This window comes from Aythya ferina (assembly GCF_964211825.1).
Source record: "Aythya ferina genome assembly, chromosome: 7".
Taxonomy (NCBI): domain Eukaryota; kingdom Metazoa; phylum Chordata; class Aves; order Anseriformes; family Anatidae; genus Aythya; species Aythya ferina.
The window spans coordinates 13,052,104-13,626,079 of record NC_140302.1 but is presented as its reverse complement, the minus strand read 5'-3'; the positions used below and the strand labels follow the sequence as shown (position 1 = coordinate 13,626,079).

The following is a 573,976-nucleotide window of genomic DNA, read 5'->3' as shown; positions in this document are numbered from 1 at the left end:
CCTCTTTTTAAGGTAATACCTGGAGTAAAAACTTCCATTTAATGTTCAAAACTCAAGGATAGAATTCACATAAAATATAACTGAATACTCACTAGGGGGTGGTGTGAACACAACAATACAAATACAAGACTTAAATACTTATTTTCCTAATAAATAAAGCTGGAAGGAAGCTGAAATGTCCTGTCAGAGATGTCAACTCATTTGAAAGTAAGCATGGAAAATGGTTGTGGAGGATGTGAGGCTTTGTGTGATACTCCTGTCATTTTATTTGTTCTGTTTTTAATTGAATGGAAGTTGATTTTCAGTAAAGACCACATATTCAAAATACTGACTGCTTTAAAGCTCTGGAGTACTGACACTCAAATTCAAGTTGTTCTTTTCAGAATTTCTCTTACCGTAGTTAGAAGCAATCAATCTATAAATAAATCCTGACATGGGTGTCTGTTCTGCACAGTCCTCATGTTTTAATGTAAGAAAAACAATACTGTTTCCAAGGACATGTTCATCTTGAAAAATTTAGTTCTGGAATTGAAGGTTCCCTCCGCAATACTGTAGTATCTTCAGTGATGTATCATTAAAGGTTCACTGAAGTACAGTAGCTGTCCAAAGCAAATGGCTTGAAGTCGGTGGTCTAATTGCCTGGTACCATGCTTTGGTATTTGGTGGTGCTGTATGGTAACTGAAGATTGACAGTGAAAAATACTGACCTAGTGATTCAGCATAACTATTGATATGTTTTATTACATGGTTAGCTTATAACCATACATTGATAAGCTGTGTTTTTGTCTGAAAGTGGGAGGCAGTAAGCACAAAAAATGGGAAGGGGAGGAAATGATTTCAAGTGATCTGAAAGTAATTAGTCCAATCAGATTTTTTCAACTATTTTGCAGCAGTGTTAATGCGGTTATGCTTTTCTTTTGTCATTCCACTTGGAAAACGGCAGGCAACTGAAGAGCTGCAGTTGGAAATCCTCTGCTTCCACAGTCTGGAGAGAGAAGCAGCTCTTCATGCAAGTTTCTATTCTGCCAACATTTAGCCTTCGTATGCTGCAGTTTAAGCTATGTGTAGCAGATGTTCTGAATTACAGAAGTTTAATACACGTATCATGCTGTGAGGAGACTCTAGGTTAATCCCCTTTCCTGTGGGAGGTAAAACAATTAAGTGGAAAGCACTGATGAACAGGAATCTTCACTTCTTTCCCTACTGTGTGCTGAAGGTACCCTTTTATTTCCTGCTGATCTTAGCGCATCCCATCATCTATAGGTGATAGTTTTTGTTGCTGTTAGCTGCTTTTGGACTTCAGCCTGGACATCATGTAACAATATCCATGTTTTAAAAAAACAAGTCTCAAAGAGAACTTTTAAATACTGTATCTATTCAATGAGCCATCTGCAACCTAAATTATGTTACAAAGGGTTTTTGGAGAAGGAACTTAACAATTGATGAATACTGTGAAATTGATCTACATGAAAAGACTTCCATCAACTAACATTTTAATGGGTAGGACTTGTTTGAATTACGTGTATTTTTTTTTTTTTAAGAAGGTATATCAAAGTTGCAGAAAATGTGTTGTTTTTTTTTTATAGTAGTAGTAGTGACTTGATGATACGGCTCGACAAGTGAGATTAAATCAAGTCTGTGTGTGAAATATGTTAAAAACTGCAGCAGCCTCAGAGGTTGACTTGAAGCTAGATCAAGTAGTCATATTTCTTACTGAGGTTCCACCTTTAGGTTCACGGACACAGGTAAGGCATGGTCTTATATGTAATGCAGCTTCCGTTGTTACAATGTAATCTTGAAGGTAAAAGACAAACTACAGCATGTGAAGAGATAGAGGGAAGCTGACTCTGGAGGAGAAGAGTTAAGTGTCTTGAGGTCAGAAGTTTGATCTGAACAACAGAAGTTGCTATCATGGGTGTAAATATTTTTTGTTTGTTGTCTATCTACTGCAATAGCAGTAAGAGTAAGTTACTTCTACGAACAGACTGGTTGCAGTGCTTCTTACAGGTACAATGAGAAGGCTTAAGCTTTGACAAGTCAACGTCAGGATTAGGCATAAAGAAGTATGTTAATGTTAGTGGTTTCCTTTGCTTTAAAGAGATTAAATGACAACTTAATCATATATCGCCTGTTGGTAACATTGATCAAGTCTATGAAGCTGTATCTAAAAAACAACAACAGAACCCCCTCTGTGGAATTTTATCTGCATCTGGACTTGCGTAAGCTTCCTTTTAATTTTAGAGTTGAGTCTGTGAAGGCTGTGGTTAATGAAACAGCTGTGAAAGTGACTAAAAGACATCATGTGCACTAGAAGACAGTTATGGGGCTTTTTGCCTGAGCTGGCCATCAATAACCACTTCAAATATATAATGATAAAAAAAAAAAAAAATCATCTTCCTTTCCAGTTACTGCTGTTCCTACACAGAGCTCCTAAGTAAGGTGAAGTAGTAAGATGAAGCAGAGGTAAATTCAGAATGTCTCTGACTTTGTACATAGCAGATGCTTTACAATCAGTAAAAAAAAAAAAAAGTGAATGCAATGTCTTGTCATGTGCCTTGTACATGATGATGGTTTTTACTTGTGTTCATTGCGTTAGAATACAGCTTGTTATCTAATAAACTGGCCAGACTCTAAACTGACCTGTGTTAAGAGAAACATGCTTCACTGCCTTTCATGATGATCTGATTTGATTGTACTGGAGCTACTACCCTGCTATCATTTTCTGTCAATTTTCGCTAGCCTGTTTGTTAAGCCAGAAATCATTTGTGTGGCTTTGATAACAGGTTTCAATCACTGATAATAAAACTTCTGCAGCAGATGACCTCAGATCTGTATCTTCTGCACAGTATTGGCTGTAAGTAGAAAATTGGGTCTGACACGTTTCTCTTTTTGATACTTTGTCTTTTTTAACAAGAAACTAAAATGACAATGCAAGTAGGTTAGCATTGTTAAAGTAAAAAGAGCAAAAAGGTGATTTCTAAATAGTGATCATGTTTTTTGCATATTTTTACTGTTACCTTTTTAGTTTGACAGGTCCTGGTGCAAAGCGTAAGTTAAATGAAGTCTTTTTAAAGGTGAACATAGGGTTGTTACAAAAATAGGGAGCTGTTACAACTCAAGTTTTAAGTGTTTACTTCAATTGATCAGTTCTAGTTTTGGAGGAAAGGTTTAAGGGGCTTTTCTTCTTTCAGCGCAAAATTAACTAAAATGTAGGAACATAGAACTGGGAGAAGTTTGTGCTCCCATGCAAATATTAAACTTAAGACATTTTGAGGTGTTCATTAAACTTAGAGGAGTATATTTTGATTAGCAGTGAACTGTACAGCATTTCCTTAAACAAAAACTCAAGCAGTGTACTGGGGCATAAACCACAGAAAACCTGATGAAAGTGAGTTGTCCAGATACAAAGAAATACTAAAAGGTGAACATCTAGCATTAAACATGAAGTAAAACAGAATATCCATCACTTTTTTGGCATTTTTATTAAATAGGAAAATCTTGAAGGGCTTGGATGCTTGTTAGTTGCCTTGCCTGTTTGTGTCTTGTGCTTTAGAAAAAATGTAGTTTTAGTATCATAGGTAGTTGCTTTCAAATGTTTTTAGGTTTTGCAATATTTTTTGGCTACTGGCAGTATTTCATTTATATGGTATATGACCAGTGGCTTATGTGATAGACTTACTATAGGACAAAGATACTTTACAGAAGCTTTAACACAGACCAAAGCTGGGAGTGTTGTCTTAGGAAAACTTAGACCAGTATTCAAGGCAAGTGCAAGCACTCAGGGTCTCTGTCAGGATGTTATCAGACAGTCTTCCTGGGAGATTGGGAAGTTCTCATATTTCCACTTCACAGATGAAGCACAGAAGGGTAAGTACCACGTCATTTTTTAAGTACTGAAATGTTTCAAAAATACAAGACCCTGTGCAAATAAACTAACTTCCTATTACTATAAGACATGTCCTTCAGGGGCTTGTCCGTATGTCAGAAAACAAGCCAACGTTACACTGGGAAGTTGAACAGTGTCAAGGTAATACTCTATCTGCTGCACCAGCTCCCTTTATAGCAGACCAGAGGCAGGATTTCTGTGGAAATGGTCTCAGTGAGTGCTTCGGTGTCCATGAAGCACTGAATTCCCCTGAGCCTCTGAGTTAAGTGCTACATGGCAATCTTTGGGTCAGTAACTGTGCAACGTCGCAACGTCCAGGCTTCAGCTCAGCTGTTAGTCCCTGTTTCATGTCCCAGCCAGTGTTTTCAGCCTGCTGCTATGCAGCTGCCTAGGAGCAGGAAATTCTTTCTGCTGGGCTGAGATAGCCCAGTTACTTTTCCTTTAAAAGCTGTCCTGAATGGAGCGGAGCCTAGTTCATGGTATTTTTAACCATTCTCGCTGAAACAAAAGCTCCCGTGTGTCAGCTGTCTTGAAAACAGATTTGTCTCAAATATTTTCAATGGCTCACGTGGGAATTAGCTTTTGGTGGTAAGGATGCACTGAAATGATTTGGTACCTTGTAGTCTCACAGCTACATTAACCTACATTAACCCTAAATTAACAGACTTTTTTTATTTTATTTTTATTTATTTTTTTAAACTTCACTAAACAACAACAACAAACCAACAAACACTGGAGGGTTTATTAATTTAAAAGCTGTTGTCTCAGTGGCTGTTTTATTAGAATTAGTGAATGGAAGAATACTGTAGCAGAGGCCTATCACAAAATACTCAAATTATCTGTGAGGTCTGTTCTTCCGTTAATGTTCCTCAGTAACTTTAATGGCAGTTAAAACAACCTCACAGAAAACAGATACTCCAGTCTCAGATGCTGTGAAGCACCTCTTCTGCTTTTCAGCTAAGTTCTACTAGTACTTACTAACCCAAGATTTTGTTCTTACTTGTCTCATCACTTGAACAACGATCTTGCAATGTGAAATGCAGGATCCTGTGTAAAATAGTTTTCCTGCAGTTTGCATAATCAAAATAGTCTGGGCATTTCCAATAAGCACAACCATCAAGAGCAAAAGTATCCTGCTTTTCATGGAATGTGCATGACAGAGAAGAGCTTAGATTATCAAGGAGGTTGTGCAAAGGAATCATTTAGCCAGCAGAGGACTGTAGAACCACACATCATAGCTATTGATGCAAAAATGTTTATTCACAAAGAATAAGGAGAAAATCTACATAGATAAGACAGTCTCTAAAACACAGTAAAATACTGAAAAGTGAGGGCTCAGTTCTTTGTTTGTTTCTCATTAAAGAATTTAATTTGCCCCAGGTTCCCTTTGTTGATGAAGATCTATGGGAATTTTGTTTACATTTGGAAGCACATTGTCAAGAAGAGTACTTTGTGCAGACGACTGAACCTTGTGGGGGAATCACAGTGCTGCAGTGACACAGAAATGGTGGCACATTCCCTAAAGGAAAGCATACTTCATTTGTAATGAACATTATGTCTGCAGAAACTAATGGCACAACCTCCTATTCAGTTTATGTAAAATAAAACAGGCCCATATGTTGCTGCTTTTAGAGTTTGGTTGTTTAAATTAAATGTTGTTTAATGAATATTCAAGCCCATTTGCTCAAAAGTTGTGCTCAGTGTAGTGTCTTTTTCCTCTGTCTTCGATCCTACCTAGAGTATTAAGCCATTTCAAGAAGGTGCTAGAACTGAGGCATCTGTTTCTAACAAACTTCAATATTAAAATGCCAGAGCAGATGAGAGGGTAAATAAAGATATACACTAAGAGGATCGTATTATTTTTTTTGTTTTGTAATTAAGACTGAGAGGGGTTTGATATGCATGATGCCCTTTAAGAAACAGGAACATTCAATGTGCTATTGCAGCAGCTGCAGATGGGTTATGTTAGAGTGTATTCACTCTGCTTCCCTTCTCCTGTAGGAGGTAATTCAGTTTCTTCAGTACATGTGGGCCAGATGCTTGTGCTGGGCTGCTTTGGCAAAGGGACATTGAGAGGCGCTTACGCCTATGGGGGGCCACAGGAAGCTTCTAGATCTGTGTTGATATAGACAGGATCAGCGGTACTCTGTAAAAGTTGGGGCTTGTGTGTTGCCAGCAACAAGGTGTAATTTTGTTATTGGTCCCCAGTTTGAAGTCACATAGAAATGGTAGTAGGCTGGAAGAAATTATCTGGAAGCAAGATCTGTCCCTACAACAGGGGTCCAGACCATTCAAATTTGAAATGCATCGCACATTTATCATTTATCATCACAGACAAGTAACAGCACTGGGGTTACTCTGAGCTGGGGAAAGAAGGCTGATACAGACAGATGATTGAGTTCAGTCTCATTGTACATTTACTTATGTCTATTACATCAAGCTTTAATTCATGAAAACACTCCAGTGTATGTTTAAATTATATGTTTTCAGGAAAGCCTCTCAACTCTAAGGCAAAAACTGAAATATGTACTTAAATGCTTCCATAAGCTTAATCTCCAAGTCCAGAAGTGACAGCACCATCGGCTTTTTTTTAATGGCGTGGAAAAAAAAAATCTCATTAGAAGACAGCTGGAATGTAAACACAAATCACAATAATTGGCTTTTACTTGTTTTCATGAGGGTTCTTCAGATGCTTGTTTTTACTGCACAAGTGCAATATTGTAGATATACAGTGAAGCCCTCTTCAGAGAATAATTGATACATGGATAAAATACTTAGAAGATTTCCCTAATGCTGTAAATGTAAATGAAGGCCAAGACTATTGCATGGGAAAAGCAAATATACAAACCCTCAAATTCTTTAAAATTCTGTTTTTGCTGAAGCTTCCCTTACCGAACTAATTCCGCTGTCTCTACTTAGCTAGGTTGTTAAGCACCCATTAGTGCGAGAACAGGACAAGAAATTGCCTGCCTGATGAGGTGTCACCTGAAGATGGTTAACCTGTGCTGGGCATGTCTGTGGACATAAAAATTTGCCATTTATCTGTCTCGTTTAGAACACTTGTTACGTATCACAGAATCACAGAATTTCTAGGTTGGAAGAGACCTCAAGATCATCGAGTCCAACCTCTGACCTAACGCTAGCAGTCCCCACTAAACCATATCCCTAAGCTCTACATCTAAACGTCTTTTGAAGACTTCCAGGGATGGTGACTCCACCACTTCCCTGGGCAGCCCATTCCAATGCCTCACAACCCTTTCGGTAAAGAAGTTCTTCCTAACATCTAACCTAAAACTCCCCTGGCTCAACTTAAGCCCATTCCCCCTCGTCCTGTCACCAGGCACGTGGGAGAACAGACCAATCCCCACCTCACTACAGCCTCCCTTGAGGTACTTATAGAGAGTGATAATGTCGCCCCTGAGCCTCCTCTTCTCCAGGCTGAACAAGCCCAGCTCCCTCAGCCGCTCCTCGTAGGACTTGTTCTCCAGGCCCCTCACCAGCTTCGTCGCCCTTCTCTGGACTTGCTCAAGCACCTCGATGTCCTTCTTGTAGCGAGGGGCCCAAAACTGAACACACTACTCGAGGTGCGGCCTCACCAGAGCCGAGTACAGGGGGACGATCACCTCCCTAGCCTGGCTGGTCACACTGTTCCTGATACAAGCCAGGATGCCATTGGCTTTCTTGGCCACCTGAGCACACTGCTGGCTCATATTCAGCCGACTATCCACCAGTACTCCCAGGTCCTTCTCTGCCTGGCAGCTCTCCAACCATTCTTCTCCCAGCCTGTAGCTCTGCTTGGGGTTATTGGGCCCCAGGTGCAGGACCCGGCACTTGGCCTTGTTGAACTTCATGCAGTTGACCTCAGCCCATCGGTGCAGCCTATCCAGATCCTCCTGCAGAGCTTTCCTACCCTCAAGCAGATCGACACTCGCACCTAACTTGGTGTCATCTGCAAACTTACTGAGGGTGCACTCGATGCCCTCGTCCAGATCATCGATGAAGATATTAAAGAGGACCGGCCCCAGCACCGAGCCCTGGGGGACGCCACTAGTGACTGGCCTCCAACTGGACTTGGCTCCATTCACCACGACTCTTTGGGCCCGGCTATCCAGCCAGTTTCTAACCTAATGAAGCGTGAGCCAGTCCAAGCCAAGAGCAGCCAGTTTCTTGAGGAGAATGCTGTGGGAAACAGTGTCAAAAGCCTTGCTGAAGTCAAGGTAGACCACATCCACAGCCTTTCCCTCGTCCACCCAGCACGTCACTTTGTCATAGAAGGAGATCAGGTTCGTCAAGCAGGATCTGCCTTTCATAAACCCATGCTGACTAGGCCTGATCGCCTGCTTGCCCTGCAAGTGCCGCGTGATGACTCTCAGGAGGATCTGCTCCATGAGCTTCCCTGGCACTGAGGTCAAACTGACAGGCCTGTAGTTTCCCGGGTCTGCCCTCCGGCCCTTCTTGTAGATGGGCGTCACATTTGCTAGCCGCCAGTCAACTGGGACCTCCCCCGATCGCCAGGACTGCTGATAAATGATGGACAGTGGCTTGGCCAGCTCCTCTGCCAGTTCCCTCAGTACCCTTGGGTGGATCCCATCCGGCCCCATCGACTTGTTCACATCCAAGTGCCGTAGCAGGTCACCAAACAGTTCTTCATGGATAGTGAGGGCCACATCCTGCTCCCCATCCCCTTCCACCAGCTCAGGGTACTGAGTATCCAGAGAACAACCGGTATTGCCGCTAAAGACTGAGGCAAAGAAGGCATTGAGCACCTCTGCCTTTTCCTCATCTCTTGTAACTAAGTTTCCCCCCGCATCCAGTAAAGGATGGAGATTCTCCTTAGTCCTCCTTTTTGTGTTGATGTATTTATAGAAACGTTTTTTGTTATCTTTAACGGCGGTAGCCAGATTGAGCTCCAGATGAGCTTTGGCCTTTCTAATTTTGTCCCTGCACAGCCTCGCTACATCCTTAAAGTCCTCCCTAGTGGCCTGCCCACTTTTCCAAAGCTTATAAGCCCTCTTTTTTCTCCTAAGATCAAGCCACAATTCTCTGTTGAGCCAGGCTGGACTTCTTCCCCGCCAGCTCGTCTTTGGGCACGTGGGGACAGACCGTTCCTGCGCCATTAAGATTTCCCTCTTGAAGAGCGCCCAGCCTTCCTGGACCCCTCTGCCCTTCAGAACCGCCTCCCAAGGGACTCCACCAACTAGTGTCCTGAGCAGCTCAAAGTCAGCCCTCCGAAAGTCCAATACAGCGGTTTTACTGGTCCCCTTCCTGGCCTCGCCAAGAATAGTGAACTCCACCATTTCGTGGTCACTCTGCCCAAGACAGCTCCCGACAATCACATCCTCAACCAGTCCTTCTCTGTTTGTGAAGAGAAGGTCTAGTGGGGCACCACCAATGGTAGGTTCACTAACCAGCTGCGTCAGGAAGCTATCTTCCACGCTCTCCAGAAACCTCCTAGACTGCTTTCTCAGGGCTGTGTTGTGCTTCCAGGATATGTCAGGGAAGTTGAAGTCCCCATGAGTACAAGAGCTGATGATTTTGCAACTTCTGTCAGCTGCCTGTAGAATTCCTCATCCGTCTCCTCATCCTGGTTTGGCGGTCTATAGCAGACCCCGACCAGGACACTAGCCTTGTTGTCCCTGCCGATCCTAACCCAAAGGGACTTGACCTTGTCATTCCCAGCCTCGAGTTCTACAACCTCGAAAGACTCTCTAATATAGAGAGCCACACCACCACCCCTTCTGTGCTGCCTGTCCCTTCTAAAGAGCTTATAGCCAGGCATTGCGGTACTCCAGTCATGAGACTGGTCCCACCATGTCTCCGTGATGGCAACCAAGTCATAGCCTGCCTGCTGCACGATGGGTTCCAGCTCTTCCTGTTTGTTACCCATGCTGTGTGCATTGGTGTAGATGCACTTCAGCTGGGCCATTGCCTTATCCTCCGGCCTTGCCATTGTTCCCCCTGGCACAGCCCCAATAATCCTAGCTTCAGCCCCATCCCCCTTCCTACCTAGTTTAAAGCCCTCTCAATGAGCCCTGCCAGCTCCTGGCCCAGGATCCTTTTTCCCCTAAAAGATAGGGACCCGTCTGCGGCCATCAGGCCAGGTGCTGAGTAAAGTGCCCCATGATCAAAAAAAACAAGATTTCTGCGTTGGCACCAGCCCCGGAGCCACGTGTTTAACAGGTGGGCTTTCCGTGTCCTCTCTGTACCCCTCCCTGCCACTGTAGGGATGGATGAAAACACCACCTGCACTCCCGCTCCATCCACTAACCGACCCAGCGCCCTAAAGTCTCTTTTGATAGCCTTCAGGCTTCTCTCTTCAATGTTGTCACTGCCCGCTTGGACTATCAAAAGATGATAATAGTCAGAGGGGCGTACCAGGTTGGGAAGCTTCCTGGCAACGTCCCTGACCCTGGCCCCAGGGAGGCAGCAGACTTCCCTACGGGTAGGGTCAGGCTGACGAATAGGGCCCTCTGTTCCCCTAAGAATAGAGTCTCCAACAATAACCCTCCTGTCTTTCTTGGTGGAGGCAGTCCTGAGGCGTGGAGTCGACCTCCTCACCCTAGGCATCCTCCTGGGAGCACTTGCTACCTCTTCCTCAGCTACTGGTCTGTCGAGCTCCAGGGCCTCAAACGTGTTGTGTAAGGGCACCCGGGAATGCGGGGCCGGAAGGGGAGGGCGTCGCCTGCGATGTCAAGCAGGGACCTGTTTCCATTCCTCCTGAACTCCCAGATCCCCTCCCTCTGCCCAACGGGGACAGGGCAGGGGGTCCACCCCCATTTGAGGAGTCTCACCTCGGTACCTCTCCTTAAGGCCCTGCAGGGAGTTACTCCAGAAGTCTATCTCTCGCTCACACTCCCTGATGGCCCTCAACCTCTCCACCTCCTCCTTGAGCTCCGCCACCATGCGGACCAGGTCATCCACCTGCTCGCACCTCACGCACGCAGTTTCTCTGCCTCCCGCCGATGGCAGCAACAGGCTCAGACACTCCCTGCATCCGGTGACCTGAACTGCGGCATTTTTTAACGGGTAGTCGGTCTGGGTGTGTACCGACTTCCTGGAGAGCGCACCGTGCCTGGTGGAGCGCACCGTGCCTGGTGGAGCGCACCTCCAATATCTCCAATAAGAAAAAGAAATATCTACATAGACTAAACAAACAAACAAACAAACAAACAAACAAAAAAAGAAACAAACAAACAAACAAACAAACAAACAAAAAAATACCAGCACCTTTCTGAAGTGTGAGCTTCTGGAATGAACTAAACTTGAACTTCCTCTTGTATGTCAGTGGGAAATGTTCTGGCTACTGTACAGTAAGCAGTGAGAGGCCGTTCTACATTGAAGTACTGGTTCTATTTTACGACTCAGTTTTGATCTCATAAATCTTGTAATACATCAGAAAATTATTTTTCTTTAAAAAAATATATGATTGGGGAAGACTTGGTGAGGTTATTCTAAATTTAAAGTGGAGCTCTGTTATATCTATTTCTTACACAATCCTCTGCGTGTTGTCATGTATATTCAGTGTGTTTATCTGCTCACTGTAGTGAAACAATTCTTTCTGATTTTATCATTTATTATTTCTATGGAGCCATCCCAGACAAAATGGGAAAAGGAACTGTCGTTTGCTGTTTATCGTTGGTGGGACTCCTCCATGGTTGCCATCAACTACAGGTTTCTAAACCACATGTGCGCACAGGGGTAACAGGAAAAAACAAAATGTCAGGATGTTTTTGGAGTCAAACTGCACTGCAAGCAAATACCTGTATTTGTGCTGTATTTGCAGATAACCGTGACCTCTTAGCTATAGGATAAATACAGTCTGGACAATCCACAGACTTCCTGAGTTCTTTTTTTTGTGTGTTGGAAATGCCAGGTAATGCATTATGTGATGGGACATGGGCAAATTGCTAGTTAAGTTCAGCATTCAGACTTCAGACCATACTTACGGTTCTGTTTCCCTTTGTCCCTCCTTTTGAAGGACTCCCACCCTTGCCCAGTTAGAATCTGTTTAAATCGCAGAGAGCAAACTCTTCTCCAAACACACACATAAATACAGAACACTTTTTGTTTATCATGCTTTAAAACATACTAGTGCTTTCTTCTTCACCTTTCCTCTTGGCAGATATAACAAACTGCCCTGAGGAGAGAACAAACAATTGTTGTGGTTTGCAAACACTCTATGAATTCATGACATCAGTGCTAGCATGGCTTGTTTCAGCACCAATTTAAAATCCATTCTCCTGCACCGTATGTCATCTCTTTCTGGCTATCTATCCAGCTTCTTCCAGGTTTGTTGTATTAATCTGGCATCCACCCTTTTGAATGCTAAAATGTGCTATCCTCCTTTTCTACAGTCATGTGCATGTTAAAACATTGAAATATTTTTGCATCCTCCTGAATGCTCTATAGGAGAGATGAAAGAGGCTGTGGAGAACAATTGTACATCCTGGATCTAGCCCTCAGGATAGAAGCAATACTGATGACAACCTGTTGAAATGCCGAACTCATGTTGTTGTTTGGATTAAAGAGAGAATGCAAATGAGGGATAAGGGAAAAATAAAAGCTCTGGGATGGGCAAGGGGGATTTTCCAGCAACACAACAGCAAACATTGTCAGAGCACTTGTGACTACAGGTCATACAGTTCTCCACTCTGGGAGCCAGATACGTCTCTACATCGTTTACACTCCTTCCCAGAGAGATTATAAAGCCTAAAAAAAAAATAAACGTAGACAGCTTCTGCAAGCTACAGAAGAAAGATTTGCTTTATAAGTAGAAAAGACTCATGGGCTCTGCTTGCTTGCTTCCTGCTAGTAGTTATCTTAGCGTAGGCTGTGAAAGTTAATGCATTTCTATGGCATTCTGGTTTTGTATGTATGGCAAATTCACATCATTAAAATATTTATTAAATTATTTGAAGTAATTTCTTTGTGTAGATGTTCTCATCTGGTTTCAGTTCATCTTCTAACCAGTTGTCTTAGGTTAATTAGACAGTTAAATCAGTGCTCTTGTCCTTTATAGAAAAGACCTTTAGGATGATACCTAACTTCTGAAGTTAGTGGCTGTAGTTGACTCTTGTGGAGTAATATGAGGTATAACAATGTGTAAGTCTGGGATGTATTTCATTGGGATGCACTTCATTGTAGATAAGATGCACATCTTTCTAAAAGATGGCCGGTTATTGCATTATGCATGAAGAAACACATTCCCAGAGCTCACACAGGTGTTTTTAAGAAGAGAACAATTCTGTTTTCAACCCAGCTTTTAGGCAGAACAGGACTACAATCAAAAAAGAAGCAAGCAGCAATGGATAGAATCACTATAAAGAGGAAATCTGATTTCCCCAGTCCTGTCTTTTTCTGTACTACGCCCTCACTTTTGCTTCCCCCCATTGCCTTGCAGGTAGGACATTAAAAGAAGTTGTGTATGAGGAACTGAGAGTAATTGGAGCACAGCAGTCTTTCTTGATTTATTACTTCATTCATTAATCCATATATAAAATGCAATTTAGGACAAGGCTCAGAAATCCTCACTCTGACATGTTCTCACATATTTGATAAATGATTCTACTGGCAGAGGCTTGAAGGGCATCTGCAGTAAATTCTGCCGAGATCTATTTCTCAAAACGTTTTTACACTTTCATATCAAATTAGAGGATATCTCTTAGATAAGGGTAAGTGATGGGATTTCTATCACTTGAGTGCATGTCTCATAACTCACATGGGTGGAAGAATACAAGCAACCAGCACTGTAAGAATGGCACAACTTTAGGACAGTCCCCTTGGAAATAATTCTCAGAATTGTTTTTCTTCAGCCCAAAGTTTTTAATAATCATTGAGATGCTTAAAGACCTTGATATAAATATTTTCTCTAACTGCAGAGGAAGAAGTACTGTGATGTATGGATTCCATTTGAGTTATTCCAGGCAGAACATGGGTTCTTAAAACTCATTTGAGGGAGTTGAAAAAATATGGCAGTCACATAATCTCCACGTACAGGACTAGGATGACACTGAAAAGTTGGAAACTGCATTCCTTTGAATAGGATAAAGAGGGGTGGTGGAGCAAAGAGTTTCTGTTTTGGTGAACCTTACTGTTTCTCTAAACTGGCTCCAGAATTGCTGCTTTGTCCTTAGACCTTTGTCTCCCCTCCCACCCTATTTTATGTATTCTTCTTCACCCTTTCTCATTTTTATGCATAAAATTCCCTCCTCCTAGCTTACTTTACTCTTCCAGAGGGCTTTTGTCAGGCTTTTGGTTTGTGTACTCATTGTATTGTAATATGCTCATGCACGTAGAGATGCACAAAAGCACACTCCTGTGTTCCTGCTGTTTGAATGCCAAAGAAAAGGTCAAATGATTCCTGAGCTCTCATAGTTATAGCAGAAAAAAGGGAGATAAAGTGGGCATTCCCCCTCTGTTCTGTGCTGTGCTATCCCACTGAAGAACAAAATCAGTTTAGGGAACAAGGCTGTACTCAGAACCTGTTCATTTATAGCTATTGTCAAGACTGACTGTCAGCACTGGGGCTTTCTGACAGGGTGAATGAAGCTTTAACACTCTATTTTTCAATGACAAAAAGGGTTCTAAAAAAAGCAAGATTTGGTCTTCAACAAACAACTCAGCTCAGAGCTAATAAACTGATTTGATATCTGTTTAAAATCTGAGCTTTTAAAAACAGGAGTACATTGACCGAAGCATATAAGACCTAGAAGCTCAATTTTCTCCCTTTTATTTGGATCTTGCTTTGCTGGGAAGGTAACAATTAGACTCTGAATTCTAATGGTTACTTTGTCATTCGTGCCAACCCTTTAGTTCCACAACCTTTTGTCCATTTCCCTTGAAATCTGGTACAGTGTCATTCTGAAGACCAGCCATAACCTGCTGATTTTGAAACCAATAAGCTTCTATTTGTGAATTCAGGGATGCTGGTTTATAATAGAAACTTAGCTGCAACATTTCCTCTGCATCTGTAGTAAACATAGTATGCTGCATATCTCAATCGGGTATTTAAATTCTCGACGGATATATAGATTATTGCTGCTGTGCAGAGGAAATCTTTCTGCTACCCTTGAGTAATATCCTTTAGCTTTATTCAGCTTGGAAGTATTTATCAGGAAGTCATTACAGCTGTTTTGTTTGCACATAGCTTTCACTCCTCATATTTTATTGTCTGGACAGCATTAGCTCAATTAGTCTAATGAACGAGTAGGTCTTCTAATATTTACTATGTAATTAGTTCACTGGCCCACACATAATGCGCTAGGTCAAACTGTGTGATGTCTCTAGCCAAGACTACTCTGAAGAACTTTGCGGTTTATTTTTTTGATGTTTTGGCCCAGTGCTTTCTGAGGCAGACAGAGCAGGCTAATTTCGGTGTATGCTTTCCTAAATATTGACAAAGCACTAAAGCTTCTTAGAAAAATTATGTTCTTGTCTTACAAAACTCCTAGCCAGAGAAGTCTAAACCCCTTTTGTCTGGGACAATGTGGATAGTATTAGAAAAGTAAAATAAAGGGCCATCAGCTGATTTCCAGTTGATACCAAGCATACAACACTAAAGCAGAAAACAACATAGTAGAGTATATAATATACCAGGGATTACAAAATGCTCTACTACATGCTTTTCTCTCCCCACAGGGAATAGAAGAACAAATGCATAACAGATGTTAGTTATATTACTTATTAAGCAAATAGAAAGTGCTGAGATGTTTCAATAAAGAGCTGATATCAAAACATATAGATACAGCATGAATTGAAGCAATTAGAGCTAATGCTTCTATGTATAACTGAAGTAACTCAAACTTTTACTAAGAAGAAAAAAAAAAAAAACAAAACCAATCATACTTTTTTTCTCCTATTCTGTTAAAAATAAATAAATAAATAAATAAGACAATTTAGTAAAAGACTCCTAATAGGCTGAACAGTATTACAGATACATTGCTGTTAGCCCTAACATCATGGAGGTTCCTGTCTAACCCCACCTGTAGCTACTGATGGTATAAAGCCCAGCTGATGCTCGTTTTCTGTTTACCAGACAGCAGGTCTGTGGTATAACAATTACCCATAACACAAGTGGGAGCTTTTGGTTTGCTTTGTTTTGTTTTTGGCTACTGCCAGTATTTCTGCTCTGAGGGCTGTGTTGCTTAGACTTAAGAAGTCATAACGGAAGAGGAGTGGAAGGGAGTAGTTCAACATTCAAAGGTTTGTTTTCTTTGGATGAGAAGGTAGAAGAATGACTGTTTAACTCAAGCACGCCTGGATTTTCCAGGGATCGCCAGCTTCACCTAGAATTCAGGGAGAACAAATTAAAAACTCATTGAATTTAGATCAAGGTAGGAAAACTATGGACTCTCTGTTTAAGACTGATAGAGCCTCAGTAATTTTATTCAGTGATTGGGGATTCGTAGAAGGAAGAGACAGAATTTAAATATGTGAGTGAAATAATGTCTAACTGGAACTGAAACTTTCATTGCTTTTAAAGTAAAAAAATTTGATTTACTTCTAAATTTAATTTTTCATATGCCAAAAAAAAAGCAGGGAGAGAATATAAGAGCAAAATAAACCGTGTTGAATGGATGCACACTGGAACAGGCTCCCCAGGGAAGTGGTCACTGCACCGAGCCTGTCTGAATTTAAGAAGAGATTGGACTGTGAACTTAGGCACATGGTCTGAACTTTTGGGTAGACCTGTGCGGTGTCAAGAGTTGGACTTGATGATCCTTAAGGGTCCCTTCCAACTCAGGATATTCTATGATTCTATGATTCTATTAGGAAGAAATATCTCAAAAAAGAAGGTGTTTCTTTTGATGGCCTTCACTTATTAGGGAAGTGAACCCTTACCTTTTGAGTCAAAAAGTGCATTTTTAACATAGGTGTTCTATAGTTGATAATGAATATTTCAAGCTACCCTTAAAACTAAAACTGGAAGATGGAAACAGAAATTCTTCCTATGTACTTAGAAACTACATAATATATTCAATGAATAAGAGGTAGTGTAGCTTTGTATTTTTTAGGATGTATCTTCTATGGTATTTGTTTTTTTATTTTTTTAAATGTTTTTTGTAACTTAGTGACACCATGCACGGCTGCAGAGCATAAAAAGAAGATTTACAGGGCTGTAGATCTTTTGAGGTTTGCTATAGCAAACCTCAAACGTACCTTTTATATATGCGATTGTGAAATCATTGGGTGTATCCGTAGTGTGCTTCTATGAGTACTGGAGACTCCAAGGCATTCCTGAGGTTTGCTACAAGATACTTGTATTTGTGATAATAAGAAGTTGGTCTCTAAGGAAAGTTGTGCTGTCTTTTAAGTCCCCTTTAATCAAGTAACTGGGTATTAAAGGCTTCCAAAGATAGGTGTTGGTTTTATCTTTCAGGTGGCTATCATCGTCATGGGGGTTAAAGTTATGGCTATATGCTATAATGAATACAGGACTCTGGTCACAGAGCTTGAAATCACATTATGAAAGGCATTCTGAGATGCAATGGCTCAGATGTTCTGCTCTAGAAGTACTTCTTGAGACAATTTAGAGATCCTCCTCTAAAATGGAAAGGGCAAGGAGCTATCTTAAACTTAGCGTCCCATTTGTTCTGTAGAGTAGCGTTACTGCTGATGTTGCTGGATGGAATTCCTAAAACGCCTATTGTGAAGCATCTTAGAAATTTCTGTGGAAACCTTAAGGTTGATGTAGGATGAAAAGCTTTATGGAAATAAATATGGGGAAAAAAGCAACCTCTCATTAGTTCATATTGTTTATATTGATAGCAAACTTATTTAATTAATGTGGTGTCAGCATTATTTTAATATGCTACAGATGTTTAAATGAAGAAATGCTTGATGGCAAGTAAGGGAGGTGCTCCTTAAACAGCAATTTTACTTCCTGCCTTTCAGCAAGGTACTTATATTTGGGTGGCAGAAAGGAGATGGACTTGGCTCTTCGTGTTACCAGGTTTAAGAAGCCTTGACAGTTATCATAGGGTGTGTCAGTTTTCTGATTCTCCTCCTTGCTAATTGCTACTGTATTTGATGAAGAGGGATAATGTGCCACAGGTGCCCCCATTGTCATGGGCAGCAGAACACTTGCTGTTACTGACATCCAAATCACTACTCTGTTTCAGTATTAACAAACAAATATCTCAGACCATCTTTGTAATATTTCAAGGAACTGATTCTATTCTGATTCCCACTGGGGGAAGATTGAACCAGTGAACCAGATCTTTGTAAACAGCTTTAGATGAAGAAAATTCTGTACCAATGACAGAACTAGAGAAAGGTGTATAACTTGCCAGAAACTTCTACCTCTATCTTTAGGCACTTTAATACCTGTGAAAGCTTGGTGCCGTAGTTAATGGTTGTGGAAATAAAAGCTTGCATGGAGTACTACTGTGTCAGCATATCAGGAAGCTGTTCTGATTGCTGTACCAGTAATATTGATTGACTGTGATCAATAACAGTGCAGTCAAAAGCAGCAAGAGCAGTGCTTATGCTTCAGCTTTGGATCTGGCTTTTGGCAAAATAGGAGTATTTTGCATTCTGACAGTGCTTTTCCATCTCATCTAATGCTCCTTCTTTCTTCCTCAGTGGAGTTGTATGTAATCTGTGATGGTGCAACTCTAAAACAAGCTGGAGTCCTGCTTAGCAAACATATATAAATGTTTATAAATTGGTCTCAACATATCCTGTTATCTTATCTCTGGGCTGTGAGTGTTGACAGAATAATTTCTGATCCCTTCTACTTCATCAGTATACATTCACATAAATTCATGTGGCAGTTCAGAGCCAATTAAAATTTATAAGACACAAGTAGTGAGTGAAATTCTGAGGATTAATTTACTCACTGGAGTATTAATCTGTGTAATGTAGTAGGTTATCCTTCAGTAAACTTGGCTATATGGAGATAGGGAGATACATTTCCTTGCATGTTTTACTGTAAATGCAGTAATTAGTCCCACTGGGCTGTTGAGCTTGAACAGTTACAGCCGGCAGTACCATCGCAGCCTTGGCCTGAACCCTGGGAGAAAGAGCCCAGTCAGCAGCACGAAACCCAGCTAGCAGGATCCATTTTGCTTTTTGTTCCCTGCTCTGAGTTAGAGATAAAGAAAGGAAAAGCGAGATAAAATTAATCTTGATTTTTTTTAAAAAGGAAAGCAAACATTGTTCTGAATATCAGAAAGTATAACCTATTCCCCCTGTCATCCCCAAACTTCTCCAGTAGAGTAGCTATTGGGAAAAGATTTGAGAAGGAAGACAATGATAATAAATGACTTTGCATGTTCGAGAAAAGGAGCCTCATCCTTAAGGCTGTGAGCTAGGATCCTGCAACACCAGGAGAACCTAATTGATGAAGCCTAGTAAATCTGACTGTTGTTAATGGTTTTTTAACTATCATTTATTCAGCTAATGGTCTCGCTGATAGGGAGCAGGGGCAGAAGGATGTTGTGGCTTGTGGAGAGCCACAGAAACAGCTGGTACTTGATTCAACATTTTAATTTAGATCCTTTTCTCCCTGCTTTAAGACTGGCCTTTTCATCAGCTTCTTCCCTTTTCCTATGTTATTAACTGTAGACCTGTTCATGCAAAACTCACTGGAATTCATGTGTGTTTAAAAGAAAAAAAAAAAAAGCAAATACAAAAAGCTGGTGGAAAAACAGGTCTCAGGGGAGAGTGGCAAGATAAATTATTACCATGGTTTTGTGTGGGAAAACTCAGTCAGGACAAGCAAATGAATAAATAAATATGTTATATGAACTTGCATCTGGGGAGCACTGAGGCTTGGGGATGAAGACCTGCAGTAAGGCTTCCTGGCCTAGAGGAGGCTCGGCCTGGTGTTCATGCTGGCTTTTCACTGTTGTTGCTGGCTGTGAGTTGAAAAGCCAGCTTCCTTGCTGTTATCTCACATTATTGGATTTATCTATCGTATTCCATCTGACAGGGATGATACTGAAAGGCCAAAACCTGCTGAATTGCTTTTATCTGGCTGACGTGAATTATCCCTGTCCAATCCTCTAGTCCTAATTTTTCTGTTTGTCAATCGATGTGGAGCAGAAATGAGTGTAAAAAGGTAAATATGGCTTTCAGCAAATAGCTCCATGTCAGCTGAGGGCATGGCAGCAGAAAGCGAGTTCTCCTCCTGCCCAGCAAGCCCTGCCCTGCCTCCTAGGCTGTGTGTCCCTCCTGAACCCCGAATGTTGGCTCCTGGGGGAGCTGCCTGCCCATGGACCAACCTCAGTCCCAGTGGGTTGTGGTCATTAAGGCTGCTGGCGGGGGGCTGCAAGGGCTGCTGGCCACCAGCCATGCCCCACTAGGTGTGGGGCAGAGCCCCCCAGTGACTGAGGGCTGGCTGGGCTCTGGCCCTTTCATGTGACCCACACTGGAGCACAGCCTGGAATAAAGGGCTGGGATTTAGCTGGAAATCATGCTAGTGTTAGGTCACATAAGCAACTGTTAAAATGCCATTATTAAGGTTGTCCAAGTCTTAATATAAGAAAGGTTTGAATTTGGTCACGTATCATACAGGTGCTTTTGAAAATGGTATGTCAGAGAACCTGCTGCTTATACATGTATAATACATCCTAAATGTACCAAGAATCAAAGTCAAAATTGCCCTTTGGATTTGCCTATCTGACAGAAAGAGAAATATCCATTTCAATTATATCCATTATCTGGTTGTAAATAGTATAGTATATAAGTTGCTACACAGGTACGTACTCTAAAGGAAAAAACCCACAGCCTTGTGTGGTACATCATGAACTAACTTGTGGGAGAATGCAACCTTGTTTCATCTCATATTATTTCTAAAATGTCAACACTAATTCTTTCTTTCACCTTCTCTGTCTGGTTATTGAAGCCTGCATACTGTTTTCTTGTGTGCAGTGCCTTCTAATTATCTTCTATGAGATATTGCTGGTATATCCCCACAGAGAATAACAGAACTTGGTGGAGATTCATAAAACATGTTTAAGAAACATCTAATGGATGTGTGCATGTGGGAAAAAATAGTTATTTTTGTTGTTGTATGTAGTTTTTTTTGTTTGTTTGTTTGTTTTTTGTCTACTTCTATTCAAACGGTGGCCTTCAGGACACAGACTGGATAAGCAGAGGCTGTTGCATGGTGTTATTTTCTGGGGCAGTCTAGTAAGAGTTACCTTCCATGAACTTCTCCATCATAAATAGTAATGCCTGTCATTCATCATCACAGTTCTTGATCATCTAGTGTTGTTTTTTTTTTGTTATGGCTCAATGTGAGTCACTTTTACATTTTCATATATACGTGTATACACACAGATATAGTGCATGGAAACCTCAGGGAGGGCTTCCTGCCCCTTGGTTTGGGGGCATCTGGCAGCTGAGTCTCTCACCCTTGCTGCCCAGCTGCCAACACTGTGGCAGCCGTGGCTGTGTCCAACCCATGTGCTTCTGGTGAGAGCCTGTCCCCATCCCCAGTGAGGTGCCTGATGCCAGGGCTACTCCTGGCTGGGGCCAGGGGATGGGGAACCCTCTCATTGCCTGTACCCAGAGTAACTTAACTCAGGTAGGAGTTAAGGACAAAGACAATAGGAAGCTTTTAACTGCAATAGAAGAACTCCAAGGGCTTAATTAAGCTTTGGATCAGCACTTTAGGTAGTTGTTAGTAATTTGTTGCATACAGAAATTGAAGCCTTGACCCGACGTGCCTAAATACATAATGACACAACATAGTGGTGCTAAGTGTTATTGCTCAAGGGATTAATACCATTCACTACAAAATGCATGTTGCACAGACAAGATGTTTCTCCTGTTTGCTGTAGAGAACACCTAGAACAGTGCATATGCTCAGCTGGGAGGGTAGATGTAAATTTTTTTTTCACAACACTGGGAGAATAAAGCAGGATCAGATTTATTTCAAACCCATGTCTATATCAGGAAGAGTGATGAGATTTCAGACAGATAAGGTTTTAAAGAAATTGGTTAGACCTCTGGGATTATTGTGATGCTTTGTTTTCTCAACATCAGATCGTGGTCCTTTTTGGGATAAAATTGCGAAATAATGTGCTTGGTCATCTTTGGTCCTTCAGTGACCTGCATATATTCATATAAAACTGTTAGATTTAAATTCCTGTAATGTAATCGAAATATTCAATATTTTCAAAGCTTCTATAAATGAGCCTGGAGGCCACTGTGAAGCGGTGCTATCTTTGCCACCCCAGTACTGCTGGTATTCTCTGCTGCTGAGCCACTTCACATGCCTCAAGGTGCCCGGCCATTTCATGGAGAGCTCATCGACCTGCAGCTGTACTTTCCTGAACTAGTCTGGTGTCTATGTCTCCTGAAAGTCTTTGATTTGATCTTTCTCTCCTCCTGCTAAATGTTGTAGTGGGAGATGCTATTCTCTGCTGATTAAAATGCAGGATGAGCTGTCTGGCATTGCTTTTGGCAAACATTGCCCTAGTCACTGGGGTGGGGAAAACATGGAATAATGAGCTTTAATCCTTGCTAATGATACATAGGAAACACACAGACAAGCCAGTTCCAGTTGTCACACGACCATGATTTACCAAGCCTCACCACTTTGGGAAGAACTGATGAAGATTAATCTCTGCTTTTTGTCCATCGGTGTTTACTTCGTATTCATTTTGTTTGTGACCTTTGTTCCTTGTGAGCTTTATCACATGTTAACAGACCCCAGTGTGGTCTTCTGCATGTCAAAGAGCTGGCTGATCAGGCAGTGGTTTTAAAGTGATAATTCCTTTTTATGCTCCAGCATTAAATCTGTTCAAGTTCATGTAAGGAAAAAAAGTATATTTCTAAAAATTGATATGTGACAAACCTGATGGTGATGGCAGCACAGCCCTCCTGAGGTGTAGCAGTGTACACACAGCTGCTCTCCCAAGATGAAAAGCCCTGGATGGGTTGTGATAGGGGATGTAACAACAACTTCAGTACACATTTTGATTTTGACTAGAGTTGAGACAGAGTTCAATAATATGTGGGACCCCTTCACTGTGCCTCGGGCCCATCCTTTATGGTGTCTTTCAGCTGTAGGCTGTTCTTGAGGTGTCAGAGGGGGAGCGTATCAATGCCTGGAGCTGCAGTACTGTATTATTGTGCTGCTTTTGCTGCTGCATCTTCTGCTGTGCTGGGAGGGAGAAGGAGCTGCATTAGATGACTCTTGAGGCTCTCTGTCCCCTGGCTCTCCCTTGCAGGGTTGGTGCAAGATGTGGGAGGGAAACCCGCTCTCCCTTGCAGGGTTGGTGCAAGATGTGGGAGGGAAACCTGTGGCAGCGCTGCCCAGCTCTCTCCAATGTTCTGCATAGTGCATGGGTAGAGGGTATGATAGAGCTGTTGGTGTGCGTTGTGGTAGCCAATGGTTTCCAGTGTTTCACGTCTATCCAAGTAATTTAAGTGGGGGCATGTGGGGAGAAGTATTTGATTGGATTCTTCCAAGCAGTATCCATACCATTATCTTGATCAAATGTATTTTTAAGGGCTTTTTAATGAGATTTTCTAATATTAAATTAGTCAAGCAATGGCCTTGATCTTTACCGAATTAATTGTGTAAAACAATATGCTTTGGTCCTAAACTAGTGGTGGACGAGAGGGGAGGTGAACTTCCTCATTAGCACTTGTTTCTCAAGCTGGAGCTGCTTCTGTTCATATCCATAGGCTTAGGGGTGGGTTAATTCAGTAAGCTCTGTCAAGAGCTGCTATGCTAGATAGACACATGGCTGCTGCTATTGGCAATATTCCCAAGGTCCTTGCTAGATCGTAGGTCTAGTTGCCTCTGTTTTCCCTAATTGTCAAGGTGATTTGTTATTTAAAAAATTAAATGTAAAAAATAAAGAAGAGAGAAAGGAGCATCAGAAAGAACGAGCTTCTGGAACTCTTTTGGTAAAGGACAACTTAATTGTATGTTTCAATGGCTTGAATTTGATTTTATGGATCTGCATACAGTAAATAAATGAATACATTGCTTTATATTGGGCCTCTTGAAGTGATCCCACAGCAAAACACAGAAAACCTTACTTGTATGTACCAACTTCTCCCACAAGGCCCTGTGTAATGCCTCTTTTAAAAAAATAATTGCTGTCTTAGGTTAGGTGCTGGGAGGTTACACTGACTTGGAATATTGCTGTATTGCATACAAAGTCAAATTACAAATGATAGGGCTGCTTTTGAATGCTATATTTTCTTCTGTAGGAACTTGAGTATACAGATGCTATTAGTTTATATCTGTCTTCCCCTGTAAAAGGTGCAATAGGGGTCTAGAGTGTAGAACACAAATTGTGTTGTAGGCTGCATGCTAGGGTGAGCATTCGCCGAGTCAGCCTCATGGTGCTGGTGGCTCAGGAGAGATCACGTTAGCTAAGAGAAGTGTCTTCTGTGGAAGGACCATAAACACATGAAATGAAGTCTCTGGGATGATTGGACCTTGTGGTTTTCAGCATCATGATGCATTATCAGTCAGCAACTTGTATATATGTGTGACTATTCACAAGCAGACTCAATCATTGTAGCTGGTCAGGTCTTAGTCTTCACTATGCAGTACTGGTATTATGGAAAGTGTTGAACATTGATTAGCTGTACTGGCTGGGAAAAGTAAGAATGATGCAGTGTTTGTTTTGTCTGTGGATGTTGTGCTCTTGACACACACCTCACAAATAATGTATTTGGCAAATGCACAGCTTAATTGCTTCAGTGGACATCACAAGGGACCTTTCAAGGAGTTGGACATGCCACACAACAATATTGTATCGTGGAGTCCCCAGAGGTCACACTATCTAGAGAAAGGTCACCAAGATGCTCCAGTATTCAGCTCCTCTTGACTCCTTAAGTGCTCTTGGAAGTTTAAGCCTTAGCTGCAGAAAATAGTTGTTCCCTGCTAATTGTAGTTACGGGTGAAGTTGGGGTGCAAAGTGAGCTTGAACAGTGGGATGCAGCCTTGCCTGTGCTGCCTGTTGTGTTTCCCAGTGCTAGCCAGGATTTCTTTGATTGAATCTGTTTTGTTAGAATCACAACCCCCTCTTCAAGCTGGTACTTGATTTTTGAGTTCCTCTCTGTACTTAGAGCCCTCTCCCCTGCAGAGTCATTAACAATGCCTTTTTGCTCATCTGCCAGAGGCTTAAAATACATCCGTGGCACTGGCTACTGCCACATAGTGCCTTTTTTCTACTGCTTAGTGTGTTCTGGTGGTCTAAAAATCCACTGCTGAAATAAGTGGATTCTCACACACAGAGTAAGGTGAACACATCATTTAGTCTTATTCAGGGAAACAGATTCCAATTGATCAGGCTGAGTTTCTGCTTTAATGTTCTTTTAAATATTGTTAGTGGGCAACTTGCAATCTATTAGAGAAATGAAAATTTGGTGGTTTTTTTTGTTGTTGTTGTTTACTCTTAATATATTGCCAGATCCCAGGACTGTAATGGTTTGCCTGATTCATTATCTTTTATTAGCAGTAAGCACAGTACCCAGCTCTGACTCTGAGGCTATAGAGCATGTTACTTCAATAAATGTACATGAATATTTTGAAGCGTAAGGATTTCTCAGCATTACCAGATAAGGAATTGTCCAGTTTCCATCTATATGTATATATAAAAAGCCTGACCACTTCCCATAGTCATAATCCTTGGATTTATTACTGCTTTGGCATTATTAAAGAGGGGCTAACTCCTTTTTTGGGAACAAACATAGGGAGAATGTGGTTTAAATGTTAATAGCTTTTAACTCCACATTATGTGGTTTGTTAACATTAATATTTAATTTAATGCAGTCAAAAGATTAATGCCTATGTTTACTTCCAAAAAAAAAAAAAAAGCGAAGATGCTGCAGGACAGTTATCCTGCTCTGCTGTGCTTTAGAAAATATAGCTGAGGAAAATCCTAATGCTGCAATTGTACAAATACACTGTTCCTTCCCTCACCCCTCTTGAAATCTATCCATTCTCTCATTGCTTATTCCTAAAAATAAGCCATAGGGTTGTAATGGGGACACTGATTAAATATTCTGCTCTGTAATTTATGCAAAAGTGAATCCCAACAGGAATCAGGGACTCTGAAAATCTGTTGTGAAATAATTATCCTGAATGACATTGTAGAAATGGTCCATGAGGATGTTGTCAATAATACATTACATAAAATCTGTTTGAAATAAAACTTGAAAATTACATGATATTCAAGGGAACCTGAAAGAATTATCAGTAAACAAATTTAATCAGCTTGATGTTATGCATACCACTCAACCTCTTATTACCTGATCATCTAGGTTTTAGAATGCTGTGGGGAATTGAATGACAATTAATGCGAAGATAAAAACTGTAAGAGCTTGTGCAGTGGCTGCAGGACTACCTGATTCTCGTATTATTTGCTCATCTCTCTTCATCTGCATTCATTTCTTGCTGCTACAGAGTTTGGTGACACTCACTGACGGTGACCTAGCTGTTTGTTGTATCAGCCTTTCCTCTAACAAGAAGGCACTTGCTAATGAAGAATGAACCTGCTTGAAAATGAGATGATTCCAATACTTCCCACATACTGTGAAATGGTTATGCCAGTGTCTAGGCGTTGCTTGTTGTAATATCTGAACAGCATTGTGACAGTCACATGCAACATAAACTACTTGTGCAGTCATGTCCAAACTCATTGATGTTACTTGATGTAAAAGCCAGGGCCACGGTGAACTCCATAACAAACCAGTGCAGAAAAGTTGGGATTTCATTCAGCTTCACTAATGTCAGTGGAAGCCTTGCTACTGACTTCATGAGGAGAAACAGGATCAGAAATTTATTCACCTGAAATCTGTTCCCAGGCTGCCAGTTTCCCATAACTTTGTGGGGACATCTCATATAGCTAAATGCGTAAGAGGACTCTGCCAGTTTCAAAACTTTATTTTAGTAATCAGCAAAAAAGTGCAGACTTAAGTGGTACATTTCTGATGTTTCCAATCTTCAGTAATGCATATGCTAGCACTCAAGATCCCACTTTCTCGCACTTCTACACATGCGTTTCTTAGAGGGAATTTCTGTTTTGTATTGAATGTATTTGAGTGAAATCATCCACTACTAGAAGTGTGTTGTGATGTCCATGTGTAAAATATGACTTGCCTCCATTCATTCTTCTTGAGCATTCAGATAAAAATAATGCCAAGAGGAGCTGCACTCATTCACAGAGGTAGCCAACTTCATCTATAGTTTTTCTTTCTGGTGAGTTTATGCCAAGGTGGCAGAAATACAGCCTGATGCCTTTTAAAAAAGGATGCCTATGAGCAGGGGAAGGGAGAGGACCATATGATAGACATTAAATGTATAGTTCTGCCCAAAGACTACATTTCCTTTAACAAGTCACAATAGAAATGACATCTGCTTCTGTGTGTGAGAGGTATATCCAGAATTTTAAGCTTATAATCATGAAGCAACTCTTTTTCCTTGGCTTTTTCCTTATAAAATGTATTACGATATTTATCCATTCAGTGGGGGCTGGCACTGAGTTAATTACATTTGAGCAATAACGTAATAGCAAGGTGATGCCAAGTCAAAGGGTCTATAATGAAGATCCTGTAAGTGACGCCTTCATTGAAGATATTAAAAGATTCAATTCAAGTCTTCTGGCCTGACTAGGTGGTGTCCAGTACATTTTATCAGTTCTTTAACTTAAAGGAACTATTGGACATAAACTGTTTGGATACGTTGCTGGAATATCCTGAGACCATATTCATGGTCTGAATTTTTGGATAGACCTGTGTGGTGCCAGGAGTGGGACTCACTGATCCTTGTGGGTCCCTCCCAACTCAGAATATTCTATGAGTTAAGGGGAAGTTGTAGTAATGAAAGAAAAATAAGATCTTCTCCATCTGTGCTTTAGCTAATAAATTTCTCATATGTACCATAGTTTTTGCCTGATGCCACAACAGCATTTTGCTGGACTCCACAATTTAAGTTCAGTTTTTCTTTTCCTCGTGTCTCAGTTGTCTCAACAGTGGTGAAATGAATCTGGGTTGCTTTATGCAAGTGGCTGTGGTTTCATTACAATAGTTCCAGTTGCTTTGCAAAGCAATAATGATTTCTGAAATAAAGGGCAGTATTTTATTATGGAGATGTGTTGTTCTGATTTCTTTTTTTTTCAACTTGAAACATCTTTGTTGCCAGTTAGATGACCGTGGAATGTGCGTTCTACTTTACTCTTAAAAGAAGTGATATAACATTTGGGAAGTTTCTTTTCTTGATGTGGAAAGTTGTGGAAGTTTCTTCTGCTGTAGCATGATAGTATATGTTTAAGGGACATCTGTCCGTATTAAAATTGTGTACTAGTCCAGAAAAAATAGTAATCAAAACTACAATGTTCACTAATGTGAAGTTTTTCCTTCAGGTCTCTTCACCATTTCAGTTCTGTCATCTTCCAAGTTAAATGGGTTTGTTTTTGCATCACTTTATCTGAGACACAGGAAAATTATAATGAAAATTAAGTAGTCAAGTAAAGTATCTGTTTTTTATATTCTCATAATAAGAGAGCTGTAGTTAATAGCATTTTATTTATGTTTAAATAAACTTACTTCAGGCTGGAAACAAATGAAATTGAGAGACAGAAGGTACATTTTATTACCAAGATGAAGTATCCTAACCCCTGTCTGAGGGAAGATGACAGAACTAGCTAGTATTAGGAGGAGACAAGATCTGGGTTAGTTATGGTTGTATCTCCTCAAGAGATGTCTTTAAATACTTTATCTCTTCAAGTGAATCTGATTCAGTTAAGCACTGTGATCTGCTGAAGGACACAGTAATGAACTGTTCAAGAAGATACATGTAAGGGGTGACAGGACCACAAGAATTTAAAACCAGTTTATTAATGAACTACCAGCAGAATAACTGGATATGTTTTAAAGGATTATCATGGCTTATTTTAGCATGGGTTAGGGAACAAAAACATTTAAAATCAAGAACACTGTTTCACATAAAGTGGGATAACACAAATTAGAACACAGTTTGTCTTCTGAGGTTTTGATTTAATGTGAATTTGTACCTAAGTATGGCAGAAAATTGGTGCCTGATTGTTGTAATTCTAAATCATAATGGTCAAAATGCAATGAGTTAACTATATTTCCTTGCATATGCTAAGGGCTATAAACTAAGCTGTTGCAGATTTGTGCGCAGTAAGAAGTCGCCTAAAACTTGCCTGTAGTCAGTGCAAGAACTGAATTGTCAAAAACCCATATGGGAACGAGAACCTCTAGAAAGGCTCCCTGATTTAACTTTTTTTTTCCTGAAATGATTAGGCAACCCACTTTCTATAGAGAATGTTTTTTAATTGTAGGCCAGTGCCTACACAGATGCTGTTAGTTTCATCAGTGCAGTTTTTGTCAGGTGTGTAGTTAGTCTTAATCCTCTGTGTTGTTTTGTGTGTCTCCTTCATTTGAAAAATACAGACCTTTAGGTGTATTGTTGAGCTGAAGCTTCTGAAATCCACAGTTTCAGATGTATGGTGAGTTCACTCTTTAAACATGTACTTTAGTACAAATAGCATTTTATAACCCTAATGTCAAATTTCCTATGCTGCTTTCAGAATATTTTGTTCAACATGATGGAATACACAACAAGACTGGAATCCTTGTAGCTATAAAGTGTGGAGGGGTAGATAAAGGTAGCAGGATGGCACTACATGTTTGTAATGCAGCTACCCTGCTAAATTATGTGAAGGAAGAAGAGAAAATCAGTAATGGTTTGCATTGCTACCACTTTGGGTGGTGATTATGTGAAGTTACTCTGTTTTCCTTTTTTTTTTTTTTTTTTTTTTATGGTTCTGATCTTGATAACTCTAAACTTCTGCTTTTCTAGCTGTGGACTTCATTAGTTTATGATTTCTGTCTTGTTCTGCAAGGTCAGGCAAGTGGCTAGTTTATCTAGGTGATGGGTAAGACCTTACTTGCCCTTAGCCTTGCAACTTACTCCTCTCCATGGCTGGATGTTATATGATAGTTGCACTCTTCCTTATGTTCTTGAAAGGAGAGATTAGAAAGGAGCATGTGTTTGGCTTTTTTCCTGACAGTCTTGTTTATAGGCAGTCCTGATCAGCTGGGCAAGAAAAAAAAAAAAGGAATTTTAGTGAATCTGATGTACAGACAGTGTATAAAAGACTGGAGAAATGACATGACACGTTTATTGGTTTTGGTGGGGAAAGCATTAACCTTACTCATAAGAGCTCATATGCTGCTGTGTTTTGGATTTGTGACTAAAACAGTGTTGATAACATGCCTGTGTTTCATCAGGTAATGAACAGTGTATGCAGAGTGACAAGTTCTATTTTTGCCCCTTGCTGTGCCCAAACGTTGAGGAAGCTGAAGAGTGCCCAGAAGCTGGGAGGGGACACATCCAGACAAGTGACTTCCAACTGGCCAAAGGCATATTCTATCCCACATGTTGTTGTGGTGTTGTGCTTAGCAATAAAAGCTGGGAAAAAGGGGTAGGTGCTTAGAATTGCGATGAAGCTCTGTCTCAATGAAGTAGCTGAACACCTGACTGCTGGTGGGAAGTGCTGAATGAATTCCTGATTTTGATTTGCTTGCACATGCAGCTTTTCTTTACCTATTGAACTGTCTTCATAACCACCCACGAGTTTTCTCACTTATATCCTTCTGATTCTAAGGGAGTGTGGGACTGCCTGCGGCTTAGCTGCTCTGCTGGGGTTAAACTACAACAAGGAAGCTAACAAACACTCAAAGTCCTGATCCCACCTTTGCAAGATTGCAGACCCAGGGTGTGAGTGAATCCGCATTTTGAGTCAACATTGCAGGCTGTGAGGTGGCACCAAGATTTGGAGATACCTCCACAGATTTGTTTGTTGCATACCTTGTCCAATGTGTTTGTCCAAATATATTTGTCCTATTTTTGATCTTCTTAAAGATTATATAAAACTGGTACTGGCTTAATCTTTTACTCTTGTCAGACCTATATCATATCACTCCTTCAGTGACCAGCTGGAATCTATTACTTTCAGCAGTCTGTAACCAGAGAATACATTGTCCTTTTCACATTATCTGTTTGAAACCTCAAATAAAAAACAATATCCAGTCAATCATAACTTATTCATTCTGGAAAAGCTGTGTTGATCCTGCTTATTAATGCAGGTCTAAAGTATTCAGTAAATCTTTGTTCTTAGCAGGTGTTTGAACAGGCTGGCAAATCAAAATGTATGTAGATTTGTTCAATAATAGTCCACCATTACTTGACCACTTCTATGACAGACTAATATTTCTCCAGCAATTGTCCTTTGTTATCTCTGCTTTCTGGCCTATATGGCTTAAATGATAATACTGTCTGTTTTCCTTAAAATAACAAGTGCATTTCAGTAGTAAGGTGAGCAGTAGGTTTTTTTTTTTTTACATCTATATTTGTTTATGTATTTGTGTGCATACATAAAGAATATATGTAGTAGGTTTGAATGTGAATGTTAGTATACATACAGACACCTGGATAATGAATGGTAGAATATCTGACTTGAAAGGGACCCACAAGGATCATCAAGACCAACTCCAGGGTCCCCAAAGGATCACCCCACCCTCAAAAATAAATAAATCCCATTATGTGCCTCAGGGTGTTGTCCAAATGTTTGTTGAACTCTGGCAGACTTGGCGCTATGACCACTTGGGGAGCCTGTTCCAGTGTCCATCCACCCTTTTGAACAATGTTTTTCCTGATATGTAGCCTGACCTTCCCCTGTTGCAGAATCACAGAACTGTAGGGGTTGGAAGGGACCTCGAAAGATCATCGGGTCCAACCCCCCTGCCCAAGCAGGTTCCTCAGAGCAGGCTGCCCAGGCAGGCATCCAGACAGCCTTGAATATCTCCAGAGAAAGAGACGCCACAACCTCCCTAGGCAGCCTGTTCCAATGCTCTGTCACCCTCACGGTGAAGAAGTTCTTTCACATGTTAGTGCGGAACTTACTGTGCTCTAACTTGCAGCCATTGCCCCTTGTCCTATCCCCACAAACCACTGAGAAGAGGTTGGCTACATCCTTCTGTCCCCCACCCCCAAGATACTTATATACTCTGAGGAGATCCCCTCTCAGTCTTCTCTTCTCCAGGCTGAACAGACCAAGGTCTCTCAGCCTTTCCTCATAGGTAAGATGCTCCAGGCCCCGTATCATCTTTGTGGCCCTCCGCTGGACTCCTTCCAGGAGATCCCTGTCTTTCTTGTACCGGGGAGCCCATAACTGGACATGGTACTCCAGGTGAGGCCTGACCAGGGCAGAGTAGAGGGGGAGGATCACCTCTCTTGACCTGCTTGCCACACTCCTTTTAATGCATGCCAGGATCCCATTAGCCCTCTTGGCCACCAGGGCACAGTGCTGGCTCATGGTCAACCTGTCATCCACCAGGACCCCCAGGTCCTTCTCCTCAGAGCTCCTCTCCAGCAGGTCGTCCCCCAGCCTGTACTGATACTTCGGGCTGTTCCTTCCCAGGTGCAGGACTCTACACTTGCTCTTATTAAATCTCATTTGGTTTCTTCCTGCCCATCTCTCCAGCCAGTCCAGGTCTCGCTGAATGGCAGCACAGCCTTCTGGTGTGTCAGCCACTCCTCCCAGCTTTGTGTCATTGGTGTACTTGCTGAGGGCAGACACTGTTCCCTCATCAAGGTCGTCAATGAAGATGTTGAACAAGACTGGACCCAGCACTGACCCCTGGGGAACACCGCTAGTCAGAGGCCTCCAGCCAGACTTTGCTCCTCTGATCACCACACTCTGAGCTCGGCCAGTCAGCCAGTTCTCAACCCACCTTACTGTCCATTGCTCTATCCCACACTTTCTCAGCTTTGCTATCAGGATGTCATGGGAGACAGTATCAAAAGCCTTGCTAAAGTCAAGGTAGATGACATTCACCGCTCTCCCCCCATCTACCCAGCTGGTGATGCCATCATAGAAGGCAACGAGGTTGATTGAGCATGACTTTCCCTTGGTGAATCCATGCTGACTACTCCTCATAACCTTCTTCTCTTTCAATTGCTTGGAGATGGCATCTAGAACAAGCTGCTCCAAAACCTTTCCAGGGACGGAGGTGAGACTGACTGGCCTGTAGTTTCCTAGATCCTCCTTCCTGCCCTTCTTGGAGACCAGAGTGATATTGGCTGTCCTCCAGTCTTCAGGCACCTCACCCATTGTCCAGGACCTTTCAAAGATGATAGAGAGCAGTTTGGTGATCACATCTGCCAACTCCCTTAGCACATGCGGATGCATCCCGTTGGGACCCATGGATTTGTGTGCGTTGAGCCCACTCAGATGCTCCCGAACAACATGCACCAGGGGGGAGGCCTCCATTTCCCAGACCCTTTGTCCTATTGCCAGGGGCGAGGAGTCCCAGGGAAGTGTCCTTGAAGCAAAGACTGAAGTAAAGAAAGCATTCAGTATGTCTGTCTGCTCAGCATCTCCCGTGACCATGCAAGGGACCCATGTTATCCCTAGTCTTCCTCTTGCTGTTTACATACTTGAAAAAACCCTTCTTGTTATCCTTTATCTCTTTTGCAAACCTCATCTCTAGGTGGGCTTTAGCCTTCCTCGTCGCGTCCCTGCAGGCCCTGACAACACATCTATACTCCTCCCAAGAGGACAGGCCCTTTTTCCACATTTCATAGACCTTACTCTTCCTTTTGATCTTATTGATGAGCTCCTTGCTCATCTACGTGGGTTTCCTGTCCCCCTTCCCCAATTTCCTATTCTTTGGAATGCACCAATCCTGACCATGGAAGAAGTGCTGCTTAAAAGTAGCCCAGCTCTCACAAGCACCCTTGCCTTCTAGCATCCTATCCCATGAGATACTCCCAAGCAGGTCCCGGAGGAGGTCAAAGTCGGCTCTTCGAAAGTCCAGGGTAGCAATCCTGCTTTTAGCCTTACTTCCTTTGCCTAGTTCCATTTGTAACTCCACCATCTCATGGTCGCTGCATCCCAAGCTGCCCCCAACCTTCACATCCCTAACAAGAGCATCCCTGTTGGTAAGAACGAGGTCCAGGAGCACTCCCTGCCTCATTGGCTCCTCCACCACCTGCGTCAGAAAACTGTCCTCAACACATTGTAGGAACCGTTTGGACTGCTTGTGCCTGGCTGAATTGCTTACCCCGCAGATGTCTGGGTAATTGAAATCCCCCATGAGGACCAGCACTCATGATTGTGAGGCTACTAGCAGCTGCTCATAGAAGCCCTCATCGACTTCCTCCTCCTGATCTGGAGACCTGTAGTAGATCCCCACCACCATGTCTCCCATACCAGCCCACCCCTTAATTCTTACCCACAAGCTCTCCACTTGTCCTTCACCCTCCCCCAGCTGGAGCTCAGTGCACTCTAATTGTTCCCTCACGTAAAGGGCAACCCCACCCCCCCACTTCCCCAGCCTGTCTTTCCTAAAGAAGACATAGCCCTCCGTGACTGCATTCCAGTCATGTGAGCTGTCCCACCACGTCTCAGTGATTGCAACAAGATCGTGGCCCCATGACCGAACACAGATCTTGAGCTCATCCTGTTTATTTCCCACGCTCCGTGCATTGGCGTACAGGCACTTTAGGGAAGCAGCAGGTGCAGTTACCCCTGGGGGGATGCAAGAAGAAGATACTAGATGGGGAACTGGGGACACTACCTTCTCTGAGGAGCCCTCAGACAATCCTATGGGAGAGCTCAGAAGTTTTTCCCTGTCTTCAACAGTGACAGCAGTGACAACTTCCCCCAGCCCTTCTCTGTCACCTTTAGCTTCCCTCCCTTCCCCCCTCAAACCTAGCTTAAAGCCCTGGTAATCAGCACAGAGAGCTTGCTCCCCAAAACATTTGTGCCCCACTTGCTCAGTTGGTATCTGTCTGTAGCCCACATACCCGGTCTCTCAAAGGACGGCCCAAGATCAAAATACCCAAATCCCTGGTCCAGACACCACCCCCTCATCCAGTCATTTACCTGTCCTGTTCTGCTCCTTCTATCTGCATCCCAGTCACCCAGCAGGAGGACAGAGCAGCTTAAAGCTGTTCCCTCAGGTCCTATTGCTGTCACTAGAGAGAAGAGATCAGATCAGTAATAAAAACATATATAAATACAGGCACATTTAGATGAACTTAAAGAGAGTCTATTGCTGTAAGCACTTAATGGTTTACTTTATCAGTGAAATTAATGTGAGTAAAATTTCACGGTAGTAATTTTTTTATGAAGGTTTACAACATCAGTCCATGAATTTCCAGGAAATGCTTAAGGATAATTAGGATGACTGTGCTGAAAAATGGAAATCAATGCCACCTGTAACAGCTGGTCATAGCCTCCATTATCTGTGGAGTGAGGTTTTTACGTTTTATGCATGTATATCTCCAGTTAAAAGCAGTCACAGGGAGAATGAATGTTAGAGTCCCAATTGCTTGACTTCAGCTTATGATGTATGTTGTCAGTTGAAACAGAAGTGAGTGTTTTAACTGGTGAAGTCTTCTCAATTTGTGGGAAAGCTTGCTAATTTTACTGTTGGTTCCGTTGGTTTTTAAAAACAACACTTCCAGTGTTAGTTGTGCCATTTTGCCTTTTAATAAGAAAAGTCTAAAACAAATGCTTCAACTAAATGAACAAAAAATCTCTAGCATTTTCATACCAGCACTGGCAATAAGTCTGTGGGAGTTCTTAGGGAAGGAGATGGAAGTTTTCATTCAGAGCTGAACTACTGTTCGTTGATTTATAGCCCAGTTTCCAAAATGGAATGGAGAAAATATTTTGTTCTGGGAGAGCAGAATTTACTAGTGGATGCAAGTGTAACTTCAGCAAAATATGATCGTATTGGATGTGGCAATATCATAGTATTGTTTTGCTGGCAATTAGATTCCAAACTGGCAGGGATGTATGAATATAATACTCAGTTACAGTACTGTGGTGCTTTAATGCCATCTGTCAACAGTTTGCTCCTTATGCCACAGCATGTGTATCTTGGGAGGGAAAAAAATGATTTAATAGAATGAGTGAAGAGGTAACGCGCACCAAATTGTATTCCACTTCTTCAACAAATGCTGTCATTTATGGAGTTCATGGTATAAACAAATTTAAACTTTGAAAGCCCCACAAGCTGCATTGTCTCCTGGTTCATGTGATATATTGTTCAGATAAATAATAATATATACTGTTTGAGACCTCTATGATCTAAGAATGCTTGCTAAACTTGATACATATGTAAAAATAAATAAATAAAATGTTGTTAATTCCTTTCTGAGTTGCCATGTGTCTGAAATAATATGTTGTAAATGGAACAATCCTACCTGTATGTGGATTTTACAGATGACCATGGAACCCTTGGCCTTTGTTTGTCCACTTACCAGGTGAAGTAATAGAATTACGATTGTTCATGATGATTTTATTATGTTCTTCATGAGTATTTTAAATACTACAGAAATTTGCTATCAAATGGGCAATTGTTATATTTATAATAATGTATATTTTATAATGTATTTGGTTTCCTAACAAACTGTATGACATTCTTGGGCTACTGGCTATAACAACACAACAGTGAACTCATGAAGATGAATTTGATCTAAGCAGGATGGAAGATGGAACAGCTAACAAGGCACGTATGGATAGAGAGATGTCCTGCTTATGGATTATAAGAATATATATATATTATATAGATAATACAGATTGCAGCACTAAGGTGAAGTCACCAAGGTCCTACATGGAGAGCCTTTTGTAAATAATCTTGATGTAAGATATGTTTTAGGATGACACACTGATGATAAAATTAATAACCTCTTAACAATTAGGCCTTTGTACTTAAGAGGAAAATATGTTGGAAGAAGAATCTGTTGTGGTGACTACATGATATCAGTCTGTCTCTAATCTGCAACTACCAATGAATATATTTAACTTAATAATACGAGTAGTCCCACTGAAATCATGGAAGTGATTGATATGCATGTAAAAATGTATGTGAATGCTGTCTAGAAGCCCAAAATTTATACTTGCATATGAAGAACTGTATTATGAATTTCACCTAACATGTCAGATTCTAGACTGTCTGCTTCCAAAATAATTAGACAGTTTCAACTTGTTTCCAAATCTTATTTCTAGCTTGGTTTTGTTTCTACCAAACACAAAAGCAGGCACAGATTGTGTCAAGTCTTTATTGAACTACAAAAGATGAGGTTCCAGTGTCTAGTGGTGGTGGTGGGGATGAAATTTTGACTTACCAGTGGTTCTTTTTTTTGTTTGTTTGTTTTTTTTTAATCTTGAATAGAAAGCTTAGTTTTGTATCTGGGAAATGTAATCATGTAATTACTAACTGAGGCACTATTTATAAACAAATGAGTCACTGTAAAAGCATGTGATAGGATGGTATCTTATTTATGGAACAGATCACTGTTCCATATAAAAGACATATAAGTATATTGAAAATGGATATACAAAATGTCTGAATGTTTATGTGAATTTGAGCTGTAAACAATGGTCAATAGCTGTTTGTTTATATTAAAAACAGCAAAACCTTGATGAAACCTACTAAATGTATAGCCTAAGGGTGGGGTTAGAATTGAGAAATACAGGACACAAAACATACGGAATGATCAAATCTCGCTTTGAATTCTGTTCATATATAGCTTTCTCCAGATTGCTTCTCTCTTCCACAACATGAATGGCAATTTAGATCCTTGGCTTCCCCTTTGGGGGAGGAATATATTAGAGTAGATATTACCATTTTAAACTAGAACAAATTGTGAGTCATTCTGAAGGCTTTAAAGTAAACACCTTTGTGTGAAAGCAGTGTTTGGGTGGGAGAAAAACTCTATCCTACTGTTTGTTGCTCAGATGATTCTACTTGAACAGCAATCCCACTGATCTGGGTTGCTTCTATTCTTTGTCTGTCAGGTAGTTTTAAGATGTGATTTGTTTGCTTGTGTCTCTTTTTGTGTTGTTTTAAGTAGCAGCCTAGAGACTGGAGAACAGAGCTGGCAATGTTATAGCTTTGGGCACAACACTTGTAGGAGAATATGCTGTCAAGCTAAAGTGAATTGGGAATGAATATGGGGTCAAGTTTTCTACAGAGTAAGGCAAAGCTGGCTTGTGAAAACAAGGGAATTGGGTGGGTGGAGGAGAGAAAAAAAAAAACAAACACAGCAAAAGACGTTGATACAGGCTACAGGAAATGCACAAAAATTGTTTCAATCGAAGGAGGAGAAAGCTGCTGAGGCAGAGGAATTAATGGCAATGCATTACTAGTAAGGAAACCCACTTAAGAAAGTGTGTGTGGGGGAATAATGAGAAACATGGGGTTAATTTCTTGAATTAAAAGTCCAGATTTTCCACCTAGTGAGAAAAAATATAAACTGTGGATACTGCCTTTCATTTCCAAAATAGTTACTCACATCATTCTGCTTGGGAAGCTATGACACGGGTGTTCCACTTTTTGAGTATTTTCTGCAATGCATCCAGCTCCTGGGTAGGTAAACTGACTATTGCTAAAATGTCTCGAAGACTTTCTCTGTTTCCTACTAGCTTACTATGTTTTTTATAGTCATAATTGTTTGGAAATATTTGCTTAGGAAACAGTCACTCTCCCCTCTTCATGACTAGCTCGGGAGAAAAGTTGTTGGCATCCAGCAGTGTTTTGGGAATTTTGCGTAGGCCCCAGTATAGAGCATGCACATCTCCACAGAGCAGAATGGTCTCATTGTGGTCAGCGATGCACTCTTCAGATGCTGACCATTTGCTTACCCTGTTCAGAATCCTGCTAACCTGACTTGCTGATAAATTCTCATGGGTTGTTCTGGTTCACCAAACAAAGAAACTAAGGTGAATAGCGGGGCAAAGTAGGTAGTTGTCTCATATCTGGATGTTGTCGTAGTGTGTAATATTGATATGGGAGGAATAAATTCCTTAGGAAAAGGATAGTAACATTGCAAAAAGGCCACTAGCCTGTAATACATGAGAAAATGAATTGGTTAAATAAAACATGACAAAATAGTTGGTAGCTGAAGTTTAGTTTTGCTTCTGAAAGGTCAGGTTTGATGCTTACTGTTACCAATTGTCCTGGCTTTGTTTTTATGATAAAATCTGTGCCTAGATTTTATTTTATTTTTTGGTCTTGATCAAAAATGCTATTTTTTTTTTTTTAAGTAGACATAGGCTTTAACACTAATACTTCAGTATGAAAGCTCAAAAAGTGAATCCTAGAACTTGAAATAAAAGCTGGCAAATAGAACTTGTCATTATTTTCAAAAATTAGTTGCAGAAATATTTATTTTGATCTTTACTGTTTTTTTAGTTATAGGATCTTCTAATTAAAACTGACAGGGAAGCCTTCTCATATGTTTGTGGCTCACTTAAAACATCAGAACCTTTTTAGGGAAAAGAGTTAGGTCTGAAGCAATGTTGGAGATATTTTGTAGTAGAACCTAAACTAGAGTCTCAGTGAGAAAGTAACTGTGAATAATTCCTCTTGACCCCCTCTCCATACAAAGGCTTGCTTAGGTCACTCCCCTGGGTCAACCTCTGTTTCGTCTTTGAATCAAAGCATTGCCAGCTTTAGCAAGGATCTTGTTTTTACAGCAACTATGTTAATTGAATAATTTGTATATAAAAAAGCTGTCAGATTGGACTCTTCTGGCTAATATCTGCCCTGGCATTGAAGAATAGGAACTTGAATTGGACTTCAAAATTGGTATGGGTACTACATCTGATGGAAAACTTGTTTGTCACTTGTCTACTGGTTATCAAGCCACAGATGGCTTCATCCATCCCTGTTTCTGTTCCACTTGGGTAAAAGCATCAAAAGCTTCTGGATTTGACTCAAGACTGAACAAATGAAGTGAAAGACGTAGAATTTCTGGAGGGGAAAAAAGAAAGGATATCACTTGTTTTCACAGCCAGCTGTTTTGGCAATACTAGTTTCCATGGCTCATGCTGGACTTGCTGTCCCATCACTGCTAATAAATACATTATTCCTTAGGGCTGACAACCTGTGATCATTCATGATCATGACTTCCTCCACGTTGTTTTCAATGATGACACAAATGGCAGGTAAAACCTATGAAGTTATAAATTTAAGTATTTGAATTCCACTCCAATTTAAATGTTATTTTTTATAAACTTCTGCTATGAAGGTATTTTTTCTCCCTTGTAAGTAATGAAGCATCCTCCTGTTGAGGTTGCTACATCTCTGCAAGTTACTGTGACTGACAAGTCAGATGATTTGTAGCTAAATGGGAAAAGGTGTCAAAATTGATGTGAGAATACCTTTTCCTCCATTTTGCAACCGTATTGTTACTTAGGCTGGGCTTCTGTTGCTGTCACACAGTGGGACTGGGCAGGGACAGCAGTTGAACTGCCGGCCTCACTCAGACCATTAGGGCAAGTCTCAGGTTTGTTACCTTTCTTTACACTGGTACTGTAGCAGCACTGAAAGAAGTTCCAAGTCTATTATCACAGGCAAAATATCTCCTGCATCCAAACCACGCCTATTGGAGCCTGAGGCTGACTGTCACCACAGCTCAGTCTTGAGGTAACTTTTTGCCTCTCAAGCAATCAAAGGCCAAGCAGTTTTTCTGTTAGCTCTGGAGGTTTTTGCCACTTGGTATAGCAAGTAGGATGGTAAAACCTGGGGGAGGGTATAAAGACACTGAAAGAAAAAGCTTCAAGTAGATCTTGACAGATGGTGCTTGAAAATGAGTATCTCTTTGGCACCATGAATGCTCCCTGAGGGGTTCTTCGTTCTCCGACTCTTTCTCTTTCTTTTTTCCCTTCACTTGCTCCCTGACACTTCCCTTCATTTGTGGTAATTTAAATGAAAGCGCAGAAAAGGCATATTTGGTTTTAATATGTAAAGAGCTACTCCTGGGTTTGAAGCAGCCATTTAACATGCAGGATGAGTGAGGAGAGAGATGGAGACTGGGGCTGCTGGCTGTCAGTTCCTGCCACAGCAGTTGCTGCCATTGCTTGGCTGCTATCAAAGATTCATCGGGGGGAAGTCGCTGCTTTGCAGACAAAAATAACAGATGGTTGTTCATGTTTGCCTTACTCCGGGGGCCTTGCCACAATACATGAGGTCCAAGAGAATTTGCATTACCGGGGGTGGTTGCTTTTTGTGTGTGTTCATGCATATTTGAACAGATTTTTTGTTTTTGGATTTCATAAACTTGCTAATGAGTTTAATGATGAACCTATAGATTTCCTGAGATGGTTACAGGATGTGTTGGTTTTGAAGCGAGTTTTAATTAAATTTTCCAGCACTCATCCACAATTTAGTGCTGTTCTGTTGCAAAACAAGCTTCTTACCACAGGTGGCAGGGCATGGATGTGACTCAGGAAAAAAAAATCTCTATTTGTGCCAACCCAAATAAACATAGTCCATTTTGGAAAAATACTTATCACATTATTTTTGTCTTCAAAAAAGTGAGTACGACGTAGTCAAAAATAAATGCCTGTTTGTGTTGAAGGCAAATAAGCCAGAAGAAAATGAACTTCAAAGATTTAAAAAGAAAAAAAGTTGATGAAATTGAATTGAAAACATCTTTACCAAGAGGTTCAGTTACTTAAAACTTAACACTAAACTCGTCAAAATCAGGTAGCTCTCAAATACCAAGAAATATGTTCTTTGGTCTTTTTGTCATCTTGTTATTTTATGGTTTCCTGTTAACGAGATCTCAGTATTCCAATTGCTATACAACTCAGTCATTGTTAGGTGTCAGTGAATGTATCTGTGAAGAACTGGCATTGCAAAGGAGAAAAGCTGTTAATGATTTTTCCCACTATATTAATAGTTTTCCTAGTTAAGATGGTAAGCCTCCTTATGATTTTCTTAGTAGTGCTTCTCAAAATCCCACTTCGGATTCACATGTATTTATGAGCAAATTTTTGAAATGAATATAGATGTGATTAACAGCATAATGTTTTGTGGAGCCTAACAGTGAGGTGGTACTTCATTGTGTACACACTTGAGTAGAGATTTCAACTCTTACACATTGTTACATTCTATTGTTACAACTGTACATCCAAAATGTTGACATTTTAGGTTCTAAGCCACTGGAATCTGCAGTGCTTGGCTGAATTTATTAAATGGGAAGCTTTAGAGCTGTTAAAAAATCTCAATACTTCAACAGAGAATTTCCTGGAAAAATACATAGTGTTATCATTTTACATGACATTTAAATTTTTTTCAAAGTACTTGTACTATGCTGAGGTTACTACTGATACAGGCTAAGAGAGAAAAGAATTTTGCTGATAAAGCTTGGCAGCTTCATCAACTAAGGCTGGTAAATAGTGGAAGCAAATATAATAAAGATGAGGGGAAAAAAAAGAAAAAGTTGGCAGACATCTTGAATCCCAGGAAAATTCAAGTAATTTTTAGTGAGTACTCATTCAATTCAAATACTTTTGAGTACTTTTTGAATACTTTTGAGTACTTTTTCAAAAGGGAAATGTGTTTGGAAGTAGAGTGTACAAAACTTCTGCAGTTTAAACAACCAGAGTTCCCTTTGCTCTATCGCAGACAAACACATGGGCATAGTTTAGAACTTAGGTTTCCAGATTTCATGTCTCTGTGGAAATGAGACGTGTTTTGCTCCCTTATGGTCTCTGTAGTAACCCATGTTTGGCTAAAAAATTTTGCCATTTTAATGGAAGAGGTCTTACTTCAATTGACAGATTTGTTTAAGGAAAATAATTTCTATCTTCTCTTACACTTCCTGTGTAACCTGTGATACATTCTTAAACTTCTGTTTTAGTATTCCTATACGTAATATTGAGAAAGCAGGCAGAAGGAAGATGGCTTTTTTTTTTTTTTTTTTTTTTTTATGAAGGTGAACTCAGTTTCTGTTTCATGGTAATGCTACATTATTTTGAGCTGTCTTTGAATAATTGACAGCAAGAAAGTAGTTGTTAAAAACCTTTGTGTAACTGCATTGTTTAAATAGTTGCCATTATGACTATAAACTATAGCAACTTGGGTGCTTTCTGTCAAGAGATTGGGTGGAAAGTAGATCTTTGATTATGGACTCTTGTCTCCAAAATGACTGTACATTCTGACAGAGGTGACTACTGCCAGTATGATTTGTGGCAGCTGGGGGAAGCTTGTCAGATTTCAGAGTAAATCGTTCTCTGCTTGTAACTTAATGAAGTTTCTTACGCTTCGGTCTCTGAAGGTGATTCAGAAAGTGAAGCAAGGAGGGAGTGATGGCATGGTTTGCTTCTGATTCTTTTTTAATTGATTTGTTTTTTTATTGATTATTGATCTCTGCATATGTCCCCAGTGGCAGATGCTTACCAAAAGCCAGAGGATAAGGTAAATGTATTTATTGCTGGATTTCAATTTATCCTACAATGTAGTTTCAACAGTGTAATGTGTTTAGCAATAAATAAATAAATAAACAGAAGGATTTTTGACTCACTCAAACAAGTAGACTTTGACCTCCAACCAGGTTAAAATACTTGGATGGTTTATTGAGCTAATAGTGAGTAAGAGTTTAAGAAGGTCCTCAAATGTAATTTAGAAAAGAGCAAGCAAGTGAAAAATGATTTATGTTGAGTAACTTAACCCCAGTTTATATGGGTTATTTATAGATAAAATATATATTATGGAACTGTTGAAAATGGGGAGTGAACTTGATTGTGAATTAGGATTTTTGTTAGTTAAATTAGATTCCAGCATTGGAGAAATGAATGGTGGATTAAAAGTCATATTTGCAACATACCACAAACTTCAATTTGCTAGGTATAAATACACAGGTAGTCAAGAAACCAACTTTCAACACGTGTTTCTTGACAAAGTGCTGCACACAGTATTGGAAGCATGCAAACACCATGTAACATCTAGCAGTTCAAGGAAAAAGCTTAAATAATAGGACAAAAATGGAGGCAAAAAAGGGAATGGAATTGTCCCACAGAAATAAAACATCAATACATGTGTACCATTGTTTTAATGTAAAAGCATGTTTTCAATATTTCCCTGATAAAAGAGTAGTGTGTTTCACTACTCTTGAAGTGCTATGGTTTCAAAACTGCATAAGAACTCATTAGGAAGTGACTGATGTTATAGTGTTAAGAACCTATTTCTTACTGAATGGCAATGAATGTTTTGCAGTTGCAGGAAGTAAAAGGAAAAGTAATTATAAGGAGACAAGTGAACCTGGATGTTTCTACCTGTTTGAATGAGGTTTGATGTACTCAAGCAACTTGAGGTGTTTAAGCTCAAAAGAAGTAAGCCATTCCTGAGGGGCAACTGAGGTGTTGTAGTGTAAGTTCCCTGAACTGTATACTTCTGACCAATATATAATGTGACAACGGTATAAAGACCATGAAGTGATGCAGCCCATAGCACTCTGGATCAGTGCTTTGTGACAGGCCATCAGGCAGTAATAATTATGGTTTGTATTCACATGTTAATTGGGAGCCCCAAGCCTTAGCTCAGGACATGCTGAAGGTACTAGCTGGGTAGAGTTTCCCTTCTCAAATGAGTTACCAATCTAAGTTGTGACTCTGAGCCAGCTGTACTTGATTAGCTTAACTGATCCACAACTAGTAAGCTGGGAGGAATTTGCATCTTGCCTGTGACCTAGAATAAAATAGGCTGACTTACTGCAACATACACAACATGTTTTGGGCATGGTGGATTCTCTTCAAGTCTGGTCTGCTGTTCTCTGGCTGATCTTGTCTTTTGATATGATCTCCATAAAAGCCATATGTGTTTAATCCAGCTAAAACCAGAAACTGGGAGAGGTTAATGCCAGGTGCTTCAAGAGGAGGCAGAGCCCTCCAGAAGGCAGAGAGAGCAACTTCACAAGCAGTGGAACAAACTCTCGTGGTTGATCTGTGAAGAAAAGCTCTTAAATGTATGTCAGCAGAGCCTGTCTCCAGTCAGTTTGACAAAACCGTGGCCAGTTCAGACTGGGAAAAGGACAAGATCTCTGGTACCAATATGTGAATGGTCAAAACAAGAAAAGCAAGAGATGATCTTAATTCTGCTTACACTGTCAGCTTTGGGTAACAGTGCTGTTGCAATGGTACAACAGTGCCATACCTGTAACATTAATGCTGTATTCTTCCGAGTAAAACAAAGCATGAAATTAGATCTTAATCGGCACAGATGACAGTGCTGGTACTTTCTTTTCTGGCAGAAATTAAGTTCCATAAGCATGTATAGGGGTAGAGCGAAAGGGTATGAACATCACTGCATCTGAGCAGCTTCTTTATTTGGAGGGTAATTAGAGAAAAAATGATTTTATCCTTTAATGTTTAACTTGGCTCCTTACCCCATGTTTTTTAGTAATTGTCTAAATACCACAGAATTACATCTTAAAATGTCCTATGTAGTGTTTTTATGTGTCTGTATAGCAGGAGTGGAAAGCTTGTGAATTTTGGAGAAGTCAACATGATGATGAAAATGATCTTAGAGACCAAGTTAGTTGTTGAATCTGTCAGAGATGACAAATCTTATCCCAAATGTTGTTGTTCTTCATTTTCTTAGTCTTTGGAGACTTTGGTGGAAGATAACTACAGAACACTTGTGCTTAGCAACAACAGACTATGTCTAGGAATCCTTTGCTGGGTTTCTAAACTAATAGTGCAAAGCTAGTGTGCAGATTAGTGGAAAACTATGCAGAAAGTTATTGTGATCAAGGTTATGATGCAGCTAGGCACTAAAAGCTCAGTGCTCTTAATCCTTATACATCTAACTTGTAAGAAAAAAAAGACTACCCTCTTACGTTTCCTACTGAAAAGGTTGTGACACAAATAAGATGAAATAGTAATGAGATTAAAATACTACTACCATAAAGAGGAGCACATTCTCAACTCTTCACCTGAAGTCAAGAAGTTTTATCAAATGTTTTTGAAGCTATTTCAACATAATATCAAATTACCTTTAAGTCTCTATAAATTTTAGGTTTCTGAATGCAAAATAAGATGTTCTTCCCCAAAACAGTGGTGTTCTAATTCATTAAAATCATTGTTTAAGGAATGAAATGTTTTGATAAAGGGGCCAGTCTTGCTATTTTTTTATATTCTTTTTTGATACTTACACTGACTGTCTTGGCCTACTACAGCAATGTAAACCAGTGCTTTTTTCTTTACCACAATTTCAGATGTTGGATGCTTGTTTTCTGAAGATAGAAAGGCAGTTCAAACCACAAGGCATGCTTATTTTGCGTAAGATGTGACTCAAGAAACCAGCCATATTTTCTGGATAGACCCAATAAGAGGGCAGTTCAGAGAAAAAAGGCCTACCCTGTGAATGTTGCTGCTGCTTGCTATACAAGAAATGGTATAAGGAGTTGGTTGTATCTGATTTACAAGAAAATGAAGTTCAGATTATTGTTTTTATACATAGCAGATAACATAGCAAGATGTTATCAGACAATGATGTAAGAAAAGTTCAAAATGTAAACAAAAAGTTCCCACAATAGTGGTACAAAACTTACTGTACTTAACCATGAGAGTGCATAGAAAGGAAATCAAATGAATAGCACTGGACTGACAGCATTTAAAATGACCTAGGTTTACCACCATCTGAATTCTTAATATTTCAAAAAACATCAAATCCAAAATCTAATTTCCCAAGCCTTCCAGCAAAAATCTGGATTTCAAGATGATGTAGAAATCCTTAAGCTTTATAATCCAAATACAGGTAGTAAATTAGTTTAAGCATTGCTTCAATAATCCTGAAATTCTTGCTTGTATTTTGGTGTCCTCAAAAAAAAAAAAAAAAAAAAAAAAATTCAAAACACCCCCACCAAAAAAAAACACTCAACATCACTTGCTCACTCACATTTAAGAATGACTCATCTCGCATTAGAAGAGTTCTTGCTAAGAATATTAGAATACTACTTAATTTGCCTTGTCTTTTGGTATTCCAAAAATTACTGTTTCTTGTGGTTTTCTTGTCATAAATGAACAAAACAAACCTTGTTAAGGGAAGCATGTATATTTGCTTTTACATAACGAATGCACCATGTTTAGCACCCCAAGCAGGGAGAAGTTCCATATGGGACTGAATTTTCATCATGAGAACTGCAATGCCCCATCAGTGGGGTATATGAAAAGAATTCCTTTCACATGCAAAAGAACTGAGAGTCCAGTCTTAGAGCCAATAAACTGTTGTGTGTGTGTGGTGGGGAAGAGCCCTCAGTAGTATCTTCTTCCCCCAACACAGGGACAACAGACAAGTTTAATACTTCCTTCTTTAAAAAAAAAAAAAAAGGGGGGGGTGGGGAGACAGAATGGAAAGCACTGTAAAAACCACCTAAACCATCTAAAGGCAGTCACCAAATTCACTAACAGTTGTAAACTGTTGCAAAATTACCTTCATAGATGTTACTTGTCTTCAAGGCTCTGAAATAACTTGGTCAGCAGATCATTTTTGTTCAAGAGTTCTCTTAAGAATATGCAAATAACATAATAACTCTTTTTTAAAAAACTACAGATATTTATGTAGAACAGCTTTGACGCAGCTCTGAGATCCAAACATTACTGAGTAGGGAAAGCCTGTAGTTTCCCTGCTTTTGCTTTTTGTGGCTCTAAAATAAGGACAGAGCAATTGCTCAATTGCTTTCCTCTCTTGATGACCCTAAAAGGTGGTCAGGTGTTTGGCTATAGAGTACTCTAGGTTCAGATACTACTTGACACTGTTCATTCGTATGTATAACTGTGGTGATAAATGAGAGAGCGTATTCTGAAAAGTTTGCCTAATTTGGTCAGGTTATAACCTGAATGCATGTGGCAGGGATAGAGTTAAAGGCTTTAACTTCCTCTGTCTCTAGACCACCAGATGCTCTTCAATGTGCTAACAAGGATGGGTGGATTAGCAGGTGCTTCATGCAGGAAGGCTAATGAGGTTCATTGGCAATTGGGGATATGAAACAGCAGGGGAGAAGTAGGAAAGATTGGGGTCTGGGAGAGTGGTGGTGGGATTTCTGGCTGAATAAGACTGTCCAATCTGTACAGCAGCTGCTTATTCTTATTCTGAAACTAATAGAAAGTTATATATATATATATATATGTTGTGTGTGTGCTGTTGGTGATGAATAGAGTGTAATTCTTTTTCATGCTTGCAAATGTTAGTGTTTGGATTAATTGCTTTGTCTTCCCCTGACTACAATTCTTACTGTTTGATTGCAATTGTTTGTAATTGTATTACCCATGCTTATTCTGTGCACACTTGGTTAGAATCTTTGTCCTGAGAAATTGTGCCTTACACTGCCAACAACTCACCTTAATGGGATGGACCACAGATGGTGGAAGCTTCCTTTCCAAAGCTCCTCTGCTCCAGCTGGGCTGTCAGGGTGAGTTAACCAGATGAATTTGGTCAGTGCAGCTGGGACAATTGTGATGCTGCAGTAGCTGGTGGAAAGCACCAAACTAGGTGCCAAATCACAAGCTGTTTGGGATCTGCTGATCCTTTATCTCAAAAAATAAAAAACTTAAAATGTTTTACATGCCAAAATATATTTTTTTAATCTGCAATCAAATAAAATTGTTTTCACATAATTCCCTATGCATCTCAAAATCAGACATTCTTGGAAAGCTTCATGTAGATGCAGGAAATTTCCTTGTGGAGAAAGAAGGAAATTTAAGTCATGATAAGGTCATAACATTTAGTTCAACCAAACAAATAGCAATCTGACATGAAGAAAGATTCTCTGTCTGTCTAGTATCTACAATAAGTCTGGTGTGGTCATCTTTGTTTGGATGACAAGAAATACTGTTTTGAAAGGTCTCTAAAGCCTCTGTCTAAGAGGAAGTATGTTTTCAAATAAACAGTGGTAATAGAGACACGTAGCTTCTCTTCTCGGTCATACATATTGCTCTTCCAATGAGACTTGGTCTGCTATATTGGGGCTAAGATTATAGATTTTTACCTCTTGAGAGGAATCATGTTAAAATCTGACTGAATCCAAATGGTTGTATTTACAGATGAATGGCACTCTATTGAGTTTATGTTTAGAAAGCAAAAAATACCTTTGTGAAGAAATAACAGTACATAAACCCAAGAACAGGTTTTGCATTTTTTTTCTACAAAGCACTATATAATGTAAATAGTTATTGTGCATATACACACAAAATACACATGCACACATATTCCCTCTGTACTTCTCTATTGAAGCTATTGTGCAAACTGAGAAGACCTTGAGTGGCAGTTGGCCAGCTAGCAGGTCAGTCGTACTCACATCTTCTTTCTTAGCTTGAGATGTATCAAGTGTTCAGATAAATGCTTAAGTGTGTCTGGGAGTGTGCAGTGGGCAGTAATATTAATATAGATGAATTCTGTGATGGGTTTTTCAACTGGTTCCTTAGGTCTAGGCATTAGAAGCCTTTGTAGGACTTCCTGGTTACAGCTGAGATGCCTAAGATGTTGAGTTAACTCTGAGTAAACTAGTTTGTTTTTAGTGTCTTCTGGTCCAATGATAGTGTTGAGGTGGACAGTTATATAGGTTAGGAATTACACAGGTAAATGCCTCTGATCTAGGTTTTCTCAGGAGTGTGAATGGCTTGAGGTGACCCAAAAGACTGGGGTGACCAACATGAAGAATATCAAGTTGCCATAAGTGACCCAGTTGGTTTGTGTGACCTCTGTGCGGTATGGTGAGAAATGTCTGACTATAAAGACCATGTCTACAGGCACACAGGGTTGATGATGCTAAAGACAACTGACAGTTCTACATTTCCAGTGCCAAGTGCATTGCTGAATAATTCAGTCCTTGTATTGTACATTTCACTTAAAATTTGCTTGGGAAGGGATTTATTAGTTGGCACAGTAACCCTACTACTGTTCTTCTCAGAGTTTGGCTGTAGGAATGCAATAGGGTGTACTTAAGAGCAGAAAAGAGGTTTCTAGGAGACAAACTACCCTGTGGTCCGTCTATTGTATGGTTTAGGATAGAGCAGCTCCAATTTACAGCTGAGAAAAAAAACTGCATTCTCGAATCTTTCACTGAATCTTGTACAGTACTTTCTAACACGTTACTCAGAACATCTATTGTACGGAGAAGCTTTTTAGGCTGCTTGCAAATAATTTTGTACCTCAATGAGAATTTTTCTTTGTGCTCTGTATTGCTGTGAGCTCAAAATTCCACACACCTAATTCTCCTTGTAATGTTCATAACGTTGCAGTAAATTTGGGGCAATTAACATGAGAAAGCAGGCATCTGAATGCCAACAAAGTTGTTTCTATTAATTATCTTTGAACCACAGTTTATGGTTCAAACTCAGTGGGCAGGGAGGGGTGGTGAGGGACCAATAGGTTCCACACTGGAAAGCTTCCTTATGCAAGAACTCAAAGACCTGTCGAATCCTTCCAAATTCCGTGCAATTACTGAAATACATGGTTGGAATTCAAGGCAGTTGACTGAGATCCTTTGGTTCTGAAGGAAAAAAAAAAGGGGGTTAGGAATCTAGGTTAGGGCTTCAGTCTTTGCATGTTTCCTGGCATGTTCTCTTTGATGTGCAGCAAATTGTATGACCCTTCTAGTGCCATCTACATGGTAGAGGCTTTTGAGAAGAGCATGTTCACTTAAGCATATTACAGGAGTACAGCCTGTTTGTTTAGGTCACATTGCCATATTGCTGTTCTGCAAATAGATCTCAACCTACAGTGTAAAGGGGCAGAAGATTGGTCATAAGCACCTTGAGCTGCTTCCCTGATCATAGTGAGATAGTAGTCTTGGTATTTATATGGGTTTACCAAAAGTTATTGAAGTTATTGTCATGTCTTGATGCTTCAGCATTTGACAACATCGGAGCAGTGGTCCTTGCTCCCCATTGTGCAGCTCTGTTGACAAATGTTGGCGAAGATCTTTGAGAGAATGCTGAATAATTACTAGACATGTTTACTTGTTGGTGTATCTCATTAAAAATAATAACCACCACCTCTTTTCTTGCTGCAGTATTTTGCATGTATGTGTGTGCGTGGAATACTTGAATTTTTGACTGAAGAAAATAAGAGCAGAAGAGGGGTGAGAGCCTAGGTTGTGCATAAATTCTGGTTCCTTAGAAGAAAAAGGGGTGTATGGGTGGGGATGAACCAGAATCTACAGTGATGATGACCTTTAATCAAGGATGTTGTGGAATTGAAGTTGGTAGACTTGAAAAGGAGTTTTTATTTTTCCTTTTCTTCTGCTTAGGCTGCATTTGAAATATAACAATACTTCTTAATCAAGACATGGAAGTCTTGCAGAATACCTGCAGAACAGGATGAGAAGATGGTGGACTTGTGCCACTGGCAACAAAAGCCTCTAAGCTTGTACAACCTGGTGGCTAACACAAAACAAGTTCCTACTGCAGTGTTAGGCTAACTGGGTCAGTAGGGCTGCTGTGTTCTTTATCAATAGGGGTTGACTCCTGTGTGTGAGATACAGCTTTGTGTTTAGTGTATAAGTATATAAAGTATCTCAGTTTCTGTAATTATTTCAATTAACAATGTCAGTGCCCAGATATCCTCCAGCAGGTTTTCATACTTGTGTTTTTTTGCTGTCTTAATCTGTCCAACTGGAAGTGTGTCCCTCTCTGACTTTGTTCAGTAAACAATTGAGGAGATAAAATGGAGTTACCTAGTGGTTGCATTTAGCCATCTGTTCACATGGATCCCTGGCTCACTGATTGGCTCTTCAATTAGGTTTTCTTTTTTTCTTTCCAATAAACTTTTATTCTGGTAACTGAGATTTTTTGGAAACACATGGTCATGTCTTCACATATTGTTACAGAACTCACAGGGAACTATATGGTAGCAAATAAAATGGAGTTGAAGCAGCACCTGAAACAGCTATAAGAGGTTAAGGTACACAGAAGTGTGGGGAAAGTGGACAGAATTTTCCCACAGGCAAGTGGAAGATGTTGCGGCTGGGAGACTGGAGAGGAGGGTTATATCCTTCAGCTATAATACTCCGCTGGGCTCCTTAAAGCCAATATCAGTGGCACTCCTTATGCAGGAAAGCACTTGACTTAGCCTCATTATATTCAATTGCTGCTGGCTGAAGAGAGAAGAGCAGAGGTAACCTGCCAGCTTTGAATGAGATAGCTCAGGTGTTAGAAGCAATCGAGGCATAGAAGCACAGAGTATCAGCTGACCTGCTGAGACCAATCTCATTTCTGGAACTGAACTGGTAGCCTGTGTTTTAAATGCAAGCTCAGGTTTTCTGTACTCCAGGCAGTCAGTAGTTTACACTAATCCCCAAATACATGTTTAAGTAAGTGATGGCCAAGCAGCATGATAAACAGGAAAGAAAACAAGGCTTTAGAGTGATTTAAATGACTGAATGACCTGTGTCTGTCTGAATAAATATTTTTACAAGGCCCAAAGCAAGGTTAGACATCTAGGGCTAACAAACCTGTTGTTGTTGAATTGGCAACTACATCTTAGACAGCAGTGACTCCTGGTCACTGTAGCAGATTAGCAACTTGGTGCAACTCAGAGCACACTGCAGTTGTGAAAAGGACCAAGTGAACAGCGGTGATGAACAGACGAATAGCTGTTAGGGATGGAATTGTGTCGTTGCGCACAACTTGGTATAAACAATTTGGTACAAAATTCCAGGCCAGAACTAAAATGCTCTGTGCTTGTTCCAAACTTTGAATGGAACACTAGAACAACAACAACAAAAAAAAAAAAGGTGTGTATGGAAAATCACAATGTATTTGAGGGCTGTTTGTCAGGGGTGGATATTAGGAGCACAGTGTGTTTAGTGTGTCAGCAGGATTAACCAGTATCTTGCTGGTTATTGGTACCTTTACTTGCAGGAAGTTCTATAATAACTTTTTCTTCTAACAGAAAAACATAATAAACATGGCTGTCTGAAAGCTGAAGCCAGACTAATTGAAGTTAAATAAAAAGCAAATTTTTGGTAGGTTAAGTTGATTAACTGTTAGACCAAAATGTCAAGGTAACTGTGGAGTCTGTTTCCCTTAATTCCCCCAGGTTAGGACTAGAAAATATAATTTGATCAAACAAGTTTTGGGTTTAAACGTGCAGGTAATTGGTTAAAACTTCAAGTGTTATCTCAAGTAGGAAATTATATTACCCTGTAATGACATTTTTTAGTTCTAATATGTCTGATCAGTTTATTTTTGAAAATGCATTCTAAGAAGCTATGTTGTAGTGGTGGATTGTTGCATATTTGATAAATCAAGATCAGGAAGAGAATACTGAAGCTCCTTAGAGAAAGGTGTATGGTGTTTGTTTACCTCCTACTGCTGTGCTTTTGAAACACATCTGTGAGCAGAATATTCTCAAGGGATGTTGATAATATATGCCAGGAGCCTGTCAGCCATCAGCATTTTCTCTGCATTTTGGTGAATAAGCTACTTTTCCTTTGTGTTTTCCTGTCCTTCTTGTAACACAAAAATAATCAGAAATCCTCAGCAATGCAGACAATTATCTGGCAGCAGGGGGCCTGGCAGCCCAAGTATACTTTTACGAAGAGAGTTGGCCTTGCCAAATTTTTCACATTTCAGGGAGCTCCGCTCACGCTGTCTGGTTGGAGTACTGGGAGCCTCCTGTGTGCTTTCATCATTCGACCTGTAGATAACGCTTGCTCATTATTAAAGACTCCTTCCTTAAGTCCTCACTTTGGTACCGAGTTCTGTAAAACACTTCACCAAGCTGGCCTTAGAGGGATTTATTAACTCTGACTTTACAGAACCATGCAATCAATAAACCATTTGCATTTGTGTGCGGTACTTTCTTTGCCAGTGCTACTTTCAGGGGCTTGATTGTTGGTATTCGAAGTATAGTCCCTGTTCTAATGATCAACAGTGACATTTATTTAGCAGAAGAGGAAAAACAACTGTCTTCAAAACTAAACAAGAAAAACCCAGCAATCTGATAACAATAGTCAACCTGGACGGTATCTTATGCCTGAAGAAAACCACACCATTAATGCCTGGAAGTGCATTAGAGCTTCAAAATAAAAATTTGGAGATAGATTTTCATCTTTGTGCTTAGTTGGAAATAGACTTTGGACTTAATTTGAATTTATTTCCAATTTATTTCTTGTAGCAAATTCCTAATGGGAAATTGTACCGTTAAAAAGGTTGTCTTGTAAACTGTGTGTTACACTTAAAAAATAATAATAAAACAAGTTCTGCTATTTTTATATTTTCTGGGGACCCAAACTAAAAGAGTGAAATTCCAGTTGCCCATTGTTTGAACACATCAGTTTTGAAGCTGGTTGAAAAACAGCTACAGGAAATGGTGTTTGTGATTTGCAGAAGTTTGGAAGTTGTTCATGGATGGTTTTTAAAAACAGAAACAACAGAAACTCCAACAACAACAAAAAAATACCCAAATCAAACAAAAACCTACGTGATGCTTTAGGATTATATTGAGTCAACTTTACTTTAGGCCATTCACTGTATTGATCTGTGTAAAATACATACGGTTTAGTTTGCACTTCCCAAAGAGAAGAATACCTTCCCTGGTCTTTCTGCTTCTGCCCTCATTGTGATGATGGTGCCTGCCCCAGAGGGAGGCAGTGAGCTAGCTGCTGCCTGCCTGGGGCTGTGGCAAGGCTGTTTTGGCTTCCCAGCATCACAGCTGTGCCTGGCCTCACCTTCTTCCTACTGAAACTGGCTGCATTGATCCCTTTGATCTCAGGGTCAGTCTGAAGGACCACAAAGGGCAAGCACTCTGAAGTTTTGTAACAGATTTTGTGTGTGAAAGCTCAAGGCTTCTCTGTGTCTCAGCTTTCTGTTGCTTAGTCATCTGGGGTCTTGACTTGGTGTGTATCTAAGACATCTGTTGAACACAACTTTAAGGAAGGGGAAATGTAAAATTTTACCAAGGTTCACCCATAAGGAAGCACTGCATTGGCCCCAGGTTAGCCAGGCTCTGATATTGCTCCACAGACATGAACTACATTGAAGTCCTCAAGCCATCCTTCGATGGGATGGGTAATCAAGGCTCTCCAGCTGGAGTAGTAGGAGGTACAGTGACTCTGGGACCTTGAAAAAGTTTGGGCAAAATACATGTATATATGTTATCCAGGCGTGAAGTAGTGAGATTCAGTGGTTTGTTGTCTGTATGTGTACCTGCTTGCTAGTCCTGCTTGTATAACGAAAAGCTCCAAACAGAATGATTGTGTAGGCTTGGTGATATGCGAGGAACCTGAAGTTCACAGACAGATTTCTCTAAGAGAAAATTTGGTATTTAGGTTGCTGAAGTATGTATTAACTTAGCATTTGGAGTTTTCTTATGTATAGCATTGAAAGAAAGATTTTGTTTGCTGTACGCAAAACGATGTTTTTCTTTCTTTTTCTCCATTTAGAGATGCTACTTGAACTTCTGAATCAAATCTGAGTTGTTATGTCTATTTATCATGCTTTGAACTTGTAGGTACTAAAAATATTGCAGTCACTCATTTCCTGGGGATCAGTCGCTGTTTCAACATGTTGTTGTAGTCTTCTGTGTAGCTTCAGTTTAAGAAAATCGCTTTACGTGGCTCTTAAAGTTGCAACTGGTTGTCAGCAGTTTTTGTTTTAGTTTGAGATGTTTCTTTAAAAAAAAAAAAAAAAAAAAAAAAAAGCTTATGAGTTTGTGCTGTTGTATTTGACACGTGGTATAGGAACACTGATTTTTTAATGCATGGGGAAAATTGTATTCCAACACTGAAAAACTATATGATGATAAGCTTTTCTAGGCTTGAGTTCTGAAGGCTTCGAAGGAACTTTTTCCCTGTACTTTTTGACTGTAGTATATCTAAGTAGTTGATAATCTTGATGAACTGTAAGATCATGGTCTTTATTGTTTCTTAAGCTCACTATCTACCTAAAAATAGTGGTACTGGAAAAAGCTACTAATGAGCTTCAGTTTTTGACAAATAAGCAAGTCAAATTGATAAATCACATGCATCAGCTGCTATCATTTGGGCAATAGTATCTTCATATAATGACAGAATACCCAAGAAATTATTGTGAAAAAATGCAGAGCAGCTAAGTTTGCCAGTATTTAAGGAAGTCTGCAACTCCAAAATAAGTGCGGGGTCTCTAAGTACTAAAACCAAGACAGTGCACTTGGCTGCCCTCAGTAGTCTGTCAGTCAGGAGCACTGTGTCAGGTGTCATCCATCCCTTTCCCTGGGAATGATAAGGTTGAGTCCCTATGGGTTAGGATCAGTGGGAAGGCCAACAAGACAAGCATCCTGGTGGGGGTCTGTTATAGACTGCCGAACCAGGATGAGGAGACGGATGAGGAGTTCTACAGGCAGCTGACAGAAGTTGCGAAATCATCAGCGCTTGTTCTCTTGGGGGACTTCAACTTCCCAAATATATCCTGGAAGCACAACACAGCCCAGAGAAAGCAGTCTAGGAGGTTTCTGGAGAGTGTGGAAGATAGCTTCCTGACGCAGCTGGTTAGTGAGCCTACCAGGGGAGGTGCCCCGCTAGACCTTCTCTTCACAAACAGAAAAGGACTGGTGGGAGATGTGGTGGTTGGAAACTGTCTTGGGCAGAGTGACCATGAAATGATAGTGTTCTCCATTCTCGGAGAAGCCAGGAAGGGGACCAGTAAAACTGCTGTATTGGACTTCTGGAGGGTTGACTTTGAACTGTTCAGGACACTGGTTGGTAGAGTCCCTTGGGAGGAGGTTCTGAAGGGCAGAGGGGTCCAGGAAGGCTGGCTGCTCTTCAAGAAGGAAATCTCAATGGCACAGGAGCAGTCTGTCCCCACATGCCCAAAGACGAGCTGGCGGGGAAGAAGACCGGCCTGCCTGAACAGAGAATCGTGGCTTGAGTTTAGCAGGAAAAAGAGGGTTTACAATCTTTGGAAAAGAGGGTGGGCCACTCGGGAGGAGTATCAGGATGTTGTGAGGCAGTGCAGGGACAAAATTAGGAAGGCCAAAGCTCATCTGGAGCTCAATCTGGCGACTGCCGTCAAAGACAACAAAAAATGTTTTTACAAATACATGAATGCAAAATGGAGGACTAAGGAGAATCTCCATCCTTTACTGGATGCAGGGGGGAACTGAGTTACGAAAGATGAGGAAAAGGCGGAGGTGCTTAATGCCTTCTTTGCCTCAGTCTTTAGTGGCAAGGCCAGTTGCTCTCTGGATACCCAGTACCCTGAACTTGTGGAAGGGGATGGGGAGCAGAATGTGGCCCTCACTATCCATGAAGAAATGGTTGGCGACCTGCTATAGCACTTGGATGTATGCAAGTCAATGGGGCCAGATGGGATCCACCCAAGGATACTGAGAACTGGTGGAGGAGCTGGCCAGGCTGCTTACCATCATTTATCAACAGGCCTGGCTATTGAGGGAGGTCCCAGTCAACTGGCAACTAGCAAACATGACGCCCATCTACAAGAAGGTCTGGAGGGCAGACCCGGGAAACTGTAGGCCTGTCAGTTTGACCTCAGTGCCAGGGAAACTCATGGAGCAGATTATCTTGAGTGTCATCACGTGGCACTTACAGGGCAAGCAGGCAATCAGGCCTAGTCAGCATGGGTTTACGAAAGGCAGGTCCTGCTTGACGAACCTGATCTCCTTCTATGACAAAGTGACGTGCTTGGTGGATGAGGGAAAGGCTGTGGATGTGGTCTACCTTGACTTCAGCAAGGCTTTTGACACCGCTTCCCACAGCATTCTCCTCAAGAAACTCTCTGCTCGTGGCTTGGACTGGCATATGATTCATTGGGGTAAAAACTGGCTGGATAGCCAGGCCCAAAGAGTCGTGGTGAATGGAGTCAAATCCAGCTGGAGGCCGGTCACTAGTGGCGTTCCCTAGGGCTCGGTACTGGGGCCAGTTCTCTTTAATATCTTTATCGATGATCTGGATGAGAGGATCGAGTGCACCCTCAGTAAGTTCGCAGATGACACCAAGTTAGGTGTGTGTGTCGATCTGCTCGAGGGTAGTAAGGCTCTGCAGGAGGATCTGGATAGGCTGCACCGATGGGCTGAGGTCAACTGCATGAAGTTTAACAAGGCCAAGTGCCAGGTCCTGCACCTGGGGCCCAATAACCCCAAGCAGAGCTACAGGCTGGGAGATGAGTGGTTGGAAAGCTGCCAGGTGGCGAAGGACCTGGGAGTACTGGTGGATAGTCAGCTGAATATGAGCCAGCAGTGTGCTCAGGTGGCCAAGAAGGCCAACGGCATCCTGGCTTGCATAAGAAATTTGAATAAATAATTTAACCTTTTCATTATCTTGAGTAATAGGAACTGAATTACCACAAAGTAGTCTTAAGTTTCTAAGCACACTCTTGCCTCACTGAGTCCTTGAGGAGGTTTTCCCTGACTTGTAACCCCTAGACCCATGCTCGAAACATAAAAGATCATAAAGCCTTTGTCAGAGCCTGTTGTGTGTGCTTGTTCTCGAAGTTCAGCTGTCTGTGTGGCACATCAAGTTAGAAATGGAAACCAGTGAAGTATCTTCCTCTGTTTACTTCCGTGGTGGAAGATGTACAGTAATGTGGGGTCTTTGACATAAGAATAATCTTAAAAAATAACAACGAACATCACTGTCCTTGAAAAAAATGTTTTGTGATCAAAGGAGCAGCACTTCATCCAGCAGGCTTCTACTGTTATGAAAGTGAACAGGTTTCAAATCTGTTCTCCATAGATAATCTCCCCATGACCATCCTTCTACTATTTTTGTGGGTTGGTGCACTGAAGTGAGAAGCCTTTAGAGGTGAAGAACAGCATGCTCTGCACTCGTGGATCCTGTTTGTGTGATGATGCTAGGGCCAACTGCCTGGCCATGAAGGTTGGTGCAGTAGCTCCCTTGACATTAGTGTCTTTCCTCCTGTGTCTGTGCTAGGTACTCTGCCATCATTCAGATATGCTTGGCTGTGTTGCTTATGCAGCCTTCAGGGTCAGTATTGCAGTGTGACCTAAGAAACCTAGCAAGGTCCACATGGAGCTTAACTTGAAAGTTCCAGTTTCAGTCAAAGTATTTGTGATCAAAATCTTTCCACTTGGAACTTGAAGAGATGACAACTGTTTACTCCTACAGAAGGTCTGTCTCCTGTCCTTGCCTCAGAAGATGTATTTTACTCTCACACAGCTGTCACGTGCAGTGGATCTTGTAACAGGACCTAAGATTCAGAGGTGTTGGGTACAGGAGCAGTGGTGTCAGAGTTGTTGTGGCTGCTTTTGGGGATGTACTGTCTTCGTGCCTGCAGGTTGGCCTGGTTATGTGTGTATTTGTGGGGCTGAGTGAAGAAAAGGCTTCATCTCGCTAGCTGAGAAGGAAAACAGTGTATTGGCTCTTCAATAAATAGCACATCTTAATTATATCTGGGTGTGGAGGTCATCTAATAGGAGAAGGGGATGGTGATTTTGGACCAATGCACTGATTTGCCTAAATAGCAGCTTTTATGTTCTTAATACATTACTTTACTATGTGCAGCAGGGAAAGTGTTTTCTTTTAATCTTAGTCTGTGTTTGAATTTAACTTAACTTCAAAATAGTGTGCATTAAAGCAGTATCTCATTTTCACCCTTGCTTAATGTAGCCCCACTTCCCCCTCCTCCCAAAATATTCTATCTAGAGTGATTTTTTTTTTTTTTTTCTAATTGAAGCTAATCCATGATGTTCTTCCTGTTTGTTTTCCCATTCATGTATTGATATTTTTTCCTCCTTGCTTAGGACCAGGATGGATGCTTGGTTTGTTGGAGAAATTATTTAGTCAATTGTAACTTATGTATGGTGGGGCTTATGCTACAGCAACTCTGTGTTATGGGAGGTACCTGGGGTACAGTTATCATCAGAGTAATGTAGTTTGTCATACGTTTGAATCAGAGTAATAGGTTTGGAATGACATGAATTTCATTTCCAGATATAATCCAAGAGTGAATTAATTTTATTTCCTAAACATTATGTGCACTTGAAATATGGTCATGTATAAGCTCTTCAGGTTCTCATATTTTGATAGTTTTTAGGTCTTGGAATGGACTTGTGCTCATATTTATCTTTCTATTCATACTTCATGCATCATCCTTTAAAAAGTGAAATGCTTTTTATTTGAAAGTGGCTGGAATCAACAGTGGGAGATGTTAAAATACTCTGCCTTTAAGTAGCATGTTCTGGATTGTCTTTAGCTAAAAAACGATTTGACGTGATGTTGTTGACTTCATCTGGCCATGTACTGAATGATTTTCACAACCGAAAAAAAGATTAAAATAATAATTTTAAATAATTTTATTTTCCTTATTTCATTCCCCTCCTCATAATTCTTTATATTGAATTCAAATATCATTTTTCCTGAATGAAAGAAAAGAAATGAGCGTGATACAGAAAGGAGTCATTTCCCAGGGGAAAAAAATGTCATTCTCCTTCTGTAAGATACTAGTATGTGCATTTCATCCCAAACTGTCTGAGAAATCTGAGCAAAAGCGAGGTGGGATAGGGGAAATTAAATCCTTGTTTTCTCCTGCACTAGTATCTGTAGTGAAGTGTAAGTTTACCTTAGTTTGCTGCTACTTCAGTTTATCATTTGTTCTGCTGTCTGTATCAAGGGTGTACATGACTTAAGGATTGTTTAACAGGATGATTTGACACTAAAACCATTGGTGTGACAGGACAATAACTGGAGGGAAAAAAAAATACATATAAACTTAGTCATTAGTAGTGCCATGGCATAGCTTTGTACTTGTAAGTTACATGCACAAAATCTCCGTAAGATTATGTAGTTAAACAAATAAGGAGGAAAAATAGTCTGCTCAACATGATAAGAAGCTGCTACTTTGATTGGTAATCAGTTCAACAGTGTTTGACTAACCCTTTGCTTACATTCTGTGCTTCAAGGATATTAGATAAATTTTCACCCAGTGCCAAAGATGATGGGAAAGCATCACTTAAAATAAGAAGTAGTGTCACAGCACTGAAAAAACAGTAGCTGCTTACTGAATAAATAGTATTTGTTTCCCCAGCGCCTGCTTCACAGCATTTGATATTTTTTTCATGTATTTCACAATGCTGTTGTTTCAGCCAGAGGCGAAGAGGGAATGTAGGTGCTCTGCATACCTGCAAGAGAAGCAAGAAACTGGAATGTTCCATCTCAGAAAGAGCATCTGCATTGTAAAGACAAGACGCTACATCTCCTGGCCCTGGTGTCCTTGTTATTTGCATCAAGGCACCAGCATGAATCAGTTCAATGCGGCAGCAGTCCAGCTGATGTGACTTGCATTATTATCAGGTACCTGATTGCAGTCTCTGGATGAATGGAGGGCTGGATGTGACTAGCATACAGATAAGTATGCTGCTGCTCTCTGACAGTCAGCTCTGAGGACAGAAGCCCACCCAGCCCCATAGAGAAGTTGTTTAAGGACGCAAAGAAAGGGTTTGGTGAAATCCTAATCAATTGCTATGATTTTGTGTTCTTTTAGACATGCTGCCTGCATGTCCAGAAGATGCTTTGGCAAACGTGTTTAGGCTGTGTATAACAAAGAAGGTACACAGCTTCTGTTGTGAAACCTCAGATATTTTCTTCTGACAAAGTTAGTTTGGAACCTGAGATATAAATCTGCATGGTTCCAAGGTTACAGTGGTCTAGGTATTGGTTTCCAACATGATTTTTTTTTTTCCTTTATTATTGTTTGATAATGCAGTTACATCACTTCCTAAAATTTGGAGATAATGCTGGTGACTTGCTATATGATCTGGTAAGTGGTTGAAACACAGTGTCCTGACTGTTTACTGATCTCACATCTCCATGATCGAACTGTACCATCTTTAGCAGAACAATTCATGATTTGTATTGGTTGCAGACTCTATAATGTGTTATTCAAACAAGACTTTTCTGAACAACAACAACAACAAAAAAATAAATTGCATAAAATAATAATACAGATAATGAAATTTCAGTGAGGGTTTAGCAGAAGAAAAGGCCACATAAAAGTTATTTCCCTTGATGGTCCTTCAGGAAATGAAGACAACTTGATAACAAAAAGAAACTAACATGCTAAACAGATGGAAAAAATAAATAAATAAATAAATAAATAAATAAATAAATATATAATGCCGTTAATACAAAGAAAAATGAGGCTTTTTAGGTGCATACAGCAACAAATGAAAGACTGAAACTCAGAAGTACTGAGATCCTCACCAGTATAGAGTACTGTGCTTAAATTATTGGTCTTGGGGAGATAGTCAATGAAGGCTATTTGACTTCAAAATGGGTGTTCTAGTCAACTGCTTGAACAAAAAATGGTCTTACTGAGCAGGGGGAAGGTGTTCCAAAAAACTTGTGTTTATGAATCACTTAAATTTTGTGAGCTACTCACTTGGTATGGTGACTACTCTTTGTATTTTATTTTTTTAATTTTTTTATTTTTTCTTGTATGAACACTTTTAAGAAATATTAGATATTCAGTATGTGAAACAATGAAGTCATTTTGAAGAAGGAAATAACTTTTTTTTTTTTTCATTCTATTTTACTACCTTAGACCTCTGTAAATTACTGACGTGCATTTTCCATAATGATATGATGTGTTTTGTGTGATTTCTCTGGTGTACTTTGAGTACAACTGAAGTTTGAGAAACACAAAACTGATTAGAATTAAGTTTCCATCATCTTTATTCTATTGTGTTCTTTTCCATTTTCTGTTCTTATTAAGTGCTCTCTCGGCCAGTGTGCCCAAGAGCAGCATCTCACCTTCTAGCTTAAAGATGACGAGGAGAAATATAATTGCTCATAATGACAACATGCCACTTACGAGCATGGATCCTTTGCTTTTAAGGACTGCAGGCAGTTGTCTAACAGGCAATAAATATTGCAAGTAACATAAGGTAATAAGCAAACCCATTCGGTATCCAGATGGAAAGATTGCAGTGGAACTATGATGTTATGACAGTTGTGCTGCTAGTGTTCCTTGTTGGGCCAGTAACAAATTTCTTTGTTGTGAACAAGTTCTTTCCCTATTGACCTGGGTTTACCTTCAACTACTTTATTTTCTGACATTATCATGGAGGCATAATTGCTACATGAAAAGATGACAGTGTTCCCTGTGTTACAGCAGAAAAAGGAGAAAACAGTGATGGGATGTTGTTTGCGGTGTGTTTTTAGTAAGGTCAGAGCAGCCTGTTGTGATACACAAGTGACTGGTTTGGTCCACAATGTCCAAGTTAGGCTGTTCACCCCCACACCCATATTTCTACTTGTTTTGGTTGCCATCTCCTACAACTTTTGATCACTATTTCAATTTTCTGGATGTAATCTAACTTCACATTGAATATTATCATTTGTTAGTATTGTTAAGCTTGTTGTCACCATGTTAAGATTGTTGATAAGTATTTGTCCAGTGGCTGGCCATTCTTGCTTTATTTCCTAATCTCTGAAACCTTACCACTAGTTTAAATATCACTGTAGTGTGTGCTTCCATTTTTGTTGACAGATCCACTTCATGAAATGTGAGAGTAGCCAGGTAAATTGGCACATATAAATTACAGTATTATCTGCAAGACTGTTGAACAATATGGACAGTGAGGTATGTATAAGCTGTTTTCTGCCTGTAAACTATACAGCTAGCCATCCATCATACCTTAATGATGTTCTTATTTAAGAAGTAAATAAGATTATTTGTAGTTGCAGATAGTGAAATGAGAGTGTGGGGGTTGGGGGAGGAATGAACTGACATAAATAGGATCTTTGCCTCTCAGTGGCTAACAACCTGCAAGTTTGAAGGTCATGAGCTGCTTCTGTATCATGGTTTCCACATATATTTTGATGAGTTAAACATTCAGTCCATGCCCTGGCTTTCTTGGATGTGTGTACTCCACACAATATCCACAAGTTCCATTTTGAGTTGAGCTATTATAATTAGCCAGTATGACATATCGAAACAGACTGCTGAATCCAGGACACAATATTTTTTCTCAAATGCAACTGGATTTTTTTTACGTCTGAGAGCTGAAGCAGAAGTGATCATATGCAGACACTTTAGAGAAGAACCTTTCCTCTAGGACTTGTTGCAGGTTGTGCAGAATTGCATAGGCTATGAATTTAAGCGTGAACAAAAAGCTGTGTTCCGAATTCCACTTAGTACTGGAGGCATTCGTTTCCAGATCATCCTCTGAGTTCCAATTGTGTAAGATCATGATGACTATATTTTTGAACTCTTCCAATTATTCATACAGTATTTTGAATAGTTTAGAGAAAATGTAAAGTTTTTATGCTCTTTTGAACAGAAGTAGAACTATTGCACCTTTTCTGCTGATAAAAAAAAAAAAAAGTACCATATTGCAGTGAGCTCCAAGTGTCATCCATTCTGTGAACTACCCTTTGTTAACTGCTTTCTGATCCTTTGCTGAATTATTTATATCTTTATTTCAGCTTTATTTCATCCCCCTTAGATAAGACACTGGAAACTCCAGGACTTCTTCTATCATGTTCTCAGTAAGAAAGTGCAGGATAAAACAAAGTGAAGCTTTCAGAGTAAAATGATAATTTACAGTCCAGCAGGGAAAAGAGAAATGAATATCTGTCAGGGTTATGAGGGGGAAAATCACATTCAGATAGAAGAAGACATTTTAAATTTGTGTGTTACACATGACCTTGTTGTGTCTGCAGGATGATCTTGTTTCTGAATATGAGGAAGGTGTTTCAGTAGACTATGTCCTACTCAAAAGTGGACTTGAGCAGTTAAACAGACAAAGCTCATTTTTGTCCCCACTGTTTCCCTTTAGTCTCATAGACCAACATTTTAAGTAACAAACAAACAAAAAACCTAAGTGAAAATAAGACCAGGCCAGTAGCACTTCTGGAATAGGTGGTCCAAAGCTTAGGCATGGAGTTGACCTTGGATCTCTATAAAACTGGTAATCAGGGGCTAACAAGGACAAAACAGATTATTATAATCAACTAGTAAAGAATGCTACATTACATGAAAGCCTCTGAGAGTCCCTGTACTTCTGTTCATGTATGGCAGTAACAAACCAACCTCAGAAAAGTTGTATTAGAAATGAATTGCAGAAGAAATTAATTGCTAGTTAAGTTCAGTGTCAATACAAATGGAATAATGCTTGTTGATCTAGAAGCAAAATACTGAAAATTCGGAGGTGTTCTAGATAAGAAATAAGAAGGTATGGAAACACAATCTAGCAGAAATGATAGGGCTATGGTAGAAGGAAGGCCTAGTAACAAGTTCATGACACCGTCTGCACTGCAAGAAAAGATGGGATGCCGAAGTTGCAAAAAGGCACAAGTACTTCGTAGTAAGACATTAGATGCCCACAGCATTTAAACCATGGTTTAGATGTAAATTTTTAACTATGGGATATAAATAATTAGAGCAGGTTTTCATGGGTACAGTAAATCATATATTACTTAGACTAAGTATATAAATCAAAATGGTATACCTTAGTAAGAGAGACAATCTCATTTGACATGTATCAGACAGGAATGACTTCATAAAGTCATAGGAAGTGAAATTCAGTGTAAGAGACTTGTCTCCTTGCATTTACTTTAGCCATTTATAAACAAAAATGTTGAGCTATTTTGACATATGTTTTGTGCAAAATAGTAACTGAATAATTTTGTTGGAGAAGACCATCAAAGATGAAGTTCAGCTGCCTGACCATGTAAGGGCTAGACAAAAGTTAAAGGGTGTTAAGGGTGTTACTGAGGGCATTGTCCTAATTTCTACCAAACAGACAGGTGCAAACAACCACTTTCTAGGAAGGCTGTTGCAGTAGGAAGGCTGTTCCTACATGACCACTCTCATGATAAAGAACTTCTTCCTCATCTGAACCCAAAGCAGGCAGCTTTGTATTGAAGATAAATTATATTCCCTATATTCCCTTTCCGGGTTTCATAAGATATTTCTTGTAATAGATCTCAAAATGTATTCACTGTGAAGTCTAAGTCCCTGTTAGTATTTTCTGACTTCAGGAAGGAGATAAGAGTCTTTCTCGCGTGCCTTGGTGTCAACAGTGTCACATTGGATGAGTTGTTATCAGTAGATCAATTGTGCTGACAGCTGATAAGAAATCAAGAGTAGTTGGTAGTTTTGACTTGCCAGTGTATGTGAACTTAGAATGCCATCCATAGTTACATGGCATGTTAGGGTAATTTCTGTCTACAGTTTAAAAAAACAAACAAACAATAAAAAGTTTTGACTACCTGGTCAGCCCCACTCTTTCAGGAATGCATGCTGTGCCTGATCAGTGCTGGACAGACATTTTTAGGCATAGTAATCCTCATGTTGCAGTGTGGTACTCTTGATTGCACAATTTAAGTGTATAAGTTATTACATTGCCTTCCTATATTTTGTTAAAAATGAGAGCTAATATAAGTGATAAAACTGGAGAATGTTAAGTTGCTACTTACATAGCCTTAGTAGTAAAAAATAAAACAATAATCTGTTTTGCTTCTTTAGTTGACAAGCAAACAGCAAGAATTCACAAAGTAACTAAAACATACATTTTCAGTTGCAAAGTCATTTTCAGTGGTGTACGTCCCCTCTCCTAGGAATAGGAGGAAGGAAAAATGAGGCACAATATACTAAACTGTCTTTGTTTCCCAGTATTTGCTGACATGAAAAGTTTGCAAAACAAATCTTGTCCAAAGGAAATGAGATGCATACACAAAGAATACAAACAAGGATGAAATGGAAAGCAAATGAAGTCTATCAAGTGCTTTCTAAAAGACTCTGTTCTGCAGAATTAAAAATGGGAATAATCATGCTGTGTGCTTAAAGAATTGAGAGGGCAGTCATGCACACAGTTGGCTTTGGGAAAGCAAAGGGTAGAAAAGCTCACAGTTTCTTTAGGAGATCAGTATGGTAGTTTGGGTGCTTTTTGTATACGGGAAGCAAGGAGACTGGTGGGGCTTGCTTCTTGCAGGGATTCTGACAGAATTGTTTGCAGTCACATCACAAAGGTTCCTTCTGCTGCACTGCAAAGATGTAGGTGCTTTTGCAGTGCCTTCATGGTGTACCTATCACAGCACTGAACATAGATAATTCAGTGTTTTACACAGTTCCTTTGGCTGACAGCTGGAGATAAGAATATGTGTGTTTTGTTAGCAAAACAGGTTCTAAGTCTTGTCTTTAGAAAAATAAAATAAAAAAGTAGTTCAAGTTTTATGCTTTCTATCACTTGCTTTTGATAACAGTTTCTACTGAGTGCAGGCTTGTTTTCTGTTGAATTGTGCAGGTCTTATTTCTGTAGCAGTCAGGTAATTTGAGGGGAAGTATTTTGTCTTTGTACATGCATATAGCATTCATGTTTGGTTTGGGATTTTAGGTTACTAGCTGCATAGCTAGCTTGTGACAGCATGTATGCACATGCTGATTTATAAAGAAATGAGCTTGTTAAATTTGTCTGTATCAAATCAGAACTTGAAAAATAATTTAAAAAATGTCTTAGGGGAAGATTGTGTCTTATTGGGTCAATTGAAATACTTTGTGGTTTATTTTTTTCAATTCTAATTTTACGATGAATACACAGTTTATCTTTTAAAACAATCAAAACCTACATAATCTCTTCGTATTTTTATGTTTTCTGAGTCTAAGTATACTGCTGTAACAACCCTAGCAAAACTGAATAAGCTTATAGTGATCTTTTAGCAGAATTGTTTCCCCTTGAAATTTCTGTAAACAGTAATAACAAGGCTATTTATGTAGCTTAACTAGATAGAGCCAGCACAAAGCAATCTCTTCTGAATGCTATTTCCCATTTCTTGTGTATTGTTGGTTTTGGATGCTTTGACTGCAGCTGCCTGCTTTTTGCATCTTGCACGGTGAACTAGGATGTGGCTACCCTAGGCTGTGGGTGTTGTTAGCCGTTTGCAAGAATGCACAGTTACTTCAAGGATTTTTCTCATATGCTTAAAACGATTGTTTCACTTTTTGCCTCCCTTACTCATCGTTTTGGTGGATTCCTCTACAATACTGTCCTCAGAAATACAGGCTTGTCTTGTTATTTTATGAACAATTTATCATTAGTTAAGAGAAACTGGAGTTTACACCTGATGCAGACTGCTCTGTTCCATGCTTCTCTATTTTTCTCTGGGAGTTTGTGCTCAGCATGGAAATTACACTGAATCTGGAGAGACTCTTCAAAACTGAAGCTGAATTGAGTTATGGGATCTGACTTGGAGAAACCACAAATACAGATGAGAGAGGAATTTATTTACACTGCCACTTCTTGTCCATTCAAATTGATCCCAATGGAATCGAGCACAAACAAACATCAATGCTGTCACGAACAAGATGTAGCCTTTCAAGCTGTGCAGAGACGCTATCAATGTATTTTCAAGGAGTGCCCAGTGCTGCCTTCCATACTTTTGCCACCTATGTGTGACTGCCACTGACCAGAGGTCTGTCGGCCACTTGAGTATAGAGGTGAAGAGGTGTGGGGTTCAGTCATTGCTGCCTGCTTTCACAGGGTGTCCTGCATGGTCTGTGGCAGCCCTCGTGCTTCCTGAAGTGTCTTGGCTCCAGCTGAGGGTTTCCTGGAGGTCTCAAACATGGCTGAGCAAAATGATGCTGGTTTAGGCATTTCTCCAAGTGGGGAGAATCCAGCAGATGGAGGGGCATGGTGTCAGTCCCAGTACTGGCCTGAGCACTGGCAAATGGTTGGGAAACCAGGGCAAGTCCTGGCTGGAACCCTGAGGCTCGGTAGGGACAGTCTGAGCAGGTATACTGGAGACATAACTTGTGTGTTCTTCATACTTGGAAAGATATCCATGTATTTGTGTATGCTTAAATAGATAAAATATTTTAAAATATATTATTTGCTAGACTCTGGAATACACATATTTAATAATGGAAAATGTTGACAGAAGCATGTAACTTGAATCTAGCCACAAAGCCAACGTATCTGACTCTTATTTTTCTTGCCCTATTAAGGAAGGGCACTTCTTTGTACATGTATGTGTGTGTGCAGAATCCACAGAATAAGCCTATATTATTGCAGTTGGTTGTGAAAAACTAGAAAAACATTCTGAATGCCTGATGTTCTAGACCTAATCATTATCTGCTGCATTGCTTCCTTGCAATTATTGTGTCTGGCAAGACACTCTGCCAGTGATGTTTCATTTTGGTTTATTTTGTTAGTTTTCATTAGATGTCCATGAATAGATCTGGTGTGTTTCTCAGGGATACATGCAGTGTACACCAGTCACAAGAGTTATGATGGGAATTTTGTTTTTATGGACGTATGAGTCAAAAATGATCATCAAATAATCAAAAATTTTAATAGGTAATGAAGTACTTGGAAATGATTTGCAAAGCAAAAAAACTACACCTAACGAATGGTACAAAGCTGGAAAAAAAAAAAAAAAAGAAAGAAAAAGAAAAAGGATATACAGGAACCAAAAGAAAAAAAAGAAAAAAAAAGATGAAGTTGAGAAAAATAGTAACTTAACCCAAATAGAAACTTAACTCAGATCTCTGACTCTTCTGTTAGCAATAGCCATTATTTTCTCATGAAATCTGGGATAGAGCTGTTGTCTTTCAAATGGTTTCTATCCAGTTTTCTTTGTTTACTGAAGAAATTTCTTTCCAAATAAATTTACTGAAGAAAATTCTTTCCAAAACATGCTTTCCTTGCATTAAAATGTTTCAGAAAGGTTTTCAGCAGTGCAAAATAAGTGTAAAAGTTGTCCTCTTATTGATTTCCAATACTCTGTGTACCTTTTGAAAATCATCACACTTGTTTACTTTTGAATTATATTTTTTTTCATTGTTCTCTTGAAGAGTATAATAACACCTTCTGCCACTACCAGCTGGAGAATCACAGCCACCTTATAGAGTGTCTTTGTATTCAAAAATAATTTTTGGAAAGATTAACCATGGAAGAATTAAAATATGCAAGCAATCTTGTAATGATGGGAAAAAAAAAAAAACAACAGTGCTTTTTTTTTTTTTTTTTTTTTTTTTTTTTAATAGTTCTGTTCAGTTTTTCCCTCTCTGTATAAGGAAGAGATTGAATTTTCTAGCTTTGGTTACTAAGCTTTCAGCTCCTGGAGCTGTAGTTATTAATCAGCTGTCATGGCACACCATAAAAAAAAGTGGTTTTAAAAAACGTGTTTGCTTTTTAGGCTGATAATACTAGGAAGTAAAGCTGAGAGTGATACATAATGCATACATTATAATGAACCTGTGATAATGCAGCAGTCTTCAGTTTGAAGGACTTGTATTAATTCTCAAAATAAATGCCTAAGACAATTTGCCAACAAAGCTGATTCTCCCCTCCCCAGTTCAGTTGACGTAATTTGTATGCCATAGCCTAGTAGATTTTCTGTGGCTTCCTTTAAAGACTTTGTTTATGCTTTTTAATCATTTGCTAATAGGTATAACGAAGCAGAAGATCACAACTCAAGGTATTGCTGGACATGAATGTGTAACTTGGACAAAAATCTATGTTAAGGGGGGCAAGGAGGAATCTGCAGGAATTCCTCAGTTTGTGTCTACACTGGGCCTTGGTCTGCCCATGGATACGTACCAGTCTGATGTTTGATTGCATACAGGTAATGCTGCTGCCTCTCATGCTCTGTATTGGTTCCCCGTCTTGAAGCTTGTTTAATGCCCCAGTGCCTGCCTATTTAAAGTATATAAACAGCTTAAGCCTGGGCAACATTTCAGAGTAGGCAAGACATTAACACTGAAATATTAGTGTTTTCCTTCAAACTGAATTTGACTGAGACATGAAACATGGAAAGAAAATTCTGTTTATCCACATGGCAGTTTCCACAGAGCATAGCAGCCAGCCTTCTCTGACACTGCTGCTGCCAATGCCGGTCACTAGCACACGTCAGTCACACCTGACAAATGAATTGGGGCTGGTTATACTTCCCCACTAACTTCTGGGGGTTTCTTGTTAATTATCAGCTTTAATAACTTGAGAGTGCAGCAGAGAGGAATAGAGTGCTTTGCTCACAGTGCTCTAGTTCTTTGGGAATCAAGTATAACACAGAAGTCTTATTGTGGGAACTGTACAGCAACACGGGATTTTTTGACACCTAACAGTCCAGAATGAGCCCTTAGTGAGCAGGAAACAGCTACATAACAAATAGTATGTCTTTAGCTATTTGCCAGTGTTGTACAACTTGGATATTGCACACTACCTTGGTTCCATTGCTTAAAATAGCACAGAGACTACCGTGCTATTTCACAGGCCCTTGCTTTGAGCATGCTTCACTCTTTCTACCACTAAATCATGTGAGACTCTCTCATGGTGTACACCAAGTCCTAGCAGTCAAAAAATTTCTTTCAAAAAAAGAAATGAGCAACAAGAACAATAAGGGGCAGAGTATAAAATGCTTCCTGTGAGATTTTTTTCTCAGTTAACACAAGATTTTGGAATAGGTGCCTAACAGAAAGACAGCTGCTTGTGCAAGTAGGTTTCCACTGTTCTAGTTTTAGTTATGTATTTTGCATTATTACTGATGTATTTGTTTTCCTATATATCCTTAATCCAATTAGTACTGAATAATTGTAAAACAAGCATGAAATATTGGCATTAGAACTTAGTTAACCAGGTTGTCACATTGAATCACATTGAACCCCTTAAGTGAAAGCTACGACCATATGCACTCAGATTCCAATAATAATACTCTTGCTGCTTCAAAATGGAGCCCAGGAGAGCTTAAGTCACTGCAGCCTGGCTGGTGTAACCCCATGGCAGACCCTGACTGACATCGTGGCTCCCCAGCCCTTGAGAGGAATTCTAACAGGAGGGTGAGCATAGCAGTTGTTTTCTGTGGGAGATGAAATCAAGCCTTTCAGTGATGGTCTTAGACTAATAATTGCGGAAAAAGTGTTTCTTTTTTTTTTTTTCATTCATTTTTTTTTTAACGTTTACCTCCCATGTCTTATTTTACAGTAAGGCTTCTTAGATTTGAAAAGCAGAGTGTAGTGCAAAAAAAGAAATTATTACTACAACACTTATGCTCTTGCAATTTATTCCTAAGAACAAAAGCTCAAGATTAAGGGTGAGAATAATTTTTAATGACAAATGGATAGAAATGACACCGAGGTCTTCTCATCAATAAAAAGACATCTATTCTGTGTTTAACTACAAATCTTCAGTGCACCTAGGCTCGTCTCAGGAATGTAAGTAATACTATTTTAGCAATTTATAGAAGTAGAATCAGTGTTTAGAAATGAAGGTGTGTCGTGGTTCCGCTCGAGTGGGCAGCCGAGCTCCACCACAGCCGCTCTCTCACTCCCCCTCCTCAAAGAGGAATGGGGAGAAAATATGTGAAAAGGGCTCAAGGATTGAGATAAGGACGAGAAAATCACGCAATAATTATTGTAACGGGCAAAACAGACTCGGCATAAGGAGATAGTAAGATTTATTGTCTACAACTAACAAGCGAGAGAAGTGAGAAAACAAAGAAAAAAAAAAACAAAAGCACCTTCCCCCCATCCACCCTTTTCCACCTCCTCCCCCCGAGCGGCGCAGGGGAACGGGGAATGGGGGTTATGGTCAGTCTACAGCACTTCTTCTCTGCCGCTCCTTCTCGGTCACTCTCGTCCCCTGTGCTGTGGGGTCCCACCCACGGGATGCAGTCCTTGATGAACTGATCCGGCGTGGGCTTCCCACAGGCAGCAGCTCTTCCAGAACTGCTCCAGATATGGGTCCGTACCACGGGGTCCATCCCTCAGGAGAAAACTGCTCCAACCTGGCTCCCCTACGGGCAGCAGCTCCTGCCAGATCACCTGCTCCTGCGTGGTCTCCTCTCCACGGGCTACAGGTCCGGCCCGGAATCTGCTCTGGCAGGGGTCTTCCACAGGCGGCAGCCTCCGTCGGTGCAGGGCCACCTGCTCCACCGTGGTCTCCTCCACGGGCTGCAGCGTGGAACCCTGCTCCACCGTGGTACTCCATGGGCTGCAGGGGGACATCCTGCTTCACCATGGTCCTCACCACAGGCCGCAGGGGACTTCTGCTCCGGCGCCTGGAGCACCTCTCCCCCTCCTTCTACACTGACCTTGGTGCAAGGCTGTTCTCCCACTCCCTTGACTCTCCCGGCTGCTGTGTGGCGCAGCGTTTTTTCCCTGTCTTAAATATGCTCTCACAGAGGCGCAAAACAACATCGCTTATTGGCTCGGATCTGGAAAACAATGGGGCCCTTCCCAAACATGGGGCAGCTTCTAGATCTTTCTCACAGAAACCACCCCTATGGCTCCCTGCTACCAAAACCTTGCCACGTAAACCCACTACAAGGTGTCAAATTATCCTCAGTGAGGAAAAATTTACTCAGTCAGTGAGAAATCATTAATGAACTATAACAATACCGGATTGCTGGTTTATGTACTGTATAGTGTTTTTTTTTTGTTTGTTTGTTTGTTTGTTTTCCTTTACCAACATGAGATGCGGGCTTTGAGTGTTTTATCAAAATAAGTGGATGATGGAAGGGATCTAACTTGATTTGCTAATGTCTGAATATAGTTTGAATGTGCGTTGTGTTTTTTAACTCTGTGGTGGTTTTACCGTGCTGGGCAGCTAAACCCCACAACCGCTCTCTCACTCCCCCTCCTTTAGATGAGGAGGGGGAGAAGTAAAGCAAAGAACAACTCACGGGTTGAGATAAGGATAATTTAATTAAAGGGAAATAATAATAACAATTAAATAAAGACTACCATGAACTAAACAATTTAACTAAGGGGAAATAAAAAGGGAAAGGGGAAAAGGGAGGGGGAAAGGGAAAAATAAAAAGAAGGGAGGAAAACAAACAAACAAAATAAATGAAGGCTATATGGAAGTGCAGAGGAAAGAAATTACTCTCTACTTCCCACAAATGAGCGATGATTGACCATGTCCTTGAAGCAAGGCCTCAACGCACGCAGCCGGTGTTCGAGAGGAGGACCGACGTTTTCCCAATGAGAGCCCACCCCTCCCCTCTTCTTCCTGTTTCCACCTTTTATTGCTGAGTGTGACATCACATGGTATGGAATATCCCTTTGGTTGGTTTAGGTCAGCTGCCCTAGTGATGTTTCTCTCCTCACTTTTTGCCCACCCCCTAGGAGGGTTAGAGAAAGGCCCAATGCTGTGCCACTGCTGCTCAGCAGTAGACACAACACTGGTGTGATAACACTGCTGTTCCAGCTACAAGTACAGAGTACAGCACTGTATGGGCTGCTGCCGGGAAAGTTAACATTCCAGCCAGACCCAGTACAAACTCCTGCACACATTAGTAGAATTCATACCTTGGGATCTGTGCAGTGTTGAAAATGTTAAGGGTATCTGTTCCAGCTGTACTAGCTGTGCTGTAGTTCTGCTGATGCTGGGATGGACATAAGAACTTGAACATATAAGCTGCTGGCATTTTTTAAAAACTATCATTTTTTTTTAGTTTTATCTTCAAGTTTCAACATGGTACTGGAATTGTTTGCTAACATATGTTGCCTAATTGATAGAAATGGACAATTCCTAAAGCTGATGCAGCCACAGATTTTTTTCTAGTAAAAAAAAACAAAAACAAAAACAAAAGCAAAAACAAAAACAAAACAAACAACAACAACAAACGCAATTCATATGTATTTTCATGTAGGTTACAGTGAGGAATGTTGGTTTTTAGTTCTTCCCACAGGGGAATTTGTTACTGTTCATGTGATTAATACTAGTCTAAGTAATATAAAAGACACTTAAACGTCAACTGGAAAAAAACATCTAGACAAAATGCAAAACATCCTCCATGTGTTATCCATGCACTTGCAAACAGTATATTAGAGGACTTCTAAAGGTCTGTGCAAGCTGAAGACTTCTTGATGTTTAATTCTCATCAGTCCTTTGCTCTAGCTGCTTAGGTGAAGTAGTGTTTCAAAAACCAGAGTTGTTAACCACTTGTTCTTTACCACTGGTGGAAATTTACCTCAAATTATTGAGATGTTGCATACAGGATGTTAAACAAGCCAATCCTTGTGTAGTTACAGCCATATTCTACTTCGTAAGTCAGACATACCAGTAAAGCTCTGAGGTTGTCTGAAATGACTAACAATTTTAATTCAGCAACTGTCTGAAACTTGTGCTCTGTAGAACCATCGAAGTGAGTGTGTAGGTGGTATCTGTGCACTGAGATGATCATTCAGTTAAAAATAAATAAATAAATAATAATAACAATTCTCAATTTTCGGGGCTAATTGCAACTTGATGATAAAGGACTGTAGATGACAGAGCAGGACCTAGATCAGAAAGTGATTATGAGCTAAGTAAAGTAAATCGCATTCCAGAGCTCTCTAAAGAAGTTGTATAAAATACTGAACTATTAGCTCAGTATAACATCTGAAAAAAAGCTTGAAGCATTTTATAGCTAAGTGATGAAATCTTCCATATTTGCAAGTGACAGTGGTAGTGGTTCATCTCTATTGCTGTTTAGCACTTTGATACTTCCGACTAAGTGTTGAATAAATATCTCTATCAAATATATTTCAGTTAGCTTTGTGTCTTTATAAATCCAGTGCCAAAAATAATTGCATTCCAAGCAAGAGTTAAAGGGAAACAGTGATGAAGACAGGTGGAAAGGTGGTGAATGTTAAATAGCTGCTGTGTTAATGTACGTTGTTTGGAAGGGGTCTATTCTCCTGATTCCCTTACAATGTAAATGTATAACTACTACATTTGTTACTTCTAAATTTAATTTCTAATGTGTAGGCTGAACTGTTGATTCCCTGATTAAATTTAATTATGTTAAAAACACATTAAAAAAAAAAAAAACAGCAAGGTAAGGATACTACAAGAAGTGTGTTGTCAGCTTGATAAACTGTCATAAAGAGCTCCAGAAATAGTCTTTTAAATAGTCTTTTAGAGAAATTGAGTATTGGTAACAATTCTTACAATGGGATGTTTGATCCAGATAGAAAAGCAGCTGTTGCAGTACTGTGGTCCCCAGTGTAGGAAAGAGGACACTCTATTTCCAAGTCTTGCATTAGGTTCATATTATTTCTATTTCAAGTTCTAAACTTCCTTCCAGATCTCTAACAAGCAAATGAAATCAATTCCTAAGGCCTGGATAAGTAGGAAATTCCCCCAAGGATGCACAGAGAAAAAGAAAAGGAAGGGTTGAGGGGTGATGCCTTGGAATATAAGGCAGACAGAGATTTGCTGGGAAAAGAGAATAGCAAGTTTTGATCACAGGGAAGATATGATCTGGTTGTGCTTCCAGCACCCCCCCAACCCCCCCGCACCCCCTTCCTATTTCTTAAGTGATCCCAGAGGGAAAGATTGGCTTCCAGTACAGAGGTACTGACTAGAACAGGTTTTCCTGTAATAAGCAGATAGGGCATTGTCAGAGTAGCTTGACTATACATTATTTCAATCATATCATTCACTGTTCCCCCTAATAAATTAAATTAATGATGGTTTGGCTGACATACGCCTTGCAGTCATAAAACTCAAGATCCACCCTTAATAGGCAGATGAGGGACTTGCAGGCAGCATACAGCTCATCCCCATTTGTGACCTTGTGCCCAAACAGAGACCTGCTAAAAGGAGGAGGGAAGTAGGCACTCTGGGACACTAATTCAACTTAATGCTCGAGTATGATTGAAGCTGTCTCTGTAGGCAGTAAAGTATACACTCCATAAGGTCTAGGAATAATGACATGTTGTAAATTCATTTAATTTTAATTTTAAAAGCTTGCTCAAAGGTAGAATTACTAGAAGCACTTCATCTTTAGCGTGGATCTTGGGTCTGTTTTTTTTTTTTTTTTTTTTTTTTTTTTTTTTTTTTTTAAACCTACAGCCTCTCCAGGCAGCAGTTACAGTTACTTAATTACAGATCCGGGTTTAAATATTTGATGAACTGGTTACAGATTGTGTTACTGTTGTGGGATCACTCAGAGCAGGGACCAGGTGAATCACCTTAGTGGTTTGTCATTTTCCTTTGTTGGAAGTATAGTAAAATAAATAAATAAATAAATAATAATAATAAAGTCCTGTCCCGTGTGTTTGCATCCATACAGCATGAATTCTGAGTTCTACCCATACAATGGGTGTGCAGGGCAGCAGAAGAAAAATGAAATGTGACCCATTGTCATAGCAGGCATGTGCTTGCAGCCTATGTAATTACCCATCTCCAGCCAGGCTGAAAAAACCTGTTTTCCTCAGAGTGAACTTGAGCCCCAGACCTCTACACTGAGAGTAGAGAAATGGCATGCTCCAGCAACCACTTAGAAGCAACACAACGTCAGAGTTCACTCATGGGCTGATTTCATCCTGAATGAAGGGATGCTGGTTCTTAGCTTTATTGAAAATGCAGCTTTCTACAGATTAATTGTCTTAAAGGGTTCTTCTAGGCATTACATGGCATTATTATGATATTTTAAAAAAATACATAAAAGTGCTGTTTGCTATTACAGGTAATTATGATTTCTGCTGCCTGGAAATAGACATTTGTAGAGCCTAGTAGTGTTTTAAATATTGTTAATAATGCTGTATATCCCACTAGCAGAATTCTCCACTCATCCTGCTTTACTCTTAGCTGATGCAAGTCCCTCCTCCATGGTGACTTGATTCAGATGCATTAAGATCTTTGCTACCAGCTTTGCTTTGGTTTTGGGGAAAGTCCCTGTGCATCTTCATCTACCAGCCTTCAGTAGTCATTAACCTTGACTAGTGGCAAAAAGAAATCTGTTTTCACCCTATGGGGGATTAAACCTTTCTATTTTTATTTTATAAGGCTCTGAAATCTTTGTTGTTGTAAGCAGTAATAATATAACATGGAATAACATGGAAAAGTATTTATTTCTTTACCTGACTTAGTACTAATTAGGCTTTTAATTAGCACTTACAGAAGTGATTTTTTTATAGGAAATCTGCAGAAAAACATTGCATGAATATTCTTGCAGCTCTACACAGGTAAACTGTCTGCAGTAAATCCCGTGTATAGCTGTGATTATGGTTCATTGTGAACTCTGTTTAAAAGAGAAAAGTGAGCTATATGGTCCAAAGCTTTATGACCAATAAATACTGAAAGTAAAAATCACAGCAGAAAATGCACAAGCAAGGGATAGGTAATTGTGTACCCTCTGTGGTGGGGAGCTGAGGATTAGATAACTCAAAGGATAACTCAAAGGAATAACTCTATGCTTCAGTTCATCTGTGTTCAGGAAACCAATTACTCATTTACTCTTGCTTTCTAAATATCCAAAGGGAGTGGTATGTCACCATGCGTGTAGTTTCAATGGTGACATATAAACCTTTGTATTAAGGGGAAGACCAGGGGGCAGCTGCCTTTAGAATCTAGGAGACTGCAGTAAGGAATCGTATCTGAATTTAATTGAATAGTCCTTTTGCTTCCAATACTGAGCCTGATACTAATGCACTGCAGGGAGGTAAGAGGGTATTTTTAAAATAAAATCAGTTAATCAAGATAGGGCTTTACACCAGGGTGTCGATGTTACACTGATAGGTCTTTGCTTAATGTATTCCAAATGTGAGATAATTTTGCTTGCAGTAAGTCGTAGAATGTAAAAGCTGGTTTAGAGTAACTTCTGTTAATCTCCTAAACAAAAACACTGCATTTCCAGTATGCTGGAAGGAATTCAGTCCAATCTTGCATTTAAATGCGAGCTATGCTCCTACTCTGAGTCATTAGTCTGCCCCCTGCCAGGAAGTAACAGTGTATTGGCTGCTTCCTGGGGAAGGCAGCCCTCACCTACCGAGACCAGGCAGTAATAGCCGGGGAGGGGGGTGGTGTATGTGTCATTCTGTGGCTGCCAAGAGCTAGTTCTATTTTTCATTAAAGAGTATTTGGAGATCTGCAAGTGTCTAAATTCCCAGTTTAATGCACAGAAAAAAATCCTGTTTTCAGTAGGACAAGGTTAACTGAACAGTGAGGAACCTGTCATATCTGCTTCATCCTAAATGCTGTAATTAATCTTATGGATATTACTGGAAAGATCTGTGAATATGGTGTGTTTCTTATAAAAGCAGAAAAAACACGTTTCTAGGTTGAAAAGTTGATCTTGGTCCCTGTTATTGAGGCCTAACAGGAGTCAATATTGAGCAAGTCTTTTTCTTTCTTTTTCTTTTTTTTTTTTTTTTTTTTCTTCTGCCCATTCCTCTTTTTTGTCCTGTCTCAATAGCCACCGAGAGTAAGTACACCTACACCATTCCACAGCAAGCCTTTCATAGAAGTGACTCAGCAGGGATGTTCAATTCTCTCTGACCTCTGACAATCCCTCAAACTTGCGTAAAGGCAGAAAAATCTCCTAATATGAACGTTCTTGTGGTGGATTTTTATAGCTGCTACTATACATGTTTCAAAATGGTAAGTTCAGTTCTTAATTCTAAGGAGAGGATCAAGTGACAAGGGAAGTGAACTCTGTACTTAACTCATAGCTACTTTCTGGAATAGTTTTTCCACAGCTTGACATCTCCCTTATTGTAAGGTATATCACTCCCCATGCATTAGGCTCTTTTAATTTCACAAGCCTGCCAGGACTCATGTTTCATAAATCCATCTACATGTGTAATCCTTTCCCGTTACTCAGATAAATACTTGCACTCTCTTGCTACAGACCAGAGAACTAGAGAGAAATTGAAAGTTTTTCTGTAGGTAAGAAAAAATTCTGTCCATCTACAGACAATATCAGTCAAATTTTTTTTTTAATCTCTGTGAAAGTCTTTCTAAAAGTCTGTGGTTAATAAGCATTTTTAGCAGATGGTATCAGGAAATTCTCTTTAAAAAAAAAAAAAAAAAAAAAGACAAAAAACCCATAATGTCACAAACAGTATTTTTGCTTGAACTTTAAGGGATTTTTGATCAGGCCTGTAGTGCAATTCTAACAAGCAGACACTTGGGTATAGTCATCCTGTTGTTGTTACAGGGTGTGTTTTACAAGCATTCACCAAAAAACTAAGATGGTAGCAAATGTCTGGGCTTTTAAACTGAGACCCTCAGACTGCCTTTGGGGTAGCTAGGTATATACAGTGGCCAACTGATTCATCACAACTGTGTGGTAAGTCAAGTCCTTTTTATCATGCTTACTCATGTCTTTATGTAAAAATAAGCTGAAGACAGTCCAATAGTAAGTTGATGTATTTCTGAAACCTTTTTGTTCACCTATGCTTTGCATAAGTGTAATAATAATAATAATAAATTAATAGCAATCATACTGTAATCCAAAAATTCAGTTTGCTCTGTGCTGATGTGGAGGTGATGAAGGCACTATATTGTCCTCCCAGAATTTACTCCCCTGCTGGTTTATATCAACTGTGTTTCTGAAAATACAGATCTTATTCTAGAATCCTGTTTTTATTTGTATTTTCATTTTATGCAACAAAATAATAATAAAAAATGTTATTAGTGAGGTTGTAATTTTTTGCTAGAGGATAAAACATTCCATTTTTAACTGAGGGGATGTTATAAACCAAAGAAAACATGAGATAAATGAAGATATAATTTCGTATTTACAGTGCACAGCACTCTTGCCAAAAGGTGTCGCTTCTTTAGTCAACCTCCTATGCCTCAAACTGACAGTAATTAGGATTACTGTAATAAAGGGGACCCTGAAGAATATTAAAATGAAGTCTGTGCTAAAATATACCTAAGCATTATAGATCAGACCTAGCACTTTGAATATCCTTATGGAATGAGAAGAGTTCAGTATTATATAAAACATCAGCTTAAAAAATGCCCTCTGGGAAAGGAGTATGCTTGGATGCTGTGACTTTGATTTCTGGAAGGCGAAATACTATGGGCAAATAAGTAGTCTGAACTGTTGCCCCAGGGGATAAAACTGTGCTACTTTGTTTTAAAAACAAAACAAAACAAAACAAAACAAAAATCTTTTGTTGCTTTCTCCTGATATTAATTGTATAAGATGCTGGTGAGAATGTTCTCCTGAAACTACTCTGGGCCAATTCAATAGGAAGTGAAGATTTCACTATCAAGATGTAGCTGTATCACAAAAGAATTACAAAACAGTGTTGTAGATGTTCCCTTACAAGGGGTTGAACTTCACAGTAATTTTGGCTGTTTGGGTGCTGTAGTCTAACAGGAATCCATTTTGGGTGCATAGCAGTGGAGGCTGTGTGAGTGGCCATGGAGCGGCCTAGCTGAGGGGTGACTTCCCAAGATGGCAGGCTGCCTCTGGTGCCAGCTCCTCCCTGGCACACTGGATGAGATGGGGCAGGCGTAATGCTCTCACCAAGGGCCTTGACATACTTGCTCTGCCTTTTTGAAAAGGAGGAAACGCTCGTGTCGTCCCATTTTGAAGTTTCTAGTGGGAATCCCATGATAGCCATGTTTTCTTCAAACTGTAGTTTATATGTTGTATAACCATTATTTTTACTGCTACTGAATTACTTTCTAAAATTCAATTAATGTCTGGAACTCTTTACTTCTCTGTGTACTTCATTTGCCATTAGCATTATCCAGTTGGCTGACTCAGTCAAAAAATAGGCAGGAAGACAGAGCAAAGCCAGGAAATGGTAGCCAAATTTGTGATACTCTGAATCCACTGCCTTCCTTTCAGGAATGTGTCAGACTTGAATACGTGAAAGATGGCATCAAGATGTGCATGCTCTCTGAATATTCATGCATTTTTTAAAGCTTTAGAAAAAAGCACCTCCCTGGATTTTAGTGCAAAATGTGTACTTCTGCAAGTGTATTTCTGGGGCACTACTTAAGATATTACTGCACATTAAAAACCAAAATAAATAAGTGAAATCCTTTTTCTCTTCAGTGATAAACAGCCAAACAACCCCAAACACTTCCTGCCCATTTGTTAATTTACGTTTATCCATGTAGCATGTTTTCCCTGATAATAGCTACCCATAGCCAGCTGCCAATACTTTCTGAGGAAGGGAGGTCAAACAAAAAACCACCACTAGCTCTACTGCAGCAGGCAAATCTCGGTTTACCATCTCTCTCTGTCTTGAATAATGGTTGCTGATTAGCTGTATTTCCACATGTAGTAGCTTTAATAGTTAGGGCTTTTTACTAAAACAGCCTCAATATGAGGGTGGAAGATTATTTTCTGCTCACTCTGGTGTAGAGCTTTAGGGTGGTCAGTTTTGGAAACAGAAAAAGTAAGTTTGGATACGTAGACCAACAGAATACTACTGGACTGTTATATCCTTGCTTGGTTCTCTAACCTGGTGCTAGTAAAATGAAGTCCCTGGATTGATCTGTCCCTTTTAATGTTGTTGGGAGAGGGTAGACAAAAAATCACTTAATTCTGGGAGAGTGCATGGTGAGACCCAAACTCTTCTGCCTCATTTGTCTGTTGTATGTGGCTCTGTCAGAGTACCTGTTTCACTTTGATGCTTTTGTGTGGGTCTGTTGCATACCTGCCTGGACTATTAGACACTTAAAAAATATGTCTCTCATTGCTTTCCTTTACTGTTCAAGTTAAAGACTCTGTTCAGTGAATTTGAAACAACCCCTCCTGCTTTTCACTCCTTGGACTCGGGTCTTTCAAGTACCGTTGAAGGCCACAGAATCTAATTTCTCCCCTTAAGCTACCTGAGCCAAATACATGTACAATGCTAACAGCTGCGATGATGAATTTAGACTTCTCTAGACATGCAATAGCTTGCATGTATGTACAGACGTACTGAAAGGCATGCCTGACATTTCCAAATGTTCTTCTCGCAGTTATATCATCAACAAGAGAAAGACAACAATGATATAAGGGATGCAAAATGGTGGAATAGCTACAGTACAACTTATTTCCAGTTGTGTTGTGTCTGGGGTCTTCTGAAAACAGTGTTTCACAGTTTTTAGTTGAGATCTTAGATTTCTTTTTTCTCTTTAAATAGAACAGTCTTAATATTTGCATTTTTCTGGGGATAATAATTGTGAACTTGATTCAGGTGTCACTCATTCTGCTAGAATTCATTTGATTGGCATGGTTCCTAGTGGTAGGTATCCTGAAGAAAATCCACTCAAACTTCATTGAAGTAACTAGTGTAAAATTGCTCAAAATCAACAGGTTTGAAGGATGTCCTCCTTCATTATTTTCATTAAATGCAAATTTTTTTTTTTTTATGAAAGTCATGAAAGACTACTTACTTGAAAGCAATAACTTCTAATATTCTTATCTGTACACTTGGAGCTTAACGATATGCTAGAATTTTTCATATTTTTTCTTTTTGTGAACATCTTCAAGGCCCTTATTTTGAGTTTGTGTACAGCACCACTCATCACAGACCCAGAGAGCATGTATGGTGGTGTGTATTCAGTTAGAGCATTTAAACAGTGGAGCAGCTTTGGCTACATCAAAATCAGAGATGGCATTTTAGCTGATTACTTGTGAGTCCTTTGATTTGTTCTTTTAGGATTGTGAGGGCTTTGGCCACAATCTGGAAACTGGGAAACCAAATCTGTCTCCACTTAGCCAAAAGTAGAAAACAGATGAGGATTAAATCAAGTCCTTGTTCTATTCCATTATCATTTCTAATACTCCTTCTCTTGAGCCACACTTGTTTGGATGTTTTATGGATTAGTACTCAAATCAGCCATGATAGCATAGTGTCAAAACAAACAAACAAACAAACAAACAAACAAATACACTTTTTTTTTTTTTTTTTCTTGCAGGTATTGGGCACCCACCCTCAAACTTGTTTAACAATTCTATTAGTATTAGTAGATGAAGATAAGCAAGGTAAAAGATGGTAGCAAATATATAGCCATCTGTTTCTTTGGTACAGGAACTGATCACCCCATGTGCAGTTTTTCTTAGAATCTACATGTTAATAGTGGTAAAACAGTTTAAGCAAGAAAAACAGATTTTGGAAACTCATGTTTGATAGTGAATTATTGTTCCAGTTAATTATCTCCTAAGCAGTTCTCAACTGGTTTAAGAAGCATAGAGCCATGCAAACTCTTCACCATCATTCATATTTCTAAAAATATTTTCATAAACTGACTTTATACTTAATTTATGTCCTTTCTACTTAGGCCTTTCAGAAAAGCAGCTGTTCAGACGATGTCTTCTCAAGTTGCTTTCTAAAGCATCAGGAATCAAACTGGTTAATTATGCCATTTAGAGTAAGTTCCTTTGACATATATACTCATACAAAATGACTCACAAGTGTTGCTGTTACAACAGTAAAAATAAATAGTTCATTTGTGGTTTTAAGACTATACTGAGATATGCATCTGTAGGATTTGAATTGGAGTTTTCTACTACAATCAACTCTTCTAACATTATTTATAACTGGAAACAATCCATCATTATTAAATTGATTTCTTTGAACTGCTATTTACTGTTAAGATGAACATTCTTAACAATTACATTTACAGTGCAAATCATAAATGTGATTTATGGCTTAAACGGTTAATTTAATGCAGTTGATTGTGCACCTCTGCTGCCAATTACCTGACTGTAAATTTACAGGATTTCAAATTTGTTTTCCACATAGCAATTTGGCATTGAGAGAAAGAAGCTCAGCCACAAACAAATCAGATGGGCAGATCAAGGGACAAAGGCTGTATTTTCTGCCATGAGAAATCAGGAGGCAGCTGACTAATTGAAGGTTTCTGTGATTCTGAAACTTTGGAAACCATTGAAATGCAATGCTGGTTGCATTTACCTGCTGCGTGATTTCCCTACTAGACTTTGGACACCTGGCAATAGTGAGCAATATAAGAATGAAGGCACGCTCCATAATGGCTGTTGTGTACTCTCAAGCAGACTGTTGCATGAGTAAGAATGTAGCAGTGGGAGGAATTATATGATTGCCAACTACTAGCTGCCTAGTAATTTCAAGCAATTGTACAGTGGACAGTTGAGACGAATCCACAGAATATCTCATGCATGCATACACGTGTATAATGTATATGAAGTGTATAGTTTCCATATAACAAAAAACATTACTAAGAGTTCGGTGCATATCTCTGTATATAAGACATAAAAAGTGAATAGGATAGGTCAATGACCCTGTAGTGCAACTGGAATTTTTAACTTATTAAATGATTCTCTGGATGGTATGAAAACAGAGAAGGTAAAAAACAAGCCAAACACACAACCCCCCTTCACAATCCTCCTCTGCAGCAGTCAATGCAAATCTGACTTGCAGGAAGAATATTTTGGCCAAAAACCTGGTGATGTGTTGAAGTGTGAACATAAGAGGAATATACATCTGCAGAATGCTGCTGTCATTGAAAGTGTTAGTACCCAAATTCACTGCCTAGCTGCATAGATTTTTTTAATTTTTTTATTTTTTATTTTTTCGCTTTTCCCCTGCAGGAAGAAGACGCTTTCTTCCTCTTCTGATTTCTGCCCCCCCCCCCCCCCGACCCCACCCCAGAACTGAAGTTATGCTTCGAAGAAAGCATAGATCCTTTTCCAGGCTTCTTTAGGTTGCCAATAAAACAAGTCCTGATGCACAGGATTTCTGAGTGCAAACATAATGAAAGGAAAACACAATCTAGCTTGATTTTTGGTTCTCTCCTTAGAAGATCACATCAGACACAGATTCAAATATCAAGATCACTTTATTTATCTTCTGAAATTCTTGTGTGGTGTCATTCAGTCTATTTAACACATTGATTGAGCTCCAGCTCAAATCAACCTTTGGTTTCTTGTACCAGCTACCCTGAAAACATCCTCTTGCAGGACTAGTTTGAATAATATTCATGACTAAAGTATAGCCCTTTGATCCTTAATCTGTCTTAAGCAGTTTTTATCCCTCCTTGATATTTATTCCTAAACATATTTCTGAAGTCAGATAGTCTCTCTTGGCATTTATTTTGCTAGCAAAACAAGCCATCCTCTCAATATCACTGCAGACATTCAATTTTTCTAATCACTGCAATAGGTCCTCTATGAATTAATTCCCATTTAAATTCCTAGTTCTTGCATACGACTAGAACTATATATAGTATTTTAAGTGATGTCTTACTCAAAATGTGTGAAATAGCACTTTCCTATGTCAACTAAATAGCTCATTTGATAGAGCCTGAAGTCTCAGTATCACTTGCTTATCTGAGCCAACTTTGTTCTTAAATTGCAATTACATAAGACAGGATCAATCCTAAAGTGTTCCTTGGGTAGCGTCTAGTAGTCTTATATGTTTACTTGTTGAAAACAGATGTATTTTCTTGGAATAGCTGCAGAGATAGCAGCAATCTGGGTGAAGTGCAGGTGCATCTATTTTATGCCTCTGTTTGAAAGAGCGTGGTTTATACTATGATGGATGGTGGCATAGAGAAAATATGCAGAAATTTCAGCAGAGGCTTGTCCTGTTATCACTCCTGGAGGTATTTGGCATGCATGGGGTCAGTGTCTGTTTTTCCTGTAGGGGTTTATAGCTAGAACAATTCTGGGGGCATGTAATAGTCAGGAGAGACCCCTGCTGATTCACTTTAGTTAACAGCATTTTTGTCTGAATGGAGGTTGCAACATTTCCTGTCATTTGGAGATACTTCTCTGAAATCCGATTGCCCAGAACAGTAAAAATATGCTTAGCTTCAGTACAGCCTGCTGGTTCTGTCCACTTAGCTTTTCCATCTAAGTAACACTGTTTAACAAACCCATACAATTTTACTCCATTTTATGCACTGAAGAAAGCGTTTTCTGTAAATATTCATGTTTTGCTTTTGCTGTTTTCTAAGTGGGTGGGTGGCAGTGACCCTAGTGTCAAAATGGAGGTACCAGAAGACTTGCATCCCAGGGGGTGAGAAACTGAGCAGAGGTTTTCAGGAGTTAGCTTCGGAGTTGGTTCCCTAGTGGAGGGGTGAGGCAGGGTTTCGACACCTCCAGATTTGTCAGCCCTGCTGGCTTACCCCATAAGTGGGAGGATTACAGAAAGTCCTGCTGGCTTTCTATACACACATGAAGATTTGCATGTAGGCGTATATGTGCATGCTCATACACAACAAGTGATCTATCTTGAGCATTTTCATTAACTGCATTATATTTCCCTTTAGCATTTCATAGAGTGTGACAGGCAGTGATAACTGTCAAATGAGGCCTCTTTGGCTACAGGAGAGCTGTGATTCATAGGCCACTGATGCAGTCAAAAATAAAAACAAAACTTGTGATATTTGCCCTTAAGAGGTACCATGAAAGCTAGAATTTAGGAGCTCTTCTCATTGGCTATTTCTATTTATATATGTTGTTTCTGGTTTATGTTTGAGACAATGTTCAAACGCTAAAAGGGGGTTCCTAGCAATGCTAGCTTGAGAAATTTGAATCAGTTCCTGAAGTCAATGAATGTTGGTGGAAAAGCTTGTGCAAACATGAGATTGTTGTGACAGCAGCCTTTGGTTCAGTGCTTAGCTGATGTCTTATGTCACATAACTAGGCAATGTCAAGGGATTGTTAGGGATATATGAGAATATGGCCCTCAGGTACTTACACCTGTACATCATTTTGAGTAAAGTCAGATATGCAGTGTTTTCATTTAAACTTAAACAAACAAACAAAAAAAGGCCAACAAAAAATACTTGATAAGTGTACAAGAAATTAAGATGGATACTTGTTCATTACTGTCCTTGTTGCTATGGTTTTTAATAATTTTATTCATGACATGATCCTTGAAACTGTAGTTTCATAGTGATTAAAAATATAAAAAATTAAATCTTAATTTCATGAATATGTTTTTACAAAATTAAAAGTTGTGTAGAAGTAAGAGTGAACAGTTAGCAACTCAAGTGGCACAGAAACATCCCCGGTCCTGTTTATAACAGAAATTGAAGTTTCTATAGCAATTTTCATTTGTTTTCCCTCATTTCGTTCACAAGTCATTCTGCTGGCTACCAGGTTGACATGCTTCTGCCGAACTACATTCACCTCTGAGATGTTCCTGGTGATCAAATGGTTCGCAGCACATTGCAAAGCTCCATGGAGGTGAAGGTTCTGTCCCCAGTGAAAGGATCCAACAGCTCTCTGTGGTGAACAGACCATACCTCAGCCCGACCTCTTTGGTCAGCTTGTGGGAGTTAAGTAATCTATTCAAGTTCTATCCAGGTGGGAGATAACTCTGAAATTTCCATCAATTCAGCTCACCTCAGTTAAGTCATTACAGTGGAATGGATTGTATCAGCATGGGACTGAAGAAACCTCATTTTCTCTTATAGCTAGTGTGTGACTGAAAAAATTATTTCAGCTGGTGTTTTGTGGAGGATGAACAGTCTTGCTGGTTGCTGGGATCCAAAGAAATATCAGGAAGACTTATTCAAGGCAATTGCTCTGGAAATCTGAGCTGCTTTGAAAACATCCCATCACAGCTGTCTTGTGAGCTTTGGCTGTGTTAAAAATGAGGATGTTTTCTTTTGGGCACACTGCGTAAATATCTTAAAATGCTTCAAATAATTAATTGTCTTCATCACCACAAAGTGAGCATGCTGAAACTAAGGGTCCCTACTGCCCTACCTATTTTAAAATTTGTGGTGGGGTCTTATCTTAACAGTTTCTGAGTCCAATAGCAGCATCTTGGAAGTCTAGCTCTAGATTTCTGTGATGCAAGGTTTGTGGGCGTACAACTTGGTTCATTACTTCAACTAGAAAAGCTCTAAACTGGAACCTGTAGAGGTTCTTGCTATAGCCTGAGTAGTAACATATCACCCATGTTAATGAGCTGGTCACAGATAGCACTTCTAAAGGCATTTACAGGGGAGAGCATGCATCAGTGTTCACTTGATGATTTTCTTATGCAGATTTCCTGTTCCAGGATCCTGGAGGCACTGTGAGAGCAGACAGGCACTGGCACAATGAATGTGCTATTTATACCCCTCCGGCTCCCGCGGGGTTGCATGATGTTTGTTTGTTTCTTTGTGCTTCTCTTCTCTGTTATAGCCTTTCAGTCTTTAATCTGAATGAAGGAGTTGAACTGTGTAATATCCTGTGAATTTCAGGTAACTCAGAGCAGGCAATGCTGGCTGTCAGACAGACAGTATCAGGCAGTGTACAGCAGGTGGCACTATTTGGTGACTTTTGCTTAAAACAGTGTTTATTATTTCAGCGCACATGAATATATTGATACATGATCATTATTCTTCTGGCTCTTTATGGAAACATTAAGGTACACAGTCTGAAGAGGTATGTACATATGTGTCCTCCTTCCCAATGAGTAATAACTACAGTGTACTTTGCTAAGCAGATCAGACACATCTGTTAGACTGTTCTGTGTTGTTATTAATAACAAATTAGATGTATATTAATAATTTTTGGAGGAATGCTTGAAATAGGTGGAACATTCTGGAGGAGTGGAGTAATAGTGTTTAGCTGCTATATAGTGTGGGTTACATATTTTCAAGTGGCTTAGAGGTCTCTACCAAAAAGATTCTTTCTAAATACATAGGTCTGTTTTAATGGCCTCTTTAATTTTGTCACTGTACCACAAAAGGCGAAGCAAAACCTGCTGTTGCTGATGATATCTTCATTCATGATGGGAGAGAGACTTGTTGTTGCCTTGCATATTTTTTTTTTTTAGCATAATCACTTAAATACTAAATGCATGCTCTGTTAAACTGTGATGAATAAATGTGTCTATGTGCAAGCATGTGTTTATGTTCTCTTAAGTCATATTCTATTCTCATACCATTTTTGCAGCAGGCAGATTTCTTTGAGCCACTCTAGGCTAATGTGGGTGTCAGTAAACACTTAAACAAGAAAAATATAAATATTACTCTCAACTTAATTTGTATTTAGTATGAATGTTCAACAGATGTAGTGAACCTAAACACATCTGAAATGCTACAGATGAATTGCATCTCTTCAAAAGAAAAAAACAAAAACAAACAAACAAACAGAAGGAAGTGGTGAATGATGCAGGGAGAGAAAGCAGCTTGTGAGCACACACTGGTTTCTGCCACTGCTTCTTTTCTAATGTAGCACAGAGTTATTTTTAGCAGTAGGAAGTGCAAAACATGTTTAAGAGAAATAGACTGGAAAATGCAACATGCATAACCCATCTTTGTGGGTGGATGAGGTTTCTCTGTTAGGGTTGTTCTGGCCTCATTTGCATCCTCTTGCTGCATATCATGCTCTTCTGAATTACAGATGTGTTTTGTGGCTTAGAAACCCAATCTGAGAATATTACTACATGACTGGAAAATGTATTTAAATGATATAACATACACACTAGTGTTGTTGTTACAATCAATTTTGGTAAGAAATAATTTTTAATGTTTTGATTCAATATTTCTACTTTGTTTATCAGCCTTAGAGTAACAGCAGAGTTAGAGTGAGAAGGAAGCATTTAACATGGTCTTAATATAACTTCCTATTTTGTAGGAGCAGGAAGTAAACAACTGCTTCATGGTTATTTTGAACGATGAGCAGTATCCTTCTAGACAGGATAATGGAGGAGAACTTGAGACTACCTCTTTTTTTTTTTTTCTTCCACCTTTTTAGTTTTGCCACTTGCCTCTTGGGACAAGTCTTTTCATTTGTTTTGCTTACCTTTGCCTTTGAAATGAGGATAGTGATTCTCAATTTCTTGTTCAAGCACTTAAACATGTTCAGATGAAAAACGTGTCCTAACGGTGTATTGATTTTCATGTGTTTGGCTTCTGCCATCTGCCTGTTTGCTGGACTGCTTACTCAAAGGGAAGAACCCATGCTACATGCTGAAGTGTTTTCCTCTTCAGGGTGATCAAAATTAGGAGCTCGGGCACAAGTAATTGGTGATGGGGTAATCTCATGATGGAGAGAGTTGAGAGGAAAAATTCTTCTGCATGTGTATAGCAGCCTGCAGTTCCTCTCCCCTTTCAATCAGAAGGAAGAACTTGATTCTTGCCTGCAAAGAGCTTCCTTACCATGCCAAGTTATTGATCTGTACCCAGCTAGCTTGTGTGCCCATCTGCCTGCTCTACAGGTGTCCTACCAGCAGAAAATGGGGTCCTCACTCAGGTGAGACAGTGTCAGTCTGTCTGTGTCCAAGCTTATGGTCACTATCATTACTTTACCTCATCTTTTTTCCTCCTTTGAGCTCAAACTAAAGATGCATGAGCTCAATAACCTTGATGTAATTGACCGCAAAGATGAACTATTGAGTGTTTTCAGGCCTGTTGTATCACCCTCAGATACCTTCTAAACAACTGTTGCAGAGAATGTAGATTTCTAAGATATTTTTTCCTTGATCCTTTTCATATTTGCACTTTCACACTTCCTCTCTTACCCTTTTTGGGTGGATGGAATAGGGTGGTGGTGGAGTGAGAGAGTTGTAGTCAGTCTGCTCACTGGAAAGAGAAAAAAACATTATAGGTAGGGTATCTCTTTTTTTGAAAAACAAAAAAGCAAAAAACAACAAAAACAAAATGTTATGATACCATCTTAATCTTAGCTCAGTCTAGAGGGGGAAGGAACTTTACACGAAGAAATGCATCCAAAAATTAAATTTGGTTTTTCCTTGAGAAAGTTCACAAATAGAAAAGTGACACTAAGCTTTGCTTTCCTGTATGGTGAAAACAGATGTTTTACCCTATTGATATTAAAAAAAGAAGAAGAAAAAAGCCACTGTATGTGCACATATGTGCAAAAAGATAATGAAGTTTATCCATTTTAAGTACATGCTTAGGCTGCCCTTTTGCCCTTATAGGTGAGTGCAGGTATTCCCAAGTAGGTCTGTCAATTATGTGAACTCCAAAATTTACAGTATACTCTACCATGAAGCCTGTTACCATTTTGCTTCTTAGCTCTGAAAAAGCTCAATCTAGGAAATAGGGACATAGGAAATGCAAGGTGTGCAACGTTTCTGTAAACCCTGTATTCGTGTCTGATGTCATCACACTAGAGGTAAACTGTGGCAGTTGAGATAAAAGTGTACCCTGTTTTTGCACATGTTGAGTTGTTTGTCAGTTTATTGCAAGTGTTGGAAACGACTGCTCACATTGAAGATGTTTCATAAATAGTTCTTAACCTTCAAAAGAACTTGGGAATAAACATCTATTTTATTAGCTTTTAGTTTGTGTGGCATTTTGGAGACTTGTTTATTCACTGATGCAAGCACTAAAATGCATATTTATTCTATCATGTACAAAGTCTCACAGTCATATAAACTCTTATGTATTTGCAAGCACATCCTTCAGTACAGAGCTGCTACAGGCATTAGTCTTTTACTTGAGGATTACCACAGGCTGTAGAGAAAGGAACAATTTAAACTTCATTTTTGTGCACAGCATCATTCTGAATAGTTGATCCTCACTTACCCAAACATGGTTTACAAACATACACTTCTTAACAGCACTGGGACCATCCTTGATGACCTGAAGTCCTGATTATCTAAATATGTTCATTGATACAATGATACTCAGATGATTAAGGTTGTAAGTTTTGTGCAAATTAGACACCTAGTATTTAGGTATAATTCTTTATTACATCTTGAGGTCGTTGTCATAGGCAGTGTTTAAGGTGTTGAAAGAAACAGTGTCAATGAGCATATGTAGCACCAATTGGCAAGACTCTGGTTTCACATACACAACTTGACGAAGCTATCTGAAAAGGTGAGGTTTTCTGGTGAAAGGACCACAGGACATTTTGTATGCTGAATGTGTGCCATTATCAGCTGTAAACATTCATAGAGAAGTCATGTTCTCATTGCCTTGCCATGAAGTAGTCCTGTCTAGACACGGCCTTGCAATTAGTACAGGTAAGCAGCTGGAAAACAGAAGAGAAACATCTGTGAGGAAGGGGGTAGATGGGACACAACAAACCTTGGAAGTCATAAATGATTTTTTTTTTTTTTTTTAATGATAAAAAACAAGTGTCTTGTTCTAATATACAGGATGTGTTTTACCATATATTTGTATGGGTCTAGTGTTGTTCTTTTAGTCAACTTCTCGATGCATCTTCCTGTATCTCATGGGGAAATATTTAGAACTTCCCCCTAAGCTACCATCTTGAGGTGGGTTGTCAGAGGTATTTTTAAAAGTGTGAGCTGTGTAATTTTGACATGAAACTGCCTTGCTCACTGTCCCATACTATGTTTCCTGTTTTGACTTTTCATTACAATAAGCATGATGAACATACAAAAGAATAGACACAACGTAAATTAAATGTGAGGTTCATTTTCTTAGAGCCATTTGTTAAATAACTACTTTCAGATGGTTTACAGTTTAAATAGTATTGCGAATATTGGTATGAATTTCTCTTCACTTCTGCAGGTGCTGGTTTCCAGAGACAAATATAACCTCCAATTCCCTGCACACTGATCTGTCTAAACACAATTTGACATGCGTTGCTATTAGCTTAGCACCTTATCAAATAATGTGCCCTGATAGAGATAAAAGGTTTTACAACCTTGCAGCCTTTGTTTCTGTGTGTGTTCACCCACAGAGACAGCTCTGCAGCAGCTAATAATTAACACAAAAGACAAAGACAAATCTATATGGCTCAGTGTTGGAGGTTCCAATGTGCATGTTAAGCAGTTGGGGAAGTGAAATCTACAGTGTGAGGGTCTGGAATGGGATCTTCAAATGAGTCTTTAAAATGAATTGAAGTTGGTCTTCGTAAAGTCTCATTTTTACATGATGGAGTAGATGTCAAGTCATTCTCGGGAAATCAGTTCAGTTCTGTGTGTCAGAGCATTTACTCAAACCTTCAGAGAAGTTCTTGCTGCTCTGCTGGCAGTAACCCTGTGTTGCTTTGCATACCAAGTGTAAGCAAAGCATCTGAGAATGGGATTAAGTGTGCTGAAAAAATCAGCCAGGGAGATGATGTAAAATATTCACTGAATTGAAGCTTGTTCTTCCTTCCTAACTTATTTCAGTTTTGTGTCTTTGTAGGCATACACATGCACGCAGGTTTCAGTGGTGGCTTGGGGGACTAAGCCCTAGGCCATGCTGGCTTTCTCATGCTGTTTTATCTCCATTAACACTTCAGAGACTGGTGAAACCTCTCACATTACTTTCTAGATCCACTCAGCACCTTTAATCTACTTAGCATTTAAAATGTAGCCTTAGCCAGGCTAACTGCTCCAAAATGGGAGTTGTTCTGCAATGTATGGGCAGGTCATCCAGCATTACACAGGACTATGAAGCCAAATAGTTACCCTCACCTTCCCACTAGAGCTAGGCAAGTTCTTAAAAATAAATAAATTAAAAAAAAAATCTTACTTTTAGACTCCCATGGCCATACTTGATCTGAAAAAGTCTGCTAATTGAGAACAGCAAGCTGCTTAGTAGTTCAAAAAACTGGATCAAAATTCTACTTTCATGGAGATGTGTTGTGTTTTATCTAGATACATTAAAACACATTAAAACCTGACTTTTGGAGGTTTCTGATAACCTAAGTACAAATAGATGCTGTAGAGGATTTTGAGAATTGCATACCTGTAGGTGCTTTTAAAACTCAGTAAGTATCTGTCTGTTCTAAAGCACACGAAAGTCTGAACAGCATCAATGAATGCTCTGAAAAAATTTATTCTGAGGTTTATTTATACTCCTGGCCTCAAAATAAACGTGATCCTTGGTAGAGTTGGAAAGAGTCTGTGACACTCAGATGAGAGTACTTAGCAAGAGAAGCACTGAAAAATGTGACTTCTGTCGAACAAAACAAATAGGAGATACTTCAGCTCATTATCGTTTGCATCACTATGCTGACTGACTTCTAACTCATCACCCTCTCAAAATAACAAAATGAAGCTGGAAGGTCTCAATGAGTTAGAGCTCTGAACATCAGCAGAGACAAGCAGTTAAAGTTAAGTTTAAGAGGAAACAATGATACTTGGAGGCTTAAATGTGTCTGTGGAATGGATGTTTCACTTTGATGTATTGTGGTGCAATGCTGATTCCAAAATTCAAATCAGATTTGTATAATTGCAGTTTGGCTGAGGTTTTAAAAAGGCATCTAATGAGTTTAGATACCCAATTCCCACTGAGTTTCAGTAAGACTTGTGCTTTGGAAGTCTTGGGTTGCCGTGTTCATTTTTTTCTTCATTCTTGAAGCTTTTTTCTTTTAATGCAACCCTAACAATCTTGTGAAGATAAATGTGCATGCTGTTACTTTGCTACCTGATGTAGCTTTCTGAAGGGATATTTTCTGCTTTGCATCTAGTGTCTGTTACTTTATTAAGCTGGTTAGAGGTGTATCGTGTTGTGATTTGGCTTCACTGGCAGTGATGGCAATTGTTTTTAATTCCATGGACCGGCAAACACAGTTTCAAGCATTTTTTGTGCACTGTAGAAATGTAATGGCACAGCATAAAACTATTCTCCTCTGTGGGACTGCTAAATGTGCAATGGAAGCTGGTTGTGCTGTTGCTTACTGCCTGATTAAATCTTTGATTTTTGTTGTGGATGTGTTATGTGATAGCCTTGGTAGTACAGCGAAGCTGCCAAGCCTTATAAATTCACCAGGTCACCAAGGGCAGTAGTCAGTGTTTATCAGCAGCGTTAAACAAAATGGTGGAAAACACTTCCTTCTTAAAGAGTTCTTTGTACCTTTCAGAATATTTTTTTTTGCCTTTTCAGTTTACATTGTAAACCACAGAGTAAGACTTAAAAGATGGCCCAGTTACCCAAACCCACACATTGGTCTTGCCTGAGCTGAAAAGAAAAATGGCAGAAAAAGTGGTCATGACTAGCTACATCCTTCTGTGACTTGTGTGTTCAGCAGCTGTTTTCTCATGTACTAAAATTAGAGTGGCCTCTTTTATATTTTTTATATAATTTTGAATTTTCAGACTCCCGGGGTCTGTGTATTTTGCTCCATTGCTGGTCCCCTTTCCTCTTCTGTTATTGCAGTTCTGGAATTGATGTATTCTTAATCAGTGCCTCACTCACTTTCTGCTTTCTGAGCATATTTCTCTCCTGTTTTCTAATATTTACACTTCTTTTCAGTTTGTTCTATTCGGCTTGTAGTGATGCGTTAACCTAGTTATGTGGTTAGTATTGGTTAGTAAGGCTCTATCCAGTAAAATCCCAAACCAAGGAGCAAGTGCTAGGAACTGAAGTACAGTGCAGAATGCCTTAGAGTATTGAATAGCAGTGAAAAGCAACAATGAGAAGAAGCTGCAAAGGTTTCTTAGAGGAAATCTCATAACAAGTGCAGGATCCCTGGGGACAGATTTGGGTAAGGCAGTTCCTCCATAATGCAGTTCATCTGGGGTTGAAACTTCTGCTTGGAGTTCATGACAGAAGATGTAGTTATGAAAGGGAGCTGGGCTTGTTCAGCCTGAAGAAGAGGAGGCTCAGGGGCGACCTTATCGCTCTCTATAGGTACCTCAAGGGAGGCTGTAGCGAGGTGGGGGTTGGTCTGTTCTCCCACGTGCCTGGTGACAGGACGAGGGGGAATGGGCTTAAGTTGAGCCAGGGGAGTTTTAGGTTACATGTTAGGAAGAACTTCTTTACCGAAAGGGTTGTGAGGCATTGGAACAGGCTGCCCAGGGAAGTGGTGGAGTCACCATCCCTGGAGGTCTTGAAAAGACGTTTAGATGTAGAGCTTAGGGATATGGTTTAGTGGGGACTGTTAGCGTTAGGTCAGAGGTTGGACTCGATGATCTTGAGGTCTCTTCCAACCTAGAAATTCTGTGATTCTGTGATTCTGTGATTCTGTGAAAGACAAAATGATCTTAATAGGGGAAAGCCCTAAGCAAAAGCATGGTGAAATCCCAAAGTATCCCAGATTTGACAACCTCTTCCTATAGGCTTATGTTTTTCCTGCAGAATCTAGGAAGCTTGTATGCCTTCACAGAACTCTGCAGCTCACTGTTGCCTTTAGGTATAAATTGTAAAGACAACAGTGTGGGCATGAGTGCAAGAGATACTGAGGTTTTTGAAGTGGTTCTGTTGCAATGAGATGGTGAAACTAGATGGGTGCACAAATACCCTGAAATACTACTCCCAGTGATGATCTTGAAATCAGTGACATTTCAAAACACACACACACACAAACAAACAAACAAAAAAACCTTTGGTTTACTATCTGTTATCAGTTAGTGAACTATATTGAACTGTGTGGCAGGAAGATGGACACTTGATATGTTCCTGACCTGAGCATATAACCAAGAAAATAATCACCTAAGCTGCTGTCAGTGAAGTAACTCAGTTTTCAATACATGAGTGTAAAGGGGCAGGGTAAGGGCTTTAAAAGTCTGATATTACTTAGTCTGAAGTCAAGGCTAAAGAATTTTACTTGATGTTTTCAGTTGAGGCTCAGTGAAGAGGTATTCTTGTATTTTCTTATTTTTTAACAAAAAAACATTTCATGCAGTGCGACTGTGAGAGGAAAGGATATGCCCTGGTCTTCAGTAGGATTAAACAGTCTGCCCTCCTGTTCTTCAAGCAGGGTGCAACAGTGTAAGGGAAGAGGATGGAAATTGGGAAGGGACCTGGCAGTCAAACTGAAGACTGTAACAGGCACCCTGGGAAGCAGTGACACGATTGACTTTCCTCCCAGTATTAAGGAGATATGGCAAATGCACGCTAGGCATATATGCAGAGAAGACAGTAATGTACTGCTTTTACTCTGTCCTGAACGTAGGTGTTTTTTTTTTTTTGTCTGTAGTAGCTTCAATGAATCAATGAATACAACATTCCTTGAAGTGCAGGGGAGATAAATCCGTGCCTGTATGGTCTTACTGATGGCAAGATCCAGGAGAATTAGATGGGGGAGATAGCACGGGTTTGATCCTGATACCTATAAGAGAAGTGTTGTGCTGGGATGGTGATGAGCTACTGCATCGTGCCTTTTCTAACTAGTTCTGTTAATGCTTTCCTTAAACGCTTGATAAAATTTGCCAAATGGCACAGTGATAAAGGCAGTGTCTGAACTGCTATTATTTTCAGTCGGTTACTTTATTTTTAAAAAGAAAGCTTGTAGACTAATATTCATTTTTAATAAATTCATTAATATTAATTATGAAGAACATTAAGCATCTAATTTTTTATTAATAGGACACATTTGTGTTTTAATATTTTCTTTTCTATTAGCTGGTGACAAACTGAAATACACCATTTGTGCCTTGACCAACCTGAGAATCTGCTCATCTTTATTCCTGTCTTACAGCTCACAGAAAGGACAGATTGGTGGCCGAGTTGTGATTTATCTTGTAACTGACCCTGCTCTGACAACTTAGCTTAGTTTCAAGGCTTTTGATTCCATGTGTGAGGCTTTTGGGGAGAGCTGCTAGCAAGGTGTACCATCACTTTCTTATAACTCAAACAGCTCTCTTGCACTGTGGGACAAGCTGTACGTAGGAAGCATTCAGTGCCTACACAATTAATAGTACTAACAATTGTTTTTATTTGGTTTCTGACCAATTAGAACTTCTGAGCAAGTGTTGCAGCCCAGTTGTGCAAGGCATTGTCCATCTTTAATAGAAGAATAACTGGCATTTGATGATACACTGAGACGATAAGTGAATGCAAGAAAAATAGAAGATGGTGCAAGGGTGATAATGGCCAGTGTAATAAAAATCTTTAGAGAAGGCTCATTGCATGAAGCGTAGTGACTAGCAAGGATAAAACAAGTGTTATTACCCTGGAAGCAGTGAAAAGAATAAATCTGAAGCAGAATTAAATACTTTCCTGCAGAAAAGAAAGAGGGATGAAAAGAAAGAGGGAAAGAGGGATGAGGGCTAATGCAGAGGAATGTCATGTGGACACCAAGTCTGTCTTGGCCACCAGCCAGTACAAATGCTTAGAAGGCTGTGTCCTAAACTGTTCATCTTCTTCAGGACCCTGAATACATAACCCTGGTGAGTGATGTGATTTCCTAACCCTGGAAAACCAGGGGAGAAATTTGTATGCATTACACCTTTCCGCCTCCTTTGTTACCCTTTCATTTTTCTACAGGGGAGTTGTTTACCACTTTTATCTAGTTATCTAGGTTTCTGGCAGATGCCCGGTGATAGTGAAACCATTGGTCTTTTCACCATGTTAAGCCGTGTTCATCTAGTGTGTGAGCAGAGAAGAAATAAGAAAAACTAATGGTAAATCCAGCTCAGATGTTCTGGCTAAGGTTTAAAAGCTATTATATTCAGAAAGGAAGCTTTTGATTGAATTATGAAAGACATGATCTCTATGGAAATTTTATGATTTTCCTTTTCTCTCTCTCTCTCCTTTTTTTTTTTTTTTTTTTTTTCATTTCAGATCATGTTAATTCATTCCTCTGAGTGTCTCTCCCTTTAGTGTCTCAGATTTTCACAGATTTAGTTCCGTGCCTGTTTACATAATTACCTAAGTCGTCCATCATACTTCCCCCTCAGGACCTCTTGATTCTGCTTGCGATCTTTTGAAGTCCGGTCCCTGATTTCTGGGGTGTAGGTATTGGCTTGATTAACTTCAAAGAGATGCACCAATATCACATTAGTCTCTCAGCTGGCCTCCAGCACACTCTATGATTGTGAGTGGAATTGAAGAACTGTACTATAGGTATGTTTTTTAATTTTTTTTTCTTTTCTTTTTTTTTTTTTTTTCTCTTTTTCTCCTCCAGAGCAATGGCAAAATAATTACAGATGAAGGTGAAACAATGTCATATAAGGTACCCACTCACCCCCTGTGCTGCTCAGGGGAGGACACAGAGTCAGGAGTGAAATGGAGCAAGTAAAAAAGGAGGTAGGATGGGGGGGATGAGGGGGGGAAGTGTTTTATTTTTTGTCATTGTTGCTCACTGATGATCACTTTTTAGTAGGCAACAATTAAATTAATTTCCTGTAAGTCAAGTCTGTTATGCCCATGATGTTAACTGGTGCATGATCTCCCTGCCTTTATTTCAAACCCTTAAGTATACGTTCATTTGCTAGTTTATAGTATCTCCTATAGCTTTAAATGGAAAGTTTGAGAGAAAAATGGAACATCAGAAGACTTCTGTTGTTCACTGTTCTGATGTCCCAGAAGAACGGGGCAGATATGTAAATGAATTGCTTCCCTAGGACTTCACTAGTTTGAAATAGTGGAAGACATGCAAGGATATCTTGGGTTAAACTGAAACTTGACTGATGTTTTACCAGCAACACTGTCCATGTTATCTATGCAGTACTATCTAGAGGTCAAAGCAACATTTCTTTTACGTTGATAAAATGATAAATCATGTATAATTTCTATTAACTGCATATTGCTTATATTGGCTATGGTAGTTCATTTCTTGCTGTGCTACTTTTCCTACCATATATATTTGTAGTTTATAAGCTATTTAAAGATATCATCTGGCACCAGTAATAGGTTACCAAAACTAATTATGAAAAAATACCTTGTCATCCTGATCAACTAAGCTGAGAATTTTGGGGCAAAAGGAGAAATGTTCTTGGTAGAGAGGCATAGGTATTGCCAGTTTTCCTTAATAGTTAGAGATGAATAGAATCCACGTGACTTAGTTACTATAATAATTGTAATTAGGAGTTATCCTGCTACCCAGAGAACTAGTTAACCTGAGACTAGATTTGTTCACAGGTTTTCTATTGACTTGAACAGTTAGATCAATGAGGTTTTAAAGTGCACTAGATATGTTGATGACAAATAAACTATGACTGTATGTCTCTCAGATTTGTTTCAGACTATTCATTTTATATATATCAGTTTTTAGAAATGTTTTCTCTTACTGTGCAGTTTAATACATTGCAGTCTCATACAGTGTCTTCTGCACGAACCAGGTTGCACTTATGCAATAAAGTTCTGTAAGTAGCAGATGGAATGAAAAGAGAAATGACAAATTCAGAATTCAGACCATGGAAACCCTTGCATGTCTCCTTTGAGAAACCAGGCTTAACCATACAACACTCTAATTAATACTGAATACTGCATATTATTTGATTACAATTCAAAAACTTTTTTTGGTGGTTCGCAGCAGAACGGCTTGATTGAAATCACCAGTTTTAATCATGATTTAAGTCAGCAGGCAGAGGCAACTTATATTTAAATAATGAATATTAATTTGCTTTTAATTCTTTTCCTAAAGAAAGTTTCAGCTCTGTTGTTGGGTATAAATAATTAAAACATACTGATTTGCAACCAGATAGATTCTTTTGATAATAATTGGTAATAATTTTGGTAATAAGGATTGTATGTTAAAGATGTACTTAAGTAATTGTCACTTAGTATACATTTATTTATAATACTAATTTTTACATTTTATAATAATAATAAAAATGATAAATGCTATTTATCTCCATAAGGATACTTAGTTACCTAGAACTCTTTTGAAGAAGTGTGTCTTGTTTCATGAAACGAAAATGAATCAATTCATTAAGTTAAAGAGAATCTCCTTTAATGAGATGGGTACATAATCTTTAAAAGCACATTTGTAAAATATTTCGTTTGCATTTTCCATGGAGTCACTTATAAGAGGTATTAGCTATAGTCAATTTAAATTCTGCATGCATTGAGTTTTCAGAAGTGTTCAGATCTGGAAGTAACCCAATTTCAATTTAGTTGTGCATTTTCTGCCCACTTGGAAAATGGAACTGGGCACTCAAATACATGTCTAGATGTTGTCTTGAACAACCTTCAGTGTCTTTTCCCATGTTTTGGAAAACTTTAGAATTGACTCGTTTTATCAGCATCTACATTCCCCTCTCCCTCCCCAGACAGGAGTAGAACATTATCTCTTTGCTTTCAACTTAAAATTGGATTTCTCAATAATGATTTTTTTTCCAATGAATACCATTTTTAGTAGATCTACACTTAAATTAAAAAAAAAAAAAAAAAAAGTGGTTTAAATATGATTTAAAAAATATTTAACCTTGTGAATGAAAAATAGAATTTGGCACACCAATAAAACATTTTCAGAGGGACAAAGCAAGGAAAAACCATGTTCTTTCAACAAAGCAGCTGTTCTATATAGCTCTGCCTTTCATGGCAGTGGCTGAACAGTACTAAAAAAGCTTCTAAGAATCCATTACACCATATTAGATCAATGACCTAGGAACTAAAGGCTCCTGTTAGCAAGCTTTGACGCAGTTGTATCTAAAAAGTCTGGTTAAAATAAATGTTCTCTGGAAAATATTGTGATTACAGTTTAATGAGGAAAGAATGCACTTTCTACCAAGTCTGTAATTATGTATTTATCTCATCTGTAATTAGAGATTTCAAAATATCTATCACTTTGGAAAATTTTAAGATAAAATATGCTATATGCTCGTTTAATAGTCAGTGCTGGATTAGCAACCCCCTAATGCAAGGGAATAGTTATAATTTAAAACCGTGTTTTACTGTAGCTTATACTAGTGTTTAAGTCAGGATTTATTTTAAGAAAAGTAATGGCAGAATCTGTTATGGGGATATGTGCTGCATTAGGTTCTAAGTTGAGCTGAGATACCTGTGGTGAAATGCTCCCTTCTATGATCTCTAGATGGCAATGGAAGAAATAGTTTGACACAGAGGTTGGGCTGATAATGGCGGAAGAACTGTGTGCCTTCTAGACAGTGGGGATGCGCTATTTACTAGGGAGGTGTGCACTGAGGTGGTGCTAAGGGGATGCTACAAGAGCTGTGCAATTTCTGTGCAGTGATTCCCTCCAGAAGTTCTTCCTGCCAGTACCCAGGAGGAAGAGTTGGCATCAGGGCTTACTGCCATCATCAGTAGTGTATGCACCCACTGGAGCAATCTCCCATCTTATGAGCAGGTTATTTCTCTGTGGTCTTTGGCTGAAACAAATTTGAAACAATTCACATTATCCTAATTCAGTCTTATCTCTGTATTAACTGCTGAACAGGGCTGCCTGGGGTTTTTGAGCAAAGCTGTGCAGCTTGACAGTAAGGAATCTCTCATCAGGTTAGTGGGATTTACCATCACAACAGGGAGTGTTTTTCCTGTAGCAATGCAATGGAAGAAATAAACTGATTTTTCTTCAGCTTCATGAGAGGCCAGTCCAGCTGGTGCTGATTTCAACAGCCTTGTGATGCAGGGAGAAAGGCAAATCTGCATTCTCGGCAGTAAGACCCTGGGAGTGATCTTGACTGTTATGTCAGATGAAAATTCATGAGCCTGTGCTGTCACCATGTGAGGCAGCATAATAGAATATGGCCTCATTGATATAAATTTCTGTTTTCTTCCCCTGCCACTTGTCTTTTTAGCTATTAAACAGGGTTAAGGGCCTTCATGTCACTAATATTGATAGAGAGAATCTACATCAAGTAGGCTTTTGCCCTTCTATTCCTTGGGAATTTTCTTGCAATGCTAGAATTAGAAATGAAGATGAAAGCTGAACAAAAATGGGGACTGAGGAAAGGGTAGATATTCAGTAGTTCTTCAAGAAAGAAAACTTAAGGGAGATTATATACGTAATCAGATACGAGGTGAGAGAAGGGTCTCCAAACTGATATAAGAAAGGGGAACAAGATTTAAACTGATCTGTGGCCTGACCATGCAGAATATTAAAATAGGCTACAGCCCAAGTCCTTCTCTAATGATCTTGAATGTTAAGGGTTTGTTATTGATTTCAACCACTAAATTGCCATTACTATAGGGATTCACTCTTTAGGCTTCTCAGCTCAGGGAACCAAACCTTTGCTTCAAGAGGATTACAGCTCACTCCTATAGACCTAATCAACATAAACCTTTAGCCCAGCAGGCAGGTGTCACAGTAGTAGTTGGTTTATAAGGTAAGTATGTACAAGATCTGAGAAGTTCAGAATTAGTAATGCAAGTCTTCTGTCATTTTTATCATTGGGCCCTGCAGGGAGGATCTGATTAAATGGATATTAAACTCCTTCGCATTAATGTGCACCCAGTTTTAATTTGCATATAATTAACAGCACAAAAAGTATAATTTCATTATTTGCTGTTGGAAAGCACATTTCATGTAACAAGCTACATGCAGTTGCCTAAGTGTGATATAAATGACTATCTCTTATCTCTTTCTTATTCTCTTTCCTGCAGCATATTAATTTAAACATCTATTTATTAGCATAAAAAGCAACATCCAGGTAGTCTCCTGTACTAAGTTGCTTCATATATTGCTTTATCTTGTAGGTTCTTTACATAACAATAATATAACCTTTTAGACCTAGTAATCTCCATGAGCACTATACAGTTTCAGTGAGGCATGTAGAGGTAAGGTACAGGGCATAAATTACAGTATAGGGATTACATTGAGAACTTGGAAGGCTTTAGTTCTAACCACCTCTTTTGGGCATCCATCTGGCATGTGAGTGGGAGCAAATCTCTGCACCTTTGTTTCCCTTCTCGCTGCTGCCTGGCTTGTCAGTTGAGACACTTAGGACCAGAATGGAAAAAGACTGGAAGAATACTTGCACTTTCACCCTGCTGTTGGGCATGAATTGCTTCTGCAATCATCAAAAGTTTAGTTCCCTACTATTTTTCAGTAATTAATAGGCTATATTTGAATCTACATGCTAAATATACAATTATTTCAGTTTGTTACCCTAAACAGGGGTTGGGGTCTCCTAGGAAGAAATCCTGAGCTTGAATATTTCAGTAACGTCCCACATCATTGTCATGATGAGGCTGTTTGCAGACTAGTAATGATCTGTATTTTACCTTCCTGAGTCTTCTAGTTGCTGGTTGCTGAAAGATTGTTGGCTGCATCCAGAAGATGGTCTAGTTTTTGTCTTGTTACTAGTATCATTTTCCACAAAATATGGTATTGTGGCTATGCAGGATAAGAAAGACCTTCAGTTCAATTTTGTATGGCAATTCTCATAATCTCATATTACCACGTATGGTGCCTGCTCCCTACTAACTCTTGAGCATCTTTCTGCTCAGAAACAATACCCCCAAAATACATGCTATCAACATGTCTAAATGGACAGCTGTGGTGTTGTGTGCTCTTCCAGCAGTTTTAGATTTACAGCTAGTGGTTCTGTTGTCTTGTGTGTCTACAATATTGCCACTGTTATAATGATCATCTCTGACCTTTTGCTCAATTCAGAATTTCTTAGATCTCCTTTATACAAACATAAAACACTCAAATTTTAAATTGAGAGAGCAGCAGAGGTGTAATTCTAAGGAATATTCCTAATTATGGAGTGCTTTTTATCCCTTTGCCGTGAATATCTGGAATGGCAGTAAAGTTGGAAAAAAATCAGCAAAGTGTAGAGAACAGACATGAAATTTATTGTTTCTCAGTTCTGGTACAGACTTTTGGGTGATATTCAGGCAGGGTGTGATTAACACTCTTTTTTCCATCTATAAAATGATTAGAATGATTCCATTTTATGAAACAAGATAGGAATGTGTAATATTCAAAGTTTTACTACAAAAGCATAAAATGAGGAATAAACTTGTATTTGTAAAAAGGATTTTTCTAAGTTTATAATAGTCACTAAAAGCTATTAGCCTCCTTTTATGCAAGGATTTGGAATAGCATGTGTGAGAAACCATTCAGAAATGGTGGAATTTCTTGTGTGTATGTGGTTTAAATAAACCTTCAAATGACCTGAACGTTCCTTGATGGAGTTCTTTGCAGAGTTGACTCCTGTATTTTTCCCCTGTTCTCTTCCATCCTTCCAGTGAGAAGTCTGAGTATTTAAATTACCTTAAATTCTCTTAAATAATCTGTAAATGCCTGATGTAATAACTATTAAAGATAACGTACTACAGATAAAGTCCTTTATTTCCTACTTGTATGTTTTCATTCTACTGCTGCCTATTCTTAAAGATAAGAGGCATGGATAGGTTATTATGGTTAAATACTTAATTGCTAATTAATGTACTCATGATGCCGAGTATTTAGATAACCAGCTGCTGTTGTAGTCTCTGCATCCATGAAGTTAAACATGTAGTCAACGTGATGTGGTCAGAAACTGAAAGTAATTTTGCAAGAAATTCTATATTTGTGCACTCAAACCATGCTTGGATGGAAAAAAGAAAAAAAAATGATGGGACTTTCCAGAAATGCAAAATGTAGAAATATTTTGGTTCAGCTTATATAAACAGTGTTTGTGAAGGCACATTTCCCTGGCATTTTCATGGCATATAAAAGGGAATAGAACTTAGTCCACTAATTAACAGTGAGAAAAGCATTTCGAGTCTGGAACCAGACTCCAGTATTTGACTCTGGATCAGAATATAGGTATTTAATATTATTTATTTATTTAACTCTAATATTTTGTGACTATTTCCTTATCAGAATAATATAGATTGAGAAGAATTTGTTTAAATATCAGCCATACACATGCTCTATGTGAGACTGAATGCTTAGTTTGCAAAATTGAGTTTTGCAGTCTAATGGCAATGGGGGCAGACAAGTCTCAGTGTTACTAGGTAGAAGAGGAACTGAAGCAGTTCACTGAAGGGCTCAGAGGATAGGTCAGCAGCTTTGCTTTTATAACTGTACCAGGAGGCCAGAGCTTATGGTACTGTGGTATGAAACCCTGAAACCCTCCTTGTTCTAGTCTGGTCGCATTAATGATTTAAAGAAACCTCTAGCACCATGCAGAATTTATTTTATTTTATTTTATTTTCACCCATTGAGGCAGTTGAAATCATAATTGGAGCTGTCTGTTCCTCATTTGGATACCTAGTATATCTCATTTGCTAGCATATGGTCTCTGTACCTTATTGTACCTTGTCCTTCTTAGCACATCTTTCCTACGTTGATGTGTACCTGGAGAGAAGTTGCTGCATTTTGTGTGGTCTGTAAGCAGCAGATTACTGCTGGAAAGGAATTACAGTCATTGACTAGTGTGGTCACAGTTAGTTCTGTGGGAGAGGTGTTAGGGCTAAATGATATTATAATGGCATTTTGGTTCAAATAAATGGTACCAGCATAACAAGATATAGCATAACAAGTAGTTGACAAATGACCAGGAAATGCAAGTAACAAGTCCTAAATTAACACATACGTTCTGTTAACAACAATCCATCTCTATCAGTGGGCAGTACAGATGACTTGAGGGGAAGCAAGTTCTAAGCTTACTGAAAACAAGTGATACAACAACTCTAAACTGATTTTTTTTTTTTTCTAAGTACTTACACTGAAGGTCCTCACAGATCTCCTCTTTCAAGTGCTCTCCTTAAAATGGAATTCTCTTACCACAGGCAGCAGAGTTTCACTGAGGATGAAGAAACTTTTAGTAGAGCTCTGAGGCCAGATTCTCTCAAGAATTTAGGCACTTAATTCCTACTTAAATGTCCCTAATTGTACCAATGAGAAATCAGGAGTGACAGCGGTGGATGATGTCTGTAGTGATGCAGTCATACTGTTAGTACAGTTGCTATGAGTTTTTCCGGAGGGAGGTTCCTCACCCAGTTGCCTTGTGCCTCTCTGTAATAAGATGTGTTATGACTGTGCTGCCTCTGTGTGTTTTGCAGTGTGGGCTTTACCCTACGCTGCTATCTGCAGTGAGCTGCTCTCCCATGGAAGGGAATGGAGCATTACTCAAGGATGTTATTTACACAGTTACAGACACCTATATTTTTAGGTCTAATCACTCGGTACCTCTGTAAGCTAAGGAGATTTCTAGTCCTGTCTGGTACTCCTACATAGCAGCTGCATATGGAATTGGAAATGGAATAGGCAGAGACTTCATTTGCTCTTGGTCTTGAGGTCACCTGCTCTCTTCCTCTCACAGGCTGTGGCTTTCAGTCTTTTGCTGCAGAGCATTGACTTTCTAGCTTTTGGAAGTACTCTGAGGGGCTTGCAGTGCATGGCACATGCAAAAAGAAAGTTTCTGGGGCTCTTCTAGGCAGGACGATGCATGCTTGTTTGCAACAGAGGGAAGACTTGACTGGGTATGTTCTCTAAAGCTGATGCATATTCTCTAATGCTGTCCTATGTAGGACTTTAAGCAAGAGCTAAGTGGTTTGGTAACCTGGAAATCCTTCACTGAGATGTATTTGTCAAGACATGTAAAAGATTGTTTCTTTTTACTTATGTTTGCAGTATATACAGTGACTGCGGACCAGGGTGGCGAACTTACTCTACTCGGATATGTCTACACCTTTAGTTGAGTAAGAAAAAATGTATCTGAATTAAGGCATAAATAGAAATGAAGTACTATAAAAGTGTTATGTATTAGAAGTTTGACACATGTGCGATTAAAGTAAGTGTAGTTTAACTGTGGAAAGTCAAAGGCTCTGAAAAATCTACAAATTAAATATAACAACTTATTTTCAGGATCCAAGTGGAAACAACATATTTTTTTTCCCAATATTCGCTCTTCTAATTTAGTAGAGGGAAGCTTTTGCATAGCTGTTGTTGCCAAGGTAACCACTTCGTTCATATCCATGTGTTCAGCATGTGTATATCACTTTATCTCTTAGCTCTCAGAGGCAATATCATGGCATTGCAATTGGGAAATGTTTTTTTTAAAAGCGTATAAAACCTTTTAACATCTAGAAGATTCATTAAATGATCTTGCTCAAGAGAGGCTTAAATTATTCTTTTGGGGTTCTTCTATGCTAAAGCTCTGAATGTGCCTGTGTCTTATCTCATCAAACTCAGTGCAGAAGTAAATTTAAAAGTAAACAAGCCAGTGTCAATAATTTATTTCAAATGCATATATATACTGATTTATGGATTATACATACAGACATATATAAATAGATGGATTGTGCTTATGTATGTATGCAGCATGCATTGATAAAGAGAAACCTAAAGGGATTTTGCCACCTTTACCTTTTCTATGGTTGATATATTTTGGTGCCAAATTCTATTAACTGTCCAGTTAACTTGAGACTGGGTCACATGAGCTGTTGGTATCAAGCAGGAATACTCACAGCAGGAGTGCTCTGGTACTGCAGTGGCTTGAGAAAAACACATCATTTCAGATATGTTCCTGTGCAGCTTACACAGTGACTAGCAACAAATGAGTAGTTTTCAGTATTTTTTGATTGTTTCCAATGTGCTTGTCAAGGGAGTCCATGTACAGGTAGAAAAGGGCCAAAAAATTATGGCATAGACGAGTATACTGAAATACCTCACTTGAAACACTAACAAAATGATTTTTAGTGAAGTTGAGTAACTGCGGTTTCTATAGATGTAGAAGGGCCATCACCATGCAGCTTTTGGAGTTTGCACTTAGAAATCTTTTTTAGCCTTGTGAAGGCGGGGGGCAGGGGGGGGGGTGCATCTAAAACTAGGAATCCTATGGGCATTTCTTACCTGAATAGTTTTTGCACTATTTGTGTGTTTCTTATTTATATGTCTGAATTTTACCTTAGAGCCTAAAATAAATTAGGGCTGGTCTTGTGAGTTGGAGAGGAAAAGAAATTGATTTAGCAGTCATTAGATCAGATCCTTTGAGTAAGGCATGAGTGTAAAACAATTAAGCTTGTCCTTAGTTGAAGTATAAAACTCCATGCTCAACTTCATTGATCTAAAAGTTCAGGAGCTGGGTCAGTGTTCAGAGAATTTTCTCAAACTCAGGAGAGAAACTGTATTGGAAAGGATCATCTTCTGATTGTAACTCAACTTTACACTGATTAATTATCAGCATATTTGGCATTGTGACTAAACCTGAACAACAGGAATTGATTAAAGGACTTGTGTCTTGCCCACCTGATAAACATGTGGCTCCGAGGATGGTGCCAACGCAGAAATCTTGGGTTTTTTGATCATGGGGCACTTTACTCAGCACCTGGCCTGATGGCCGCAGACGGGTCCCTATCTTTTAGGGGAAAAAGGATCCTGGGCCAGGAGCTGGCAGGGCTCATTGAGAGGGCTTTAAACTAGGTAGGAAGGGGGATGGGGCTGAAGCTAGGATTGTTGGGGCTGTGCCAGGGGGAACAATGGCAAGGCCGGAGGATAAGGCAATGGCCCAGCTGAAGTGCATCTACACCAATGCACGCAGCATGGGTAACAAACAGGAAGAGCTGGAACCCATCGTGCAGCAGGCAGGCTATGACTTGGTTGCCATCACGGAGACGTGGTGGGACCAGTATCATGACTGGAGTACCGCAATGCCTGGCTATAAGCTCTTTAGAAGGGACAGGCAGCACAGAAGGGGTGGTGGTGTGGCTCTCTATATTAGAGAGTCTTTCGAGGTTGTAGAACTCGAGGCTGGGAATGACAAGGTCGAGTCCCTTTGGGTTAGGATCGGCAGGGACAACAAGGCTAGTGTCCTGGTCGGGGTCTGCTATAGACCGCCGAACCAGGATGAGGAGACGGATGAGGAGTTCTACAGGCAGCTGACAGAAGTTGCAAAATCGTCAGCTCTTGTACTCGTGGGGGACTTCAACCTCCCTGAAATATCCTGGAAGCACAACACAGCCCTGAGAAAGCAGTCTAGGAGGTTTCTGGAGAGCGTGGAAGATAGCTTCCTGACGCAGCTGGTTAGTGATCCTACCAGGGGTGGTGCCCCGCTAGACCTTCTCTTCACAAACAGAGAAGGACTGGTGGAGGATGTGATTGTTGGGAGCTGTCTTGGGCAGAGTGACCACAAAATGGTGGAGTTCACTATTCTTGGCGAGGCCAGGAAGGGGACCAGTAAAACCGCTGTATTGGACTTTCGGAGGGCTGACTTTGAGCTGCTCAGGACACTAGTTAGTGGAGTCCCTTGGGAGGCGGTTCTGAAGGGCAGAGGGGTCCAGGAAGGCTGGGCGCTCTTCAAGAGGGAAATCTTAATGGCGCAGGAACGGTCTGTCCCCACGTGCCCAAAGACGAGCTGGCGGGGAAGAAGTCCAGCCTGGCTCAACAGAGAATTGTGGCTTGATCTTAGGAGAAAAAAGAGGGTTTATAAGCTTTGGAAAAGTGGGCAGGCCACTAGGGAGGACTTTAAGGATGTAGCGAGGCTGTGCAGGGACAAAATTAGGAAGGCCAAAGCTCATCTGGAGCTCAATCTGGCTACTACTGTTAAAGATAACAAAAAACGTTTCTATAAATACATCAACACAAAAAGGAGGACTAAGGAGAATCTCCATCCTTTACTGGATGCGGGGGGAAACTTAGTTACAAGAGATGAGGAAAAGGCAGAGGTGCTCAATGCCTTCTTTGCCTCAGTCTTTAGCGGCAATACCGGTTGTTCTCTGGATACTCAGTGCCCTGAGCTGGTGGAAGGGGATGGGGAGCAGGATGTGGCCCTCACTATCCATGAAGAACTGTTTGGTGACCTGCTACGGCACTTAGATGTGCACAAGTCGATGGGGCCGGATGGGATCCACCCAAGGGTACTGAGAGAACTGGCAGAGGAGCTGGCCAAGCCACTGTCCATCATTTATCAGCAGTCCTGGCGATCGGGGGAGGTCCCAGTTGACTGGCGGCTAGCAAATGTGACGCCCATCTACAAGAAGGGCCGGAGGGCAGACCCGGGAAACTACAGGCCTGTCAGTTTGACCTCAGTGCCAGGGAAGCTCATGGAGCAGATCCTCCTGAGAGTTATCACGCAGCACTTGCAGGGCAAGCAGGTGATCAGGCCTAGTCAGCATGGGTTTATGAAAGGCAGATCCTGCTTGACGAACCTGATCTCCTTCTATGACAAAGTGATGCGCTGGGTGGACGAGGGAAAGGCTGTGGATGTGGTCTACCTTGACTTCAGCAAGGCTTTTGACACCGTTTCCCACAGCATTCTCCTCAAGAAACTCTCTGCTCATGGCTTGGACTGGCACACGCTTCGTTGGGTTAGAAACTGGCTGGATAGCCGGGCCCAAAGAGTCGTGGTGAATGGAGCCAAGTCCAGTTGGAGGCCAGTCACTAGTGGCGTCCCCCAGGGCTCGGTGCTGGGGCCGGTCCTCTTTAATATCTTCATCGATGATCTGGATGAGAGGATCGAGTGCACCCTCAGTAAGTTTGCAGATGACACCAAGTTAGGTGTGTGTGTCGATCTGCTCGAGGGTAGGAAGGCTCTGCAGGAGGATCTGGATAGGCTGGACCAATGGGCTGAGGTCAACTGCATGAAGTTCAACAAGGCCAAGTGCCGGGTCCTGCACCTGGGGCGCAATAACCCCAAGCAGAGCTACAGGCTGGGAGAGAAATGGTTGGAGAGCTGCCAGGCAGAGAAGGACCTGGGAGTGATGGTGGATAGTCAGCTGAATATGAGCCAGCAGTATGCTCAGGTGGCCAAGAAGGCCAACGGCATCCTGGCTTGTATCAGGAACAGTGTGACCAGCAGGGCTAGGGAGGTGATCGTCCCCCTGTACTCGGCTCTGGTGAGGCCGCACCTCGAGTACTGTGTTCAGTTTTGGGCCCCTCGCTACAAGAAGGACATCGAGGTGCTTGAGCGGGTGCAGAGAAGGGCGACAAAGCTGGTGAGGGGCCTGGAGAACAAGTCCTACGAGGAGCGGCTGAGGGAGCTGGGCTTGTTCAGCCTGGAGAAGAGGAGGCTCAGGGGCGACCTTATCGCTCTCTATAGGTACCTCAAGGGAGGCTGTAGCGAAGTGGGGGTTGGTCTATTCTCCCATGTGCCTGGTGACAGGACGAGGGGGAATGGTCTTAAATTGAGCCAGGGGAGTTTTAGGTTAGATGTTAGGAAGAACTTCTTTACCGAAAGGGTTGTGAGGCATTGGAACAGGCTGCCCAGGGAAGTGGTGGAGTCACCATCCCTGGAAGTCTTGAAAAGACGTTTAGATGTAGAGCTTAGGGATATGGTTTAGTGGGGACTGCTAGCGTTAGGTCAGAGGTTGGACTCGATGATCTTGAGGTCTCTTCCAACCTAGAAATTCTGTGATTCTGTGATTTTTTCTACTGTACAGTATACACGCAAAGTTAGGTCAGAAGTGAACCTGTGATACCTATGAAAGAAGAGTCACTTGGTCAATACACTGGACGAGTCTTGAGAATTTACCACACATGGTGAAAGCAAAACTGTGTGGGCAGGTGTACAAAGAATATTTTGATAGTGTCTCTAGAGCTGTGTTGTTGCATTCAGATTCTTTCTTGACTTCCAGTGCAGTGATCTAGCCTTCTGCTTTTAGCTATTTGCTTTTTGAAGTTGGTAATTAGTGTTGAGCAAATCCTCCCTAAGTGAAGTCACTATTGCAGCGTGGTATCTGTACTGGAAGATGTTCCCTTCCAGCTGGCAGTTGTGTTACCAATTGCTGCTGTGTACCAGTGTTAATTGCTAGTGAGTAGGGGCTGACTTCAAGTCCAGTTGCTGAGCAAACTAACAAGCATCAGTTTCCTGTAGTGAAGCAATTAGTCCCTAGAAGGCTTTTTTTGTGTCCTTATTTTCCAATTCCACTCAGGTTAAATGTATACATACTAGTACTTTTTTACTTAACAACAGAAGTCGGTTTTGTTATTTTGGCTGCAACACAGTGAAAAGGAATGTGATTTTTTTTTTTCTTTGTGTTGTTCCTGAGCACTGACAATTTTTTATTTCTAAATTCCACTTAGATTTTTTCTGTTGTTGCTTTCAGGTATGACTTGCAGGGGATAAACTGAGCTTTTCTGTTGTTTGTTTTGTTTTCTTGTTATCTGTAAAAACATGATCTCTCAAGCATTCCTACTTCCCAACTGTGTTAATGAGCAGTCGTGGTGCTTCATACTAGTTACACATTTTGTTAAGTTTGGAAAGGTAAACCCAAGTCCAGATATTCATCCTGTCTGCCTAGTATCTAGTATGGCCTGTGGCTTTTCTTGTCCTGAGTGTAATAACCTAGAAAAAAAGGATGCTGTGTGAAAATTTATATTGCTGAAAACACTAGTGTAAAAGCTAACAGAAGAACTTGTATCTTTACATGAAATGTCTTCTCCTCATAATCCGGTGTATCAGATTTTTGAGTAAAGAACCACCAAACTGTACCACTGAAATGAAGGTGGGCACTTGACTTACGGTTTTATTGCATCTCTTGGCTTGTGGACTAAAGATACCAACTGAACTATAGCCCCTAAGTCAGAGTGCTTTCAGACATTACAGTTTCAGCTATCTGCTTGCTTTCCAGAGTTACTGCCCAGAGGCAAAGTTGTCAAAATGAGCTGTGTTAAGCTACTTCAATTTTCAGTCAGGCATATACATGCAGATGAGACCTTGCTCGCAGGTGAGGAAACCCCAAGTCCATTGGGGTGTGGTAAGATCTTGTTTGCTTTGGATCCTTCCATGAATACAAAATGGCTTTCAGTGTTGGCAAGGATTCCACTGGGTGCAGAACATGGGAACTCAGAAGTGCTGCTCTGCTCTGGGGTCAGTACCCTCCTGCAGAGAGAGAGGGTGGACAGATGAGGGTGAAAGCACCAAATCACGCCAGGTAAGCTTGCTGGAAGATGTCTGTCAGTTTCTGGGATCAGGCTTATTGAAACTCCTCTGATTGATCCTAAAGGCCAGAAGAAACATAGGATTTCAGGTCTCAGTACAATCAAAGAATGTAAACTATATCAGTTACAAAATATTTTGTAGTGAGCAGGAGCTCAGCTCCTGGCAAACTGCAAGAAGTTGTATGAGCTATATGAGCTAAATTATTCACTGTTTTCAGCACAAAGCTGAGCTTTAGAACAATAATTCCTGTTCTATTCAGAACTTCCTGCTGACCAACATCATGCTGAAAAATAATTCTTTTCTGCAAATGTTACTTGTGAATTTACTTCAACCATCTTTTTTATATTTGGAATTCCTGCTATCAGAACTGTCTTTGAACACTGAAGACATCAGCTGGAATGAAATTTGCAATGAATGGGGGCAGTGCACTTGGTTTGCATTGACGGCATCCAGAAATTCCAGCAATTCTCTTATCCTGCCACCAGCCAGCTCCTGCACAGCATGTCCTCCAAACTCCGAGGAGTTCTGTGCAATCTCACATGACCATATTGGACATAATTCTGCCTGCAGTCTTGAGTAGTTAGTCTGAGGTTTATTTATGCGTACAAGCTTCCTCATAGGTAAGAGGACACACACATGCACACTGCCTACAGATTCTTTGATTAAGAAAGAAACAAAAAATGCTTGGCGGAAAGGACTGTGTTCTGTAATGGAAGAAGAATAAGATATGCTGGCATAAAGCAAGACGATATTGGCATACTTCGGCTACATGTGCAAATATTGTTGTTTTAATGTCCAGACTGCTGTTATGAATATGTGCATTAATGTAATGATCTAAAAATCAGCCGTATGAATGTCTTTTTTCAGTTGGCTTCTATAGGTTTTAGTTTAAGGACTTGTGTAACGTCTAGGCACACAAATAAACACAGTGCAGAGACCAAACATAAAAGCTTATTTCCAAAGCAAGATGAAAAAGGCCATCTGCTTTTTATTATAATTTATTTATTTTTTATTTTATTATTTTTTTTTACAAGTGTGAAGCTCTTTGTAGTTGCACATTTTTCCTAAAGCCACCTCAACACAGCCAATCTTTAAGTGTGGATGATTTAGTTCTTTGGCTTGTTTTCCTTCTGTATTTCAGGATTCCAAAGACATACTCTGTGAGAGAAAAACTCCCTCCACTGGGAAATCCTAGACTTCAGTTATGACATAATTACCTAAGTAACTCAGTAACGATTTTATAATTGGAACTACCTAAAATAATAAGTGATTACTAACATAAAACTAATATTATGTGGGATAGAGTAAAAGGGGATTTTCAGTCCAACGTGTAAATATACAACTTCTAGTCTTGAGCCACCTCTCCCTTCCTGCCACCACGCCACTGGAGTTTAAAAAGAGTCTCTAAGGTATAACTAGGGCATTTTCACAGCTCTACCTATAGTGTGAAGAAAGCAGGTGATAAATAGGGTTACACAAACATTTTGGAGGAAACTGCATTACATTCTTTCATTTGAGAGAATGCGTTAGCCTTCTCTCATTTACTCTATCCATTCTTTTATGACATCTTCAATAAAAGGCAGTTTCCCATATCATTTTATATTTAAGAACGTTTTGTTCTGTACTTCAGTGTATCAGTTATGGCATATAGTTAGAAGGCAAACAGTTTGTATTGAGTATTCATTTGAATATTTATCTTTTAATGGAGAATTTAGCTTTTTGTTTGGAAAATCTATTGATGACATTAATGGTAATATCTGACTTAGTTTTCATTTACCACTGGAAACCTGGGAATTAGGAGACAAGTAGCAGTGTGTAACAAGTAGAAGAATCATGTAACTTCAACCCTGGGGAAGGGCATTTCAAGATAGCAATAAACATACTTGTGCAGTGATTATCTGTAAAGTAAATACTCAAGAAACTCCAGGTTTTCACCAAAACAGAAAATATAACAATGTCTCAACAATTGTGTTGAGACAACTGCTGTGTTAGCAATGCTTTCAGACCAGATTTGAGTAAAAAGAAATGTAGGCAATTTTTAGGATGACGTAAGAAGTGATTCTAACTTCACTCTTTTATTGGCTTTGGACTTAAAATTGTCAGCCAGCACATGCAAGATGTGAGGAAAAACTTTCTCTAATGACAAACTCAGATGGCAACAGTGTTAAAGCAAATCCAAGTAAAACTTCTCAGCCAAGAGGCTGAGTGGAATGCAATGGAAGTGGCTACTGTGCTCTGTTTTTACTATGTCCTGGTGTTACACAGGAGTTTTTCTCTTTCAAATCAAGTATTACAAACCACTTATACTAAAAGCTGTAATTTTTCTGAATATTTAATTATACAGTCAACCAACAATTAAGTGTTTCAGCATTGGATTACAGTATATGCTCTGTATTTTGCCTCATTCATTTGTTAAGAAAAGATGCATTAGTTTTGTGAAAGTAATGGCAAGCTTTCAGCTTGCATAAACTGAACAAAAATTGTAAGGTTTCAATACATATGTTTTACATTTGGTAGAGATAGATCTTTCTGCTGGAGAAAATAATGTGGTCTCAGCAACAAAAATAATGACCTTTGAATGTGTTTTTCTTATTTTTCTGAACAGCTTATCCTTAGATATTAGTTCAGTCTAAGAATCTCTTGCATTAGTTGAAGAGGTTATGTTTGTACCTGCTCACTTCATTAGCAGATGTTACTAATTACTTGAGCTTACACATTAAAGAACCTGCAGGGGTTTAAGGAGAACAGGTTTTGTTTGTTTGTTTGTTTGTTTGTTTGTTTGTTTTTCATGGCATTTAAGCCAATCTTGTGTGTAGAAGAGTTTCAGTTGGGAACACCGAGATGTAGCTAAGTTCACACCTCTCTTGTGGGCTATGCTGTAGCTGTAGTCGCGTAGCCCCATTCCAGAGGCTCAATGGAGATCCAGGTGCTCCAGGAGGGGTGATTCAGAGCAGCTTTTTGGGGCTGAAGCTGTGCCTGCAGTAGGTAGTGGTGTGCGTCCCAGTCCTTGTGTCTGCGGGAAGTTGCATCCTTGCAAGTTCTAGCCTAAAGCAGTCTTTGGACAACAAATTAAGCCCCAGTATATGGGCAACATGGTGCCTTCTAAGAGTATGGGGGAGGAGAATTGCTTCTTTATGGGATGTTTTGCTTCTTTATTTATGCATTGCTTCTTTATGTGCCGTTCAGGGCACATGAGGCAGTGCATGCACATGGAGGGTTCAGGCAGGTTTCCCTAATTCATTATTTTTGTTCTGTGGAGTGGAACTGCTTTCTCACTTTTCTTAATCTAGCTGCCAGCTGTCCATAGATAGCAGTACAGTTTGACTCTCTTTCCAGAGCATGTTGCACTGATGAATTCCAGTATTAATTCCAGAAGCAAGGAGTTTATTAATGTTTTTCTCTGTCATGCTCTTGTACAAGATCTGATGGTGAGTTACCCTGGGAAATGTGAAGATGGCAGTTCTGATGACTTTCTCTGCTGGGGAGAGATGAAAGAGGAAGCCTTCCTGCTCCATCTTCCCCTTGAGCAGCTGTGTAGGACAAGTCACACACTGCTTGTCTGACTCCAAGATGAATGTTTGCCTTTTACAGGGATACTGTTGTTAATGGCATCTTACTGTCATGTACTAGATAAATCACATCATTGGGACAGTCCTCAGAAGGTTGTGTTGCTCACAGTCTTGCCAGATCCAAGTGTCTGTGTTGGACTTGAACTTGAGACACATCCGAAATATGTGCGGTTGTGCAGTTTTTGCTGATGGTATGCACATAACAAATGAAGTAAGTTGAACATATTAGAAACTGCATGTACTTCAAAATATAAAGTATATAAAGTATTAAAGCCCCGTAAGATTAAAAAATAAAATTAAAAAAATGTCTGCAGATTGTTCATGTTGATGGAGGAATAGAGGCAGTACTAATGGATCCAGTCCACTTGGTAATGCTTTAAACAGTACACATACATGAAAATTAAAATAACCAGTGGTGATATGATTGAGCTTATCCAGTAACAAAAAGCAGTTGAACATTGAAGAATTAGCATATCAAGGATATGCCACCAGCATGAACAATGGATGATCACACACTTCTGTCTTGAGCTTGAACAAATTGAAAAGATATACCCACAAATCAGATGGGTGAGATAAAAAGTATCTAGACATGTATTTCTATAAATGCTATACTATACTGCTATGATTATCAGTGGTGAACTTAAGTGAGTTTTCCATTTCTTTAGCATGTGCAATTAAACAAGAACAACCTGAGCATGTTTCATCCAAAGGACTTAAACTGAATGATTTTTCTTGTTGAGATCTATACTTACTATAGTGATAGTGTATCATGGTCTTGAATTTATGTAGTTACCAGCTGAAGGATGGAGTCCCTTTGGGAAATATCTTCAGCACAGCCTCTGTTTGATGGTAGCAGTTGTTGAAAGGCAGTCCACTACCTCCCTGAAATTATTTCTTGGATAAAATATAACAAGCCTCAGAAAAGATGTTGGGCAGGGATGCTTCTTAGCACTATTGATAAGATGTTGGAGCTGCACTGGAGGAAGGGAAAACATTTCCAATACATTGTCAGGACCTAGCCAATACTAATTAACAAACCTGTGCTCCCCTTAAGTTTGGTGGCAGAACTCTTAACAAATGACTCCCGGGAGTCCATGAGGCCTTTTGAGCATATTGTTGGTGACAGTCTGGAACTGTGTTGGGATAGCTCATTAAAATGTACATTGGTGTGATGGAACAGATGAAAAGAAGGAGCAGTGTAAGTGAAACTGGGAACTAGGAAAAAAATATCTTTATGGAACGTGTCCACTGTATAAATCATTGTTCAAACTATCCCAAACTATCCATTTTATTTTACATTTGCCATTTGTTTCACAAAAGATTTGGGCATAGTGCATTTATAGCTGTATATTATCAGGCCCACACAGGCATTTAATTCATTTTTGGCTTTACCAGGTACTTCAGCTGGAGTCGTTATTCGTGGGTCAAATACAGATTATTTTAGAGAGCAGTAACAAGACATGGGACCAGACTTCTCTCCTTGCTCCAGTCCCTTTACAAGCCTGAAGGATCTAAAAAGCTCTTGTTTCTTTGCTGGTCGCAATGCCCCTGACAGAAACCTCCCTCATATAATCTGTAGGGCAATCTTTCTGGATAATTCTTTCCAGTGTGGGGGCATGTGTGAGTGTTGTGGAAGTGCCAGAGCTTGCTTCTGTTTTCTGGCTGGTACAGGGGCTGCTGGAAGGCATAACAAACAGGATTAGTCCAGTGTCAACCTGTAAGCTGCAGAAGGACAAAACCGGGCAGTGGACAAGACTTGTGTCTCAAGAAGCATTGGAAACATAAAAGACAAATTCTGCATCTCAGAATAAGCAGTTGGTAACTGTAAAATTGAGTTATTTCATTTTGGAAAAGCATTGTAAAAAAATTTTGACAGTATGGGAAACCTCTATACCTCCTCATCAAAATGTGTTTAAAAAGACCCTCTTCTGGCCAAAGGGAATTAGCTTTGCCAATTATTTCTGTTGTTTTTATGGGGAGCCACAGGGGTTGTTATAACTTCTGAAATCATCTCTTTTGGGAAGTAAGTTGTGGCAGCGTAGCCAAAGCCACTGGAAAGTAAGATTTACCAGTGGTACAGATAAAATGTGGCTGTCTTCATTAGTTCCCTAACCTCTTGTCTCCAGCTACGCAGCCATAGCTTGTGTTGGGTATAGGATTGATAGGTCATTCCTTTGCATATGTCCTTTTTTCAGCTGGGATTCTGACTTGTGCCTTCACCTTCCACAGGTGTTTTCTGTTTCCTGATGGGTTAGTCTGTATGTCTCAGAGAAATTATGCAGATTTCTTGGAGACTGTGTTGACTGTTTTGATGATGGTGCCTTGACATGAGCCTTTTTCTTAGGCTTCAGACTACTCTGAATATTGGACAAGGACTGAATGGGTTTCACTGGCTGATGAACCTGCCTGCCTGCTTGTTTTAGAAATGGAATACCAAACTGAATTAAAGCTACATGTATACCATTGTCATAGTGCTGAGTCCTCTTTACCTTTTTTTTTGGCTCCCATGTCTTTCATCTGATTTTGAGGGAAAGTCAGATAAACTGTCGTGCTTTCCAGCATATTGGATTTGCTTTTCAGATGCATTTCAAGGCTAAGGTTAAGAGTAAGAATTAAATGTTGAACCTCATTGAAATAATTGGAAACTTTTGCCTTTAGGGGCAAACTGCACCAGGAAGAATTGCTTGTCAAATCATCTGTGTAGTACTCAGACTGTGGCTCTGCATGGTTATTCTAGGCTGCAATGTACACTGCCCATATACCTAAAGAACAAGCAAGCAGAAAACAATCCCAGTTTTGATAGAGCTATCAGCAAAAACCCAGGCTTGAATCCTGAACAGAAGTGGTACTTCCCTTGGTATTTGTAGACCCACTGCCAATGTAGCAGCAGCAGCTTGTGTTAGCCTAGTGGATAAGAATGGTGCACTTCAGAGAGATGAGAGGTTCTTCACATGCTGTACAGCACTTTAAAATGCTAAGTACTTCCAAATATGGCAGTACTTATCTTTTCATTTCTACAATATCTTAATTTAAAAAAAAAAAAAAATCATATTAGATTCTTGCAAGTGTTTGCTTTTATATTAATAAATCTTCAGGGAAAACACTTTTTTTTTTTTTTTTTTTTTTCTGATGGATTTTGTAATTTAACACCTGCTTTTTAAGATATTTCAAAACAGTGTTAAGCCATCGCATCCGTTTCTGTTGGATGCTATCACGTGACAGTAACAGATAACTGCTGTCTTGCAGTAATTCCATTACCATTTTATATCAATGAATACTAGAGAATGAGGATGCGTACTTCATAACAGTGCATGATCTCTAGTATTCCTTCCTTCCTGTTCCTTTTAAGGGCACTGTAAAAATAACTCATAAGCTATAATGTGGCTAATCTTCCTGCCATGAGGGTGAACTTCCTTTTCAGGGTTTTAGACAGGAAATTACTGTTGATGAAATGTGTACAATTTACAGCAATGTGAAATAAAAAATAGCACTGAATAATAGAAGAGATGAAACAGACCTCAGAGCTATGGACTTTCATTTCACCCCCTGGCAAAGATGCCCTGGTCTGACCTGGTGGGTGGAGAGGCTCACTGAGCCTCCACTAGCATTCAGGCTCTTGGCTCCTTGTTGAAGGTAAAGGCCAAAACATGCTTTCACAGGAGTTGACAGGAGGGCATTTGGGCATTATGCTTGCTTTAGTCAAAATCCTACACCAGCAGTCTGCAGAGGCCTACAAACTAGTCTGAGATCTGTCATATTTCCTCATGAATCTAACTGCTGTTCCTTTGTAGCTAAGTAATGGTATGTAGTGAGTTACATGTATGACAGGCTTTTGCTTGCTGAGATTTAAGAACTATGAGGTATGTAATACTGAACTTAGTGAGAAATCATGGTTAATCAGTGACAATACACTTCAGCAGAAGGAATATATATTCAAATATGAGACCTGCACAACTGTGTTCTGAAATGAACCGAGTTTTGCTGTCAGCTCCAATGCATCACATGTGGTAATGTAGGTATGAGTGCTTTCAAATCTGCAGTTGCCCATGTTACCCACAGAACTCCTAATAAAGGGCAATGAATGGCAGGTGATCAGAGTGAGTGTGATTTTTGCTACAGTACCAAGAATTGGGTACATGGTGCCAGTCCTTCATGGTTATTTCTCTCCAAAAATAGGCACATTTCTAAAGGCTAAATATGACGTCTGGTTTGAAATTCTGTGTAAAAATCAGGGAGCTTGTGGAACATAACATTTCCACATTTCTCAGTCTGTATTGTGAACTTGGTAGACTCACAAACTGTTCAATCCCCAGCCAGCCGAACTACAGTTTCAATGACCTGATTTTGACATTTGCAACTTTAATTTAATAAGCAGAGTTAGTTTTAGAGGAACAGTGCTGTTAAATGGAAGGGCCAGATCCAGGCTCACTGTAAAGGGGGATGGACAGAGCCACAAAGCTCCAACTTTAACACCAAGTTCTGGTACAATCTGGTAATTATTCCTTTCAGTCCCCTTACCTGTATCTAGTCCCTGTGGCTTGTCTTACTGCCATTTTACTCTTATCTTATTATTGTTACATACACAAGACTAGATGCTATTTATTAGTTGGGCAAAACTGCTCATAGCTAATTGCCAACCCCACGATGTGTTGCTTAATATTTAAATAAGATCCTTTTGTATTCAATATATTAGCTGCATGGAAATGTGAGGGGATATCTGATTATGGTGGTTTTACTTTCTTACTGTTTTTACATTCCTCAACTAAAATTTGAGGAAGTATCTGTTTTTGGTAATGTTTTGAAAATACTTCTGCCTTGGTGAAGTTTCAAAAGCAATGACATTGGTATTCACCTTGATATATATATATATATTTTTTTTTCTTTTACCTAGAAGCTAGCATCTGAGGTCCTAGAGGCTGCGCTGATTTGAATAAGCTGAGAGCTGATGTGGCTGTTTTTAACTTTGAAACGAGCACAGTTCTCCAAATGAGGGGTTTGAGTTGCTAGTTGCTCAAGCCCCACATTTCATGCTGTCTTTTACTCAAAGAAAACTAAGTAAGACTTATAAAATACAAATACATGTATTCTACACCTGTAAGACTGTCTCAGACTGGATACAAGGCTAAAATAAAATTTAAAATATTAATAAAAAAAATAAAAATCAGGTCATCTTAGACATGCATACACCAATACTGCTGTGGAAAGCACATCTGCATTGTTGACTTTCACAGCAATCAGTATGTGGGAAAAGCCAAGAGTAAAAAAACAATGGTGAGCACAGTACATTTCTATTATTCAGATGAAGACTTGCTTTAAAAAATAGACTCCTTTTTTAAAGGGGGACGATGAACTTAAATCGTGCAATATCCTAAAGATCTCTCTAAGTGAGTATAAGTCACTGGTATAAACTCTTGATCTTCACTGGGAGGAGAAGAAGACAATAACAGATGTGGTCAAATTTCTTGCCAAATATTTATCTTCAAAACATTGTTTATTCTTCTTATTATGGCAGAAGTGTCCTTTATAATCAGAGGTTGGTAAATACCCACTTATTTGAGTAAATTTCAGATTTCTGACTTTCATTTTATAGCACTTGGTCTAAGATATGTTTTATATGGCATACAACTTCACAGAGTTTTGTAATTTTGAAGATCACTTGGATGTTTCCTAATAAAAAATCAAGTGAAATGCGGATTTAGCTAAACAGTGATCATATTCAAATCAATCTATTGAAAATCAGTGAGATAATCCAGAGTTAGGACTAATGTTTTGATTATGTAATGAACCAGAAGTGCAGTGTTGCACCAGAAGGTTAATCAATTTTTTAAGGATAAATTGCTTGCCTGTGTTGAATGAGATCACTCTTGTGGAATATTTTCAAATAAATTTTGGTAAATACTTCTTTGTTATGGAGGCTTTTAAATCATGTTATAGTGATGCAAAGATCCCTTCAAGACAGACAACAGGAGATACTAAATCAGTTTACCACATGACACCAGTCAGGTCCCAGTCTGGTCCTCCCTTTATTTTTAGTCCTGTCTAAATTCTTTAACCATAAGTAGGTTATAGCAACAGGGTGCTGGGAATGTTGCTCATATCCTTGGAAATAAACACTCTGGTGTCCAGCAGTGCCAAGCATGAAGTGAACAGAGGCTGTATAATGCTTCTTCTAACACAAATGGTTAAAGACTCCCAGGAGATGATTTCTCTGTGCTCTCTATCTGGGTTTTCATTTCTGAGGCATTTACTGAAATAAGCTAAGAATGATATAGCATATATGGTATGTTTGTGAGACCACATCAGATGTTGAAGATGCATTAATGTTTTTTCATTATTTATTTATTTATTTATTTATTTATTTTACAATCATAGGGGAGATGATCACTTTTCACAACCAGTCTCTCTCCTCCAGCATAAATTTTTGTGTAGTTGTTCAGGAGTTTAACTATATAAAAGCTTATCAAATTCTCTGTGTCTCATTCACTGAATCTAGTCAATAATACAGCAGCATCCCTATCTGTCCACACCGACTGGTATCTATTATGTACTTTGTTAAATTCCTGGATAAGAGGACTTCATTTTGCTCAGGTACATTTACATTAAAACTCTAGAGCCTCCTATGAGTATTGACTAATGGCGTATTCAGCCAATGTGTCTTGCCTTTGACAGTGGGCCAAAGTGGGTGCCCTAGTATGAATGAGAATTGGGCATGTGTACGTGGTACCTCCCATATGCTTTATGGCCATTCACTGCATGTTTAGTAATCCTCAATAGATTTTTGGTTTTCTTTCTCTTAAGTTGTACATTTTTACCCTGAACTGTATCTCATTGGCTATATTTTTGTCTAGGAGTCTTAGTTACTACTGCATAGTCTTGAAGCATCATAAGCTTTGAGCATACCTTGCACACTTTTCTCCCAGAGGTTAGAATTCTTGGGCGAGCGCCAGCTGGTCCTGGGAATTGGTTTGTTTGCCCTGTTCTCCTTAAAATCACTTGAATTTTGGAGAGATCTTTCAGGTTTCTGCAAAAGTAAGGGCTAAAGTATGGGCCAAGTGTCTAATAGTTCAAACATCACATTTCTAATACATGATGGTCTTTTCAGTGGTCAGAACTGCCATAAATAACCTGAGTTTCCTGCTTTATCTTTGAGAACTTTCTGTTCTGATTGTCATCTGGCCTGCAGATTATCTGATAGGATTTGTGTTCCTATGGATGATCCAACAGTATTCATGTACATGAGGTGTTTGAAGAAAGATTTATAGGCAGTTTGGAGTCTTTTTGATAGCTTCTCTATCTCTATATTAAAATATATACATAAAACACATGTATATAAGTAGTGTGTACCAATTTTATTGTTTTTCTGGAAATGCGTGTATATGCAATTTTTGTTTTTTTATGACTATGATCAAACTTCATTTGAAGAAATGTACCAAGAGCTAGAGAGTTCAAGCACTGCTCAGCTGTGTGTGTTAGAGAGGAGTTTCTGTCAGGGAGAGAATGAACCAAGTGAGAATGATTTATATGTGAAATTCTCTCATCCATAATAGTAATAAAAAATAATAATATATATATATATAATTAGAAATGTGAAGTTTGAAGTATTAGACACTTGGCTACAAACTAAGAAACAGCTGGAATCTTCGTTCACATTGAACAATTTTGGAAAAATCCAGAGCCAATATTCAACAATGTGATAAAATTGGATATGTTATATTAAATATATGTTTTCTTCCATTAAATATAATGGAAGAAAATATTGAAAAAAGGAGGAAAAAGTCTTCATAGGTTATTTATAAAAGTAAGTTAATCTTATGATAAATAGGTTGTCATTAACATTCACAGGTACCCTAAAAACAAAGCAAGACAAAAACAAACAAAAACCCCCTGCATATTGCTTTTTAAATGAATTGTTTTTAAAGGAATATTTTAAAAGGAATTGCAATCAATAAAAAGGTGCCAATTTTCCAGTAACTTAGTCATAACTTAAGGGAAAACAGTGTATGTCAGTACAATTAGAATAGTATGAATCTGCTCCTCATTAGAATTACACAAATTTCATTAATATAAAATAAGAAATAATAGGAAATGGGAAATATTTCACTGATCATATGAAGCACTGAGACCTGGGCCATATCATACTTGATTGAGGAATTTCTTTATACTTGAAAGCATTTGATAATATTTTAGTAGGTTTTTGATCTGTGTTCTGAAAATAAGCAGTTCAGAATGAAGTTTCTGGTGTTCCTATCAAATCACAGGTGATTTAAAAACAGTAACATAATGAAATTAGAGGACGCTTCGAAATAATGCAAACACCTGTATTCTAAATAATGAAGTTAAAAAGCATTTCCATGTCAGTGGCTTACAGAGAGATTAGTTGAGAACGTGGGTATTTTTTTTTTTTTTAAAAACAGTGCTTTGTTCTGTGAGATTTTTGGTATCTTTTCATGGCATCTTTTGCTGTATACTGATTTTGACAAAGGATATCATAAGCTCTTCCTGTCTGCAGCCCAGCAAAATTTGACGTGCAATATTTTTACTCTTTCTTTTTACTTTTATTTTTTCTGTAGAAAGAGAATATCTTTGTATAAGTTGTACTTCCACGTCTTCATTATTTGTATGTGGAATATACAGGAAAATCATCTAGCTAAGTATTGTGGGTGTGATTGGTTTACTCCTTTCCGGGGGGGGGGGGGGGAGGGGAAAGCAAACAACAACAACAAAATAATTCTTAAGGAAAAACTTGAGCTCTAATGATTCTAAACGATACTTGAAAGCTTGGAAATGGGGTTCAGCAGCTGAAATTCAAGGATAAATACCCATTGGCTTCAAGAATTAAAAAAATAAAATAAAAATAAAATTCAAACAGCTGCCTTGTCTATACATAATCAGAACCACTTGGGATTCCTCAGGCTATGAATGCTATCAGGAAAGAATGTGATATTTTTTTTCTTTCCACCTACATTTCTGGGTACAATATCATGTAGCTTTTGAAGGCAATGAATGTCATTGCTTTAAATTTATAACATATAACATTAATATTGACTTGTTAAAAAACTGTATGTTTAGTTGAATATTACTTTATTCATTTGCCCACAGGTTGATAATTACTTATGTACAGTGACAGGTCTGAAGACCACGTTTCTCCTGTGTTCCACAAAATGGATCAATAGCATTCTAAGGGCAGAGAAATCTGACCCTGTGCTGTTTAATTAGTGTGCACAAAACAATTAGAAAAATATTTTGCCAAAGTAGTTATTGATGCTCTTATATTTTCCTCTTCATCTTCTGTGTTCCTGTGATGGCCCAGCCACTTCAGAGTAGTCTGCCTCATCTTATTCTTCCTTCCCAGTCTGAGTAGGATTTCCTCTGCTTTCTAAATGACCTGACTTGCTCATCCAGTTCTTCACCTTGGATACAGGGGCAACTGACATATACATGGTACATGATACAGGGGCACAGCCTGTTTGCTTGGCCAGGCCACAGGGGTTACAATGGCATTGATTGAATGGCTCTGTAAGCATAGGCCAAGCCCCAGCATGTTGCTGTCTTTCGTGTCTCTTTGGAATCGTCAGGGTGATGACACACCTTTTTGAAGCTTTTTGACAGTTTTTTGGATTTTACATTTGTTCAGAGGTGAATTTCCGAAGCGCTGTCGGTGCTGACTGCTGTAGATGCCTGCTCATATCCTCCCACACTCCTGCCACTCATAACTATCCTGCCTCAGGCCAGGTCTCTAGATGGCATTCTGAAGTAGTTTGTTAACTTTAAACAAAATTTGAAGTGCATTCAGGAGACGTAATAATAAGAACACGCTGGTTTGAACATCCCAAGGATATTTGAAGTTTTGAAGAGCTGTCGTAACTAGCCTGCAAGAGAACAGGGGGGTGAAGGAGAAAGGGAGAATGAAAAGGGGGGAAAAACATCTCTCTGTCCCTTCTATAGGTGGTCTACCTGAACAAAAAAGGTAGAAGGTGCAATTATTAGTAGTTTCTGAGATATAGTTCCCGAAGTATGGAGTTGACAGCAATGCTGAGTCCAAATACCAGATTAGTCTCATGATCATTAATGGCTCAGCATAACATCATATGATACGGAATATCCTTTTGGCTAGTTCAGGTCAGATGTCCTAGTTCTGTCCCAGCTCCTGCTGCAACCCCAGCCTGCTCACTGGCAGGACAGTATGAGAAGCTAAATCCTTGGCTCAGATTCTCAGCCACAAAGTTTTCATTAAGTGTGCTCGCTATGAGAAAGACACAGTGCATTTGGTAGATCAAGTCCTTCACCAAATCACCTAATACCACTAGGATTCAACTTTTGGTCTTCAGTTTATTACCTGCAGTGCCTTAGAGGCAAAAGGTTGCAACAACCAGTCTTCTGTATATGTTTCCTTTTACTTTTATACAGAGAAATGAAGATAAAAATAATGTATGCAAGAGAAGAGGTGTAGCTGCAAGACTGCTCAAAAAGATATATAACTCATTTCATACCCTTTCAAGAGGTGATATTCTCCCTCTTCATCCTTAAGGAACTCCTTAAACCCTCAAAACTAGAAGTAGAATTACTTCATGGTGATCTCATTTTTTTTTAGGCATGAACTTATGAAGTTGCTAATCCAGTCTTTTATCTTGTATTCACAATTATAATGTCAAGATTGAATAATCTGCCTTTATCTCCAGGGTGACAGCTATGTAGGAACTTCAAAAGGGACAGTTTTGCCAGCATCTAAAGACTCTTGTTAATTACTATCGTGAAGTAAAGCAGGATGAAAAATGTTATTTCTTCTTGACAGTGTTGTAAAAATATCAGTGATGAAGCAGTACATTTTAAGTACCTTAAGAATGCATTTAACTGAGATCAAGACCATTTCATCATGGTGCAGGCTAATCTCTATGAGATACAATATAAAAAGACGTGTGTGGCATTGATGGTTTAGAAAGCTCATAATTAGAAATAAAATATTTTGATTCCATTTTTCTATTGAAATAGGCTAAAATGAGTTTGTAATAATGTTGATACACAGTGTACAGGAAGGCTTGTATTGTTATAAGTGTCTTGTAAATAAAATTTAACTTCCATTTTCTTATCTTTTCATGTTGTATATTCCAGCTTTATGCTGTTTTGACTGCTGTTAGACTTAAATGACCTAATTAGTGTAAAGCCAGATTATATATGTTAATACAACCTGCAGCAAGCAATGTGTTGCCAGCAGAGAATATGAAGTGTATCAACCGTATGCCCACATTCCTCCAGGGCTGGGATTCTGCATTGAGCGTAAGTTCGTCTTTCTGGTACATGTGGAGAGACAGAGGCCAAGTGAAACTCTGCAGATGGGTGAATGGAGTGGTATTTGCTCCATAGGCTACAAGAGCCATATGAAAGAACTCGTTAGGTCAAACCAGTAGTCTTAGACCCATGGCCAACAACTATGGCTACATTCTCATCTTTTAAAGTGGTGGTATCATGCTAGTTTTTTCATAAATTATGGAAGTCTAATATAAATAAGTGCCCAAGCAGTCACCTTGGTATTACTAAGGGGAAAGTAAGTACTTCATACAGCCTAATGAAAGATAAAAATAAGGCTGAGGTTTTCAGAAAATATGTAGTATCTTATTTACTTTTAAAATCTGATTTAATATAATATACTACTATTCATATCACTAAAAACTTATTAAAAACACTAGATAACTTAAAGCTGAATTGACGTTGGTGCAAGAACATAGAGTTTCATGACTAAACACTTGGAGAATGGTAATTCTGTGAGTTTAATATTACATCAGCGAAGGTTTTGAATGGTAGTTAGTCATAGAATTTTGAAGGTTGGAAAAGACCTGCATGATCATCTGGTCCAACCATCACCCTACTACCAATATCACCACTAAACCATGTCCTGAGGCAGGGAGTGGGAAGGCTGGGCCTGCACCCGATGCCCCCTGGACGAGGGTTGCCTGTGGGCTGTGTTTGCGGATCGGCCGCAGGGACAGAAGCTGTGCAGGTGCACGTTAATAGCGCCTTTATGGCCTATGCAGCACTGCGCAACAACGAAGGCACACAGTTATTGAATCATAGAATAATTAGGATTGGAAAAGACAGCTAAGATCATCTGGTCCAAACATCCCCCTGCCACAAATATCACCCACTAAACCATAAACCATGCCCTTAAGCACCAGCTCCAACCTTTGTTTGAACACCCTCAGGGGCAGTGATACCACCACTTCCCTGCACAACCTCCTCCCAGTGCATGACCTCTCTTTCTGAGAAGAAATGTCTCCCAATTTCCAACTTAAACCTCCCCTGGAGCAACTTGAGGCCATTCCCTCTAGGCCTATCACTAGTTATCTGTGAGAGGAAGTCAACACCCAGCTCCCCACCACTTCCTCTCAGGTAACTGTAGAGAGCAGTGAGGCCTGCCTTGAGCCTTCTCTTCTCCAAACTAAACCATCCCAGTTCCCTCAGCTGCTCTTCACAGGCCTTGTGTTCCAGGCCCTTCGGCAGCTTTGTAGCCCCTCTGAACATGTTCCAGGGCCTCGATATCTTCCTTGAAGTGAGGGCCCAAAACTGAACACAGTACTTGAGGCCACACTGTGGCCTCACCAGACCTGAGTACAGGTGAATGATCACCTCCCTGGTCCTGCTAGCCACACTATTCCTGATAAAAGCCAGGATGCCATTGGCCTTCTTGGACACCTGGGCAACTTGTCAGCTCATGTTCAGGTGAGCATCAATCAGCACCCCCCGATCCTTTTCCTCTGCACAGCTTTTGACCCAGTCTCCACCAAATGGCTGTTGTTCCAAAATCCTTATGCTGCTAGTAGCTCATAAATTATGCCCTTAAGAGAGATCATCTTATGAGTATAAAGGGAGTAAGCAATTGCAGAGACTTTGGGTAAGGGGAAGAAGAACCACCCTCCCTTGTTGCTATGCTTCACATCCCAAAAATACAAGATTTGGCAGTGGTTATTCACAGTTTCCCTGCAGGAACTCCACTGTGACTGTACAAGGGATGACAATTCAGATGATATGAAGCAGTCCCTGCTGCCAACAACTGATTTTAGCAGTGCTGCTCACTTGTTTGCCTACATGTGCTGCGTTTGTGCTTTGCGATGTCTTGAAAAACATCTAAAAATAAAGGGAAGCTGGAATATTCAAGTGAGATAATACTGCCTCCTGGCAATGGAGAATCAACAAATGGAATGTTCCTTGTGTCTGTATAACTTTGTAATGGTGTCAGCAGTATGAAAACTGCAGATATAACATATCTAGTCCAGGCTTGGAGTCTCTCCCTGCATAACAGAAGGAAATGCTGAGTGTGTGTGGCTTTCCCTGTGTACATAATTTCTTTTATTTCTTTTACTTATGGAAGAGATGAAATTCTGAAACAGAAGCTGAGTGCATAGATCATTGTGGTTAAATGGGGGGTCCTGCTTTTTCAGCAAAGGGACAGCTTTAAGCAATTACCAAGATGCTCTCAAGAAATTGTAATGGTTAAAATGAGTCACGCGTCGTAACAGAGGCATTGTAGCACTTGTGCTTTCAGAAAAGTGAAATGTACATTAGAGCTAAGGCTTGCAAAATAGTTGAATTTAGTGTTAATTTTAGTGGGATCTGTGCGGTGTTTTTTCAGTTGTGCTTGAAACTGAGAACCTTGTGTATCACTTTAGGTTGGCATGGAAGCTACTGTTTGAGTTTATTACCGGGGTCTGTTTTAAAAATACTGAGGAAGCTTAAAGGAAGTACTGCAGTTTTTTTGTTTTGTTTTGTTTTGTTTTGTTTTGTTTTGTTTTTTAAGGTAGTTCTAGTGCCTGAATAGCTTTCCGAAGTTAAACCTTGTACCTGCAGGACATTAGCTTTGTAGTGCAAATGCCTCTTCTGAAAGTAGGTGTGAAAAATTACATGACTTGATATGTCCATAGTGGTGTCAGTACACTGGGACTTCTGAAAAGCTGCAGTCCTCAGATGAGCTTGTATCAAGTGAGCCTGACTAGTCTGTTCTGCCTGCCTTGCCATCAGAACAGTGCGCACAGCGCTTCCAACATAATTACACTTGAAAGAGTTGTAAGTGGGAGCATTTTAAGTGTTCTATTATTAAAGTGATGCATGCAAACAGGCACAGCAAAATATCCATAATAAATCTAAAAAGAGTGACCTGTGAAATATAGAGTGTCCCATGGTGGCGGAGCCAGAAATCATTGCTATTCAGTAGAAGTGGCAGAAGAGAGCAGCATGCGATGAAGTGGGCACCCAGCTTGGGAGGCAGACCCTGTCCCAGGATGGAACTGCAATAGTGTTCTTGCACAGCTCTTTGAATAGCTGTACTAAAAAATCACAATTAAAATAGGTCATTTTGTGTGCGTCTATAACAACAATCAAAGTGCAGTGGTGGTTTAAGTGTTCTAAAATGGCTAGGCCAAGTCACTTTCTCACATGGCTGGTTTTGATATGTAAATAATAAAAACCATGGTATGTGCATTTATGCTTTTAGAAATATATGATTTGTTACTAGGAGTAAATCTAGACTTGCTTTTAAGAATTATTACGTGTTGGCTTATTTTATTCACATGGAAAATGATGATGAAACCACCCTCAGAATCCAAAAATTGGAATGGGTCAGCCTTCACGTGTGTCAGTTAATGCATCTGTCATGCTGTGGTCAGAGATGTAAGTACAAAAGATTTTAACTTTCACTGTATGCAATTATTGGAGTTTTGGTCAGAACTAACAGATTGGAAAAAAAAAAAAAAGAAGTTATATTAACTAAGACAATTGCTTCTACTGATGTGGTTGATACATTCATTGTCTTAAATGTGTGTGTGCATGTATATATTTATGTATTTCATTAAGCTTGAATTACTTCCCAACTGGTATGTGAGAGGACCTTATATCACTTCTAATTTTCAGTCTTAAGCTTCTTAATCAAAATTTTAGAATAACTTCAGTTTACAGATAGAAACAAATGAAAATGTCTTTCAGTGACAGTAACTGAGGTTACATTACACATAAATATTTTTGGTAGCAGTAGAAAAAATCTTCCTTTTGCACTGACTGAATTGCACAGGCAAGAAGAACGGTGAGTTATTACACGGCTCTACTGTAGAAACATGTGGATACAGAGGAAAAAACTTTTGCTAATATTTTCAGTTGGTTTTGAATCCTAATTAATGTGTACTTGCCTGAACTGAAATACAGTCTAGTTTTTGCTGAACAGTTCAGTGAATTACTGCTGCAAAAAAGTGGAGTACGCAGTAGCTACTTAACCAGATTTCCCTAAAGACAGCTCTACCAGGCTTTTTGAAACTAGCTTGTCTGACTCTACACAGAAGGAAAAAATTCTTCAGTGTCTCTTTGGCAATTTCATTCAGACCTTAAATTAATGAGCAGAGTATAACCAGTTTTCAAGCAAAAAACTGAGAGGATTAGTGAGCGAGGCATGAGAAACAGTCAATCTGAATGAAGTAATTCTCAGAGTATACATGAATACATGAATATTTGCAGCGATTTCTTTTCTCTAGATAAATCTGGATTTTCAGTTGGTGTTTGCTCAGATCATCTAAGGCAGAAGGCTGTGAAGAACACTGCACTGTCACAATATAATGCTTCGAGTTTTGGGGTGGTTCTGCTGAAGGTTTCAGGGATTTTTCTGCTGCGTGTGTGGTCCTATAATTGGAAGTGTAAAATTATATCTGCTGTAAATATTCAGCCACCTAATAAAGACAAAGAATGAGACTACATTTTTGTTCTCCTTTACATCCATTTGTCTGTAGGAATTGATTCACAGTTTTAATTAGTCTGCCTTGTTTCACAAAAATCTCTTCCAAGAAGCAAAAGTTACAAGCACTTAAGACTTTTTTTTTTTCCTTTTTTTTCCTAGGTGCTTCCTTTGGTTTCTAAATTTGTACTCACAGTATTATTTTTTAGAAATTTTAATTATTAGCTCATTCAAAACTTGTGTATGTAAAATTACTGAAAGCCTGTTCTAAACTACTGGTGCATATATGTGCTTTGTTGGGGAAGTATAAATTCTTTCAAAACCTGTGTCATTTTTGTTAAGAGTGTCAGGAAAAGGTCTAGGTCTACATAGAGCTGATGAGAAAATGCAATCAGTGGTGTGTTACTGAGACCCTTATCTGTTGCTGGGGGAACAGCTTTTGATTTGAAAGGAACTGGGTAGTTATTTGTGTTAATCAAAGGATCTGTTCAGAAGCAGCAAGTAACCCCATTTATTAAAAGGGAAGATAGTCTCCATTCAAATCTCTGGCTGTCCTCAGAGCATAAATACCTATGCTACTAAATAACTTATCTCCTTGCTTTAGTATGAAGTCCTTAAACCTTCTTTATCCATGCTGTGTGCATAGGTGCCTTATTCCTTGGCCTGCTCTCAGAACAAGGCAGCTACTACCTGTTGTATGAAACCTGGATGGCTTGCAGAATAGTTGGCTCCAGGGGCCTATCACTCTAAGCAGTATTGATATAGTAGTGCTCGATCTGTCAGTCTTTCAGTTCTTCACCACTGTCCCATGATGTATAGACCTTCAGAGATTCTTGGGGTGTGCAACATGCAATCTTACAACAATGCCATAAAGGAAGGGATCTGGCAGGCCATGCTACAGCTCCCACTACTTAGGGTACATTGAATTGGAGGAGGGGATGCCACAGGGGTTCTGAAGGACATCTGTCTGCTCCTGCTGTTGCAAAGTGAAGGACAGCCAGCAAGCCCCATAAGGGAGTGATGTGAGTGGCTATGACAACATGTACACAATTTAGGGCTGTCTGGACCTACCCACTGCTTCCCAGGACATCTGCTTTAGCACTGTAGCTCTAGCACTTGATTTCCATGTTGCAGTCAAAAAGAAAACAATGGAGATTCTTTCTATACATACTCTGTTTCTGCTCACCATTAGATGTAATGTAAAAGTATATCCTTCATTTCAAGGTATTGGCTGAAGGAAGACAGCAGTTCATCTGACAAAACATTTTCACATAAGTGTATCAATTCATTGCTAAACGCTGGTCTCTTCTCCCTAAGCATAGGAACATAGGATTTATAAATCATTGAAAGCTGTAAAAAGGAATCCTGTCCAGTACATCAAAATGAAATAATTGCTTTTGTTTGGAAACTTCAGTTTATCTATTTTTATTTTATTTCATTTTATTTTTACACTTAAATATAAGAAAATCAAGAAAATGTTGGAAATTTTGGACTCTAAATGCATGGTAAACAGTTGCCTGCTCAGCTGCAGTATCAGAAAATCTGTTGCTGTATTATTGTCTGTTTTAAACAGTTCAGCAAAAATTATCATACTGACAAGTCCAAACCTGAGTGCTTAAATGCTGAAATGCCTGTGGTAGTAGATTTTTAATAAACACAGTAATTAGATAAATTCTGAAATACTGACTTATATTAATTTAGTTCATGGACACCCAAATCCAACAAAACATTTGCATGTAATCCCATTAAAGTCAATATAATAGAAATTATGTATGTCCTTAAGTGCTTTTTTGGATTAGGGCCTAAATATTTGTTCTTTTCCAAGAAAATGTTTTTCAGCTCCTGGCTCTTAGACACACTAATAAAAACAAATGTTGCAACCTGAATATCTGAGTAATGAGGTGGTCACTGCACCCAGCTATTTGTGAAGCTCAGTCTTGCCATTCTGCACTTGCCTAAGCGCATCTGACTTGAGTCAAGAAATACACGATGCTAAAGAGCTGAGAGGCTGAGGAGAAATGAGCTCCATGAGATGATGCTTATGGGAGAACAGGCTATGTAACTTCACAGACAGAGGAGCATGGATGAACTATGTGAACACAAATTTTAAGTAAATACAGATTATTGTAGATTGACCATTGTAAAGTAATTCATTTTTCTGATGTCTTGCCACAGTTAAGACAGCAAGCCTTTCTCTTAAATTTCCCCAAGGAAAGGTCTTTGAATTTACTGAGAAGTAACTCCTCTAGGAAACTATACCCTGGAAATGTAAAATGTAAGAAAAAAAAATATCCTCTTAACATCAATACTGTGGGAGTGGGGCTATCAGAGAGAAAGATAAGAGTCCTACTCTGGAAAGGGACCCTTGAATAAGAAAGCTGAGAAGGGTTAGGTGGTAGTTGAGCACAGGATGCTGTCATTGTTGTGTGGATTACAGAGATTAGATGCCTGACAAACCTGAGATTCATGTTTTTGTTCTTAGAATTATTATTCTTGTGATGATTTGATATTTTTCTTCTTAAACCTTTCATTTTTTAGGAATGTATTTAGGACTTAGGAATTTAACGTGGATACAAAAAGAAAGTGCTTGGGAACTCCGGAAAATGATTGCAAGAGTTCTGTACTCCAAAATCTTCTGGTTGCTACATACAAGGGTTTCTACCTAGAATCCTTGTTGTAGATCGCAGCACCTTACAGGAAGATGGAAATATTCTTTCTGTTTCCCTTATATACCTGACTGTCAAACATTCTACATGTAATAATTAAATACAGCTACTTGGATGCCTACAAATCTGTGTATATATTGTTCATTTTCTACTTCTATCTTATTTGGACTTATCACTTGAGTTAAAAAACAAAAATGCCTTCCACTGATGTAGTATTCTGTTAGGCAGTTCCGTTGGTCTGCTAGCTCTCACTGTTCCCATCCACTTTTGTTTTTCTGCCTTACATGCAAGTGCCTTCATCATGAAGCTCTTTACTACTTTGCTCTCAGATTTCCTCATGACACATTACCCTGCTCCAGGAGCAGGGAGTTGGTAATTTGTAGTGTTTTCTGTTTGAGTAGCAAACCTGAAAACTCTCAGAATTAGAAGTAGGAAGGTCACAATTTTCTGGTAAAAACAGGGATGAAACATAATGCAAAGCTCTTGTCATGAAGGAAATGCAGACATGATTCAGTCCAGATTTAAGAGTGTTTTGCAGCAGCACTGGAATAAAAAATAATGGTTGTACTTAGCTTGGACTGTAGGCACAGTGCTGTCAGGATGTTGTTCCTGTATTCATGATTCAGATAGCAAAACCTATTCAGAAGAGCTGGCACTACTGGATCTATGGCAGCTGTTGCAATGCATAATTAACGCAGCCCTGGGATACAGTTTCAAATACCATGTCAGTGCATACACGAAGCCAGCAAAATGGGCAGTACTTCCAATAGTCAAATATTTATGATTAAGTAACTTTTTGATGGCATACACATTACACATTTTCACAAAATACTGTGTGGAGAGGATGGATTCCCAAATACATTGTAATTGAGAGATTCCAGAGGAAATTAATGCCATTTTTTGTCCTCTATAAAGAGCAAGAGAACGATGAATTAATGTTTGCTTAAGCAGTTTGGGATATGTAGAGCATAATCAACAAAATGAGTAGAGAAAGAAACCTCTAGTTAGCTACTTCACATCTAAGTAGGTCAAAATAAGAGAAGGAAGCAAAAATGTGATCAACATTTGGGTAGTATGGTAAGAGTTTTGAAGCAAGCTTGTAGGTGAAAAAGGTTTCTCAGGGAAACAGGTATGTAATATTTATGTCCAACTGCTTGCTTGGCAGGTTAAGGAAAATAAAAATGGCTCTGTTTAATATGGCTTCCTTTTGTATGTGCTGGTAGCCTTCACTGAATAATAGGAGGAGCGTCTTGTCTTTTAGGTATGAATTTGGCTCCCAAAAACTGAAGATGTTATTAGAGTGTATGCTTAGTCTTCAATTATCCAAACATGTATGTGCTTGATCAGCTGAAACTGAGCTGATATATATAATATAAATATATTATAATATAAATAATATAAAGATATAAATAATAAGAAATAAGATAATAAGATATAAATAATAAGAAATTGTCTAGGGGAAAGTCTGAAGAGAAGTTTTGTAAAAAGAGAAAAAAAAAATCTAAATATAAACCACAGCTGTGGGGAAGATCCACATTTAAAAATCTATACTCTGACTGTAGACTTCATTTTTGCAGTGCGTGTTTTTTTAGAACACTATTCCTTATTGGATATGAATTATGTAAATTTGAGTTTTATTCCCAGTGCCCACAGTAGAAAACCTGCTTCATGTGTGAAATTTAACAGATGAGAAGTACAAATTGATTTTGAAATTTAGATTGTACTCCACCAGTTTTAACACGTGGGTTAAATTAACGAAGCTTTATAAATTCCAAGTAGCTCAAAACCTTTAGTGTATAGACAGATATACAGAGTATGTAGACAGATATCTATGTATAATGTCATTTCAGGACCTGAAATGTTTCTTGAAATGTTTTATGAATTTAATTGAAATAGAAAAAAAAATATTATCAGGCTGAAAAAAAGAGACTGTGTGTAAAATACGCGTCATACGGGTTTCCTAAATTCCTTTGGGATGTTAGGCTTTATTTTATTAATTCTTTACTACATAGTTGACCATATACTAGGGATAGTGGCTGAAGCTTAAATTAAATGACGTCTCTGTCTACAAAAGATGCTTAATTCAATGGTACTAATATAAGACAAGTTTTTCCTCCAGTCATCTATGTGCCACCCTACCTTCAAACAAGCTTTTGTGAAAATCTGAGCTTGTAGCCATCAAATGAAATCCACTAAGTAAACTAGTATATGTGTTGCAGTAAACTCTTTCATCCTGTTGGTAACAATTTGCACTAGGTTGTTGTAATTAAGTTGTTTCTTAAAAAGGCATGGAGTAGAGTCCTTAAAGAATCTCTTGCACAGGTATGGGTAACTTGTGGAATGAATAATCTGTACTGTCAGGAAATGGTTTAGCTGCTACACTTCATTTCAACAAGCTCTGAGAGATCTGGAGCAGTGATATAGGAAGGCCAGCTTTTCTAGTACATATCTTTGTAGCTAGCATGGTTCTGAAAAGCCTGGAGAAATATGAGGACCATAGAGGCTCTGATAAGCATGACCCCAAATTAGGAAACGATAGCTAATGGGCTGGCATTGGAATATGCTATTCTTAATCTGGATAGTGATTAGTGGTATCTCGCTACCTCTGTTTCGTGAAACTAAGAAATTATGCTACAAATCGAATACCTCCAAGTTTGCTTTAATATATGTATTTTGTATGCTTTTTACATGTATTTTTTATATGCTTTTTAAAATTTTTATATGCTTTTTATATGTATTTTATACATATCTAATTTGTTGGAGTAGATTGTTATTTACAAATTAAAACAAAAATTTATCAGATGTGGAAAAATGAGAAGGGAGGTAGACTGCATTTAAAGCAAAACAACTGCCCCCCAATCCCATGACAACAAAAAAGAGGGGATACATAGACCAAAGAAATGGTTTGGGGTTTTCTAAGACACTTCTGGATAGTTCTTGACTCCTTTCTAAACTCCTATTGAGAAGAGCACAATTTCTTGGCTTACAGACTGCAGGCTGTTGAGCAGTATCTGCCCCCTTTTTATGAGCAGAATTTCATCTTAATTGATTATATTCGAGCTGGGTGTTCCACAGCTAACTTAGAGTGAACAGAGGAAATTGCTCTTCTGCAGAGAGTAATATCTAGTTAATACATGGAATTTTATTCATAGTATGTAAATGAATAATTCTATGTATTTTTAGAGTCAGGAACAAACATTATCTAGTCTAACATTACTTGAAAATGAGCAAAGAACCCCCTACCACAGGGGAAAACATAGGTGCATCTTGTTTTGTTATAGGCTTGGGTGATGCTTAAATGAGCCAGAACAAAGAAACTATTTGGAAAGAAGTTACATTATGATTTGGTCCAGTTACTTCGTATGTGTCCCCTTTTGTTGCCAGCTGCAGAAGGCTACCCCATAATGGGTGGCCCTGTCAAAGACCATTTAGGTATAACAGAAGCAGTCTCCTAGTAAAAATGGAAGTAAATTTTTCATCTACCCACAACAATGAGTACACATGTTTCCAAAGCGCGTGTGTGTGTGTGACAACCAAACCCAAGAGCGCTTTGGTTTGTTTATTTATTTTTTTTTGTATAAAATGCTTGGAACAACCCTGCAGTGCAGTTCTGACCTTTTCATCTACCGAACTAAGTGGTAGGGGAAATTGGGTTTCCTGTCAGCTCTTACAATCTGCTATTTCTCTCCTTTTTCTTGTGGTCAATACTTGGCTTTTCTCTAAAGCCTTGCTGGGGATATTGTTATTTCAGTTAGACCATAAAGACCCTCACCTGCCACTGCCAACATGTTTCCTAGCAGAAATAGATTAGCTCAAATGACAGGATCCAGGCAAAAGTTCAACTTCAATGTTTGATGCCTTATAGAAAGCTAGCAGCATGCAATACATGGCTTAGCCGCACTTCACTGTCAATATGTGCTTTATTCAAGGTTGGCTCTTCTATATATATATATTTTTTTTGAGATAATTTTAAATGCAGAGAGAATAAAATTATTATTTCTTTCTTTTTTATGCTTGTAAAGGAAAAATGTTTCTGGTTTGTTGTAAGATGAGATGGCAGGAAAGGACAGAAGAAAAGTAGAGGATGATGACACAAAGTATTAGAAGTGAAAAAGATTAATTAAGTGAATCAGTCTGATTTGTGAAATTGATTAAATTAGGCAAATTTCTAAACCATAAGGGAATATTATTTATTGGAAGTGATTTATAGGAGCTCAGACAATGAGTAAGCTCATCTGTACTGCCTTTTTTTTAATTGGTAAAATTCTTATTGAAATTTTTAAAATGGAAGTAGCTGAAAATTGTTAAGAATGGGACTGTGTCATGTAAAATACATCACAGGCCTAGCAGACTTGGCTTGGAGTGAAAACAAAAGCGTAGCTTCAAAATTGTGATTAGAACTGTTTTGTTAGAAAGTACAAAAATGAATAAATACACAAATGAAGATCAACCCTCAAAGTGTAGATGATTCTGTGCCTGTTGTGATCTGCAGCTCTCTCCCCCTGCACTTGTGACACTGTAATTAAGGAGGATTAATTACCACGGAGGTCTTGTTGAGATTAATGCTGGTAAGAAAAGGGGCTAAAATTGATAGTCTTCTGTATCCTGTGCTAATCCATGGACAACCTTGTGGAAAATAAATGACAGGAGGAAAGACTTAGGGGAAGCTGACTTAGCAGAGTGTCAGGGTATCAAAAGGCTTCACATGAAGAAGAGGTAGAGAAGTCTGGCATGATCTGGAAAAAGTGAAATCTGTGGGACCAAGGACTGTGCATTTTTTCCCTGTTCTTTTGTTTGATGTTTGGAAGGAGTTTAGTATTTTGCTATTTCTGAAAAAGATGCTCTAGGGAATCCTTCTCAAGGAATGTGGACTTATGAAAGGTACTGTGCAGATAAGTTATGCAGAAATTATTTTGTATATAACATATCCTGTAGATAATGACAGAGAGTAAAGAACAATAAGGTAAGAGATGATATAAAAGCTGTTATTGCAGTTTTGCTTACAATAACATACTATTAATGCAAATTAAAGGCAAAGGACGGGACATCTTTATAGAGAACAGTGCATTTTTACAGAAGGTGTGTTGTGGCAGAGCTGAAGCCTTGGTTGCATGGATTGATCTTTGAGAAATGCTGCCAAAATATTCAGCAAAAGGACAAATAAGCCATGAGAAGTGGAAGAAATAGCTTTAAGTGGGAACGCATTGGGGCTTGCCCAAGCTGCTTGGACTGCTAAGGCGAATGACTGTGCAGCTGTTTTCTGAGTATTGGTCAGTATGATTTGAACTTGTTATTTTGCTCAACTTTGTGGGTTTTTCTTTTTCCTTAAAAATAGACTTAGATGAAAAGAATAAGGGGTTAAATAAAAGGACAGAACTTCAGATAAAAAAAGAACATCTACTTATGAATAAAATATTTCCAATCAATCCATAACACATTTGAAGGCTTCAACTGACCTAACTCTTTTACAGTACCAGCTGATTTAATTTGACTGAAAAACCAGAAAACTCTGTTCACCCAACTGTATAATTGACTTAAGGAGTGTGAATAGCCTGTTTCTCCTTCCATTTGATTTTTCTTCTTTATTTCTGGGAAGAATGTTGTAGATAGGTGGAAGCAAAGGTCTGTTACTTCATAATGTTTGTTTTTACAAATGGAGGCTCTGTTTGTGAAAAGGTCACTGTATGACTTAAATTTGACAAGGTCCCCTTTAATAAAACCTCTAGAATGCAGTTAGGCTTTTGCTATTATTTTTGACAAAGTTCAGCTGGCAAATCATAAGTTCAGTGAGGAAAAGTAAATCTAAGCTGCCCCATGCCAGCACAAGTTCTTCTGGTGCTACTGGTAAGCATACTGAAAAAAAAAAAAAAACAGGAGCCCATGCAGAATGGTGTAGAATTATTTAGGTTGAAAAAGATCTTCAAGATAACAAGTCCAACCATCAACCTGACCTACCGAGTCTTATTGTTGAACCATGCCCCTTGGTGTAACAGCATAGACTCTTGGTCCATCAGTCAGGCACAGATCATTGCTTTAGATGCACAAAAGGAAAAATAATACTAATAAATAAATAAAAAACACATAAAACATTAATGTGGGGAAATTGCCTGGATAGGTACAGAGCAATGGAAATTGTAGAGTCCCTAATGCTGAAGAGGTGCAGCTTTTTGTAGGGAAAAGGACCAGAAGAATTACACCATTTTTAAATACTGCTTTCTTTTGTCTGGTATAGGACTTGTAGTTTCATCACATTTTGCCTCCCTGTTGCTTTCTGGGTGCACTGCTACAGTCATTAGTCACTGACAGTATCCTGCGAGCCAGTAGGACTAGTGAGAGGCCAGGTCAAGGATAAGTGCAACAGACTGCTCCACTGAGAGGGGACAGGATAAAGCAGCTGAAAAGACCTGAGCACTTACTGTGCAGAGAGGTCACAAAGGAAAGAAATGCAACATCTAAGCAGTCTGTTGTGAGTTTCATGTGACAGTAAGGATGCAGCCTCCATTGTCCTGCACAAATTCCTCTGGGCCTTACTGAATGGCTTCATGGCATTTTCTAGAGTAAACACTCCTTTTGAAGAAAATTTCTAAGGAGAAAGACCCCAGAAACAGCCTATGGTCACAGCATGTTTGGTATAACGGAAGAAATACAAAATACAGGAACTCAGTGGCTGCCTCAGTCTTTGCTGGTAAGAGCAATATTCAGGAAACCCAGGTCCATGAAAGCTGTGGTAAAGTTCAGAGCAAGGAATACTCTTTCTTGATTGGAGGACAGTTAGGTTAGGGAACTTGAGAATCAACAGGACTTGCACAGCTCAAGGGACTTAACAGGATACACCCACATGTGCTGAGGAAGGTGGCCAATGTCACTGCAAAGCCATTCAATTATCTTTGAAAGGTTGTGGCAATTGGGGAGGTTCCTGAGAACTGAATGGAAGGAAGTATTGCTGCCTTGAGCAGGGAGTGGTTGGACCAGACAATATTCAAAGGTTCCCTCCAATCTCAACCAGTTTGTTATTCTGTGAAATAGAGCTTTTCCAATAAGTGAATGAAACTGCTTGTACCACACTGCTACCTGAATTCTGTACTCCATTTGAGGGATGCATAGAACTAAGCAGTTACTAGAAGGATAAGGCTCTTGCTGACAAGAACATACAAGCTCTTCGGTTGAAAACCTGTCTACAGGGCTCCTTTTTAGATTACGTAGAGAGGTGATGTTCTGTGGCTGATCCTGTATTTCATAAAAATCAGTGATTAAATTTCCACTGGGGATAGGATGTAACTGGTGAGCTCAGGGAGGGCTATAGTATCATAAATATAGATGTTGTCTTCTCAGGAGTGCCTCGGGGAGCAGGGCATTTAGAGTAAAAAATCTGTTTCCTGCTTGCCCTCTGTTGTTGCTCCCCCTGAAAGCTGCTGGGCTTTGTTGATCCTTCAGGGGCAGCTGCTAAAATTGCAGTGGAAACCCTACAGATAACAGACGCTATCATGGCAAAGAAAGAAGGTTGATTCAAATTCCTATATTCACTTATTTCTGGTGAGTTACTTGAAAGAATACAGTCACCTTGTGCCCTCTGCCAGATATTCTGTTCGCACTGCCTTGCCTTCACCTTCATGTTGGCAAAATATAAGTTTGTTTCAAAACTTCACTTGTTCTGGTGCAAATATGCAAGAAATGTCTTTTCTATAGCCCTACTGTTGTTGAAGAGATTTCTGACGTCCCTGTGTCTAGCTCAGTTAAATTGTAAGTTAAAGATGCATGGTTTTTTATGCATGTATGTGAGATCCTACACGACTAGTTCTAAGCTCTATATGCTGTTATAAGAAAATGAAGAAATAACATGAAGACTTCAGTAATACTTCATAGCTGATGAATATCAGATAACGCTTGTGTGGTACGTGATTGAGTGAAATGCTATGGAATGGCATCAAACCAGCTCACTGGTGAGATTACTGACTGCAGAACTAGACTTTGCTAAATAAACTGGTGTACGTTTCTTCATCTTGTCTTGAACTTACGCACTAAGTAGCTTGCATGCTCTCTAGCCAGAAATATACTGAAGGCAGAAGGCGGCTTTTTCACGGGATTAAAAATAAATATATAAAAAATCAGGCTATACTTGTTTCAGTAATGATGAATGGATTTTGAAGATGTTCACCTGTAAGGGAGATGACTACAAACATATCCATTGCTAGGTGTTTCTGTGTGGATAGAATCATTTATTCTAATTCAATGTGATTTTTCCCCCTTCTTTACATGAGTTTAGTTGTGAAATAATGATGGGAATATTTTGATATTTCAGTGACATAAAGTTGATACTAGAAGATTTTTTTTCCAAGACAGCACTCTATTAGCTGACTTCTGTGTTTTGTCTGATACCCCTGTTACTATAAAAAGGAAAATAATCTATTCTTGAAGAGCTGTCAGAGGATTTTTTTGCTAACTTATTCCAGACAGTAGTTCTCATAGCAAAGACATCACCCTCATACTCAGATCATATTTACTATTCCTAATGAGAACGAATGTTTGTATTCCTGTTATAGTCAGTTTGCTCATCCTTAATTTGTTTATGAAGAAGCAGGACCGAATGTTCTGCAGCATCTGTGAAATATTAACAATTACTTCCCCATTACATCATTACTAAATAACGTACCAGTTTTCTTGTGGATAGATCTGTGAATCACCAACAAAAGGAAAAGTTTTTTAAAATTTCATTTTTAACTAAATCACCTTTTACATGTAGACAGCTTTAATATTCTTTATTATAACTGCTTTATCTTTACTGAGTCTCTACAACTGCATATTGCGGCTTATGTAGCTGTCTCGTAGCCATCTCCTTTGGGTGTACAAACAGATGTCTGAGTAAGCCAGAAATGAACAGTATGACTGTATAGAGGCACTGAGCAGTTGGTGAGATTTCAGAGCAGTCCACCAGCTAAATTTCCTGTTTGACAGAAAGGGGTCAGGTTGTTACCATGCAATCTCACACTAGCCACAGCAGTGCTACCCTAGGAGTACAGGAAATCAATGGTGACTGACAGATTCTAGTTGTGGGCACAATTTGCTGCTTGTCTCATTCATTGCTCTGTGAGGAAAGAAACCTGCATTGGTTCTTTTGCTCGGATAAAATTGCTTCTCTCTATGTGTCAGTTCTGGTGCTTGATTTAGCTTGCAAGGGACCCAACAAACTGCTATTTCCTTCCTGTAACTGCCCATGCCCTCTGCACTTTCAGAGGGAGGAGAGTGAAAATTCAGTGGTGGTTTCTTTTCCTGATGGTAGTTTAAGGGGTGCAGACAGTCTCTGTGCAGAAATTAGGGGGGCACTTGAGCTGATTGCAGGTCATGTAGCCAGGCTCAGGACTACAAATGATAACAGATGTATCCCAATGTGTTCAAGAAACAAAAATGCTCTGGGAGGTGCACGAATACCAGTTGGTTATCTTGCGATGTAAAGTGTGTGTCGGTGCTGCTAACCTATTAGCTGCATTTAGGCAGATGGGTTACAGAAATGATGTAAAATACACATGGAACTTAGTTTTTCTCTTTCAAAGCCTGTAAAACTTTCAGAGACAAACCTTCAGAAAATCAGGTGCTGTATGAAGCTGACCAAATTAGCTGAGGGACTTATGTGTCATTGTAGGCAGCAATATGGGCAAGTCCTTTTTATTATTTAGTTGATGGTTATATTAGGAAGTTTCAGCTTACTTTTTTTTTTTTTTTTTTTTTTTTTTATGGCTGTGACACTGAAGCACCTGAGTTGGTTGTAAAGTAAAAAAGTTCTAAGTATTAGACTCTTTGCAGTATGATACTGGAAACATGAAGGGTATGGACTAATACACGATTGTTTGTCTGGAACAGTGAAGCTTGGGCAGTGAATGCACTAAGATTTCACTGTTTATACTAAATTTGCCTTTTTTTTTTAAAAACTTAGTGGTTTCTGTGAGAGAACACAGTGAAGGACTAGTAAGGGAGGGATTCTGTATGGGTTTTATTCTTTTCAAATAGAAAATAAAAAGAATATTGAGATTTTATTTTCTGTAGCTGGGGCCAATAGCTGGAAATAGCTGAGGAAGAGAGAGACTTGTATGTTAAGTCATTCACATAACACAGCTGGCTTGGAGTAAGGGGGCTGTAAGGAAAATTAAGCAAACGGTGCTAGAGTTTGCCAAATGAAGTATATCCACTTGACATGGAATAGTGAAAATTCAGTAGTGCAACAAAATGTTCAGACTTTATCACAAATGCTGGGTATAAGTTTGTTCACCCATGTTTAAGAATGATCGACTTTAACTGGAACAGGTACACAGAACTGCTGTGAGGTTAATGAAAAGCCTGTCTTCTGAAAAGAGACAGAAAAGAGATTGCTCATTTAACTTAGGAAAATGAATCTGAGTGGGATCTGAGTGCTGTCTATGAATACATCACAGAGTACGGTGGTAGGCAAAATGCAGTGGAAAGAGATGAGCTACTTAATCTCTGAAGGACACGCACAAGAACAAATGGGTACAAACTGGTTATCAATAAATTTTAGGTTGGAAATTAGAAGAAGGTTCCTTGCCATTAGAAGAGTCAGACTTTGGCATAGCCTTAATTAGAGTAGCAGGGGCAAGAAATGACCAAGCAGATTATATTAGATAGTGGATTGCTGATAGCAGGGGATTGGAATCAGTGGATAAGAAGGTCCATTTTGGGTTCACCTCTTACGTGCCCTATATTCTTTCCTGGGAAGATAAATATAAGCTGGTCTCCATATGAAAATTATGGCATTATTCATTCTACAGTACTTTCATACATAGTTACTGCAAGAGGTATTTAGATATGACCAATCATGTGTATCACTATTACACTGTTGACATCTCAGTACTGCTAAGCTCAATACATAGAAGAGAATTTGACATAGAAGAAGAAAACTTTTGCTTTGGACTAAACAGATTGTTCATTGAGAAACTGTAAAGACAAAGCCCATATATTTTAATTTGGCCAAAACACAAATAAGATAATTTAGTAATGAGTATATCCAAGCTGTAGGAAACCAAAGGATGGAGTGGAGGGAAAGAAAAGATGACTTAGATTATTTAGTAATCTTGCAGGGGTTACATTAAAATTAAAAGGCACAATGATACCTTGCCATTCTGTTTTCTCCAACCTTTTCTAATGTTCCTTTCATAGGAGATAGAGCAAAATGTAAATGATTTGAGGTGTATGGTAGAGAGCAGACTGGTTTTAGGCATGAAAGTAATACTTAAAAATTATCTCATTAGCCTGTTTCTTTTTATATCTAAATCAATGCTATGCTATCCCAAATGGATAATTCAGTTAGGCTTTGGTTTATGAGACCTAACAAGAAAGCTGAAACAAAAAAAAACATACAAGTTGTGTGAATTTATAAGATGCCATCAAAGCTAGTTCATGCTTCTATTTTAACATTGATTCAGTTTACCTGATATAAAAAATGTGCCACTTGGTCTAGTAATAGAGACAGGATAAGTGTTCAGGGTAGGTGGGTTTGTAACATATAAATAAATGTTTATATTGTTCTTCAGGGCTTACTGTAAGGTCAGCCTGGTTCAAGCTCAAACATAGATCTCCTCTGCAGGTAGGCTACAGAGGTGCTCAGTCTGTCTTCAGACCCTTCTAATATTAGCACAAAGCCACAACAGGCAGTGGGAGTAGAGTTATGCATCACAACCGAGGAGTTAAGAAAACTACTTCTGATCACCACCTATTTACTGCTTTTCAAATGAGCCCCATGAGTGCCCACATCTATTACTGGGAGATGGGACCTGAAGGTGCTCCTTACAAGTGGAGACCACTGCTTGCCACCTCTTTGAAAGAAGTCAAGGAAACAAAACTTCTGTGCAGTTGTGCTCCAGTCTCAGCTGGGAGGGGTCATCAATGGCAGGTAATACAGAGCGTAGGAAATATGTGTTTTGTCTATGTTTGGGCATTTTGGAACCCCATCCCTAAAATTAATTTTAATCACAACAATGTAAGGAGATGTGTTGATTCTTCAGGGATGAGTTCTTTCACATTGTAGAGAACATCACTGCAACCTAGGCAAGTGCACCTAGACAACTGAAATTGAAGCATTTCTGCTGAAAGTCTTCCATCAGGCACAAAAAATACAACTGTATGTAAAACATTTGGCTTTTAATAGCACTAATGACCTTGATAGAAGGTAGTCCTAGGGATTTATGAACACCTGAGGTTAATGGACTCAGCTCCACCCAACCAATCATTAATTATGAGCCAATGCCCCAGACTTTGATCATTAGTGTTGAAAAACAAAATCAATTTTACATGGTTTAGGGCACCTTTTGACCAGCGATATCAACAATGCAGATTCTTAATTTTGAAAATGACCTTCCTGCTAGATTTTTTGTTCCTTCCCCACATTTACCCACAGTTCAATAATGTTTAAGCATAAAATGAAAATGTCATATTTCAGCATGCTGTGTTTTGAAATGCCTAGTTTAAATCTTGAGGTGTGTTGATAATAGAAGCATAACTGCTTTTTTACATGGAGCACTTGCAGGTTCCAGAGTCTTGTAAATGGCAGTTGTTAACATTTTTTGAAGTATTTTCTGAACACTTTGGACTTCACATTTGAATTTAATAATGTTTGAATTTAACATACTATTAATCACGTTGCTTTTTTGCATGCCATACCCCTGTAGGTAAGTACATGGTGGTTAAGGAGTTGTGTTGACACACACTTGTGTCTGTTTTAGATGCAAATCCTGAATTCAGAAATACTAAGTGAATTTTCAGGAATATTTCAGTAACTTCAGTTATTCCACTGAAGACCACAGTAGCCTAATTTTTCTAACATACTGCATATAGGCTTTTTTTCAGCTGTATACAAAAAAAAAAAATAAAAAATATAGTGTACATAGTAGTAAAATATAATACTTGTTCACATGTTATAAAATACAGCCTGAGACTAAGCAGACAAAACTGATGCCACAATGCTGTTTTCGTATGGGGTAACATGCGCATCACTAACCTTCTGAACTGCATGGACTGGATGCTCTCCTTTCCATGTTAGGAGGGAGTTTAAGTTTATGTATTAACTTAAACATAGCACTCCATTTCTATGATATTGATGCTAAGCTATTTATTAATATAGATACACACAGACAATCAAACAGCAAGAAAGCATTCTGAAGAAAGAATATCTTGCAAAAAATAGCATTACTAAAACACATTTATTGAAAACAAGACAAAAACAACTATTTTCTTTTACTACAGAACAGACTTTGATTTAACTCCCTATATACATATTTATATTTATTAAAAGACTGACAGTGGAGTCCTAGCCCATTGAAGATAGTGACAAAATATCTCTTCTGTAGAATTAGAACTAAACGTGAAAACAAAACAAAACAAAACAAAACAAAACAAAAAAACTTATTGCATAAAAAGAAAGGAGACCAGAATAAAAGAATTTGCTTGAAAATTTATTAAAACAAAAATAAAAACCACTTGGCTTATTTGAGTGTCAAGGCATACTTTATAGAAACTCAAAATGCTTTGATGTTTCTGAAAGTGTTCCTTACATAATGTTGTAGAGCCTGACTTAAATGGTCAGTTTGCTTGAAAAATCATTAACTTTCATACCTTTCCTCTGAATTTTCTCATGTATGAATCTTAGTTGATAATACAGCTCTGTTTCTGCTTATTTTAACCAGAAACACCTACAATTACGAAGTCTTTTTTTTTCCTACTTACTTTTAGATGAGAAATAGTTGAATAGTTACTCAAGTGTTTCACTACTGTCTGTTGTACTGTGAATAAATGTGTGAAGTTTTTGATGGTAGCACCTACTACCTCTCGCAACAACAGGGATGCATCCCCGCTTTTACCAGGGCTTTATTAAGGTTATTTTTCATAGGACAATTGGTTTCCATGCATGTTTCTCCATAGGCTTTTCATTCCGGCTTAACTTACCAAGTAACAACTTGTTCTAATAACGTTATCCACCTGAATTCAGGTGCTGAGGGAGTTGGCAGACATGCCTGCTGGGCTGCTTTCCATCATCCATCAGCAGTCATGGTCATCTGGAGAGGTCCCAGATGACTGGAGACTTGCTAATGTGACACCCATCTATTAGAAGGATTGTAAGCAGGACCTGGTGAACCTCAGGCCTGTCAGCCTGACCTTGGTGCCAGGAAAAATGATGGAACAGGTCATCTTGAATGCAGTCACACTGCGTGTGCTGAACAACCTGGGGATCAGGTCCAGTCAGCATAGGTTCATGAGAGGCAAGTTCTGCCTGACCAACCTCATCTCTGTCTATGACCAGGTGACCTATCGGGTGGATGAGGGAAAGGCTGTTGACGTAGTCTACCAAGACTTGAGCAAGGCCTTTGACATGGCCTCCCACAGTATTCTTCTGCAGAAGCTTAATTGGATAGGGCTTGGATAGGTACACTCTTTGCTGGTTAAAAACTGGCTGCATGGCAGGCCCAGAGTGGTGGTGAACAGAGTGAAATCCAGATGGCGACTGGTCACCAGGGGTATTCCCCAGAGGATCGGTGTTAAGGCCTACCCTCTTTAATATATTTATTGATGACTTGGATGAGGGAATTGCGTGCACCTTCATTTAAGCTTGCAGTTGACACCAAGTTGGAGGGAAGTGTTGATCTGCTGGAGGGTGGGAGGGCCCTCCAGAGGGACCTGGACAGGTTGGGTCGATGGACAGAGGCCAGTGGGATGAGGTTCAACATGGCTAAGTGCTGGGTCCCACACTTCGGCCAAAACAACCCCCTGCCGCACTACAGGCTTGGGAGAGAGTGACTCAAAAGCTGTGCAAGGGAAAAGGATCTGGGGCTGTTGGGTTGACCCCTGCCTGAATATGAGCTGGCAGTGTGCCCAGGTGGCCAGGAAGGCCAACGGCATCTTGGCTTGTATCAGGAATAGCGTAGCCAGCAGGATCAGGGAGGTGATGGTTCCCCTGTACTCTGCTCTGGTGAGGCCGCACCTTGAGTGCTGTGTTCAGCTTTGGGCCCCTCACTACAAGAAGGACATGGAGGCCCTGGAACGTGTCCAGAGAAGGGATACGAAGCTGGTGAAGGAGCTCAAACACAAGTCCTGTGAGGAGCAGGTGAGGGAACTGGGGGTGTTTAGTCTGGAGAAAGGCTCAGGACAGTCCTCACTGCTCTCTACAGCTACCTAGGAGGAAGTTGTGGGGAGCTGGGGGTTGACCTCCTCTCGCAGTTAACTAAAGTTAGGCATAGAGAGAATGGCCTCAAGTTGCGCCAGGGGAGGTTTAGGTTGGAAATTGGGAGATATTTCTTCTCAGAAAGAGTTGTCAGGCAGTGTAACAGGTTGCCCAGGGAAGTGCCCAGGGAAGTGCCCAGGGAAGTGGTGGTGTCAGTGCCCCTGGGGGGCGTGTAAGGAAAGGTTGGACCTGGTGCTTAGGGACATGGTTTAGCGGGTGATAGTGGTGGTAGGTGGATGTTTGGACCAGATGGTCTTGGAGGACTTTTCCAGCCTTAGTGATTCTATGATCTTGTAACTGTGTGCTCTGTCGTGGTGCAGCGCTGGACAGGCCGTAAAGGCGCCTTAATGCAGGGAGAAAATGGGCTTGAAGGCAGGGCGGCAGCGGCTGAGCCCCCAGGTTACAGCTGTGTCGACTGCATGGCTTGTGTCCCTGAGATTGATCCTCACACACGGCCGGGGGACAGCTTTCACCAGCAGCATGTGCGGGCCCGGCCTTCCCCCCTTTGCTCCCCTCTGCCCGGCGGGCTGTTGGCTGGGCTGGCTGGCGGCGGGCAAAGCGGCCCCGCCATAGGGCACAAAGACATCCCCTATCCAGCTTTGGAAAAGCTCCGCTCCACTTTCCTTGTCAGATGAGGCCCTGACAGTGCCTGAGCGCTCGGTGCTGGGTGCAGCCACCTCGAGGGGCCGCCCCGGGCAGGCTGAGCCTGCCCCAGCACCACCCGGTGGCCCAGCGTGGCCGGGGGCATTCCGGGGGAGTCCTGCGGGGTGCGGAGGGGCTCGGAGGGAGCTGCTTGGCCCCTGTGGCCTTCCCAAGGGGTAACGCAGGGCATCTGGTGGTAACGAGCCGCTGTGAAGAGCTGATGGCAGAAAGGCAAAGCGAGGAGCTGAGAAGTGCATTCTGCTGTGCGTGCACACATGCATGCAGAGATAATCGCATGATTTTCCATCAGCCAAGCCTCTAGTGTGACAGAGGGAGGGAGAACAGTCACATGCATCAGCCTCATAAAATCTGCAGAAGCCCTGCTCTCAATTCAGCCATCGGCTGCTCCCAGACCTCATGCAGAGAATTACAACGAAATTCTATTTGCAGACTGACGTCCCTAATGCTGCTGTGTCCTTATGTTTACTTCAGTTAACTGTCAGCCCTTATAAAGTGCACTGTACCACAGCCACTGCTGCGGAAAAAAACCCTCAGCGTAGCTGCTTTTGGGGAGATATTTGAGAGAAACATAAATAAAAGAAGAGGAAATATTAGAAAAAAAGAAAAAATAAGGGGGGGGGGGGCGATAAAAAGCTGCTTCTATGGATCTGCACATGAGATTCAAAACAGGGATCATTCAAGCCTTGTTTTCAGCATATTTCCTGGTTTAAGTCTTCACTGATAAAATATTTAACAGCCATCTTAGCACTCAGCATAGCAATAACCAAAGCACATCCAAGCTCTCAGCCTCCACTGAGACAGAATTCCAGTGACATGAAGTTTTCTTTTCCCCCTTCAGATGTGATGTGCCATCTAGCCTAGCTCAAGGTTTAATGTGAATTCTTTGGGGGGGGGGGGCGGGAAGGCCCCATTACAGCATGTCCAGTTACTGAAACACACATGGTTTTCTGGAAATTACCAATCAAAGGATGCCACCAGCAACACTATATTTAATGCTCAGATTACTGTATTTTTCTGCCTTGAAAAATGTGTATAAAACAAAGGTTACCTAATCTTGTTGTTTTATTTCTTTTGTTTGTAGTCCCTGGTTAGGATGGAAGTTTGTTTTTTTTTTGCCTGCAGACATAGAACAAAAGGCCATGTCTATACTAAGGAGTGTGTTTTCTAAGTAAAAAGGTTGGTGAAAGGAATCAACGAGGGATCTCTGGCAAAGAGAACAAAGTACCATGTAAAAGATTCTCCATTATTCTCTGCTCTCAGGCCAGGAACTGAAATAAGGAATAGCTACAATCTTGCCTGTATGTTAGTACTATTAATTTTAAGATCCCTTTATTTATTTATTTATTTTTCAGATAGGAAATTAGGAAAATGTTAATGAAAAATTACATATAAGATTAACTTCACTTGTGAGGGATTTCATATAGAAATACAGTGCATTAATTGCTATACTGTCATTACTGTCATGTAATGATTTGTAATGAGTTGGATGGTTATTGTCATCATGGTGGTGGTTGTTGTTTTCCCCCTCCTCTCTTCGGGAATTACCAGAGGGGTCCAGCCCCAGTTCTGACTGAGCAGTATCTTTCCAACATCTTTGCAAGGTTGGCTTTCTCAGGCATTTTGTAAGAGAGGCTGTATCAGTTCTTGAGATTTTTATTAGAGCTGTCATGGTCTTTGGTGGTTTCCTTTACGTGCCAGCTGCCAGAATCAGGAAATTATACCATCTATTCAGCTGCTGTTGCTAAATAAGTAAATATGCCCAACTTTTTCAGATGTGCAGCTTGTGATTTGGTGAGGCTCAGGAGCCATCAGTCCAGGGCTCCAGAACATCTTATCGAGAATGGATAGATTCTTAGGAATTTTGTCTGGTTAGGTTCTGATATAGGTTGGATGATGAACACATGCTTGTAGGTAGAGCCAAGAGTTAGACTTTTAGTTAAAATTCTCATCCTTTTCCTAGATGCTATTTCACACTGCCTGTAGTGTCTATAGGATTCAGTGTTTCAGAGCAATTTTTCTCATGCCGGGTTATCTGTGTTGCTTACCTCTTTCTTTATTTCTGAATTTCAGTTTTTACTTACGATGACATCAGAAAACTGTTGGGTTTTAATGGTGTGATATTTGTTTAGGTAGTGATCATAAGCGTCTCAGAGTTAGATGACAAATCTGAAGATTTTCAAATGAGCTGAAAGTACCCTTTCCTACAGACTTCCAAAGGTGTTTTATTGTTGTTGTTGGCTGGAATAACGGTGATGAACATTTTCTTATTAAAACTAATAAACTAGGCCCTGAAACTCTTTTCCATGTGTGTCAGCTGCTGCTAGGGTTTTAATGACAGAAAAGATGAAGTAGTATTACAGCTGAGTAACTTTCTATATCAGGGATATATCTGGGGAACTTAACCCAGTTGCTCAGCATAGCAAGGCCTGTATTTTTTCATCTGTAATATGGTGAGAAGCTTTGTGAATTTTTGTTCTCTAAATAAAATTGCAAGGAACTTACTTAAAGGAACATATAAAAACTGGGTTCTTCCCAAAATTCTAGCCCTTCCTATGCCAGCCTGTTGTGGTTGACCCCAGCAGGCAGCTGAGCAGCACACAGCCATTTTCCCACCCTCCCCAGGTGGGGTGGGGGAGAGAATTGCCAAGGTCCAAGTGCCAGAACCCACAGGCTGGGATAAGGACAGTTCACCGGGGAAAGCTCAAGCCGCACATGCAAGCAAAGCAAACCAAACCAAACCAAGGCATCCATTCACTACTTCCCATCAGCGGTGGTTGTTCAGCCGCTGCCAGGAGCGTGGGGCTCGTCTTGTGGAAGGATTCCCTGAGAAGACAAATGCCATCACCCTGAATGGCCCCCTTCCTCTTCCTTCCCCAGCTGTTACAGCTGAGCATGACGCCACACAGCAGGGGGTATCCCTTTGGTCAGCCCAGGTCATGTCTCAGGGCCATGTTCCCTCCCAGGTCGTGATGCACTAGTTCCTGGTGTTACCCTTCACTGGCCAGGCAGCACGAGGAGCAGAAAAGCCCTGGGCTCTGTGTAGGCACTGCACTGGAACAGCTCAACCATCAGTGTGCTGTCACCACTGCCTATGTCAAAAATCCAAAACACGGCACCATACAAGGTTCTACATGGAAAATTAACTCCATCACGGACAAATCACAGGCTAAGAAGCTGTTAAAGAGGGCTGAGCTACTCTGAGTTCAGTGTTTTTGTTGAAGGTGTCTGGTTGGATGACCAGAAAATGGGCTCAAAGTATTAGGAATCAAGAAGTATTTGGGTCGTTCCCAACATGAACCTAGGTCCATAGTGTGTGCTGGCACAAGTGGAAAGAACACTTTTTGGTGGTCAGCATTTTCAGTCATATGCTGCAGTATTGCTTCCATACCTATATTGCTAATGACCTACACTACTAAACTTGAAGGAAGGGTGAAAATACAATTTGATTCTTATTAGATTTCTGGTAGCTGAAGGCATTGCTGTTGCTAGCACTAACTGGTTTCTTTGCCGGTAGGGTGGGAGAGGCAAAGGCAGAGAAGAAGCAGCGCTGCTCTTCCTCTCCAGCTCATTTCGAGGCCTGCTGTTTTAGTGTGAGGGGAAACTTTGTACCATCTTGAGGATTGGTTGTGGGGATGGAAGTTTATATTTATTTATATGAGCATATGCTTTTTTACTGAGAACGCTTTGAAAAGTTCGTATCATTCCTGGGTTGTGTTGCTGAGATTATCTAGGTAGTCTGGTGATGATCTGAAGTGTTCCACTGAAATGCGTTCTTCCTTTTGAAAGAAAACATTTGCTAAGCTAAAGGCTGTTTTGAATTGAGATGAAGGTCCATTTCCTGTATTTGATTTTAGTTTCTTGCTTTCTGAAGGGCATTGTCCTCCTTTATGGAGGCTCTCCAATACCTCTACTACATTACAGCAGCTCTAAGGCTGAGTGAGAACCTGAATATCCAATCTCCCTAATAACTGTATTCATTTATAGAAAAACTGAAGAGAAGTGGAAATACTCAATAATGTGTACTGTATAAGGTGGGTCCCTGATCTGTCAGCATTTACCAAGCACTATCAAACCCTGTCATGCAGGTAACGTCATCTATATGCAGTGTACAAGAACGATTTTGTCTTGAGTTACAACTATGGAAATGCTAGCCACACTGAAATCCTTTCAGGAATTAAATGTGGGTCTTTATTTTCTTCATTGTTGCCTTACAAACTTCCAAGAATTTATACGTTTTTATGTCATCCTTGTTGGTAAACAGGCTTATGCTTTGGCATTAGCTCTTTTTCGCGCACACAACACAAAAAGTAATGATTTCTTCCAGTGCTAATATGTTGAGGAAATAAACCACAAAAAAACAACATCCTAATGGTTGTACAGTGACATAGCACAAACAATGTCGGCATATGCACAAAACAATGTGAAGGAGACCTGGATTTGAGTGCCTCTGTGAACATACAAACTCTATCGTTATGTTTATTGGAGATGACTTATAAAGTGTATTTGATACAAAGGTACCCTTCAGTTTCCTAACTGAAGTCTTGTTTTTAATTCTTGTTTCAAGATAGCTAAGCTGTTGCAATGAATACTTGAGCTTACTGTCAAAAATGTTTAGATTATTCTGCAGTTATGAATGTTCCACTCTGTTTTTCTAGGCAAATGAACACAGTTAATAACATTAAAATGATAAAGCATTTACTATTTACAAAAAACATTTAGCTCTGCTGTCTCTGGGGATTTATTTGGAATATCTGTATTTTCACAGCTGCAAAATACAGGTGGCGTGGGCTGTTGTTGAATGAGTATGACATGTTTTTCAAAGGCAGAAAAATGAAGTCAATAGTCACACGACTAATTGACAATCATTAGTGAGTTGATCTTTTGCACCAATTGTTGGTTGAAGGCTTGAAAAATCTATCATTATCCCTGACAGCAAAAATTAGCCTGGTGAGATTCCAGCTCTCAGTTGACTAATTAGGTTCTCTAATGCTGATAGACTTCCACCAGGTACACCTAGGAAATACAGCCACGGTAAAAACCCTCAGACACGGATTCATTTGCAGGTAGTCTCTTTTGGGGAACTACAGTGTCAGGAGATATGTGAGCAGTCTATCAGCAGCGAAGGTGTTAAAGGCAAGAAAGCACTATCTTGGCTGCCTTAGAGAAAAGGGTGGTCACGCCTAAGCTAAAATCTCTTATCACAGTTTCAAAAGCTGTCTTCTAGATTAGGGAGCTACCAAGCACTATCTTAAAATTATATACAGCATTGTAGATGCTTCTGATTTGAATTTTTACTTAGAGGAGCTACTGAGTAGGACTAACTAAATATTTCTGGTAGAGCAAAATGGTTTTGAGAAAATGCTGCAAATCTGCTGTGTTGCTCTAATACCTGAAAGTGGATGTGCAATTTTGTGTTGACTAGTTTTTGAAAATAGCATTTCTAATTCTGTAAAGCAAAGTTATTAACAACAACAACAACTGTAATTAATGCATATATAGACAAATATTCAGTAACATTAAAAATGAGTTTTCAAGATAATGTGATTATTCCTGTATTTCTTGAAATCACTGTGACCAATGGACTGGTATTTCATAGCAAGAATGTGTAGGTCTTCTGGGCAAAACCTGACATTTACTGTCTTGGCTGAGACAGATCCAGCACAAATGGCATGTTAATAATGGCAAATAGCAAAATGTTAGATGAAAGGCTCTATATGACAGGCCATATGAAGATATAAGGTGGGTCCATTTTATTCAGATTTTTTTTTGCTTCATCTAGCTATATAGTTCACTAAGCTGAGGCTGAAACAATGATGAATATTATTAAGTTAGATGGCTTATATTCTGCACCCTGATGTCTTCCTATCATTTGGGCATTCAGATGGCTTTGTATTCTAATCTATTACTATCACAGACTTCCTCTGACAACCTAATGAGTTACTGTCATTAGTTTTATCTTTAATTTGACCACATCTGGGTGTTCAGTAGGGATGTGAAATTAATAATGTGCAAGTTCTTGAACACTCTTTGACATAGCGCTTTCACATAACTTATCACCTTCTCACAATGTATTTTTAAGTACATTTTTCAGTGGAAATATTGGTATCTGGCAATGTTCAAATATGTTGGTACCAGCTTTTGTTCATTGACAAAAAATATTTATATCTTATATTAATTTTATATGTTATATAATTATATATATAATGTATAATACATACATATATTTATATATATTACTTTATATATTAAGAGAGAGTAGTGTCAAACTTGAGTGTTGGCATATTTTTTCTTTTCTTATGGTTTTCTTGCTGTACCCACCCAACAACATAAAACCAACCAAGAAAACAAAAGAAAATTAACCCAAACAGTGTGTGATGATTGAAACATCAGGAGCTGGGATTTGCCTTGTTTCAACTGATCAGGAGTGGTTGCATTACACTGCAGAGTTACTAGGATTTTCAGAGTTGTCCCATGTTCTTGTGGATGAAGCATGTGCTCTACCTCAGAGCCTGAGGCAGCTTGCAGTGAAGGAAGGGGATTTCCCTTAAAGGGCTTCAGTGATGGACAGCAAGAATACATGTATTTCTCGGTACAGAGCATGTTAATGACAGATAGTACTCAGGCACAGTTCAACAAGATTAAACATAAGCTGAGAAGTGGGAAGGGTCTAGACCCAATTGCACGGCCACCCCAGTGAAGGTTAGGCTCTCCCTGCCCCAGCCACAATGTCACAAGAAGTGGCAATGGAGAGCAGGGACACACCTGGTCGCCCTTATGCTTGCTGTAGAGTCTGCAAACCAGAGTATTCAAGCCTAAATCAAGTTTAAGTTTGTCAGGAATAAGAATGGCACGATTGTGCACTTACAGTTAAATGTGTAGTTAAGTGCTTTGCAGAAGTGGAGTTGAAAGAGCTGAGGGAGCCTAGTCCATCTGCAATCCATATGCAATCTGTATAGGACCTGCAGAAATTGATCCCGTCTTCTCAGGTTCAGTGTAAACAGACTGCTCTCTTACTAATGAATAATGGTAGTCTCAGAATGGCATAAAAGGTTTTTGTTCACTCAGTTTTTTCAGCTCAGTCATTTGTGCATTTATTTTTTTGTGTTTGCAGTAATCCTTACCGAGTAAGTGCATTTTGCTTGCAGTTGGTTCTTTCAGTTCATCCTGCTGTTGTCAGTGTTTTTATTCCATAGCATGTATCAGAGTAGCTGATTTATTTAATTTGAATGCCCCTTTTGTAAGCTTTAGGTAAAAATTAAATGTCTTAGAAAAAGAAGGTAAGAATAAAAAGTCTGGTGTTAAATTCTGCTTCTGTGATTCAGCTGAAGCTAGGAACAAGCCTTCAGCAGCTGTATACGCTCCTAATTTCTTACAGGATAAGCATCAGTAAGTCACATACTCCAACACTGGTGACGTACCGAAGGCTTTTTAGAGAAACAAAGTGCGCCACGTAAGAGCTAGTCCTTTAGATAATTGCAGATGCATGTTGCACCAGTACTGAGAGCTTCTGCATTCCTGCCCAGCCCTGGATTTATCAAACTCATTGCATTGTGTTTTTATAAGCACACCTGAAATGTCTTTGGGAATGTCTTACAACCTCTTACAAGAGAGATCATAAAATCTCTTACAATTTCTCAATCAATTCTTACAAATTTCCCCATTTGAATCAAGACCTGTAGGATATACTTCACAGCAAAGCTTGTTAGTTACTGCCTTGCAAAACTGTGAACATTTAAAATTCTCTGTACTTTACCTACTAGTATTTAACAGGGATGTATGAAGAAGCAGTGTGCCTTTTAATAGTTATTCATGCAATACCAATCAGTTCCTCTCTAGCATTTGTTCCCCCCTCCCCCAGTTAATTAATCTCTTTCTCTGTTCTGTTTTAAAATTACCTAATTACCTGTAAACAAAAGGAAACATGTTTCTTTTTTTTTATGGTGGAATTTAATTTTTACTAATCTTATTAAATAATAATATTAATAAGACTTAACAGTTTTCATACAAAGAAAGAGAGAACGCTATAGAAAACATGAATACGTTTAACCAGTGTAAAAACAGCTTGAGCCATTTTCATTTCCACTGTGTATTATGTATTTTTTTTTAAAGAAGAAAATTAGACACGGGAGAATTAATTTTAACTTCATTGCTTCTGAATTATTAATTCCTTATGACTGGAGTTATTTACATACTGAATAGTTAGGCAAAGAGCAATTACAAAGGTCTAGTTTTCTAAAACTTTAAGAAGCCAAAATAATGTGCTCTTGCTGCCTTTTTAATTTAATTTTATTTTATTTTGTTTGACAGTCACATTTCCATCAGTTTTCCCTTGTGGATGTGTACGCTGTGACATGTATTCTTGCAAAGCTAGTATTGTAGCTTCCATATGCTCCCCTTTTATATCTACCTCTTGACCTCCTTGTCGCACTTTAGCAATTTTGTGTTTCAACTACATATTGAATATTTCCTTTTTGGTCACCATCATCTCAAATTCAACATCTCAAACTCAATTGCTTTCCTGTAGCTCCGCTTCCCTTTCTGTTGCTCAGAATTTTGTGCTGCTGTAACCCTCTCCTGCTCATTCTTTCAGCCTTTCATTGACTGCCTGTTTATTTTTCTGTAGGATTCAGCTCCATTTGTTCCTTTTAGATTCTCAAACATTTGACTCCTAGCTGATTTCCTGATACAAATTTTTTCTTACTCTGTTCTGAACTTTTGCCATGCAACTGTTCCTACTGTTCCTTTACCCACCTCCTTTCTATTCTTAGCCCTTGGACATGGCTGTCCGCAGAGCCTTACCCTTCTCAGTTTGCTTCCAAGGCTTGGTCAGTCTTTAGGGGAAGCAGAGAAGCATATAACATTGTTCTAAAATCCTTTTTGTCATCGTTCTTTGTTTCTGCAGCTATAGAAAACTGCAGTTTTTGATTTTAAAGAAATATATTCAGTGTATACCACAGGTTAAAGAAACTTTCAGGGGGAAACTGAAGACTCCTGGACACAGGTGAAATTAGGTGAGGTGATAAACATGTCTGTAAGCAGGGCTGTGCTGGCTGTTAAATATTATCCCAGGGCAGATAGAAACTTGGCACCTGATGACTAAGGTGAACAATTAAACCATTGGGCGAAATTTCACTGTGTTACAAGATGTGGACTATATTGCTTCAGTGAAATGTTTTAATGGGATAAGAACTGCAAACCTTCCAAACCCAGCTTTTGTCAATGCTAAATAAATAAAAGGCCTGTGGTAGGTTTGTCACAAGTTGTAATCTAAAATTGCAACTTCCTACATCAGTCTGTCTTTCAAATCCTTGCTGACTTGGATTGTCAGTGACTTCAGTTTTTATTTTCTTTTCCCTAGTTTTGCAAATATTTATGTTCTCCAAGGAATTTTGGCCCAGTACCTAGAGCCAATATGAAGTAATGATGTTATAAGTTACAAATACTTATAGAATACTTATAGGAAGATAGAGAAAGGCCACGTCTTTATGCTTCAGACTTCAAGATAATTTATAAAAGCTCTGAGACATTAGCAAAACTGTAATATTATAGTATTTTGTGTGATATGAAAGTATCTGGGGATCTCTGATTAAAAGATCTCAAAAGCTATTCAAGATTTGTTCTAAATTGCAAGAGAAAGAATACAGGCTTGCATATTATTCCTTCTTTAATGCCAGATGGATTAGTGTTATGATAATGAATATCCAAGGAATTAAACACGATTTGTCACTTGTTGCAAAGTTTTGCCCAGAATAGCAATCCATCATTGCTTTTTCATGAAAGAATTTTTATCGCTGAGTGAGATCTCAAAGATATTACTCTCTTCATAAAAATGCCTGTTGCCACTATTAACAGTGTTCTAATAATATCAAAGCAGGTTAAGCCCCAGTAGTTTAGCAGGAGTCAAGAGAGGGCCGAACTGACACTTTTAATGAGATCACATAGGCTTGCTTTAATGGGTTAATTTTGTACCACCCTCCTTCCTAGTTACCGTCATGCATGACTATTTCTCTTCCCTGCAGCGTGCAACAAGCAGATGGAACGGTCAGCAAGTCAAAATATGAAATGTTGGAAAGGTCACAGTACTACAGGATGCCACTGTCTTTCTCATCTGTCTTACAATTAGGATGTCTTGTTCTTGTAGCAAGAGTCATAATAAGGACTGTAATGAATACAACTTATATCTGTTCCTCTCAGCCAGCAGCTGAAAACAAAGGACAGGTGAATTTGTACTAATGAGGGACAGGGCAAGGCAGCTTTTATTTACATGAGCAAATGTTTCTCATTATATGCTCATACTCAAACTGGCAATTATTCAAGAAAGAAGGGATTGCAGGTCACTCCAAGACTGTTTTGAGTCTTAAACTTTTTAAGGTGGAAAAAAGCTTGGGAAACTAGAAGTGTTTTCAAAAAAAAAAATTGATGGGCATGTTTTTGATCAGTATACTGGACTTAGGTTCAGGAGACCCAGGTTCTGTCCAACAATTTCATGTAGAATGTAGTGGAAGTTATTTCACTACAAGGCAAGGTGTCTTTTCTTTGGTGGGAATGGAGAATGGAAGTAATGGAATATGTTCTAATCTGTTTCTGTGTTCTCTATTTTGTTTCAATTTTTTGAATGTCTTTTGAGCCATAGTTAATGTAAGTTTGGGTGATGTATCAGAGCTCTATCACTGCAAAAACTGACATCCAGTAGATCTGCTGCTCTGTGTAATAATCTCATGATTTACCAGGCAGTGACTGATGGTCATACCTGACATTCTAGTAAGCAACTTTCAATCAGGTAAACAGAAAAGTAGAAACAATGGCATGAAACTTATATTTTTGAAGGCCCTGTACTGTTGTTAGTGTCATTACCTGGATCATAGTAGTACCTAATGCTACATGTGAGCAGTTCCTAGGCCAAAGACACCTAAAAAGCAATGAGGAAAGCAGAAATAGAATTAGACAACCATCATAATTTCCTCTGGTCATGTAGCTGGTCAGTGGCAGAACCAGCAATATAACGTGTTCTGTGATTTCCTGGTCATCTCCGCTATCTGTGCGAATTTACACTAAAAGTATCTGACTACACAGTTACATTTGGAGACGTTTTTTCCTCAGTGTTTCTGTCTTGAATAATTTTTAAAACATGGTGTGTTTTCTTGCTTTCTCATCATTTATGGAAAAGTAGTAGTGCATGTAAAAGTATGCATTCAACTGTAATGTGAACCATGAGAGATTCATACACAATGAGCACTTTGCATGGAGGCATAAGCCAATATATGGAAAATGAATACTAGGAAGCTAATAATCCTAGTAAAGAAAATGCTAGTGTTTATTCATTTTGCAAACTTTTCACACATCATTCAATGCTGGCTGGTTTTTATACATGCCACTTAAGCAAAGCACCTCATGCATCAGGGAATCTGGTATGCGTGGTTGTGGGGCTAATTCTGTGCTTCGAAACTGCACCATGGAGTGCTAGACCTTCTCTGTCAATAACTAGAGAAATATGGGAGATGGAGAATAGCTGCATGTATTTTATTCTGATTCATGGTAGAAGCTTTACACAGTGGTAACATGAAAAAGTTCAGTGAGTGAATTTTCATTAGAGTTGCAGAAGTATAGGAGTTATGGCAATAGCAGAAATATATAGGAGTTTTGCAAATATTTTGTGAACGTTTTACTTTTGGTGAAGAGGAAAAACTTCAGGAATTTACACAGATCGACTTTGATTGTTGTCAAGCAAGCAGTGCATATTTTTGGCTGTAGAGTTTATGTGAGGAAAAATAATGGATGATATACCAGAAACCTTTGCTGAGTTATACTCCACAGTTTTTACTAAAGCTTTACTAAACCGGAATTTCTTCTTTGTCTCTATCACCTGCAGTTCACAAGCTGAATCTTCACAATTACATGTAAGGTCCTTTGCACTGCCATCAAAAGCCTTGCAGCCAGATCAGGATCTAGTTCCTTCAGAACATCTAAAGATCAGTGGAGGAAATCCTTCCACTGACTTCAGTGGGTTTGAGTCTCACTGTAACTCACTCCTTAAAGCAGTACAAATAGAAGATCTGAGGGCAGGAGTGCATTTGCAAATCTCCTTTACCCCCTGAAATACTAGAGGTGGTTGGATTTTTATGCTTTTTATGAAACTTCTGTCCTCCCCCTCACACTTTTCTCTTTCATGCCATCTTCCCCCCAGGCTTGATTTGAACACTCATTCTTTTTTCTCTACCTTGTATATAGTCTTTCTTTCGCGGGGAGGAGGAACAGGTTCTGGTTAGCTCTACAGACCATTTCAAAAGCAGGCACAATGTGCAGAGCTAAATAATTTGGATATTTTGTATGCTGCAAAGATACCATTCTCTGAATTTTCCTGAGTTAGGGATTTTTTGGTTTAGAGCACTTTTTTTTTTTTTTTTTTTAATATATCTGGCCAATGTAAGCCTGCTAAAATTAAGCAGAGAACCAAGCTGATACCTCACTTTATGCTGATATAATAAACACTGAAAGACCAAGCTCCCCAGTTTTTCAGGGGTTCTAGTTGGGATTTGGCTCTGTTGTAAGGTTCGACCTCAGTTTACATAATCCTTGAGTGACAGGCTGCATAGTCTTAAGGTTAAATCAGATAAACTGAATCTGCCACAAAATAACAAAAAGCTCTTAGAGTCGTACAGTCATTTACCTTGTTGGTTGACTGACTGGCTTTTTGCTGTTGCATTAAGTGAAGGGGAAATACCACCATGGTCTTGTTTGCATTAGGTCGCAGATGAATCAGTTTCCATAAAGCTTTTTCAGGTATTAATACTCGTTTCTCGCTATTGTCAGTATGAGAGCATTAGTGGGAAGGCATCCTGGTATGAAAGGGTTGCTTTATTAGGTTATGCTGTTGCTCTAAATGTTTCCTAATTATCTCTGTTATGGTAGAAATCTGAAAAAGTGCAAATTGAGTGCTTTGCATAATTTATAAAAGCTGAATGTTTCTTAATTAGTTCTGTTGGGTTAATGATACCACAGCCTCATTTTTCCATGGCCCTGAGCAATGACCTTTACCCTCCTCATTTTTAACACTTTCTTTTAGTTCAAAAACATGTGGTGACCTTCCTCATCTTGAATGATCTTAGGGAGACATAATGCTTTGGAAAACATTACAAATCCCTTCTCCCCTCTTCCTTTGAAAGTAAAGAAATGGCCTGCTTTATGCAGGCAGAGTAAAAGCCTGATTTATACAGATCCTCTGAAGAATGCTGGTGAAGTGCATTCCTTCAGTGTTTTCATAGAAACTGATGTGAGCTGCATTAGCAGAAGATGTGAAAATGGTGAGGTGGGGGAGAGAAAACCTCTCTCAAAAGGATTCTAAAATAACATTTTGCATCCTCGAGTAATTCCCAGCTCTCCCTGGCAACCATTCATTTCTTCCGAACAGCAGAAATTTGCAATATGAAAGTGGATTGGCTTGCTTTTCCCATGGGGCTCTGTATCTCTTCATCCACCGCCTAGGGTAAAAAGCAATGCATACGTTTACAATATAAATGTGATTTAATCGACCTCCCTGTCAGCGAGAAATGGCAAGCATATCAAACAAGCCCAAGATGTTAGGAAGAAAAAATCATAAATTATTCCAGTGATGAGTTTCTGAGCAGCATTTTGGACTAGTAGATGATTCTATGTAAAGCTGTTCCTTGAAACAATAATTAAGATAATTCTGTGTGACAAGGAGAAAAATGTTCAGCTTTGTATGAAATGTGCTTTATGTTTAGCAAGCTGCATGTTCACTGTATTGATTAGAATTTCCCTTAGCTGCTGCAGTGCAAAGCTAAAACTAATTGAATGATGCACCATCTTTATTTCTAAGTCCTTATTTATTATATCCTATGCAAAATCAGTTGGCTTCTAATTCAGGAAGATGATGCCTTCCTTTATGGGTGGGTCATTCTGCATGTATATGTTAAGGTTTTCAATAACAGGAATTTTGAGCTGTGAATATACAGCTATCTGGAAAATTAGATTTTTTATTTTTTATTTTTAAATCTGTTTTCTATTGCTTGAAAGACACTTGAGTTGTCCTGAGAAGAAAAGCAAAAGGATTCTTCAGTGATCAAGTGCTCACGGTGTTATGGCAATTAGCTTATCCCAGAGCCAGAATTATGTCCTATTTGTAGGCACAAATGCACATTTTATTTATAGTCTTTATTTCTCACGAACATAAGTAATAACATAGGTGGAAAAGTGTTTTTGTTTGTTTGTTTGTTGATTTGTTTTGGCAGTTGGAACAGTTCCCTTCACCAGTATGATCACAGCCGGTTCCTGCTCTGGGCCCCTCTCCCCACCAACGGGCTTTTTCTTTAGTTAGATTGTCCAGATTGTCTGAAACTTCCTATGCCCTTTATCCTTTTTTTTTTTTTTTTTTTTTTTTTCCCCATTTTTCTTCTTTGCTTTAATACCGTGGGGATTGAGCCATGGGTACCTTAGTTCAGAACTCTTATCTCCATATCTTTTTCCTTTTTCTGCACAAAATCTGGGCTTGTCAATATATTAAGTTTCTGCATATTGGAAAGATAACATGATGGGATTTTCTGGTCGTTTCCACTCATTTCACTGATAATTATTATTTTAAATATGCTATTGCATATATCTCCTCAGTATTAGTATAACACAGTAGTAGGAGGTGGAAGAAATCATTTTGCCTCGTGTCTGTAAGAAGGGAGATTTGGTACTTTGTTACCTTCTTTTATGTTATCTTCTTTCAGTCTACTTCATTACATTACTAAGAAAACGCTTTCTGTTGACCTCTATCCTCCAATTGTAATGCTTAATTTGTACATTGTTTATTTTGGACTTCTTCCTTTTTCCAATGTTAGGTACTTACGACTTTATTTACAGTCTCATCCTTGTCATCACTGGCTTCACATCTGCCCAGTACTGCTAAGGCTTTGGTTAAAAACAATTATGATCTGATGGATTTTTCCAAGTCGTTTCCTACGTTTTTATGTTTTGACCTGGCGTAGTATGTTTCTTTCAAACTCCTTTGACAGAATGTGTCATTTTTGAACTTTACACTTGGATTCTTGGCTCCAGCACACTTAGAATTACTGCCTTTCTCCCCCTCTCATGAATAAATTATAGTTCCTACCTCTTAGAGGACTGTCATACTGTCTCCTTTGCTGACCTCATGTTCTTAATTCACTTGAAAATTTCTTGTTATTTAGCTTAACCTCTTGTGTAGCTTTGCTTTCTTCCTCTGCAGTGCATTTTCTCTTTTTGTGCTCTTGGATCTTTAACGTATAATCTTGCCAATCTCATTTTGTACTTGCTATTTTACCTCTTAAAGGTCTTTATAGCAAGGTTGATATCTCTAGTAGCCTGGCCAGATTCCAGTTTAAGTAATTACATTCTGTCTTTCTAAATTCTTCTTACCCTTTCAATTGATCATGATGGTCCCTCTCTTCCTGTCCTTCACTATTGTGTGCATTGGTAAGCAGTTCCTGTGCTTCAGCCTCAAGCTTTCCTGCCACATTTTCATTTCTGATGTGTTTTGGGACAAAAGGGAAATTTAAGATCCTGTTTATCATTATTTTACCATGTCAGCCATCCATCCTTTATGCTTTACTCTTAGTGATGTATGGGTTCTTATTCACTCCTTCTCACTGTTACACATGTTTAATGACCTATTTGTCCTGCAGAACCCTTTTGCAGTACTTTGGGTCTTTTGTCCAAAGTGTGTTTCTCTCACTTCTCATGTCATAGGTATTGAGCCCTCTTTTTTTCCTTATTTTCCTTTTCTTCTCTCTCCCTTACTTCCCCCTTGTTCTAGCCCCTCTTCTGTGCTTTAAAATCTTCAATTTCTAGTGAAGTTCTTTTTGTTCATGTTCTCATGGTGAGTGTTGCATATATAAATACGTGCACCGTTCATTTCACAACAATGTGCGTAATGCCTTGCCCTACTGCACATGCCTCAGCAGCCATACCAGACTCTCAGGGCTGTTAGCAGAGTTGTATCAGCCTCCAGTAGGCTTGAGATAGGTCCATCTGGTTTTCTGATCTGTGTCTACAGCCCAAAAAGATGTATGAGAAATTGAAATGTCTTGGATCTCTGCAGCATCTGTGGTGCATAATAAAGAGAAAGGGATCCATGTCACTTACAGTCCCATTCTTTCCAATTCTGTTCTGAATTATATGTCTTGATGTAGGAATGGATGCTGCAATGGTCTGCATCTCTTGATAACAATTAGAAGTTGTTATTAACCAGCTGCTCCCCAAATGCTTTGGAGGCTGTGGCAGAAGTACACTGATGATCAGAAACAGGATCCTCACTTCTGTTGCTGTGTTGGCCTCCCAGAAAGGAAGATGACTGCGCTGCTGCTGAGTGAAAGTCATTGCAGATGAAATAGTGTGGAAGCAAACCTCTTGTCCTGAGTTTTGAATTTTTTTCTTAAAGGGAAGCTGTCTTCTAGAATGTACTGTGCCACAATGAATAGGTGCTGATAGCTCCTAGTGTAAAATAATTGTGTTGAAATGACATGCAGAATGAATTCAATGCTGATGTTGTGTGCTGGGATGAACATACTGAGAAATCTGAAGAGCTTTCCTATTGTAGAAGAGTTTGGCTGATTATTTGACATAATCTGTATGATTCATGACAGAGCCAATGAGATAATGAGGCTAGTTAAGTTTGGAGCAATATAACCCTCTGGGACATCAGAAAGAATCTGCTTTTATCCACCCCTCTGCTCCCTGCCCACCAAATATATATATGCACATATTTATTCATTTATTTATTTATTTATTTATTTATCTATTTATTTTCCATAAGCAAATAGAGTTTCCTTGAAAAGCAAGGTGTCCGAGAAGAAGGTTACTGCTAGGTGTGATTATGGTACAGTGAGATATGAAATGCAGTAAAATCAATGGAGAGATTGGGATGGTGATTAACTGGCTTAAAAACAGAACCATACTCATCAAAACATTTTTATCTCCCCAGATACTGTGTACAGAATAGTTTAGGGCTCATACCGTTCTGCTGTTCTTTAAATCAGTGTTTGTTAGCCATCAGTGGCTATTGACATGTATTGTATGATTTCTTTTAAGCCTCCAGTGTTCCTCAGCTCAGAAGAAAATGACTATTTTAGTTTTTCACGTTAACATCAGCAGACCCTGTTGCAGAGTCTTATCCAGGGACTGGATCACAAAGAGTTTTCAAGAGCAAGGTATATAATTAAGCAAAAGCAATAATATATCTGTCATAACCATAGAAACAGTCTAGTTAAACTATAGGCATGAGTGTATTGTGGTGAATTTGATGCAGATCCATGTGACAGGCAGGGTGTACACTGTGTGACTGATTCAGCGATAATAATTGAAGACTTACAGAGATGCAAAGCAGCATGGGGGAGAGCGTAGCAAGTGGAAATTAAATACACTGCGGGGAGATATGCGTTTCTATTGCTGACTGGATTATTCACATATTCAAATCTAGATGTAGATCCCTCTCTTATTCAGAGGGCTAGATGTAGCCAGCACAATGGGCTTCCCCCGCGCTCCCCCCGGCTGTGGTATGGTGAAGGAAAGGCTGTGCTGTAAGAGTCATTTATAGTATTTCCTTTCATTTTCAGGAAAAGGGGGCTAAGTAGAAACAGAGCTTACAAATCAGCATTAAGTAGTAGGAAAACAATCTACTTGAATGATAAATGCTGTGGCATGGCTAAGGAATACAGTTAGAAACCTGGTGCATTGTTGATATTGCTGTGAGCAGATGGACCGTCAGTGCATCCGCTGCCAAACCTTCCCAAACCCCACACGCCAGACATGGCAGCATGGCAGGAAGTTGGAGAGTGAGTGGCAGCTTGCTACCGTCCCTCTAGCATTTGTTTTTAAATTCTGTGGACGTATAAGTTTTTCAATACAAGTATAGAAATGTATATATATATGTGTATGTAAAATGTAATCTTTATGAAAGGGATTATAGCAAGGATATAAGGAACGCTTATGTTCCTGTTAGATAGATGCCTGCCACTTTCTAACAGTGTTGATTGATGATGAAAACTGTGGCCAAAATGCCGACTGTCACAGTGGTGACAGCATCTTCTGCCACGGGCAGGACTGAGCAGCAGACCCAAGCACCACAGGGTGGCTGCAGCAGAAGCGCTGTCCCCACCATCTGGTGGGCAGCAGTTGTTTCTAAAAGCGGCATAGTGTTTCTCTCCTGGTGGGCTGTGGCACTTGAGGGAGGCTGTGGTTTACTTACGGTGGCTATGAGGAGAAATGGGAGGGACATTACTGCGTGTCTTTCCATGACATAAAGCAAAACTGCGCTCCTTCACACACCACCACACTCAAGACCACATAGCTGTTAGCCTCTTGTTGTATGCATGCAAATGCTATTTTAGGTTTTTCTCTGGGGTACATTTTCATTCTAACTTCTCTAAGTAACAGAGGCAGTGGTGGAAAATATTCCTTTGAATACTCCAAAGCAGCTTTGCTCTAGATTGATAATTTTCACAGTGACCTAAACTGTTAAGAACAGTGAGACCTCCTATGACTTGGGACACTCCTGGTGAAAAAGGTCATGGAAGTATGCCAGGCTCTGGCACTAAGAATTGCAGAGCTTAGAAAAGATCCCATTAAAAGCTGTAGTTCGTGACCTTCATTTTGGATGGCATCTGGCTGCCTGGGCCAGTTCTAAATATCCTTTCAGACAATGTTGTACAGCCTTCCCTTGTCAGTCAAGCAATGCCAAAATTGTCTTTATAAGCCTGATAACAAAAATATTTTCTATTCCTTCTAATACTGATATTATCTGGGGGAGAAAAAAAAAAAAAAAAAAAAAAAAAGTAAATACCATGGTGTATGTTTCCTAGGACTTTTTTTTTTTTTCAACTTGGCCAGCAGGTAAAGGAAAATATTTTCTATATTTTCACCCAGTCACTGAGAGCTGCCAAATCTTCTGGAAGATAAGTGAGGACAGACTGAGAAAGAATAAAGCACACTAAAAATGAGGAAGGCCATGAGAGAGATTTCTAAATATATTGAGGCAAAGAAGGGTGTAACAGCCATTAATATCAACAGTCCTTAGTCAACTGCCAAATTAAGGGGGGTTGAACATTGACATTGGTATGCACCTTTGAGCACGTTAGGATTCTGCCAAAACTTTTAGTCTTGGTTGTCTAAAAGAGTCCGTTCACTTTAAACCTTGGTCAATATTTCTAAATGTAAAAAAGAAAAAAAAAAACAACACATGCCTTTTGATTAAGCCTTTACAATTTATTTAATGCTCCCAAGGTAAATGTTCTTACATGTTTTAATGACTTTCTTTTATAGATTGTCTAATAAGCAAAGTAGGCATCACTTATCATTCTCTTGAAGAATTAAAATGGAAGAAATAAAAATTGTTATTCATAAATGAAGACACATCACTTGCTAATGTATTTATATACCTTTCTCTAATTAGGACTTAAATGTACATGTGCATACTTACAGTATCTACTTAAGTGTCTGTGTATGCCTTTCTGAGAAACATAGGGCATTGTCCCTGTTAGAAAAGAGTACTCCACAGCTGGTGGGAAGGTGTTACAAAATAGCATGCTTCAGGGCTTGGGCTAATCACCAAGAAAAAGGTTTTAGAAAAATAGCTGAAGTACAAATTGAAAATAAATTTGGTATCATTTACTTATATTTGTTCACTGCTATTTTCTTTTCAGTTATGGTCCAGTTCTGTGATTGTATTAAATCAGTCCAACATGGGTGATTGTGCTATGCTCTTTCCTTCCTCCGTCCTTGCCTGCTTCCAGTATACATGTAAATAGATACCTCAGGACAAAATGATGTGATGGTACTTCCACTATTACATCTGAAGTTTTGGTATCAGTGGAAAAAACTTGTATTAAAAAAAAAAAAAAAAAAAAAAAAAAAAAAAAAAGCATAGTCTGCAAATCATGAATCTAAATAATACTGTCAATAGAACAGGTGGAAAAACAAATGGGACTAAGTAATTGCTAGTCTGGTCTCCTGGTGCATCTGCAATTAATTGAAGCACTCTTTCTTCTATGAGTTGTAAGTACAGTACATGGAATTCAGAGGTCTTTTAATACATTAGTATATACATTTGCTCATTAGTGTATGGGTATCAAAGGAGAGGTTATCTGTAGATACTGATGCTGTTATATTTGCTCTTAGTTCAGTTGGTGCATTATGTGATACCAGATTTATCTCTTTCTCTTTCCCTCTGTCCTGGCAAACAATTCTCTAGACATTTATCATTTAAAACTGTCACAGTCCAGTGCATGTTCCAGGGACCAAAATCAATACTGATCTTGGTTTGAATACATTTCTGGCAAGGTTCTTTTTGTAGCTTCACAAATAGAACTTATATGTTAAAGCTATTCAACTTGGTATTTCACAGCCTCATTGACATATTAAATATCGTCATTACCATGACTATTAACCTTATAATATTAAGAAACAAAAATCCTCTGTGCATATTTATAAGTTCAGTATTATATTGTAACATGCAGTAGTACAAAACAAGATAGAATGCAGCATGGAAAATTAGATTAATTTGTACAAATATCCATCGACTTTGCTGACATACTCTACCAAATTGCTTCACCTGCTAAAAGTTTCACCAAAGCAGGGAGAACTTCCATCCTGAATCACCAAAGCAGGCAGAACTTCCATCCTGAGTATGCAGACCTACAGCTTGATTGTTCCCTGGATGCTTCCCCATGCAGAAGGAACATACTGCAGGGACTGCAGTGGACAGCATGTCTCAGGAAGGACACATGCTTTAAGTGCTTTAAGAATTTCTTTTCTTTTCTTTTTTTTTTTTTTCCTTTTTTAAGTAGCTGGGAACAGCAGATGTAAACATGTTACATGATTACTTCAGGCTGCCAAACCTGTGATCAAACCACTAGAACATAAATACCATGTTTTCAGTCTTTGACTGTTTTGCTTTGTTTTGGAAGACAAACACACTTTTCTTTCTGTAATGTGGCTCTTTCTCTTTTATATTGTCACAGACTCAGCTGACACTTTATCAGTCTTTTCAAACCAATGTGTTATCTATATCCAGTCCATATTATGTGACCAACTAGCACTCCTCCAGTTCACTAGCAGTGATTCTACAAGTTAAAGGATATAGAAAAATGATAGTATTGTTCATGTCTTTTCTCCAAAGCATCTGTCCTGAGAGTTAGATGTCATCTAAAATGTTTTAGTGATCAGTTTATCTTCTCCCAGAGGAGTGACTGGTACATCTATATGCACAGATTCAGTAAAACAGGTTGTCAACCCCCCTCTTGCCTGGGGTCCCTTCATTCTCACCAGGGAGTAGGTACAGATACAGTCTGGCACAGATACCAGGCCCAGTCTTTACACCTGTCTCTCTTACAGAAACACCCACAGTGTCACAACTTTCTTTGCAGAGTTCGAACAAATGCAGATGATACTTTGCTAAACATCTGTGCCGCTGTCAGTTACTGAAGATACCTGCAGGTCAATGCATGGAAAAAGGAGGCCTTCTGCTGCCTCCTGCAGGAGGAAAACCTGTAGGGACAGGTTTTGTCAGAGATGCTGCTGTGAACCTGGGGAGGTATACCAGTGTCTCATACCCTTAGGTAACATGCTTTTAGGTTTTCTCTATGATCAAGATGTCTTTTTTAAAACAAACAAACAAACAAACAAACAAACAAACAAACAAACAAACAAAACACTCCTGCCCCTTTCTTTTTGAAATGATAACTCAAGGACAGGGAATCTACGTTGAAGCTCCTTGCATCTTAATCACTATTTTATTCTATTCCTTATGTGGCTTTCACTGTTTTTCTTACTTCTTTTCTCCCTTCCTTATTATATTATCATCAAACTTCTCTTGAAGCTGTTTCTCTTTGGACTACTTTCTTTCATGAATATGGATAAAGTCCTGAAAACAAGTCTTCATATCCACTGGCACTTAACTCACTTCTACTCTCCTCTGATCGTTAGAGACTCTATTTGCAAAGGGGAAGAGTACAGCTGAAAGGAAAAATTCACCTTAGTGACTTCCAGAGGAAACGGGCCATTGAAAGGGCAAAGCAGAGATACAGTATCCCTCAGTAATCCAGCCAAGAGATTAATAGGCAAGATAAAAATAGAAAAATATAATTATTCTAACTTCATTTCCTCTCTTAGAAAATATAAGAGCAGGCAGGGCCTTCACAATCCTGATTCCCAGGTTTACATCTCCTTCTCAGATTTGCATGACTTGAAGCACATGGAAGCCTTAGTAGTAAAACTAAGTGAATAATTCATGGTGAATAGTTTATTGGATGAATTACTGAAGCCCCTTTCTCTGTTTATGTGAAATTTTTCTAGCAGATGACAATTTCTTTCAACTTACGTATCATTCAAATTTACTCAACCATTTATTTATTTATTTATTTATTAGCATGCTGATTTACTGCAAGCAGCTTCCCTGGTATTGAGCAGTACCAGACTTTTGACACAGCAATTGTGGTCCCCAAAGCCACGTGGCAGAGTTTGTTTCCCAGCTGGCTGAACATAACCTTTACACTGAGGAGAAGTACTTGGAAAAGAAGGCAACGCTCTTTGATTTTCATAGAGAGAAGCAGCAATTGGTTTGAAATTCCCTCTAATTCTTTAATCTTTTTTCCTTTCTGGGTCACAGAGGCATTGTATGAGGTGTCATTCTTGTTAGGTAAAAGGCTAATGCAAGATTTATTGGCTGTGGGTAGAGTTCAGATTTAAATTTCTCCTGTCACATTCATACAGAGTAATTGCCTGTGCCTTTACAGACCTACTAGAAAATGGTACAACCAGACCCCTATCTGCTGCTTTTAATTACTTCCATATTGGGACAGTGGAAAGTGGTTTTTTTTTATTATTATTATTTTTATTTTTAATGTATTTTGTGTTGTTGTGTCAAGCAATATGTCATCTCACACAAAATCTTCATCTCTTGTAGTGCAAAGGCTTTATGTGTTTGTGCTGGTGAGAAAGAGGAAGATTATTGGAATTTGTAAAACTGAAATTCTTTGCAGGGAGCGTGATGGCAAGCTCCCCTGAGCCTGTTGTTCAGTTGAACACATAAATTAAGAAGCAGACCTGCACTCAGCTTCCCTTGTTCAAGGGAAGTATAATTTGCTAGTCTGTAGCCCAGGCTCAGGGAATAGTGCTGAAACAGAAGTTAAACACTATATCTTTTGCAAACAGTTAATTATTGGGGTTTCTTTGGAGATACTTTGTGGACATTGGAGACCTAGAGATGCAAAGTAAGAGCTGAGGGGTCATTTGGCAGGTAACATCCTTTAACGTTTGCAAGAGAGGAATTTGTAACAGCAAACCTCAGCAATTCTTCCTCTAAATCTCTTCTCTGTTTTTTGAGTGTTCTTACACATTATTGTGAGTTGTCAGTCTTCACAGAATTGTTTTTATTTATAGAAAACAAACAAACTGCCTTGTGCTTGGCATGCTGTTTCCTTTTGTTGCTTAGCATGTAAGCTGTGAAGTTATGCCCTCCACAACCTGTGCACCACCTTACCAGGTCTTAGCCGGTTAGATGGATTCCTGTGTTAAGAAGGTATGTCTTCTAGCAGAGAGATCCTCAGATCCCATCTTAGTCTGCTCTGCATTTACTGCTGAGATGAAGAAATCTGTGCTGCCATACCCAGGATGTATTGCTTCAATTAATGTGGGAAAAATTAGCATTGCTTGTTCTTACATGAAACACTTGTAAGACTAAGGAAGAACTGACAGAAATGGTATGCAATAAGTTAAGGGTGCAGTTTAACAACATGTCCAACCTATGTCATGAGAAATTATTTGGGATTTTACTTGACTTATACCTTCTGATTTTCCTTAGAAAAGCAGTTGTTTCCATAGTAACAGCCACATTACATGGTTCTATACTTATGATACCTCTGAGATAGACCAGCATCTCAAAGAAATATACCTCTCAGTATGTCATGTAAAACTCCTGTACTTGTTAGTAAGAAAAATCTTATTTTCAGCAAAGTGAGACACCTTGTTTGAGGTTTCTAGGCTATGGTTAATTTGTTTTTTCTTTCTTTTTCAATCCCTCACTCATTTATTACAGATGGTGCTTATATTGCTGCCTATTAAGGTGTCTGACACTTCCCATTATAGGCCTTTGTCTTCAGCACTATACAGCTTTTACCAAATATTAACTGTTTGTACCCATGTTTCTACTCAGGATCTCTGCCTTATACATAATCCTTTTGGAACATCTCAGTCAAAACCATACTATCTTTTCTGAGAATGACTGTATCTATTATTTTTTGTAGGTTAATTATTCAATGGATCATTTAGATTTCTGTCCTAGTATAGGGTGTTTTGATATACCTTTGATATACCCACCGAAATCTGAATTTTCACCAAGTTATAAAAGTTGGCAATCCTTAGTATCTGTGCTGTCATTTCCTTACTTTTTGATACTTGTGAGGGATGTTAATCACATGCTCCAAATGCCTATCTCTTTCTATATATATATTTAGTAAGTATGTACATATAGACATCCACACACACACTGAATAGAGGTATGCATTTAAAAAGTATATTCCAGTGGTGGTCTGGAGAATGACAGGTATAACACTACTATTCTTTTTGTGTCAGAGGAGGAAGAGATCAGGTATAGATACTGTAATAATTGGAGAATGAAGAGAGAACTCTGGGTCTCACCAATGCCACTAGTCCAAGGAGAATCAGAAGTGGTAAGCAGTCAGGTCGTGCAATTTTTGTAGCTTATTCAGAAGCTGCTATGGAAACTATTAATACCTCAGATATTTCTTAATGATTTTTTTTTTTAAGGATGTGTGCTTGGTTACTGCAGTGGAATGCTGTATTGTGATTCATTCCCTGCAGAAAATGTACTGAGGCACGTATTTATGAGGCCAGTGCTGTTCAGTGCATACAGAATTACTTCTGTGGTCCTTGGTCTGACACTGTGAAGAATTTTCTTTTGGTATTTTAGTATTTCAGAATTATGGTTTATTTTCTATGTCTTATTATTATTATTTATTTATTTATTTTTCTGTTTGTTTGTTTTTACTGTGGGCTCTATGGGTACATTGCTCTGTTGCAAAGTAACGCTATGTCAGTATACCTGAGTGAGCCCTTGAGTGCTGGTATGGCTTTTTTGGTGTTTTGCTCCGTCACTATTCAGTGTAGTTGACCTGGCTGAGCCACTGCACAGAGACAGATCCTGACACCTGAAATCTCATTGCTATAGACAGGCTGCAATATTGTCACAGAATCATCCAGGTTGGAAGATCACCTCCAACCTGGATCACCTCCAAGATCACGTAGTCCAACCTCTGACCTAACACTAAAAAATCCTCCACTAAACCACTAAGCTATATCACTAAGATTATGTTGTATCATGTAAATTTAAGTTGTGCACCATTTACCGAATTCATCCAGATGCATGTTTCTTCTTGTGTCTGGAAGGACAGAAGTCTGCCTGGAAAGCCCTGCTGAGCCTTGGGCACCGTACCTCTTCTTGTTTCCTGTAGAGAACACAGGTGGAGTTAGGAAGGACATGTTGCTTAGTTCAGGAGGGAGGAGAGACCCACCATCTCCTGCAGCCTCCACCGTGGTGCTTTCATGGTTGCTGCTTTGAACTGTCACTGAGGTGGTCTCCTTCAGTCTCCTCCTTGTGTGAAAATAGCTAGTGCTGTGTCATTTTCCTCGCTAGTGCAGATCTGAAGTGCTTGGTTCGGAAATGGGAGCTGCCACCCCAAACGTGGCAGGCAGAAAACAAATCAAACTCTGTAATGCAAGCAAGCTTCCCATAATTCATGAATCTCTGAAGCAGTAAAGATAGCAAAAGACATATTTGTAGGTGGGCACAGGCTATGTTATACTATCTCTGTAACACTTTATTTTGACAAGCTAGCAGATTTGTGGTTGTTTTTTAGCTTGGGATTTTGAAATCTCTCTAACTGTAACTCTGGTGTTATTGATCAGACTGTGCATAGTGGCAAGTTAGCCATGCGGGGTTGTCAGAACACAGGAGTGAAGATACAGATGGACATGAAATAGCATGAGCTGTGTGCTGCGTAGGACATGTCCTTTGCTGTGCCTTGAGTAAGGACTTCTTGGGCAAACAAGTAAAAGACAACAGCAGACAGGAGCCACCTCAGAGGGCCAGGTGTTGGTCAGAATAGTACCTCTGTATTACTTCCTTGTATTTGATTTTATTAAAAGAATTTAACTACTTTTCTTTTTCATTGAATTCCTCATTTAAGAGCTGGGAAGCAGTATATTGGGCGTAAACAGTAACGTAAATGTAGAAGTAGGTTTTGGGCCTGAGACAGGAAACCTGTGTGGAGGTAGTTGAGTGTGGGTAGTGCATTTTGTGGCAGATGATAATTTGAGGAAAGCCTTGAAGTAAGAGCTGCAAGTGAACTAAATAACCTGCCTATTTATTTACTTATCCTGCCAGCGTTCTTGGAATCTGTGTATTGTCTTTTCCTCCTAACTTGTTATTTAATCCTGGACAAAAAAGCATGCAAGTGGCCTTAAGTTGAAGCAAGATAAATAAGACTAAGAATAGATGGGAGCTTCTAAAAGAGAGAGCATTTAATCAGCAGAACAATGTACCTACAGCTGGTGTAGGTTGTGGGTTGTCTGTTGTTTGGAATCTTTAGATCAAGATCGGATGTGTTTTTATACTTAACAGGGAGCTTAGTGCAGAGTTTACTGGATCAGAAACTATGGCCCGTGTATGGCCATCCCACCAGGTGAAAGGTTGTGAGTGTTTTGGGAGAAGGATCTCTAACTCTCACTTCTCTTGGCTAATTGCTTCACGTTTCCTAATTAACATGTATTTTAATTACGCTCAATGTCACCACTCTCAGATAAAAGTATCTGAAAGTATCTAGATGAAAATAGGTAAATGTACCAAATGAATATATAATACTAAAAACCAATATACTGTGTTAATCGAAGAGGCTATTTTTAATATCAGATCTTAAAATTAGATCAGCATAGGTATATCTTTGTGTCCAGAGTTTGTTGCCTTTAATTCTGCAGATCCATTTGCTGGAATAACATTGTATGTTAGGATGACAATGTGTATGGGGCCGGATCATTATCGGAAAGGTCATAATACTGTGAGTAAGTCATAAAATGAAGGATAAAATTAATTTTAACAAGTTCAAATAAATATACTGGGGTGAAATAACCTTCAGTTTGTATTTATATGTATAAAAAAACATGGTTCTAAATTAGTTATTCATGCCCAGGGAGGTGATGGCAGAACTCCACCTTCATTTTCAGGATTTGGTAACTGTGAGCCCAAGTATGCCTAAAGCTCTGGTTCTTCAAGTGTGCAGGCTAAAGGACTTACTGGAGCACAGGGTCTCTGCTTTCCTGCTCAAGCATGTGCTTGCTTTAAAAAGCAGATCTTGTCTGTGTGTGCAGTTGAGATGTGAGGATTTGCACCTGGAAACTAGGAAGGGTTCCTTTTGGTGCCATGGTTTAGATTCACCTCTTATGGAGGGTTTTGTGAAAATATCAGCTGTCACTGCTTGGAAGTTGTCAAAGGGCCAATAGAATGATTACAAAGTTGAGGGCATTTACAGTTAACTGTTAGAGGAAAATCAAACAAACACATTATGTCACCATAGGGTGCGTGCACTTTCTGAGTACTTCATTCAGTTTTGATCATTTCATCCGAGAATGAATACAGTAAAGGAAGGAACAGTACACCTTAGAGAAGGATAAAAAGAGCAATGTAAAATTACAGAACAGGTTTCCTGTAAGAAGAGACTGAGATCTTTTAGCGTGAAAAGAAATGACAGAATGGAGACTACTTAAGAGTTTAGCAAAACCTTGAAGGAATAGAGAAGATGATTAGAGAACAATTATGCACTAATTCTTTCAATATAAAAATTAAAGGGACCTGGGTTTAACATGACCAAACTGAAATTCTGTTGTGTTTTGTCCATGTTATGCCCAAGAATTACACTGTGTAACTCAATAATGCATGTATGATGATGCAGGCGCTTAAATAATTTAGCAAGGTTCTTCAAATATGAAAGTCTGCATGGAGGGGGTTCTTCACAGAGAGGGTGGTTGCACACTGGAACAGGCTCCCCAGGGAAGTGGTCACTGCACCGAGCCTGTCTGAATTTAAGAAGAGATTGGACTGTGCACTTAGGCACATGAACTTTTGGGTAGACCTGTGCGGTGTCAAGAGTTGGACTTGATGATCCTTAAGGGTCCCTTCCAACTCAGGATATTCTATGATTACCCAGATGACAAAATCCCTGAGTTACTGGCTTCTACAAGGTAGTAGAATATGCAGGGGAAGTCAAATTCTGGTTTTGGGACTCTGTATGGGGATTCAGTAATGAGTGGTAGAGCTGATGGATCCTTGGTTTGCAGCACCATAGTGCTGACAAGCTTCTACCTTATTTTGGAACCTTGAGGCCTTCTACCGTCCACTTACCTACTTAGCATTTCTCCTTATTATGACTACACAACTACCTTGGAATATGGAAAATTAGTTCTCTACTGCAAAAACACAACTTAGTTTTTCACAACCAGTTAGCTTATTGTAACTCCACTGCAGTCAAAAGTCTGTGCTGATTTATACCTAGGACTTTAAGACTATCTCTTGTACAACACTTGCATTTATTTTACAGCAAATTTTATCACTACTTAGTTATATGACTGTTGTTTTCCCTTAATGCTTTTACATGGAAATTAGTCTTCAATATTTATTTTTAATTATTAATTTGAGCCCATGCCTGAAGTAACATCTGTCACCTATTTTTGTCTTCATTTCCATGTGAGACTTTAAAGACTCCAAATAAGATAGTAAAAGCACAAAATTACGTACAGTGTGAATATGGCTTCCCTAGACTGCCCACACATGATGAAGATGGTGCTGCAAATGCCAAATAAAAGGATCGGGTCTATTTCTGGTATAAACCACTGCTATTATGTTGCCCGTAAGTAGCATCGTGCCATTTCTCAGGATCTGTAATCAGAAAGGGAGCAATAACCAGTCCCTGTGACAACCCTACAGGTTAATATGGGTGCATGAGGGGAGGAAAAGGGGAGCAAATTATATAGGTCAGTACCTCATTGATCACTTTTTCTAGCCACATGAAGTCCTTGCATTTGTAGTCTCCATTCATCTGCATGATGATGCTTAGAGTCCTTTTTGCTTCCAGCAGGGTTGCTGCAATGTTAACACATGGTCATGCTTTGTCTCAAGAAAGTCAGAAAAGTAAGGACAGGTAAAACTAACAGAGGCCAAGCAAACAGAAATGAAGGAAGCATTTGGTGGCCTTTCCTGCATTTCACCAGTTCTCCTTCACACAGGCAAAAAAAGTTGGTTGAAGTCTGAAGTGCTTAAAAGAATTGCTTCCTTTTCTCTTAGAGCCTCAGTGCAACTTAAATCCCTACTGTGTGTTTGTTCATCTGCAGGGAAAAAACAGGTGCCATAATTTGTATGATTCCCAATATAAAACTCTGAAAGCCTTTGTAATGCAAATATTTTGAAGAAAACATAAGGCAAATATTGAATGCTTATTTTCCTCTGATGAAAACAATATGCTATTTTTTTGTGAAATGGAGATGCGTTTGAAATTACATTGCAGCTGAAGAACTATATTCCTTCAGTGACACATTATTCTTACTTCATACGGTAACTCTGAAGTTTCTGTGTTTCCAAAAAATTTTGGCATATGTTCCTGAGTGTCATCCCAGCTGTATGTCTGCAACTTATGCTAAACTGCTGGATAATTTATAATCTGTTCCAAAGCCAATTGAAGTTGATAGAAAAAAATGTTGACTTTTAGGAGCCTTGTATGAGGGTTTTAAAGATTATCTTGTTTGCTGATTCTGTGTGTCAGCAGCACTATTATCAACACCTACAGACTTGTTACACTATAAAGAAACAAACCTTTGGTATTTTTCATTTCATAGTTATGGAAATTAAAGCACAGGAAGATGAAGCAGTACACCAATGGTCCTTAGGCAGACAGTAGTAGGAGCAAAACTGATTCTGGTGCCATCAGCACTAGACCATAGTGCACTGCACTGCAAGAGGCTTAATGCGGTCTTATTTTCTAAAATATCCCTTTGCACAATGGATGCTTCTAATGGAATTAGTATTGCAGGTCCCTAACTGTATTTATCAACAAATGAACAATTTCATCCTTAGAACAGCACCTGGATTACTGGCTTCCGTCCTGCCCCTTGTTGGCCCAGATTCATAGAGTAAATGTTCTTTAAGGCAACGATCCTAAAGTCACTAGCTTTTAATGGCAGCTGCAGATAAATGAAATGATAGTAATCAGTGATGTGAAACACAGTAATGATCAGAGTCTCTGCAATCTATAGTAGCGTGCATTGTCTGCACCTGGCTTCTCAGTTACTATCATAGGTAGAAACTTAGTGCATTAACAGGAAGAATGTGTTGTATGATTCTGCTTAGCTAGTTTTCTTCCAGCTTTAGATTTACAAATAAAGGAAGTGGCACATGGCTGATACTGTTCTTAATCTTATTAGAAAAAATAATAATAAAAAAATAATAAAAAAGGAAACAAAATCCCACCCCATGTACCCCATGTTAGGGTTCTGAAGAAACCCTTCAAACTGACAGCCATCTACCTGGTGTGTTTTCTTCCTGTAGTGATGAACCTTTGTTCATTCTGCACAGCTACTGGAATGTTTTTAATGCACCGTGTAAATAAGGAAGCTGTATGCAGCTGGGGGGCAGTGAAGAGTTTCAGACAGTAAGTGGTGTTTCTGTGGTTAGTTCTTGGAGATGCGTTTATCCAAAATCTCCATTGTCATTGGGCTGGTAGAACCAGCTCTCATAAGCAGAGCTATTGTCCGCCCATCTAATAATCAGTAAGACCATGTGTGACCACTCTTCAGCAGTTCTGATTGATGATTCTTTGGTGGCTTGAGCTAGATGGCTCTTGGCTTACTGGGGGCTTCTGCTCCATATTTCACTCCTTCTCCTTATTTCCACAAGCTATACTAAAAATACTTGCTTTCTGTGAAACCAACTCCTATAGCTGTATCAGGAATAGTATTACTCTCCATTGGAAAATGACCTACACGTTTGTGAACAGGAGGTCAAGTCTTCCATGAGACATTTTATCTGTTAAGTAGTGCTTGCCATGCAAAAAACACCATGACCAACAAAAACAAACAAACAAAAAACAGCAGATCAGAGCCTCTGCCAAAAGATGCAATTAACTACTCAAACATAATTTGGTGGTCCTATTTGCATCTACCAAGGATGTAGCCCTGCTGCGTTTCTGTAGGTATTTATAAAATACTTATATTGGAAAAAATTACTTCATTTTTCAAAGCGGCAGCCAAAGAATTTTAGCTACACAGATCCTGGTACAGCCAATGGGACTGTTGCCATCTCAGGTAAAACACTGAAAGTATTACAACTACAGAATATAATTATGTATCTCTGTACCGCACAGCCTATGTTTGACTGTTCAACCATTGCTTTTAGGATGCAGTTAGGTAAAGATAATGCACAGTCATGAATGTAATGTCATGCTGCTGTCAGGAAAACAAGCTGGTGTCAATTGTCACAGTGTGTTCAGAGGCTTGTATGCAGTAGTGCTGTGTTTACTGCAGAGAAGTCGCTCCTTTTTCTAGTTTAATATTATGTCCATAAAATAACTCAATCCGTGACAATCAAATGTTATTGCAATTTCTTTATTATGTATTATTCTTTTTGCAGCACTGATAGCATTGAAATTCTCTTCAGAGTTATATTTTTATACTAACAAAACTTCTAAATTTGAAAATCAATATGGGATTTAAACTTCACTGCAGTTATGAGGAACACTTAAGTGAAATCTTCTCTTAGTTTGTAGTTGTAGGTATGTCTGGATTGCATTTTATGTCTTGTCACTAGAGATTTTAGTGTGTGTGGAAGCATTGAAGGATAAATGGTTACACTTCTTCAGTAGGTAGTAGCGGTGCGGTGTTTGTCAGTTTACTGTTATAATCATTTCACTTGCACCTCAGGTTACATCCTTTCATTTGTACTAGTTCACTCAGTACTTTTTCTGCAGTTGTGAGCTACTCTAAAATTCAGCATACCCAGTATTCATAGAATCATAGAATTCTTTCCTTTTTGATTGCTGCTTAGCAAATATTAAGTCTAAGACTACTTTCTTATTGCAGATAGAGTAGTTGTAGAAAAGAATTTCCTTACTTGCAGCAGCTTTGGCGAAGGCTTGACATGACCATTCCTTGTACCCTACGCTGCAATTCTTAAGTAAGGGATCACAGAGAAACTGCACTAGGAAGAGATGTGTAAAGAAAAGTTAGACCAGAACTGGGTTCTAATACTTCCATTATCCTCAAGCATTTTTCTACAACAAGTACAACCATTGCAGTGTAGAGCTGGAGAAAATGAGCAGTAAAACTAAAACTCCTCTAACCCCTCTGTGCTGTTACCATCCCTACTTCACAGTTGGCTACATTTGTAAAGTGGGGAATATCTGTGTAGTGATATCTTCTGTTGCTCTACAGTGTTTTCCCATTATATTCACCAATTAGTTTTCCTTCTTCAAAGTAAAATTAACTGGCCTTTAAGAAAACTAACTGTGGGGTTTGAACTGGGACCCATTGTCATCAGCTCAGAAAATTCCTAATTTCACGAAGAAGTCTAAAATACTTCTGTCATATCTGGAAAATCATTTAAAAGGTATATAGTTTTGAAAGTGGACTTCCCTTCAATTATCCAAACAGCATACAGTCCAACCTGGGGACCAGAGACAATAGGTAACTTGAAAGCAAGACAATACAACAAAAAGTATTTTCTAGCCTCTTTGGCAGTTCTCTTACCTGACCTACATCCTAGCTTTTACTTTACGTATGGGTAATTTTAGATGATATGTTTGAAAGAGATGAGTTGAAAGCTATAAACAAATGTGTGCAGGCTATTACGGGAGGGATGGTGACTTTTGGAAAATTAAATAAGTAGATACACTGCCACTACTGTCTGGACAGAGGTTGGGAAGTGACATTTCCTTGCTGAATGAAAGACAAGTAAGGCAGAGGCATGTAACGAAGAGCTTTGAGTTTGAAGAAAAGTAGTTGCAACTGCCTTAGGGCAAATAAAGGCGCACATCTCCCAGTGACTGCCATATTTCTGCATGGCTGGTGGGGTCTGAAATGTATTGGAGCAAAGTACAGTTAGGTTTTCTAAATGTGATTTTCTGTCAGTTCTCTAGGGACTAGCCTAGAAAATAAATTTCATGGGAATAGATTGAGTTTCTCGGTTCCTGTATGCTTTTCTGTTGTTACCCATTTTGTACTAAAAATCTCCTTGTTTAGGGATATCAGAAGTGACAGCAGCAGCTGATTGGATGCTATTCCCAGCAAACCAACCAGCCAACAACAGCATGTCTCTGTGAAAACAATATCCCTCTCCTGCTGTCTTGTACTCTGAAGCCAGGAATAGGCAGTTTGAATGACTTCTTAGCTCCCAGCTATGTGCCAATACCAGTACCACAAACTCTGCTTGTATTTTTTTCCGCCAAGTTATGAGAAGGGAACATCCATTTTCCCCTGTTGTCAATGGGTCCTCCTTACCCAAGAATGAACATACACGCTTTCTAGGAAAAGAGGTAAACCAGTGCAAAGCTGTATTTTTTAGAAATGACCTCTTCTGTGTGCTGGGTATGTAAGTTTTGAGTTCTTAGATGAGTTCTCTGTGAGAGAAAAAAAATAAAACAAAACAAAACTGAATCCAAAACTCTAGCCATCTTCATACTACTAGCAACTACTTTGAATATTTTAACCTCAGCTGCATGCATCACTGAACCCAGCAATCTGAATTTCCCCGATCCCTTTATAAGCACTCCAAGCTGAGGCCTCTCCATGACTTTCCAGGATATATCCAGGAATTATGTACTTGAAATTGTAACTTTGCAGGTTACATGCAGGAATTATGTAGTTGTAACCGTAACTATGATGCAGCTTGATTTATTTATCTCACAGCTGCCTCCTGACATTGTTAGCTGATTATTGTTGGCTTGCTATGAGCAAGTTTTTTTTTCCATGAATGATTATTATTTAGTTCTCTTTTCAGTAGTACTTCATAAAGAACCCTTAGAAAAAATAGGGTTTTGTCCTACTTGCTTGTCATTTTGGGCCTGCATGTGCAGGTCTCAGGTTTGTCAGTCATCTTACAGCTCAACTGTGGCTGCAGGTTTACAGATCCTCCTTTCCTAGAGGAAACTGCTCCTGGAGACAAGGCACAAGGGAAGAGAGAAATTGAGCCAGACCTTTTTGTTTGAAAACACCTCCATAAAAACAAAATATGCCAAATGGACAAAAAACTTAGTTTTTGCTTCATAAACTGGACATGGATTCTGCAGTGCAACACAAGAGTTTGGGAAGCAAAGTATTATTTTGGTCAAAAGTCAAGTCAGACAATAAAATATGAGTGAACACTATAGGCTTCTAAGTGTACACAGCATTGTCCAGTAGATCTGTCCTTCAGCCAGGCAGGGCTTCATAAATGTATGTCTGTGAGGTTAATGTGTGGCAGTTTTGTTATAACTTTAATGATCCTAAAGGCTGAAGAAGGAGAAGAGCCCCCAAACTTCCCTGTGAGACAGTTCAACTTGTGGCTCAATGCCAGCGGGCAGAACTCAGGTGAAAGTCTGGAGCACTGATTCACCTACCTTTTTCCATTCTCTTCCCAGCTACCAAAGAGGCTCCTCTTTGCTCTTCCTCCTTTTCATGCAGTTGGTTACAGCAGGCTGGGCAATAGCCTGACAGCCTGAAAAGGTGGCCTGTTGTTCCAAAGTCCTGCATGGCCTCTGTGTCTGTTCTTGCTGTCCAGCCATGCAAATGAAGTATTTTGATCCAAGGAGCATCTGCGAGACCAATTGTGAAGCATAGTGACTCTGGGAAGGGTAACTTTCCCTATTAGCCAGTATACTGTATAATGTGTAGCCCAAGCACATTGAGATTGAGGTAGGTTAGGACCTACAGATGTCCTTGGGCCACTCCAAAGGGCCACCAAGCCAACCACAAACCACTTACATATGTGTGCAGTTGTGAAGATGAATTATTGAATCAGAAAATTAATGAAAAAAGTGTTTAAGTTCATGGGTGTAAGATATTGGATACATGCCCCATACCACATCTGTTAGTAGTTGATAGTTTTCGGCTTTTCTATAGCTAGGCTTTTGCAAAGCACCTGCTACCAGCCTAACTTTTCTCGTGGTAAAAGCAATATACGAATGGTGACATTAGCATGGGGAGAGGGTAACATTCATTTGTCCATGGTGAGATTTTGGTGTGACAAAGAAGGGAAACAAAGGAATAACTTTAAACAAAAAACAGCTTCACAGATTATAGAAAGTGCAACAGATCTGCTACTTCAATCCTTTTTCCCTGACCAACACGGCTGCTGAGAGGGACAGTGATACCTGGAACAATGCTCAAGATTTGTCAATGGTTATTGGACTATAAATTGTATATTTGAATATATAACTAGTGTAAGTAAGGAATATGAGTCTAAATTTACTTCCAAGCAATCCTCACAGCTGCAGACAGCATCCAAGGTGGCTGTGATCCAGAAAAGGCCTCTGAAGGTAAGCATCCCCTTCTGCTGGCATTTCCCAGCTTTTGCAAAAGGCTAGGAGCAGGAATCAGACACCCACTCACCTTCCTCTTCTCAGATCTCTGGATATGATGTATGTGAAGCCATCAGCACCTGGTTCCTCTTCTTTCTGCCACTTTGAGGTATTTTTACTGTTTTATGGCCACTTATTTCTGAGCGTGTGGATTGGTAATGCTCTTAATGCTCAAGACATAGGAAGGACAAGTAGGAGAGGGATCAGAGAATGGGGAAGGAAGAAGGAAGACCTAGTAAAACGACTTCACTTTTTCAGTGCACTCTTTTCACACCATAGCAATGTAAAATAGGATCTCTGAAGCTTTCTTATACTCCCAGCTGCTTCAGGCAGCATGAACTGCAGCCATACTCTTCACCCCTGTTCTTAGAGGCTCCATGCTTCCCTGGCAATCACTTTCAGTGCTTCACACTCCTTACCATCAGGAAGATTTTGCCCAGTATATTATAAATTGATTATTACTTTTTGCAACCCAGACTTGTTCCTTGTTATCCTGGCCAACATGATTGTTGAAAAAAGATCATGTATTTTTGTGGTAGGATTTTACCTGGACTATGTTTATATGCTTCTCCTTGACTTCTTTTCAGTGAATAGACATCTCCTCTCCTCATGCCCCTTATTTTTTATTTTATTCTTTTTATATAGGCTATCCTTTCTTCATTGGATTCCTCAATACTTTTACCAAATGGTCCGCATATTTCCTAAAATGTGTCTGTCAAATAAGAAGAGTTTCATCAGCTGAGAGGTACCAGTGCTGCTTGTACTTGCTGCCACTGAACTATTATCTTTTTGAATGCTGTGTTTGATGTCCGCAATGATTTTGAATTTCACCACTAACGTCCAGTATGTTTATAACCAGATATTACTTGTCTACATAGTCATCTCTATACCATCACTTTTCTTTTGTGACAGTGTAAGTTGTACCAGATCCAGGATATACATGTAAACAACCCCAGCTGATATATTTAGATAAAGATTACTTTTGCTTGATGCAGAAGTCTAGCCAGCTTGGAACATACATATGTATATATAAATATCTCTCTATATATTTGTTTATTGGGAATACTATTTACATTAGTATTTCTAGTTTTAGTTATTTTTAGCTCTCAAGACAGACTTCTTGTCTGTGGTTACAGTTACTGTCATAATGTCCTGCATCTTTGTCCAGAGGTCTGTCCTTTGGAGAACAGCAACTCCTTTGAGATAATCCAGTGTTTAGAATTAAGATGCATCTTAACACTAGGAACTCAATATTGAAAAAAAAATTTATTACTCTTAATGGTGGCTTAAAAACAGTTTATAAACTAATCCTTGTCCTTCTGGAAAAAAAGTCTAGGACAGAGAAAATAGCTCTTGCAAAGGTATCTTTATTTGTGTGAATACCATCCAAATCTTCAATTTCTCCTGAGTGTTCTCAGAACATTAATCAATGAATCTATCTCTTGTTAATCAGCCTTAAGAATGATGTTCAGAGCAGAGAGAGAAGAAGGAATGCTGTGTTTAAAATACTTTCTCATGTGGCATTTCCATATGTGTTGCAATGAAATGGGGTCTTGTAGGGACTTGTCCCAGTCAGAAACTCAGCTGCTGGAAAACCACAAAACTTCATAAAATATCATAGCTGTATACAATGGTAAATGGTAGCAGAAAAAATTATAGATGGATGAAAGACTGGCTGCCTCAGTCCAGACTGAAAGGTGTATTGATATTGTGCAAGGGTATGTTGGTTTTGTGAGTGGTAAATGGGAAAATAATAAAATCCTTAAGCAGTGGAACAAAAAGGGAATATCAGAAATGAGGATTAATTTAGCTAAAGAAAGATAGAGCCTCCTCTCCCTTATGCCAGTATGCTACTCTGTCTTATTTTTCTCTCTCTTATTTCTCCTCTTCTCCCCTCTTTTTTTCATCTGCCATACATAGCTTTGCTTTTTGCACCACTACGAATGTCCTATCTGAGAAGCAGTTTCAGGCTATGTCTGTGTTTTGGCATAGGGCAACAGGCATCAGCACCAGAGACAAAAGCTGCATTCTAGATCTGATGATTTTATCTTTTTTTTTTTTTTTTTTTTCTTTTCTTTGTGTAACTGATTAAAATGAGGTAAGCTTAAATTGTAACAGTTCCACTTCATCTTACTGTTTCCTAAGAAAGCAGTTTTCATCATCTTCAGTACCACTCTATCAAATGATAGTCAAATGACACCTTTTGAAGACAGGAGGAGTATCTTGCCCTGTGCAGATTCTCTTCAACAATAGGTAATGAAATATGTTTTAAAATGTGCTAGTATTTCAAACACTTCAAACATTTTTCCCCAACATTCCTTTAACAAAGGTTATTGAAACAGTCCAAGCTCACAGTACTTGCTGCACAGAATTGAGATGAACTGTACTACAGTGGTAAGATGAAGTTAACATCTCTGATCCCCTGAGCTAATTTGTTCTGTTGAAATACATCAAATAGTATTATATGTTATTCATACAAATTGCTACAGTGTGTTATGGAGTGGACTGACATGCCTGGATTTTGCCCTTTGTTTTTGCAGTGATTTTTGATGGACTGTTAACTGAGTCATCCATGTACCTCAGTTTTACCAACAGCTCTGTCATTTGGCTTTACTATGTCAGTAACCAGAAAAATTTTGAAATATTTGAGTAAAAGATTTATGCACTACAAATGCATAATAATCTAAGCATTTGAAGGATGATACTTATGACTGCTTAGTATTTTAAATACAGATGTTTTTAAAAACAGTCATCTCTCATAGATTAAATACCCTTAAAGGTTTTTTGTGTGTGAAAGAGGGGGAGAACAAGAAATTATCAATATAGCTGACATTTGTTTTAAAATGGTTTTGCCCTAAAAGTGTAGCAAAGGAACACTTCAGAAGGAAAATGAGGGTACTTTGTCCTGGCTCCATCATTACACTTCCAGGAGGAGAGCATTCAGGTGTAGAAATAGAGAAAACTCTGAAAAGAAAACAAACCATTTGTGTTTGTTTGTTTTTGTGTTTTCATTTATTTTAAACATATATATTGGAGTCTTCAGAGCTGTGGGAAAACAGCCATCCTCAAGCAGCAAGCCAGAACAGTCTTGAGTGTGTGTTGGAATATTCTTTCTGAGCTGTTTTACCCAAAGAAACAAAGGTGTCACAGCCTTTCCAGATGGAAATCACAGCCTCCTGGGAACATAGATTGCAACAGAGCAGAGAGATTCTCACTGTCATTCTTCCAGTTGCACTGTGTTTTGCAAACTAAATATTGGGGTGGGGAGGGAGGGAGGGTGGGATTTCTTTCTCAGAAAAACTTTTCCATTTATATTTTGTCTGCTCATTCATTAACACTTTCATGTTATGTTGTCTCCTAAACTCATTGCTTCCACTTTCTCCTCTGCAAGTGCTTTTCTGTCACTGCTGTTTTCTGGTAAAATAGTTGGCAATTGGCAGCTCTGCTTGTATTAGCAGTTTCGGGACTGCTTCTCCTTATCTCCAGCTAACTATAAAATTATCCTGGCTTTTCAATGAAGAGATTAGCTTGGGGATATCTGTAAAAGCATGACGATGTCTGTAAAAGCAGCTAGGAAGAAGATGAAGGCATCACTGTGTGAGATGCAACCTCTCGGTACATCAGTCATTTGCCAGTCACTGGGAGAAAAATACTGTTTTGTAGTGCTTCACGATGTAAAAGACTAACTATCTTATGTTTCTTCCAGATGTTCTTCATGTTCCTCTTAATGTAAAACTGCTTGAGCTAGAAAAGTCTGTACAGTTTGTCTGATCTCTGAAATTAAATTATTATTAATTGCTGAGATCTTTGTCAGCTGACCTGTAGGCTTTCTACTACTTGTACATCTTAACATGTGATTCATGATCCTATCACTTAAAAAAAAAAAAAAAAAAAAAAAGGAATAATCAAAATGTCTACGTTATATGTGACTGAAAGATTGTTGAAATCCTAAATATCTTAAAGAAAAACAAACAAAAAAATCTTTCAATCTCTTGCCCTCTTGCATTGACCTTTATAGCTGTTCTTGCACTACTTCAATACTTTGACAGTCTGAAAATGTATGCAAGGGATGTAATTCCTTGTGTGTTAATGGTTTCTGTTTGCACCTGAACGATACTGAGTAAATGTTTAAGGGGCAGAAAGCCTGAACTTCTTCCCATAACTCAAGGTTTTTTCCATAACTTAGGGAGCTTGAGCAAGAAATCTGACCCCCTTGGATAGCTGCCAGGATGGTCTGGAAAGGCACCTGTATTGTATAAAGTCAGTAGATAATTATTATAAACTGAGTAATAGTAAGATAAAAAGGTAAAAGAAGCTGTCATTTTCCCTGTAAATAATGTAAGATTTTACCTTTGCTAAGTATACGTAGTTAATGAAGTTATTTCATTTTAATCCCCTTTACTTGTGTATATACAGTCTCAAACCAATATTGGCTTTAATATCACTTAATTCCACACAGCCATTTTCTGGGAAAGGAGCACTCTAACTTTTAAGGAAGAAAATTCATACAGTCAAGGTATTTTGCAGCCTACTCTTCTCTCTCAGTATCAGCCAAACCTAGTTAGCAGATTCTTCTGTCAACAACCTGTTATGCCACCAGGCTGCAACAAGGATGGAGCAGGGACAAAGACAAGGAGATTGAAGTGGTCGGGGGTATTAGTCATACAGCCCTGCGCTATGCTCTTTCCCAGGAGTGCATTCTGTGGGGCCATTAGTCAACTGAATCAGCACTAAGATGATGACGTGTGTGGTGATGGTGGGTATATGTGAGGTGACTTCACTGAAAGGTAAATGGTGATAATGTATGTTTTTGTGTGGTGCTGTTTACGCAGATTCCTATTGTGTTCTTCAAAGACTGCACTTTAGAGAGTTAGTTCCCATGTTATACAGACAATTAAAATACAATTAAAGAAGATAGAATGCTGAAAAAGAAAATAGTTAACAAGTAAAAGCATCGTGAGGCAAAGAGTTATTTCTAGAAAATATATACAAGGAGGGACAGGGAGTGAATGTTAGAGAAATAGAAAAGCATTCTTAAAAGTCCATCAAAAGATGACTAGTATGGGAAGGGGGAGCAATGAGTAACAGTAACTGAGCAAAATGGAGAAATATGACTAGCAGAAATGACTAAAAGGGAATGGGGGATTTGTTCCTTACTCAGGGTTTGATGAGTAATTGTTTTGGACCAATTGGTCTTTTACACATTGGGTATACAAGAAACTTTCCTAACTCTGCTCAGAGATGGCATTTTATAACCACTCCTTTCCTGCCTACATGCCTGTCATCCAGATGCCTGTTTTTCTACTTGGGGATGAAATCTAATGATTGTTCAGGCTTTTAAAAGTCTGCTTTTGAAAGACCATTGAAAATTGCTTTCAACTTCTTCTATGCTCTTCTTGTGTAGATGTCAAAATCGTTGAGAAAATATCATAGTTAAATAAGAAAATGACTTTACTGGTGGAGAGTACCCTGGTGAAGACAGAGAAATTCTGATGAGCTGTACGTCAGTTCCTGCACTAAATGAAGATGTATGCTGTGCTGATAGAAACAGAGAGATGTCTTAAATGGCTACTCAGGGGTCTTAATTCTGTGAGTTGGAGAGGAGAGTCTTTAACATGTAAGCAGAGTATTTGTGGCCTCTCAGTGTCCCCTGATTTAATCTGCAAATGCCAAACATGTTGCCTCAGGACAGTGTTGCTCAGAGATTGCATCCTGTCTCCTTGAATGGACTTCCCCAGTGTTCAGGGGGCACAGACTGTCCCCCTGCACCAGGGGACTCTACAAGAACAGGGAACAGTGATGTTGCAGAAGGGCTGTGAAAGTTATTTGTGTGACATTGGGACTTGAATTTATGTCCTATGTCAGAGAACCACAGAATGACTTAGGTTGGAAGAGACCTCTGGAGGCCATCTAGTCCCACCCCCTGCTCAGGCAGGGACACGTAGAGCCATTTGCCCAGGACCATGTCCTGTTGGCTAAAAAAGATCTCCAAGGATGGAGAGTCCACATCCTCTGTGGGCAACCTGCGCCAGTGCTCTGTCAACCACACAGAACAGACGTGCTTCCTGATGGTCAGAAGGAACATCCTGTGTTCCAGTTTGTGCCCGTTGCCTCTTGTCCTGGCACTGGACACCACTGAAAAGAGTCTGACATTGTCATCTTTGCACCATCCCTTCAGGGAAGGGTGTCAATTTTCTAAGACCATACACAAGTGGCCCAAGGCAGCAATGAAGAATAAAGCTTTCAATGGGAAACTTGGGAAATTTGATTTTATTATTAAACTAAGTTTAATTAAACTAAATTTAAATTCAAATTTTTCTGGTTGCTGGCTCCATGACACGTGACACCATTTTTAACAATAATAATGTTCCCCTTCCTTTCAGGAATTACCAGTGACGTGCTTTTGTTACTTAAACCCTTGGTTTTAAAGCACTGATTCTATGGCACTTGAGTTCTGCAACATGCTTAATTCTGATTTTTTAAATATTAAGTAAGAAATTGGGTCCTATAATTAGGATGCTCCACAAAATTTGATTATTTTTTGTATGTTGCAGACACTTTATGCATTTCACTTTGACTACGTAGCAGGTGAGCTCCAGAACAAAGCTGATCTACTGATGGCCCAGGGAGGGGAACTAGCCAGAGCACCTATTGTCTTCCCTCTGACCCATGTGAATTATATTTCCTTTCAATGAGAAAGAAGAGGTGATAATGTATATTCTGGTGCTGGCTCCACAGCTGGGAAGTGCATCTGGGTCTGACTGTTTAGAAGTGGCTGAAGTATTTCTGTATTTTGATATAATATCGGTGTAACAAGCGTAATAGTACTGGTCTACTTTCTAGGGGACTTAGGAAAAGTATTAAAGACTGTGACCTCTTACAAAATGCTGAAATAGGGAGGAAGCCCAGAGCACACTGCAGAAAGGAAATAGTTCTTCATGCACTGCCTATCCTCTCTTGAAAGTCCTTGCAATAGATTACTGTTGATGCCAGGTTTGTGCAGGTTGTGATGTGGAGTGAAAGTGAGATGCATTTTCCTAATGAACCATAGCAATTTATATACATTGCAATGGTTATATACATTGCATCTTTTCCCAGACTTGCAGGGTTTAGTCACTTTTTACCATAGTCAGGATCTGTTTAAAGACTGTTTTCCTGGGTTAGAATGTCAGATTATTACAGGTCACCTTTTTTTTTCTAGTACCATTTTCTATGCATTAAGCAACAAAAGTGTAAAAGAATGACAGTTCAAAAATGCATCAACTTCAGTATCTAAAATGTACTTGTTGCTTTTTACTTTCAGAGTACACAATACACATCTCCAATAGAATTAGATGTATGAATTTTCATGTGTTGTATATCCATGACCCTAGGAAGGCAAGAGATCTTGTAGGCAGAAGAATGAGGCAGTTGGGCTAAAAAACAATGTGAAAATCAAGGGAAATGGAGAGAGGTCTTCTCACTGCTTTGGTTGGTGAGAAAATATTTGTGCTAAGGATGAAGAGAAGGAATATTCTTGAGGGGAAATTATGGAGTGGAATATATTGGGGACAAGCCCTGGTTTCTGATGGTAGATGCTACTTGAACAGGAGTTTTACTAGGGATGCTGCTTTAGGAAGTTTCCCAAAAGAAACTTTAAGGAAGAAACTTTAGAAAACTAAGAAACTAAGAAAAGAAACTTTAGGAAGTTTCCCTAAAGGTTGATTCACGCCCGTGAAGGGAAACAACTTGCAGTTCAGTGTCTTACCCTGTTGGGAAGGTGGTGGCAAATATCTTTGCCCGAATTGAGTATAAACTTGTTTTAAATGGGTACTCAGGTCTCTACTTCAAGATTTTTATGCAAATGTATTAATGTTGAAGGAATGAAGCAGGCTTTCACCTTGCTGATTGGTCTGCAGGTTATTTGGATTTTTTGTGTATGTGAATTGAACAGAAAATTAATTTCTGTTGTTGATATTGTTAAATTAGTTATGCTGGTGTGTATTTGTGTGCATGCTGGAAATGCCGCCGTGGCTTGAGTTCTTGATGGCTTAAAACTAAAGGTATAGCCGTTCAGTTTTCTACTACAGTTTCTGTGTGAACCCTTATGGCAAAGCAGTGAGATCAATAAAAATGCTCAGAAATAAAGTGTCAGTGGAAAGTAGCTGCACAAATATCAAAGTTGCCCAGTACATTAAATTTGATAAACAACTGTTTGGGATTCTTTAAGTGACAAACCATACCGTATATTTACGCTGGTAGTCCCCCCGTCTTCTGCTATCCACGTGCCTCCTGAGGCTGGAAAATTATGTAGACAACCTGTAACATGTTCTGGAGAGGCTTGCTCGCCTCTAGCTCTTATACTCCTGAGATGTGCAGTATGGCTGCAGGCTGGAGATGTGAGCTCAGGTTCAGAGGCTAAACAAGCTTGAACTGAGGTACAGCTTCTGCCAAAATACCCACATGTCATCTGAGTAGATAGCTTCTTCCTTCTCTGTTAATAAGATATAGATGTCAGCTTCCCCTTCAATCCGAACACTGCAGTATATGGGTGTCAGCTGATTGGCTCACTAGCTCCAGAAAAAATACTCTCACTGTTTTTTCAGAGAGGAAAAGTGTTTGGCTTGAATCTGGTACCTATTCAGAGATGGGAAAATGGTAAGACATTTTATTCTTTGTTCCTGTAGTGCAGGATTTATGATTTGCCATATCCTGACCCTAGAGAGTTTCTTTCTTGTAAATGAACTTGGAAATTGTGTCAACATTTTCTAATAAACATGGTGATCTGGCAAGTGTTAACCATGTTCTGAAATGTTCAGACACAGTCACTTCTATAAATGCATTTCTCTTTAGACTAATTGCTTTGCAGAGTTGACCCCTGTATACAGCTTGTTTCAATACCGCTTAGAATGTCCTTTAAGAGTGTAAAAGTCTGAATAGCTTTTAAGCTTCAATTTACTATGAATGAAAACGTTTACTTGTTGTGCTTTTTAGTTCATTAGTACTAATTAGAACTCGTTGTGCATTGTTATTGCACTTTTATGTTGTCATAAAAATCATTAGACCTCTACAGAATCACTCAACTGTACCTTAATATAAAAACTCAGCAGCAGCACATATAAGACTAATATATTGCCAATCAGTTGGGAGTGGAACTGAGGGATATTTTTATTTTAGTTTTCCAAAGCTACTAAAACAAAACACATGCAGAAATTAACTGTATAGAGATTCACTTCAACACCTTACGTAGTTATACAATCCTTTTGTCTACAAAGCAGACCTCTTCCAGCTGTGCTTTTGTTCGGTATATTTCCCTTCAAATGCCCTAGCCTTTGCACTTCTGTAATAGGGTCACAGTTCTTCAAACTCTATACACATCACTTAATTTAAACATGTGGTGTGTGGTTATGGATGATCTTGTAAAATTTACTACATAGTAAGAGGGTCAGGGTTCTAGGTATTATTAGTTATGAGTGGCCAAAGTTCCTGATGAGTATTTCCTGTCCAAAATAATCAAACCAGTCTTAATTAAATAACCATGAAATTAGTGGCTAGACTAATTCCCTTATATTTCCTTCTGCTCAGTTATTTCTACTATGTTTAGAATTTAGTTCTGCAATCACAAATATTTGCATTTTGTTCAGAAACAATACATTGAAAGATATATCATCATATTCACCAGTAGACTTGAAAGCAACATCTTACAGTGTTGTATCACTGATCTATAATAAATATTTTGTTATGGGGAAATCATGTTATAATTTTGACCTGTACAGTATTAAGTAGAGATTAGATACCTCTCATTGGACAGTTAGCTTGGAGCTGAGACATAAAACTGTCTGATTCTTGCCTGTATTAGTGGTTCTATTTGTTTTTCTTTTCAGAGGCGAAGACATAGGATTTGGAAGAATTGCCATAAATAACAGCAGGCATAGAAATGCTATCTGGGGTTTTATAAGATAGGTCTTTTTACCTGGACATTGTATTTGAAGTTGGGAAAAATGTTTGTATATAAAAGATTTCTAGCCTGGCATGCCCTAAATTCTGGTCAAAAAATCATATCCTTCTGGAGGAGTATTCTGTGCAGTGTGCTGAGTGATCCTGAAGTCGTCTGGTTCTGCCACTTCCCTCCTGTGGCATACATCTGTGGAAAGTGCCTGTGTGTATCTGTTCATGTACTTGGCACATATTTGATGTTTCTGTTAAGGCAGTCAGACCATCTTAAACAGGGTAATTTCTTTTGCAGAAAAAGCACATTAAGATCTTTCCTCTTAGACGTGGTATGTGATCATTCTGAAATAACATCTGATACTGCATATTTGTTCAAAGCAATGAAACTTGAGAGAAACTGGCTTGTACTGTTCCAGTTTTTATGACCTTTGGGGCACTTTTAAAATTTTTGGTTTTGAAGCTGTTGCCACAGGGCAAGAGAATGGGTGTTTACATAACACTAAGAACTTTCTTTGCATCTTAAGAAATGAAAACGGTTGCTGGCTGCTATGAAAAAAATGCTATATAAAGGCTAGACTTGCAAAATATTGAAAGGTTATTAGCTGCATCTTGTCCATTCCTGCTGTTTTGGGGCCTTTTTCCTTGTTAAAGAACACTCAAAGAACTTGAACTCTCTAAGGATTTTTTTAGGAGCGGGTGTGTTCTCTTCTCCAGTTGCTGATTTTGGATACTAACTTATTGAAGCCAACCTAAAAAACAACTACAGGTTTTAATGTGTTAGAAGTATCTTTAAAAGTTTTCCTTCAGAAGAGTGACATAACACGCTGGATTTTCACTTCTGTCCCCTACTAGTTTAACAAATATGCTTTAAAAAAATAGCGATATTTATTTTATTGCCCATCCTCTGACATGAATGTAAAATCTGAAAACTCTGGTTAATCCTTGTCATTTCCCTCTCTATTAAGCTATGGATGTGCTGGGAGTAGAGGAACTACCAAGACTTCCTTGGCAGATGTGATGCTAGTAATGCCCTGGAAAAGCTGTTCCTTCCATGCTCCGGCATTTGCAAATGTCTGGAACACAAGAACAATGTGTTTAATTCAGGTTGTGTTCCTGTGAATGCTTATTCTGCACTATGTGAAGTAGGAAAGCATGGTGGAAATGTCTTGTTGTCTATTAAATAAGCATTTTGCACTTAAAATTGCACTTGAGCATACCTTTGGAGTAGAAAGCTGCTATTATGATTTCTCTTTTGAGTAGACTTATTCTTTAAAAGGAAAATGAAATTTCATTCCAACAATGCTGAAAGTACAGTACAATACATTACAGGATTTTGTTATATATGTGGGAAATCAGCATAGTAAATATAGTAAATTATGCATATCTTCAGGAAATTCAGAGACAAGTTAGAGAATTCAGTTTGTAAGCGGGATATTACAACTGCTTTTTGTGGGATGCTGTAGTTTACAAAACACCATGGCTCCTAATCAGCTTTTGTGCTTTATGAAATCATAATCATGTGCATATCAAAATTATTCCATTGAATGATGGAGAGCTACAAAAATGAAGGAACTGCGATTTCTGTAAAAGATCAGTAGTGCAGAAACCGATTGCACTGCTCAGTTGTGGACTGCAGGTTTAGCTGCATGCTTCCTGCCCCCTGTAATTCAGGAGACAATTCCCTTCAAACCCAAATTACTTGAAGAGCAAAATCATGAAACCAGTATTTCTGATACCTTTTTCGAAGTGAGGAGGATGAACAGACATGCTAGCAGACTTCAGCACGCTGTCCTGCTCCATGTGGAAGCAGTGCTCAGCTGAGTGGTACTCACAGAAATGCGCTCAGTAAAGACACCCGTTAAAGGTGAGGTGAATATGTACAGAAAACGTCTTGCCAAGTCGTTTATTTGATTTCTTATGACACCTAAGGGCAGTTAACGTACTGACTGATTAGGGGATGATGGCTGTGGGCCTCAAGTCATAGACAATGAATATATGCAGCCTTGAATCATGGTTTGATAATCATCAAATGTCAATGCACATACAATGCAATACCTCAGAGAAGGGTTTGTTAAGTCTTGAGGTGGAGCTGCAGGTCTATCCATGTGGACCCAGGGAGCTGTGCTGAGCTCAGACCCTTGGCTCTGCTGCCTCAGATGTGCCGTGGTCTTGTCTCTCTTCAGAGACTTAACGCTCCTGGCTTCTTTACTGCTTCTTTCCTATGAATTTAAATGACCTATTTCTTAGTGAGAGTCTACTGGCTACTCTTCAGGTATATCAGAGCTGTATTTCTGTTTGTTGGTACTCTGGAGTAGTCTAAAGAACAAGGAAATGACAACATAAATGAACCCTTGCATCTGTGAACACCCTTTTTGATTTGGTCTTCGTAGTGGATTCATAGTCTCACACCACAGTAACTCAATTTTTGACATAAATCGAGGTGTGGTGGAGCTGAACTGGTGGTAACTGGGCAGCCCCAAGGGATTTCCGTTAGAGTGACTGCACCGGGGTGCAAAGGAGTCAGCTGGGGATGAAGGTAGGCAAAAATACTGAGCACTGGAATGGGGTCAGGAGGCACCAGCCCACATAAGTCAAGGCTGAGAAAGGATAGATGTATTTGTTTACTGATATTAGAGGGCAGGTTCCCCCTTCTCTATAGATAGCAGTGAATGGCAGAGTCAAAACATAATCTGTGGACTATGCTTTGTCTGTAAGCAAATGGTGAAATGCACCCGGCATGGGAGCAGCATTTATACAGGCTTTTGGTCTGGTATGAGCATGCAAACTTCAGAAGCCATTTGAGAGAAAAGCTGCTTCTCTCTCCTAGTGCTCCTGAGACTGTGGGCTGTCTCAGCAGCCCTGAGATACAAAATGATTTTTTCTTTTGCAAACAGCAAAAGCATTAAAGTCTTAGAAAATAATTTTGAAGCAATAGTTTTTAATTTTTAGAGGCTTTGTAGAACCTTTATATTTTAAAATAATCGGGAGTATGGTTTAGATCTTTGTTAACACAACAGCGTTTCCTGGTTAGGTGATTTTTGGGCTGTGAGGAGAGGAAAAGTATTGCTGTGTGTTTGCTTAGTACTCCTCCCTTAGGCAGCATATGGATTTGTTTTTGTTTCTAACCCTTGTGTTTTTTTTCCTTTGTCTGGAATGATCCTGTGAAGCTGGAATCCTCAGCAGCCCTGGCTCTGTGTTTGACTTCTGCTATCTGGGACACATTGGCTGAGTTTTATTTTTATTTTTCCCCTCTATGTGCAAAAATAGCAAATGGAAATTTTTATCTTTTTAAGTTATAACAATAATGTGCTGTGCCCTGCCCCTAAGTCTGGCTTGACAGAATCCCTATGGCTTCAGAGCCACAGCCTAATTTGAGCCAGATCAATGAAGAGATTATTAAATAACTGAGCTCTTCCATTTGCGAGGCTTCACCCCTGTGGCACTTTTTACTTTCACCTCCAACTTTGGCAACACTAAAACAATCAATAATGACTCAAAAAACCCAGGCAGAGAGAAAATATTCCTCTTCTGGGGGATAACTGCAGAATGATTTCACTATTGCGATGCCTTGTTAGTGAGCAGGTAAAGCATAAAGCAGGTAAAGCATTCCCTTTAGTTGTGCAGATCCTCTTGCACTAAGTGGGGATGAGTCTTTCTGCTCTTTTACCTGTTATTTTAGATAATTTAGATAATCAGACTACCCCTTTTCCTATAGCTTTCCTTATCCCACTACTATTATTCTTGGTCAAAGTGTCCCATCAACGCCAACCCCACTCCATTCACTGGAGGACTCAGTTCTGAGGATTAGAAGAAATTCCTTCCTGTACACATTCTATTTTGTTCTTCATTTCTCCCTTAAGACCAACATGTCAGTAGTGTATTGTACAAACCACTATCATTGGTGATACTTTGTACTGCTTGCTGACCTCCACCAGAATCTAACCGGTACTCAGAATGAGCAGTTATGCTATCAGTTAAGTCTTCCAAGTACTTTGTACGTTACTGGTTAACTGTATGAGTATGAACTTTTTATTTTCTTGTTTTAAAGATTGTGGATTTTTGTATTTTTAACAGTTGATTTTATTTTTTTTTTTCTGAGAAGCCATGCATGTGTTATGCTTTTCCAGGCTTACCCTGTACATTTTTGTTTGCCTTCTTCTTTCTTTATTTTGAATAGAACTTTAAAAATTCATTAACAGACAATAGAAAGTAAAAGAGAATGAAATAAAAAATTCAGAGTATGTCACCACTTGATGGGACTAAGGTGAACTGAAACGATTCAGACAGAATGGGTCAAACTTGGTTTGTCCTTCAAGCAATGCACACTGCTAAAATTTTGCTATTCTTTGAATTGTACTAAGGGAATAAGGACAAGATAAAAAATGTAAAATATACTTCTTTCCCCTTCCATCCCTCAAAAAACTTATACACTCAACCACACAATCCACTATATATTTTGCTCCAAATATAACCAGTTTCCTGTCTTCCTTAAATCCATGCTTTTGTATTTCCTCTGTTGTGTTTCCCCCTCTAATTCCATCATGATGTGTTTTTTTGTTTGTTTTGTTGTTTTCCCTATTTTATCTGTCTTCCAAACAACATGTGAAAAGTGTGAAAAGTCCTCTTCTATGAACAGCAGTGGTGAAAGTCTGTTGAGATAGATTTTTTTTTTTTGAGGTGTTTTGGATTTCTATTTCTCTTGTTTTTGTTTTTTTTTTTCCCCTTTAGTGGAAATAGTGTTGTTTTCTGAATTATGGTTCTTCTCAGTTGCTGGTTTCTGGATCTCTTTCTGAGTGCAGGAGTTCCCTCCTGTTCAGTGGGGTAGAGCTGAGCAGGCAAGGATAAGCTAGCAATCCAGCTGTAGGCTTTTTTGGTTTAGTGACAATGGTTTCTTTAGCCTGTTATTCTGTCTATCACATTTACAAGGTGGCTCTACTAGTGGTTTTATAGACAGAGCAACTACTGTTCTGGGTAGAAATGAACAAACAGCATGGGTGGGAGTGACCCAACTGGTTAAAGTGGCTCTGGCACAGAAGTACCTGTGTCCATAAACTTAATTGCAGGATGCCACAGCCAACTTCTGCTATCAAGGGTCCTGAGTGCATGTCAGGTCCTTGCCAGCTTGTTACCACACGTGGGATTTCCTTGTAGATGCTCAGTGTCAGCTGGAATGGGTATCTTCTTAAGCACTGATAGAATAATAACATAGAATATATTGGGGGTTTTACGCTACTTTGATTTTTCCTTTTGTTGATGTTATTGTTGTGTTTTTCACTTTGGTAGATGTTTCAGAGTGTAGGTGTTAAATTACTACCCAACACCAGAATGTTTGTTTTTATGCAGGTGAAATCCTTCATCTGTAAGCCTTTGTTTATTAGTCATTGTTAACTTGACTGAATTCTTCTTTTTCTGCAGTGACTTCACTGTTGTCTTGACTTTAACTCAAAAACAAAACAAAACAAAAAGCACATCTCTTTAGCAAAGCTCTGGTTAAAAAAAAAAAAAAAAAAAAAAAAAAGACAGGCTTATAGAAAAAGAAGTAGCAAAAGATTAGTATTGTAAAATTTATTCACTGATGGATACAAACCCAAAGGTATCAATTTAAATAAGAGGGAAGCATAAGCATAAGCTCTGCACACACCGTACATCATCCCCGTTTGTATTCCTCTGTGCTGGTAGCTAAATGTTTGTAAAATACAAAATGTCCCAGATGAGCAAGTTTTGCTTTCTACTGTGCAGACTCAAAAGCCCTGTAGACTTGCTGTCTGTGTTGGCAAAGCGCCTCCTTCTGATTCCCATTAAAATATCTTCTGAAATCTTCATTCTTATATTTGGAAAGGATTTGTCTATGTATTAACTCTCAAAACAAAAGCAGGAAGAGAATATCTTACTGAAACTGCTATTTTTCAGTTCTGTGACCGATAAAGGCTTTTTACATGTGTCTATAACCATTTCACATTTCCAAACGGGGGTGTATTGTCAAGACAGGACCAAATGGTCCATAAGCTGAAATTCTGTTTACTCATGAAGTCCTTGATTTTTTAATTTAATTTAATTTTATTTTATTTTATTATTTTATTTTATTTTATTTTATTTTATTTTATTTTATTTTATTTTATTTTTATTTTAAAGTCTAGCATGTAACTGGTACATACAGTCAACAGCTAAACTTTGAAATTTTGCAAGGTGATGGTTGTAGTTAATTTATATTGCATTATTTTTCATTTATCTGTTTGTTTTTCTATATTAGTAATGTCTAATAGTCATCATTTTTCTATGCACAAGAAAAAAAAAAATGCCCCAAACAGGATTTAACTGTCCTTAACACTTTTTCTTTGTTGTACTCAGAAAATACATGGTGCATGCTTCTCTTTTAATATGACTTTGACTTCAGTGCTTAGTGCATTTCTTACGAAATGAAGACAAATTGCTGTAGAGAAATAAGGTATTTGGTAAGGTGGCTTTTAATTCTTTGTCTGAGAATTGCTCTGTAGTAGAAGAGCAGTGAAACTCGATATTGGATTGAAGCCATTGAGAACTGCAGTCTGTTACTCGTTCTTGAAGAGTTGCATTTGCTTACGTATAAAACCCTTCGTGTCTCTTTCTAACAGCCACTTAGAGATCTGCGGTGTGATAAAAATCTCCTTTCTCAATAACAGTATTCAGCAGCCTCACCTTGTGTATGCTCACGTGAACTCTTTTTGTATTAAAAAGTGTTCTTTTTAATACATAGCAGCAAAAAGAGCAGCCTGGCTTCAAACTTGCTAAAGGGCACGCGGAGGAAAGGAAGCAAAAGGCACACTTCAAATGAAACCCAGTTAGCTGTAACAATCTTCTTGATGGTTTGACTATTAGTCCTCATGTCAGCTGCCAAATGTACTTTCTGCCCTGAGCCTCCTTGCAGGCCTGGTTAACCTTTAGTCACTGCTCATCAGACACTTGAGGAAAGTTACGGGGGAAAATGGCTTGTTAAATATTTGCTCTTTGGAGTTTTACAGCTCTGCCTGTAGAGAAGTTCCACATGAGTCCCCGTACTTGTGGTATACATTTCAGCAATATTGTAACAACAGCAGTAGTTTGCAGTTGCTTCAGGATCTTTGTCTCCTCAGTTGTTAGCTGTGTAAAGAGCAGACTGTTTTTCAAATGTCTCTCTTAATATGTTTTACATTTTGATTGACAAAAGAAAAGAAAAAAAGTGTATTAGCTCTTCCACTTGCTTCAATGTTTTCTAGGGAGTGAAAAAAGATCTGTGCTTTGATGTGTCGTGAATAGGCTGATGTGAGCTTGGGGGATTAGTGTCTGAGTTGCTGGGCTCACCATCTGGGAGAATAATTTAATTTATTTTCTTTTTTAAGAAAGGACTGTGAAAGACCTTGAGGTCAGTGCAACTTGATGGAAGTATTCACCAGGAGTCCAACTGAAAGAACCTCTGGAATTCTAGTTTTATTTACATGCTATTTCAAAACAAATTTAATGGAGTCCAGATCCTCAGTGCATGTATATCTGCTGATAAATTTAATGGTATTAACAATCTCCACATCAAACTTTGTCCCAGTACAAGTTCTTGCTTCCCAAAGCTCAGTATTGCTGGCTTGCAGGCAGTCAGAGGCTCTCATGAGAGGCCCTTCTGTCTCTGCTGCATCTTCCTTCTGAGTTTGTTTAAAGTAATGAGGCCAGCTGCCCTGTCTGAATGAACAGGCACTCAGGTTCAGCTCTTTTTCTTCAGTTAAACTCCAGGGAGAGGAAGCCTTTGGTACTCATCAGGATTTCTGTTTCTTGAAAGTCAGAAAAAACAGACAGTATTTGGGTCAAAATTTAGGATAAATCCACACATCATGCTACTAACTAGAACAGTTCTCTGTGTAACTTGCATTTATTTACATAGGTAGATTGAAGGGATCTGACTGTTCAAGCCCCAAAGCACTTTTTCATGTGACCCCAAAGGGAAAGCATAGTTTCATAACTGATTATAAAAATATGTATTCCTTCAGAAATAGACTTCGACTGAGCAAATGCTATACACATAAATGTTGTTTCACCTCGTAAGTAATTTATTATGCTTAGTAGAAACGTTTTATATAGATTGCTGTAGTAGTTAATTACTAAGGTGCAGGACTCCAACAAATATTCTGGTAATGAACCATCCTTCTGTATTCTTTGAAAACACTGGCTTTTGAATACTAATATTATCCCTCCATATTCCCAAATGTGAAGGAAGGAAATCAGGTATATGATGTGAACTGCAGTGATGCTACGTTTGTCCAACCTCGTCATCTGAGCTTCAGTCACCCTGATGGGAGCTGATTGCTAGAAAATGGGATAATAGGTGTAGCACTGCAGATGCTCTAGAGGAGTACTTAAACATCTCACTGCATGGGATGTGGCTCTGTATATCCTGAGAAAAGAACTCTGTTCTAAATTGTCTAGGTTCCAGTGCTCTATGGGAATCTGCATTCCTGAAACAAAGCTTTGTGGGTAAGCTGTTTAGCTTACATGTAGATGAAAAGCATCCTCTGCCTGTTTTGTACTACAGAATATTTCTGAAGACCTGGACCTGGAACAGCGCAGTTGTGCTTTGTTCACCCATACCTTGTGGTGATTGTTGCTACTGTTGTGTTTCTTAATGGATCTCTCACATTAACTAACACAGCTTCAAGACAGCGTAGAAGGCTAGGAAGCAGACAGAACTTGCTGGGCTCTGCTGTGGCATTGGTTGTGCATGGTTGTGCATTGGTTGTGCATGCCTCCTTTCCTGAAGAAAAGGAGGCTCAGGGGTGACCTTATTGCTCTCTATAGGTACCTCAAGGGAGGCTGTAGCGAGGTGGGGGTTGGTCTGTTCTCCCACGTGCCTGGTGACAGGACGAGGGGGAATGGGCTTAAGTTGAGTAAGGGGAGTTTTAGGTTAGATGTTAGGAAGAACTTCTTTACTGAAAGGGTTGTTAGGCATTGGAACAGGCTGCCCAGGGAAGTGGTGGAGTCACCATCCCTGGAAGTCTTGAAAAGACGTTTAGATGTAGAGCTTAGGGATATGGTTTAGTGGGGACTGCTAGCGTTAGGTCAGAGGTTGGACTCGATGATCTTGAGGTCTCTTCCAACCTAGAAATTCTGTGATTCTGTTAGCAGTCTGCTTAGTGTACTTTAAAGTACAAAAACACCCTCGCTACATTTATTAATTACCTTTCAAAGAAACATAGTTAATGATATTTTTACACATTTTACTGTAACATCAGTTAGCGGAATCAATTAAGAATTAAAGAGCTTATACCATTTATTACCAGAGGAAAACGGTTATCAGTGAATAGACCATTCAGTGACCTGAAATTAAGACGTTGTTCTTCTGTTTGTCCTGATGTATTTCATATCTTGTCATTATTGAAGGGAGAAGAAATATAATGTCTATCAAGTGTCTCCCAAGGAGACTATACTGCATATCAAATGAATATTTCTCATCAAACAGTGGGTCTGATCTAAGCCTGTATTTATCAGTAAATGTATTTTGTCCAGTCTGGTAGAACTATTCATTTTTGGCACCAGCCCTCAGTATTGAGAATAGATGATATAATTCTTCCAGGAAAATACAGGAACATTCTGTTCACAGATTATTTGTTTGTGTGGCTGTTAGTGAAAAAAGCAACAAGAAAAAGGGTTGTAGAGAGGAGCTAGAGCAGAGGAATGGGGGAGTATGCAGGAATAAGGAGGTAAAATAAGAACAGAAAGACTTATATAGACAGTGAAGCAAATTAGTAGGTATCAGGGAAAGAACAACAACAAACATATAGGGTTCAGAAAGAGGAGGAAAACTGAAATGACTAATTCTGCTAGAGAATTGGAGGGAAAGATTGGAAACCAGTAATAAGAAAAACGGATGGAAGAAAACTGGTCAAGGAGAGGTTCAGCAAAACTGAATAAATAGAGAAAGGTCTGTCTGGGAGCTATTAACTGGTGGCCTGGTGTGTAATGCTGGTACAGTGGGGCTCAAGAAGTTATCTGTAGCTGTAACTAAGCTAGCTCTTAGTCACGTTTCTACTGAAATAGCATTAGTATTCATTCTTGTGATCTTGTGCTGGTGCTGAGGTTTATGCAGCCCCTGCTCTACTACCCACATCCCAAAAAAAACTCTAAAATTGGACTAAATGCATTGAGTAAATGAGTAAATAGTAAATGAGTAGAAAGCTCTTTTGCTCCGCTCTTTCTTTCCACCCCCTACCCACCCTATGCTTTCCCCAAACCCAACTTGTACTGAAACATTTAGGTGTGAGGCTACGCAGGGAGTCACAGCAGTGGAGAAACCACGTCCTTTCCCTCCCCCATCCCAAGGTGTATGTAGATTTAGCTCAGCCCAGGGCACTGGTTGGCTGCACAAATGCTTGCAGCAGCATAAGGATGGGGATGAGCGATGGGGTGAGTAACCGTGTTCCTAACAGCAATGGGTTCAAGTTTATGCTAGCATAAAATATAACTGTGTCTATGGCCACAAACAGCCATTTGGAAGGAAAGATTGTCTTGATGGGATTTGTTGGAAGATCTAGTCAGGGATTTGTTTTCTGGTGTAAGAAGTTAGACTGAAGTAGAGTCATGGAAAAAGGCTGTAGAAATAGCTGATTTCCACTCAGAATGCCAATGTTATGCCATCACAAATCTGAAAATTCTGGAAAACATTAAGAGCAGGTCTGTGTTGTAATTCATTTTCTGCTCATTTCCTGATGTTTTTGCAAAGGACACTACTTTTTTGAGAATGGTCCAGGAAAATGCAAGCCCAGAAGTTTCTCAAGAGGTCTTTTTTTTTTTTTTTTTTTTTTCTTTCATGGGTAATAACAAGAAATCAAATTGACCTGTCTAGACTATACTTTCAGTATGAAATCTAGAATAAGTGAGAAGTCTGTCAAGTTGGAAGAACATTCATTTAAATAGTCTTACTGTTCACATTTTTATCTCCCTCTTTTTTTTTTTTTTTTTTTTTGTGTGTGTGTGTGTGTAACATCCTGTGTATATTTTGTACACATGGCACTTATCATTATTAAGTTGTAGCATGCTAATCAGAATATTTTCAGATGCAAATTCCATTTCAGCCTTCAAAGGTCTATGTGGTCATTGATATTAGCAAGTAAGCATATGTTAACTGGATGTAAGCTCCAACTTAAACAAGGAGGTGCATAGAAAAATCCATTTGCCCCATGCCACAAGATGTTTTATTGGTCCAGGATGTTGTCGACGGAAGGAAGACACAGACACTCAATATGAGCGAACAATGAACTTCAACTTTAATGGATAGCTCAGTCGCCTTTTATCTAGTTCGAACATAATCAACTCATACATATGCAAAAACTAAGCTCAGGATTGGCTAACACTTCCCGCTCTTTTCAGGTAGTTCCTCCTTCTTTTAGCCACCATCCCGCCTTAGGGACTTTCCCCACCGCTCAAGGGCATCGTGTCCTTGAGCCTGATTGGCTCTCAGCCAGCTGCGTATGTGCCAGACTCGTGTGAGTTGAGTACGGTACTTCACTAGCCCATTGCCTCCTAACTGCCCAACATCCTCGTGTCCTATTTCACTTAACCATTCCTCCACACCAGGAAAACTCTGCATCTGTGACAGCATGTATGTACAGTTACTTGCTTACGGCTACCATCAACTTTTTTATTCCACCTTCTTATTACTTCTTTAAATGTGCTTTTTTTTTTTTTTTTTTTTTTTTTTTTTTTTTTTATCTTATGTGTATAAAATTCTCATGAAGACCTCTCTGTTATGCTGGCACTATTAATTTTTTCTTCTTCATTGCCAACTTAATATTCTTTTTATGAGTGATACTCTCTGAGACACAGTATTTAGCTCACTTGGGTCACAAATTATCTGTTGCAGGTATTCCAAGAATGCAGATGAGAAGACTTAAAATATGTATAATTTCTAATTTTTATTTTCATCTTGGCTTAAGTATGCCCACTTAGAGATGTCATCTTTGTCAGTAATAGGCCTCATGTGCAGAGCCCTGTCTCAAGAGACTGGCACTGGGCCCCCAAGTCTGGTGAAATTCCCTTTTCTGTTATAGGGGTAATAGATGGAGAGAGAAAGCATTGACTGGGGTTAGAGGCATGCATGGGTTAGGAATTAAGTCAAATAGGCTGCTGGGAGACAGGTAGGGAGTCACAGTGACAGGAGGAGTTAAGGATGTTTGCACAATGCTGGTTATGAAGGGGCCATCAGGGTCTGCCTATATGAGATTGGCAAAGGTTACAGCAGCTTCAGGAGGCTGAGGATGTCCCTGTTGTCATCAATTATTAGCTGATGGTTTTGAAGACTGCAATGTGGCTGAGAGCTCCCTTCCTCACCTCCTTCACCTAGTTTGCTTTCTTCTGGCCAGCTGCCTAGGAGAAACTCTTCTGTCCAGAAGCTTCCAACTCTTCCTTTTGTAGACTTTTTCCATCTCCAACACCTGTGAGCTGCTGCTCCTGTGGCAAGCAACATTTTCTGATCTGGAAAGGGAAAAGACATGGGCATGGGAAGAACAAGACAAAAACCTCGATCTTGTTGTTGCTGGTGGTAGAAAGAAGCAATTTTTTAAATGAAACTGCATGTGATTTTATTCATCTTGAACTGAAAACGTTTATGGCTTGTTGTTGACATTTGTGCAGTTCTCTATCTTACATTAGAAAGGATTTTTAATTTTAGTCCTCTACTCTATTTTTACCACTTCAAATCTGTAGTTTTACCTTTCAGAACAGTGCCTCCAAAACAGGAGGTGGAAGTGTTAGATTATGGATTGGAATGGCTAAGGAGCAAACTTGTGAGTACCAGGCTGTGGACAAAGCCCCTTGCCTATTGTGGTAAGCTCTGCTACTGAAAGCTGACTCAAACTCCTGAGGCAAACTTGCTTGGCTTGCGAGCACAGGAAATGCTACTGCTGTGATGTTTCCTATTTACTTGCACTCTAACTAGGAATGCCTGCTGTATGTATTCTTAACATATGTTAACCTCTCTGCTGCAGTTCTTGCCAAGAAACTGTCACAAAGGTATTTAGCAAACGAAACTGCATAGGAAACATTCCTGTTGAAGTGGAGTGCCTGGTGTAACTAATTGGGCATGTACAACAGGAGGGTGAAGATAAATAAAGCTACACGTGCACATTGTTTAGGTAAAGTGCATGATACTTTGCATCATGATTATAATTCTTTTAGATGTTAGTGATCTCCAGAAAGGCACAAAAAAACTCATCTAAACAAGCAAATGATGGAAATGCAGTCCAGCATGAGCCTTCTCCCAGGCTTGGTATTAACAACATGAGGCAGGATCATGCAGGGCTGTTGTTGCAAGTATCCAAAGAAAATATTCTTTCGTGTGCATGTGTCTGGGCGTGTGTGCACATGCTTGCACTCTACATACATAGTGGTTGTTTCTTTTCACCTTTCCCAGCCAGGCATCCTGAGTGCTCCCACCCCTCATCCCTAAACTTGCAGGAAAAGTTGCCATGTCATTGGAAAACAGAGCTGCATTTGCAAAGTATGCTGTTGAAAAATATTTTCCACAAATAAAAGGAAGTATCACTTCCTGCTGAAAAAGACTTGATTTTGCTGATCCAGCACAGTGGCCAGGTATATTTTGTGAGAAGCAGCGGAGGGAGGGCTGTGGGTACGGTCTGCGAGCAGAAGCAGTTTGCAGGCAGGACCGAATGACTGGGGAGGCTGGCACAGCGTGCAGTATGCCACCCATTGCTGCATGAAATGAGCCACAAGTGGTCTATGGGCTGCAGGGCAGAGGGGAAAATGGGTGGGCTAATAACACGTTAGGGCTAATACCGTATTAGTTTCACAGAATCACAGAATCACAGAATTTTCTAGGTTGGAAGAGACCTCAAGGTCATCGAGTCCAACCTCTGACCTAACGCTAACAGCCCTCCACTAAACCATATCCCTAAGCTCTACATCTAAACGTCTTTTGAAGACTTCCAGGGACGGTGACTCCACCACTTCCCTGGGCAGCCTGTTCCAGTGCCTCACAACCCTTTCAGTGAAGAAGTTCTTCCTAACATCTAACCTAAAACTCCCCTGGCTCAACTTAAGCCCATTCCCCCTCGTCCTGTCACCAGGCACGTGGGAGAACAGGCCAACCCCCACCTCGCTACAGCCTCCCTTGAGGTACCTAAAAAGAGCGATAAGGTCACCCCTGAGCCTCCTCTTCTCCAGGCTGAACAAGCCCAGCTCCCTCAGCCGCTCCTCAAATAGGTTTTGGATATACAAAGTGGATTAGAGAAGAAAGTCTCAGATCTTTTATCTTTTCTTTTCCCTCTGGTAAATAAATTTGTTCTAAATTGTAGATGGTTTCCCTTCCCCTTCCTTGTCCCTGGACTACGTATTCTTCCAGGCATGTAAGGGATATTTTGTTTTCTTCAATTTGGAAAGTCTCTCTCAGCTCAGGAATGTTGCTTGGCACAAGAAGCACAGTAACAGTCAAGAAAGATTGAGCTGTTATCCCTACAAAGAGAATTAAAAAATAATGTGTGCTGTTGTATTTAATGCTTTGCGGTGTCTGTCTCTTTTTTTAACCAAGATCACAAGTATGAGGTAAGGTAATATTTTTTATTTGAGTGATTTCCCAAAAGACAAAGAAAAGGAGTGTGTGGTCTTGTAACTTTTATAGTGAAGTTTAAATTACAAAATGGATTTACAGTAATGCTGTTTTTCATTCAGTATACTAAACCACTTTAGCATTGTAGATTTTTAATACTGTAAGTGTTGGCCAACATTGCACTTCCAAAAAGAGAATCATAAAGAAGAAATAAAATGGGAATTAAATTGTAGATTGAGCAAAATTGTGTGTTTGATGTGTATGTGTACATATATAGAGTCAGTCTCAGTTCATCTGCATCAGCATAGGTTCATTGTAATGAGGATAACCACCTGTCTTCACTTATCATTTTAATAATATATGTCTATAACTAATTGTACAATTTTCTCACAAAAATAAGCCACCAAAGCAAATCAAAGGCTGCATAGTAACATGGACAAGATTTAATTCCTAATCTCAGAAGAGGAAGATTTATAACTGTTCATATGGTGCAAAAAAAAGGGGTCAGGTGGGAAGAACAATTTACAGTGCTTTGATTATGATTTGGTTTACATGTAAATAAATTGGATTTATCCTTGTTCTAACACATCTGTGTAGTGAATTAGCAGGGAATAAGGATGTTTTGTGGCTCAGACTCATAGTTAATATCTATCCTGCCTGTCTTGGGATCCATAGCCAAAGCTTGTAGCTTAGCCAGTGCAGACTTAGGAGGACACTGGATAGGTTCTGCTTGGTATTGCACACAGATCAGTTTTATTGCTTTCCAGGGCTCATGCTTTATGCTTAAAACCATCTGTGGTCACTGACCAATTTGAATAGGCCCCTCATTGTGGAATACCCATTGTCCTAAGTCTTGTAGGCTCTTTGTTTGTACTCAGGTGATGCCAAAAGTAGGTTGTTTGAATGTACAGACCTTAGTTACTACAGCAGGAACAGAGCTTTTCAGGCAAAACTTAAAATATTTGGGAAAGCATCTTGGGCAATACACATTTCATACATGTTGCACCATGTAACAGATTTCAAGGAAACCTTACTGCATGGATGTAACAGATCAAAATAAGGTTTTGTTTTGTAACGCTTGGACTCCTTTCATGTATGTTCTTTCTCCTGGGATTTTGAAGACCAACTTCTTGATATATAGTATGCTGTGCTACCAAACTCTTGTGTAGTTTTTTTGGAGTTTTCTTTGAACACTTGGAGGCTGGCAGCATGCTGTGTATTACATGAATTCTGAGAAAATGAATCCCTGGATTTCCCTTGGGAAGCCGTGTTGTTCGCCTCTTAACTTCGGTGTGATGATCCTTTAAAGTAGCAGTGCTTTCTTCTCTTGTATTCTAGGGGTGGTTGTATGTCCTTCAACCCTGAGCTTTCAGCTGTGTGAGTGCAGGTGTGCTCCTTGTGAAGGCAGTGGAAATCTGCAGGGTGCATTGCACTCTGCTGCAGGGCTAGCTGTTCAGTTTGTCAGGTCAGACAGAAAAAAACAAGTGATTCCAAAATGAATGTCAGAGGTTTCATTTCTAGCCAAATTATCCTGGCCTTCCATCTTCTGCCATCTGGCTGAATCTGACAGAAACTCTCACTAATTTCTATATACAAGCCTCAGTTGGCTCCAGCTGTAGCCTAAGGATGTGTAAGACATATAGGGCAATTTGCCCAAGGTAAACTTCATCTGTGCTTTTTGAGCAGTTGCTGACTGGGTTTAGCGATGGTTGGGTTTGATTCTTGTATAGGATTGTATCTGTGTTCTCTGCCTGTGTATGAGAGAATAGATGATTGAAACAAATCACTGTTCATCTGTAGCTGTTCCTGTGCTTGAGATTTAACAACAGTTCTTTAGAAGAAATTGTGGCAAAGCATTTGCAGGCTGTTCTAAGGAGATTTGAGGTAGTATCATGCAATGTTATCCTGAATTCCTTACCATCACAAACAGCAAAAGGGAGACACAGTTGCAGATGCACATTTGATGCCATCCAACCTGCAGGCTGCACTTACATTGTACTGTGCACTGCAAATGGTAGCTAACAAGCAGCGCCAGGTGACGAGAATATCTGCTTACCTTCTTAGCTCTGCCTCTTCAGCATTGTTCTGAATTTCTGAACAGCATTTTGAATGTGAGTACCAATTTAAAGCTGTTTTTGCTGTCTAACAGGCAGTGTATTTCCTCCTTTATGAAAACAACTCGTAATGCAGGTGTGAGGGTTTTGCATGCTGACTGACTTGCCACTGGTGTTTCCACACCTCCTGCCCTAAGCCCTAAGGAGCATGTGCATTTAGTGAACTTGTTAGTCACCCACGCTTCTGCTGTGGCTCAGTGAGCAGGCTTGAAATGAGTCAAATTATATGGAGATGATGAAAACTGGAAGAGGTAAAGGAAAGAAGAAAAGCTGCATAAGTTATCTAGATGTTTATACACATTTACAGATATTTGCAGGCATTTGTGTTTGTTGTTGTTGATGTTGTTTTTCCCACAACATGTTGCAGCATTTCTACCTCTATTAATGTTTAAAAAGTGTGTATGGGAGCCTGCTAATGTCTGAAATTCAAGTGGAGATGAAATTCTCATATTACTTTTCCATGTGCTGAAGGTTAGAGGGGAAAGGAGCATACAGGGGGGAGGAAGGATGGCAAGATATTTCCCATTTGAATTTGAAAACTGCTTTGGCTTTTTCCTACAAGTTTGACTTTCCAGTGAACAGAAGAGTTGAAATTCCTCTTGCCAATTTTCCAATTTCCACTTGCGAGTGGGACATAAAAAATCCAGAATACACACCACATGTGATTAGAAGGGCAGAAAACTTAGAGATCAGATGCAGGACTGCAGGTTCTTGAGTCTGGCCAATAGAGGCAGCAGCATGTGGTGTTACTGAAGACAGTCACATCGCCCTGTTGGCAAGAAATGCATTCTAGGACCCTGAGTATGTGTGAAACTAAGCTCCCTGTTGCAATAACCACTTCTCTTCAAAGACCATGAAGCTGCTTAGGAAACAAGAGACACTTTGCCTGGTATTTCAAAGTTCAGCTACCTGGCAGGTGAATCTAAACAGCTCTGAATTTCCTCCCCTTTCATGCTCCTGCTGTGGAGCATGAAAGGGGAGCATGTGTGCATTTTTCTCTGGATGTTTGTAATCCAGAGGATACGGGAAGAATAATGGGGGAAAGACTTGAGCAGTTACTTTGAATAAATCTAAGAGATGTTCTAACAGATGTTGCAATCTGTTCGCAAACTTGTTTTGGGCATAGATTGCTTTCTAAACAAAGGTCTTTATTGCTTCACCGTAGCTCTGTGCAGCTCCTCCACACCTACACAGTAGAGTAATAATTCCTAATCACTTCATCTTTAATTCCTGGAGTTTGCCAGTATCCAGGTTTTTCTCATTCATTTCCAGTGTTTTTGAAGGAAATTGAAATTTCCTTAATCTCTTCACTCTTCTGCTTGAACTCTGTATTTCTTAAAAACGGTGCTCATGAAAGGTGCGTAATGTGTAATGATTGTGCTTGAGTTTTAAACCATCAATATAAACTGTTTAAGGAAAAAATCACTGGTAAATTTAATTTTGTATATATTCATTAAGTTCATTCTTTGCACACAAAATATTTTCTTGAAGCAAAAATATATCTTGCATACTTAGCTAAAATCAGATTAATATTAATGCATTTTAATGTACCAGTGTCTTCAGGTTTGTAGCCATATAAACTTCTGTTGTTAATTCAGAATCATCATAAGCCTGTAAAGTTGTTTATGTAATACTCAGGGAACCTTTCTTCATCTTCACTGGCTATAATCAAATCTGTCTCTTGGACTTCCTGTTTCTGTTTTTTTTTTTTAACAGTGAAAAAAAATCATTTTGCATTCTTGTTGTTGTTGTTTGTTTGTTTGTTTTTTCTTTTGAAACCTAAATTCAGTTACACTGTTATAAAGTAATGTCCTGATATTATGCTGAGATAAATTCAGTCTATCAGTCAGCTGGGGACTTAGAGTAGGATTGAAGTATAATATGCAGTGTTTCTAGTTTTTTAACCATTAATGCATAATCCTCAGCAGCCTTTGTCTTTCCAAGACCTTGCTCTAATGAACCGGTACATGTGCCATGTACATGTATCTTACCGTGCCATGTAACAAAGCAATCAACAGGTGCTGGGTTAGGCACTGAACTTGAAATACTTAGACTGCACACCAGGAAGGCTGGCGGGGAGGGCAGAGCAAGACCTCCAGCAGGTTTAAGGCTGCCTGGAGATGCGAAGCAGTGTGTCTGCTGTGCAGCACCAGTGTCTACTTCCAGTATGAAAATGGGCTGTGGAAGCAGTGTAGTTTGTAAATGCTGCAGAAACCCTGCTACTTGGAAGTAAAAGCATCCTGTTTGCAGACTTGGGCAAACAAGATGATGTAATTTGTTCTGTAACTGTACATCTATATAAATGGATTAATGTAGATCTATCTTGTGTGAGTCATCTTTACATGTGAAGGCAAGCTTTAGGTAGGTGTATTCATTAACTTAAAGTTGTGGGTTTTTCTTTCCAAGTCATCTAACTGTAATAGTTTGTATGTAACTTTGTGTATGTAAATTGAGACCTTGAAAATGAATTGCAGCCATAAATTACTTAAGTTTAAACAAACTTGTGTTCAGCATCTTTGTGTAGCAAATTTGTGTTGTGTAACAGATGATTCCTGAAGTAGCTAATATATGTGTGTTAGGGAGAGACATTTCCAAAATAAATTCCCTAAATGGATTGCCATCACTGCACAGCAGTTCAGTAGAGGTGGTGGGTGGCAGGTAACTTTCTGTAGTCATTTCCTGTAGTTCAGCAGTTAGCGATTTTTCCTCTGTGTCTCTGGGTAGGTGTGTGGCCATGGCTGTGCTGCAGCTGGCAGTTCAAAGCAGAACACAGAGGCAGCCTCTTGTTCTCTGCAGGTTGTGCAACCTATTCAGGGCACTGCAGAAATAGTGGCTGATACAGACAGAGTTCTGTGCTACCTGGGCTGTGTTAGAGCTGGTTTGTGTGCGTTGACTATAGAGATGCATCCGTGCCTTATCTATCATTCAGATAATGTGACTAGCCATTTGAACAAAATGCCATGAGAACTGATGGATTCTTGTATCAAAATTGGAAGATAAACTTTAACAAAACGGAGCTGAACAAGTACTGGGATAACTGGATGAAATATAATGCCCTGTCATACAGTGGGTCAGTTCAAGACATGATACTTTGTTCTGCTTTTAAAAGATATAAAACTATAAAACATATATTATTCCATTATCATCCTTTTCCTTTGCTCCCCCTCCTTCCCCATCTCTCTTTACTTCAGTGGATCTATAAAGCCTCAGAAAAATCTGGTGAGTGGTGTGCTTATCCTTTGGGAAGCGAGCTGCTTTACTCATATTGCTCCCTAGAACAGCAGCTGAGAACAGTGGGAAATCAAGTGCTGGCGTTTTTGTCGGCTTTGCATTAAGCAACAGGAGAATAGGTTATTTGCAATGGAATTCACACCAGGTAGTCAAGATACAAAGATCAACATCACTCAGCAACGGACCACAGGAGCAGAATTGAAAGAACAGGCGAGCATTAAATAAGAGTACGTATGCAATTGTGCACACTGAATAGCATCATCACAGAGCCACAGTAGCATGCAGCCTGTGTGCCCTAAGTGTAACTGCTTCCTATAACCTGCATGCTCTGTGCAGATGGACTCAGGGGAGTGAAGGCTATCCAGGAAAAAGTAGAATATTTTTGCATATTTTCACAGAAACCCTTTGGAACATTTTCAGTTCCCTCCTACTTGTCTGAGATAATCTCCCTTCCTTCCTTTTCCTTCCCCTCATATAATTCTTGCACTAGTTTAAAACATTGACGAACACAGAGGAAAATTCTTTTTGACCTGTGTGTCTGAGATCTGAAGAGAATGTAGAATAGTTCACTTGGAAGGGACCTGCAGAGATCAAGTCTGGCTGTCTTGGACTGAATTTTTTCAATGTCTAACAGACATTACTGTCTATAAGACCATATCATACTTTTATGTAAAATTTGTTTCTACTGCTTGACTTGATGACTTGTAAGAAATAGTGAGTTTGTGTATCATACAAGTCAGAAGTCATTTCATGAGGTTTTTTATTTGTTCTTTTCAACTTTATAAGATGTTCCATTTGAGCATAAAGGAATAGAACTGAAAGAAGGATGCTCCTCTGCCCTCATCTTTGGGAAATAAGATAGTGTTTACGAATAGTGGTTGGCACATTGCATCTGGTTGTATCTGTTTCCTGTTATTTAACTGCCAAGATCAAGTGTGAAGGGCTGCAATAGATAGAACTTGAAGTGAGATGAGTCAGGATTAAACTGAAAATAGCATGTTCCTTTATTTCTAATGTACTTGATGTAGGATGAAATACATTCACTAAAGCCTGAATGACTGTCTGGGGACATTGTTGAACGAATCAGCTAGAAGTTTCCTAAAACAAGATATGCAACATCCTACGATTTTGTTTTATGCGCACTGAGTTGAATAGCCCAATTCATGTAGAATTTCAGTAAATACCCTTTGAAAATTAAGCTCAAATGACCACTTAAGAAAGAACAGTCCATGAAGGACTTATTTTTCCTGAGAGAATGAAAATATGACTGCAGACAGTTGCTTCTCCATGAGGTGTAACATACTGTGTTCCACTGCAGATAGCAGGTTGTTTGAAATACGGTTTGATGAAATTGGGGAAGGAAAGTACTATTTTTGAATAAATGTACCATGAGCAAATTATGCCACTGTTGCTCTGCTGAGAAGTTCCTGAAATGCAAATGAACTGTAATTACAGAAATAGGATACTGCTTCATGGCACAAAATGACGAATAGCTGGAGAAGGACTGTAGAGCAGAAGGCTCAGAAGAGGAGGACAGCAAATAAAGAGCTGTGCTCCCCACTTCCACATTGAACATGGCTGAACCTCAGAGTTTGGGATTTTCCCTTGAGTTTCAGAGGGTTGCCTGGATGTTCACACATAATGCACAAGTGCTTGTGTAGTACAGTGTGTAGGATTTTTTTCTCTGTAGTGACTGTGGCTTACTATGTGTGTATCTGTTAATCAAGTACGTATAAACAGTGTACCAATATAAATTCACAATAGCAACTTTATGATGTTGTAGTATGTGTATCGTTATGCAAAGTTCCTTACAGGATATACTTTGGGACACAAGATGAAGAAAAATGCGGTGAATTATGCAACAGTGCATGTTTGAACTTCTCTTGCTTTCATGCATATTTTATGCTGATAATTCATTTTGCAAGCTGTCAGCCTTATAGCATCTTAGCCATGTCTAAAAAAAAAAAAAAGAGAGAGTAATATTTAAAACAATTATATATGATTATGGATTGACGTTTCACTAAAAGCTGGTTTTATTTAAACCTTAAATTCTCATTCATGTTCTGCTAACATTTGTATGAATGAGTGACTGGTGAATTTTAAACATTATTAATAAGTTCAATAGTCAAAACCTTAAAGGGATTGTAAGCTTGTTACTTTTAATTCCCTGTCTTCCCTTTTAAACTTCACTGACAAATGAAGTTTGATTGATTCCTGCTTTCTTGAACCAATTCTTTTTCATTTAGGTGCTGGCTCGTTAAGCTGCTAAAATATCTTGTGTCTTGAACTATAAAAATGGAGAACACTGGAATGGGATGGTGGTTTGGGTGTGGGGTGTTTTTTGTTTTATTTTGTTTTTCTCCCCCTCCTCCTTTCCCTTCTCTACATTTTTTCCCAGGCTCCATGCTGGCTAGACCTTGAAGCTTCTAGGAGAATATAAAAACAGAAAAGAATGGCTTTTGGAGTGAAGTGTAGGCAGTAAATGATTGGAAACCATAATAGCATTCTTGGCATCTGCTTGGCAATTTTATATAATCAGATGCCTCCTTTTAGTTAGTGGTTTGTTAAATCACTGGTTTATAGATTTTTAAATGTTTCGCTCTGTCTCTGTGCAGCTCTAAGGCTCGGGCTTATTGTCCTGGAATTGAAATTGATGACCTGGAAGGCATATTTCTCCCCCTCTCCCCTCCTATGTGTTTCCACCTTCTGTCTTTTAAAAGTTATGTCAGAAAGAGTAAAATTATGATTGGGTTTCAATGTCCAAGAACAGTGAAACATTAAACAATGAGGATGCAACTTCATATGTTCTGACTGGGGGGTGCTCAGTTCCAGCTTACATGATAATTTTTGACTCTGTGTGTGTACCTAAGAACAAGGCAGTGTTTTACAACAGCAAGTTCATCTGGTAAGAGTTAATCTGGGCTAAAACTCTGTCTAGGATGCAAGGATAGCTATCATGTAACAGCACCCTTTAACCAGGAAAGGTGTGGTGAACAAGTAACTGAACATAATGAGAAAGGACATTGTCATTTAGTATGGATTCTGATTAAATTATTTTTTGCTTAATGATTTCAATAGTTGGACCCCCTTTTTCATTCATATTGGACAAAATCAAATCTCTATTAGCATGTTCACTACTTGTGTGATAAGTGATGGTATAAGAAATTTTATTCAAAATTTTGCATCTCCACACTTTTTTATTATTATTATTGCTATTAATTTATAGTACTTTTGTGATAATTACATTAAAACCTTAATAGCTGCCACCAGGCAAGAGAATGCTGTTGCATTGGAGTGTGTACAGAACCATCCTGTAAGGAAGTGTCCCAACCTTCCCTTAACAACCTTTTGCTATAGGTGTGTCTGAAACATTAACATCTTGTTTATTGCATTCCCTTCGTGATAGTGACTTCTAATTTGTTCAGTTGTGTGATTTGGTTTGCATTACTAATAGAAAAATTCAGTGTCCTTAATTTCTATCTATAGCATCTGCCGTGCAAACAGTTTTCAAAACGGTCTGAGCTTTGAAATGGGAAAACTGCTGAATGAACAATGGTCACTGACCATTGTATTACTCTGAGGGCACAGCCAGGCTAAAGTTTATGGGCCTCTGTCATGGTCTCGAAGTAAATCTTGTTCAGAGTATGATAAATTTATGTCAGCTGCTTGTTCCCAGGAGAAAACTAATAGGTTTACTGTGTTTCCACAACAAATGCTACAGAAAGATTTCTCCATTCTTTTAATTCCAGTGACTTAATCACAACTGTGAAGAAATTTAACAAGTTACTAATGAGATTGGACTCCAAAGTGTTGCAGAGTCCTTGACTTCCCATTGGTTCTTCTGAAGACTGGCTATAATTCTTGAAGGATTTATTAGCTTGGTTATTTGTATCTTGTCTCCCAAAGTCTTTCTGCTGTTTGTTGCTGGGCTCTGCAGCATGCTTTATGCACCCATGGAGCTGTCCTAGGAAACTGCAAGGAGCTGTTTCAGAGTTAGCGATGAATCCGTTGAGACTCTGTTTTGAGGGAGGGTAGGGCTGGTGGTGGGCATGTTGGCGACGCAGTCCTGCTGCAGTCAAATACGGCATTGGGTGTATGCACGAGCTGCCTTCCAAGCTGCAGAGCCAAGCCTGTGCCCCACGGGTGCATGCTAAAACATGGTGCCATCATGAAATATGTAGCACTTGTAGCTACACTCTACATGTGTGTGGATGCAAAATTATGGCCATACTTCATTGACAACTGTAGACCAGTGTTAAGTCTATATCTGCAGCAGTTACACTGCTGTGAACAGCAGTCTGTCTCCTGCTGGATGAGTATATTCCCTCTAAAAACACGCCTTTTTGTCTACTGATAAACAGTGTGGTGTATTCACTGTGTGTGTGAAATGCTTTGTCTGCCTACTACATACCTATGACAACAGCATGTATATTCTGTAACTTTTCCTAAACCTTAAAAAATATTTGTCATCTTTTTACTTTACTCTCAAAATATTATGCATTTAGAGAAGTGCATGTGCTGAAATCCATTATATTGAACCATCTGTGAACAAGTACAGTATGCAGTATGACCCACTTCTGCTGAATATCCACTCTACTAATTATCTACAAAAATTTGTCTGCATAGCCTGCTGTCCAAATTGCTGCCATGCACCAGAAGTAATTTGCTGTAGGAAGAAGGAAATGGTTTAGTAAACATTATTAGAGAATCAGACACTTAAAAAGATCTTCAGGTACTTGATCCTTATCTGAAGGAAAATATGACAAGCAAACGAGGAAATCTGTATCCATACCAGCAACATCTTTTTTTTTTTTTTTTTTTTTTTTAAATAAAAAAAAAAGCAAAGAGCATGTTGAGATGAGAAAATAGGAAAAAGTGTTTGGGTGTCTTAATATGGAGTTAGCTATTACAATCTGAAGGCAATTTGCTTAAGAGAGCAAATTTCCATGAGCTTGGTTTTAATACATAAAATTTAAGATAGCTGGCTAAGTTTGATAAAAAACTTGAGTGAGTTGACCTGGGCTAAAAATCAAGTAAAATCTTGAGTGTGAGGCATACTCAACTGAGTTTATTCCAAGTCATCTTTGAATACACTCTTTTTTTTTTTTTTTTTTTTTTTGGTTTTATTTCAATAAATTCATTAATGTCAAAGTCCAAGAAGGAGTGGTGCATAAAAATGTGTTATAATTCAATAATCAGAATTATTATGGGGAATTGGTTTTTACAGAAGCTGGGAATAGTCTTAACACTGGATTCAGTAGGACTTAAGAATTGTACTAGAATGCTTTTTCTGAATTCCAATCTGGTAGAATTTAGGTAGAACTGCAATGTGAGAAGTAGTAGAAAATTCAGTGATTATTTCTTTTTTAAAATTCTGTCAAGTGTTTTCATATATCCTTGATGTTCAAGTTTCCATACCTGTTAGAATTTTGCATGGAACCATACATCAAGTTCAATTTATTGCCCCAAACTTCTAAGCACTGGAAATTTAAAGACAAGAATAATATTAAATTACGTTGATAAAATGAAAAAGCTTAAAGTGTATTGTAAACTTGCAATACGCAGCTTTCTTTTTCCTTCCCTTTCCTGTTGTGTTCCGGAGCAATAACTGTTTCCTTTTTTATTAAAAAAAAAAAAATAATTAAAGGAAAACTATTAGTTTTTCTTATAGACTACAGAAACCTGCAAACAGGTAAGAAATTAAAACTTACCTAATTACCTGCTGCATATAATTTGCTCTGCCAAAGGGAGATTCTTAAATTTTTCCTGTTTGTTATATGTGGAAGCCTACACCAAGACACTGAGGTCATGAATTTCTGCTTTGTTGTGCTTTAGCTTTTGGACATGATTACATTTTTATGTGCAGTTTTCCTTACATGTATGAAATCCTACATTTACTTGTGAAATCTGATGAAGTAACCCTCATGACAGTGTCCCTTGCCCTCATGGCAAGGTCCCTTCCAACCCAACCCATTCCATGAACTTGCCCATGACACAGGCTTGCTGCCTAGGAAATGAACCTTGCTTTGTGAGAATGGGTGATGTGGCCAGGTCTACTCCTGGAGGACTACAGTGGCAGAAAGCTCTACCTCAGCATTGTCCTCTAGGCTGGTGGGAAAGTACTGTGCCATTCACAGGACAGAAAAATCACATAAGTTGTCATGCAAATTACTCCTGTAAGATTTCCTTTAAATTAACTGGGCATTTAATATTAGTCATAAATCTGATAGCACTTTTAATACTGCCATTCCAACTAAATGTACTAGGATCTACAGGTGCTTAGTGCCACTGCAAAACAGCCTGTGCAGTCTTCGCTGATTCCTCTGCTACTTAAAGAAGTAAAGCAAAACTAGGAAGCACTGAAACATTGTCTCAGGCTTCATTCTGTGAGATGCATGTGTGTAAATCACAGGTGCAAATCAAAAGTTTGTATCTCACTAAAGTTTAGTTTCTATGAGTTAGCTGAAAGTCAACTCTGCATGTTTGAGTAATGCAAATGGACAGACAAGGGAGTAAGGAATGAATAGGTGAATTCTACTGAGATGGCCAATTAAAATAAGATTTAGTTTTCAGAAAGTATTATTTGGTCAATGCAGAACTTGTATGCCTGTAGCTATCTGTAATACATGTCTCATTAGTAAGTGCATACACTTAGTACAGATTGAACTTGTGCGTTGGTTTCTTACACAAGTTATAGATAGAAAGAAGTCTGATTTATTTTTTGAAGTTGAGTTCAGGTTTATTAAAATTAATCTCCTGTTTTCGTACAGAGAAGGCATTGATCCTTATCTACAATTAATATTGTGTATGAAAATGGAAATGATGAAACTGGAATTGGACTGACACCTTAACACACAGTTAGTTGTAACACTCATGCAAAACTTTCCCTGTGTGGATTTAGTTCTACTGAAACTTGGAAATCTAGCTCAGGCTGTGAACTGTAATAATTCTTTTTCTAAACAGGGAAAATAAGTGTTTTTTTAATTCTCTAATATGAAAAAATATATTTATATCTTATTAGATAATATGATTAGATAGGGCTGACTGTTTAATGATTCAGATGAAAATGAATCAAAATGGTACAGAGTATGATAATCCTTTTTTCTTTTTTATTTTTCATAGTCTTTACGTAAAGATGCCAAGAAGTTTTCTCATTGTGAGTTCAAACACATGACCAAAGTTGTTTGGAATGAAAATTCAGTTTTCCAGCTCAGTCTCATTTACTATCAGTTAAACAGTGTAAATAGGAGCATCAGATCATAGGATTTCTTGTTCTTCTCATTTAAGGAAGCAATAACATCCATTCCTCAGCTTGTGTTGCAAACGAAGTAGTGGAAGTAAACGCTGTGTCAGGATGAATGCATATGGACAAAATAGCTTGTTGGGGGCTGCTGCATAGCCATGCCTTTATACCCCAAGGTTTGCAACCCTCCTTGTATGCAGAGCCATGAATCCACATAAGCATTGCACTGCAGCTCTACTGAGAGGATTCACCTATGCGTGAACCCAGGAAAGCTGCAGAAAGCTTTCAGGGAAAGGTGCAGCATTATAAATATTTTAAATCTTACTGTGAGCAGGGAACAGTGTGACATATGTTTTACATTTCAGTGCCTGCTATGGTACCATTATTTTAGAACCTGTCGCCTTTCGTAGGCTATGCACTCATAGACAAATGCCATCACTTCAAAACCAATAACTAAGCTGCCTCTTTTCATACTGTTTCTTTCAGTTTCAACTGACAGTTAAAAAATGTTTGTTGTTCTCTCCACACACACCCTGTTCTAAGTGATCTGACCTAAAAAGAGTGTAGCATACAGCTGAGCTTAAAACAAAAACATTCCCTTTGAAAGCTGGAACATACCAAAGTAAAGGAAAATAAAAAAGAACCCAATGTTTGAGTGAAGCAATGCATAGATAAAGCCATCATCTGAGAGAAGGGGAAGGTGTGTTTAGTGTCTGTTTCCGAGTAGTAGGAAGAAAAAATGACATCTGTAGGGGTTCCTCCTCCCCAACTACTCCCTTTTTGTTTTTTTTTTTTTTTCATTTGAACATGGCTCAAATGGCCTGTGCTTTGCAAAGCATTGTTGTCATGGATGGGGAAACACAGCATGGCAATGATGAGATGGATCTCAGCTCCTTCTGCAGGCCAGCACTGGCACAAGGGATCGAAGCCAGGTCTTCCAAATTCTAGCTCAGCTTTCTGTCCGCTGATCTATACCTAATTTGTGGGAGTTAAATATGTGTAAAATAGCATGAAGCATTTCAGGAGAAAATGAGTAAGCATTTTTACATTGTTCTGAACAATTAAATGGGCTCTTATTAACAAGAAGTTGCACATCAGACAATGTAACTGCAGGTAATGCTCTGTGTATGTACGCAGACCTGCTTTTTCCTTCCCCCTTCTTGCAGTCTTTGTTCGTCTTTTTGTCACAGCCACAGACAGGAACCCAGGCCTGACTGACTTAAAGGCAGATTGGACGAAAGGTGTAGAGGATATAGTGTGCTATGGCAAAAGAATAAGGGCACAGTAAAACCAATCCGGTATTCTGTGAAGTCATTTAAGAAGATTAATTTCTTTCTCCCATGTATGCTATTCTTGCAGTGTAATTAGGATAACAGCTGACAATTGTGCGTTAACAGTTAATAATAATTCATTTTATAATCATGGAATAGGTATGCACAATGTGGATGAAACAATTTTTATTTAACAGTTGGCATTGACTTTTATAAAGGTCCTTTCTTGGGCCAAACAGTTTTGTGTGCTATTCAACAGGCTAATTAAAAATAGATTGTCAGGTATCTGTCAGGATTTCCTGATAAACTTTTTTTTTTTAAAAATGCTAAAGGTGCTGTATTGAAACATTACTCCTTAAGAGTTTTTTTCCTAGCTGGAAGCTATATAGTTGTACATTTTAAATGCTGATACAATGACAAAACAGAAGTTGAAAAGGAGATGGACTCCTGTGTCTGACAGAAATCTTAACAAGTCCCTTCTTCCTCTTCTCTTCCCCTTACCTCTACCAACTAATTAACAACAATATTTGTCACAAATTGCTTCCAGTGGCTGGAGGCATTTGGTGAACTTAAATGATATAGCTTTAAACAGTATTATTCTTAGAGGCCATCACAGGAAAATAAGACTACTGAAAAGGTGTTGAATCTGAGAGAAGAATCAGTCCAAAAATCTCAAATCTCATAGAGAGCTGCAGAAGGAGTTACTTGTGTCTTTATGTCCAGAGCTAGAGACCAGGAGCATCCCTTGGCACCTTGCAGAGAAACTGTTTTGGTAGTAAGCATTGCTCATTCAGGTGAACCCACATCATGGTCAAGCAAATGTGGCTTTGAAGTCAGGGTTTATAGATTTTTCTTGAACACATCTAGGAAAAATGTAGACCCATGAATTCTCAGTGCCAATGTTCTGAGAGAGCAATTTCTGTAATTTCACTTTGAAAGTTGATATATTGCCAGTGGTTTTAGAAGGAAAAAAAAAAAAAAAAAAAAAAAAAAAAAAGAAAACAAAACACCAGGACAAACAAAAAGTCAGAGGGAACAGTTATCTGCTAGTATGAAAAGAACTGATGATATTTTTTGAAATGGCAAATGGACAGATGTCTTTCTTCTCTGTACCTATCTGACTCAGAGGATCCAGTGCTCCTGAAATCAGGATCTGGGCTGCCTAAATTCCAGTGTGAAAATGTCCAAAAGTGTCAACAGTGAGAACATATGCTACAATTTCCATCTTCACTTAACATCAACATCTTTTTTTTTTTTTTTTTTTTTTTTTAAATACTGTTGAAGAGGTTTTGCTAAATGAACAAATCAGCGTTTTGTTTAAACATGGAGCTTAGCACATGAGAGTGATGCTTTAAGCCGAGTCCAGGTGCAGGGCTGAGGCTTCCACCTAACGTGCAATTTGCGGAGTGCCCTGCATGGGGAGGAAGGAGAGGGCAGCTTCACAAACTTCCCTGTCTGTATCTCAAAACCACACAGAAAAGTCAAAATGAAAAGTTTTCTCACACACACAATCTGCTGCTACAGCCTATAGCAATACCCAGCTGAGTTTCAGAGAACCTTTGGAATTTTGGGGTAAAATTTTTGCCTGAAAAAAATCCTGATTGTTATGATGAAAACTTTCACCAGTACTTTCCATCCAACCCAAATATATCTCAGTTTCTTTTATACCTTTCACATGTAAACTAAGATGAGAGATTTCACTTTCATACTCAGGTATGCAAGTGCATACTCAAGTATTTGAGTACTTGCATACTCAAGTCCTCCAGAATGATTGTGCAAAAGATGTTAACCTGGAACCTCAGGCAATTACTACAGAACGAGTAACAAGATTATCTGAAATATGGGAGGAGGTTGTTCTTAAAGTTATTCTTTATCCAATAGCACTCATGAAAACAGTTAGCTTTACTTAAATTATAAAGATTTAGGGAAACAGCTGGATAGTTCCCGCCCATAGTACAGGCTGGAACTTGTATTCTAATGTCTTTTAGCTGTCTTGAGAAGGATGGGTGTGAAATAAAATACATAAATGACTTACTGTTTCTTGCTCTAATCTCTCACCATTGACTTTTTTGAGGCAAGAGCATGTTCTAAAATGTGAGTCTTATCAAGGATGTATTTATGCATAGTAAGTAGAAATAGGGTAAATTGCAATTCATGATGTAAAGTGAATGAGTTTTTTTTTTTTTTTTTTTTTAAATCAACACTAGATACGGTTACAGTATTTAAAATAATGTTTTGGCTAGGGACTTTGATTCCTACAAGAAAAGGTGTAGATGATGGTGTGTGGATGTACAAGTATATTTCGCTATTTTAAGGACTGATTCAAAACTGCATCTCCAGGTCTCCAGAGATGATACAACAGATAAAAAGTAATTGTATAGCTCTTGTTCATACTTGGATTCCATGCTTCTGCAAAGGTTGAAATGCTCCCAGAAGTGGAAGAAACCCATTATACCAGCTGTTGCACATTTTCAGTAGTCTTCTTAGGTCTGGCTATGGATAACTTCACAACCAGTGACCTAGATAGCCCACAGTGTTCATCTGCCACTTTCCCCATCTGCCTTAGCTCTACAAATGCCTTTATTGACATCCTGAGAAGAGCACAGTAGCATCTTTTGCAGTTTATGCAGCAAGGGACCATTGTTCTGAGAATCTAGCCTGAGGTATGAAAGACTGGTCCAGTTCTTGAGTTTTACCCCTTCATGTCACAGGGGAACGAGATGCCCCCTTTTATTGTGTTAAATGCATGTTAGGAAACTTAAGAAGTATCGTGGAGGACTCTTAGAAATTTAGAGCAGAAAGGATTAAGTAGGTTATCTTATTACTTTCATATGATGTTTTAGACTGGCATTATAGTAGGCACTGTGTTTAAATGCTGAAGTGCAGCAGAAAGATTATCAGCTTGCAAGTAACACATGCAAAATTACAAATGCACTGATGTTCAGAGTGGGAAAGATGAAATTGCCAAAGATTAAGTCACATCCTCTGGAGAGAGAAATATCAGGAGACTCTGGTTTGAAGGAAAGCAGGCAGTTGTGTTTCCATTTATTTTATTCAGACTATCTTGTAGATATCAAGTCTTTGCTATATGTTCTCTGAGCTCTGTTACCCTGTACTGCCTTTAAGAAAGGGGATTAAAAGAAAATTTGTGTTTTGAAAGCCATTGTGGCTAAACATGATACTACATGGCTATGATGAAATGTTTAGGTGGAGCCTTGTGTAATCAACCATAAGTCTTGACGTGTTCCCAAGCGATCAAAGTAAGAATCAATAGGATAGACTAGGAATAAAAGTGAAGTAGATAATGATATAGGTCAAATAAAGATCACATGTTTATAAGTCATACAGGAGAAAAAACAAAAAACAAAAAAACAAAAACAAAACAAAACAAAACAAAAACAAACAAACAAAAAAAAAAAAACAAACAAAAAAACAAACAAACAAACAAACAAAAACACAAAACAAAACAAAAACACCTCTGCTCCTTTAATGTAAAACCCAGCTTGGAACGGTGCCGCTTAAATGGATGTGATGCCACCAATAAACCACAATGTATGGAAACTGTGGAAAGGAGAGGAGCTAATGAACAAGAGATTGCTACTTTTTCAAATAGATAAATGAAATAAAAAGCCTTTTTGACTCTTTTCTGTAGAAAAAAAGCTTCATATTAGGAACAACCAAATCTGTATACACTAGACATAATTATTTGCCAGTAGATGGAGTAGTTAAATCAAATGTCTATGATTCACTATCAGATCAGTTTCTCGTATGACAGTCTCCATAGCTTCTTGACACCATTAAACCCTCGAATGCTTTCTAGTATGATTGTGAAGTCATTCTGTTACTGGTGAAGACTTTCTGCGTTCACTGTAGTGGCAAACATGATTAGCTACATATCTGTCAACAAACCCCTTTTATTTTTTTCCTGCTTGGATATCACACTGCCTGGTGGATTTTTTGTTAACATCTACTGAGAAAATGTAGAACTAAACTATTCATGACACTAACATCAGACTGCTAATCAAGGCAGGACGGTATTGTAGGTTTTATACAGATTTTTACCTTGTCATTAGGAAACACATGATGACTCTGTTCTTTCACAGTACCATGCGATATCCATAGGCGAGTTCTTTAAAACAAACAAACAAATAAACAACAGAACCATTGGAGGATATGGGCAGGAAGTTTGCCCTTACTGAAGCTGGGACTGCCCACGTATTACCGGTACACAACTGTGAAACCCATGTTATTTCTCTTGACTTCTCTGACTCTCAGCTCTGGGGCAGTAACTTTTATAGCACCCAGGTTTTCTCTTCCTGCAGCTTGTCATCATGATGCCACAGCTTTTTAGTTACTCACAGCTTTTTAGTTACTTCATCCATAATTCTTCTCACAGAGACAAAATGTCCCCATGTCTTGCCTCCTATAGTAGAAAACAAAATGAACATTCCTGTTTTTCCTGTCTTCAGAGGTAGCATAAGATGCCCTATAATCCTAGTTATGTTAATACATGTAGATTCTGAAAAATTCAAACTCATTCTACCACCATATCATGATAGCAATTATTTTTCTTTCTCTGCTTGTAAATATGGAGTGTTTCCTGTATCCGTCCAACAGAATCATATGGCATTAAATATATATATATGTACACATATACGTATATAAAATGAGGCCATAAATGGGAGGGAGAGTAGAAACTGTGATGCCTCCAAGAATGTGTGAAAAGTAAAGATTTCTGCATGACTACTTGCACTTGGGTGAAAGAACTGAGAAAGATGGATGTAAACCCTTTCGGTGCTTTTGGGAAAGTTTGCACTGAACAATCCAAACATCTTAGCATCAAGTCTGTAGCAGACTTGTTAAAATTAGTCCAGGCTTGTCTTGCAATGGTGGTAGTTTCAGTTTTTAGACTTAAATAAGCCACACGTGGTCTGCTAATAGTAATTGATTGAATGGTCTGAAGAAATTTTAATCTTTGGAAATCGTGAATTACTGCTGTATAGTATTATGACATTGTGGTTGCTTTTGCTGATTGGGCAATGAAAATGGTAACCGAAGATGACTAGAAAATAGGTGGAACATGAAACAAGAACTTCTGTTCTTTATTTAAAATCATATTTTGATGCCATGCAGTACTACAGATATGTTAAGTATCACAAAAATTTCAATGCTTAAATACAAACAAAAAATGTATAAAATGATAAAGAATACAAAAGAATTCTAAGTACTTCTCCCTCCCTTCCATATCCCAAACTGAATCATTCAGTTGGCTCTGATTTTCTAATAGTTCTAAAAACTTTTAGTCCAACATGTCTGTTTTCTTAGCTGTACTGAGGGAGTGGAAAAGGGTGAAGAGGGAAATGCCTTGAAATGAAAATTCATAAAGCAGAGTTTAGTTCTGACATGTTACTTAGTGTAAAAAATGGAATATAATATTCAAAATATAATGGAAATGGTTGCAGAATTTTGGTTTAGGTATACAACTAGTGATTACCCAGCAAGCTGTGGGTATAGGGGCTACATTACATAATTAGACATGTGCATTAAGAAATGAATATACAATGCCCCAAGTATTTAGGACCACTGGGAATTCAATATACAATTTCATTTATTTGTACATTGGTTTTGGTGTTGATACATCAGGGATAATTTGGTTTTGTGCATTTGTTAACAATTATGAAACAAATCTGCAATACCTGTGTTAGCTGAACTGTGACAGAATCCAAAATGAGGAAAACAAACAAACAAAGAAACTATATGAGGCTTGGGTAGTCTGCAAACCAGTGAACATGCACAAGAGACAAAAACAAAACAAAACAAAACAAAAACAAAACAAAACAAAAAAACCACAACCTGTTCAGCCAACAATAGAAAGTGGTTCAATCTACAGGCACGCGTTAGCTACCCAGTGAAGGCAGGAAGGCAGGGAAGTATGTACTAGCAAAATGAGCACTCTTAGGAACTCCATGAAGAACAGGTAAAGATGAAAGCGCAGGATCAAAGCTTCGGAGACTTCCTGACAACTGACATATGAACATCAGAGGTTTTCAAACACTCTTTGAATAGATTTCCATGTTAGAATCTCATGCGTATTGCACATATCCTAAAGTTTTGATTGTAGATAAACCTTTCAAGCTCAAATCCATAACCTTATTCACTGCATTGAGTAATTTCTAAACAGATCCTTGCTGTCACCTTTATACAGTTTTTCTGACCCAACTCTCCTCTTTTTGAGGCTCAGCCAGAAATGTCTGTTAGCTACCTACTTATTTAATTGATCTCTGTGGCTCATGCTTGTTGTTTAGCTACTTTGAAATATCAACAGTCCAGTCCATGCTCTCCCCATGGTTCTGCTGTCTCAGGAAATTCTGTGTCCACTTTGTTGATGAGCTGTCCCTAACTGCAAGAGTGGTAATTGTTTCTATGTTCAAGGACCCCTTTGTAGCTCTCTCAGAAGAATATGCTGTACTATATTTGGATATAAGTAGGCATTAAGAAATATGCTATTTTTATAAAATACTTTTGCCTTTGGTAATACCAGTGAAATTCAAGATCATTAAAACTTCTGCTGATTTCAGTGTAAGACAGAAGTGAGTAAAAACTTTCTTGTATTTAAGGTTATGAATTAGTGCTTAAAACTCCTGTTTTGTTCATAACATACTACCTTGCTCTTGCTCTTCAGCATGCAGAACCTGGCTTTTCTGCAACAGTAATAAGCTGTAAATCTACTCCAGTGGAATCTGAAAAATCTGTGTTAGCTTCAGAAATAATTTCAAGTGAAATTTAGATGAATGAGATATAATTAGGAGAGTACAGATAAGGGAGCTGCTTGTTTCAAAGTGAGTTAAGCAGGTCACAGCTGAAACAGTCACTTTCTGGTCTTTCAGCACAGCACGATGCTGAGGCATACCAGGCACTCTCCAGACCTACGTGTTTAGTGCAGTCTCTTTGCAGACTCCATCCTGCACAAGTGTCAGATGTATCTGGAAAAAAAATATTCTTCCTTTCAGTGAAGCACAGGTGATTTTCATTTCACACCACAACTACCTCAGGTTGGCAAATTTGCCTCTGTTTTCTTTGTCTTAGATTTTAGATAAAGCTGATTGCTATCTTTATTAAAAAAAGTCATGCTTTAATATAAAGAGTACAAAGCCTCAAGGAGTTTGTCTACACCAGACTCCTTTTATTTTATTTTATTTTATTTTATTTTATTTTATTTTATTTTATTTTATTTTATTTTATTTTATTTTATTTTATTTTATTTTATTTTATTTTAATTGTCAAGTAATGTCAGGTACTCAGCACATTCAGAATGGCTAGTATGACATGTAGATTTGCCCTGGGCTATGCATTTTAAATGATATTATAGTTTCCTGAAATGGTATTCTGATATCAGTCATTTGCAGATAGCTTCTGGAAGAAGTTTGGACAATTACTGTATAATGTTGTAGCATTCTGGTCCTTAGTTTTGCCTTAGGGCCCCTTACCCTGCTTCCCTCTCTTTTACCATTGAGGACTGGACATTTGCTGTCAGAAGTTGTTGGACCACCCCTGCTACAAGCCTCATTTCTGTTGAGTGGCAACAAATTTACAAGTCATTTTTCTGCAATGGGCCTGCAGGTTAAAGCCTGCTGTTAAGAAGAAGGTGGGAAAAAAAAAAAATCACCACTCTCCGTCCAACCTTGATGAATGGCGCTTCTTTTGGAAATACCCTGATTTGGCCACTGCAAATGCTGACGGCTGCATATCACCTATAGTGTGACCTGTCCTTGATGAGTGCAGAACCCTGAATATTGCTCCATCCCTGATTTTCTGCCATCAGAACGGCCAGTATTTGGATTTGTCTAGGCTGATGTGCTTTTCTTTTTTTCTTCTTGTCGTCTAAAGGGATTTTTGTCAAGGTCCATATTCCCTGTGGGAAAAGAGAGAAATCACTCACTTAGGACCATGTCCATCACTTGTATCTGGGCCAAATAATAAATAAAATAAATCCTCTTCTGATAAGTAGCAGGCTACATTCATGTTGTCCAGATTCTCACTCTTTCTTCAGAGATGTGTCAGGGAATAGGTTGAAGCAGGTTTATGGGCAGCAGGCTGTAACAACACCTGAGTTACTATGAGTTTATGGCTATGTTCTTCCTGGCTATGCTCCTCCATCAGCTTTGGTACCTACTTTTTTTTTTTTTTTCCTTTTTTTTTTTCCTTTTCTTTTTTTTTTTTTTCCCTCAGGTTAGCTAACTGCCAGATTAGTAAATTATATAAATCTGTAGATGAATCTCGTGTGCATTGGAGCAGGTAAAATAAAAGCACTGAGAATGTGTGCCTGGGAGAGTTTTTCTCCCACTTCTGGCATTGGTGTCTTGTTAAGCTGACTCATCTTGTCCCATGAAACTACACACATTCCCTGAAGGGATGGTAGCAAATGTCCTTCAGGAGTCCTTCAGAAATAAGAGGTAATGCTAGTGAGTTTAGCATATCTTGCTCCTGTATCCTGTGTACTCTCTACATGTATGTTTATTTATCCAATTATGTTTGTATTTTTGTTCTGCTATAAGTGACTAAACATTCTAAATATTTCTAAATATCCTAAATATTTCTCCAATTGTTCCATTGAGATGGGTGCTGCCTTAAAACAGTGCAAAATGAGGATAAAGTAGTCTAATAATCAGAACTGAGGGATGATCAGAGGCCTGGACTTGAAGGTTTAATTTTAAGCAATGAAAACCTCAGCATTACTTCTTTGAATACTTATTTCTTACAAGCAGCCCACCTGCTCCCAAGGCACTGTCCATATTCCCAATGAAACCTTACTTGGAAATTCAGAAAGACAAAAAGTGGCTTACACTTGATTGGCCTCATCCTTATTTATTTATTTATTTTAAGCACAGCACAGCGAATAGAGAAAACATGTATTTCTTGGAACAGTTCCTGCATTTTGCCATCAGTGGTCAGTAACTGCAGCCTGCAGCTCTGTCACCTGAAGGGCCATTTATTCAGACAGTGCTTGTAGCATCTTCTCAAGTACTAATTCACAAATGAGACAAAGGGCAGCCAGCTACTGAGTAGCCAAATCCTTTCCAAGTTTTCATGCTCATTACTATGTGAACTCAATCAGGACTGCAAGCTAGCACAGAATATTGACAGCATGAAACCTTGAGGAGCATGTCTGCATTTTGGCAAATTAGATTTACTATCTCATCCTATCTAATAGACCATTTAGAGCTCTGCCCCTGAGACAGATCTCTTTAGCTGAGCATCTACCACCACCTTGTAATGTTTTCTCTTCAGTCTGAATGACCACAGCTTTATGAATATGCTTCTTTGTACTTTAATTCTCTGGTTAGGAAAAGAAGCTGGATAGCCAGTACTGTCATTACTGCAGTTGCTAAGAAAAGGCAAACAAGGATCTGCATTAAAATGTACTCCTGGAAAACCCCTTCAAAAAAAAATAAAAAATATATTTATATAGGGAGACATATTTACAAACACACACCTATGTGTATATAAATAAATAAATAAATAAATAAAATACACTCTCCCAAATGGGCTGATGTGTACAGCAGTGCAAAACAGATCTGCCATCATCCCTTCATCCCTGACAGTCTGCTGGAAATGGAGTTGATTGAATATGACTCAGACCCTCAGTCTCATTGTCCAATTCATCAGTGAATGCACTGCAGGCTCATTGATTATATGTAAGACCAGCAGGAATGCTTGGCTTGCTTCATGGGGCTGCCTGTATTGAGCTATTATAAACACCCTCTTCTGTGATGTGTGCATGTAAATAAGTTCAGATTGCTTAAATGTGACAACTTAGCCACGTGTTTTAGGAATAAAAAAAGGACAGAAATGCAGGCACAGATCTTCCTGTGCAGAAATGACTTCATCCAGAACTGAGAGGATGGGCAGTAAATCATCAGCTATGTTTTAAAGTTAATTCATGTATTCTAGTAAAACTCTGACAGGTAGATACACCTGATTGTGTAGTGTTTTTTTTTTTGTTGTTGTTTGTTTGTTTGTTTTTGTTTTTGTTAGGTTGTTTTAAGAGCAAAAGTGTGTGGGGATTTATTTAGTTTAAACTTCAAAATTAGCAGAAGACATTGAATGGAAACAGTTTTCCGTGAGCAAGCATGATTGCATATCATATGTGCAATTTGAAAATATTTTTCTTTTAATAACTAAGCACATGGAATGGATTTAAGTAAACCTCAGTTTCTCCGTAGATAATGGAAATTTTACCAGCCTATGCCTCTGTAGATGTGCCTGTTCTCAGGAAAACAAAATAATTTTTAACTGGAAGTGGTACATCATTGCACCTTTCATTTCTGTGCCCTGGTCACCCCCACAAAAGTTGACGTAAAAAGTGAGATGTGCTCAGCCATGTCCCTTACTCAGGGAAGGAAAACAGAAGTCCTTAGCTGGCTGCTGTTAGTCTCAAAGGCTGTACCAATTATTTCATTGTGTCATATGGCCCACTGACAAGATATACAGAAAAAGATTTACTCGGTTTTACAGTAAGTAAAACACTAGGGTTGCCTATCTTGCTACTTCTGGATGGGCAACCCTATGAAAATGGCACCAGTCAAGTTTATAGTTAAGGGAACTTTGTATGGAAAAACTACCATTTTGTTTTGTACTATTTGGTTTTGTTTTGTTTTGTTTTCATAAGAAAAATGACTTTTTGCTGAGGGATATGCTATTCCTTCTATAGTCAGGCTGAATATTAGCAAGTTTTTTCCAGTCTTCTGGCCTTTGTGAAGTATTCTATGAAATCTTTGTGGGCGGTGACAATAGAGAATGTGATGAAACACTGGCTTGCTTTCCTGTCAGTGGCCTTCCATAGGAGGCAACTTGGATGAACAGAAATTTTCATATGATCTGGGATATCAACCAAAATCATGATCATATGCCTCTGAGTTTGATGAAAAGGAGCAGGAAAGTGAAGAAACATCAGCTTTTATTTTTTTTTTTGCATGCACACATCCAAAATATGTCATAATATTTGTTTGCTCTAAGCATTGAGTAATTTGCGATATGCTCTTGCAATTGTATGACAGAGAACTTTTTGTAATTGTGCATATGGGATTTATGGAAAAGTTTTCAGTAACCCAAGTATTTCATCTACTCCTCCTGCTTGGGAGCCAGAAGTCACAGTGAGGTGGAGGAGGCCAGGGATGTCATAAGGGCAGCCTGAATGTAGCAAGTGGGTTACCAGCTTCTTGTAACACAGTGTGCTATTGCTATTTGCACTGATCTCATTAGTTTGTTTACATATCCTGATCTTACTCTCTCCCTGACCAACTCCCTGTACCTTATGTTTCCTGTGTGTTCGTTTCAGTGCTGCTCACGCAGAGAGAACAAACAATTCAATCAGGCTGTGGAGTTTGCAGAACAGACTGTGCACGCCTAATGCTCATGATGCCAGCAGTCAGGTCCTGAAAAAGTGAACTGCTTTCCCACTTGTGTTTGTTTTTAAATGGCAAGTCACTCATCCTGGGATACAAAGCCATTCTCCTGTCTCTGCTGCTGAAAGTGTTTAGTTTTCTATGGCTTTGAAAGGGAATGTTTAGTTTGAGTCATAGGGGCTCTATATGTTGTCTTGTTAGCTCTGTAGCTCAACTACCTTCTTTAGGTGCATGATCTTCTAGTTGTTGCCCACCGGTTTCTAAATGAAAGCCCACATTCTGAGTTAAACTGGTCTGAAAACATGAAAGTTCTCAAGAAAACAACCTCTTGTCAACCTAATACTTCACTTTAGCCAGTGGGAAAATAAAGGGAAGTCAAACAACTACGAGCCTAAATATTCAGTGGGTTTAACAAAAGCTGCTTTTATAAGAAATAAATCTACTCTGTTCATGATGATGCATGTATTCTGGCGTCTTTTCACCCCTGCTCACTACCCTGGATTTTGTACTTAGATGATCATTTCACAAAGACCAAGTGACTTGGTAAATCCATGTGTTGGTAAATTCTGAGGCTGAATTTTTGTTGTGTATTCAGAAATCTTCTGTTTTCTGTTAACGTGTGGTATGGTGTATTACTGTCAGAATACAATGGGTTTCACCTGAAGTTGGCACCTGCTGTTAGTTACACTGCATACTTTGAAGCTTTTGTCATTTTTTCAGGTTTGCTTTTAAGCTGTTGTTTACCTGCATTATGTTTAAATCTGACTGGAATTTGAACTGTCTGCAAATTGACAAAATAGAAGAATTGAAATGCTGCTGAACAGACACTTGTGCACTATATTCATATCCCAGGATTTAAAAACACTAGGAGTATCAATTTCTCTTGCCCAAACCTGAAAAACAGACAAATCTTTTAGACGCTTTGGCAAACTTCAGAGAAACTTCCAAGCATTTAGCTGAGGTGAAACCCAAATTTCAGATACTTTGCGATTCCCTTGCTAAATGAATGACATTAAAGCCAGTGCCCCATAGAGATGCGAAGCTGAGTTATTGAGCGCATTGAACTGTTGGGCCTGGGCAATGGGGACGTCTCTGGAGCAGCCAGGAGCAGAGGCTTCAGGAAGTAAGCTGTTGTCATGGCTTCAAGTCCTCCCTAATGTTCATCTCACAATAGCAGAAGGATTAAGTGTTTCAAGGAAGGGATTGAAACTGTGAGTTGGTCATGAGATGGTGAAAGGGGGTTCAGAACAATCTGTGTTGGCTGCTTTCCAGCAGGGGATATACATAATAGCAAATGATGTCATGGAGTGTAGAATGCAAAAACATTCTTCAGCGGCAAAAAATAGGGGGTTACTGAAAAACAGAGACAGAGGTGTTGTGAAAATACGATATGTGTGTGTGTATGCATGTGCACACAGGTTAATAATATATGTTTCTGGCTTCCCAGTTTCCAGGAAGGTGGCAAGGGGCAATAATATGTTTATACAATCAGTGACTGTGGCAACTGTATGGAGCAGGCAGAAATGGATGAAATGTGTTTAGCCTCTGCTTCCTTCAAGCTTTTCATTAGAGTATTGTAGATTACTACAACAAAAATGTAATTCAGTTAAAATACTGACATTAAACAAAGCCAGATGTACTTAAGTAGCAAAATATCCAGAAGAAATGACTTAACATACAAGCTATGTGTGGATTAATGCAACTCCCTGTTCCTCCCCCTGTCTAATATCTCTGTTCTCCTCTCAGAAAAACCCCAGATCAAAACACAGCAGACAGCAGAGGAAGGGGGAAGGGGAAAAAAAAAAACAAAAAAAAAACACCCAAACCATAAAACCTAAGACTTGCAGCCAAGCCAATCACTGTAAGGCAATTTGCTAATGGTTTTGGCAGAAATGATCCTGTTCAGCTTGTCTTCCTGCCATACTAGCAAGCTAGCATTTATCCATATGTGAAATGTTTTATTTCCCCTGACAATATTTGCATGTTTTCTTCTTTTTCTCTGAAATCTGACGAATGATCCTAAATTCACTGTTGTAGTAGAGAAAGGTTAGTTTAAAAGCAGTGTGTTGTTTATAGTTGATTTTGTGAAATCTATTGTTATCTCAGGTCTTAAGAGCGCAACTTGGAAGCAATTTGGATTCTTTCCAAGCTCTCAGAACATATTTCACATATCACATCATATGTTTTTACTAGTTATATGAAACTCGGCGAGAAAAATTTAATCAGAGTAGTAAATATGAAAATGTCATGGCCAATAATGGCCATGATAAGGGAAACCTCACCACATTACCCTTCTGGATCTTTCTGTTGTATAAAAGAAGAGAAATTGCAGAAATTATGGTAATTTTTACTGTTAGAAGTGTTTATACACAGGTGGGTCACAATTTGTCTTGCAAGAAATTGTTTAAATTGCATTTGGGTGGTAGAGAATGTGACCTCCATTGTAACTCATTAGGCCTGCAGAGAACTTCATGTACATTTAATATCCGGAGCTTGACATGATGGCTCCCAGATGCTCACAAGAGAAAAATCTTTAGATGATGATAGGAAAAAAAAAAAAAAAAAAAAAAAAGAGTGGAACACAAAAAATAGTTTTGTTTTGGATTTATTTTATTTTATTGAGATATAAAACCTTTAATTCATTTCAATTAGTTTAATTACATGTCAAGAAAGATAGTTTGTTGCAAAGTTCTCATATGTCACAAGAGCCTCCAACACATACAATCAGCTGTTCTGAAAGGGATTGAAATTCAAATTTATTTGTGCAAATCTAATTGGTCTCTCTCTTTTTTTTTTTTTTTTTTTTTGTTGTTGTTGACAGACGTAAATGTTTCTTTTGTACAAAAGTGCTATGGTAAGTTTGTTTATTTTTCTTATTCTTGAGTACCTTTTCTTAGGTTAATCAGAAGAGGTAAAAAACAAAACAAAACAAAACAAAAACACTAATTGTGCTCTTTTTCTGAAGATGTTTTGCTTTTTTTCCCCTGCGGTCTTTTTTCCTCTTCCATCAGTCTACTGCTTGTTTCCAGCTTCTGTGTACTGATAATAGCTGTATATCTACCACTATAAGATGATGTATGTCTATTAGCAGACATAAAATAAATTGATATAGTTACTCAGAGGTCATATTTTATTAAACTTGTTACAGGAGGTACCCACTGTGTGCAAAGAATAAAGTAATATAAGGAATCTGCTTTAATGCTGTATCAGAAGGGAAGAGAAGACTACACTGACTCAGAAAGAGTCACTTAAATATGTACAGTTGTACCATTTGGTTAGTCTCTACTAACTCATTTCTTCCATGTCATCCACTCAGACTGCGCTTCTCTCCAGTCTCTTTGCTCTACATGTGCTTTTTCACTTGAGAAAAAGAAAACTTTTGAATAAAGTGAACTTCTGGTGTAAGACTCCTGCTGGCTAAAATAAATAAGCAAGTCTGAGCTGGGCTCCTGAATGCTCTTGAGGACTCTGGTGTTAGCAACTGGGTTGTTGCAGGTATAGCTTCCCCTATAAATTCATTTACAGCTACTAATTAAGAAAAGGAAAAAAATTATGTGGCTGTGTGTGCAGCAAGGCAAGGGGAAGGGGATTGCAAATATCAGAATGCATTATTTAAACAAAATAACTAGGAAAGCAGTAGTTACTGATTTAAATGTTGTGATCCCTGCTGTGTCTCATTTCCTAAAATGGGGATATTCTGTCTGCTGTAACATCTGTTTTTTCTATTTTCTTTGCTCATTGCAGAGATCCTATAGCTGCTTTATATTTCTGTCAGGTATTGACAGGTATTGTTTAAATTTTCACCTTGGTTATTGCTTAGAATCAGCAATGTTATTATTTTTGTATTCACTTGAATGAGGAAATCTAAACCTCTGATTTAGTCTATAGCATCTCCCTGGCATTTGGATTTGAAGTTTAATGTGATGGAGGAGGTCAACTTCAAAGCATTTCTTGAATTTTATGACTTTCTAGTTAGCATTAGAAAAAGAAGAGTAAAGGTAGTCAGAATCAGGAGTGCTTTGTCATCCTCTACCACCACCATGACAAAACCTTTAATTAAGTGCTAAAATGTTATCTTTCTTTTCTATAACTTATGGGTTTTATGTTCAAGTTGGTGCTACTGAGCTGCACTGCAAGTTTCAGGCAAGTGCAGGTAGAAGGGAAGTTAGTTTTGTAGGTGCCTCTGCCAGATCTATCAACAGCTCAAAAGGAAAAAAAGAATTTTGGAGCAAGTTTCCCTCCACACTGCTCTCTGGAGCTGTACCTTTCCTCCTTTTTTGCATCTGGTGATTTCCATTCAAAGATCTTCTCCTTGCTCATCTGCTGTTCTGCTGCAGAATCCCTCCTTTATCCCTTTCTGTCCAGTTTTGGAGTCTTCACACTCACTGCTCACTTTTACAAGGGATAGTAGAAAAGAGCAGTGAGTGTTATAAAAATGGTAGTGGAACTGGAAAGGGAGGGATGTTATGGAGAAATAAAGTAATACCAGGCCAGTATCTTGCATGTCAGCTAAATGCTTGCTTCACGTTCTCAGTCCCAAATAATCTGAGTGTGGATTATATGTGTAGTTCTTTGAATAGAAGCCTTCCTTTATAGCAGTGAGCAATTAGATATGTGGGTCACTTAAAATAATATGAGAGAGAAAACACTGCAGCAAATTTTAAAACAGATGGTAAGTAGAAATTAACTGTTTGTTTGTTTTAATCTTACCAATGGAATTTTACAGCCTGCTGAGACCATTCTCTGTTTCAGATCTCTGTTGACTAAGACAATAGAGATCCAGTTTGACTGCAGCATCACTGTTTCTTCTCTTCTCTTCTCTTCTCTTCTCTTCTCTTCTCTTCTCTTCTCTTCTCTTCTCTTCTCTTCTCTTCTCTTCTCTTCTCTTCTCTTCTCTTCTCTTCTCTTCTCTTCTCTTCTCTTCTCTTCTCTTCTCTTCTCTTCTCTTCTCTTCTCTTCTCTTCTCTTCTCTTCTCTTCTCTTCTCTTCTCTTCTCTTCTCTTCTCTTCTCTTCTCTTTTCTCTTTTCTCTTTTCTCTTTCTCTTCTCTTCTCTTCTCTTCTCTTCTCTTCTCTTCTCTTCTCTTCTCTTCTCTTCTCTTCTCTTCTCTTCTCTTCTCTTCTCTTCTCTTCTCTTCTCTTCTCTTCTCTTCTCTTCTCTTCTCTTCTCTTCTCTTCTCTTCTCTTCTCTTCTCTTCTCTTCTCTTCTCTTCTCTTCTCTTCTCTCTTCTCTTCTCTTCTCTTCTCTTCTCTTCTCTTCTCTTCTCTTCTCTTCTCTTCTCTTCTCTTCTCTTCTCTTCTCTTCTCTTCTCTTCTCTTCTCTTCTCTTCTCTTCTCTTCTCTTCTCTTCTCTTCTCTTCTCTTCTCTTCTCTTCTCTTCTCTTCTCTTCTCTTCTCTTCTCTTCTCTTCTCTTCTCTTCTCTTCTCTTCTCTTCTCTTCTCTTCTCTTCTCTTCTCTTCTCTTCTCTTCTCTTCTCTTCTCTTCTCTTCTCTTCTCTTCTCTTCTCTTCTCTTCTCTTCTCCTCTCCTCTCCTCTCCTCTCCTCTCCTCTCCTCTCCTCTCCTCTCCTCTCCTCTCCTCTCCTCTCCTCTCCTCTCCTCTCCTCTCCTCTCCTCTCCTCTCCTCTCCTCTCCTCTCCTCTCCTCTCCTCTCCTCTCCTCTCCTCTCCTCTCCTCTCCTCTCCTCTCCTCTCCTCTCCTCTCCTCTTATTTTTTTTCCCATTATTAATCTTTGATAAACATGTAGCGTCAGATTTCTGTCACTACCTCTGACAGTTCCTGATTATCCTTTAGGTAGGAACCTGGCCTTTTGTAGCAGAGTTCCTATTTGGTTCAAATAATAATATCTAATAAAAACTTACTTAAAAATAAATGTAAAGAAAATTTTTGAAAAAGATTAGAAATTAAAAGAAATAATCTCTCAAAGACATGGACATCTGCTTTCATGTTAAACCAAAATTATGAAAATAGAGGATTAATTCAGTCCTGCTGTATTTTGAGTTTGACATGTTCCATGTTGTCCCATGAAATTTATAGGAGCTTTTATCTGTATTTAACAAAGAAATAATAAATTATTGTTCTGGTTGGATGATCCTATTTTATAGTCATTTGCCATTGCCTAAATAAGAGATGAGTGAAAGGCAAAGGAGAAACTTTGGCTTCTAGTTGATGTTTACCTATTTTATCTCGTGGGATTGAGGTTATATGTGCCTCTGGCCTTGCTATTATTCAATTATTGGCATGATGCATGTTGAAAATCACAGATATTGCAGTTGCAATGTACATAAAATTAGTTTCTCACCTGGTGTCAAATGGAAAAGCTAGTTTTACTGACGCCTGAACACAGAGCAACAAATTAAGATAATGCACTCATTAGTGAGCTGAAATTATCTTCCTGGTTTGGAAGAGCAAGGACCAGTTTCTTAGAGGCACTGCTTTTTCCTGAAGAGAAGTGTACAGAAGTTCTCCGTATTTTTTTCCTCATGGTTTTGCAGGTGACTAATCTGCAATATTATGACGATTGGACAAATACACCTAAGAAAATAAAGTAATTATACGCATGTTACGACTAACATTGAATTTACAATAATGAATTATTGTCCCAGATACCTAAGTTAGGCTGTTTACTTCAGCATTTTTGAAAAGAAGACAGAATTTTATTCTGTTTACTAGCCAGGGAGCAGGTGCCTAATTTTTTTCAGCTATTTACAAACATAGAGGGAAAATAAATAAATAAATAATCCTGTGAAAAATATGTGTGGGTGAAAGGATTAACAATAATAAATAAATAAATGGAGCACCATCAGTGGAGGTTTCTTCTTCCCTGTAACTGTAGAGTGTGCTGGATGTTAACTACATTTTTTTTAAGCACTGTTCTCTTTAAACCCTGAAAGAGACCCATCTCTATATTTTCTGCTGTTTTAAGGCAAAAGGATAATCACTTGATATGTTTTTTTCACTGTAGTTTCTAATCTACATGATTTTAACATTTTTAAAGCACTGGAGTCCTGTGTGGATCTCCACTGCCAAAGATCTGTCTTCATCTCTTCTTATGAGGCAGTGGTAGCACGGCTTTCCTTTTCATCTTTGGGTATTCCAGATTTTTATTGTTTGTATATTCTTGTAAAGGATTTTCAATAAACAGTAGGTATGTGGTTTTTGTTTGTTTGATGTTTGTTTTAACTTAATTTGTAGCTTTTTAAAAAGCAACCAAACAACAACAACAACAAAAATGCAGGCAGGCCTGCATATCATCTGTGTCCCATCAGTGGTAACTCATACCACATAGCAGGTATGCAGGGCAATGTTAGAAATGACTCCAAGTTCTGCTTTTCACCAGAACTGTCAAAAAAAGAATAAGGTACACAAAAACCTTGAACATAAAGGATTAATGAAAAAGAAAAACTTTTCCTGGAAAGTGGCAGATGATGATGATGATCATACAGTCCTAGCTAGCCCCACACATTCATTCAGAAAACTAAAAACAGACTGCAAAGGGTTAATGTAGCCTGTAGCAGAAATCTGAATTACTTCATCCTGAATATGTTGTATTTAAAATCTGCTAACTAAATCTCAGCTGAATCCAGGAAGAGTCATTAATCCTGCTGCATGCTGGGATGGGAGCGGTAGGCCATAGAGCCTGACGCGCCAGTTGTGGTAAGTGCTCTGAGGCGGGGAAAGGCCTAACGGCAGGCATTGCAAATGATGAGGAAGCTCACCAAGACTTGTCTGCAACATCTGTGTCTTAAGTTTGAATCTAAATCCTTCAGCAACACTGAAGGTTGTCTTTATTTGCCACATGATGGCAATGCACAAGATGTCACTTTCGAAATAACTCCTAATGGGATGAGCAAAAGGAAAATGTCTACATGGAAGCGTTGCTCGGGTATGTGGTTGTGGCGTAGCACATTTTACGCCTCTGCTAGCCTTTAAAAATTATACCTAGGCCTGTAGAAAGAAATGTTCCACTTTGTGATTTAGTTTGTTTTCTTCATCATAGCTTACAGAATGTAAACACAAATGCTCACTACAAGCAGCTTTAAACCACAATGACCTCTCTGTCAGGCATCTGTTAGTTTATTTTTTAACAGAAAGTGAATAGAATCTCTTAAACAGTCAGTTGCTTCATGTTGCTGTTAAAAGATCATCCTGTCAGCTGAGTTGGCTAGAAGATCACTGACAGAAAAAGTACTAGTATTTAGACTAGATATGTTGAGAGGCATTGCAGGTGGGTCTAAGGGACTTTAAAGGGAACCAAAGGAAAAGGTATAAGTTATGTTGATGCAGATTTGACCTGAATCTGGCTCAATATATTACCAACGCATGAGGATCTCTAAATTATTTTACAGAATTCTTTGAACTGAGTACAACGAAATTGCTTTTTATTGTCATTGAATCAACTCTCAGAAGTACCCTGGAATGTGAAATCAAACACTTCTGGGTAGATTACTCTGGAAGTTCATCTGTTGGTCGCTGTGTACTATATATACACCCTAAGCAACACAGTTTCATGTGACAATGAATATGCAGAGTAAATAAAGATGAAAGACTATTTTAAAATTGTTGTAGGGTAGTAGTATGTACAATACTAAAATACATAGTGCTTTTCACACATTTAAAACTGCTGATATTTTTTAGTTAGCAGCAGAAGTACAACCAGGCCTACACACTTTCTCTCTGCCTTGTTGCTGCCAACTATGATACCCTCAGATTTGCTTCCTGCAAGTTAATTCAGAGACAGGGAGTCATGTTTACCACTTTTTGTATCACAGTTACTTGCTTTATATGGATGGATACAATTAAGCGAATTTGAAGAGATCTGTCTTGTCTTTCAGGCTGGATTTGAGTTCTCAGAATGTACTAATATTCCTTCAGTTTAATATATTAAACTTTCTATACTGTATGTAACTGATGAATAATTTTAGAATTAAATCTTGCCTAGTGTAGGAATACAGATGTATACTTGCAACGACATTCAAATGTTTTAGGGTCTTCTATATATCACTCTTTTTTTTAGGTTTCTTATATTGTGGGTCTTATTCTCCTATTGTATGGGAAAACAACCAATCCTGGGTCAAAGTGGATCAAATGGTTATAAAAATGTTTATCATATATTGATTGTCTTTAAAAAAAAATCATAAAAGCGAAACATATTGTGCTCGTCTCTTACAAAAAGAGATGCTGATTTTAACCTTTGAGTGAAGTGTTAAGGCCAGCACTACATGGCAGAAGTAGGAAGGAACAGTGTGCTATACCTGAAAAACTGCCACATCTGATTTCTATTTCATTTCCTTTATTAGGCTCCCAAAGTTTGCCTACCTCTTTCTTCTTGGGAAGCTGTTGTGCTATCACCTTTTCTTCTCTCCTTGATCCTTTTCTTGTGTTCCAGATGCAAAGCATTCAGGATTCACTTCAGTGAAAAGAAGTGATTACCTTTAGATTTTCCCTGTCTGAAATGGTAAAAATGTGTCAGGAGAAATGAGGAGGGGCAGCAGCACGGGGCTGATAGAGAATAGCAGTAGGAAGGTTTAATTTATTTCAATAGCTGGGTCTGAGTACAGAGACAGGTTATGCATTCTTGAAGCATCTAGTTCCAAAGAAGCTGGCTGAGAACTTTTTGTACTTTTCTGAAAGAGAGAGTCACAAGATACATCATAATGAATTTATAGGGTATGTGCACCTTGTTTTGTATTATCATCCTTTCATTTGAAATGAGACTATAATTTAAAGTGAAAATATTCTCATATGTTTAAGAAATCTTTGGGAATTTCCAGTGATGCAAAGCGTACATAACATCTAAAAAGTCTCACCATGCTTTGGCCAGGGCAGTAGGGTTACTACTCACTGAGTAACAAAATGTTCATTACATGGCAAGTTTCAAATAAAGTTAAATCCATGTGACATGCATTTTCATGGAATAACAAGAAAGAATGTTCACTCACCTGTAGATGTAATTTTGAAATTTTATTGCTTGTACACAGAAGCCAGGCAATTGACTTAATTTGAAGTTTGAGTAGACTTGATATTTCCAGTAAATACCAATTTGTAATAAATAATAACATGGGGATAATTTGAGAGTGATGGTAGTGGTGAGGAAGACACAGCATGTTGCTTTTGAGGTTTTCTGAAATAGGCATGTAGGGTTGGCCTGTGAAAACTTCTACAAAACAAATTGCAAGGATAGGGGGTATAGATTTTTTGTGTTAACCCTTAGTGACCTGAGGAGCTAATGAATCAGTTGGAAGGGATCAAAATACATCAGTTTTCCAACAAACATGCAGAGTGTTTACAATTTCAGTATCACTGAGAAACATCTATCTACAGTGCCCCTGAGTACAATCTGGCTTGCACATTGTTGCTTAGTCAGAAGGTAAGTCACTTCTTTAAGTCAGAATTCTATTGCTGCACCTGATTACTTCTAAAGCACTAAGAAAGCTTAATTACCTTATTCACATAAAGGGTAATCTAACCTTTCTTCTAATCCAGGCAATCCAGAGTGCTCTTCTCTGCTCAGGGCATATAGTTCTTATATGTCTATATTATAATGTCTTTTATATCTCTGTGGCACTTCAGATGTGGCATGTTCATCATACCAGGATTGAGACTCAAGACCTGTCTGAGTTTACAGTATATTTTCACATTGAGTTAATGTTTCATCTGAGTTTGAGCTTCTCTGGGTTTCATAATCTGGATTTGCTGATGGTGGTACAAATGTATCTATTAGCATCATGATTTTATGAACTTTATATGACTTACTATGACAATAATCTTTATCTGACTGTCTATAGCCTGCTTTATACATGTCTTCCCTCAGCTTTCTGTATGTCAATGATTTCCATTTACATAGTTTATTCAGACATTGAAACATTACTGTGTATTAGAAATACCGCCAGGTAATTGATTTATCTGGAAAATATTATTTCATTATAGTACTGATTCATGGTGATATTTTTTCAATTACTTTTAAAATTGTATGGGATCTTAAAGAGTTTAAGTGCTTAAGAGTATATGCCACCTATTACTTTTAACAGAAAAGAAGAAAAGAAAATAAAAGAGTGGTTAATCTAATGCCACACTGTAATTGACATGTCACATTTTGCAAGAGCAATTGTTTCCGTTGTAGTGGTAACAATTGCAGGCAAACAGTCCCAGACAATATCCAAGCCTACTGGAAACCTGAACTGTCAACGATTCCTAATAAATTCAATGTGTTTGAATAGTGTAGTTATTTCTGCGTGGTCTGGAAACTGTGACAAGATGTCATTATTTGCTGTTAATTTTGTATCAAGTAAATCAGTTCTGCTCTACGGTAACTCATACCAAATAGTTCAGATGTGAGATGGGTAAAGTCAGTCTGGGGCATGTTCAGTCTGCCCCCAAACCCAGGCACTTATTTCTCAGGCACTTACCAAACGGTACAGATCGGGTATCATGAAGCTTATTTAAGCAAACACAATTGAGGCACCTGATAAACTAACCCCTGTAAATCCTGACTGTTCAGAGAAGTGGCTTAAGCAAATACACGACTTATTTGGTGAATACCTATAACATGCATATACTTCAAGATGAAAGAAAGGATTCTTTGATCAAGTACACAGGACTGCCCGCTTGCCATCTGGAGGAAAGTCAGACTCATGTTTGCTTTAGTGCTAACAGGTATAAATCTGTGCACTTTGATGCAGTTGTGGTTTTTCATACTGAAGCGTGCCGGGAAGGTACCTTGATGTCATGAAGCTGAGTAATATTAGGGTTCAGTAAAGAGTACAGCGCAGTTAAGATAAGGTAGGAACAAGTCCCTAAATTGGGGGATTGTACCTGGAAGAGAATTTGGCAGCTGGGAGATTGCTACAGGGGGAAATATTTAAAAGGAGTTATTTTATGCATTCAATCTTCTGGTTTAGGGAATTTGAAAAAACTTCCAACTAACTATGCAAAACATTTTCTCATGTTCTTGTGTTCATATAAACAACTTGTAAAAACAGCTGCTTGAAAACCTCCAGATTCAGTGAAGTCATAATAATACTGAAATTTTAAACAAAAGCAATATGTTTAAATTTGATTGGTTTATTTTTGAAAGTAACTTTTATTTCAACCAGCTTAGCTTGTCGAAATATCTCAATTGTTTCAACTCTTCACTGAAGGTAGTATATCTTGTGATGGCAGAAAAAAATAAGGTGGAAAGTCAGTGAAATGTACAACTATTAAATAAGTAAAATGTAAAGAGAAAGGAAACTACAGATGGTGCGAATGCAAAGAAGCATGATTAGAGAGAGAGGAGAAAAGAAAGATGAAAAATATATGGATGGTGAGTGGAAAGAGAATGAGGATAAAGTGGCAATCATGTGATGAGAATGTATGCTAGAGGTGGCCATTCACCATTCCTTTGTGGAGATGAAGTTCTGTCTGAAGAGGTAGGAAATAAAATTACAGATTTTGAACAGCTAACTTACTGTCCATCTTCCTTTTCATGAGACTATATTAATTCCCTGATAATTTAGTAAAGGAAAAATAATGTCATTTTGCATCAACTGGGCATTCACTAGAAAATTCCCTTTTCATGTGATGGTTTTGCATAGTTTATCTCAATTCTTCCAGTATGTCACACAACCCTTTTGTTTGGTTCCCTAGTTCCTGATGTTGTGAATGGTTCTGAGTTCTCTTCTCTTCTCTTCTCTTCTCTTCTCTTCTCTTCTCTTCTCTTCTCTTCTCTTCTCTTCTCTTCTCTTCTCTTCTCTTCTCTTCTCTTCTCTTCTCTTCTCTTCTCTTCTCTTCTCTTCTCTTCTCTTCTCTTCTCTTATGCATTTTTATCTAACTGTGGGACAAGAGCCTGCAAAATGGTCAAGTCAGTCCTATTAAATGCAAGGATAAGTCTTTCTCCTCTCCTTCTCCAAGACAGAATCAGAATTAATTCTATCTTCTTCTAAGATTTACAGCTGACCTTCATGCAAAGTGCATTCATCTTTGTCACTATTGAACATGGGTGAACATGCAGACAAACACCACTGTTCTTTTACTCCATTGCCTGTATACCATTGCACAATCACTTGATAAGAAAAGTTACGGACCTGAGGGAAAGTAATTCTGTTCTTTATTCCTGTGGTCTTGTACGTGTGGTTATTGTGTTTTGGATACAGTGTTTATCAATAAAATGGTGTTGATGACCAGAAAAATTTATTTGCAGAGAGATGATAAATATACCTTCATTTTGTTGTTTAGTTGATTTTAAAAGATTTTCTGAATACTAGTAAAGCCCATACCTTTGTGTCTGATGCTGGAAATCGAGAAATTATGCAGATTTTTGACCCACTGGTTTTGAAAAGATTTGGCATCCTTCTGTGGAAGCTGGGGATTCTGCATCTCTCTGCCCTTTTAACTCCTTACACTTAACTAAAGTGTATTGACTCTGACTTTCATCACATTTAAAACCATACTGTGGTTTTACATGCCTTAATGTCTCCTTGTATGTCTGGTTTTTATATGTGATATTCTCCTGGCTCTTTGGTTTATTTTTGTTTGTTTTCTAATACCTTCTCTCAGAGTTCCAGGAAGACAACCTTTCACATTCAGGCCTGCAAAATAGAAAAAAAAAAATAAATTAATTAAAAAAAAAAAAAAAGTGTATGTCTGTGCAGTTTTTTGAAAGGCAAATAGATGTTTACCCTGCCAGGTAACTGAATTAGAGCAGCACTGAGATTGAGCTAATGCAGTCTGCCTCCCAGCAGTTGTACAGTTTCCAGATCCAAGTTGTTTTATGGCCAGCTATCTTAATGTGGAAGCTGTGAATGTGTGGTTTTACTCATTTGTCCAGAAATACCCTTAGCTTGAGGACTGTTTTGTGACACTGTTCCATATATGAAAGTAGGCAACTGGGGGCACAGAAAAAGATGATATTTCAAGCACTTCCCTCACTCTGCCAAAACAGGTGTCCAGGTAAACATACAACATGTGGATTAGTCAAGGGAAAGCAGTAAATTACTGCTTTCCAAAAACCAAAGTGGTGTTTAATTTGCAGTTAGTTCTCCATGCATAAAGCCAATTAACTCGATGGACTCAATTCAAAAGTCTGGTAGGAATTTAGCCCTGCTTTACATGGTTGCTCTTCTCTGATATTTTTCAGATAAGTTTGCTGATAAGGACAATTCTCTGATAAATACTCTTTTTCTGAAATCAATCTAAATCTACCTGCCAGCCAAGCTAAAAAATAAAACACAGTATGCTCTGTCATTTCATGTCAGTATTTGGTTTCTGGAGGCAACTTATTTTGATCACTTTCACCATCAGAACTGTCCTATGTGACATTACGTTATGTCACTATCATTGCCTAAACTTCTACATTAATTAAAGAAGCAAGACATTACCAAATGCTTCTTATACTGATATATACTAGTCCTCCTTGCCTCTTCAAACTACAGCAAACTGTGAAAGTGGAATGATGTAGAGAGAGGCATAAGCCCTTACTGTAATATGGAGAACAGCCTGATGGTCTTCAGGATCATTAAATCACCCATTGTGAGGTAAAAGTTTTAGACTTTCAGGCAATGAAACCCCATTAAATCAGTGCAGGTCTGTGAGGGAGAATGTGAAGGTTGAGTTCTGAACTATGGCTTGCTTCAAAAAAAATGATGTGTGCTGTGCTGTGTGCTTTTCCCAGATGTGTTAACAGTCTACACTACACACATTCATAAGCTGCTTTGTCTTTCTTCAAATGCACAGAATGGTTGAGCTTGGGAGAGACCTCTGGATGTCATGATGTCCACCTTTTCTGCTCACATAGGGCCATCTAGAGCCAGTTTCCCAGGCTTCCCAGGTCCAAACAGCTTTTGAATAGAGTGGAGGTAACCTCTCTTGACTGCTGGCAACGCCTTGCCTAATGCAGCCAACAACACTGTGAGGCTCTTTAGCGGCAAGGGCACACCATTGGCTCATGTTCAGTTTGTCCACCAAGACCCCCCAGTCCTTTCTGCCAAGCTGCTTTCCAGCTGGGAGCCCACAACACATACTGGTGCCTAGCGTTGTTCCTCTCCAAGTGCAGGACTTTGCGTTCCTTTCTTGAGCTTCATGATGCTCTTGTCCACCCCTCTCTCCAGCCTGTTGAGGTCCCTCTGGATGACAGCATGACCCTCTAGCCTCTGAGCCCCTCTTTCCAATTTTGTGTCATCTGCAAACTTTCTGAGGGTAAACCCTTATATAGACACATTACTTATTCTCTTCTAATATAACTCCAACAAGAAAATCATGAGTAACTGGTTAGTAAGCATAACAACTAGTGGTTTCCTCTGTAAGTAGTGTTATCTCACTCTTTCTTTATGCATTCCCCATTCTTTGCGGTTTTTTTTTGATCTCCTATTTGGTAAATTTCTGGAAGTGTCTGTCTTTTAATAGTTTTTTTTTTGTTGTTGTTTGTTTGTTTGTTTGTTTGTTTTTCAAAAGAACCTGATATAGCACACTAGGCTCTGGTCTGTAACGGGGCAATATACCAGTACAAGTAACATTTATAGCACATAACTTGCTTGAACTTGTCTTGAGCAAGTCAAAGAAGTCCGGAAGGTCCATGCCAACCTATACAGTAACTATTTGACCTCTTGGAGGACAGGCTAAATGTGGATGACCCAGAAAAGAAAACAAATATATAAATGTACAACTGTATGAAAAGTTCAAAAGCATAATATCTCGATCTTACATTGTAGGAATAGAATATAACTGCAAACTGTGGGGAACCTATGATATAATACAGTTGGCATACTCTTTTCCTAATAACAATAACAACAACAACAAAAAAAGATAATCGAAGAAATGCATGAAATATTGTACATAATATATTAAATTCCTAAGTAAAATTAATACTTTTAGAAATTGAGATTGATGACAAATATTTTGTGATTTTAAAATGCAGGCTTTTTGAGAAATTTGTTGATATTTTCATAGAAACTTAAAAGATAAAGTGATTATGTCATTCTAATAGATATAAAATAGTAATCAACCTATTTTTCTTAGAAAATGAAACCAATGCTTTCAAAGAGCTAAACAGTATATTCTTTAACTAGTAAAATAATGCTATTAATTAAACCCAGGCTAGTGTCATGTCTATGACAAAGGGTACTTCGGCCAAGAAGAATCTTTCATTTAAATGTAGTACATGGCTATTTATAGCCAAATTTCTGGCAGCATGTTTTCAGTATTCCAGTTAAAAACACACTTGAACCACTCAGACCAACATCACTTGAGCCCCATGTTTGTTGAAAATGCAAGCTTCCTCTAGACACGAAAATTCTGTAGCATCAAGTGTATAATTGATGCTGAAGTTCTCCAAGCTAGGTATATACTACTAATTCAAGGCATTTTGGTGATAGTTGCTCTGCTTGTTGAAGTTATTTGAATGAATCTCATGCAGAAATTTCATGCAAGAACTTTTTTAGAAATGTAGAGCATGATTTTTAAATATGATTGTTCCAATCATTATTCCTCTTTAAGCCTACAGGCATAATACCGAAGATGAACACTACTGTAGAAATGGCAGAACGACTGACTACTGACTGTATCAATTCTAAGCACACTGACCTAACAGTGGCTAACATGGGTAGAAGAAATGCAACAACTTCCCTCACTTAAAATGCTCCAGATGATGGATCATGAAGAACAGCAATTATGAAAGTCATTCTTACAAGAACTCAGCAGAAGGTATGTTTTTTTTTTTTTTCCTCTGTGTTCTCTCCTTTTTGTTTTCCTGAACACATCATCCACCTGTATGATATACTGTTAATATTGTTGCTAGTTGCGGTCCTTGAAAGACCTATTTTTTTAAAAGGAGAGGGAGAATAAAAAAGCAAAGACAAGGTATTTTTTCTTTTAAATTCATGTAATGTGTTGTGGGACAGAATCTCATCCAAGTCCTTCAGGAGGCTCACGTAAAGGTGATAACATTTCTGGAAATACTAAAATCCTTTTTATGTTCCCTTTTTCCTGTTTTTCTTTTTTACTGATATTTTTTCAAACATATTTTCTGTTGAGTTGACATTTCTCCTCTGCATGACTTCAGTTCCTGGTAGTTTACTGTGTGATCTCACAGCTACAGCTGAATAAGCTTTTAAAATGTTACCTTGCATTTAACTTCTGATCATATCTTTCAAAAGTTCCATTAAGTTCTAATTTAGAAGAAGAAAAACATACGGGGGAGGTGGAATAAGCAGAAGTCTATATAAAAACACTGTTGGAAGTTCCAGAAAGCAGCCGAGCAAGCTCCTAATTTGTACTGCTAGCATGTAGTGTTCATTTTTGCAGCAAACATAAATAACCATGTATTGTGCAAAGGATTCTGTGGGTTGTAGAAAAGACGGTATTCTACCATGCATTGCAGGCAGTGGGGCATGCAAAGTTCTTCATGGCTGGGAAACTAGGCAAATATGCTTGGTGGTTCTGAACCTGCTGAGGAGGAGGCAGTATAACCTTCTAGAAACTGTCAGTTACTTGTTGTGGACAACAGCTGGCTCCCTAGTCCTGTACTTCAAGGTCAGTAGGTACTAATTATGTTTAATAAGACCAGTAATGCTGATTTTTCTCCCTAAAACATTGATAAATGGCATTCACTTAAAACATTGTCATGAAGTGTTTTGCTATTGTTGCTTGCAGTGCTAGTGAATATTAAGCAGAACACCAATGATTGAATTCAGGCAGGCTGAATTAAAAACAACACTCTTTTGGAGAGTTATTTTTAACCAGGGTAATTGCACTGATTGAATTTGCCACATGGCCCCAAAACAGTTGTACCTGTAGGAACAGGAGTCAGTGACCAAAGTGCTGGTGTGACTTCGGAAAGGAGAGCTTTTTAAATTAAATTAGTACACTGTGAATCTCTACAACCTCATTGGTTGCAAAAGTAGTCCCTGTTCATCTGCTTAGTCCTACTGATGCCAGTAAACTTGTTGGGCAAAATGATGTTTTTCCAGGACTGAACCTTCAGTTGTGTCCTTTTGTACCTATGTTAAGTGCTACTGTTTGATAGGTTCTCATCAGAAAATGTTCTGCTGGTTGATTCTAACTTTCCCACTTTATCTTGTTCTTTTATGATGCCAAGGTTAAGTATGAAATGTCCTGAGAATGACAAGAATCCTGCTTTCCACTGAGTACAGTTTTTTCCTCTGAGTCTGTGGTAGGAGGTTACCTATTTTAATTCACATCTCTTGATCACAGGGGAAATCATCAGTGCCAGAGATTGTTCACGTATTTTGGAAATATGAGTGACAAATCCAGCTAAGACAAGAATTTATCATTTTTTGTCTTATCCTTAATACTATTCTGTGCTTGAAAAATACTAAGTTTTCATACTGTTGATGCTTAGTGCCTCACAGAAGTAGACTTTGCAGACTTCTATCGATGCATAAAACAGTCCTAAGCTTTTGTTTCAGTTCTTGTCAAAAGAACTCAATATCTCCGCTTTTGATGTATTTTAAAGTTATATAACAAAACAGTAGAGAAGACAAAAGCATAAAGGAATGAGACCTGAATATTTATCAGAAAAGATAAAACATGGAAATGGGAACTTGGAGATGGCAACTATTCTGTCTGTGCCATGGATCTTTTGTGCAATCCTGGGCAAATTGCCTAACTCTGAACAGAGGACACACTTAAATTTATAGGGTAGTAATTTCCTAAGTCTAGTAAATAATCCCTTTATGCCTGCATTTACCTCACTGTGAAATGGAAACAATACTATTTCTTTTGCTCATCAGATAGGTAAAACAGCATTCTGGTAGGCTGTATGGAAGTGTCTACATGCACTCCTTATAATGAAGAACACTCCTTTTGGAATACAGAATCATTGTGAAATCAGTGTCCCTAACCACCTTAAGTTTTATGCCAGCCTTTTTTTTTTTTTTCTTGCCTGCTTTCATGGGCTCTCTGCTGCAATGAATGGTGCTTTCTAGGGAATGCAGCTGTTCAGTCCTGGAATTAATATGTAAATGTTCTTCTCTTATTGAAGCAAGGGAGGAAGATGGAATGTAGCTGTATTTTCTCTAATCAACATACTCTCCTTTTTATCTGGAACTACAACAAAGCTGACTGTCAACTACACAGATAATAGAATATTTATTTTTGCTGAAATTAACACATCCAGAAGGATACTTTTCTTGAAAGCTTTTACTGACCAACCCAAACAATATTTTAGTTCAGTGAAAATATATGTATTTAGAACTATTCACACACAAATCTCTCATGCTTTTTCAGTAAAACAAATAGAGTAAACAAAGTACGTTGACAGAATAATAAATTCAGCTGCATAAGTCTAGTATAGAACTGCAAATGTAACCACGACTGTGTTTTGGGGAAATGCAAATTTATATATTGGAACCGTTCCTACTGTAGAAGTCAAATTTTGTCCTCAGGTTCAAAGACAGAGGTCTCCCAGGATCAGCTCAATTGTGATTTGTGTACCTGATTCTCCACAGAACTGAGTAAAAATGTTACCCTATAGGAATAATGAAATTTAACAGATTGTTAGCACAAATGTAATTCAACAAACTAAGCGTGAGATGGTAGAAAGTAAGATACACAGACCTTAATTCACCCATATAAATAGACAACATTTCAGGATTACAGATAGCAAAGGACACCAAATGAGATATGAAGAGATCATCAGTTATTCTCTACAGAGTTTTAGAGCAGTAGAGAATATGGTGCAAGTTGTTCTGAAGATGGCTTTTGATATGGCGTAATATATACCTAGACTAAAATAATATATATTCTGAGACCAGCATGTGAGAGACCTTGTGTGCCTCTTTACTGAGGTTTCATTTATTTTCTTCCCTTTTAGCCTAGCAGACACATCTTCACATTCAGCTGAAATTTCTTTGGACAGTTTGAGGCAGCAGTAAAATAAACCTTCAGAAAAAAAAAAACAAAAACAAAAAACCACCACAGGACAGAGTTAAAGCTAAAAGCAACATCCTAAAGTCAGAAACAAGAGCTTGAAGTCAATAAAGAAAGCTATTGGAAAACAATGTAAAGATTGAGTCTGGAATTGCTGGCTGGTCTGACCTAAGCCAACTTAATCGATACCTTGGCTGCTGAGTTGGGAATAAACAGAACTGCTTGTATATGAAGAAGAAAAACATGACAATGGAACTTCAACTTCTACGATAAATCTCAGCTATGTAACCTTCCCATTGAGACAGCATGTTTGCAGTGCAAATTAGCCAAGTCCTAAATGACTGAACAAATTACTGAATTTGATCTACAAACTCTATTTTGACCTTTTAGAAAAATTAAAGGACAAAAGTAGTCCTGTGACAGTCAAGACACACTTAAGTTGGAAGAATAAAAACACCCAGTACGTCAATCAACATTCTGTGCATGGCATGATTCAAATTACATGAGATACAGCAGACAAATTTTCTTGGACTTAAAATTCCTATCATTGGTTATGTACTTTTAAAGGTCTTGTACTAAAAACTTTAGCTAGTGGTGACACATTAAATGATTCTTTCTCCCTGGAGAAGTGTTGTATACAGAAATGGGTCAAGTACTAAGAAGATGAATAAAGAACTGAAGATGCCTGAAAGTTAGTAGGATTAGAAAGTTAGTAGGAAGATAAAATGTAAATGCATTTCTTGAACTGCCTCCCCTGTATTGTCACCTTAATATTTCCACTTCCCCCTCCCCCCATTTTTAATGAAGTCAGAAGTGTTTTTATTCATGTTTGTGATCTATAAACCACCCTTACAACATGGTCCTGTGACTATTTCTGTCAGGTTTATGGCATGTTAGGTTAACTTCAGATTGTTATTAAGTAGGTGGTGAGAAGTTAACCTACTGTTTGTTGGCAGAGTAATTGTATTCCTCTGTAAGTCCATGGAGTGTTTCAGAAACTAGGAAGTTTAATACTGAGTGCTACCATAAAATAAACAAAAAACGGATTATACCGTTATCTCTCATAGAGCAGAGAGCTCTTTAAAATAACTAGCTGTTTAACTTGTGTGCCTGGTTCAAATCAGACTTTTCTTGACAAGCAGTCCCAACCATGGGTGTGAAATCTGTCCACAAATTCAGTGGTTAGAGTTCATTTTATTTTTCTAGGCACTGAATCAACCCACTCTTTGAAAACTCAGTCATCTGCAAAGCCTTAAGCCAATCCATATCCTTCTCCAAAGAGTAGTCTCAGATGCAATCTCGAATTTGTCTTCTGTAATTATAAAAGTCCTTCTTTTTAAATTGGATGACTTTTATATATTTAAGCAGGTTGAATGTCTCTAACTTAGATGCAAGTTGATGACAGTAAGGGTGGCGATAAGGCTTCACCCATTAAATCTTTCATGATAGAGGCATGATAGAGGCACTTGTAATGCTGTTTCACATTTTAGAGCGAGAGCAGTGAAATCCCCGGGAGAAAGGATGCTCACATGGGCTCTTTCTCAGGGTCTAGCCTCATTGCCCTTCCTATTCCAAATCAGCCAGCTGTCTGTGCACATGGCAGCAGTAGTCAGCACCCAAAGTGCTTTCCCTCAAGTTACCTCCCCAGGAGCTGGGCCCTGTGTGAATCCAGAACAAGTAACAGCAATTTGTTATTTTTCTGGGAAGATGAGTGGGGGTGGCATGGGGAATTACACCATTGCGAAGTGCTGGGGGACAGAAAAGAGCCCTAGCAGTCACACCCAGCCCTTGCTGGAGTGAAGATGCTGTACATGCTGCGCTGGGTAGGGCTGGCCTGGGCCAGATCTTCTCACTTCAGGCGATACCAGGCCAGATGTAAGACTCATGTTGAGAACACTGCGCTGCTGTCGAAATGTGTCAGCAATGCTCCGTACTTGTCTACTTAGAAACACGGTGCTGCTGAGGGGCTGCTGGCTGCCTGCATGCTTAACATGCTGTTAGTTTCTGCTTTTATGGTGGTTCAAGGTGTTGAGTCATTTTTTGAAGAAGGCAGCACTGGGATAAATTCTGCACTTTGCTTTACTGAATTTTTATTAACCTCAATAAAAATTACAACTTTGAACATGACAGTAAAATGGGCTCAGAATTGAGATATTTTTTTTTCTTTACTGTGTCGAGTATGTTTCTTACACACTTTTCTTGTTTCTTCTCCTTCTAGTCCATTGCTTTAAAAAATATTTTACTGTTATAATGCAGAATGGAAAACAATAGCATTAGACTTTCAGCTGAAATTTTGAAACTGTTGTATTTAATCAACATATCCTGTATTAAATTGGTTCCTGGCTGAAGTTTTTCTGAAGGGCAGAATTGTTGGGTACAGTACAGTGTGTTTTGGGATGAATCACCTTTTTTGGAAACAAGTCATCTTCCATACTGGCTAATTCTACAGCTTCAAATCCTTGACATGCTAGTGGTAGGTTGTTAGTACCACAGTTAATTCCACTTGGAATATCTGGAATGGATGGTAGTAACTATGTGCTAAATTAATTTTTCACCAAAACATCCTAGTGAATTTAGTCTTCACTGATCTTAACAGGGAATGCTATTTTTCTTTGGTAAATTCTGCTTGCTTTACAGGCTGTCAGCCTCTTTGTTTGCTGGGTTCACTCAGTAAATAGTGGAATATCAAAATACTCTTAGATTCTCCTCTTCAGCAAAGTTCCCTTACTAGCTTTTTTGTTGTCTTTGACATGACCATAGAAATCCTGTATTTATTCACAAATGAGGATATTAAGACAAGCATCTGAACTTACAGATTCCTGGACTTCTGGATAAATCTTCATCACTGAAAAAGAACTGTCAGAATCTTCTCATCATGCAGCTGTTGTTCCTGCCACTCACCCACTGTGTCTTTTTGTTTCTTTGGGATTTGGGGGGTGTGTGTTCTGTTGTTTTGTTTTGTTTTGTTTTGTTTTGTTTTAGTCTTTCATTGTAATACGTGGTGCCTCAAACATCGAGGTTAATTGATCTTGTCAACATCTGTGTTATGAGTGTGTTTTGTAGGAATAGAACTTGAGTGCAGGGAGAGTTTGACCTGATATTTTGCAGTCCAAAGTTTTCAAGAGCAGAAATATGCACTTCTCATTCAAAGCTAGAAGTTTGACAAGTCTAGAAAACATACTGCTGTGGGCTCCAGAATTGACAGCCTAACATTGCCTAATATTGATGGACTTCTTCAGAAGAGTTGGGCTTAGCACTTTTAATTGGAGGAACCCACACTTGTCATATGCACTGGGAAAGTGTTTGTGTCTGATAGACATGCATGATATCACAGTGGTTTTCATCTGTAGAAAGCATTTCATGACAGGTGCCAACTTAGAGTACCAACATTTTGTTGCAGTGGGCATCCTTTCCCAAATCCTGTTTGCAGATTCTCGATGTCTTTTGTTATTTGGCCTCTCCATTATTCATAGTGATTTTTGCAGGGGTTTATTCAGACATGTTTTGGGACATCTTTTTGTGTATATGTATGTACATATATACACCATATATATGTGTATATATATGTATACATATATTGTCAGGCTGATGATTGGACTTGATGATCTTGAAGGTCTTTTCCAACCTAGATGATTCTGTGATTCTATGTGTATGCAGAGGGGTGTGTGTGTACATGAATATCTGTAGATTAACATATTCAGACCTTGCTGAAGCCAAGGTTTACCTAGTCAAGGTCTACCTTGACTTCAGCAAGGCTTTTGACACCGTCTCCCACAGCATTCTCCTCAAGAAACTGGCTGATCTTGGCTTGGACTGGCGTGCGCTTCGTTGGGTTAGAAACTGGCTGGATAGCCGGGCCCAAAGAGTCGTGGTGAATGGAGTCAAATCCAGTTGGAGGCCGGTCACTAGTGGCGTTCCCCAGGGCTCGGTGCTGGGGCCGGTCCTCTTTAATATCTTCATCGATGATCTGGATGAGGGCATTGAGTGCACCCTCAGTAAATTCGCAGATGACACCAAGTTAGGTGCGTGTGTTGATCTGCTTGAGGGTAGGAAAGCTCTGCAGGAGGATCTGGATAGGCTGCACCGATGGGCTGAGGTCAACTGCATGAAGTTCAACAAGGCCAAGTGCCGGGTCCTGCACCTGGGGCACAATAACCCCAAGCAGAGCTACAGGCTGGGAGAGGAATGGTTGGAAAGCTGCCAGGCGGAGAGGGACCTGGGAGTGATGGATAGTCGGCTGAATATGAGCCAGCAGTGTGCTCAGGTGGCCAAGAAGGCCAACGGCATCCTGGCTTGTATCAGGAACAGTGTGACCAGCAGGGCTAGGGAGGTGATCGTCCCCCTGTACTCGGCTCTGGTGAGGCCGCACCTCGAGTAGTGTGTTCAGTTTTGGGCCCCTCGCTACAAGAAGGACATGGAGGTGCTTGAGCGGGTGCAGAGAAGGGCGACGAAGCTGGTGAGGGGCCTGGAGAACAAGTCCTACGAGGAGCGGCTGAGGGAGCTGGGCTTGTTCAGCCTGGAGAAGAGGAGGCTCAGGGGCGACCTTATCGCTCTTTACAGATACCTTAAAGGAGGCTGTAGAGAGGTGGGGGTTGGTCTTTTCTCCTACGTGCCTGGTGACAGGACGAGGGGGAATGGGCTAAAGTTGCGCAGGGGTGTTTTAGGTTGGATATTAGGAAGAACTTCTTTACTGAGAGGGTTGTTAGACATTGGAACGGGCTGCCCAGGGAAGTGGTGGAGTCACCATCTCTGGAGGTCTTTAAAAGATGTTTAGATGTAGAGCTTAGGGATATGGTTTAGTGGAGGACTTGTTAGTGTTAGGTCAGAGATTGGACTCGATGATCTTGAGGTCTCTTCCAACCTAGAAAATTCTGTGATTCTGTGATATATACATGTTGTGTATGTTGTATAACTAACTGAATTTGATACATTGCTCAGAGTTTGTTCCTTTGCCTAGTTGTTTTCTTAGAGAAGTGGGATCCCTGTGAAATGGGTTTATCCTGGAAAAATTTGGTATGAATGGAAGTCAACTACTTTCTCAGGGTATCCATACAGAAATATAAAAAACATCATCTAGTTATTGGAGCAAATACATGTGCTGAACAGCAAAAAGAACCATTCAGTTCTGTGCAACACTTATATTTAGAAGGAAAACATTCAGTTCTGTCCTCCCTAGTACAAGGATTCTATAGACAAAATAGTAGTTAGTCTGTCATGAAGCTGTTCTGGCTCAGTTACAGTTGTTATAGAAATGTCTAACTCTACAGTAAGGTGGTGGAATGCAACAGAAGCAATTGCACTGTTAAGGGTACCGCACAGCAAGAAGTTAATGTTGATGTGAATGCTAAATTAGGTCCAAACAAAGAATTTCAGACTTGTCTTGAAGAACCTCTCGAGCTTTGATCCTCTGGGAAAGAAATGATCTTTGATGGCAGAAACTCAGAGACGGCTGCACTCAGAGTGCCAACAGAAAGCAGTGGAAATTGCAGTGATGAGGTGCTGCCACTCCTGCTTTAAGCCCACAGAGACTCTGTAAGGAAAGCTAAGGATGGAGCTTCCTGGGCAGTCACACTGCAAACTGAATCTGCTCTGTCTCTCCCCTCTCTGGAGTCCCATTCTTAATAAACTATGTGGAACAGTTTTCAATTCTGTAAGCATAGCCAACCAAGTCATCTTGTGGTTAAATTATTTATGCCAAGAGCTGAATGCAAGGTTGCATGAGCAATGTGTTCACTGTAATAAAAACTAGATATGGGGTGGGGGAGAAGAACCTTGACCAGTCAAATAGGATTTTTTGTGTGTGCTCTATTGCAAATTGACTGTGAGGAGGGGAGCCAAGGGGAGGGATAAAACAAAGCAGATTAAAAAGAGTCTCAAAAAGCCTGTTTTACATATGGTTTGCTAAATGGAGGGCTGCTGGGAGGGTGCTGTGGCACTGATTACTATGATTACTTTATCCACATAGAAGGAGTTTTAAGAGATCTTACAGAAATGTGAGTTTAGAGTTAAAGTTGTATGTTTGAGCGATGTTTGGGTATGAGGGACCGCAACGTTTCTTGATCGGTAAGCAGCAACACTCTAATGCTCTTTTTTTTATACCTGTAATTGCTAGTTGCAAAATCAATTCAAGGTATGTAGCAATGGCCCATTATTTCTTTGTAGCAATCATAGGTAGTCGCCTTGCAGAATCCCTCCCTTTTAGGATGAGGGATTATTTCATTTTAGCTTAAATCAGCAGCTTTAGAAATACAGAAATTTGTCTTTAAGTCAAGTGGTTGTTTGCCTCAAGTATGTCAAACGCTTTTGGGGGAATCCTAGAAAACATAGTTTTTCAGACTGATCCTGTCCCTGACAGAGATATGACTCAATTAAAGATGGTTCTTGAGAGCATGCTGTACAGCTGTGGGCAAATGGAATTAGAGGCTTTAGAGCACTGTAAGATAAGTTATTTTACTACAGGTTCAGTGTGGACAGCTTGCCTGCTTTTTGCTTTCCTAGCCATGCAAATCACAGCGTGAGAAATAGCTTCCATGCTTCTTTTATAATGTAACTTCATTGCACCTGAAATTACATTGCAGAAATACTATTCTGAACTCTGGTTTCCCAGTGGAAAGCTTAGGTCAGGCAAAGTAGCCTGGAGGGATACATTTGCCTGATTAAATTTGATGTATTCTATGTATCTTTCCTTGCTTCTAGCCTTCTCCTAGTACATTTATTCTACAAGCTCCAAGTCAGTAATCAACTTCAGCACCCACCTATTAGAGTGATTATTATTTTACAATATGTAACATCTTACATTTGGGCCTTGCTGTTCTCTTTATGTAAACATAAGATGGAAAATGATTAAATTTGTACCTTGAGATAAACTGTACCATACATGCATAGAAAGACAGCTTCAGACTTGTGTTGCCTTGATAAATTAATGCCTGTTACAAAAGAAAAAAATCCTGTCATTGAAGCCACAAAATGTACAATTATGAATCATCAGAGGCAGCCAATTCTTTCATTTCGTTCTCTCTAATGAAAAGCACTGTGTACCGGAGAGAAAACAAAACAAAACAAAACAAAACACTTTTTTTTTTTTTCAAAAAGGTGAAACAACAGTTTGAAAAAAAAAATCACAGATAGTCTCTTGGGTGTTACAAATGTTTGAAGGTATTTTTGATGGAAAATGAAGTTTAAAAAGAGAGAGAGAGTATTGTCTCTGACTAAACAGAGAATTGTCACCAACTAAAAGCACATCAGTGAGACAAGAAATAGTTTATCGCGAAAATCTGAAGTCATATGATGAAAATGATGTTTGGGTGAAGTTTAATGGCATTGTTGAAGCATGCTTTCCAATGTATTTGCTTTTTATCTTTCTCCCACCTTGGCTGCTTGGCTCCCCTCTCATCTTACTCCATCTAGAGAGCCACCTTCACCAATATCCTCAAGTCCTCCCAGTCCTCCACTTGCTGGGCATCAGCCACCCACATGTCTGCAGACCAAAAGGAACAGAGATAATTGTTGAATTCACGCATAGTTTTTCTGCTAGTGACAATAATTATTCGTCTCTTTGTTCAGCTATCATTTTTCACGACACTTATAGAACTTGATTCTCTTTGAGATCTCACCTTTTTAGTACATGTATGGTAGAAATATGCTGGTTTCTTAAGAAGTACTAATCTAGAGTGTAGTGACCAACTGTCATTAATCCATTTTCCACAGAATAACATCTTAAATATAAGCAATACATATATATATATATATATATATATAAACAAATATTTTGCAGTAAAGTGAGTTTTTTTCATGTGCTTACTAAATTTAAATCAAGTTTAATTCTGTATTTAACTATGGAGATATCAATATTATGTTGAAAGAAAAATATTATGTTGAAAGAAAATAAATTGATCTAATCACATTAGGTGCTTAACTTTTTGCAATCTTCTAAAATAAATTAAAAAAACTGTTTTGTTTTAAACTAAACATTAAAAAAAGTGTCAGTGAAGCATGCTTTAGCATAAAATAGTAATTTTGCATTATCTCATGGCCCAAAATGTCTTGTTACCTATTTGAAGGAAAAGAAAAAAAAATACAGAAGAAAAATGTCATCTCAAAAGCCCTCTGGAAGAAAAATCTGCAACTTGTTTAATGATGTATACTCTTCAAGTGAGGTGAAAGAAATACACTTGGAGCCAGTGTAAATAAATCAAGACATATCGGACAGATGTTCAAAGATGATTAGAAGCCTGAAAATGCAAATAAGCATTGGCTAGATTTTTTTGAGTGCTTGAGTCAGATGCCTTGCTCTCACTAATTTCAGTGGGATTTAGCTGTCTAACCTGCCTAAGTGATTTTGAAAAATAACACAAGCTGCCTGTCTGCATCACTAGGTGCCTAAACACTTCTGGAAAATTTGTCCCTGAATGTCCTTAATAAAGAAAAATGACACATCAAAATGTGAGGGTGTAGTCTCAAAGCAGAGAGAACTCAAAGAACAAGGCTTCAGAAAAATCTAGCCTGAGTTCATGGCAGGTGACTCCTTTGCTGAGTCCAAAGTTGGTTGTGAGCCACAATATTTTAATTTTCTGCAAAAAGTATCCTGGTCTGTTCGAAGACTCCAAACAAAGTTTATGCATGTCCAATTACGCCTAACGGGCAAGGTCTAGGTAAAGACGGTAGTAAGCCAAATATAACCTGTGTACAGTCTGAGGTATTCACACTATTAACAGACCATATTTCTTTTGCTATGAGCTGCACCCAATACTGAAGATGAAACACTTCAATGATCTTAGCAATATTCTTTAATGAAGCGCCTTATTTAAGAAAATGTGTTGCATGTTAACTATCCATGGATTGCAACATAGTGCCTATTGAAGTTTAATTAGTCTAAGTAGCATATCCAGTGGTTCATGTAATTAATTGCAGATTACATATTCAAAAATCAATGTTTTTGTTAGTGGTATGAGCAAGTCTACAATGAGCAGTTAGGCACTGAGTCATCAGATGTACAGGAGCAGTAGCAAAGCCAAGCATCGGTTAATATGTCAAACATCCATTCCTTTTCTAAGTTCTATCAGGAAATGATGTATAAACAACAAAAATTTACTTGTACTTGGTAGCTGTGATAAATTCTTTTTTGAGTCTCACTTTACTTTCTTTGATGTTTCTGTGTTTAAGTGAGGATTCAGTGAGTTTTGCAGGCTGAAGCGAGAGTACAAATTCGGTAACATTCATGCAGAGTCAGCACGCTTAGACTGTTATAGACTAGAGCCAGACTTGGAAACTCAAAACATAGAACCCAGATCTGCAGAATCAATTAAAAATGTATTAGACAGCTGAGTATCAGCTGTCTGTATTATCACATGAATAGCCAGCTACTTTAGTGATCTGCGTGTCTGTTTTTACAAGTCAGAATGGGAATTACTTTCAAACCATTGCTCCAAAACCAAAATGATATGCAATATACCCCTGCCTTATATATAGGCACAATGTGTAGGCACAAGAGACTGTAGCAAAAGGAAGTTTTGGTACCCATATTGAGAGCTCTCTTGCTATTAGTGGCATTAGGTATGGATGAAAGAGGTCACGTGTGAAGGTCGTCTTTGCTTTGGTGTCACCCATCAAAGCTGCTGAAGACCAGTAAGGTTGCAGTGGTAAAACTTAAGGCATATTTTTTCTTCTGAGTGTTCATCAATTGTGGAAAGGAACGAAGGTAGGTGATTTTTTTATGATCTCCAGTTGAGTCTTCAGCCTATCTTTATTACAGCAAACTGAACTGAGATGAGATCAAGTTTTTGAATTCCTGTAACTGGGAGGAAAAAAAAAAAAAAAAAAAAAAAAAGAGAGAGAGAGAGAGTGAAAGGATTGCTTTTGTTTGTCCTTACTGTCTGTATTCAGTTCATGGAGATGGCAGCAGATGGTTGTAGTAAGCTGATGACATCCTGTTGCATCTTCCGTCACACCTGTTGAAGTTATTCCATATCTCTGCAGCTGACTAACAGATTTTAAACACCAACCCACAGCTATCCGTGTGAGAGTAACATATACCACTAATTCATATGCAGTCTAGAGTTGCAGCCAGAATTGTCTTTAAAACCCAGTGATTGACAGGAATTTTAGGTTCCTGAAAATAAAAATTGAGATGAGGAATGGAACAGAATTTCTCAAATACTTGATTATGTCATATACCAAGCCTAACTAATGAAATTATCAATTATGATAAAGAGTAATGATAAGAAAGGAATATAAATGAAACATAACCCATTCCTTGAGGGAAGAAAATTTGTTGAAAAAAGTATGTCTATGCCATTTGTTTTACCATATCCTTTGTCCACAAATCTTTTGCAGCATGAGGTAAAACATAAAGATTTGGAAAGATTATTTGTTTGAAAATTGCCATTTATTTCATGGTAGCTGTCAGATTTTGTGTGTGTGTGCTTTTATTACAGTTTTTAGTAATTGGTTGATGTGTTTTTGCCTGTTTCACTTATAATATTTGAGAAAATGATACTTAATATTGTCGAGTAGGAGCTTAGTTCAGAAACACCAGATAAGCTTGTGTAGGATTTGGTTGGTCTGAATTTGTGCTTTGTCTCAACCACTGTTGTGCAGGTTTGGGCAAGCCATTCTGCCTTGCACTTCAATTTCCTATCTGTAAAGTGGGGATAGCACACTGCTTTCTCTCACAGGAATATTGTTGTGAATAAACACATTACAGTTTATATTGCAGTCAAATTTGTTGCTTTGGAGATAATGTTAAGATAAGTATCTTACACAGATTTTAGTGTAAAACACACTTTGTTCATAATTGAATGTCAATTTATATATATATCCATATATACAACAAGATAGTCTCACTACAGCAGGGGAGTAGGGTATGCTAGAAATTAGCGTGCACTTGGGTGTACAGCCGAGTTTCTGACAATTTCCTGCTATCGATTTGGCATAATGCAATAATGTACTTCAGTGAAACCTTTATAATGCAGATGGTGCTGCTGTGTTCTGTGCAGATGGCACTGATTTACTGCTATGTTCTACAAAGTACGGGAAGTCTTTCATTGTTAGTGTGGATTGACAGCTCGGAGCAGGAATAACAAGATGCTAGACTGTTCGTGCTTCTAGCTGACTGAATATCTTCAAAGCTGAAAACCAGGGAGAGCCTGAGGTAAATAGCCCAAGCCTGTGTTTCTATATCTGTAATCTACTAGTTCTGTTTTTTTTGTTTGTTTGTTTGTTTGTTTGTTTGTTTTTGTTGTTTTATTTTGTTTTGTTTTGTTTTGTTTTCCTCCTGACAGGTGGCAATTCTTTGTTAGTTAGTTCTGAAAGTCAAAGCATTCAGCTTGTGAGTCTGAAGAAAGTTGTTTTAATCGTAATCACAAGAATGTTTTAAAGTATGATCTTGCCCATTCTCTTTGTTCTGTTGGTAGCCAGTTACAAGCTGCTAATGTTACACATGGTCTTTAGGTAATCTATGCACATAAGAAGGCCCTTCAATATCTGGCAAATTTGAGAAATGCAGTTAAACCTCAATACACCTGTTGGTACTTAAAAAAAAAAAAAAAAAGACGGGGAAAATGGAATGAAAGTGATTTTTAATACTGAAAACAAAAAGCAGACAAACAAACAAAACCCAATGAGAACCTTGAGTTCTTCCCTATTTTTTCTTCTTGCCTTTTGCATTCTTTTTCTTCCATGCTCCTGTAAATGCACCTCAATCACTGGCTGACAGTATCCTTCTCCTCTGTAGCCCTTCGCCTCCCTTTGAGCAGGGACTGCTAGTCACATCAGGCACCGCCTGAACGGGGAGCAGTTGTGTGAAGTGCACAAATGTGAGGTAGGACAAGAGCACCAAACTAATTTTAACTTGTGACCTAATCAAGGGTTTGAACCCAAGTCTCCCGAGATAAAAGGCTATTGCACTTATTTTTCATCTGAAAAGCCATTTGGTCTGCATATAGACTGTTCCCCTTGAGGGAAGGTGTCAGATTGATGTACTGCAGCACAAAATGGGAGTGTAAATGTATGTGATGTTCATGGACTAGTGAATAGAGCTAGTTTACTATGAAATGAATTACTAGCAAAATAAACGGGCTACCTCTAACCCCAGCAACTGCTTTCTTATTTGAAGCTGATGATAGCCCAGCTCCAAATGGGTGTTGATTCTGACACAATGGCACTGACATATCAGGGAAAGTTTAAATGCTGAAAACTTGTTCTCATTTTTATTACAAATATATTAGAACAGAGGAAGTAGCTCAAAGGAATGGAAAGAATGGAAATTGCTTATTGCTTCATTGTCACAGTGCTAAGGATTCATTTATTCAAGGGCTCCTTGGCTAATATGGATATTCTTGAAATTATCCAGCCTTCATATTTAACAGCCAGAGAGACTTAGTGAGTCTGTTAAAGTCTTCAGTCAGAGTGCAGACAAGCAGACTGTTATATTGCATGATTGTAAGGCCCAGCAGATTTTAAGACAATTTTTGGTTTGTGTTACTTGTCAAATAGAAGTAGAGATGGCTTTAAAATTAGGTAACTGAGGTCAAGACCATAATATATTTACAACCAGACTTTTTTCAATCTTCATATATTCTTTAGTTATTACAATGTAGAAAGGGAAATGCATTTCAAAAATAGAGAGCATTTAGGTGGTGTTAGTGACGTTGGGGTTATTTCCTGTTTCCATTCCTTTTTTGGAACTGCAGGTGTTGCCTAATATAAATCTCAAATGAGCAGATTATTGTGGGAGAGAGAACAGAATGAAAAGGATATGCTAAGGAATCCCAACCTAATTTTATGCCTTTGAAGACTAGTGACTTCTTATTTTTCTTGATGTTATGTATGTGTTTTATTTACCACTGGAGATTAAAAGTGTTCTGCTCTGAAACACTGTGGAGATGCAGGTTCTGAGTTTTAAAAATCACATAGCAAACTAGACTGAATCATGTCCATTGCCTGAGGCAGTGGAAAAAAAAAAAAAAAAAGCCAAGGGAAGATAAGGAACTGGTTGCTTGGCAGGTTGAGTCTTCAAAATAATAAAAAGATATAGCCTTATCAAAGTCGCTTACAATCATTTTCCTGTTCTATGTAAAAGTAGATTAAGGTATGGAAAGGTGACATGCCTTACCCATGAGTTCCTAACAGAGCTGTATCAGGGTCAGAAATAGAATCTGGTTCTCACAAAGGTGCCTTGCCTACAGATTTGGTTATATTTTCAGGAGGAAAAGGTTTCAAAAGATTTTCTATATAAAATCTTGGTTTCCAATTATTCAAGTATTTATTGATTTCCTAGTGGTAAATCTTTTATATACATATGTATATATATATATATAAAAATACAAATACTATATATTTTTTTCTTGTGGTTATTTAAAGGAGTTACATGATTCATGGAAGATAATTGAAACAGCAAAATTTTGTGTTGAATAGTAACCTACCAACAGTGATTGGTGGGGTTGGGAACTGGGAATATCCTTCACCTTCCCATTCAGGATTTCTAATCAGAAAGATTAGAACTGGAGAACTAGATCAGAGATGGGTAATCAACAGAGATGGGAAAGGGTGAAAATAATGGTGTTTTGTAAGGTTTCTAAGTCCTGGAATCATCCCAAATATCTGTCTTTTCACTCTTGCTTCACAGTCGCTTGGTTAACCCCTAGAAACATTGTTCTTAAAATTACCTTGCTCCTGACTCAGAATTCTGAATCATAACCAATGGCTTCTTAATAACAGATGTTATTTTCAATTATTTTTATGAATTTGGATTCTTATTACACTATTGCTCAAACACAACATGCAGAAATAAACAGTCTGTGTTGGTATTTCTTCTGCAGAACAACTTGTACATCTGTTCTCCACCATCAGAACTCTTCAAGAAAGGTGGTGATGCCATCACATGCTCCTTTATAGTGCTCCTTTATAGCCTCATCATAGTGAATATAGCTGTCAGTGCAGCCAAAATCTGTGTCTTAGAGTGACTTTCTGAATTCTGATGAATCAGAAGTTGCTTCTCTTCCATGTTTGTTTTCTGATTTATTGTACTAGGGGAAAAGGCGTATTATTTCAATAGATAAAAGATTGTAATTTTGGAGGGTTAAGGAGTGGTTGAACAATAACTTGTGATGTTTCTGTCAACAAAATAGTTGATTAATTTAATTTCTTGACATGAATACAGCACATTCTCTTGGCTGGTATTTGTTATTTACCCATAAGGAGCAGGGACTTGGAAAAGCTTCTCTGCTCTGTTCAGTTATTTTTAATGCGATGTATCGATGTGATTTCTTATTTTTTTGTTTGTTTTTATAATTTGTTTGTCAGTGTCTTAACAGGTTAAGTTAAAATGCATTTTGCTGGTTTTTTGTTTGTTTTTGAGAGAGATATTTTAAAAGCCACTATATAGGTGCCTTCCAAATTCTAGTCTATTAAGAGCACTTTAAAAATTAAAACTGAAGCATAATATATGCATTTATTTTTTGTTTTGTCTATTTTTCCATGCATTTTTTGTTTCAAGTACTAATATTTAGAGAGGTTTGGCATAGCAATGTTCATGAAAGAAATGTGACAGAAAATTCCATGTTCAGTAGGTGCTTCTTCAAGTCAGAATATGTTATGCCAGTCTGAATTGAGAGAAGCAGCTGACCAGAAAGCTCAGTGAAAACATAAGCAATTTCTCTTCTACTGCCAGCTACAGCAGTCAGATGAACTTGGCAAAAAATCAAGCTGGGCCAGGTGCAAACCTACTGAAGTAATAGATGAGATGAGCGCTTTTTCTCATGTGGTCATATGCACATTCCTGTTTGCCATGATCCAACCTTGTGATGGAAAGCTGCCTGTGGCTCTGAAAAGTGCCACTTCTAACAGCAGGCAGAGCTTGGTGTCTGCTCTAGTTCATCCGTCCATCAGCAGAGTTTGGTAGCAGAGCTATTCCGTGCCAGACCAAGTGTTGCTTTGGTTCTGCAGTGACTCCCACAGAGGGCTAATCCACGACCACCAACCTCCTTTCAGTTAATAAATTAAAATCAAACTGACTTCTTATTGTTTTTGTGGTCAAAAGAATAAGTGGTTAACACTGTAAGTAACTCAGCTCTGCAATTTTATGAGGTGTGTGAACGAATGTGAATTACAGCTATGGCCTTTCAAAGAACATGCCCCAAAGCAGTCTTGACCAATGTGGTGCAGACATATTGCACACACACACAGAGTACTGCTGGAGATTTCTTCTTGCTCTGCTTTCACTTATTTTCCACAGCGCAACATCTGCAAGGAACGTCATCTTAACCTTCAGCTGATTCTCTTTCTGAGGGCTGAGGGATCTAGGAAAGCAGTGAGTAACATTTTCTCCTGATATACCTTCTCATTATACAATGCTGGTGCCACAGAACTGAAATTTTCTAGCAGTGTGTGTTGATTTCATCAGGGTTGCTGACAGAAGCCAGGTAGGAAATAGGCTGACTAACCTCTCCTGGTTTCTTGGGTTTTGGCCAGCCATCTTGCCAGCTAGGCTGCTTGCAAGCTGATGTGCAACCTGACAGGCTTCCTAGCTCTCCAGAGGCCAGTCCTGCAGGCTGCTGGGCAGCCAGTCTCCCCAGCTGCCCTCTTGATTGTGTGCCAGGCTTCCAAAGCTGAGTCTCTGCAGGTGCAAATCCTGCTATTCCATCAAGAAAATAATTTGTTTCTGTAAGCAAGGCACTGTACCCCCAGGCAATTAGTAAGGAGCTGAGTTTGGCAAGTGGGAGGGGAAATCTAACAATAGAGGGAGATTCCTAGGACTTTGTGGTCTAAGTAATTAATGATAGAAAACCATTTTCCATAGAACTGCGTCAGACCACTTCAGGTAACTTGAAACTTTGCTTCAAGTCAAGGTGTAAAAATGAAAATCACCTGAAAATGGGGCCTGTATTTTTTAATTTTAAACGCAAAAAAAAATAAAAAAATAAAAAAAAATCACCCTTAAGTTGCAATAATTTTTAAATGGGTACTTTCTTTAGATTTTTTTTCAGACTAGTCTGCAATTTATTATAGGACTCAGATTTACTCTTTCTATATTTGCCTCTTCTGTTCTCTGCCTAATTTTGTAGGGATTGCAGTTGAGTATGAATATGCTATGTCCAGTATGACTTGTCTTGACAAAGTATAATTTGTACTTAGGTGTGGTACTGTCCTCTGATCACCGTGACCACACAGGGAAGACAAAAAGTTTGAAGCAAGGGTAGATGTTCAGCATGCCCCATCTTTGATAAAGCTGAAAGAACCTGACTACAGCTGTGGTTGAATTCCATTGGACTCTATTATTATATTTCTCCTGAATACCTTGTTTTGAGCAGTGCAGCACATATTTTACTCATCTCTATTGTATTCTACTGATTCAAGAGTGACTCAAATTCCTTTCTAAATATAAACTATAATATGTGTAATCACATTGTTTAATGTTCAGGAACTGAATATGTAATGTAGCTGCAAAATTGTTCATTTTAAGCTCCCACAAAATGTAGGAAAAATCAGTAAGTCATCACATTTTGTGGATATAAGGAAAAGCCTTAAAATGTAAGAAAGGCCTCCCCTCTGGTGATATGGTTATATGGAAAAAATCCACTTCAGCTTTGTCTTTAGATAGGAAAGTTCACTTAGTGACTTTACTTCAATGATTTTAAAAGATATTTTGAGGAGTTTTTGACATCTTTATGTTCATTTTTTAGAGAGTTCTCAGCTGTGCAGATCTAAGTTTACATCAGAGGTCAGTTCCAAACCCAGTCATATTTCATGGGTTTTGCAGGCATTTCTGCATTGGAAAGTCAAAACTACATGGTGCATAGGAACCATTAGAAACAAATGTTATATGTTTTCATTCTTTCCCACCTGCCAAGATGTTTCCTTGATGGCTGCAGCCAAGAAAACCATTACAGATGAAGATTAGATTAAAATAAATTGATTTAGAGTCTACAGGATGCTGCCTTTGGGGAGATTTCTGTCTATAAAAAAAGATTTATATATTTTTTTATGTCTGTGTGTGTTTTATACATACACGACATACAGTGCAACAGGATGCAGAAAGATAAATCAAATAGGTCTGGAGCTATGTAGGGAGGTCTGGGTTTAGAAGAGGGGGCTGTAAGAAGGCCTGCATACCTACAATGTATGGAGCTATTTTCCTGTTCACGATGGACTTGTTTTTTGTAGTGTTTTTAATGTGCTTCACTCTACTTCTCCTTTAGTGTATTACCAATTTGGGAAATCCAGGGAAATGAGCATGTGTGTATGGCAGGTTGGTATCTGAATACACAAATGTCAGATTCAAGCATGTAGTTTATACCTATGTGTACAAAACCGGTTTGAAGCCTCTTCAGCAAAGTCTCTGATTCAGGATTTCATGGGTGTCTCCAGTCTCATGCCTTTTTGTTCAGGAGCTTGAGAGTGGTTCAGTGTTTGATGCTAGACCTATGCACTGCTGAATCAGTCATGAGTGCAAATCTGAGTTCAGCCTTGCAGGTCTGAATGAGTGCATTGGAGTGAACCAAAATGCTGTTTAGATGCGTAATCTGGGTTGAGGAATGATTTAACAATACAAAGATTCAAAACCTTGAAAAAATGTTGGAACCAGAAGAGGAAGATCAACAATTAATTTGTATTGAATCAAATCTTAAATCCAATTTACCACCTTACAGAATTGGCTTCAGTTAATAATCCTTTACAGAGCTTTTTATTCAAACTAAAATGTAGAACTGGTCACACTGATGGACTGTTAAAGTAGGAGTTTTCAGTGCAGAAGGATCATTTACTGTAGATAATAATTACCTGTCCTTATCTCATACCATGAATCACTTTGAATTTTGCCAGAACATCTAAACGAATAAAACTATATCTCCTGCAATAAAAATACCATCTGCAAACAGGTATCAAAAAATTAAGAGTCTGATATATGGGATATGAAAGAGAAGTGATAGGTGATAAATACAAAGGCAACATGAGAACAAGACAAATCTCTTGGTACCAATAAAAGGGAGGTGAAAATCAGTATGACACTACGCACTGTTGTTGAAATCTTTGATCAGCTCCTGCCTCTGCTGACATTTCCAAAATCACAGCTTCTGCCACCAGCTACTTTGTAGTCTACCTTTTAAAACTGTAGAGACAGCCTATGGTAAGAGGAGTGGCAAAGATCAGTTAGTCATTTTCTCTGCCACTGACTTTGCTTAAAGATTGTTTGTCATGTAAATATATCCAAGTCATACATACCTCATTTGATAACATCTGCGGAGAAAAATAAAAGAACAGTGATCTCAATTTTTTCTTCCATTTTCTAAGCCATTAATGGGAGAGAGCAGAATGGAATGAGAACCCATGGCATTTTTGTAAACATTTCTGCAAATGAATGCACCTGTTCTCTCCCTCTCTCTCTCCCACTCTGTACTACTTGGTGTTGTCTGGTGGACACAAAGCATGAAAAGGCCTCTTTTGGACCATGCCATTAGGTTAGCCACCTATCTCCAAAAAAAAATTCCTGACAGTTAAGTTACTTTAATAATCTACACATCAAAATACACAGAACTGCAGATTTCAATTGCCCCACTGATACACAGGCATCTTTTAAAACTGATCTTAGGTCTGTCTGTATTTCATCCCATACTTGGATTCTTTGTGACATTATCTACTGATGTGGGCAGCATCCTCCTGGCTGAGTCTGGACATTTGCTTCCTGTGGCCACCAAAAAGCAGTTGGATAGCACCAGCTTGTGCATAGCTCAAAAGAAACAAATTTGAACTAGTGACTTCCTGATGAAAGAGCTCATAACTCTATATCCATGTCTGGATCATGCATCACCTTCCTAAAGGAATTTTTGGTTTATTGATTCAGGTTGAGAAAACACCCTGTAATACTGGCCTCCCGCTTCACATTCACATTTTTTTTTTTTTCATAAAGGAAACAATAGTACATCAGCACTCGCTTTGAGTATCTGTGTACAGCTGAGTCAAACATTCAAACTGTGTGCATCTCAATATTTTGGAGTCTTGCTGATCTCTTTCTCCATAAAGCCTTGTCTAGAAGCCTGTAACTGACTGACCTCCAAATAGCTTGTAAATAAAGAACACTTAGAGGCTAGCTGAGCTACATCTATGTATAAAAAGTTTTTTTCAACCTTTCACTGCACAGTTAGTACAAGAAAGCCATTTCCTGGAGAATGGTGCCTAGAAGCAGCTTGTGCCAGACAGCCAGACTTCATTTGTATTCTGTGGACCTTTAAATGCTATCATTTAGAAAAAAAATAGAGGCCTTTTTTTTTTTTTTTTTTTTTTTTTTCTGAGCTGTCCTGCTTAAATCTTCAATTTTTCTATTCGTATATAAAAATAATAATGCTGAAAGGAAGCAGGTTTTGTCCTGTTCTACATAACCAGATGACCATTACCATTGACTCTTCTCTTGTAAAAAACAGTCAATGGTAAGAAAAATAATAATAAAAAGAAAGCTTTGGCTTTTCTTCTTTTTAAACCACATGTTGAAGCTTTTTTTCTCTCTACATTTTCTATTCATGTGCAAACATTATTTATTTTGTATTAGGCATATCATAAATAAGAAGATGCTGTTTGACTGTAGCATTTCTAAGAGTTTTTCTTCCCAGAATTCAGTCCCCATAAATCAGAAATGAATCTTCTGGAGATTTTGAATGCAGTGTGGATTAAACATGTTTACTATGCAGATTAAGATTCTGTCAAAATCCACAGCTGAGCATTGATAGACTGAAGTTCTGTAACAAGTTAAACTCAGATTGGTGCCATTTAGTCCAAAACTCTCCACAAACAAACCTGACCCACTGTATTTGCTTTTGTTTGTGTTTCTGCTGCCTCTATGCTTTGTGTGTTTGTTCGTCTGTCTTTAACACCTTGTTAGGGAGCTATGACATATATGACAATTTCTAAATGTGAGATGCATTTTGTCATTCTATGTTATATTCTAATCTCATTGAAATGGTAAAAAGAAAAAAAAAAAAAAAAACAGCCAAGAAAATATCTCCCATGGATGACTTTTACAAAATAACAGGAAAGGTACACTGATAATTTTTAAGTATGAGTCTGGAGTATTTCTAAAATTTGCCTCAGGGGAGATTAATTTATACTTTAAGCTGTCATGACTGGTGAATATTTTCTGGTCTCTTGACTGAATTAAGTTTCAAAATATGCTGTGTTTTTTGTTTTTTGTTTTTTTTTCAGGAGTTTTTTTTTTTAAAGATGCCATATTCCTATAGACTTATTCTGTCCACAAGGTTTTCTCTTCAGTTTTGCTGAGTTAAATGGCAAAATGATGGTTTTAATGCTTTTTGCTTTGGATTCTGTTGCAGACGGTCTGTATGGGAACCTGTGTGCTATTGTTACCTACCAAAAGCATAATATATAACTAAATTCCATTTAACGACTCTAGGCATGATCTGTCAGAATGGCAGGGGATGGGGAGCAGTATGCATATCAGCATTATTTAAAGATGTGCAGAGAATTGCTCAAATTCATCTACAGTAAGACAGAAATTTCCTGGCATTCCCTGCAGCCAGCAACAACATGAGTGGTAATACAGAACAGCTGCTGAAATAGCTGTGTTTTGAGGCCCTAATTGGATACTGCAGGACCTTTTGTTACTAGGAATGATGAGAGACTAGGACGTGCATGAAACAAAGTACCCGCATAACTTGCAGATCTCTGTTTTTGTTGGTGGTGCAGTTACTGGGTGACTGGGGGAGTCTTTTTGTTTTTACACCAGGCATGTTTATAAACCAGGTGAGATTTATAAAGTCATTTTCAAAGAAGCAGAATTGCACTATGAAGACTTACAAATTAAGTATCACAGAGAAATCTTTATCCTTTATAGGTCTGTCATCACCCTAATAGCTCATTTTACTATGAGTGGCCAAATACTGATGCCAGCAATTGGTATACGTCATGTGGATTAGTGTAACTCAGGGCGGCACATGGCTTGCAGACTATGCGGAGATGACAACACGGAGGTCTGCCTACAGATAAGGAAATAGGCAGTAGCAGTTGCGCAATGGAGGGGTAATTACTGTCCCATCTTTATCAGGAAAAGTGAAAATTACTTTGCTAGCATACTTTAGTAGTGTGCACAAGTTGGATATACCCGGTACCAAACTTACTGTGCTGTAGACTTGTAGCTCTGTGTTTTCCTGTGTTCATTTATCCATTTTGGAATTGTCTGCTCTATACCGATATCTTTCATCAGTTGCTAGCTCTGTCCATAAGGGCTTACTTCAGTTTTGGCTGTGGTATGTTAACATCTGTTCCTTTTATTTGGCTATACTGAAGAAAGAGAAAAAGGAGAATTAAAAAAAAAAAAAAAAAAAAAGCCACTTTGAAAGATCCGTTCTTGAGAACAATTTCACTTTGTTATGCAGCTACATTTATGAGTTTTGAATACTTTCCTAGTTGTGTAAGACTTTTGTTCTGTACAAAATAAAATACTCAAGGAGCTGATTCTGGAGGAAGATACAGGGAGATATGAAATTATTTCTTGGTGATGTCTCTGGCAATTCAATCATAAAGGTTACCTTCTACTGAGTAGTTTTGGTGAGAGTATAGGTCCTGCATTGGGAGTACATCTCCTTTGCTCATTCTCTAATATAAGTTATGAGTAAATCCCATGTGAAAATGCATGAAAGTGTGTGGGATTTTTTCACTATAAAGCATTTTTAAAATAGTAAGAAACTGTTGCCATGTAGTAAAACTTCTAGTAAAACTTTGAGAATTTGGAAGCAAACACCTGGCAATTTTTTGTTTGTTTCTTTGCTTTTTTTCTTTCTTTTCTTTCTTTTCTTTCTTTTCTTTCTTTTTCTTTCTTTTTGATCTAGAGCTTAAATAGATCACCAGACAACACAGCTGATCCATTTTCAGTGGGCTACAAGGTGCCTACAGGAGCTGAGGAGTTCTGGAGTCAGAAATACTGCTGTGCAGTTCTGAAATCCATGAAGCAGGAGGTGTGTAGTCCCTAGGGAGCAAGAAGAAAGTGTGGAGCTTTTCAGGTATTAGGTGCTACGTGCAATTTTAACAGTTATTTTTTTATTTGCAATAATAGCAGAAAAGTGAAGACTTTCAAAAAGCATGGTTGTCTGTAGTTCCAGGGCTTTCTGTCAAGTGTTATGTTTTAACTCATTCTTCTGTGAGGATAGGCATGGTTACTTTTGCTGAAAGTGAGATAGGTGGTACCACACAAGGGAGGAGAATGCAGAAGGAGATACAGAAATGCTGGCCTGACCATTTCATTTTCTTCTGAAGAGCTCAGGTCTGCAATTGAGTTGCTCTAACTGGTATTAAACTTGCAGCTGCACGTTGTTTTTGTTGGCTGAAGGAGGCCACCACTGAGGGTCATGATCTCAGTTCTAAGGAGCTGTTTTTCTTTTGGGGATAGGTAGGCCTTCAGGAACTGCAAATTAGTTCAACAGGTGACCTGAGACTTGACCAGAGAGCTTTACTGAAAAAAAAAAAAAATAAAAAAAAAATTGTTTTGAGCAAAGTCTGTGTACTACAGTGTGAATGGCACATAAAGCTATGAAGGTTTGCAGGCTCTACAAAGCCCTAAGGTAAATTTAGGATGTGAGGAATAGAGCTTTCCTGGAAAAGTCTGTTGATACTTTGTGCTTTTCTGAATCAAAGTAACACACTGATCCATTTGCAAGGAGTAAACAAATAGGGAAGACCATCAGCTTTGCACATCAGGTGCTTTGAGTGCAAGTGACAGCAGAATGAAGTCTGCAATTCCTTTCTCTTGCCTGAGTGAAAATATAGGAAATGAGAACATACGTGGAGTTCAAATGTCTTCCCTCAACTATTTTACTGTTCCACAGTTCTGAAGAGGCTCGGCTCCATTTTGTATTTTTGTCTGAAGATTTTTTCTATTCAGCTAGATTCAATATTCTTTCTCCTATTCAATTAGATAGCAAAACTTCCACTAGATTCAGTAGGAGTTTCATCAGACTATTCTATTTATTCTTATTATTAAGAGAACGATAAAGCAGAAACAACAAATGCATGGTTATTTTTAAAGCATATGCTGAATACACGTTTATTTATCAGATTGTTTGTATTTGGTTACCAGTTTAGATTTTAAAATATAATAATCAAATCAATTTAGAAAGTGATGCTAGAATCAGGAAACCTCAAGTCTGCCTGGAGAACTGGGAGTGGAAGGGTTGGGTGCATTTTTCTGGCAAGTATATCTTGAGGCAAAGAATAACAATTGAAAAGAATAATAATCTTCCCCTAAAAGATCAGTTTCTTTCATGCACTATCTCAAATACCATTTCTGTGAATCAGGCCATGCAATAAAAATCAACGTTAAATATACTTAAGCTTTAAAAACACACCAGTAGGAGGAATACATGTATTTCTGGATTGATTTCCATTTTCATCGGGTTTATAGCTCTTTAGAATAATTTTATTAGAGCAAATGCACTTATATAAAAACAAATTTTGCTTTTGAATGATAGATTTGCACAAGTTTACATTTTTTGTCTTGATTCTCAAATACTAGGATAAAATATTTTTCAGCTCAGATTTTTTGAAAATTTCTTAGATTCATAAGGATTTAAAAAAAAAAAAGTTTTTTTTTTTTTTTCTTTTAACAAAATTACAACATAACATAGGACTGCAAAACAACTGAGTATTTTCAGACTGCAGCAAAATATTGTGTTTGAGAGGATTTCATAAGGAGTAAAAATTACTGGAAAATGGTTAAAATCTCTGATACCATTTCCTGCTCTCTGACTTTCATGATGGGGGATTGGACCCTAAAGTGAAATATTTTCAGAATGATTCTACTTGGTTTTGCTAATTTTTGCTTGTTGCTTTGATTTATGCTGTTTTGAGACATTGTATACATACTTCAAACAAAATGAAAACTTTCTATTTAACTTGAAATTTTTCGTAGAACAAGTTCTCAGCGTTCCTGAGGAGCACTTCATTCGTCCTGCGGTGGCCTTTGAAGCTTGGAGAAATAAAACTGCTGCTGGCATGAAATGCTTGCTTTCTTCCTCAGGAAGCCCCATCAGGGGAATTGCCAGCATATCTAAGGAACTAAAGGTCATTTGAAAAATGATTAGGAGTCCTTATTTTTCCTACCTAAGCCAGAATTTAAAAACTGATACTGAAGATTACTGTGTTATTTTGATGATTGTTTCACTATGTTTAGCTAGGTAGCTTATCTGTGCAGTGATCATGCTCTAAAATACAATTGCAAAAAACTGTGTGGGTTTACTTTATAGTATTTTCAGTTTAAGTAGTACTTAATGGTGCAAAGTGTGCTTCCAGAGGTTGTGCAAGGAGAACAATCACATTTGTAAAAATGTGTTAAAAAAAAAAAAAAAAAAGTAGTTTTCCAGTGGAAATTTAGGTTGCCTGTTTAAATTAGAATGGCAATGATTTAAAATGGATTGGCTAAAACCTGTTTGAAGGTCAAATTTGACTAGGAATTACAGAGGGAAGAATATGTTGTTTTTACTTGTGGCATCTTCAATAAATTTTCAAAGGGATTTCTAAGCATCCTTTAGCCTGTATGTAGTAAAATAACTTGAAAGAAGAGTGACAAAACCTGCTCTACTGGTGATGATAAGGACAATGTTCCAATAAAGCCTTTGGCTTAGGAATTCCCAAAGTACTGAATTCCAGAAACAGAGGCCTATATTTATTATGTATTCTGTTTTTTAAGCATTTTCACTAGGTGTGTTGTTGACAAGTGTTAAAGATGGTCTAGTGAGCAGTAGTATTCTGAGATGGGTGGTCTGATCCACTGTACAGGTATCCTACGGCCATGTTTAGAAGAGATAAAATCCTCAACAAAATCCAGAAAGATCAAGTCATATAAATCACGTTATTTGGTTTAGCACATCTCTAGAAAGCCAGGGCTGCATATCTTACAACAGCACTACTGGAAATCTCCGAAATAGAATATTCTCAAAAATGCATACTGCATATTTAGAGAAATAAATCTCCAAGGTACTGAAGTTTTCTTTGGTTTATTCTCTTCTGCAAAAGCTATCCAATTTTGTTTTTCACAAGGTTTGCCTCTTAGCTGTTGTATGAGACCCATGCTGGGGTTTGTGGACGGAAAGCCTCTTTCTTCAGTTGCCAGGAGAGTGGTGTGTTTGCACAGAGGGGGATAAAACATTTGAAAAGAGCAAGGGTTTTGGTGGAATAGGATTCGAATTAGATAAGATAGATGATCTAATAAAATCTGAGAGAGAGCAGTAGAAATGAAGATGTAGAAGTAATTTGTAAAGACTTGCTTATTCTACTTGTTCTATGATTAGAAGTTTTTTTTTTGTTTGTTTTGTTTTATTATTATGATTTTTTTGTGGTAAAAATTGATTCAGTTCAAATAGATTTTATGTCCGCAGAACAGAGAGTTTCCCAACCTATTCTTGGATAATGGCAGCATACATGATGTTAATTGTGGAACACTGAAAATTCAAAGTACGTAGTCTTTGAATTCACACTTTGAAAAAGCATCCAAATCAAGTGAATTTGCCTTTACTCTTTTCTTAGAGCACTTTTTGTTTTAATAAGTCCCTGAAAATGGAACAAAAAATAAAACATTAAAAAGCCAGAGAGGTGGAGGTTCACGTAAAAATTCCTGTTGGTGCATGTGAAAGTTCTGGTGGGGATGTTTGGTAGATCTTGTTACCTTTGTTGAGATTAAAACAAACAAATATATCAACTGCAGAGCTCCCTAGAAACTGTTCAGAATACTGAGCAGCAAACAAGAACATAGAAACAGATTGCTATTCCCTTTGTCTTGATGAAAATTATCATTTAGTGATGCTTTTTATTATGTTACGTGTTTTAGCAATGCATATTAGGTGTTCTAGCAATTCTAGGTAGAATTCTAGGTAGAAACCTCTTCTAGGGAAATGTTCATTTTCTGCACTCTCACTGTGCTCTTAGTCTCCCTATTCATGCATCCTGAAATAGAACTGCTTCAGGATTTTCTGAAAAACAGAGATTTGCTAGTGAGGTGGAACAATTATTAAATTGCACTACAAGAGCAGCTTCCCATGCCAAAGCCCTGTGATGTGTTTTCAGGTGACAAGAGATGACAGGATAACCCTGTGAATCTCTGCAGCTCCCAGAGGAGAAGGCTTATGTGTTCACAGAATCACAGGATGGCTGTGATTGGAAGAGACCTCTAGTGGTCATCTTGTCCATCCAGCTCCCGTGCAGGAGCAGGCCCACCCCAGAAGTAGGGCCACTTGTATCCAAGGCTGAGGACCCCACTGCCTCTCTGCCAGGACTCAGTCACATAGTGGAAAAATTGTTTCCTGATGTTCAGACAGCACCTCCTGTGTGTCATTTTGTGCCCATTCCCTCTTGTCCTGTCACTGGGCACTGACGGAAAGAGCCAGGCTTCATCTTGTTTCCAGCCTTCCTTCAGGTGTTCCAATAGAACACCTGAACTAGAACTGAAACATTTTCTTACAAAAAAGAAAACTCTACATGCTACTTTCTCCAGTAAAATTTTCCTAAGAGTTCTATATCCGACCAGAAAAATCAAAACATTTATTTTGCTCAGCTTCAGTCATGGCTTTTCAGACACGTAGGATATGGTGAGAAGCCTCTCTTCTGCTTATTGTGAACTACACCTTGAGTTAAAGCCAGTGTTGTAATTCACTTACCTGGAAGTATCATCGTTTCCTTGAGAAAACCTGTACTGATTTGCTGCTGTGTTTCCTCCATGTTCCTCACTTCAGGGAATACATTTTGACTAGACATGATGAAGAGAAGTGACAGACAAAACCTCTAGGAACTAACTCAAAGCAGCTTTGCTCCTTTATTTCCTTCATCTGTTGTGCAAAACATAATTTGCACATTTTCCACTCCCTGCATTTTCTGTCTTCAAACCTGAAGGGGGAGAAGTAATCTCCATGATATCCAGAGAAACAGGTTGTGCAGTGATTTCCATTACAGGGAAATGACCAGATGTGCTGGTGGGAGCTAACAGGGCGTACAGTCTGATAGTAGTTGCCATCCGTCATGTTCTTGCCCAAGTTGTTAGCCTTCTCAGAGTGCACAGGGCCTGGACTACGTAGCTGTAAGACATGATGGTTTGTTTCTTAGTTCAAGATTCATGTGCTACTTGTTCCTAAAGAATCAGTGCTGACTTGACAGAAGTCAGTGATATCTGCTCAGTTACATGTGCATTTCTAACAGTGGCACAGATGTCATTCACTCAAACACTAGCCTAATTTGCATTCTCAGAGCGCAGTCCAAGGACTAAATGAAAGTGTGAGCCTGAACTCCTCCCTTTCTACAAGAAATCATTATTCCCAGCCAAGGTTAGACCTACAGCTGAGACACAAAAGTAAGATCACTCTGGTACTAATGCACTGAGAAGATGTCTAATTATAGGGTAGTTGATGCAGATCATATCTCATTGTTAATTCAAATCAACTATATTTCTTTGATGCAGGTAATTATCAGAAATTCCTTTTGCTTTACCTTCTACATCACTTCTTGTGCTAAGTCACAGAAAGAAGCTGGCAGGAAGAATGCAGTGGAAACCCCTCAGAGTCTGCCAAATTTTGGGTTAGGTTATGTTAAAGAGAAATTTTATGGCATGAAAAATGAAGTGAGAATTTATTGTGGTAAGAGAAGAGAAGATAGGAATGATACCTATTTGTCACCACAGTACCTTAGAAATAAATCTTAAAAATCCACATCCATTGACCTGAGAATCTGTGGATGTTGACTCTCAGAAAGAGGATTTGCCAAAACCTCAGCTGAAGTTGCACTTATTTACATCAGTCAACCATCTGCTCTTGTGTTTCAGGAACCGAATTTTGATTTTCAAGGATCTGGAATTCAACCAGTTTTTGCATTACTTCAATTTTAATACTGAAGGAACTAAAATAATCCTTTTTTCTCTCTGCAAGGTCTTCTTTCAGTTTCCTCACCCACCTCCCCTTCCTCTCCCTTTTAATTCCACCAGCTCCTTTTCTGGTCTGTGGGGTTGCTTTTTCCTCCCTCCAGTTCAGCTAGAAGGCTGGTGGCTGGGGACACGCCATGCAATTACTATGCAAATAGGCACACAGCATGCAGCACCCCCTTAGAAGTGATGGAGAATCAAGCCCTACGGATTTGGTAGCAACTTGGCAGTCAGCATTACACCATCTCACTGTCTTGTTTCTGATGTTAGGCTTGTTTAGATGTGGTGAATGCTGCTGAATGGTATCAGCTGCATGTGAGAGAGAGTAACTGCTCCTCTTGCACTGCATTATCTAAAGCTGCATGTGGGCATTTGGAGTGCAGCCTGGCTCACTCTGAAGAAGAAAAAATAATTGAAGAATACTCAGGTGCAGTCCACTTCACTCAGCTGTGTTCAGAAGTCTGAAGGTACCTCCAAGCTAATGAAACTGATTTACATATGTGTGTGTGTGAACTTTATTTTACAGAATAGAAAGTTTCATAGTTCTAGATTCTGCTGTGTATAGAAGTATCCCACTCACTCAAGACTCACTGCAAGCTCAATGAACTGAGCAACAGAGAAAGGTGACAGAAACTACTTTCTTAGAGGTTTGAGCAAGAAGCTTTAATGTAAGAAATCATCACTGTTCTTTTGTTCTTTTTTCACAAAAGAACAGTGATGATTTTGAGTGTTCTTCCCTTTCCACTGACATGAAATTAAGGCCTTTGGAAGGTAAAAGCAAAGCTGGGAGAAATGAATTTCAAGGCACTGAGGGGTACACAGTTCAAGATATAAAATCTGGGAAATGAAGGGTTTTGTCATCGTTTTTATTTTTTTCAGGCCACTTCCCACATCCCCAGTGAGTGGCATAGGCTCAGGTGAGACATCATTCTCCCATAGCTTGATCAAAAGTTCCCTCCTGACTCCAAGAAACCAACTGTAAGTCTGTAAGGAAAAAATGCAGATAGATTCTCATTACTACAGAACAAACTTAAGTTAGTGGAATATAGAATGGAACTGGAAACCACTGAGAACTTGGATTTCTAGACCAACTTGGTTGACTTTGAGTTTAATATGAATAGACAAACTCAAATTCTCCAGGAAAAGAAAAAAAAAATCAGTCATGGAACTTGTTCCTCTTTCTATATTAAACCGTCAGTTAACCAAGAAATGCCCAGAAGAATGGAAATAGTAACAGAAGTTTCCCAAGTTGTGGAAACCTTTCATCGTCTTTGGCTTAAAATTTTAGAGTAAATTCTGTTAAGTTTTTAATTTCTCCAAATACACATGCTTAACCTAATTATACATTATTTTGTTTTTGAAGACTATTTTCGTTGATGTAACTGGAGTGTTTTTAACTGCTTGTGATCTAATTATATGGCATTAATTACAAATTGTTCTACTTAGAGCTAAATGTTCCATCCTTAAATCATACCTTTCACCTGCTTTTCCTGACTAAGTATGATCTCAAATTACCCATTTTCTTTTTTTGCCTGCATGCTGTTATTTAGAGATACAATGGTTGCTTGCTTGCTGCTTTCATTTTAAATCCAAATCCTTACCGAGAATGATTTTATTTGTAATGCAGCAGCAGGGACACCTGCTCTTGATATGTGAGAATGCTCTGATGACATAACCAGCTACCAATAATAGAAACTGCACTCTGGGCCTTCATTGTAAGCCATGTGATGCTTCCACCGCACTGCCAAGTCAAACATGGTAATTCCACGCATGGAGAAATTACTGTTCTCCAGAGAGGGAGCAAGAGAGCAAGTCAGAAGGATTTCTGGTTTGGAGTGCTGAGTGACTTGTGAATATCCTGATGTAACACATTCAGCTCTAGTGTGAGGTGTTTTCTTTGTATTGATGCTCTGCTTCTAGATTAATGGGAAGAGTTTTAATGTGTTCTTTGATTAAAACAATGTGACATGTTCTGAAAGGACTAGAATTGAAAAAATTAAGGGAAAGCATTTACTAAAGAAGTAGTTTCAACCTGTTACTGACATACTTTGTTTGGGCATTACTTTGTTTTAATCCAATTCTTATGCCCTGTCTAGTGAGACTTGTCTTACACAGGTCCCACCACTGCAATTAATATCCCTCTGAATACTTATGTGCCAAACTGACCCCTGCAGGGCCCACAGTCATTTCACAGCCTGCACTGTGAGCAAACAGGTGTGCAGAGTATTACATTTCTCTAGGGAACGATGCTTTGCTGTCCTGGAATCTGCATTCAGGCACCCTCATGTACTGGTTTGTTATCTCCTGCTAACCTTATGCTGTCAGTGTCTGTGTCACCCCTCTACATCTATGCCCTGTTTGGAGATAGTCCATGGTAAAGCTGTGAAACAGATCTTTAATTTTTCCTTTTTTGCTTTGATGTTTTTTGTTTGTTTGTTTGTTTGTTGTTGTTGTTGTTGTTGTTGTTGTTTCCATTAGGACCAGTGTGATATTTGGAGATCTTCATTAAGATCAAACATACAGTTTCTCTCCTTGAATAGCAACTGTGAAAATAACTTTCTTCCAAGCTGCCATCATGGCTTGTCACAAATGGGTTGTCTGAGTTATATTTGGTTTACAAGGGGCGTAAATCACAATAGAATTTGTCCTGATGTCTGGCATATCAGTGCTCTGGCAGATCTGTTCTTTTCATAAAAAGATCAGAGTTACTATGTCATTTTCTGCAAGAATGATTTTCTCACCTAGATGTTATAGTTTCACAACTAACTGCATTTCCAGTTTTTTTGGAAGCTGTACAACATCCTGCACACTCCTGATTTACATACCAGGTGTCAGATATGGAAAGTTTCTGCACTCCACAGCAGGGAAAATGAGAGAAAGGAGTTTACAAATGTATCAAGATGGAAGGAGGCTGAGAAGATGATTCTTTGAAAAGATCCCCAAGTTCTTTTTCTCACTTCTGCTGTTTGAAAATTTGCTCATTTATAGTAATCTGTTATTCAGAATTGCTCAGCAATGTTCCAAGTGAGTAAAAGCCTCCGGCCTGTACCTAAAGGACAGTCGCCCCATGTCATTGCTGGTTGTTGTTCCTAGCACTGTGTTTCCATGGCAATCTGCTTGGGCGCGGACTGGCCAAGTGTGCCGAACAAAGAGCAGGGACGCTCTGATCAATTCACTATGCTTTCCACACACTGTGGTGAATTTAAAACATTTTTCCCTCTGTAAAGAAGAAAGCTGACAGGCTTACATAAGTTTTAGGGGGGTTGTGCAGAAGTCAGCTGCTGGCCCAAAAAATAAGTTTACTTTCCTCAAGGAATGAATGCTGGTGTACACTTCAAGCTCGTGCCCATTGCCGTCAGTTTCAGACAACTAGATATTGTTCACACAGAGATAAATATATGAAGGGCAAGGAAACAAGAAATCAAAAATAACTTGGACTCACCAGATTGTTCTTGTTCAGTTTTGCCACTGTTCATCTAGCTGTAAACATTGTCATTCTCTAAAGTACACCTTCACTGAGGCAAACAACGTAACTCTGAGAAACATTAAAAAGCAGTAAAAAGGAATTTAGGAGGTTCTCATGATCTTTTTTGTTAGCAAAGAAAACTGCTGATCAAGAGGTTTAATGTTTCTGTTTTATATCTGCCAGTGGATTTCACGTTGTACCTTTCTGTTTTCTCTTCATCATCTCTTGCTATATGTGAAGCTTTATTCTGTGCTTAGCAATTCACCTTTTTTTCAAGCCAGTGTCTTTCTAAACCCAGTAACAACAAGAAATGAAGCTAACATCTTAACAGCTACAGTTCAATTCCACCTTTCATTGCAGCTCATAGCACAAGGATAGCTGTCGTGGGATGCCATTCTGCCAAGCTACCGCAGGAAGTTTTAGGAAATCCAAACAAAACATTATAATGACATCAAGGGACAAACGGCATCCTTGTGCCATGCATCATTCCACAGAGTAACTTTGTACTTAGCCACTTAGTAAAATGTCATGTAGTAAAACACTTGAAGAAACTGAAAGATTTGAAGCCATTTATTAATCCATATATTAGTTTCAGGTGCTTACAACATGGAACAGTGTTAATTATGAAAAACAATAATTGTTCTTAGGGTATTTCATCTGATTTGAAAATGTCCAGAGTACACATACTTCTGATAGCAATGAACGGTAACTGTGAATCCTCAGACCCATCAGCATTAGGAAATAACCAGATTTGTTTCTGTACATCTTGGGATTTTTGCTTTTGAACAAGTGGCATAAAGGACCCTCTCACCACAGCTAGTAAGCACAGCTCCAGCAACCTGCATATGCTGTGTTTGAATTTGCTCTAAAAGAGGGAGGATGGGTGATTAATTTGCTATTCCTGTTAGTGAATTTACAAAAATGTAAGTAAAATACAGTGTTACATGTTGTAGACTATTGAGGCTAAGTTCCAGCTTTTAAGTGCTTTCAGCACTAGTGGTGTAGCTATAGTAGCTTTTTGTTCTCTGAGATGTCATCTATAAAGTATCATTGCAAAATTGTATGAAATTTAGTTGGCTGAAATAAGTAGGTGTAAATAGGATCAGGCTTTAATTACAGCCAATGCCTCACATGGTTTCTTTTAATGTGAAAGAAAAATATTTTTACAAGAACCCAGCTATAATAATAGTTTCTACAAGGATCCAACACAAGTTATTTTGTGCTGTCTTTGATACAAGGGAGTGGAATATTGAAGGATGGCAGCTAGCTGGGTAAACTACACAAGAAGTATGCAAAAACATGCTAAGGTCAGAACAGAAGTCACTAGGAAGTAGGAGTGCACCAAAGGAAGAAAGAGATATCGTTGAGACATGGGTCAAAGGGCTCTGAAGAGAAATTAATTTTGTAAATGAAAACTTCGGCATCACACAGAAAGCCTGTTCCTGATGGTCACAATACTGCATTGCAATATTAGTTAACTGTTGCTAGTTTTTTTGTGAGCAGGTAGGTCTTTATTACTAGAGTATTCCATGGCACAGAACTGTCATGTTTTTGCTAATAGTTTTGATTGAGTTGGATAGTTAGCTTCTTGTTTGCTACTTTATCATAACTTCACAAAAAATTCTTTGATCTTCTACCCTGGACATAAATAACAGGTCACCAAATTTTGGAGTTCTTTTATATTATTTTGTATTGCTTTTTCATTTCATTGAGGCTCAATTACACCTTGCTATGAAATATAGAGAGCTTTATCAGCTTTCTGTATGTGTGAGGTTTTTTTGTAAGTTATCTGTTCCAGTTTGAAATTAGCAATAGGTTTCAAAGTGAAAAGTCATACCAGAGATATAAATTAACATTTTGTTAGTGTAATAAAATAAAGAAGCTGTAATGGCAGTTATTTTGATATTGTAAAAACTATCTGAACTAGGATTGGGTTGAAACATGCAGCAGGTTTCTGGAGTGGTACATCTGGAATGATTTCCTTAAAGTCAGAGTTGAACAGACCAGTGCAGAATGTCCTGGGCATGGAAGCATATTCCAGCTCCTTAATGCTAGAATAGCCCTTCTTAGCCCATCTCAGCACCACCCCCCTGATCTCTCATGCCTTGAGCTGTACCAAAAAGAAAGGGGCAGGCCAGGTTTTTCCCAGTGGTTGAAAAAGCTTCAACTGCCCAAACAGCCCTTTAAGGCTCACGGCCCTCATAATGCTGCCCATAGGTTCAGCTATTTATGATGAGGTTTGCTCAGCTTCTGGTCAAGGTGGGAAACAATATTTGAAGCTCCTTTACTAGACTTTTGATGGTGCCAGCTTACCTCGAGAAATTAGCATTATGGATAGTGATGATGCCTTTCTATTTGTTTGTTATGTTCGGAAGCTGCATTTGACAAGATCTGTGGACTCATTCCATTTGTAACAAAATAAGTTCATATCCCAATTACCCAGCACACTGCTTGTTTTTATTTAACTACATCATTTTCCGTTGTGCTGCAGGGTATGTTTTGCAAATTATGTCACTTCCAGTTACTCTCTTGAGTCTGACTGATGTTAAAGCACTGACCTGAGATGCAAAGTCAAATACTAAAAAGCAAAATAACATTTAGTTCATCACTGCTAGACTCAAAAAAGATATCTGCAACTGTTCCATTAGTCCTGAGCCCAGAGGGTTTCAGTGAGATGTAGGATTATGCTGAATATTAGGTAGAACTACAAAAAGCTTAATGGGTAGTTTTCCTGTTTGGTTGATTTTGTCACAGCTCAGCTAGAATTCTTTTGAAAACTTGTATCTTTACTTTGTAAGTGCCTAATGTCATTAAGTACTTTGCAGAGGAGTATAAAGAGAACTGGATTTTTTTTCCTTTTATTTATTTATTTATTTATTTATTTTTTCCTTCCCCTGGAGGTATACGTTTTTTTGCAGACTGTAGGGAAGATGAAATATGTGAGTAACTACAGCAAAGCGTGCACCTAGTGATGTGTAAGGGCTTCAGATGTGCTTGTTGCTTGACTGGTAATGCAAGAAGAGAGATGCATCTTGTTGCTTTACCCCTTTCCTTTACTGGAAAACAACAAAACACTACTGAGTTTAATTTTATACCTAGGTTATAGTGAGTTGAAAGTATCCTGACTGATGACTACACTGACAGTTACTAGAAATATCAAGAAAACTCTAAGCAGACTTTGCTGCTACAGAGATCAGAAAGCAAATTTCACTTAATGTGTAAAAGTCTCAAGTGTTTGATGTATTATGAGCTGTTTGGCCACTGCAGGAAACAAGCTTCTGGATTTGACAGACAAAAGAAAGGACAGTGAGACAGTCACTGTATTTGTACAGTGTAATGGGTTGTTTTGTAAGAAGAAGAGCTCATTTGTTTACTGGAGAACACCATAGATTAGGAACTCCACAGATTGCTGACTCTCATTGAATTCTCAAAGCAGCACATGCAAGGTAAAGAGCTAAGTAGCACGGATCCCCATGAATCCCTTATAACTTTTCAAACCAGAAGTTGAGAGAATGACCAAATGTGACTGAAAAATCACTTATAGAGAGATATGATTTTCAATGAACAATTTTGTCAAATCATAGTGGGATAGGAGCAGCATAAAGCTTGAAGATGCCATGAGGCATGGCATGACTGGATAAGCTCCCATGGCAGAGACTAGAGATGAAGAAGCTGTATGTTTTCAATTTGGAGGGTAAGGGCTATGTGGTTTACAAGGGGAAGGAGAGATCAAAGAAGAGTATGTCAGGTGGCCCCAGAGGGACTTCTAAATTATAGCAGGGACTGGAGTAATTTGTGAGATGCTTTTAATTTCCTGTGCTACTATTAGAAGAGAGTTTTAGAATTTTGCATGCCAAAATTGCTGGAGAAGTAGCTAATAGTTATTTCACAGAAAAGAGAAACTGTATGAGTATAATTTTTGGAGGATTTCTTTGAGCTGATGCATGGAACTACTTTGGTTGAGCTTTGTGAAGATATATTTCATGTGTACATGCAAAGTGCTTCAGGATTCTTCAGGATGAAAAGCTACCTATATAAATGCAAGATATTAACAAATGTGCTTCATGCATTTAATTTCTGAAACTACATATGATTCCCGACAAATTAGTTTGTTACTGTTCTTCATGCATTTATTTTGGATTTCTCCTACAGACTTAAGAATAAAGCAGTAGGATTTTATATGTTTTATTGAAGGGTAGATGAAAATGAAATCTATTTTCATCAACTTCTAAATACATATTTAGAATTTTTTAAGTGTGTGTATATATCTAAAAATATGAAGCTATCATAAACTATATAAAGACTGCACTTGCTTTAAACTATTATAAACATTTGTCTTTAACAACAATAATTAGAGTAGCATATATATTCTGTTGAAGTTTTATTACAGTCAGTTTGTTGAAGTATTAAACTAACTGTTGATGGAGATACCACCTTCTCTGTTTGTGTGAAAGTTTTCATTTTCTGTTTTGTATTTTTTGTTTGTTTGTTTTTGTTTTGTTTTGTTGATTCAGAATTAGTTCATTGAAAACTTAAAAACCACTTGGGAGAACATTGAAAAACAGTAGGATTTTTCGCTCTTCCAGTTTATGTTTAGGAACGAGATGTGAGAAGATCAGATGCACTGTTTCTCAAGTTATGGAAGAATGGAAACGATACGTTTAAATCAATTAATGTGTAAAAATATTTATTTTATCAACCAATTCAATGCCAATGCAATTTAGCACTTCATTTTTCTTAAGAAACAGACATATTTAAGATGATTTTATGTAGCAAAATTTCAAAATTCTTCTCTTATTTTAAGCAGTTTCCTGTTACCATGCTATTATGATTGATATGTATCAACTTTTTAAAAATTATCTAGTATCAATGTGTGAGCTTCATATGTATTTTCTAACATAATAAAACAAATAATATTGTTTAAAAGTATTTTCCAGCATAATAATACCAAAAATAAAACTAAATAAACATAAAGTAGTCATATATAACTGCTAAAATAAATACATGCGTAGGAAAGCTTCAATGCAGCAAAAAGAAATACTAAATTTTATCACCCAAAAAGTAGTGAACTTTCTTTGGACGAATGACCGAAACGTACAAATAGAAGTCAAATTATAATTGGTTATTTCAATTAAGGGTTTTCCTGTGAATTTAATTACAGTTAAAAGCAGTGAATTATGTTGCTTCCATTTCAGACACTGCTGTAAATATAAGTCTAGGGATGATCTGGTTTCACATAGGAAAATTGTCAACATTGTTTACCTGACATTAGAGAAAATAGGTAGGGGAAAGCACTTAAGCTTGTCAGATTTCAGTAGAAAATATTGTGGTAGAGCAACAGATACAGAATTATTGACGTGAATTTACCTTTAAAATTTTCATTTTGAAAACAAGATCATTATGAAATCATCTGTGGTCTTGGAAATGTACAGCTTGTACTGTTTATGTAAATACCCAGCTGGAAAAAAAGTCAGCTCTCTAGGCATACCTTCAAGAACGTACAATCTATTGCTCTGAAGAGAAGAGCTGCTAGGAGAATCGATGCAAATATAGTTCCTTTTCTCAGTAGAAAGCTCCTGACCAGGGTTCAGCCTAAGTTCAAAGATTTCGTTGCGTTGAAATACAATATGGTTACACTATGCTACGCTTCGAGGTTATGGATTCATCACCTTAGGCAGAAGATGCATAACTACTTGTCTGACACACGTTTGGCCATGGTGGCTTGGCTTTATCTGGCTTTCATGAGTGTTGTGTTTCCTCATTCAGGACTGAGCCTAAGCAGTCTTGTTTATGCATCTCTACCTTTTTATTTCACTTCTGTGTCTTTTTTTGGAAATGGGTAAGGCATTAAATCCATATAAAGAGAAATGTTTTTTAGCTGTATATGAAAATGTACACAGATTAGAATACTAGATCTTAAATTATTCTGATCCAGACGTTCTTTTTGATATCATAAGTCCATCAGCATGTTGCTGTGTGCACTACATCTTGTTTCCTTAGCTTAAATGCTCAAACGACCATTCCTTAGGCAACTGAAATAAATATTCAGAAAGGTGATGTGGAAATTCATGCACCTTTGCATCACCTTTCTAAATGACTATTTTTCTATACACCTCAGTCATTGAAGGGCTCATAAAAATTGGCCTGAAAATGTGAGCAGGAGGCTTCATTCATGCTGGGAAAATGTTTCACGTTTCTGGAAATCGATGTATAATTTTAATGTTTGATATGACATTGTGTGATTGGACTACATACTCTTCTGGATAGTGTATTTGACTGCATAATTACTTATGAGGCAACAATACGCATCTGATTGCCATTACAAACAAAGAGTAAGCAGCAAACATAATGCTCTCATGTTCCAAGGGAGCCCTGGGTGAAGAAATGTTTAATCCTTTAATGTTGGAAGTGTTAATAACCAGATAAGAAAATCTCCCTAGAGGTAGTGTAAATGCTTCCTCAAGGCAAAAATCCTTGAATGAAGGGGGGAAGCTCTTGGTGGACTGTTGGTCTGAAAATGTGCAAGGTCTGTTGTAGTCCAAATGGTGTGCTTTTTCCAAATTCAGAGCTTTGTGCAGTTTGGTGGCAAAGCCTTGTCCAAGGCTCTGTGCACAGAAGTGCTGGTGAGCCAGCTGGGCTGGATTGCCTGCTCCTTGCAGCTGCTTTCACCATTTTCACTGCAGTGTTGAGACACTAAAAAATATAAAGTATTAAATTAAAAGAGTGCAAATAAATTTGGATCTAAAACCAGCAAACTTAAATAAGTCAGCTTTTCAACATTAATTATTTTGTAAGTAGTTTGTTGTTAATAATAAAAAAAAAAAGGAGGAAAAAAAACAACAACAAACAAACAAAAACAAACAAAATACTTGACCATGACAGCTATTACGCTGAATTGAAAATGATAACAGAGTTAGGTTGGAGTGAAAATGATTGTTAGACGTAAATGGTGCCCAGTATGACTTTTTTCATCAGAGGCAGTTTTCATACAAGTTTCATGAAGAATTTTCTGAGCAAAGTAATTGGTGTTTAAACATTTCAGTATAAAGGGTTCCTCTCAAGATTTTGGTAAGTAAGAGGTATAAATGTATCATTTAAGAAAGTTAAAATTATTATTTAATTAATTTTTAATTTAATAATTTTCCATCAGAAATTAATAGCAGTCACAATTAGGGGAAAAGTAGCCCTATCTAGAAACAACCTCTGTTTTGAAATGTAGGATCCCAATGCAATCAAGTTAGTGATGTAACAGAATTTTAAGTAGAAATGGAAGGAAGCATTGTAGTACATGTTGGCATTACATACCGCCCAAATGAAAGGAGTGTTTATTCAACAAAAACAACTGCAACAACAGTAATTATTAATAATTGCCTTGCATTTTAGAGCAGGACTAATGGATTGTAATGGAGTGATTAAAAGGTATCTGTGAGACTGTTCAGAAGAGGCAGGGGAGACCCTGGATTTGAGCATTTTGCCAATTCTGCATTTTGGATAGTTGTGTCAAGATATGACTGAAACTCCAAGAAATCCTTTGGAGCTGTGGTAGTTGTGGTATTTGAAGTTTTCTTCTATGTTTGTACTAGCACAAGATAATTAATGTGAAAATGTAATTGTGTGTATGTTTGTAAAATCAAAATTACAGTTTAGTCTAAGCAAAGTGATGGCATTTTTATTTAATTTTCTACAGTTGTTGCTGCATCTGTTTTCAGTTATCTGATGAGAAATGCTAAATGTGTCTTTCAGTGTTTATTTCCCCTGTACTTGGTTCCAGGATTATTTTAGCACAAGAATAAACTGAAACTTCTACCAATAAGGTTATCCAAACCTAGGTACAAATCAGGTGTCTAAAATGCCAACACTTTTTTTATTATTATTACTATTATTTTAAAATGCTAATCTTTAGTCATCATCTGTGCGTATATTTTTGTATTATGTCTATCATTTTATTAACCAAAAACATCACCAAAGAAAAGTAACGTTTGTTCCAAAACTGCTTCTTAGAAAGTTTTCTTTCCAGCTTTTTTCATTGTTGAAATGTTTAAATTTAACACTTAAATATATATCGTAAATGTAAACCTGACTTAGATCTGGCACTTCGGAAACATGTTCCAGTTTTCTAAGTCCCATGAAGAACTGTAATTTGTAACCTCTCTGATAAACTTGATAGTTACTGCTGCGATTCTTTAAGCTTATTTTTTCAGATCAAACCAATTACTGGTGGAAAACAGTATTTTTATGTCAGGAAAAGTTGCTCTTATTTCTAAGTACTATCTTAATTATTACATTCTTCACCAGATTCTTGGCCTGACTAGAAATGAACTTCTTACCCAAAATAAATACGAATACTTACTTAGAGGCTCAGCATTTTGCCTGACTGAAAGCAACACATTTGTGTCATGTCAGTTCTGGCAAGAAAGTCAGATTAGACATTCTCACCTCCCCCTGCCCCTAGACATTAATTTGTGTGCCTCCATTCATTGCCTTTTCATTTGCATTGGTAGAACAGCTTTGGAAAATAAACTTCAAGTCAGTTACAAGCATGCCAGTTTATTTATTTTTTAATAATTAAAAAAGAGGCAAAAACCCCCAACACTCCACAAGAAAATATAGAGTCTGACCTTAAATAAGGATGATTTCAACCTTCTAATACAAGCAGCATTCTAAGCAACCTTCTAATGCAAACAGCAGTGTAGTTCCAACAGAGGAGGCAGTCACCAGTGGTACAGGGCTCCACTGGTAAGATCACTATGGGCATTTTTGGTGCCTGTTTGTTTGTTTCACTTCCAAATTGGTGCATTGTCAAAATGTTGACTGGGAAGGGAATTGAAGCTTCATGCGTATATAATTATGAATTTTATATAAACACAAAGACTCAGTGTAAACAAACATAGCTATAAGGACAACAGAAGCAGTTCTTGATACAGAAAGGAAGTACTGCTGGAGCAGCTGAAACCTGTACTAAGGCTTGCTTAGATGAGTCAGGGACATAAGAAGACATTTTTCTGCATTATCTTTCCAAACTTTTTTAATCCTGATGTTTAAAACTGCAAAATATAGTGTATGTTAGGACAAAACAGTTTTTTTTTTTTCCAAAATCTTGATTTTCAACATGAACATAAGGTCACATGGATAGTAGCTGAGATAAAAAAAATAATAAAATAAAATAAAATAAAATAAAATAATTGATTAACAGTAATTAAAAACATAATTTTGTTTTATTAATTGCACTTTACAGATGTCCATTGTCCTGGTTTCAGTTAGAACAGAACTAATTTTCTTCCTGGTAGCTGGTGGAATGCTGTATTTTGGCTTAGGATGAGAAGAGTGCTGATAACACCCCGATGTTTTAATTGTTGCAGAGCAGTGCTTATACCAAGCCAAGGACACCTCAGCCTTTTGCTCTGTCCTGCCAACAGGCAGGCTGGGGGTGCAGTAAGAGCTGGGAGGGGACAGACCCAGGACAGGTGACCCAAACTAGCCAAAGGGGTATTCCATACCATCTGACGTCATGCTAAACAATATATAGGGGTGGCTAGCCGGGGGGAGGGGGCCGGACTGCTCGGGGTTAGGCTGGGCATCGGTCAGCGGGTGGTGAGCAATTGCATTGTGCATCACTTGTTTGTACATATTATTATTAGTAGTACTATTATCATCATTGTATTATTATTAGTATTATTATTATTATTTTCCTGTCTTATTAAACTGTCTTTATCTCAACTCACGGGCTTCATTTTCCATTTCTCTCCCCCGTCCCAGAGAGGGAGGGGGGAGGGTGAGCGAACGGCTGCGTGGTGTTTAGCTGCCGGCCGGGTTAAACCACGACATCCATGAAGAAAACAAAATGTGAGGACTTTTTATTGTTGTTAGTGTGGTTCACCTCATCTGAATTTGTAGCATTAATAGCATCAAAAAGTGGGTGCACCTTATTTTACATGACTCTATTACATGTTAATTGCAGTTTTGACTAAAGTTAATCCAGTTGGAATGAAAGTGGTTATTGAATCTGATTTTCTGTTTCTGGTAGAAGGCAGATTTCAGCTCAACGAAGGTTAACCAATGGAAGATTTATTTTAAACTTCGTAAACAAAAAAATAGCTGGATCAGTTTTATTGGCAAGCTTTACATAAGTCTTTTTGTTTCATTCAGGTCCTGGTACAATATCAGCTAAGGCCTGTGCAAGAGCAATATGATGGCTCAGAGTAAATACCTCCTGGTTTGAAGGTATGCGATGCCACAGTTCCACTTCTGGCTTGGCTGCACGCATCCTACGTAACCTTGGGTAAGTCATTTACCTTCTCTGTGTCTTAGCAGCAGTTATAATTCTCCGTATCACACAGGACATCTCTAAATAGATAAGAGGGAGATCAGAATATAATTACATATGTAGAATGTCTTTGATAATGAGTTAGTAGTGTGGATTGTTGTCACTGGCCATTAATTGTAAAAATATTGTATTTTGCTTTCACTGTTTTGGAGGCTATTTTGTGCTGTCATCATACTCCCTGCACTGTTTTCTTCAAGTGCCTCTCTCACAGGAATATCTTCAATAGACGAAGTAGTCACTTGCCTAGAACAAAGGCTGTCTACCTTGACTTTGTACCCAGCTCAGACTTGCTCCTGCTTGAGGAAAAGACGAGATTTGTGCGGTGGCAGCTGGTTGTGTCAGGGAGGTATCCCCATTCCCACATTCGTGTGCTCATTCTCCCTTGCAGCTGCAGTGTTAGCTTACCCATTCCCCCATTCCACTCCTCCCCTGCATGAGAGCCAGCTACCAGGTGAAGCTACCCTCTCTTCTTGTCCCATCTCCAGAGCAGGGGAGCAAAAGCAGGGCTGCTGCAGCGTGGAGAACGTAAGAAGCTACTTTGTGAGCAACAGTATGAATCATTGCTCAGAGAGGAAATACTGAGGTCTGGTTCCTGGAGGTGGTGGGGGTGAACAGTTCTTGTCAAGAACTCAATGTTTTGTCCAAAATTCACTGAACCTTTTTTGTAGTAGCCAAAGGCTCTCACCTGATCATGAGAACTATTGGATAACCAGAATTATTTTTTTCCCCGATTGTAACTGCAGCAGCAGTGATTTTTTCTGTCCAACTTAATTTGAGATTTAATACTTTCTTTAAAGTTCTGCCCAATTTATTTCAGTTTTTTGTTGTTGTTGTTGTTTTTTTTTTTTTTTTACAGCTTTGATAAATAGTGCATAAATACGTATTTTGGAGATTAAAGAAAAAGTTTGCTGTAGCGATTTTTATTTTTTAATTCTGGTTATAGATTGCTACTTCGAGGACTGCTTTTTGATGTTTTTTATTGTTATTCTTTTATTCATCTCTATCTTATCTCAAAGACCAGTTGAAAAGCATTTCAGCTATTGTAGTTCATGTCCAAAAGCTGTTATCATTTAACAGCTGCTTTTGTTGTTTTTATAGCCATATGCCACTTAAAGCCTATTTGATCTCCTTAAATGACCTTATTGTGCACTCTTACGCAATCCTATTTTAAAGAGATTTAGGTGCCTACAGCTGGAAATAGGCTCAAACTGGGATTTTCAAAACTGTCTAACAGTCTGACTTGCACCAAAATCGGTGACTGTCACGCTACTGGTAAATCCCTCTAGATTCCTGTCTATCCATTTAGAAACCTTAATGACCTTGAGGAGAAGGGCCCACAGGGACCTCATGTTATCCCAGTGAAAGTGAAAACTCCCACAGTGCTCTCTGGCACCTGATACTGGTGAAGTGGGTGTGCCTGGAAAGCTGGGACTCATAGCTTGGTGGGGAGATCAGGGGAACAGAGCAGTGTTTAAACAGCAGCTAAATCTTGAAAGGATAATGGATGTGGATGTAGGGATTGTTAGCTGTGCATCTCTCTTGTTTTACTTGGAGTACGCGGCGTAGTTCTCCAACTAGATATAGTGTGTCCTGGTAGTCTGCACTGTGACAAGTAGGAACACTACTGAAAATCTGCTCTGCAACTTAAAACCTGTACAGGAATGTTACTTACCATGGGTATTTCCTATACCTGTCATCTTTCTCTTCCTGGAATGATAAATTGAGACTATTTCAAACAGAACATTTGCACACTCAAAGATGCTTTTTGAGTGCTGTCAGTTAAGGAGTTGATGTAAATCCTGGCACTGATAGGCAAGTATGGAGTAGGGGACAGTAAGCTCGTGGCTAAAAGCCTGATCAGAATAGTTAAGCGAGCAAGCTCTATAAAAGTAGCTCTATGTTTTTATAAGTGAGCATCTTGTGCAGCAGAATGAAACACCTTATAACCAAAAAGTAAGGCTGTTCTGTAGCTGGAGTTAAAAATTTCTCTGTTTATGTTGTAACAACCTTTGTTGTTACTCTCAGTTAGAGCCTGGAAGGCCTAACCTTGAGAAGTAGAGTCATAGCGGGAAACTCTCACTGGCAGACTTCTGCTTCTTTGGGGAAGCTTTGTCAAGCTGTAGCTCACGCATGTCATTTTGCTTTGCTGAAGCTTCCTGCAGAAAGTTATTCCTTTCCTGGCCTTATGCTTCTCGCTCAACATGATTTCTTTTTTCAATACTTCCCTTTCAAGCTCACTGTTGTAATATTTTACCAATGAAAAATGATTTTCTTCTGTCTTTTTCATGGCAATAACCTGTGTTTTTGCCATGCATTTCAGATCAATTTGAAAAACATAAGTCTCAGAGGTCCAGATTAAAAAATGTCTTCACATACCTCAGTCCTGTCTGCAGTGCAATTTAGGAGCCTGTGACTAATAGCAATTTGCATATATACTGTGCCTCATTTCTTAAGTGCCTATTAATTCATAGGCTTCTGGTTTTGTGCCTGTAACATTGCTTTAGTACATGTCCACATGGTGTACTCCAGTGCTGTGCACAACCCTGTGCCCATAGGAAGCAGCAGTATGGTTCCTTGTAGAGGTACTTGGACAAATATGAATCCAGAAACACTCTGCCTGCATAAGCATGATGCTGTGAAAGCTAATGTACAGCTGTTTGTTTAAAGCTCTGAGTGTATCTGTCATGTCTTCATTGAGTAGGATGAGATTAGGAGGGGCAAGGACGGATTGGTATGCAAGTGAATGATGCCTGGTAGCTAGGAATTGTTTCCTGATGACACCTCCTTTTTCTCCAGTTTCATTTAAAGGAGGTGGTTTGCAATATTAATGTACCTTCATGTATTTGGCTGGTCTTATGCTGTGCAGACAGTCAAAATATCATAATCAAAGTGCCTTCTACAGAAGTTCACTGATGTGTGACCTGGCACTGACATCTGTAAGCTGTCCTCCTGACACCTATCTATAAAACAGAGTTCTACTGATTCCTAGTGTAATTATGAAATAAGAACAGTGTCATCACCAAGCTGCAGTCAAATACTGGAAAACAAATCAGATCAGAGGTAGTCATCTATGGTACTAGTGTAGTTAGATCCAGTTAGTTGCCTACTAGATGTTACTTTACTTCAACAACAGAGGCTCTGCAAAGTTGGAGACTAGGAGACTTGATTGCACAGACAGACTGAAAGAGTACCATGGAGTTAACCAGAGCAATTCAGGGAAACAGCAGACAAAAATCAGGATTTCACAATCTTAAATTCTTTCTGAACAATTAGCTGGAAACAATGCAGAAAAGCTCTCTGGACTTGGGAGGAGACCTTGTATTTTTCAAGTGACCCTTATTTTGTTAACCAAGATTATAGATGAGTTAAGTCTTTAATATAATATGAATCCATCTTTTTCTGCAGTGTCGTCATCATCATCGTTCAAAAGCTGATAGAAACAAATTTCCAGCTCCAAGTATAACATGAATTTTCTTGAAATATGTTGTAATAGTCACTGAAAACAGATGTCTGTCAATGATGCATCTGTGTTGAGAAGATTACTGAAAAAAAAAGGCAATTGATCCATATGGGTAGTGGTGTGCTGTCTTTAGCAAGTTACGGAGATTTTTCAGCCTGAAATCTAAGCCTACTCAAGGTATAAGGTATCTGTGATCAATTAAAAGAATGAACTGAGAAAAATAAGTCTACAGTAATAGGCTTGTATTTTGTATGGGGCATCCATAGTCTCAACTGTTCCTGGCTTTGATGGGTGACCAAATGTGAGGGCAGTTGGAGTCATTTGGTTGATGTGGTTTAAATGCTGTTGTAAAATATCCAACTGCTGTTTCCAAAGAAATAGAAGCAAGATGGAGAGAAATGTGAATAAATAATTTAGAAACAGAAACAATGTAGAAATTAGTTGAAGTAGAGTTAGTGAACTGAAGCTGTCATTCTTGTTTATTGTTAAAAATAATAGTTTATTAATAAATACATAACTTTATAAATTATTTTAATAAATTTATAAATAGTAAATACGTAAAATATTATTATAATTATTATTATGAAAGCTATTCTCCAAGGAATGGAGAAGATTACAGGAGTGGACATATTTTGGGGGTATGTGTAGGTTGATTTATGATCAACTGAGTAAAGTAATGGGTTTGATACATTAGAAGACATCATGCAGTTTGTGCTGTCTATCAAGAATCAGCATGGATGCTTCTGCTGCAAAGCAAAAAGGAAAGCCTGAAGTGTTAATGAGGATGTTTTTGTTCTGTGTTTGACACTTAGAACAATTACTGTGCAAAGAGTGTGTTGGTCTTCTTTGCCCATTTAGATTTTTAATTTAATTTTATTTTTTCAAGTCTGGTTGAAGTAAACCATCTGGATTTTTGGGTGCTATTCAGCCTGCAGAGATTTTTGCACATGTACTGTATTATAGCTGGTATTAATTTTCAGGAGGGAAATTTATAGGCTTTGTGTTGGATGCTTGTAAACGTGTACCACATCTGCAGGTGTGGCCATTATATCTATTAGCTCAATACTGTTTTCAGGTTTCTCTGGGGATGAGAGATCCACAAACTGCAATAACATATAATGTTGTATTGAAATTAATCGTTTCTACATTGTAGTGATTCCCATTTTCTAGTCCCCAAGCTCTGGTTCCTCTGCAAGTAAAATCTTTCACAGATATAAGCATCAGTTCATTGACAAACTTAAGAATGTGCTTAATTTTAAACATATGAATAGTTCCCCAGATATGTCATAAAAAGGGCACCAACAGCAGAACTTCATGTTTCATACAGTATTTAGCAAATATAGACAAAGAACACAGGTGTACTGGAAGCCACTTTTTTTTTCTAAAGCATCGGTTCTGGTTCATGGTGTTATTATAAGCAGCAGTATAAGAATGAAAGCATATGCACAGTGGGAACGGGATCAGCCTTAAAGTTTATAGCTTTTGTAGGGAAATGAGAGTCACAAGGGCTTTTTAAAGGACTGCCTCACACTATTATGCATGACTGTATTTCGTCATTTGATTATCATAAATATATGTTAAGATAAGTAATGCAGTAGCTGGAGAAAGTTGTGGCAACAGAAATACAGATTCACTAAAATATCTGCATTTTACACTATTTAACAGCGAGTGTCATAAGTTGTAAATGCTCTGTAATGAAGGCATTTAAAAGTCATAATTGTTAAATCAGAGGCTGACTTGAAATTTTTCAGACTAGATCAAACTCTAAAAAGCCACAATGAAGTAAAGTTGGCAAAGTCAAATACTTGCTCAAAAAATCAAGGTACAATTGGTTCCCTAACTTTAGAATAATTGAATAAAAGAACTCCTAAAATACCTGAGAATATTTATATTGATGCTAAAGTAAATGTAAATGTTACTGTAATGTCTCTGTATGCTTTAGAAAAAATCTCAAAATTTCCTAAACTCTCTTTGGAAAGATTCCATCATTACTTTGTTTTGATCAGTTGCTTTGGGAAGAGGGATAAGTAATGATATCAGCTGAAAGCCATCATACTACAATCTTTATAGTTTGCTCCTTTTTCATGTAGCTGTAATTACATATGAAATCTGAATTACCTCAGAGAACAAGTACATTCCAAGTGACTCGAGAAAGATGAGAGCAATTGGGTTATATACAACGTACTTAAATTTGATACAAATTTTTGTACAAAGTTGCATGTTCAGTTACATATCTAATTTACATATTAACTACATATTCTTTTTAAAGTAACATATGTTTGATTCAGTACAATTGTCGTTCTAAAATTTTCAGAATATGGTTTCTGTATAAAAGTTCGTAATCTATGACTTATGCTTCAATGGAACAGTTCTATAAGCAGGTGTCATGGGTGTTTGTCTATCTGAAGACATAATCAGGCATTCCCAGCCTGGAATGTGGCCTGCACTTCTTCCTGAGTTTGAAATACTCATTAAAGATCCCAAGAAATTCACTAGAGGAAAAAATTACAAAAGGATTTGGAGAAAAAATAACAAAGTGTTCATTCAGCCCACATATAAGAAGGAAAACAGTGTTTAGTTGATCATTTCCTTGCAGAGCAATTCAAAGATAACAGTTGATGGACTACTGAAAAAGATTGGAGAAAAAAGTCAACAGTAGAGATTCCACAGCATTTTATCTCTGAGAATGAAATAAAACACTACTAGAAAAAGTACAAACATCAGTTATTCTAACCTTCTTGAACTAAACAGTTTCTTCTGGTGATGCTATTTCTGGCACCAGGAAAAAAATGAAGATGACTGGTCAGACCTTTATTTGGTATAAAACTGGTGTTCAGTAGAATTCCACAGACTTTGTTCTGAAGTTCTGTTTCCCGTTCTGTTTGTACACTTAGCTTCTGGTTACTAGCAGTGTCATTTTTTTATTTTTTATTTTTTTAAAAGCTCTTACTTAGCTGAGGCATAAAAGGAAAACATTCATCTGTTAGCAGTGTCAAAAAGAACTGCATTTTCTCACCAAAGTAAAAGTAATATAAACATACAGACTTGACAGGTTCTTTTCCTGTGTTCTTATCTACCACTGAGCATGGAATTAGTAAAACACATTTCTGAACAAATCCAAATTTTTTTCTAGCTCACATCACAAATATTTTTTATCAGGTCTGAACATAACCAAAAAATGCATTCCACTGAACTCTACATATCTCAGGCATTTGTGCTTTACACCAAATATGATATAATCATAAAAAAATCATAGCATAATTTTCACTCCTACATTTTAAAGCAAAGCTTTGCAGAGATGATGGCACTTTGTTCTGGGAGAGGAAAGCTAATACATAAGACTGAGATCATGAATGGAGGCAGTAACATATATACATGAACACTGGTAATATATAAATATTCTTGTTGAAAACTATTCAGAACATGAGACATTTTCATGAATTCCTTAAGGGCTGGTCAACATAGTCACTTTATTTGTAGTCAAACACTGGAATAGATCATGCTACCAGGACATCTGCTGAATAAACTGAGCCATCTGCTGAAAAACTGATGGCACAATATAGAACAGTGTTTATGATCTCTACAATTTCAGCACAACTAGTTTCTGATTTCTATAAAACTGTAATTAGAGCAAGTGTGTTGCAGGTGCAAAGTCAAGTTTCCACCTTCTGTCATTTCAGTAGTCCTGATGGAGAAGGAAACAGAGCAGACATTGCCCCTAACACCTAGGCCTATAGGCCCAGGATTTAAGCAGACGATGGTGAAGAAATAGGGCTGGGAAGAATGGCTCTCCTCCTCTGGCACACAGCTCTGCAACCAGCTCTGCTGGGGGGAATTTTGAAAAAAATAATGAAGCAGAGCTTACATGCAGTATTACACTTGAATAGGTGCTAGTTCTCCTGTTCCTTTGGCAGTCATGAATGAGGAATAAATAAATACTCAGCTGTTAAATAGGTCTATGCTAAACTGACTTTTGCCTGGTTAAACGAACTTCACTTTAGTGTTGAACATGATCTGGTCCACACTACTGTCATGAACTTGCAATGCACCTGCACCCAATACCATATAAATTCTCTTTGAATGTGAAGTATGAGTTATTAATCGTTTTGCCTTTTTAAAACTTGTTTTATTTTGTTTTTCCCTGTTTTAAACCGTAATTTGCTGTTAAGAGAAATATGTGGACCACATACTAAATGTGATGCCAAAACTGTTCACTTGAAAAGTAAACTTACTTTTGTCTTATGCTTATTGTAATAGCACAAGTTTGGAATGCTCTAGGGGTTTTCACTGAGAACAATTTATCCAAATATTGTTGTTATTCAGGTGGAAAATTCGCATAGTTGGGATTCTGCGCTGCTCCTGAACTGTGTTTGTCCAAGGTGGATTGTGTGTGGCTCTGTGGGTGGCATGCTATAAATCTTAGGCCTACCTTTCTATTTTTTACACCTGTAGTGTAAACTAGATGAATCACAGACCTGTTCCATAATAAAACATATAAATGTCTCCCTTGAGAGTGATACTTAGGATAGGTGTTGCCAAAGTGCAGATTACTCTTCCAGAGCCTTTGCGGTATATCCTGATCATGCCTTCAGGGAAAACCTCATTTGAAATGAAAGGTCTCTAGATAGCTGGGGGATTCCTTGTGTTTGGGGGATACCTGTCTGCTACTCTAAGGCACATGACCAGACAAGCTCTTGATACTTCCACATCCTTGATAATTGGTCTCATTTATTTGAGCGGACAAAGTTAATAGAGAATATAGAGATTCATGTCAGCCTTCACACACAATATTTTGCTAGGACAACAGATAAATTTCAATGCATCATTGTGTTAATACTTTCGTAGCACATGCAATGTTATTTCAAAACATTCTTTAATACAGTTTCAGTCCCATTTATATCTAATTCTTTGTGTTTGGCAAGCTGAATTAGGGGTCATTCCAAAGAATTCAGCATAACTTAGAGGACAGACATTTTACTAGGCACAAAATCTAAGCTATATAAGATCACACATTCTTCTGCTATTAATATAGTTGTTCATAGCTTTTTTAGTATTTTTTTTACATATTCAAAACAAATCATGTGCTATTCTTTCCAAACATTTACATGTTATATGTAGGAAGTCTGTCTTTAATACTTCCATATTACCTTGTATATCTGCAAATTTTTCTTTCCTGTATTTATGCAATTGCTTAAAATAAGATATCTTTCTACTCAGATGGCAAAATCATTCAAATGTTTAAGCTTTTACTTATGTTAAAGGCACAAATAATCCTACTGGGTGCAAACACTAAGAAAATGCCAAACATAGTTGTGTGATTTCTACTGAAATTATGTTTTTAAGTTAGGCTGGAATAATTTCTAACTACAGCTGTGAATATGTTTTTTTTTTTCCAGCTTTCAAAAATATCAGTGTAATCTCCAATTTTTGATCATTGATATTTTTCACCTTATTGTTTGACACTGAAACAGTGAATGTTTCTCTTAGATACAGGGGGAACATATCTTTCTGTAGAGTTTTATTTTATTTCTTTCCACTTGCAAACTCCTTTAACTCTTTTGCCTACTCAGGACCCTTTTTTTTTTTTTTTTTTTTTTTTTTCTTTTAAAGCCTTGCACAGTCCAGATGTTCCAGACTTCAGAGTTCCAAAATCCCATGGAGAATCCCAAGCTTTTAAACAAGTGCCAGTGTGGGCGAGGCTGAAGTACATCTAATAGAGGGCTCAATCTTCAAATGCTAGCCAAGCAGCTGGCATTTAGGCTGACATTGATCAAAAGATAGTACCTCTGATTTTATGAAGTCTGCCAAGATGAAAATCTTACTTTCAATCTGGCTCTGCCATTAATGCAGTTCTCCGCATAGTTTAATGCTAGGGTTAAGCCAGATCTCTTTCATGTTACATTCAAGCATGTTTTAGCTAGAGAAAACAGGCTCTGTAAAGCTATCAGAATAATGGGGTGATTTTAAAATCTCCCTCGGGTTTAATAAAAGGTGGTAGTTTTGGTGAAATTTCTCAGATAGGCCTTTCTGTTAATGCTTATCTAGATAATGCATCTTCCAAATGTTCTGACTAGAGTGTGTGTGATATTAAGAAGACTTTGTTATGTAGCTCCACAGATGGTTTTTCTGCACCTTTTTTATTATGAGTTGGGGTTAGAATTTCACAGCTACGTTCAAGAGTATTTTGTATTCTCTATGCATCTAGCTATAGGCATGTTGAATTCCCCAGGGGAATTTGGCAGGGGGGGTAATAGACTTCTAAAAGACAAGCTTGTTGAAATGAATGCAGTTGTTACTGCCAAATGCCAGCTGCATTATCACGGTTCAACTGCTTCTTATCCTCTTTAGTATGGTGTCTCAAGAACAACATGGTTTTGAATGCCTGGTGGTCATTGCAATATAGAGAAAGGTGCCATCAAAGAAAAGTGTGTATCAGAGTGCTCCAGGTGCAGATGAAATGTGTATTTTCTGTTGATTTGCATATTTGGGAAGCAGAGAAATAAAATATTTTCCAGTAGTTGCATTGATTTTGGTGGCAGTTTAAAGATTGCATACATGCTAGGACCTGGTGTAGTAGTTAAAGGCTAACTTCTAAACCAGACTTCCTTCAGATATGCTGCAAACTGACATTTTCCAATTTCTGGTTCATCTGGGAACAGCCAGTAGGAATTTTATTTATGTATGTATTTATTTATTACTGCAGCCTGGTATTTAAGCTCCTGTGTGAAACTGGCAGAATTAAAAGACAAAAAAAAAAAAAAAAAATAGGTAAACTTTATAATTACCTTATAAATTGTTCTAGGGGAAGATCAGTGGACAGTTGCCCTACAAGTTCTTTCACTGTAATATTTACTTATTTAAATTGTAGTGATGCAGTGAAACAGTTATTTTGATACATGTAACCATTCTTTAATAATAATAATAATTGTTTTTTCCTTCAAAGGAAATTGTTTTTTCCTTCCTCTCTACTGGCCAAAAATATGTAACCCTTAAGGCAGACACTTGACTTGATACCCAAGTGTGACTTTGCCTTTCTTTGCTCATAAAGCATTGCAATAGAGCTGCAGCCCCGTGCTGTACTGTTGGCCAGCGGGCTACATTGCAGGCCTGTACATCTGTCTAGAGCCTTGAAAGCAAACAGCCCTAACAACTCCTGTCTCATTACACAAAACACAATTGTATATTGCTAGTTGGCCAGTAGTTGGCTAGTAGTCAGTTTGTTATCTGATGTGTAAATGCACGGTTCTTGGTATCTTCAGTTTGTGAGCATTTCTGCCCAATCTAGAATTTTTGGCTCACAAGTATTTGAGCTGGGTACCATGTATGTGGTGTTCTTCAAACACCACTTCTTCAAACCTGGTTCGGTCCTGCTGACTTGCAGTTCTTGTTTTCATTCCTATGACAAAATCAGCAATTTCTAGGCCAATATAGAACCCTGCCAGCATTTTCATAACTTCCCAGTTCTCACTTGTTTACAATTAAGTAGGCGCAAGCCAAGAATCACAATCAGTTGATGTGTTGGATGTATTGTATGACTTGTGTTCTGCTGTTTGCTCAGTTAGGGGTTTGGAAACACTTTGAGAGTACTGATTGCATTTCAGTACAGAGTGTGTCAAATAGACCTCCCTTCTGTCTCATTTGCAATGACATGAACTGTTACCTTTCCCATTTTTAGAGTGCAAAATGAGCTTAAGCTGGTGTTACAGGGAAAAAGAGAATATACTAGAAAAACATTGGGACAGTAACTGGTGTGTATACGTGTATGTGTATAATTTTCTTGTTAACAACAGTTAAAACAGAGCTTCCAATGCAGCAATGATGTTTGACCCCATACCATTTTTTTAAGGTTCCTATTACTCACATTTGACTTTTGATGATGCCTTCTGCAGCTGGTCAGCTCTAGAATTCACTACTAGTGTGTGTTATGCTAAAAACCTACTCCTGCTAAGTAACAATTCTTACTTTCTAAGTGGTGTGATTTGCTTTATGTCTGCCACAGTTCGGAGACATAATATTCAGAAACATAGTTAAGGTCTTGGCACATCTGACAATTTATCTAAAAGGACTAGGAACAGTTCAGTTGGTAGACATAGACCTGGTTATTGCCTTTTGCAATAGAGCTGTGAGAGCTTTGAAAATGTTTGGTGCTAATTAAGCTCTTAAAAGTTTTGAAAAGTGCTCTGATTTCCATCTGTTCCTACTTGTCAGCAGATCACAACTTCATTTCCGAGCTCCTTGTGCTTTCACACAGAGGACATTCCAAACAATCAACTATCCCTGTTGTCCTGTTCAGTGCTTTTCCGATACATTCTCTACGCAGGGCTGTTACAGTCTATGCAGTCTGTATAACAAATAGCTCCACTGGCTTTGCTTTACATTACCCGAGGATGTTAAAATCTATCAAAACTATGCATTTGGCCGTGTCTAGGTAGCTTTGGCAATTTCATGGAGAAAGTTGGAATGACCTGTGAGCGTATTCAGAGAAAAAAAATCTTGTATATACTCTGTAGTTTATAGTGAAAAGATGGGAATTCTCTTACTGCATGGTTATTGTTTTCTCAGTGTATAGATATTGAACAAATGCTCATTTCAAGCTTTGAATGTCTTACCACAAACTGAAATTCCCTGATGAAATGTGTGACCATTCAGAATGTGCTTGTTCAATTCGTTCTTGCAAACCTCCACCATGATAAAATGCCCTCCACAGTGAATATTTGAATAGTGGTGCTTTCCCTTCAAACCCCCCCAAAAGCATGGGATCATCAATAAGAAATTCCTTTTAAGCATGTGCTTTTCTCATAGACAAAAGCTCAGGAGATCAGCACCCATAATTGTACCATATTAAAAATGAACTTAGCTTTTACAATAGAAGTGTTTGCTATTTCCCTGTGTTCCGTAAAGCAGCTCTTCCAAAGAGCTGGCTTACAACTGTGTCTGTTTCCCCATCCCCTGTTGTCAAAACGATAACATGAAATACAGCTGAATGACCTGATTTCTTAAGACAAGCTGACCTGCTTCATTGTTCACTCTTTGGCCATAAGCTTCAAGTGCCAGTCCTCTGGGGATCTCTTTGGAAGTATGTAGAAACCATATTCTATGGATGCGGTCAATGTAAGGAGAGGAAACATCACTGAAATTCCACTGTTATTAATTTAGCTCTAAAGAATAAAAGAATTCTGAGCCTTGTAATGTTCTGTGCTATATTCAACATGGGAAGAAATCTACACTGTTATGAAAAAAATTAACTGAGCCAGATCTTCTGCTGATATAGATTGCCTACTAGCTTATCATTTTGGCTCCATGATATTTATGGTATAAGTTGTTTTTTTAAAACAACAACAACAAAACATAGTAAAATGATCTGCAAGCTCAAAAATGAAGATGATTTCATTTGAAGATGTCTGTACCTCAAAGAAATAAATAAAATTGCACTCACTCAATGGAAAACTGTATTTTAAAGATTTAGTAGTCCACAATAAATGCTCAATTAACTTTCAAAGATAAGTTTTATAAAGAAAAATTTGAATTCAAAACTTTGATTTTTTTTCCCCTTGATTCTACAGAACTGAAAAAGCACCAGAGAAATCATCAAGAAAGTTTAAATATGTTCTTGCTTTCTATACTTGAAATTTCTTCATCATTTCTTCCATCATCAAATACTCTGGGTTCTGCTATGCAGTTATACCTTATGCTATCATCTTTGGTATGCTAGCGATGTCTGGAGTTATTACAGATGAACATGTATGAAAATACCTCTGCCATATCATGAAACATCTTCCTAAACAGCATGAATCCTGTTTACTGTTACAGTAAATATTGTAGTACCTAATAGCTGCTTGGCTTAATCACACAGACACATAACTAAATACATATATATAAAAAAGATAATTATTTTCAAAATCTTGGCTGGGACTAAAAAGTCTGAACTGCTGTTAATGCACTCTGAACTGCTTCTTTCCACACAGACATAGAAAACATTAAGACACTCAAAATAAAAATATAAAAAATTTTGAGTGAACTGCATGAATAGGTTTTGCTAAAGCTGATCTTGCACTAAAATTGTGCTTTCTACAAATGTCCTGTAACAGTCAAATATTAGTGTAAACCCTAGAAGCATGATTGTTTTCTTCCAATAATATATTGAATATAGTGCTCAGTAAGGGCTTTTCATGACAGCATAAATAATGTTTTAAAACAGCAAATGGTATTTTGATTTCATGTGCTTTCTTTATTCAAATTCTTGTTAAATCTCTTGCCTTGCAGAACTCTGCCTCTAAGAAACAACTCTGATTTTATATTTCAAAGTTTTGTTGAAATTTAGATTTTGCTGTCAAAGATGAAACTGGTGACTGGATTGTACTGTGCAATCAAATTAGATCATTGCTGTAAGCCACAAACATAAAAATATTTTGTTTCACAAGATTCATAATAAGCCACGAAGTTGAACATCAGGCAAATAGCTGAGTCAATGACCTTTATTAATGCTGTTTGAGTTTTTGCTAGTGTTGATATTCTCAGTCTGTATTTTGAGCTTAGATATACAGAACGCAACACCATCTCTTACATAAACAGCTATACAATATACATACTAATTTGTAAAGAGAAAACCTACTCAGAAATTTCCTTCCATTTCTGAATCTTAAAAACTGCAGCATACCCTGCCATCCAAGGCACTGAAATACAAAATATCAGAATTATACATGTTGTTTACATCTCTTTGATGGCATAATCATATACTTTCTGGAGTCTTTTTGCTTCAGTTTGTGTCTGGGATCTGGGCCTGGCTGCTAATTTATGCCTTCTGAACAATTTATGTAGAGGGTACATTGACAGTTAATACCACCTCCTTATTCAATTGTATGTTAATTATAATTGAATTTGTATGGATTCTCTTCCCTAACAGAATGCATTCTCTAACTAGTAGAACAGCAAACCCCGAAAGTAATACAGGACTGATTTTCTCTATCTCTAAATAGAGATTTTAGAGTTTTTTAATCTTTTTTTTTTTTTTTTTTTTTTTTCCACAGAAGATAGGCAACATTAGCAGATGCTGTTCATGGATGTCTTCTGACAAAATATTTTGTGTTATTTGGTCAGTTCAGACTTTTGCTGTTCTTGTGGAGATCCATGTGTGCTAGTCACTTCTGAAGGCCAACTGTATTGACATGTTAGCTATGGTGATGACACAGTCAGCATCACTCTGAGCTGAAAAAACATCCCAATCATCCAAAAATCATAAGCTTTCTAGTAAGGATACCTTAGCAAAAATTTGTGACTTGCAGTATTTCATGGTAGCTTGTTGTCCTCATAGCTGTGTTGGCTACCTGCTGGCAGTAGCGTTATTGCAGCCTGCCCAAGCTAGGCACCTACGGACCATGTTTGCTCATGTTGAGAGAACAATCAAGTGGCACGCTCTATGATAGTGTGGGGCTCCTTCAAAGGACTAAATCCCCTCTTACATGGGCACTCTACATGTTTTCTGGTTGGCTGATAAATTCGAGTGCTTGAAGTGGATGTTATTTCATTACTCGAAAGTTGCATCCAAGCAGTTAGTAACCTTGTTAATTACCACCTTAATTTTTTTTGTGAAAATTTAAGAAAGGCACAGGAAAATGTGGGGCACAGGGAACTTTCCTTTTTACTTGGTCAGCAACCCCTAAATCATTGCCAGCTTAGATGAAGCTGTAAAAATAAAAAACAACTAATGACATCCGCTTAACAACTTTTCAGCATAATACCTAACTGCAACCAGCATTATTTCCATTCCTCTTAAGGCAACTTTAGATATTGATACAATAATGATTTTTATCCTCCATAGACAAATAAGAAGTGAGTGCAGGGTGGGTTTGAAAAAGTCTGGGAATGAAGAGTGCAGAACATGAAGCACTGGGTGGGAGGCAGAGAGATGCAACGTGTCAGTCCATCTCCCGAGCTCCCGGCAGCACACCATGTTAGTCTGACTGAAAGTGAGTGTACAGATGAATGTGTAGAGAAAAGAGAAGTTATCTTTGTGATGGGGCAGATTGCTGACATACTTCTTAATCAGTTCTGTGGGTGTTTTTTTGTTTTTGTTTTTTTGTTTTGTAGCATATTGTTATCAATATGTATTTTAGAGCACAGGTGGAGTACAAATCCTGACCCCACATAAAAAATAAGGTGTTTCCATAACAGTGTTTGCGAAATTACAAGCGCTAGCCCAAGTGGAAAAGCTTTAAAATACAAATGAAACAAAAAATGTTAAAGTGAAAGCAGATATCCTGCCTTCAGCATGACTCTTCTTCAGTGTATAGGTAAATAGCAGTTTTTACTATCTCTCAGACTTAATAGGGTATAATTCATAATATCTAGAAGCTTTCTTTTGTTCCCCATAGTTACATGTTTAAAAAATTGGAAGTCTTTAATCTATTAAATCCCTAGATTTTTAATTTTCTAGTTGTTTTAGTATTTGATTGCATCTCTTTTGAAGTTTTTTTCTTTTTTCGAAGTCTACACCCAGCTACACGCTCCCAAGGTGTTAACCCAGGTTTTTGTGAAGTACTACCAGTCTACTAAATTCAGCAAGTGACTGAGTTTCCTGGCTGGGAGTTACGTCAATCAACTTGAAATGTGCATTACAAATTAGTAAATGAATGCAAATTCATTCACTGCAAGATGATGTTTCTTGTCAGATTAACTTGTGTGCCTCCCCAGTTGCAGTGATTCATGATAGTTGCATCTCTTATACTTTCTTGATTTTGTTATTAGCTCTTCTCATGCTTCTGTAACGCATGTAAGATATCACTCCTTTGATATCTGAGTTTTGTGCCTTGGTAATCAATGAAGGAAATTTTAAATTCAATGCATTTTCCAAAAGATAATGAAACTAGCAGTGAATTGGCTACTTTTTCTGTCTTAAAACAGTACTTGATAGCAAAACTGACAGCTCTAATGCCATCAAGCATGTAAGTATATACTCAGCTTTACACTTCCAAAGCAAGAAGTGTTTATCCAGACTGAAGGTCTGAAGTACTTCATCCATTTAGGCTTTTACAGAAGAACTTCCAGTGCACACCAAATTTTAATGAAGTTTTATGAAATTCTTAATGAAATCACAATGACAGAAATAATAATGACAGGACTGTATAATACTATTTTCCAAATGAACTTAGTATAGATTGTTTTGTGTCTTCCTATATGCTTCTATAACTTTTTTCTGAGTACCATGTCTTATCTTTCCCTTTATCATTTACCCAGACAAATATTTCATATAAGCAGTACATTTGTAATCTGTTTTATCTTGCTTCCAATATATATTGAAAATTTAATGTAGCTGAGATCCACTTTCAGTTGCTTGCTATCCAATGAACCAATTAGGTGCTGTGTCCTTTAAGTAGATAGGAGTGAACAGGTCATTCAATTTTAATCACCTGTGTTTTAAAAGCAACCTGTAAAATTTCAAATCAGCCTACTTACTTGAGTTACAAAATTATTTTTTCTTGTACTCCTTGACCTCAGCAGGTCTTGTGATTTCATTTTTTCTTACGTAATTGTCTGCAAAATCATGAAGTTCCAAATTACTGAGTTGTTATATGAGATTTTGTAGTCTTATTTATTTATTTGTTTTTCATTTTACATGTCCCAAAGTAGTGAGGGCAGTAATGTAACAGTGTTAACCAAAACATTAAGGCATTGTAGCTATTAGGGATGACCAACCTTTTACTCAGTCAAAGCATCAATACAAGATGTACTGTGTCAAAGAGCCACAAAAATTTTAAAATATTTAATATTTTCAGAGGTTTTTGTGTTGTAGTTACTACAACCTTACTATTTGGTACTGCATAAATCTGAATAAGTTAATTCTTTATATAGGAAGGCTTTATAAGTTTTGTGTTTTTTTTAATGAATGAAGTAACCATCAGAAAAGTTAAACCAATAATGTAGGTTTAAATTTAATTGAACTTCACAGAAGTGTAAGGCATTTTCAGCAGAAGAATCAGGCTTATATTCTTTGTCATTGATATATACACAGTATTATGAAAGTATTCGCACAGCTCTTAGATCTGAACTTTTTCTCTTTGCTGAAGTCTTATGCTTCCCACTATTCCCCTTTTGGCATTCCCTGGTTGTTTCTGCTCTTCCCCCCGCCCTGCCATTTTTCTGCTGGTCCCTGTGTGTTCGTTTTTCTCTCCTTTTCCTCTATTATTATAAACCATGGCCTTCTCACCCTCCACCAATGACTGCATGGGATCCAGGTGGTTGTTCACACGGAGGGGAAGAAATGGCAAGCTAAGTGTTGCAGCAGCACTGCTCACCCCACTCCGGCTGATTGATTTGGTACACTTCCAGTTCAAGCTATCAGCTCGCAGTGCAACCAGCCAATATTGACTGGCTGAAAGCCAGATGTGGCAGCTCTTTTAGTTGTCTGTGCCATGACTGTACAGAAACTTTAGACACCCCACTGATAGGAAATGTTTGCAGAGAAAGTGTTTTCATCTGAGAAGACTTGCATGTCTTTTAATGTATCCATTGTCTGCAACCCGTATTACAGTGAAATTTCTATTTGCATCACAGGAATCTGAATCTGAGTTACAATTATAATGCAGATCTCCAGGGCTTCTGCTTCTGTGATGCCTTCTCCCACATTTCTACCAAAAGGGTTTTCTGATAATACCTTAGAAATTCCCACAGTAGTCATTTCAAGGAAAGTTAAGAGTTAAAAGGAAATAATCATTTGCAGAACTAAGATACTTTTTAACCCCTAGAATACTTTTCACAGAATCCTAGCTCTAAACAAAAGAGAATTTATTTTGGATAGATAATGCTTCCAAATAAAGTAGCAACATGAACTTCTAAGAAAGATAAACCACGCTCTTGACTCATTTCTACCATTTTCTTTTTGATGAGCTGACTGCAGCATGCTGCGTACACTTGCAGACTGCATTCATCAAACATTTCATTATCAAATGGTTATTTTTAAGTAAAAAAACAATACAACTATCACTGTTGTTTTAGAAGAAATAAACATGCCGAAGTACTTAAGCACTACTAAAAAGAAAGAATTATCTGAATGTGTTTAAATGCAGATGAATTTTGACAACATGCAGTGAATACTAAGGCCTGTACAATACATTTCATTCATACCACTTAGTGTTGAACAAATATAACAGCTCTTCTGATAGAAGTTGCTGAAGGGCTAAACTGTCGTTGCAAGTCACATCACAGTGATCTATACGTAGTTCAGAATACTAAATTGTTCCATTTAGCTTTAGAGCCCCAATTAGTTGTTGTTTTTTTTTTTTTTTTTTTTTTTTTTCTCTTTACAGTGATTTAAGTGATTTAAATACAAAAGGTGAATATCCAAAATCTGCTTTTTAGAGGTTGATACTAACATACTGTGTTTCTGTCTCTGCAATGACCTCTTCCGTAACCAATCTATCATTATTTAGGGACTTGCCTAAATATGAGTATGTCTGGTTTTCCATACAGAATATTTCAGTTTTCAGAAGGAATGCTTGTCCCCCTATTTGGATAGCCTTTGCAACAATAAAGTTGAAAATAGCATTAAAAACACTGTAATATCATCCTGCCGTTTTAAATCTTCAACAGTACACAGAACTACTGCTAAATTGCCTTTAGTGTGCCCGTGCAGTACTCATCCACTGGCTGAGAGATAAGAGAAATTTTGATGGATTGCGATTTAAAGAAAACAACAACAACAATCTTTTATTGGTTTTGTTGTTTTAACCTGGATTATTTCACTACAGACAGCTGCATTAAGTGCAACCACTGCAGATGGCTTATTTCTTGGGGAAATGTGGAAGAGTGCAAGTGAGGAATGATGTGGCTGCATCTCTGAGAAAATGTCATAGAACTACACCCAATTTTCTCTTTCTAAGCAAATAGTCCAAGTCAGAGAATAATAAAAACCTCAGCTAGACATCTGTTCATGTGCATCAGAAAGAAAGAAAGTCAGGATGATACATAACCATCTTATTATTTCTGATGCTACATTTCTGTTATTGAAATATATCAAGTGCTAGGGACAGTCTGAGATGAAAACCCTAGGCACAGCCAATCCTTTAATTTCTTGAGTTGCGTCAGGGATGAATGGGTTTGGCATGGTGCCAGTAGGTATCCCAGATGTTATGTGAGAACTGCCATATTTTCATTCTGCACACTGCCTTTAAGAGTGGTGTATTGAGTAGACATGATAGTATTTGCCTATTGCTGCTGATTGATATAATATTTTCTTTTCTGAGTAGCTGAAGCCATTTAGCTGGCCCAAAAACTAGTGGAATCAGACATGAGATAAGTAAGTAGTCACCCAAGGACCTGGTGAGCTCTTTGGATCAACTTGGACCAAGTTATTGTTTTCTGATTTGCTCACTCCCTAGTGAGACTGAATGTTGATCCAAAACTACTGCCATGAGATTTTTTTCTGTGTTGGGAAGTGGGGCTGGACAAACCTGGTGTGCTGGAATTTAATAGCTCTGTTCAAGGCAAGTTTGCAGCTGCATGTTGAGTCTTCTTGATCTTGAACTGTGTAAGGTCCTGAGCTGCCAGTAGCAGATAGCACTGTCTAGAATACAGAAAATAAAATTTGGTGGGATCAAAAGTTTTATCTATTTTTATATGGATTTTACTGAGCTTGTTATATGCAAAGAGCATTTGTGTTCTGATTTTGATTCAAATCAAGTTTTGATTTTAAACATTCACCTTTTCTGAAAACGGAAGTCTAAGATTTTGGTTCAGGTCTGTCACTCTTGAGAAGTTACACCCTGCTTTGGGCTCAAAGGCCATTTCTGATCTTAGGAAATACAAAGGATGCAATAACTTGATCAAGTAGGAAATAGTCTTATTAAGCACTGTTGTGTTCTAGAAAACCATACTGCAGTGGATATAATATTAGGCCAACTGTTAATAATTTTACAAGCAGAGCGTGAAATAGCAGCTTGATACCTGACTAAAGGGGAGCCACAACGCTGTACGAGAATATTTAAATGTACTACCCTTAGTGAGCAGACATTAATGCTATTTCAAGGAGTGTCAGTGAAGAGTCTTTGATATTGTGATTGGGATACTTGCTATTACATCCATAGTGACAGCTCCAATTGACAGGATTAAAAAGACAAAATTAAAAAAGGAATTATTTCATGCCCTCAAGTGCAGATAAGAACAGTTACATCTCTGCTACGTGTCTTGGCTTGACAGGGGATTTTTTTCTTAAGGGTTTTCATATTCTACACAATTCTTAAATTCCCTGTGTCATTTCACTTAGTCTTCCTCTCATATTCTCTCCTTTCCTGCCATATCTTTTTATGCTCCTAACTCTGCCCCTCAAGCCTCCTTTCTTTCTAAATGATGGACATTTGTGGTTTTTATATATTTTATATTATGGAATTATTTTTGTCTTTAGTATTTCTTTGTACAGTGCTGTTTTTAAGTCTTGTACAATGTTCATCGGTAAAATTACAGTGAGAGATGGCGATGAAAATCCTATCGCTATCCTCCAAAGAAAACCACAGAAAACTAGTAGGTTTGGATATCTGTGGTGGTTTTACTCGGGTGGGCAGCCGAGCTCCACCACAACCACTCTCACTCCCCCTCTCCTCAAAGAGGAAGGGGGAGAAAATACAACACAGAGAGCTCGAGGTTTGAAATGAGAAAGGTTTAATTAAAGGGAAAGGGAATGGGGAGAAAAAGAAACAAGAGAAACAGTAAGACCATGCGGAAGCACAGAGAGAAGGAAAAAAAATTATTCTCTACTTCCCATCAATGAGCAATGTTCGGCCACGTTCTGGGAAGCAGGGCCTCAAAACGTGTAGCGGTTGTTCAGGAGGAACAGCCCCCTCACCCACGCGAGCCCCCCTTTTTATTGCTGAGTGTGACATCAGGTGTTATGGAATATCCCTTTGGTTGGTTTAGGTCAGCTGCCCTGGCGATATCCCCTCCCCATCACTTGCCCACCCCCAGCCTGCTGGCTCTTGGGGGCTTGGAAGGAGTCCTGATGCTGTGCCAGCACTACGCAGCAATAGACACAACACTGGAGTGATATCAGTGCTGTTCCAGCTACGAGTGCAGAGCACAGGACTGTGTGGGCTGCTGCGGGGAAAGGTGACTCCATCCCAGACAGACCCAACACAACTACATAAAGGAGAGACTTGTCACAAGATAAAAAAAAAAAAAAAGATTTATTCCTTTCTACATAAGGTTTTTGAGATGGTACATACTGTAGGTAGCTTGGATGCCGTTTGTCATGTTAACATGAGAAATTCTTGAGTAAGATGAAGAAATACCTATTTACAGGCAACAAAAACAGTAAGAAGACAAGACCATTGTATGTCTCTTTCAATCTAAGAACCTGGAATGCTGTGTAAGTGACACTTTCTTTGCCAGTGTTAAATAACTAAGCTCAGGTAAACTTAGGTGCAGGAAGCTTAAGTTGTCCAAAGATGCTCAGCAGACTGATGAAATAATCCAGAGCTGCTGAATCCAACAAAGTCCTAAGAAAGCAAGCAGGCAGTCCCTCCCACGCAAGTGAAAATAACTGTGACAAGTGAAAACTGATGAGATCTATAAGGGTGGTAACTACAGCTAGACCACATATTTCAAGCAACGTTGTCTAGAATTTATGGACACATCCTGACTTTAAGTTTCTAAAGAGAAGGACAAAGTGGATGTATGTCAGAACTGTATTTGTGCAGTCAGGATGCACACTGGTGGGACCTAGTCTGAAAAAGATGGAGGTCATGAGGAGAGACCAGAGGAAGTGGCATCTGTCAATCATGAAGAGAATGTCCTGTGACTGAGAATATATGTTTTTGTTTATTTCTTCCACTTGAGGAGCAGATTAAATCGTTAGTTAAGATTTATAACTAGACTCAGGCAGTGGGTTTGGTAGGGAGATACTACTTCAGCTTTTAGCTTTGCCATCCCTGTTCCTGCCGCTCCTCAAAACTATTGCAGTGTTTCTTTCAGCAAGACAGCAACCCCAGCAGATGGTGTTGGGGCACATTGACCATTGGGATCTTGGAACTGGTTAGGTACTAACAGGTATCGAGGTACATATAAAGATCTTTTTTAACCTCATGTTTCTAAAACTTGTGATTTGAGATTTGATTGTGATGTAAAAGTTCCGAGAGGCTGAAATTCTTCTTCCAAACTGAATTCTTTTTCTGCCAGTGTCTTGCAGACATAGCTGTAATCACCACAGGAGTCTGAGATGGACCTTGTTTTTTATGAGCAGGCATTAAAGGGGATAGAGGTGGTTGAAACTGATTGTGTTTTCCTACCGCCTGCTCATCTGCCCGAGTGTAATCCATGAATCCATGCCCCTCCTCATGGTCTTGGGAGGGGCACCAAGGGGGAACAAAGATATCCCACTGCTGTTGGCCATTGAAATGCAGTCTCCTTCTCAACTGCATTGATGTATTAGTCTGAAGGAACTCGCACTCTTTTTGCTCTCCTGCAATTGCAGAGGGTTTTCTTTTGTAATCGCAGCTCTGAAGACTGTAGTTCCAGCACTTTATGGAACAATGAAACAGAACTAACCCGAAGATCCCTTGTGAACCAAGTAACTGTATACAAGTATATTGACTGAAGGAAATCAACTGAATAATAGTAGAGAGGATGGGTTGCACAGAGCTGTATTTAATAATATAGACTGTGAGGAAACATGCTAATTTATTTATTTACAGTATGTTTGCTATGATATATCGGTCTCCACTAGGTTTCTTTTCTCTGTTAATTTTTTTTAAATGTAATTTGAATAGACTTTTTTCTTAGTCCTATTTTATTAAATCATTTTCTTTCCTATTCCTGGTGATTTTTTTTATGTTTTGATTTCTTTGAGGGAGAGATTTTTTTTAGATACAGTATTCTTTATGTTATCCTCGCTTTGGGAAAATGTTTACATGTTGCAGAGTTGCTCATTTGCAACTATTAGCTCTGCTGCATGTCTGCATTCTACTTTATACATTATTAAAGATTTCAGTTCAAGAGCCTGTGTAATTGGCTTATTTATGCCAAGTCTTTTCTGATTTCTGTAGTCTTATTCATATTCCTTACTTGTTCCCAAACATACCTATTCTCCTCAACATAAATATTCCTCTCTTCAGAAGTAGAAGAATATCATTTCTGGGTAGAGCAATATTTTTATTAAGTCTGTGGGAATTTGCCTCATTCTTTAACATGCAAGTTAGATTTTAATCCCCTTTCTTTACTTCTAACTGTGCATGGCTGGAATTCTGGTAATACCTTAGGAAAGATGGACCAGATAAACATGCCTGACATCTATTAGAGTATGCATACATGTATGAGCAGAACTACATTTATAAATTACTTAAATGGAAGGTTTTTGTTTTTTCTGAAAATTTTTGCATCACAAAAGAGTTAGAATGCTGCATCAATAACATTTTTTGTTGCTAATATTTGCATGGGACAGCATTTCCAGTTCTTACCAGCATCAAAACAATGACATTCAGATGACCAAATGATGGTCAAGTAAGAATGTGCAAGTGAACCTTGTGGGGGTAGGAGGTCCAGTGGTTACTTTGCAGATTTCAAGTCTGTAATGGTGGGCTACAAAGCTTATTGAAAGAAACACAGAAACTTAACTCATGTTTGTCTTTTTTTTTTTTTTTTTTCTTGTCTGTTACTGTGTGTGTTCAACAAATTTAGTAGTTATTATTACTCAGCAAACGTCCATTAATATATTTAATGCAGTGAATTGCTGAGAAACTATTTATTGTCACAGGTCTTTTGAGTAATTTGATACTCGTCATTTATATCTGTGATTTAAATTGTTTTGACTATGCAGAGGTGGCATTTTTTTTTCACCGACTGAATAGCAGTTATCCTTAGGAACAGGTTTCCATATTTGCTCATTCCAGTTTCATTTTCTATGAAAATATTGTTGACTTCAAATTGTCATTCTCTTTAAACTGAAGAACCTTGACTGAAGTTCTCACATGAGTAAATTCAGAAGCTAACATATTTAAATACAATTTAGTCACTATAGCTGTTTTTTATTTGCTCAGCTCTTCAGTTACATAAACATTTCCTATAAAATCTGTATTGTCTCTTTCTTTTGAGAAGTTAGTATGTTTTATAACATTTTTTCAACCAAAAGTTGTTTACATATGACTTTGATGTGTTATAGAGGTTAATAATTGATTTTTTTGATTTCGGCTTTCTAACCTTGCTCAGAACAGTTTTCCATCTGGCTAAATAGAAACTTAGCAATCTTACACTAAACACTGAAGTCAGCATAGGTCAAATGCACATACTAAATGGCTATTTAATTATTCACTCTGTGAATGTACATATTTTATATCTAGATTGTACTTGGTTTTGACAAATCCTTGAGTTCTCAAGGACTCATGGGTAATGAATTCACATATGATTTAAATTCATTAAACTGACTGCCTTTCGAAAAATAATGATTTTATTGAAAAAACAGCAAACAGACCTCCTGCTTATTGTTGTAATGAGTAAACAGATGTTCCTTCTGCAGTTCATTGAAAAATGATTTTGGCCACTTTGGGCAAAATCAGCCTTTCAAAAATTATTAATGTGGTGTATCAAAATTCATGTACTTTCTTTAAAATCCGCCATTATAAGAGTGTTAATATTAAGTAATTTTTATTTCATTTTACTATTTTGAGCTCTCAGGTTTGAATACTCAGTCCACATTCTTGACATTTTTCCTTGTAAAGAGAGAGAGAAATGTGCTCATATTTCAGTGGAAAGGGAGGTTCTCATGTAACTGCTTAGTATCAGATGATGGGAACTGCTGAAAACCCTGTGTACCTCTTGTGAGGTCCACTTCAAACACATCTCAGAAAGAATAGTCTCAAAACTTCATACAGAAAACTTTTCATAGTGGCCTTTTTCATGCTTTTATCAGGGTTTCAACTGATAAATATCTAAAAGTGGTTTATGTTCTTTCAGGTTTCTTCTTTCCTTGCTGGATAAATCTATAGTCCTTTCCCTTCTATAACTAATAGTTACATTGAACCATACTATTTCCTGTTTCCTCTGTTTCCCAAATATATTTCTGATTATTTCTGCTCGCAATTCATCAAGATCTATCATTAGTCAATCAAAACAGTAAAATCTAGAATGCATCTGCTCTGAATAGAAAATAAGAGAAATTCAGAGATAGAGTTGGTGTCTGCTTTAAAAGAGAAAGAGTTTAGCGTTGTTGTTTTATTTTGTTTTGTTTTAATCAAAGTCACTTTCCCTAAATAGATTATGTCCGTTTTTTAGAGATTTCTTGAAAAACGTTGTTCATATACTTATGCATCATATCAGTAAGTATCCATGTTAACACATTTATGAAAGTGCCATAGTCCCAAATTTACAAACATATTAGTAGACTTTCTCAGATTTTTGACTTGCAGATAAACTTACTATGTAAACAAAAAGTATTATTGAGTGATGTCCTATATTTGGAGAGAATATTAGAAATCAATAGCAATACAGACCAAAAATTAGGTAATGTGGTTAAGCATCTCTGATTGATTACATTTTAAAAGTTAATTGCACATAAATATGCCAATTGTCGTGGAGCCTATGTTTGAAATAGTGATGATTATTCATTTTATGTGTGCAAGAATGAGACTGTCTTCAAAATCATAAAGTATGTTGTGCATGGCTGGTTAAGAGGGACGAAAGACTAGCCCATTATTGACACAGAAGCATGTGAAGAAGCATAAGATACAGGACATGGACTCTAAGAGAAACAAGTTAGGAGGTTAAGAGGCTCATGATCCTCACTATTCAGATCAACTGGGCTAGAGATGAATAAGGAAAGACTACTAAAATGTAAAGTGGGTGCCCAGACAGGACTATTTGACTTTTCTGAGAGTAAGCTACTTAACCTACTACCCCTTGGTGATCAGACAACAAAGAAATGAGGTGACCGCTGTAGACAGTTCGACATGATCTGTTATATTTGGGTTACATAATTATCATACACTCACAATATTGAACAAGCAGCATGTTTAGATTCACATTGAAAAAATATTCCTAACTAGCAAAGATTTGGTTTGTGTTTTTATAAAGGCTCTGTTCTCTAAAATTTACACCTACAACAATCTTTCTTATGCCAAGAGTCCTGTTGAAGTAAATGGAATTACTCAATCAAGAAGAATATTTGGTCTAGGAAGAAGAATTAATGTGGTACACCAAGTACTACTAATAGTTAAAATAGTCTTCCTTTGACAGTGGTTTCAGAATAACCAGATGTTTTTTATTATTACCACCATCTTGCCTAGAGAACTGACCATTGCTTTTCCTTTGTCTGTACCGCCAGAGGTTTGCTTTCGGGGAGTGCATGCCCTCCCTCATCCTTCCCTGCTTGAAACATGGGCTTGTCGGATTAAGCCCTACTGTGATTTACAAATGTGAAATAGGCGAGGGAAGAGATTCTCTCTCTTTTGCAGCTCCTGTTTACATCTATAGCTATGAACAAGAGAGAGAAAATGTCAATATACCCTCAAGGAAATTTGTCCTGATTTCCATTGTATAATGATTAAATTAATTCTTTGCATGAGTCTAAACACACTGGAGTTAAATGAAAAGACCAATTCTGGAAATGTGCTGAGACACCAATATTATCACACTAATAGTAATTTTCCCCTCTTCTTTTCCTAATTTGTTTAGAACTGTCCTAGGACTTTGAAACACAGAAAATCCTTAACTCTCTATACCTGTTGAGGAAAGTGTTCTGTCTCCATTTAACTTCATAAAATTTTGTAACATTCTGCTTTTCTTTGTCTCCTTACTTACCTGTCAGGTCGTGATGCAAATCACTGCCACAGATATGGAAGGTTAGCATTCCACCTTCAAATTTCAGGTGGATATCTTTATCTGTCTGAATTTCTATTGAGTCATGCATTTATTTCTGTAGCTGTCTTCTGTCTATGCCATATCATAGGCATGATAAAATACTTATTTTTAGTATTTCCCTTTCAACTGAAATAAACTTGTGTATGCCACTGGAATAGGACTGTTCCCCACTGGAGTTCTTGTTACATGTTTCTCCAGGTAAAATCAAAAAGTAAAAAATAAAATGATAATTCTGCTTTCTAAAGTATCTTGAATTTTCAGATTTTGTTTCAGTTCTAGTACATTATTTTTCCTATGCTTAAAAAAAATCTGAACACTCACAATGTATGGGTGGCAATAAAACCTTTGAGAAGTGTTCCTAATAAAAGAACAGTAGCCTGTGAAATGTGCAGCTGTGTTGCGCAGTAAGTATAGTGGCTCACCTTGAACACTTCTTTTATTGAATACTTTAGGGCAAGCATGTCTGATTGTCAGTAAAAGCTTCTCATGTATGGTATGGAGACCTTGTGTGCTCCTCCCTTCATGCCCTTTTCCTCCTCCTCTTTTTATTCAAGGATGTGGCTGCCAGACACAGAGCCGTGCTCCTGTACATTCTTCCCAGGAGGCCTTGTGAAATCAGGTTGCTCACTGTGTGCCAGCATGGCTTTTGTTCCTTCGAAGGCTGAGCTAGGAGCCTTCTTCCACTGGCAAGAATGCAGGCAAATTGTGCTGCAGGGAAAAAAATCCTCTTTTTTATTCACTGCACTGTTTCATCTTTTCAAGTAGCTGGCATCTGCAGCTGGTTGTGGCAGGGAAAACCTACAAACATCGCACTTGATGTTAATAAATGTGTTTGCCATTAAGTGGCTGTTGTAATGCTTTGCTTGTTTGCCTTTCTGTGTGCACTTTCATCCTTCACTGTAACACTGCTGCTGCCTTGTAATTTGTCTCAGACATTTACATTGCTGGTTGCAGGTATACAAACCTCTTAGATCAAGTAACTGCACTTGATAAAAGGACCCGGTTAGGGTCTTTCCTATTCTGTCTGCCAAATTCAAGCATAGCCTTGATGCATGGAATACAAACTGCCTTATAGTCATAGACCACATTTCACTTCTCCTTGACTCCTGACCGAATGGTACAAACCATTAAGGAGTTTATGTGAGATCTTTAGTGCAGCCGCTGATTTTACCAGAGTCTAACGATGTCTCCTGTGACAGCTTTCTATCTCTCCTGAACAGCTGGAGCAGCTATTCCTAGAATTCTCTGAGTGAAGTCCATATTTCAAATAACTGAAAGAGGATCATATAACATTGTTCTCGGTGGGATGGCAGCCATTATCTCCTCCAGAACATGCCCACTGTAGAGAGAGAAGGCATCTCAAAACAACACATCTGCAGGGTTTTTTCAGCAGATGCTGTTTTCATATATACAAAAGAGACAGCTCTCCTTCCCTCTCAAAACTACCCTCTCTTCTTTTTCCTCTGAGCAAACTGTGACAAGTTGATAAAGTTAGGCTTGTCTTAGACTGACTAATGAAAGCATTACCAACAACTGGACCCGTTTGGAATACAGAAGAGCAGGCAGGCTGCTTTCTGAGGCTCTGCTTTAGCAGTCTGTCTCTATTTAGCAAAGTATACAAACGTATGCTTAACTTTCGGGTACTGTAGCAGGACTTAAGCGTATATTTGGCAAGATAAGTGCCACAGTGATCTGGGATGACTTGAACGTGCAGGAGCCTGAATACAGTGTACGAGATGAGGGGAGGTAAAGGGCAAGTCCTGGTAACAGCCTTTCCATTATTACCCGGGCAAAGGTTGTACAGTATGAATGAAGAAAGGGAAAAGTGGAAAGATGTGGGTCTTTTAAAGATGGTATTTCACACAGGCTCACAAATTTGACAGAGCAGGCAAGCATAAGTGGGAACCAATGTCATTTCTCATAAAAGTATCCTCCTTTTCCTTAGCAAAGCGCAAAATAATGTGTCACAGCAATTCCTTTGGTTGCCATCAGTAACAGTAAGCTTAGTGTTTTGTAACTGTGCTCCAGCTTATGGCAGCACAGTTACAGGAAATAAGAGCAGTTTGATGGTTGCAAAGCAACATAACCAAGGTAACTGAAATTAAATTACCTGCATTGGAAACTGAACGCTTTCTGGTGTTCCAGCCTCACAAGTGTCTTCCAGTGTTATGATAACCTCACTAACGTATGCTATTCTGGGCTGAAAGAAGATGTGTTGTTTTTAAAGAAATAAGCAGGGTTGCATTGCCCCTGTTGTGAATTGTGCTGTGGTTGTTTTTCACCAGCTGAAGTTGCTTCTTTGTCAGGCTGGTTTCCAAGTGAGAGAGTCTCTTTTCTGTAACTTTCAATCCAGCAGCAGCAAAGAAGTTTTTCAGAGTGGAGTACATGTAAGTTATATGCTAAAGAGTGAATGACTAGCTAAAATACCTCCCCAATAATTACTTATGTTCGCTTAATATCCTGTGGATTAATGGTTTAGCAGTGTAGGAATATAATGAGTAGGAAAGTTCTTAGAACCATACAGCACAGGAGTAAAAAGGGAGTAGTAGTAGGAGAAAACAAGACAGCAGCTGCATCAGATTCTAAGGGTCTGGGTGCAGGTCTGCAGCCCAGTGGGTAATCAGGGTGCAATGTAGCAAGGAAAGAGAATCCACAGCAAAATAGCATGCTATGGATCCATGCTTGCTTGATAGCCATTTTTCTCAGAAAGCAGCTGAAGACTGATTCCCCAAAACTGCCTGTCTCCCTTGCACCAGAGAAAAAGCCCAACATTGAGGGACCTCCCTGGCAAATGTTGAAATGGCTCAAATAGACCTGGTTGTCTCTCCCCGCCTTTAGGATTTCCCAGAAAGTCTGTCTGGGATGAATCACAAGGGATGTGCTAGGGACAGCTATCTCCAAGCTGCAACAGTGGTAAAGGGCCAAAGAGAGGTAGCGATTAAAGATGCAGAAGGGGTGCAAAAGGCCAGTATTCCCTGAAGAGGATCATACTTCCTTTTGGTTTGTCTTTTCCCCAAGGCAAAATTGAATCAAGCTCTCTGTTACTGGTATTTTTTATTTGCATCAATGTATTTTTCTAGATGTTACTGGTGGGTCTGCTTTACTGTCTGGCACCTGTCTCATCTTGATGGCATGGCATGAAGATTTACTTTTTCTTTGGGTTTACCCAGAGATCTGTAGATTGCAGCTCAATAACTAGAACTAACCTTGCATATTCTGAAAGAAAGGAAAAAAGAAACTTGATCAGTGTCTCAGCTCTTCTCTGCACTTTAACCAGGCTTTGCCATCTGTGATGTTCTGACTGAGAATTTCTAATTCACTGTTTCAAGAGATGTGAGTGGTAGGAAGGATACGTTTTTTAAGGTGTAATTATCTCTTTTTAACAGTGAGCTCCTCAATGCTGCTTTGATTGTGATACCTCCACATCGCCTGATTAAATCAAAGCCAGGTTAGAGCATTAGGATTAAGGACATAAATTAATTGTAATTACATCAGAGCCAGCCAAATTAGCGAGTCATCAGTAATATAAGCAATGCTAAATGGCATCTAATTCTGTATTAATTGGGTTCTTTTACTAAATAAGACCCGACACATCGGTCCTTTATCAATCCACTAAAGGCTGATTAGCCTTGGGCACTTCTGACATGAAACAATTACAAAGGTTCTAAAAAACAACATGTTTTTCCCCATTTTCATTTTAAGCTCCAATACCCTGCATTTACATGCTTCTCCCAATTTTCTGTTAATTAAGTCTTTCTACTCTCGGATTTCTGTTATTCATTGTGCCTGTCATCCAGGACAGCTGATAGCTAGAATAGTGCTGCCCACACATGTTAGAGAGAGGGAGTCCAAAGAGGCAACCAGAAAATGACCAGTTCTGGTGATTGGGCCAGAATGACCATTCAAGGGAGGGCTGATTTCTGAGTCAATATCAAAATTTGGGAAATAAGAGCAAAAAATGAGACCTTCCTGTAGGAGACTAAATATCAAGAAGGCAAGAAATTTTGTAAAACGGCATCCAAATACAGAATTAAGGAACTCAAAATTTAGGCTGGTTATCAAGCAACTCCCACCAACAGCACTCTTAATGGGCAGATCTGTGAAAATTTGAATAAAATTTCAAGAGAAGTGGTGGGATCATCAATATTTGATCTTTTGAAACCAGTCTAGGAAAAAACAAAAACAAAAACAAAAACAAACAAACAAAACACAATAGGATCCTGTAGGGTATAGCCTTAAATTTTCAGGTGGCTAGACTAGTAGATCAATAGGTCTTTGTCATTTTTAACAGCAGCAGTTCTGTTCTGTATCTCTTATAGAGATGCTGCTGTTGGCTTCTTACCACTGGAAGTGATTTGTTTCTTGTTTGTGTGACAGATTAAATCTTCAGTAGCTAGTCTCTCAGAACTGCATGGTTGCTCTCCCACTGCTCCAAAAGCTTTCCAATTACATATCCCTCACAAAGAAAAACATATTAGTAGTTCTTAGCCCTCAGATGTAGTCTGGCTAACCTTTGTTCAGAGCAGGACCTCAAGGGAAGCAAAGCAAGCCCCAAACCACCTTTGTATTCCTCAGGTCCATTGAGCTGCCAGGAAGTAGCTTGGCATTGCTCCTACTAGTCACAGAGTATGTGAACAGCCTTTGCCATCATTCTGGGTGTTCTTCCACTGTATATACTACACATTGTAAATCTTCCTACATTATTTACCAGTTATATCAATGGTAAATTGATTTAATCTGTTCCATTTTAAATTGTCACAGTTAGTGTCAGTGCCCTTCTGTTCTTGAAAAATGCTTTTGGATATTAACTCTCAGAATCCCATCCTTCCTGGGTAGTTCCACTCAAGAGAGTTAGTTACAAGAGGAGTCAAAACTGAGACACAGAACTATTATCAATTTAATTTTTCACTGTATTCATTTTTAACCTTGTACAAATATAGTGGGAACTGTACAAATTTTGGTTTGTTTATTGCGGGGCCTCTGAAAAATGCATCAATTTTCTCTCAGAATGTGTTTGGGGATGGCTGGTGGGGTGGTGACATTGATGGACTCAGAACTCCAGAATGAGCTTCCTATCCCACTGCTGTCCTGCTCATGGCAAAGCTTCCTTTGCCTGCTGGCAGCACACCTGTGAAGGAGGTGATGCTTAAAAAGGAGCTAGACCCCTATTGCAGACATTCAGTGAAAGTTAAAAAAGGATACTGAAAGGTATAGTTTGCAAACAACAGCATCTAAAGAGCCATTGAGTCGGTACTTCTGAGAGAAGGAGACTGGGATTTGCAACAAGTGCTGCATGGCAGCACCAGCTCTGTGAAGAAGTAGGTTTTAGACACTTTACAAACCGGAATGTTTAAAATCATTACCTTCAACCTGCACTTTGCTTTTGTCTCTTAGTCATTTAGGGTGAGTTTACCCTGTTTCTGACTGCAGTGAAGCAGATGAGGGAGGACTCACACATTCTTTTTTTCCAGCCAGCAGCAACAAAAAAGGGAGGGGAGGAGAGAAAGAGATTTATGCTGAAAAGTAATCAGGGCGGCAAATTCAGCTCCAGAGGAATACACGTGGATGTGCCCTCATGTGCATTTTTGAATGACCTGCTATGTCAGTAGGCTTAACACAGTATGCTAAGATAACTGTCCATATGACTTTGTGGGTCAGGGACTTTGTGTCTTGCAGATGTAAAACTAAAGGGTAACATGCTTCTTCATGGCTCTGTTTTTGCTATATATGTGCATAACAGTGCTATCTCTAAAGGTAAAAATGCTGCCTCTGACTTACAGTGTGAGTTATACAGCTGACTTTCACTATGTGTCATTCTACTTTTCCACAGAAACTTTTTCTGTACATTTTAAAACACCAACCAAAATTTGATGGAAACAGTAAATAGTACTGAAAAAAAAATAATCCTACAATAATATACTTCTTGTCCAGCATCTGGCATTCTCTATTCAATATCTACATTCAAAACCAACATTTGACTTTAAAATATTTCTTATAGTGGTGTTTTTTTTTTTTTGTTTTGTTTTGTTTTTTCTCCTAAATTATTTTTAACATAACTCAGTGCTGTGCTTTTCTTGTACTATTCCCTGTGGAGAAGTCGTCTTCATGTTCACTCATGCTCTAGCAAGACAGGATATCTATGTAATACATTTGCCTAATTGTCAGATACTATGAATTCAGGAGAAATGGTAACTGGGGTGAGACCTGCTGCTATTTGTTCTACTCGATTTGCTCCAAAGATTGCTTGCTCCTGAATTCACCTAAGAGCATCCTACTTTTAAAACCTGCCAGTTCTAGTTCTGCATGAAGCAGAGACAGTGTTGCGGGATTTTTATAAATAAAATCCAGTGACATTCATAGCCTTGTAATCAATTACTTGGCCACTTGGCCAAAGATCTGTTGTACTGTAAATGTTTATACACCCAGAGTGCCTCAAGGCCTGCATAATCATTTGGCATACACCATTTGGTCCACAAGTGTAGCGTGGCCTTGCTTACAAAATACATCCATGATGGCAATTGGTAACAGCATACTGCAACATCCACGGGGTAATGGAAACAGTAAATTCAGTCCTGGGTATGACAGAATAGGTGAGGAATCTGAGAACCTTTTAACCAGAATGTTTTCTACTAAAACATATGTTTCTATGAAAACATATGCAAATGTATAGATTTGGAAATATGTACAGGCACATGTAGATCTATATTAGGTTTTTATGCATTTTAAAAAATCTAAAAAGATTGATCAGTGGCATTTATATTTATTGAAATACTTAATTCCCTGTGGTGTCCGTAAGCTTTCATATAGTGCTGAAAAAGTGGTTAAAAACTACTGGATAAAATGGATGAAGAATTGGTGTCCTTCCATATAAAGTGTCCTGAGTAGGTCAGGTGAAAGAGCTTAGGAAAACCATCTGATTTGTGGAATTATCTGGGATATAGGTAAGAGAAAAGGTAACTCACCTGACAGCAGTTATGGCTTTTGACAGTACTGTCAAAGATTGAAATTTCTCCACTTATCCAGGGTTTACAGGAGACTTTTTTTTTGCTTTTTAAATGTATTTTTTATGAGGGTTAGATAGGAACTGAGATTTATTTATTTACCTTTTTTACATAAGTATCCAAAAGAAACAATCAAGAACCTGCCCATAAGTGGGGATTTTGTGCATTTCAGATGTTGATTTTTGTAAGCAGATTTTTGTATGCATGTGCTTACACCTTTTGAAAACAACACTTAGAGCCACTCAAAACCTGTCCTTTGAAGTGCCTAAATCACTTTGGGAAAGAGGATTGCAGTTCCTGTTCAAGTACGTAAACATAATCCCTGAGATTTACAGCACATAAACAACTTCTGCTTTACATTTGCTAAATGCTTTACTCTTCCATTGGCACATTTTCTTGTCCTGTGCCAAGCAGTATGATCTCATTGCAGATACTTCTGATGTATAAGAATACTCACTTGTCATTGGTTACAAAACCTAATTAAATTATCTCTAACTTGGTAACTGTTCTGCAAATAATGTAGAACTGTTTTATTTTGGTAAGAACTGAAGAAATGGTAATGTCTGTGGCAAAATGCCTAAATAAAGGACAGTATATATCCCAGTTTCCAGTATAAAGAAGGTGAGCATCAAACCTTGAGTTTATGCAGTGTATTTTATTCCAGTGTTAAATACCTGTCCTCTTGGCAGTAGTTGCCTTTTTCTTGACTTCAAGCTGTGCCTAGACTAGCATAACTAGTACTGAGAGGAATAACAGTAGTGTCTTCTGATTCAGTCTTAGGAGGCCTGGGCAAATTGCCACAGATTACATTTCAGCAAGCGAGGTAATAAAAAAATGTTTTTTCAGGTCTGCTGTATCTGAACTTTAGCGGTTATTGTCCTGCTCTTAACAGTGAAATGGAAAAGGCTTGTTATTCTAACACTTTAATTTCAGGTGCCTGTCTTTTCATTACCATGGAAATTATAGCTATGAGGAGTACTATTTAAAAAAAAGGAAATGCATATTTTTGAGTTTCAAATAGCTCCTTAAATTACAGCACTTCCATAAATTTCCCTCTTTGGTACAAGACAGTTTTATTTTATATGTAAGCAAAGAGTTATGTACATTAATGTAAATAATTATGTGTATCGAAGACTACCTTACACTTATCGTCACTTTGAATCATCATCCATCTGGTTATCTTAAAATGCTTTATAAGGCTAAGTACATTTCACATCACCTGAGACATTCAGGACACACTTCGTAGAACCTCAGGTAAAGTGACTTGCTCAGATTCATATAGGAGGCCATCAGCAAAATAAGGAATAGAATCCTTCAGTCCTCACTCCTAGGTATCTGCTGTAGCCATTAAAATCTTTTTACTTCTTAGCAATTTTATTTCAAAATACTATATTTTGTAAAACCTTGTGATCCTAAGTTTTCCAAATAAATAAATAAAATTATACTTAATAGTTGTGGTGTTGGAAGGGATGAATCATGGTCTGCAGACACTGTATTGTTGATTTTTTTCCCCTCATTGTTAAAGTTCTCTTGGGGAAGGTTTGCCTCATACATATTCAGATATGCCACATCCCACATGGTCCCTCAATTTAAACCATATTTTTCTTCTCTTCTTTCTGCACCATTCTTGTTTTGTACATAATTATGTACAATAACAGTTTTTAGAATTGTCCCTGGCAAATTTAAATGGGGATTGTAAGCAGAAGTGAAAACTGCAGGGACATGTCTTATATATCGCTTCAATCTTTCACTTTCTAGGGAGGGTAACCCTCCTAAAAGGTAGTAGAAGCTGGTCCACTGGGAGTCTTTTGTTCCCTGCTGGAAAACGGATTTGAACCTTGTTATTCTTTGCCATACGACTGTTGCAAGATGAAATGTAAGAAAGAGGGAATCCCACAAAAAATAAAATTAAAAAAACCAAAATCCTGTTGGATGCATTTGTTTCATGAAAAGCTGAAGTGAATTAGATAGGAGGGAAAGCTTACAGATTTAAGGGAAGATGTTCATGTACTGAAAAAGCTGGGATAGATCTCAGGAAGTTTGCTGTCTATTCCTGTTTCCTGGTATTGTAAAATTGGGCAAGTGACTTCATCTGTAGGTTCCTCTGCTGCTAATGTGTAAAATGGAGATAACCTCTTCTTTTGTTTGTCTTGCCTGTTTCAGGCCACTTGCCAAGGCGATCAGCTCTGGGGCAGACGCGTTCTGCAGTGGAGAGGGGTATCGGACAGGCAGGGCTAATTTTTCCGGCACTGAGCCCACTTGAGGGAGCTGCCAGGACTCAGCAGCCCTCGCGAGGGAGGTGAACGAGGTGAGAAGGAGGCACAGGCGGAGCCAGCAGCTCCCCCTCCCCAGCCGTCATAAACTGCCCTTAGGGAGCACGAGCTACCAGGATGGGCAAACAGGGCGTGGCGCAGCAGTTAGCATGGCAGTTCGCGCAGGGAGGGCAGAGTGTTTCCCCCCTGCCCATATGAACACCTCTAACGGCGGTCTACCGCTAGCTCAGCTGCAATGATGTACGCCAGGCACAGTGCGCTCTCCAGGAAGCCTGTACACACCCAGACCGACTGCCTACTCAAAACTGTGGCAGTTCAGGTCTCCGGGTGCAGGGAGTGCCTGAGCCTGTTGCTACCACATGCGGGGGGCAGAGAGACTGAGGGGATCGAGTGTACCCTCAGTAAGTTTGCAGATGACACGAAGTTAGGTGTGTGTGTCGATCTGGTCAAGGGTAGGAAGGCTCTGCAGGAGGATCTGGATAGGCTGGACCAATGGGCTGAGGTCAACTGCATGAAGTTCAACAAGGCCAAGTGCAGGGTCCTGCACATGGACAGCAATAACCCCAATCAGAGCTACTGGCTGAGAGATGAATGGTTGGAAAGCTGCCAGGCGGAGAAGGACCTGGGAGTATTGGTGGATAGTTGGCTGAATATGAGCCAGCAATGTGCTCAGGTGGCCAAGAAGGCCAATGGCACCCTGGCTTGTATAAGAAGCAGTGTGGCCAGCAGGGCTAGGGAGGTGATCGTCCCCCTGTACTCAGCTCTGGTGAGGCCGCACCTCGAGTAGTGTGTTCAGTTTTGGGCCCCTCGCTACAAGAAGGACATTGAGGTGCTTGAGCGGATCCAGAGAAGGGCGACGAAGCTGGTGAGGGGCCTGGAGAACAAGTCCTACGAGGAGCGTCTGAGGGAGCTGGAATTGTTCAGCCTGGAGAAAAGGAGGCTCAGGGGTGACCTTATCGCTCTTTATAATTACATTAAAGGAGGCTGTAGAGAGGTGAGGATTGGTCTGTTCTCCCATGTGCCTGGTGACAGGATGAGGGGGAATGGGCTAAAGTTGCACCAGGGGTGTTTTAGGTTGGATATTAGGAAGAACTTCTTTACTGAGAGGGTTGTGAGGCATTGGAATGGGCTGCCCCGGGAAGTGGTGGAGTCACCATCCCTGGAAGTCTTGAAAAGACGTTTAGATGTTGAACTCAGTGATATGGTTTAGTGGAGGACTGGTTAGTGTTAGGTCAGAGGTTGGACTTGATGGTCTTGAGGTCTCTTCCAACCTAGATAATTCTGTGATTCTGTGACTCTGTTTCTAAGCTTACAGGGGAAGAGGCACTTACACTACATGTTTTCTGAGAAGAAACTCCTCAGTAGGGTTCTAATCTCATCCAGGTTCTCTGCATATTTCTAATTGTGAAGCAAATAACAAAATTTCTGCAGTGCTACATATTGTGTTTCATAGCTGACTGTGTTATCCTGTTGTAAGACCAGAAACAGACAGTACAGTTGCATCTGAGGCTGTCTAAAAATTCTGACATATGTGGTGCTTAATTTCTTTCCCTTGTGACCTACGGCTTGTCTTGAAAATACCATCCTTGCATATTTCCCTGACTTTACATTGTTTATGAAAATGAGGTGGTATCAGAGGGCTGTATTCTCTGTATATGCACATAGAACAATTGAGCTCTCCAGCCAGGTTTTCCCCAGGTTGGATATTTCTAGAAATCTTCCTGCTCCTTGATGCTCATAAGGTATGTAGCCGCCATTAACATTAATGAGAATTGCATGCACACTTGGAGGAGAGAATAGCTGCATGCCTCTGGGCATATTTAATTGCTATCAGATCAAGGCTGCTTCCCCATAACATAGGGTGTGCATAGAACACGGTAATAAAATTGAGAGGCAAAGGGTTTGTTTAGGAAGGTGTGCATATTCCTCTGTGGGGAAGCTCTACAGAACTTGGAAAGCTCTGCCAAAATGGACAGAAACATGGATGGAAGACAGGCACAAATGTCATATTTGAGGAGTGCATAGGCTATAATATGTCTGTAACCAATAGTTTGGATTTCCTTTGTAGTATACAATCAAGACATGCTGCTGAGAATGATTAGCTGCACAAGGAAGATGCTAACTTTTTTCTTTAAATCTCTTTTCTTTCCTGCATGAGGCTTGGAGGTTGCTGTGCTGCCTCTTACTCTGACTTTTCAGTGACCTTGGATTAGGTTGTAGTGAAGTGGAATAAACCGGCTGAAAGCAAGATTAAAAACCAAATCATTATTTTTGAGGGAGTAGAAATTGAGTACTAGAAAAGTGCAGAGGGGTCTAGTGCCTGTGCTCTAGTCCTAACTGTGACTTCCCCTGTGAGTGGTTTGATTCACATTAGGTTCCATTCTTCAGAATAAAACTTGTTGTTGTTTTCTTTGTTTTTGTTTTGTTTTTATCCCACAAAGTACCTTTCTCAAATAAGGACTGCATGTAAGCATATGATTGGCAGCAAAAATTGAAGCAGTTCATTGCTTATGTGGGAACACTCATTTGTCTAAAATATTTTTCTAGATGAAAGATAGAGTGTTGAACTATAGAGCTGAGGACAGTCTTTATGGATATTTACGTTATGGTACCTGTGTTCTGAGGGGTGGCCATGCCCTGAGGTATAGTGCCATACTGAGTTTCTCCTGAAACCATCTGGAGTTAAGGACTTCACCAGATGAAAGGATCAAACCTTGTACAATACAGGTGAAGACAAAGAAATGAATATGACTGATCCAAGGCCCATTAAAGACTTCTCTCTCCATCATTAAAAGGTTGGACCACATTTACATGAATGCTGTGTCTAGACAACAGTACTGATACTGGACTATGCAGTGATCCCTTTACACCACAGGTACAAAGCTATCCTAAGAGCACCATGTGTACCTATAAGGAGAAATCAGAGAGGGCCGTCTCAGCCATACAGAGTGGTTTAGTCGCAGTGTCCTGCCCCTGAGGTCTCACTGTACAAGTACAAGTAGAAAGAGGAAGGCACAACTGTGGCCTCTCTGCACAATTGCGACTTCAGTCACTCTGACAGCTGTAGGGCTGATGGACACTGATACTAGTTAGAAAAACCTTTTGGAAGCTGTAATTTATACCATTTACGTTCAATGCACAGTTAAGCTATGAAATGAAGGAAAACGAAGGCAATTTAGATCCACCCATCCATAAAATAAGTCACCAAAGAGCTGGTTTAATATGACACTAGTAAGAGCATAGTCATGATGAGATAATGTTGGAATGCGATCAAATGAATGTATATAATTTCATGTAAACAATGGAAGTAGCTTTTACTGGGATTTCGTAAAGATCAACATAGGATCAACAATGAGCCAGTTTGTAGACCATTTAGTGAATACGCTGTGTTTAATATTGGGAATGGAAGCCTGCATATGCCTGTAGCTGATTTCTAATTAAAGAATGGAAGGTTCAGCAGAAGAGCAGAACCGAGCAACGCACACTCGAAGCATTAGGAATAGCCTACTCATTTAGTGATGCATTATTATACTTCTTTCTATTGGATATCTCTTTAGTTTTCTGAAGTTAAATATGATACATATGGGAAATAGATTGAAGTACATTAATTGCCTTATTCATCACATCATTAAAATTATGGGTCTTGCTGCAGACTAGCTGCAATGTCTTATTGTGTTTCTGGTACACCATTAATAAAAGCACTCCTGCTAGTGGTATGCAAAATGTACTTTCTAAATAACTGTACAGTGATTTGGGGCTCACTTATGCAACATATTGCTACAAACTATTGTGATACCCCTGGCACTAGCTTAAACTCATTGGGCTAGTGATGGAATTAATGAGGCTGGTGCTGCTGCAGTATGCCGAGCACGCTCGGCTCCTTCGCTGCTCTTTGTCTGCGGCGCGGCTCTTGTCTTTCAGAGCTGGCTGCCGCTCTGTCTCCAGGGCTGAGCCGGGGATCAGATAATGAACAGCGTATCAGTGCAGCAGAGGGGGTAGGGGGTGATGGGAGAAGACTTATTATTCCTTCACTCTCAAACAAAACAAAATCATTGAACTGTCAGGGTCATTAAGGACCCTGGGGTTGTCATGGAAACGACCTTTGTGGGTTTATGGCTGTTAATGCATGAGTGACTGTCTGTATTATATGTGTGTGGAAGGGGTCACCGTTTTCTTGGTGGCTTCTAAAAAAAGCTGGATTGGATGGCTGATGTTCAGAAAGGAATCTCTGTGCTCTGTGGTGTGACTAACTATTCTGAATGTAGCAGACTTGGAAGGGGGAGGTGGGAATGAAAACCTTTACTGACAAATATTTAGACAGAAACGTAATTACTCTTGAATTTTGTTTCAGTAGCAATGCAACTTTATTTCCAAGTTTCAGGAAATAAAGTCAGATTCCCTCATCTTTTTATGATGCTTAAAAAAAAACTGAAAGCAAGTAATTTTGGTCCAGATAGATTATTTCAAGATAGCAATGCAGAGCACTGCCTAGAGACCGGCAATAAATTTTAGAGCTGCCACAGCCAGAGAGAAAAAATGTTAATGTACACAGCTAATAAAATCTCCCTTGTCCTCATACAGACTTCCTGTACAACCCTGGGCAAGTCATTTAACTGGTTGTCCTGTTAAAGTCAATGCAAAACACCAATTGACTTCCAAATTGCAGTAACAACATTTGTTGAAAATGAAGAATATTTGATTTTAAGAATATGATTTTAAGGCTATAAGTACTGAGAAAAAGAAGTTACAGTAAAAGAAAATCAAAGATTGCCTAATTTTTTCACAGTCTCATCTGGAAGTCATCCTGGCATTTTGCTTTATCAGCCGCTCTCTGCTGGCTGATTAACAAATATTCTGTTATACATCAGTCTTTGGTAGAAGCTACAGCACTTGCCTCCATATGAAGAGAGAAAAGAAGGGAGAGGGGGAGACAAAGAGGCAGCAAGGCAGGGATAATATTGATGGTTCCTTTTACAGGCGGTAAGGAGATACCGACCACCCAGAAGCCAGAAATATTAAAGATGAGAAATGTCCGTGTTTTGAAGTCATATTTGTAATGCATGGCACTTAATATCTCTTCTGTTTAGATATCTATTCCTGCAAAAAGTTCTGTGTTTACAGTATATTGACCATAGAGCTGGATTCTTGCCCCCCAGCACCTGTTAGATAAATGAATGATTGCCAGGTTAAAATTGGAGGCAGGATTTGACTTCATCTGTGTTGTAGAGGAGGAAAGCTGAAGTCTAAGCTTAAAAGCTTAAGTCTAAACTTTTAAGTCTAAGCTTAAGTCTAGGTTAAGACTACTCAGAGTTCAGTACCCTTGACTTCACTTTTTTTTTTTTTCCAATTACTAAAAATGATATCACATCATCCTTCTTGACTCTCATATATCTTCTGTAAAGTAAGCATACTCATATTTTTGTGTTTCATACATACCTTGTATTAAAGTTCATAAGCTACTCTGGTAATACATCAGCATGCCTACATAAATATCGCCGAAAGAGCGGTCAATAGTGGTGTGCTACACATAGGAGCTTCAGAGCCTTATAGCCCATCTTTCATCTGATTTGTGTAGCCTAAGAAGTTTTGTAGAGCGATTGGACAGAGCAAATGCAATGACAAAGTTGCTGAATATCATAACCTTATCGGTTGTATTGGTGTGCTTGTTTCAGAAATTCTGCTTTCTTGTAATTGCAGCAGTTACAGCACATCCCTGTTAAACGGATTAAGAAGATAAAAGAATGTCATCGAAGCACTGAATGTCATTGAAGCACTGAATGTTGTGTTACTGTAGAACTGATTTAATTCAAAAAGGCACTGTTTTTATTTATGTTGATGGTTGTGTTGAAAACATTTAATTAAACTGATCGAAAAGCATGTTTGCAGATTGTATTACTAGACTTTCTTTCCATAGACTCTTTAGGCATCTCTGTGTATCAGCTGCTAGAATGAGATTTGAGGCTTTCTGGCTAAACTTCTCTTCAGTGTTGTCTTAAAATTTTGTATTTTCTTTTACTAAAGGAAAAGAAAATTGTGAAAGCTCAAGATTGAACTTAGTCAAGCTCAGCATCAATTTGTTTCAATACAAAGCTTTGCATCAGCTCCAATTCCCTTGAACTGGGGCCAATGCACTCTGAAAGCATGCATGCTTTAAGACTTGTTCATTTGACATGCCAGCTGTGTGTGATACTGGTTGTATTCACTTCTTGGAGTCATGTCGTCCCCCTTGCTTTTTGTCTTCTCTGTTTCTGCTTCTCTTCCTGCCCCTCCAAGCAATCCTTGTCCCTGCCTCTCCTGGATCTCCTCTCCCCACACCCACCACTTTCTGTGGGGGTCCCGCAGGTTTTGTCGTTGACTGCCTCATTTCCTCCCTCTGCTTTTTATCTCTGGCATGTGCAAATGGTATTATCTCACTTTGCTACCATTTCTGTGCTGAAGGGTCATAGGTGTACCCCTCTAATACCAAATCACTTTTTTCTGTCTAAACTAATATCCTGGCCTGTTTCTCTGATGCCTGTGTGCACATCTAGCTCTCAGTCTCTTTAAATCAGAGCTGTTAATCCCCTTCACTTCTCTTACTACATCCTTTAATTGATAACTGTGAATAAAGCCACCATCCTTTCTGTAATTTGGGGATCATCTTTGTTTTTTGTATCTCTCTAGGTCCTCAAATACAGAACGCATGTCATGCACAAACTTTCTACAGAGCATCTGAAATATAATTTTTCCTAGTCACCTACAGAGCTGAGACTTGTCCAGGCTCTCTTAATTGGACATCCTGGTTGTTTTAAGATCCTTCCTCTTGGTCTTGGCAAACACAGTCTCCCTTCTACAAAGACAGCAGTTCTGGATTCCTTTGTTCCTCTCTACACTGTAAATATCATTTTAGCTAAAAAATGTCTGTAGAAGTTCATCTTGAGCTCCTTAATGTGATTTGTCTATTTTCACTTTTTGGTTTGTATTGTGCCAAAGTTCCCACTGATCATCTTGATATCAAGGCTGGCAATATATATATATATATTATTATTTTTTTTTTTTAAATCTGGAAGAAATTGTAAATGTCTGGATGTTTGATGATCAAATATATTCCCAGCCTAAAACCAATCTCTGAAATATTTTTTTTCTGGGTTGGGTCTGGGTAGGTTGGAAAAACTTTGATGTACACAGTTCTATTAGGTAAATATTTATTGATATGAGTCAAAATTCTTAGACTCTTAGTATCCTGAGATCATCAAAAATCACTTAGAATTTACACTCCTTAATGTTTTATTAATTATTGATTTATACATGGTTGCAGAAATAAATGCAGACATTAAGAGTCGAAGAAAGAATTCTTTTGTTCACTGTTCTACAAGTTGACATATATATTTGATGCACTAATCTTCTGCAGCCTCATCCTGCTAATTTAGATAAATGTGGTATCTTTCAACATATAATAATTTGGAGCATAGTATATTGCAAGACTTGTTTTTGCTTTTGTTATTCATATTTTCCATTCAGATTTTAGTTCTGTAAAGAGAGTGTCAGTTAAGCACTTATCAAGGATAAAATTTGAAGTAGGAGAAACAGCTGGTGTAAACTGGGGTGGCTCCACTAACTTCTCCTGAACTGTGCTCATTTACACCAGTATTAGGATTTCCATTGCTATTGCACTTTCACTGCAGCCCAAGGAAACTTAGTGCAGAAGTACCATACAAACCAAGAACAATCAAAAAAAAAAAGAAAAAAAAGAAAAAAAAAAAAGTGATACTCATTTTCTTCCTCAGTCTACAGTGATTGCTTTTGTAATTACACTGGGTTCTGAAATGGCCTTAGATCTTTTCACTGCTAGGGAACCTAAATTTATATCAAATGCTGCATAATTCATATGGCATGGACAGCAATTATGAGTTAATTGAGGGGTGTAATGTTTAAAAAAACACATAATGAAGAACAGGAGGAATGTCAGAATGAAAAAAAGGCTCTTCAGCCAACTGAGGCTGATTTCTTTTAGTATTGTTTTCTTTAAAATGGCACTCATTGTCTGTTGAAGTACATGAGAGAACCCAAAGTTCCCTGCTTCTGCAACGTTTCTTGGTCAGGCAGCATCTGAGACATTATTCTTTCTGGGACAAGTAATTCCAGTATCAAGTACAAAATTATTCCTTTCCATTTTTCTCATTTCTCTCTCAGCAACAGCCATAATCTTTAAATCAGATATATTTCAATTAATACATCTCTCCTCTTGATACTTTCTCACCTTTCAGATTATAAGGATTAAGTACTATATACTATCTATACTGTCATTGCTTGTGTTCCTACAGTCAACTGAGCTGTTAATTTGCTGTCCCTTCTCACAAGTTATAATATCTCCTTTTGTACAGCTGGTTTGAATGGCTTACTGGTAATCTGAACAGAGTTTCTGGCCTGTTTCCATGCCTTTGAATAATGAGGACATTTAGCACTGTTAAGATGTTTGTGTTTTGCATTTGAAGTGTTACTGTGCTGACATGCACTATAGGGGAAATCCACCTCACCCACACAAAGCCAATGTCATCAGGCTTTCAAATAGACTCTAAATAGAGACAGGGAGATGAAATTCAAGCATCCCAATCTATAGGCAGGTCAAAACAGGGCTACAAAAAGAAATCTTGACTTATGTTATTTCATTCCTGAGGCTGGAAAGAAGGTCGGGACCACTCTGTACTACTGGGCTGGTCCAAGGATTCCTTAGGTTGCTTCTCCACTGCCTTTGCCAAGCTGATTTACTTAGGTCTGAAATTAAGTTCTTTTTTGTAGCGCTGAGGATGTGTGAAATTAAATAGTTTGACAGATCATAATGTCCTGTGTTGCTCTGTACAGCCTGTATACTCTGATAGGAAAGGCTTTTGTTTTCATATGAACCCTCTGAACTTACCACTTTGGAAGGAGAAAAAAATTATTTTAACAATAAGTATGTATTTAAAAAAAAAAACTTCAGTACGAGGCAGCAAGTCAGTTTTTGTCCAAAATAAACAGAATTAGTTGGACTGAGTTCATTTTAGAAATTTCCCATTATATTGTAAAGAGAATTTTGATTTTTTTTTATTATTATTATTTTACGGTGTATTGAAAATGTTCAATGAAAAAAATATGCACAGAAAGTGTACTTTCAGTTCAAGTGTTCTGATTCTTTTTTCCATTTAAAAAGTGTGATATACTACAACACTATGAAGAAAGGAATGAAACATGATATTAACATATTTAACAGAGAATTTATCCATTCAATGATGGGGAATATACAATTGCAGTTATTTGCTACAGAAATTTGAATGATTCTTTTGTCTGGAATAGGTCAACAAATTTGCACTGAAAGCCTTAATCATTTCTTAATTTCTTAATCGTTTATCTTAATGTGATAATAAGTCTCTAGCAGGCAAAACAAAGTGGCTGAATTGCCAGTCTGAGTTAGCTCCTCTAAGCTAGTCGCTCCTCTGTAGCTGGGCACTGCACATGCACAGTGCATGTCAGAATTGTTGGATGCAGGTGGAAGGCTTGGGAGTTGAGGAGACAGGATGCACCTCAGTTAACTTACTTTGTATTATAACCACAGATGGAAAATTATTTCATCACAGTTAGTGATCCATAAAAGGCTGCTTGGAACACAAGTGGGTCAAGTCTCTTCTGTCATCATACTCAGAAGCGTAATTGCTCATGGGGAATGTCTCTCTTACCAAATATTTTCTCACAATCATCTTCATTCTTACTATCCTGAAAATATATATATATATATTTAGGAGCCAATGTTTTTCTGTCTTCTGCTTCTTCCAACTCACTCACAGAGGTGCTAAATGACACCTGTTTTAGTTGGAAGGCCCAAAGCATCCCAGCATCCTACCTTTTTTTCTCCCTAATGTGTTTCTTTCCCTGCTATTCCCTCCAGTAGAGCACCTTTTTCTTTCTGAGATTTTTGTCTAAACAGAACCCTTGGTTCCTACATTTCTGTAATAGCTTGTTTGAAGACAAGGGAAGTGTGGTAGTTCTAATCTTTCTGGCCTTCAGTGAAGCATTTGATACAATGCCATATGGGAAATTACTGACAAAGCCAGGCAAGATGGGGATTAGTACAAGAACTGTAAAGTGAGTGAAGCAGTGGCTAAAAGGAACTGGCAGAGGGTTGTGCTGAAAAGGGGTATGGGGCTGCAGGCAGGTAACTCCTTGGGGACCACTCTTAGGAATAATCTTCATTTAATATAATATTTTCATTAATGATCTGGGTAGCAAAAACAGACATTACTTAATGACAATTGATGAGGAGTGGATAAAGGAGGCGTCACCTACAAGCAAAGGGATAAGAATGTCCCAAAAGAGATGGATGCTGGTCTGTATCAACAGCAGTGGGGTTTAATTTAGTGTTCAAATTGTAAAGCAATAATTTGTAATATAATTTGGAAGCTATGCAACTGGAAACTGTGGGGGAAGGAAAAGTTCTGGGTGTTTTAGTCCATCACAGTAGAACTATGAGTCACCAGTTGTGGAAAAGGTGTGATCTGAGGGTGTGTCTGGTGAGATAATTCATATGGGCTAGCATTGAGAGCATTGCAGTAAGTTCAAGAGCTCTTCCAAAATGGTGAGTACATTGGTCTCTTAAACAAGAAAGTTGATTTCAAGATGTAATAGAAAATGTTTACTAGGATGAACACAGAAATTCTGCACTATAAAAGAAGAAAAGTCTTTTTTTTTTTTTTTTTTTTAACCCTAACAAGGTGATCACTTTCTGCTACAAGTAAAAAGCAGAAAAGAAAAAAGACTTTGCCTTTAATGATAATGCTGGTACATATATAAATGGACATCAAATGGTTCAGACATTAGCAGGACTGTTCTGAAACAATTGTCCTATCAGAGCAAAGGCTATGATAGCATATGATAGCAAATTTTATGATAGCAAGTTGCCCTATCATAAGTTTTAAGAGGTTTTAAGTGAAGCTGAATAGCTGTATTGCTTTATTTATTGTTTATAGAGTCATCGCTGAAACAAAATCCCTTCCTGTTTAAGATCAGCATCACAAGATCATCCCCCTAACACAAAGACCAGTCATATGAGGTCATCGGGAAGACTTGCTCACCAAAACTTTGAATGTCTGTGTAGCTGTAGTCCCCTTTACTAGGTAGGACTTCAGTTCAATGGCATTAAGTTAGAGACATAATTTACACCTGTAGTTAAGGTATGGCTCATATTCTCATGCATGCCTTTCCATACTGATAAGAAGGTGAAGGTAAATGACAGCAGGAATGGTTAGATTTGGAGAAGTCATTTAGAATAAATGTTTTAATTAGTATGCTACATTTATATTATTTATTCATATTAAATGGTTTTGTTACTGTGCAACTTAGAATGCCAGCAAAAAACATCACGAATGTGAAAAAATACAGAAAATATTCAGGGAAAGCATTCAGTAATAGAAAGTGGGAATTGTTTTCTTGTAATAAATTTAGCAGAGAGGTAATAGAATTTGTAAAATGGTACCTATTTTGTTCTACGTGATGGTTTATTTCTTTTATTTATAGCTCCCAGCCCTTGTCAGGTCCTCTCTGGGCAGTTGTTCTCAGGAGCTGACATGTTGATGCTTTCAATCCTGTCTAGGACTGAAGGCCTGATAAGCCTGGCTGGCCTGACTTTTTTAATAACCATCTGTCCAGCACCACACCATAGTTCTTGCATCATAGGTCTTTTCTCTTTTCAGTTAATTTCACTGAGGGAATTTGAACATTTCTCTTTAATTTTCTATTTATAAACTTTAATGAAGACTTAAAACAGTGATGAGAAGAAAAACATAGGATTAGTGACAAAAAGTAGCCAATTGTCTGTCCTTGTTCAGTGGCTATAATAATGGTTTGTGAGATCTTGAAGTGCATGGCAAGGAAAGGATAAGAGGCTTGAATGTCTCTAGCAGGGAGGGACTGGCACAGGGAGCATTGATTTCAACGGAGCCTGATATGGAGCTGTCAAAGCAGCAGTGTTTTAAGTACTTGTGTGTGTTGTTTGCTCTCATGCAAAGGTGGTATGTCTTCCTGACACTTTTCCTCTCCCCTTAAAAGACTTTAAATCATAACATCTTTCCACTTTGGCCTCACAGAGCCACCAAGAAAATACCTGCTGGAATTCTAATAAAATATGTTTGAATTACAGAATCACAGAATCACAGAATTTTCTAGGTTGGAAGAGACCTCAAGGTCATCGAGTCCAACCTCCAACCTAACGCTAACAGCCCTCCACTAAACCATATCCCTAAGCTCTACATCTAAGCGTCTTTTGAAGACTTCCAGGGATGGTGACTCCACCACTTCCCTGGGCAGCCTGTTCCAATGCCTCACAACCCTTTCTGTAAAGAAGTTCTTCCTAACATCTAACCTAAAACTCCCCTGGCTCAACTTAAGCCCATTCCCCCTCGTCCTGTCACCAGGCACGTGGGACAATTGGTGTCATTATCTAGAAATCTGCTTGCATTGAGTCCTACCCTGTATTCTGTTGTGAATAACACAAAAGGGATTGTATGAGAGAATAGAGGGTAAAGGCTGAGTCCCATGGATTAAAACCATTCTTGCTCCCCACAAGGATAACAGATGGACTCTTCTTTGGGCTGGCTTGCTGCTTTCAATCCAGGCAGTGGGCTTATCCGGCTGGTGGCTGCCCGGTTGGTAGCAGCAGGTCAGCTGCCGGGCGAAGCAGGGCACGCTCCCTTGCAGCACATGGACCGCAGCGCTTGAGCGAGAGGCTGAGAGCAGCCCTGCTGTGTGTGACAAAGCACAAAACCCCCTGACATCCAGGTCTCAGGAGGAGGACAAAAATGAGATCATTGTCTTTGAGTGCCTTGGCTGAGTGCAAACAGTGCGAAAGGACTGAAAAGGCAGAGACAGTATGAAAGGATGAGGCTAGAGGACCCCCCTCTTCAGCAGGAAGACAAATGTGGAATCTCATCAGCGTTTCTGAGCTCAGTCCCCTCCCTAGGATCTAGGCTCTACTTCTCACTAGGAAAAAGCTGTGTGGTTCAGGTGTGACATACAGAGCTTTGTAAGACTGCCTGGGTAGATCAGACCAGCCGCTGCACATTGGGTGCATGGTGCTGGATGTACCAGTGGCATCACTGTTGGGAAATACTGTACTGATGATGTTTTTCCTATTGTATTAGTTTTCAAGGACTCAGGAGGGATACCCACATACCTACTGTGTATAAATGACTGGGTTTAACTTAGCCAATAGAAGCAGTAGTAATTTCACCACAGTAAATTTCCACCAAAGTTATTTTGTGTAGTATATTACTTTAGGGGGGGGGAAAAAAAAAAAAAAGGAAAAAAAAAAAAAAAAAAAGTAAATTGGGACATTGTACTTAACTAGACCAGCATGGTAATATGGCCATGTTTTTTCTGGTACCCAGGCCCAGTTCACCCAGAACCAGGTCAGCTTATTTGGCACAGCACTGCACAATAATGTACTGTAGCAGCTTAAGGATCAGGCCAGTCTTGAACTATATAGATGGTGACTTTAGTGTGTGCAAAATTCAGTGATAAATTCCTATTCATATGACACTATTAGTTGAATCATGTGAAAGACATGCCTTTGAGCCAGAGCAGGTGTCTGTTTTAGTTCTGCAGCAACATGCCATCAATATAAAAAACAGCACGATGAAGTCAAAACTTCCCTGAGGATGATGTCCAGCATCAGTGATTCGTTAACTCAGGCCTCACACTGAACTGGAACAGATTAATACAGTAAGAGCCGTGCTGCCAGATGTAGAGTTTCTTGGCCATGTTTTGAAGTCTAAGCATTAAAGGCTGGAGTTAAAGGTGAAGTTTGATCTTAATTCCCTAAGTCTGAGGAAAAGCTGTCTGGCTAGTTTCTTTTATGTATAGCTTTATTAGAAAGGACTTGTGTAATTAAAAGCATTTTACATAAAACAATTTATGTGATTACTTTAAAAGGAGTGAATGTTGTCCTCTTGGGGCAAATAAAATAGGTCTTTAGCCTGTAAGAGACCAGGCACAAGCTTACCTTTACATGTTGAGCAAATACTGAAAACAAACAGAAATTTTGAACTCTGATGAATACATTTCTTCAGGGCAGAAGCTGGGGCCCAGTCATCCTCAACATGAGTAAAGTTCCTGTTCTGAGAGCAAAAGCCAAATTTGCAGTTTGTGGAGCCTTAGCTTGTGTGCTTTGCTAATGTTGTTCCTAGAGAAGGTAATTTGCAGTTAGTAGCAGGTTTTAATGCAGAATAAGTTATCATGCTCTGCCTATCTACAAGAGCTTAATTCTGCTGTCACGACTCTTCACTAGGAACATTATTTCCTATTTTCAGTATCTTATACTGAAAGTAGTTCAAAAGAATGTAAGATCAACGGTCTTTGGCAGCAACCATTTCCTTACAGAAATATAATGAATACAAAGGAAAACAGTGTTGCTTAACAAAGATGGGGAATAAATATTTTATCTCCTTGTTTTAGCTTTCTTAAGGTAGTGATAGAGGTTGGTATACAGATTTGAGACAAATTTGGTAGATGATCCGCATGGCTCCTCTTCCAGTCCACAAGTAGGAGCTACTCCTGTGTAGTTTTGTAGAAAACTCACAAATAGAAACAAATTATTTCCTACCAATCTCAAATACGCAGATTTAATAACTGATTTAGACTGCCCCAGCTTATGTGACAGAGTTCATAGCATTCTTATTTACAGGCAAGTGGAAACACTCCTAGTGAGCACAGTGTGATCTGGTAAGAAGAAGCATCATGACTGTTTGGGGAAACTCTGTGTTTTCTTTACGGTATTTCTCAGCCTGGCAGGAACAGACAGGTTAGGGAACCTGACAGTTCTGCACTCAAGGTAGAAGTGACTTGAATATGAATCTTGTGTGTTCTTGAATATGAAGCTTGTGTGTTCTCTGAACCTATCCTTCAAAGGCTAAACAACCAATTTACAATCTAGCCAAACTAAATCATCTTCAGAACATGTTGACTGACTTAGTACCTTGAGAGAGCTACTTTATACCCAAAGAAGAACTAGTAGAAACAGAGCTAGAAATATTCAGGAATGGAGACTTTAATTTTGACCAAAATTGAGAAGTAAGAAACTTGTTTAAATCTCTCAAGTACATTACACAGATATTAATGCAAAATTTATAACCAAAATATTTTGGCTAAAATCCTGTAGCATCCCCAATAGTGCCTTATGAGAACTACAGACATTCTTATGTACTCCTCCAAACTGGGCATGTCTCATGCCATCTTGCCTTGCTGAAGGAAGGCAGTGACCTGCTGTGGCTGTCACACTGCTGCAATGCATCGCAGCAAGCATGTTCCAGCAGAGGAAGCACTGTTGTAGATTAAGTGAGAAAATTGGACTTCTGAGCAAGATATCTGAAACAAAATATCTGCTATTCTGAGATAGCCTGATTTTCCAAAACCACATAATTTTCACTTGGAAAAGAGTTACCTTAAGTTCTTGCACTGAATTTGGTTAGCGTTATCTCTGAGCCTTTGTGAGAGTAAAGAAACATTGCAGCAGAGTGCACCTGATTCAGTAAAGATAGATGTATTTTGTGAGGTAGAGTCCCATCTATAATGTGCCGAGGTAAACCTTGTATATGAAACTGTCCAAAATCCTAGATACCATTGTAATCTGTAGAGAATCTGTACTGACTTGAACTTGAAAAGTTCATGTATTTATATTCATCAAGTACTTTTTTATTGTTTTAATTCATTCTTGGGAATCAGAAAAAAATCAAATAACAATGAAATAGTCTATGAGTAGGAATTAAGTAAGTGAAATAAGTAGGAATATGAGTGGGAATGAAGAGAGTTAATAAAGTCATACAAACACTGCTATAATTCAAAATTTAGTAAATAAGGAACTAAAGTGTCATCATTTTTATTTATTGGTTTTGGAATGTATTTTAAAAGACACTGGCTTTTCTGTAGCTGGTAGCAGAACTGAAATGAATGAGCAATGCTGGGCCTGTGTCGGGGAGGCTCTGGGGCCAGAGGCCTAGCGAGATGAGGCTGCAGCGAGGTGCCTGCATCATGCTCCTGCACTGCTCCTGAGCTCAGGCACAGCTTGGAGCTGTGCAGCCACGCTGTGCCCTTCAAGGATCACAAGGCTCCCGGGAATGTTAAAAGAATCCAGTATCACACAGACTGCTCAGAGCACAGTGCCGGCAAACAGGTGACAGGTTCATGTGTGATTTACATAGAGTATTAATTGATTAATCCTGAGAGCCCTGTGGGTGATTACTGTGCTGATGAGTAATTTCTTGTGCTGATATGTAGGCCCTTCCTTTCCTCTGGCTTGCTCCCAGGTGCCATGAGATGCTCCCAGGTGCTCCTGTGATGATCTTCCTACTGCGTCCCAGTCTGCTCCTGTTTTGCACCACTGGTGACCCTGGCCAGGGCTGACGGCAGGCTTGCTCCTCGAAAGAGCAGGCAGGATGACAGCTGCGGTGCTGTGGCTGAGCCTGAGTGGCCTGGCCACGTGTCCTACTGCCATGTCCTCTCCTTCCTGAATGCTGCAGGCTGCAAAGAGATGGGGAGTAGATCACTCTTCTATTCTCACTACAAGTAGCAGAGCACTCCAGAGGCAGCACAAAAATGCAACAGCATTGTCACAGGAGCAGTGGTGAATGTCTGAAGACTACAAACAGATGCTATTTTATTGCACCAGTTAATTTTAGGCTGCCCCAGTATCTTTTTCCTCTTTGAAAACACTAATAAAAAGTCAGGCTTTGCCACAAAATTCAAAAGAAAAAACATTACAAGTGACTTGGTTTTCAAGTTCCTGAAAATAAAGTCACTTAGGTGATTTGCCACTTTGTATTTCTTATTTCACAGCTTGATTTTAAAATTTCTCATGATAAAATGAGAAAAGATTTGAAAAACACTAAGGTATTATGTAACAGAAATAAACAGAAATTATTTTTCTTTGGATATGTTTCCTTTAATTTCCTAAAGTATGCTGGAATGCATGTAAATGTAACCAGATATTCACTGTACTCTAGATGTTGTTATTATAACATAAACGATTTACCCTGATAATTTGCTCCCAGTATGGAACAGTGCTTACATATATGGATGGGTTAGAGTTAATTGCCACACAGTTCTTTTTATTAGGGCTATTGAGATTAGTGGCCCACACAAGTTCATGAAAAGAAAAATACACATCTACAAGCATGTTGATCTGATTAGGGCTGAGAACAGACATTCCAAACATAATTACATGAAAATCTGTAAATAAGTACATGTAAAATAAGAAAAGAGTTACTTTTTAGGTAATGCCTTCATTTGGTTTAACAAGGCATATGCTTTTCAGTTGATAATTTCATAGAGATTAATGTAGTATTCCACTTTTTATGGAGTAATATTCATCCCAAGAAAATCCAAGGTCACCAGGTTTGAAGATCAGTTAGTTGTACATATGTGTTTCAGATTTATTTTGCTGAATTTTTTGACTGTCTTTAAGAACGGAGTTTGATTAAAAACTACTTAAATTCATAGGTGACTTCTATGTACATTAAGAAAAAAATGCTTAAAATCAAGCACATTTTAGGATATCTTTGCAGATGTGCAGTTTTAGTTTTTCATATTAAATGAAGGTTTGTTAATGGTATCTGGATGAATAATACATATAAGTGGATAAGAAAAATGTTATTTGACCAGGGTTTCACTGAGCAGCTATGGTCATTAGTCTGTGCACGAAGAAAGAAAAAAATTGTAAAGAATCTAAAACCTGTCTTTGTCTCAACAACAGTGTTCCAATCATTCCAGTGGACAAATCTGGTTATATCTTATGGCAATTAGTTTCCTCCAAATGCTTTTCATGAAATTGTTACTGCTGTGATTGCAGAATAGTGTTAAATCAACCTGAGCTAGTTTTAAACTATAGTACTGAACTGAACTACTACTGGTAAATGCCTGAGGTAGTTTAAAACTCATGTAAGGGTGCATTAAAGCTACATCAACCCCATACAACAATCATACAGAAAGAAAACGCTGGCGCCTGACTTCAAACTCCAGTGACTGGACTGTAGGCACACCGCCAGATGATCTAGCCTCATTTGGCTATGTGGGATTTTAATAATAGGGAAGGAAAGTTATTTGCTTTACCTATGTTCTCTCACAAGAATCCTCTGAAGGCTTTGTATTCCTTGTCTTTATTAATATTTGCAGTTTCAGAAATTTTGCTAACTGTATAGCCCTACAAAAATGTCCATTCATGAGCAGCACCCATTAAAATAAGGTGCTTAGAAGAGCTCTCACAGGAGGTGTTGTAAGCAGAAGGGCAGTATGTCAAGGTTTTTTGCTTTCCTGTTTTCATCAGAGGATGCTGGGAGAGAAACCAAATTCTTTTCTGCCCAAACCAGTTTGTGAAAAAAAAACACAACACCATTTCCTTTTGTTTTGTGTTGTTTTTCTAATGTGGTATATGTGCATATTTTGTGTGCATGGCTGAACTGGGTGTTGGATTATTATTGGTTAGTGAACAGCCGTAATAATAATAATAATAAAGTAACTTCCAGCAGGTCTTCCATGTCAGCTGTGGGAGGGAGGCCCTCATAAACCCACCTCCCGAGCACCCAATGCAGTTTCTTCTTGTTGAGGATTTAGTTGGTTTTGGACTCTTGAAGTTTCTTGTCTAGCTTCAGAAGCTACAGCAATTCCCTGTGCTGAGACCAACTGAAAATTCAGACAAATATTGTTCTGTGACACTCGGCTCACATTGTACAGCTGTTGTTCTCCCTGAAACCCAGAGCAAGAGAAGCCTTTGGAAGTAGCTGATTCCCACATCCTCAAGTGGGCTGTCGAGCTGACTACCTGGCACTTAATTGTCTCTTTACACGAGATTAGGACTGTGAGGATGTATCTGATGTGAAAAGAAACCAGAAAACGCTTCTGAGACTCAGTGGGGCTGGAGGTATGACTGTTATGCAGGAGGGAAAAGATAGCTTCGGCAAAAGGAGCAATTGCGTTTCTTACGCTGCAGAGCCTGACTGTCCCTGGAGCTCAGTACGTGTACCTGAGGCACTGTGTAGTTTTAAGTAGTTTCTGTTATTTAAAGTACCTTGATTCAATTGTATAATTATTTGATTTTTCTGCACATGTTCTCTCTGGAGAAAGTTCCCTAACAATTGCTGTTGCTATTAATATTATTAGGACAAATCCTCAGAAACACTGAACATCTGTGTCTTTCTTGGGGGAACACCTGAGCCTACAGGTGTTCAGCATCTTAAAGGCTTCTGGATAACTTGCCCTGCATTCTGGACTTAATCCTCTTAAATGGTCAGGATTCAAAGCCATGATTTTACCCTGACTCCCATCTCACATTTGGAGAACAATTTGTAACATGGGATACATTTGCACTTAAGTTTCCAGGAAAATATGGCACACGTACTTAAACCAGTTACTAACTCCAGCATCAGCAGTCATCTTGCATGTCTCTAAGCCACCAGATAAGGACAGGATCCTGAGGAACTCTTCACATTCAGAAATTTTGTGGATTTTGTTTTGTTTTTCCTCAGGAGGGCAGTTAAGATAGTCAAAAAAGCATTATCTGAGGAAGAAGAACAATGGCATGGAACAGGACTGTTTGATTAGTCATATTAGGTATTTAACGTTAAATAGAGGCAGCCTATGGTTTTTATTACTGTTCTGAAAAGCTGCACTCTGGGAGGTACTAGCCAGTAATTGGGCATGTGTGCAAACAAAACATATATCCAACTTGAGTTATGCATTTGAGAGCAGTAGAAAGATTATCATCATAACATCCTTCACAGAATATTTCATATCAGGCAGCTTTCCACAGCTGTAGTTCTTAGTCTTTATTAGATCTATTATGCAAACACAGAAGTCTTCTTGAGTCAGCAAAAACTCAGCAAGCCGGTATGTGTTGTTCGTGCAGCCTTGCAAATCACTTACTCTAATCACCCAAGAGTTGATTAAAGTGGAGGTTGATTGGTTAATTTGCTCTCAACCTTGGAGAACCCATGAAAATGATTATTATAGTAGTTATTTAAAAATACGTGGTACGTCATTCTCTCTTAGGGTACAGCTGACTCCTAAAGACAAACAAGAATTTATGGATCATTATGGGGAGAAAAAAAAAAAAAGGAGGTTGGGGGCAGTAGGGAATAACTTCCTTGTTAGGCATTTGTGTAACATGCTTTTAAATCAAACAGATTTTCATCAATATCTCTACTAGTCCTCTGCTTGACAGGGTTCCTCTGACTAATTACACAAGTTAGGGAATGTATGGACATGAAGAGAATAAAGAATGGACAATAATAATATATATAGAGATTATATATTGTATAAATATACATATTGTACCTCAGTTTACTTCTCTAACAGTGTCCTCTCTGCAAAGAGTTAAAAGCAATGAAGACTGTTGGGAAAACCTCCCTCCTCCCCCACGTGCAGTAAAAGGAAAGATAATCTAGAAAATACCTTGTGTCCTGAGGGAAACGATGGGAAAACTATTAACAGGGTGGAGTACTGCTATCCTAGTTCCAACTTTCTAGAAAAATTTTACAGTTCCCAGCCCTGCCCTGGTGATGAAAAGGGAGAAAGGGGGCTGAGTAGTTTCCCAGCACTGCCCTGGAAATGTCCATGACTGCTGACAGGGTTTCTTGGGCTCACACAATATACCATATGTTTCTCCTAGCCATAGATGGGAGTAACTGTAATGAAAAGAGGATAACAATGCTTGAAAGATCAAGCATTTCGTAAAGGAAAACATATTTATAGTTCTGCCTGTTGTTTTATCCTTTTGCTCTAAGTACTTTGGCTGAAGGAATAAATAATCACACAGAATCACAGAATTTTAGAGGTTGGAAGGGACCTCGAGAGAAACGCGTTGCTTATAAGGAAGCTCATTTTGAGTCATTTTAATAAAGCATTGGCAGTCTCCCAGAGCAAAAAGTTTCACAGGTACTAACAAACACAGCTGAGCTTATGAGGCAGAGATACAGCACAGAGGTGTGCTTCTGGAGAGCCCCAACACGGCAGCAGCACCACCCAGGAAAAGGGTCAGGGTTCAGTCACCAGGGATAAGGAGAGTGCTGAAAGCATGGGTTGCCCTATCACATCTGCTTCCTTCCCTCATTCTTTGCAGAAAAGAAAGCATTAGATATCCAGGTATTTGGTCTCCACACATAAAGTTCTCTGTTACTCTTCTTGACCAAGGCATCGTAGTAGGACTTAATAGAATTTAGACTCTACCTTCTGTTTCATGGACAGGAATAATCACATTTTAGTATGTATGTTGAGTAGTTCCAGGAGATGGTATGGACAGCTAGCTTCCTCCTTTGTATTTAATCAGTTCCTCATTGACTTGCACGTGAGCCAGGCCAGAAGTCTTGGGCATGCCGTGCAGGACCCCAAAGCCCTCACATCTGTCACTAAGGGGAAACTTGTCCCCTTTCTTCTTTGCTTTTTCACCAGCATGGTGCTTGTGGTCTAATCACAGCTGACTTTTTGTTTTGTTTAGTTTTAGGATTGGAGGGGAAAGGGGTTGGTTGTTCTTGTTTTGTTTTGTTTTTCTTTATCAGCTATATTGGTGCATATCCCTGACTTCTGACTACAGGGCTGGTCCCTGCTGACTGCTGTAGCATCTTATACACAGTTTGACTTACCTTCACAAGTTTCCTGAGTGCATTTATTGAGGCAGCCTCTGTTATCTGGTGCCATTTATTGAAGTTGCTAAAATCCACCAAAATATAAGAACTGCATGTACACGCCTTCTTTTTACTTGCTGTCTGCATCTTTGTTCATACAGTTGATTAATTCTTCTGTACAATGCCTCAAGGAATTAGTGTGTGAAGTATTCCATCTGATAGATCTGCTGAGTGCATTTATGAAGACATCTTCCAGCAACTGTATTGTCATACAGCTGTAGAGGGCTTGTTTTGAGTCCCGTCCTTACTGGTAAAGTCATGTCTGTATATTTCCTAGTGACTAATTTATGCCTGAGAAGAGATGTTTGTGGGAGCCTGCTAGTAACTGTTGGGTGAAAATGACATGCACACACAATGTTTCCTTGTTTTATATTGTCTACACATTTCTTCATCAGGTAAATGGTGTGCTGTTCAGAATTGTATATTTTTTCTTTTCATAAATTATTCAAAAAAGAGAAGAGGAAAAAAAAAAAAAACGGGCTGTTGCACACAAGTCCTTAGTAATTTTAGTCATTTTCTTGCACACATTGACACCTTGCAAGAGCTGCAAAGGTCCAGTCCAAACTGACTAACCTGCTAGGAGCAGCAATTTCCTACCTGTAGCTTTAAGCAAGTCTAGTGGTACATTTTCATTCTGAACAGGTATCAACCTCACCACTGTGTACAGCATTTTCCAGCTGGGGTCCACACTACCAGTTGATTAGAGGCTTTTCATGCTGCTAAAGGACAGTGAATTGCTGTAGATCAAATACTAGCAATAAAGGCAGATGACCTCCTCTACTTACTGGGAGGAATTGGGAAGAGGGAAAGCATATGTATTTCATAAGTTGCCACATTCAACTGTCAGAGAAAAGATACAAATCTGTAATCATCTTTCAGATGGATATTTCTAAACAGATACTTTTAATCACCTGTTTTTACAGATGGCCCTCTTTATTTGTTAGAGCACACTCTAACACAATCCAGATTTTGTGTTCATACTCTGGCACCTGAGACTCAATTAATAAAGCTAACAGTGAAGGGCTTTAAAACACCTCTATCCTGACACAGAGTCTTGTGCTTTCTGTACATGAATATACTTTCTATTATCCCTGGCCAAATATGGAAGTAGTCTGATTTTGCAGTGTTTTTTGATACCTTCCACTTTGTGGGATTTTTCCAATGGAGGTATGACCTGTGTGCTGAGGGCTGAAGATTGACAAAATGCATTTTTTCTTTAAATTCCTTTAGCAGATCTTCTGTAATAATGTACGGACCACTGGATGAAACTGCTCAAGTCCCCTGTTTTGTCTATATTTGGGCTCTGGAAGCAATGCTTCTGTAAAAACCCATAGGCTTTGTGATGCTATGCAGTGGTGCAGGATAAGGGCTCCCCATAGAAGGTGTGTTTTCAAGGAATGGTTTATATCTGTTTTAAAAGCATTTATGCAGCCAAAGCATTATTAGGATAACTGAGGAGCAGATGCCTAGTCAACCTGAGTGCACATGAACTTATAGTTCATTTCTGTTTCTAAGAAACAGAAAAGGGTAAATACCAAAGTAGTACTATTGTGCTCTGTTTCTTCTCTTAACACACAGCAGTAGTTTTGCCTTTCAAAATTGTTCTGGAGCTACAGATTCATTAAAAGATTTTCACTGTTGCTGATAGAGAGTGGGGCCTGGGGGTACTAGGCACGGCATAGAGCAAAGCAGACAGACCCAGCTGTCACTTGTAAAATAAATAAATAAAAATATACAGAGGGAAGATACATAACCAGCAAGCAGTGCAGAGGATAGTACAAGCAAATCTCAGGTGAGATCCATGGCCTAGGGCTCAGTTTGATTTTTGAGAAGTAGTTAGACAAAATGGAAAGCGAATAGAGAGTTTAAAAAGAGAGGAGATCACTCTAGGTATTGAATCACTGTGTATGACTGAGAGTGTGAAACAAGTGCATAGAAAGTAATTCAGTGATGTTTTGGTCTTTCCTGTGTGTTCAGGGTGGTTGCACCAGCTTCAGAACAGAATGTGTGAGCCCTCCTCACTGCCTTAGTGCAAAGTCCAGCAACTGTGGACCATGGTAACTAGCCCTCTGCTAGCTGTATATAAATATTAATTACTGAACATGTCACTTTTAATCATTGTTAAAAAAAAAAAAAAAGTGTACGTTAAATTATCAAAGGGTAGAAATCACAAGCAATTAAGTCATTCTGTTACATTTTTATTCACCTATGAAACAGAAGGATGCTTATCTAGTTATTTACAATTATTAAATCAGTGATGTTTGTATCGTGCTGGAGGACAGCAGATGAATGAATTGTGTTCACAGTGTTTTAATATTCTATCACTCTGTTAAATGAGAGAGAATGATTAGCAGAGATGGGTTCATTTTACAGAGCAGAATTTCCCTACCATCAAGATTCAGAAATTCTTAGTTTGGAACTGCCATTGCTATTGGAGCAATACAGCATCCAGACACCACTCTGGTGCCACCAGCTTTCTGCTTCGAGTAGGGAGCATTGTCCATTTGCAGTTCTTGGAGAAACATCCAGGACCCACTGTTACAGCATTTACTGAGATTTTTGAACTGTCTGTAATCTGAATGAAAACAAGTGTTCTCAACATTTTTGAAGAAAAAAGAAATACAGATCACCAGCTTAAGGAAAAAAAAAATATATTTTTTTTTGCATTGTTTCCATGCACTGGAAACAATTCTATTTTTATTCACATTACTAAATAACACCTTGTGTTATGGGATATTCTTGAACTTTGTGAAAAAGTAAATTTATATCAAAACCATCTGCAGTGCAGAACTGTTTCATTGACATTTTCTAGTTTTCATACACTGATTATTTGTAGCATATTATCACAATATGTAATAACTGGTCAGATTTAACTGTCTTTAAACTCCCTAATCTGTTTATGTGAAATACAGTCCTATCTCAGCTGGAGATACTGTCCTCCACATTTTACAGAGAGGTCAGCTCCTCATGGTTACCAACCTTTGAGGTTTTTCTGTGTAGTATTTTCTCAAACATCCGGAACAAATTTATCCTTGATATCACACAGAGAGTAGCAGGTCAAAAATTATTTAACATAATATGTTTTTATATAAGAAAATGTCAGTTCATTTTACGTTTTGCTGAAGCACATCAATTTTGATGACATTTCTTTAAAAGCTGGTAAGCACACTGCTAAAGCTATCTTTTAGACTTTTTATAAAGCACATATCCTTTGAAATTAGTGTTTCAATCATTTATGTATAGACTATGATATATATAATTTTATCAAGTCAAAACAAGAATGAAATGTATTGAGTTTATCAACACAAGTGTTTTTCTGAAGTTTGTTGTGTTTCTGGAGTTGAAGTATGATATTTCCTATGAATTGAAGAGTTAACAAATTATTGTAGGAAATTTAAGCAAAAAAATCTCATAAACAGAAAATCCAGATTTCACTGGATTTGTACTGGTGAACTTCATAGGCAACTCTGTCATCCTGTGTACTTAGACAGCAATTATCAGCTGTACAGATTAGCTGTACTGTAGAACAATTGTGTTGGGTGGCAATTTTGTAGAAGAGGTACCATATCTTCTTTTAGATCTCAAGTGAATATGAATCAGCATTATGTTTGCTTCCTATACTAGAAAAATGCACATCTTGTACTGGAATGTGTTAAGAGGAGCATCTTCAGTAACATGTATGAAATTATCCTTGTGTTGATGGGTTCCTTTTACAGATCAGAATTTCCCTGCCATCAAGTAGGGAATCAAAATTCTTACCTTGAAACTGTCCTTGCTGTTGTAACAGTATGGCATGCAGAGACCACTAGGGTGCCACCATCTTTCTGCTTGGCACTCTGTACCATCTAACTTGGCACCACACCTCAAGGAAGCTGTGGAGCACTCAGAGGAGAAGAAGGTGAAAGCAGGGAGAAAAGTCATGAGGAAAGAGTGGATTATTGGGTTGTGATGTCTGCAGAAGACTGAATGAAGGCATACATACAGTCTTTTGGTATGTAAATGTTATCTTAAAAGAGAAAGGAAATAATTTGGTTTTCAGAGAATCATTTGTTTTACTGTCTAGAAGACGAAATAATAGGCCTAAATTAAAGCAAAAGTGTTTTGGATTATAACTACATTAGCAGGTAATTAGGTGCAATAGGAGCTTAATAGTAGATCTAAACAGTTGGTACTAATACACTTTCCTGTCTTCCTCTAGACTAAATTTAGTCTGGTTCCCTGGAGTGAACATCCTCACCATCCAGGAGGTTTGAAACTGCATGAAGAACTAATCATTGGTTCTTCCCCTTAGGTGTTGGTGCATATTTGATGTGCACCTGTAGCAGATCTTTTGGTTTAGTTTCCTCCAAACGGATTCTAACTTATGAGCACCAAAAATGCTCTGTGGACTGAAATAACATATGATATTGACTTGAAAACTGTACTACTGCTCTGAACCAAACCACTAATGTAAACAGCTTACATTATGTTACATACATAATGCAGACATCTGCTCATGCTAGAGGCTTTGTGTCAATGAATTAGATTGATGCCTTGTAAGAAGTTAGATTTATTTGTCAGGTATTGCATGAGTATAGATTGTTTTCTCAAGGTCCTTTCCAGTGCTGTTTTCTGTGCTTTCATTGTATAGATAACATGTTTTCTACCCTGAAAGGGGGAGACTGGGATAGATAAACACTATAATCAAAATGTGTAAGGGATCACTGGCCTCAGTGCAGAAAGAGATGTATTTAGGTCTTGGGGATATGAATAAATTAACCCTACTGCAAATTGTATAATACTGATGTACCGTCAATATTTTTAAGCAGGTCTCCTGGCTTTTTCTTTGCAAAAAATTACATTTTTAAAGTTTAGTTGCATTGCCCATTTAGGCACCACTATTTTTCTATTTTATTCTTACCATCAAAAGGGAATGCAGATTTCTTACAGTTACAAAACAAAACAAAATGTTTAAGTTAAAAAAAAAAAAAAGTCAGACTATCGTAAGTATTTATGATGATTTTATAAACCTATAAAAATGTAAAAATGGTCTGCTGTTTTCTAAACTCACTCCTTAATTGAGTGACATGAACTTTAATTAATTAAATGGTTGCTTGAATTTTTAGGTGAATTCGGGTATTAAGTCTGTGTTCCCTTTTTCAAGAAAATGAAACTAACTGGGGCACTATAAAATGGCAAAATCCACATATTGTTATACTCCCATTGCTTTTGATTTTTTGAAAGTTTCTAATTGCTATTAGGTGCTCAAAGTGTAGGTGGTTCCAAAAAGAGTGCAGTAACAGGTGCACGACAGCCTAAGTGAGACATAGCTTGCTTAGTACCCTGTGCTTACACTAGCAAGCTGGGAAAGTCCTCCTGAATTTAGACTGTAGAATGTTCCCATTTGGAAACATCAATTCCCCCATATTTTTCTTGCTTTTACTTCACAGGCTTTTCTCTTTCTTCAATGCATTGTGCTGCTTTAATCTCACCTTTTTCTCTTAAGCTTGCCCTATTTCTCACTCATACATAGCTAGACCAAGCCCTTTTTCAAATGAAGGCACAATTCTGCAAAAATACATAGATATATTTTAACCAATTAGCTGTGATTAATTTAAGTCTATTAAACATTAGTTAGTCTAATTTAGTGGTACCATGACTGATAATCATTTTGTATGAGGATTTTCTGAGTTTGGGTACATTTTTAACCAAATCAGTTGAATCCTTCCTAGTGGTGCCAGGATATAATTTTGAAATTTGGGAAATTACTGTATAAGAATTTTTGGTGGTGATCATGTGATATTCAGGCAAAGAAGAAAAATGCCATTAAATTCAATGGCTGCCTGTATTTGTCTTTCTCAATGCCTTTCTAGAAGGAGGAAGCAAGACTCCTTGAATCTCCACGCTGACATTGCTTTTAGTATTTCTTGGTTTCTGACCAGTTGCACTCTGCTCCTCTTGGATAGGGAATTATGTGTACTACTTCCTTGCGTTCTCCTTTCCAGCTGTATGAAGTACAGTCATATTCGAATCTCCTTTGGGTTACGGCTATCTGATTTCAAGTTAATGTCTACTTATAATACAAAAGGCAGTAATATATGCATCTATGCTGACCTAACATGACCTCACCACAGTAAGAACAGTTTTTAATGGCCAGTGGGACCTTCCAGGTTATGTTTCTGTCTGCACTGGTATGTAAAAGAAAGTCCTATTATGATTTTTCATTGCCGGGTGGCTGATTACATTTTTCTGCAATAAGTGCCATTTGGGGTGAGTATTATCAATTATATACCCTGAGGCATACGATGAAGACTTGTTTCTCAGGTAGCCATGGATTTTTTAAAAATTGATTCTGTACAGAGACCTCTAGAAGTATGAAAGTATTACTGATCATGTTTCTAGGATATACGAATAATGATCTGATGTGTTGTAATTAAAATATTACAAGATCTGGTAATACAAAGGTGACAGTGGAAACTTGGTCTGTGTCAAATACTGGGTTCTCATTTTGATATACTGAGATTAAAGTGAACCTGGGTAGCTTGTTTATCTATACAACTCAATTTAGAGAGGTGTGTGTCAAATGGGTAGAAAGTTATCTTTTATGTTGTTTTACACCACTAATCTTCCCAAATCTTTACATAATCAACATACTCCTCCTAATGTTACCTCATCATTTCATTCATGGCTGGATTTATTCATGGGTTTTTGTTAATGTCTAGATTTTCTCCCCAAAGTGAAGAATGAAATTTTGTTCATTAGAAGATTAAATTTAGGTTTCTCACCAGAGAACACTTCTCCTAGGACATACTGCCTGAGGATATTCCATATTATTATACGCATTATTCCATCTATAATATTCCTTGCTTTTAAGGATGGAAGGGAATCCAGCTGTCCCCCATGAAAACTGCATTCAGCATTGGACAAAGACCAGTGCAGAAAGCAATGCTTCATGACCCATCTTTCACACCCTGAGCAGCAAACTGCCCCTTTCAGCAAAGCAGTTAAACACATGCTTATATCCTATTGACTTTTTACCACTTAAACATATGCTTAACAGCTTGGCTGAATGGGGATAGACTTAAGCAAATGATTAAGTGCCTTTCTTTATCGGGTGTCAAAGGAAGGGGGAATATTTGCCTGCTCTGCTTTTAATTTTCAGTCTTGTTATTCAGGAGGCTACATAGACAATTGTGGGTTGAGAAAGCTCTCTGAAATACTGTATCCTCTTACCAGGTGTATGTCTGTTTTTGTCTGGTTAACCAGCATGAGGTATAGTACAAGAAACAGACTGCTTCTTGCTTTCCTCCTCCTAGCACATTTTTCAGGACTCTTGCATTGAGTTACTTTTTTATATATTGATTCTGGAAGAAAGTATTGACTGCTTGTTTCAATACCGCCCAGCATAGCTAGATGTAGCAATTTAGCTCTCTTAAGGCAGAAATGGGCAAACTCCCACTGAGACAGCAATCCATTGATTAACATCAAATACTCACAGCCTTTAATGTCATTCTATACCTAGACTCCTATATTATTAGCCAGTGTCTGGTTCGGAAAACACGGGGATATAAATCCAATTCCACTTTTACCCCCTCCCAAGAGAAGGAGATTCAGAGATATAACACAATCCACCTGAAGCATAAATCTGCAACCGAAGCTTAGATGCAGACAACAATTTTCTAGTGCAAGCTGTTGAATTGCTTTCCCTGGGTCTCTCTCATTTTTCCATCATCATGCAAATGGCTGACTATTGGGTAATACAGCCTTCCCTTTATATCTGAATAAAAGCTTGGTACTCTGAGCTTTGTCTCCTGGTGAGTATGGCAATCATCAGAGCATTTCTTTTCATGAGCTTACACACCAATGTAACTGTAGGGACTCTAGGAAGGGTCTAACCTTTGATATTTTTTGAACAGTGTGAGATAGTTTGGCTATTTTGATTTGATCTGCACCAATTTACTACCATTAATCAGCAGGGAAAGCCACTAATGAACCAGTGGCAGATTCCCCAGCTCTAAAGCAGGTACCGCATAGCAGGGTTTCTGCTGTCTGTTAGTGAAATACCTCTGCTTGTTTCTAAATAATAAAGATTTTCATTGATGCTGTTGGTTGATTTAACTTTCTACTGATGAAATATTTGTTTAATTGGACATTTCCTGAAAAGTGTCTTATTGCTGCCTTTGCCAATGTAGGATCACCTCTTCCAGAAATGATTTATGTACCTGGGATTATTTTTACCATGAAGGTCTCAGCAGCTTCAAATTTCAGAGTTTGTACACAGACAAGGAGCTACAGCTGGCAGCCCATGAGGCTGAGCTCTGTTAGCCTTAAAAACTGAGACCTGTGTGTTGTGCCTTTGTTTCACTAGAGACCAAGAGTCAGCATGATGAGTAAGAATATAGCTTTAAATAATTTTTAAAGGGTATTTTAGGGTCAAGTTTAGTTGATTCTTTCCCCTTGCTGGTGATGTGATAATACTATATAGATACTTCATGGTCGTAAACACCATGAGACATGGGAGACAGAAGAACTGAATGAAGTTTGCTATGAATTAAAAGAAGTTGGAAATTTGAAGAAGCTTTTACTACCTAAGGGAGCAGTCTTGGAATAGCCTTGTAGACAGAATGAAACTGATGAGATGTCCAATAAACTTTATGTCAAAGGTTGATACCTTTATGAATAGGGCAGTAAGAAATGGGTGCTAGTAATCCTGAGAGACTGTGTTTGATGACCCAGGAGGCCATTTTCATGAGCTTCATGTCCAGCGTATACGGTATTGAAGTGACACATGCAAGCAGCACAGCTTCTCTTCCTGGATAAAAGTAAGTCAGAGATCTCTGTGCGCCTCCTTCGTCTGCACAGCACAAACTGCAATGAAGACCCATTACTGGATGGGGTAGGCTCCTTTAATGCAAACAGTTGTTGTTTTCAAAAATGAAATTCACTTTGTAATGTTTTCATTACAGAACAACCAAGCACACATTTGTTGTTTTGAGGAGCTGGAATGCTTTGTAAGCACAACAAACACCGTAATTGCTTAAAGTTGCCTCTGGTGTGCAGCGCATAACAATGGCCTTGCACTCACCCAATTTTTTTTCGACCTGTATGAATCATACTGTTATAATTTTTATCAAAGTTGAATGAAAAAGAGTTCAGGGCTGTAACTGAGTGACAGTTTACACCCGTTTTCTTAGAAGTAACCCTTGGGAATCTAGAAAAACACAAGCTTTACTTGCCATTATAGGGTTATTCTTCCAAAGAATCAGGGAATCTTATGTTTCACTGGAATGTTTCTAACACGTAATGATTACATTAAAAATTAAACGAATGAGCCTGATTCCACAGACTGTTAAATGGGAAGTCCCTACTCTTGGTTTGGACTCATGTTCTGTTTGCCTACTTTCTTAGGTTTCTTCTTCTTGTGATGAATTTGCACATGAATTGCAACCTGATACATTGCTCTCTAAAATCTGTCTTAGTAAGACTTCTGATTTTTTTTGCTGAGTAGTGTGATAAATTAGTAGGGGTTTGTTCATTGTCCTTGAGAATTTAAAGAATCTACTGAGGAGATAAGGTTTCACAACTCACGGCATTGTAACATGGGGACAAAGCAAGACATCCTGTTTTGCCCCCACCTGAACACAAGCACAACGCACGATCACCGGAGGAAGAACGACGACCCCCAACAACAGACTGCGCAATCTCAGGACAGGTCTCGACAAGTCGACAGGTCTCGACAGGTCTCGACAAGTCTCGACAAGCCGGAACTTCAATGCTATAAAACAGCGGCACTGGAAAGGGGAAGTTGCGTGCTGTTGCGGAGCGGAGACTCCCCAGCCGCCCAGCGCTGTTTTGCTTGTGTCTGCTTACTTGATTAATAAAATAATTTCAATAGACCAGTAAATTGTGTGGTCTAATTTATAACAAGTTGGTGCCGTGACTCGGATGAAGGCAAATCTGATTGAAAGACCTTCGGAGGGGGCGCCCCGCTGATTTCAGCGGCCTTCGCTAGGACTACTTTCAATCAAACCCTTCACCGACGAACCCAAAATTAGACACAAGCAAATAAAACCGGTAAACCCCAGGCAACCTTTGTGCACGAAGCCCGAACGAAGACCCACGGGGTGGGTAAGTATAGGCCGGTGTTCCGTTCGGTTGGGGTTGGGTATCCCGGAGCACGACATTTGAGACGTCCAAGTGCGGACGAAGCGAGTGCGGACCCCTCGGTAGTGCGGTTCCCACCTCCCGCGAGGGACTGGGCCACGAAAAGGGGGAAGCGTTGTGTGTGTGTGTGTGAAGGTGCTCCGGAAGATGGGACAGAAGAAAGGTAAGCCTTCTGGCCCCATGAGGGAGGGATCCAATGCTGTAGGGATACCCTCTGTTCCTTCTGATAGTCCGTTAGGACAAATGATTAAGAATTGGGATGATTCCCCTTCTAGGCGGGGAAAGAGTAAAGTTAAAATGATTTATTATTGTATAGAAGTGTGGGGCAACAAGCCCATCAAAGGGGACAGCGTTTTCTGGCCCCCGTTCGGCTCCTTTGAGGATTGGGTATGCCAAGCCCTCAATATTTATGTTAACTCTAAGGAGCCCTTTAGTTTGGAAGAAAGTGAATTTGCGCACCTCTGGATAAATTCAGATACGAGGACGCATCTATATCCTCTAAAAGAAAAAGGAGGGCGGGATAAAAAGAGAAAGGACTTAGAAGTCCCAACACCACCTCCGCCCTATATTCCACTGCCCGCACCAACGGCTCCCGTCCTTAATGGACTCCCCGAATTAGCTAATCCAGGAGAATCGGAATCGGATCATGAAACACAGGGGCCGGTAACCAGAAGCAGGGCAAGAAATCAGAAATCTGCTTTAAGGGAGGGATTATATCCTCTACGAGAAATAGCGATGGGGGGACCCCAGCCAGGAATGGAATATGTGGCCATCCCCATTAATTCTGGGGATGTCCGAGATTTTAAGAAAAGGACAGGAGGACGGTAAGCAAGCTTTAATGGCAACTGGCATAGTGTTTGCAGCTGCTGAGGAATAATTCTAACTGGAATAATAACTGTACATTGTATATTGTATATATAAAAGCCCGGGCATTTTTGTTAAAGTATTCTTTTATTCATATGTTAATATGTAAATATGTAAATATAAGAACTGCCATTGAGGTGTATGTCTAAGGGAACAAAATTTGCCCAGGCATATTATTGGCTCATCAGGTTTAAATGTCCTCAGTGTAATTGTCAACAGGCAGTTAATTTACAGTGGTTTGATTTTATTTGTGTATCTATATATTGTGAATTTTGGAGGGATTGGGATTGACTAGTAAAGAGCTTCTAGGAAAACGGTGGAATATTAACCACTGTAGATTACAATAGGAAACGTTCAAAGCAAAGAAACCTCGAGGAAAAGCCCCCTAGGGTGTATACTAACACATTGGAGGGATATAGTGGGGTGAGAGTGTACAGAAAGTAAAAGAACTCTTATCAAATATTGTAATCAATGGTGGCCACTTTATAAACTAGAGGATGGAGCGGAGTGGCCCCTAAATGGAACTATTAATTATAACACCATATTACAGTTAATGTTGTTTTTTTGTGGAAAGAAGGAAAATGGGATGAAATATGGTATATTGATTGATATGTTGTTTCAGTATCTTGGAGGGAAAAGGTATGGAATTAAGTTGGACTCTGACTGAGCCTTTGGTGTTGGTATTAGAAAAGTACGGGCTTGAGAAAGATAAAGGAAGTGTTAAAGGGGTTGCTGAAGGTGTTAAAGGTGTGGCATGTAGTATTTAACAGAGCTGTTTGAAAATTGAATGAGCAGGGAAAGGTGATGTAGGCATTATCTAAGTAACAGTCTAGAAGTTTTGGTATATTTGCATATTTGCTGTGATGTTTGTTCAGTTTCCCAAACATCGGGGAGGGGGGGAACAGCCTGCTCCACCAGGGGCCTCTCCAGCAGCCGCAGGGGGGCTTCAGCTCCAGCGCCTGGAGCGCCTCCTCCCCCTCCTTCTGCACTGACTTTGGTGTCTGCGGGGGGGTTTCTCGCTCTCCCAACTGCTGTTGAGCAGCAGGGTTTTGTTCGTTTCTTTGTCTGTTTTTGTGGATGTGCTCTCACGGAGGCACGGACTGTGTTGCTCATGGCTTGGCTCTGGGCAGCAGTGGGCCTCTTTGGGGCCAGATGAAATTGTCCCTTACCTACCACGGGGAGGTTTCTGGGTTTTTTCTCACGGGGGCTGCCACTGCAGTTTCCCACTCCCACCACCCCCACCCCCCCGAACCTTGCCAGCAAACCCAATACACTGGGGCAGCTAAGTCATTACTGACTTGTAAAGCTTCAGGGATTAAATTAACTAATGAAACCCTAAATGTGATGGGGGTAGAAGGTACTGGGATAACAGTGCCACTTTTGGGGAATACTAAGCTGAGACCAGGGGATAAAATGATCACTGGGCAATTATTGTATGTATCCAAGGCGGAAACTAACTTGTTGGGAAGGGATTTGATGATTAAATTGGGCATTCAACTAGTAAATTGTTAGACTGGAATAACAGTGTTATTAATGGAGTGCTCTCAGGCCCTGAGAGCAAACGTATATTCACCTCTGACTGGAAAGACTCTGAAATGGGGGTGGAAGCAACAATATAGGTGGACAATTTTACCTCAGGGGTTTACAGGGCCACCTATCTATTTGGGTAAATTCTAAAAAAGGTTTTGGAGCAATTACAACCTCCCAAGGAGGTATTAATGTTACAAATATGTGGATCATTTTAAGGAGAATCGATACTCCCCAATGGGAGAGAAATGCTGAATAAAGTGATAATGAGGCAAATATTAACTGTTTTACATCAGAAGAGTCATTGGGAGGTGCAAGCAATGTGTGATGTTGTTCTAAGAAAGCATGTCTGTGTAGAAAAATATACTTTAGGGAAGCACACATGCAGAGGATGCACTATATGTCAAAAGGTAAATAAAAAAGGTCTTCTGTAACCTATCTAGAGGGGGACGGGAGCCAGGGCTTTGACCTTTCCAAAGTATACAGGTAGACTTTACTGAGTTACTTGTTTGTCCTAATTGACCATGTGACTGAATGAGTGTAAAGCTTTACTGCAAGGATTAAAGCAGGCCTTAGAGATTGAGTGGGATTTTCACAGCCCCTGGCACCCCTCCTCTTCTGGAAAGGTAGAGCGAATGAATGGTGAAATTAAGAAACAACTAACAAAACTTATGCTGGAAATTAAGGCTTCTTGGGTAAAATGCTTACCCCTTGCACTGTTAAACATATGGATGCAGCCCAGAACTGATGTAGGAATTTCTCCTTTTGAAATGCTATATGGTATGCCCTATGACTTGGAATTGCCACTTGATCACCCTCAATTCTAATGAAGACTTTGAAAGAGACTCTTTTTAACACCACGATGGGGAAGGCCCCTATGTTGTTTTGCTTACTACAGAAACAGCCCTTTGGACTGCGGAGAAAGGATGGACACATGCCAGCCGTGTTAAAGGACCCATCTGTGACGAGAAGTGGGAGATCGCTCCAGGAAACAAAGACCTGGAGCTCACATTGCGACAAACTCGATAGGTACCGTGGGTTAAGGTAGAGGCTCTCCCCTGAAGAACACTACTGCTGCCGAGAAGAACTAAAACCTCGTAGTTGGCTGCAACCCAACTGACGAGTGAGGCAGAGGAGTGAATAAGTGGGGAAAGAAATGGGCCTCAGCCATTCCTATCGGTATTTGGGGGTTCTCGCACTGATTTCATCCTGCATAGCGACTCAACACCACTCCCACCAACCTTTTAAATGGACTTTAAGTTGATTCGAAGATCAACAGGTTATTGCAACCCAGATAACATCGGGGGGGGGCCAAGCTTTACTTCTACACTATGTCAGCTGATCTCGAGGCCCCGATGCTGGGAATATATGGGATTTTATTTCTGCCCAAGTTCTAACCCGGGAAAGGGGTACTGTAAATGCCTGAACGTGTATTACTGTGCATACCGGGGGTGTGAAACCATTGCTACAGACTGGACACTTGGGGCTGGTCGGGATAAATTCTTACAAGTGGGATATGGGCTGCAAAGTTGTAACCAACAGTTGGATCCCCGTTACAGGTGGTGAGGGCATGGTATAGGGTATACAGGAACCTTCCACGGAAATAAAGAAATTTGCAAGGTTCTATATATAAATATAACAAACTCGGACGATACTAGCTGGGTACTAGGAAAAATGTCAGATTTTACGAACACGGAACAGATAGGGGAGGACTCATCCTAATAAAGAAGGGAAAACCCGAGACTTCCAAGGTAGTCGGGCCTAATAAAGAGTTACTAGGGGAAGGTTTGGTTGTCCAGACTGTAAATATACCTGGGACTGCCCAACCTACTACAGTGTTTTCTAATAAGTTGACAGAGTTATCCTTTCCCACACTGCTTCCAAGCATTGTGAAAAAAAGAAAGGGGTTGTACCCAAGGAGATAACTGAAGGGTACTGGCTATGTGTAAGTGTTAAGCCCCCATATTCAAATTCTTCCAAGTGCAATTGGAGTCAGGAAATCGGGATAACTTTGACCCAAGTTACGGGAAAAGGTAGATGTATCGGCACAGTTCCAAGAGATAAAAATGATCTGTGCCATGCCACTGAAAAAAAAAAAAAAATAAAAATAAAAATAAGAATGGACCAAACACATAAATGGTTAATTCCTGCAAATAACACTAGGTGGGTATGTTCATTGTTGGGAGTCACTCCTTGCCTATCTTTAAAATTGTTTAACACATCTCATGATTTTTGTGTACAGGTGGTCATTATACCAAGGATTCTATACCACACTGAAGAGTATATGTATACCCATCACACAGTGGCTGAATACCATCTGGTAAAGATCATACTGGGGTGGTAAGGGATACAATGACTAAATTGAGGGAAGGATTAGAAAAACGCAAAAAGGAAAATGAAGCTCGTCAGAATTGGTATGAATCCTGGTTTAATTACTCACCTTGGCTTACTACCCTGCTATCAACCATAGCGGGGCCCTTGTTGTTATTAATATTAGCACTGACTTTTGGACCATGTATATTCAATCGAGTAATCGCGATTGTGAAAAGCCGATTAGAGGCAGCTCATCTTATGCTCGTGCGTGCTGAGTATGAATTTCTTGAGCAGGAGAAGGAAGACACAGAAACTTTGATGCTCAGTAAGCAGATATTGCAAAAATTCAATGAACAAAATATGTTTGAAAAAGAAAAAGGAGGGATTGTGATAAATTAGTAGGGGTTTGTTCATTGTCCTTGAGAATTTAAAGAATCTACTGAGGAGATAAGGTTTCACAACTCACGGCATTGTAACATGGGGACAAAGCAAGACATCCTGTTTTGCCCCCACCTGAACACAAGCACAACGCACGATCACCGGAGGAAGAACGACGACCCCCAACAACAGACTGCGCAATCTCAGGACAGGTCTCGACAAGTCGACAGGTCTCGACAGGTCTCGACAAGTCTCGACAAGCCGGAACTTCAATGCTATAAAACAGCGGCACTGGAAAGGGGAAGTTGCGTGCTGTTGCGGAGCGGAGACTCCCCAGCCGCCCAGCGCTGTTTTGCTTGTGTCTGCTTACTTGATTAATAAAATAATTTCAATAGACCAGTAAATTGTGTGGTCTAATTTATAACAAGTAGCACATAGAGTAGAGGAGAGAACAAGGGACACAATCGCTGCCTTTGAGTTAGTGTTTGAGTCTTAATCCGATTAAGATTTCTTAAGCAGAAAATGGAATTTAAAAATGCTCAGTTTTGGCAAGCACTCAAAATCTGATCAGTTATAAGCAAGTAAATAAAGATGAATCACTTTGACCTTTTTTGTTTTGTATCTGGACAATAGTGTTGTTAGTGAGTAGCTCCCATTAAAACATCAGCCTTTGCACATGATGGCATTGTGCAGCCACACTGCCTCATTTCCCTCGTGTATTTGGAATGGAAATTCCAAGTGGTAGCATCGTGGATCATGTTCTGCACTTGTTAATTTCTTAATAATGTATGTTATGTTAATGTCTGTAAACATGCAGGAGACTATATTCTCTCATCCTAGGTCTTGTGTATTCACTAACAGCTTTTCTCCTTGGCAACGTTCTCATGAAAAAAAGTTTATGGATATGTTTTTCAGCAGGATATTAACACAAACTGGAATAGGGTATCCAGAGATGTTGTAAAATCTCTGTTTTGAAGACCTATCTTGGAAAAGATTTGGTGATATGATCAAGTGTTGGTGAGCTCTAGTGATTGTCTTTTTAGTGGAAACTAAATCTAGTGGAAATTACATTTGAAGGTTCCTTCTAACCAACTTATTTATTGTTCTCTGAAACAGATGCATCTTCAAATCTTTTGCTGCGTATTTTCCAATTTTAACAGTTGAGTATCTTTGTTTGAACAGTTGAATCTTTATTTGTCATGATTCTTAACAAGTTTCTGCTGCTCTGACACCTTCAAAATTTTGATTTACTTTATTATAATGTTTAAGATGCTGCACATTACATATTAAAATTGTTGTTATAATTTTTATATGACAAAGGAATTTAAAAAATCATTGGAAGTTATAGAGAGACTTGAAACATACCTAATCCAGTTAATAGGTGCTGAGTTTTCATGCAGTATATTTATATTATAAATATGTATGTATGTATTAAAAAATGCACATTCTATACCTATGTGATTATATACCAGTCTGTACTCACTGCACAGCGACACAGTAGTTTTGCCTGTATGTTGTGAATGGGAAAATCTGTGCCCCGGCTTCATGCTCCCAGCTGCTGGAGGGTTCTGTGGCTGTGCTGATCAGCCAGGGGGTGAGCTGGAGGGAGGAGCGGGCGAGTGGCCCAGGGCAGCTCCTGCAGCACGGGTAATGATGTGTATAATGGGTAATGATTGCTATGTCTCTGCACCTCTGGCAGGTCACACAGCCCACTGATGGTGCAGAGAGCCCAGCATAGTGAAAATATACAGGGATTCCCCTGTATAGACTGTGGAAAGTATCCATGGTATGCAGTGTATGGCAGAAAAACATTCTTGGGGTGGCTGGAGCCAGACCATTCTCATACAAAGACGTGAGTAGGGTGAGGAATTCCTCCTCTTGCTGTTGTAACCTGACCAATGAGTAAATGAAATGGCTCCACAAGGTACAGCTCAGCTCAGCTGCTGGTTTCACAATCTTATTTTGCTCTTTATAGTACTAAATAGGCTGGACTGCTTAATTGACATGTAACCCTGCACAGTCAAAGAGTTTAATGGAGCAAAGATCTAGGCAAATTTAGCCCCTAGGTTGCTCATTTGACTCAATATCACTTTGTCAGTAATTCCTCTGAGTGTTATGGATTGAAATAGTTTCTTTTCTTCTCTGAATATGAGTGGTGGAGAGATTTAAACATTGCATATCTAACTAATTTATTAATCAGCTTGGCTGGATTTCAGCTGAATAGCAGCTGAGAGCAAAAAAAGCCTAAACCAAGCTCTCAGAAAATGTGTTTACTTTGCAGGCACCAAACTGTGACAGGCCTTCTGTAAGGAAAATTCCCAGTGACATACATTGACATACTTTTACAACAGAGCGGTTGGAAAGAACTCCAGCATTTAGATACGTGCACGACACAACCTTGCTTTGTGATCAGATCCGTGCATGGATTCTGGCCAGAGTCTGGCCTGGAAAGAGTTAACGCTGCCCTGGCTGGGAGAAGTACACAGCTGCAGCCCCCGGCTCAGGGATTTCCAGCCCCTGGGCTGACCCAGCTGTCAAGAATTAAGTAGTGCACTCTACAAAAGGGAGGTGCTCCAAGGGGTGGGCTCCTGTTAGGGGTTAGGTGCTTTGTGCGGGAGAGCAGAGGAAAGAATGAGCTAAAAAGAAAAAAACACTCTTTTTCCTGCCCTCTTTCTCTTTATTGGATTCAAGCTTTGAATGATTTTTTTTTTTTTAATATATATATTTTCTTTTCAAGCTTCTATATATAGAGAGATTTTTTTTTTTTTGGATTTTTTTTTTTTTTAGTCAACCTGTTAGCAATATTAAGCAAGGAGCTTTTTGCTAAGTTGTTGTTTCTATTAGGTAGCAAAGGGGAAAGATTTCCCAACCAACTGTCTGTTCTTTTAAAAGCTGGGGAATGTAGTTTTAGGTTATCTTTGGTGCCCCTGACCTTTCATGAAACATCATATTAGGGTGGTATAAAATTGGGTGCTCTATTTAGCAAGTGAATTTATTCTTTTCCTTTAGATCCAAATGGTGTCAGCCATAACTTGCTGAACCTTGATTAAAGGGAAAGCTGCTACTCTATTATGTAATGTAATTATGCAGTAAAGTTATCTAGGAAACTACAGGAAAGGGTGAGGAGGGAAGAACTTGAGAACTTGGTAGTCTTGAGAGATTCAGTCTGATGAATGAAAAGCTGCTCTCAGGAGAGTGCTTCATGGTGGGGTTGTATAGTCTAACACACTCTAGCAGTAAAGGAACTTTATCATGATTTGATCAAGGGCATTTCGAAAAACAGCACTAGAAAGGAGTCCTGGTAGGTCATTTTATGCTCTGGCATTGTTTAGCTGATGTGTTTTTATCATGGTGTTCTTTACCTGGTATGTTTGTATTGTGCTACCTGAACAAATAGCTTCAGCTGTGCTGAGTCAAGATTTTCCCAAATGGGCAATCACATAATTCTGCAGTTATGAAAGTATTTATTAGGGGGAACAGATTTGTATGAACTATGTGAGCTTAATTATTCTATAAGAAATAGTGGGCAAGCATATGCTGGAAGTAATAAGGATACCCTCAAGCAGCTCTGTTTACACAAGTCTGTTTTTCCCCAAACTGCTGTTCTGTCAGTTACTGCTTGTCTGGTGTTTTTTGTTTGTTTTTGTTTGTTCTTTTGTTTTGTTTTGTTTGTTTGTTTTCACCTCTTCTCTCATCACAATAAAATACATTTCTCTTACACTTGTTTTGGGACAAGACTCACTCCAGAGCAAAACAGAACGTGTAGGCCCCACTCATCTTCATGTATCCTGCTGTTTCTTCGTGTATCCTGCTGTTTTACTGCTTAATGTCTATATTCACTTTGCTATTATTGTGCGTTTGAGTGAGTACAAAAATTTTGTCTTGTATTAAGTGTATTTTTTGCTTTACCCTTTGCAGCACAGATGACAAAGTCCTGCAAGTATAGTCACCCTGTCTTTTGCTACATAAGTGACAAGTATATATGACAGGTCCACTTTGTTCAGCAGGTTCAGGAAGAAAACAGCTTCTGGCACAATACTTTTAAAAAGTGCCTTTAATAATCAAGCAAATGGAGTAGGGGAAGCCTTATACACTACAGAAATTGCTATACCACTGAGTTATGAAAAATGGCTCCTCCTTGCATAGCCATATGCATGCTGTAGGTTGACAAGGGACCAATGAGATTAGGAACCCTTGCATTTGCTTACAGCTTGCTAGCTGATTCTTCTCCATATTGACACCCTGAGCTTTGTAAAATGGCGTGGTGGTGTTTTCAGAGAGCAGAATATATTAATGACAGTCAAGCAGCAATTGACAGCATTTTGGCTGTTTTGCTTATTTGCTTCAATTATTTTTGTTTTCTTATACTGTGGAGATTTATCCTCCCATGCTTTAAAGATGCAATAAAGCAGATTTTTAATTTTAAATTTAAGTTTCTTTGTAAGGTATGAAGAGGCCTTTTATTGAAAGCAATCCCTGAGTACCCCATAATGCCACAGGACTGGGTTTTGGAAGCTCAGACTAAGGCTATCTCATGTTAGTGACATGTGAGTTGTAATATACCAATATCTCAGAACTGTCTGAGGTGTAAGGCCAGCAGGCTTTTCTGGGCTGCTCATGTTCAGTGTTACAAGTCTACTAAAGCTGTTACCTATCAGCTTAAACTGCCACCTTTTGTATTTTTTAATTAGTAAAGAATGACAATTCCTTTCTTCACCACAGGATGATGAAGTATATTTTATAAGGCAAACAACAGCTGCAGGGTATGGGCATGGTTATTATAAAATAATCATGCCTGCAGGGATCAGGGAGGCATTTGGTTCTGCCTCGTGCCTCATAAGAACCATAGGGTGCAATTGCTGTGCAGCAGTAGCCTCCCTGTCATTTTCCATTATTTAACAAATTCCACTACATTGTCTTCAAGCTCTGCCTTGCGGTTGTTATGAAGAAACTCAAGTATCTGCTGTACTGACTGTATTAGCCATTCACCTCCTATTTGAGTTCTCTGCTGCCACTAATATAGCATGGGACAGTTTTCTGCTGTGAAAGAGGGAAAAAGGTGATACAGTTGTTCAGTGTAATGCCCAGGTCCTGTTAGAAGGGCAGTAAACACTTCAAAAGGCATATAAATTGAGCAAATCATAGACTAACTCCTTAGCACCTTAACCTGAAGGAGTGTCAATTGTCTGATTCAGACAATAGCTATATTCCCACAAAGTGATTACAGTGCTCCCTTCTAGCATTGCATTATAATGTCACCTCCTGTATTTCACAGACCATTGTGCTTTACATGCTTAAGTGTAGTCAGTTGAGTAATTTGTTTATTTTAACTTGCACATGAACAAAACGTCTACTCAAGAAAAACTTGCTCTCTTTGTTTGAGCATATCAGTCAGTCATTCTTGGCCATGATAGTTTGTTCTAGTGGTATATTGTCACCAGTGGTCTTTCTTTCTATATTTTCCTTTTAGCCACCTAAATTTTAGTATCTCCATCTTCTAGCTCTTAGAGTCTTTTCTTTGCCTTTGCAAAGCCTTGGTAATGGGTTCAATCTTTAGTCATCTTCTGCAAACCCTAATTAGGTGGAGACTACTGCTTTTGGTTTTCCCTCCTCCCCCACCTTGAATCACTTTGCTGTTCTTTTCATGTCTTTGTCCTTAGACCTATTATTCCCATCTCAAGTTAATTATTTCGTTTTGATTTTATAGCATCTGTCAAACACTCTAGGCATTTTCCATAAATTAAATCTGCAAGCATCAACTAAAGCTTTACATAAACAATGTAGAACAATCCCATCAAATAATCATCATGCTCTGAACTGCATATCAGTATTTCTTGCCTCAGTGTATCAGCTAGCATAATGGGGCTCATCTTAATGGCTATTTTCCTTCACATGTTGTCAAAAGGGGAAAATGAAGATGTGAATAAAAGCTCTTCCTTGTATTGTGCTGATTCTTCGGAAGTTTGAGAGTATTTTTATTGACTTGATACATTTTTATATTAGATAAAATCTTTACAAACATATTTGAGGGTAAAATTTCAGCTCCTAATGGAGTTGGGTTCATGTGGAATAATGAGTCTCCTAGAAGTTGTATTTTCTATTTATAAAGGTGATAAAGTACTGACAATACATACTTTATATTATGTCAGAAATTTACTTAACCCTATTAAATAATGATTTAAGAAAACACTTCTGCTGTTATAATGAACTTAGTGAATTTGTGTTTGGTAGATGATTCAGAACTAGTAAATCCATCTGAATTAAATAAAGTTGTTCCTGATAAATAGTCTGACCAGTTTTCATACCTTAGTATTTCTGAGTTACTGCAAGTCTGATTTATGGTTAATGAGGTAGGGTAATGTATGACCTTTAGTGTGGTAGTCAGTGCTACAGGATCTGAGCACTTCTCAGATGCTGGTGTGTTGCAGGAAGAACGGCCAAAAACATGACAGACACTAGTATGGTCAGATCATGTTCCATTTTATTATCCGAATAGCCTAGCTTTTATAATGAACTTAACAGGGGTGGATAGTGTCTCACACAAGATTATTGGTCAAAAGCACTTAGACAAACAACTACAAGAAAATCATAGAATCATAGAATATCCTGAGTTGGAAGGGACCCTTAAGGATCATCAAGTCCAACTCTTGACACCGCACAGGTCTACCCAAAAGTTCAGACCATGTGACTAAGTGCACAGTCCAATCTCTTCTTAAATTCAGACAGGCTCGGTGCAGTGACCACTTCCCTGGGGAGCCTGTTCCAGTGTGCAACCACCCTCTCTGTGAAGAACCCCCTCCTGATGTCAAGCCTAAATTTCCCCTGCCTCAGCTTAACCCCGTTCCCGCGGGTCCTGTCACTGGTGTTAATGGAGAAAAGGTCTCCTGCCTCTCGACACCCCCTTACGAGGAAGTTGTAGACTGTGATGAGCTCTCCCCTCAGCCTCCTCTTCTCCAGGCTGAACAGGCCCAGTGACCTCAGCCGTTCCTCGTACGTCTTCCCCTCCAGGCCTTTCACCATCTTCGTAGCCCTCCTCTGGACACTCTCCAGCAGTTTCATGTCCTTTTTATACTGTGGTGCCCAGAACTGCACACAGTACTTGAGGTGAGGCCGCACCAGCGCAGAGTAGAGCGGGACAATCACCTCCCTTGACCTACTAGCGATGCCGTGCTTGATGCACCCCAGGACACGGTTGGCCCTCCTGGCTGCCAGGGCACACTGCTGGCTCATATTAAACTTGCTGTCTACCACGACCCCCAGATCCCTCTCTTCTAGGCTGTTCTCCAGCGTCTCATCGCCCAGTCTGTACGTGCAGCCAGGGTTTCCCTGTCCCAGGTGCAGGACCCGGCACTTGCTCTTATTGAACTTCATGCGGTTGGTGATCGCCCAGCTCTCCAACCTATCCAGATCCCTCTGCAAGGCCTTTCCACCCTCATTCGAGTCCACAACTCCTCCAAGTTTGGTGTCATCAGCAAACTTGCTCAAAATACCCTCTATTCCTACATCCAGATTGTTTATAAAAATATTGAAAAGCACGGGCCCTAAAATGGAGCCTTGAGGGACCCCACTGGTGACCGCCCGCCAGCCTGACGCAGCCCCATTTACCGTAACCCTTTGGGCCCTGCCCGTTAGCCAATTGCTCACCCATCATATGATGTTTTTATTTAGCTGTATGGTGGACATTTTGTCCAGTAGGATCCTATGGGAAACCGTGTCAAAAGCCTTGCTGAAGTCCAAAAAAATCACATCAGCTGGTTTCCCTTGGTCCACCATACGGGTGATCTTATCATAAAAGGAAATCAGGTTAGTTAGGCAGGACCTACCCTTCACAAACCCATGCTGGCTGGGACCAATGACTGCTTTGTCCCCCAGGTGCGCCTCAGTAAGTTCGAGAACCATCTTCTCCATGATTTTACCAGGCACTGACGTGAGACTGACAGGCCTGTAATTGCTAGGGTCTTCTTTCTGACCCTTCTTGAAAATCGGCACAACATTTGCCAGCTTCCAGTCTACCGGGACCTCTCCAAATTCCCAGGATCGTTGAAAAATAATAGAGAGAGGTTCCGCGATGACGTCCGCCAGCTCTTTCAGCACCCGGGGGTGAATCCCATCCGGACCCATGGACTTGTAGGGATCCAGGTGGAGTAGCAAATCCCGCACACGTTCAGGGTCGGTTGGGAGTTTGTCATCCCCCAAAAAAGAATCCTACCTGCAAGAAAACAACCCTCTTGTGATTAGTAGTCACATAGACCTTGTCCTTGAAGCCAGCTGCTGGCAACAGTATTTCTCTAAATTCCTCAGTTGGGCGATATGGGAACACTGTCATGGGAACTTCTCATAGTCATCCTAGTAGCTTGGTTTGCTCAGCTGCAGCAAGCCATGGGATCTTTGCTGTTTCAAAAATCCCTCAACGCTGGTGACTGTTTTACTCAAAGAGGAAACAGCAGAACATTATCCTGATTTCATAGGACTTGAAGTGATTTACAGAGAAATTACAGCATTGGTAGGAACAGAACTAGGTTGTGAAGTCCATTATCACAGCAGCAGTATAAAACCCTGCTTGCAGACTTACCAAACTCCATCTTTAAACCAACTCTTTGGCTGCACTAGAAAACTTTGTTTATCTAGTGACTGAAACATCTACATTTCAGCCAAAGCTTTTCTCTTAATTTTCTATTGCTTTTTCTTATATCAGCTTTGTACTTCTGTATTGAAAGCTCTTCTTTGACTCCTTTGATATATTTATTTTCCCAAATTAGTGAGATAGAATCTTGAATTCCCTAGTCATGCTGAAGTCTTTTTGCATAGTCATTGTGTGTGCATGAATATTTTTTAATGTGGATGATTCAGCACAGCAGAGTAAGTTGCATGTATACTTTATACTTTGCAAATGTATTTCATACTTCCTCAGTTCTTCTGGGAATACTAAGACCAGTCTTTCCTGGACCTATTTACATTTTTCATTAATATGTAGTGTAAGTGGTTTCCAGTTATTGAGAGACTCCTTTAAAGCATGCAGTGTCCTTCTACTCTTCATGTTCCACTTCAGGAAGCTTCAACTTATAATGATAATTAATGTTAGTCCTTAAAGGTGTGAATGTAAGTGACTTTTTTAATATCACATATGAATAGTATCAAAATAAGAATAGCTCAGAATAAAATCTTGAACTCCATAACTTACATCTTGTACTTTGACCACAGGACTCATCTTCCTTTTGCTGCAATCTATAAATGAGATATTTTGCCTGAGGTCAAAAAAAATTTTACATTTGAAATGACAGCCAGTTAGAAGGACTCCATTTATTAAATAGGACAAATCATTCTACATTATAATTCTCTTATTGCAAATATACATTATGTAAACTTATTACGGATTTTGCCCAAAAAGAAATGTTCATTACACAGAAATGACAATGGACTAAAATAAACCCCAAAGCTAAATTAAAAATGTAGATTTTAATTTTCAGAAGACGTATTTTTATTTTGTTTACACTAGCATTTAGTCCAGTTTGACTTGATTCATTAAGCACTTTGTAGTCACTTCCTGTCACATTTTTAATGTTTTACACATTCATGAACTTTTGGTGGTACACAGTAATAGATCATATCTATGATCCAGGATCTCTATGATCTCTTTTATGGTACAGAGACTGCCATTAAAATGGAGATCTAAGCAGAGAACTTTTTCCTCAAGATAAAGTAGTCATTTTCTTAAAAACAAAACGAAAACACAAGGGAAAGAAAAAAAAAAAAAAAATAAAAAATAAAAAGAGGAATAAAATACTGGAGAGACTAATTTGCAAAAGAGTAATACATATTTTCTTGGGGAAAAAAAAAAAAATCCATGAAATAATCGTATGTCCACTTTCCAAATAAATAAAACACTAAAAGAGAAAAAGTGAGAAAACTACCTTCCAGACTTGATCCCAGGTCTTCAATGCAGATATACTGACCAGATGTTTCTGACATCCATAACGCATTGCCTAAATTGAGATATTTCAGGTTATGTTTCTTCCACTGCTGTCTTGTTACATTGTCTTGAACAAGTCATGAATTCTCTAGATCTATGTACCTATTGCTTATCTTTCTTTAGAGAAGGCCCTTTGCAGAGATCAGCATAAAGGAGTCTTGATCTCTCTAAATCCTCCAGCATATACTAAAAAATATAAAATACATCATGAGGAAGGTATGAGAACTGCTTTCTGAAGGGAAGCAACATTCTTAAAATAAGAGCCGAGACAAGACTTCAGAATAAAACTGCTGCAAAAGGGTCTACAGAAATCATGCATTTTTTCTTTTGAAGGAAAGAATACATTTAAATAATTGTTTCCATCTCCAAGGATTTTGTGTTACTGCCGACCTGGAAGTCACCTGTCTGTGAAGTGCAGCTGTCTGTTTAAGATTGTGTCGCATCAAGCTATCAAGTAGGAAAGGAAATCAAGTCAAATAGTTACTGCAGCTGGAACAGTGGAAAGATAAAAGTACTCAGAATTAACTGAGGACTTTGAATTTTAGCCTATTTAATATGGCTAACAGTCCAAGTTTCTGTTTAAAAAACTCACCAACACAAACCTGAAATGTGAAGAAAATCTCTGCTTTCTTGCTCTATCTGAGAGTCAGATGCTCCACTTACCACCCTATTGTGAAGACTCTCTAGGGGTTGCTGTAGTCATTTAAGTGCCTTTGGAGTTTCTCTGAGCATCCCATCCTGGCTTGTGAAGGAGCATACTACAAAAATTCTCCTCTGCTTTCTTGTTTCCTGTGTTTTTGGCTTATGTTGTAAGAATCTCTGTGTGGCTTCTTAGACACAACAGCACACCAGGTAAATCTCATTTCTCCACAAGGGAAATGGAATATCTTGTAATTAGAGAATTGAATGTGGCTCAGGAGACTTGCTTACATTGCTGTATGACCTTGACAAGTCCTTTAGTCCCTGTATGCCTTGGTTTCTAAGCTGTAGGCTCTAGCATTGCCTATCTAATCACTGGGAAACTTGAAACATAGGTGCAGTGCCTGGCTATCACTGAAGAGTAAAATATCACAGTCCAAGATGTTTGACTGATACAGATCAACATGAACCACTGCACCCTGAACTCTGGAAGATGGTAACATGAAAACATTCACTCTGTAAATTTTTCTCTCATGTTAATAAAGTGATTTGTTTGCTTGTGGTGGGGCAGATCTTTCTCTTCTCTGTATTTTCAAGGCAGCACTTCCATTTCCTTGGGCTGGTCTGGAGTATAAAGAATTGCTATTAATCTGACAAGTTGTTTCCAACTGCTGCAAGCATGTCATTAAAAGGATCTTCCTAACCCACACATCAGTCTTCTTGACATCTGTCATGCAGCTTAGATCATATGTATCTTTCTCCCCTATGAGAAAGAGTCATACTGTAAACATTCTTTCATTACTCTTGGTCTCATGTCAAAAAGAATTATATACTTACTTTCAGCACGTCCAGCTTCCCCTACTAATGGCAACCACAGATCTACAAACATACTCCCTGATTATTCTTTCTTTGCATCCCTTTTCTGGTTACCAACAAGCTTCACAAAGACAGAATTAGACTTTGCATGAAATCAGCAGTACATGTTGTTAACAGATTGCTGGACAATGCAGTAATGAAGCCACTTCGCTCTTACCAGTCTGCTTCTCTTCTTTGTTCACACTGATAGGTGAAACTCTCTTAAACTGTCCCCAGTTTAAGATCTTCAGATTCTTTAGGATCTTCCAACTGCTGCTGCTATTTTTTCTTACTCTTTTTCTGTTCTGCTCTTCTGCTGGCAAACCCTCTGTTTATGTAAGTGATTGTACTCTCCTTCTTTTGGTTGTTCTCACCGTTGGTGCTGTTTCTGTATTGTAAATAGCTATTTCTGTTTTCCACTTTTACGTGTGCACTTGCATGTTTATATCCAAAATCTGGCATCACGCTTGACTGTAATTCAGATGTCAGTTTGGATTGAAGCCATGCCTTGGAGGATACACATTTGAAGTGGCAGGCAGTAAGTGATTGATAATGAAAATAAGCATTTATTATGTCAGAACCTCAGCAGATCATTTATTGGAGAGCATACTCTAATGTGTGCCACCCACACCTACCAGATGTGTCGTTGGGGATTAGGCCAGATCCTTAACAAGTGTGTTGTTTGATACCCCAAACAACCTGAAGAAGAGAAAGAAGGGGAAGATGGCTTAACTTTAATCACTAAGATGGTGGTTTGTGGATTTGCAAAATGGGTTAGAGACTTGTGGCAACCATATTAAAATGTCAGACTTAGTTTGTGCTTTGAGTCATGTAAATCAATAGTCATTATTTAACTAGACTTTGCTTCACTTTTTGGCTGTGTTTTTCTTTATATGTATAATGTAATTGGTAGAATGTCATGATCTGATTGAGAAATGTGGGCTACATGTCATATCCTTAGAAATCCTTGCCCCCCAGGATTACTTCTGACTCGTCATTTCCATATTCCTCAGCTGCATAAGCATACACTGTCTTAAAGATCCAGATGTGTAGGCAGCTTTGTCATCAGTTCATATGCATAGCTGGGGTTTTCTATCAAAATTATTTTAGATATACACAAGCAGAGCCTAGAAAAGAAATCTTATTCTCATTTTCTTTGCCCCATTTTTTTTTAACAGTATTTGGATAGATGTTAGAACCTTTTAAGGAATCAGATTCCCCCTTCTCTACTTTCTTACCTTCAGAATATGGAATTCTTCTTTCCTGCAGCCTTTTTCCATTTTCCATTGTCTCTTCTTCTGTTCACCATGTTAACTCCAAAGTGATATTGCCCTTTAAAATTGCTTTCCCACCTCTGGCAGTTACTTCGTGATGATCTTTTATAAGTGTGAAAATTCCCCATCCAATGATCAGCTGAAAATCCTTGTTCTCCTTAGTGCTGTCCAGCTCTGAAAAGGATTTGATCCTACATGAGTTTTTTTCTGTCATATGTAGTATTATCAAGTTATAAGAATTCTCCATTGTCAAGCATTCTCCCTCTACTTGTCAGAAATAAAGCCTGATGTGGAATTAGAAGACAAGTACATTCTGACTGAATTTGTAATTTAAAAATAGATACTGGGAGTGCATTGTTGTCAACTGGAATTCAGAATTGGTACACAAAATTTTTCTTGTTAAGCATGAGGCAGAAATAGCAATGAATTTCAATTAGACCAGAACGAAATGTATAACAGTTCTTCAGGGTTTACCTAGTAGTTTTATTTTTTATTGATTATGTTTTTTTGTGTGTGGATTTTAAATTTCGTGAAATCTTAATGAGAACAAGGTCATCATTCTCATGGTATTCCGTGTTGTATGCATGTGAACTTAACTCCAAATAATTAGTGGTCTAACTGATTGCCCCAAAGCTCATTTTTATTCTTATTTTTTTCAGTGTTTCATAAACAAAATAGTAGTGCTTTCAGTGAAATCATTGAGAAATTGAACCCAAGATTGAAACTTTAAACAAGTTATGGTTTTGATTGTTTGGTATTTCAGTAACAGCAAGGTGTAAAATGCAAATTAGATTAGATGAGCATGTGGTATTCTCTACGTTGGGGTAGTCAAATATTCTGGAATCCTGTCAGAGTGGAACTGTCATTGTGGAATCCTGTCATTGTGGAACTCCTCAGCTCACCGTCCATGGGAACAAAAGTAATCCCACTCCCTGTTTTTGCTCAAATATATAGCAAGGCTACATCAGTTGGTGTGTCATGACTTTTCCCAATGATAAGGGAAAGAAAATGAAAACTGAGAATAACATTAACCTTGATGATTATGAGGGGTTAATGTCTTTATGAGTCAAAGATCTGAGAACATCCCAAACTGAACTTTAGAAGTTATAATATTGCCAAATGTTCTCCAGTGAAAAATGTCAAGCACACCAGACCGATCATTCTGTTTTCACATTGGATCCACCCTCCAAGCTCTTAATCAAATTTGCATGCTTAGCTTGGAAGCATTTTGAGATGGAATCCAATCTTTTCTTGACTGTGAGACACCTAATGTATTTCAGGCACCCAGTAAAAACAATAACATTGAGATTCAATATCTTTTTTATATTTCCAGAAACACGTAAGCCAGAATTAGAAATTTGAGCCTATCCAAATTTATAGAGTGATGTTTGGATCAAGATTTTTGAATACTCACTAAGTGATTTCATTAAGTAACACACCCTATTCTCACTGAAATCCCATTTAGTCAATATTGTTATTAATAACACCTGGTGGAAGAAAGTAGTAAAATATGTTCCTGAGTTTATTGTGTTTGGGTCTATGTGTTTTGATGAAGAATATACGCATACATTAATCTTTAATCTATACATATATTTTAATTATTTCTAGGCATAGCATTGCATACACCTTTTTTTCTCTGTATTTACCAGATGCTGTATATGTTGTAATACATTCTGTAGTTTACATACAGTCTAAAAAAAGAAAAAAAAATAAATAAAAAAATAAAAAGAGGTTTTGGGAGAACTAGAGAAGTAGAATTATATAAAAGTCAATTGTATGGAAGAACTTTCAAAAAAGTTAAAATAGACCAGAATTCTTCAGTTACGAAAAGAAATCAGTGAGGAGCAGTATGACAGAGGTCTATTAAATCCCAAAGAGTACAGAGAAGTGCCTGGAAGATTTTCTTTTACTGTCTCTTCTAATGTAAGGACTAACTAGCCTGAAGTAATGGCAGGGTCAAAACAAACAGCAGAAGATGGTGTTTCTTAAAATAAGAGATATGAGAGAGATTTCACTGCAGGATACTTCAGACATCAGAAATTTACATCATGTTACAAAGTTGTGTAAGCATATTAGAGGGAGAAAACTCTGTTTTATATAATTTAAAAATGGAAACTATTTTCTCTAACTCAGAAAGCTCATGAACTGCAAAAAGTGCTGATTGCCAAGAGATTTTATCAGAGATGTGACTGTGTGTCTGCCCTGCTCTTCCATGGGCATTTGCCTTTGGCCTCTGTCACATGCATGACATTGGACTAGTGGGTGGTTTGGTCCATCTCAGAGACTGATGGAATGGCAGAGAGACTTGGCCTTCTGTCCCTCTCACTTAAACCAGTGTAATGTGACTAAGTGAAACTGTGAAGATGTAAAGTCTGAAAGGCAAGCATGAGCCTCATCATAGATTAACTGTAGAACAGTAGATCTCCACAGTGTTGTCCACATAAGTTAGTCGTCTCCATCATTAAAGGTAACAAGAAAAAGCACAGTGGGGTAGGGCTGTTATGAGTGGTATTGGTTTTCATATATAAGAGAAATGTGTGCATGTCAGTTTATTGTAATCTATCTAAATTAAACTCTCAATTGACCAATGGTTCTGTTTCCAGCAGTGATCTTCTTCACTGGTGCATATGTAAAAAAAAATTGGATTAGATGATCCTTGCGTCACATTTATCTTCCTGTGCATTTTATGGTTATAACAGTCAAGGGCAATAGCACTACAAATTGTGTAATATTTTGAGGAAGCAGGGGGAAAAATAGAAAATATGTTAGGATTTGGACTGGAGCTCCTACAGAGAGCAATGACTAAGATCCCATAAATATTTCCTGCTGGTCCAGCAGCTGCAGAAATTAGTAAGGTTTTCCCCACCCATTTATTTTAAGCCTTCACAGTGCCATCCCTTCTCCGTGAACTGTATTTAAAATGTAAATAAAAAGAAGGCTTTTAGGAGATTTAACTATTTCCCTTGGTATTTAAATTATTCAATTATAACTAAAGCTATTAAAATACAGTTAATTAAAATGGTTAGATTGTTTTCCTTTGCACTGATCACAGCATTGCCCTACTTCTCCCTCTAGCTGTTTAATTCCTATTAAAAATGATAATGCTTTGCTTTATTCATAAATGCAGTAACCTTACGTACATTCTTCAAGTGATCTCTTTGGTACAAACTGTGCTGGTTTTCTTCTTCTCTAGCAGTGAAGCGGAAATTCTGCTGTAGTCTTTGGAGGTTTAATCAGCAGTAAGAGGACTGCGAATTTAAACATTAGTATTACCGGGTTATGAGAAATAATACAGCTCACAGTTAAAAGCATGGGTTTCATTTTGATGCAATATTATGTCAATAGGGACAGTAGGAGAACTGTGAAGCTTAATAAAAGGTAGAACCTAAATAAAGGTTTCATAATTCACAATATAAAATTACCAGATTTACACTTTTAAATATTTATCTGAATAGTTTCACAAAACTCTGTTGACAATAGCAATCCAGCTGAAGTGCAGATGGGTAAGTGCTTTAAAATCTGCAAAAGATGACAAGGCAAGTTCATCTTGTCTCATCTTTATCTTCACAGTCAAGAAGGAGACAAATCTACCTCTCTGATTTTTGGCATTACATTTAGAACATTATAACCCTTCTTTCTCCCCCAGGGTCAGAGAGACCTTTCTTGTAAGTGGTTGTTGTCTCCTGTGGGAGGTGAAGCTAAATTATAGAGAAGCGAACTCTTGATAGCCTCTCACGCTCACTGACTAACAAGGTTTTCTGAGGTAAAGCCCGAAAGAAGCTCTTCTTATAAATTATGTTTACATAATTTTGCTTAAGTTTGCATAGGTACAAGAAATATGTCTGTGAAGGCACAAAGGATGTTATGCAGTCATCATAACGATAGTAATGTCACGTAAAGATGATCACTTGGATCTTAGTCAGGCCCTGATAAATGTTTACTCATCAAAGTGCTGAGGAGCTATACATATGGGGCCACATCCACAACTTTGATCTTTTCCTTGCATCATTAGGGAGGGGCGACAGGGAAAGATTTGGACATGTTTGTTCAAATGTTTGTTGAAGAACCCTAAATCACGTAGCATTGTTTCTTCTCTACCATGAGTGTTTCCACAAAGTGACAGCATACAGCCTGGGAATATAGCAGTGTGTATGACTTACAGTCATAGGGCATTGCTGAAATTCTGCCTCTGCTGAAGCAGATAGAAGAACACTTTTGGTTTTCAGTTTGGCCACTTTTGCTTATTTTCATATAAAAGCAATTTCACAAGAAGACACTCTGTGTTCCATGTTTCTCAAGGACATTGAAAGCTTTAGATTTTGCTACAACCCACAAGCTGGGTAACACAAGGTTGCGTTAAGCTGGGTATTAGGAGAAATTTCTTTGCTGAAGGGGTTGCACAGCACTGAAACAGGCTGCCCAAGGAAGTGATTGAGTCACCATCCCTGGAGGTCTTCAGGAAATGTGTAGATGTAGAACTTAGTTTAGTGTTAAAGATTGGACTAGATGATCCTAGAAGTCTTCTCCAATTTGAATGATTCTATGATTCTAAGCATAATAAATAGTATTTGCCATATACAGAACTTCCAGTTATAGCAATGCTGTTGCATAACTATGCAACAATTTGCTCTGTCACTTGTGTGGCAGAGAACATGTAACACATGGGCCAACGGTAAAGAGAAAGCTATAGTGTGTGTGTGAATCAGGAAGGATAAAAGGCTAAACTGAGGCTTCCTGATATAGAAAGAAACATTGGAAAGAAAAGAGTGCGGATAATGTAGTTCAGACTCAGCCCTGAATGAAGTTAGAACCAGCTCAGGTTGTTATGGTTAATGAAAAGCAGTGGAAATTGAGGGGTTCTTGCTGATTATTTTAGTTCCGTTATCTATTATGAACCATTACTGACTATAACAGAAGTGTAAGTGGAGAAAAGTGATGTGTCTGCAATGAGCTAGAGAATGTAAGGAGGAGGCTTGGCTAGAATTTGAAAACCTCTGGTCTTTCAGCCCACACTAAACTTTTAATCTGAGAAAGAAAGGTTTGTATACAACAATTTTACCTGTTCTTCTGTCATATGACTTTTTCCAAACATAGAGACCTCTGGAATTTAGCAAGGAAGGAGTCATTTGCTTAGCCTAATTCCATATCTTTTTCCATAAGACAGATTTTCACACAGTGAAATTATTCACCTGTCAATTGTAGGAGGGCTTCATGTATTTTACATAGGTATTCTTGCATGAATCTGTCTCCTTGGGGATGGAGCAGGAGGGGTCTTAAAAAAAAAAAAAGAGTTGTGAGTGGGACAGTTTCCAAGACTTAATCCAGATGTTCAGGTCCAGTATTCAAGGTTAAGAATATTTGCATTTTCTACTGTTTCAAATTAAAACAATGGTGACAGCCTTAAAAGAAAGTTTTTTTCTTTCTTAGTTGAAAATTTAATTTTCAATAAAAGATATTAGAGGCTTTTATGCTCTGTAATGTTACATTATGCTAAGTAGTTTGACTAGCCACCTCCTGTTCTGTTTCCATTTTGTCTTCCTTGTAATTGAAGTTCTCAACCAAGGACTAAATTTGTCAAAGGGTTCAGTGAGTACTATCAAACCAATGATTCCAAAATGCACTACAGGAACGGTTGTTCACTTATTCATTCAGTGGAGCTTTCTACAGAGACAACATCTGCTTATTGACTTCTGATGAGGTGTGTGGATGGAGAAGTAGCTATTGCTTCTAAAGTGTTTTTTATTCATGAAGTCCTTTTCTGGGAGACTTTGTAAGGGATTCTCATACCGAGGCCATTACAGTTGTTATCAGCACTGAAGGTTTCTGTTCCCTGATTTAGTTAGCACAACTGATTCAGCTGGGCTTGTACTGGTAGGCTTCCTTAGTCCTACAAATGTGCTTATCTCTTCCTTCTATTAAGTATTCCATCTCCTTTGCCAAAAGGAATGGCAGAGGTAGTATAAATATATTTTTTTCCAGACAAGTTTTAATTGTTGTGCTGAAGGTTTACTACAGAACTTCATTTATGGACTTTTTATATGATTATGATCTTATATTAAGGGCCACTGTAAGAAATATAATAATTTTGCATTAGCAGTAAAACAATCCTAATTTGTAAAAGGGTTGTCTATATCACTACTTTCGTTGGTCCCAGGTTCCTCTGTTTTATTTGAATTTTTAGAATGTTGATGGGTAGCTCTGCTGGTGCAGAATAGCTGCTTCCTTCTATTAAAAAATGATTTTAAAATCTGGAAAAGAGAACAGGGTTTCTCCAGTTGAAAGTACACTCAGTAAGAGTTCTAGTGCTAAATTACATGAAAGGAGAATAAAGATCAGAGAGCCAGTTCAAATGTGTGCTGTAACAACCAACCAAGCCCCACAACACATCTTATTTAATCCTGGGAAGCATAAGAGGAATGCATCAGTTATAACTGCAGCTTATCCTGACTCTTAGGATGTATTCATCCCATGCATGCTCTTTGACATCTGCCGTACGGTTATTTAAAAATTTCTGATGACATGCTTGACTGCTAATCTTGGATTGGGGTCAATTCAGTCATCGTTCCATGCAGTGAGAGTAGGATTGCTGTTCCCTTCGTGCATCGCCAAGCGTAGTAACATTCATGTACACGGTGCCACCATCCTCCTCCCAGTACTGCTCTGTAACATCTCTATTTTTCTCATGTGGCATACATATTTATTTAACAAGATTGTTTTATCATGTAGCTATGTGATCTGATTATTTGTATTACAAGTCAAATAAAGTACGTGATAAGATATCCCAAGTAAATGAGCCATTAGAAAATCTTTACAAGTAAAAAAAAAAAAAAAGTCAAAATCACAAAAACTACCACTCAGTAATCAAATCTTTTTTGTTTCCAAAATTCAGCATGTCACATAAATGTGTGTGACACACCATTTACTACTTGCCACATTAAAAATATTTTCATGGGTCGAACTAATAGCCATTTTTCTCCTGAATCTTAATTTATATAGGATAAACTGTGAAGAACCTGATATTATTAGATTAGATATTAAATAACGATTTTACAACTCCTCTCATTATCACAACAGTAATAAAACATTTTGTGACATCATTATATTGTGAAATAATGTAAAAAATATTAAGTATATAGATGGTAAAAATGCACTGTGCATTATGTTTTGCTCACAGGAGTAAAAATGAATGTAATCTCAGTGTATCATTATGGAAGTGGGGTTCAAAAATATTTTTAGTGGACCAGTGAGGAAAATTATTTATGCAGTAGTTATCAGGCCACTGAATGCTTTCTTGCTGCAAAGAATTCCAATTTGTAGATCCAACAGATTTTTTTATTATCATTATTTATTTTCGATTACAATAATTATTCAGTAAAGAGAGTAGACTTTCTAATAAATAAATAAATAAATCTCTGTAATACTGCTTACAGAGGTAAGAAAAAAAAAAAAAAAAGTATTCTTACTCCACTTGAACCTGACACATGTGCAACTGTACCTGCTTCTGCAAAGGTATGTCCAAAGAAGATAGCGAGGCACAGGACCGAAATCTCCTTGCAGGCATGCACCAGTCAGAGTTAATATACTGCTGAGCTGTTCTGGGCCAGAGTGAACAGCTATGTCAGATTCCCAAAAAAGCCTGGAGAGAGAGAGAGAGGCACACCATGTCCTTATATCTGACAGCCCGCAGTGTCAAAAAGTGACACATTACAAGCATATTCTCCAAGGATGCAGCGAGCTGCTGCTAGACATGCTGTTCTAGTAATCCTGGAGGTGTTTTACTTGAGCCTGCACAATTCCCACTGGGCTGTCCTGCTGAATTGCTACCCCCTAATTTTCTCTGTTTAGTACCACCGGATGACTGTAGGTTAGCCCCCATGTGACTTTGAAATTTTGTATTATCTTCCCCCCAGCCCAGTGCTGTGCAATGAAAGCTTCCATTTTATTTCTAGCAGCACTGGCTTTGCCAGTATTTGTAAGTGATTTTCCAAGTCCCTCTCACTCTTTCTTTGGGGCCAGTATGCAAATTGAAGTTGTGTAACTAATCTGTGACTCATCCTTCCACTTGCAAAATCTCTCTTTGGGTGGGCCCTGCTGGTGTCCAGTTAACTGTCTCTGCTATGCTGGCACGTTTTTGTGCTCTGCTTTGGATAGCCAAGGATTTTTTTCCAGTGAACAAGTGCCACGTTTAACTATAATGGCCATTTCAGTTTTCAAGGCTTAGACACCATGCAATGTAATATCCATCTGATTGCATCCAGTTTTAGTAAATTGTTTCCTGGCCTCAATAGCAGAAACAATTCTCTTAATATTTGTGTTTCTTTACTGAAACAACATTTACTTTGAAAACTGTAGAATGACAGGCACAAAGTAAACAAAAGACTTATTATATTGATTTCACTAATGGAACAGAGCAGTCTAGTATAATGCCGAGTGAATATGCTCTTTTATATGAGTCACTAATGTTTAGTTACATGTGTTTATCTAAATCATGCTATTCTCTTTCAAGAGAGCAAATCTGAAGTCTGTTAGAAAAGCAGTAGAGAGTAACCATACTGCTTGTGGTTGGTTTGTGCTTGCACTCTGTCTCATGATTATCATTTGAAGTGGAATGAAAACACCAAAAACCGTGCTTATTTGCTGTGCAAGAGGTAGACTCCTCAAGGAAAGGTGTATAAATCAAGTGGACACCAAAACCACAGCCTGTTTGAATGTTACTGCCTGCAGCTGATCTGGGTATCTTAACAACTATTCTATTTTGAAAATGCTACTTGTCACCATTTTTTTATTATATTTTTTAAATTATTTTTGATACAAGCTTTGGAAAATAAAAGCAAGCATAAGAGGCATTAGAGTGCTGTGAAATATTTAACAAAAAAAAGCTGAGCAGTTCAGTGTGCAACACAAATACATTATTGGTCTCGATTATTCAGGAAAAGGACTTATTATCAAGTTGTAGAGGAATAGAAAGGGAAAATATTGTCCTTTGTTAATTCAGCTATGGGCTTCTTCGAGTCTACATTATCCATGGACTTCTTACAAGACAGGTTTCATAAATAGCTAATCAGGCCAGTATCCAAAATTACCTTTACTGAGAGAAAATGGATTCATGATAAACAGGAAAAGTTTGAGTCAAAGCAGAAATAAGAAGCAAGGAATATTTCCCTAATTTGAATCTCACAGAGAATCTATGCAGTGTTTGCCAACAAGTGATATATAAATGAAATAATCACCAAATGATCTTAAATAATAATTTCTGGAAATTGTGCTCCATCCAGAGACAATAGATAGAAACAGAGACATCATCTTCAATTTAGAGAAATCTGTTCTTCAGCTTCCTTGGAAAAGACCATCAGCTGCACTCAGCACAGCTGGGGAGGAGAGTAGAAAATATGTCAGTAAATCATACATGTAATTTCTGGTATTCAAGCTGTTCCAGGGCTGCTTTGGACCCCGAAGTATTTTAAACAAGTAGTGGTATTGCTCTAGCTCATGCCTTGCCATAAAGCTTCCTTTCAGCCCCCAGGGGTCTTTGTGGCCAGGGGTTCTGCCACATTGCTTTCTCCAGGCCATCTGTGCTAACCACAAACTTCCCACATTCTGGAAGACTCTCCAGAAAACAAAATCCACCCATCAGCAAAACACAAAGCATTTGGAGAATGATCAAGGAATTTGCATTCTGAAGGAAAAAGAGCTGAAGCATTTCCAAGTAAGAGGGCCATCAGTCCCACAGAAGATATTGCCATCTTTTGCAAAACATTCAAACCCTTGAACTGAATCAGAAAACTAGTGAAGAACAGAGTTTTGAGATCAATATATATAAAATAACTTTCATGATTAAAAGGACATGAAAATCAATTACAAACAATTAAAATATGTTGAAAGCTATGGATCAAGTCAAGCAGGGCTGAGCAATGTGATTACTGGCGACAAATGACAGAAAATGAGACAGTACAAACTGACTAGAAAACGCACCAACACAGATTTTTTTATATTTATTTTAGACACTGTGTATCAATAATAATGACATTTGACAAAGGACTATGGTCATTCAGTATTCATTATGGTATTTGAAGAACTTTAGGTAATAATAACATATATTCTTGATAACTGACTAAATAGAACAGGTTTTTAGAGTGTGATAAATTGAGGATCTTGTGAATCTCTCTGCAGTGCAAGTGAGAAAATTGTTCTGAGGAAGTAAAAAGTAGATTGAAGAACCTAGAAACAGATTTTAAGTGGTATATAAGAGCTTTACTCATCTAACAAACTGTTGAAAATATTAGTGATTAGAGAATATGCAGTATAGGGCTTTAGCATTGATAAGGACACATGATGTTTTAGTGGACCTATTTCATTTAGTTTCCAGGCTGGGCCAACAGAATTAATCATGAAATTTTCTTTCTGCTTTAGTCTGAACTCAGCTGACTGTAATTAAAGTTTGACTCTTTCTATTGGGTTAGAAACCGTCTCTGAATCCAAATAATATCGAGTAACATGTTCATACAAATTACTAACAATTCCTTAATGTAGATCCAAGTATGTAAATAAGGATCACTGTTAACAAAGGGTCTCTTCATTACTGTATATTTTTCTGCAATAACAGTATATTGTTTTGAATTCTTTGCCTCTCAATGACTTTTGACCTAAATAGGAAATTGCATTGAAAAAGCTTCCGTTTCCTCATCCCTATGATTTTCATGAAGGACAAAATGCTAACTTAAGTGACTAATACATTTCACTGACCCTCTCCTCTCTGATGCTACCCTGGCACATTACCTTGTATTCATATATTTTGTGTGTGTGTGTTTATAGTAATAAATGCAGGGGACTTAGTTAATGCCATAACAGATTGTTACCCAGCACTGATACATTTTTTCTTTCAGATCCAAAAGTTCACTGTGGGGGTGTTAGTATTTGTATAGTAAGAAGTACTGACTTCCAAAGGTGATAAACAAAAATGGCATGTGAAGACATTTTCTACAGGTGGGCTTTGCCGTTATTTTCACCACTAATGTAGCAGCATGGTAAAAATACCTAATTGGCATCACCAATGCCAGCGTTTGCAATAGTGAAGTCTGAAAGCAATTTGAAAGTGGATAGAGGCTGGGGAATGGCATTGGAAAACCAATGTGGAGTGGAAGCCACCATCTCAGCAGGAACTTTTCTTGCATATCTTTTGAATGTGGAATAATTTTACAAATTATTAATTTTTCTTTGTTGCTTTATGTAGTAAAAGCTTTTCTCCCCAACCCTTTCATGGCTAAAAGAGTCATTAAACCGTGTGGTGAGCTTTTTGAATGATGGATAAGATTTCTTGAAATAGTTGCCCGAAGTCATACGCATAGGTCTATACCAGTGGAAATGAAATGATTTCAAAATGTAAATAGCTAACTCTTAACTAACTCTCACTAAAAGTCAGTTCATATACCTTTATTGATAACATTTGCTCCATATGTGTATGAATTTTACCTGTGTAGTATGAATATAAACACATTATAATTATCCACCTGCATTTTTTAAAGTTATTAGTGGTTTTGAGAAATGTGCTCTTTGTGAATACTGTGACACTTGAACCCCTTTGTTGCCTCTTAAAGTATGAGCTACACTTCATGGCTAAATTTGCAGTTACAGTTATTAATATGTCCATGATTTATGCAATTATAGCTGCTCTACTAGAAGCCTCTCCAGATTAGAGGTCTTTTTACTTTCTTAGAGGTTCACCAAAAAGAAAAGGAATATATTGTTTTGAATCTGTTTTGTATTTGCCTTTAAATGATTTACGATTAAGGTATTGTATTCATTTTTCCCTCGTTATTCTGACCCTAGAATGAATCATTATATAAGTCTCTGAGATTCAGTTATTAAGATGCCTGAAAGCAGACTTAGTACTACCATCCTTTATGCAATCTTCAGTTGAAATATCAAGTGCCAACACTGAAAATTATCTTTCCACATGCATATATTCTATTAAGAAACAAAGTAATGTAGTGTGAGATTGAAGATTAAGACCAAATAAAAATTAATGTCATCGGTAGTTCTACAGTTCTACCTGTTAAAATTACTCCTATTTTGACACACCTCAAAGATTATGCAGTCAGTAAGCTCTAAAGTTAGACCTGTGTTTTGTTTTTAATATGGATGTTATTTCTCAAATATTCTACAAATTAGCCTTCAGGGGAAATAAAGAGATTTCATTTGAATCTTCAAATCTATTCCTCCTTGAAAAATCAGTTAGACACGTGCTTAAGCTTGTCCCACTTCAGCAAGAAACTGGAGAGGTTCTCCTCGCAATTTAATCCTTCCACATACTTTACTTATTTTTCATGTTTTAAGGTAATGTCTTCTTCAATTTACCCACTAGGAAAGCTCCTTTTTCTTATAGAAGCATGTCTCATCTCTGTTTCACTCACTGTTGTACACAATACCTTTGCATCACAAATACAATTTTTGCTGACAATTTTTTTGTCTGAAACAAAAAAAGTGCAGACTGTTATATGTGCCCTTTCCCCCATGTTAATTATAATAAGTCACCTAGTAAAGTCTTCACAGAACAAAATAAAATTCTATATAAACCAAAATAACAGAAGATACAAACAAATTCAAAGTGAATCACAAGTTCATCCTAAAAAAAATCATTTCTTTGCTATCCTGTCACTGAATTTTACCATATAACAATGACTTTCAGAGATAGTTTGGCTAGTTCAAAGCAAGGAAAATGGAAATTGCATAATGACTCTTCTGTGAGCGTGCCCTGTTTGAGGCACAGGACAGACACTTGAGTAGTTCAGGTTCTGTTCCTGGCTCTTCTATGAGCTTGCTGGACAAGTCACTCTGTCTCATTGTCTGAGTGACTTTTTTCGTGAATGTAGTTTAAAAAAAACCAACAACTATTAGGACTAAAAGGAATATATAGTCTTGTATATATACATATATATATATATATATATATACATACATACATATATATGCATATATGCAGCACATAATATATAGTACAAAAATATAACTTATTTATATATAAATATAATTACAGGCCACAGTCTAACACACTTCAAAAAGTACATTACAATAGCAGTAAGACACTGTCTGGTCAGCCCAGCCCAGCCTAGTTGACCGAAGGGTTCAGGTGTGAGAGCCCAAAAGAGTAGCAAACTACAGCTATTAGTCAGCATGAGATGTATTGACATGATGCTCATTCTTTGCTCCGCTGTGGTGTCAAGGCTCGGAAAGCCCTTATGAAACTTGTGTCAGTAATTTATATTAATGATGTTTTAAAGCCAGACTACTTACTAGTAAAATCTCGTGCTACTCCTTTTACTTTGGTGGTTTTTCATTCATAGGAACAGAGATTTTATGGTCCCTGCTGTTCATGAAACATACTAAAATGACAGTTCAAGGATCTCTGAAAATCAGTTAAATTCCAGGATTATTTTTCTGCCCCAGAGACTGACAATTCATTAGTGTTTTAGTCAGAGCACGTGTAACTCAAATCTTGATTCAGATGTAGCCTTTGTTTTGAATCTCCTGCACCACTGACATCTGTTCCTTTCAGTAGGATTTTTCCATTTGGATCCTGAAGAGCTCAGCCATCGGCTGTCTCTGGATCTTCTCCAGACTAGCGCTGCCAGTAGCACACTGTGTCCACCTCTCTGCACCTGTCTGCTCCTGCAGCCTGAAGTGGGCAGAGCACCAAGCTGTCCCTGCAGAACAGGGCATGGGCTTCATTGAGGTTTGCATTTCCTTGTACTAGCAGGAGTTCACTGTGAGGGAGACACAGCTCCTTTGAAGCCCTTCATTGCTGACAAATCCCCATGTAAGTGATAAATCCCAAATTTGCAAGTTGTGGTCAAGCTTTATTCCTGTTCTGTATCATAACGTTGATAAGCTCCTTACCTCAAAGTATACTTACATGTTTATTTTGCCATTTGTAAATAACCTATTTGGAAAGCTGGCAATAATACAAGACAAAGCCATCTTGGGATGAAAAACACTCTTTCTTCAAAGTGTGGAATCAGAAACCTCTGAAACAGCAGCAGTAACAGAGAGCAGGTAGTTTTTCTATAAATTGTGAAGGAAATCTTGTTATTACTGTCAGTTGGACCTCTGACCTGAAAGTTTGCATGACCTGACTCAGTTTCCCTTGTCCTGGTGAACTTGCAGTATCATTGATCATGAATTTTTCAATTGCATGTTAGCAGTACCCAAAGGCTCAGTTCACAATTGTGTCCCTAGTATACAGACTCTGGGACAAATGCAGGGAAAAACTAGTTTTGGGGTGTCCGCTAACATCAATATTTTCAATATAGAGAAGAGAATTATCTTTCTAATTCTTTCTAATCTGTTGTGAATTCTTTGAACATTAACCAGTAAATCTGAAGCAACAATTTGATGTTAGTTCTGTAGTTTTAAAGTTCCTATACCTTTCTTGCCATGTGCCCTCTAATTTCCCTTTTTGGCAGCTCATCTCTCAGTTAAAAAATCTCCTTTAAGAGCTGATGATACATCTCCTGAATTTACAGTTCTTCATAATACTGATGATGACTACTTTTATATTATGCATTTTATTCACTTGACAAAGGCCTGAAATCATAGTCCAGATAAGAATATCCAAATTGTAATGATAGATTTTCTCACTTCATGTTTGTTGTTAAGCGTTGTCCACTTCTCAGAACGGAGGTGTATTGCTGCTCATGTGAATTAGAAATAACGCAGAACTTCCTTAGACCAGTATATGCTTGCTTAGTGTAGGTGCACACTTTTTTTGTAAATGGCAAGTTATGTTAGTGCCAGAAATATCTGAATTCAGAATATCTGAATATTTAAAACAAAAATGTATAAACAATACAGAGGACATGTAGACCTGAGTCTCTGTGACCTTTATGAAAATGAGAGAGTATGTAAAATAGATGTGAGGGGTTCCAGTTCTAATCTGATGTCATTTGCCTTAGTTTAGAAGATTCATCAAAGCCCATGACAACAGTGAGTTCTTTCAGTGTATTTGTTTTGAAACTTGTTTGGGAACAAAGCAAAAAGTTTTGTGAGGTTCTGAGGATTAGGAAAACAAGAAATTCTAAGTTTTGCTCTAAGACTCCGAGCACATGGTAATTCAAAGTTTGATTAATTTATTTTTATTACAAAACAAGTCATGTTTTTAATTAATGCCAGTGTTCATGCTCTTTGCAGAATTCTTTTGGAGTGGAGAAAAGCACACTCCTCATAGGCAGGTCCTTAATTTTGATTTCTTTTAGGTTACTTCAACATATTAAGTGTGTTAACTCCTATCGTCATGTCCTCTCTTTTTAAACAATAAATGGCAGAATAGTCTGGAAAATTTGTATTACTACTAGCCTGCAGTAGCCTCTAGTGGCCTGAGGCAACTGGTTGTATGTGAAATACAAATGCTTCTAGCACCCATGGCTTTTTTATTTTAGCTATACATACGTTAAATATATATTCATATCTGCTGTATTTGAGATATTTAATCTTCAGCAAGTGTAATTCAAGAGAAAAGAAATCTCCATGTACACTTCCAGCAGAGCAGGAAAACAAGTGTGAATTTGAATTTCTGTGTATTATACTTGAGCATCAGCTACCAGGCTTCTCCTGACAATGTAGTCAGCGTAACAGAACAGATGTGGATTCTGTGTCTGATCGTGGCTTTTAGGTCAATTGTTTTGTGTCTAGCTACAAAATGAAAGACACTTGAAACATGTTGCTTATGGAAAGAAAGAAAGCTGTAAAAAAGATATGAAGTATAACCAGGTGTTGGCTGATTTTCAACACTGTAATCTCAGGATTCTTGCTGACCTAGAACTATATTTAAGAAGCCAGAAAGTGCTGGTACAATGCTGCTAGCTAGAGGTCTTCTTTCAGTACAAAGATACTGGTCAAAGGCTAGAGAAGAATCTTTCTTGATAAAATGATTACCTTTGTCCCAAAGTAATTTGCTCTTGGATTTTTGGAAATTCCATTTTCTTTCATGTAGCTTGTTGAATCGAAAAGCAAGGCTTCTCCTCCTTAGGTTTAATTCCTATGATTTATGAGTATCACTCTCTCTGCCTTATTGCATTTCCATCCAATCCCTTCAAACAAATCAAGTGTGAAGCCTGGGACTATGCAACTCATTCACTAAGGCCTGAGATACATCATTTGTTATTTTTATTAACATGATAAAGTCAAGCTTGCACTTGAAATTTTCTTCTTTTAAATCAAGTCTTTCTCAGCAGAGTCAAGCAAAAGAGAGAGATTGCTCTGGTCAGTCCCAGTACCCTCATTAAGCGCTTTTGTTGACTTGGGCTCTAGAGAAGCTTCTCTTCCCAACTTTGCTAACTCTATAGGGATCTAGAGAGTTATCTCTCACTTCATCATCTAAGTAAATCATCACTGGTAAATTAAAAGAAAATATTAGTACTATGTAACCCAGCTGTCATCATTTGTCTTGAAAATAACAATATTAGATAATCTGTGTTTTGGAATTATTATATAAATAAAAGTTTTTGCATTTTATAAGAATCCATCTTGGTAGTAAAAAATCATCAACCATGGAAAAAATAAAAGTTATGTGAATTCTATGTTCCTATATTAGCTGCTTGTTTTATAACTGAATTTATAATCATGAATTCTGTGTTCTGTTCCTGTATGGGTGTTTTTTTTTATAATTGTGAATTTCCCAGGTGTGATGTCATAATTTTCAAAGACAAACGGATCTCAAGGGAAGAAAGAAAGGGAAATTCTCCTAGGGTGCACTTTCATTACTTTTAACCAATATAAATTTACATGTCTGCCAAAAGGGATACGCCCATTCTCACTCCCCATACAATGGCTTTTCTGCTGTCAGTGTTCATCTTACAGAGCTTTGTGAGCAGCCAGATCAGGTAATGATCATGATGAAAACTAACCTTGTTTCATTTCTTGGAGTAACTTTCATTCTTTTTTTTGTATCCTTGGGCAATGATAAACATATAAGTGCCTACAGAAGAAAAGCAGCAGGCATATGCAACTGAAGAGCAAGAAGGGACTGTCCCTTTTAACAGAAGTATGGACTTGGGTCATCTCAGTTTCATTTGATTGAGAATGAAATTATTCCCTCTGTTAAGAGACATGTAAATAGGATTTAATCACCTGATGAGAATCCATCGATGTCCATGTTTACACAAAAAGAAATACGAGTATAGTTACTGTAGAATAAAGTATGCTGGAAGAGTTAACTACATGGCCTTTCTGTTCCAAAGTAGAAATCACTGTCATCTTAGAATATTATAAATATTACTCCAGAATATTATAATTTTTTTAGTACAATCTCTCCATGGAAAATTATTCCTGAACAGTTGTGTTAGACACTTCCCTTGGTGAAGATGTAAAAATACTGTTTGGCTTGTAAGGTGTTCTAAGAATATACTTAGCGTTTCCTTCATGGAAGGTTTGAAAAAATCAGTCTGTTTACACAGTGTAGATAAAGTATACAGACATTTTCTTGCTTAACAGCTAGAACCTGCCTTTTCTCTTTTGTGTTCTGCTGAATTGTAGTTTTAGTCTTAATTGTTTGAGAGGGGAATCAAACGCAGTCTGATAGTTAAGAATCCCAGGAACAGGTCTAGTGATTTCGTATTGCATATAAAACCATTAATGCAGCTCCACACCTCAGCAGGGCTGTAGTTCCCAATTCATAATCCTTCTTAAGATTGGAATAGACTAACCCAAATGCATGCACACCTCAGAGCTCAGATTTTCAAGTTGCTCTGTTACTCATTAGCATTATGTGAAGGAAAGGGCAAAGCAGTCTGGATAGTATAAAACACATACTTCACCACTGGAACTTTGCCCAGTGCTTCAATCAAATTCAGTCAAGCCTTTTTGAATTAAAAATAGTTCATCATATTTTCTCTATCTTTTATATTATTATTATTATTATTATTATTATTATTATTAAATACTTCTTGTGTCTTCTTAGAACTAAGAAATAGAAGTGATGAAAATGCTAAGATGGATCTCCGCCTGATGACATACAGGAAATTGTAGAAATTACATTAACATATTTTGACTCAAGAAAGCCTGAAGTGTGTGGTTCCTGGATTCCCTTGGAATCAGGTTTAACTCAGATTCATCTTTGCTAGATAGCATGACTGGCTTAATTAGAAGAAAAATTTTATGTTCACAAATGGGGAAACATTGAGTATTTCTACTTCCTTTGATTTTCTAGCAAGTTTTAAGGCAGCTGCCATTTTCCCAGGAGTTCCATTTATAGTGTATGAAAAGGTAATAAATGATTAGTGGATGTTTTAATAAATAATAATAGGTTGCTTACTGAAGAGTCAAATATAATGAAGAACAATCTTTATCACATCTCACTGATGTACATACAACCATCTGCAACTATTTATAAACACCCCAAAAGCTACAAGGGCTTGCAATATGCGTTAAGAATCTATCAACAACATGTTAACCCTCTATAAACCACTTCAAATGGATTCTTAATGTGGATTGTAACTAACGTAAGTTCTAGGTTCTGGTTAGAGGCCATGGGCTGTGGACAGTCTTATATTGACAATGTGTCTTTAAGACCATGGCGTCACCATATATAAAGCTATGACCTTTTTTGTGTGTGTGATTTCATGCCTTAAGATCATTATTTGTGTGCTGTCTGTCTCCCTACTTCCATCTGTATGGGAGGTGATGCTTCCACAAATAATATACAACATTCAGAGCAGGGGGCTTCATCATTTTATTAGGAGCCCTTGGTTACATCTGCAAAATGTCAAGAGCAGTGGTAAACCACCAGCTCCACTGTTAATTCTTCAAAACAACTGAAATGCACTAAAATGAGCTATTTAACACATTGCCCTCTGTTACTTTTGTTACCGACAGCTCGTTTTAGTATTGCATGCAAACACGTGCCGGGCAGATATTTTGTGTTAATCTCTCCATTTCTGCACCTCGGAGCTCCCCCCTCCCAGGCTGGCCTGCAGCCCCACATGTGCCATGGCAGAGCTGCACACCAGCCCACGGCATTGGAGTGCCATGTGTCTGTGATTGGAGGGCCCGGCACACTGCGTACCAAGCTTGTGCTGGGAGGAGAAGCTTGTGAAGAAGCCAGGAGCTCAGATACAGGGTTAAGCAGCTGTGTTGTAACTCCCTGACAGGGACGTGCGAACCTCAAGCTGTTTGTCTCAGTTTAAAATGAGCACACAGAAATATCCAAACATTTGAGGAATGCAGTGCTGGCTCAGGACTCGGCACTGTTATTGCTGGTGTTATGCTGGTGGTTAGCAGTAACTCAGGACAGCTTACGTGCTACTTGTACCGCTCCGTTCACCACTCCCAGGCAGGCTGGTTTCAAACCACCTTCTCCTGCAAGTAGGGCCTTGTGGTGCTGCTGCTGTAATTAAACAAAGCCTCTCTTCTGGTATGCAGTGATGTGTGTTAGTAGTTTTCACTTCACAGTTACCTGAGGGAAGCATTCTTTGCAGGGACCGTATTTTATCAGTGCTGTTGATCGGCGTGATGTGTCTGGGATTTGCTGCTCCAAGTCTCGGTGTCAGACTCCACTCTCCTTCCTGGCTCGGCAGGCACTATAAATTAGATGGTACTGCTTTTCTTAGGGTGGTAGTTGTTTAATCCCACAAGGATTGTTCTTTTATTTCACTACCTGTAGTCTGAGGATGGTATTTGAATTGTTTTAGATTTTCTCATTTGTATAATATTTCAGAAGCAGCTGGAGGAGGAAGCATGCAGTTATTTTAGAATCTCCAGCACAGTTAGGGTTATCGTGTCTGAAACACCTTCTGTGTGTTTACATATGTGAGCTGAGCTGATATGTTGATTCAATTCCTACTATTCAGATATCAACATTACAGAAATTGTGAACATGACTGACAGCAGCTAATGTGCTTTGGATTGTCAGCTGTTGAAAGAAAGTGGCTGGTAATCAAATGGATTGGAAGATATTATACTTAACTCTTCGCATTTTCTTCTTTGTTCATATTTGCCACAGGCAAGGGTACAGAATTTACAGGACTGTTTGTTTTATGCATGGGACTTTTTCACTGAAAGACTGGGACCAAGTGTAGGTAGATGGCTGATGGCTGAGAGTCTGCACAACCCTAGATTACTTTTACCAGTAGGGAAATGAGCTTCTCTGTATTAACACACTTTTTTTCGTCCTGTTGTTTACAGAACTAATGCAAAGTGCTAAAATCAGTTGTATTGGTATTGCTCATGTTCTTATTCCATTACTGGTTTTGTAGGCAACTGTAATGAGTTATTTTTGTATTCTTCTTATGCTACAGAAATGTAAAAGTCAGTGTTGACTGACTGTTGTACATGAAGACTTGCAACTTGCAGCTTCACTGTTATTATATTGCTGTAATGCTGTCACTAACACCACTTAAGCTTAAAATTACTAATTATACTAGTAGAGTATACTTCTGATGATACTTATGTCTGTGTGCAAATCTGAGAAGATCCTATAAATTAAAGGCTAAAACTACTTCAAGGCAGAATTATAACTAATAGACTCATCCCTTGGTAGCTTGAAGGATTTTTCCACACTTGAAGCTGTTGATTTTAAACCTAAAAACAGTTAGCCCTCAGCATAAAATCATCTGCCTGCTTTTCTGACATGCTCAGCACCTTCCTCTCTCATCACCTTTTGCATACCAAGTAGAGTCAAGATTCACAGAGCCTGCGTGGGACTCGAATGACATGATAGTCTGTGCGGTCTCTCTGCACAGGTGTGAATTTTGACCAAAGTACTGAGAATTTACTCAGCCGCCCATGCAGTTAGGACAGACAGTCATCTGGAATTTACTTCAAGAAAGGAAAATTGTATGTGCAGCTTGTGCACGGAGATAATCGTACTTTTAAAATAAGAGTCACAGCTTACGTATTTGAGATAACAGATGCAGCACTGCCCTGCAGCAAAGCCTTACTCTGCATATCATGTGACTGTTATATTAGGAATATGTCCTGCTTAAAAATAGGAAAGCCTGCTGCACCAGTTGGGAAGTAGAGAAGTAGAGGTCATTATTAATAGGAATATTTTGCATGCAATTTTCTGTCAATTAAGTTTCAATAATCAAACCCACATGATTTGAACCCCCGCATCACACCCCTTTAAGAAGTGAATATTAACATATTAAAACAAAACAAAACAAAAAAATCCTCATGAGTATTTGCACTGCATTGGCTCAAGAACATATTTGGAAACTGGCTGAATGACTGAGAAAGAGAGGGATGCCCAAAAGGATGGCTATATTTTGGCAGCTACAGGGGTTCAGAGCTGCACCTGCTCTAACAGTGTCAACACACTTACATCTCTGGACCAAAGTAAAGGCACAGTGGAAATTGTAATTTTCCTGATCTGGTCCTTCTTGACCCTCAAAACCAAATGATGTCTCTTGTCCCATGTAAAATATTTAATTCTCTCACCCCATTTTAGTTCACTGCAAGTGTCTGGAAGTCAATGGGGAGCTTTTAAGTAAATTACAGACAGCTCCTGGGCAGCTGAATACAGAATTATTACTGGATGATTTTTTTTAAATAGTGGGAACTTATTTTAAGTATAAGAAAAATAAAAGTATACATATTGCCTTTATTTATTTTATTTTCAAAACTTAGTTGTTAACAATATGCAAATATTTCAGTGCTACAGTTGAGTGAGGATTTTAGGTGAGTGAAACTAAAGCTAAGTAAAAGGCCACAGCAAAACAATGATAGCTGGTGTGATTTGCAATCCGTGTGATATCTGAATAACTTGGGTTCTCTACTAATAATGCACCAGGAGAGAGGCTGGTAGGGAGAGTGTCCTTTCTGAGCTCCCAAACAGCTCACCAAAAACTGACCAAAGTCAGGTTAATTAACTCATAATTTTCTTTCCATATCCCTTGCTGCCATAAATTCAGTTTATTTAGCCAGCCGATACCATAATGTACCATCAGAAGCCATGCCGAATGACAGATTTTAGAAGTTAGTAGTTACCTGATAAAATAAAACCAGATGAATCTAACAGTCTTGAAAAACAGTTTTTCTACCAGCAAGAGAGCGTTGTTCTCTTTCTTCTACTTTCTTTTTTTACTATTACCTTGCTCATCCTAGTGCAGCTGTCACTGGAAAATAATAATAATAATAAATAAATAAATAAATAAATAAATAAATAAATAAATAAATACTGTTTGAAAAGATGCACACTGGGGATTTTTTTTCCAGCTTCTGACACCTCATTCCTCCTGGAAGAGGCAGACTTTGGGTAGGAGCAATATGCCTGAAATCCCAGGCTACCACAGGTGGGCAGCAGGCACTAAAAATGACCAGTGTCAGGATCAAAGAGACAGAAAAAAAGGCAGATGGGGCAAAACTTCACTAAGAACAACAGTCAACACCCAATGTCTCTTTCAGCTTAGCATCTGATCCCAAATCCACCTTCATCTTTATTCCAATTAAAATAGACTATGAGTTAGGTTCAGGAAAATAAGTATGACTAAGGGCTAGCAATTTGTTGGGAGAAGACTTAGCCAGGTGCTCTGGGAGAACTGTTATCAATAACCAATTTAGTTGCAAGACTAACAGTCCTAATTACAGGATGATGGGCAATGTGCCTCAGCCCCAGCTTGGCCAAAGGGTGCACTTTTAAAACTATCTCTTTAGTTCCAGAGGAACAAATAGATTAAGGGCAGCTAGAGTCATTTGGGTGAGAAGGATGTAGAAAGAGTTTACAGAGAGAAAGGGAGCTGGGGAGGGCTGTTTCCACTTTCCAAATGTGGTTCACTGCCTTAGAATAGTACTTTTTAAAGCATCCATTCTATAAATTCCATCTTTTCCCTTATGAAACTAAAGCTTTATAACAAACATTACAAATGGATGAAATAAGGAAAAATTTTAAAAATAGTCTTTATTTCCAGACAGTTCTCTGGTATAATGGTACATAAAAAGTACATAAAGTCATCTTGTTGCTGTTCCAGATTGGTATTGAAAACTAGCAAAAGCTCTGTTAGCTAATTATGAAGTGAGCTGAAACTTCAGCCTAAAGTGAACTTTTTAAGGTTTCAACCATTTTTTTCTCCCTCAAATTCATGCAACTCTGTGCTTTTGCTTTATGCCAGAGCAGAAATGAAAGAAATAAAAAAGCACCAGGGAACAGCATTTGAGCATGTCTGAAGGTGCAGAAATTGCCCACAATCTTCTCTTGTGAACTTGCCTCTGAGATTTCTACGTTTACTTTCAGGCCCTAAATTTCTTGCCTGGCTTTTCAAAGTCAAGCATGAATCTTCTCAAGGCATCAGGAAGGCAAATATGTTGGTTGGTTTACAAACTTCACTTCTCCAGCAAACGGTAGCTTCAACAGCTTGTTCAATCAAGAACATAATAAGACCCGGTATTTTTTTAAAGGAGTCTTTCCTTTCTCCCAACAGTTAAAATCCTGGCACGCAGTGCTCATTGTTTAACAGAGGAAAGCATCCAACTCTTCTTTCCTCCCTCTGTGTGGTCTGTCAGATACTTATCTGAAGAAATGTGAATCACAACTCGCTGCTCAGCCACTCCATGGACATGCGGCACCCCTTGGGAGGGATTAGGTATATCCAAACCAGAGAGAGTCTCCTGCATTGCTTTTCCCCTCCCATGTGACAACTCTACTTTCTAAACACAAGAAACTGTTCGAAGCAGGCTAGCTGGGGAGGCTGCTTTGATGTCCTGCCATCACACTGAGCTGTGGAAAGCCTTCTTGTTGTCTTATGTAGGGAGCAGTTGAGGATATCAAAGGGAAGATGGGATGTTAAATTTTTATTGATGAATGTTTAATAGTCTGGGTTGTAAGCTGTCATGAGTAATGCAGTAAAGGGATTCATTCTGAATCTCACTGTTTGCCATACAGTGCCTGAAAGTGATTAGTCTTTAAAAAGTACAAATCTTTACTTTTTTTTTTTTTTTTTTTTTTTTTTTTTCTCCAGCAATTTATTTTCTGCAGCAGATTAAAAGAAATCTATCATGATACTAAGGAGAGAGTCAAGTGGGCACATTAGGTTAATACACCAGCCTCTCTCAGCTTGAGACTTGAGTTTGAATCAGGTTTACAACAAAAAAGCAATGAATTTAGCACCGTTTTCTGAAAGCCCACTAATGTGACAAGTTTGGCCACATCTCACTGGGCTTAGGGTCACACATCTCATGAGGTGCAACTTTATACCTTGTAAAACATGAAGTGTGTTAATTGAGCAGTGTGCAGAACCACTGGACACAGTCCCAAGGACATAGCCAGAAGATTGCTGAGGAGTGATCTGTTCCCCTCCTCCCCCTCAAAACATCAGGACAAAACAAATAGCTCTATTTTACCTCATCAGAACATCCAAGTTTTAAAATAAACATAAACAAAAGCATTTTAAGGCCACTGCTTTCTCCTCCCTCCTCCCCCCATTGAAAAGCATTGAAAAAATGTTTAATATAACACTTTACACACAATTTGAAAATAAACCTAATATAGGAAATTCTGAATAACAGGGTGGGTTGAATATCATTAAAGGTTAGAGCTGTAATTAAATGCTTCTAGAGCCACAGAGTGATCCAGGCACATTTCTGAAAGAACAGAGAGTGCACAAGGGCCAAGAAAGGTACAGGGAGCAGAGGTGAAATCCTTATAGGAGATTGCATGCTGGTACATGGTTCACTACCCTGCCATGAGCAGATCACATGTGCCTGAGAGGTCAGAGGGATGCTTGATAAAGCTTCAGGAGATGAAAGGTTTTCTTTTCTTATACTAAATGTGAGTCAGCAGCAAGGTTTGGTTAAATCTAAGCTCCAACAGTTTTCAGCTATTGTTTAAGACACTTCAATTTATGAAGTTTTAGTGAAGTACAAATGCAATTGTGTGAAAGAAGCCCCATAAGACAGCCTTAGGTCCAGGCATGTCGTTAATTTTATCAAACTCCATTGAACATAGAAAATAGCTAGCATCATCCTTTAACCACTTCCCTGTTCTGTAGAGAGCAGATTTTTTGGATAAGGAAAAAAGATGATTATCCTTTATGCTTCTTAGTCAACTGTTGATCATAACTAATTTGGTGTTTCTTGACAGCCCCAGAGGCATTGGGATGCTGTGAATCCATATTTATCCAATGAAAACTTGAATGAGATACTCTACTCATCCCCTCCTAGATTTCTGAGAAACCATCAGACAGATAATGGGTTTCATTCACTACTGTCTGAGCTGGTGATGAAAAGCTTTCTCAGTCTGAGGTCATGTTAGCAATGGGTTAACCTCCTAACTACTATCACTATATTTTTTTTAAGATTTTTTTTCTTTCATTACTTCTGAAAAAGAGCATGAACAGTGTTTTTTGATTAGATATCCTAGAAAAAAAAATCCAAATTTAGCAAGAAAAAATCTAGTGGCCTGACACAAACAGGTAAGGAAAGAAAATCCTGCATATGTATGTCATTTATGAGGTACTTGAGGATAAACTTATGCACAGGGAAGAGTATGTGCCTGTCATCCCACAATCTCTGGTTTACACATCTGTGCAAAACTCATGACTGAAGATACACAAATTTGTTGCCTGTGTACTGATTAAAGGCTGATGGAGTTTCACTTGCTTTGAATAAATAGTTCTCATTTCTGTTTTATTTTCACTTTTTAGGAGAGACTCTGTTTGCATAAAGAACTCTTCAGCAGAGCATGATTTAACAGCCTACTCTAAACAACAGCAAGGCTACCTGGCTACCTTGAAAGGCAGACTTAGAAGGGTGATAAATACTTAGGTGAACCCAAAGTTTAACTGTATAAAGTTCTCAGTCTCAATTAGAGAAGGGTGCAGTGAGAAGAGGTGGCAGTATTTTCCCAAGATATTGCTTTAGACTAGAAGATCCATGGGGATTTTCCCTTGGATTGCAAGCTGTTAAAGTCTACTTAGTGCAAAATTTTCTTTACTTTCTGAAATGTATGCTTCGCTGCTAGTTTTTTCACTTTCTGTAAATTCATGACAAAGTGTCTTACAGCTCAGTGGAGAACCAAGAGGAAACTAAGAGCTAATTAAAGTATCACGGTTTTTTAAATGTAAATTATATATAACGGTTTTTTGGTGTAGGCACCAAATTTTATTTAAAAATAATCTATATAAACACTCAGAATATTATTATTACTAATGACCAAACAGAAAAGGAAAAGATGTTTTCCTAATGCTTTCCAACTCCCTCTCTTATGAGAGCAACCACAAGCAAGTGGTTCTCTGATCTTTGAGAAGACAACTGGAAGTTAAAAAAAAAGAGAAAGCACCTTGTATCTTCTTGGGATCGTTTCTCAAGCACGAAAAGTAAAAAGCAGTCAGCATACTTCTCAACAGAATCATTGAGCTTTTCCAGTACATGTCAGATAAGAATGATTACATATTTTTTTTCAAATATTATTTTGGATTGAAACTTATAATATAATTTCCAGCTGCTTTCCAAATGATTGGGAAATAAAGCCCGCTGCATTTTCTTGAACCAAAGCTAGGATGTTATGTTACCTTTACCATGCAGGCTTTGTCTAAAGCCATGGTGTTATCATATGTTAATTGGTGTATTCCAGTACACTCATATCATCTAGTGTGGAGCAGTCAGTGAATATTTTATCTTATACTAACCTGCCTTAGGCCTTTAAAACATTTTTAGAACATACTTGCTAATACTTATCAACCACATTCCTTTTCTCAGCTTTCCAGCAGTGCCATATACAACCAGAAAAGTGTAGGTGGGCAGGTGTTGAACTCATCTCAGAGTCTGATCCCAGAGATTTTTACATGTTGTGTATGGGCTACAACTTTCTTCACAGTCTTTATTGACAATTGCATGTCACTGCAATCTGTTTTGAAAATGCAGACATCATTTACTTGTCAAGAACTTCTGAGGGACACACAAAAAAGTATTTGCTTAGATCTTGGTATTTTAGTTATTATATGCTGCTCAGGTTGTTATTTGCAATAACTATATATTAAACATCATGCAAGATCATATAGTGTAAGCCTATAACTCAACTTGATAGATGAAATTGGTAGCGTTGCAAACATATCCTAGAATGATCACTTGCCTCTGGCACTGCTCTTGTGTTAATGGTGACATTTTTGTCCCTCCTGAGAACTCCCTGTGTTGATGGAGTCAACAATAAAGTGCTCATGAAAGAACTGGTGCAGCTTCAAAGGTAACTCCTTGGCCCCTGCCTTGCCAGAGAATTGTTCTCTTCCTTTCTTCATTTTAACTCTGACCTTGAGTTTAAATTCTTAGTTAAAGGAGTCTACTGGACAACGTTGCCCCTTAACACCTGATTGCCAGCATCTTTATTAAGCAGAGTTCTTGATGCCTACAGATCTCTTTCCTTGGGAGTTACTGAAAATACTCAGCTGCTTAGGAACTAAATAAGACAAAGTCAGACCCACAATCTCAGTCCAATTCTGTCACAAGATAACATTTCTCTCTTTCCACCAGATTGCTCCCTGGTTCACAGAACTACAGTTATGGCACAACAGCAGAGAAATATTTTTCTAGGCACAAGTGGAAGAGAGCAGAATTGTACTGTTTTCTGCTTTTTGCATGCTCATTTGTAGACACCAAGACTCCTGTTAAGGATTTGATTTTAAGAAAAGGTGTAAACTTAGCAAAACTTTAAGACTTTTGTTGAACAGGACTAAACAGTTTATATGAAGACTCTTGTGCTTCAGTCTCACTAACTCTCACACCTAGTAGTAGTACTCCTGTAACAGAAATTAGGCATAAAATTAAATATTTTTAGGATTAGGACATACATCAGTCCATTCACTGTTGGCTGTTTACCCAATTGGAGAAAAAAAAAAAAAAAAAAAGAGAGAGAGAAAAAAGTGTCATAGAATATAATAATTGGAGGGAAAGAGTGTTCATCCATTCTTTTACTTGGTTTGCTAAAGATAGGCTGTATTTAAAGACAATAGTGTGCTTCAGTTAGGTATGAGCATTGTTTAAAGCTCTTTTTTTTCTATATGTATATGTGTATGCTGGGCAAATTTTAACTGCATGTTTAGGAATGCTTTTAAGCAGTTTCTCAACTCAATGAAATAATTGATTTGAGTCACTAGAGTAATATCTGATAGTATTTTATATGTGCGAGTGAGCCTCAATATTGACTAATTTTTTATTATTTTTTTAATGCCTAAATGGGAAAGCAAATTGGTGGCAGGCAGATTTCAGGTTACTGAAAGAAGTTTCATCACCCTGTCAAAGTGTGTGTCTAGAAGTACAGCATACAAAGATGAGTAACCTCAGGAGCTGCAGAGGACCTAATGCCTCTGACACAGCACACATCTGAGTTAGAGTACTGTGCCTGAAGTCTGTACCATCTACAGGAAGGACGAGCTTGTAAGTAGGGATGTTCCACTGGTTTCAGTGAAAATATAGCTGGTTTTACCAAGCTCAGATTTCCCAGGACAGCTTAAAGGGTGACGGCTACAACCTAAGGGCCTCTTCAGTCCACATCACCTGTTTTTATAATGTTTATGCAGCCTCCCTTGCACACATTCACAGCACAGCTGGCTCTGGTGTTAGATTTATAACAGGTAAGGGATGTGGTCTGGGCATCCTAACTACTCACAGTCATTTAGTAATTGCATATATAAAAAGAAAATTTAAGGAAGAGAAATGTCTGTGTTTTGAAGTAAGGAATTCTGCTGACACTACAGATTCTGAAAGCACAATGTGCTCAGTGAAAGTACTTGAACCTTGAAATAGAAATATAGACCTCTTAATTAATCTCTCTGTTATTCTATAAAGTGCAAAGAAAACTAATACAGGGAATTTTCCTACTAATTACAAATGTTATATGTGTGTGTTTGAGTGTTTGATGGGGAGGAGAATGTTGGACCAGGGCAACACAACATTGCACTTCCTACATAATTATGTAGGAGGGGTAGGTTTATTAGGCTGCAGCAAGCCATTATTTGTGCGAGTGGAATCTTTATTAGGAAACTACCTTTTAACATTGCAGTTGTTCAAGTTGTAGTGGAATATCTAGTCTAAATCCATTTTTTTCATGAGAGTATATATAGCCTGGAATTATTTTCCTTAAGGAGAAATAAGCCATTAAAAAAAAAAGAAAAAAAAAAAAAAAAAAAAAAAAAGAAAAAAAAACGTACAAGCATACACTTTCTTAAACCTTTGCTGTTATAGATTTGTTTGTACTGGATCATTTTTCAGCTGCTCAAAGCATTGAAATTGTTTCCTTTTAAGGTGGTACTGTTAAGACAGGGCAATATAATTCAGTTTATTATCTCCACTGTTTTGTAGGACAACATATGGAGGCATTGCTTACTTTCTTTCCTTTCATGTGGCTTAGCTGAGTCTTGCAGCCCAATGTGAGGGATTCCTTATCGGCCCATCGGCCCAAAGCCACTACCCAGGTTCTCCAAGGCAAAAGAGGCAGCTCAGTGAAAGAGATCCACTGGCTGCATCTAGTTTGTGGCTCATCATTTAATCCTAATGGTCACACTGACACTTCCTGGAGGTCTCCACCAGTGATTGTTCCATGAGCTGCAGTACCTTGCAAATTCATACTTCAAACTTTAAGGACATCTGCATCTACCCAGAGTGAATCCCGTCTGCATACCAAACGGGTGGAGATGCCTTTCCATGTCTGAGTGCTTTAAGCACCCTCAGCAAGGCTCTTGTAGCATTCACCTCTGCTACACTCATCTGTCTAATACGTGCTTTGTGACATATCAAAGTTCCTACCTACTCCTCTCTTTCATTTTTCTACACTGTTCTCACCTCCCAAAAAGGGCACTCAAACAGATGTTTTTCAGGAACATATGTGTGCCCTGTGCCACTATCACAATCTATTCTCTCCCTGGTTGGTGACTTCCATGACCCTGCTGCAGTCAACCTGGACCTTCTTGGCAGTTTCTGAAAGGATGTGATTTACTGAAAAGATGTGACAATATATGGCATCAATTACCATAACAAAGGCTACATCAAGTAAAAACACTTTGCCCTGTGCCATGAGTCTGAATGACAGATGATGCTGCAGTTTGGACTGAAACACAGAGGTCCCTTAACCTACCTATTTTTGTGTACCCAGTAGTTGGTTTAAAACCAAATCCCATTTCTGATCTTTCCCTTTTTGAGAATGGAATGACCCAGAAAATTCACTGTCATCCTGCTTTTACTGCTTCTTTACTGCTGAGGTTGTTCCAAGAAGGTGGAAGGGGGTTTGCCTGAGGAAAAACTCAGTAAGAGAAGATACAGCAAAGGAGCAGGACTTCCAACATAACAGCAGCCAGCTTCAGACACAAGGAAACACCGGCAGCCCTTCTACAGGGGGGTGACACACTTCCACCTGAAGGAGCCCCAGCCATTAAATGAGAGAGAGAATAATTAGTTGTCCTACTTACCAAATACATAGTGCCAGATAGTAAGTCCTACTTGAGTGCTGCCTGTGGTCTTCCTCAGGAAGACTGAATGCAGCTCTGGCCTGGTTACTGGAAGTTGTAGGAGCTATAAATGTGCTCCAGCCTTATGTACCCTGGATGGGACAGTATTAGTGGAGGGAGAGCTCAATCTTTTTTTCTCTTTCAGCAGATTTGTGCCTGCCCTTCTTCCCCATCCTCTCAGCAGTGCATTGTTCTAAATTATGTTGCACAATGTTGCAGTGCATCTTACTTTTCCTCGTTTTATCACAAAGTCTCACAGTCACAAATTCTGTGATCTGTACATTCCTGAGGATAACAATATAAAACAATCTGGGAGGAAAAATGGATAAATGTAATCTGCCTTGTGAATGACGCATTAGCAGAATGGGATGCATTGGATCTTGCTTTTCTTCTGCCCCACAGGGGAGAGACTAAATTAATTCATCATTTTGCTTAAGCATGGAAGAGGGCACCATTAAAGAAAGCTTAGAGGAAAGAGAATTAAAATGATAGGGCACAATCTTTTTAATCATTTGGGCTCAGCTTCATAAAAAGAGGTGAAATTTCTTTTCATTGGTCTTCAGAGTGCATGAATTTCATGCATGATTCCTCATCAACTTGTCTGCTGTGCATAATTAAAAACTCAGTGATTTTTTTTTAATATGCCCTATATAATTCAGCACAAGTTTTATTGAGAAATATTTGCAATGTTTTGGTATTTTCCTTCTTTCATGTGTTTACTGTTCCCCTCCAAGAAAGCAACAATTATTTAAATAAACATGAACGTGTCCAAGTAAGCCAACCTTTCATGCAGCAATGCCAGCTGTTGCTGACCTGGCAGAAAGATCCGGCAGAATCAAGAAACACATTCTTATGAAAAAGAAAGGGGTTGAGAAGTGGAAGGAATAAAAAAGCAACACCCGGTGTTCTCCTGAAAAAAAAAAAAAAAAAAAAAAAAAAAGTGGATTGTTGTAACAAATAAACAGAAATGGAAAGAGTAGAGACAGACCTCATAAAACAGGCAGTCTGTGAACCCAGTCAAAGGAGGTGAACCTTGTCCTGCAGCAGGATTCAGATTTTCTAGTCCTCTAGCCTTCTCCTGAGACCAAGTGACAGCTACTGCTCTGTGACATTGCTTTACCAGCCACTAAACTGGGACATGGAAATAAAAGGATTAGTTATGCAGATAACATAGTTACACAGACACTGGCATGGAAGATACTCCTTATGTGGGATACAATGTCAGAATGGATATGTGAACGTCAGATGCTGAACCTGGATTAGTGCTGGCTTCTGTCGTTCGTTGTTTGCCACCATGAATCTTCCTCAGCAGCTAAACTCTCCTAAGCAGGTTTCTGAAAAGGGATTCTCAATAAGGGGACTGTACACAGTAAGCACAGCTGTGTGCAGAAAGACTGTCCCCTTGTCCCTCAAAAAATGGGCTGGGGTACAGCCAGCCCTCCAACTCATCAGCTTAATTTGCCTTCCTATAAGTCAAAAGTGAGCCAGTAACTACTATATACATAAACCTTACCTGTGTGGAAGTGTTAATTATGTATGTAAGGTTATGTGAAATATAAGGGTCGGTATGTGCAGGGAAAAAAAAAAAAAGCTCTAAGATTTGAAAGGCTGATGAGAAGAGGGCCTGCTTCTTCATCAAGGATCAGAAGGATGTTTAGGGCTCAGGGAAGCACCCATCAATCATTAGGTGACTCCTTTGCTACCTTGGTGAGAGTTAACATCTGGTGGCATATGCAGAGTCAAACTGGGCAGGGACAACCACTGGGAGGGGAATTAATACTCCTCTCCAGCTGAGATAAGGTACAAGAAACCCAGTAGAAAAGGTAGGTCAGTGTAGAAAGGACAGCCTTGGATCTAGATGGTGCTCTGTGCAGGCTGTGATCAAGCTGTCTTGAAAAATAGCTGTCTTGAAAACACAATTTGGGTAAGAACGTCAGTCAGATACAGCAGTTGACAGAAAGGATTTCATCTCAATGTAGGCGAATTTACTGTGGTATTTTGCTTTTCTGTGATGCATGGTGTCACCAAGTAAATGTTCCAATTATTTTAGGGTAAATAAAGACGTGTCTTTTCTTTCCCTTAATCTGACTCACAGCACCACAAATTTGGGGTGAGAAGGGGAGAAGCGAGGCATTAAGGTCTTGGTTCCCTAATCTGTCATTGTCAACGGGAGTCTTTCTGTTCATGTAAAATAATCTCAGGATCAGGCCCTAAGCTGTTGTGTCTCTGTATACAAACACATTTCTGTGTCTGTGTGAATATGTGCTGTTGTGGGGATGCATATAATGCTTTGTGTATGTGTGCATATATGTGTGTATTTACATACACATTCTCACAAACACAAATATATATTTAAGATTTACTGTTCTGGAAAACCTAGTGAATAATGTAAATGATTAAAGCAGATGCCTCGCAGAAAATATTGTTCAGACCTTCTCATTTAAATTCAGCCTCTTATTCACACTTGGTAATACACTCTGCTGTATGAATTATGGATTCCTGTTTTTATCTCTCACACTACACATGAATGTTTGATAAAGATTGTTTCCAATATTATATTTTGTCAAAATGCTCATCTAAAATGCAGTCAGAAATGCTTCCTAGTAATTATGCATTGACTTAGCACTATAAAATAGAAAAGGAAAAAAAAAAAAGACGAAAAAAAGAAAAAGAGAAAGAAAAAAAGAAAGCCAAATGATATTATCATTGTTTTTCCTGAATATTTGTGCTAAATCAGACTAAGAGACTGACAGGATTTGCAGCCAAAATTCCTTATTTATACTCCATCCAAATGGAGCCAAGGCAGCTACAGTATGTTTTTCACACAGCTCTACAAATGCTTCAGCCTCATTGCTTTGTCTTGTGAGGAAAAAGGCTGCTTTTATGCTAAATTATTCGTAATGACTTTGTGAAGTGGATTAATATCCAGAAGGGGTCTGGATTCACACTGGAGAAATATCAAATAATATCTAATTTACCTCCTTAGGGAATCAGGATAGTCTTACTATAAGGTTCTGGGGGGGGGGGGGGGGGAGATGTATTAGTGTCCACAATATTTTTATATTTTTTGTATTTATTTTCTTTTGCTGCATGTGACATTGCAGCAGCTGAGAAAAGATTCAAGTAGAGAAAAACAAAATGTATTTTCCATTCTAGCAGGAAACCTATGTCTTGACCTATAATGCTACCCAATCTTCCCCTACTTTTGTGCAGGGTTATCTTCAATTTTAGCAGGCTGTGCTGGGGTCAGATGTCCAGAAGGAAATCTCTTTGGCTATAACTTCATTCACAAGGAAGGCAGCACAGTAGGCGTGCATTCACAGCTTGAAACAGTATCTGCTAAGGACCTGTAACCTACAGCATGTGTGTTTGGGGCGGGAGCATTACTTTAGATTAGCTCCAGTCTAGTTTCATGGACTGACCTCTTGTCATGAACTGGCATGCACAGGTACACTGCTGGAGTGCATTTCCCGCTTAGCTGCATTTGGAAGGAATCTATCTTGTGCTCTCTGAGAGCCAACCAAACACAGTAAATGGGGGAAACTGGAAGACTGGCGTTGAAAGGACAAGCCTCACCTCAACTAAAATGATGTCATAGATACACCCATTGAATCCAGCAGGCTTAGGATCTGTCTGCAGAAGCTGTGAGCTTTCCTTCCCTTTCAGAACAATTGAATTAGGAGAGACTGAGGCCCAGATCAAATGCGGTTACTTGTGTTTCTCTGCAGGAAGCATTGTAGTCAGCTGCACAGTAACTGATGCTCTTGGTTGCACATTACTTTTGGCTGGGGGAAGCTCCTGGAAAATTGTCTGTACAGGCAACATCATCATTTTAATTTTCTCTCTTAATTTATGGTGCAACAAGACCAAAATCACTGGTCTCAAAACACTAGAGAAATTATGGACTAGTTAGTATGGGAGGGCTGCCTTTTCTGTCTAAAGGATGAGCAGAAATAATGGATTCATTTTTGCCTTTCTGTCTGACACTCCAAAACCTTTCTGCTGCACATTTAGCTGAAGAGTAACATGCTCTCATATGGTCAGCTGTGAGGAGATAAAAGCCAGTTCTCTGTACAGAAAGACCCCACTTCCTTTTCCAAGTGCAAATCCTATTCCTTCATTTCTGTTCACCTGCATATTCTCCTAGTGTTATTTGAAATCCTTTCATGACTGTGTTGAAAGCCTAAAATGCAGTGTTAAGAAAAAGATTGATCCATAATGGAACAGACCAATATTGACAAATTTCAAACATACTTTGTATAATGTATCACATAAAGCACATCGTTATTAATCTGTCTTAGATACATATGTGTTCTGTATCACCAGAGATACTAGCCATTTTCCACTCTTCATTCACAATCACTCCTTACAACATGTTAGTGCTGTAAATGCTTTTACCCCTACTTAGCTGGTGGGAAAATGCTGTACCAGGAGTGGCTTGTCTAAGTTCAGATGTATAGACCACCCCCAAAAAAAGTGCTTTATACAGTGGAATGAAGTCATGAACAACCCAAAGCATTTCAGCTTAATAACATGTACAACTTGTTCTGAAGAAGACAAAGAGGAGAGCATGAGTGCTCTATTTCAGTATTTTTTGGTAGCATGCTGTATGCATACCCGTGAAATAAAAAAGATGAGGTTTGTTTCCATGTTTTATATGTATCAGGCTGTGCAACTGCTATTTTACAAAGAATGAAAAAAAAAACAGTCTCTCACTTCTACCTGAAGTATCACATTTCTTTCACAGCTGCTGCTACGTTTTCCAAAAGTTTTTCAATTCAGGTTACATCATGGTGTATTGCCTTATAAATTCAAGCTTGTGAGTACCTAATATAGAATGATCCCCATTTACATTTCACAGATTTCATTTGTTAATAGTGGTGCTGCTGTTGTTTATTTTTTTGAATTACTCTGTACAATCAGAGAAGCCCCAGACGGCTGCCATAGCAGAGAAGGAATTGCCTTTTACACTGTGATAAAGTGTGAAGGATTATCCTAAATGTAAGTGGCATACTTTCATAACTCGTAAGGCCTACTTCTTTAAGAGAGGGAAACAACTTCTAGCTGTAGACTTCTTAGCTGGGGTATCGTCTCACCCTCCAGTACTTCAGCCTCAAGTTCTTTCCAGGGCATTTACAAATCTCAGTCGAATCCAGTTGCTTAAAACCACTTTTTCTCTTGCTTCCCATGACTTTACACATGGGGAACCTTGGTTGAAAGGTTTCTTTGGGACCAGTGGGATTGCAAAGATGGCCTGATCACTCTTCCTTCATCAGCTGCTGCAGTGGGAAGTTCAGAAATTTCTAATACAAGGATGAGTGCTTTAGGCAATGCAATAACCCTAATGACTTTCTGGATGCAACTACTGTACAATATGCCTAACTCCTTTTGTATAGCATTTTATTGTAAGCTCCATTACGGAAGGCATTAGCACCTTTCTACATAACAATATGATGACAGGATTTCTGCCTGTGCTTTCAGAGGCATGTCCTTCAGGGAGTGCCACAACCAACATAATGTTAGCAGATCTGTGTGTGAGCATACACGTGTCTATCCATCTGTTTAATAAATGCTACACATCAGTTACTCTGGCTAAGGGAATTATTCTGCCCCATATGGCCATCACTATGACATATTTCAAGACAAAATACTACATATTTGAAGTGTCAAGTCCTCTAAAAAAGACACACTTTGTACTAGTTTTGGATATCTGTCAGTATCTCTTAAGAAATAATTAAGGCAAGAAAATACTTAGCGAAGTCAGTACTTTCACCTTGCAACCTACAGAAATCATCACCTCTACATCTTAGGCCTGATCTGTCCTAGTGATCTTATGGGAAAACTTCACATTAAATGGCTATTATGTTTGCTAAAGGCATTATCAGCATTAATCGGCTGCCTGCTATCAAAGGAAAGGATCCCACGGCATGACACATAATGCCTAGCATGAAAATGTTTTAAGGTCAATAAATACTTGTACTTTGAGTCTTATGTATCTGAATAGATGACCTGAATATACTCTGAAACAGAGTTCACTGACAGGGAAAAAAGACCAGAACATTCTGTTTCCTGAATCTTTTCTTAGTTGCTTCACTGCATATTTTTCTCTTTTTCTTTGGAAGTGAGTAAAATGTTTCTGGTATCAGGCCAAATCCTCAGCTGGAGTCCATCCACACCATTCCAGTTAGTAGTAAAATGGAATTAAGGAATATTACACCAGAAAGAATCTTGCCCCCCGCACCAGTAATTTGTCCACTGTATTTTTTGCATCAGTAACCATAAGAAATCATTACTGCTTCCTCTTCTGCTGCATATTTGTACTGTGGTTAAAGATGAGTTACTGCACAGTTTGGGTTAATGGAGGCATATTCCCCTGAGACATAAGTACACACTAGCTTTAAGACGGGGATGGGTACTTTATTATGGTCTATGACTGATTTCAATGCTGCTTTATCATCTGCCAGCATGCACACACAAACTAATAAGCTATTCACTGCTTTTTGCCCCTGAGGGCACCTTTCAATAAGGAAAGTCATTGATTTTTACCATCAGACACACATACCATAAGCCATTCCCTGTATCATTCTATCCCCAGTGGTGCATTCTGCAGGGGAAACTGGTCATTTTGGTCACACGTGTGCAGACACACATGCACACACACTAGCCAGTAATAATCTGTTTTAGATGCCCAGATATTTATTTTGCCTCTATTAGAAAAACTATTTATATTAACCTTTTCTGAAATCCTGTCAGCATCATTTTTATTTACTGTGATACAATGATGAGGCTTCCTTTCCTTTCCTTTCCTTTCCTTTCCTTTCCTTTCCTTTCCTTTCCTTTCCTTTCCTTTCCTTTCCTTTCCTTTCCTTTCCTTTCCTTTCCTTTCCTTTCCTTTCCTTTCCTTTCCTTTCCTTTCCTTTCCTTTCCTTTCCTTTCCTTTCCTTTCCTTTCCTTTCCTTTCCTTTCCTTTCCTTTCCTTTCCTTTCCTTTCCTTTCCTTTCCTTCACTCTACTTCTGACAGCATGCTGATAGTATATAAATCAGCAGCTGGCCATCAGTGCCACTCTGTCAGGCAGTCCTAGCAGGGAGCCCACAGACTGAATTGCAGTAACGTGTATAATTATAGCCACTGCCTCTTAGGTTACTTGTGTTTCTCCTAGGCCTGAAAGCATCTCTCCTACGGCATTTTGTGGGCCTGCCTACAAAATTTTTTGTATTTTATAGACCACTAGTACTTAAACTTTATGACCTAGCTCACCATATTTAAGATATAAAAGTCACAATGCGAATTATTGTGGTTCTAATCACTGCCACTGTCTTCCACTCTTGCTCTGATTCTGTGCTTTAAATTTACTAATTTAGCTTCCTAAAGCTGATGAGACCAAAAGAATGCTTAGCCGGTATCAAGTGGAATAATTCAAATTTCAGAGGGAGCATACTGATGTCCTCCAGCTGAGGATCTGGCCATCATGAAGATATTTCCCACTTCATTTACTCCTCTCATCAGCAAGCTGTCCCTGGGAAAATAGCTGACATACCAGTTAGCCTCACCTCCCCAGTTAGAAAGATGTGAGGAGCAGAGCCGGTGCAGCAGCTCATCTTTCTCTCCTATCCCCTCTTCAGCCATCTGGCAAAAGCAGCAAAGGGAAGAGTTAGCTCAATTCTTGGTACCCCATGATGCTTGAGGTACTGAAAGCATCCTGGCCTGTCTGGAAAAATGGCCTGTAATGGCCTTAAGCTATTTTAGCTTCATCTGAAATCCTAGTGACAATTTCTTCTGGGCCACTTGGGCACAGAACACATGCTGTCCCAGAGGCTTTGCTTCCAGTGGAGGAAAGCAGTTTTTAACAGCTTTAGTGGTTCATGAAAAAAAAAAAAAAAAAAAAAAAAAAAAAAGGCCATAAAAGCCATATGATGTGGATTATGCTTTTTTATCTGCTTTATGTATGCCTTTAGATCAGTCCATGAACTTCACACTATCTATAGCACATCTAAACTTTAAATAATCAAAACAGTTAAAAATGTTTTAGGCAGAAAGTTTTCTCAGCTGCAAGTGAGGACTCCCTAAAATATTTTTTTCTTTAAGAAACAGTCAACTGTATTTCTGATCAAAATACTGACACAAAGTATTGCAGCAAGATACTTGGAAGTCCTCATTCAGAGTTTTCTGGAATTCCCTTAAAGTATTTCTTAACAGCCTTTAAAAGGTTTTTATTGAAAGGCCCTAAAAGGCCCACAACAGAAAAAAAAAAAAAAAATCTGAATGCCAGCATTACTGCAGAAAGTAAGGTAGCATTTATTTTTCAGCTATCTCTAAGCATTAATCAACTAGTTTGTTGAATTATATTTCCATAACATACACAGCCTTGCTTGTAATTCAAAATATACATGTAACCTGTATTAAAATCCACAACATTCAACTGATAACTATGCTGTCAACTTTCACATGATAACACTATGCATTGAAACAAAGCACCTTCATCCAGTCTGGGGATGTACTGTTATCTTTGATCCTCATCTTCCTGTAGGGGAAGGACATGTTAAAATGAAGGATTTGAAATATTACAATTTTTACATCATGAAAATTATTTCCTAAAATGGAGCAAAAGATGCTTTCAAGTGCAATAAGTACATATATCTTTCAAGATGTGTTTGAAAATTCAGGCAGAAGAATGGATGTGCGGTTAATTGGCAAGTGCAGCTGATCAGAAGCAGGTAAGCAGCTCACTGCACATCCCAATGCCGTGAGGTTACGAAATATGGTTCTGGTTATTGCAATGGAACTTTACAATGTAGTTTTTATATACAGGTCTGACTGTGAATGTTTCCTTCTGTGTCATATTACACGATCAAGTGGTCATCTCTGACCTCAAGAATTTATGGGTTTTGTAGTTTTAGTAAGGAAAATTTGAAGTTTTGTGTATTCAAGGTTGTAGGGAAGGAATAACTGGTTGGAGAGCAACTAGAAAAAGAGATATTTGTGATGGTGGCACTGAGAAAAAAAAATCAGAACTATCCCAGCTCATAAAATGTCAGTAGAAATCTACTTCTCCAAAGTTAATATCAAAGGATCACTATTTCTTATGACAGTGTCTCTAAGCAAAGCAGCTAAGCCTCTGATTGCTAATTAAACCATTGCAAAAAGTCCTTAAACAAAGCACCCCCATGCCTGACTAACAACTCAAATCTCAATGGCTTTCATAATTGAAAGTGGAAAAGACTAAATTAAGAAAATATTGGAGAGTTAATGTATGACAAAAAAATATATATATATATGTGTTTATAATGTTTATCTGTTTATAATGGAATGAAACTCAAGAGGTTGTCTCCCCTAGACATGGGGGAGGGGGCAGGGGGTAAAAATGTAAATACCTATCAGAACATATGTTTTAAAATGACAGCACAGCCTCAGAGCATATCCATCCAAACAAATATCTTGTATTCTGCAAGGACAAGTTTGCCTCATTTTCTACTTTTTTTGGTATGGTATTATAAAAGAGATGTTTGACTCTAACCCAAGTTGCTTGTTAGGATCTATTTCAATGGATGTAGGAAAAAATATACATTTGAAACGCATACTTTTGGTCCTCCAGCTCGGACACATGTTCCAGCTTCCCTTTTTCCCTCTCGTGTATGCAACAGAGTGAAAAGGGCTCCGGTGGCTCTGGTTAAGGTGTTCCTCACTTCCATGGAGATGTGCCATTCTGCTGCTGAATGATGGCAGATCTTTAGGACTCAGTTCTGGGGGGAAATGGAGAGTGATATGTGTCTTCTGAGAAAAGTCTTTAATTGGTTGCTACAACACAAGTATTACTCTTTAAGGATATTTCTAGTTGAGGTGATAAAAGAGTGGCAAGTAAAATATACATATCCTAGTGCGCATGTTCTGCTGTTAGAAAAGTGCGAAGCAAATACCAAAGATGTCAGTCTCTTTTCTTCCACAGCTGAATGGAAACATAGTGGTGGAAAAACAATTTATCTAAATATGTAAGTGTATTGCTGTTCCCAAATAGGGATTGATCCCTTTCTCCTTCTATTATATTGCATAATCTGTGATCTCCTGTTTACCTTGTCTTCCTTTACTGTCAGTTTTGCCTCCTAGAAATAAGCATCTCCAGTTAGCTCTTCCTAACTGAAAACTTTTGTGTAGAGTTAGAAAGGGCTTAGCTGCTACAACAGAATGCCTCACAATGAACCTTTGTCAGCACATTGCTACTGTTTCCTAAATAATGTCCATGTTTGTATGTACATGTAGTTGTGGGAAGCAAGTAAGCTTTAAGGAAATGTTGTTTGTGAAATGTCTGGCTGATCTGTCAGCGATACACCTAAGCAGGGAAATGGTGAGAGCTCCAGTCTGCTCTCTCGCTTCTCACAGACCAGCTGAAGCAAGGGTTTAAGATGGTGGATCCTGCCCTGGCTGATAAGACTGCAACATGCTACTTCCTCCCATTTTGGAGCAAACCAGATGACAGAGGGAAGTGAGCCTCCCACTTGGATTTAATCCTCCTGAGGTGAATTTTATACACAATCCCTTGCTCAGGAGGTTTCGTGAGCAAAAGCTAGCCCTCACTAGATAAGCTCTTTTGACTGAAATTGCAATCAGTTTCCAAGGTCTACAGAAAAGGCATTTGGACTGAGCTGGAGAAAGATTGCATTTTACTCTTTTTTTTCTTTCTTCCCTTCCCCTTCAAACAGCAACTGAGTACTCAGTGCAGTGGGTTTAACTTCAGTGAGGATAAAACTGCTGGAGAAAATGGTCTCACCTGAACTGTTCACCATCAGTGAGCTTTGGATCTCAGAGAAGCCCTTTCCCTGCAGGTTGCAAAAGATGAAGGCTAACTCTTTAAGGATTACTCACTTATCAGGCTTCTGATGTCTGAGCCTGGAAAATGTGATCTGTGACCAGTGGAAAAGTGGCAGAAGATTTTCATGGAAGTTCCAGAACTGCCTTCGCTGTAGACTGTAATTGCCCTGTAATGAGTATCCTGACATCAACTGCTTTTACACTGAGCTGCCTTTTCTCTAAAAGGGAAAAAAATCACCTTACTTGTTAATTTAATTTCAGGTAAAATGCTTTGAAATTGGAAACAATATTTTCTGAAGTCTTCTTTGCATTTAAGAAAATGAATGTTCAACATAATTTTAAACATCTCTCCTCCTCTCAGCTGCATTAGGGACTAAATTGTGTTGTGCCTTCCACTACTAGCATGGAGTTCTCACAGGCATCAGGCCTCTTGCAGTCATATAGATTTCTTAGTAGGAAATAATCACTTATTCCTAAAGCATGCTTGAGTTTCCTGTTAATGTTTTGAAATGTTAATGTCACACAGTTGCAGAGTCAAAATCCCTATGAGACTTCAGTGGAGGTGCTTTGTAGGTAGACATTAAGACTCACAGAAATTTGATGTCAAGCTGTCAGATGTTGTAAGGTAGGATTGCTCTCCTGACTTCAGAGAAGAGATGCAGATTTACAGCTGATAAGGAGCTGGCCCCAGATCTGGAAAAGACACGTTTTGTCCTATCCCTCTGCTAATACAGGACTGTTTCAGAAAGATGCAATCTGAATGATATGTCAAACTATTCTTCCATTTTTCATGTGACAAAACTTCATCTGTTTTCCTGGATGATTATTACACAGCTGAACAAGTCTCACCAGTCCTGGTGAGAAGAATGACAATGTCTCAATACCAGACTGAAATTTCCTCCTTAACAATTCCATGAAATCATTTCTAGTGATCTCTCTTTCAGCTGCTCTAAGAATTCTTCAACTGTCTTGCTGAACAACACGCTTCCAGCACTGTCTTTCTCTTGCAGCATGGCTCAGTGACCCAAGCTTGGCTAGTTCAGAAGCACCCAACACATTTAGCTGTGTCCATGAGGTTCTCAGACAACATGCAGTGTATGCCAGGGGCAGGTCACGTTCCTGTGGTGGGGCATGGCTATGCTTGTTGCAGTTTCTCTATTTATAGTCTTTGCTGTGTGCAAAATGAATCTGCAAGGAATCTCTGGAAGTATTCCTACACAAGAGAAATAGGGTGAACAATAAAAAAATAATAAACACAAATCAGTTTAAGGCACTTCCAGCCCTTCTTCAAACACGTGGCCTTGCCCAAACACCCTAACTGTAAGATGTCTGTTCACAAAAATGGAGTTAAGAAAGGTCAAAAATGCTTGAATATGAATGAATCCAGGCTTTGCTGGGTAGGTGATAGAAATATTTGTGCCTTACTGAAAACTGGAAACAGATGCTTTGTGCAAACAAATTTTTGTGCTTCAGAGTAACAACGGCAGAAAAAAATATTTCAGCCTGTGAAATGGTACATTCAGAGAAAGTTGCATGTCACATTTAACTTATGTTTTCAAGCTTTCTGTCCATGCCATAGCATGCTTCATAACACTGAGGGTCAACGTGATACAAAGAGCAATGCTGCTCTTCTAAGGGAGCCTGCCTATAACATTAAGGAAAGAGGCCTATGCATCAGCACCAGGACATTGTGAGACATTGAGTATGAGGTGGCCAGTCTGATCCAGCAGTTACATAGTTCTGTATAATCAGAACAACATTCTGTACTGTACTGACACCCCCCCTACAGTCCATGAAGAAGAGCTTTTTTTTGCTCCGGTCAAGAATTTCCAGGTAGTTTTCAAGTGTAACAGCAAGTCAACAGCCCGGGAGCAATGAGGGATCCAAAAGCCTTCCCTGAAGTGGGAGAGGGGAAAGAAACTTGCAGCATGTTCAAGGAAAAAAAAAAAATCCATCTCCTAACAATTTATGGTTGTGATTGTTCTGATTTTTCCTGGCTTTCAGTGTCTCCAGTGACTTTAATTTGACTTTTCCATGTGGTGCACACACTGGGCTCTATTTTTCTTTTTAAAAATGAGGCTGTTCATGAGGCAGGTTTTCCCAAACACTTGCAGTTCTACTTAGTAATCAGTCACCCTCAGATGAATATTTTTAATTATGAGCTTCTGGCAAAATAACAAGCTTATGGAAATAACATATTAGGTCATCTTGTGCAACTCACTGGCAATGCAGGATTGTTTGCTATAGGACATCTTCTAGCGCTTTGTCCTTTTCATCCTAAATTAATAAAGCATAGTAGATTACCTCACTACTCTTAAGTGATTGTCTTAAATACTGCTCTTGGGATTTATTTTTTTTTGTGATGTTCATGAACCCAAACATGAAAATGTTTAAAATTGTTTTCTTATTACAATTATGTGATGCTACAAAGAAAAAGCAAACAGCTGTAGATGTGCAATGGTTCTTGCTAGGATAGTCATTTTTATTACAATATCACAATATTAAGCTTTTTTTCTCACTCACTTGTACTACCTTTTGGCTTATCAGAACAAATTAATGCAGATTTTGAATGCTATTTAATAATTCTAGGGCTGTCCACACTGTGGTGATTTCAATGCCCTCAGGTAGCCTTTTCTTTCTTTCTTTCTCTCTCTCTTTCATTTTTTCTCTCTCTCTCATTCTCTTTCTCTCTCTCTCTCTTTCTCTCCTTCCTTCCTTCTTTTGTCCAATATTACAATTTCCATTTTATAAGGCTCCGAAATCTTAGTTCTACTGCAAGTTTTGACTGACATTAGTGGCAAAAGACCCTGTCTGCACAGTGAGCACTTTTGGAAATAGTTCCTATCACCCTCCTGGTATTGTGCTTTTCTCCAGGTCCATTGTGCCATTGTTGTGCAGCAGAGTAACTCCTCTGGGCAGGGTATTCTTTGTCATTTCATTCCAGGAATTCTCTGTGTGGTAACATAAACATAATATTGGAGTCCTCTTTATCTTAGCCTTTGAGCAATTTTTGTTTAAATCTTCACAAAGGAAAAGCCGTTTTGTTGTTCTTATTGGCTTACGATTCTGTATTTGTTTTGTCTATCAACAGAGAGAAAAGGAGGATTCAAAATATTTTCATGGATTGATAAATTACTCATTATTTCAATCAAAATCAAAGGATCTACAAGTTATTTGTGAATGATGCAACGCATTTCAGAGTAACTTTCTAAAGTTACTGATGCTAGCTGCAATTGTTTCCCAGTGTTCACTACATGAATGTTATATTTTCAGTGTAAATGTACTGGCAGGAAACAAAAAATTAAAAATCCAGCTAAAATGAGGAACCCATTTATTAGGCACATGGGCTCTTGGAAAGGTGAAACCTGACCCAGAAGTAAGGACTAGGTATGCTTTCTTTTTTTCCTATTCTAATGCCGTTACCTACTTTTTACCTCTTTACTGGATTAGTTTCACTCTCCCTGATGCTTTTTCTGTTTTTGTTTTCACTCCTACTCTTATATTTCACTTCTTTCTTCTTCTTTTTCTTCTTCATTAAGGATTGCATAAATTTGATGCACATGTTTTATCTGAGCTCCTGAACATCACAGCCCAAATGAGTTTAGAAAGACACAGAAAAGTTACAGTCTCTAATCAAGAGAAGGGAATAAATGATCAGTGCATGTAAATTTGTGTAGCTTCATGAAATGAAATAAGGTTGTTGTGCTTCCTATTTTTAAGAACGTTGATTCTAATTTCAGGTTAGGTAGCAATGTTCACCCTGAATTCATCCTTGAATTAAATGCATGGATTTATACTAAGGTCAGATTTCAGCCTATATATCTTAAGAGTAGATTGGCTTCTCTTTGTTTGTGAGGAGTCCTTTATATTTCCTCATTTTCCCCTATATTTTCCCTCCTTTAAATTCTACTGGGAGATTTCGCTTGCCGTCATGAGAAGTGTTGGACTGGGCAAAGTAAGCTTGTGCCAAATTATTGGTGATATAGCACTGCGCCAGATCATACACTATTTCTACCAGTGGCCGCATCTGGTACTTTCCCTTTCTGGTTTTGCTGGTTAGCTAGACAGCTCTGATTCATTTTCTATTATTATCTTTGGAGCAGGAGAGGCTGTATCTTGCCCTCTCTTAAAAGCTCTGTGTCTGAAAATAATTGCAAGAAGGTTTTAAATTAGAGGTTCCTAAATAGGAGATGATTTTCCAGTAGCTTGAACTTTGATTGATTTTATCTTTGAACTTATTAAATAGCCAGATCAAGAATTGTTTAGTCCTTATTTTTGACCTAATAGCTATATCTCAGCTAGAGTCAGGTCCCAGCTGGAAAAAATCTCACTACACCACTGAACATTGCCCAAAACCCTGACAACATTTTCCATGATACAAATCTATGTGTGTGAGTTTCAGGCTTTCCAGTTAACAACAAGTGCCTATGCTCTTTCTTCTGAAACTCTGTAATTGAACTTCTGCATTTCACAGAATCAAACAGAATTGTCTAGGTTGAAAGAGACCTCAAGATCATCGAGTCCAACCTCTGACCTAACACTAACAAGTCCTCCACTAAACCACATCACTGAGTTCAACATCTAAACATCTTTTAAAGACCTCCAGGGATGGTGACTCCACCACTTCCCAGGCAGCCCATTCCAATGCCTCACAATCCTCTCAGTAAAGAAGTTATTCCTAACATCCAACCTAAAACACCCCTGGTGCAACGTTAGCCCGTTCCCTTTCGTCCTGTCACCAGGCACGTGGGAGAATAGACCAACCCCCACTTCGCTACAGCCTCCTTTAATGTACTTATAAAGAGCGATAAGGTTGCCCCTGAGCCTCCTCTTCTCCAGGCTGAACAAGCCCAGCTCCCTCAGACGCTCCTCCTAGGACTTGTTCTCCAGACCCTTCACCAGCTTCGTCGCCCTTCTCTGCACCCGCTCAAGCACCTCGATATCCTTCTTGTAGCGAGGGGCCCAAAACTGAACACACTACTCAAGGCGCGGCCTCACCAGAGCCGAGTACAGGGGGACAATCATTTCCCTAGATCTGCTGGCCACACTGCTTCTTATGCAAGCCAGGATGCCGTTGGCCTTCTTGGCCACCTGAGCACACTGCTGGCTCATATTCAGCCAACTATCCACCATCACTCCCAGGTCCTTCTCTGCCAGGCAGCTTTTCAACCATTCCTCTCCCAGCCAGTAGCTCTGATTGGGGTTATTGCACCCCAAGTGCAGGACCCGGCACTTGGCCTCGTTGAACTTCATGCAGTTGACCTCAGCCCATCGGTGCAGCCTATCCAGATCCTCCTGCAGAGCTTTCCTACCCTCAAGCAGATCGACACATGCACCTAACTTGGTGTCACCTGCGAACTTACTGAGGGTGCACTCGATCCCCTCATCCAGATCATCGATGAAGATATTGAAGAGGACCGGCCCCAGCACCGAGCCCTAGGGAATGCCATTAGTGACCGGCCTCCATTTGACTGTCAATGGATTTGACTCCATTCACCACGACTCTTTGGGCCCGGCTATCCAGCCAGTTTTTACCCCAACGAAGCATACACCAGTCCAAGCCACGAGCAGAGAGTTTCTTGAGGAGAATGCTGTGGGAAACGGTGTCAAAAGCCTTGCTGAAGTCAAGGTAGACCACATCCACAGCCTTTCCCTCATCCACCCAGCGCGTCACTTGGTCATAGAAGGAGATCAGGTTCGTCCAGCAGGACCTGCCTTTCATAAACCCATGCTGACTGGGCCTGATTGCCTGCTTGCCCTGTAAGTGCCACATGATGATACTCAAGATAATCTGCTCCATGAGCTTCCCTGGCACTGAGGTCAAACTGACAGGCTTATAGTTTCCCGGGTCTGCCCTCCGGCCCTTCTTGTAGATGGACATCACGTTTGAGTATATGAATTTATTATATGAATTTATTATATGAACATTATATGAATATTGTGTAGGTCTGAATCCCACATAGGCCTTTCATAGCTGAATAACTGGGTATAAGTGGTAGTCCATTTCTCTCTGCCATATATGTTAGAATGGGGTCTGGTATCATAAGATTTCCTGTGAATACAATCATGTGAGTGTCTGCCCATTGCAGACATTAGTATAAATGTATTCTAGCTACAAAAGGTGCAAGACAATGGGGAATGGCATCCTTCATGTCACAAACTACTGCAAACCCTCTTGTACTACTAAAACAGTTTCAGCCTAGTTGTGTCCCTTGTGACTTGGGGCTGCATCTTCCTTATGGATTAAATCTGCTGACTTAAATAAATAAATAAAAAGCTTCTCTAAAAAATGATGGTAGTAAGTGAATGCAGATTCAGTAAAATGTAAAACATTAGTAGGTCAATAATTTGCATTGGTTTATAGACAGATTACTTTGAAGGTAGTCTATAGTATGTCCATTCTGGATTAATACACAAAAGGATGAATACAGTAAGTGCCAACAATATTAAGTAACCTTAATATGCTGCTCTTCTCATGTGGGAGAAGTATGAAAGCAATCACAGCCACATAGCATCCTGGTTCATTTCTTACAGAAAATGGAGCAGACAGGACTAACCCTAGATACTGCAAAAGCTCATTTAGAGTCTGTGACAGCACTGGACAGCCTTATTCTAGAAATCATGAGAAAGTGTTAATTTAACATAAATCTAAGCTTTCAAAATAATTTAAGTATAATCAGGAGTCCATAAGTGGAATTCATTGAGGATCATCTATCATTATGTTAAAAGCAGACTATGCAGAGATCAGAAGCACTGGTTGTCCCAGTGCCCTCCCTTTCACCCCTAGCATCAAGCTCTATTGCACATTAAGCTTCTTATAAGTCTTCTGTATTTTTCAGCTGTTGGTCCTGTTACAAATACATCTCTGCTTTGTAATGTCACAACCAACTCCTCTCTGCAAAGAAAGCCTGTCAGGCCTTCTCAGTGTTCCTTCTGTGCATTGTGCTTGCAGACACTGGCAAGAGCAAGGAAAAGATCTAGTAAATGGCTTTGTGTAAAGCAACGACTGCAAGCACATTAGTCATAATTATTAGTACTCTCTTTTGCTTTTATATATAGATTCAGAAAATCCTCCATAAATTTGATTTGCTCAGACACCTTGCTTGCCAATTAAAGAATATTCTTTTTGTACAGTTGGTGTATGAAATGCTTGCTAGCATGAAAGTTTTGTGAATAAAATGAAAAAAGTTTGGTTTTCTGGCATGGAATAGAACTTCTAAATAACTCAGTCATCCCTGCCAGTGAAAAATATCTGCAGCATCCCTCAGATAGTTTATCAGGTAACAGTGGAACAGTGGTCACAAGCAAACCTGATACGTTTCTCTATGTCCAGTCATAGAAAGCTAAACAATACAGATCTTCAGTTACCTGGTTTTATAAGAATGTTATATCTAGACATTTGAGAAGAAATCACTATTAAGTAAAGTGCCAGCAGATGGCATTGAAGAATATATGTCATCATTCCTGTTTCTTGTAGAAGTAATGTTTCATATCACCATGTACCGAAAATTGCTTTGTCTATATACATCTCCTGAGTAATGTACATGTATGTCGTCCATTAAATAGGCCAGTTTACAGCAGCTGGGTACCTGGTTTTAGACACCAAAAATTTTAGAAGGCTTTAAACTCTCTTTATATGCTAAAGCCTTTATTTATCAGATACCTCTGGACACATCAATCAGATGGAGAAATCCTGACTAGATTGCCATCAGTAACAGAACCATCACAGTGCCACAGGTTTTTCTTTGGTGTCTGCCATGCTTGCACACTGTTGGCCCCACTCCCGGTGAATGACTGCTGCTTAATAGCTCTGATGTCCCTTCTAATGATGCTTACTCCAGATTATGTTTTTACAACTTTCAAACTCCTTTAGCAGGATGAGCAGGAAGGGAAATAAAAGCAAAGGGAAAATAGGTATATTTAAGAAACACAAAAGAGAAGGTAGACAGTGAGAAATAAAAAGAAATGTGGAAACAAAAAGCAGAATGATAAGTAGCAGAGCAAAGATACTGAGATCATGAGGATTTAGTCAGAGATCTCATTTTGATTATGAAAAGCAGCTGAGTTTTAACTTCGATTGCTTTTTAGGTAGTAAGCCTTAGCAAAGTCTGATCTACATTGATTCCGTTTTGCAATCAGTTCCAGTCAAGAGATGAAGGACCGAAGACAATATACAAGAAAAGGGTAAATGCAGAAATTAATAGGGTAAATTCTTTAGATAGTTGGAGAGTTGGGAAACATAATTCCTTTAAGAAAATACCTTTGGAGATACTTCCTACTGTTGCTCTCCTTTTGGTTTGCCTTTCTAGACATATCTCTCCCACTCCCCATATGCACCTTTTTTTCTGTCTTGATTCTTTTATTCTCCCTTTTTCCCCTCTTTCCCCCCCCTGTTTTGCAGCTGTTTCTTTTTAGTTGAAGGTAAATAGATAGGATCTCCATTTTCTGTTAGATATGTTTCTCCAGATTGAAAGGTTTCTACAGCTCCACTCTGAATTCAGTAGTGAAAGGCTTCAAATATTCATCTTTCCATAAGTGGAGAAGGTCTTAACAAAACACTGTAGATAGAGAAATCAAAGGCTACTGGCTGTATTTACAGGCTGTAATAAAAGGAAAATGTCTGCTGATTACTCTCCATCTTTAATGGTGGTGGGTGATTTCTTCCTCCTTTTCTGAATTTGAATGGTTTTCAAATGCCAAATCAAACACCCATCCAGTGACTGTGCAAAGATGTATATGTGACACAAGAAGCCACCTGTAGATTGCTTTACTTTTTACTCAAGTAATACTGAGAGGACGGGTTGTCCAATGGGGAAAAGGAGACAGACTAATTAAGAAATGTCATGTTTCTTTTCCTTGACTTAAAATTCTCCATAGATTTTTTTTCTTTATTAAGCACTTCTTAAGATCCCAAGCCTGCTAAACTTATAAAACTTTTTTTTTCTTTTTTTTTTTTTTCTTTTTTTCTGGATGTTCTAATTAGAATATTTCCCATTCCACCTAATGACAAAAGAAGTCTTTGGTCTATGGTTGGTCTTCATAATCATCTACCTAACTGAAGGATATAAAATTGTGAAGTTTATTTTAAATCTTCCTAGCTTCATCTAGGGTATTTTATACGAAAGAGAAGGAAATCCCAGTAGTTATACAGCACAGCATCATTCAGCAAGCAAAGGTGTGAAGTGTTGGATTTATTGCGGTTTTTCATACAGAAAATCAAGCTGGCATCTTTAATGCAGACACAAATGTCAGACATCTTGTGAAGAGAACCAACATGCTGCAGTATGATTTACTTGGCAACATAGTGCAGCAAAAAAGGGGAAATTGTTTGGCTGTAGAGTAGACGATTGATTTGAATGTACCTCCTAGCCAAACAGTAGCACTGCACTGATTATGTTATCATGAGTTCATCTTTCTCCCAGAGAGCATGATGTCCCCCCGACTCCATTTCACACTGGTTACTTGTTTTCAACATTGTCTCCCAATGACCTTTCTGTCCAGTCTTGTAGTGCCAACAGGGGTGATTTTTTAAAACATATTTTCAGTGATCAAACAATATGTTAATTAGAACACACACAATATGTTTTTGACCTCATATGGGGGGTCAGTGAGAATAAAAAAAAAAAAAAAAAAAAAAAAAGATCAGAAAAGCTTAAATAACATTACCTACGTTTCTGCATATGGAAATGTTAAGAAATATATATTTGTTTATTGACTTCCAAGCCCACCAGTAAGGAACAGAGCACCATCTATCATCTATCATGATTATCTGCTTTTATTTATTTTAGTAAAATGTTTTCTGTTCAGACAGTTGGGTCTGCAGTTTCCTTGCTCATCCTTTAACCAAACCTCACTTCTGCATGTGGACAACAGTTCCATCAAATCTCAGAGCTTCTTTTTCAGTGTCATGTTTGACTTGTCCTGTGTTCTTCTGGTGCAACATGTCAGGGCATTTGCACACACAGCATCATTTCTCCCTTCAAGGGTTCATGCGCTGGATGCAGCTCAGCTGCCTGCCACCAGACAACTGTGATGGTGACCACTGGAAGGATGCACTGCAGCACCGAATGGCAGCTGAAGGCATGACTCCATGCTTGTGCCAAAGGCTCCCTCTCAAGTCAGCATGAAATATGACCCACCAACCACCACTCTAGAGTGGTCAAATGACTTCACGTGTTCACAGAATCACAGAATCTTGAAACGTCAGAACCTGAGAAGAGCCATGTTGAGCCAGGATACTAGAAAGGACTAAATGAGATTTTTCATTGGCTGCCAACAGCACCATTAGCACCTACAGAAGATAATGAGAATAGAGCGAGCAAGTGTTCTCCAAACTCTTTCCCAGCCTTCAGCAATTTGCAGATCAGAAACCTTCTGAGATGAAATGTTTTGCTTTCCTCTTCAATAGCTCTTGATGGATTTTTCTTCTATGAGTTTATCATTTATTAAACAAATGTAAATTTTGACACCTACATTGTCTTCATTAGGGCTTCCACAACTTAACTCAGCTGAGTAACTTCTTACTTCTAAACCTTCTATCTGTGGGTTTCATCTGATGCCCTGTAGTCCTTGTAATGGAAAAAAAAAAAAAAAAAAAAAAAAGGGAGTATTGAGTCTCTGTTTACTGTCTCCATTCCACTCATGTTTTAAATATCTCTATCATACACCCACTCAGCTGTCTCTTATCCAGGTTGAAGAGCTGTAGTCATTACTTGTATGAAAACCATTCCATCTCTCAAAACATCTTTCTCTACCTTTTTCAGCTCTAGTCTGTATCTCATTTTGAGTTGAGGACATGAGAACTTGAAAGGTTAGAAACATTAACTTGTTTCATATCCACAGTTATATTACATACAAACTGTAGCAACAATAATACAAAATCAGGCATGAAGGTTGCAGTAGATCTGAGTAATCCAGAGTTATGACTTCTGGGATAAATCCATAGGCCATTACATCTTGGACTTGTTAATTTGTTATTTTATGCTATGTTATGTTATTTATGTAATTTTATTTTGTTTACACTAAGCCTTTTTCTACCACTCTAACATCTCATATCTCATTTTAATTGCAGTACCTATTTTTGATTTTATTGTATATTTTAATCTGCATTTTGCCCTACAAGCACGGCTCCAGAGTGCCTCCAGCAGCGACAGTTTGGCTCCTTTCAGAAGCCGTAAAAATTCCGTCAGCTCATAACAGCCCCACCAGCCCCAGAACATCCCACTGTTTTCTTTTACCCTTTCTGTCTTCTCTACAAAGAAACCTGTACAATTCAATTGGCTAGACTTGGACCGTTCTGTGCGATGGATCTGCTCTTAGGAAATGCCGAGAGGTAATTCTGATCTCATGTAAGATGGGTGAGAAGCAACGTTTCTTCTACATATTCTAAAAGGAGTTAAAAATATAAAGGAAGGGTTTTTCAGTGTACCTAGGGAATCTGGGGGCAGAAATCCCAACAAGACATCAAAAGAGTTTGTCCTCCTAAATTCCCTTGAATGCTCCTGAAACCCCCGTTCTCAGTTTCTTTTAGCTGCCTGCCCTCCAAGGCAGGATTATAGGTATGCCTCAGCAGTGGCAGTGTGTTGTTCTCTTTGTGATCTTGAAAGAGAAAACTGCATTTGAACCATATGTAAACAGACTCCCTTAAATCACTGCCTGCATCTAAAGATTGGAGCAACCCCCTCTTCTGCCTTCTTGTTCTATCCCAAAATGACCATGGCACAACAGAAAACCCATACTGGATGCTCTGAGGAATGACAGAGCCAAGGAGGACTTTCACCAGCTGCTTCACAGGCATAAAAGCAGCTGGAATCATTGTACATTATGGAGTTAAATGTTGTGACTGTACCTTCCCCACAAAAGGATCAAACCTGGTGAGAAACAGTCTGCAATCTACGAGTTTTTCCAGATGGGAAATGGAGACACAGTGTGATTTAAGTGGTTCACCCAAGGACAGAAAAAAAGAAACAATGGCCAGTGTGTTAGCTTGAGACTCGCAGATTTAATTCAGTGCTTTGTCAGATGCTTCTGAAAGTCAGTGTGCTTTACATAGAAAATTGGATTTCTCTTGCAGTAGCATGAGATAATTACACAGAAAGTTTTGAAGTGCTCCAGACTGTTGTACCGGTGTTCTGGGCACACAGCTAAGAGGAGTCAGAAGCTGGAGGTTCCCAAGTCGTGGATGGTTACCTTAGCTACCTGGTTATCCCTCTTCCTTCCCCTCCCTGTAATTACTGTTTGTGACCTATCACATAAGATGTAATTACTATTTTATTGACATGGGAGCTTAAGCTCAGGCTCTTTCTAAGGGTGAGCCTGAATGTTTGAAAAGGCTTCTCTGTTATCTTCCCCTTTTTGATAGGAAAACGAGAGTACTAGGAACGAAAACACTGAGATCCCATGCAGTGGGACTTAGGTTGTCTCAAAAAAGCTGTCTTTCTGTGGTGATAATACAATTTCTAAGGAAAACCATAGAAAGAATCTAACAGTTCTTGGGTATATGGAGAAAAAGAGAGGGGTGGAGACACAGGAATAATAATAATGATAAAAATAATAATACAACCATCCATTTTCTAACATGGGCAGTTGGCCACTGTGTTTTTCCAATTAAGATGATAGCGTCTGGACTACTGTAATCCTTAAGGTTGTAAACTGTGTCATGTTACCCTCTCCAGAGTGGGTTCATCAGTCAGCTGGCAATAATTTATCTGATAAAAAAGAAAACCATTGCCTATAATTTTACTGTAGGGTGCTTTTTTTTTTTTTTTTTTTTTAAATCTCATATGCACTGTGAGAAATCATTTGTCTAAAGCACCAGACTTGAAGAGAAAAAAAAAATCAAGAAAAAACTTTTACTTCATCCTCCCTTGCCTGTTCAAAAATATCTAATACAATGGAGTTAAGATGAGGATTTAATGATTTTAAGGTGATTTTTTTCACCTTCTGTATTAGAGTGTGTATTATACACTGGAGTTGTACAGTGCAGCTTTGGAAGGGAAGAGCAGCATGGCACACGGGGCTGTACAACAGATACCACCAAGATAGGTATGGCAGGGGGATAGCAAGGAAAAAAAGCACCAGCAGTAGTGAGAAGAGAGAGGAAGGATGAACTTAAAAGAAACTAAGAGCAAGTGAAATGAAACTGGCTTTGATCTCCCTGGTCTTTTCTTTATCATCTAGCAAAACTTTTGCATTAGAAACCTGAACGTAATGTTTTTATCCTGCAAAAGCATAATATTCACTGCAAAACAAGAACCGTGCTTTTGGGTGCAAATAAGGGTTGGTGCTGACTGTTTTCACACTGCTTGTCTGATGCTCATTTAAAAAATAAAATAAAATAAAATAAAATAAAATAAAATAAAATAAAATAAAATAAAATAAAATAAAATAAAATAAAATAAAATAAAATAAAAGAGTTTATCAATATTTTTGACATCCCTGTAAAGTTATGATTCTTTTTTCATTTCTTCCAACTCATTTGGGTCAGAAGTTTAAAACCAAAGCTCAGTTTGGACCACTACCTACTAACTTTACAGAGGATACTTGATATGAATAAATATACAGAAAGACTTTGGAAAAAACAGTCATAAGAGTAAGAAACCAAGGACTAGCTCTTATAGAGCTAACAAACCTTCCCTCAGACAAGCTCCTTGTTTGAGCCTTGTGTAATGGGAATGCTAAAATGGAAATACTTGACACCTGCTTTGCACAGGTGTAAGAGGTAATAAAAACAATGAAAGCAACCTTTTTTTTTTTTTTTTTTTTTTTTTTTTTAAGGACTCAGGTAGGCAGAAACTCCTGAGATAACTGAGGTAGAATGATAGCTGAGCTCTACTTAAACCTTGGTGGGTTTTCTGTTGGTTTGTTTGTTTTTGCGTTTGGTTTGTTGTTGTTTTTATAATGTAGGATAAATTTCAAATTGTTTCTCGTCTTTCTTAGTGAGGCCTGGTAGTTTTTGGGTTAGGAAAGAGAGAGCTTTATTTTTTTCATCGTGGAACTTAAAATTCTCTCCAGACTTTTCTGGCTTGGTTTGGAGCATTATGCTGAGACCCTCTAATCTTGTATGAACCCTAAATGCAGAATAAAATATCCTGGTATCAATACAACTTCCTTGAAGTTTCCGAGGGAATGGCAACATTTGCTAAAAATGTGATTTCGAAAAATGCAGTAAATTGTTAACCTCATCCTTAAAACAGCCTGAGAAAGCCAGATAAGACCATGATTTAACATCCTTGTGTGCAGTAGACAACTCTGACCAAAAAAAAGTATAGTCAGCCTTCTCTCCAGTCAGGCAGTAGTAGGTTTGGTGAATCAGTCGTAGCCCTACTTATGACAATATTTTTCCTGTAGCAGAGGCTAACATTCTTTTTGAGGAGTTCTACAGACACAGTAGGCATCTCATAAACTTGGCAAGAGATGTAGGTAGCTCTGCTGCTTCACCAGGATATAGGTGGAGCTTCTCTTCTAGTTCATAATTCCCACCTGTTAGAGCCTCCATAAAGAGGCCTCTGCAATATCTAGAAGCTTTCATGTTGGTGTCCTGGATGAGTGAACCATGAGCGGCTCTAAACCCTTGGTTCCCATGTAGCTCTTAAAAAAAAAAAAAAAAAAAAAAAAAAAAAAAAAAAAGAAGTGTGAATTGACAGCATCAAGTTGACTCACATTTATCTTTGTTATTGGTACTCCAGCCTTACTGCTAATCTGAGTATGTTTGCTATCTGAATTAGTTTAATATTAAAAGATGAGTTGAGATTAGGGCAAACCGCAATTAATCTCTCTTACCCTCTCTCCCTGCCACTGACAGCAACCCATTTGCCTTTTTTTAGGTGGCTTTCAGCTAACAACCTGCTGAGTTTCCTTTTGGGGTAGCTGCAATCCATAAAGAGTTGAGAATTACATAAAAATACTCCTAATGAGTTAGCGCATGCAACGCACAAAGAACAAAAGCCTGAGCAGAAAATAGACTGCTTCTGTAAACAAACAAACAAAAAAAAGTATGTGTTGGTTAACAGGAAGGAGTGATCTGTGTTAAAGAAACCATGATGTGCAGAGTTACTGACAGGAGCTTTGCCTTGCTAATAGGAAACCTGCAGTTTCCCAGTGAAAACTGTATTTTCCCAGGTGGACTTATCCAGTAACCCAGCTATGGGTGCAGTCCTGCTGTGCCAAGGGTTTTGGGGGAATCAAGAGCAGTAAATAATCATTCCCTGGAGATTCCTGTTTTTAATCAGTGATTAAATAAAAGTTTAGCTGTATATATAAATTCCTACCACTTTAAGTGCCCAAGATAACACAGGGGCTGTGCTTCTTTACCCCAGGCAAGACTTCAATATAATAATTTTGGGAAGCTTCCTCTTTTTCACATAGAGTTCTGTATTATGTAAAGGGAGTGGTATGAGTGTTACCTGGCCTGATTTCTACATGTAATTAATTGACTTCATCTTCTTTTTCTGTATGCAATTCCACATGCAAAAGGGTATTTCAAATTGCAGCCAATTGTTGAGAAGATCTTCCATGGAATCTCATTAAAAAAAAAAAACAAAGAGAGAAAAAGAAAGAAACTCAAGTACTTCCATTTTCATTTATTTCCATGTTATATAATTGTAAAGCTTTTAAGCAAGCCAAGTGCTATTTTTCTACTGAGCCTTGAAACCACAAGCATTCTGTTTTTTTCAGAAATACCGAAGTTCCTAAATTATTTCCATAAGAATTAACCCTATATCCTTGACTAGTTTTTTTATTTGGAATACTGTTGTCCAGCAACTCCACCCTGAAGGCACCTACATATGAATAATTCATAAAAAATGAAAGACCATTTGGGAGTGAAGAGTAGTTTTAGAGAGTACACAAAATATTATGACCAGGGCTTCAATTGTTTCTTATCTAGGGCTCTAACACAATACCTAGAAATACTGTTTTCCTGGAATGACAGCATCATGAAGTGGTTTGAGTAATTTGTTTGGAGCAATACCTGTGAGTTCTGGCATGTGCTGGAAATTTTAATTCCAGCTTACATCTGTTGAGAATAAACACTTGAAATCACTAGACGGGTAAAATATATAAGCTTCTTTTTATGACCTTGAGTTGACTGAAGCTGTAGTATCAGTGGGAGCGTATTTTGAATTGCAATAAAAAATGGCCTCTTTAAAGGAAATCTCAGAATGGAAATTTTCTGGGTTTTCTTTTTTCAAAATGCTGATGGATAGAAGAAGGGTCTCAATCAGAGGAAAATATTAAGAGAAAAAAAAAATAAGAGAGAAGGGAAAAAAGAGTTTTGAAAGTTAGATGATTCATTCAAGAGGAAAGAGAAGGATAGAGGTAGGATACAGAAGTGATGGGAATTGCAAGGGGAAAATGATACAGAAAGGAGCACATGAAAAATGAGAGAATAAAATTAAGGAAAAGAGCAGAACAACCAAGAGAAAAAGCATAAGAAGCAGTGCTGGAATTAGGCCAGTACTGAGCTGTGGCAGTTCACAAAAGAGTCCTGATAGCTGTCATAATGAAGGTCAGAGTAATGAAATTTGTCCCTAATTTTAATGGTGAAATCCCAGTACTGATGAGGGAAACATACCGAAAAATGCAGAATGAGAACAGCTCTCCAGTATGACTAGGAAAACAATTATTTAAACATCAAACGTAAAACGAGAAGAATATAATTTTTCCAAGGTCTAAGTTTTTCCTTTTTATTTTCCAGCACACAATAAATTATCACTGAATTATCCCTGACACTGAACATAAGTGGAATTCAATCAAGTTCCAACTTTAAACATCAGGCCTGAGGAGACTTCTTAAATGTAAGTCATTTGCGTATGAATATACATTATTCAAAACAAAACAAACTTCCTGCATTCTAAAAATAAGTGTTATGCTTTGGGGAGGAATAAACTGTATTCATTGTATGTAACTAAATGGCTAAATCTACCTTTTAAATACAAAGCTTATTGCAGGCTGAACCACAAGATCATGACTGATGCTTCTTTAATAAGTAACTTCTTAGAGAATCTCCTGTATTTAACATTAACAATAATATAGAAAAGGAAGATATTTATGATTCAAGGTCTGCAACTGGCAATTTATACCGGGAGAAGATCTGATCCTTCTTGTCTATTTTATCACTAAATCATTGCAGGGAATAGACGAAAATGAGGCAAAGAATCCTTGACTTTTTCCAAAGCAGAGAGTCTCCTTTTGTGTAAATTAGGTTAATAAATTTACAGTTTTAAATATTAGGCTAGAATAAATTGTTTGAATAACCTTTTTTTTTTAATTATTATTATGAATACCTAGTATAATGGAGAAGTAATTTCACAGAGTAAAAGACATGCCCAGTATTTTTCATTTAAGGTGGGAAAGACCTGTCAGTACAGATAAAATTTATGGGGCATAATTCTTCCTTTTTACTCATACCAATTTAAAGGAGAGGCAACTCTGCTGAGGTAATGCTGATATAAAGTACGCTGAAGATCTGCCCAACGGTGAGGGGCCTGATCCAACAAATTGTATGAATACTTGCTTAAAGTCATTCCCACTCTGAGCTCCATACATGCTCTTTATTCACATGCCTTATCACACAGAGTCTGTCAGCTGTACCGTAGTCCAAAATTTATTAAGTAATTTCAGATGGTATTCAGAGCTATAGTCTATGTAAAGTCAGTGTTAATATCAGCTTCTGGGCCCCAAAAGTGGAGTGAGAGCCACATCCAGGCTCTGTCACAGGGTGGAGCACCTCAGAGCTCTTGTGAGAAGGCACTGAGTTGGCTTGCTGTGGCTGAGCAGGAGGATGTTTTGATCTTGAATTCTTTTGGAATAAATACTTAGAAAAACATAGCTACTTTGTTAATGCATTTAGATGTTATAGTGATTGGCACCTTAGAAATACTGAAGACAGACAGATAAAAGGATTCCACATGCATCCTTTGTGAATTTTTAATACAGAGATTTTGCATTGTCCAGTGATGAAAACAAATCATCTGTGTAAAGGCAAAACTGTCTTTCCATTAGTATCACTCACTGAGGATGTTGGTATATATTCAGTGTCTGATAGTATCTTAAACTTAATCACTTTGCCATTTGTAGCATCAAGTTATCTCACTTGACAAGCACTTATTTTATATATTCCTCTCCTTTTTTTTTTTTTTTTACAAGCTCCAAAGCCCATCTTTTTTGAAATCATCATTCTGTGCTTTTTGTGCAATCAGAGAAATCCTGTCTGAAGACAGTGTTTAGAATTCAGTGTCTTTAAGATAGTCGAATAGAGAGTTGATCATCACTGAAGTTTTCTGATGTAAGATTGTTTGTTTTCAAACAGTTTTCCTTTAAAAAAAAATGCAGAAAAGTGAAGAAATTGGGAAACAATTTTCTTGCTTCAAATCATTTTTTTTTTCAGCTGGAGCTGAACCAAAAAGATCTATATTTCCCAATAACGACAGTCATGCTGACTAGACTTGACCTTGCTTTCATTTCTGTTTTTGCTGCACTGAAATGTCTCCAATCCACACCTTTTCCCAAAGCTATGTATGAGCAACTATTCTATCCAGAAAGTTTTAGTCACTGGGCAGCTTCCTGTTTGCCCTTGCTTTGGGACAGTGACTTAACTTGTAATATGTTTGGTGAAAGAGATTGGTCAGAGCAACTAGCTTCCATGAAGTGTGATCTGGCCTGTAACACCATGTCACTAACGTTTCCTGGTGAACAAACCAACTCTCAGCACCTCATGGGCACTCTATAAAGTAGGAATTATTTACCAAAAGCTAGCGTGTTCAAACCCAGTCATCTCCCAGTACCATATATTATCCGGTCAGTTCATGGGTACAGAGCAGTACTCTTAAATGTGACTTGTTTCAACATACTTGGATTAATAAAGTTTTTTCTGTACGTGTTTCTCCATTTAATTTTCTAAGTTATTTACTGTGCATCCCTGAATTCTTTTAATTTCCAAACTTTAACCAGCCTTAAACTAGAATCCTTGATTGTGCTGCACAACTGTTAGTAACGAAAAGGTGTTTTATTCCTAACATTACCCTGCTATAGGTTTTAAAGGAAAAATTGCTAAATGATCATTTAATATCTCACACTCAGTTTCCAAGAAGTATTTATGAACATTTTAAGTCCATAGCAAATGTATTTTTTTCCCTGCAAGTTATCCTAATACTAATGACAATGAGGTATTTTATAAATGTTCAGTGTGTGGTGACAAATAGTGTATTTTATAAATTAATTCCAAGTTAATGCTAAATTATTATGGAATTACATATTACATACACTTTACTACCAAAAGAGTTCATCATGATTAATGTTATTATAGTGAACACCAAAGGAATTAATAATGATTTGCACTTATTATAGACTGGTACCAATGTAGAGAAAAGAAGGTTAGCCTAATTAAATTCCAGAAACCACTTTAGGGCTCTGCTGCATTGTGGAGGCTGGTTTTTATGTTAATTAATTCTGTATGAAAGGTTGCTGAAGTCTTTTAATATTGTTCCAAGAGGCACCAGGAAATACTTCAGAACTGTAATATTTATGTCCAAAATATTTGGACCAAGCAAGCTGAGATCCTATCTGTGATGAGCTCCTGCAGGCTGTGTAAATGATGGTAAATAATAAGAAACTTAAGATTGTGGGGAGTTTGAGGGATGAAGCTTAAGTGGGCTGGACGTAGAGCTGTGTTCTGACAGAAACCAACAAAATGGGGATTGAAACTCAGGCCTGGAAATCGAGTTCATTTTCTTGCAGTAAGCAGAGTTACTGGGTGATACATTATAGGTTTAACTCCCCTTCAGAATTACTGCCCTGACTCAAATGATAGTCCAAAGTTAGCTTAGATTTTACAGACATCTGATTTCACAAGGATTTGGAGATCCAGGTGCTGTAGTTCAAGGGGTGAAAGGGTACGTTTCTGCACATAATTTGCTTTTGGTTCTTTTTATTCTGTGACAAAACAGGTAGAAAGCATTTATTGGTAGCACTTTGACCTGCCTAATTCATTCACAGCTTCCCCTAACTGTTGTTGAGTAATACAGATGTTTCAGACTTGGATTGAAACCAACAAAAGTAGTTACGGAAAAAAAAAAAGAAAAAAAGAAAAAAATAATTGCTTTGCTGCTTCTACTAAAGTTCTTGGAAATGTTTTTACTTTTATCCTTCTAATAGACCTCTTTGGAAATCCTATTGAAGCTGGATTTTTCAAACCCAAATTCCCTTAAGCACAAACTTCGCATGTTAGGAGTGTTTAAATTCTCTTGATTTACAGGCATGTACTTAAGGGTATCGCTGAATAAAGAAGGGCATGAGCATGTAGTTAAATGCTGATAAAAGGAATAAATCTTTTGATTTGATCTACACTTAACGCAGGTTAGGTTGCCTTTACCTGTTATCCAGTAGTCAAGAATATGCCAAATGTCTCTACTAAATACAACATTGCTGATTAAACTGAATTCTGTTGGCTATGGAAATAGGAAGGGCTGCATAATACACCACATTTCTTCCTTTATGTTTTATGGCATTGGTTGTAAATTACATTTTCAAGTACTACAGTCTAACTGCAAATAAAAGGGGGGATCAAGACAGTAAACATGAAAAGAGGGAAGAGGGGTTTGGCTGTTAAATTCATATATTCAGTGTAACACTAGAATGATTCAATATGTTTTATGTTCTTAATATTTTTCTTTCTATATGCAGTACACTATGCAATACATCTCTTCCTCCTTACACTAACAATTTATATTCAGGATACTCTAATGAAGTACATCTTGAGTCTCCTTTTCATGGCTAATGAGGAGACAACAAGAATTTGACTAATACTAGTACAATTACTGGAGCAGTGAAGCGTGCATCTCTGATTAGACGTGATAATTTGCAAGGCTGGGCTCTTCACATTAAGTTTGCAAACAGTTTAAAAATCACTTCCTCTATTTATCCAGCTAATCTCTGTTTAATGACTCCAGGCCTGACAAAAAGAAAGAGAAAATGTCTCTTAAAATCCTATACTTCATTTATGAAGCTTGTATATAGAGTGGAGGTGTAATTTATAGCAAATCTTTTCCAGAAGACTTTTGATGAAGCCCTGCAGCTGACTTCTCACAATCCAGTGGTATTCGTATTCATTCTGTAATACTTCAGTTTTCTTTATGTAGAGATATGTTGTCTTTGTTCAGATTTAGACATATTTCTATGGATTTTGGACTTTTGATTCTTTTTTTTTCTAATTCACCCTTCGTTTTCAATACTTCATTATCTACAGAGGGTGAATATTTTTGTCTGATTTGTTTATTTTTGCAGGAAGGTATGGTAGTGACTGGTGGTGCTGGGGAGTTCTTCATCAGTCATCATCATCATGGGCAGTAAGGTTTTAATGAGAATCTGGCCTGTACCATTCCAGATCTATGAAAATCCTTTTTCTTTGAGACCTAATTTCATCATTTGGACTTGAAGCAAAGTTGCCTGAAGCCACAGCAACCCAGGTTAAAATTGTTAATGAGTTTAATTAAGCAAATGGAAACAGCTCTTTCTGTCAGTAGGTGGCACTCGTCCTGAATCAGCAGTAAGATAATACAAAAAGCCCGTTCAGTATGTTTGTTTCTGAGCCTAGAAATGGACAGTGTCATGTATGATAGTGGGCCAGAAAGCATCACTGATAGAAATAACACATCCTAGGGGTGATCTCAAAGAACAAGTGGGCAGCACTTGTTCTGGAGGCTGCAACTCAGTTGTTGTAGTTATGAATGACTCACCAGTTGCTTTGCTCCCCCTTGGACCGAGTGCTAGTGTTGAGTCCATATTACACAGTGGCACCATCAGCTGGTAATTTCTTTTAGGATTCACTATAACTCAGTAAAACAAGATGCAATATCAAGATACTGTCCTAGGAAACCATAAAGGATTCAGGACTGTGCCTCACATAGATCTTTCCTGGAGTGTAAAATCTGATATGCATAGTGATCAAATGCTCAGCCTGTTGTGCAGTGTGTGTTTAGTTGCTTATATAGCTTTCTGAGAGCATGATCAAATGTGTCTAATGTGTCTTGTTAAAGTTTGGCTCTGGGATTTCCTTGTCTATTTTACTTAGATGTACTTAATAGCTTTTTGTTTCCCCTGAAAAGCAGCAGCTGTTGCAAGGTTTGTGTGGTACAGACAGAAAATGTACATCGGCTTCATTCTGTACCTGTAGAAGTTATTTGCGTCAGGGACAAGTGGGTCCCTAGAGAAGTTTTGGCAGACTGTGTAGAGAAGACGTCTTTAAATATAGAGGCATCTGCATTTTCTCCTTTTCCAAACACAAAGAAGCAGAAAATAATAGAGAACTGTGGTGGTTTTTTTGGCTCTCAGGGATGGCAGGTTTCTAAAACTGATCTGTGAATTCCCAGTAGGAGAGCATCCTCCCTGCAGACTGGGATGGAAGGGTGGAGGCAGTGCAGAATGACATCACTTTCTAGCTGTTACTAATGTGATGGAAGCTGGCCAATACAACTTCAAAAATGGAAAAAGCAGATAAAGGATTTTCTTCTTTTTGTTCTGCAGTCTCCACTGGTGGTCCTAATAGGGTGAACTGTATGATTTCCCTCTCCACCATTTCAAAGTAACAGATTTAAGAATCAGAAGGTAGCGTTTGAGTGTTACCTCTTATAATTCTTAATATGATTTTGTAAATTGGGCTAGTGCTGCATAAAGCTGTAGGAACTAAGGAAGCGATTTCTCCCCAGAGGAAAACTGAGAAGCAAGTAGCGCTATAATCAGGGCTAGCAGTAAGTGTGACTTGCCAGTGCTATGAGAGCTGTAGGTTGTGAATTGCTGCATGTGCTCTATATAAGTGGCATCATTTTGTAACATTGATTAATTTCCTGCTCCTAATCACAACAGCAGTCCTGGGAAATAAAACAACTTTTGCACTTGCTTGATAGCTTGGGAAGCACCTTATCCCATCCATGGATGAAGATGAGAGCATTGCACTGGTGTTTTTGTGCCATTTGGATTCTGCCTGTGATTATTTCAAAGTTTCAATCAAAGTTTCCTCACTTTGTTAATGGGCAATCCCAAGCTAATACCAGGCACCATCTGCACTCTCCAAAGCTGCTCATGAAGCTCTGAAGAGGAATAGAGAGATGCCTTTTCCTCTCCTGTGCCTTGTGTCAGGATGCTGAGGGAGGGTGGAGCTACTCCCTCTTCAGCTGCCTGATGGAACAGGATGTGCTGTGCTTGGATAGGTCATTTAGAAGTGATTTAAACTACAAGATAAGATGTTGAGAGAGATTTACTAAAACTGGTTAGAATTAATGCAATTAAGGAAAAAAAAAAAAAAAAAGATAAAAGCAGTGAAATGAGTCATAACCTTACCTTTAGAGCCCCCTCCCTAGCTGATTGCTAGTTCCAGCTTATAGGGCTGGCCAATTAGCTACTGTATTTTTCCTAGGGCTTGCATACCTGGGAGAATTCCTAGGGCTACATAATTCCCACTCCTTTTGAAACAGATAATTAGCGGAGCCACCTTCAGTTAAGTCTGCTTTTTTCTCATTCGCAATGAAATAATGCTTTTTTCTCATCTGCTTACACATCTCTTTGTGACTGTAAAAGGCAGGACAGGAACTTTTCCTTCCTCTTCTACTGATCAGTAATTTCTGATTTGTATGCTCTGGTACAAATAGCAAAGTATATTTTGCCTGGTAGTCAGCAGGGTCTGATCTGGACCCCTCTGAGATTGGTGGGAGTCTTTCCAGTACACCTTATTCTCTCATAATAATGCTGATTTACCACTTGGATGCATTTTAAGAGAATCACTTTTTTTTTTTTTTTTTTTTTTTTTTTTTTTTTTTTGGGGGGGGGGAGAGGGGGAGCACCTGAGTCTTGTGGAAATAATTTGGGGCCAGGAGTCTGAACTAAAGAAGGGTAACAATATTTGAAAGATACACTCACTTTATCTCAAAGCTGAGTCATTTTCTAAAACATATTCCTGTAGTTGGCATGCACACTATAAATCAAGAAAGCACATAGATACTCTTCTGAATACACCCATAATAAAACCCTAAGTTTGTTCTGTTGACAGTTCCTTAAATTAAGAGTCTTATTCAGCAAAGTTTTCCTTACAATATTTTCATTGTCATTATCAATGTAACCGGAGCACTGTTCAGAGCATGCAAAGAGTGACTGCCTTTTTTCATTCAATACTTCCAACTTCTACATAGTATTTGTGCTTAGATGCTCTATCCTTTTGCAGTTCACAGTGAGAAATATCTTGATCCTAATTTTTTTAAGGAACTACCTCCAGTGCAGACTGTGCTGGCAGCCCCCTGTGTACCAGGCCCCACTGCACATATCTGTCACCTTTCCCTGCTGAGATGGCTTGCATGGAAGGGTTCACATATCCCTGTCTATGTCCAGGAGGAAAAAACAGTTCTGTGCTTAAGGCATTATCATGGGGCTCTGGAAATCTGAGCTCTGAGATTAAGCCACATGTCCAAGGAGCATGTGGAGAAATTTGTATGATAAATGGCATCCCTGTCAGAATTGCCTGTGTAGAAATGTTTCCTTCTTTCCTTGTTCACATGGGTCATAGACTCCTTAAGGAGTAGATGGTGGCACAGTAATCACAGAAATAATATTTGGATTTTCCTAGGACAATTGTTTTTCCACCATAAGGAATGTTGGAATAAGATTCACTGCTCCACTGGAAAGCCACTGTGACTTCCAAGTTTACCTATTCCCTCAGGTTTTCCACCTCTATGTTGTTTGAATCCTGATCGACAAAGCTGGTGAGGGGCCTGGAGAACAAGTCCTACGAGGAGCGGCTGAGGGAGCTGGGCTTGTTCAGCCTGGAGAAGAGGAGGCTCAGGGGCGACCTTATCGCTCTTTTTAGGTACCTCAAGGGAGGCTGTAGCGAGGTGGGGGTTGGCCTGTTCTCCCACGTGCCTGGTGACAGGACGAGGGGGAATGGGCTTAAGTTGAGCCAGGGGAGTTTTAGGTTAGATGTTAGGAAGAACTTCTTCACTGAAAGGGTTGTGAGGCACTGGAACAGGCTGCCCAGGGAAGTGGTGGAGTCACCATCCCTAGAAGTCTTCAAAAGACGTTTAGATGTAGAGCTTAGGGATATGGTTTAGTGGAGGGCTGTTAGCGTTAGGTTGGAGGTTGGACTCGATGACCTTGAGGTCTCTTCCAACCTAGAAAATTCTGTGATTCTGTGATTCTGTGATTTCCAAAGGAGATAACATTTATATAAGCATTTTTACTTCTCTTCCCTTTTTGAACAAGACATGTTTGTGAACAGATTTCTTAGTCACATTAAATTTCTAATATGCAGCAATTAAGCTCACCTGGAAAGCAAAGATCCTCTTAGGGCACTCACTGGAGGGAGTGTGGGGAGAAAAAGCATCATTTAAATTCTGAAGTCATAAATCTGCACAGGTTAGCATCTTATGAAAGCTTAACTGCTTGAGAAGAAGGCATGTTTTGGGGTTCTTGGCATTGGCACTGGAGAATGCCCTCCTCAGCTAGTTTGTTTCCTGGGTGAATTATCTATTTTCAAAAAGGGGGTAAAAGAAGGATGTTTTTCTTCCAGCTGACACTTACGGGTTATTTAATTAGGGTGAGCTCACACTGCAGTAATATTCAGTTAAAAAGTCAATCAGCTAGAAACCAGTGGAAACCAGATGTGGTTAGCTCCAGTGCTCACGGAACAAGTTGTTCTCTGCAGACTCCTTGTCGCTTCTTCCCCAGATGTGAGCTGTATGCTCAGATTATTTTCCTATTTCAAACAATTTGCAGGCGCCACACAAATTTCAGACCAACTTTTGTGCAGTCATTCTTCTTCAAGCAGGGAGTACATAGGGATTGAGCTATTTCATAAATTACTCTTTAGAAAATAACCTTAAGTAGTAGCATTCCTTTCTGCTTACTTGTTATCCATGCAGTTATTCTGAAGCTGGTGCTGCCTGGAGATTCTTCGTGTGACATTTCTTTCAGTACCTTTATTTTTGCAGCTGTTGTGGGAAATGCGTGCACTTTTGCTACAAATAAGACTGCCTTCAGGGTATCTTGCAGTGGATTTTTTCTTGCTTTTATTTGTTACTTGAGTGGACACTTAGAAACTGTGATTCAGTCACCTTTTCAGTCTGTTTCCTGAATTCCATGCCTAAATCTGGAATTTATGGTGCCCTGAACTATCAACCTAGGAAGTCCTTATGAGCTGACCATTAGTTCATCTTTGTGGAGATTTGTGGCATAGTCCATACAACAGAATGGTATTACACATCAATATTACTACTGCTTCCATAGCAAATTATCAGGTTTGTTCCTCTTCGTAAACTCTTTACATTTGAATGTGGTATAGGCAGGTAGAAGAGGTATTTTATTCCATTTTCTATGAGCCTATATGGTTCACTTTGCCATGGGTAGACTTTGTGCCTATGGGCTGCTTTTGAGCTGTGAAACACCAGCTCATAGCTGTTGGCATTTGGAAATATGCTGCTGTTGAAAATGTGCAAGATGTTCAGCATTGTCAGAATGCAATGTCCAGCTACAACAAAAATACTGCTTTTGTGAGGGGGCACAGCTACTCAGCAAAGTACAAAGCAGATCTGGAAAAGCTGTCTTGGCATCTTCTGTCCTCTCGATGTGTGAGGGGCATTTATTTGTGTGTGCTGTTCCCATTAACCCTGAAACAAGGGTTCCTTGCCATAGCAATCTTAAGGCACAGGTTGTTGGTTTTTGGTTGCAAAAGTTAAAACAATTAACTCATTCATGAATCAGGAATTTTAATTGAGATCACCAAGGCTGGAAAACAAGCATGTTATTCATGAGTAGAATTATGCTTCTTCCCAGCCTTTTCCTCTGAATATTTGGCTATAGAAGGGTTTGGTTTAGACCAACTGCAGCAGAAGAAAACATTACACTCAGATTTGATATTTTGTGAGTCAGTGAAAGTTGGTAACATACAGCTATATTTATCTTGTCCTGTCATTTCAAATGTACCTTAGCTACTCTATGGAATCATTTCTTATAGATGCTAGCAGCAGTCTTTGCCATCCCATACCTGATTTTTTTTAAGCCAGACTTGTTTATTTTAGACAGGTTGCTTCATACCGTGTTCAGAAATGAAATGTTTTCTTTGTGTATGGACTTTGACAGAAATGAAGAAAAATCTCATCCATTTTCCTCAGTTGTCCTTACCTCATAAGAAGGAAAACATTCACAGCTGTCTCTGGTGTCCTGCAATGCAATAATTTTTATCAGAGGTAGACTAATACCCAAAAACCTGCTGACATGGCCACTTGCCTTCTGTGGTACTGTAATGTCTGGACACTGGGAGTGTAAGTTTGTCCTTTGCATATTTCCATTAAGCCTTTAAACAACCTCATAGCTTGCTATTTAGGCTATCAGAAACCGCACCAAAATTTTTTATTGGCATTGAAATGAATAATTTTCACAACACCCCGGGGGAGCTAGGCACATGGATCTTACTGATAATCAACAAGATTTGTACTCATTAGAAAATTCTCTACTTAGACAATTGTTGTAGACAGATAATAACAATTACTCTAAAATAAATATCCGGTCTTGGATAAGTTATTTTCCTTTATCCGTCTTTATGGCATTGGGCTCATCTTTCCTTCGAATAAAGTATTCTGCACAGTGCTATGCTCTGGATATATGCATTCAGCATAAAGTTGACTTGAACTGGCTTGAAACTCAATTGCAGCTCTAATAACTATTTTTTAAGGAGTCAGCATGAAATGAATATGTGCAGTCTACACAAAATGAAGATAAAACAAATGCAAACTCAGATCAGATATTTAACACATCTTTGTAAAGTACTTGTTATAAATCCCAAGAAATAGTTCCACAATTCTTTGAAGCAAGGAGGTTAAGCTTTGTAAACCTAATGAGGTTCCTTTTTCTCTCTTTGAAACTGTTAGCAGTTTTTTGTTTAGGGTCAAGATAATGTAAATGACAATGGATTTGAAGTGTTTCAACCTCAAACCAGATGAAATCATTGTAACTTCATAAACTTAAAAAAAGAACAACAACAAAAAAAAAAGATACAAATCTTCTGTGTGATATAAAAACCACAAAGGTTTAAACACTTTGAGAGCTAAGCAGTACAAGGGAGGGTTGTAGTAGTGTTAAGGAGGTGTTGGGGTGTAACCTGGCAGGCAGCTCAGTATCATGCAGCTGCTCACTCCCCCCCAACTCCGCTGGGACAGGGGAGTTGGGGTAGAGGGTTTAAAAAAACCTCAGGGGTTGAGATAAGGGCAGTTTAATAGAACAGAAAATGAAGGAAAATAATAATGATAAAAGAATATACAAAGGAAGTAATGCACAATGCAATTGTTCACCACTCACTGATGCAAGCACAGGCAGACCCTGGGCAGCAGCCCCCAGCCCCAACCCCAGCCAACTCCCCCATATTTATTGTCCCACATGACACCATGTGCAATGGGCCATCCCTTCAACCATCTGGTCAGCTATCCTTGTTCTGTCCCCTCCCAGCTCCTCATGTACCCCCAGCCTCCTTGCTGGCAGGACAGCTCAAGAAACTGGCTTTGTAAGTCCTTGGCTTTGTAAGTGTTTTTCTACAACAGCTAAAACATCAGCATGTTATCAGCAATATTCTCATCCTAAATCCAAAGCACAGCACTATACCAGCTACTGGGAAGAAAATTACAAGGAAGAAAAGTGGGCTGGATATTCCCTGTCAAATCCAGGGTGAGGGAAAAGAGATCTTCATGAACATAAAAAATAATATATATTTATTATGTTTTCTGGAGAATATTCAGACTTCTGTTTTTCTCTTTTTTGTGTTTTTGTTTTGGGGAAGAGACTTCCCAAATTTTTTCCAGGAAGTCAGATAATTGAGTTGAATAGGGAAAAAGGCCTGGCATACAAAATAGACAAAACTCTTTTCTGAGTAACCTGCAGCAGAGAAAACTGAGCCCCCAGTGTGGTTCCACTATCCCTGCCTACCACTTCTAGTAGCAACTGCAGTATGTGACTGCAAATCCAGGTGTGTCTAAAGGAAAAAAGGATTCCAGAAGTGAAATATTGTGGGTTGAAGTCAATGGTGCCTACGCCCTTGGAAGGTCAGAATTAGACTTTAAGCATTCATTGTATTTTGTTAAATTGAAGAATGTAACTGTTATCCTGATGGTAAAAATTTTATTATTTCCTGTGTATGTAGCATTTTATCCCATTACATGTTGACCTCACTCTCATAATTGCCAAGAGGGTATTCCATTAAAAGTAAAAGCTTTTTTATTTCATTTTTTTTCTATATAGTTCAATTTTTAAAGTCCATTCTCTTAGTGACCAAGCATTTGCTAGGTTCAGTAACTTCCTGTAGATGACTGTATATCATGGCTCCATTGCTCTGAAGTCAATCTACTATTTTTTCTATTTATTTACTTAAAGAAATGACCAGACCTTTCTTGTCTGGACTGCTCATCTTCTAGGCTCGTACATATGTCAGAATAAGCCACAGCTTTCAGGTGCCAGGAAAGCACTGTGTACTAGATATATAAGTATATAGTTCTTAAAGTGAGGCACAAAGAATTTTTTGTCTTCAAGGTCTTCTATAGCCTTTTGTTTTGTTTGGTTTTCAGCTTTGTTTAATTAGAGAACATATTTCAGTGTGTATGTGTGCCTGTTAAGCAAGTATATGAACAGTACGATAGCATTATTAAAGCTTTTATAGCGTATGGAAATTTTATACTTGGATTTATTCTAGGAATGGACTATCATAATGAGACAGGAGAATGGACTATCATAATGAGACAGGAGATAAGGGTTTATACATTGTAAAATTTATAATATTTTGACATGATGAATTGAAAATAAGGAACACTCACTACAGATTAAATTTGGAGACTGGACTTCTTACACTTCTGAATAATTATTTAAAATATACTTCACATGTTTTTCACAGGTGAACAGGGGACCAAATCTGTTCTCAGGAGAAATAATTAAAGTGTCCACCAAAAATAAATAAATAAATAAAATCTTTCAGATTACTTTATTATTGAAAACTTTCCTCCAGATTAATTTCCTCATCTGCTTCTGTTAAAGCATTTAATTCAAGTATAAACTTTCTGTACTCTGCTTTTATGGCTTTGCCTCTAATACACAAGTGTACTGTCACATACTTGCATTTATAAAGTGGAGATAGGATCTAGTGGTGTATTTATTAACTAGGTTTCACAGACTACAGCAGTACCGGTTAGAAAGAACACATTTTGGTAGAAAAATGCATTCATATTCATAAATAAGTTTGCTGGTTAGTACTTATTTGTGTGGAAGGTGCAACCTGCTATCTGATCGGGTCTTAATTAAATCCTGGGAGCAAAGCACAGCCATTCTCTAGATGTCTCATAAATTCATTTCATGAACTGAAATAAATTTAATATAAATACAGGACAATATATACACAAAAGATAAAACAATCGTGCTAGAACTGATGGAATAGATTTTAAATTAGATGTTTGGGGCTTTGGCTTGTGATCCATTCTCTGACAAAGTAAGGGTTTAGCCTGCTTATATCTGGTTCATGGAGGAAAGTAAGAACAAGGTTGAAGGTATTTTAGATAAAAGGAGTTAATTTATACACACAAATTCCAAAAGGCAGTTTGTGGATACCGAAGTACTTCTCATGGTCATGAAGTTTGCTTAGTTGATGCAAGTCTGATGAAACCCTTCTGATTCTACCTCCAGAGAAGCCAGGAGCATCCCTTCCACACCACCCAAGAACAGGCTATCTTGACAGGACTCAGCTTGGGAAAACTGTCTGTCCAAAGATTTTGCTGCAAAAAATAGTCTTTTGGAGTTTCATTGGGTAGATTGCTCCAAGGCCGGGCATAGGTCTATAAGATTTGTCTCTGTGTTGCTATGCCAGAAACTCCAAGCTCTGTCCTGAGCAGGAAGCCCCCACAGTAACACCAGAATGGTCCTCCGGCATGATGCCTGCCTGGTAGCCAGCACACCTAACCAGAGCCCTGGCTCTATCGCTGTCCTGCTTCCTGCTGCAAAGCACAGATGAGGAATTTAAAATGTGGAATAAGTCTGGTCTGAGATTCCCATCAGTCTTGGGAATCTCAAAGTTTGGAGAAAAATAAAGTCAGTTGGTGCAGCTGCAGGGTCCTGAGAACTTATTTCCTCTGGAAACATCATGTTTTTGGAAATATCTTGCTGTCAACTCACATTTGTCCAAATTGATAGTCTTAGAAGAGGCATATTTTCTGGGAATTGCAAACTACTTTTTGACTAGTTTCTGTTATAGCAATTGTCATGGTTTTTCTTTAATTTTTATTGTCCTCCTTCACTTTTCCAACTCAGCATGCTGGCTTTTTTTTTTTATTATTATTTTGCTTTTTTTTTCCATAACTGAAATAAGTATCTTTAGAGCAGAACACTTCTGACCAAGCATAGAGAGGAATAGTTCCAGGAGAGGTAAAATCAGTAAGAGAGGAAAATAGCTGCAATAGCTTCTTGACATACAGAGAATAAAACCCATAACCGTCTATGGGGAACAGCATTTTTTTCTTCTGAAATAAGAGATGGAAAAATGGGGGGAAAGCTATTCTGCTACCTCATTATAGAGTTGCTTCCCATGTGGGTTCACTCACTTCCAGCCAACTTTTTGCACACAGTTCTGTGGTAGATCAATAATTGTAATGTGCACAGTTGGGATATGCCTAAATCCTGGGATACACAAAAGAAGTTATCGTTTAAATGTGAAGACATTGGTCCAAAGCCTGTTGATGTAATCCCTCCCAGTGATTCTACAGTGCTTCGGAACAGTCCTTAGGTAAGCACAACCACCATCTTTAGTACTCCTAAGAACACACTAACTCAGTTGAGGAGAAGAAATGGCGATATTGCTTGATAAATAGAATGCTTTCCAATCTGCTGAGCTACTGGCCAGCTGCTGAGATCTCTCACTCAATCTGACAGGAAGCGTGCCTGAACAAAGGAAGCTGCTAGCACTAAGGAATAGTCAGAACTTAAGCACAAATGAGCTGCTTTGGAGTAATTAAGGCATTTTCCCTATTATAGTGATGTAGCTGCCAGCATTTCATGTTTTTCTTATATAAGCACTACCAAATGGGGAGATGCTGAGATGCCCAGTGCACCTTCAGATAAACTGTTCACATTTGGAAGTAATTGAAATGGAGAGAAGGCGGGGTTCTCTATTGGCATCTACTGATATGTTCTGGTTTATATTAGGATGGAATTTCTGAGATTGAGAATGTATTTCTCTAACAAACAGTGGTTGCTATAGGAAATCTATAATCATCTGTATTATCCAACATGTACAAAAAAGACATGCATGTTGACAATTTGTTGGGATTTGAGTGTGCTGGGGAGAGTTAACGTACTCTAAGAGTGTTATACTTGTAATTTCATATCTTGCATTTGTCTTCTTTACCCTTGCCATTGTGATTATTATGTGTAATCCTCAGGAATCCATGTGGGCTATAATCTGCCACCAGTACACCATTTGTACTTTCCATCTTCAGTTCCATCTAGGACAAGATGATGATTGGGAACAGCCAGCATAGATTTACCAAGGGCAATCTGCCTGACGAATCTGGCAGTCTGCTAGGATGGAATAAGTGGTTCTGTTGACTAGGAGTGGAGTGCACGTCTTTCATTCTGACTCTAACACAAATATAAGGATAAAAAACAAAATTCTGTAAAGAGGGCGAAGTAACATATCCAGATACTTGAAGTTTCAGGTTTCCTCAGAAAATAATCTGGAAAACGTCTGTAATGTAAATCTGTAGTGCTTAATAATGTCTGTAGTATACCTAATTAGTAGGTCTAGTTTTCCTCAGCCTTTAATGGATGTCAGTATAGAAGAGGTTGCTGGGTGAAGGCAATGCTGTGTATCATCCAACTCTGTCCATGCCATGGAGATTCCCTGTAATTGTGTGTGGTTGTTGCAGCCTTCTGATGCATCAGGCACCACTTACATGTATTATCTTGTTTCCCAGAGACTAGCAGATTTGAAGGGGGTGGCTTCAGCATCAGGTATATTCAAGCCCTGTTTCAACAGCCAACATTCTCCTCTGTACTGCTTGCCAGATGCATTCACTGAGTGTTGTATTTGATAATATTGTCTATTGAAGACTGGGTCACTGAGCCAGCATGTAGTGATCATATACACTGAAATCCCCTGCGTTTTCCTAGCTCTGTGCTATTGATGACAGGCAAAATAGTAATAATTCTGAAGCCAGTCATAGAAATAAAGAAACAGGAGAGCCTAGTCTCAGGATATGTGCTACTGATAGTGTTCAGAAAATTTGAAAATACGGTACTACAAGTAGAGCCTGAGAGTACACAGCATTTGAATTTGGACCACCTTTCAAACATGCAGCTGTCAAAATAGCAAACATATTCATGAGGTTCAGATCGGATTTACTGTTGCAGACATTCTTTCATGGATGCAATCCATCTCTTCCCCACCACTGTACAAAATCAGCTTATTATAAGATTTGAAATAGGGCTCTAAGTGCATCTGAGGCCATTTTTCCAGGCACCCAAAGGCAACTGAAATAGTGACAAAAAGGTGTAGGGCATGTGAAGTGGAGGTGGCAATGATGATCTTCCACTAACATCTGGTCATTAATTCCAGCTTTAGGGACTTCCAAAATGCTGGCAAACACAGCTCCAGCTGGCCTGGGGACTGTTGCTTCTCCAAGAGCAGGTAAATATGCCAGATGGTCTCTAATTTTACTACTGTTTCTTGTATGGATGATGGGCTTGGTCCCTACAGAGCAATGTGCCTTCCAAATGCTGAACGTTTTTATTCACCTTTTGACCACATGGAAATAATGTAATTATTAGAAGAGTAGTAAAATGATTAGAGTAGTGGCTAAAAAGAAAATCTGAGAGTGAGAAGCAAAGAAATGGAATCTAAGATCACCTTACTTTCCTCTTCCCTTTCAGAATGGCTAAGTCTAAAAAATCTTTCTGAACAGTTCCAGTTCCATTTCTTTGCTCTAAAGCAAAACCATTTTGCTTGTAGGAAGGAATTGGAAGAAACTCTTCATTTTTCTATTTGTGTTTCTCTCAGCAACAACACAAAATATCCAAACAAGAAAAGCCCCCAAATCCCATCAAGTAGTCTCTAGAACTTCTAGTGCTAAGAGCATCAGGAAACTGAGAACTCAAATTTAAATCCCTTATCATTTTCAGGAGTTATTGGAGGGGATTTTTGCCATGGCTACATGCAGCACAAAAACTTGAATCAGAGTGGGAGGATGAGATTTGGAGGCTCTTGACTTGGAACCTAAGGCAATTTTCAGGCAGTGATTATGCAATTGTTGCGTAATATGGAGAGTGCTTGCATGAATAATCCTATTAACATGAGGGTTTCACAATCAGGCCATTGTGGAACATTGCACAGTTCAAAATCATCTGTATTTATGGTGGAAAAATCAGCAAAATCACTATTAAAGAAAAATAAAAGGTCTCATAAAGATAGTCTTTCTAAGCAGGGATAAGAATGCAGGAAGGTCAGAAGAAGGAATCACAAAAAAAAAGCATTTTTCCAGTTTGGATGAAGCAGGAAGGTTTGGTTTTAATAGTTGCTCTTGAGAAAGAAAAAGATGGGAGAAGGTATAGATGACTATTATGGCTTGCCATTAGTTGGTCATATCTGAGAAAGACCGTGAGCACAGAGAAGTGGATAGGAAAGTGAAAGCACACATACTAGTACTCCAAATAACTTGTTAATATTTATTTGCAAATACCAGAATGCCAGAGCCAGGACAGGCGAAAGGATTAATTCCCAAACATTTGATGGTTCTTTGTGCCCATACAGCAATGGCTGGAGCAGCAGGTGCGGCCTCAACACCCTCTTCAAGTTGCGAGCCCCTGTTGTTGGGGCTGCCATGGGGCTGCTCCCCTTCCTGCTGTGGGTGAGGGCCACTGCCTGCCCCCACGGCACAGCAGGCAGAGCAGCATGCACACACCAATGGGAATGTCTGCGCTGAGGCTGCAAGAGCAAAAGCATCTCTCCTCACTGCTTGTGTGCGCCAAGTGGGAGAACGCGCACTGAGCTCAAGCTTGTGCCACGGGCAGCCAGGGGTTGGGCTTGGGCTGCATGCGGGGTGGGAGCTGTGCTCTGCCTGCACAACTCACGTGCCACCTCCCGCAACTCTGCCAAATGCAGAGCAGCCAGGCATCTCTAAGGAACCTCTGCACAAACACATAGGCGGCAGCAGCTGCAAGGCTGGTGCCAGCAGTGCTGTGGAAAATAAGTCATTGAATGTCTGATATATGAAATTTAAGCTAAGTGCCAAAGCAAAAATAAACCTCTGTTAGGCTGCCTTTTTTTTTTTTTTTTTCCTTTTCTCCCCACCCACCTCTGAAGGTTTAAGGCTACAGAAAATGAGTGGATCTTTCAAGATGCTTCTCTAGGCATCAGGGACAAGGCAGAGTGACAGCTAAAATTTGACTTGAGGTAACATTGCCAAGAAGAATCTGAATGTTTAGGTGCTGATAGCTAAAGAATTTGTATAGTCATCTGTGCAAAATGATTGGGAAAACTATAGCTAGCTGAGGAAAGTCATCTGCTTTTATCTCACTCCTCAGAGTTTAAAAAAGCAAATCCAGTGCCCTAAACACCAATAGCTGCAGAACAGTGGAGCTTTTCAAAGCCAGTTTGCTTCTAGCTGGATTTATTCATTAGGTTTGTAAATCTTAGGGCATGCCAGAACTTAATGACTATTTCCAGACCAAATAGAAGTGGTACAAGACAAAAATAATATTTTTATGGTTGTTCCTGTGTGACAATCCAAGACGAATTCTAGTCTGGAGGATAGCTGTCAGTCAGTTTTCCCTGTTCTGGATGTTACTTACCCTGTGGATAACAATAATCATCCAGTAGTCTTCTGTATTTGCTGGTTTCTTGGATATGCATAATAGATTTGGATGTGACAGTAATCTTGAAGTTTACTTCTATGGCAAGATAAGTCTGGAGAATGCACTGAAGGCACGGTTCGTTTTTTCTTTGTTACCCAGCATACTTTCTTTGTGCATTCTAGGGTGCAAATGGAGTTCTCAGTGTGCTGTAGGAAATAAACTGGAAGAGCTACTAAAGGCATATCCATTCACTTGAAAAAATGTATTTTAGTGTATGTCAGTTAGTATTTTCATTTTGGGGAAGATAATGAGTAATTGCTAAGAACGGGCAAATCTCTAACATCAGTGCAGATGCATTCATTTAAATCAGCTGAGGATCTGATTCACTGTATGACAAAATGTCTCGACTAATATAATTAGCTAAAGCTGCAATCAAAGCCCAATGGGGACGTGGGTTGTTGCAGAGGTGTAAAATAGAACCAAAAGCAAAAATGAAAGTTTCCAATATATATGAATGTGTTCAGCTACATCTACTGTTTTTTGTTGGATTTACTGACGTGATAAGTGGGTGGCTGTGCTGGGACAAGGTGAGGCATCTAAGTGAGTGGGACAGTTTGCCTCACAGTCATGGCAATTACTTTTTCCTTTGCCTTCATGCAAGTAACAGATGTGATAATGCAGACCTGTGGCTGCTGGATGAGCAGCAGTGAGAGCTAATATCTGAGCTTACATTATCCATTTTCCTGTTCTGTGTTTGCAAGGCTCTGTGTTCAGCTCACCAGCAGCAAACAGCTATTTTTCTAGGTGTTTTAGCATGCTCATTCCCAGACCTGTCTAGCTAGATCTTGGAGGCAGAGCTTGCTTTCGCTCTGCTCCTGTCATTGTGCCTCCTGCAATGAAACCAGCCTTCACATACCTTCTGCTTTCTGCCTCTTCCCAGCACTGCCAATTAGAATGAATGTAGTCATCGCCAGGCATAAATACTGATTAATATAAACCAAATCCCATACTATTAAGAAATACAAACTTTGCAGGTCCCAAAATTTCCAACCTAGCCTTTGACTCAGTTTATCAAAGCTGACCTCTCTTTCCTATGGTCATATCTTTTACTGGACTAGCACAGTATCCAGGGCCTCAGTTTTCTCTTGGCTGCTGGCCTGAGCAAGGAGGCAGGAGACAAGCATGGAACGCTTTGTCAGTGCCCTTGTAAGCACTGTTTGTAGCTTTGCTGGGGACACCTATCTCTAGGTGGGGTCTGACTAATCCGTTGTACCTTGTCAGCAGAAACAATTTTCATTGCATCCTTCTCCCACTAACAGGATATTTTTAACGTCAAGTTTTAGGTAACAGGGAGTAACAGTTCATTCTTTTAGTTCTCAATTAGTATAGTGGGTATGAAGAGAGAGCTTCTTGTGGTAATGTTCGTACATAAAACACAAACCGCTATTCAGAACAATGCATTGCATCTTGGTCTGAGAGAATTCTTGCCAAAACCTTTCAAACAGAAATATATAATGAAAAAATATAATGATATATAAAAAATATAATGATGCAATAATGGACAGATGTGTAGTGAATGGGTGTTTTTGATTGGTGTTATTCATTCCTGCTCTAGTAAGAGAAAAAACAGTGCAATGGAAGAGACTTTGGACCAGAGGAGAGCAGAAGCAGAGCCTCAGCACCACAAGGCAGGATGCAGCCCTTTCTGTCAGGGCACAGCTCTCCTGCTTTCTCCAGTTTTTTTCCCCATGGTTCAGATTGCCTGACAACAGGTAGAAGTCCTTAGCTAATGACAAGAACAGCACACACAGGAAAGGCCACCCTCGCTTGAACTTTGGGAACTAGGAGACTGAAAATAAAAATAATAAAGCTACACATTGTGAGACCAAAAGAGCGTACCTTGAAATGCTATTATAAAACATTCCTGTGGGGGGCAAATTTCTGTCCTAGGAATTCTGGTTGTGATGACTGACAGTGGCATCCTAATTGCCTTGTAAATCCATAATAAGACTCTAATATTCTATTTTTAGCATTTCTCACTTTACTTACTATCAGGTTCTTTGTGTTCAAATTACCTTAATTTTTTTAATGCCTGAACTTTTTTTTTTTATGAATTACTATTTGAGAAGTTCATCTTAGTTTCATGTTTATTGTTTGCTTTTGAGGTTGGTTAATGATTTTTCAGATATCATACAGTTTAGGTAAGAACACTAATAGTCAATCTACAAAAATAAAAAGAGTGCAAAAATAGCAAATGGAGTATATTGCTCAAACGTGATGCTAATATGTTTTCAAGGCAATTAAGCAAGAATGAGACAATGTGAGACATTGTCTGGGAGTTACGGGATTATCAGTTGTACAGTTGTCCAGCTCTAAGGCTTTAGAACTTCATAGCTGTTTGCTATCAGTCAGGCACATTTCACTACTTGCAACCTTAGCAGGGCTGGGTCTTTCACTTCTTGCTGATTATGGAGAAAAAAAAAAAAAAAAAGACACCTGAGATGAGGTGAGTTTTGTCAGAGATTTGTAACATTAAACAATAGCTTTGTAGTTAGCACTGTCTGCTAGCAGCAGACAAGTTTTTCCAATGAGGTTTTTGGTTTCATACTTCTAGTAGCAACTTAGTTACAGTAAAATCACTAGAACAAACTGCATTTAACTGATGTGACAGTATATCGGAGTCTAACATAAATGAATTCTTTATGGCGAAGTGGTGTAAAATGTGGACTGCTTCTAATTTGCAAAATAAAATCAAATAGTTTTAATTTTTTTTTTTTTTTTAATTTTTTTTTACAATTTCCAGTTCAGTAAGAATTCTTTCTTTCAAACTACAGACATGGACAACTAAAACCTCAGTAGTAATAGTTAAATTATTTTAGAGCCTGAAGGATAAACTAAGAGAATAAACTTCTGCATAGGTTTGTCAGATCATCTGGCTTATTTTAAAGCATTTTGTTTAACAAATATTTCAGTTCCGTTCCTTGTGCTTCTTAGAGCACTGTCTTGAGTGTGCTCATGTGGTCTAGATACCAGAAAAACAGGACAGCTTGCAATGGCGAAAAATGAGCTGTGTGCATTTTTCTACCAAATATCTGGAGACAGTAACTAGGACACTTCAAAATCATTTTTGAATTTCCAAATTATAAGAAAAAAAGGGCTGTGAATGATTCAAATATGTATGTGGATTTGAACATCAGCCATCTGTTGGTCTGTCAATGGTTTTATATTCATACCTATTAACTTAGATTTGAGGAAAGGCTAAATTGTGTGTTTGAACATGGAAATCTTCTGGAGGTGCTAGCTCAGAGCAACAGAGACAAATGGTAATAAAAACAAAAACTGGAAAACAAAGGGAAGGTTTCCAAAGTGCAATCTCAAGTTGTGTTGCTGAAGTAATTGAGCTTTAGGCTTCAAAGACAAGCAGATAGGGACTCCAGTTTTATCCCTGTGGGATGGACTCTGCTACTGAGAAATTCTGACATTCCAGACATAATTTCTAACTCTAAATCTGAAAACATCTGTTCTTAGCAGATGTTTAGGTGATGATACCTGCCTTGTGAAGACGGGGGAAATTTGAGAACCTTGCAAAAGAAAAATTAGTTTCTTTAGACACTTGTATGTTCTTCAGTGCAAGTATGTGTCTTTGAGATCCCAGTGTATTTTGGCTTCTCTGTCAAAAAAAGAAATGAGAACAGCATTGAGATTGTTCTATACTCCGACTCACCAAGTGAGAAAGTTTTTGTCTGGATTTTGAGCACTGAAATTTAAAGAGATGATGGATCACTGAGAGTTGGTCACTCCCTCCCTGGTTTATCTTTGCATAGAACAGGAATCACAAAACCACAGCATGGCTGATGTTGCAATGGACTTCTTGAGATGATCCAGTCCAGCCTCTCGCCTCAAGCAGGGTCACCCAGAGCAGGTTGTCCCAAGCCTTGTCCAGTCAGGTTTGGAATATCTCCATTGACTGAGACTCCACAGCCTCTCTGTGCAGCTGTCCCACTGTTTGACCAGCCTCAGAATAAGGAAGTGCTTATTTTGTGCTCAGAAGCCATTTCATGTGTTTCAATTTGTGCTCCTTGCCTCTTGTCCTGTCATTGAGCACCACTGAGAAGAGTCTGGCTCCCTCTTCTGCATTCCCTCACATCAGGAGCTCACGGGATCCTGCACAGGGGTTTAGTCAGTAGTTTATTACTAACATTATGCAAAAATAATAGTTTGCCTCATTTAAAAATGATTTCCCATTGCAACTCCAATAGCTTTGGATTAGCTTAAGCAAGACAGGCAACAGGTAACCCTGCTGGCATTTGGTGAACCAGACATTGCAAGAAGTATATAAATCTAAAGCAGAAAATCTGTCATTTCAAAGCTGTTTTTGTCCAGAACTCAAAGTGCTTTCCAGATGAAATGAGGTCATGCAAAGCTGTGGTCATACCCAAAGCCAAGGAGCAGCTGACTAGAGCTGAGAACAGCTTTTACGTTAGACCTCCAACCCAAACAAGCCTAGACTCAAGGTCCTATGTGTTTGTGTAGTATCAGCTATCCTCTTAGAAATGCTGCTGACATGAGCCTGCACATACATGCCTTAGCTAGTCGTTTCTTCCCTTTCCCTTTGTGCAGACCAGGAAATATTTGACTCAGTGGATGTAGATCTGCCTGGTTGAGCCTATGAGGTCTCTGCAGGTTTTTTAATTTGATCCCACTCTCCACTGCAAATGTTAAGCTCTTCATTCTCTGGTTTTACCTCCTTGATCGAATGCTAAAGGCCAGAGATAGAAAACTAACAAAGCAGAGTTGATGGCTACTCCCAAAATAAGATAGAGTTGAATAATAGGCAATTGCTTACCTGGGAAAATGTATTTGTAAGGGAAGAAGTCATCTTATCTGCAAGGTTGTATGCCGAGGTTTGTGCTTGCTTTGAGAAGGTGAGTAGGCCCTCGCAATGGCAGACAGGAACATGATAAAGGGAAAGAGCCTCTCAGTTCTGGAGGCCAATTTTACTACTTTGTAGAGGAATTGTTCCAGGAGTCTCATAAAACAGGATGTATCTGTGTCTCTTTGAATACAGACTCTCTGGATTTCTCAGGGAACGGTAAGTGAGGGAGAGAACTACTGCATTGAAACTGCTTTTCTGAAGGATCACTATTTTTAGGCGTCTTCCTTTATTTAAAGAGCAAGTCGCCTGATCAGAATCCTATGCACATGAGGTGAGCTGCCTATGCATTACGCTGGCAGCTGCCTGAGGTTGCCTGTCCAAGCCCTGTGAGAAGGGCAGAGCAGCAATGCCAGGTGAGGCACCTCTTGGAGATGGTTCAGAAGCTGAGGCTCCGTCACCGTGGGGCAGGCAGTCCTTGCTTGCTGCTGGGTGGTACAGGCACCAGCTCTGTCTGCTCACAAAGCCTTTTGGATCGTGTGCACTGGAAAGCTCAGTTGCCAGGTAGACACAGGGTGTATTTGTGTTAGAAAATTAAGATTTGACATGATCAAACTCCCAAACAAAAATTGAACTGTAGGTAAATAATAAAATAAGTATGGAACACTGTGAAACAGATTGAGAATAAAAGAGCCAAGTGTCTACATGAGTTCTGAGTTTAAATTCCATTAAAATAATCATTTTTAAAGGCATCTATTTTCCTTACAATCCTAAGTTAATCACATAATATGCTTCTGACAGGTATTATGAACGTGGAAAATAGCTCTAGTTTTTCAGACTGTCAAACAAACTGATAAGCCGTGCCAGTGAGTTCACCAAACCTGTCTTTCTAAAATGCTGTTTCACTGACATATGCTACTTACTGTTCCATGTGCCTATATTGCTAAATAAAAACAATTATGTATGTGTAATCATATATTATTTAGTAAGCACCACAACTGCTTGCATATTCTGTTAGGCACACTGAGAATCTATTTATTGCAGCATGTCTTTGTGAAAAATAGCTGGGGAACTGTTACTCTAGCTATCTATTAGGACAACATTAAATGTGAAAATTTTGGGACCAGAAGGAGAGATAATATTTATGTTTGTTTAGGTTTGTTACCATGGTACTTAGAATAGTTACTATGGGAATGGAAACAAATTGGTAAGTTACCATTACCCACTAGTATCAGTACTACAGGGGGTTTTGTTTCTACAAGCCAATAACCTCAGCTTCATTGATTTGCCCAGAACACTTTTTATTATTTAACTCCTTTCTCTACATTAAAAAGGAGAAAGTAGAAAGCAGAAAGGGTCTTTCTGCTCTCTTATTGCCTTGGCAGTGTGCACATGCACACAAACTCTTTTAATGTAGAATTGCAGTGATGATGAAAATGTAGACTTTAGAGGGGTGATTAGAAATACTAGGGAAGCAGCACAGCGTGTGAACAGGTCAAGTACAATGGAATGGAGAATCATAAAAATGAGATGCAAAAAAAGAGGTCTGCTAACACACATTGTACCATCTTGATGCTTCTTGGTGGTTCTAAGGTGCATGTATTTCCATTATCATTCAACCCTGTGTTTCCAAATAAACCTGTTGCTTGACCAATTTCCAGCGTATTTAGATGTATACAGGGTGAAAGATTATTCTAAATTTGCAGCTCCTAGAAGCATAAGTCTTCCTGAAAATCTGTTTTTCTTCAACTGCTTGTGAATGTCTTGTAATGGGCTCAAAAAGGAGAAAACAAAAAAAAAAAAGAGAAATTCATATAATCATGTAGATCATTTTAAAGCACTCATTAATATATATGATTGTTCTTTTGAAATCTCTGATTAAATACCACTGAAATGGTATTTTTTGCCTTTAAAACAAACAACACAACATCACCTTCACAAGACTGAACAAGGCATGAGTGTCAGAGAAAGTGTTATGACTGTGGCTGTCCTCCCACAGCAGCACCCGTGGAGCTGGTCTGCATTAGCTTGCTGCTTTTCTGCCTCAGTCAGTGATCCAAAACATACCACACAGAACACTTAGGAGAAATTAAACATTGGGTAATCCCTGACAATGGGGCTCTTGAAACTACCCCACTTTTAAGAGGTAAGATTCATGTTAATTAGTATGCATTTTAAATGAACTTGCAGAACCCTGTGATATTAACCATGTACAGTGAGTATTCTGTGATGATTGTGTGCATGTTTTAAACAGTCGTGAAGATGTTTGTATCATCAGTGTGAAATGCATGTGTACTCATCTGCATTATATATCTTTGTTCCCAGCTGCACTCATGTAGTTTATCTTCTTACTTTATTATACGTACTTTGATCATCTCAAATTTTCAGGAAAAGCTGGTAAAATTGATTAACTTTTTGAGGCAGCCTGAATTGATTTGCAATTCTGCTTCTAAAATAAAACGCGAGGTACATTTGGTGGACTGGTGGAAATTGTCTTCTAAAAATCAGCTCTGCTTGGAGGTTTGGGAGTCATTTAAACCTACACAGAGTGGAATTAAAGCAAATAGTCAGAGGAGGTGCATAATGAAGGCAATGAGAAAGGGAAGGTTCAATTTTCCACAACTGATTTTCTCTTATGAGCATTGCTACAGTCTAGAACCACAAATCACAGAATCACAGAATTTTCTAGGTTGGAAGAGACCTCAAGATCATCGAGTCCAACCTCCAACCTAACGCTAACAGCCCTCCACTAAACCATATCCGTAAGCTCTACATCTAAACGTCTTTTGAAGACTTCCAGGGATGGTGACTCCACCACTTCCCTGGGCAGCCTGTTCCAGTGCCTAACAACCCTTTCAGTGAAGAAGTTCTTCCTAACATCTAACCTAAAACTCCCCTGGCTCAACTTAAGCCCATTCCCCCTCGTCCTGTCACCAGGCACGTGGGAGAACAGGCCAACCCCCACCTCGCTACAGCCTCCCTTGAGGTACCTAAAAAGAGCGATAAGGTCACCCCTGAGCCTCCTCTTCTCCAGGCTGAACAAGCCCAGCTCCCTCAGACGCTCCTCGTAGGACTTGTTCTCCAGGCCCCTCACCAGCTTCGTCGCCCTTCTCTGCACCCGCTCAAGCACCTCCATGTCCTTCTTGTAGCGAGGGGCCCAAAACTGAACACAGTACTCGAGGTGCGGCCTCACCAGAGCCGAGTACAGGGGGACGATCACCTCCCTAGCCCTGCTGGTCACGCTGTTCCTGATACAAGCCAGGATGCCGTTGGCCTTCTTGGCCACCTGAGCACACTGCTGGCTCATATTCAGCCGACTATCCACCATCACTCCCAGGTCCTTCTCTGCCTGGCAGCTTTCCAACCATTCCTCTCCCAGCCTGTAGCTCTGCTTGGGGTTATTGCGCCCCAGGTGCAGGACCCGGCACTTGGCCTTGTTAAACTTCATGCAGTTGACCTCAGCCCATCGGTGCAGCCTATCCAGATCCTCCTGCAGAGCTTTCCTACCCTCAAGCAGATCGACACACGCACCTAACTTGGTGTCATCTGCGAACTTACTGAGGGTGCACTCAGTGCCCTCGTCCAGATCATCGATGAAGATATTAAAGAGGACCGGCCCCAGCACCGAGCCCTGGGGGACGCCACTAGTGACTGGCCTCCAACTGGACTTGGCTCCATTGTCCATGGTTGTAACCGGATTAACATGTGTTCAACATGTTAAGATGTAGTTGGTAATTGGTATCCTTTCCCTAAATATTTGATAACATTTTGGGACAATCATCAAACCTTTTGTTATAAATGCTCGATGTAGGTCTGCAGCATTGCCAGCTTTAGGTACCTTTACCACCAGTGGTACTTGGACTAGAGCAGAGGCCTCGTGCCTTGGACACTGGGCACCCTGCTGCAGCAGTGCCTTCCAGAGGGGCTCCTTCAGCTGCCAGCTCTGACACCATGCTTTACAGTAGGACCTCATATTTCAGATAGAGCTGGCTGCTAATTACTCTCATACTATGTCTCATCCTGGGGACAGATGGATTTTTGCTGAGGATCATGAAGTTATTTTTACTGCCTCGACTAGAGAGAATGAAAACTCAAAAACATGATGCAGTTTTACACTAATGCTTCCAATTTGAATTCATTATTTGAGAAAGAATGTGATTTTTCTTCTTTTTTTTTTTTGTTTGGTGATGTTTGGTGTCTGACTTGTGACTTTTGGCTGCGTGGGATCAGCTGTACCCTGAGCTTCTTTCTGTTAATAAACCCTCATGGTTTTCCCCAGCCACACTCACTGATAAACCAGTTAATTTTCTTCTGCTTAAAACATATTCATTGAAGAGAGTTAATTTGTGCTTCACAGTTTTTATCTTTACAAGGTAAAATGATGATTCTGCCTGACATTTAAAAAGAAAAAGTTTGTGCTGTGATGCAAGTAGTCCCAGGGAGAGCCCCACTTCTGATCCTTGTGCTTGATCCCAGTGGTCTCCAGCAGTGTTTGGGAGGGTTACCTGGCGACCAGCTGCACAAACACTGTACCTGGCTCTTCTAATCCTGTAAAACCCGGCATTTGCAAACCTAAAAGCTGTGCTCTGTGTACACAAACATCACAAATAAATACCAGAGCGGGGACTGTCCCAATTAAACAGCTGTAAAAATAAAAAATAAAAATTAAAAAGGTTTGCCTTATGAGCAAGCTATGAAACCACAAGGAAAGCATCTGCAAAGAGCAGTTAGAAAAAATAATACTTTCCATTCAGCTGCACAGGCAAAAGCACTTGCAGACGAGCATCTAGGATGCTGGTTGCTATATTTAAGTTATGCACAGAAAAGGCAAGATCAAGTTCCTCTCCTGGCTTGCTCTCAAATAATGGGACATCTTAGTCTGGCACATAGTTGGAAGTGTATTTTTTTGGCTAAAAAAATCTGATTAACTAGTTTTGAACCATAACAAAGTGAAAAGCTTGTACATTTCAGGCTTCATATTTATGCAAGGTCTGCATGTATGCAAGCAAAAACAAAAATTCAAATCAATTTATCCTGCAAAGGAGAAAACTGCATTTAAAACTACTCATGCTCATCTTGCCTCTGAAAGGAGGTGTGCACTTGGGGGAAGAGCACTGGTTCTAAAGGGTATGATACCGTTAAGCAATAAAGAATACAATTACAATAAACCATTTGTATCTTTTAAGTATAATCAGAGGTATTATTGTATTTGTTTCTTTTTTGAAAAATTTTTAAAGATCATGCCATAGTCAGTATAGAAGAACATTAGAAGTTTAGCGTTGGTGTAAGGATGCCAGTTGGATGTTAGTTTATTGTGAGAATGCTATCCAATGACACGTAGTATTTTTTCTTACAGTAAAACACATTTTCATTCTTAGTGTTTTAAAAACATTTCTTTCTTGGACTGTTCATAATAATGCTAAGTTTTCTTGCAAATATATATCTCCAGAGATATTCCTGGTTTAATTCTTGGCATAGCATCTTACTAGGGGTAGGGATGTCTATTTAATTAATGGAGTCTGTGTATGAAATTCACCTCACTAGGGGTGACTATGACTTGCTGCCCTCTGACTAGTTTTAGCTCTCATCTCTCAGAGATCTTGCCAATGAAGTTCACAGCATAGAACCTTAGTTATATGGTCTCTCTATCTGATCTTTGATACTTTGCTTGCCCTCAGCAGAAGTAATTTGGGGCCCTTATTTTAATCCGTCACAGCTTGGATGCCAGCACCAACACTTCCCTTTGCAGGATGTTCCTAGGGACTAGATTCCCGTCTGCTCTGCACACCCTTTGCCCTGCCTGTTTGCTTCTGAAGAACACTGGGGGTATGAAACTAGCTGTTGCCTGCATTTTCAAGTGTTTTTCACCTACTGTTTGCATGTCACACACAGTAAAGTGCTTATTTGTTATTTTTCAATTACACAGGAAGCTCTTTAACAGTTTTCACATACAATTACCGTTTTTCAGTGAATGTGCTGTTTTTCAGTTGTTCAGGCTGGCCAGTATCCTCCACCCAGTAAAGATATGTTAGTAGTCTTCTAAATTGTTGAAATCTAAACTTGGAAATCATCCATACTGGCACCTAATATCCTTGGGCCCTTTCTTGCTGCTTCCCTGCCGCTTCAGTGTTTCTCTGCCAAAGGCTTTGGGTGAGCTCTGTTGCCCCTGTAGCTGGTGATCTGAGGTTGGCTTTTTTTCATTTATGCTACAGAAGTACCATTTGATTTCAACTTGCTGAATATTTTAGTGTACCTTGTATTTTCTCATTTGAAACCAGTGAGTCCCTAAATGTTTCCTCCGGAACTGCTGATCAGAACTTTAGATGAGGCTGTGAGCTAATCCTAAACACTGTCACAATCAAGATCATTGGTTTTTACCTACAGAAAAATGGCTGCGGTGGGGTGTTAGAATGGGTTAGGGCCTGACCCTGCACAGCCTGGTCAGAGAGCACCGGTGCTCCCTGAAGAGGCCAGGAGCTGCATGGGGTCAGGGGCACACCTCTCCCCTCTGCTGCCTCCAAAGGGAAATCGGTCCGTCCAGACTAACCCTGTGGGCAGGGGCAGTTGTGAGGAACAGCACAGATCTCCACAGCTGGTCTAAGAGCAAAGTGCATGGCATGGAGACATAAATTCTAGGCTGGTATCTCCTTGGCTCTAGGGAGTCCCTAGTCCATGTTTAAATACACACATACACCTCACACCCCTAAGAAGTTTTTAAAAATTGGATCATTTCTAAGCTAGAAGAACTTTAGTGATACTTCTGGTATTTTCTCAGGCCTATTCCCCCACGTGCTGCCTGGCCCAGCGTTGAGGCCATGTTTTCAGACTTGGATTGGTGCAGGCTTGCATTGGTTGCACCATTATAAGCCAGAACACTGAAAAAGATAAACCGGTAAACCCAGAGACTTGCCTGTGAAGGGAAAAAAAAATTTAAAAAATCCAGTTCTCCCTAAACTTTTTAAAGAGATCAGAATTCAAGTGTGGTGTAAATAACTGGTTGCAAAGTTGGGTCTGAGAAATCATGCAGAACATTTAAATGTGAATACTTTAAAAGCAACTGAAAATTCCCAGGCGTTTCAGCAGATTATATCTTCAGGTAACAAATGCTCTGAAGTAATTTTCTCCATCTAGGTTCCAGTTAGGAACGGTCACTGTGAAAGGAAATTACACTTTGAGAAGGCGTAAGTACAGCGAAAGACTGGGAAATACCCATTAGGAAATCAACTCTTCTCCACCCAGGCAATCTTCATTTAAGACCTTCAATGCCCTTTTCAAACATTTATGAAATAGTGACCACTGGAGGAAATTCAGACATGGCTGACGTGTTTGTCCCATTTCTCCACATGCTGCAAGCCTTTGTTTTCAGACCATCTTACCTGTTCTATGCTGTGTGATCGTGCTTGGCAAAAATATCTGAAAAACTCCAGTGGCTCTTTGATTCTAGCTCTCATAAACAGAAAAGTCATTCTTTATTTAATTGTAGTATCAGGATTTTTTTAATTTCAACATTTATGTTCCCAGTTTGTGTAGAGAATTTATGATGATGCCAGTAATTCCAAATACATAACAATAATTGTAATTCTTGGCATTTTTTCATTCCTACTGTGAATACATGAATTAATCTAGCTTCCAAAAACTGCTCCTGAAATCCAGGGTACAAGTTCATGCTTGCTGCTTAACCAAAAACTATATCTGCTTTAAAAACACATGCCAAAGGAATTGTGTGTGTTTTTAAAGCAAACAATCAAAACAATTCATTTTAATCCTAATATTGGCATAATAAAATAAATATAAAAATAAAAAGGAGGGAAAAAAAATAAAATAAAAAAAAGAAAATACAAGAAGGAAAGGAAAAGGAAAGACTGGCCAGCCTCCTGAAATAAAAAATTATGATTTCCTGTGTGACCCTGGGAAAAGTACCTAACGATGGATCCTGCTGGGGCCTGCTGTTTCCATGGGAGGCAGCACAGCACCAGGCAGGACTCGAAGGCAGGCACTGCACCCTGGGTAGCTTTTGAGTCACCATGCTCCAGCGTTTTGATACTTCACCCATCCTATCGCAAGAATGGATTAACAATGCACAGGCTTCCCCCTCAGCATACAGGTGCAGTGATGCTGCCTGTGTGCCTGCATTAATCAGTAAGGCTCCTTCTTAAAAATTCAGGGACTGTGCTGAGAGGTGTCAAATCAAACCCAAACCATTTTCAGTTGAAACTAAAGGAAGGGATAATGTTAGATTTGGGCCTAATCATGTGTCAGAGGTCAAGTGTCATGTGACACAGGTCCGTGAAAAGGAGTTGCAGTATTTTGAATGAAACGTTTTCCCTTAAAAATATTTTCAAATATGAATATTTTAACTAAAAATCATCATCAGGAACAATGTTTCTACAGGCATTCTTTTGCCATCTTAATTGAAATCATATGCAAATATTAGCAAAATGATCGTAGATGTCTTTATTTTACAAAAAAATAAAAATAAAAACACTTCTGGCAGCAGCAAAATATATTATTATATCTAATATATCTATATCTAATATATCTAATATGTCTATATCTATTATATCTATATTATAGTATCTGTCAAGCATTAAAAGAATTTCTATAACTTAATTGCAAAAGTAGTAAACAAAGAAATACAGATACTATTTCAGAAGCTTCAATTCTAAGTGTCTACATGTTTAATTAATTTTTGTTTGTTTGTTTGTTTTTAATTACGTTGGCTATTACGTCATTTTTATACTTTCAAATTCTTGTAGAAATATCAAGATAGATGGTAGCCAGGCAAACTGGGCCTTTCTCAATTCCAGGAACCAGTCCCAAAATCTCAGAACACACTCTGTAACATTTTTTGAAGAAATCCTGCTAGAATCCACGTAGGAGTCATGTTGGTGAACAGTCAGACATCTGGTCACATCTGGCAATATGGTCCCCAAAATGAGGAGGTCATCCTGTTAGTGACATAAATTACCCCTGTCCAGAAGTCGTTACTTCAGACTGAAGTGTTTATTTTCATAAGAAAACACTTTGTGAAAAAGTGTTTCAACAAACCATTCCATTGTAAATGTATTCTTTTGAAACTAATTAGTAGTAAATTGTCCACCAAAGAGCAAATCCACATGCTTTTGAAGGCTCACTTTATGAAGAAATCTGAATATCTCCCCTTCCCATACCTGGATATAACGTAGAAGACAAGATACCAAGAAAGGGTTAGAAATGCCTTTTAATGAAGAGAACTAAAAATCAGATTAATAATTGTGATATATTTGAGCAGCCATTTATTTGGGCTAATATCAAGATCATGTAAACCAAGTGGTATTATGATATTTACATAGCAAATAGTCTGAAAACGACATGCCTCAAAACTGCTTTGGCAATCAGTTACATGAGTGCTTGTATGTGTGATTTTGTTTGATTGTCGTTGTATTCTACAGAAATATTCAGATTATTTTTTTTGTTTTTCTAAAAGTTGGCAACAACAAAAAATAAAAATACCATATTTGATTTAGCTTTTCTTTGGAATAGTTAACTTTTTAACAGATTTTGAAATCCACTGTATTGTAATTTTTGCTATACAAATATCTATTCTAACTCCTGAATGTAACATAAATCATTTAATGAGAAGTTGAGTTTACAACTGAAGTTCTTTAAAGGCTCACGTTATAAGATATAGTATTTAACATCTGGAGATATTTTCATATAAATTGTCTCATGTTATCTGCAAAGTATTAACCAGGAAAAGTATGAATTCCCAGCCATAAAATAGATTTTAAAAAAATAAATAACAAAGAGCAAAGCCACATTATTCCTGCTTTAGACTAGGATCATATATAAAATTCTTGGACCTTTTAGAAATAAATAGAGACAAAGATTGATTAATCCAGTATGAAAGGCAGACAACAAATATCAGACTTTATCTTAATACAGATGATGGTATTCTGTGATAGATGGCACTTATGCATGAGAATATGCTACACAAGCTTTTGGATTCTCTCAAGATCTCTTTATTATCAGGTAGGCTAAATTGCATATGTAGTAGGGTTATAAATAATGTACATAGCTTTGCTTAACCAAAATAAGTTGTCTCATTTACTAGGGAAAGTTGATGTGTTGTCTAATAAACAAGCTATTGGGAATAACTTGTCCTTTTTTTTTTTTTTTTTTCCTCATTTAATTATATCTAATGCCTGGTAGTGCAGTGACACATCTCAAGAAAATCAAGTTATGTTGATAGAGCAATAAAATAATAACAGTAAAAAAATTATGATTCAGCCTAAAGTTCCACTTGCAACAGTAAACAACTCTGCAAGAATAAACATTCCAACTTCTATTTAATAATTAACTACAAATAGTGACAAACATAATTTTCTGTACTGCCAAACCTGGACTGCTCGTGAGTTCACATTATAAGCTAATTGTACAGATTAGGCTCTGTAACTTAAACCTATGCATCAGTAACTTATCATGAAACTCCTTGGCATTTGGAGACTTTTTTTCTCATTCGACTTTAAGACTTGCATCTGCTCATAGTCAGAGGCAGGAAGGCTTTCCTGTATGCCTTGCGTGTTGGCTGGGATGATAATGTAATTGATTTATGCCCTTTGAACCAAAAGACACTGCGTTTAGGATAAAAACAGTTCAGAAAAATGTTAAAAGACACTGGCCTGAAGTTAGCACCATGAGTATGTCTGGAAAAAACTTTTAAGAAATCTGGAAATGTAGCAGAAACCAAAACTGCCTCTAACTCAAGACAGAAGTAATGGAAAAGGTTTTTTTTTTTTCTTTTTTTTCTTTTTCTTTTTTTTTTTTTTTCCAAGAATTCCAATCAGCTATTTCCTAAAGAAATATTTCTTTACACAGAACCTGTTCTCAGACATCATTAGAAAAGCAGGGGGAAATCTCTCATTTCCTGTGCTCAGGCCTACCAATACACATGGTCTTCGTTAAGCACTATCAGTCATTGCTTGGTGTGTGTGCTTCTGTCCTATCAGCTATATGAAGTGAGTGTCTTGTTTCATGAGACCAATCACAGCAACAGGATTATGGTAGCTTTACTCCTCTGACCAGGTCCGTTGTTTTCGCTGGTATTGCTCTCCTGAGTGAAGAATCCCCCAAGTTCATCCTTTATCTGTGTTAGCTTATTAGACCTTAAACCCACATGCCTATAATTTTATTTCACAGCATCAGACAACAGACTCATAATTTCAAACACGTGAAACAGAACGGAGAGCTATGTTAATACCTGTCTGTGTCATGTGTTTTTTTTTTTCCATCTTTCCTCATTCCCATACTGAGCACAATGTTCCTGCCTACTCTCCCAAAGCTCATAAATTTAGTAAGAAATAAAGAGCTTTTCAGAGTTGGAAGCAACTCTAGAGTTCAAATTCATTCCAAAACCTATGTCTTGTTACATTCCTCAATTGCTCAGTAAGAGGCTCAGAACTGGAGGAGATGCAGAGTGAAATGAAGAACAACAACTCTGGCTCGAGTTGTAGGCATTGAGACTATTGCTGATCCCTGTGGACATGGGCTGTTTGCAGCAGCTAGGAATGGTTTCCCAATGCTTTCACTTGCTACTGTTGTATGAAAAATTTATATAAACATATGTTCTACCACTGAGCCTTTCAGGAAGTCAGCTTTATTTTTAACTGAAAATTGATCAAGTTTTAAGGAATGGTCCCAATGTTTACGTACAAAACATCTTGATAAGAACATGGTGAATAGACTTTTTCGATTTTCTCTGCCCCTTCTGCATTTTTCTCTCTCTGTCTCCCGGTTTCAGCTTGCTTAATTTACTATAACCTTGGCTATCATTTACATTTTAAGTCCTGTGCAGCCAGACAAGAGATTCCATAGAAATTAAATTGGGAGGATTTTCCTTCGCTGCTAGTTTTAATATGGAAACTCCGTGATGGAAAGGAAAAGATTTTTTTTCTACACTGAAGCTATGCCCTGAGAACAGTATTCTTGTGTTTTGCATCACAGCTAGTAAAATGATAGTGCGGACAAATCATCACTGGGAAGGAGGGTAGTGGATGGTGCAAAAAGAAGAATAAAACCAGGACAAGTTTTCATCACCACTGCAGTTCGGCTGACAGAGCTTGATAGCATTTTCCATTCTACTCTGCTGACGAATCAGTGGCAGCAGAGACCAGGCAATTTAAAATAAAATTCTTTGTTGTTTTCCAGATAAATTCAGTGGTTACTGAAAGAATGGGAATCACACAACCTCCAATTGACTTCAGCCAGTTGTTATACAAAGCAATAGCATCAGGCTATATTAAAGAGGAAGCCTTTATGCTCATATATGCATCGTGGGGGTAGAGCAGTTTGACCCTGAGTGGGGAAAAAAAAAAAAAGTTGGGCTTTACAAATATAAGAATCTAATAATAAGTTTAATAAATGCATAAATTATTTCAAAATCTTGGATATATTCCTAAATACAGACTTTTTCAAAGATAACTGTTGTTAGCTATATTGTGAAGACAACTGGCTAGCTGGGGACAAGTTTTGTAGACTCTCTTCCTTTGCAAAAACGATCTCTGCTGAACTCAATGGGAACTTCATTGTTTTTGCACTGAATACGACAGAGAAGAGCTCATTGAGCTTTTCCTAATTAATCTATTTTTAGCCTTAACAAGCTAGTTTGAGAAGAGAAAAATTTCTGAGGTATAAATAAAAGTACGGAATATAAAAACACCAATTTTTAATTGGAATAAGGAAAGTGGGTGAAAACCTGTTTGAAAATGATGCTGAGTACAGATCAGTGAAGGTACCTCTGTGTTGCATTTCCTGTTCCACCCTAAATACTGAATCTGCTGTTTGAATTTAATAATAATAAACAATAATAATCAAGGTTATAAATCTGCCAGAGAAGATCAGACCAATGTAGGGGCACAGATTTTATAGTGGTTATGTCAGGAGTAAAAGGGATAAAGTAGGAAGCCAGAAGGGAGTTCTCTTCAGTGCTGGGAGCAAAGGCCGTGGGCATACCGTGGCTGGAGAAAGGCTGTGCCTCCCCTTACACGCAGTTTAGTAGCTTTCTTGTAGTTTTAATTGTTCCTTTAAAAGACATTTAATTGATTTTGCTTCTCTGGCAATGTGATGACTTCAGTGACTACTCATGTGATATTTATTTGCTTTTTACTTGCATTCTTGTGATAGCTTGCTTATTTAAAGAGTTGTTATTAACTGACTAGCAAGTTATCAAGCATTCATGGGTTAATGAAGAAAACATTTATGGTCAGCATTCTTTATGTTTTGTTTGAACTGTTGCTAACAGATTAATTATTAGAACAGAATAGAATATTCTAATGGAATAGACTAGTTCAGTTGGAAGGGATCTTCAAAGATCATCAAGTCCAACTACCTGACCACTTCAGGGCTAACCAAAAGTTAAAGCAATTTATTTAGGGCATTACCCAAATGCCTCTTGAACACTCTCCACTTTTAAGAAATGGCTCGGATTCTACTAGATTATTCACTATTTATATTTATTAAACAGGTCACGGAATTTTATCTCTGAGTTATTTAAAAAAAAATCTGATTTTGGTTGGCCATGAAAGTGAAACAGTTTTGTGGTTTTAGCTTCTGATTTGATCACTCAAATATTTTAAACACTTTATTACTGATTAAGGAGAGATGAAATACCTCTTGAACCATTTTAGGACCAATTTTTGCATGATTACTTACTTACAATAAATTAAATTATATTTTGTTGGTTTACCAAGATCATCTCAAATAAACCAGCAGCTAACTGAATGTTTCACAAATGGCTAACAATGAGATATATAGAGGAGTAGAAAATCATTTGCTTGGATTCTTTGACTGGTTCTGCTCAACACATAAAATGTGGAGCACTTCCTATAAGGCAGAATACTTCATTCCCAAAAAAGGATCTAGTTTATTTTGTTTCACGTTTTTTGGCACAACTGCAATAACAGAGCAGCATTTCTCAGATGTTTCTCATTAGACCCAAAGCTATCTACTTTCCAGATAAATGTGAACTCTCTCCTGAAAATGAGAAAAGCAGTATTATGACACTGAGGCTGCAGAAACAAATCTACTACTGAAAAAAAAAATAATTAAATAATAATAATAAAAATCAAAAAGCAATATTCATATTTGCCGAAAAAGGCAAGGATTCTACTAAACTTGAAGTATAGTTCAATATGAAACATTGTCCTTTCTCAAGGAATGGCAAAGTTCACACAGGCTTCAAGAGAAGAGGGATATCTCATCCTTAAATGTATTGTGCTTATTGCTGTGATGAACATGGAGCTGAAGTATTTGGGGGAGGGAGATAATATTTTAGGTTGAGTCTCTGTCACACCTGGGTACTTTGGGATATCTGGACCTCATGGAGCCCATACAATGCACTTCAGAATCATCTCCTTGCACTTTTTACTAGAGAGGTGGCACTGCTTGTTCAATGGTCACTTGTTTGTATGAGGCTCCTTATCCAGGCACTATTAGAAAGAAGGGAATACATCTGAAGAAGTCTTAAAAATAGCCTTATTTTTAAATTACATGAACATTATAATAAAATGCTTATGTAAGAAGCACTACTTATAGTGTAGCATAATTGTTTATGCCCTATTTCAAGGCAATCAACTTGTGGACAAAGTAATACATATCTAAAATGCATAAAGAAGATCACTCTGTTTAGTTTTTGTTTGTTTTTTTTTTTACTTTCCCCTTTGCACAGAAATTTTTGCTAACTTACTGGTAGTTATATTGTGCTATCCTTTCTCCTTAGAACAGACATGGGCTAACTACCATCTGTTGTTATAAAATTTACTATTCACACAGGATGCTATATAAACAACTGGTAGAGCTGACTGAAAAATAATTTTTAAAAATAGGCTCCATTTACTATTTGGCTTTATGAGGAGGGGAGACCTTTTTAATCGTATTTCTTTTCAGGTATTTTTGGAGGACATCAACTCTCTCAATAAGATTTTTATAGTATTAGATTGAATGTACATGAAGGGAGGCAGCAGTGAAATAAATCTAACTAAATGAGGCTACAAAGTGGTTTCATACCTAAACTCAAAAGCATTATGTGTGTTTTTTGCTCAAGTCATGATATTTTCACTGCACATAAAATATTTTTCTATCCATATCAACGCACATCCAGAAACATCTGGATTTCAGTGTCATTCAGCTTGAGAATGCTGAGCATGGTTTTGGTCTAGATACTCATTTGGAGCAAATTAGTGTGGCTTTATCGGCTTCAGTAAAGCAACAGCCAACTGAAGAGTGAACCTTCACTCTCTTACCTAATGAACAGCTTAGGATATACTTTTTTTTTTTTTTTTCCTTTATATTCCTCGCCCTCCTCTTTTTTGATAGTCTTTTGCTTGAAATGATTATGAATTGCAACATGGGTAAACAGTACAAAAGCACTTTTACATGAAGGTAGTTGCGTGTTTAAGACCATGTATACTGGGACTAAGTTGGGTGAGGTACTACATACAAATCATTGAAAGGTTTCTTACTTCTTCCAAATCTCTTTCAGTCTAAAAGCATTTCAATATGCCCTTATACATGCTGCAGGGAATAAATACTTACCACATACTAGGCTGCAGCTAAATTTCAAAGCCTTGGAATGGGACCTCTGAGAGCCCATTGAAAGGCGTAGCTAGCCAGAGGATTTCATCCCCTCCTAGAAACTAGCATGAGAAAAGTCCATGTTTGTAAAACTGAACATGTTCTTTGCTGAAGACACTGACTGCATGTGTTTTCTTAGCCCTTTTGCACATGTTCCGGTTTCTTGGCAGACTCTTCAGACTCCTTTTCTTTGCAAGCTGTGTTCCTCCTTCCTGTTCCATGTAGCATGTTACTACCTTGCTCTTGCTTTTACCTTATATCCCACCAACTTTGTAAGGGACGGCCATCTTTTATTCCTTCACAGAATATATGAATAAATGGATGAATAAATAAAACAGCTTTTGCAGAGCTGGGTACAGCAAAGCTCAGCTTTGCAAAGTAGATGAACATCTCAAAAGAATCCTTGAGCCAAGGACAAGGAAAGAAAACTAATGTTTAAAATAGCAAAACAATGCCAGCCAGTAGGATTTTTTGCAAGCTAGTTCTAAAGAAAAGTGAAAGATGAATAGGGTCAGTCAGTCACAGGTTAAAGCAAACAGGAAATTTTTACATGAGATCCGGTACAGTTGTCTGGAGTAGAAAGGTGAGAAAGTGTTTTGCAAAAACGTGGAAAAAACAGGATGAGAAGCAATAACTACTAACTGTGGGAGTCCCACAGTGGCAAAGAAGGAATAGGTCAACAATGACATGTGGTCTTGAAGTGACAAGAAGCTGGAAGGGAGATGCAGAAATGGTTCAAGATGAGTTTTGAAAACCAGGGAGATAATTCTGAATGTGTTTTAGGATATGAGTGAACTGTGGATAAACTGTTGATACCTTGAAGCACATTAGCTATTCAAGAGTATATCTCCATAGTTCTCCAAGCATATTTATCACCCCTGCCCTCAGAGGGAGAGCTGGGAAGCTCAGACCAGCTCAAGAAGCCTTTGGGTTAGAAGAGCCGGAGCAATGCAGGTTTCCTGTGGGGCTGGGGGTTGTTGGGGAGGATGGGAACTTGCACATTGCCCATGTTACCTGTCTGTTCTCTGCCTTGCTCAGCTCCTTGCTACTAGTCTTGTCTGGTTCAGGTGCAGTGCCTTCATACAGAGTACAGACCGTGAAAGGAAAAAAAAAAAAATCATGTCTCATCTGGGATCAAAAGCACACATATTTTTGCTGAGGCTCCTCTCTGTGTGCCCCTCAGATGCTATAACAATGTCAGCAATCTAAGTCCTTAACTGTTGCAGACTGCAATTTAAATGAGATTCAACAGTACCTGATGTTTTGTTGTTTGTTTGTTTGTTTTTTTTCCTTTCAGAGTTTCTTACACCCTCACCCCTCTGCAGGGATATGTTCAAACAAAGAAAGCACAAGAGCAAAGATTAAACTGAACTTAAATCAGACACCTCCTGCGCTCAGATAGCTGTGTCCTTTGTTCACAATTCGCTTATAACCCTCCCCCTACACTAAGCTGTATTTTTCATTCTCAGCAAATCACAGGAGCAGATGCTCCTCTTGACATGTGGAGACAAGTCACAGATTTGGAGGCTTTCTCAATTTGTGTTGGCTAATGTAACAGTTATTATAGCTACATTCTCAATATTGGAGAAACATGCTTCCCTGACTTGCTTTGATTTCTTGTCAAAGTACCTTACAGAAAACACAACAAGTGGCTATTACTTGTTTTACTCTCTCTCCTGTTAAGTTTATTTTAAAAGTGGCATGAAATTAATTTTTCCACTTTGGGTTTTTTCTTTTTTATTAGTTTTCAGTGTGAAATGGTTGAATCTGACTTCTTTCTCTAAAAATGAGAATCTGACAGTAGTGAATGTACTACTGGGATGGAAAGCTGATGCACTGACACTTCTGGAGGCCAGTGGTTATTATTAGTAGCACTGTGCAGGTACAGTTGCTGCAGTACACTGCAGCCTCAGCCACGGAAAAGGACCTCATTGTACCCTATGTGTTGTGCAGACAAGAAACAAGAGTAGACAGTGGTAAGGCAACCTTCAGTAATAAGTTTGTTTTGACTCCATGTTTGGCCAGTTTGCAGTTCACTCAGACATGCTGAGCCAGTGCAAAGCTGAAGAGCAAATGGTGTTTGAGTGTTTTCAGCCTGGGTATTCTCTTGGGTATGGCAGTTCATGAAAACCTAAATGTGTGGCTTTAGATGAGCTTCTGGTAAAACTCCATGTTACTATGTTAGCTTCAGCTGAATCTAAATGATGATCACTGTGGCACAGAGCTTGTCATAGGTTAATTTATCCTGATGTTTGGCTTGTATATCTGCCTCTTACTCTGAGTACTAGTAAAGAAGCAAGAGCAGGAAATAATTTCTTATGTGTATAGGGCAGGAGTGAACTGCTAGTGGTCTAAATATCTGTTCATACAGAGAGCAGAGAACTAATGTTTAGCACTGGTATTTACAGTGTCTCTCATTTTTCAGTGTAATGTGTGTGCTCGTTCATAGTGTAACATATATATTACCGGTCTATTTCTAACATATTTATCAGCTGGAATCAGGTAAATGCACAAATCTCTGGCATGCAGGTTGCTGTATAATAATGGTAGTAAGGCTTTCACCGGTGGGGCAGGTACCTCAGGTTCTTTCAAATCCACGTAGAGGAGAGGGGCCTTCATTTTTAAAGACCTCAGTCAAAGGACTAGATGTGGTTACAGCATGGTGCTTAATTTTTCTTCCTTGGAACGATGAAGGGCTGAGATGACCTTGTAGTTTCAAGGAGTCTACAGCAGTGATTTCAGACCTGACACTTAGATCTATCACTAAATCATTCCCCTTAGCTGAACTGACTCATTGCCTATTTGCCCACCATGAAGAAAAAAAAAAAAAAAAAAAAAAAAAAGGTCTTTTAATGCCCCTCTTATATTTCAAAACCACTCCTGTGTAAAGCCTGTCCTATTCAATATGCTCACTAGGCATATGCCAGCCAACTTTTCTAGTACAGAAGCTGCTGCATGTAATTTAATAAATGATTCCAAAAGCAGCAGGATTAATTAACCTACATCTCCTCCACTCAAGAAGCCATCCCATGACAGCTCTGACTACAATATCTGCAGGGCTCCCCCATAAACCCAGTGCCACATTTCTTTTCCCAGGATGTTTACTATTCCCTACCCCCTGCCGTTTCCTGAATCCTCAGCTATACCCTTCTGGTCTCATGTTCCTAAAATCACTCCCTGTTGCAATGCCATGCATTTATCCTTTGCTCCCTGCAGTTCGTACAACCCTTCCCAACCTCCCCTTGTCTTCCACCTCCCAAAAGTTTCTGCTTTCTGCTGTGATGAGTCCACAGTACATATATTTGTGCTGCTTTGCAAGCTGTGCTGATCAGTCAGTCCACACACACATGCGACTGCCGGGCTAGCCACTGCCAACAGAATGAATAAAGCCTCCTTTCTCCGTGTCTTTTCCTCAGAGAAAGGATTAATACGGTCATTTTCTTTCCTCTACCAACTTCTGATTTTCATTAAACTTCTCAGAGAGGAAGAATTTTGAGACCTCTATCCCGAAGGCATTGTCAGATGTGGTTGAAATTGGCTGGCAGGTTCAAGATCATTAGGGTCAGGACTGACAGACAGGCTGGTAGCATGATTGCATTATTTTTTTCCATAGAAACCATGATAAAAAAGTGGGTTTGACATTGTAATTGATACTGGAGGTTGTGAGCAAAATAAGCTATACTGACAAAAGTACCTTTAATTTAATACTGATTTGTCTGCAGTAAGATTTCTGCAGTACTGAATTTCCTTAAAGGATCATGCCCTCGGTACCAGTAAAAATGCACTCCTGGCCTAATTTTGATTAGCAGAAAAAAATGTCTGCCCAGCAGCAACAATCCACACTGCAGAAAACAAATAAGGGCAAGGACTCTTCACATACTTCTTGATAGAAGAACAAGAAAAAGCTTATGCAATTTATGATCATTAATATACAATGATAAGTTTATAAATAGAGAAAAAAGAAACCATTTATGCTATTCATTTTTGTTAATATATAATAATTAGTTTAGACTGCTGGCTCTGTGCTATTCAGTGGCTAGATTAATGAATCTGTTGTGACTGTCACAAAATGTCTCTGGCTTTTCTATTGAAGACATCCTCCTGCTCCAAGAGCAGCCTTTAAAATAATAATAAACAAGGATAGGAACCTCCCACAATTTAAAGAGAAGGGTGTAGCTCTCATTTTGCAGCCAATATCTCCTTGTTACTTTTCCACAGCAATGGGAAAACCTCAAAAACATCTGTTGCTCACAAAACTGCTGATGTTGGCAGCAGATCTGGAGATCATCTAGTCCAACCCCCCTGCTCAAAGCAAGGGTCACCAAGAACAGATTGCTCAGTACCACATCCAGTTGGGTTTTGAATATTTCCAAGGATGGAGGCTCTGGGAAACCTCTGCCAGTCCTTCCTGGGCTGTGAAGCCCAGAACTGGACACAGCACTCTAGAGGAGGCCTCACAAGTGCTGAGCAGAAGGGAAAGACCCTCTTTTTTGACCTGCTGGCAGTTCTTCTCCTGAAATCATGCAGGATGCCACCTTTGTGAAAGGCCACATTGCTGGCTCACAGTCAGTTTGTTCACCAGGATCTCCAGGCCCTTTCTTGCCAAGCTGCTTTCCAGCTGGTCAGCCCCCAGCCTATGGTGAAGGTTGCTGCATTTCCCTTTGTTGAACTCCGTGAAGTTTCCACTGGCCCACTTCTTTGGCCTGCCAAGAATCCTTTGAATGGCAGTCCACCCACATGGTGTCCCTTCCCAAAAGTTCCCATTTAGTGAACATACATGCCCAAAGAACCAGCTGGAAATTTCACAGCATGGTTATAGCAAACTTAGTCATATTATTTCCAGTCCCATTCAGCACACAAAATGCTCAGTGTTTCTTGAGATTTTCCGGTTTCTATAAAACTTGTCAGGAAATGCTGGCATACAGACTTCTATGCCAAGCATACTCGGTGACACTCCTCTAGTCACATAATGGATGTTGCACTTAGGGTCCGCTCTAAAGTGGACCTTGTTTAGGAACAGTGAAGAACACAGGTTTATCAGGCAGAAGAAAAGGATAATTCTCTATGGTTAAAACCTTTAGCTGCAGAAATGCAGTTATCGTGCAAGAAACTGTATATACAGATCAGATATTTCCCCAGAGAAGTTGTGGATGCCCCATCTCTGGGTGTGTTCAAGTTGGACAAGGCCCTGGGCAACCTGATCTAGTGGGTGGCATCCCTGCCCATGGCAGGGGGGTGGAACTAGATGATCTTTAAGGTCTCTTCCAACCCAAGCCATTCTCTGATTCTATGATCAAATGATTTACTGAGTAACTTCAATCCCAATCTGACAACAATTTACAGTTTACCCTTGGAAGCTCTTTTCAACTCTGTATAACTCAGTTATCCTTTGATGAAGCATTCATAGCCTTTACCTGCTTCACATGGGTGTTGTGGGCTTCATTAATTAATACTTGAAGATTCTAAAATAAGCAAGTGCCATATAAGTGCAATGTATTCCTTTTATTAATTCCATTTATTAATTCCACATAAGCTATTTTGATCAGACTCTTCAGCTGCAGAGCCATCAGATCATACAGCAGGCAACTATGGAGGTAATTTTTCCTTTACTGAACTGAGACCCTAGGTGTTAATGGTTGACTGTTAAAAGGTTTATCCTGTTAAGTTATGGGGAGAAAGAGGGTTTTGCCTGATGTGATACAGACAAAAATAGGAAAATATCCAAAGCAAATTCAAAACTGTTGGATATAAGTGATCAACTTATGGCATGTGTTTGAATGAGATCCTAGGAATGGGAGAAGGTTTATAATAGTTCATACAGTCTGAAGGTTTGCAATGAATTTTGAGCTACACATTGCCTACTTTCAATTCACTATTTAAGAAAGAAACCTCTATAAGACCAAGCAATGAAATCTATCCTATTGCTAGTAGAGAAGTTTTGCAAAGTAAATGTTTATAAACCTTTCATATGAAGTTAATGATGCTTATTAAAACATTAAAAGCAGTCATTCACAACGACTCCTATTTTTAAGAGCAGTTATATTATCACACTCTGCTCTGTGAATTAATGGGCAGCTTAGTTACTTATTTGGTTTACAGTAAATGTTGGCCAGATTGTATAATTTGCTTCATGAAATATTTAGGGATTTTTGAAGTTGTAATCATTTTTAAAGTCTGCAGTATCTACAATATCTGTGATAGTGTGAATTTAGCCCTTGAAATAATTCTCGGCATTGATATCCCTTTCTATACCCCCAAGAACCTGTTTCCTTACAGAATTACATTTATATTACTTTTTTCCCTGCCGAAATATTTCCACTTCTAGGTTTGTGAAACTTGCCATTTTATGGCCAATCGCATAGGAGTTCAGGGTTGGAAGTAGGGACATGCCATTCATAACTTCAGGGAATGTGCAGCCAGACACATACATGCTTACACAAACTTGATTTGGGCTAGGACAACAAGCTATTAAATGATTGGAATTACCATCTGAGTAGAAGAGGTATTAGACTTTTAAACTCCACATTGTTATGGCTGTAGAAAATGCTAACAGTTAAAGCTAAATGGTAACAGTTTCTGGTTACTTTGAAAAAGCATCCCCAATTAAAAACCTCTAGAAAGAAATATTGTGTATGTAGTATGACTACAATTTCACAAAAAACATAAGCTTACTGATATCACTAGGCCTTACATATGGGCCTCAATTTAAACATATGTTGTTTACTATATAAGAAGAGACTGCTGAATCAGAGATGTAAATAGTGAACAGATATTTTTCTTTCTAAAAAAGTACTAAAAAAACTGCTAGTAAACACTTCTGGCAGTGTTTCTTTGTCTCTGATTTTGCTTTCAGTTTGGGGTGGTTTTGAGGGGGGTGGTTCTTGTTCTACACGACACAGAGAACATCAGTCCATCCTCTTTCAAAAAAAATCTCTTTATACATATATAGATAACAAAAGCATGGTTGTAGGCCAAAAAATTGTCATGGGACTCTAGGACAGAGGTATCAGCTGTAACTATTTCTACTACTAGTAAATAATTAAATGGACTTAAAACTGCTAATGTAGTTTAAAATAGCTAATGGCATAGGCAGATAAAATCTTCAGTCTCACCTTTTCCATCTTCTGAAAGGTCTACTGTGACCAGATTTTTAACAAAATCATTTTAACATGAGAAGCACAAGAGAGCACAAGTGCTTTGAAGAATATTTAGGCAAGATTATGACTGGTGGAGGAAGTTCAGAGCGCTTATGGAAACTAATTGTCCCTGAGCAATTAGTGGCTATTTTTGAGAACTTGTGGAAGACTGGTAAAGAAAGAACATAGAATCTGCATTTTAAAAATAAGAAGTGGAAAAAATGAAGATCTGAGTAATTAGAGACATACACACACAGTCTCCAGAAATATTCTAGCATTTATCTATTTGTAAGGAGCTATTACCTTCATGGAAGACAATAATGAAATTAAGGCATAGATTAATATGTTCATGGAAAAGAAATTGTATCAAATCAATCCATTTTCCTTCTTTGTCATATTGTGGTAAGTGATTCAGAGAAAAATGATAGATGGGATACATCTTTAACAAAGTATTTGATTTTCTAGTATTGCTGTCTCAAAGCACATTGAAAACAGTGACTCTAATGGGAATGCAGAACTCTCAAATACTAGGGAATTTCAGATGGATCTCTGCAGTGATCCATTTCTTTTAGATGGATTTGTTCTACACTCAGCTTTTTATTATTTTCACTAGTATTTTGGACAATGAAATACAGAATATAGTTGCATCATTTGTGGATGACACCAAAACACAGGGGTTTGACTGCGAGCTTTCAAAGGCAGAACTGTAATTCAAACTCATCTTTATGAATTGGAGAACTGGCTTGGCGCTGACAAAAGTAAAATCAATACACGCAGCCAAAAAAAGAGCAGTTACAAAGTTCAGAATATATTATAGGAGTTATAATGGATCACAGTCTAAGTTATGAGCAAGGAGTGTGATGTTGCAAGAAAAAACAGCTCTTATTTTGGGGTATAGCAGTAGAAATATAGCAATTGCTTTGTTAAGCACGGGTGAGACTTTAGCTGGTACATAATTCTGGACATCACAGTGTACAAAAGATGTACACATTTGGAAAAACTAGTAAGGGAAGCAGCAACAATGGTAAGAGGTTTAGGAAGTGTATCATGAGTATTTGAGTAACTACTGCTTAATTATCACAGAGAATAGAAGACTTACAGGAAATAAAGAACTTTCTAATGTTACCTAGATATTAAATTGAAAATAATTATGTTCAATGTCAAATGAATGGTAGGAGAAATAAATTGACTTGACTTCTGAATACTGCATGTTCATAAATTGCAACAGATTATGTAGCAACATTGTGGTAAACTCCTTAACCAGCACTTTTAAGAACAGTTTAAACCTGTTAGGGATGATTTAAGTATTCTTGATTCTTCCTTCATGCAGGGAGTTTGACTAAGTGCTCTCTTGAGATCCCTTCTAGTCTTATGTTTCTGTGATTTTAATTTACATGGAACTCTCTAAAAAATCTGGGTCAATCTATTCGTTTTTTATACATCAAATGAAAATGTTAGATACATGAACAACTCCATAAGCTAGGGTATAAAACTATTATTTTATTTTTTCTAAGTCGTCTTGGGTGCTGGGAAATGCAAAATTCATCCTATTTGCTTAATATAAATTGTTGTCAGTTGCCAGTTCTCTCTCATTTGCAAGAAATTGTTTTGTCTAATGATGACTTGAGAATTTGAGAATTCTTGTTCTAGGTTCTCTAGATCATTTTTGCTTCAAATAAGAAAGCAAAACAGTGTTTATCTTCACATTTGTCATGAAAACAAAATTCTAATTCCTCATTATGCCTTGGATACTTCAGAGTGGAAGTTTCCTGAATTCTTACAGAAGGCTAACTTGACCTGTTTTTCGTGTTTTCCTGTAGATGGAAAGTTTGAAAAAGTTACCAAAGCTGCTTGAAACCCACCACTATTTTTTATTGTGTTTTTTTTTTTATTATTATTATTTTATTTATTTATTTTTTTGTCCTGTCGTCCACCTCAGTAGGACTCTTAGATCTACAGTATTTTAGAAAAGTACTGACACTGGAATTTCTGCTGTTTGTACAAAACAACAGTTTCTTGGGAACATTAAATTTGTCTTTAGACACAGATGAGAAATCACATGCATAGTTTTCAATTGTCCAGTTTGGGATAGCTTTATTGGAAACCTCATACACAAATAAATCTGTGCGTTGGCCCATGCGTTTTTTCAAAATTGCCAGCAGGACTGTACAGGATGACATTTGCATTCAGACTTTCTGCTGGTAGAAACAGTGTGGATTTCACAAGAGGAAAGATGATTTATACTTACCAGGGCACTGAAAACTTATGATAATGTTGCTTGCTTTTGTCAATCAAAGGAGGAAAAACTGGATTTAAATCTTTAAAAGCACATAGTGAAATGGTTCAATCTGTATGTATCCTTAGGCTTCATTTTAAAAATTACTAGTTGGGCTGATTAAAACATACTAAAAAGCAGCCACTGTGGGGCTTTTTCAAGTCTATGTGCTTATTAAAACCAGAGAGCATGCAAAACAATGATATAGTTCCTTAACCAACAGTTTATCTTCCATGAAGGAAAATACCATTATATCAGTCTTGATGAAACCTAATTGCTAGTTGACTGTGATCACATTAACTGCTTTGTGCTCCAAAAGTGACACTTTAAAAGTGAATTCACGTATGCATTAGTAAGCCTAACTTATAACAGAATCTTGTTGAAAAGGAGTATTTTATGACTTGTGTTGATCAAACATCATTTTGATCGCTTATACTTAGTATTAGACTGATTAAATTATACATGTCATCTTCCTGACAACAGCCTTTTTTTCTTTTTTTTTTTTTTTTCTTTTTGCTCACACACTCACAAAAATAAATCCCTGGATCCCAACTGTGCCAGTAATGAAGGTGAATTGTGTTTAATGACTTAAAGAGTGCCATTTTGTGCTTAACAGTTTACGTATTGCAAATTACCCTGTAAATACTCTATTTCTAGATCAAATTAATTGTATAACAAGTTGTGTTGTGAGGCAGTGAATTTTCTTTGCTATTTTAGCTCCCAGAGTCTGGCAGTTTTAAATGGTTTTCTTAAAATCCTTCTCATAAGCTTTATGTTACTACCATATGAGTACTTAAACACAGATATGGAATTCATTATGGATGTGGATGTTGCCACTTGATGTTTAAAACAATAAGCTGTTATGACATTTAGTGGGCTTTGACTTGGTTGCTTTTGTTAATAAATGAGTGCACTGGAAACTGCATGACTTCACCTTTTATGCCCGCAATTCATTAAATTAAAGATAACTGGCCAACCTAAGCTCACCTTTAATTACTGTGGGCTTACATGGAGTTATCCCTGATTATACTTCACCTAAATGCAGCTTACTCTTCAAGTGCTGGATCCAAAACACGTCAACTGCAATCAGAGTCCAGCATCCGTCAACATTGAAATGAATATTCAGACATGGGAACAGGGACACCCAAGAAATATGAAAGGAAGCAGCAGGAAAGAGGAAGTGAGTGGCAAGGTGGAAATTTTGCTTTCTGAGCCCTTGTCTTTTAGTCCATCTATCTACCTGCTCCTTCTGTAATGTACTTGTGCATTATATTTGCTCTCATGGTTTCATTGCTTCATTTGAAAACAAATATAATGAAGATTGTGACTAGATAAGCATGAGAGGCCAAAACACAAAGAATCTTTGGGTTTCAAAGTATTGCATAAGCAACTTTATTTACCATTAACTCTGAAACTGTACCACCCCTAATTACAGAAGGTATTTCCTCTTTTTCTTCATCTTTTTCTGTTACCTAAGGGACATTTTACTGAAAGCCATTACTGCCTGCTTCAGAAGAACAAGGACTGAAGGTACAGATGAAAACATTGTTGTGGTACTTAACTGATATTTAAGGAAAAGCTCCAGGCCACTGATTTTGGATCAATATAACCCTATCTAGCTCAGTAGTGACTAAAGCCAGTCTTAATGTTTAGCAACAAGGAGGTAAGCCAGATTGATAAAGGACATGAAAATATTCCCAGAAACCTCTGCCATGTCCTACCTTACCAGCAATTGTTGTGTTCAGCTGGTGCTCTGATTTTCACCGGGCTGTTTCTGGCAGCCTCCTGTTTATCAAGGGCTGTGTCAAACACAAATCTTAAAGAGTCTGGCTTGAACTGCAGAGTACTAGTCTGCAGGTATATAATGGAGTGCTGAGGTGAACTTCTGATCCCATGAGACTGGAGCTTCCAATAACATCTACCCCAAAAGAACTTGGAACAGGAACAACCTGATTGATATATTGGCAACAGTCTCATATCAGAAAACAGCTTTACCGGGAGAATAAATGAACTAGGGGCTCAATAGATAGATTTAAGTGATACAGCAATGATCAAAGGCAGAAGAGGAACAGCTTTTTTTGAATACTTTATGTGTGATCCTGGTAGCTGATCTAAGAGACTGCTGAAAGTAAATGATCTTACAGTGTATACCTGAAGTCACATTTGAATCAAACACACATAGTTTGGTTATGCAGTATTTTTAACTGTATTTTGGTAATGGAGGTCCTTAGCAGTGATATGAAGTTTCCTTATAGTGGTCTGAAATAAAAGCTGAGGTGCAAATTAAAAAGACCATTAAATTGGCTGTCACAGAAGTATCAAAAATACTGAAGGCCATTTTACCACTGTAGTCATGTGTATACACAGTAGATTGCACTCATTTACCTAAATTGTCTTTTAATTGTGTTTTCTGTTTGTAAAATATGAGTGGCACCACAGTAACATTTGGCCTATTTGAAACCTCACTTTCAATATTCAGATGGTCACATGGACTTCTTTGCTTACTACCTTCTGCTTTAATCTGTGAAAATGGTGTCTGTGAACTGAGTCATCAAGAAAAAGGAATGAAAAAATAATATATACACATCACAAAATAGAAATGTAAAAGTATGATATATTTTATGCTTTACCAATTCTTGTCCCACGTTTGCATCTGCAGAATCTGGCTCATTCCCTGTCATACCAGGGACATGTTGTAAAACTAAAATCCTTTTTGTCAGTGGGATCTGGATACCAGTGTAATAAGCAAGATAGACCATCTCAGAATAAAATTCATAAATCTGTCCTCAGAGCAGGGCTATGCTATGGTAAGGCATGAACCAGATACTGAGTAATATAGACAAGGAAAGAAAGAAAGAAAGAAAGAAAGAGAGAGGGAGAGATAGAAAGAGAGAAAAAGAGAAAAATAAGAAGATTGTGTAACTTCTTGTTAAGCAAGCATTTTGTTTTATGCAGGGAAGGTTACAGGGGTCCAGGAGAAAAAAAAAATGTGATCATGTAATTAAAGACTGTATCAAAATGTATATCCACAAGAGGGCCAAAACAAAAAAGTTGCATAAGCAGTAGATAACTTTAAAGTACTTGGTTTTACAGTTTTCAACATGTCTTTCTAATATACACTTTTCAGTCTCCGTGCTCATTTCACTGCTTTTACTGCTACCTAAAACTGATCCCATCCCTTCACAAAAATAGGTATTCTCATCAACTACAAAATGGATGTTTATGTTGTATAAATAAGAACCACCAACAGAATACAAACAAGAAAGGGTTATAGCAGTGGGGCTGAGCTACAGCTGTATCAAGGTAAAACAGATTGGCTTAATTGCAAGAGCTTTGTATGATGAGGTTCTGATGAGAAAATATCTTATTGCTTAGCCAGATGTTGTGAGTTTACCCTGACTGTGAGAGGGATGACACAGCTCATTTGCTCTTCAGAGCCCTGTAGTATTAGGCAGGGAGTTGGAGTACTTCAGTCATCACAACTTTGAAGGTAGGGTATAATCCTAAAAAGATTTTTTTAACACAAATGGCAAACTTTGTTAAAATATATAGTTTTAATTCAAAACCGCTCTGCTGGAGAGGAAGGTGGAGGGCAACAAAGGCTGTAAGTGATGTGATTTCTATGTATTTCAACAAACTGTGTCAATTGTTATTTTATTTAGTGCTTTTCTAGTAGGGTTGATGACGTATTTGGTTGTGATTGCTTCTGTAGAATATTTTGAGTTGTTACATGTGTTTTGTTGCTAGGTGTTTTGTTTTTTTTAAGCTTGAAAGAAATTTGGCTGAAACAGATCTGGCTGAAAAAGTAAATTAGAAGGTGGCAGCAAGTGAAAGTCTTCTTATTTCTTTTCTTAAACTGTTGCTTAGCGTTGATGCACTCTGTTGAACAGGCTTTGTTTGCCATCTCTGAGGTGGATGTATCTCAGTGGAAACAGATGTGAACCCTTTCTGTGAGACGTAGAGGTTTCTTGCTTTATTTTTTTAATGAATGTGTTCTTGTGCTCGATTGAGAGGTTTGCTGACCTCAGGAGAAGCACCACGTGCCGTATCAATGTAGGCTGTGTGAAGTAAGTGAGTAGCACTAATTATGGGTGAAAAAATACATTGTTGACCATAAATCTACTTAGAACTGGCTAAATTTGTAGTGCTAAGTTAAACTTGTTCTTCCTATTATCTGTGACTTGGTAGCTTTCATAATAGCGTTAAAAGTTGAAATACAGGGGCAAATGCTTTTTCATATCTGTACTGTTGAATCATACTAATGCTCATATGGAGCTTGTCTTCGGTTATGTCTTCAGGATATATTTGTCAGAGCAGGCACCAGTTGTAGGTCTCTACATGTCAAGCTGTGTGATGGTGCAGAACAGAGTCCAGAACTCACAGTATGAAGGATGTGTTACTGCTACTGCATCTTCAGCCTTACATTTGTTCTTATTTAGATATAAACTTCTTTCCAAGAGTTAATAAAACATGGTTTTAGCCCCAGCTGTGTAGACTTCAGCCTTATGCTCATGGAGCAGATTTGCTGCACCTGTGCAAATCAGTACTTGCATTAATTTGAAGTCTGCACACACCAGTTCAAATGGTTCAGTGTGGTGTAGGATGTGCAACTAATTTACAGAGACTTTAGCATTGTATGCAAGAGTAAAATTGATCTTGTCTGCCTTTGAGGTTTCAATAATATTGGTGCATCTCTAATGCTTCATAACAAACATTTTCTTCTCTAAACTCATGAAGCTAGAGTGTTCATCAATTGATGTTTACAGGTGGGGACATTTGTGGAACACCTAACTTGTGATTTAAAGCCATTTATTTAGAGAATAGAGCTCCGTATTCTTTTGTGACACATGGATACCTGTCAGTTGCCTTAGCACCTTTTGCTGCATGCATAGGCTTTGTCGTATGGGTTAATAAGCCTATTTCTGAATCAACAAACATTCTCTCTGTGTCTGACAGCATTTATCTGCATAGTCAGGTCAGTGAACAGCTATATGCTCTGTGATTTGTGCAGAGACACAACAATCCAAACAGAACTGCCAGCCACTCTTAGTGCAAACATAGGCTACTGTACAGGGCTAAGATCAAGTACAAATACTAGAAAAACTGAAATTTAAGATACTTCTCCCACAACGTTTTACTGAGAATAGCACTTCTGTTTGAATAAAGCTCTCAAAAATGAATTTAATTGCACGGCAAAGTCCATGTAAGAAACAATGTTTTCCTAGCCCAAAGCTGCTGGGGGGAGGGAATACTGATTGTTGAGGCTCACTTGTGTGTGTGCAGTGGGGGTATTGTCTTTTCTCTCTTTTTTTTTTTTTTTTTTTTTTTTTAATTCCCATCTCCTTCATCTCCTGCACTGAAGTCTGGCAGCACACAATTATTTCAATCTTTGACTTTAAGTCCTGAGGAGATTTATTTTGACTGGTGCTCCTTGTCTAGAGGAAGGGAGTCTTCTGGCTGAGTGAGATCTAAAAAGCCAGATGTGCGTGATTTGGCTGAGATTTGGGAGCCTGACCACTGCCTAGGAACCTGATACTGGCTCGTATGATGTTGTCAAAATCTGCTCTGCTTTCATCTGAGGGTCTGTAGCATGCCCTATTGTTTCAGAGAATGAGGGCAGTGTTGATGATCCATCAAGGTTTTCTGTGAGTTTATTACTCTTGGCTGATCCAACTGTTCTTTACAAAAGAATTGTATTCCTTCTTAAGAGGAAAAAAGTCAGCCATGCTACATCCTGTGCTCAGTGCGTGTGGCTTCACAGTTCCATAATACAGGTCTGTCTCTGTTCTGTAGCTGTACCTTGTCCTCTGCCCCTAACCCCATGTGATAACAAAGCATTGTTTCAACCATGAGCGAGGAAATAGAGAAGCAGGGCTAGATGAGGCCACTTGGCTGTTGGTTTCTTTCAGGAGCTTGCAATTTTGGGCTTTCATGTTGAGGTTAACTTACCCAAATTCCAGTGGAGCTTATTATTTTTAATCCCACACAACCCTCCTGTCTAGTAACAGTGGGTAATGGAAAATCAGCTGCATCGTCTGTGTGTCAGTACTAAATTTCTGCTTCTGAACAGTGCAGACTACTTCCAGGAGCAAGTGAAAAAACTTGCCTCTGGACTCATCTTTATCCAAACTACCAGATCTTATGACTGTGTCCAGAACCCTCTGATCAAGAAAAAAAATGTCTTTCTTTTCCTGTCCTTCCTGGAGACATGGAATTTTTTTTTCTGCGCAACTTGTAAAATAGAATGGAAACTATAATCAACAGTGAGGGCTAGATCTCTAATTATAGAACTTGGACCTACATGTATTTCAGACATTCATGAAAAAATAGTGGGTTTTGTATATTTAATAATAATAATAATTAAAAAAAAAAAAAAAAAAAAGTAGCTATTGTAGATGTCAGTAAATCTACACCAAAAACAAGCATGATAGTTGGAGAAAGTCACATCCTAAGTGATATAAAAATACTTTAAGGCACTACTAAATAGCTAGGTTTAGGAAACATTGGTACTTCGTTAATCTAAGCCCTTTCACTCTTTGCTTCATTTACAATTTTAACCTTTCCCATTTTCACTGATTACATAACAATTTATATTAGATTTGCTTTATATAATTGTATTCTGGAACTGTGAGGTTGCTGCCTCATTGTACCTTATGCTTATCATTTTTAAAGACGTATCTATCTATAGTACTATCTACTAGCAAAGTCCCTGTACAAGAATACGAAATAAGAGATGGCAAACAGAAATAATTGGTGCACTTCTTTCTTTTTTTTCCTTTTTCCTTCCTTCTTCTGTGTATTTATGCTTTGGGATCAAGGCTAACTGTCCCATCTTTCCTCCCACTCTTCTGCCTCCAAATTTAATATTCATATTCAGTGCATCTCAAAAAAATTTAAAAAATAAAAAAAGGAGTGTGGGGGAATCCTTCTACATGGGACCTGCTTTTAATTAAAAATAAATAAATAAAAAATTAAGAAGTTCCTGTTCATTTAGTTGGACAAAAATGACCCACTCTTGCAGGTACTAGTCCTTAAGTACATGTAGCTTGCTCTAGGTGTTAGAGATTTCTCAGTTTTGAGACATATTGTGCTTCTGCCTTCAAAGCTATTATTTTTATGTAAAAAATAGTGTTTCTCAGGCTGTTGTTCTCAATAGTGCAAAGAGGGGCAAACATCACAAATTTTGCAAAGCAAAAGACCTTGTGAACTTAATGTTTAACAGGTAGTGGAAATTTCTCAGACCATTAGAAATTGATGTTTGTTTGCTTGCTTGTTTGTTTTCTGGCAAGTGTTCTAAACATGAGTTCAATACAAACTGGAATCATGATCTGTTAAGAGTAGTCCTAATTACTTACTCAGATGGCCTATTCACTGCTCTTCTTGTTCTAAATGAACATTTTGGTCCTTTGAACTGTTCTGTCTTGCTCTTTCTTTGCAGTTTCTCTGAACTGATGGTGGCTTATTGTATGAGCAACTGTACAGGGCCACTTTTCATAAACCACAGGCGAAGTCTTGTTTGTTTGTTTGGTAAAGGCAGAGTGAAGTGATGAAGCTTTCAGTGAAAACCAAAAAAACATGCTGTTTTTGTTGTTACTCTGTGCATTGGCACTAAGCTCCACAGGAGACAGGATTCAAAAATGCTCTGGATTTCCAGGAGGTGGGGGGATAGAAGTGAAGTAGTATATAGGCTGGAAAAATCTGAGGGGACAGGGCAAATGTGGAGAGATTGGCCACGGGGATGAAAACTGGATATGTCAGTTTCCAGAGTAGAGAAAGAACTGGAGTTGATCATTGTCCTTAGTTTCCTCAACAGCTAGGAGATGAGGAGAACAGCTTAAGAGTATAAACTGGGGAATTGTTGTGCCTCACAATGATAGACACAAAATGCTAGTAAGCTCTAGCTGCGTAATGGGCACGAATGAGCTGTCATCAGATAAAAGAACTGCTGAAAGTTAGAAACTGGGGTGATGTTGGGTATTCTGGTAGGGTTTCCAGTATGCACCTACTTGTGTTGGCTTTGACTTGTGCTGATGTGTCGTCTGCTGGCTGTTGTCATGGTGTAGTTGCAAGGACCACACTCATCTTGGGTCGGTTGGTTTCTACGTTCCTGAGCAAATCTAACTTGGTTCCCAGTCTACCAATTACAACTCAGTTACTGGCAGGCACTGACTAACAAAGCCTAGGTTTCATCTGAAACTAGTGCCAGTGTATAAATTGATGCAGAAGATGGTGTGGCACTTCGTTTTAGTGGTAGTATTGTTGAGGGAAGACCTAGGTTATTATTTAGAAGCCCTGTGACAACAGTACATATGAAGGCAGAATTGCAGGACTAACCTCATGTTTTAAGAAGAGATTTTAAAAAGACAACAGCCCTCCATGTACAATATTCTCGGTATTGTCTTGTGTCCAGAGCAGACAGTTCATCCTTAGTTGCATATCTTGAAGCCTTCTGTGTTTATGTCAGGGACTGCAAAAGTTCAGCAGTATGGGGAAAATCTACAGTAGGGATGTTATTTCCCAGACTTTGGCTTTGCACTTGGCTAATTCCTGATCAAACGCCTGCTGACAGTGACTTAGAGTTCTCCAGGCACAGTCTGAAAGCATCTGTGGGAGAACAGCAGGAACCTCCCCCAGCAGGAGAGCATAGGTCTTGCACAAAACTAGCTGGAACTGCTCCATGCATTGGCATGATACGGACTGTCATGCCCAAAGCAGGGACGAAGAATGAGGACTCATCCTGCCTCTTTGCTACCCCACTCTGGACTCTCTGCACAAGGAGAACACCAACAGTTATCACTAAAATTGCCAGATGTGACAGCACTGACTTCTTCTGTGGCATAAAAAACAGAGCTTGCTTACCAGCCCAGCTCTGGCAGCCCATGCCCACATACCTCTCCATGCTGAGTTCATGAGCTGCTCTGTGCCTGGAGGCTGACATGTGTGCCCACCAGTATGGATGCAAGCAGCTTTGCTGGTGAGAGGATTCAGTTTGGGAACACCAGCTACACTTGCTGAGTAAGCCTGAATGGCTTCCTTTCAGGACTTAATTAAAGCAAATTGAAGAATTACAAGAGGGGAGGGAAATCAGTGTTCACAAAAAAAAAAAAAAAAATACTTATGAAGACGCATTATGGCCCTAGCCTCTTTCCACTAATGGATCTGAATCCTTAATGAAAATAGCACTCAAGAGAAGATGGATCAGAAGTGGAGGGTGTAGAGCCAGGCACAAAAGGGTCAGGGGGCCTACACAGCACCCTCTTGTTGGCCCAGTGGAAAAGGCAACCGCAGCTGCGAGACCAAAGCAAGGGCAAATACTGTGTCACCGCCAAATGCCCCCAGAGACCTGTCATCATGGTGAAAAGCAGCATGTCAGAGATGACTGAGTAAAATGGGCAAAGGCTGTGTATCCAGATGCATTGGGAGTTTGGTGAGGGTGCCTGAAATCCAGATCTAAAGTGAGCTGTTGGCTACTGACTTCTCGAGTGGTCTGAATCCAAACACAGAAAATCAGCAACAGCCTGAAGACAAAGATTTGAAATCCAGGCCAGAATCTTTTGATGTTATCTCATATTTCAGCTCCAGTTGTAGCAAGGAGTAGCAGAATTCAAGTGAAAGACCTTGGTTAGCTGCTGGTACAGCTGTGGAAGGTCAGTCACTGGTTCAACAGTGGGTGCTGAGCTGATGCTGAAACTGAACGGGGTAAGCTCCAAATAGGAATGGCAGCCTGTAAAGGGGGCATTCTGTGCATACAGAGTGAAGAAAGTGAGGGAGTGCTAAAGTAAGTCTCACCTTGTGGAATGTGCTTCCTTGAAGGAGTGCTCACCTCTTGAGCTGACCTGAATAAATGTTGTAACCAAAACCGCTTCCTGGGATTTTGTGTCCTTCCTCTGGCTGCCTGTGACTTTCCCTTCAGTTCAGTGCTTTGCCTCATATGGATGATGGTGGCTCAGCTCCCGGGAGAATGAGCTGCTACTAGTCCTATGTAGTTATCATTTTATCATTGAACACAGCTGCTCTGAATTTTAATAGGTAAGTCTTCTGCATCTGCAAGTAACATATGGCTAGCACAGAGCTGCAGCTTCAAGAGTCTCTTCCTGCTCACATCTCTATCAGGCAGCCGTGGAATGGAAACCTGCCACTTCAGCAACAGCATTTACGGCAGGCAAGCTGTGGGAAGATAGTCTGTGTAAACATGCTGTAGTTAATGTCAGGTATCCTAACGTGTGCTAAACGTAATCTTCTTGACTTTGTATTTGTGTACAGTAATCTCCTCTAGTGCTTTGCCGTTAATAGATGAAGTGCTTTCAGGGTGGTGCAGTTGCTAACACGTATATAGATCTCTAGTTAGTAGGAAAGGTCTTCAGTCAAGCAGGGAAGCTCGTCTAAGCCTGCAGCTTCCCCAGAAGGGAGGTGTCATAACTACAGGGTGTGTTTTAGCTGCAGAGATGGAGCTGCAGCAACTTCACCATCCCAGAGGCAGCAGAAAACAATGCACCTGAAAATGTCATTTAAATGGCCTTATTGCTCAGTCCCTTACCCCCTGTGGCTGCTGCCCATATCCTTATGTTCCCTGCCCTCTCTGGGGCCTTTTTGGAGTGTTTACCCTTTCAATCACATCTCCCTCCTATTGCATGAAAAACAGGTATTGATTTTTTTTTTTTTTCTCCTGCCTCAGAAGAGGAGATCACAAAATCCTGTGTCATTGAAAGCAGTATCTCAGATATTTGAGAAAAATTACCTATTGCCATTTGCAGCACAGGCTCTGGCCCCAGTGATAACTTGTGAGATGGAGAAATGATGACTGCTGTTTGGGGGGAGGAGTGAGGATTATTCCCCTAAACTTTGACCGGTTCCAGTAAATGTTCTGTACACCTCTTATGACAAATTGCAAATGGGGGACTTGTCTAGGTAAGCAAAATTTGCATGAATGTACTCAGTGTAGGTAGAATAAGATAATACTCAGTTGACACACTGCGTTGCGCTGGCATAATGACATATGGTTATAGCTAGCGTATATCTCTCTCAGCTGTATGTGCTCTGAGGCATAAAGAGGATAAGTGACTTGTACAAGGCTATTCAGAGGATCAGTCATGGAGCAAAAATGCAGTGGCTTTAAAAGCTAATTGTCAGTCAAGAGACAAAATCATTACTCTGAGTGCTCCATGTTTTGTTTATTTTCATTCTAACTTAGAATGAGAAGGTGTAAGTTTCAAAAATGTGGTGGTATCTTCTTTTGCCGCCCACCTTTCCAAGTCAGTTTGTATTATAGAATAACTTTAGCTTTTATAATGTCAGACTTATTTGACAGTCTTTTTGTCTCAATTCATGTGATTTCTAAACATGTTTGGAATGTTTGCAAATTTATTTTTTTTAATTACTGCTCTCGCCTTGAACAAATGTTTACTATCCCTTGGGGGGAAAAGTTTCCATGTCAGTTAAGGAACATTTCAATATAGTAACTCCTCTTGCTTTAGAACATTTCAACCAGTCCAACAAACCAGATCAACTCCAAAATGGCTTTTTAAAATCCAGGCAAATGGGATGACTACATCTTGGCAAGTGACTTGCTCAAGAAACTGGCGTCTCCAAGTGTGTTGTTTGTAATGGCTGCCTTTCAGCATGCTGGTGCAAGTACATGGCAGGGGTATGCTGCATGGTGGTGTAGGTGCAGAAAGTCCTTGCAGTGCAGCAATGTGAAATGCATTGCTGCTCAGGTATGAATAGAATCTTTTTTTTTTTGAGCTAGAATTAACTGACACAGCTTTGCTATTGATGTTCTGATTTTTTATTTTTTTATTTTTTTTATTTACTAACTGTATTATTTTATATTGTCTGTTTGTGTATGGTTTGTGTGCTTTGGTGAATACCAACTGAGCAGCAGTAGGAGTTGCATGTAGTAGTTCTGAAAGGCAAACTAATCTCTAGAGTACTGGAAAAATAAATCAACACCCCTTCAACTGTGAGCTGTACCATATTTAAATCAATGCCCACATCTGTAAGAGGAGAAGGAAAAGGCAAGCAAAAAATAAGTAAGTTTTTGCTTTTCTAGAGCAGGTGGAAATCCAGATATATCTGTATTGAGCAAAATGAGAACTGCAGCCTTCTGGATTCAGTGCAAACAGCTGTACCAGCTTTAACAAGTACAAAATGAAATTGAAGCACAGGAAAGAATGATAAAATATTACAGTCCTACTGATATCTGTAATAATGGGGTAGTTGATCCAAGAAAGGGTTCTTCGAGTGCAATGAGCACATACAGTTAATATCACTTGAACAATACAAGTGAGTGTATCTTTCCCCAAGATGTGCCACGTGGCATCTGTAGAGACTGCAGCATGTGCAGTTTGGGAAGGGGGAGCTGGAGCTGATAATGAGGAGTGCCTTCCAAAGGGAAGGGCAGCAGGCAGCTGATGAGAGGAGGGTCGACTTCCATGTATTGCTTTCCTCCCACGGGGAAAAATGCACTGCACCTCTTCAGTAGATGTAGAAATCTGCAGTCACTCCACCCTGTATTGCTCACTCTACCAGTACTAATGAGCTCCAGAAGGCATTTTGCTGTCTGAGGAGATGTGCCTTTACTGCTGTTCCTGGGCGTGCATTTTTATACTCCCTCTGTGAAGCAAGCAAATGCAATCCTGGCCTGTGTGGCTTCTGAATAATTCTTAGGAGTAGCATATTGGTGTAAACAGTGGCTTCTTTACTAAAAACCTTTATAGTCCAGGGATTTTTCCTCTGCATTTGTGAGTATCTGTGTTTTGTTTTTTCCCTCCAGTTAAATGCTGCTTCATCCTCTGCCTGTAAGCCGAGCGAGGTTCTTTACTGGAATAAGCTGTGTCCTTAAACAGGATGAAACTAGACTCAGAGCTGGCATAAATCACCACTGCACACTGCTTCAGCGCAGCTATGCTGATTTGCTGTTGCTGAGTTTCTGCCCTAATGTCTCCTCAGGACGCAAGCAGCTCTGAGCTCATCGGTTAGGAGTGGCCAGTTTTCAAGAATACAAAAAGCTACTGTAGTTCACACACACAAAATGGTCAGGGTGGAAAAGAGAGGTCTTACAGTCACTTCCCCCCTTCCACCCCCCTATTTCTTTCCTCCCTTCTTTCATGGAGAGACAGAAAAGCTCTGTTTTGGTGCTGCTACAAGAGCTCAGATGAATACAATGCTTTGCCAAAAGTCATATTTGTGTCCGTGTCATTTGCAGGCACTACTGCTAGATAATGTGATAACAGTTAAACTGGACAACAGCGCTTACTAACCAGTCCCACTGATCACACTTTCCATTTGAAATAATGACAGCTGCTTAGCACAAACTACTTGCATTTAAAAAAAAAAAAAAAAAAAAGGAAAGAGAAAAAGGTAGAGGGGGAAGCCTCAGCTTTCCTTGGATGCAGAACAAAAGGAGCTGCTTTCTGCTATGGTTGTGAAATGTCTGGATCTCTCTACAGGACCTGTGCTGTTCACAGCCTGGGGAATGTGCAGGGTTACAAGACATGGGAACAGCCTCCCCAGTACCAGCACCGGGCTGACTGATTGAGTCTGAAATGGCAGAGAACTCCTGACCTAAGCATGCCTGCTAAACAGAAAGGAGGACTGCATGCATACAGGGGATGCATCTCTACTGTGGCTCTGTTCATTGACTAAAACTACAGCCCTGTTTCCCAGAAAGTTAGTTTTAGGTCCATGCTTGCTTTCTCAGACAGCTTCATGTTACAGAGCTCCCCCTTCCTGCCCTCCGTGGGTTCGTGCTCATGGCTGTTAGTTTCTCCCCTTGCTGGCTGCCTCTCATCTCCCTCTAAAATCACTCCTGTGGGCACCAATACAACTGTAAAAATTCCAGGTGTGAAGTTAGTCATTTAGAAGGGCTTTCCAAAAAGGTCTTACTGTGGTATGTCTTGTGTCAGGGTCTCCTTATTTCTAACCCTCTCATTCATTAAAGGGACTCTTATTTTTTCCTCCTGCTTAGAAAGGAAGAGGAGTACGAGCTCACCTACCAGCTTTAACGAGCACTACAGGTGGAAGTACCATAAGGGCGGCTGTCCCTGTTGGAAGCCTTGCTCTGGAGCACCTCTGCAGTGGTCAAGGCCATGTTTGGCCATACACCCATTAGGACAAAGGCAGGCTATCAAGAATGTCAGACTCATCAGGATGCAGTGTGGTGTTTTAACCAGGCTGACCCAGTGACAGGTGCCAGCAACATGTGCCTGACCTAATGCCGAGTGCACTGCAGTGCGTGCCCCTTGGCTGGCCACCGCCGTGCCGGCACTCAGAACAAATGGTGGAGGGAGAGGGGATGTCTGGCAGAAAGCTGACCAGTGCTTTGTTTGTTCATGTGGCAGGGTGAGTTGTCCTGCCAGTTCCGCACTCTGAGCAGGTTCACTGTGGGGTTAGGGAAGTGTGAGGCTTGGCTCAAGGGGAGGCGACAAAAGTGTGTGCCAAGGGTGGGGAGCAGGGAGAGGCTCATTAGCCTGCCTTAATCGCACACCAGCACCCCGTGCTCCAGGTCATGGCAGTGGTTGTGGTGGTCCCTGGGCCAGGGCAAGCAGCGTCAGCCCCTCCAGCATCAGCATCCCCAGGGGCACCCATCCAGCTGCACCCCCAGGACTGCCAGCGGTCCATACACACACCAACCTGCAACCTGGCCCCAGATCCTGTGGCTGCTTATTAACAGTACTTAGTGATAATGAGGATTTTTTTATGTCAATAGGAAAGCTTTCTCTCTGTGTATCGTGGGGTTTAAGGGAGCCCAGCCAGCAGGGAGTTGCTGTTTCCTCAGGTGTCAGAGGGCTGATAGCAGAGGTGCAGCAGTGCCTGCCCCAGTGTGCGGCCGCAGCCAGAGCCCGCACCCAGGGCGAGCACGCTCACAAGTCAGTCTCTGGCTCGCAATGTGTGGTGCCTTTGAAGTTGATCGCTTTGTAATTTCTGGCAAATGGAGGAAAGATGACCAGACAAAACAAGTCAGGGGAGGAATATATCTTTGCTTTCCACTAAGCCATTTCTCCCTCATCATCTGCCAAGAGTAAACTTCAATTTATAATAGAAAAATAAATCTAGCTAGAGTTTACATACAGAGAATTGTTTTTAAAATGAATTTTAGTTGAAGGAAAACACTGCCTTATTGCAGTCATGTTTTCAAGCAGCAGAAATTAGATCTTTAGAGTAGAGGCAAAAGATGAAAGACAGGCAAAGGGTAGAGAGGACTTATTCCCCACTGAAGCCCCTGTGCATCCCATCACCCAAGGATGAGGATGGATACCTAGTGAAGTGCTGCAGGCTCTTTCAGATAATGCTATGTGAGTGGGTTAGGAGCACAAGCATTTGAATTGGGCGTTTTATTGTATTTTGCTGCTTCATAGGCCTTTCTTTAGCCTGGGGAGGCTCATGCAGGTGGATGAAGTTGGAAGGACTCTAGGATTAATCTTTCCCAGAACGGGTACCAGTGCAGGCACCCCAGCACACTCCATGTGTGGTGGCACTGCTGATGCTGCTGGGGCTGAGCTCTGCCTTCCTGCCCCAGATACAGGGGCTGTCAGCAGCCAGCTTACAGCTGCAGTGATGACCACCCCTTGAAGTGGGCTCAAAGGGGGGAAACCTTCAGCACCTTTTGAGGGGAGTGGTGCTTCAGGAGTTGGTGCCTGTAGGCTGGCTCTTGCTGTGAATTGGGAATATTCCATGTGGGAGAACACCAGAAAGACCTTTCCATTTGCAGTCTGGCAGAATTTAGGTATCTTCCAGCACTGCTCTTTTTTTCTTCTTCCCTCTTCCTTCTCACATATGTAGAGTGAATTTATTCAGCAAAGTGATTTGTCCAAAACACCCCCATTTCTCCTTTTAACTTTCAGCCAGATTGCACTGTAAAGAGAATTGAGGAAAATCAGCTGCACAAATACTTGTGCTGGTGTGAGGCAGAGTGTAGGGGCAGAAATGAACAGCTAGGGGCAGCAAATATGTAACACAGCTAGCTCTAAAAACACTTCTGATTGAATCAAACCCCATGTTCAAACGGGGCAGGGTGGGAAAATTGGCCGAAGATGGCCTAAATGCCAGTTCAGCTTTATGCTTTTGGCATAGCTAACGCGGATTGAGGTACATAGAAATTAACCCCTGTCATCTTTTCTCCAGTTTGCTGCATCAGGCCCCCAGCTGTCCTGGTGCCCTCAAATCACCAGGTTTTCAGTTTGCCTGCTGTAGTTCAGTGAGCTGGTGTGACCACCCAAAAGGGGAGTCTTGCTGGTAGCAGTTGTTGGCTGTCACTTGCTTAGCAGGTTCCAGCAATGCAACTGTCCTTGTCAAAGCATTAGATGTGACTTGGTCTCCCATGAGCAAATGTGCTCCTCTGGAAATCAGACGAAATTTTTGGCTAGCGAGGAGGCTGATCAAAACAGCGTGGGGTTACAATCCTGTCTGTGGTACAGTTATGGAATGAGTTTTCACACTGTAAAGGAGAGAATCTCTGCTGGGGGTTATCTAGTAAGTGAATGTTATATTGAGGATAAAAGAGCAAGTGTTTTTAAACCATCTTCAGTCTAATATGATGTATTACTTTGTGGTTTACTTCTTTATGTAACTACAGATGTGACTATATATCATGATGATACAGTCTGTCCTGATTTTTTTTGTTTTGTTTTGTTTTTAAAAGCAGACTTTCTCTGCTTGTATCCTTTATTGAGATTCAGGAAGCTAATCATCCCTTACTGTTTAGTATAATATTTTCCACACTTCAGCCAGATGAGCAGCCTTTATTGTTTTACATCTAATTACCTGCTAAAGAGTTGTAGAGTTCTGAATAAAATGCCTAAGTGAATGGTGAGCAGATTTCATTTTTTATCTGTAGGACAAGCTATGGGGGAGTAAGAGAGGAGTAGCTTTCCTGATATTCTCAACCTTCTCAGCGAAACAATTCTAATAAGAAATACAAATATTGTAGAAAACAAGGTCTCTTACAAGACTCAGGCTTGGTTTATCAAACACAGATAAAGGATTAAAATGGTAATGGATTTTTTGTTTATTTGTTAATGCTACTGAAGATAACTTAGTTTTGAAAATTCTTTGAGTTACTGTGCATCTGTAAGTTTTTGCTTTTTCTGGTTCTTCTATATTAATCTTAATTTGTTTGACCAACTGCAAGACTTAAGATATTGTTCTGTCACTTTCAACACTCTTAACAATCTGCTTTGGATTGCAGTGCTTTGCACAGAGTAATGATTTTCTGTGTCCATCCTATAAATACTGGGACATTGCCAATACTGAATTCCTACATTCCCCACACCCTTTCCTATTGTATTTAAACCAGCTATTCTCATTTTTGGAGATGGGCAGGGTAAGTGCAAAGGAAGATTTCCACTTCTGTCAGTTACAACAAACAATTGTAGGGAAAGAAACAGAGCTGGGCTTCCAGCTTCTATTGAAGATCCACTGCCTTGACCCTGAATCCTCAAAAAATTTCATTAAGATACTCATATTAGGAGTGCTGTTTCTGGGTCAGGGTCTCATACAAATGGTTATAAAAGGTCTGTAGTTTATTTTGACTGAAGGCTTTCCATGCATACTGACTCTGTTTGTTTGTTTGTTCGTTTTTCCTTTGAAAGGTACAGTAATATTTTTGAAATAGAGAATATTAAACTGGAAAGATTTCTTCAGGTATGCCGTACGGATGGTAAGAAGTATGTAGAATATGAGAGACTTCTTGTTTTTCTGATGAGCAAATCAGCTTAGCTATATTCTCTATCACTGACTCGAAAGCTCTGCAGTTTCTCAACAATTTTTCAACTAAAAATTAATAGCAATTCACATCTGTTTAAAAAAAAGAAATCTGAGTGGCTAGAAGTTGTGAATCAAAAAGTTTTAGTGGTATAGAAGGAATCTTTCTTCTTCTATCTTTCTTAGAAGAAAGATAGAATCTTTCTTCTTTCCTGGCTAAGCAAAATTTTGATCCTTTCTCATGAAATTTCCTTCTGATCTTTAAGTTATTTAATTGATTGTACTAGGTGTAGACCATGTAATGTTTTTTTAGGCACTGTTGATTCTAGAAAAGGCAAGTTATCCCTAGTCCTGTGCTGTAGCACTGTTAGTAGTCCTTGTCTCAACTATGCAAAGAATCTGTTAATTCAATTAAAACATGTCATACTTGGGTAGTGTTAATATGTTCACCAAGCAATGTGCTAATTTTAAGGCTACTGAACTCATTCTGTGATCCTGAGGCCATTTCTGATCTTTCTCTCTTAGGAGATGTTAGCTAATAATTTTTGAATTTATGTAATGAAATTCAAGTATCTACTAGTGCAGTCTTAATTGAGCAGGTTGGCTTGACTTGACCATGAAAGGAAAAGTAAAGCACTTACACTTCTAGTATTGATAAACAAGTACAGCAACATGTCTGGGAAACTTGGAAACTACTGAGACTACCCCAGCTCATGGTAATAATATTTCCCAACATCAAAACCTGTGAACGCCTACAAGAATTTCTCATACAGATACATAGGTCTGACTAGTTTAAGAGCGGGAGGCTAGTGATAATGGGTTAAAACTGGTTAGTATCTTAGCAAAACTAAATTCAAATATTTGACCTTGCTTTAAACTTGTTTGTGCTTTTGTATGTCCACTTCCCTGCGTGTAGCAAAAAGGAATTGTTTTTTTTTTCCCCTCATTTTGCCTGACTGCCCTACTTAGACTGTAAAGTCTCCGGAACAACTGCTGTCTGATCTAATGTGCATGTACGGAGCAGAGCACAATGAAGTCCTGATCTCAGCAGGAGTCCCATCTGCTACTGCTGAGATAAATGATCTTTTCAGTACTGGTTGTTTTTTAATCTCTTTAAATTACCATAAATACATTTTTAAAGCCATATGCTTTCATTCTGTATCCCACTTCACTGAAGAAATCTGGGTTTCTGTGGAAATATAATTATGTAACCATATAATTAAAGACTACATCATACCCCGTACATGCAAGTGGGCTGAGCTGAGGTCAAGAACCAGACTGATCTTCCACTTCGCAGGTTTCAAGTACCTAAACTTACTTCAGAAGGGTCATTTTAAATATGGTTGCGTGTATATAACTTTATACTCTTTAAAGGAAAAAATATATATTCAGTTGAAGTGCAATTAGTTCAAGTAAACTGAAATTAGTTTGAAGTGGAAGAAACAGATTACAAAGAGACCATTAGATTTTGGGATTGGCTGTCCAACACTGGATAATGATCAAGGAAATCTAAACAAAGCTTTTAATTTATGGCACAGAGAGAGAGAGACAGTGGATGTATAGCCCATACGATCACATCTGTCAGAATGGACAAAAGTTAGTAGAAACCTATGGAGGGGGAACACTTCTTTTCTCTTTTTTGTCCTTTCTGTGTCTCTACTGCACCAGTGTCTAGGTGTTCCCAGCTCAGTATGTGATGGTGCTGCTTTGGCAGTGCCATAAGCCTGATGTTACCACGCTGGTTAGTATTTTTGCTGAATACAGGCTTTCTAGGATAGTACAAATGCTAAAAAGCAAGTGGCAAACTTCAGAAGTTATTAACTTATTCAGATTGGAACAGGAATATATAGGCTGAGCTAAGAGCATGTGTCTAATCATAGGCATTTTGTCACTGTCAACTTTTAGCACTTTGCCTTAAGCAATGGAAGTGTTGCAACCTTTCAGAAAAGACCATAAGTTTCTTGAACAACAAATAATTATTCAACCTGGATGTCAGAGCTACCACCGTTCCCACGTAGCAGCAGCCTGGGATAGGGGTCACTGCCTCATGACAGATCCTTCCCTTCCCTGCTTGAAGAGCTGGGGGAGCTCTTACCTGAGCTCTGAAACTCAGCTTGCTATAAACTGCCGTACGGGACCTGGGTGCAGAAGGGTGGGTGGAGAAGGATTTTGTGAACTAGTTCCCTGCAGTACAAGCTTGCACAAAACAGACTCTGTTTTATTTTGTCTTTTTCCCTGAACAAAGAAGTTCTCTTCACCTAGAGTTCTTCTATGTTCAAGTGAATAAAGTTAGCTAAGGATTTGTTTTGTCACTGTGGTGTTTCAAGAATTGTTTGTGATTTGTTGTAGTTCTGCTGGATTTTTTTTTTTTTTTTTTGCTTTAGATTCTTAACATAAGGAGAGATTCAAGTTTTGCATACAGCAAATCTTTCCTCCCTTAAGAAACTAACTAACAAAGAAACCTTGTAAGCACCAGGTGCAAGAAAACCAAGGTAATTGTCTGTAATTGTGAGATTCTTGCAAACACAATACTTTGCTCAGTCGGATATGTACACAGCATCCATTTCTGCCAATGGAAGTTGCATACACAAACTGAGGGTACAATAGGGCCATTTATGTTTAGCTTCCTTTACATAAAACTTATTGAGGGTTTTTAGTAGGGAACTGTTTTTTAAACAAAATCAAACATTTACATGTATAAGATGTGACATCCAGAATTTTTCACAAGTTGTTAAACTCCAATTAGGTTTCTGCAATCTGTATTTATTTGGTAGTAAGATAATTTGCTGTTATCAAAAGAAAATACAGTTGATGTATTTCATATGTAAATTAATTTACTTAGTCGAAGGGAGAAAAAAAAAGCTTTGAAAGTTGATGCTTCTGCTAGTGTCAACATTTGCTTATGTTTGAATAGCTTTTCATAATAATAGTCTTTGGCACTCCCTTCTGGCCTTCCACCCAGTCTCGAGGTACCTCCACAAATCTCAAGTTGCACAGGTAAATGCCATCCCCATTTTAGAGTAAGCATGGATACATCTCTGCCTGGGTGTTAACTTCAATTTCCAATAACGGTGGTTAGCCATGTTTTCTTTACTTTATTTTGCTTTACAGCAACAATCAAGTTCTGCTGGCACATATAAAGTTTTCCCCTGGTAGTGCTGAGGTTTTGTGGGTGCCTCCGTTGCTGGACACAAGACTTGTGTGAAGATAAACCACTTATACAAAGATGCCTAGTTTTGTGAAGAGTTCAGGCTAGAGTATCTTTGAGCTGAGCTGTCCTAGACCTTGACTGATCAGAAAGGACAGATCAGACCATCTCCTCTTCTGTGGAAGCTGGTTATTCTTTCAAGCTCACTGTCAGTTCCTATTTGGAGGACAAAAATCGAGGGTTTTTTCCTCCTCTGAGCACCCATTAAGAACAGATTTAAAGGGTTCATCACCCATCATGAAAATCTCATTTTTTTTCTGATCTCATTACTTTGAGTAGAGCCTCAGATGTGTTTAAAATTAGCCTATTAAAGCACGTATGACATTAGCAGAAAGAAGAAAAAAAAAAAAAAGGAAAAAAAAAAAAAGAAATAACTGAATTTAGAATACCTTTTTCTTCTCAATCAGGTTCTTTTCCAGATAATTCTTCCAAAGCATAAATATGGACTATTTTGTTGATGTGTTTTATCCTACAAAAGGGCAAATTACTTGATTTGATATGACTATAATCTCTCACTTGGTTTTATGGATACAACTGTGGAAAAGGAATGTTCACTTATTTTATATGATCTTTTGTATATCATCTGGAGAGGAACATAAGCTGGAGTTATTGAGCAATAGCAGACAAACTGTACCAAAACACTGTAACTTAAATGAAACAATATTCAGGGGGTTAGTTTTACAGGATTTTTTTGTTTTGTTGTGTTGATTTTCTGGAAAAAGAAGCTGCCAAAGCATTTGTCAGAAGCAGCACACAATCATAACATCATCTAATTAAAATTCAGTTACGTGCTTCCAGGCGGTTTTAATAAAAGTCTTGTTCACACTTCCTGGTTATTGTGGAATACAAATCAAGAAAGGGGTAAGAATTTGTATATCCGATTTATCCTCCGTAGAAACTTCCAGAAGTCTTGTTGACAATATAGTAGTATCATAAAGTGTCTTTTGTCCTGTTCCAAGTCTAAACCGTGGCTTGTGTTAGCCACTGCCTGCTTGCGTTGTCCTTCGCTAGTGACTGCTGGTGCTGTTTCTTTCAAACGATTATATGGCGTGGTCACTTCATTTTAGCAGATTCTGGGACAAACAGGTAAAAATTGTTCCTGGTCTGTGTACAGGATAGTTACTGGAAGTTACCAAGTGAAGTATTATGGATCTGTGAGGGTAAGAGTGGGGAGTAAGGGACTGCTGTACCCCATTACGAATGGGTTGCCGTGCCTGGGATAAGACCAAGTCAAAGCACAGCAGAAACCCTAACAGGTGGTTTGCTGGGGTCTGTTAATTTGTGTTGCTGTCTTGAAGGAAAGTATTTGTAGCATGAAGTGGAGGTGAAAAACAGAGCTATTGCCAAAAAAAGTGCCTGTGGCCACACTACGTCAGGATGCAATCGTGCTTGGCCCTGTGTACTACATCGGGCCGGGTGATCAATAGCTGGACTGGAGAGCTTCAGCAGCTGCTCAGCATGGCATGCTGCTGGAGCATGCAGCATTTGTCTTTCTCTGCATGTGCTGAATCAATGTCATTGTGTATTACAGCGTCTGATGCACCCCTTGTGTTTTGTATCTGTGGGCTTCGTATGCACTTGGATAGCATGTTGTCTTCTGAATACCACAGAGGGTACACATATGAGACACTGGGGAAGAAGGGGGAGAAAAAATGTGCATTATCTCTAATAACATCATAAGATGCTGTGAGCGTCAATGAGTACAATGGGAAATGCTAGTTACTGAGTCTAGGCTACAACTTCTCTTCTGATTAACAATGACTGTTTTGCATTGCAAAACGCTGGAGGCAGTGGGTCTGTGCTACCAGTGATTGAATACAGGACTTCATTGAAATAAGGCAGCCAGTTTTAGTTATAGTATTGTTTTAAGAAGAGGATAAGACATCTGGAAATGGCCAGAGTACTAATTTTTATTCCTTCAATGAAAAAAAAAAAAAAAGCCAACTGATTTAAACCAGGCTGAATATAAATTCACCTTCTAGGTTGTAAAGTGGATGAGCAAGCTAAAATCTGAAGCATTGATTTGGTTCGTCTTTAATGAGCAGCTGAAGAAATACCAGCACACCTGCATAGGTGGCCCAGGTAACAACCCTGCCATGGTGCACCAATGAATTAAACCCCCAGGGTTGACTTATTCCACACACTTCTGGGCAGAGAGCATCTTGAATAAACTGATGTCCAAACTAGACTTTGCTCATAGACTGACCTGAGGAAATACTATAAAAGAGTAGAGGGAAACAGTCCTCCTCAGGCAGTTACAGGTATCTTCAGTAGGCTGATTGCTGTCTATGAAGCCAGGATCCACAGTGTGGATCACCTGCCTTCATCTGTATCAAGTTGTGTGTGCCCAGTGACAGTGCAAGGGGGAAGAAACTGTTACACATGAAATTCCGCCTAAACAGACACCCCTAAAGAAGCATTCATTTACCATGAGAGTGGTTAAATACTGGAATGAAGTGAGCAGAGAGATGGTGGACTCTCTGGCTGTGGAGATACTCAAAACCACAGTAGCCCAGCTTTGGGCAGGATAGGACTGGGTGGTCTCCTAAGGTGCTTTCAAGCCCCAACCACTTGTTTGTTCCCTAGGAACTCTTTTCCAAGAATTCCAGGTTTTTCCACAACTCCACACAACATTAAAACCACAACTCCATCTCCCTCCTCTTGTGCTGTTTCCTCTGTGCACCACATTCTAGCAGCAGTAACCTTTTGTTTTTTCCCCAGTTTTTGCTGGCATCACCTCCCATGCAGGCTAGGGATGCAGGAGGGCCTTGGGCAGTCTACCAAGAGCACCATTAGGAGCTCAGAGCAGAGCTGCGTGCTGGTGAGAGCTGTCTGCAGCTGCACTGCACGGCAGGATGTGGCCCTGCACCTGGGGGACACGCTGCCTCAGAAGCCCTCGCTGCTGGTAGCTCGGTCCCACTTTCTTAGGGCAGTGGGTTTGGAGAGGCTTGCTGCTGCCTTAACAGGTGGCCGTTTCAGTGCTGTGGCTCATGTTAACTACTGCGCTTCATGAGTGATGTATGGCAAATTGTGATGCGCAATGGAAATGAGTGTCCAGAGGTCAGGGCTGGACCTGCAGTGTAGAGGGGGAAAAAAAAAGCTGCGTGTCCTTGATTCACATCTGCTGTGTTGCAGTCACCGTTTCCTCAGCTGGGGCAGAGGCATCACCACGCCTGTGTTGAGGCATCACCACGCCTGTGCTGAGGGCTCCTCCCAGAGCAGGGCTGGCAGGCTTCTCTGCTCCAGCTTCCTTCGCGCAGCTGCATGCGGGCTGTCCTCCCTGGGAGCAGGCGGCGTGCGGGTACGCGCGGGTATGCACACTTGCACAGAAGGCTGAGTGTTTAAAGAAGAGAACTTTGTCAGCAAATCATCTCATCTTATTTTGGCTATCATAATCCCCTTCAAGCCTCAACAAAACACTCATATGTGTTTGATCAAGTCACTATTAAAGAGAAATATTATGCTATTCTTGCCAGCTCGACCACCTACACCTTGGTATCACTATAATTATTGTCAAATATTATTGTTACAAGGGGGCACAGAGTGTGTAGATCTTCCTTTTAATATGACAGTGGCCAATTTAATGGAACATTACTGATTAACACAGCCAGCACAGAATATGCTAGCATACTTTCAACAAAACTTTATGTTCCAGTTGAATGGATTACAGAACACCTCTTGAATGCCTAGTGGATGGCATTGTGCCAGAGCCTTTAAAATTGAGAATGCAGCTTGCTTTCTCCTCTTTTTCATAAAGAAATGTGAAAGCAGAAGCACTGACCTTGGCAAGCCTCTCACATTAAGTTTTCCAGTAGGCAAAAGCACTATAAATCAAACCAGAATAATCCTGTGTATATTTTTGTTTTTACGCAGGCTGCAGGGATTGCACTTAAGGACTTGATTTTTATTACTAAAGGAATGTTTTTAAATCATCAAGTCCTAGAGCATGTTGTGAGCTTAGTCCAAATGTCATCATCATCTTTTGCAATTTGCCTAACACTCTGGCTCTGTGCTCCCATGGAAATACAATTTATTTCTCTTGCAAAAGTCATTACAATCTATAAGCACAAACAAAGAAACCTGCAAGACTGAAAATGAGCAATAAAATCATGACAAAATCTGCTACCTAGGTTCTTCCCCTAAAGCAGGAAAAAATAAGATAAACAGTGCTTCTCTTTCTCTGAGTTATTATTAGTTCAGTATTATTTATCACACAGCTTGGAAATCTTAAAAGGTTAGAGTTTATTCTTCATACATGGCTTTGGGGAGCCTTTTGACTGCTGAGAATTGTAACATGACATTGTTTTGGAAATGAAAACTCTGGACGTATTATTTTCCATATTATCTAGATAATGGAGGTGATAGATGGGCAGATGCTAGCTGGTGGAAGCAGCTGTAACTCAGTTATATGATGAAAATTGCACCAGCAAAGAACCTTCCCTTAAAGAGGGAAGTCTGGAGGAACTGCTTTGCTCTGCATTGTTTTTTCTAATATGGATATAGCTTGTATTTAGGTTTAATAATGAACAACGTTAAAACTGAAGTTTAATTCCACCTCCATTTGTTTTCAAATGCCACTTCATTAACAAACATATTCCCTAAGCTTGTCGGCAAGTTTCATCCTTGTGTACATCCAGGTCAGCTAAACACACGCTTAGAGCATGAGTGATTGACCAAGTCTATATTACTGTTAGTGGGACTTCCTATGTGTTATAGTAAGCTCTGCTAAATATTGATCAATATAAACAGAAATTTAAAATCTATAGTGTTTTCCTGATTCTGGGCTTCCAAAACCTCCTGAGGTATTAGATGTGATATAGACTAGATGTATCTCTCTCCACATGTGTATATAACATATATAAAGAAAAAAGAACAGAATTTAATAAAATTATTAAGTTGTACATGTAAGGAAGTATAGGTTATTGCTAGTATTTTCATCTCTTCCTCTTTTTTTTTTTTTTTTTTTTTTTTTTTTTCCCAGTTTTTCAATCCAGACTTTTTATGTGCTATTTCTGAATTCCAGTACCAGTTGGCGAGGGCAGGGCCTCAAACCCGCCCACAGCTCCATTTGTGTCAAAGTGTTGGTTGGATCTGTAAGGCTGAGAAGCTTGTGACTGAACCACCAGATGAGTCTGTAGCAAATGGTCTTCTTCCCTGCTGATTTTCTGAATGTGCTGCTGGAGCACTTGCGGAGATAGTTAATAATTACAAGTGTGTTGAGTGGGCCTAGTTTACAATGGGCATGGCTTATGATAACCATTTATCTTGCTTCTCATGTTGTAAATGAAACTTGCTTGTCCCTACAAGTTCATAAATGATAGATAAACATATGCTTAAATGTACTGGGGGCAAACACAGAACTTAAGCTTCTTCCTGAAATTTCTTCTTTATTCCTGAATATTCCTCTTTACCTTCCTTCTGTTTCCCACCACCAGAATTAAAGCTTGTCTACAAAATTAAATTTAAATTCAAAATTAAAGCTTGTCTACATCCATATGTACTCCGGGACACCAGCTACGCTGTGGGAAACCACCTGAACCAACACTGGAAGTCATGAAAATAGCTGCACTAAGGCCTTTTGTCTGCTGCTTCATCAGTTGCATTTTATGTTTTTCTGTGGAATCGGTTCAGCAGATGTAAATCCCCTGGATTGTACCGTAAGGGTAGTCTCTCTTACCCAAGCCAAAATCCATTCCAAAGGCATGTTGCATAGAATAAAAGTATCCATATGGGGTTTTGCTGACTTAACTTTCCTAGTTTCAGAATGTAATTTTACTTACCTCTTCTCTAGAGAAACAAGTTGTACAAATTTAAGACCTAGCATCTAGTTTGAGTGTATCTAATGGGGAAACAGGGAGGGAGAGAATAGTCCTACCCTGAGACTTTTTGTGTATCAAAGTGAAGTAACATTAAAAGCCAAAAACATGATTTCAGCCAGCTATACTTTCTATTTATATTTACAAATATAACAGTAGAGGGGTCTGTTCAGGAAAAGGAAAAATAGAGTATTGCAATGTAAGTGATAGTAGCAGTGACACATTAAGCCTAGGTAACTTCGGCCAATTTAGAACTGACAGGCACCAAGTAACTTTAAAAAAAAAAAAAAAAAAAAAACTTGAAAAAGTAAATGATGGTGTAGCTGAGGTGAGGAGGAGGTGGCTCACCACTGGTTATGCAGCTTGCCTGGTCTCCTGGGGTGCAGCATGGGTGGGGGGAGCTGCACTGGTTTATGTTGCTGGATATAAATGTGCCTCTTCCTGTAAGTGTTCTTGCATGGTCAGGAAAACTATGTGATATACAGAATATCTATAAAGTGTCTTGTTCAAATGCTCACATGCAGTAAAAATGCTTCTCTAAATAATGCTGGTTCACGAATGTCTAAGCACTTATTGCGTGCCAAGGTGATGGATACCTTGCAAACACTTAAACTGGATAGAAGTGCTGTTGGCTAGATAATTGTCTCCCATATGCAGATTTGTTAAGCTTTTTAGCACTGCTTTCCACAGCACTCAATAATAACTAGATGGATAGTGTCTACATCTACATGCATTTTAGTGGGTAGAATCATTAGCATACAGTCTTCATTGGTTTAAAAACCACCACCACCAACAACAAAAACTGTAAAACTGTTTAAGGACTTTGTTTAGTAGTGCTTACTTTTGGAGATTGGAACAGCAGCATCAACTCTCTGTCCATGACTATATGCATGTGGTTTGACAGGCCTAACAAAGTAATAACTTATTCCATGTGCAGCTTTTAAACCCATGCTTGCAGTTATCCCTGATGAGCTTGTATTAACTGAAATTATATAGCTTTGTTTCAGAACCTCAGTGGATATGTCTAGTGCACGTAATTAGTGACCCCACTTACAAAACATTCATGCAAGAAGGAAATTCTTTGCACTGAAAACAATCTATCGCTAGAACAACCACTCCAGGGATTCTGCAATGTCCCTGTCACTGGAGGTTTTCATGATGCGATTGGACAGGGTGCTAGATAATCACATCTAGGCCCCTCTTTCCCATGAAAAGTTGGACCTGATGATCTTCCAAGGTTCCTTCCAACCTGAGCTCTTCAATGGCTCAATACCAGAATCATCTGCTGTTTCTTTAATCTGCCCAGGTTGCGATCTTATGATGATGATGTTCTTGAAGCTTTCGGGTTCTTTATTTCTTCATCTGGAATTTATTTCCTTTCAATGTTTTGAATTAGTTGTCTTTTAATACCTGTTTGACCGCACTGGAAGTGTTATTCTGGAAACAGTTTCATTGAAAACAAGAGAAGAACTTCTCAGACTGAGTAAAGGCTATTAAAATGCACCAAAAAGATAAGGCAAAAAATACACTCAACATCCAGAAGATCAGAACTTCACATACTCTGTTTTGGGCTGGGCCTGTATCTGAATGGGACTGGCATGCTTACAATGGTGACGGTAAATTGTCTTGCAAAATTGTTAGAAGATAAGCTTCTGTTTCTTTCACTTAAGTGATTATGCATGGGTCTTTTGAGCATTACCTTTTTAAGCCTACAGAATTATCTTCTTTAAATCTACAGTGATTTCTGAAAGATATCTAAAATGCATTGACTAAATGAAAAATCTTTGCTTTATTTGTGTTAAGCTCTGCAAAACAATATATATATATATATATATATATGTATATATATGAGGTTGTCCTGTAATTACATGCAGCCAAATGTGTAAATAAGTGAGCTGAGATCCATGCAGAGAATCCTATATGCTCCAGTTAGTTCTCTGAAACATATGTGAAGTTCTTAACATTGCTACTGCTTGAAAATTAAGCTGAGATTCTCACTAAAAAATTAAGATTTGGCTACAGAATGCTTCTAAAATTGGCTATGGCTTCACAGTAATACTCATTTCTTTCTACATTGTAGTTTAAAACGGTAGTCGCTCCATGAGCCAGTGGTGCACGCCAGGATGCACAAAAATAGAAACTAATAGCATCTGCTAAGTATTCAGCTCTCTGACAGCAACATGGGAGTAGAAATTCTCAGTGATTTAAGAACCATTATTTTCATTTAGCCTGATATTAGCTAATTTCTGAACAATGCTTTGCTGGCTACTAAACTTATTTTTAAAGTAATCCTTGAAAAATTGCATGAAAAAATCTTACCCATCCATGTGAAGTCCTACAAAAGCAGAATGCAATTTGATTTATGGAGAATACGTTTTAAATGCACAAAAACATGGGAACCCAAGACTTAATGTGAGGACTGCATCTGATTCTTCATCCATAACATGCCACGATGTGTCTGGAGATTACAGCACATATGGTCTGGAAAATCACCCACCATTTCAATATCTCTGAAATCTTGAGTAGTATATGTAGTGTCACAAGTGGGGTAGAAGATTGGATGTGAGTGTTAGACCTACAGAAATGTAAAATTATCTAGTTCAGATGAAATAGCTGGTAGTGCACATTTCGCTCCTCTGGGCAGATCTGGAAGGATTCGCCAAGCTGTGTGCACCTTAGGCACCAGATGTGCTGAAGCACCAGAAAAGTTGAGGACAACCAGTGTGGTGGAGCCCAGCTTCAGTGGGGAGAGTCTGAAATGAGTCAAGCAAATGGCAGTAGCTCTCCTAAGTACTATTTCTTGCTATTCCTAAAAGCTTCTGTAATGTTTACCTTGAGAATTGCTTTAGCTAGTTGTGTGAAGTTTTTCCAATCCTTTCATGAAGTACAGTATGCTATTATAAGAGTTTAAGTCATCAATATTTCAAGCAGAGAAATGCAAGAAATAGGTGCTATTTACTGGATCTAGTAAAACAGATGCCCTTCAGTGGGAAACAACAATATAAAACCACTACTTCATAATGATACAGGTCACGTACACGCTGATGTCAATCCAAGGGAACTCTCCTGAAGCTTGTTGGTCAGGACAAAGCTACTGTTGCAAAGAATTGTGGGTTCAGTTTTTAAATTAACAAACATCCATTACATTAGGAGCATCACCCCTCCCCTCCTCAAAATAAATAAATAATTCATAACACCACCTTCTAAACAAGGGATTCTTCATAGGGCATGAAGCAGTAAAATGCATATGAGCATGTGTGTGCCACTGCAGTAGAAAGCAGAGCCTAAGATCTGATTATTATTATTTTTTTGTAATGTAATGAACAGAAGTGAGAAGAAAATGTCAGAGTTTAGATTCAGATTGGCTGTAGATCTGTGGCTTCGTGTATCTTTTAAAGGACAACTGTCACGCAAACTCTTAATTTGGGATTAAAGTTCTAGATGGTCTATGGGATTTGTGTTTTTGTTGTTGTTTTTTGTTTGTTTGTTTTTTTGGTAAGTCTATTGTATTTAATGCATATCTATTCAGAAACAAAATCTAACTAAATCTACTAGGAAAAAAGAATGCGGGGAACTGCCTCTATTTTATCTTGCAGGTCCTCTATGTTGCGTTCAATAAAAGTCTGTGATGGTGTTCAATCTTGGAATGCACAAGTTTAAGCTTTTTTGTGTATTTCTTTGTACTGAGTTGAGAAAATGCACCCATGTGATGTGAATCAGGTGTCCTCAGTCACAAAGTGTGCTCCCTCACAATGTGCATGGCTTAATCCCTGATGCTACAGGGTGTTCAATTGTTAGAAATCTCCAGGTGTTGTGGAAAATCCATCAATATTTATTAAATGCAAGATGTCCAGAGCCATGAATGGTGTGAGGCTGGGAGAGGATTATAGGGAAGTCTCCAAACATGGTGGTTGCGCTCCCCGCAGGGAGCTGCTAGCGGCCGTGCCTGGGCCAGCTAGACCCCTGCTTTGAGGTGCTGGGTTGTGCCCCAGCACTTGTGGAGCCCAGCATGGAAAAGGCAGATTTCCTTCCCGTGGGCTCCCAGCAAACTGTGAAGTACACTTCTTTGGAGCTTGTGTGCATGTGACTGAAACATGGCCTTGTAAAGCTAATAAATAGTTGACAGGTACTCCCACGGTCTCGTCTCCTGCACTGCATATTTGACAAAATAGAAGATGGTTAATTCTAGATCAGAGAGAGCTAAAAAGCCAAGCTTGCTCTGTGAGCAGTTCACCAGTGTTGTTGAAATTGTCTTTACCCAACTTATCTTTTACAACTCCTCAATCATTCTTTAATAGAAGTGGGAAAGGAATCCTGTTATTGATTGAGCTCCTTGCTTTTATCCAGCCTACCTTAAGCTTTAAATAGATCTCTCTTGTCATAGAAATAATAATACAGCTTGCTCATAGAGGAGAATGGGGTCCTAGGTGCTGTGAGAGTTCATGTTGCTCACAAAATAAGTGAAATCTGTTTGGATAAGCAATGGCACTGATGCCAGCTTCCACACAAGGACAAGTAGTGCTGCACAAATTGATGTGCCACCTTAATGCTGCAGGATTGATTGAACATTTTCCTGCTGTTATTTTTCTGCTGTTGTCTTTCCTCAAGAGAACAGTGTTCCTAGCATGACCCCTTTTTCTTTGCACGTCAAGTGAAGGAAAATCACCCTGTGCTGTACTTCTGGGGACAGATATTGATCTCAGACACAGCGACGCAAACCAAAAGTAACTCCTTGGGAGCTGGAGGGATTGCTCTGAACTCTGGCCTGTGAAACTGGGGTCAGGTTGCAGCCAGTGGCCTCCCAGCTTTATTTCTTGTATAATGGAAACAGTAGATGTAAAGCAATGGTGCTGTAGAGAGTGCTGAGCCAGTTGGCAGAGGTGAAAATTTATTATTTTTTATTATTGATGCTTATAATGCAAAACATTGATGTATGTCACAGTCTCAATACATTTTCTTAATGGACATATCTATGCCAAATGTATTGATATTTCTGCTAGTCATTATGAGCATTAATACCAACATTTAATTTTCATAAAAGCTTTTTTTTTTTTCTTTTAGGAAATCACATAAAGCCTTATCTCATAACTTAGCTACCACTTACTGTGCAACAGATGCTCTATGCTCGGTTTCTGACTTTTTTTTCAAGTGCTGGATGTGGACGTAGCTAAACTTTGGACAAATCCCTTCAGTCCTGCCTCAAAATCTTTGGGTTTTATAGCATACCCTGGATAAAAATGTGGATTAAACTTCAGCTGAGATAAACATAAAAACTTCATGCATTTAAAAATAAAATTGAAAAAAGAAAAAATAGGGAAGATTGGTAGACACTTAAGGAAACTTCTTCAGTTAATGTGATGGTCTGCAGAAAGGTAACATACAAAATATTAGAAGCCATTTTCTCCAGAATTTAAAAAATGCAGATTCTAACAGTAGTCACTGGTGGCTGCCTTATTTATAAATAAAATAAAATTAGAAAGTAGACCTCTTTCTTAGTGAGATGACTAGCTGCAATAGCTAAGTGCCCCTGCACTGATTTAGTCTATAGCACACTTTCTGGAAAATCCATGAAAATAATTGCAAAATACATAACCAGACTTCTCTGTAAGTCTGAAAAATCTGAAGCATTGTGCTGAAGTTTGTGTGGTTAGGCCTCTTTCTTCCATGAGTGGCTCATACATAAGGGAAGAATTTTTTGTATAGAAAGAGTACAGAATTACAGTCAGTACTACCGTCCATTTTCATTAGTCCTTTGCATGCAGTCAAGAGACTTATAATAAAAATACACAATCTGAAGGAAAATAAATATTTATTATTACTTAGATCTGTCTTCTGCAGATTCTTACTCTCATTGGAGATTTAATATCCACGGGAAGCTTTGTAGAAATGCTTTTGTAACAGAGAAGTGGGTTCCATTACTGAAATGAAGATAAAATGGTACTTGTTGTTTATGTGTGGGGTTTGCTTATTTTCTTTCAATTCTATCTCCTTCTGATTTAAAATTATCTTGCTGATAAGCAATTTTTGCTGCCTATCAGTTATGCTGTGGCACTTACCAACAAAGTTAGATGCTACTTTTCCTTCTTCTTAATGAGATGGTTAACATATGTATATTTTTTAACAGGAAAATGAGGACTGGGGATGAGTGAAAATGAGGAATAAATGGTGATCAGCCAGTGTCCATGTTCATATAAAATATATATGTGGTTTTGTGGCTAAGTGAAAGCGTTCACAAAGCTAGCAGCAATTCCAGACCGTTGTACAAATACAATACTATTTCTGAATATAAATTCAGAAAGGTATAGAAGCCTGCACAAAGTGAACAACCATTTACAGTTCAAACAATTTTTCTCAAACACTGTTAGCACAACATTTAACCAGCTTTGCACTTAAAAAGTAATTCAGTGCTGACGCTTTGCCTCTCAGAGGACAGAAAATATTTTTGCTGTCATTTGCCTGAGATGGTACTATTTCCTGGTGCTTTGAAGTAAATAATTTATTGTAGCTTGGGGCTTTCACTCTAAGACTTCTCATATATGATACACTACTTACCTTAGCATTCCTGTTTATATATTTACATTGCTCTCATCTCAGTAGTACTCAGGTTCCTATGTACCAACACGTCTTCCACTCCCCACAGAGGAAGAATATAATTCATTAATGCTTCCGTATCCCTGATGATTTTATTAAATGAAGTTTAATTACTTCCATTGCTTTTGTATAACATAATCTAGTGCTCATTTACTCTATTATTAACATTCAGAGGAATTAAAATAGGGTGCATTTGCATCAATACACATTGAGCATGATGTAAGGCCAGGCGTAATTAATTTCTCTCTTATAGCTATGGAGACTGTTAATTAAAAAAAAAAATAAATTGATAAGCCAATGTCTGGGACTCGTAGCCTTAATGCAAGTAAAAATCTCTCTGTCACTCTAGAGGTGTAAATCTGCATTCTGGTTAAAAGTGTTTATATGTTTTACTCATAAGCGCTCTTTACCAGAGTGATGTCAAACGGTGAACTGTAATGGTGTTTCTTCTTTGTTGTGGAGGAAAAAATGGAAGCTAGGTGTTCCAAGTTAAATACCTGAACTACTTGTCTAGCTCTTCATGTGAATGGCAAAATTTTCATTAGTCTCAAGTAGACAAGGTGCAGGTCCTTCAGTCAGCAATTCGTAACATCCAGGAGAAGTGTGTTTATGTGCATCCCCAACCCTGCAGCAGAGCTGTGGCCCCATGGGCAGCTCCCATCCTTACCTACCCCGCTCTGACTTCTGCTGCTGTGGGTGGCAGGTTTGGCAGCCCAGCCTGCTGTGTGCCTGCACCTCACCAGCTGGGAACCACTGCCCTCGAAGCTGTCGCTTGCAGATCTGCCTGAGTTAGGGAGTTTTAAGCTCTGTTTGTCTGTTCCCAGTCTGACAGAAATCCAAGTGACCTTTTTTTTTTTTTTCTACAGAAAGTGTTGGAAAAAATCATCCTTGTGAAAAATCAGCCTCTTTAGAAGCTTGCTAAAAAAAAAACCAAAACCAAGAAATACCCAAATCCTCAAGCGCTTTTAAAAATATATTCCTTATGTAAGAGGATTTGTGAACAGAAATTTGAATATTTTAAATGAGCCACCCGCTCTTGAAATACGTCACTCCAGTAGCCTTCCTTGAACCTTTGTGGAGCATCGCCTGCATGTGTTTGCTAAAGAATTTTTTGGTAGAGCAACATCGCCTTTCCAATTTAATTCTGCGCTGTTTCCACATGGCAGCGTGTTAGGAGATTGCTTTTTCTGTCCCCTGTCAATAAGTGACCTGCCTTACACAGGCACTCAGAAATGAATCATAACACTTGTCAGCATGAGCACTGACGATTGCTAAGGAGCTAACTGCTCAGGGGTTGCCTGCAGCACCTCTGGCTGTTCATCTGGCAGCGTGAGGTGGGGCACGGTTATGTCTTCGGAAGTGAGTGTTATTGAAGAGAAATCAGGAAAGAAGGACATGAAAGGATTACTCTATCAGCTGCATCAATTTTGTTAGTGTTTACTGATCGTGAAACGGGAAGGGGTAAAATGTTTCAGAACAGGGATGCAGCAGACAAGATGGAGGTGCTCCTGCAGTGGTGGGAGTGGAGGAGAGGGAACTGGGGAATTGCTCGAAAAGAGGTACATGGTTTGGGAGTGTTCTGGTAGTGTCTGACAAAAATGCAAAGCAAAGACAGCAGTAAAGGCAGTCCTAAGAACGCAGGAACCTCACCACTGATGGAAACTGTTGTTGTGGGCTTTATTCTTAAAGGATTCAGATTCTAACATTATTGGTATTGTAAATTTGCCCCAAAGAGAAATTCTCCATAGTGAAGCTAGTATTCAAATAGAAAGAGGAAGGCAAGAGGTCTCTTCCCTTCCACTCCAAGGAGTTCCAAGAGTAGGAAGCGTAGAAAGATAAAAAGGAAATGGAAAAGCCCCACACCAGTAAAAATATTTTTCACTTTCCTGACAAAGGTCTAGTAAACAAGATACAAGATAGGCACTAAGATGTCTGCTGGAGAGGTACAGATTTGCTATGTTTGAGCTCGAGTACTGTGTTAAATTTCTCAGTCTTAATTCTCAGTCTCAATTAACTGGAATTACATTGGAATTCCTGGGTTACATTGAATTCAGGTTTTAAAAGAAGAAATGGCATTGCGTCTTCATTAGAAATAATGCAGAGTTTGGTCTGCTTTCTCTTTGGTTCCTGAAAATTGCGACACAATCCTTGGGTGTTTGATGTTGAAAAAGATCAGGGGGCCTTCCTGCAGTGTAATCAAATCAGATCCATTTTGTTAACAAAATTTAGTCAAGGGGGCTCTTAAACCTCCTTCACAACTGGATGACAGTGCTGACGTAAGTATTGGTATACCGTGAGACTTAGCATGTGAGGGCTTTTGTAATGGACCATTTTCAAAGGTACAGGTAACTGAACAAAATGGAAAGTTCCACCTGAAAGCATCAACAGCCTTGTTGTTTCAGTCTAAGAAATACAGTTCAAATTCCACAGGATTAGTTACCTTCAGAAATAAGCTAGGAGCCAAAACAAACGGTCTAAGAAATTGTCCTTGAGAAAAGCTAGTAATAAACCATATCAGTACTACTCCTTTTCTTCATGCTCCCAAACCTTGCTAAATGCCTTCTTCGGGCCAATAAGGCATCTTTATTATGCTAAAATTGGATTAATGTTGGATTGATAAAGCATTAATAGTTCAGAAGCTTGAAGTTATTGATGATAAGTTTTAATTTGAGGAAACTCAAAAGACCAAAACAGACTTGCTAGTCCATGTACTGTAAAGCATACAGAAACAGAGTATTCTGAGAGGAGATCTACAGAAAGTGCAAGGAATACAGGGGGCTTGAGCCTGAGTCAAACATCACTGAAGTTTAAGGAAAGATTACAGGAATTAATAATCTTTAGATTATCTTTCCTATCTCTGTCTTATTTACATATCTTCATGAGTGTGTTTGAAATGATGATTATTAATAATTTACCACTTTTAAAACTGGCATCTGAAGTCACAGAAAAAAATACATTCATCACAAGGGAAAAGTGAAATAGTTTGTGTCTCTTCATCAGCTATATTTTTTAGTCTTTTTTTTTTTTTTCAGAATATATACTTGGTGAAAACAAATTATTGGAAAATATACTAGCAAGATGTTAAGTCATAAAAACAAAACATTTCAAGTAAAACAACTTAACAAGTTATCAATATAAATGATGGTGTTTGGATATCTACTGTCCACTTAAAAAAAAAAAAAAAAAAAAGACTGTTTTTATCATTAATAGTACTTGCTGTATAAAAAAAAAAAAGTTTCATGATCAAATTCCAAGAATGAATTGAGTAAATTGTGGGGGAAAAAATGTATTTCTGTCACTAGTGCTGTCTATACAGTTTTCCCTGAAAGACTGTAAAGTAGTATGAACTATCTTCTCTATGTTTTTTTCTTGATGAAAATTATTGGTGCTTTCATTGTATAAGAAGGTTTCTTGCCAACAATATAATAATTTTCTGTTTAAACTTGATAGGCCACAGAATTTTCAAGATTTCCATTGAAATAAGTATCACAATCTTTTTTTTTTTTTTTTTTTTTTTTTTTTTTAATTAAATTGAATATTCCTAGAAAGAGTGATAACATGGCTCTTTTTTTTTTTAGTTATTAAAGTATGCTATCATACATGTGGAATAACACAATAATCTAGATAATAGCTGGGGGGCATGGGGGAGGCGGTGTTGGAAAGGAATCCTTACCCAATAAATTCATTTGCTTTTCCTGTGGAGCATTTTACAACAAGTTAAGTAAGCTCTGAGAAGCACCAAAATGTGATGGATAAGCAGTTAGAAGCCTTAAGCTCTCCAGGATTTTCAGCAAGTAGTGATTGACCAGAATGGAGTTTCAATGCAAAGCAATTAGATTGTCCCCTTAATGTCCTCTGAATATCCATGGCCTGAAGCAGTACACTATAATGGACCAGATTTCTCATGTAGTATGGTAATGCTTGAGTATCAACAGAACAAAACAGCATGAACAAATTTTAGGCAAGGCTCTATCCAGGACCTAAGTACAGAAATACCAAGGAAGCTGCAGCAGTTTATGTCTACTAGGGATTTGATCCTGTATTCTTCTGTCTCTTAAATGTTAATTTCCTTTGTTTCCTCTACTTAAAAAGTTGAATTCAAAAATAGTAATAATAATAATCCAGAAACGCAAAAGCCTGAGCAATACTCCTCTGTGTATTTGTGGTAGAAGATCACTGTTATTCACACAGATACAGAAATTATTGGGTGATACAAGAGCAGATGCATTGTCTACAGTGTGGGAGTAATACTGGGTATTTCGACTCTGAAACATCAAAAAGAAATGGTTTGGAACTAGCAATGAGGTCTTCATCTTTTTGCTTTTATTTCAAAAGAAGTTTTATTATCATTACTGATGATAGGGCTGGTGAATCTTGGGAACAAACATACATAGTTTAAAACTTTGTAATGCAACAAGAGAAAATTCTTGCGACCTTCTACTTTCAGTCATTTCTAATGCAGGTACTGACAGTTACTCTGCCTTCTATCTTGTGTGTCAGGAAGGGGAGTCATTACCTTATTACTTCAGTGTGCTATGTCAGGATCTGTCTCTTCAAGGGTAGAAACTATCCCTGTTAGCAACAAGCAATGGTCCTAGAAATGCCAGAGAGGAAGAGCTACCTGTGTGTCTGTCTGAGCAGGTATAACGGATGTGAGTTGATAAACATGCCCATAGGAAGAGCTTATTTAGACCTTATCTAAAGGGAAAGGGTTCTCATGGTATGAACTTCTAAGTCCTTTCCCTAAATGTCCTTGTCTTCTTTATTCCTGTTTATAATGTCTTCAAAATTCAGGGAGTGATTTCCTTAAAAAACACAAGCAGAATAAAAAAAATCAGTGTACTACCCTTACATGACTAGATACACCCCTTGCAAGAGGTGTAATATAGACCCTGAAGTTACTCTGTCACATCTTGATACTGTACCAGTCTTTTCTGAAAGGTCTCATAGTCTCTTCTTTCAGTAACCCAGGAGGATATCGCAGGATCTGTTGCTTAATTCTGCTCATTAGCATCCCAATTACCATCTTCTACAACAGTGAGTTAGGAATATGCTATTTTTCTAAAAGCTATCTTAGCTGGTTGTGGGGCAGTTGGTTAAATTACTGGATTAATTATACCAGACCCTTGTAGAAGTAAGTGCTATCTTCTTTTTTTCTTTTTTCTCCTCTCTCTCTCTTTTTTTTTTTTTTTTTTTTTTTTTTTTTTTTTTTTTGTTCATGTGTATGAAAAATGCACATAATCAAGTATTTTTTACTTTGGGTTCACATTGCTGAAATGTATGCAATGTAGATGTCAACCTCAATGGCATCTCCTTCTAGCATGATCAATATCTCACAATTCAGATTGGCCAGGATTAGTGTGTTCATAGACTTTCTCACTTTAATTCTAGAAATAATTCTTGGCCAGCTATTTTTCATTTCATTTAATTATGAATGACCATAACCTTAATTACATTACCATTGTATTCTTCTTGATAGCTTTACACACCCTTACATCACCTGCAAATTTTCTCAGTATGAACTAGAAGCATGTTTTTGATAAATGCACATTTCACACTGACATAAATCAATCTCAACAGTGTTTGAGAGGTGTTTTCTTTTGTTGATATGTGTGTTTCTGTTGATTTCTTTTTTAATTATTTTTTTTTACCTTAGGTAGAAGCTAGTTAGAAGGTATCTTAAAAAGTTAGAAGGTACCTAAAACTGCTTTCTGTTTTCACAATCATAACCCAAGCTTTGTGTGCTGCTTGGTATTAAATCTTCTGGATTCCTTCCTGTAGTGACATTTTGCTATATATATGCATAAGGTGAATTGATACCTCAAAATCTAATGAGGCTACATATGGTTATCTTCTTGTGATCAAAGTGTTTAAGCATGAGTTCTTGGCAGGTAAATCATTTGATTTGGGCCCATTGGCCTTCATGCAGGAGATGTGCTTTTGACCTTTTATATTTTGGAGTTTCCCTGATTCTAGAAGCTGTATTTTAATCTTTTCCGGCCTTCATGGTTAATTGTGTCTCTGCAAAGATCCAGATGGCTACTTAAGCCCTTTAACTTTCTTTTTACAATGAGAAATCTGGCACTCTGTCCTAGCTGTGTGACCCAAAATAAATCCTAAACTCTGTCTTTACTCTGGTAAGGAGCCATTGTCATATACCAGCTGGGATAAGTAAAATCAGCAGTCAATCCCTGTTTGTTTTTTTTTTTGTTGTTGTTTTGTTTTTCTTTTCCTGGCTGTTGTTCTTCAGCCAAGTGCTGGAAGAGTTCAGGAGCCACTAGAGCACCCTTGACAGAGAGATTCCTCTTAGGATGAAGTTATCACATCAGTTCCTCCCATTCTTTCTGCATTTTGCTGTCGAGCACCATGTTGCACAAATCCAGCTAAGTGACCTCATCAAAGCAATTTACTCTTACTGTGCTCTTAAAAGCAATCATACAGCTGGTTCAGTCTCAGCTTTGCCCAGACTTGTCCTGTTTCTTCTCTAGCAATTCCAAGGAACATGTTAGTTGTCAGGACATTAATGTCTATCCAGAAATACCTCTTTGACACCTTTCCCTGCAGCCTCCAACATGTATTACCACCATGTTAAATACAACTACTCAGAGTTGTTAGGACCTACTCTACGCAGCCTAGATCAGCCAAGAGCTGAAGTTCTTAAGCTGATAAACAGCTCTTACTGATTTTGCTTTTCAGTGTTCAAATAACCATTCAGCTGTCTGGGTTCCATGAAGAGAGTTTCACATATGGCTATGGTTACAAGCCAGGAGGATGAGGATGCAGTAGGTGTGTGAGCTTGTGCAATTTTATATGTATTGGAGCAGGTCCTTGGACATCTGAAGGAGAGCTGTCCTTGTAGTCCTATCTCACAGCTTCAACAGTTAGGGTACAGACTATTTCCACAGTTCTTGGGGGCCTTGGGTAATGGCTAACTTTGTTTTTAGCAAAAGCTTCTTCAGGGATCATGTATGAACAAGTGGTTTTTGCAAGTGTTTCACAGACATAAACCTATTAGAAGGACACCTACATATCTCACAATGGTGAGCGGTCCAGAGACTCAAGGAAGCAGAAGCTATGCTTGCTGTGAAAAGAGAAGCAGTTTAGCTATTGATTTGGAGAGAAATCTAACATCTGATTTCATTGGATTTTTTGTGGTTTTGTTTTGTTTTGTTTTAGTTTGGTTTGTTTGTTTTGTTGTGTTTTTTTTGTTTGTTTGTTTGTTTGTTTTGTTTTGTTTTTTAATAGTGCTGCTTTGTGCTGTGAAGATGTTAGCCTGCACATCTCTTTACTGTTGTTCAAGCTGGGTGAATTGTACACACAGTCTGTCATGTGAATCATGCAAAATTTCTACTTTCTGTGCCAACTGACTAAGTAAAGAGAAGGTGCAACTTATTAGGAAGGATTATTAGGAAGGCACTGAAAGCAGAGATGACTATCTATCACCTTTATCACAAAGCCAGGCCCAGCAGAGAAATACCATCACTCAGCAGTGGCTATGCCAGTTCTCCTGACCCCAGGTCATGGAGAACTTAAGTGAATTTTCATTTCTCTTTGCTTGTAGCTTGCCTGGGATCCATGTGCCTGAGATTTGGGTTTGAGAGAGTTGTTGTTATTTGTGTTTAGATGCAAAAATGAGAGACTTACAGATTCTAAAGAGTGCTCAGGCATTTGAGTTTAGCATCTGCTAGCGTTCTTGACCTTTAACAAACTCTTCTGTGTTGTAGTGTAAGAACTTGTCCTTTTCCCTTATTTTCCAAGTTTGGGGAGAGCAAAAATAAAATTTGATACTTAAAAAAAAATATTGTTGAGAGAATAAAGAAAATAGTCTTTGAGTTCAGAGACGATTTATTAAGAATGCCCTGAAAGAAAGAGTGCACACTAACACCTGATGGGGTGAAAAGTGGATAGCAGCTTCATAAGAGAATAATCTAGTTATGAACAGGAAAAAGGTGCTGTGAGAGCAAGAATTTTTGGGAGAATTCCTACAAGCCATAAAACAACTAATAGCCTGAGAGGTATTTTGTATCAGTGATTGATCAATAGACTGTGCTTTTAAGGCAGGTATTATTTTTAGTCATAACTTTAATTTTAAAATTAAATATTTTTTTTGTGTGTAACAAATATAAAATAGGAGTTCTGTCTTGAATAAAATAATTTTTAAAAAAGGATTAGAACATATGATCAGAACAGTCAAGATAAAAAGCCTTTGACTTCCTATAATCCCCTCTTCTGCTATCTCAGAGAAGTAAAATTATTTTCTTTCTCTAGTTACTTTGAAGAAAGATTGTATTACTTACATCTAACATTCATATACTTCAAGATTTCTAAAGATGCAGTGGATGCAGAAAGTTTGGAAGTTTGGGGTTTGGTTAGGAAGTACTGCCAGCTTTACGTGGCTGATGAGACAAATGACCCTGGTTTTAGTCACTGTTTTGCAGTGACAGGGAAATGGTAATGCTGCATTGATACCATGAAGAATAGATACCGCTTCCAAGAAGCGCTTCTATTATGTTACAGTTCTACCTTTGTTATTTACTTGAACTCTATTTCAATCTCTATATACAAGAATAAGGTTTGTCCATCTTTTAAATGCATGTATTTCTTCTATAAAAGGGATGCATGAAATATTTCAAGCCCCGTGTTCACTCCCAGGTACAACAAGCACCATGGGGAGAATATCCTGGGAGATAGTTTATTTTGTTTGTAACATGATAATTGTCATTAGCTCTTCATTCAGAGTGTCACCCCTTAGCTCAATCAGTAATATTTATCCTGAAGAGGAAGGATCTTGTCCTGGATCCTGCATTACAGAATCACAGAATTTCTAGGTTGGAAGAGACCTCAAGATCACCTCAGGCCTAACATTAACAGTCCTCCACTAAACCATAACCTCTCTTCAGGTTTCTGTCAAGAAAGCTGCTGCAAAATGCAGCTTCCTGACCAACAGAGAGTTTTGTCCCTTATTTAACATCTCAGTACCAAACCCAGCAATCTCTGATACAGAACTGAATATCAGAGGTTTTTGAAAAACAAAAACATACAGTGACCAGTAGAAGATGCTCCATGTTTCCTGTGATCACTGAAAAGAAAACCTCCCTCTGAACTCATTAAGCATGGCCTTCTTCACATAGTAAGCCAATCTTGATTGGTGATGTTGGTGGTGGCCTTCAAGGCACTCTTGTATTCAGCCTTGAAAAATCAATTCCAGAAATTTTCCTTCTCTGCTTAGCTTGCTTGCCTGTAATGGAGTTAATGTGCTCTTTGTTTTTCTCTCCTTTTTGAGTAGGTGTTTTGTGTTTGCCACTTAACAGTTCTCCAGGGTCTGTTCTGAAATTATCAAAGTTTATAGCACACATTTTCAAATTAACATTCTTAAATATGCCCACAAAATCTGTTGCTGCTCCCCAAATGCATCTTTTTACATTAAACTGCATCTTACCACATGTAAATACCCATTTGCATTCACAGAGAATGTACAAATAGTTACTCAACAAATTTTGCAAAGATGTTCCATGAAAAGTTGGAGAAAATTTTAAGGCAAATGTTTTCTAACCTAAAGGCAATGTGTGACCAACAAGATCTCGGTGTACTTTCAGAAATGTAGTGATGCAGAAGACTATCAAATTTACCTGCTTGGAGAGGACCTTCTACATTTAAATCTCCCTCCAAATTTAAAACAGTGTGGATTTCTCTGGTGCCACCCTTTTGCTTAGCTGCAACTATTTTTGGATTTCTAGATCTGTTCATATGCAGGAACTAAAACCATAGTAGTAGCAAGTAGGAAGATTTCTCAGACAACCCTTAAAATAACAACAATGAAGGACTTTTTAATGCATGCTTTTATTCAAGTGGTTAGTCAGATTGCAGACTCTCCAAAAATCCAGGGATCTCAGTTTTTCCCAAGGTTTTGGTTCTGCAGACTCCATGAAGTATCTGAAAACCAATCTACTTTTATTCTGTATTGGACATTTTAACCAAAAATATTTATCAGTTCAGTCCCTGTTAACTCCTTTGATGTGAAAAGCAGAACAGATTCCATTTTGCAAATCTGTACTTGTCATTTTTAGATGGGACTTTGTTCTCATCCTAAGATTGAACTCTTTGGCTATTTGATTAAAGGACGTCTAGAAATAGATCTTGCTTGTAACAACTGTATGTATGCATTTGTCACTTCTTCAACTATTTTTCACTTCCATGTCCTTCAGTGTTCAGCATATTTTTTCTTAACTGAGAAGAACTCGTAAGATGAGAATTTATAACATCCAATGGTACTTTTCCAGTATTTTTTTAATACTAAATATCATTGGCAATGTTGGGAAATAAGTTGTTGGTTGATACTTTCTTGAGATATTCTCTGCATTTCCACCTTCTGACTACTCCGAAGTCACTGCTGACAGCGCTGGTTTCCCCGTGAGGCAACAAGCACTGTATTTCCAAGCTGAGACTGTTCATCGCTGATAGCAGCCTTTCCAAGCATTCCAAAAAATCCTGGCCAGTAGAAACTTCTATCCTGTATCACTTTTCCATGTTAAGAAAAACATGTATGCAGAGAAGGATTATTACAGAACAATTCTGTGTGTTTCATTTTTTGTTTGTTTGTTTGTTTCCCTGAAGGCCTGTATCTTCCATATTGTGTCTGATTCTAGTATGAAGTTTATTTGCAAAATCCCAAAGGTTGCCAGGAATCACATTCAAAGAACTATTTATGCTTACATTGAATTCAGTGAGTTCTGTAATTTTTTTTTTTCTTTTCTGGGGTGTTTGACCCAATGATCTTTCATGGTCCCTTCCAACCCCTACAATTCTGTAATTCTGTGATTCTGATTCTTCTGTCAGCTTACTTATCTTTTAGTTTCTGGCTTCCTTAGGACAAAAAAGTCAGATGAGCAGCCTGTCCTTGTCAGACAGACCAAGTGCCCCTTTTTGCATGTCTGGGAGGTGCCTCAGACTTCAAAGTGTGACTACGGAAGAGCAATAAGAAGTGCATAACTGACTTGAGTTTTGAGCCAGAACTCAGCCTGAATTGCACAGTCTGAATGTGCTTCTGGAGTGCTGAGGTTTACTGTTTCATTTCAGTCCATGACACATCGAGCTATGGAGTTCAAATCCCAAGCTATGATCTGGCCCCAAGTACCTGGAGAATTCACAGCAGGGTTTGGAGCTGGTGCTTCTGCTTGAGACATACTTTGCGTGAGCTGAAACCTTGAAGCAAGACTGAGACAAGGCTACAAGATTAACTGAATGTACCTCGTGATGGCACACAAGTTAGTAAAGCTGTCTTTTTTCTTTTTCTCTTTTCCCCTCTCTCTCTGCCTCTTCCTGCCAGGTTCTCAAAACTTAGCATGAACCTTCATAAAGACAGTCTGAGTTTCTGGTTTGTCACAAAGCTTCGGAATGAGGCAAATTTCCCAGGGTTTGTGGTTTCATTCCAAACATTTCATAGAGCTTTAAATCATACCCAGGAGCTCTCCTCCGTGTTTTACAGAGAACAAAGTCACAAATCTGGCTACTTATTGAAATTGTAACTATTTCATTCACCTATTGAGTACAGTATATTCATCTTTTGCAGACAGCAAACGAATACCTTAACAGATGGGAATTTATATTGTTTCCATGGTTACGATAATAAATACAATGCTGATCTGCCCAAAGTAGCTCTTGTTTTTCAAAAGGGTCTTTAAATTACTTGCATTTTCCAGTGGATTTTAAACTTTTTCTTTACGATGATAATCCAGAAGCTATTTTTTATAACAACAGTTTATGCTAGACACTACAGTTGTTGCAAGACAATGTGATTTCATATTTCTCTAAAGCATATAATTAGCAGAATGAATTAAAATAATGCTGTATTCTGTGTTTGCTCAAACCATCACGATCCTGCAATACACACAAATTTTAAAGCCAGCAGTAGAGAGATATGACAGCGATCTTGAATTTCAATTTTTCAATTCACATTTTTGGAAATTGCAGAAATGAATTAGTCCAGAAACAGTTGAATACCGATAATAATGACTTTATTTTTACATGCGTTTGAACAGTACCACAAAGAAAGATTGTCTGAAGCGTTAAAGTCATGGTTATTCACAAAACCATCATTTAAGAATTGATGGGAAAAATAGCTGAATAAAATATACATCAATATTATCCATTATTCAAACCATTCTATATGTCACCACTGAAATCTTTACAACACTTTTTTTTTTTTTAAACCTAGTTGACCTAAACTTAATCTTCTCTTGATTCTGTCTGTGCTGTGATCAGACTTTTTGCAATGGCCATTTTCATGGAAAGTATTTATTTCCAAATTTCTTTTAGTAAAAAGTTTAAAGACTACCTCTTTGTGAAGCAACCAAAAACTTCTTCCTCGGTATTTCTTCCCTTTAGAATCAAATGGAGATGCTGTTGACAAACACTGCACCCAATTCAGGAGTTTTGTTTCCTGAGATAAATAAATACTGTATCCAGCTGAAATGCAAACAGACAGCTTTAAAAGGCAGAATTTCATGAGCTGCACTGAAATATGGCATATGAGGAAAGGTACCAATGCTCCTGGGAACTGATGTTTTTAATGGCTGAAAGCAGGAAGCCAGTATGCTGAGTAAAGCTCCCAGATCCTAGTAGCTTGTCATTTTATTACACTGATTCTCAGAATTGTTTCTGAAATTCTTTCGTTGTTGTTGTTTGTTTGTTTGTTTTATGCTATGTTTGGTCCTCTGTGAAGAGTCGTTTGGGTATCTTTATACTGAAAAGTTAAGCTGGGGCTGGAGGGATGGAGATGGAGAGCTGATAGTAGACACTGATTTTACAGAGACAGCCTGGCCCTATGCATCGCTTACGAAAGTAATTATTCCATTGGGTTGCTTCCCCAGGCTCAGGATTCAAATTACACAGGCTGAATATATGTCAAAGAAGGATTTACAAACGCAGTTAAAGAGAGGTGCTGCCTGGGCAGAATACAGCCCCACTGCAACTTGCCAGGAAAACAGCCAGCCAGAGCAGAGAACCCAGGAGGGACTTTGTCTAGATTGAAGTCTTGACCAGGCTCTGGGCTCATATATCAGCTGAAGGGCTGGAGAGAGAAGCAGCATGTCTCAAGGCTCCTTTTTGTTTTGTAAAGATTAGTAACTCCCTGATGTTTTCTTCACTGTAGAGATAACTGTGCTTAAGAAATTACTTGGCTACGCTTGTTTTCCCAGCCTGTCTTCTACATTGATTTTGAGTAATCTTTTCAAAGAAGACATAAAATCCAGAGGGCATGTATCCTAAGCAGCCAAGTGGTGGAAGGAATGAAGCTCTCCCTGGTGACCTGAGGCAGAGCAGTAGTGCTCCAGGAGAGGGCAGCGGGTGCTGTGGCCACCCCTGGGTGTGCCCCTGCCTAGAGCCATGTCGCAGCCCTGCCCGGGCTTGGCTGGCTGTGGGAGCATGGCATCCCAGTGCAGGGATTCACTCAGAGTAGAAATATTTGCTCCCTGGAATAGGCCTGCACCAAGTTTTGTCACCTGCCGTGTGTGAATGATGCCCAGAAGTGCAGTGGAAAATGCTAGCAGATTTGAGCCTGTGAGTCAGCCGTGAGTCACAAACTCAAGTTGCAAAAATAAAACTTGCAGTGGAGGATTCAGCAATGCTGTGTGTGAAAGCAGGTAAAAATCATGCATGAATGCTTATCAACAGCATTGATACTGCTGCCAGTAACTAGTGCTGATCTCATCCAGAGAAAGGAAGAATCAGAATTCCTGGATGCAAGAGTCTCAAACACTATAATGAAAAGTTAACTGCAATTGCTCTCTCGTGGCAACATTTTACTAAGCCTCTGCAACTTGGGAAAGGCCAGGGCAAACATTCATATTAATCCCTTTGAGAGTCTGTTGTTTCACACAGTATTATGATGCTTAATTCCTGAAAACTCCATGCTCTTCTGAATAATTCTTTAAAATGCGCTGTTGAACACATCATCCTTGGGAGGCCATCACCTCAGAGGTGGCTTGCAGCATCCAGCCAGCCTCAGAGCTTGTTCTTGCGGTGCAGGCAAAAACATCCAAATTTGAGTGATTCTACCTGTAGTAAACAGCTGTGAACTTATTTCAGGAAGTGTGTACAACAGGATGGTGCTTCTGAATGAATGTGTTTTTGATTAGCAGAATACCGCATAATCAAGGGCTTAGTTAATAGGGCACGAGGCTTTAGCCTTTCTCCAAGAGTCTCTTTAAACACCTGATATTACTCTCTGAAAGCATGGAAGCTAAGAAATAATCCAGAAAAGTACATAGTTATTATTAAAAATCTTTCTCAGGAGGAAGAAAGGAGTATGTAGGTAATTTTACTAGAAAACCAACTGTGTTGTGTTGTTTAGCATGAAAATATGTGCACAAATCATGTTAACATCTTCATAATGTGAAGTAAATTTCAAAGGTACCAAGTGCCAGTTAACATACAAAGCTCTTGCTCATTTTAGTAATAGTATTCTGAAATATAAGTTTAAATAGGCATTACTGAGATGTGGTAAATGTGGAGGTTTTTTATTTGGTAGATAGGTTTCCATCCTCAACTCCTAGAATTAATAAGGTCAGGATTTCAAGCGTGGTCTCTATTACACTTTATAGCATACGGTTTGGAGGACTATGAGCCTTTTCTCAGCCTCCACTTTAACACATTTCTGTCTTATTTTCATGCTATTATTCAAGTAATTACATTTTTTTCTTTCTAGACTTCCTGTTGTTTGTTTTTTTTGTTATCAGTATTATCATTTATATGCATCCAGTTTAAACTGTTCATATTTTACTAGTGGTGATTTAGCATTTGAGGAAGAGTTATGATAATCAGAAAATGGATTAAGTAGTTTTGATGTAGCTCAATAAAATAAAAAACAATTAAAAAATAAATCAGCAGGACTCAAGGTTTTGTTGAGCCCAGCTGTCACAAGGACTTGACAATTAGAATTTTGTACTGCTAGTCTGTTTTGACTTTGAGGGTTAAAAAAAAAGAAAAGTCTTATGTGCTTGATCTTTATACTGTCTGCATATGGAGGGCAAACCACTGGAAATGCATAAACACTAACTTAGCTTGACTGTGTGATGAGCTTGTGTCCTTTTTTCCTCTGTGCAAGGTCCAAGCATAAGATTTATGTCTCTTGATTACATTTTCTCTCTCTTTTCTAATGTTTTTGGCTGACAAAAATACTTTAAAATACAAAATCTTGTTGGCTTCAGTTATATAGACTGGTGAAGGGAGATGTAGTGGACAGTGGGCTTCTGTGCTTTGACACATGAAGGACACTGTTCCCTTGCTTAGTGATGTTTCCTGAATGGTTGCTGTCTTCCAGATTATAGTGTCAACATCTCTGTAAAATACTGCAAGCTGCAATTCATGGCGGGAGGTGGAGGGGGGGGGGGGGGGCGCAAGTGCTGATGAACTAGTCCCACGTTGTAAATCAGGACCCTGTTTCCCTATTTCCTATAGCAAGAATCAAATAAGGTGAAACAGGGCTTCATTCAGCTTTGGCATTAATGCTTTCATTTCCAGTACTATCCAAATAACATCCTTATTTGTAAACTCTAAGTACAGAATTACATGAATTCCCCTCATTTTACCATTAAAAAATAACTGATTTGAATGGAAAGAAAAACTAAATGTTCATTTTGTTGTTGTTGTTTTGAGCTACTTATGTTAGACTGCTTGTTTTGATGTATTTTGATGTATCATTTCTCTTTGAATTCTCTTTGTTACATAGATAGTGATAGTTTAAATGTGTTTCACAAGACAGGTCATATATAGTCTACAAAGATTCAATCCGCATTAAAAGAAAATAGAGAGAAGACAAAATCTACAGTGAACTCAGAAACTTGTGCTTCACTGACAGGTTCTCCTTCCCCTTCTCAGTAATGCTTAGAAGAGTACAAAGACAACATGCTTTAACTAGTTGTTTGCGTCAAACGCTTATTCAACACCAGTTGTAGTAGTGTAGTTGTGTTGTAGTTTCAGGATGATGTGTAGTGCAACAAGCCAATGAGCAGTAGCAGCTCTCCATGCTGCTGTTTCATCACACTTACTAGATGGTCTTACACTTTCAACTGAGAGCAACTTACTCCGTTGAAAGGGAGGATGCTTTTTTGTTTTGAGAAAAAGCAGTCTTTTGAGTGTGGTCCTGTATACCTTTCTGCATACTGGGCACAGGGCATGACCCATGGAAAGAGACATCTCTACTGTTGCTTAATATAAGTGTTCCTCTTGTTAGTGAAATGTGTTCATTAAGTCTATTACTATCTGTTCCATCTGGCAGAGGAATGAAATAAGAAAAGCCACATGTCCTTGCTGCTAAGATGGATTTATTTCTCAGCTTGATGCTGACCTAAGAGGAATGTGTTGTAAGGTTCAATCCACTGATATTTCCTCTCACAACTTTGAGTTAACCCCTTGACTAATTCATCAAGGCAACAAACTTGGTTAAGTTCTCACACTGTTGCTTCTTTGAGGTACCAAAATGTAACTAATAGTAAGGAGAAAAAAAAAAGTGCATAATTTTTCAGTATATCATTGTTTTAAATTTGATAGCCAAATGCAATGGCTGCTGAAGCAGCACAGACAAGTAGTCCTCAGCTAATTTAGACGGGGTGGGGACAGAGCAATCTGAGGTTCCCCTGTGGGAAGCACATCTCTTTGTTCAGACCTGTGGCATTTAGCTGTACACCTGTCAACGTTCCTTTAAAACATTCCAGTTGTGCCATTTTGGTTGCAGACCTGCAAGTGGGTGGCTGTGACTCTCCCTGTTCTGAACGGAGCCCAGAGCAGTCATATCAGTGTTAGGTAATGACACCCTAGAGCTGACAGGCTTCCAAAATCCTTTTTGTCTCACAACTGGTACAAATCTTCATAATTGATTTGGATTGTGAGGCTGGTAATATAGCACGGAGTAGCAATTAATGCTAACATTTTAGTCTCATTTCATTCTGTCAAATACACTTGACACTCTTTTTATGTGCGAGATTGTTAAGTATAAAGCCATGTGTCTCATTATATGCCTATTTGTCATCTCCCTTCAGATCACTGCCACAAACGATGCAGGTAAAGCCTCCCCTCCCCTTAATTCTTTTAACTCACTGGTATTGCAAGAGGAATTTGTAACAGATGCACCCATAGATTCCTGGAAATCAGATCAGTTGCCACCTCTGCCTCATTACAAGTAAACCTGTGGAAAAATGTTCTTTGTGCTTCTATATACATGTATTTTATTTAAAAAAAAAAAAAAAAAAAAGAAAAAAGAAAAAAAAAAAAAAGCCTTAAAGGCATATCCTTTGTTATGGTGTCATTTGGAAACAGAAATATATTCAGATCTGAATTAAGAAATCTGCTGTATTAAAACTCCCCAAAGTTATTTGACACTCCACTTTTGCTATAAGAGTGACTCGGAGATGTCTGCTCCACTGTGCCCAGGCCCATGACTGGCTTCAAAACTAAATGTTGAAGAGAGAGAGATGAGGTGTGCTGCATGCATGGTTAGGCTGCTGTTTGTTGTGAAATTTAAATGCTGCCAATAGAAGTTCTGCAATTCAGATTGAAAGAAAACAAGGTCAGGTCCTTGATGAGAAATGGCCGTGCAGACTAAGGCTGATGCTGCTAACAAGAACCTCAGTGAAGTCCGCTAAGCCAGGCCTCCTCTACTAGCAGTGCTGATGGATGTGCCCTGGTGCAGTCTGTTTTCTTTGATTATTTTTAAATTAGATTGAGATTAATTTGGATTCATATTAATCTTAGCATTGGTTTAATTAAATATATGCATATCATAGAAATTTCTAATCTTTTGACTGTTCCTTAGTGAATGTACATCCAGTATGAACAGCATCTGATATTGTTAGCCCAGGATGCACTATATGGCTTCAGTTTTAGGGCTGCTGGATAGACACTCTAATCATTTGATCATCACTGTGAAACTACTGATTGCTTTCTTAAGATGAGACTACTGATTCTCTACCAAGTCTTTCCAGTTTGGGGGGGGGGGGAAAGAAAAAAAAAAAAAACTGTTCATGCCCTATTCATGTGTTGTCTTTGTTCTTTTTTTTTTTTGCCAGTGCTGGGAATTTTTATGCATATGGTAAAAAATGCTGCTCTTGCTATCTGCTCATCTTATATGCATCAAGTTAGGGACAGATCAGAGTCAAACAGGACATGACAGTTTCGAGGAGTACTTAAAAGGAAAATCTATGACATGACAAGTAATGTATGAGTGCCTGATCCAAAAAGCCTCTAACAAGTGTACAAATCCCTGTCATCTAGATCTCTGCATCAAAAGGGTTTGCACACTGGAAGGCCGCTAACTGGGTAAATTCCACCTCTGTTGACAGCTTCATGGGTGCAGGTCCAACAAAAAGCAGTACAATTGCTTTAACGAGGAGTTCCTTCAACCTCAGAGGAGACTGGGGCACTGTTAGCAGAAGGCTCTCCTAATTTTGGAATACTCTAGGCTCTCTTTGCACTAGGCTTCAAAAAGAAGGTCAGAAAGAGAGCTGCTTCAGTGTGGACAGCCTTTCTCACATAGTGCTTTTTCTTCTGAGCCAGTGCTCAGGCTGGGCAAGCTGGATCCATACTGCTGGAAAGTCTGATGTTAGGTGACTTGTTAAGCAAATCATCTTCGTAGGTCTCCTGAACACTGGGGAAAACAGCTGTCAATATTTCTGCCTCAATTTTAAAAAGTTGAACAGGTTTCTGTAGGTTTCATCACTTAGTCAACTGCGAAGCTAAGTCAGGATTAATATAGAACCTTAGGATTCCTTACTTCTCTTTTTCTGTTCATCCACCCATCAGCAGTTAAAAATAAGAAATAGTAAACTGAAAAAACAATATTAAAAAGAGGAGAAATTCAAAATCTGGAATAGGTACTGAAATTAAAGAATGAAAATATTTTTTCTTTCTCTCTTCTTCTGTTTGTTTTTTTTTTTTTCTTGCCTTTTTCCTTCTCTCTCTACATTTGTTTTTGTTTGTTTTCTCTTCGTTTGTTTAAAGCACAAAAGGTGTTCTTGAAAAATACTAGGTGGTTATTGTCTTGTGTCCTTTGAAAACCTTCAAACTGCAAAAGCATTTTAACTAGGATTTAGAGTTACTTAAGAGTTAATCTTGACCCATTGGCTAGACAATTTCAGTGTTTCAGTAATTAAAAATTCTGTTTCCTCAGGGCTTGTCCTTTCTTTCAGCTTTTCATCTCAGCTTGGTTTTTGCCATCTTGATTTGCACCATTTAAAAAAAAAAAAAAAAAAAAGTCCCTGTCACCAAATATCTGAATGTTAGCGGTGGGTTCACTAAAGAGAGACCAGGAATGCTGAGGTCATTGCTTTAAACTTTTTTGTATTCTGCGTTTGCCAGGGTAGTCTGTGCAGAGTATTCGACAAGGCGATTGGTGTCACAGCTTCATTACAACTTCTTAAAGTATATCATGCAACATGAATGAGTCTTTAGCAAATGTATACAGACTGAGGGGGAAAAAGGAATTAATACATTATTACATCATTTTAAAGTCTCTCTAATCTCTTTCCTTTGTAGGCAAGTTTAGCAATTTTACAAAATCCCAGTTGAGCTAAATCATGTTAGAAGGAGTCTGGTGAAAGCCTTATTTCTATTATATAGTATATAGTATTAAATCATATATCACTTAAAAATCAGCCCCCCACAAACATTATTAAATGACATTGTGATGCAGCTGTTCAGAATCCACCATGCAATTTGTACCTACTTGCAGAACTTCTTCAATACAATACAAATAATAAATGCTCACATCAGTGTGTATATGTACCTATAGATATATCTATGTGTATATAACTCTACATGTACACATGCTGAAGTCATAAGCACAATATACATTTCTTGGAGCATTATTATTATAGCACATTCCTCTTAAAAGCAAGATATTTTCCCCAGACAGTCTCCTGCTAGCTTTTATCAATTTCATTCTTTTAATGATTCATGGTTTTACTATGATGTGCTATTTGTTACATGGGACTTTATAGATATAACAGTTTTTATTAATTTGAGAGGTTTCCACTGCACAATGAGATGGCTCAGTATGACAAAGAAAGTATCATAAATGAATTGATTTGTCACCTATCAGAATGTGATACAACAGTGATTTCATTATTGTGGTTATTTCCTTTCAATTATCTGTGAACTCGGGATGCTACATAGCATTCCCCTATCAACCGACAGAGAGGAAAAAAAATCATAAAGATAAACATAAGTAGGTTTCACAAATAACCTTCAGATTATTTTGTGTCATAATTTTTCTTCCTTAGGGCACAGTCTTTAATGAGATGAACAAAATATTTATTCAAATGTTTTAAGTGTGATCTCCTAGGCAAACAGATACAATGTCAAATATTTTCTGTATCTGAACACATAACAGTGTCGTTATGGAGGGTTGCATGCATCCAGCAAGATACGGTTTGTCTGTAAGATAGATTTCCTTATGCCTATCACAAATGGGATCATAAAAACATACAAAATGCAAAGCGTTCTTACTGCAGTGAGTATTTAGAAAGATACGAGTTTTTCCACATACACAATTGGGTTTATCAAAGGAACGAGTCTGCAGAAGTGATGTAGAATTAAGATACTAAATTCTCCTAGGTGTCTTTAAAAGTCCCAGCCTAAAACTCTGTAGCTTTATTCGCTTATTTACTCCCTGAAGTAGCTCTACAAAAAGTTATTCTCTTTTCACCCATTGTGAAAAGGTAAATCAAGTGTTCTGATGTGAAAAGATAATTTAAGCAATATTATGTTGTGCTCATATGGACCTGGAACATTGATGAAATGTTACCACAACATGACTATAGGATGGCAATTTTGTAAGAAGTGAATTTTTAAACTTTGAAATCAAGCAAGTATTGTGAGTTGCACTAAACTCTCTGCGATTTTGATTACCTGAGAATCTGGGGGAAAACCTGAGAAATGCTGTTGCTGGGGATGCTGCAGCAGATCTTTTAAAATAAAAGTAGCCCTAATAGATGAATTTTTTCTCTTTCTGCGCTGGATGTTGTGCTTTACATAATAATAATAATAAGTGGCACTCCTTTAGGACTTCTTGATTTTCTACTGAAAACAAATCCCAGGAGTGGTCATCAGTATCTCTTGTATTGCAGTTGTGACTAGAGGCTGGGTACCTGCCTGGCGATACAAAAAGAGATTGTGGCTTCTTGTATGAATACTGGAACAGACATCAGATGCACTTGGCTTTCAGGTAGTTGAAAGAATGATATAAATTCATAGTTCCTACCCAGAGGTGTGAACAGTGCTACATTTGGAGTTCCTTTTATTAAATCTTAGTAATTAGTTTTATTTAGCCTGTTAGATATATCTTAGTAAGATGCCAAGTGTTGATTTACAGGCTTTAGATACTTGAGCATGTACCACATTCACGGGTAAATCAATACACTTGGTAATTAACTTGTAAGTTTAAAAGCTTAACTTCTTGTTAGTCAGAATTAGCCAAATTTTAATTTCTAAATTCAACCTCTCTACATCCCCTTAATGCGTGCGTACTTCATATCATTCTAGTATCTCCCTTCTGAACAGTTTCCAATGGTTTTCAGAATCCTTTTTGAAATGCAGATGCCAGGCCAACATGTCCAGCAGGTTGCCATTCTGCAACAGAAAATAGATGCAAGTAGACAAAATTTACCCACTTAAACCAGAGTAGAGGAGGAGTGTTCATCCTGCTCAGTTTTAGACTTCTTCCTATGTAAGAGATTTCTTTCCTCCAGGAAGTTTTTTGAATATTTCTTCAGATGATTTATAAGATTAGCGTCAGATTATGAGAGAATTTTAAAACAATAAAGTCATATCCCAACAGACTCAGTTATGAATTTTAAAATTGAATTGACAGAAATTTACAAGAAGTTTAACTTCTTACTCCGACTGGTGACTTGCACTTGGAGCAGGGAGGATATTTCCAATAGTACCCCAAGTTTGACATGCTGCAGGGTCTGGTGGGAGTGGAGATTCACATTCCTCCTCCAGGGATATAACTTCACTGCCTTTCACCAACTCTCTTAAACCTGACAGCAAAGGAGTATCACAGAATATAGTAAAAAATAATAATAATTATCAGAAATTATTGTAACAGTTTATTAAAATGTGGAATGGCAATCTTTAAAATATTGAAAATTACTAAAAGTAAATGAAATGTCTCACATAATATATGAGAAATAAAGCATGCACAGTTCTGTATTCATTGTATTCTTTGTGGTTAAGAAACTGGGTGAAATTATATAGGAGCACATTGCTATGGAGCACCACACTACATTTTATCAGACCAGTGGAATACATGACATTTGAAGTCAGAAAGACAGGTGTATTCATGCCATTTTATTCTTTCTGTCTGGCCTTTGCTTTCACACATTGTATGTGGTTACATCAAATTATTCATGTGCACTAATTCTAGGTTTCATTCATGGGTTTGAAAGATGAAGAGACAGATTCAAATATGGGAAAAATGACTAAACCTGAAATGAATTCAAGGTGAACAAGTATTCCTGCCTCCTACATTGACTATTTCATTACCACTCTGACCTCTAATCACTAATAAAGGTTTACTCTGTCTGGCATTAAAATAGAATAATATGTGCAAAGCATATCTTTCAGAATAATTCTGCGGCAACAAATGAGTGTCTCCCTTAGTCTGTGTGCGTGTGTTGAAAATATACATGTAATAGGATATTATGTCTGAAAACTTGCAACTAGTGAAAAAAAAATCAGGAAGACATGGAAGTGACTGCAGTTTTTATAGCAAAATCAAAGCAAGTTCATAACCAAACAATGTTCTTTAAAAGGTTGATGATTGTCTTCTGATTTAAGTATCTCCATTTCTGCTAAAAAGAAGACTTTTCTCTGGGAACTCATTTTGCTTCTAGGTATTTAATGTATGGATGATTAAAAAAAAAAAAAAAAAAAAAAAAATCTGTATCTAAGTGATCATAGTTGATCAGTTCAGAATACACTAAAAACATACCCCCTTCTTTTTACTTTTTTTCTATTTTGTGTGGTTGCATTAATTGTGTTTGTTATATAGCAAAGAATGAAGTGTTTTATGAAGAGAAAGAAAAAGGAATTATTATTTCTGTGATCCACTGTCACTGAGTGTACTACATTTTCAGAATAAGATCAAGCATAAAAACATTCTATTATTCAGGAACCTCCTTGTCTCTGGTAAGAAAATAAACATTTTTGAGATTTTGCTTATTGTTGAACAGGCTGTTAGTTGTACAAGCTGTAGTGAACAAGATCTATGAGATCCTGAAAGTCTTATAGATGTCATCATTTTGTCCTAAATGTTATGCCTTTAGTATCATAAACACTTCTATTGCCATCTTCCTGTCATTTGTTAAAAGTAGCAGCAAAGTCTTCCTGCAAAGTCTTTCTGCAGGTAGACTGGAGTAGGCCAACTGGTTCAGTCTTTGTTCTCTAATTAGTTCACGTGTTCCTGAGTCAGTTTTCAAGCCTGAGGTTTTTTAGAAGGATAGATGCTATACAAGCTATCTTGCAAATATCCAGAAACAGTTTCACAGGCGATTTTGATTGACCTCAGTAACATTACCCAGTCCTCTTATCCCACAAAAATGCTCCCCACTTGAGAAAGGGTGACAATAACAAAACAACAAAGAAAAGCTCTTCTAGAGAACAGGATGTCCTCTTCTCAATGTGTATTTCATGAAGACAGAAGTAAAAAATATACATGCACGAGTAAGCTTTGTTGGCATCTCAGCAGGAACAATACCTTATTGTTCACCCTCACTGTGACTTTGGTGTACATACCTTTGGACAGAAATGATCTGAAAATATTGAAGGGAGATCTGAAAATTGTAAAGTCCATTTCAAATCTCACAATAAGTTTTCATTATGAAGGATAATAGTAGCATAATGGTGTCTCATGGTTACAGGCCATCAGAAACACACAAACATGGAAAGAACAAACTTAGTATTGATTCATCCTCTATTCATTCACAACAGAATCAAGATGCAGTTTTGAACTCGTTTATGTCTCAATATAGCTAAATGAACTTGGAAAAATTACACCAATTTTAAACCACAGTGGGATCAAAGTCCCACCTTCAGAGTTTGTATCAGGAGATTCTAAGCAAAAACACTTCAAATTACTTCATCCTCATCAATGTATTCTTTCTTTCATTTGTTTTAACAGTCATCTAAAATGATCTTTTTTCAGTTTTAAAAGGCACTAGGAATTTGCTTTTTTTTTTTTTTTTTTTTTTTTTTTCTATTTTAAGGTACATATTACGAATCATACAAACAGGAAAAACAATGGAGAAGTAATTAAGAAGAAAAATAGGACTCCTTTGTGATTATATAATCAGTTGTGCTGTTCTTAGGTTTTCAATATTTCCAATTTCTGCTTGTTGAAGCTACTCCAAAGAAAGTAAAGGAAACACTGACCAGCCCTCTGATATGAGCTGCCAGTATCAAGAGAGCTGCTTGCCTATAAACCTGTCAGACTTCATTAATACTTCTCTAAATCTTAAGCAAATCCTGGCTCATGTAATGGGAAGTGTCCAAGGTAAATTATCAGCTACCTACAGAAAACTATGTTCTTAAAAAATATATATATTTTTTGGAAGAAAAGAAAACCACACTATCTAGTATATTAGACTTACACTGTTTTGATGTGCATGACTGTTGTTTTTTATAAATGTATTCATTTATTAAACTGTGAGTAGTACAGCAGAACATTAAAAGTTTCTAGTATGAGTACAAAGTCTTGCTCAATTGGTTAAAAAGCTTTTGCGGGGTTAGAGTTAACCCAACCTTATATGGGAAAATTGTACCCAAATACTCAAATCTGCTTGAAAAATTCTGGGGTAATGTTTTGTGTAAAAGTGATTTGATTTAAGTATCTCAAAAAAATGAAATATTCTGCCTTCTACCTCCCTTTCAATAAGACAGACAAGTGGATTATCTATTTTTTTTCCCTTCTTAACTATCTTATTTGCTGGAACTATGACTTCAGGATGATTCATCCCCTTTGGAGAATTCCCATTGCCCTTACCAAAAGAATTTGGCTTTTAAAAAATTCTGTGGTCACAGAACAGATATTGAAGGGAAGGCAGTGGTGTTATTCTCTCCCTTATGATGAATACATTACATGATTGGTTTCTGTTACTGGGCTAGCTAGTTCTAGACAAACACCCAGAAATGTTTATAGTGTGTGTGTTGGCATCTTTTCTTGGTGGCTTTGTGCTTCAGGTGTATGCTCCAGTTCATGTAGACAGTCATTTTTTATGCAGGTCTCCTAAATTTCAAAGTTACCAGACAACCAGATTATAAAGGGAGAGTATGTCTTTCATTTCTCTTCTCGTTAAAGAAATATTTTAAAAATTTCCCCATGGTGTCAAATGGCTTGAAGAGAAAATGCCAATAGCAGTTAGAATATTTTGTAGTACGGGAGTTATAATGGCCTTTTGTAAATGGACTTGTAAACTTAAATTCTACTCAGAACTTCAGCTAATCTGGATTTCCAGCATCCTTGATTCATTTGCTATTTGCCACGTCTTTAGGGCATGAAGCCTAAAAAGAATTAGAACCCTTCATTCCATCTCTGTTGTGTTGGGATGGTAGCTCCAAGTTAGCCTCTCATGTTCATTTCTGTTATTTACATCTGGAGCACCTTTTAAGAATATTTTTTTTCCATACAGAAATCTTTTGTTTCAAATTAAAGCAAAGGGTCTTTTTTATGCAAAGAAACAAAGTTCCTTCCTGTTCAAAAGCAAACTTGGTTGTTCTTATTAGTCCACCAGATCAAACTGCAAACTAAGACGCTTGCACAGAGACGGTTGGGGGCACCCTTAGAGCAGTCAGTATAGGTCCCAGAATGGGGACCAAGCGACCGTGTCATGAATTGCCAGGTGTGAGCGGGGACATGTAGGTAAGGCCAGAGGTCAGCCAAAGTCATCATCACCGCATGACAAATGCACTCCTGAGCTGCAAGGCAAGCAGTATTTGTCTATTATCCTTGTCATAATCTCATGGTATATTTACTCCTGGTAGATGATAGTTTTTGGTGTCCTCCACCATATAGTGAGCAAGTGTCACTACTGACTCTCCTGTGAGGCAAAGGAGGTAGTGTCCACGTCATTAATCATGGGCACTTATCTAGCAGCAGGGGCCCATCAACCTGTGACAAGTTTCTATTCCATGGACATTAACTCCTAAATACTGTCACAGTCCTGCCATAGATTGTAACAGACAGCAGAGAACAAGAACAAGGAGAGTTTCATAAAGCTTTTTTTTCCTTGAGTAGATGAAACTTCCAAGCAGTTATTTTTGCCTCCATTATTTTGTTAGACCCCTAAAAAGTTTGAAAAAAGGTCGATTTCAACTGTACCCCAATCCATTTGGCAGATACTGATTCTCTTTTGCCTGTTCCTGCTGGAGTTTGATCATTAACATCCTCTCTGTTTGCTACTTTATTTGTTCACTAACATGAACCTGGGATCGGGGCATTTATTAGCATAATTGCTACAAGAGCATACAGCTTTGTTCCTGAGTAGGTTTGATATAAAGAGTGGCTAATTCTCTTTTAAAGTCTCAGAAGTGGCTGATATTTTACAAGACGGATCTTTTCTTTCTTTCTACAGATGATCTTTTTAAACAGTACTGACACACATAAAATACGGAAACTACTTATAAAAAGTATTGAACTGTTTATGTACTTCGAACAAAATAATCAGAATTGGATCTGTTGTGATCACAGACATGCTCCCTGCCCAAGTGTTAATCTTATTGACTTAGGAAATGAATACTGGTTGTAAATAAGAAATACAATGAATAAAATAATTTAGGAAGAACTTACCTATAATGTTTGTAAATAAATGTATACTTTTTTTCTTCCCCCAAAGTGTGTGGAACACAGTCACATCTGAAATTTCAATATTTCCATCATCGGAGTGAGCTGCAACATGCAGATCCCTAATTTCTGTGTGTCACACGGGGGGAGGTTGCTGTTCTAACATTAAAAGTTCATTAAAATGCATTATAGGAGAGAGAAGAGGTGGAAGGAAAGAGATCACATTCCTGTAGCTTGTCATGATTTTTCATATCTTTGGTAAAGAACTTCAAAACCAATTCAGTGAGCCCACTCCCAAATGTCTCTGGGGAGAAGCATGGTAAGACTGCCTGGGACATAGTGAGGAGGTTCAGCATGGTCTCTGAAGCATCACCTACTTTAGAGATAAATAGCACAGGGCCCCTTTGGGACTTGCACTTGCTAGAGGCTGCCACAGCCCCTAATCATTTCCTTGATGCATGAAAAGAAGTGTAAAAAATAAAACTTTTTTGTCTGTTTTTGTGGCAACTCTGATCAGACCCAACTATTAGAGATACATTCTCTGAAACACTGAATTGTTGTTTTGCACCCTAAGGCACCAAAACCCCAAAGACCTTGAAATACAACACAAATAAAAAGCATCTGTTTTTGCCACTAGAATATGTGTATTAATACTGAAACAGGACCCTTAGATGCTGAGAAGGAGCTTTTTTTTTTTTTTTTTTCTTCATATTCCCCATTATTCAAGAAGTCTTTGATAAAAGCAACGTCTTGTGGAGGTCTGAGCAGAAGGTCAAACCGGCTCCAAAGCCTTCGAGGAAAATCCACTGTGACAGGAGTAATTCTGTTGCTGCATCTGGAAGTGGATATCATTGTTGTCTTTTATTGCTATTTGGACATATTAGCACAATAATACTATCATATGTGATGTAAACATTGTGAATTCAGAGCATGCAGCACAGGAGATTTCTAGCCCTATCTGGAGCTTCTGAGGCTCGACCCAGTAATAATATTGCCGTCTTTCAGTGAGGAGGCATCACGACTGTCACTGCTAACAGGCGGCTGTGACCTTCCCACAGCAAACTTTATCGGAAAGCTAAGTAAGGGCTCTTAGGAACTCACTCCACAGGGACACCATGGCTGTGCCGTGTTAATCGCAGTGGCCACGGACCCTTTGTGACGGGCTCTTTTGTTACAGAGGGCAGGGAGATGGGATGCAGGGGCTCGATCTGGCAGCAAAGGCAGCCCTCTAAGAGAAGTGCTAGGAATTTGGAGGGAGAGACTGTGTGAGGGTGTCAAGCTAGGAATCCCTTTGATTCTATCTATCAATCAGTTCCTAAAACAATGTATTTACATTTCTAAAAAGGCAGAAGTGACTGGGGTGCATTGGGGCTGCGGAGGAAGCGAAGGCGGGTTGTATTCCTCTGCCTCCCTGTAATTCCAGCCTTCTTTCACAGCTGTAAATCTTCCTCAGAAAGCTTTGAAAGTCTTTTTGAGTGTTAAAAGCTTGGGTGGTCAGGGTCAGGTGAGTTCCTTCCTCCCTCTTTCCCCACACAATGAATAGTTTTAAGAGGCCTACCCTTCTAGTTAGGTTTCCTTATCTGCCCTTTTTATGTCCCTCTCCCTACAGGAAACAAAGCGGCACATACAACTGGCTAGGGACTGTATAATTCCTAATGCAGATTTAAAAGGTAAAAATTCTCCTTTTCTTGCATATTCCTGGAGGACAGGATCAGTACCTAATGATCCCACCTAGTCATAGATGCAGTTATGCTTGCATGTTGCGGTGCTGCTTTACCTGAGATTATTGTGTTGCACAGGAAAAAAACCAAGCACCAATAAATAGCTTCCAAAGCAATGAAATGCTCTGATCTTAAAATATAGGGCCATATTCAGGTCCTGTTCATTCACATGCAAAAGATACTGCTTATACAGGCATGTGCCAATTCTACTTTTTACTCACATGTGTCTGGTTTTGAATACCTGCTTTGATCTGTGAATGAATAGCACATGCTGTTGCAGATAATAGGACATGTTATGTATTTTGGCAGAAAGCAGCTTGAAAACAATGTTTTGTTCCAGCAGTGATTTTGAAGATACAGGATGATGCTCTGAACAGAAGCTAGACCTTCCTTTCCTATTGGTTATTTTAAAAATGTCTCATGTGCCTGTGTAAAAATGCCACAGATAGCTGTGTTTCTCAAAGATTTAACTGCAGTCTGCAGCACATACATCACATTAATTCCTTTGACTTTTAAAATTTTTATCTCCCTATTATTGTCTTATATCGACAAAATGTCTGTACCTTTAAAAATGGAAGTCTGATTATTAGGACCCTTCCAAGTCAGGTCTTGTCCATATTACGAAATGGGAACAAGGTTTAATCACAATTACCTGCCATGCTGAATATGATTTGCTCTGATCTACAGTGACAGGTCAGTTACGGTCGTCATTATGTCACATCTCCATGCAACAAAATTTCATAATGAAAGCAAGTCCACAGCTAGTGAGTTTTAGGAAACACAATGCACCACTTGTTGTATATGTAAGAAAAAGACTTTCATGGAACAGTGTGCACTGGGTTCAGCCTGGAGAAGAGGAGGCTCAGGGGCGACCTTATTGCTCTCTACAGATACCTTAAAGGAGGCTGTAGTGAGGTGGGGGTTGGCCTGTTCTCCCATGTGCCTGGTGACAGGATGAGGGGGAATGGGCTTAAGTTGCGCCAGGGGAGTTTTAGGTTGGATGTTAGGAAGAACTTCTTTACCGAAAGGGTTGTTAGACACTGGAACAGGCTGCCCAGGGAAGTGGTGGAGTCACCATCCCTGGAAGTCTTCAAAAGACGTTTAGATGTAGAGCTTAGGGATATGGTTTAGTGGGGATTGTTAGCGTTAGGTCAGAGGTTGGACTCGATGATCTTGAGGTCTCTTCCAACCTAGAAATTCTGTGTGATTCTGTGGGTTACATAGAAAGAAACAGTAAAAGCTGTGAAACCATACTTTGTATCTAAACCACCTTTTAGAAGCTTTATTATCAGCAGACTGTTTTTAAAAAGTGATGTTCTTTCAGTGGGGCCTAGGAAATTGTGGTATTTGTGACTACAATAAGTATCCTCAAAAGGACAAACTTCCCAGACCTGCATGAATTTCTGAACGTCTCTGAAGAGACATTACAGCTTTTACAGGAGCTGGGACAATACCAGAACTAGCTGTCTTCAGGATTAATTCACAGCTCTGCAGAAAGTCCTTCTTTGTAAATCTAAACTGAGTTAAGGACTGGATGCTAAATTCCTTTGGTTTCAGCAAGACTTTGGATCTAAATAACCACATATACTTCATTATTTTAGTGTTTGATAATACAACTTATTGAAGAATCTTGTAATTTATGGCATCATGCCAGTAACTGACCAAATCAAAGCCTTCAGCTTCTTATATTTACCTACAGAAGAGCTCCTTTTCAGTATTTTTTCTCTTTTAGGAAATAATCCAGAGTATTTGCAGTATAGTAAGTGTTGTTTTCCCCAGTTTCTTTCTTTTGTTTTTCAGATATCAAGACAGTTTCAACTGGGCCTTGGTCTTTGTTTTCTTTAAACCTGTGTAGCCTCCCCTCTCTTACTAAGAACTCAGTTTCTGTATGAGTTGTGATAGTCAGGACAAACCTCTCTTTCTTAACATTATGAGCCAGTTTTATCATTTTGGAAGACTAAATCTGGATTTCTGCATTTATGTCCCTAGCGTGCATTTATATGTCATAATTGCAGAACTTCTTTGTTATAGTTTATATTTCAACTTGTTTGTACAATGAAGTTATAATAATAGGGTCATTATTTCCAAAGTCAAAGTCCCCTATTGTAGAGATGCCTGGCAGAAGGTACGTTTGGATAGATCATGTTCAGCACCTCATAAAAGTCAAGTGCTTCCAGTGGAGCCCAGAAAAAGAGTAGCACCCAAACTGACATTTTGGAAGGGAAGCAGGATGCTGGGTGAGACAAAACTGTGGCATGTGTAAACAAGTGGGCTAGAAAACCTGCTGTATTTACTGAAAGTTGTGTATATTACTGCTCTAAATTTACTCTGGCTTTGAATGGGGCTGCTCCTAGTTATTCTAGAGTAGTTATTCTGAGCCCTAAACAGTATTGTAGTGGGATTTAGTCCCAGAATTGCAGTCAAGCACTTGCTTTGGTGTTTGAGTGACTCAGACAGTAATACCAAATTCCTAAATCAAGGTGAATAGTACAATGCTATCTACTAGTATGAAAACCATTCTGTTTTTCTCCAAAGTTTAGCATTGACTTGACCCTGTAGCCAGCCATACACAAAGAAGTTACATGGCCAACATCCACCTGATTTTCAGCATAGTTGCCATGGCCTAGAGCAACCTCTGTCCTACACGCCTAGCAGGGCCCGAGTGCCCACCTCTGATCTGCTGAGCCACCTCCCCTGCTGACTTGCTCCACCTTTCTCTGTGAGCACTGTCATGAAGGTGTTCCCAGCCGGATATGGTCACAACAAGTGCTAGCTGGGCCCCACTACAAGCTCTCCCAGCAGTTCCCATCTTTGACTTCTCTGCAAAATTGCCTACTTCCTACTCTATTACCAGTTCCTTTCTAATGACTGCAGTATTTGCAAGGGAATGGAGGCACATACTTGTCCTCTGGGTGCATAGAAACTACAGAAAGTTTCAACTGTACTATGGGAGGAGAAATCCTGGTGCTGTGCTGATGGTGGGAAGAAATTAATAGTGAGCTCTAAAGAGAGTTTTCTCCCATCCAAATGCCAGCAAGGCTATTTGGGTGGGAGAAAAGAATGATGGGATTTGCTTGAGGTTTTCCGTTTGTTTCTTTTGATTATTTTTTATTTACTCCTTTGAACTTTTGAGAGTTGAAAGCAAAACCTGAGTAATGTCTTTCTCTGTCACACACAGCAAGACAGTAGAAAACAACATCACATTTATAGGATGAATAACTGCTGCAGCACTTAAATGGCAGTGTCAGGCTAGTGAGCAAGCTACATGATAAAAGCTGTGCTGCACTGCTGAAGACAAAACTCATCCACTATCTACTGTGTCTCTTACACGTGGGTCAGAGTGCAAATTCACCACTCACAGGAAGTTTTATTGACTCAGTTGTAAATTTGCATGGGGTATAGGCAAGTGTAGACCTAAACCCAGAAAGAAACCCTCAAAATGAACTCCCAGAACATGCAGAAATCAAATGCCCAGTTGCAGTGAAAAGTTAGATGGCCTAGTTACCCCTGGCCCTGGTGTTGTTGAAACCATGTTTAAACATGTCATCAAATATTTTACTGCTCCTCTTCTACCCCCTTGTTTCCGTCCTTACTTTCAAGTGTGAAATGCCACCAGCACTTCCAAGTATGAAAAAAAAAAAAAAAAATCTCTGCCTGTTTCTGACAAAAGAACTGCATCAGTTTCTTTTGTCTGCCCAGCTTGTTTCTGAAAAGCTGTGCCATAAATTTCACAGGCAGTCAGCTATGGTGGCTCTGGCAAATGTTGCTGTCCTTGCTGCCCATCTCCCTGCTGCTGGAGAAGATTCCTCTTCTCTGCAGTAGTGTGAAGAAACTCCTCTTTTTCTGCCAGAATTAAGAAACAGTGAATTCTTTACCTCTGTTTTATGGCTATTTAATAGTCTTCTTCAGGTAAATTTACTAAATAGTGATGCTGTCTCTCCTACTGCCAAAAAACTTCCTACTCCCTTCAAAATTTTTCAAAGGAGATCTGCCCTGCTATGGAGGAGGCCATGTGTTTAGCATCCCTCAGGAGAATTACAAGCCCAAAAGATACACGTTTCATCCAAGAAGATGATTTTTCTGTTGCATGTTTCCTCATGAACAGCACTTGTACAAGCACACTCATGTTCCAAGACTGTAGGCTTTTGGCTTAGGTTTAGGCTATTGGGTTAGGATTTTCCATCATAGCTGAAAAGTTCCTCCACAAGAATTATGGGTTAATTGTTTCTCTTTCCATGTATTTAGTAGTGTCTAATACTACACTGGACTAATAACAAAAGGAAAAGAGTGAATCTCTCTGTTACTGTTTATAAGTGACTAAGGTTTTCCGAGGGGTCAGGAATGGATATAGGGCTCCTAAGAGAGACAGAGCTGATGGGCCAGAAACACAGCTGGAGCCCAGATGGATACAGGTGGGAAATACCCTTCTCTGCACGCAGACAGGACCTTCTTCAGCGGCATGGTCAGAGGCACTGGGGCACATGCCTGGTCCTTCCCAGAGCAAGCTAAGGCTTGAGGAGATTTTCTATTTTGCTCCAGTCTAGTCCTGGAGGCTTTGCCCTCTAGTTAACTCTCTTGTCTGGGTCTCTAAATTTAGTAAAACTAAGTCTGTCTGGATTAATTTTCTCCTAGCCATGCATCTTATATAATTGTGCCTGTACCTCTGCAACTTTACCATGGCTTGTTACATTTATATATTAATAACAATTAATAATATAATTAATTCATTGCCTTTTTCAGAATTGCATATAAATACATGCAATACTTGATTAAAAAAAGTCTCCTGTAGTTTTGAAGTGAGATTCAATGCCAGAAATAAGTAAGTGCTACAACTTCCTTCTCTTTCAAAATGTAGTTGAGAATTTGTATTCAACTCCTTCCTTGCTTGCGCTTGGAAACTCCCCAAAAAGATGTTTTCATTTTCACATTGATGAACTTCAGGAATAATACGCTGACCAAATGTTAAGTAACAGAGACATTCTGGGTCTGTTGGCTAAATATTTTTTTTTTATTTTCCATTCCACGGAAATGGAAAGTTTCTACTGTAATTGCAATTTTAGATAGTTGTACTTATGCTTTAAATAAATAAAAGACACAGAACAGAAGAAAGATCTTCCTGAAGAATCCACTTATTCTATTATATAGAATATATATTATATTTTATTATTCTATTATATAGAATAACTAATTTCATGTGCTATATATGTGTTTTTTGCTGGACTGATATGTTCATAAAGGGGATTTGTGAACTTTTTATGTTTCTTCATCCCAAAAAATAATAAAAAAATAAAAGTTCTCTGAAATTATTTTTAAAGCTGCTACCCAAGATCTGTTAGTCAGATGTGATTAATATTAGAGATTTCTTACTAATTGGTTTGCACAACTCTATTCTTAAATTTGAAGGGTTTAAAGCATGTGTTTTTGAACTTCAATTGGTCTGTCTTTACTCTGATGCTAAAGTGAAGTATTCACACAATAGTATCAATGTTACAATTTGCTGGAGCCCATTAAATCCAATTCATGATCTTATGTATTTCCATTGCAGGTTGGGTGTCTAGTTTCCTTTATAGCTCAGTTTCCAAGAATCCTGAACTACTGACAAAGTATTTGCATACTTTAAATGTGCAAACTTTACAAAGTTTAAATATCCCTTTTTATTTATTTTTATAATGTCTTTGCCTAGATCAAGGAACGAGCTTTAAAAAGGAGGCTGGAAAAAAACTGTCATTAAAACAATAACTAAATTCTTTAGGTCAGCTCTTTATGTGGCATTAAGCAGCTTCTATTGAGTATTTGATAGTCCGTGATTTTTAGCTTATCTCTTCAGGTTTTTCCACGATAAAAATCCATCAAATTAAATTAAATAATCTATAAAACAACAAAATTAATAACAAATGTTTTATCTAGTTTCAATTGCCATTACAAAATTAAAGTTTAAATAAGATACAAGGTGTGGGATAGATATGTAGTATTAGGGATTTTTGGAAATACACCTTTGGTGCTTTTATTTCTAATAAAACTATTGATGTGAATTGTAAAATCCTTAGTATCCTTAGTACAAAGACTTCAAAGGTGTCAGTGTTGAAGTGGCATCTGCCCTTCTCATCTCATCTGAAAATAAGTATCCAGGGAAGGTTGAGAAATATTAGTTGCACAAATGATAGAACAATACAGCTGATGGATCAGAACACAGTTGCAATTAACATTTGTGTTTTAGAATAAGTCAAAGATTCATAACTAGAGCTATTTTCTTTTGTTGAATTTTTCTGTGTTAATAGGAGTAAAAAAAAAAAAAAATCTAAAAGAAAAAGCAAATGGCAAATAACACTGAATTTATGCTCTTTTTTTTTCTCTACAAAGAAAGAGATTACTTCTACGTGATGGTTCTAAGATGAAAATGTTTTTATTGAATGATTGTTTTCTCTTGTGACTCACAAAGAGAAAGAAGAGGGGCTGTTATGAAAAAGCTGCCAGTCTATAAAATTTAAATTCTTACCAACTTTAGCTTTAAGGACTTTGGGACTCATTTCTCATTTGCCACAATGCAAATGTAAACTGTATTTTACAAACACTTTAGGGTTGTTTTATAATGCCAGAACTATGAAAAGTGCCCACAGGGTAAATGAGAATCAACCATTAGCCGGTGGCCAAAGCCTCCAGCCTCCAGTCTGGATTAGGACCGTTGAGAAAATGTCTGAAACAAGTCACAGTCTTTGAAATGTTTTATTCAAAACTTCTGTTGCTATCAATTTGACAGGGAAAGAAGGTCTGTTTGAAAGTTATACATGAAAATGTCAGTGTTTGCACCACATTTTTCATATTTGTACATAACTTTCTAGATTTTTCAAAGAGTCTCAACAGACTTTATCATATTCTGTTTTATTATTCCATTCTGCTTTCACTGATAGTTTGTACAAATGACTGTTGAGCCACTCAAGGCAGAAGCGGTGGTTTGTGCCAGCAGGTTCTTACATTACCTGCAAGTACTGCAAGTGAAAACAGCATACTTTGGGATTAAAAATCTGTGGAAATCCAAATTTAATAATGAGATGCATTTAGGTCTACAAGAAATGTATTTCCCATACAAAATATACCCTATTTTTTTCTTGGATAGCGATTTTACCATTTGAAGTGTGCTATAGCAGCAGAGTTTTAGAGACCTGTTTTCCCACGTCACTTGCTTGTGTCCTTCTGTGGTATTTGCAAGTCATAATCAAAATAAATAGTTATTAGCATGTGTTGTGCTTACTTAGCTGACAGAATTGCAGAGAACAAAGGCAGGCACTGACGTATCAGATAATTTACTCTTGATCCTATACCAAATCCAAACAGCCTTTCTCCTGGGTTATCCAGTGCTTCAGGAAACACCCAGATTCAGAATCCCTTCTTCCAGAGAAGAGCTGGGTTGGAGAAGAGATCTCTAGGATCTCTATGTCTGGCCACTGAAGAATGGCTTTTTAGAGCTTGTGGTTTGTAATATTTGTTCAAAGGGAGGAGTAAAAGATCTCAAAAAATTTCTCAATGCAAAGAGAAACAAAATGAATTTTCTAGTGTTTTTTTTGTTTTGTTTTGTTTTTCTTTTGTTTGTTTGTTTGTTTGTTTTTTATGGCTTTTTATTGAGAAATTAAAGGAATTAAAGTAAATCAGAAATCAGTGTTAAAAGCTAAAAAGCACACAGGCCTTACTTCAGCAACTACCTGAAGAAAACAAAAGAATATCCCAGTCAAAAAAAAAAAAAAATTGTTTTGCAGCAAAGCCTCCTGAATAGTAAAAGCCATAGACCTTGACACAATACTTGCCATGTGATAATTCTGGAAATTCTGTACTTCCTGCAAAGACCTGAATACTCTGCAAGAAAGTAGAAGAAAGCACAGGATAATTCTGAGCTCTTTATGCCCAAGAACAAGCTCAGTCCCCACCTATGTTCTCACTAATTTCACCTCTCCCATGGACAGAAACCCCATCAGATGAGAATGAGACAACAATTTAGTGAGTGAGGCAGCAAGTAAGGAAAAGGGAGTGTACTTCGTCATTTTCTGTTGCCATGAACTTTCTCTTCAGGACTGCATCACACATGATGCAGAATATACCAGATAAGGCCCTGGTGAGAATAAAGGAATTGAATATTGCAAAGTGGTGCAATGGGAGCCATATAGAAATACTAAGATAAATACAGATTTGATAAATTACTGGCAAAGGCACTGGAGGGAACAATACAAGATGATGCAGTCAGGCTTTTTCATCTCTAACGCCTGTGACCCTGAGAGAAGACATGGCTTTCCAGAGCTCAGCACCCGAGGCAAGATGTTTTAGTCATTTTATAAATAATTACCCCCTGAGACCTCTCAGATTCTAGAATAATAAAATGTAGCTGTAGGTCTTCAAGTGTGCTGATATACAGATGTCCGTTTCAGAACACAAAGAAATACTGTAGGCCCACATTGCTTAGCTCAGATTGCCACTGCTAAGGTGTGTAAGGTGCTCAGCAAGGCATCTGCGCAAATTTATCTCCTGGGCTGCACCTATCGCTTGGTATGGCATGGGTTTGCTCTTAAGGCTTCCAGCATGTTAAATGGAGAGACACACATGTCCTTCCTGGTTGCAGTGAAGACAGCTCCCAGAGAGCTGAGGATTTGTCCCAGTTGTCTCTGCTGAGCAGCCTTTTATTTTAGCTCTACATCTAGCAACATCTAGTAGCTAACTTAAAATAAAAAAATGCAAACAACTAGTGAAGGGACAGTCATCGTTTTTGCTCCTGACATCCTTGTTTCTTAGGCCTGTTAAGCAAAGGGATAATTTGCTGCAGAGGAAGTATAGAATACATTTTTACAAGTATGTGATTACTAAAGAGTACCTTTATAAATATGCATAAATTCATGCACTCTCTGAAAAAGTGCCACCCTATATGAGCTCTCACAAAGGTTCATATGCACATCTTGTTAATTTGAGGCTTCTTAAAGGCCTTTTTTATATCTTCTACAAGATGTTTTGTCTTGAATCACTTTGCCTGACAGAAATATTACTTACACTAAAATCTTTAACGTGAGATGCCCTATAAAGAAGTTGTTTCATTTAATAACATTCATTGTATTAGTTCCCCCTAAAGTAATCACTTTGATGAGAACACGTTCTGTGTTCCTTTATTTGATCTGGGAATAAAATTATCTTGTCTTTACTTCAGTATTTCCTTCTTATTTTTCCTAGAATAAATAAACATGAAGCTGTCACTGCAGAGCAGGCACTGCCTCTCCCTGTTAAGAACCTTTTGATTTTTGTGTTGAGAGATCTTTTTCTGCACAATGATCCTTTTAGAATATACTTAGAGTACTATATTTTCTTGCTTCCTTGTTTCCCGTGTACATAAGTAATGACAGAGTTCCTTGTGTCCCAGTAGATTATATGTCCTATTAAATTTTCTTTCCTCCTCATAGAACTGATCAGATTATTTATCATCAATAAGTTATTTAATGTATCAGGCACTAATAACCCTAATCATCAGGCACAATAACCCTAATAATCAGGCACTAATTTTAGTGAAATTACTATTATACCAACTAAGGCTACCAGTTGTGAGATTTGGGCCATTTTATACCATTAAAACATACAGCCACCCTCTGGTCTGTCAAGTCTTATGCATATGCCTGACTTGTGAACTAATCACCTGCATGGGTGTCACGAGTTGCTAAACTCATGTTGTGGACCTGACCCGTGTCAGGGCCCCAGCACTGTCTTCTATACTTCCATGGGGCCACAACTTCAGCTCTTTTTTAAGTCTTTGTAAGATGGAGGCTTCATTGCAAAATCTTTATGGTATGAGCTTAGCTTCTGAAGTGAGGAGATAGTGAGGTAAGTATACCTTCTTCCTCATTTTCACCAAGTAAAGATTTGGGTGATTAGTCTTCACCCAAGCATTTGGGTTAATCAAGTGTTGGAGGATGATATTGATGAGGATTGCATCCTCTTTTAGGCCATAATGAACAACTACTTTCAATGTAAGGAGTAACATGAGCTGGAGAATAATGCTGATAACTTACATTACTACAGTTTTTAAAATTATTATTTGAAGGATCAAATCACAAAACTATTCATGCTAAATCTTGTAACCTCCTTCAGATGGTTCTGCTACTGCCTGCCACATTCACCAAGAGCCTGCAACATGTGGTGGCTTCTTGGCAGTACTAGCCAAAGGATCACAAGGTAAAAAGGAAAAAAGAAAAAAGAGCCCACCAGTTGTGGAAGAAATGGGTCTGTCACAGACAAGTTATTGTTAGCTGTGATGATATTATATGGTAATATATATGTTAGCAAGATGACATTGCTTTGAATCCCAGCACAGCACTACACACACTCACACCAGCTCTAGCTGTGGGCTTTCAAAAAGCTGTAAATGTGGATTTGGTTGTGTACTGCTTACACTTGATGTACTAAAAATCAGCAAAATTCTCTGATAGAAAACTAGAATTTCCTGGGCTTATTTACTACAAAAGAGGTTATCGTGTCATGAGATGTAAATGTTGGATGCTTGTAATTCTGTGGGAACATCAGTAAGAAACACTGGACTGCATGGTTTCTGAAAGTCCAAAGTGGTACTCTATTTGACGCACCTCCAGGCTTTCAGAGATGCATTTAAATGACGTGTTATTATTTGTAGTTTTTCTTCTCGCTTTGGAGACAAGCCAGAGCCTTTTTACAACATGTTATGTTGGTGACTGGATAGTTCCGGGGGCTAATGAGGAGACAGAAAATCACAGTGAACCCAGTGACCATTTCAAATCCAAGTAGGTATTGTTCATTTGCTCTTTAATCTGGTATCTAATCGAAGTAGGCGTTGCTCGCTTAGTCTTTAATCTGGTAGCTATCTGATAAAGGCATATGAGAAATGAGTTGACTGTGTCAGTGCAATTTGCCATACAGTTGTAAGAAATTAGCTTCCAAACTGAGGTATTTATTAGTAGCACTTGTGAAGAAGCTAGCAACTCAACAAGAGCAGAATTCTTGTCATCATTAGTCAAAGGACTGACACACTTGAAGGAAGAGAATAAATACACTGGGCTGTTTTACAGTTTCCTTGCTGAAAGAACAACAGCACTTTTTCACTCAGATAACATCAGAGGCTAGTTAAAGAGTGGAAAGGAGGAGGCTTTAAGGACCAGGGAGAAAAGCAGATGCTGGATGTCTCCAGAGAAGATGGAAGAAGAGCTTCCCTGCTGGACTCTGGGGACAGCCTCCCCCTTCCTGGTGGTCTCTGTCCTCTGTGGAGGACAAAGGGCCATTGTGCCACATTGTCCCCCCAGCTGTGTAGCTGTCACTCTGAAATCACTCACCCACACTACAGTCACTTGCGGTTGTGAAGAAAAGCTGCTCACAGCTGCAGGACAGGGAATCCCTGTCACAGTGCTGCTGCGAGGTTAAAAACAAGTGGGCCCTACGGTCAAGTTTTTCATTTATAATCTAGATTTTTTAAGAGAGCATTTAATTGTATTTACCTCTAGCTGTTTTTCATCAATGTTGAGACGATCATCCTCAGGAAACAGTCAAGCTCTCTTCTCACCCTGTGTGAGACTTTGGTGCTTGTTTCAATTTGAATCTTTCGCACCCTAATTCAGAGATGTGCTTTTCCATCCCCTTCTTAACAACTGGAAAAGGAGAGGTCAGCTCTCAGTAGGCTTCATTAGTCCCTTAAGATGCTTTCAGGACCCCATGGCATGCACCACTGGGAGAGGTATCCTATCCAGCCTGAGATTTGGTGCCAGCCCTGTGCACTGTCCCCAGAGCCCCACCAAAGCCACCCCACCACAGAGCAGCTTCATCCAGGCAGCAGACTTCCTGGGGACTATGCCAAGTGCTGACAGCTCTCGTGGGCTTGTTAGCCCAGTATCATCCATGGGTAGGTGAGGGCAGGGCTGCTTTTATTTTTTCCTAATTCCCTTTCAGTTAGACAAACTGTAAGTGGATGAATATAAACAAAGAGAGAGCAGTCTTTGTAATTTATGAGCAAGCATTATAGATTATGAGCTGAGGGACAGGGCTCAAGAGGCGGCAGTTCAGCAGCCAGTCAGAATCACCAACTGAATTTTTCTTTACTTTTAGGGTTTTTAGTGCCCTCTGGAAGGACATCAACAAGATTTAGACACAAGCATATCACTGTTGTAATGAACACTGACAAAAGATTCAGAAACTGGAACTGGAAATGCATTTGCAATAGTTCTGCTTTGGGAATTGCTACCATAATTACACCAGTTCAGAAAGCAATCCCTTTATAAGTGCTTTTACCCCATCATGGATCACACCAGGGATTATAGCATTTTAATGATCTTGGTGACTTTATTGTAAAACACCTATAAGAGTACAAAATCTAGGAGAAATTTTGGCTCCATTGAGGCCGTAGAAAAATTCCTGCTGACTTCGTTGGAGCCAGCATTTGAGCAAAAACTCATCCTAATTTTCCAGGTATGACTCGTTCCAGTCACAAAAAGGGGCTTATAATTTTGCCTCATACTCTTAACGTGTGACTATGAGCAAAATGATACTTCTCATGCACAAATACTACAAACACCTTGAATTTTATTTCACGAAAGATGTTATGACATGGAATACACTGTTTCTTCATGAAACATGCACCTTTTAATAGCAGTTACTGAAAGGGTGATATATATATGCCTATTTCTCCTGTCACCAAATAAAATGAAATTCATAGACCTGCTCTTAGCTAACGTGATACACTTTTTATGGCTAAATAAGGCCTTGAAAATGAAAATCTTCTGCCCTTCTCATGAGGTATATAGATCCAAATTAAATGAGCAAGTTACATTAAGGCACCTGCAAACCTTGAAAAGGGTGTATTGGCTTGTTCACGCTTCCCATGGATAATAAACTCACTCATCAACTGTCTTCTAGAGAGCAAGCCAAGGAAAGTGAATGTTGCCCTGCCTTAGTTTCCTTTATATGTTCTCAGTTTTCTGAAATTGGGCATATCTTCTGCAGATAGGACTATAACAGATTGATAGATACCTTAGGATCAGTTTACACATGAAAAGGTAATGATTGATCCCTGGCTACTCTGTGAACATCCATTTAGTTCACTGTGCAATTTCAGAAGTAAATCAGAATAACTGGTTGAAAAACAAAAGGAGGTAAAAAAGCTCACCTTCCTTCAGCTTTAGAAAATATATGTTGTGTTAGGAAAGGTGTTAACTGACAACATGTTTTACCTGAATGGTGATAAATATGACCAAGCCCCAACATTTTCTCCAGTGTGCAGACTAGCCTTTGCAAGAGCCTGGAGGGATCCCCACTGGTCTCTGCAGGATTTGGCTTGAGCTCCTTTGCAGGAATGAGTTCATGCCAGTGGATGTAAATAGTCCCCTGGGGCTGCTGTTGCTGAGGTTTTTATGTATATAATAATGTGCTGGCTGGTACAAAGATGGGAAGTTGCAACCACATGGATGTATAACTCCACACCACTCATCCTTATCAGTAAGAGACCTTTGCAGGGACAGAAATGTTAACAGCCATAAACACAGGGGGCCAGGCCACCAAACACCGCCTGCACCCTGTGTGGTGGTTTTACGGTGCTGGGCAGCTAAACCCCACAACCGCTCTCTCACTCCCCCTCCTTTAGATGAGGAGGGGGAGAAGTAAAGCAAAGAACAACTCACGGGTTGAGATAAGGATAATTTAATTAAAGCGAAATAATTATAATAATTAAATAAAGACTACCATGAACTAAACAATTTAACTAAGGGGAAATAAAAGGGAAAGGGGAAAAAGGGAGGAAAACAAACAAACAAAATAAATGAAAGCTATATGGAAGTGCAGAGGAAAGAAATTACTCTCTACTTCCCACAAATGAGCGATGATTGACCACGTCCTTGAAGCAAGGCCTCAACGCACGCAGCCGGTGTTCGAGAGGAGGACCGACGTCTTCTCAACGAGAGCCCACCCCTCCCCTCTTCTTCCTGTTCCCACCTTTTATTGCTGAGTGTGACACCACATGGTATGGAATATCCCTTCGGTTGGTTTAGGTCAGCTGCCCTAGTGATGTTTCTCTCCTCACTTTTTTGCCCACCCCCTAGGAGGGTTAGAGAAAGGCCCAATGCTGTGCCACTGCTGCTCAGCAGTAGACACAACACTGGTGTGATAACACTGCTGTTCCAGCTACAAGTACAGAGTATGGCACTGTATGGGCTGCTGCCGGGAAAGTTAACATTCCAGCCAGACCCAGTACACCCTGATGGCCTCCAGGCAGCCAGTGGCAAAGCCGGCCCCTGGGAGCATGGGGTAAGGTAAGCTGATGGCATCAGGAGAGCGCAGGAGTCTTCTGACTCACAACAGAGCCAATAAAAGGCACTTCTTATGGAGGAGCCCCCCTTGCTGCTCACAATTTCCAGCGCTCCCAATGGTTGTTCATGCTGTGTTATGGTCTTTTCCCTAGTGTGGCTCCTAGGCACCTCCTGGATAACAAAACTCAGCACCATCTGAAGAGCTTTTCTTCTAGCCTACAAATAACAAAGATATTCAAGTAATGTTTCACTCCCAAACTGTCACCAAATGTCTCTGTTCTTACATTCAAATCTGGTAGAAAATACAAGGGAAGCAGAGTTTTCTACCCACATCCTTGAAGGAAAAGAGGACGGCATGGTCAGTGGTCACATTTCGTTAGTCAAAGATTTGAGGTTATTCTCCTTCCCTTGCCAGACGCCAGCGCTTGAAGTTAAATGAAATGAAAATAAGATTGAAAGGGCCTTTGATACTGATACGGTGCCTTCTCTTCATGTGTGCTCTTTATCGGTACTTTCAGACATCTGAGCACCAAGTGGAGCCTTGTAGAATTGGCCGGTCTTCACATTTATAAGGACTGTTTTCTCACTTATTTCCTGTTTTCTTAGTAGCAGCCCCAATCCCATCCAGAACCTAGATAATAATTGCATTGGTATCTCTGCCAGCTTTGTTTCAACTCCCTTTCTACTCTTTAAACAATCTTGGAGCTCCACTTATTCCCCTTCTGATACATAACTTCAGCAAAACTTGACTTGAGGCCAACAATATCTAAAAAAGGAAAAAGAAAGCTTGGGCAGAATAGGAAACAGGTAATTCTGCTGCTGTTGCAAGTGCTGGAACTTAGACTTAGCATTTTCTAATAACTTTCTCCAGCTGCCAGTTACTTGTTCAAAATGAAACACATATACCGCAGGGGGAAGAAGGCTGATGCGTTTCTAAGTTAAAAGAAATCTTGTCAAACATCTGTGTGCCACCTGGTAGCCTTGAATGAAATTTTCCCGCCTCCCAGCTGTCACTTGCCTCACTCTGCCTCCCTTGGTCATCACTCTCCGCTCCAGCGGTGGTTGCGTTTCAGTGGGTTTGCACGTATAATGTCATGCCAGAACCCGTAGACTTCATTTTCATCGAGTCCAGACTCCCATTGGAGTTCACCTGGGCAAGGAGTCAGGAAAAGCGAATGAGGACCTCAAAGCCCCGTCTGGAGCATCAGAGTGCGCTGGGAGCCAGCGGGACCCGAGGCCTTTCTGCAGGATGCAGCCTGCACGCGAAAACCTCAGCCCCCTGAGCGTCTACCCAGAGCAACAGGGAGGCCTGTGTTGGTGTGGGGCAGCCCCAGCACCCCTCTGATTTCTGAACAGAAAACATCAAAGGCCACCCAATCTCAGACTGCCGGCTCCCTCTCCTGGCAGAGCACGGCAGTGGGGACTGGAGGGGGCAGAGGGGGCTGCTCGGCACCCCGGCTGGCAGCGCAGGGGGAGCCCTGCCAGCAGCTTAGTGCGGGATTAGCGGAGCAAATCTATTCTAGCGAGGAACATCTGTGACATAGCTTTAGCCGCATAGAAAATAGGTGCTTGAGCACAGATAAAACTTCATTGCTGCGCATTATCTGCAGCCCTTAAGGTTGGGGGTAGTGCAGTTCATTCTCTAATGCTCTGACACCAGGCTGACTGCGCTGCGACTCCCCTCCAACACCGCGTGGCCTTCCCCTGTTTGCTGATTGTAAACACCCGGCCCACCCCGCACTTCCCAGCCTGTAACTTAGTCCTGGAGAAACACTCAGATACTGTCAAGATGAACCAGTCACTGTGGCAGGTAGCATATGGCACAGGGGCTCTCATGAGCAGCCTCTGGGCCCCACAGACATGTGCTACATTTCCATATATGAAGGTGCAGCCTCCTCACCAGGAAGCATTCACAGCATCCCGGCATGATGAAACACAGGCCAACGCCATGTCCCTGGACGTGACATCCACGTCAGCACCAGACACAGAGGGTGATGCCTGCTGCCTTGGCACTCATGCTCTGTCATGCCAGGGAAAGCCACCTCAAACCCAGCCTGGGCTGGCCTGGTCACACTGGCCACAGAGAGCCACCAGGCCCCAGGTGCTCCTGCAGGCACAGCTCCATGATGCAGTGGCTTCCAGCCCCCACCAGGACTTTTTTAGCAGCTTGCTTGAGGGTTTTTTTAATTTTCAGCAGAGTTTATGGCTCACATTCATGAGGAGGAGTGGCTGACAGATGGGCATGCTGTTTTCTGTTGTGGTTGCATTTTCATCTAGGTGTTGTATCGGAGCAGTCTTCCAAAGCTGGTGATGCTCCTTTGCAGATCAGTGACTTGCTTCAGGATGCCTCTCACTCTCCTGCACTAACTGCAGCTCCTGCTGAAGTATGGTCTTTCAGGCCTGTGAAGGGAAGATCAAGCTGCACAAAAGGGATTCATTTGGGCTGAGGCTGTGGCCGATAAAATGCCTCATTGTAAGTTTACCATTCTGGTCATAGGAGACTTTCTGTATATTAGTCAGAGTGAAGTTATTGTTTCTTCCTCAGGGAAAGAAAAGGACGTCTTGAAAAAAAGAGAGAAAGACAAAGAGGAAAGCGTGCTTCTGGATTTTGCAAATATCTCTTTTATCTGCACACTCACCAATTTCATGTTAGGCATGGTAAGTGACTTTGCCTTATAGTAATGGAAAATGTTCTTAAAGACACAAAGGTTGCTCTCTAGTAGATACTCATCCAGTTCCTTAGCTAGTACACATTCCTGCAGCCATCATCAGGCTGTAGTAGCATTCTGTCCTACAGAGTTAGGTTATTATTTGCTCAAAATGGGTTTCAGTTAAAGGTATTATAAGAAAGTGTAAGTCTATTTGTGCCCTGGAAAATGGTGGTTCATTTTCTTCCTTTACCTCTGATCAGTATTTTGTCCCTAGAAGTAATTACAGTTTTGTGATAAAACCAAAGCTCAAAATGAATGTACTGTATTCAGAAATATGTCTCACAATCGATCACCAAGTGTTTGGGAACACTCCCAGCTAACACAGCATTACTGTTACCTGATTATATGTAGCTGTATTAATCAGATAGAGGATATATTTTCAGACATCTGAATATGTTAATGTTTTTTCTGAGAACGTTATCTTTTAACTCTGTACCTACTTTTCTCAGTTTGCACATTTTCTTAAAGTATAGAAAGAATGTTTATGTTCTTCAGGTTCTGATTCCCCATAGCTCAGGATTTGGCCCATTGCTGTGGTATGTGACACAGCCAGTATTGAGAAAAAGGGAGGTTACACCTAATGCTTTTTTTTTTTTTCCTTTTTATTTATTTATTTTCACCTGCTCTCTAGCCAGACTAGGTAATTAGCTTGAAATTTGAGAAACAGTTTGTGGTCTCAGATGGAGAAAGCAAAGATGAGTCAGTAAGGAGGAAATTTTCCAACCTGGAGCAGCACTGGATAAAGCGGTGGTGTTGGCCCTTCTGAGCAGCAGCAACCCCGGCAGCAATTCCTCTTCTGAACCTGAAAGTCTGCATTTCCTGAATCGACAGGCCCAGAGCAGGGCTTGCTCTTACCACCATTACTCATGTCAGAGCCCTAGTCACGTCGCTGACTACATGTGTGGTTTATGTCAGTGCACGACATGGCTGGTACCTGTTTTGTAGCCATGAGAACAGTGAGTAGTCATTTCACTAAACTTTGTAATTGATCACTAAGGGATGTGACAAACTTGTCCGTTAATCAGAGTCCCTAAATCAGAGCTGATCGGAAAGGGAACTCAGCTAGAAGCAGTTGGGGCTGATACAAAAATAATGGGGCAAAATGATGGTATGGCTGCTTCTGTGTAGCAGATCAGTTTAAATGCTGGTCTCTTATAACCCTACAATTTTTTACATGAGGAGAGGGGTATGTGTGCCCATAGACATATGTGGCAGACTGCAGCTGGGTACTAACTCTCTGTCTTGTAATTTTGCAGGTCAGTGCCACTCTGGGTAGAGTTGTCATTCTGCCTCCCAAGCACCCACTCAGGAAGAGATCTTAAAACACATTGTTTCATGTAAAAAACATTCATTTTTTTTGCTTCCGGAAGCTGATGTAGAAGGACAGAGCTGCTCTTCCTTAGTTTACAGACCAGTTTGGCCACACAGCTTGCTAGGTAAGGACAGGCCAGCACTCTTGTATTAGTGCCAGGAATATTGCTACTGATGGAGCTGACTGAACCATGTTACATCAGCTGCATCCATGTCAGAGAAGCATGTCCAAGACTAGCTGCAGCTAACAAGGCTCTATTTGAGTCAAGAGAAAATGACAACAGAGTGAAATATAGGACAATTTCAAGTACAGAACAAGCATTATGAACAGATGAGCCCTAATAATGCTAAGGTCTTCTTTATATACAAACATCTTCAGTGGCAAGAAAAAGAGAAATTCAGACAATAATAGAATGAGCTAGAACAAACACTTCTTCCAAGTGGAGTTTTTCTGTATTTCTCCTGTGATTGAATTGAATGGGGGAAGACAAAAAGACAAAAAGAAAAAAAAAAAAAAAAAGGAAGAGCGCAAACTGCTTGCAACACAGAACAAACCCTGAGTACCAAGAACAGGCTCCAGATTTTTTTTTAAGATGCCTGGCTCTTATCTCAGACCTGATTCATCACAGTTTACTCTCAAAGTTATTCAGAATTCAAGGACCTTGCTCCTATGGGGTTAATGGGTTATGTTCAGCATTGAAACCCATGACACAAAGAGCTGCTTAATTATTCAGTCCAGACTGGTTTTGGTGGTTAATGGAAATAAAAATAGCAACAGGAATAATTTCATTGTTTTACGTGATTTACATTTTGTAGGTGAAATTATTTTTTCTTTTAACTGTATAATCCAGGACTGTGCACAGGAAGGAGGGGGCCCATATAAAGGAGGGGTCAGGCTGCTTGTGACACAGAGGATCAGCATGCACATGACTGAAGAGGAGGAAAAGGAAAACACTGCCATAAAAGTGACAGTAGAGATGAAGAATTGTCGTGAATGTGTAATGCACCACTGAAAAGATGCAGGAGAAAACATACCAAGCTGGAAGTCTTATCATATCTGGAGTCTCACTATTCCAAAGCAGGAATTAATTTATAGAGAAGAAGCTGCTGCTCTTGTTGGCTGACATCGCTTATTCGTAAACACAGGAAAGAAAAACACTAAAGTGATATGGTTACCATAATTACTATCTTTGTTCAAAAAACATGGTGGCTTTCTACCCTGAATTCAGTTCAAGCAGCCATTGCAGCTAGTACCAGCCAGGAGCAAATGCCACACACTGAAGCTACTCTGGCAGCAAATGCAGTAAATCTTGCACTTCAAATGCACCATACAGGATGTCAAGGCGTACTACAGACACAGGAGCACAGGAGCACACAACTAGTGTTGCTGTTACAATGAATTAGTGTGTAGCTAACCAAGAATACATTGCCAAACCAAGCCTGGCAAATGCATGCCACTCCAATAGCAAAGAAAAACCATGGGGTGATGATTCTAAACACGGGGTTTCTGTGAAGGCTCAAGCTTAGCATGTAATTATTTGAGCCCTGTTTGGAGGTCATGCTGTGGCACTAGGTTGGAAATTGGCAGGTCAAAGAAACAATTAGGATTGTTTTAAGCCAAAGTCATCACCAAATGCAATACTGCCGTGTAAAAGGGATATCAAATCAAGGTAATCAATCCCAGCCCTGTCAGCTTCTTGTCTTGCTGTGGCTGCCCAGGGAATAGGCTCAGGACAAGGCTTTCCCAGCTGGAGGGGGCAGTGAAGCCCTGGTTAAACAGGTATCTGTTTGGTTTTGGATAAAGCTTAAAGCAAAGCTGGTTAAATGACTTGCTGAGTTGATGAAACCTTGCAGTTCTGGTTGCTGGTCTCCTCCTTTCTCACTCTGTTTTGCTGCAGTAACTGGTCTGTCTTGGTAGATTTGTTTGTAAATGCTCATTTACAGCTTACTCTAATTTAAAAATTGAAGGGGGGAAAGCTTTTAAGCCAAAACAGTTTTTGAACTTCTTTTGTTTAAAAAAAAAAAAAAAAAAATCTTTCATGTTTTAGGAACACAAGCCAGAGTTACTTAAAGGACCAAGTCTGGGATGTTTGGGTTCAAGTTCTGATTCCTAATGCATCTCTACTTCTCTACTCTCTACTCCTGATCCCCTATTTTTTTCATTGTATCCTTGAAAAGTAAGGGAATGAAAAGGAAAATAAATACTAGTTGCTGTCTTCTCCTCTAAATATGTGAGATAGTGGGGAT

At 38.7% G+C, this 573,976-nt stretch overlaps 3 long non-coding RNA genes across 6 annotated transcripts; 2 read left to right on the top strand and 1 right to left on the bottom strand.

The window, feature by feature from the left end:
* Nucleotides 1-126,269: 126,269 nt before the first annotated feature.
* LOC311440100 lies at nucleotides 126,270-129,450 on the bottom strand. The gene is made up of 4 exons (XR_014695210.1): nucleotides 129,372-129,450; nucleotides 128,380-128,482; nucleotides 127,685-127,743; nucleotides 126,270-127,063 (listed from the first exon to the last, which is right to left on the bottom strand). It is a non-coding gene; the product is annotated as an uncharacterized lncRNA (long non-coding RNA).
* A 147,858-nt stretch (nucleotides 129,451-277,308) lies between these two features.
* LOC311440019 lies at nucleotides 277,309-282,026 on the top strand. The gene is made up of 3 exons (XR_014695158.1): nucleotides 277,309-277,450; nucleotides 278,536-278,706; nucleotides 280,611-282,026. It is a non-coding gene; the product is annotated as an uncharacterized lncRNA (long non-coding RNA).
* Nucleotides 282,027-297,630: 15,604 nt separating this feature from the next.
* On the top strand, nucleotides 297,631-572,262 carry LOC311440017. Of its 4 annotated transcripts, XR_014695155.1 has the most exons (6): nucleotides 297,631-297,657; nucleotides 298,213-298,345; nucleotides 442,510-442,609; nucleotides 535,948-536,135; nucleotides 570,253-570,365; nucleotides 571,675-571,696. It is a non-coding gene; the product is annotated as an uncharacterized lncRNA (long non-coding RNA). The 4 variants fall into 4 exon arrangements; XR_014695154.1 differs by lacking the exon at nucleotides 535,948-536,135 and having other exon boundaries at nucleotides 571,675-571,697; XR_014695156.1 differs by lacking the exons at nucleotides 535,948-536,135; nucleotides 571,675-571,696 and adding an exon at nucleotides 571,050-571,362.
* Nucleotides 572,263-573,976: the final 1,714 nt, after the last annotated feature.